General features: G+C 50.2%; 167 protein-coding genes and 3 non-coding genes across 170 annotated transcripts; 72 read left to right on the top strand and 98 right to left on the bottom strand.

The window, feature by feature from the left end:
• Nucleotides 1-244: 244 nt before the first annotated feature.
• On the top strand, nucleotides 245-5,962 carry BO79DRAFT_261253 (putative PHD transcription factor (Rum1); the record flags this gene model as incomplete). Its single annotated transcript, XM_025686468.1, has 5 exons — nucleotides 245-610; nucleotides 730-1,645; nucleotides 1,701-1,795; nucleotides 1,844-4,515; nucleotides 4,570-5,962. The coding sequence occupies 5 exons, from the start codon at nucleotides 245-247 to the stop codon at nucleotides 5,693-5,695; spliced, it is 5,175 nt and encodes a 1,724-aa protein (XP_025545070.1). The 3' UTR covers nucleotides 5,696-5,962.
• Nucleotides 5,870-7,736, bottom strand: BO79DRAFT_261249 (1-aminocyclopropane-1-carboxylate deaminase/D-cysteine desulfhydrase; the record flags this gene model as incomplete). Its single annotated transcript, XM_025686467.1, has 1 exon — nucleotides 5,870-7,736. One exon carries the CDS (start codon nucleotides 7,731-7,733, stop codon nucleotides 6,342-6,344), a length of 1,392 nt encoding a protein of 463 aa, XP_025545069.1. The 3' UTR covers nucleotides 5,870-6,341.
• Nucleotides 7,737-8,166: 430 nt separating this feature from the next.
• BO79DRAFT_234029 (putative exopolyphosphatase) lies at nucleotides 8,167-9,609 on the top strand (the record flags this gene model as incomplete). Its single annotated transcript, XM_025684330.1, has 1 exon — nucleotides 8,167-9,609. The coding sequence occupies one exon, from the start codon at nucleotides 8,167-8,169 to the stop codon at nucleotides 9,607-9,609; it is 1,443 nt and encodes a 480-aa protein (XP_025545068.1).
• A 249-nt stretch (nucleotides 9,610-9,858) lies between these two features.
• Nucleotides 9,859-14,218, bottom strand: BO79DRAFT_241758 (putative SH3 domain protein (Cyk3); the record flags this gene model as incomplete). Its single annotated transcript, XM_025685155.1, has 1 exon — nucleotides 9,859-14,218. One exon carries the CDS (start codon nucleotides 14,216-14,218, stop codon nucleotides 10,313-10,315), a length of 3,906 nt encoding a protein of 1,301 aa, XP_025545067.1. The 3' UTR covers nucleotides 9,859-10,312.
• A 3,513-nt stretch (nucleotides 14,219-17,731) lies between these two features.
• BO79DRAFT_249451 (uncharacterized protein) lies at nucleotides 17,732-18,061 on the bottom strand (the record flags this gene model as incomplete). Its single annotated transcript, XM_025685777.1, has 1 exon — nucleotides 17,732-18,061. One exon carries the CDS (start codon nucleotides 18,059-18,061, stop codon nucleotides 17,732-17,734), a length of 330 nt encoding a protein of 109 aa, XP_025545066.1.
• A 383-nt stretch (nucleotides 18,062-18,444) lies between these two features.
• pksP (polyketide synthase alb1) lies at nucleotides 18,445-25,351 on the top strand (the record flags this gene model as incomplete). Its single annotated transcript, XM_025679091.1, has 6 exons — nucleotides 18,445-18,731; nucleotides 18,782-19,073; nucleotides 19,126-22,554; nucleotides 22,613-23,368; nucleotides 23,428-23,472; nucleotides 23,545-25,351. The coding sequence occupies 6 exons, from the start codon at nucleotides 18,445-18,447 to the stop codon at nucleotides 25,114-25,116; spliced, it is 6,381 nt and encodes a 2,126-aa protein (XP_025545065.1). The 3' UTR covers nucleotides 25,117-25,351.
• Nucleotides 25,352-25,700: 349 nt separating this feature from the next.
• Nucleotides 25,701-26,180, bottom strand: BO79DRAFT_1901 (uncharacterized protein). Its single transcript, XM_025680708.1, has one exon. It carries the CDS (start codon nucleotides 26,091-26,093, stop codon nucleotides 25,851-25,853), a length of 243 nt encoding a protein of 80 aa, XP_025545064.1. The 5' UTR covers nucleotides 26,094-26,180; the 3' UTR covers nucleotides 25,701-25,850.
• On the bottom strand, nucleotides 26,181-28,967 carry BO79DRAFT_1904 (uncharacterized protein). Its single transcript, XM_025680734.1, has 4 exons — nucleotides 28,732-28,967; nucleotides 28,151-28,658; nucleotides 27,268-28,101; nucleotides 26,181-27,212 (listed from the first exon to the last, which is right to left on the bottom strand). The coding sequence occupies exons 2-4, from the start codon at nucleotides 28,643-28,645 to the stop codon at nucleotides 26,268-26,270; spliced, it is 2,274 nt and encodes a 757-aa protein (XP_025545063.1). The 5' UTR covers nucleotides 28,646-28,658; nucleotides 28,732-28,967; the 3' UTR covers nucleotides 26,181-26,267.
• Nucleotides 28,968-31,121: 2,154 nt separating this feature from the next.
• BO79DRAFT_234025 (HD domain-containing protein) lies at nucleotides 31,122-32,040 on the top strand (the record flags this gene model as incomplete). The annotated part of the gene is made up of 3 exons (XM_025684329.1): nucleotides 31,122-31,411; nucleotides 31,510-31,876; nucleotides 31,945-32,040. The coding sequence occupies exons 1-3, from the start codon at nucleotides 31,173-31,175 to the stop codon at nucleotides 32,038-32,040; spliced, it is 702 nt and encodes a 233-aa protein (XP_025545062.1). The 5' UTR covers nucleotides 31,122-31,172.
• Nucleotides 32,041-32,115: 75 nt separating this feature from the next.
• Nucleotides 32,116-34,210, bottom strand: BO79DRAFT_261228 (putative flavin dependent monooxygenase; the record flags this gene model as incomplete). The annotated part of the gene is made up of 3 exons (XM_025686466.1): nucleotides 32,116-33,594; nucleotides 33,648-33,821; nucleotides 34,092-34,210. The coding sequence occupies 3 exons, from the start codon at nucleotides 34,208-34,210 to the stop codon at nucleotides 32,190-32,192; spliced, it is 1,698 nt and encodes a 565-aa protein (XP_025545061.1). The 3' UTR covers nucleotides 32,116-32,189.
• A 4,865-nt stretch (nucleotides 34,211-39,075) lies between these two features.
• On the bottom strand, nucleotides 39,076-40,545 carry BO79DRAFT_184619 (NAD(+) diphosphatase; the record flags this gene model as incomplete). The annotated part of the gene is made up of 3 exons (XM_025680342.1): nucleotides 40,356-40,545; nucleotides 39,853-40,299; nucleotides 39,076-39,782 (listed from the first exon to the last, which is right to left on the bottom strand). Exons 1-3 carry the CDS (start codon nucleotides 40,453-40,455, stop codon nucleotides 39,076-39,078), a joined length of 1,254 nt encoding a protein of 417 aa, XP_025545060.1. The 5' UTR covers nucleotides 40,456-40,545.
• Nucleotides 40,546-40,861: 316 nt separating this feature from the next.
• BO79DRAFT_261222 (glutamine-dependent NAD(+) synthetase) lies at nucleotides 40,862-44,090 on the top strand (the record flags this gene model as incomplete). The annotated part of the gene is made up of 12 exons (XM_025686465.1): nucleotides 40,862-40,890; nucleotides 40,948-41,066; nucleotides 41,116-41,266; nucleotides 41,323-41,381; nucleotides 41,440-41,629; nucleotides 41,682-41,707; nucleotides 41,757-41,848; nucleotides 41,897-42,474; nucleotides 42,527-42,861; nucleotides 42,976-43,034; nucleotides 43,087-43,504; nucleotides 43,612-44,090. 12 exons carry the CDS (start codon nucleotides 40,862-40,864, stop codon nucleotides 43,719-43,721), a joined length of 2,166 nt encoding a protein of 721 aa, XP_025545059.1. The 3' UTR covers nucleotides 43,722-44,090.
• Nucleotides 43,815-45,686, bottom strand: BO79DRAFT_206082 (uncharacterized protein). Its single transcript, XM_025681903.1, has one exon. It carries the CDS (start codon nucleotides 45,557-45,559, stop codon nucleotides 44,162-44,164), a length of 1,398 nt encoding a protein of 465 aa, XP_025545058.1. The 5' UTR covers nucleotides 45,560-45,686; the 3' UTR covers nucleotides 43,815-44,161.
• Nucleotides 45,687-45,935: 249 nt separating this feature from the next.
• BO79DRAFT_133907 (questin oxidase family protein) lies at nucleotides 45,936-47,612 on the bottom strand (the record flags this gene model as incomplete). The annotated part of the gene is made up of 5 exons (XM_025678007.1): nucleotides 45,936-46,030; nucleotides 46,089-46,499; nucleotides 46,576-46,935; nucleotides 47,022-47,330; nucleotides 47,396-47,612. 5 exons carry the CDS (start codon nucleotides 47,610-47,612, stop codon nucleotides 45,936-45,938), a joined length of 1,392 nt encoding a protein of 463 aa, XP_025545057.1.
• A 956-nt stretch (nucleotides 47,613-48,568) lies between these two features.
• On the bottom strand, nucleotides 48,569-51,380 carry BO79DRAFT_162848 (TFIIH/NER complex ATPase/helicase subunit SSL2). The gene is made up of 2 exons (XM_025679090.1): nucleotides 51,019-51,380; nucleotides 48,569-50,956 (listed from the first exon to the last, which is right to left on the bottom strand). The coding sequence occupies exons 1-2, from the start codon at nucleotides 51,152-51,154 to the stop codon at nucleotides 48,636-48,638; spliced, it is 2,457 nt and encodes an 818-aa protein (XP_025545056.1). The 5' UTR covers nucleotides 51,155-51,380; the 3' UTR covers nucleotides 48,569-48,635.
• Nucleotides 51,381-51,605: 225 nt separating this feature from the next.
• Nucleotides 51,606-52,421, top strand: BO79DRAFT_283613 (uncharacterized protein). Its single transcript, XM_025688165.1, has 4 exons — nucleotides 51,606-51,668; nucleotides 51,739-51,752; nucleotides 51,845-51,870; nucleotides 51,934-52,421. Exons 1-4 carry the CDS (start codon nucleotides 51,660-51,662, stop codon nucleotides 52,275-52,277), a joined length of 393 nt encoding a protein of 130 aa, XP_025545055.1. The 5' UTR covers nucleotides 51,606-51,659; the 3' UTR covers nucleotides 52,278-52,421.
• Nucleotides 52,422-53,118: 697 nt separating this feature from the next.
• BO79DRAFT_249439 (uncharacterized protein) lies at nucleotides 53,119-53,400 on the bottom strand (the record flags this gene model as incomplete). The annotated part of the gene is made up of 2 exons (XM_025685776.1): nucleotides 53,119-53,152; nucleotides 53,213-53,400. 2 exons carry the CDS (start codon nucleotides 53,398-53,400, stop codon nucleotides 53,119-53,121), a joined length of 222 nt encoding a protein of 73 aa, XP_025545054.1.
• Nucleotides 53,401-55,417: 2,017 nt separating this feature from the next.
• Nucleotides 55,418-57,680, top strand: BO79DRAFT_261202 (uncharacterized protein). The gene is made up of 3 exons (XM_025686464.1): nucleotides 55,418-56,378; nucleotides 56,434-57,297; nucleotides 57,349-57,680. Exons 1-3 carry the CDS (start codon nucleotides 55,636-55,638, stop codon nucleotides 57,620-57,622), a joined length of 1,881 nt encoding a protein of 626 aa, XP_025545053.1. The 5' UTR covers nucleotides 55,418-55,635; the 3' UTR covers nucleotides 57,623-57,680.
• Nucleotides 57,681-59,994: 2,314 nt separating this feature from the next.
• Nucleotides 59,995-62,086, top strand: BO79DRAFT_223293 (uncharacterized protein; the record flags this gene model as incomplete). Its single annotated transcript, XM_025683596.1, has 5 exons — nucleotides 59,995-60,199; nucleotides 60,260-61,282; nucleotides 61,335-61,403; nucleotides 61,457-61,596; nucleotides 61,658-62,086. 5 exons carry the CDS (start codon nucleotides 59,995-59,997, stop codon nucleotides 62,084-62,086), a joined length of 1,866 nt encoding a protein of 621 aa, XP_025545052.1.
• Nucleotides 62,087-62,473: 387 nt separating this feature from the next.
• BO79DRAFT_241748 (RNA polymerase II-binding domain-containing protein) lies at nucleotides 62,474-64,547 on the top strand (the record flags this gene model as incomplete). Its single annotated transcript, XM_025685154.1, has 3 exons — nucleotides 62,474-62,511; nucleotides 62,547-62,796; nucleotides 62,876-64,547. 3 exons carry the CDS (start codon nucleotides 62,474-62,476, stop codon nucleotides 64,457-64,459), a joined length of 1,872 nt encoding a protein of 623 aa, XP_025545051.1. The 3' UTR covers nucleotides 64,460-64,547.
• Nucleotides 64,548-64,703: 156 nt separating this feature from the next.
• Nucleotides 64,704-65,483, bottom strand: BO79DRAFT_249435 (uncharacterized protein; the record flags this gene model as incomplete). Its single annotated transcript, XM_025685775.1, has 3 exons — nucleotides 64,704-64,895; nucleotides 64,983-65,056; nucleotides 65,135-65,483. 3 exons carry the CDS (start codon nucleotides 65,481-65,483, stop codon nucleotides 64,704-64,706), a joined length of 615 nt encoding a protein of 204 aa, XP_025545050.1.
• Nucleotides 65,484-66,347: 864 nt separating this feature from the next.
• BO79DRAFT_283609 (uncharacterized protein) lies at nucleotides 66,348-66,970 on the bottom strand. Its single transcript, XM_025688164.1, has one exon. The coding sequence runs from the start codon at nucleotides 66,920-66,922 to the stop codon at nucleotides 66,563-66,565; it is 360 nt and encodes a 119-aa protein (XP_025545049.1). The 5' UTR covers nucleotides 66,923-66,970; the 3' UTR covers nucleotides 66,348-66,562.
• Nucleotides 66,971-70,355: 3,385 nt separating this feature from the next.
• On the bottom strand, nucleotides 70,356-71,516 carry BO79DRAFT_162841 (emp24/gp25L/p24 family protein). Its single transcript, XM_025679089.1, has 4 exons — nucleotides 71,270-71,516; nucleotides 71,014-71,202; nucleotides 70,612-70,891; nucleotides 70,356-70,506 (listed from the first exon to the last, which is right to left on the bottom strand). The coding sequence occupies exons 1-4, from the start codon at nucleotides 71,420-71,422 to the stop codon at nucleotides 70,496-70,498; spliced, it is 633 nt and encodes a 210-aa protein (XP_025545048.1). The 5' UTR covers nucleotides 71,423-71,516; the 3' UTR covers nucleotides 70,356-70,495.
• Nucleotides 71,517-71,778: 262 nt separating this feature from the next.
• Nucleotides 71,779-76,473, bottom strand: BO79DRAFT_234016 (ubiquitin-specific protease UBP15). The gene is made up of 11 exons (XM_025684328.1): nucleotides 76,207-76,473; nucleotides 75,970-76,090; nucleotides 75,646-75,790; nucleotides 75,430-75,587; nucleotides 75,188-75,377; nucleotides 75,029-75,137; nucleotides 74,028-74,976; nucleotides 72,843-73,975; nucleotides 72,471-72,785; nucleotides 72,289-72,418; nucleotides 71,779-72,229 (listed from the first exon to the last, which is right to left on the bottom strand). Exons 1-11 carry the CDS (start codon nucleotides 76,213-76,215, stop codon nucleotides 72,120-72,122), a joined length of 3,369 nt encoding a protein of 1,122 aa, XP_025545047.1. The 5' UTR covers nucleotides 76,216-76,473; the 3' UTR covers nucleotides 71,779-72,119.
• Nucleotides 76,474-77,424: 951 nt separating this feature from the next.
• On the top strand, nucleotides 77,425-79,345 carry BO79DRAFT_184601 (protein kinase PKP2). The gene is made up of 4 exons (XM_025680341.1): nucleotides 77,425-77,925; nucleotides 77,977-78,096; nucleotides 78,154-78,436; nucleotides 78,494-79,345. Exons 1-4 carry the CDS (start codon nucleotides 77,795-77,797, stop codon nucleotides 79,283-79,285), a joined length of 1,326 nt encoding a protein of 441 aa, XP_025545046.1. The 5' UTR covers nucleotides 77,425-77,794; the 3' UTR covers nucleotides 79,286-79,345.
• Nucleotides 79,346-79,558: 213 nt separating this feature from the next.
• Nucleotides 79,559-80,570, top strand: BO79DRAFT_206073 (YqaE/Pmp3 family membrane protein). The gene is made up of 3 exons (XM_025681902.1): nucleotides 79,559-80,020; nucleotides 80,096-80,171; nucleotides 80,266-80,570. Exons 1-3 carry the CDS (start codon nucleotides 79,972-79,974, stop codon nucleotides 80,423-80,425), a joined length of 285 nt encoding a protein of 94 aa, XP_025545045.1. The 5' UTR covers nucleotides 79,559-79,971; the 3' UTR covers nucleotides 80,426-80,570.
• A 41-nt stretch (nucleotides 80,571-80,611) lies between these two features.
• BO79DRAFT_162834 (signal peptidase complex subunit SPC3) lies at nucleotides 80,612-81,803 on the bottom strand. Its single transcript, XM_025679088.1, has 3 exons — nucleotides 81,529-81,803; nucleotides 81,320-81,393; nucleotides 80,612-81,257 (listed from the first exon to the last, which is right to left on the bottom strand). The coding sequence occupies exons 1-3, from the start codon at nucleotides 81,672-81,674 to the stop codon at nucleotides 80,734-80,736; spliced, it is 744 nt and encodes a 247-aa protein (XP_025545044.1). The 5' UTR covers nucleotides 81,675-81,803; the 3' UTR covers nucleotides 80,612-80,733.
• A 382-nt stretch (nucleotides 81,804-82,185) lies between these two features.
• On the top strand, nucleotides 82,186-82,814 carry BO79DRAFT_234013 (gamma-glutamylcyclotransferase family protein; the record flags this gene model as incomplete). Its single annotated transcript, XM_025684327.1, has 2 exons — nucleotides 82,186-82,213; nucleotides 82,270-82,814. 2 exons carry the CDS (start codon nucleotides 82,186-82,188, stop codon nucleotides 82,812-82,814), a joined length of 573 nt encoding a protein of 190 aa, XP_025545043.1.
• A 93-nt stretch (nucleotides 82,815-82,907) lies between these two features.
• On the bottom strand, nucleotides 82,908-87,353 carry BO79DRAFT_162830 (SUMO protease ULP2; the record flags this gene model as incomplete). Its single annotated transcript, XM_025679087.1, has 8 exons — nucleotides 82,908-84,742; nucleotides 84,793-84,858; nucleotides 84,913-85,311; nucleotides 85,416-86,599; nucleotides 86,656-86,713; nucleotides 86,778-86,858; nucleotides 86,918-87,024; nucleotides 87,141-87,353. The coding sequence occupies 8 exons, from the start codon at nucleotides 87,351-87,353 to the stop codon at nucleotides 83,101-83,103; spliced, it is 3,750 nt and encodes a 1,249-aa protein (XP_025545042.1). The 3' UTR covers nucleotides 82,908-83,100.
• A 1,593-nt stretch (nucleotides 87,354-88,946) lies between these two features.
• Nucleotides 88,947-90,816, bottom strand: BO79DRAFT_184590 (eukaryotic translation initiation factor 4E). The gene is made up of 3 exons (XM_025680340.1): nucleotides 90,392-90,816; nucleotides 89,546-90,298; nucleotides 88,947-89,481 (listed from the first exon to the last, which is right to left on the bottom strand). Exons 1-3 carry the CDS (start codon nucleotides 90,424-90,426, stop codon nucleotides 89,223-89,225), a joined length of 1,047 nt encoding a protein of 348 aa, XP_025545041.1. The 5' UTR covers nucleotides 90,427-90,816; the 3' UTR covers nucleotides 88,947-89,222.
• Nucleotides 90,817-92,135: 1,319 nt separating this feature from the next.
• BO79DRAFT_249425 (putative protein kinase) lies at nucleotides 92,136-95,484 on the bottom strand (the record flags this gene model as incomplete). Its single annotated transcript, XM_025685774.1, has 3 exons — nucleotides 92,136-92,343; nucleotides 92,396-94,270; nucleotides 94,334-95,484. 3 exons carry the CDS (start codon nucleotides 95,482-95,484, stop codon nucleotides 92,136-92,138), a joined length of 3,234 nt encoding a protein of 1,077 aa, XP_025545040.1.
• Nucleotides 95,485-98,360: 2,876 nt separating this feature from the next.
• BO79DRAFT_184583 (putative dUTPase) lies at nucleotides 98,361-99,445 on the top strand. Its single transcript, XM_025680339.1, has one exon. The coding sequence runs from the start codon at nucleotides 98,798-98,800 to the stop codon at nucleotides 99,353-99,355; it is 558 nt and encodes a 185-aa protein (XP_025545039.1). The 5' UTR covers nucleotides 98,361-98,797; the 3' UTR covers nucleotides 99,356-99,445.
• Nucleotides 99,446-101,469: 2,024 nt separating this feature from the next.
• On the top strand, nucleotides 101,470-103,218 carry BO79DRAFT_206066 (tannase and feruloyl esterase). Its single transcript, XM_025681901.1, has one exon. It carries the CDS (start codon nucleotides 101,521-101,523, stop codon nucleotides 103,129-103,131), a length of 1,611 nt encoding a protein of 536 aa, XP_025545038.1. The 5' UTR covers nucleotides 101,470-101,520; the 3' UTR covers nucleotides 103,132-103,218.
• Nucleotides 103,219-103,616: 398 nt separating this feature from the next.
• On the bottom strand, nucleotides 103,617-111,896 carry BO79DRAFT_261175 (type I polyketide synthase; the record flags this gene model as incomplete). Its single annotated transcript, XM_025686463.1, has 16 exons — nucleotides 103,617-104,510; nucleotides 104,562-105,039; nucleotides 105,094-105,431; nucleotides 105,490-105,564; nucleotides 105,625-105,906; nucleotides 105,959-106,822; nucleotides 106,967-107,050; nucleotides 107,101-107,168; nucleotides 107,199-109,238; nucleotides 109,293-109,742; nucleotides 109,816-110,260; nucleotides 110,315-110,427; nucleotides 110,486-110,609; nucleotides 110,667-111,180; nucleotides 111,246-111,764; nucleotides 111,808-111,896. The coding sequence occupies 16 exons, from the start codon at nucleotides 111,894-111,896 to the stop codon at nucleotides 103,617-103,619; spliced, it is 7,377 nt and encodes a 2,458-aa protein (XP_025545037.1).
• A 2,339-nt stretch (nucleotides 111,897-114,235) lies between these two features.
• BO79DRAFT_261170 (uncharacterized protein) lies at nucleotides 114,236-116,795 on the bottom strand (the record flags this gene model as incomplete). Its single annotated transcript, XM_025686462.1, has 2 exons — nucleotides 114,236-115,460; nucleotides 115,500-116,795. The coding sequence occupies 2 exons, from the start codon at nucleotides 116,793-116,795 to the stop codon at nucleotides 114,309-114,311; spliced, it is 2,448 nt and encodes an 815-aa protein (XP_025545036.1). The 3' UTR covers nucleotides 114,236-114,308.
• Nucleotides 116,796-117,992: 1,197 nt separating this feature from the next.
• BO79DRAFT_135045 (GTP cyclohydrolase I) lies at nucleotides 117,993-119,108 on the bottom strand (the record flags this gene model as incomplete). Its single annotated transcript, XM_025678042.1, has 4 exons — nucleotides 117,993-118,295; nucleotides 118,354-118,658; nucleotides 118,716-118,849; nucleotides 118,903-119,108. 4 exons carry the CDS (start codon nucleotides 119,106-119,108, stop codon nucleotides 117,993-117,995), a joined length of 948 nt encoding a protein of 315 aa, XP_025545035.1.
• Nucleotides 119,109-119,913: 805 nt separating this feature from the next.
• Nucleotides 119,914-121,894, bottom strand: BO79DRAFT_234005 (WD repeat RBAP46/RBAP48/MSI1 family protein). Its single transcript, XM_025684326.1, has 6 exons — nucleotides 121,710-121,894; nucleotides 121,588-121,650; nucleotides 121,426-121,531; nucleotides 120,914-121,375; nucleotides 120,372-120,857; nucleotides 119,914-120,318 (listed from the first exon to the last, which is right to left on the bottom strand). The coding sequence occupies exons 1-6, from the start codon at nucleotides 121,726-121,728 to the stop codon at nucleotides 120,144-120,146; spliced, it is 1,311 nt and encodes a 436-aa protein (XP_025545034.1). The 5' UTR covers nucleotides 121,729-121,894; the 3' UTR covers nucleotides 119,914-120,143.
• A 5,171-nt stretch (nucleotides 121,895-127,065) lies between these two features.
• BO79DRAFT_134262 (uncharacterized protein) lies at nucleotides 127,066-128,278 on the top strand (the record flags this gene model as incomplete). Its single annotated transcript, XM_025678013.1, has 4 exons — nucleotides 127,066-127,390; nucleotides 127,451-127,528; nucleotides 127,647-128,152; nucleotides 128,231-128,278. The coding sequence occupies 4 exons, from the start codon at nucleotides 127,066-127,068 to the stop codon at nucleotides 128,276-128,278; spliced, it is 957 nt and encodes a 318-aa protein (XP_025545033.1).
• A 271-nt stretch (nucleotides 128,279-128,549) lies between these two features.
• Nucleotides 128,550-131,754, bottom strand: BO79DRAFT_184570 (snoRNA-binding rRNA-processing protein PWP2). The gene is made up of 5 exons (XM_025680338.1): nucleotides 131,705-131,754; nucleotides 131,492-131,604; nucleotides 130,928-131,423; nucleotides 130,633-130,880; nucleotides 128,550-130,582 (listed from the first exon to the last, which is right to left on the bottom strand). The coding sequence occupies exons 1-5, from the start codon at nucleotides 131,720-131,722 to the stop codon at nucleotides 128,746-128,748; spliced, it is 2,712 nt and encodes a 903-aa protein (XP_025545032.1). The 5' UTR covers nucleotides 131,723-131,754; the 3' UTR covers nucleotides 128,550-128,745.
• Nucleotides 131,755-132,064: 310 nt separating this feature from the next.
• Nucleotides 132,065-134,119, top strand: aspC (septin CDC12). The gene is made up of 7 exons (XM_025685153.1): nucleotides 132,065-132,338; nucleotides 132,410-132,423; nucleotides 132,479-132,521; nucleotides 132,580-132,742; nucleotides 132,809-133,119; nucleotides 133,183-133,691; nucleotides 133,744-134,119. The coding sequence occupies exons 1-7, from the start codon at nucleotides 132,297-132,299 to the stop codon at nucleotides 133,811-133,813; spliced, it is 1,152 nt and encodes a 383-aa protein (XP_025545031.1). The 5' UTR covers nucleotides 132,065-132,296; the 3' UTR covers nucleotides 133,814-134,119.
• A 223-nt stretch (nucleotides 134,120-134,342) lies between these two features.
• BO79DRAFT_283592 (WD40 repeat domain-containing protein) lies at nucleotides 134,343-135,726 on the top strand (the record flags this gene model as incomplete). Its single annotated transcript, XM_025688163.1, has 4 exons — nucleotides 134,343-134,461; nucleotides 134,521-134,859; nucleotides 134,928-135,527; nucleotides 135,704-135,726. Exons 1-4 carry the CDS (start codon nucleotides 134,404-134,406, stop codon nucleotides 135,724-135,726), a joined length of 1,020 nt encoding a protein of 339 aa, XP_025545030.1. The 5' UTR covers nucleotides 134,343-134,403.
• Nucleotides 135,727-137,417: 1,691 nt separating this feature from the next.
• BO79DRAFT_223272 (ACT domain-containing protein) lies at nucleotides 137,418-139,015 on the bottom strand (the record flags this gene model as incomplete). Its single annotated transcript, XM_025683595.1, has 3 exons — nucleotides 137,418-138,396; nucleotides 138,450-138,838; nucleotides 138,968-139,015. 3 exons carry the CDS (start codon nucleotides 139,013-139,015, stop codon nucleotides 137,418-137,420), a joined length of 1,416 nt encoding a protein of 471 aa, XP_025545029.1.
• A 3,441-nt stretch (nucleotides 139,016-142,456) lies between these two features.
• On the bottom strand, nucleotides 142,457-144,621 carry BO79DRAFT_283590 (SKIP/SNW domain-containing protein). Its single transcript, XM_025688162.1, has 3 exons — nucleotides 144,430-144,621; nucleotides 142,897-144,324; nucleotides 142,457-142,842 (listed from the first exon to the last, which is right to left on the bottom strand). The coding sequence occupies exons 1-3, from the start codon at nucleotides 144,574-144,576 to the stop codon at nucleotides 142,675-142,677; spliced, it is 1,743 nt and encodes a 580-aa protein (XP_025545028.1). The 5' UTR covers nucleotides 144,577-144,621; the 3' UTR covers nucleotides 142,457-142,674.
• Nucleotides 144,622-144,875: 254 nt separating this feature from the next.
• On the bottom strand, nucleotides 144,876-147,834 carry BO79DRAFT_162792 (J domain-containing protein). Its single transcript, XM_025679086.1, has 4 exons — nucleotides 147,089-147,834; nucleotides 146,661-146,996; nucleotides 145,285-146,604; nucleotides 144,876-145,227 (listed from the first exon to the last, which is right to left on the bottom strand). Exons 1-4 carry the CDS (start codon nucleotides 147,518-147,520, stop codon nucleotides 145,084-145,086), a joined length of 2,232 nt encoding a protein of 743 aa, XP_025545027.1. The 5' UTR covers nucleotides 147,521-147,834; the 3' UTR covers nucleotides 144,876-145,083.
• Nucleotides 147,835-148,589: 755 nt separating this feature from the next.
• Nucleotides 148,590-151,624, bottom strand: BO79DRAFT_241727 (C6 transcription factor; the record flags this gene model as incomplete). The annotated part of the gene is made up of 3 exons (XM_025685152.1): nucleotides 148,590-149,630; nucleotides 149,689-150,607; nucleotides 150,678-151,624. 3 exons carry the CDS (start codon nucleotides 151,622-151,624, stop codon nucleotides 148,590-148,592), a joined length of 2,907 nt encoding a protein of 968 aa, XP_025545026.1.
• A 9,263-nt stretch (nucleotides 151,625-160,887) lies between these two features.
• Nucleotides 160,888-162,391, bottom strand: BO79DRAFT_206056 (60S ribosomal protein uL4). The gene is made up of 4 exons (XM_025681900.1): nucleotides 162,243-162,391; nucleotides 162,053-162,147; nucleotides 161,825-161,975; nucleotides 160,888-161,766 (listed from the first exon to the last, which is right to left on the bottom strand). Exons 1-4 carry the CDS (start codon nucleotides 162,350-162,352, stop codon nucleotides 161,004-161,006), a joined length of 1,119 nt encoding a protein of 372 aa, XP_025545025.1. The 5' UTR covers nucleotides 162,353-162,391; the 3' UTR covers nucleotides 160,888-161,003.
• Nucleotides 162,392-162,890: 499 nt separating this feature from the next.
• On the bottom strand, nucleotides 162,891-164,768 carry BO79DRAFT_1502 (lytic polysaccharide monooxygenase AA11 family protein). Its single transcript, XM_025678617.1, has 2 exons — nucleotides 164,628-164,768; nucleotides 162,891-164,398 (listed from the first exon to the last, which is right to left on the bottom strand). Exon 2 carries the CDS (start codon nucleotides 164,289-164,291, stop codon nucleotides 163,056-163,058), a length of 1,236 nt encoding a protein of 411 aa, XP_025545024.1. The 5' UTR covers nucleotides 164,292-164,398; nucleotides 164,628-164,768; the 3' UTR covers nucleotides 162,891-163,055.
• Nucleotides 164,769-168,126: 3,358 nt separating this feature from the next.
• Nucleotides 168,127-169,672, bottom strand: BO79DRAFT_261154 (aromatic compound dioxygenase; the record flags this gene model as incomplete). Its single annotated transcript, XM_025686461.1, has 8 exons — nucleotides 168,127-168,185; nucleotides 168,224-168,269; nucleotides 168,324-168,403; nucleotides 168,476-168,692; nucleotides 168,767-168,862; nucleotides 168,943-169,068; nucleotides 169,178-169,563; nucleotides 169,621-169,672. 8 exons carry the CDS (start codon nucleotides 169,670-169,672, stop codon nucleotides 168,127-168,129), a joined length of 1,062 nt encoding a protein of 353 aa, XP_025545023.1.
• A 398-nt stretch (nucleotides 169,673-170,070) lies between these two features.
• On the bottom strand, nucleotides 170,071-171,145 carry BO79DRAFT_283585 (aromatic alcohol reductase; the record flags this gene model as incomplete). The annotated part of the gene is made up of 2 exons (XM_025688161.1): nucleotides 170,071-171,012; nucleotides 171,074-171,145. The coding sequence occupies 2 exons, from the start codon at nucleotides 171,143-171,145 to the stop codon at nucleotides 170,071-170,073; spliced, it is 1,014 nt and encodes a 337-aa protein (XP_025545022.1).
• A 464-nt stretch (nucleotides 171,146-171,609) lies between these two features.
• BO79DRAFT_162778 (tyrosinase family protein) lies at nucleotides 171,610-173,213 on the top strand. The gene is made up of 3 exons (XM_025679085.1): nucleotides 171,610-172,025; nucleotides 172,074-172,269; nucleotides 172,331-173,213. Exons 1-3 carry the CDS (start codon nucleotides 171,817-171,819, stop codon nucleotides 173,132-173,134), a joined length of 1,209 nt encoding a protein of 402 aa, XP_025545021.1. The 5' UTR covers nucleotides 171,610-171,816; the 3' UTR covers nucleotides 173,135-173,213.
• Nucleotides 173,214-174,120: 907 nt separating this feature from the next.
• BO79DRAFT_184538 (extracellular lipase) lies at nucleotides 174,121-175,644 on the top strand (the record flags this gene model as incomplete). The annotated part of the gene is made up of 1 exon (XM_025680337.1): nucleotides 174,121-175,644. The coding sequence occupies one exon, from the start codon at nucleotides 174,121-174,123 to the stop codon at nucleotides 175,642-175,644; it is 1,524 nt and encodes a 507-aa protein (XP_025545020.1).
• Nucleotides 175,645-176,979: 1,335 nt separating this feature from the next.
• On the top strand, nucleotides 176,980-180,123 carry BO79DRAFT_283582 (non-ribosomal peptide synthetase; the record flags this gene model as incomplete). Its single annotated transcript, XM_025688160.1, has 6 exons — nucleotides 176,980-177,111; nucleotides 177,189-177,669; nucleotides 177,728-178,089; nucleotides 178,155-179,314; nucleotides 179,372-179,642; nucleotides 179,710-180,123. 6 exons carry the CDS (start codon nucleotides 176,980-176,982, stop codon nucleotides 180,079-180,081), a joined length of 2,778 nt encoding a protein of 925 aa, XP_025545019.1. The 3' UTR covers nucleotides 180,082-180,123.
• A 900-nt stretch (nucleotides 180,124-181,023) lies between these two features.
• BO79DRAFT_233990 (aromatic amino acid aminotransferase) lies at nucleotides 181,024-184,669 on the bottom strand (the record flags this gene model as incomplete). Its single annotated transcript, XM_025684325.1, has 4 exons — nucleotides 184,444-184,669; nucleotides 183,763-184,345; nucleotides 182,668-183,695; nucleotides 181,024-182,183 (listed from the first exon to the last, which is right to left on the bottom strand). Exons 1-4 carry the CDS (start codon nucleotides 184,577-184,579, stop codon nucleotides 181,024-181,026), a joined length of 2,907 nt encoding a protein of 968 aa, XP_025545018.1. The 5' UTR covers nucleotides 184,580-184,669.
• On the top strand, nucleotides 182,258-182,329 carry BO79DRAFT_t10. The gene has a single exon. It is a non-coding gene; the product is annotated as a tRNA-Arg (tRNA).
• A 1,266-nt stretch (nucleotides 184,670-185,935) lies between the features above and the next one.
• BO79DRAFT_134178 (MFS transporter) lies at nucleotides 185,936-187,654 on the bottom strand (the record flags this gene model as incomplete). Its single annotated transcript, XM_025678011.1, has 1 exon — nucleotides 185,936-187,654. The coding sequence occupies one exon, from the start codon at nucleotides 187,652-187,654 to the stop codon at nucleotides 185,936-185,938; it is 1,719 nt and encodes a 572-aa protein (XP_025545017.1).
• A 118-nt stretch (nucleotides 187,655-187,772) lies between these two features.
• Nucleotides 187,773-189,628, bottom strand: BO79DRAFT_261137 (uncharacterized protein; the record flags this gene model as incomplete). Its single annotated transcript, XM_025686460.1, has 1 exon — nucleotides 187,773-189,628. One exon carries the CDS (start codon nucleotides 189,626-189,628, stop codon nucleotides 187,946-187,948), a length of 1,683 nt encoding a protein of 560 aa, XP_025545016.1. The 3' UTR covers nucleotides 187,773-187,945.
• A 2,005-nt stretch (nucleotides 189,629-191,633) lies between these two features.
• Nucleotides 191,634-192,035, top strand: BO79DRAFT_283579 (uncharacterized protein; the record flags this gene model as incomplete). Its single annotated transcript, XM_025688159.1, has 3 exons — nucleotides 191,634-191,783; nucleotides 191,868-191,933; nucleotides 192,000-192,035. Exons 1-3 carry the CDS (start codon nucleotides 191,697-191,699, stop codon nucleotides 192,033-192,035), a joined length of 189 nt encoding a protein of 62 aa, XP_025545015.1. The 5' UTR covers nucleotides 191,634-191,696.
• A 1-nt stretch (nucleotide 192,036) lies between these two features.
• Nucleotides 192,037-193,670, bottom strand: BO79DRAFT_261132 (uncharacterized protein; the record flags this gene model as incomplete). The annotated part of the gene is made up of 3 exons (XM_025686459.1): nucleotides 192,037-192,075; nucleotides 192,428-193,352; nucleotides 193,417-193,670. 3 exons carry the CDS (start codon nucleotides 193,668-193,670, stop codon nucleotides 192,037-192,039), a joined length of 1,218 nt encoding a protein of 405 aa, XP_025545014.1.
• A 638-nt stretch (nucleotides 193,671-194,308) lies between these two features.
• BO79DRAFT_261127 (DUF1996 domain-containing protein) lies at nucleotides 194,309-196,120 on the bottom strand (the record flags this gene model as incomplete). The annotated part of the gene is made up of 4 exons (XM_025686458.1): nucleotides 195,870-196,120; nucleotides 195,655-195,811; nucleotides 194,753-195,599; nucleotides 194,309-194,677 (listed from the first exon to the last, which is right to left on the bottom strand). The coding sequence occupies exons 1-4, from the start codon at nucleotides 196,033-196,035 to the stop codon at nucleotides 194,309-194,311; spliced, it is 1,539 nt and encodes a 512-aa protein (XP_025545013.1). The 5' UTR covers nucleotides 196,036-196,120.
• A 5,859-nt stretch (nucleotides 196,121-201,979) lies between these two features.
• On the top strand, nucleotides 201,980-203,674 carry BO79DRAFT_134133 (putative choline transport protein Ctr; the record flags this gene model as incomplete). Its single annotated transcript, XM_025678009.1, has 3 exons — nucleotides 201,980-202,473; nucleotides 202,554-203,491; nucleotides 203,550-203,674. 3 exons carry the CDS (start codon nucleotides 201,980-201,982, stop codon nucleotides 203,672-203,674), a joined length of 1,557 nt encoding a protein of 518 aa, XP_025545012.1.
• Nucleotides 203,675-204,888: 1,214 nt separating this feature from the next.
• Nucleotides 204,889-205,682, bottom strand: BO79DRAFT_249393 (BTB/POZ domain-containing protein; the record flags this gene model as incomplete). The annotated part of the gene is made up of 2 exons (XM_025685772.1): nucleotides 204,889-205,552; nucleotides 205,624-205,682. 2 exons carry the CDS (start codon nucleotides 205,680-205,682, stop codon nucleotides 204,889-204,891), a joined length of 723 nt encoding a protein of 240 aa, XP_025545011.1.
• Nucleotides 205,683-206,370: 688 nt separating this feature from the next.
• BO79DRAFT_206050 (amidase) lies at nucleotides 206,371-208,564 on the bottom strand. Its single transcript, XM_025681899.1, has 6 exons — nucleotides 208,205-208,564; nucleotides 208,026-208,148; nucleotides 207,771-207,923; nucleotides 206,856-207,710; nucleotides 206,732-206,798; nucleotides 206,371-206,677 (listed from the first exon to the last, which is right to left on the bottom strand). Exons 1-6 carry the CDS (start codon nucleotides 208,487-208,489, stop codon nucleotides 206,538-206,540), a joined length of 1,623 nt encoding a protein of 540 aa, XP_025545010.1. The 5' UTR covers nucleotides 208,490-208,564; the 3' UTR covers nucleotides 206,371-206,537.
• Nucleotides 208,565-210,014: 1,450 nt separating this feature from the next.
• BO79DRAFT_283576 (Zn(II)2Cys6 transcription factor) lies at nucleotides 210,015-211,760 on the top strand (the record flags this gene model as incomplete). The annotated part of the gene is made up of 2 exons (XM_025688158.1): nucleotides 210,015-210,079; nucleotides 210,137-211,760. 2 exons carry the CDS (start codon nucleotides 210,015-210,017, stop codon nucleotides 211,758-211,760), a joined length of 1,689 nt encoding a protein of 562 aa, XP_025545009.1.
• Nucleotides 211,761-212,191: 431 nt separating this feature from the next.
• Nucleotides 212,192-213,303, top strand: BO79DRAFT_184519 (pirin family protein). The gene is made up of 2 exons (XM_025680336.1): nucleotides 212,192-212,628; nucleotides 212,694-213,303. Exons 1-2 carry the CDS (start codon nucleotides 212,280-212,282, stop codon nucleotides 213,209-213,211), a joined length of 867 nt encoding a protein of 288 aa, XP_025545008.1. The 5' UTR covers nucleotides 212,192-212,279; the 3' UTR covers nucleotides 213,212-213,303.
• Nucleotides 213,304-213,377: 74 nt separating this feature from the next.
• Nucleotides 213,378-214,943, bottom strand: BO79DRAFT_261118 (kinase-like protein; the record flags this gene model as incomplete). Its single annotated transcript, XM_025686457.1, has 4 exons — nucleotides 213,378-213,384; nucleotides 213,486-214,200; nucleotides 214,255-214,828; nucleotides 214,893-214,943. The coding sequence occupies 4 exons, from the start codon at nucleotides 214,941-214,943 to the stop codon at nucleotides 213,378-213,380; spliced, it is 1,347 nt and encodes a 448-aa protein (XP_025545007.1).
• Nucleotides 214,944-215,480: 537 nt separating this feature from the next.
• BO79DRAFT_184517 (putative lysophospholipase) lies at nucleotides 215,481-217,773 on the top strand. The gene is made up of 3 exons (XM_025680335.1): nucleotides 215,481-216,784; nucleotides 216,845-217,209; nucleotides 217,288-217,773. Exons 1-3 carry the CDS (start codon nucleotides 215,797-215,799, stop codon nucleotides 217,624-217,626), a joined length of 1,692 nt encoding a protein of 563 aa, XP_025545006.1. The 5' UTR covers nucleotides 215,481-215,796; the 3' UTR covers nucleotides 217,627-217,773.
• Nucleotides 217,774-221,089: 3,316 nt separating this feature from the next.
• On the top strand, nucleotides 221,090-222,712 carry BO79DRAFT_1377 (NmrA family NAD(P)-binding protein). Its single transcript, XM_025678134.1, has 2 exons — nucleotides 221,090-222,123; nucleotides 222,185-222,712. The coding sequence occupies exons 1-2, from the start codon at nucleotides 221,480-221,482 to the stop codon at nucleotides 222,597-222,599; spliced, it is 1,059 nt and encodes a 352-aa protein (XP_025545005.1). The 5' UTR covers nucleotides 221,090-221,479; the 3' UTR covers nucleotides 222,600-222,712.
• Nucleotides 222,679-223,405, top strand: BO79DRAFT_1373 (uncharacterized protein). Its single transcript, XM_025678114.1, has one exon. The coding sequence runs from the start codon at nucleotides 222,825-222,827 to the stop codon at nucleotides 223,218-223,220; it is 396 nt and encodes a 131-aa protein (XP_025545004.1). The 5' UTR covers nucleotides 222,679-222,824; the 3' UTR covers nucleotides 223,221-223,405.
• BO79DRAFT_212423 (uncharacterized protein) lies at nucleotides 223,356-224,357 on the bottom strand (the record flags this gene model as incomplete). Its single annotated transcript, XM_025683172.1, has 8 exons — nucleotides 223,356-223,496; nucleotides 223,543-223,631; nucleotides 223,743-223,748; nucleotides 223,884-223,894; nucleotides 224,064-224,099; nucleotides 224,139-224,149; nucleotides 224,204-224,228; nucleotides 224,281-224,357. The coding sequence occupies 8 exons, from the start codon at nucleotides 224,355-224,357 to the stop codon at nucleotides 223,356-223,358; spliced, it is 396 nt and encodes a 131-aa protein (XP_025545003.1).
• Nucleotides 224,358-224,570: 213 nt separating this feature from the next.
• Nucleotides 224,571-226,152, top strand: BO79DRAFT_283571 (histone chaperone napB). The gene is made up of 3 exons (XM_025688157.1): nucleotides 224,571-224,848; nucleotides 224,961-225,803; nucleotides 225,853-226,152. Exons 1-3 carry the CDS (start codon nucleotides 224,719-224,721, stop codon nucleotides 225,960-225,962), a joined length of 1,083 nt encoding a protein of 360 aa, XP_025545002.1. The 5' UTR covers nucleotides 224,571-224,718; the 3' UTR covers nucleotides 225,963-226,152.
• On the bottom strand, nucleotides 226,019-226,998 carry BO79DRAFT_184508 (SNARE domain protein; the record flags this gene model as incomplete). Its single annotated transcript, XM_025680334.1, has 2 exons — nucleotides 226,883-226,998; nucleotides 226,019-226,796 (listed from the first exon to the last, which is right to left on the bottom strand). The coding sequence occupies exons 1-2, from the start codon at nucleotides 226,915-226,917 to the stop codon at nucleotides 226,019-226,021; spliced, it is 813 nt and encodes a 270-aa protein (XP_025545001.1). The 5' UTR covers nucleotides 226,918-226,998.
• A 183-nt stretch (nucleotides 226,999-227,181) lies between these two features.
• On the bottom strand, nucleotides 227,182-228,665 carry BO79DRAFT_184505 (uncharacterized protein). Its single transcript, XM_025680333.1, has 2 exons — nucleotides 228,477-228,665; nucleotides 227,182-228,376 (listed from the first exon to the last, which is right to left on the bottom strand). The coding sequence occupies exon 2, from the start codon at nucleotides 228,374-228,376 to the stop codon at nucleotides 227,234-227,236; it is 1,143 nt and encodes a 380-aa protein (XP_025545000.1). The 5' UTR covers nucleotides 228,477-228,665; the 3' UTR covers nucleotides 227,182-227,233.
• An 856-nt stretch (nucleotides 228,666-229,521) lies between these two features.
• Nucleotides 229,522-231,907, top strand: BO79DRAFT_206044 (uncharacterized protein). Its single transcript, XM_025681898.1, has one exon. The coding sequence runs from the start codon at nucleotides 229,726-229,728 to the stop codon at nucleotides 231,643-231,645; it is 1,920 nt and encodes a 639-aa protein (XP_025544999.1). The 5' UTR covers nucleotides 229,522-229,725; the 3' UTR covers nucleotides 231,646-231,907.
• Nucleotides 231,908-232,100: 193 nt separating this feature from the next.
• BO79DRAFT_261110 (GNAT family N-acetyltransferase) lies at nucleotides 232,101-233,026 on the bottom strand (the record flags this gene model as incomplete). Its single annotated transcript, XM_025686456.1, has 3 exons — nucleotides 232,101-232,119; nucleotides 232,247-232,613; nucleotides 232,681-233,026. The coding sequence occupies 3 exons, from the start codon at nucleotides 233,024-233,026 to the stop codon at nucleotides 232,101-232,103; spliced, it is 732 nt and encodes a 243-aa protein (XP_025544998.1).
• An 849-nt stretch (nucleotides 233,027-233,875) lies between these two features.
• On the bottom strand, nucleotides 233,876-237,322 carry BO79DRAFT_261107 (bifunctional cytochrome P450/NADPH--P450 reductase; the record flags this gene model as incomplete). Its single annotated transcript, XM_025686455.1, has 6 exons — nucleotides 233,876-234,688; nucleotides 234,750-235,879; nucleotides 235,947-236,692; nucleotides 236,770-237,049; nucleotides 237,124-237,204; nucleotides 237,289-237,322. The coding sequence occupies 6 exons, from the start codon at nucleotides 237,320-237,322 to the stop codon at nucleotides 233,876-233,878; spliced, it is 3,084 nt and encodes a 1,027-aa protein (XP_025544997.1).
• An 807-nt stretch (nucleotides 237,323-238,129) lies between these two features.
• BO79DRAFT_108614 (uncharacterized protein) lies at nucleotides 238,130-238,916 on the bottom strand (the record flags this gene model as incomplete). Its single annotated transcript, XM_025677907.1, has 3 exons — nucleotides 238,130-238,261; nucleotides 238,329-238,766; nucleotides 238,842-238,916. Coding segments are annotated over 3 exons (645 nt in total), but the record flags the coding sequence as incomplete, so codon positions are not given.
• An 808-nt stretch (nucleotides 238,917-239,724) lies between these two features.
• On the top strand, nucleotides 239,725-244,821 carry BO79DRAFT_223243 (ATP-binding cassette transporter; the record flags this gene model as incomplete). The annotated part of the gene is made up of 11 exons (XM_025683594.1): nucleotides 239,725-240,274; nucleotides 240,355-240,806; nucleotides 240,898-240,994; nucleotides 241,047-241,537; nucleotides 241,597-242,192; nucleotides 242,262-242,616; nucleotides 242,682-243,252; nucleotides 243,315-243,694; nucleotides 243,765-243,954; nucleotides 244,028-244,301; nucleotides 244,413-244,821. The coding sequence occupies 11 exons, from the start codon at nucleotides 239,725-239,727 to the stop codon at nucleotides 244,819-244,821; spliced, it is 4,365 nt and encodes a 1,454-aa protein (XP_025544995.1).
• A 1,020-nt stretch (nucleotides 244,822-245,841) lies between these two features.
• On the top strand, nucleotides 245,842-248,873 carry BO79DRAFT_233978 (Zn(II)2Cys6 transcription factor; the record flags this gene model as incomplete). Its single annotated transcript, XM_025684324.1, has 12 exons — nucleotides 245,842-245,997; nucleotides 246,062-246,099; nucleotides 246,173-246,242; nucleotides 246,309-246,463; nucleotides 246,516-246,531; nucleotides 246,591-246,809; nucleotides 246,914-247,179; nucleotides 247,232-247,246; nucleotides 247,347-247,544; nucleotides 247,627-248,126; nucleotides 248,207-248,543; nucleotides 248,598-248,873. Coding segments are annotated over 12 exons (2,192 nt in total), but the record flags the coding sequence as incomplete, so codon positions are not given.
• Nucleotides 248,874-249,793: 920 nt separating this feature from the next.
• On the top strand, nucleotides 249,794-252,730 carry BO79DRAFT_261097 (glycosyltransferase; the record flags this gene model as incomplete). The annotated part of the gene is made up of 6 exons (XM_025686454.1): nucleotides 249,794-249,899; nucleotides 250,094-250,718; nucleotides 250,773-250,930; nucleotides 250,979-251,363; nucleotides 251,423-251,773; nucleotides 251,854-252,730. The coding sequence occupies 6 exons, from the start codon at nucleotides 249,794-249,796 to the stop codon at nucleotides 252,728-252,730; spliced, it is 2,502 nt and encodes an 833-aa protein (XP_025544993.1).
• A 635-nt stretch (nucleotides 252,731-253,365) lies between these two features.
• On the top strand, nucleotides 253,366-254,707 carry BO79DRAFT_261096 (uncharacterized protein; the record flags this gene model as incomplete). Its single annotated transcript, XM_025686453.1, has 2 exons — nucleotides 253,366-253,643; nucleotides 253,708-254,707. 2 exons carry the CDS (start codon nucleotides 253,366-253,368, stop codon nucleotides 254,705-254,707), a joined length of 1,278 nt encoding a protein of 425 aa, XP_025544992.1.
• A 596-nt stretch (nucleotides 254,708-255,303) lies between these two features.
• BO79DRAFT_184496 (putative C6 transcription factor) lies at nucleotides 255,304-258,043 on the top strand (the record flags this gene model as incomplete). Its single annotated transcript, XM_025680332.1, has 8 exons — nucleotides 255,304-255,579; nucleotides 255,639-255,662; nucleotides 255,747-255,868; nucleotides 255,917-256,386; nucleotides 256,440-256,735; nucleotides 256,786-257,211; nucleotides 257,259-257,494; nucleotides 257,545-258,043. The coding sequence occupies exons 1-8, from the start codon at nucleotides 255,529-255,531 to the stop codon at nucleotides 258,041-258,043; spliced, it is 2,124 nt and encodes a 707-aa protein (XP_025544991.1). The 5' UTR covers nucleotides 255,304-255,528.
• A 64-nt stretch (nucleotides 258,044-258,107) lies between these two features.
• Nucleotides 258,108-259,492, bottom strand: BO79DRAFT_206043 (oxidoreductase). Its single transcript, XM_025681897.1, has 4 exons — nucleotides 259,240-259,492; nucleotides 258,823-259,070; nucleotides 258,539-258,742; nucleotides 258,108-258,474 (listed from the first exon to the last, which is right to left on the bottom strand). The coding sequence occupies exons 1-4, from the start codon at nucleotides 259,295-259,297 to the stop codon at nucleotides 258,208-258,210; spliced, it is 777 nt and encodes a 258-aa protein (XP_025544990.1). The 5' UTR covers nucleotides 259,298-259,492; the 3' UTR covers nucleotides 258,108-258,207.
• A 564-nt stretch (nucleotides 259,493-260,056) lies between these two features.
• Nucleotides 260,057-262,316, bottom strand: BO79DRAFT_184490 (ion channel; the record flags this gene model as incomplete). Its single annotated transcript, XM_025680331.1, has 2 exons — nucleotides 261,849-262,316; nucleotides 260,057-261,800 (listed from the first exon to the last, which is right to left on the bottom strand). The coding sequence occupies exons 1-2, from the start codon at nucleotides 262,118-262,120 to the stop codon at nucleotides 260,057-260,059; spliced, it is 2,016 nt and encodes a 671-aa protein (XP_025544989.1). The 5' UTR covers nucleotides 262,121-262,316.
• A 451-nt stretch (nucleotides 262,317-262,767) lies between these two features.
• Nucleotides 262,768-264,277, bottom strand: BO79DRAFT_283563 (putative integral membrane protein). Its single transcript, XM_025688156.1, has 6 exons — nucleotides 264,079-264,277; nucleotides 264,009-264,028; nucleotides 263,917-263,953; nucleotides 263,800-263,867; nucleotides 263,274-263,746; nucleotides 262,768-263,211 (listed from the first exon to the last, which is right to left on the bottom strand). The coding sequence occupies exons 1-6, from the start codon at nucleotides 264,254-264,256 to the stop codon at nucleotides 262,845-262,847; spliced, it is 1,143 nt and encodes a 380-aa protein (XP_025544988.1). The 5' UTR covers nucleotides 264,257-264,277; the 3' UTR covers nucleotides 262,768-262,844.
• A 1,832-nt stretch (nucleotides 264,278-266,109) lies between these two features.
• On the bottom strand, nucleotides 266,110-267,596 carry BO79DRAFT_241705 (uncharacterized protein; the record flags this gene model as incomplete). Its single annotated transcript, XM_025685151.1, has 5 exons — nucleotides 266,110-266,464; nucleotides 266,537-266,606; nucleotides 266,675-266,997; nucleotides 267,073-267,228; nucleotides 267,293-267,596. The coding sequence occupies 5 exons, from the start codon at nucleotides 267,594-267,596 to the stop codon at nucleotides 266,331-266,333; spliced, it is 987 nt and encodes a 328-aa protein (XP_025544987.1). The 3' UTR covers nucleotides 266,110-266,330.
• Nucleotides 267,597-268,851: 1,255 nt separating this feature from the next.
• Nucleotides 268,852-271,461, top strand: BO79DRAFT_184482 (putative MFS sugar transporter). The gene is made up of 9 exons (XM_025680330.1): nucleotides 268,852-269,162; nucleotides 269,227-269,501; nucleotides 269,560-270,106; nucleotides 270,161-270,248; nucleotides 270,304-270,502; nucleotides 270,553-270,653; nucleotides 270,704-270,802; nucleotides 270,858-271,118; nucleotides 271,168-271,461. Exons 1-8 carry the CDS (start codon nucleotides 269,091-269,093, stop codon nucleotides 271,052-271,054), a joined length of 1,578 nt encoding a protein of 525 aa, XP_025544986.1. The 5' UTR covers nucleotides 268,852-269,090; the 3' UTR covers nucleotides 271,055-271,118; nucleotides 271,168-271,461.
• Nucleotides 271,462-273,573: 2,112 nt separating this feature from the next.
• BO79DRAFT_1265 (uncharacterized protein) lies at nucleotides 273,574-275,663 on the top strand. Its single transcript, XM_025677961.1, has one exon. The coding sequence runs from the start codon at nucleotides 273,846-273,848 to the stop codon at nucleotides 275,580-275,582; it is 1,737 nt and encodes a 578-aa protein (XP_025544985.1). The 5' UTR covers nucleotides 273,574-273,845; the 3' UTR covers nucleotides 275,583-275,663.
• Nucleotides 275,664-277,700: 2,037 nt separating this feature from the next.
• On the bottom strand, nucleotides 277,701-280,315 carry BO79DRAFT_283559 (threonine/serine exporter family protein; the record flags this gene model as incomplete). The annotated part of the gene is made up of 1 exon (XM_025688155.1): nucleotides 277,701-280,315. The coding sequence occupies one exon, from the start codon at nucleotides 280,313-280,315 to the stop codon at nucleotides 277,706-277,708; it is 2,610 nt and encodes an 869-aa protein (XP_025544984.1). The 3' UTR covers nucleotides 277,701-277,705.
• Nucleotides 280,316-281,111: 796 nt separating this feature from the next.
• BO79DRAFT_206038 (uncharacterized protein) lies at nucleotides 281,112-281,368 on the top strand. Its single transcript, XM_025681896.1, has one exon. It carries the CDS (start codon nucleotides 281,179-281,181, stop codon nucleotides 281,335-281,337), a length of 159 nt encoding a protein of 52 aa, XP_025544983.1. The 5' UTR covers nucleotides 281,112-281,178; the 3' UTR covers nucleotides 281,338-281,368.
• Nucleotides 281,369-287,779: 6,411 nt separating this feature from the next.
• BO79DRAFT_233968 (Mis12-Mtw1 family protein) lies at nucleotides 287,780-290,417 on the bottom strand. Its single transcript, XM_025684323.1, has 5 exons — nucleotides 289,839-290,417; nucleotides 289,090-289,731; nucleotides 288,876-289,040; nucleotides 288,660-288,828; nucleotides 287,780-288,605 (listed from the first exon to the last, which is right to left on the bottom strand). Exons 1-5 carry the CDS (start codon nucleotides 290,044-290,046, stop codon nucleotides 288,026-288,028), a joined length of 1,764 nt encoding a protein of 587 aa, XP_025544982.1. The 5' UTR covers nucleotides 290,047-290,417; the 3' UTR covers nucleotides 287,780-288,025.
• A 385-nt stretch (nucleotides 290,418-290,802) lies between these two features.
• On the bottom strand, nucleotides 290,803-295,114 carry BO79DRAFT_233967 (putative phosphatidylserine decarboxylase Psd2). Its single transcript, XM_025684322.1, has 7 exons — nucleotides 294,557-295,114; nucleotides 294,415-294,459; nucleotides 294,115-294,330; nucleotides 293,639-294,059; nucleotides 292,100-293,587; nucleotides 291,288-292,039; nucleotides 290,803-291,224 (listed from the first exon to the last, which is right to left on the bottom strand). The coding sequence occupies exons 1-7, from the start codon at nucleotides 294,698-294,700 to the stop codon at nucleotides 291,063-291,065; spliced, it is 3,228 nt and encodes a 1,075-aa protein (XP_025544981.1). The 5' UTR covers nucleotides 294,701-295,114; the 3' UTR covers nucleotides 290,803-291,062.
• A 2,757-nt stretch (nucleotides 295,115-297,871) lies between these two features.
• BO79DRAFT_206033 (uncharacterized protein) lies at nucleotides 297,872-299,499 on the top strand. The gene has a single exon (XM_025681895.1). It carries the CDS (start codon nucleotides 298,013-298,015, stop codon nucleotides 299,258-299,260), a length of 1,248 nt encoding a protein of 415 aa, XP_025544980.1. The 5' UTR covers nucleotides 297,872-298,012; the 3' UTR covers nucleotides 299,261-299,499.
• A 364-nt stretch (nucleotides 299,500-299,863) lies between these two features.
• BO79DRAFT_162703 (putative MFS glucose transporter) lies at nucleotides 299,864-301,599 on the bottom strand. Its single transcript, XM_025679084.1, has 2 exons — nucleotides 301,411-301,599; nucleotides 299,864-301,289 (listed from the first exon to the last, which is right to left on the bottom strand). Exons 1-2 carry the CDS (start codon nucleotides 301,507-301,509, stop codon nucleotides 299,913-299,915), a joined length of 1,476 nt encoding a protein of 491 aa, XP_025544979.1. The 5' UTR covers nucleotides 301,510-301,599; the 3' UTR covers nucleotides 299,864-299,912.
• A 1,207-nt stretch (nucleotides 301,600-302,806) lies between these two features.
• ssn3 (cyclin-dependent serine/threonine protein kinase SSN3) lies at nucleotides 302,807-304,593 on the top strand (the record flags this gene model as incomplete). Its single annotated transcript, XM_025680329.1, has 3 exons — nucleotides 302,807-302,861; nucleotides 303,114-303,273; nucleotides 303,328-304,593. The coding sequence occupies 3 exons, from the start codon at nucleotides 302,807-302,809 to the stop codon at nucleotides 304,397-304,399; spliced, it is 1,287 nt and encodes a 428-aa protein (XP_025544978.1). The 3' UTR covers nucleotides 304,400-304,593.
• Nucleotides 304,594-304,766: 173 nt separating this feature from the next.
• BO79DRAFT_241696 (putative metaphase-anaphase transition protein (Mlo2)) lies at nucleotides 304,767-307,120 on the bottom strand (the record flags this gene model as incomplete). Its single annotated transcript, XM_025685150.1, has 6 exons — nucleotides 304,767-304,774; nucleotides 304,844-306,281; nucleotides 306,354-306,408; nucleotides 306,490-306,655; nucleotides 307,006-307,021; nucleotides 307,070-307,120. The coding sequence occupies 6 exons, from the start codon at nucleotides 307,118-307,120 to the stop codon at nucleotides 304,767-304,769; spliced, it is 1,734 nt and encodes a 577-aa protein (XP_025544977.1).
• Nucleotides 307,121-307,313: 193 nt separating this feature from the next.
• BO79DRAFT_184456 (MCM DNA helicase complex subunit MCM2) lies at nucleotides 307,314-310,757 on the top strand. Its single transcript, XM_025680328.1, has 5 exons — nucleotides 307,314-307,380; nucleotides 307,479-307,594; nucleotides 307,647-309,949; nucleotides 310,020-310,189; nucleotides 310,277-310,757. The coding sequence occupies exons 1-5, from the start codon at nucleotides 307,376-307,378 to the stop codon at nucleotides 310,377-310,379; spliced, it is 2,697 nt and encodes an 898-aa protein (XP_025544976.1). The 5' UTR covers nucleotides 307,314-307,375; the 3' UTR covers nucleotides 310,380-310,757.
• A 1,075-nt stretch (nucleotides 310,758-311,832) lies between these two features.
• Nucleotides 311,833-314,017, bottom strand: BO79DRAFT_261084 (Pal1 family protein; the record flags this gene model as incomplete). The annotated part of the gene is made up of 4 exons (XM_025686452.1): nucleotides 313,663-314,017; nucleotides 313,200-313,447; nucleotides 312,695-313,133; nucleotides 311,833-312,638 (listed from the first exon to the last, which is right to left on the bottom strand). Exons 1-4 carry the CDS (start codon nucleotides 313,724-313,726, stop codon nucleotides 311,833-311,835), a joined length of 1,557 nt encoding a protein of 518 aa, XP_025544975.1. The 5' UTR covers nucleotides 313,727-314,017.
• Nucleotides 314,018-317,738: 3,721 nt separating this feature from the next.
• Nucleotides 317,739-318,503, top strand: BO79DRAFT_212398 (mediator of RNA polymerase II transcription subunit 31; the record flags this gene model as incomplete). The annotated part of the gene is made up of 3 exons (XM_025683171.1): nucleotides 317,739-317,741; nucleotides 317,835-317,888; nucleotides 317,997-318,503. The coding sequence occupies 3 exons, from the start codon at nucleotides 317,739-317,741 to the stop codon at nucleotides 318,501-318,503; spliced, it is 564 nt and encodes a 187-aa protein (XP_025544974.1).
• A 1,234-nt stretch (nucleotides 318,504-319,737) lies between these two features.
• BO79DRAFT_1079 (uncharacterized protein) lies at nucleotides 319,738-323,883 on the top strand. The gene is made up of 2 exons (XM_025677903.1): nucleotides 319,738-320,121; nucleotides 320,190-323,883. Exons 1-2 carry the CDS (start codon nucleotides 319,907-319,909, stop codon nucleotides 323,401-323,403), a joined length of 3,429 nt encoding a protein of 1,142 aa, XP_025544973.1. The 5' UTR covers nucleotides 319,738-319,906; the 3' UTR covers nucleotides 323,404-323,883.
• A 358-nt stretch (nucleotides 323,884-324,241) lies between these two features.
• Nucleotides 324,242-325,483, bottom strand: BO79DRAFT_206027 (palmitoyl-protein thioesterase family protein). Its single transcript, XM_025681894.1, has one exon. It carries the CDS (start codon nucleotides 325,393-325,395, stop codon nucleotides 324,364-324,366), a length of 1,032 nt encoding a protein of 343 aa, XP_025544972.1. The 5' UTR covers nucleotides 325,396-325,483; the 3' UTR covers nucleotides 324,242-324,363.
• A 266-nt stretch (nucleotides 325,484-325,749) lies between these two features.
• On the bottom strand, nucleotides 325,750-327,435 carry BO79DRAFT_223220 (uncharacterized protein; the record flags this gene model as incomplete). Its single annotated transcript, XM_025683593.1, has 2 exons — nucleotides 325,750-327,199; nucleotides 327,239-327,435. The coding sequence occupies 2 exons, from the start codon at nucleotides 327,433-327,435 to the stop codon at nucleotides 325,750-325,752; spliced, it is 1,647 nt and encodes a 548-aa protein (XP_025544971.1).
• Nucleotides 327,436-331,377: 3,942 nt separating this feature from the next.
• On the top strand, nucleotides 331,378-333,245 carry BO79DRAFT_249357 (putative C2H2 finger domain protein; the record flags this gene model as incomplete). Its single annotated transcript, XM_025685771.1, has 3 exons — nucleotides 331,378-332,231; nucleotides 332,289-332,558; nucleotides 332,612-333,245. The coding sequence occupies 3 exons, from the start codon at nucleotides 331,378-331,380 to the stop codon at nucleotides 333,243-333,245; spliced, it is 1,758 nt and encodes a 585-aa protein (XP_025544970.1).
• Nucleotides 333,246-334,402: 1,157 nt separating this feature from the next.
• BO79DRAFT_184442 (putative RNA polymerase II Elongator complex associated protein Kti12) lies at nucleotides 334,403-335,945 on the bottom strand. Its single transcript, XM_025680327.1, has 3 exons — nucleotides 335,936-335,945; nucleotides 335,543-335,887; nucleotides 334,403-335,464 (listed from the first exon to the last, which is right to left on the bottom strand). The coding sequence occupies exons 1-3, from the start codon at nucleotides 335,939-335,941 to the stop codon at nucleotides 334,562-334,564; spliced, it is 1,254 nt and encodes a 417-aa protein (XP_025544969.1). The 5' UTR covers nucleotides 335,942-335,945; the 3' UTR covers nucleotides 334,403-334,561.
• Nucleotides 335,946-336,173: 228 nt separating this feature from the next.
• efm7 (putative nicotinamide N-methyltransferase Nnt1) lies at nucleotides 336,174-337,154 on the bottom strand (the record flags this gene model as incomplete). The annotated part of the gene is made up of 3 exons (XM_025679083.1): nucleotides 336,174-336,330; nucleotides 336,384-336,944; nucleotides 337,005-337,154. The coding sequence occupies 3 exons, from the start codon at nucleotides 337,152-337,154 to the stop codon at nucleotides 336,265-336,267; spliced, it is 777 nt and encodes a 258-aa protein (XP_025544968.1). The 3' UTR covers nucleotides 336,174-336,264.
• Nucleotides 337,155-337,933: 779 nt separating this feature from the next.
• On the top strand, nucleotides 337,934-338,716 carry BO79DRAFT_1026 (uncharacterized protein). Its single transcript, XM_025677878.1, has one exon. It carries the CDS (start codon nucleotides 338,224-338,226, stop codon nucleotides 338,620-338,622), a length of 399 nt encoding a protein of 132 aa, XP_025544967.1. The 5' UTR covers nucleotides 337,934-338,223; the 3' UTR covers nucleotides 338,623-338,716.
• Nucleotides 338,717-341,026: 2,310 nt separating this feature from the next.
• BO79DRAFT_1021 (uncharacterized protein) lies at nucleotides 341,027-341,913 on the bottom strand. The gene has a single exon (XM_025677871.1). The coding sequence runs from the start codon at nucleotides 341,817-341,819 to the stop codon at nucleotides 341,244-341,246; it is 576 nt and encodes a 191-aa protein (XP_025544966.1). The 5' UTR covers nucleotides 341,820-341,913; the 3' UTR covers nucleotides 341,027-341,243.
• A 6,000-nt stretch (nucleotides 341,914-347,913) lies between these two features.
• BO79DRAFT_134289 (caspase family protein) lies at nucleotides 347,914-349,492 on the bottom strand (the record flags this gene model as incomplete). The annotated part of the gene is made up of 6 exons (XM_025678014.1): nucleotides 347,914-348,130; nucleotides 348,190-348,507; nucleotides 348,556-348,631; nucleotides 348,679-349,089; nucleotides 349,145-349,347; nucleotides 349,401-349,492. The coding sequence occupies 6 exons, from the start codon at nucleotides 349,490-349,492 to the stop codon at nucleotides 347,914-347,916; spliced, it is 1,317 nt and encodes a 438-aa protein (XP_025544965.1).
• Nucleotides 349,493-351,796: 2,304 nt separating this feature from the next.
• Nucleotides 351,797-352,126, top strand: BO79DRAFT_206020 (uncharacterized protein). The gene has a single exon (XM_025681893.1). The coding sequence runs from the start codon at nucleotides 351,804-351,806 to the stop codon at nucleotides 352,119-352,121; it is 318 nt and encodes a 105-aa protein (XP_025544964.1). The 5' UTR covers nucleotides 351,797-351,803; the 3' UTR covers nucleotides 352,122-352,126.
• Nucleotides 352,127-354,044: 1,918 nt separating this feature from the next.
• On the top strand, nucleotides 354,045-356,090 carry fbx15 (F-box domain protein; the record flags this gene model as incomplete). The annotated part of the gene is made up of 2 exons (XM_025679082.1): nucleotides 354,045-354,209; nucleotides 354,261-356,090. The coding sequence occupies 2 exons, from the start codon at nucleotides 354,045-354,047 to the stop codon at nucleotides 356,088-356,090; spliced, it is 1,995 nt and encodes a 664-aa protein (XP_025544963.1).
• Nucleotides 356,091-356,895: 805 nt separating this feature from the next.
• On the bottom strand, nucleotides 356,896-358,762 carry BO79DRAFT_241685 (uncharacterized protein; the record flags this gene model as incomplete). Its single annotated transcript, XM_025685149.1, has 5 exons — nucleotides 358,270-358,762; nucleotides 357,844-358,221; nucleotides 357,346-357,754; nucleotides 356,975-357,216; nucleotides 356,896-356,912 (listed from the first exon to the last, which is right to left on the bottom strand). Exons 1-5 carry the CDS (start codon nucleotides 358,715-358,717, stop codon nucleotides 356,896-356,898), a joined length of 1,494 nt encoding a protein of 497 aa, XP_025544962.1. The 5' UTR covers nucleotides 358,718-358,762.
• A 5,882-nt stretch (nucleotides 358,763-364,644) lies between these two features.
• Nucleotides 364,645-364,716, bottom strand: BO79DRAFT_t2. The gene has a single exon. It is a non-coding gene; the product is annotated as a tRNA-Gln (tRNA).
• A 52-nt stretch (nucleotides 364,717-364,768) lies between these two features.
• BO79DRAFT_261073 (FAD binding domain protein) lies at nucleotides 364,769-366,255 on the bottom strand (the record flags this gene model as incomplete). Its single annotated transcript, XM_025686451.1, has 3 exons — nucleotides 364,769-365,246; nucleotides 365,312-365,693; nucleotides 365,772-366,255. The coding sequence occupies 3 exons, from the start codon at nucleotides 366,253-366,255 to the stop codon at nucleotides 364,769-364,771; spliced, it is 1,344 nt and encodes a 447-aa protein (XP_025544961.1).
• A 251-nt stretch (nucleotides 366,256-366,506) lies between these two features.
• Nucleotides 366,507-368,125, bottom strand: BO79DRAFT_162666 (DUF3712 domain-containing protein; the record flags this gene model as incomplete). Its single annotated transcript, XM_025679081.1, has 4 exons — nucleotides 366,507-367,166; nucleotides 367,218-367,342; nucleotides 367,404-367,825; nucleotides 367,890-368,125. The coding sequence occupies 4 exons, from the start codon at nucleotides 368,123-368,125 to the stop codon at nucleotides 366,639-366,641; spliced, it is 1,311 nt and encodes a 436-aa protein (XP_025544960.1). The 3' UTR covers nucleotides 366,507-366,638.
• Nucleotides 368,126-368,892: 767 nt separating this feature from the next.
• BO79DRAFT_184424 (oxygenase MpaB family protein) lies at nucleotides 368,893-369,875 on the top strand (the record flags this gene model as incomplete). The annotated part of the gene is made up of 1 exon (XM_025680326.1): nucleotides 368,893-369,875. One exon carries the CDS (start codon nucleotides 368,893-368,895, stop codon nucleotides 369,793-369,795), a length of 903 nt encoding a protein of 300 aa, XP_025544959.1. The 3' UTR covers nucleotides 369,796-369,875.
• A 40-nt stretch (nucleotides 369,876-369,915) lies between these two features.
• On the bottom strand, nucleotides 369,916-370,519 carry BO79DRAFT_283537 (uncharacterized protein). Its single transcript, XM_025688154.1, has 2 exons — nucleotides 370,075-370,519; nucleotides 369,916-370,007 (listed from the first exon to the last, which is right to left on the bottom strand). Exons 1-2 carry the CDS (start codon nucleotides 370,432-370,434, stop codon nucleotides 369,957-369,959), a joined length of 411 nt encoding a protein of 136 aa, XP_025544958.1. The 5' UTR covers nucleotides 370,435-370,519; the 3' UTR covers nucleotides 369,916-369,956.
• A 4,255-nt stretch (nucleotides 370,520-374,774) lies between these two features.
• BO79DRAFT_206017 (amphiphysin) lies at nucleotides 374,775-376,615 on the bottom strand. Its single transcript, XM_025681892.1, has 3 exons — nucleotides 376,176-376,615; nucleotides 375,096-376,112; nucleotides 374,775-375,041 (listed from the first exon to the last, which is right to left on the bottom strand). The coding sequence occupies exons 1-3, from the start codon at nucleotides 376,357-376,359 to the stop codon at nucleotides 375,019-375,021; spliced, it is 1,224 nt and encodes a 407-aa protein (XP_025544957.1). The 5' UTR covers nucleotides 376,360-376,615; the 3' UTR covers nucleotides 374,775-375,018.
• Nucleotides 376,616-377,608: 993 nt separating this feature from the next.
• BO79DRAFT_206016 (IscS subfamily cysteine desulfurase) lies at nucleotides 377,609-379,733 on the top strand. Its single transcript, XM_025681891.1, has 2 exons — nucleotides 377,609-378,884; nucleotides 379,118-379,733. Exons 1-2 carry the CDS (start codon nucleotides 377,760-377,762, stop codon nucleotides 379,538-379,540), a joined length of 1,548 nt encoding a protein of 515 aa, XP_025544956.1. The 5' UTR covers nucleotides 377,609-377,759; the 3' UTR covers nucleotides 379,541-379,733.
• Nucleotides 379,734-381,597: 1,864 nt separating this feature from the next.
• Nucleotides 381,598-383,115, top strand: BO79DRAFT_134430 (indoleamine 2,3-dioxygenase; the record flags this gene model as incomplete). The annotated part of the gene is made up of 2 exons (XM_025678019.1): nucleotides 381,598-381,888; nucleotides 381,940-383,115. 2 exons carry the CDS (start codon nucleotides 381,598-381,600, stop codon nucleotides 383,113-383,115), a joined length of 1,467 nt encoding a protein of 488 aa, XP_025544955.1.
• Nucleotides 383,116-383,460: 345 nt separating this feature from the next.
• BO79DRAFT_162649 (uncharacterized protein) lies at nucleotides 383,461-384,427 on the top strand. The gene is made up of 2 exons (XM_025679080.1): nucleotides 383,461-383,729; nucleotides 383,791-384,427. The coding sequence occupies exons 1-2, from the start codon at nucleotides 383,595-383,597 to the stop codon at nucleotides 384,217-384,219; spliced, it is 564 nt and encodes a 187-aa protein (XP_025544954.1). The 5' UTR covers nucleotides 383,461-383,594; the 3' UTR covers nucleotides 384,220-384,427.
• A 136-nt stretch (nucleotides 384,428-384,563) lies between these two features.
• On the bottom strand, nucleotides 384,564-386,046 carry BO79DRAFT_184410 (kinase-like protein; the record flags this gene model as incomplete). Its single annotated transcript, XM_025680325.1, has 5 exons — nucleotides 384,564-384,757; nucleotides 384,815-384,980; nucleotides 385,036-385,340; nucleotides 385,404-385,738; nucleotides 385,802-386,046. 5 exons carry the CDS (start codon nucleotides 386,044-386,046, stop codon nucleotides 384,564-384,566), a joined length of 1,245 nt encoding a protein of 414 aa, XP_025544953.1.
• A 197-nt stretch (nucleotides 386,047-386,243) lies between these two features.
• BO79DRAFT_t1 lies at nucleotides 386,244-386,315 on the bottom strand. The gene has a single exon. It is a non-coding gene; the product is annotated as a tRNA-Arg (tRNA).
• A 284-nt stretch (nucleotides 386,316-386,599) lies between these two features.
• Nucleotides 386,600-387,460, bottom strand: BO79DRAFT_249339 (uncharacterized protein; the record flags this gene model as incomplete). The annotated part of the gene is made up of 2 exons (XM_025685770.1): nucleotides 386,600-387,214; nucleotides 387,287-387,460. 2 exons carry the CDS (start codon nucleotides 387,458-387,460, stop codon nucleotides 386,600-386,602), a joined length of 789 nt encoding a protein of 262 aa, XP_025544952.1.
• A 1,210-nt stretch (nucleotides 387,461-388,670) lies between these two features.
• BO79DRAFT_241676 (uncharacterized protein) lies at nucleotides 388,671-389,290 on the top strand (the record flags this gene model as incomplete). Its single annotated transcript, XM_025685148.1, has 2 exons — nucleotides 388,671-388,817; nucleotides 388,912-389,290. The coding sequence occupies exons 1-2, from the start codon at nucleotides 388,693-388,695 to the stop codon at nucleotides 389,288-389,290; spliced, it is 504 nt and encodes a 167-aa protein (XP_025544951.1). The 5' UTR covers nucleotides 388,671-388,692.
• Nucleotides 389,291-389,515: 225 nt separating this feature from the next.
• On the bottom strand, nucleotides 389,516-391,613 carry BO79DRAFT_184407 (putative endosomal sorting complex protein TSG101). The gene is made up of 4 exons (XM_025680324.1): nucleotides 391,537-391,613; nucleotides 391,376-391,484; nucleotides 391,074-391,312; nucleotides 389,516-391,018 (listed from the first exon to the last, which is right to left on the bottom strand). Exons 1-4 carry the CDS (start codon nucleotides 391,588-391,590, stop codon nucleotides 389,672-389,674), a joined length of 1,749 nt encoding a protein of 582 aa, XP_025544950.1. The 5' UTR covers nucleotides 391,591-391,613; the 3' UTR covers nucleotides 389,516-389,671.
• A 1,569-nt stretch (nucleotides 391,614-393,182) lies between these two features.
• Nucleotides 393,183-394,380, top strand: preB (alpha-factor pheromone receptor STE2; the record flags this gene model as incomplete). Its single annotated transcript, XM_025678023.1, has 2 exons — nucleotides 393,183-393,924; nucleotides 393,983-394,380. The coding sequence occupies 2 exons, from the start codon at nucleotides 393,183-393,185 to the stop codon at nucleotides 394,378-394,380; spliced, it is 1,140 nt and encodes a 379-aa protein (XP_025544949.1).
• Nucleotides 394,381-394,860: 480 nt separating this feature from the next.
• Nucleotides 394,861-397,420, bottom strand: sly1 (syntaxin-binding protein). Its single transcript, XM_025688153.1, has 4 exons — nucleotides 397,183-397,420; nucleotides 396,903-397,119; nucleotides 396,450-396,832; nucleotides 394,861-396,395 (listed from the first exon to the last, which is right to left on the bottom strand). Exons 1-4 carry the CDS (start codon nucleotides 397,220-397,222, stop codon nucleotides 394,918-394,920), a joined length of 2,118 nt encoding a protein of 705 aa, XP_025544948.1. The 5' UTR covers nucleotides 397,223-397,420; the 3' UTR covers nucleotides 394,861-394,917.
• A 1,110-nt stretch (nucleotides 397,421-398,530) lies between these two features.
• Nucleotides 398,531-403,379, top strand: BO79DRAFT_769 (uncharacterized protein). Its single transcript, XM_025689717.1, has 10 exons — nucleotides 398,531-399,573; nucleotides 399,623-399,798; nucleotides 399,859-400,034; nucleotides 400,085-400,595; nucleotides 401,003-401,105; nucleotides 401,164-401,708; nucleotides 401,763-402,148; nucleotides 402,205-402,446; nucleotides 402,499-403,101; nucleotides 403,154-403,379. Exons 1-10 carry the CDS (start codon nucleotides 398,908-398,910, stop codon nucleotides 403,244-403,246), a joined length of 3,501 nt encoding a protein of 1,166 aa, XP_025544947.1. The 5' UTR covers nucleotides 398,531-398,907; the 3' UTR covers nucleotides 403,247-403,379.
• Nucleotides 403,380-403,847: 468 nt separating this feature from the next.
• Nucleotides 403,848-405,114, top strand: BO79DRAFT_261055 (DUF218 domain protein; the record flags this gene model as incomplete). The annotated part of the gene is made up of 4 exons (XM_025686450.1): nucleotides 403,848-404,074; nucleotides 404,171-404,278; nucleotides 404,434-404,485; nucleotides 404,593-405,114. Exons 1-4 carry the CDS (start codon nucleotides 403,977-403,979, stop codon nucleotides 405,112-405,114), a joined length of 780 nt encoding a protein of 259 aa, XP_025544946.1. The 5' UTR covers nucleotides 403,848-403,976.
• A 35-nt stretch (nucleotides 405,115-405,149) lies between these two features.
• On the bottom strand, nucleotides 405,150-406,396 carry BO79DRAFT_184397 (spindle checkpoint protein MAD2). The gene is made up of 8 exons (XM_025680323.1): nucleotides 406,296-406,396; nucleotides 406,220-406,245; nucleotides 406,135-406,160; nucleotides 406,045-406,083; nucleotides 405,963-405,991; nucleotides 405,767-405,912; nucleotides 405,644-405,717; nucleotides 405,150-405,583 (listed from the first exon to the last, which is right to left on the bottom strand). The coding sequence occupies exons 1-8, from the start codon at nucleotides 406,342-406,344 to the stop codon at nucleotides 405,292-405,294; spliced, it is 681 nt and encodes a 226-aa protein (XP_025544945.1). The 5' UTR covers nucleotides 406,345-406,396; the 3' UTR covers nucleotides 405,150-405,291.
• On the top strand, nucleotides 406,346-413,673 carry BO79DRAFT_241671 (DNA-directed RNA polymerase III largest subunit; the record flags this gene model as incomplete). The annotated part of the gene is made up of 6 exons (XM_025685147.1): nucleotides 406,346-406,351; nucleotides 406,553-407,343; nucleotides 407,399-408,591; nucleotides 408,874-409,037; nucleotides 409,117-409,205; nucleotides 409,295-413,673. The coding sequence occupies 6 exons, from the start codon at nucleotides 406,346-406,348 to the stop codon at nucleotides 413,550-413,552; spliced, it is 6,501 nt and encodes a 2,166-aa protein (XP_025544944.1). The 3' UTR covers nucleotides 413,553-413,673.
• A 177-nt stretch (nucleotides 413,674-413,850) lies between these two features.
• On the top strand, nucleotides 413,851-414,957 carry bud32 (serine/threonine protein kinase BUD32). The gene has a single exon (XM_025681890.1). The coding sequence runs from the start codon at nucleotides 413,983-413,985 to the stop codon at nucleotides 414,910-414,912; it is 930 nt and encodes a 309-aa protein (XP_025544943.1). The 5' UTR covers nucleotides 413,851-413,982; the 3' UTR covers nucleotides 414,913-414,957.
• Nucleotide 414,958: 1 nt separating this feature from the next.
• BO79DRAFT_283524 (putative gamma-cysteine synthetase regulatory subunit) lies at nucleotides 414,959-416,143 on the bottom strand. The gene is made up of 2 exons (XM_025688152.1): nucleotides 416,052-416,143; nucleotides 414,959-416,005 (listed from the first exon to the last, which is right to left on the bottom strand). Exons 1-2 carry the CDS (start codon nucleotides 416,072-416,074, stop codon nucleotides 415,117-415,119), a joined length of 912 nt encoding a protein of 303 aa, XP_025544942.1. The 5' UTR covers nucleotides 416,075-416,143; the 3' UTR covers nucleotides 414,959-415,116.
• Nucleotides 416,144-416,298: 155 nt separating this feature from the next.
• On the bottom strand, nucleotides 416,299-417,504 carry BO79DRAFT_162621 (aldo/keto reductase family protein). Its single transcript, XM_025679079.1, has 6 exons — nucleotides 417,364-417,504; nucleotides 417,298-417,308; nucleotides 417,190-417,247; nucleotides 416,956-417,137; nucleotides 416,532-416,901; nucleotides 416,299-416,484 (listed from the first exon to the last, which is right to left on the bottom strand). Exons 1-6 carry the CDS (start codon nucleotides 417,436-417,438, stop codon nucleotides 416,332-416,334), a joined length of 849 nt encoding a protein of 282 aa, XP_025544941.1. The 5' UTR covers nucleotides 417,439-417,504; the 3' UTR covers nucleotides 416,299-416,331.
• A 449-nt stretch (nucleotides 417,505-417,953) lies between these two features.
• BO79DRAFT_184382 (Zn(II)2Cys6 transcription factor domain-containing protein) lies at nucleotides 417,954-419,985 on the top strand (the record flags this gene model as incomplete). The annotated part of the gene is made up of 4 exons (XM_025680322.1): nucleotides 417,954-418,030; nucleotides 418,168-418,702; nucleotides 418,758-418,949; nucleotides 419,011-419,985. 4 exons carry the CDS (start codon nucleotides 417,957-417,959, stop codon nucleotides 419,983-419,985), a joined length of 1,776 nt encoding a protein of 591 aa, XP_025544940.1.
• A 415-nt stretch (nucleotides 419,986-420,400) lies between these two features.
• Nucleotides 420,401-421,758, bottom strand: BO79DRAFT_134757 (uncharacterized protein; the record flags this gene model as incomplete). The annotated part of the gene is made up of 2 exons (XM_025678028.1): nucleotides 420,401-421,665; nucleotides 421,722-421,758. 2 exons carry the CDS (start codon nucleotides 421,756-421,758, stop codon nucleotides 420,401-420,403), a joined length of 1,302 nt encoding a protein of 433 aa, XP_025544939.1.
• Nucleotides 421,759-424,593: 2,835 nt separating this feature from the next.
• On the bottom strand, nucleotides 424,594-425,431 carry BO79DRAFT_212364 (uncharacterized protein; the record flags this gene model as incomplete). Its single annotated transcript, XM_025683170.1, has 3 exons — nucleotides 424,594-424,617; nucleotides 424,864-424,923; nucleotides 425,147-425,431. 3 exons carry the CDS (start codon nucleotides 425,429-425,431, stop codon nucleotides 424,594-424,596), a joined length of 369 nt encoding a protein of 122 aa, XP_025544938.1.
• A 4,999-nt stretch (nucleotides 425,432-430,430) lies between these two features.
• Nucleotides 430,431-433,742, top strand: chsG (chitin synthase class III). The gene is made up of 6 exons (XM_025689609.1): nucleotides 430,431-430,628; nucleotides 430,711-431,197; nucleotides 431,263-431,624; nucleotides 431,675-432,521; nucleotides 432,585-433,414; nucleotides 433,483-433,742. The coding sequence occupies exons 1-6, from the start codon at nucleotides 430,542-430,544 to the stop codon at nucleotides 433,618-433,620; spliced, it is 2,751 nt and encodes a 916-aa protein (XP_025544937.1). The 5' UTR covers nucleotides 430,431-430,541; the 3' UTR covers nucleotides 433,621-433,742.
• Nucleotides 433,743-434,123: 381 nt separating this feature from the next.
• Nucleotides 434,124-435,480, top strand: BO79DRAFT_184372 (NEDD8-conjugating protein UBC12). The gene is made up of 4 exons (XM_025680320.1): nucleotides 434,124-434,456; nucleotides 434,547-434,637; nucleotides 434,746-435,035; nucleotides 435,112-435,480. Exons 1-4 carry the CDS (start codon nucleotides 434,436-434,438, stop codon nucleotides 435,262-435,264), a joined length of 555 nt encoding a protein of 184 aa, XP_025544936.1. The 5' UTR covers nucleotides 434,124-434,435; the 3' UTR covers nucleotides 435,265-435,480.
• A 123-nt stretch (nucleotides 435,481-435,603) lies between these two features.
• Nucleotides 435,604-436,655, bottom strand: BO79DRAFT_206001 (cytochrome c oxidase subunit VIIa). The gene is made up of 4 exons (XM_025681889.1): nucleotides 436,493-436,655; nucleotides 436,346-436,388; nucleotides 436,130-436,165; nucleotides 435,604-436,026 (listed from the first exon to the last, which is right to left on the bottom strand). The coding sequence occupies exons 1-4, from the start codon at nucleotides 436,517-436,519 to the stop codon at nucleotides 435,947-435,949; spliced, it is 186 nt and encodes a 61-aa protein (XP_025544935.1). The 5' UTR covers nucleotides 436,520-436,655; the 3' UTR covers nucleotides 435,604-435,946.
• Nucleotides 436,656-436,993: 338 nt separating this feature from the next.
• BO79DRAFT_233933 (uncharacterized protein) lies at nucleotides 436,994-440,472 on the top strand (the record flags this gene model as incomplete). Its single annotated transcript, XM_025684321.1, has 5 exons — nucleotides 436,994-437,266; nucleotides 437,330-438,093; nucleotides 438,308-438,391; nucleotides 438,458-438,703; nucleotides 439,180-440,472. Coding segments are annotated over 5 exons (2,660 nt in total), but the record flags the coding sequence as incomplete, so codon positions are not given.
• On the bottom strand, nucleotides 440,442-441,817 carry BO79DRAFT_205999 (threonine/serine dehydratase). The gene is made up of 2 exons (XM_025681888.1): nucleotides 441,400-441,817; nucleotides 440,442-441,346 (listed from the first exon to the last, which is right to left on the bottom strand). Exons 1-2 carry the CDS (start codon nucleotides 441,734-441,736, stop codon nucleotides 440,550-440,552), a joined length of 1,134 nt encoding a protein of 377 aa, XP_025544933.1. The 5' UTR covers nucleotides 441,737-441,817; the 3' UTR covers nucleotides 440,442-440,549.
• Nucleotides 441,818-442,208: 391 nt separating this feature from the next.
• BO79DRAFT_205998 (tryptophan--tRNA ligase WRS1) lies at nucleotides 442,209-443,931 on the top strand. Its single transcript, XM_025681887.1, has 4 exons — nucleotides 442,209-442,384; nucleotides 442,457-442,954; nucleotides 443,010-443,334; nucleotides 443,396-443,931. The coding sequence occupies exons 1-4, from the start codon at nucleotides 442,269-442,271 to the stop codon at nucleotides 443,762-443,764; spliced, it is 1,308 nt and encodes a 435-aa protein (XP_025544932.1). The 5' UTR covers nucleotides 442,209-442,268; the 3' UTR covers nucleotides 443,765-443,931.
• Nucleotides 443,932-443,976: 45 nt separating this feature from the next.
• On the bottom strand, nucleotides 443,977-445,646 carry BO79DRAFT_162597 (Ketol-acid reductoisomerase). The gene is made up of 2 exons (XM_025679078.1): nucleotides 444,401-445,646; nucleotides 443,977-444,326 (listed from the first exon to the last, which is right to left on the bottom strand). The coding sequence occupies exons 1-2, from the start codon at nucleotides 445,576-445,578 to the stop codon at nucleotides 444,299-444,301; spliced, it is 1,206 nt and encodes a 401-aa protein (XP_025544931.1). The 5' UTR covers nucleotides 445,579-445,646; the 3' UTR covers nucleotides 443,977-444,298.
• A 1,402-nt stretch (nucleotides 445,647-447,048) lies between these two features.
• BO79DRAFT_261036 (uncharacterized protein) lies at nucleotides 447,049-448,311 on the bottom strand (the record flags this gene model as incomplete). Its single annotated transcript, XM_025686449.1, has 5 exons — nucleotides 447,049-447,362; nucleotides 447,417-447,481; nucleotides 447,555-447,928; nucleotides 448,000-448,070; nucleotides 448,125-448,311. 5 exons carry the CDS (start codon nucleotides 448,309-448,311, stop codon nucleotides 447,049-447,051), a joined length of 1,011 nt encoding a protein of 336 aa, XP_025544930.1.
• Nucleotides 448,312-451,892: 3,581 nt separating this feature from the next.
• BO79DRAFT_233929 (Zn(II)2Cys6 transcription factor) lies at nucleotides 451,893-454,648 on the bottom strand (the record flags this gene model as incomplete). Its single annotated transcript, XM_025684320.1, has 4 exons — nucleotides 451,893-453,230; nucleotides 453,306-454,088; nucleotides 454,236-454,372; nucleotides 454,461-454,648. 4 exons carry the CDS (start codon nucleotides 454,646-454,648, stop codon nucleotides 452,017-452,019), a joined length of 2,322 nt encoding a protein of 773 aa, XP_025544929.1. The 3' UTR covers nucleotides 451,893-452,016.
• Nucleotides 454,649-454,960: 312 nt separating this feature from the next.
• BO79DRAFT_184356 (MFS general substrate transporter) lies at nucleotides 454,961-456,860 on the bottom strand (the record flags this gene model as incomplete). The annotated part of the gene is made up of 4 exons (XM_025680319.1): nucleotides 454,961-455,383; nucleotides 455,463-456,247; nucleotides 456,305-456,578; nucleotides 456,678-456,860. The coding sequence occupies 4 exons, from the start codon at nucleotides 456,858-456,860 to the stop codon at nucleotides 455,126-455,128; spliced, it is 1,500 nt and encodes a 499-aa protein (XP_025544928.1). The 3' UTR covers nucleotides 454,961-455,125.
• Nucleotides 456,861-458,519: 1,659 nt separating this feature from the next.
• On the bottom strand, nucleotides 458,520-460,313 carry BO79DRAFT_261025 (sugar porter family MFS transporter; the record flags this gene model as incomplete). The annotated part of the gene is made up of 2 exons (XM_025686448.1): nucleotides 458,520-460,088; nucleotides 460,208-460,313. The coding sequence occupies 2 exons, from the start codon at nucleotides 460,311-460,313 to the stop codon at nucleotides 458,584-458,586; spliced, it is 1,611 nt and encodes a 536-aa protein (XP_025544927.1). The 3' UTR covers nucleotides 458,520-458,583.
• A 388-nt stretch (nucleotides 460,314-460,701) lies between these two features.
• Nucleotides 460,702-461,819, bottom strand: BO79DRAFT_261018 (class II fructose-bisphosphate aldolase; the record flags this gene model as incomplete). Its single annotated transcript, XM_025686447.1, has 3 exons — nucleotides 461,665-461,819; nucleotides 461,064-461,573; nucleotides 460,702-460,972 (listed from the first exon to the last, which is right to left on the bottom strand). Exons 1-3 carry the CDS (start codon nucleotides 461,757-461,759, stop codon nucleotides 460,702-460,704), a joined length of 876 nt encoding a protein of 291 aa, XP_025544926.1. The 5' UTR covers nucleotides 461,760-461,819.
• A 393-nt stretch (nucleotides 461,820-462,212) lies between these two features.
• On the top strand, nucleotides 462,213-464,310 carry BO79DRAFT_261012 (dihydroxyacetone kinase Dak1; the record flags this gene model as incomplete). The annotated part of the gene is made up of 4 exons (XM_025686446.1): nucleotides 462,213-462,293; nucleotides 462,355-462,507; nucleotides 462,588-463,553; nucleotides 463,640-464,310. The coding sequence occupies exons 1-4, from the start codon at nucleotides 462,284-462,286 to the stop codon at nucleotides 464,308-464,310; spliced, it is 1,800 nt and encodes a 599-aa protein (XP_025544925.1). The 5' UTR covers nucleotides 462,213-462,283.
• A 397-nt stretch (nucleotides 464,311-464,707) lies between these two features.
• Nucleotides 464,708-466,073, bottom strand: BO79DRAFT_162590 (Ldh family oxidoreductase). Its single transcript, XM_025679077.1, has 3 exons — nucleotides 465,998-466,073; nucleotides 465,804-465,932; nucleotides 464,708-465,736 (listed from the first exon to the last, which is right to left on the bottom strand). The coding sequence occupies exons 1-3, from the start codon at nucleotides 466,007-466,009 to the stop codon at nucleotides 464,795-464,797; spliced, it is 1,083 nt and encodes a 360-aa protein (XP_025544924.1). The 5' UTR covers nucleotides 466,010-466,073; the 3' UTR covers nucleotides 464,708-464,794.
• Nucleotides 466,074-466,341: 268 nt separating this feature from the next.
• BO79DRAFT_184349 (glutathione synthetase ATP-binding domain-like protein) lies at nucleotides 466,342-467,675 on the top strand (the record flags this gene model as incomplete). The annotated part of the gene is made up of 3 exons (XM_025680318.1): nucleotides 466,342-466,516; nucleotides 466,608-467,443; nucleotides 467,517-467,675. 3 exons carry the CDS (start codon nucleotides 466,342-466,344, stop codon nucleotides 467,673-467,675), a joined length of 1,170 nt encoding a protein of 389 aa, XP_025544923.1.
• A 693-nt stretch (nucleotides 467,676-468,368) lies between these two features.
• On the bottom strand, nucleotides 468,369-468,877 carry BO79DRAFT_249307 (Dabb family protein; the record flags this gene model as incomplete). The annotated part of the gene is made up of 3 exons (XM_025685769.1): nucleotides 468,369-468,510; nucleotides 468,574-468,802; nucleotides 468,859-468,877. 3 exons carry the CDS (start codon nucleotides 468,875-468,877, stop codon nucleotides 468,369-468,371), a joined length of 390 nt encoding a protein of 129 aa, XP_025544922.1.
• A 788-nt stretch (nucleotides 468,878-469,665) lies between these two features.
• BO79DRAFT_261009 (uncharacterized protein) lies at nucleotides 469,666-470,720 on the bottom strand (the record flags this gene model as incomplete). The annotated part of the gene is made up of 1 exon (XM_025686445.1): nucleotides 469,666-470,720. Exon 1 carries the CDS (start codon nucleotides 470,620-470,622, stop codon nucleotides 469,666-469,668), a length of 957 nt encoding a protein of 318 aa, XP_025544921.1. The 5' UTR covers nucleotides 470,623-470,720.
• Nucleotides 470,721-471,086: 366 nt separating this feature from the next.
• BO79DRAFT_241655 (RraA family protein) lies at nucleotides 471,087-471,875 on the top strand (the record flags this gene model as incomplete). The annotated part of the gene is made up of 3 exons (XM_025685146.1): nucleotides 471,087-471,143; nucleotides 471,197-471,367; nucleotides 471,423-471,875. 3 exons carry the CDS (start codon nucleotides 471,087-471,089, stop codon nucleotides 471,873-471,875), a joined length of 681 nt encoding a protein of 226 aa, XP_025544920.1.
• Nucleotides 471,876-474,186: 2,311 nt separating this feature from the next.
• On the bottom strand, nucleotides 474,187-475,622 carry BO79DRAFT_162582 (NAD(P)-dependent alcohol dehydrogenase). Its single transcript, XM_025679076.1, has 2 exons — nucleotides 475,501-475,622; nucleotides 474,187-475,432 (listed from the first exon to the last, which is right to left on the bottom strand). Exons 1-2 carry the CDS (start codon nucleotides 475,564-475,566, stop codon nucleotides 474,281-474,283), a joined length of 1,218 nt encoding a protein of 405 aa, XP_025544919.1. The 5' UTR covers nucleotides 475,567-475,622; the 3' UTR covers nucleotides 474,187-474,280.
• A 369-nt stretch (nucleotides 475,623-475,991) lies between these two features.
• On the top strand, nucleotides 475,992-480,228 carry BO79DRAFT_233923 (hybrid D-mandelate dehydrogenase-like dehydrogenase/2OG-Fe(II) oxygenase; the record flags this gene model as incomplete). Its single annotated transcript, XM_025684319.1, has 13 exons — nucleotides 475,992-476,214; nucleotides 476,266-476,380; nucleotides 476,428-476,544; nucleotides 476,596-476,678; nucleotides 476,728-477,009; nucleotides 477,065-477,250; nucleotides 477,803-477,876; nucleotides 477,943-478,086; nucleotides 478,153-478,280; nucleotides 478,331-479,217; nucleotides 479,378-479,563; nucleotides 479,641-480,009; nucleotides 480,094-480,228. The coding sequence occupies exons 1-13, from the start codon at nucleotides 476,035-476,037 to the stop codon at nucleotides 480,226-480,228; spliced, it is 2,886 nt and encodes a 961-aa protein (XP_025544918.1). The 5' UTR covers nucleotides 475,992-476,034.
• A 135-nt stretch (nucleotides 480,229-480,363) lies between these two features.
• Nucleotides 480,364-482,993, bottom strand: BO79DRAFT_241652 (aconitate hydratase ACO2). Its single transcript, XM_025685145.1, has 2 exons — nucleotides 482,928-482,993; nucleotides 480,364-482,853 (listed from the first exon to the last, which is right to left on the bottom strand). The coding sequence occupies exons 1-2, from the start codon at nucleotides 482,970-482,972 to the stop codon at nucleotides 480,481-480,483; spliced, it is 2,418 nt and encodes an 805-aa protein (XP_025544917.1). The 5' UTR covers nucleotides 482,973-482,993; the 3' UTR covers nucleotides 480,364-480,480.
• Nucleotides 482,994-483,479: 486 nt separating this feature from the next.
• Nucleotides 483,480-484,518, bottom strand: BO79DRAFT_233921 (NAD(P)-dependent oxidoreductase; the record flags this gene model as incomplete). The annotated part of the gene is made up of 3 exons (XM_025684318.1): nucleotides 484,207-484,518; nucleotides 484,070-484,144; nucleotides 483,480-483,997 (listed from the first exon to the last, which is right to left on the bottom strand). The coding sequence occupies exons 1-3, from the start codon at nucleotides 484,274-484,276 to the stop codon at nucleotides 483,480-483,482; spliced, it is 663 nt and encodes a 220-aa protein (XP_025544916.1). The 5' UTR covers nucleotides 484,277-484,518.
• An 891-nt stretch (nucleotides 484,519-485,409) lies between these two features.
• BO79DRAFT_241650 (ASCC2 family CUE domain-containing protein) lies at nucleotides 485,410-487,815 on the top strand (the record flags this gene model as incomplete). Its single annotated transcript, XM_025685144.1, has 3 exons — nucleotides 485,410-487,513; nucleotides 487,604-487,660; nucleotides 487,785-487,815. Exons 1-3 carry the CDS (start codon nucleotides 485,475-485,477, stop codon nucleotides 487,813-487,815), a joined length of 2,127 nt encoding a protein of 708 aa, XP_025544915.1. The 5' UTR covers nucleotides 485,410-485,474.
• An 815-nt stretch (nucleotides 487,816-488,630) lies between these two features.
• Nucleotides 488,631-490,105, top strand: BO79DRAFT_249298 (arrestin family protein; the record flags this gene model as incomplete). Its single annotated transcript, XM_025685768.1, has 5 exons — nucleotides 488,631-488,698; nucleotides 488,751-488,894; nucleotides 488,947-489,265; nucleotides 489,324-489,740; nucleotides 489,791-490,105. 5 exons carry the CDS (start codon nucleotides 488,631-488,633, stop codon nucleotides 490,103-490,105), a joined length of 1,263 nt encoding a protein of 420 aa, XP_025544914.1.
• Nucleotides 490,106-490,176: 71 nt separating this feature from the next.
• BO79DRAFT_260997 (aspartate aminotransferase family protein) lies at nucleotides 490,177-491,493 on the bottom strand (the record flags this gene model as incomplete). Its single annotated transcript, XM_025686444.1, has 1 exon — nucleotides 490,177-491,493. The coding sequence occupies one exon, from the start codon at nucleotides 491,491-491,493 to the stop codon at nucleotides 490,177-490,179; it is 1,317 nt and encodes a 438-aa protein (XP_025544913.1).
• A 278-nt stretch (nucleotides 491,494-491,771) lies between these two features.
• Nucleotides 491,772-493,865, top strand: BO79DRAFT_260995 (uncharacterized protein; the record flags this gene model as incomplete). The annotated part of the gene is made up of 3 exons (XM_025686443.1): nucleotides 491,772-492,439; nucleotides 492,501-492,938; nucleotides 492,989-493,865. The coding sequence occupies 3 exons, from the start codon at nucleotides 491,772-491,774 to the stop codon at nucleotides 493,863-493,865; spliced, it is 1,983 nt and encodes a 660-aa protein (XP_025544912.1).
• Nucleotides 493,866-493,967: 102 nt separating this feature from the next.
• On the bottom strand, nucleotides 493,968-495,540 carry BO79DRAFT_133497 (MFS transporter; the record flags this gene model as incomplete). The annotated part of the gene is made up of 2 exons (XM_025677991.1): nucleotides 493,968-495,165; nucleotides 495,242-495,540. The coding sequence occupies 2 exons, from the start codon at nucleotides 495,538-495,540 to the stop codon at nucleotides 493,968-493,970; spliced, it is 1,497 nt and encodes a 498-aa protein (XP_025544911.1).
• A 964-nt stretch (nucleotides 495,541-496,504) lies between these two features.
• Nucleotides 496,505-497,686, bottom strand: BO79DRAFT_223166 (MFS transporter; the record flags this gene model as incomplete). Its single annotated transcript, XM_025683592.1, has 1 exon — nucleotides 496,505-497,686. One exon carries the CDS (start codon nucleotides 497,684-497,686, stop codon nucleotides 496,505-496,507), a length of 1,182 nt encoding a protein of 393 aa, XP_025544910.1.
• A 1,219-nt stretch (nucleotides 497,687-498,905) lies between these two features.
• Nucleotides 498,906-500,358, top strand: BO79DRAFT_260993 (uncharacterized protein; the record flags this gene model as incomplete). Its single annotated transcript, XM_025686442.1, has 6 exons — nucleotides 498,906-498,955; nucleotides 499,340-499,445; nucleotides 499,589-499,675; nucleotides 499,715-499,783; nucleotides 499,951-500,135; nucleotides 500,202-500,358. 6 exons carry the CDS (start codon nucleotides 498,906-498,908, stop codon nucleotides 500,320-500,322), a joined length of 618 nt encoding a protein of 205 aa, XP_025544909.1. The 3' UTR covers nucleotides 500,323-500,358.
• Nucleotides 500,359-502,002: 1,644 nt separating this feature from the next.
• BO79DRAFT_249292 (putative MFS multidrug transporter) lies at nucleotides 502,003-503,741 on the bottom strand (the record flags this gene model as incomplete). Its single annotated transcript, XM_025685767.1, has 5 exons — nucleotides 502,003-502,906; nucleotides 502,970-503,299; nucleotides 503,347-503,420; nucleotides 503,468-503,489; nucleotides 503,536-503,741. 5 exons carry the CDS (start codon nucleotides 503,739-503,741, stop codon nucleotides 502,003-502,005), a joined length of 1,536 nt encoding a protein of 511 aa, XP_025544908.1.
• A 649-nt stretch (nucleotides 503,742-504,390) lies between these two features.
• On the bottom strand, nucleotides 504,391-505,795 carry BO79DRAFT_134224 (S8 family peptidase; the record flags this gene model as incomplete). Its single annotated transcript, XM_025678012.1, has 4 exons — nucleotides 504,391-504,783; nucleotides 504,839-504,927; nucleotides 504,975-505,419; nucleotides 505,472-505,795. 4 exons carry the CDS (start codon nucleotides 505,793-505,795, stop codon nucleotides 504,391-504,393), a joined length of 1,251 nt encoding a protein of 416 aa, XP_025544907.1.
• Nucleotides 505,796-508,453: 2,658 nt separating this feature from the next.
• BO79DRAFT_162572 (lipase) lies at nucleotides 508,454-510,770 on the top strand. Its single transcript, XM_025679075.1, has 6 exons — nucleotides 508,454-509,011; nucleotides 509,070-509,186; nucleotides 509,237-509,320; nucleotides 509,372-509,416; nucleotides 509,477-509,570; nucleotides 509,622-510,770. Exons 1-6 carry the CDS (start codon nucleotides 508,540-508,542, stop codon nucleotides 510,673-510,675), a joined length of 1,866 nt encoding a protein of 621 aa, XP_025544906.1. The 5' UTR covers nucleotides 508,454-508,539; the 3' UTR covers nucleotides 510,676-510,770.
• A 2,277-nt stretch (nucleotides 510,771-513,047) lies between these two features.
• On the top strand, nucleotides 513,048-516,118 carry BO79DRAFT_223161 (uncharacterized protein; the record flags this gene model as incomplete). Its single annotated transcript, XM_025683591.1, has 15 exons — nucleotides 513,048-513,198; nucleotides 513,249-513,417; nucleotides 513,467-513,554; nucleotides 513,664-513,759; nucleotides 513,814-513,920; nucleotides 513,976-514,103; nucleotides 514,159-514,238; nucleotides 514,295-514,422; nucleotides 514,473-514,590; nucleotides 514,643-514,760; nucleotides 514,819-515,083; nucleotides 515,140-515,194; nucleotides 515,251-515,470; nucleotides 515,535-515,719; nucleotides 515,774-516,118. 15 exons carry the CDS (start codon nucleotides 513,048-513,050, stop codon nucleotides 516,116-516,118), a joined length of 2,253 nt encoding a protein of 750 aa, XP_025544905.1.
• A 441-nt stretch (nucleotides 516,119-516,559) lies between these two features.
• Nucleotides 516,560-517,492, bottom strand: BO79DRAFT_249288 (metallophosphatase domain-containing protein; the record flags this gene model as incomplete). The annotated part of the gene is made up of 1 exon (XM_025685766.1): nucleotides 516,560-517,492. The coding sequence occupies one exon, from the start codon at nucleotides 517,490-517,492 to the stop codon at nucleotides 516,560-516,562; it is 933 nt and encodes a 310-aa protein (XP_025544904.1).
• Nucleotides 517,493-518,185: the final 693 nt, after the last annotated feature.

The raw sequence follows: 518,185 nt of genomic DNA, 5'->3' as shown, positions 1-518,185 counted from the left end.
TTCACCTCCCTCGCTATCTCCCCATCTCCTTCCCCTCCCCATCCATCCCTCAGCCCTACTTTCTTCTTCCTTCATCCAATCTCACCAGGTGTTCTATCCTCGGTTCTCGACACTAAACTCCATCTCTCTCAGTTGATCTGGCCCTCCTCCATGTGTTTTTCGCATCGGATGCTGGCCCCCTTCCGTCCGCGGTAAACCACGCGCAAATTCTCTCTCGCCTCGATACCATTGTCGCCCCTCAGAAATGGTGGCTCCGGCCTCTGCTGGAGGCGCCTCTACAGGCCTGCAGCCTTCAACGAGTCGCCAACCCACTCGATCGGCCAGCACTCACCCATCGCATTCTCACAATGTTCCGTTGAGCGCTCGCAGGTCCGAACCCCTCGACTTGTCCACCGTCGAGCGCCGTGGACAACCCAATGCCCCTCGCGAACCGAGTACACGAGTGCGCCCCCATGGTTTACAAGAGGCACCCACCTTCCGGCCGACAGAGGAGGAGTTCAAGGATCCCGAGGCATACATCCGCAAGATCGCGCCGGAGGGGAAGAAATATGGAATTTGCCGGATCATTCCGCCTGAGAACTGGCAACCAACGTTTGCTATAGATACAGAGGTATGCGAGTGTTCCTGCGATCTTGTTTGCTTGGTGTGAAGCAAACAAAGAGCTGCAGTGACTCCAGTCCTGGGATATCCTGTGGGGGCTAAATAGGGCTGACCAACGCGTTCTTCTAGCGATTCCATTTCAAAACCCGTCGGCAGGAGCTCAACTCGGTTGAAGGAGGTATGCCCCCGCGCTCAGCCAAACAAGCTGCCGGTGGAGCTCCGCAGCCCAGTTCTGACGCGGACTCAGGAACTCGTGCAAACTTGAACTACCTCGATCAATTGGCCAAGTTTCACAAGCAACATGGCACCAACCTCAACCGATTCCCGAGCGTCGACAAGCGTCCGCTGGATCTGTACAAACTGAAAAAGGCGGTGGAGGTCCGTGGTGGCTTTGATCAAGTCTGCAAGATGAAGAAATGGGCCGAGATTGGGCGCGACTTGGGCTACAGTGGCAAAATCATGTCCTCGCTCTCCACATCGCTCAAGAATTCGTATCAAAGATGGCTTCAACCATACGAAGAGTATCTGCGTGTGGCCAAGCCCGGGGTTCAGCAACAATTGGAGCTGGAACATGGTGGTCCTTATACACCGTCCCCGAACCATTCTCCCATGCCCAAAAAGCCTGTATCACTTGACAGCGCCACGCCATCAGCCACGCCTCAGCCCGCACCGAGCAATCCAGTTGCGCCTCCAAGTGCGGCAAAGGAGGTCGAGGCAACCCCAGAGAAGCCCACACCGCCCATCGAGCCTGCTCGGCCGATTGCTTCTGGATTTACACCCGTGAATGCTGGCTCGAGTGGTTTCACTGCCGTCAATCGATCACCATCTTTCGTGGCTGTGAATAGTGGCCCCGCCGTAAAGCGGGAAGCAGACAATGGCTCTCTCACCCCGAAGAGTATCGCTGAGCATCCGGCCAATCCAAGCGCTGCTTCCAATGGCCATGCGGGTCCGCCAATGAAGCGCGCGATCAGCCACGAAAGTGCATCGCACGCTGAAAACGGTGAAGTTGATGCTAATGGTCGACGGAGCAAGCGACTTCGGAAAGGTATGTGCCTATTTACTGTAGACGTAGTAGTCGCTGTCTAACCATTCTTGCTCAGATGCGCCCCTGCCCACTGTATCGGGCTCACACATGAGCCTCCTGCGTCCTGCACCACCTCGGCAACGCAAGAGCGATCACCGGAAGACTGGTGATGTATGTTACTCTCCATTGTTACATTATCTCAGTGCTAACTTTAGCCAGAAATGCGAAATATGTGGAAAATCGGAGGAACGCTCGTCGATTCTAGTGTGTGATAGTTGTGATCATGGGTATCACAAATCCTGTCTCGATCCACCCCTGACCACAGTCCCTGAGTATGACTGGCATTGCCCCAAGTGCCTGGTCGGTACCGGCGAATTTGGCTTCGAAGAGGGTGGCGTGTATTCGCTCAAGCAGTTCCAAGAGAAGGCGAACAACTTCAAGAAAACCTACTTCGCCTCCAAGATGCCTTTTGACCCCGTGCTCAACACTCACCGACGTGAATCCGAGGATGATGTTGAGCGTGAATTCTGGCGACTGGTAGAGAGCTTGACGGAGACGGTCGAGGTCGAGTACGGTGCAGATATCCATTCAACCACGCATGGAAGTGGTTTTCCCACCATTGAACGGAATCCGCTGGATCCCTACTCGGTTGATCCTTGGAATCTGAACGTGATGCCTTTCCACGGAGACTCCCTGTTCCGCCATATCAAGTCTGACATCTCCGGCATGACTGTCCCTTGGGTCTATGTTGGCATGTGCTTTTCGACGTTCTGCTGGCACAATGAAGACCATTATGCTTATTCGGCCAATTACCAGCATTTTGGCGCCACCAAGACTTGGTACGGCATTCCCGGCGCGGATGCCGAGGCATTCGAGGAAGCCATGCGGCAGGCGGTACCGGAGCTGTTTGAGGGCCAACCCGACCTTCTGTTCCAGCTGGTCACGCTAATGCCCCCGGATCAACTGAGAAAGGCCGGTGTTAGAGTGTATGCACTGGACCAGCGGGCGGGTCAATTCGTGATCACCTTCCCGCAGGCATACCATGCCGGGTTCAACCATGGCTTCAACTTTAACGAGGCTGTCAACTTTGCGCCTGCGGACTGGGAACCCTGGGGTGCCATGGGGGTACAGCGCCTTCAAGATTTCCGTCGACACCCGTGTTTCTCCCATGACGAGCTTCTTTTGACAGCTGCAGCTCGTGATCAATCTATCACGACGGCCAAGTGGTTAGCACCAGCACTCCAGCGTGCCTGCGCGCGGGAATTGAGCGATCGAGCGACGTTCGCCACCCGACATCGGGAGCTGGCTCCGCACAATTGCACCCTGTATTCTGAAGACCCTGCAGCTACAGGGAATTGTCAACTCAAGTTTGTGGTTGAGGAGGAAGACCTGCCCGAGGATGATTATCAGTGCCAGTATTGCAAGGCCTATACTTATCTAGCGCAGTTCCGATGCCATAAGACTGGGAAGACTGTGTGCCTGCCCCACGTGGAAACGTATGATTGTTGTGGCGAACCGCTAACACAAAGGTTAACTGGCCCGGACCACACACTGCGCTATCGAATAGGTGATGATGCCTTGAAGGCCTTAGTACTAAAGGTCCAGGAACGCGCCAGGATCCCGGAGGCCTGGGGAGAAAAGCTCGACAAAATGCTGGAAGACGAGCCGAAGCCCCAATTGAAGGTCCTTCATAACCTACTTAATGAAGGTGAGAAAATCCCATACCATTTGCCTGGTCTCCAAGATCTCGCGGCTTTCGTCCAGCGTTGCGATAAATGGGTTGAAGAAGCAACCAATTACATTACCCGGAAGCAGCAGAACCGGAGGAAGAACGAGAAGGCGTGGCGCAAGGGGACTTCTAAAGCTGCGCAGCTGGAAGAACGTGATCGTGAAGTTCGCAGAGTAGAAAACATCTACGCCCTTCTTGCAGAGGCTGATAAACTGTCGTTCGACTGTCCACAGATGGCGGCTCTGGAAGAGAAGACCCGCGAGATCGAGAAATTCCGCCAGGACGTTAACGTTGCCCTCATGAACCCCAACATCCGATCGGTCCAGGAAGTCGAGGATCTGGTGGAATCCGCGCGCAATTTCAACGTGGATATACCCGAGGTTGAGGGACTAGAGCACATACTCCGGCAAATGAAATGGAACGAGGAAGCCCGTCGCAAACGGGATCGGTACCTGACCTTGAAGGAATGTCAGGAAATCATCCAGGCCGGCGAGCAACTAGGATTATCGGAGACCAACGACCACCTACTCCACTTCAAGGATCTGTGTCGCCACGGTGAGGCCTGGGAAGCAAAAGCCAAAGAGTTGATGTCCGTAGAAGCCGTTCACTACCAGCAACTCGAGGCCTTGTCTGCCCAGGCATCCCGGTTCCCAGTGTCCCCTGATACCCTGGCAGCTGTAGACGCAATCTTGACCAAACAACGCGAAGCGCAGCGCAGGATCCAGAGTCTGTATGACCGGAGCCGGGATCCGGATTTTCGCAACCGTCCCAAGTACAAGGAAGTCCGGGAGCTCATGGATTCTCTGGAGGAGTTGAACAGCCGGCCCACTGGTGCGATTGACCTTGAGCGTGAGCAAAAGCGTCATGAGGATTGGATGAGGAAGGGCAAAAAATTATTTGGCAAGGCGAATGCCCCGCTGCACATCCTGAAGTCACATATGGAGTATGTCGAGAAGCGCAATTCATATTGCTTCGATCTGGAAGATCGCTGTCGGCCGCCTGTCGAACCGGCATCGCGAGATAATACCCCAGATGGTTTGCTAGAAAGTACCAGCACTCCAAGTATGTGGGGTGGTGGGAAGTCGCGGAAACGGGATGTGTTTTGCATCTGCAGACACTCGGAAGCTGGCATGATGATCGAGTGTGAGGTTTGTCACGAATGGTAAGTTTGTTGATGCTTTTTCGAAGGGGGATACAATGCTTACTTCGTGTGCAGGTACCACGGCAAGTGTCTGAAGATTGCAAGGGGCAAGGTCAAGGAATTTGACAAATACACGTGCCCGATCTGCGACTGGCGCCAGAAGATTCCTCGAGATGCTGCCCGGCCCAAGTTGGAGGATCTCTTGGAATGGCAAGCTGAGATTGCTGGTTTGCCTTTCCAACCGGACGAGGAGGAGATCCTGGATAATATTATCAACCAAGCCACGACCTTCCGGGACTTCCTCCACAGCTTCACCAATGCTGCTTGCACCACTACGGAGGAGGTGCCCACGTTGATCTTCTATCTGCGGAAAATTGAGGGCGCGGAGGTTCTCCTGGCATATGAGACGAATTTCTTCCGACAGGAGATCCATAAATGGGCGCCTGTTGCCCCCGAGCCTCCGCCGATCCTGGAACAGTCGCTCTCCACTCGGAAGCCCCGCCCCACGAAGCAGCAGAAGATCATGGCTCAGCTCGGCGTGGAGCGGCCTGAAGACCTGCCTCCTCACCTCCGCACTAAGCAGCCTAACTTTGCCAAGCGCAAGTCAATCGAATCTCAGACTGGCCGCCCTTCCATACTCCAGACGCCCGGCGACGGCTCGAATTCGGATTCGGGCCGCAGTGGTCCTACGCTGACGCCGATGGCCGATGCTCCAAACCCGCCGTATCCTTTCTCTGCAAACTACTCACTTCCTGCCACCGAGTCTACCCCGGCGTTTGCACCAGGCTCCTCTGCGTTCTTACCTCATGTTTCGGCCGACTCGCCGTCGTTCCCTCCGCGTTCTCCCACACTACCGCATCAGGGTTTAGACACGTCCCTCTTCAGCTCTCCTCGGTATACCCGAGACCACAATGACGCGCCTCCTGGAGTGGATGTGGACAGCCGTGATCCTTTCGACAGCAGTCCTCGCCAGAACCTCGATGATGTGTTTGCCGACCTGACGAACCAAGATCAGGATCCGGACCAAGAACCTGAACCGGAGCTGATGGAGAACACGCACGCCAACGAGGCGCTTGAGGTTCTCGACGTGAGCAACGGGGACGACTCTGATGGCTTGCCTGATGCAGACTCGCCTGATCACAAATTGAACGGGGACACCAACGGTCATGCCGAGGCAGACGACCATGCTGATGAGCTTTGATCGAACCTTTTCCTACCGATAGTCCAAAATTTTTTCTCGACCACTTGACCGATAGTATGTTTAGTGGGTTCATGGGGATGTCCGGAATTTCTCTTTCTCAAACTGTCCTCTTTCCTTGACCTTTTAACGTTGCATGACACGGCATTCTGCGGCGTTTCCAGACTTGCTGGTGGCTTTGTGTTGTTCCTGGATTGTTAACGGTGTTGTTGTTCACTGGGATGCCAGCTGTTTTGCTCTTAAAGTCTTTTTCGATTCGCTCGGATGGGATCTTGATCCTGTTTAAAATTTATGTTGTGGTTTGTGATTTGTACGACTTCGGTGTACGAAGACAACGGAGACCTGGCTAGTCCGTCTCCGCATTGCGTGGTGTTTTTCTGTCTTCTCTATTCCTATTTGATAGTTGTTTGTGTGTGATTTCACTGTTCCTTCTTCTAAGGGGTGGCTTTTGTTTTCTCAGGCCAATGTACACTGCTATCTTTGCGCTTTCTCCAGTATTTTTATTTTCTAGTCAGTCGCTCGATGAGCGCGTTCGATGTGTCATTAACCAACAATCGTTCAATACAGTAGACCTTATTCCTCAGCCCATGTGCACTAGCTCTAATCAATATCTACAACCCACACAGCCACCGCAACAGCAAATATGTATCTACACAACATCCGCATACGCACTCAAAGCAGACTGTCCCCCCGTATGCACCATCAACACATTAACACCAACCCCATCTCCCTCCCCTCCCCCCCTGGCAACCCAATCCCTACCCACCTCCCCCTCCCTCACCCAATGCACCATCCCCCTCGCCACCTTCCCCGTATACACCGGATCCAACAACACCGCCTCCTCCCTCGCCATCAACCGCACTATATCCCCCGTCGCATCATCCACCTCCCCATACGCCGTGCCCGCGAACCGCTCATCAACATGCACATCCTCCATCGTTATCTCCCTCTCCACGTCCTCAATCCCAATGAGTCTTCCCGCTTGTCGCGCAAACTGCAATACTCTGTTCTCGTGGTAGCTGCGTGGGCGTGTTGGGGACGTGAGCACGCCGATGATCTTTCGGGATGGGCAGTGGGCGGTGGCTTCTGAGGAGTGTGCTTTTGCTTCTTGTTTCTCGAGGAGCTTTAATCCCGCGATTAATCCCCCGTGGGTACTCCCGCTGCCGCATGCCACGAAGATGTAGTCTATTCTTCCGAGGTTGGTTGGGAAGGGACCAGGTTGTGGTTGTGGTTGTGGTTGGGTTTCCTGGTACGCTATTTCGAATGCGCAGCGCGCGTACCCCAGTCCTCCTAGGGGGTGGAGGCTTGCGCCGGAGGGGATCCAGTAGGGATTTTGGCCTGAGGATTGGAGGGTGCTGAAGATGGTGTGGACTACATCTTCGTTTTCTTTTTCTTTGTTTGTGGAGGTGGATGTGGATGTTGAAACAGTAGCTGACTCCAATACCCTCACATCAGCCCCTAACAACTTCGCAACTTGGACATTCCCCGTCCTCTCGAACAGGCTCTTGTCTGGTACTTGGGCGTACCCGCCCCCCGTCGCCTTGTGGAGGATGATCACCGGCCGTGGGAGGTTCAGGTGGTTCGCGATGCTGGTTACTTGGATGGTGTGGTTGCTTTGGAGGGCGCCTTCGGTTACTAGGGTTACTTCTTTATTCTGTTTGTGATTATGTAGTAGTTTCTGTTGGTTTTCTGGGGATGTGAGGGTTCCGTGATCGGGTCCTGGTGCTAAAGAGCCGTATTTTGGTACTGGGGAGAGAATGTCCGGTATTAGGTACTCGAGTTTGCGGTATTTGTTGCCGCTGGAGGTTAGGGGAGAGGCGTGGTCTTCGCGTTTGAGGTGGAGGGTTATGTTTATGTTTGTGTTTATGTTTTTGTTCTTGTTGGTGGTGGTGGTGGTGGTGGTGGTGGTGGTCTTGGGGGTTGTGTATGGGGATTGGAGGAGGGTTCTGGTTAGGGTTGGGAGTGGGTGGATGGGGGAGGGGGTTGGGTAGAGAAGGGGGTAGCGGGGGATTTGGGAGAAGGGGGTGGGGAGGGGGATCATTGTGTTATAGCAGAGTAGTTTAGAGGGTGACAATATGAGATTATGATGTTGAGAGTGAATGTGATGTTGTGAGTTTGGGATAGGAGTGGAGGTGGTGCGGAGTATATATTGGGAAGGTTCAGTTGGAGTAGTAGGAGTAGTAGTATATCTGGAGCCTGAGGATTAGTAAGTAAACGACGAATTGAGAGTGGAATTGACTTATACCAGAGTATTACCAAGATAAAAGGGATCCTACTCGAAGAGATGCAATGTTGATATCCAGATGATACCATGAATAGCTGAATATCTTGATGATGCCATAGGCGGTCAAGTTCTGCCTCTCCGCGGCGGAGATTCCCCGAATGGGAATTATCCCCTCATCTTATATTTTCGACTCCAAAACAACCCATCCAACTCATTCTCACTACAATTCCCTCCTACCAAACCCGCTACAATGCCTCCTCCCGAACACAGTCTCTTTCAATTCCTCGCCAAAGCCCTCCAAATCCACCACCGCTTTCTCGCCGGCCGACTCTCCCGCGCCGAATCCCCCATCTACGTCATCGGCAACCCCTCCGCCGACCTCGACTCCATCATCTCCGCCATTGTCTACGCCTCCTTCGCCCATCCCCGGCCTCACGTCCCCCTAATCAACCTCCCTACCGTCCCCGCAGGTCCCGAACTACGCCGTCTCCGCCCCGAATTCATCAAATCCCTCTGGCTCTCCACGCACCCCCCAGTCCCCGACGAAGAAACATGGTCCGACACGCCCGAGTCCGCCGGCCCCCTTCTCCAAGAACACATCCTCACCGTCTCCGACTTTGCAACCCACCTCCAAGACTACAACCACAACAATAATCAATTAACCGCCGACGCGGTCCTCGTCGACTGGAACGCCCTCCCCATCCGCTCCTCCACCCAACCCCGAGGCCAAGGCTCCCTCCCCTCCCTCTCCAACCTCACCTTCACCGTCCTCGGCTGCATCGACCACCACGTCGACGAACACTTCCTAGCCCCAATCACAGACCCAGACCAGCCCTTCCTCCTCCAACCCGCCGGATCATGCACCTCGCTCGTCGTCAACATGTTGGATAAAATGGACCGTTGGCGACGCACTTCCTCTACCACCTCCACCCCTGCGGAGCTATCATCCGAACTCCAATTAGCGAAGCTAGCCATGAGCGCCATCCTCATCGACACGGCGAACTTCACCGCCAAGGAGAAGGTCACGGACTCGGATACCCTCGCGTACAGTTTCCTCAGATCGAAGATCAATGCGATTTCGAATCGAGATGGGGATGCGGCTGGTAAGCCATGGGATCATAATAAGTTCTATGAGGAGGTGGTGGCTGCCAAGCAGGGGAGTTTGGATTTGTTGACTGTTCCCGAGGTCTTGGAGAGGGATTATAAGGAGTGGAGGGAAGTACCTTCTTCTTCGAAGAAGAAGGGGGAGAGAGAGGGGGAAGGGGAGGAGGTGAAGATTGGGATTTGTTCCATGGTGCGGTCGTTGCCGTGGTTGGAGAGGAAAGCGGGCGGGACGGGGGCTCTACTTGATGCTGCGGTGGATTATGCGAAGAGGGAGGAGTTGGATGTGGTCATGGTGATGACGGCGTTTAGTGGTGCGGAGGGGAAGTTTTGTCGGGAGTTGTTGGTGTGTGCGCGTGGGGAGGATGGTGTGCGTGGAGTGGAAGTATTTGAGGAGCAGGCGGGTGTGCAGTTGGGGTTGGAGAAGTGGAGGGTGTTGGATGGAGATGAGGAGAGTCAGAGTAGTGAGTTGGGGGATGTGAATGGAGATGATGGCCAGTCATGGAGGAAGTGGATCTGGGTGCAGGAGGATGTTACGAAGAGTCGGAAACAGGTGGCGCCGTTGATTAGGGACGCTGTGAAGACTTTGTAATCTTGTATCTACTTTGTATATCTCTTGGGTATATAAGCTTTTTGAACATATAGATGGATGGATATAATTGGGTTGATTGTGCAATTGCTTTGCTCCAGCCATGTCGAAATCAGATATGGTTCTATATCTATCTTCAGAATCGACTGACTGCGATTGATGATGGATAATGACCAGTGAGCCAGTACACAATGCTCCAGCACAACACATAATAGATACAACAACACAACACAACTGAAAAGAACCATTTCAATGTATCCGACCTGTTTCACAGCACCAACCGAGTCTAGTCATGCTTCTAGATCGTAGCAGTAAGTTCATTGCATATTGAATAAAGCCCCAAACAGCCATATCATCAGACATGATGCCCCATAACTCAGAAACCATAATGCATAAAACAATGAAATAAATTTGTTGAAACAGTCCAGAAGGAACAGAGAAAGAAAAAAGAATAACACCGGCGCCATCATGGTCTTTCCGGAAACGCCTCAATATGATGGTAGTAACATGTAGGGGTAGATCACGTCCTGCTGCCCCTTGATGATGTCCTGGTACAGATGCCAGTCCCGGACCGGATGCAATGCTGTCAATTAGACAAATGTCGATGAAGAAGTCTCCGTAGATGAACACAAATAAAAGATTAGATTACAGTCGCGTTTGCTTGGCAAATGTTCCCAAATGCAAGCCCGGCAGTTGGGGATTTTGGTCAGTAACATTCCCATTCGCAAAAGACACACCACCGTGCAACTCGGTCGGCCAGTACCAAGCCTCGCCACACGCCGCGCTCGCCAATCTTGATCACTGTCTCCCAGACGCTGCCGTCTGCCGGAGCATCGGTGAATGCGTGCGTGCCTGTATGAGGGCTGAGCATATGCTCGGGCTTCCGCGTCAAACGCAGGATCTTGCCTGATGGAGACTGAATCGCCAGCTTGGCCGGCTTTTCGCGTCCGGACATCGAACGGCCGGATGAAATAGCCGATGTTGAGGCGGAGAACTCGTTGGACACCCCGGACACTGTGGAACCACCCGCGGAACTGGAAACCATACTCAATGCGCTCGCAGGCCGGGTGAAGACCGACGGTGAGACACGCCCACTGACGCCAGCCTCATTGCTGCCGGACGACAAAGCCGGGGAGGCCGGGTGTTGGCGCACAGCAAAAACGAAGGTGTTGTTGACCGCCAGTTTCGCACACTGCGGCTGCATGATGTAGAGATCATGTCGCTGAGCGTGAGGGGTCGGATGGCGCAACACAAAGTCGTACGGCGGGTTATCGCTGCTGTGGAGCATGGGAAGGGCAAGAGCCAACGGGTGGGGGATATCACGACTGGAGTGCATCAGTCCCTTCTTGCCGGCGTACACCTTGACTGTGCCCTGTCCTTCATCGCCGGGCAGGATAGCTTTCACCGTAATCCGCTTCTGTCCACTGACCCAGTCGGGCTGCACCAGCGCGCGCTTGCGCACAACTTCGCCGCTTTCGAAGAAATCACCATCGGCGTCACGGGCAAACGCTGGGGCTTCCACCTCGGCCGCACATTCCACGTCCGGGGGTACTGAAAGGCGAATCTGCATGACTTCCAAGCCGTCAATCCGGATGATGCTAGTATCATAATCGGGGAATTGCATATTCAGCTTGAAATATGGTGGGCAGGCCGCCGGGAGGGTCAGCAGAACGTCTGGTGAAATAGGCGGGCAGATGTGCTGCTCTTCAGGAGCAAGAGGAACATGCGTATAGCAAATCTCCAAGGGTCGTGCCAGGAAATACCAGCTTTCGGCCACGGAAGTGTTATTGGTGACGAACTGGTTCCGTCGCGGATTCGTAGGGCTGGCCAGCGAACAGTCCATGATGCGCCACTCGCCATCCACGAGCACCGAGTTCCACCAATGGTTGGGTCGCGAGAGGCCGTCCAGGTCAAACATCTCCCCAGGGCCTTTGAGGAACCCATTGATCGCTTCAGCGTGGAGACCGACCGCCACGCACATCTCCTTGACCAGATAGGCCACTTCTTGGGGACTGCCTCTTTTCGTCTGCAGCACCCGCCTCAAATCGATGCCGATCTCTTCAACCGGGTCATCCCACGCGATCTTTTCGCTCACCCAAGTAAAGATGGCGCGCAGCCTCTGGACATCACTCTTATAAGGGCGGCAGACATACCCGTGCGCTAAACTCGCCGGATTCGTCATCGGGGGAAGACTGTTGACAAAACGCGCGCTCTTGTCCACAAGATTCAGGTTGACACTGGCGAAGTTGGTCGGCTCACTGATCGGCAAGCCGTCAATGCTTTCATCGCCTTCCGCCGTCTCGTAGAGTTCCTCCACCGAATAGATCACAGGGTGGTCCATCATTTGGCATCTTTCAGCCCGCTCAATTCTCTCATTTCGACTGGGCGAGCTTGCACGGTTTACGTCGCGACGGACTTGTACCCAATCGATGGCGCTGGTGCCAGGCCCCATCTCGCGGGCAGAGTCCCGGCTGGATTGCAGAGCACGGATTGGCGAGATTCCTCTGCCCTTGGTGGGCGATGAAGATCCACCATTGTGCCCGACTGCGATGCTGCTCCTCGCGTTGGCAGCGCCTGTCTTCGCTGACTCGAAGATCTTCTTGAAGAACCCTGGCTTCTTGGCCTTTGGTGTGGAAAGGCCACCGAACACAGCGGTCGGCTCTTCTGCGCCGCCTTCACCGGACGACCAGGGTATGGCAGATGACGCACCTTGCCGAGAGGTATTATGGCTGGAATGGTACGATATACCGGTCAACGGCGTTTCGGGCCTTGGCACCCGGGAGACATCGCTGAAGCCTCTCGAGCGGAACGTGTCGACTGCCGTGTTTGGTCTCTCGGCCGGAGTATTACCTCTCCTGGCATAACTACCCGCACTGGTTGCGCTGAATCCACCGGCTGAGGGCCCACTCATGATGCTTTGGCTGGTTCTCTCGGTGCTTCCCGTCTGTGTCGTACTCGTACTGTGCACCCCGCTCGAAGAGTTAGTCGTGCTGGACTTATTGGTATATGATCGATTGAGCAAGTCCCCGCGGAGATCTTGGCCGGACCTCCGTCCTCTTACCACTGGGTACTGGGCGGGTATTGAGTTATGCCGGGCATGGTAGGGTACATTTCGTGGAGGAGGCGGTGGGGCTTCCTCATCAGAATGTTGCGCATCCTCAGCCTCCCTTTGACTCTGCTCTTGCATCTGCCGAAGTCGACTCTCCATCCTCTGTACATAGTTGTTCAGTTGTGGCGGACCGTCCATGTAGGGATCATGTGCGTAGACGCTATTTCTATGGGTCTGACTGCCATGATAATGGTACTCCTTGTCTCCATCAAATCCCAGAGAGGTTAGCGGTCGACGGGAGGTTTGTACGGGCCGAGTTTCACGGAAGCTGTCATATGCGTCCGGTGACCACGGGTTGTTGAACATCGGCTGCGGCGACGGTGACTGTCCGCCTCGGGGCAGCCCCATATCCTCCAATGAAGTCATCACGTCTTCCATCGCATCACGAAGGGGCGACGGGGTGTGTCCGCGGCCCTCGGAATGGGCAGCCGGTGATGGCGTCCTTGACATTGTGACAAAACGGTCATTCATGTCCAGGCGTGTGGGAACGTGTGGTTCGATGGACGGCTGACGATTGACAGCAACTCTGTGTGGTGGTGGGGGTGGCGGGGGCGGCGAGTCTTCTCTCTCGTGCAGCTGAAGTGGAGATATTTCGCGCGAGGAGGGCCGGTGTAGAGATATGCTGTGTCTCGGAACCTGAGGAGGCATAAGGTCTACGTCATCAGGCGGGTATGGGGACGCTGCACGAGACGCAGGTCTCTGGATTGCAATCTCCATAGGAGGGAGAGATGGAAGCTGGTAATCGATTGTTGGCGGAGGAGCTGGCGATACTGCACGAGGAGGAGGAGGTCCGGGGCGTGGTGCACTTTGCACAGGCGGGATGGAAGGAAGGTGGAGTTCTGGGTCTGGCGGATGGGGCGACACTCCGCGAGAGGGAGGTCTTGACCGGGCCATGTATGTCCCAGGGAGGGTGGACGAAAGTTGAGGATCTGGTTCGGCTGGAGGATGCGGGGACATCGCACGGGACAAAGGCCTGGACCGGGATACGGGCCTCGATAAAGAGCTCTGATGCTTTACAGCGGTTGTTGGGGTGCGTAGCGGCTTCACCTTCCGCGAGGAAAGACTGCCATCTCGGGGTGGAGTTTGCGGGATCGTACTGGTCACTGGCGATGAGGAGGTCGAGCTCCGGGATAGCTCACCCGAAGGCGCAAGAGCTTCTTTATGGGCTTGGAATGGCTTCCGAAAGACCGTTTTCTGTTTCTTAGGAGCCGAAGTTGGATTTGTGATCGGCGACGAGGCAGGTGGTAGCATGGGGCTCGTTGACCGTTGCACAGGTACGAAATCCTCCCTGAGCACTTCAACGAAGTTGGAGGGGAACAACCCCATCATGCGCCTGTCTCGCCGCAATCGGCCCATCCACCACTGACCATCGCCAGCATTTAGGCACTCAATGAGGTCGCCCTCCACAAATCCCAAGTCGCGTTTTGTTTCCCCACCCCATGAATATATTGCCCGACACCAGCAAGGGAATCGGGTCGGGAGCTGGGGTGCGGCGGGGGCCATTGCGGCTGAAGTGACCGAGCACGAGCGGACCGAAGATCGACTACTACCACCACCGCTGATTGCTAGCCAGAGCGGACGTCAGATTGCTGGAGAAAACGATCGGAGATGCAATTGACGTGTCAGAAGATTCGATATGATGCAGTATCAGGGTCCGATCGAAGTATCAACGGGGTAGGAAAGTCAAAGGGCGAATATAGCTACAAGCGCACCGTCGCTGAACGAGAGACAATAACGGAAGCATTAAGGACCGGGTAACGGAGCTGTAGACCAACACATGGCAAGAAAGGAAAAACAAAAACAAGGGAAGAGTAGCACGCCGGAACGCGAAGAAGGGGGGCGGAAGGTTCAGCGTGGGATGCGACACGCTTTAGGTTAAAGGGAGGGGGGAGGGGGGGGGGGTTGGGTAAGTTAGTGAGTGGAGGAGAGAGTGAGAAGCTAGTAGGAAGGGAGGGGGAGAGAAAGAGTGAGAGATCGAGAGAGAGAGAGAGATGGACTTGGAACTCAAGGGAAACTGGACGGTGAGGCCCGATCGATGTTTTGGTGTTTACGTGGGCTCCGTTTCGGGACTAGTCCCTCCCTTATCGATAAGCTTATTACGCACAGTCCTCTTTGCTAGTCACTAGTATTATCCTCTTCCTCTAGAGTTTACATCGATTTCTCTCCCTTTATAACTCAGTTCCCTGGATGATGTCAGTTCAACATACCAATAACCAAACTCATTCTGAATCAACCATAGGTCATACGAAGCTCCAAGGTACTCCGCGCGTGGCTACTAGGGGTCCCCCTCCCCCCAAGATGAGGATCCATGGTTGTACCTCCGCTACCCGCTGTACCACCCAGAGAACATTCACCCCTGGGTTGCCAATCAACTTGTGTTTCATCTCTAGATTACTACATGTGGTGCAATTCAACTACTTTGTACCCACCTCAGAGAGAAACCAGTGCGGATCATATGAGAGACTAGACCAGAATTTACCCGCCTTCGAAACAGTTGAGGTACTGTATAGTATATGAGTCTCCTTCTGGTGTTCCCTTCGATGGTATTCTTCACGATAAGCCAATCTGTCTGTCACTTAGCTCCCAGGTTTGTCAAACTGATGGTACCGGTTTAAACCACTCTCTCACTTTATACTCAGACCCTGAGGGTTTTTGGAAACTATAACATCAAGCGATGACTCCACAGGCATCTCCTGGTATGTGGCCAAAATCCCTTCAACCCAACTGGTCAGCTGCCGCAGCCCCTTGCTTGGCTGAGGTAATGAGGGTCGATACTGTCTGCATCGCAAATCCGAGGAAACTGATCTACCGGCCGAAGAAGCTTACTGTCGTATCCTGGATGTCCTTTCTAGAATTCCTTCCTCGGGTCAAGTCATGGGGAGTCATATCAGTCTGCTCGATCGAGTTTATTGCGGCTAGCGTACGAGGAGTAAGTTCGTGTACGGCCTCTATGCCGCTATCTGCAAAGTTTATCATCGGTCGTAGTGTCCTATTCTCAAATGAATTGCTAGTAGTAGATATATATATGTATGTATATCTGTATGATGTGTAGTACGCAATTAATGGTAGGAAGTAGAGAGGGAATAAAGAATAGTCCTTTTAAGAGTAGTACCAATAACGTCCATAGCCTCCTCTTCGTCGCAGTCACTCATAGCATGTGCTATTCTATAGACATCAAAATTATCTCTGCTACTGTAACAGCGAAGTGAGGTGGATGGTCATCATTCCAGTCGGGCCCGGCGATACACGTGCCACTCACAGGTCTACAGTACCACCCGACCTCGACCACGCTAATTTAGTAAATCGCCTACTGGCTTTCTATACCGGGGATTTTATTACACTCATCTACAGCCAGTATTATACGTCAGAAACTTTCACGCTATTGTGTGGATTGAACTTTATTCAAGACCTCGTGATGTCTTTTGACCCGAGTATCTGCTGATGATACCGAAAAAGTTCCCCTTGGCCAGTATGGGTGGAAGGGGACGCAGTTCGGAATAGTCTTTGCAGCCTCAACAACAGAACCACCAAGGCTTACGAGAGGCTCATGCCAAGTAACCTTAATGAGGCGCGCATCCGGGATGGCTGGTACCAGTGAGCGAGTATGTGCGCCACTTGTTGACGGTAAGCAACTTTGTCGACTGTGTTAGCCTGCCCCGGATTATGGAGGACTGTAAGGTGATAGTCTGGCGGACCGTGACATGATTTAATTTTCCAAAAACCAAAGAGCTGACATCAACGTCTAAGCCTGTTTGATAGGCATACGATGTCTTTGAGACATGTTTGGGATTTCCCTCCTTTGTCAAGGTTTACCTTAGCCGAGGGATACACACTATATTTATTGGCCCACACAAAATCCTGGGACGAAGCATTGCTCCTATGACTAAGATTGAAGGCTTGGTAAGCCTACTGGGAGTCTTCTTGGGGGATCCTTGGCAATGTCTCAGCCAGATCGTAGGGATACCGCCTCTTGATTCATACTTCCTGCATTGGCTTCTTCTCCAAATAGCCCTTCTTTGTTATCTAGCCTGGCCATGCTCACCGTCATGAGGTATGATAGCAACAGGGTTGACACTTGTTGATCATTTGTAAGATTGACTAACCTCTAAGAATAATTATGAGAATGCTAACCTAGAATGAGTTTGAACCGCAATGGCACGAGTGGAACGTAGGGTGGCAGCACGGCTTATGAACTTTATCAACGCGACTCAAGTGTGGCCCCCAATACCCGTCTAGAACACATTCTCGGTGGTTAAGGTTTCATCCTGGCTATCTGGCGAGTTATTGAGCCTTGACATTTGTCGGACACATGTCAAGCATGACCCGCCACTCGAATGGAGGGTTGGATGGCCGAAGCGAATTTGGGACGATACTGATTCAGCATAACCCCCTGGATCCGTGCCATCATAGTCGTCCGATCACGGAGTAAAAGTACTGTGCCAGCTGAACGACTCAATACTAGCCTAATGGTACTCGCCATGTTGATTATATATTCGAGCAACATGCATGGAGTTTTAAACCAGGAGAAATGGTGCAGAGTCAAGTCGCACCTGCAGAATATTAAGAGATCCGCTAACTACTAAGATCAGTCCATATCCCTAGCAAGGCAAATGAACTGGCGGTGCTCGAGGACCGTGTAGATATGGCAGGAAGAATGATCCGTCGGTCAAGCTACTTCGAGCATGTCATGTCACCACCACTACTGACTACATTCCAGCAACAATAACCTTGTTTCTCTCGACATCGTTCGCTGACTAGTTAGTCCGAGTTTCGGAAGTTGAATAAGCCAGCATACACTCTGGAGGATCTCGTTGGTAGGAAACGCAAGGTACATGCAGGGTAACAGGGCACGGATTTTGACTGCCTGGCCTTTCGGCATGCGTCTCTCTGCGTTGTTTCCACCGATAACATCGGCGAAGCGAGAAATCCTTCGGCCTGGCCCGTGGAATTTTGTGTCTCATGCCCAGGGAGGAAAGATGTTAGGAGAATCTTCACCCCAGACTTCTTCTTCATTCGTCACGTGCCCGCTGCAAGCTGCTGATCGTCGCCAAATAGGGCGGCGACGACTTTCCTCTGTAGGACTCCTTCCCCCCTCGCCAAACGGCCGCCGCTCGCCATCGCAACGCCGTCCCTTGATGCATTTCCAGAACACGGCTGCCTAGTTGCTCGATTACCACCAGAAGCAGGGGTTGAGACACCGATATCCCCTTGATAAACGTTGTGGCCTGACGGTTGAGGTAGCTCCACAGGATGTCGGCCTCGATGGACCAGAGTTCCAAGTCTAGAATTTCCAAACAGGGTAACTCCACAGAGTGCCCAGATGGTGTGCTCCTGGTCCACCGCCATGGTCGTGTCCACTCAGAGGCAGTCCCTGTCAGTGTGGGAAGGGTCCCCAGAAAGGGAAACTGAAGGACACTGGAAGCTCACCAGAACAATTTAGTGCCTGTCAACTAATTGCAACATCACGATTCGCTGCATGTATTGCAATGCAACCCAATTGAGCTGCTCTGCTGAGTTCAACTCTTTGCAATCGCCCCCTAGATGCGCGTGGAATGCACCTTAACCAGTTCAGCGCATGCCGTAGTTGAGACACCCTCCCCCCACTTGGCCATGGGGCCCTAAATCTACATGTGTATAAAGTGTGCTTCTCATCGACACGGATGGGGAAGGCCAGATGGACTTTGGTCTGACAACGGCGATTGACTGATCAATAGACATCTCCCGCAAACATGGAGGGTCCATCTCGTGTGTACCTTTTTGGAGACCAGACCAGCGACATCGAAGCTGGCTTGCGCCGTCTGCTCCAAGCTAAGAACAGCACCATTGTCCAGTCTTTTTTCCAGCAATGCTTCCATGCGATCCGTCAAGAGATCGCAAAGCTGTCGCCGTCTCAACGGAAGCTCTTTCCACGCTTCACAAGCATTGTCGATCTCCTCTCCAGGAGCCGTGAATCAGGCCCTAGCCCTGTCCTGGAGAGTGCATTGACATGCATCTACCAGTTGGGTTGTTTTATTCAGTAAGTCATTTAGTTACCTCTTATACTTGACAAGTCTGACCAGCCTTCAGCTTTTATGGGGATCTTGGACATGACTACCCTACGCCCTCCAACAGCCATCTGGTTGGCCTGTGCACCGGTGTTCTGAGTTGCACGGCTGTAAGTTGCGCCAGGAATGTTGGTGAGCTTATTCCAGCTGCAGTGGAAGCAATTGTAATTGCACTGCGACTGGGAATCTGCGTTTTCCGAGTTCGAGAACTGGTGGCCTCCGCCGATTCCGAGTCAACATGCTGGTCAGCGTTGGTTTCCGGAATTAGCGAAGCAGAGGCTAGCCGCCTGATCGACGAGTATAGCAGTAAGAAGGTGTGACCTCCCGTAAAATATTCCCCGCATTGTAGGGTGCTGACATATGCAGGCTACTCCACCTTCTTCGAAACCGTATATCAGCGCGGTAAGCTCTAATGGTGTTACTGTCAGTGCACCACCTACGATCCTTGATGAATTTGTCGAGACCTGCATTTCCAAGAACTACAAGCCAGTGAAGGCTCCGATTCATGGCCCGTACCATGCGCCACATCTGTATGATGATAAGGATATTGAACGCATCCTGCACCAATCCTCTGCTCTGGAGGAACTGACCGGCTGGTCACCCGCCATTCCCGTCATCTCCAGCAACACTGGGAAGCCGATTAAGGCAACGTCCATCAAAGATCTCTTCAAGGTCGCACTGGAGGAGATACTACTCCGACGACTATGCTGGGACAAGGTCACAGAGTCCTGCACATCAGTCTGCAAGACCGGCAAAAACCACTCTTGCAAATTGTTTCCGATCTCAAGTAGCGCCACGCAGAGTTTGTTCACCGTCCTCAAGAAGGCTGGTGTGAGCATCAGCTTGGAGACTGGGGTAGGAGAGATTGCGATAAACCCGGAAACGCGGAACCTCACCGGCAAGGCAGAAAACTCGAAGATTGCCATCATCGGTATGTCTGGAAGATTTCCTGAGTCAGATGGTACGGAGGCCTTCTGGGACCTCCTGTACAAGGGACTCGACGTACATCGCAAAGTCCCCGCAGACCGCTGGGACGTTGATGCCCACGTCGACATGACTGGGTCAAAGAGAAACACAAGTAAAGTGTCTTACGGTTGTTGGATAAACGAACCCGGCCTGTTTGACCCCAGATTCTTCAACATGTCGCCCCGGGAAGCCCTCCAAGCAGATCCTGCACAACGTCTTGCTTTGCTTACAGCGTACGAGGCTCTCGAGATGGCTGGATTCATCCCGGATAGCTCTCCCTCGACACAGAGGGACCGTGTGGGTATTTTCTACGGAATGACTAGTGACGACTACCGTGAGATCAACAGCGGCCAGGACATTGATACCTATTTCATCCCTGGCGGTAACCGAGCATTTACGCCGGGTCGGATAAACTACTACTTCAAATTCAGCGGCCCAAGTGTGAGTGTTGACACAGCGTGCTCGTCGAGTCTTGCTGCTATCCATATGGCCTGCAATTCGATCTGGAGAAATGACTGCGACGCCGCCATCACTGGCGGTGTAAACATCCTGACCAACCCTGACAACCACGCGGGTCTGGATCGGGGCCATTTCCTGTCTACCACTGGCAACTGTAACACCTTTGATGACGGTGCCGACGGCTACTGTAGAGCGGACGGAGTTGGAAGCATCGTTTTGAAGCGGCTCGAAGATGCCGAGGCCGACAACGACCCGATCCTGGCAGTCATTAACGGTGCTTACACCAACCACTCGGCGGAGGCCGTGTCAATCACTCGTCCCCACGTTGGTGCGCAAGCATTCATCTTCAACAAGCTGCTCAATGATGCGAACATCGACCCCAAGGACGTGAGCTACGTGGAAATGCATGGCACCGGAACTCAAGCCGGTGACGCAGTGGAAATGCAATCCGTTCTTGATGTCTTCGCACCAGACTACCGCCGGGGTCCTGGTCAATCGCTTCATATTGGCTCTGCCAAAGCCAACATCGGACATGGCGAATCCGCATCAGGAGTGACTGCTCTTGTCAAGGTCCTCCTAATGATGAGAGAAAACATGATTCCTCCTCATTGCGGTATCAAGTCCAAAATCAATTCCAATTTCCCGACGGACTTGGCCAAGCGCAATGTTCATATCGCCTTCCAGCCCACTCCATGGAATCGTCCGGCTTCCGGAAAGCGGCGAACCTTTGTCAACAACTTTTCTGCTGCTGGTGGTAACACTGCTCTTCTGGTGGAAGATGCTCCCATACCGGAACGCCAGGGGCAGGACCCCAGGTCGTTCCACCTGGTCTCGGTGTCAGCAAGATCACAGTCTGCACTGAAGAACAACGTCGAAGCCCTGGTGAAGTTTATTGACGCTCAGGGTAAGTCCTTTGGAGTGAAAGAAACCGAATTTCTTCCGAACCTGGCGTACACGACCACCGCACGCCGCATCCACCATCCGTTCCGTGTCACTGCTGTTGGAGCGAACCTGCAATCCCTGCGTGACTCGCTGCATGGTGCTTTAAACCGTGAGACATATACCCCAGTACCCTCAACGGCTCCTGGTATTGGATTCGTCTTCACCGGCCAAGGCGCCCAATACACAGGAATGGGCAAGGAGCTCTACCGCAGTTGTTTCCAGTTCCGCACCACCATTGAGCACTTTGACTGCATCGCAAGAAGCCAGGGCCTTCCTTCTATCCTGCCTCTCGTCGATGGAAGCGTACCCGTTGAAGACCTTAGCCCAGTCGTGGTACAAGTGGGCACTACTTGTGTGCAAATGGCTCTGGTCAATTACTGGACTGCGTTGGGTGTGAAGCCGGCCTTCATTATCGGACACAGTCTCGGTGACTATGCAGCCCTTAACACAGCCGGTGTTCTATCCACCAGCGATACAATCTATCTGTGTGGCCGCCGTGCTCAGTTGCTGACGAAGGAGTGCAAGATTGGGACACATTCGATGCTGGCCATCAAGGCGTCTCTGGCAGAGGTTAAACAGTTCCTCAGAGATGAGCTCCACGAAGTCTCTTGTATTAACGCACCAGCAGAGACCGTCGTCAGCGGTCTTGTCGCTGATATTGATGAGCTGGCTCAGAAATGCTCCACAGAGGGTTTGAAGTCAACCAAGCTCCGTGTCCCTTACGCATTCCACTCCTCTCAAGTGGACCCTATCTTGGATTCCTTTGAAGATATTGCTCAAGGTGTCACCTTCCACAAGCCGACAACACCTTTCGTCTCAGCCCTGTTCGGCGAAGTGATCACTGATGCCAACTGGGAGTGTCTCGGCCCCAAATACCTGCGCGATCATTGCAGGAAGACGGTCAACTTCCTTGGCGGCGTGGAGGCTACAAGGCATGCGAAGCTGACCAACGACAAGACTTTGTGGGTCGAGATTGGCTCACATACCATTTGCTCTGGAATGATTAAGGCAACACTTGGACCGCAAGTTACAACGGTTGCATCTCTACGCCGCGAAGAAGATATCTGGAAGGTCCTTTCAAGCAGTCTTGCGAGCCTTCACTTGGCGGGTATTGACATCAACTGGAAGCAATATCACCAAGACTTTTGCTCCTCTCTCCAGGTTCTTCGCCTCCCAGGCTACAAGTGGGATCTCAAGAACTACTGGATTCCCTATACCAACAACTTCTGCTTGAGTAAGGGCGCTCCAGTAGCGGCAGTAGCTGCAGGGCCGCAGCATGAGTTCCTGACAACCGCGGCTCAGAAGGTCATTGAGACTCGAGGTGATGGAACAACAGCCACAGTTGTAATAGAAAACGACATTGCTGATCCTGACCTTAACCGCGTCATTCAAGGCCACAAGGTCAACGGCGCCGCTCTGTGCCCCTCAGTAAGTTACCGGTCTTGCTCCAACTTCCGCGTTAAGATTAGCACTAACCAGGGCATAGTCACTGTATGCCGATATATCTCAGACGCTTGCAGAGTATCTCATCAAGAAGTATAAGCCTGAGTATGATGGACTTGGACTGGATGTCTGTGAGGTCACAGTGCCACGGCCATTGATTGCGAAAGGTGGACAGCAGCTCTTCAGAGTATCTGCGACAGCGGATTGGGCGGAGAAGAAGACAACCCTTCAGATCTATTCAGTCACTGCAGAAGGGAAGAAGACCGCTGATCACGCAACTTGCACTGTCCGATTATTTGATTGTGCTGCTGCTGAGGCGGAGTGGAAACGAGTTTCATACCTTGTCAAGAGAAGCATTGACCGACTGCATGATATCGCCGAGGATGGTGACGCTCACCGTCTCGGTAGAGGTATGGTTTACAAACTTTTCGCCGCTCTGGTTGATTACGACGAAAATTTCAAGAACATTCGCGAGGTTATTCTTGACAGTGAACAGCACGAAGCTACCGCACGCGTCAAGTTCCAAGCGTCACAGGGCAAATTCCACCGGAACCCGTTCTGGATTGACAGCTTTGGACACCTGTCTGGGTTCATCATGAACGCAAGCGATGCAACAGACTCCAAGAACCAGGTCTTTGTAAATCACGGATGGGACTCAATGCGTTGTTTGAAGAAGTTTTCGCCTGATGTCACCTACAGAACTTATGTTAGAATGCAGCCTTGGAAAGACTCCATCTGGGCTGGTGATGTCTACGTCTTCGATGGGGAGGATATCGTTGCGGTGTATGGTGCAGTCAAGGTGAGCTCGGCCTACATTCATTTCCAGAAAGTTCAATGTACTAAACACTGCTGTCACAGTTTCAAGCCTTATCGCGCAAGATCCTCGATACGGTCCTACCACCCGTTGGGGCTTCGAAGGCCCCCGCCAGACCCGCCGCCAGCGCTCAGAAGGCGGCCCCCGCTGCTACTAGCAAGAGTCGTGCTAGCGCCCCGGCTCCGGCGAAGCCTGCTGCTAAGCCCAGTGCCCCAAGCTTGGCCAAACGGGCTCTTACCATCCTCGCAGAGGAAGTGGGACTCTCCGAATCCGAAATCACAGATGATCTGGTGTTCGCCGACTACGGTGTGGACTCTCTTCTTTCCCTGACAGTCACGGGCAGGTATCGCGAAGAGTTGGATATCGACCTCGAATCCTCCGTCTTCATTGACCAGCCGACCGTGAAAGACTTCAAGCAGTTCCTGGCACCAATGAGCCAGGGAGAAGTCAGTGATGGGTCCACCAGTGACCCAGAGTCCAGTAGCTCCTTCAATGGTGGCTCTTCAACAGACGAGTCCAGTGCTGGGTCCCCTGTCAGCTCACCACCAAATGAGAAAGTTACGCAGGTTGAGCAGCATGCTACGATAAAGGAAATTCGCGCCATCTTGGCTGACGAGATTGGTGTTTCTGAGGAGGAGCTGAAGGACGATGAGAACTTGGGAGAGATGGGGATGGACTCTCTGCTCTCGCTTACCGTGCTTGGTAGGATCCGTGAGACATTAGATCTCGATCTGCCGGGCGAGTTCTTCATCGAGAATCAAACTCTTAATGACGTGGAAGATGCATTGGGCCTCAAGCCCAAGGCTGCGCCTGCACCTGCGCCTGCACCCGTTCCCGCACCAGTGTCCGCGCCCATATTGAAGGAACCTGTCCCCAACGCAAACTCTACCATCATGACACGGGCGAGCCCGCACCCTCGATCAACCTCCATTTTGTTGCAAGGGAACCCGAAAACCGCCACCAAGACCCTGTTCCTGTTCCCTGATGGTTCTGGTTCCGCAACATCGTACGCAACCATTCCCGGAGTGTCTCCAGACGTGTGTGTCTACGGGTTGAACTGCCCGTATATGAAGACTCCAGAGAAGCTGAAGTACCCCCTTGCTGAGATGACATTCCCTTACCTGGCCGAGATCCGCCGCAGACAGCCCAAGGGCCCGTACAACTTCGGTGGATGGTCTGCAGGTGGTATTTGCGCCTATGATGCCGCTCGCTACTTGATTCTTGAAGAGAACGAACAGGTTGACCGATTGCTCCTTCTCGACTCGCCCTTCCCCATCGGCTTAGAGAAGTTGCCCACCCGGCTTTACGGCTTCATCAACTCAATGGGTCTCTTTGGAGAAGGCAACAAGGCTCCCCCGGCCTGGTTGCTTCCCCACTTCCTGGCCTTCATTGATTCCCTCGATACCTACAGGGCTGTTCCCCTCCCCTTTGACGATCCGAAGTGGGCCAAGAAGATGCCCAAGACTTTCATGGTCTGGGCCAAGGACGGTATTTGCAGCAAGCCGGATGACCCGTGGCCCGAGCCGGACCCGGACGGCAAGCCGGATACGAGAGAAATGGTCTGGCTCCTCAAGAACCGGACCGACATGGGACCCAACAAATGGGACACGCTCGTTGGGCCCCAAAATGTCGGTGGTATCACCGTAATTGAGGGTGCGAACCATTTCACCATGACTCTGGGACCCAAGGCCAAGGAACTGGGCTCCTTCATTGGTAACGCCATGGCCAATTAGATTGTTATGCATTACGCCTTCCTCCAAGACTCCAGCCAGAACTGACAGCACTGCCATTCTATTGATGGAATTCGCATATTAATCCACTAATATTGTCGTTGTACCCCTTAGGATTTAAGCACACTATTGTTGTGATTGCAGGTGGCGGATTTCGTGCTGCTAATGGTCTACCTGGATTTTGGTTTCTTGGAGTTGAAGTGATGATGATGAGAAAAGACGAACGATGTGATATACGAACCCCCTCATGTCATTTGCTACTTACTTCCTGATTGGAGTTGGTTGATATGTCTCATCTACGTACCTATGCTGCTTGATTTTGATTTATGATAGAGAATGCCAATACGAAAAAAAAAAGTCTTATCAAACTTGTGCCTATACTGAATTGACGACGTGAGCAGTACACAGAAGGAAGCTTTACAGGAGCACTTGGCAATGGTATAACAGTAGTTTCCATCTCCCATAGTCATGACTTCCACTCGACTGGTAATACACGCATAGCATGCATGTGAGCATGAAATAAAAATCAAGATAGCTTAGTATGTGAACGAATTTGGTTGTGTGTGTGTGTGTGTTTCATTCGATTGGTAGGTTTAGGTTATCTGATTGATTGAAGTCTAAAGCACTGTAACCCAATCCCTAGCAAGTACAGCAAAAGGCCAAGGAACCGGGAATTGGCAGTGTGTGAGGAACTATGTAAGAAGATGAATACGGTGGACAGGAAAATCACACCGCACCTACATACATTGTGGAAAGGGGGAATACATTGAGAGATGATGAAGGGCCGATTCAATTGAATTATTGGATAGATAATCGGGGTCAGATCGGTGAGGTATATGCATGTTATGCTGTGTGTGGTGGCGGGGTGAGTTTGATAGGATAGCTAGATAGGGTGGATGGATAGATAGGCGGGGATGTAGTATGAACAGGGAAAGAGAACCTGATGCAGAGCCGGAATCGGTATGTATGCATGCATGCATTTATGTATGCAAGGGGGGCGAATACGAGGGAGGCCGAACGTCGTCGATCGATAAGTGGCGTTTGGCGGGGTGGGTTGGTAGGGTGGTGGTGGGTGGGCGGCTGATGATAGGAGTGACGGATCGGTCGAGCTGGAAGGAAGAAGTTCGTAGGGTAGGGTGGTATCGATGAGTCGACTAAAGGGGCATTTCGGAACTGAATCTGAGCGCACTACCGCGACCTGCAAGCGATGAACCATTGTTGATGCCAGGGCTCGTGGGCCGGCTATTACCTGCAGTCCATTTGGGGCTTCGCGGCTGCGTGCTGGTCGAGCGAGTCGACGGACGATTCTTCCGGATTTCCCGAAGTTCTTCTTCCTTCCGGCGGAGCAGATCTTCCCGGGACGTGAGGGTTGCTTCGAGTTCGAGGACCCGCGCGAGATGGCGGGCTTCGTCGTTCTTCGTGTTGAGTTCGCGCAGATGGGCTGCGTCTCCCTCGACCTTCCGTTTCAGGGTCTCGTTCTCGCTGCGCAATTGGCGAAGCTCGTTGCCTGATTGTGCGGCCACGGTCGAGGCGGTCTGGTATTGTTCGCGCGTGTATTCTGCTTGTCGGGCTTCGTATTCGGCTTTGCGTTCTAGCGAGGCGTTGTCTTTAGTCAGACGTCGAATGTCTTCCCTTGCTGATTCGAGTTCGGCTGCACTGCCCCCGCCTGCTTTGAGGGACTCGCGGGCCTCTTCGAGTTCGTGTCGGAGCTGGGTCCGTTCATCCTTCAATTTCATGAGCTCTTCTTTCTGCTTTTCGACTCGCTGGTCGGATGTGGCCTTAGCTTGGGTGAGACGGTCATGCTCCCGTCGGAGTTTGTGGAAGTCTCTGGTCCGTGTTTCGTAACGGTGCTGCAACTTTTCCAGCACGTTCTCTCTTTCTTGAAGACGGGCTTGGGCTCCTGCGAGAGCTTTCTGGAGTTTTTCGAGCTCTGCTGCATGTGAGTTCTGCATCTGAACAATATTCTTCTCTAGCGTTTGGAGTCCACCGTTTAATGGTTGACTAGGGAATCCAGTCGATTCAGTGGACTGGGTTGGTTCTTGCGTCGGCTCTTCCGTCTTCGTTCTCTTGGCTGGCTGTTCGACCTCATCTTCTTCCTCCTATCTAGATGTTAGTGCGACACATCAGGACAATTTGACATTCTGATCGACTTACGAATGCTCGTTTATGGGCTTGAGAAGTCGTCAGCTGAATGTCGACACCAGGTCGACTTTGCAGTTCTTGTTGCGACGCCTCAAGCTGCTCAGGGCTCAGAATGTGCAAAGGTTCAATGTGAGGTAGAGACCAATGAGCGTTAAAGTTATCCGAGACAAGGCAAGTGAGAAGCTCTTCTGCATCCTCCTGCACCCCAAGAGCATCATCCTGAAGGTCACCAACCACGTCACGGAGACGTATGGAGTATTGCAGGAGAGTCTTAAGACGTTCCGGTTCCGGCAGGCCAGAGAAACATAGTTCGATATGTTCACTGGAGTTTGACACTAACAGACGAACCACCGGAAGCAGATTTCCATTGCGAGCGAATGTGGTTCGCATGTGTTCCACCGTGGGTGTCTGGCTGCTGAAAGACTTATCTAAGGCGATGATAGCAGCAGGGGCTTTATATGTCTCCATAACCCCGTCATTACGCGTGGTTTGAATCCCAAAACTCAAGGAATCCTTGACCATGGAAACCTCAATGTTCGTGCCCGATCCCATTTCCTGGCGTGGACGAGTATACGACAGGCCCTTGCCCATCAGATAACGTTCAACCACCCGCTGAGTCTTTTCTCCTTGCACCATGATAACCAAATGTATATCACGCATGCTGGCTGCCTCCAAAAGGTAGCTTAAGAGCAAAAACTTTGCGCTTGAGTACTCAGCCCAAGCAGCCTCCCTCCCTAGGTCCGACTCAGAGTCGTTGATATGTTCCGCGATGTTCAGATCTGGGTGCGTGGAAATATTGCTCAGACGGTTTAGTATTTCATGCATCTTCGGTACAAGAAGATCACGCTGCTTGCTAGTCAGTATACAGCAAAGTGACGGAGGGTGGACATCGAACCTGATAATCGCCGAGGAAATCGCGAATACTCTGGCTTTCGCTCGTCAAGACCCGTTCATAGTCATCCTTGACCCTGGAATCCATTGGAAGAGGCACAGCAAACTCCGACGGCCCAAGATGGACTGAACCAGGTATTGGCTCCTCTGCGAAGTGCATTGATAATGCACTAGGCTGAATGGTCTGAGGAGGTCCCATCTCCAAAGGTTCGACAGGGGGGATTGTAGTATCATGATCCACTTCAACATCTTTAGGATGTGTTGGTTCCTTATCGACCCTAACGCTAAGGGGAGCTGTCGTCTCGGGTACAGGAACAGGGACAGAAGGCTCTATGTCTCCGGCAGATGATGGCGTCGCACTTTCAGGGCCAGGGTTGGCTTTTGCGCGTAGTTGTGCATATGCATTTCTGAGCTTTTCCCTCGGGGTGGACCCTTCAAACTGGCTGTATTTCTCCATGGTATCGGACAACGATGGCCCTTCCTTCTCTTGACTATCCATGCTGTTTCTAGATCTTGAATGGAAAAGTTGGTTCAGTAATGAACGAAAGCTTGAAGCAGTAGGTTGACTCGCTGGGGTTTGCGGACCGTTTACAGCAATTGACTCGGGTACTGTACTCGCACGTCTGAATAGCTGGGGTTCATCGACTGGATCAGACGGGGTTTCAGGTATTTCATCAGCTTCTTCTGCCGGGTTGGCTGGCAATAGCGCGGGTAAGTTTGAAGTCGACGGCGCAGCAGAAGATTCGTTATGCGGAGTTTCCGGGATCCCTTCAGTGACGTTCGGTGTGTCGGTATTTCCTGGGCGGTAAGGTGTGGTCGGTGTCTCTTCGACTTCGTCCGAAACTATGGGTTGGCGGGAAGTCGAGATGATAGCAGCGACTTCAGTAACACTGGCAGTGGGTACCACTTCCGGGTCAAGTGGGCTGTCAGTAACCGATTGTGACGTATGCCTGGGCACTTCTGTATCAACACCGGAACTCCTCAGTAATCCGCTGGCTTGGTCATCCAGACACAGGGTAGTTTCAGATACGGTGCTAGGCGAAACAAAGAGAGGGGAGGTCGAGGACTGTCTAGACTGGGATTCGTCAGTCGGGGCTTCAGTCTGGGGCTGACTGGGTCTTGGGCTTAAAGAGTCTCTACTGTGTTCTTGAACACTGGAGACGGGTGGCGGTGATGGTGATGGTAGTGGTGGAGTGTTACTTCGAACAAATTCCTCCTGGGCCTGATCTCTTCGCTTTTTGTCCTCCCAGACTTGCACGGCAACGTCGTTGGCGTTTTCCTTCGGTTCCTGGTATTGCACGGCAGGAAGTTAGAACAGTGAAGCTCCCAGTACTTCCAACAAGCTTCCAATGAAGCAAGGAATGGCAGAAAGTAGCGGATAGATCACTAAGCTCACCCAAGTAGGCGTCCAAGGTCCTTCCCAGTCAATCAAGTATTGCGATTCGGTCTCGTCAAGTATACAGTTGATAAGCCACTCGTCTGCACTCAGAGATTCGCTATCGGTGTCTGCCTCGTTGTCGCTAGAATGAACGACGTGCTGGGTTCTCCAGCGTTTCTTTCGTTTGTGGCTTGTATGGCTTGTATATATCGTAGAAGTAGACTTGCGCTTGCGCGACATTATACGCAAGCAGAGAGCGTGGCCGAGGTGTAACAATCCATGGTAGAGTATTGGAGCTAAAGCGATGGGATGTTGAACGAAAGGTGGAATAGCGAAGGTAGAAGAGCTTGCTGAGGTCGCAGTGTTTGGAAATGCAGCTATAGTCCAGGAAAAGGGCGAATCCTCGAAAGGGGGGCAAGGATGAGGGGTGTTTGGAGGAAGTGGATCATAAGATGGATTGAGGAACAGTCCAGCTGGTGATGAAGTCGACGGAACCAACGCGGGTGATCGACCGGCACGTGATGGCTGCTTATCGGCCGGGCCTACGGAGGTAAAGAAGGAATTCAGCTTCGGGAATGTCTCTGTGGGAATAGCTGTATATTTCACCTGGTAACACTGGAGTGAAGTAATTCTTTGTTAACAAGATCTTTGAAGAAAGGAGGTGGGTTTCAATGTTACTGCTATTCCGCAGTTCGCCGAAGCGAAAGACGGAAAGGATTCCCATGCATCAGTCTGCATTCTGGACTCGACCAGCGGATGGGCCGGTTCTTGCATGCGCAGAGAGCTTTATCTCGAGAAGATGGTTTGTAGCTGTAGCTTACATGTAGCACAAAATAAATGTTCTATCTCTAATATCTGTGACCGTTTCTGGTGGAAGCCGCTGTCTCAACTCCGTGGTGGTTTCTACAGTCGGCAGCCCTAAACCTGAGGAACGAAGCCATCCAGAGGCCAATGCGAATGTCAGTTGACTTACACTCATTGAACTTGACACTTGTTCATCAGCTATGTTAAATATCGGACTACGAATGAGCTGAGAATCAGTGAGTCTGATCTGTTTGAGGGTGTCTCCATTGTTCACTTCCGATATTGACTATTAACACCCATAGCCTCGGGGAACGCCGCTGTTATATCCCTCTTTGTTCCAATTGTTACAGAAATACATAAGAGAGAGTGTTTAGTAGATACTAAATTGATCAGTGTTTTACTCTCGTCCAGGAGACTGTGGAAAAGATGGCTTCATCACTATGGCGGATGTCATCTACAATACTCCCCTTCGGGCTTCTCATATTGCGAGTGGAAGTGAGATTTATAGGTTAAACTATGGGACATATGCATTGGGCTCAACTGCATGAATGAATCATTACATGCTCAATTCTTTTATGCATTTGTGTCGGTGAAAGGGTCCTGGAGAAGCTACCAAAGCTGCAGAAGGGAAAAGCGGCAGGGCTAAGCAAGCATAACTGCTTCCCGGGCACTTATCAGGAATGTGGGGAAGCTTTTGCAGCCATTTCTCTCTACCAACTAAATTCCTCCTCCCCAAAGCAACCCTATCCATTACTTCTACTTGCGTCAATTAGCTATCTCATCAACCGCAACACCAATTCAAACCTCAATTCCAATCCCTCGTGGAAAAGCACAACCAGGAACAATGGAGTCAGTGCACAAAATCCTCGCATCAGCGCGTGCAGCACCCTACGGAAATCTCCTCCCAGCCGGGGACGACCTATTCCTCTCCGTCGCCGAAGCAGTACAAGACCACATGAGCAACTACGATGCATCGCATGACTTTAACCATATCCTTCGGGTTCTGGCACTATCCCAGCGCATTCTATCCGCAGAATACAACACTACGAAGACTTATGACCCTACCGTGGTCCTCCTCAGCGCGTAAGTAACCAAAATCTTAGCCACTATCGTAGCCAGCCCACTGCAAACTACGTTTACTACCATTCCACATTCAATCTGTTCTAACAAAACAACAAAAGCCTTCTCCACGACGTGAATGACAAGAAATACGCCCCACCAGTCATCGAGGGTCAGCAGCAGACCTCCAAAGTGACTCTGGTGTTGCAGCAAGCCGGAGCCTCAGCAGCCCTAGCAGCTAGGGTCGAAGAGGTGGTCAATCACGTTTCGTACTCATCTGAGATCAAGGACCCAAAGAAGGTGCTGTCTGTTATACAGCAACATCCTGAACTTGCTATCGTGCAGGATGCGGATCGTATTGATGCCATTGGAGCCATTGGGATTGGTAGGACGTTTACCTTTACGGGCGCTAAGTTGGCGGGTGCTAGTATGCAAAATTCGAGAGAGCATATTGATGATAAGTTGGAGAAGTTGGAGGGGATGATGAAGGTAAGTATTTTTTTTGGAACCTTCTGGTTATTTTCGTTTATGTGCGTATGTGCTAATGTGGAATGTAGACTGGCTCTGGGAGGCAGATGGCTAGGGATCGTACGGAGAGGTTGACCATTTTTAAGAAGTGGTGGGATGAGGAGACGATGATGGTGGGTATTTAGGTGGTGCTTTGCTTTATGGTGCTTTTGCATATTTAGATCATAGAGAGTATGCATGTAGCTGCGATAGATAAGAGTTAGAGAAACTGTCTATTAATTTCTTTGACGTCTATTAATGCAGACTCGTATCTATCATATGATTGTATACTCTATCACAATCGAGCGTCTCGAGATCCCTCCTGCCCCTTCCACTTGTCATAGTCGAAGCCAAGTTGCTCTAGGCTCTTGATAGAGCTTCGCTCCTCGCCCTTCTCTGCAAATACCCGCTTGATATCAGACATTCTTTGCCGTATCCACCTTTGCCTCTCACCACAATAACTACACAGCTTCCCAGCACCGTTATTGTCAAGACCTTGCCGGGGTGGCGCCGTCGCCGCCCAGTCATGCAAGAAGTTGTGGTAGTCCGCATCCTGCGGAAAAGGTAGCAAATGAAATGATGTCCCGTTGCCCTTTCGGGCAATGTTTGCTTCCTCCCAAGCTTTCATCTCCTCCTTTGATGGAAGGCTGAGCCTTCCCGACCAAACACGGGCGAACACCGCCGCCTGGTTCTCCGAAAGTGGGAGCGGAATTACCCTCTGTGGAAGTGCAGGTAAGACCAGAGATGTGTCGTAGATGTAAAACAGGTGTTGGTACACATTCAGAGTGCGACGGCCATCGGTGATCAGAGGTGGGTTCAATGATGAGAGAAAAGGGAAGGAGTAGAGATAGCCAGTGCAGAAGACGATGGCATCAATGTCCTGCTCGATGTGGCCGTTCTCAAACCGGACTGCTCTATTGTGTGTATGAGGCGGTAAGAATTCCACTATTTGTGGAAGATAGATTTTATCCGAAGCAGTAGATGCCAGAGGGGTCTCTGTTCGTTGAGATACCAGCAATTTCCCCCTGGACACTTCGTTGATCTGATTGCCAATATCTAGTCCAGATGCCGAAGTTCCTACAATAATGACCTTCTTGTCTCGGAACGACTCTGCCGAATCAAAGAGCCTCGAATGAGAGATCACCTTTGGATATGCCGTATTCCAGTTTTGGATTCCAGGAATATCAGGGGTATATGGAACGTCGAAGTGGCCACTAGCAACCACTACAGCATCGTATGAGTGCGTTCTCTCGACCCCTTCACGGAGGTTTTTGGTTGTGAGAGACCAAGCATGGAGAGCGCCTTCCGTCCTCCGCACATCTACCACCTGCGTCTCGAACTGTATGACATTTTTGATGTCTTCGGCATACTCATCCAGATATTTCTTTACGGCCGAGTGCTTCGGAAACACCTGTGAGTCCGGCTCAAAAGATTTGTCATTAAATCCCATCATCTCTTTGGGGATGTTAGTGTCCAGTGTCTTATACAGCGGGGAGACAAAGACTGGCTCTCGAGACCGGTCGTTGCCTCCAGTCGGGTACCATAATGGCTCTTCGAGCGGTTGGTTCGGATCCAGTTGTGGCACTGGAGTGGTCAATTTCTCCTTCAGGGTCCCCGGGCAGTAATTCCAGACTCCGCCTGCAGAGCTTCTTTTCTCGAAGACATCAACCCGCTCGAAGCATTTCTCAGCAAGAAGGTACCTGCGGGGCTCGTTAGTGACTTAAGACTATGATACACTCAGGTGCTTCCCTACTTGACCGCAGCAAGACCCGACGGTCCAGCTCCGATGACAGCTATACGACGAATTGGGGTTGAAAGTGTCATTACTGAGGCAAGCTCCGAGCAGACAGTGAGAGTTGGAAGGATGATTAGTATGTCTCGTCCTTGAGTCCGAGGGGCTATCGGAGGCGAGCCGATAAGCTCATCCCTAGTAATTAGCCAGCAGATGACGATTGCATCACTCTCGCGATGGATGCCGTGCTCTTCGGCATTTCCCTAGCTGCTGATTATACCGATCAGGAAAATAGTAGCTATCTACGCTATATCAGAGCTTAAAATTAGGATCTCTACTCTTAAAATCTTGTGCGATCGCAAATAGGCGGAGATGCCCAACGAGATAAAGGGCGTACCGACCATGACGTAGATTACCCGCTAAACATCGAACTCCGCGGAGAAAAGCACGGGTAATATTACGCACCGATACGGGGGGAATCTGGGCTCACCTCCGCATCTTTCCATCTTCAATTCTCCCGCGCGTCTTCCAATATCCGATCGGCCAACAACAACAACAATAGTGTTGCTTCGTGCAGACGCCATCCCGCCCGGAACATGCAAGGCCTATAATAAAGGACTGGAAATGCGGATATTACTTGTTCATTAAGCGCTTGCAGCGATGAACGCTCACGAACAGCAACCTCCGGTCTCCGAACCTCTACGGTCGACGACCCCGATCCCTATCGCGAAGCTCGCCCCGGAGCTCGAGAATCTTTCGGACAGCTCTATCCACGCCGTGGTGACCTTGCTATGGCCCTACTCATCATCAACTCGTTCTCTCAGTCTCTTGCTCGCGGAGCCGGACTTTCGCCTTCGACGCACGAATGGACAGGTCAAGGTGGTCTTCCATGGGCTGGTCGCGGAAGAAGTAGCCAAGTCGCACGTCGGAATTGGCGATACTGTCTACATTAGACTGGCGGGATCGAGATTTGTGGACAATGGGGTATCCAATCAGACGCCAGGGAGATGCATCGCGTGGGACATCATTTATGATGACGGCGTTTCCATTGAGGTACTTTTTCGGGCTCAGCTAGTAGTGATCAGTTACAGTCCAGTGCTTACCAGTGTTAGATCTGGCGTTCTTCTCAACATCTCTCCACTGTGCAAGTAGACCGCCCATCATCTCCGCCGCCCACTATCGACAATGTGATTGAAGAGGCACCATCCACCCCTCCTGCCAACGGATACCCTCGCCCAGATGGGACGAGTCACAGCGCTAGTCTACAAGCATGGCAGTCACCGGCTTTTGTCGAGCGATCGCGCACATCGCTGGGCCACCTTTCGAGCTCCATATTCGACCCATTCGCAGAAGAAGATGGCTTCGTGCCGGGGAAAGGAAGGAAGCGACCAAGGTTTAGCATGCGCGGCAGTGATTGGCGTCTCGTCGATGAACCTGCGAGCCCCGAAGATATCGACATTCCTGGAGATTGGACGGCTATGTTTGACGACGAGGAATGGCTGAAAGCTGAGATTGGCGAGGATGATGCGGAGGATACCAAACAGTCCCCAGAGCCATCTGAAACTCGCGACGATGAGCCAGTATCGGAGGGGCCGCCCGATGGCGCGCAAGCTGAAGGTACCGCCACCGAGTCCGAGCAAGTGACACCTGAGTCCACTACAGAGAAGAAGTTGAACGAATCAAGATCCGATGCGGAATTTCTTGTGCCTGGCATTGTATCGAGGACCGAGGCTCCAAGTCCGCGAAGGCATGGCATTCCCACCTTCGCTGGTCATCTGCCAATAGATACTCCGCGCCTTCACCCTATCCCCTCTCCCGGTCTTCCTGTTCCTTCACCCTTGGTTAGCACATCAAATAGCCCTTTTGGGTATTTCGGAGCCGTGTCAACTACCGGCCAAACTCAGTCTACTCCACCAACAACTGTCAACCAGGATGCCGCCGATTTGGCACTTGAGGCTATATCAGAGATGCCACCAGAGACTATTATCAGGAAATCTGATGAGCATGTAACAACAATGGTTCACGAGGAAGCTACCACTTTTTCCGAACCAGTTTCACAGATGCGCGAAGTGGACTCTGAGCCTGAAGTTGGCCATGCTGTTTCGTTACACGGAATGGTCAATGCAGGGGCACAAGTTTCAGAGGCTACGCATGCTCCAGATACTACGCCGTCTTTGTCTTTTCTTCAAACAGCGACTCCGCATACCGCTTTCACTTTCGGTATTGAAGGTGGAGATACTGAAGGCTCAATGCCACACGAAGAAGAACGGGCCAAGGTGGAAGAGGACGAGGAACGGCTCGAAGCACTTGGGCAATTTGAAGCACGGGCGGATTCCAGCATGGTTGCGGAGGAGAAAGGAATTTACCGCAGCGTAATGGAAACGACACAGCACGACTTAGAAGGCGAAGACCACGAATACGAGAGCGCTAGTCAAAGCTCAGTCATCAAGGACGCTCGCCCAGAGGCATTGAGCGAAGAATACGTTTCAGAAGAAGACGAGCAGCCCGACTCCAGAGCAAGACATGACATCGAACTTATTTCCGAGAGTGAAGCAGAATCACCGGAGAAACCTCATGGTACCGTCAGGAGAGAATATGGGTATTACCTCGAAGATGGCGAGGAAGAAGAACTTGATGAGGAGGAGGAAATTTCTGATGAGGAACCTGAATCTGGAGAGTTGGAGGATGACTATGATGAGGACGGATATGACGATCGTGTGGACTCTGAACTCGAGTCACAAGAAGATGAACCAGAGGCTGAATCGCCTCATCCCATCAAGAAGGCCGAACCAGAGGTTATTGTGCTCGATAGCGATAGCGACGAGGAGCTTTCGCCGAGCGTACCAAGGCAGCCCACTACAGCACCGACAGCCCAATATACTCGGGAACCCGACGTATCCCCATCTGCGGATGAAGCATCCAGCTATGGGACATCGGAGCCAGGCGAATACGAAGAATATGAGAGCGAGGAGGTTGATGACGCGGACGGGGAGGACTATAGTGATGAAGACGGCGAAGAGGGTGGCGAATGGTTTGTGCGAGATAACCAAGAAGCCCAGGAGCGAGAGGTCGAGCCGGTAGAGGTCGACTTGATTCGCCAGAGCCGCGAAATCGAGAGGAGTGAAGGATTACATTCCGACGAACTGCAGGCGGCTCATAAACCAACAATGGAGCCGCACGGTGATGACGAGGCAATCGGCGTAGAGCAGGTAGATCACGGACACGAGAGCGAAGGAGATGTGGATATGGATGAGGTACAGCGGGACACTGAAGATGCTGATGTCAAGGCCATGGAAGCCGAATCGGTCCAGGATGAAGAGATGCACGACCTACAAACCGATGATGATCAGAATAACGATGAACAATCCCGTGACGAAACAGTCGGCGACGAGAAGGCTCACTACTTGGATGCTCATGGAGAAGACGTACAACAGGAACCTCTCGAGGAGCCAGCTGATGCTAAAGAGCCAGAGGTGGTGCACATAGACGATGAGGCAACAGAAGAACCGGATTATCTTGCAGAAGGTCATGAAGAATCCACAGAGGGTGCTGTCCTTAGGGCTCCATCCGATGGCGCCGAGCAAAGCATCGATATCGACGAACACCCTGGTTACCACGCCGAACATGGGGAATTAGGGATGACAGAAGTCATATCACACGAGGCACATCCCGGGGAGATCGCATATGCTCAAGAAACTATCCATATCGCTCAACAGGATGGGACCAGTACTGAACCCATACTACAGTATCCCGAACCTCCGATCGATCCCGAGCTTTTCAACGCGGGCACTTTTCCGACAGAAATTAGTAGTGAACAACAGGAGGCACATACCTCCCACGAGCAGATACAGGATGGTGAGGATGCAGGCGTGCCAGAACAAGCCCAGCACATTGACCCTAGCCTGTCGCTAGATGGTGCTTCTCAAAGCTTGGGCCTTCCTGACTCGGCTGCCCATGTTCCCAAGATGCCAATTCTCCCACAGAACCAGCTGGTGACTCCAGGGTCATCTCAAATTAATGGAGTGGACATTCCTTCTGTCCCTGTCTTACCGGTGGATGCAGCCCTGCCAACCCCTGAGCCTACCCAGGAAAGGTCAGATTTCCAGGTGGAAGACGAACCACAGCCCACCGTTGAGGTAGTTACAGAAACAACAGCGACGGTGGTGACAGAAACTCTCCCGCAAGACGAAGACGCCCAGTCTGAAGCAGAGTCGATCTCTCCCGCACCCGAAGAACGGGCAATTTCGGACGACGACAAGGGAGCCCACACAACTCATAGCGAAGACGAAGTCCTACTCGTCGGCCATGATCGCAAACACCTTCTCGACCTCAACCGCAACTACCCGGGCCTGCGCAGCAATTACTCCTACTTCGCGCCCCTCGCCACCCTCATCGACCACTACAACGCACTGACAGACACCATCTCAATCGTATCCGAAACTCGACCCGCGATCCGCTCAACTACAGGCAGAAAGGACTACATACTGACCTTCGGTGTGACCGACCCATCCCTCGCCGGCACAATCCTGTACGCCCAGATCTTCCGACCCTACAAAACCGCCCTCCCAACCTTAGAAGAAGGCGACGCCATCCTCCTCCGAAACTTCAAAGTCAAAAGCTTCAAGCACTCCATCACCCTATCCAGCGTCGACAGCAGCGCCTGGGCCGTCTTCAACGGCCCTAACGAAGCCCAAATCGACGGCCCACCTGTCGAATACGGCGCGGAAGAGCAAACCTACGCCACGGACTTGCGCCAATGGTATCACGAAGACGGCATGGCCATGGTAGCCGACTACCAATTACAAGCCTCGATAGAGCAGGAAAGTCGCGAGGCCACCCCCTACAGTACCGGTGGATTCAGTGATTCGGGCAGCGTGAACAACGTTGATGGACGCGCGGACTCCTCGTTCTCGTCAAGTCGGGGCTCCGGCTCCGGCTCCCGGAGGCGGAAATCCCATCGTCGGATTACCATCCATGAGTTGCGCGATGGAAGGAGATATGCCGAGGTTGGGTCGCCGAGCAGGAAGGAGGATATACATGAGTTGAGGGATGGGACGGTGTATGCGAACTTCTGATTTCTACCTGCGGTTTATGCATAGGGCTTGGAGTTGTGTTTGCAGTGTAGTAGATCTAGATGATTTACGAGTGTATGTATGGGTGTTTGGATTGATGTTACGTGGCATATGTGTGGGAATGTTTCTAGCAATCATGGTAACTTTCACAAGCATATAGTTAGAGCAATTGTCTCTATTCAAAGCATCCTTGCATCTTACCCGCAGGATGCTTGCTCTACACGTCTATACAAGCATACCGTCCGTGTCTTCATAACCCATACAAAGGCGATAACAATAAAGCAAAGAACAAAACACCAACCCACCAAGAACGCTATCCCCAACCCCACACCTCTACTCCACCCCCAACTTCTAGGATTCTATCATCTAGGCCCCCCTCACATCTTCGGCCCATTCTCCCCACCCAAAAACTCCAAATTAATCGCCGCCCGAATAAGCTGATTCGCAATAGCCGTAGCCGGGGGCAACCTCAACGCCCCCTCCTTATACTCAGGCCCCGGCCCAGACCCCAAAACACTCGTTCCCGTCCTCAGCGCCTCCTCGACCTCGGCAAACTCAAACCACCTCGCATCCTCGAGCTCAGGATCATGCTCGAGGTTGATCTTCTCATGCGCCGGATCACTCACTTGCGCAATAGCCCCGATCATCAAGTTCGCCGGGTACGGCCACGGCTGCGACGAGTGGATCACGACGCGCGACAACGTCACACCGGCTTCTTCCCACACTTCGCGGCGGACAGCGTCTTCGACGGACTCGGCGGGCTCGATGAAGCCCGCTAGGGTGGAGTACCAGTTGGGAGGGAAGCGCTTCGAGCGGCCGAGCAGGATGCGTTTGGCGTCAGCGGAGACGACGGCCACGATGATGGTGGGATCGGTGCGAGGGAAGGAGAGGTTCGATATCGTGGTGCGAGTGTTGCAGGGGGGTCGGGTGGCGGGTTTGCCTTGCTCGACGAGGGCGGCGTCGCTGGGTGGACAGGCGCGTTTGGTCCCGCTGTTTACGGAGATCGTGGGGTGACCGCAGGTGCCGCAGAAGGTGTTGCGCGTGTTCCAGTCTATTAAGGCGCGGGCTTGCGCGTAGATGGCGGCTGTGCAGGGTTGGGGGTGTCTGTTAGTGATGGTTGTTGTTGTGTATGAGTGGTAGGGTTAGGTACGTACCTTCACTGGCGGGGAATGACATGATGGTTCTGCCCTGGAGGAAGGTCAGACCCTTGGCTTCCATGTCGGCGATCACGGCTCTGGAGTTGGCTTGCTGTTCTTCGGAGTGGCGAGGGGTCACGTCCAATGCGAAGTAGGGCGTTCCGGTGTAGATCTTCCAGACGAGACCGTCCTGTTTTTGGGTCTCGTCCAGACCGAGGAAGATTGGGGATGCGGTGGTTTTGCGTGAGTCGTACTCCTTGATGATGTCCTCTTCGGACTTGTCGTAGATGGTCTCGGGGACCATTTTGCGGATCTCGTCGTATTTGGCGTAGTAGGGCTCCGCGGGGGATTTGGTCAGTGGCGCGAGGTCCTTCATGAGGACGAAGCGCGTGGAGGGGTGCTTGAGTGCGGCGGAGAGGAAGGCATGGTCTCCGCGGAGGAATGACAGACGGTTCAATGGGGAGCCTGGGCAATGGTAAATAGCTGGTCGTAAAGGGATTCAGGGGAGGTTTAGGACATACTGGAGAAATAGTTCACAGTCTCCTTTCCGAACCGCCGGGCCAGCATGGAGTCGGCTTGTATATGCGGGGGGTTGGGGAGCTGGGAATCGTTGCTCATCATGCACTAAAGAATACGGCGATGGTGGGGAGAATGGAGTGTAGGGAGAAGGACTAGAGGGATAGGAATAGGATATGAATGATTACAATGCTGTATATCCACCGGGGAAAGTTCAGGAGAAAAAAAGCAAGGCGATGATGCAGAATTGGGCCTCCTCATGGCTCCGATAACCAGCGATTAATCAGCACCCCTCAGATGCCGAGGCGGGTAATCTCGGTACCATCTGCGCAGGTACCGCTCACCCGGCAATTGCTCCGATACGGTATTACTGTGACGATTGAGGGGCAGGAGGGGAGCTCCCCACACACGTGACGAGCGTCATGGCGAGTCACGCTTTCTCCAACTGATTCGTGGATGGCTTCATTTGTTATCTTTCCCCACGGCATCAGCAGGGACGCAGTCGCTCACCATGGGTCATCTTGTCACTCTTGCAACATGGTGGGTGCTTGGTTACGGGTATATCGGTGTATGTTTCCACTGACAATTTCCTCTCAGCTCCCTCAACCAGTGGGCCCTCGACTTCGAGGGTAACTGCGAGCGCATTATCGAAAGTATTCGGAAAGCCAAGGCAGCTGGAGCCACGCTACGAGTTGGTCCTGAGCTCGAGATTACTGGTATTTACGCTTAGTTGCATCGCTATGGGCAATTGTTGACATTGCTCAGGATATGGCTGTCTCGATGCTTTCCTCGAGGGTGATACATACCTCCACTCGTGGGAGATGTTTGCCCGCATCATCGATCACCCCGACTGCCAGGATATCGTTGTTGATGTCGGCATGCCCGTTCGCCATAGGGACTGCAAGTGGAACTGCCGGTAGGTCATGAGTACGGTACCGCTACTACTTCTGCTCGAACTAAGCATTCTTCTAGCGTGATCTTCTACAACCGCAAGATCATCCTCATCCGTCCCAAGATGTGGCTTGCCAATGGTGCGTATTTCTTCACGACTGTCACTGGATGAATGGCTGACCTTTGCTTCTTCTAAAGATGGCAATTACAGGGAAATGAGACACTTTACGCCCTGGCAGCGGCCCCGCGAAGTCGAGGACTACTACTTGGAGCAGATTGTCGGAAAGATCACGGGACAATACAAGGTGCCTTTTGGTGATGCACTCATCAGTACTAGAGATACGTGCTTGGGTCTTGAAACTTGCGAGGAGCTCTTCACTCCTAACGGGTAAGACCTATACAGTCCTTCGGTTAAGGGGAGACGGCTAATACGTGCACAGCCCTCACATCCCGTATGGCCTTGCTGGTACGTCTGTCAATTTCACCTAACTGCACTTTATCTAACCTATCGAAAGGTGTCGAAATTTTCTCCAACTCCTCCGGAAGTCACCACGAATTGAGGAAGCTCGATACCCGTATCAACCTTATCACACAGGCCACAAAATTGGTAAGGCTGCCAAACGCAGACGAGGTGTCAATTCTAACTCTTCTCTAGAGTGGTGGCATCTATCTCTATGCAAACCAACAAGGCTGTGATGGTGATCGTCTGTACTACGATGGTTGCGCAATGATTGTGGTCAATGGCAACATTGTGGCCCAGGGTTCACAATTCTCCCTGAACGATGTTGAGGTTGTTACGGCTACTGTTGATATTGAAGAGGTCCGGACCTACCGCTCTAGTGCGAGTCGAGGCATGCAGGCTAGCATGCAATCGCCTTATGTCCGCCTCGACCTGGACACGAGATTGTCCCGTCGGGATGAGGATGCCGATCCCGGCTATGCTCCCTCTGAAACTCTCAAACCCCGCTACCATGTTCCAGAGGAAGAGATTGCTCTTGGTCCGGCTTGCTGGCTGTGGGACTATCTGCGTCGGAGCGGTGCTGCCGGATACTTTATCCCTCTCAGCGGTGGTATTGACAGTTGCGCTACTTCTATCATCGTTCACTCGATGTGCAGAGAAGTTGTCAAAGCTGTCCAAGAAGGAAACGAGCAGGTCATCAAGGATGTCCGCAGGCTTTGCGCCGAGCCACCTGACTCCACATGGCTTCCTACTACGAGCCAGGAGGTTTGCAAGTAAGTCCCACTGCTAGTTGCCGAACTCAAAGGTCCTAAATTATTTCACCAGCCGCATCTTCCACACGAGCTACATGGGCACCCAGAACTCCAGCAAGGAAACAAGAGACCGGGCCAAGGTGCTCGCCGCGGAGATCGGTGCTTACCACACCGACTTCAACTTTGATACCGTCATCACTGCTATGATGAACGTGTTTACTATCGTCACAAACTTCCAGCCTAAGTTCAAGGTCCACGGTGGTACCCGAGCAGAGAACCAAGCATTGCAGAACATCCAAGCCAGATTGCGGATGGTACTTTCATACCTGTTCGCATCGTTGCTACCGACGGTCCGTCAGCGCCCTGGCGGTGGAGGGCTGCTTGTTCTGGGCTCGTCCAATGTTGATGGTACGTTTGCAACCCCATAATTCGTCTGAATCGAGATTCTAACAAAGCGCAGAATGGTGTGTTTATGTCCCAGGCCCAATATAACACAACAATAACCCCCTTAAACCGAACAAGAAACTAACGCGAACAGTCTCCGCGGCTACCTGACCAAATACGACGCCAGCAGTGCCGATGTACGTCCACATCCCTCTACAAGAAAGTGCTAAACACCACTAACAATCACAGCTCAACCCAATCGGCTCCATAAGTAAAGTCGACCTGAAGAAATTCATCGCCTGGGCCCGCGACTCCTTCGACCTTCCCATCCTCGACGATTTCCTCACCGCGACTCCCACCGCCGAACTCGAGCCCATCACCGCCACCTACGTGCAATCCGACGAAGCCGACATGGGCGTCACATACGCCGAGCTCTCAGTCTTCGGATACCTCCGTAAAGTGGCCAAGCTTGGACCCTGGTCCATGTACGAGCGCCTACTTCACATGTGGGGGAACGAATACAGCCCCCGCGAGATTTACGAAAAGACCCGCCATTTCTTCTACAACTATTCGATTAATCGCCATAAGATGACGGTGTTGACGCCTAGTTATCATGCTGAACAGTATTCGCCTGAAGATAATAGGCATGATTTGAGGCAGTTCTTGTGTATGTTTCCTTTCCTAACCCTTTTCTTTTCTTCCCTTTTGTGTTTTGCTGCTTGCACGTGGGATTGGTGTGGGATATTGGCTAATGTAGACATTGATATGGTATAGATCCCTCCTTCTCGTGGGCGTACAAGAAGATGGAAGACAGTGTGCAGTACTGGGAATCGAAGGGGTGGACTACGGGTAAGGCGCAGAAGAAGAGCGTGAAGGCTGATTAGAGTGTCGGTATAGGATCCTATAGTATATTCATTTGGGGAAGATGAAGACATGTAGAGGGGGCGGTTAGCTGTGATAGATGTTTAACGTGAATACGCAGTAATACACATGTCACAAGCACATCCTAGCAAACCCCTAGACTGTAGAGTAATGCAACGATTAACCTGTAAATATGGGAGAAACACATTGAAGAGAAGGAAAATATCGAACTTGAATTGTAGATTGGTATCGGCATCAGTGAGATATAGACAGATAGGAAATCGTAAGAAAAGACAGAATATGTGTTTGATAAAGAAATAAAAAAATGCTTTTGGAAAGCAACGCCAGCAGTGACAATCAGCGCTAATTGACGACAACGTGAAGCAGATCCTTAAGATCAGAGCATATAGGTATAGTATGAGGAATAACAGAAGAAAAGAGTGAAACGACAGCTAAGTACTGTCTAATCTTTCCAAAACCAGCCGGTCTCCTTCCGATTGGCGGATGAAGAGTCTCCTGTACTGTTCTGTCCATGAGGGGGGTTCAGAACTTCCGTCGTCTCGTTGCTCTCTTCACGACCATCGGAGAATCGCTTTGTCCAGACGGTCTTCTTCTGGGTGGATCCATCTGGGAGTCGGACACGCTCGGTTCTTGTCATGGTTGAGATCACGGTTGGTTGTTCTGTGGTTGTAGTTGGTTCCGTCACTGGGGTTAGCTGCTGCTGCTGCTGCTGCTGCTGGTTCTCAGGGACTGTGTTGTCATTCTGCTTGTCAGACACAGGCTCCAGCCATTTGTCGGCCTCGCGAGGTCTCCGTCTATCCTCCAGCAGCAGGCGCAGTATAGGGCTCTCGAACATATCGGCAAAGGCCTTGCTTTCACGAGCAGCAGCGTCCTCGAAGAAGCGATCGAACATGTCCAGTTCCGTCATTGTCTCGGTCTCGCTGTCGTCTGCGGTTATCTCTCGAGTTACTTCACCGCCATCGCCACGGTCCGAAGTGTAGTTGTGGAAAACGAGCATAGGGTTCGACCGGCCATCTCTTCCGCTTTCGGAAATCTTCCACTGGTCGCCCAAACTACCGCGTTTCGCCAGACCGTACAGCCAATCTCTCGGGGTCTCCCTCTTCGCCAGCGCAGTGGTGTCCTGGTCGAGCATCGGTTTGCCATTTTCCAGTCGAATAAGGTCCTCGAAAGCTTCGCGCCAGTGGGTCTCCGTAGCGAGGTTGTTGTTCTCATTCTCCGACGACAGACTCAACGAGGACATGAGCGACGAAAAGACACCCCTTTCATGGTGGGAGTGGTACTGGTTCTGGCGTTCAAGGTGCAAGGGGGAGTATGGGCTAAAGATGAGGTAGGAGAAAGGCCAGCCGAAGGAATTGCTAGCGAAATCCGAGAACAAGGAGCGGTGGAAGGGGTGGAAGAAGTGGGAGGAGAAAGGGCTGTCGAACAAGGAGGCCCGGTCGAAGAAAAAGTCGAAGATGCTGTCTCGGTCGCTTCTGCGCCATCTGGGATGGTTATCTGCGTACCATTGATCCTCCCAGTCAGTCCAAGAATGCGCCGGATAGCGGTTGTGGCGCTGGTTGTGGTGGTCGGTATTGTCCGCTGTACCTGGCGCATGGTTGTCCCCCTTCGTGTCGCCGCCGCCGTCTCTCCTGCGGAAAGCTTCCTCGTCGAAGATGGCCCAGTGGTCGCGAGAGGGCCGCGAGGACATGGAGGGGATGCCCATCACCGACTGGAGCACGGACGAGACTTGTTCGTCGGCGAAACGGCGGACAGCGTCCAACGCGGTCTCGTCATCGGGCCATCGGCGGGAATCGGAGGGAGCGGAATTTCGGTTCTGGTTAGAGGTGTCGTCACTGGGCATAGTGAGGGTGCAGATGCGGATGCAAATGCAGGGGTGGGTAGATAGAGATTGAGTTATCGGTGAGAAATGAGGTAGAAAAGTAGAGGAATGGAACAAGGGAGATGGAGGGAGAAAAAGAAGAAAGATGGGCGAAGGATTGAAGAAGAAAGAGCTTCTCGCGATTCCAATCAATTAATTGTTGGGGATATCGCCCCACTCGTGCTTCCCAATCACCACGTGACCCATACCATCTGATCTGGTGCTTTCTAGTATTTACTCTCTCTCCCCGCACACACACTTCATGAAGTTGTTGGAATTTGTTATCACAGACATACTATTATACTACAACCACACAGCTAGTCCGTACTACAATCTGGATACACTATCGATTCGTGTCTTACAGCCGAGATCGACGTTCCTCCAAGTCCTTCCACGCCTCATCAAAACCCGCTCCGCGGACCCACTGGGGATCCTGGCCAGTCGAATCCATCACTAGACAATCGATTAGTAACTGTATCACATCCATAAGAAGAATTTAGGATGAACATACCCATATTCGCAATCTTCAGCCACATATCTCCCTTAATCTTCAACCCTAGCTCCTCGGCCCGGTCTTCAAAAGGCCGGCATGCCCTCTCACCATTCTTCAAAGCTCGCACCAATTTGGGCAAATGTCCATCATCACTTGACTGGCCGTTGCAATAAGCATAGATCTCCTCCCAGCTCTTCGCTGCTGGATACCTCGTAATCTCATCTAGGTGCAGATCTGCCGCTCCATAAGCTACATAGAGCAACAAATCCAGGCGCCCCGTCCACTCCAGAATCCGTGCTTTAGTCACGTCATCCAGATACGGCAACCGGATAATCTTGGACAGGAAGATAGTGGAATTGACGCCGTGGATGTAGAAGAAATCGAACTTGATCTGCTTATCGGGTCGCTGTGCGGCACTGGTGAAGTATGCTACATCCACATCAATTAGTCACTGCCAGATGCCCTCTCAGAAGTAGTTACCAGGGAACAAAAGGAATAAACTCACCAACCGTATTGATAATCTCTGCTGTCTTCTCCTCAATCTGATCCACCGAGACCGTAAACTCCGCCGCATACTTAATCATCTCATCGGGAGCCCGTTTCAGCACCCCATTCCTCATCCGCTGGCCATCATCATACTGCGCAGACCGTGTCAACTTCTCATCAGCCCGAATCTCCTCCAGAATCTGCAGCATAGACTTCTTCCCATGCTTGGCCATACCTCCGGCTGCCTTTTCCACGGGCCAGAAGAACAACGGGCCATACCAGTCCTCATGAACAGCCGTCTGCGCCAGTCCTTCAGCTACAATAGCAGGCTGGTTGAACTCGAGACCGAATCCGAAGTGAATGAATGGATGGATCAGCCCTACCATTACCAGTTAGCCACCACTCCCCCTTAATACCAAACAAACCGATAGAAAAAGGAAGAAATAAAGGAGCAAGGAAGAATACCTCCAAACAACCTCCCCAACATCAACTCAGCCACCTCACCCCAGGAATCCGAGAAAAGATACTCCCCCAACACCCTCTCCTCTCCCTTCTCCTTCATCTGACGTTGAAAAAACTCCAGATAATTACTATAATGCTTCTCCTGTCCCAGGTACTTCAAGAACCCTTCAGCCTTTCCCATCTGACTCACCACATCCTCATCCACGGGCAACTTGGGCCGCTGATAGCTGCTATTCTTGTCATATGCGGCGCGGATTTGTTCCGGTGTTGCACCGAGGGCATATAGACTTAGGATGTGGTGGGGGATGTGGTCTATACCATACCATTAGCCATAACATATCTTCAGTATAAGAAGCGAATGAGGGGAGAGGACATACTATGAAACCCACTCTGATTAAAAAACACATGATGGGATCGCATATCCTCCTGGAGAACCTCACTCGCCACGCGCGCTGACTCCTCGCTCAGGTTGTGAGATACGATACCATGATCATGTTCAGGGGAGAGATGGATATTCGTAGACGTTGCCATGGGGGCATCGCCCTGAAGTGACCGTTGTAGAGAAGTGGCAGTAGTAGTAGTTGATAGATTCATTCTGGGCAGTAAGAATCCGTCCCTATAATTTGAAGACGACCTAAATCGCAATACAGAAGCACTGGTAAAAGCAGACTTTCTGAGCGCCCGACTCAAAGAAGATGATGAAGAAAGGCAGTAGCGTAGAGTCATCCGTAGTACTCTACCCCAGTTTCAATCAGTACGGGGTGTGTGCGTGTGTCAGGTAAGCTTAAATATGCCTGAACCAAAGTTCCAGTGCGGTCTGATCTTGTCAGCAAACCCAGCCAAGTGGTCAGTTCTACTACCGTAGTAGGATATCTCGTATTTATCGTCACTTGGTACTACTCAGTTAAGTAAGGTAAGGTAGGATTTGATTTCTTGGTTCGGGATCGTCGGAGTCGCGAGAACCGAGAGAGAGAGAGAGAGAAATGGTTATTTGGATCGACGTCATGCTGATATGGGCCGGACCCTAACTTGGTGGGTAGTATTCCGTACAAAGTACGGTTACTATTCCTCTTCTTCACTAGTTGCTTTTAGATTGAGGGGTAAAGGCTAATCAGATCTATTATGATTGGGTATCTAGCTAGTTGATTCCACAGGGTTGAAACCAAGGAATTGTGGCTGGGTGATTGGGGAAGTGTATCCGAGGTTGATTAAGTTCTGCAGAATACTAGTAGTAGTATAAGTGGTAAGTGAGTAGTAACTGGTGATTGGTGAGTGGCGGGTTGTGGTTAGTGGTCAGGATCTGGGGTAGCTGCATTAGTAACATGATGGGGTCAAGCTCGGGCTCGGCCTCTGGCTCGGCGTTTGGCGCTGTTGCTTACTCTATGTTTTGGGTCTGGACTTTAGCTATTATTAGATTGTCGAGTTGATGCTGGAGTGTACCTTGATGGATTAGGGGGTGATGGTGTTTCTATGGCATTGCTTAATGTTCAAGAGTCTGTTTAAGAATGCACATTAAGTTCCATTCGTATGTGAGATTACTTTTCACTAATGCATGTCCAATCTAACTGGGTATGTCGTATATAGTATGTTGTGTCGGTCTGGGTATTAACTTCACAACTACCGCATAAAATCCTCCAACTCCTTCTTCCGCTTGAGTCGCTCCCGCTCCAGTTTCCGGAACAGCGGGTGATGGCCCACCTTGTCCTTCAGCTGCTTGTTCCGGCTCTTGTTGTACTCAATATACGCCATGTCTTCACCGCCAGCCAGGCCACTGAGCGTCGCGGCACTGCGCTTGACTGCTCCCTTTCGCTGGCCGCCCGAACGTCCTGAGAAGAGGTCGTCCGTGACGTGCTCTACCTCGGCAGAAGTCTCGTTCTGTAACATCACCTCCTGCAGCAGCTCACGCCGTTCGCTGGGTGTGGCGTACGCCAGACCCTCCAGGTTTTCGATGCCTTGCAGGTGAGTAATGACCTTGAACGCGTAGCCCTGGTCGACCAGGAAAGCCTGTCGCTTGGAGGAGTAGAACATTTCATCTGTGTCTTTCGACACGAGCGAGTAGAAGAAGGCGTTGAATCCCTCGTCGTTACGACGCTTGGCTCGCAGAATGCGACCAAGTCGTTGGGCTTCCTGACGACGAGAACCGTAGTGAGACGAAATCTGGATCAGACAAGTGGCTTCCGGCAGATCGAGCGACGTGTCTCCGATCTTGGAAAGGAAGATGGTGTTAACTTGTTCATTGTGCTGGAAGTTCTCCAGAATGCGCATGCGCTCATTCTGTGGAGTACCACCGTAGATATAGGCCTTGTTCAGTTTAAGTGCATATCGTTGCAGAGCATAGACGTTGTCGGAAAAGACAATGACCTTGTCGCCTCGCTTCTCATGGTAGTCGATCAGGAACTGGCAGGCTTGGAATTTCCGCGGGTTCATGATGTACAGAAGAGCAGCCTTTCGTGACTTCTCTCTCATGTATTCGGAGTAAAATTCAGTCGTCATCGGACACCACACCTCAGCGCACTGAACTTTGGCAATGTGCCCTTGCTCGGCCAGTTCCATCCAGTTGGCTTCATACAACTTCGGACCAATCAAGAAGTTCAGATCCTTGATCTTGTCATCCTCTCGCAACAGCGTTGCCGTCAATCCCAATTTACTCTGACACGCAATTGCCGACGTGACCTTTCGGAACATCGATGCAGGCACGACGTGCACCTCGTCAAGAATCATCAGACCCCACTCTCGTGACTGGATCCAATCCATCATCTTCTGCGCATCATGCGACCGAGCACGCGTCTGGGACACCATGGAGTAAGTTGACACGATGATACCAGTCGATCGACGGAACTTCTCCTTGTTGTCTGATGTGAACACGGCAATATCACCGGGATCGATGTTGGACCAGCGCAAGAACTCGTTACGCCATTGCACGACCGACATCGAACTGGTACACAAGACAATTGTTCCCTTCTTGATTGTGCAGCCCGCCGTGATACCCACCAGCGTCTTTCCTGCACCACAAGGCAAGACAATGATTCCACTCTTCGCACGTCCATTACCGAACATCTTACTCAAACTCTTTTCTTGGTAGCTTCGAATTCTTGCGGCTGGCTTCAAGTCGATATCCAAAGTGGGATTGATCTCATCATTTCGGAAATCATACTCCTCCAGCGCTGGACAGCCCATAGCCTGACAGCGCGCCTTGACAGGTTCGACTGCTTCGTTGGGGATTTCGAAACTGTGCACCTGAACTTCCTCCTCATCGTCATCATCGTCGCGAATAGCCAGCAGGATATCGTCTTCTTTACGAGCTTCGCCTGCACCGTCTTCCGCCGGCTTCTGCTCCGAAGCCTGCCTAACACCCGCTGCATCCTTTGTACCCGGAATGACCAGGCCGCCCATTTTCGGGGCCGCCTGCTGAATAATGCCCTCCGTGCCTTTCAATCTCTGAGACCCAATAACCTCATCCTGCAGCAGCATCTGCAACATCGCCGGATCGGTACTCTCCACGAAGAAGCGGTTATGTTTCAGCACGACCTTGATCTTTCCGTATGATTTCGTGAAATCGAGAATGAACGACTTAATGGTATCCGGAAGCGGCGTTTTCGATAACCGATCCAGAAAGTTGATAATATCCTGGGGCAACAAACCCACCGAGACAGCCGCATACAAACTATTTCCCGTCAATCGGTATTCGTGCAAATGGGTCGGACGCGACAGCGGTTCGGCGATAGTAGTCAGGAAGTCCTGCGCCTGGGGTGCAAGCGGCGAGAAACTCTCCAGGGTGATAGTTCCTTTGAGAGGATCGATCCAGAGCGGGCGGTTCGCATGATCGGGTTTCAACGATAGCGAGGAAAAGTCCTTGTAACCGAAATCGGGGTCCTGTCTCTGTACGGCGGCGCTTTTCTTGTTGCTAAAGGATTCGAGGGAGAATTTCTCCAAGACACCTTGTAAGCAGAAGATGTCAGCAACCAGACCCTATATGCAGGAGACTCCACTTCTACGCTACCTTTCAGGTTATCATCCTTGACTTCTTCCTCGTAGTCTGAGTATTCATCACTACTACCAACATCCGGCACAGGTGTAGGCCGTTTCGACGCTCTACTTGACCGGCCGCTATCCGTAGCTTTGCGTTTGATGGGCATTATGTATGTATGTAACCTCTTCCCTATTCGACTAGAGTCGAAGGGGATCGTCTAATGTGGTGAAGAGGATGCGATGTGGGACGGTGAGAGAATAATGTACGCGGGTGCTCGGAAAGGCTACCGGCGCCTGGACGAGCGTGAGAGGAACACGGCAGCTCGATAGCTCCAGGGGTCGTGAACCGAATCGACCAGCTGAAGCAGTGAGGCACAGAAGCTGGTGAAAGCGCGACGAAGATAGACTGAGAGCAAGAAAAAGGCAGGGGAGATGATCAAGAACGAGAAGCATGAGATGAGGCTCGGGAATGACAAATGCACGCCTGAGGCAACAAGGCGAGTGGCGATCCGACAATGCAGCACTTTGATTGGCTGGATGTCACTCACTAAAGGGAACCGGCCGGTTTGACGTAGTCTAGTCCTTAGATAAAGTCCGGAGCTTCTTGCGAGTCCGCGGCTCCGAGTCCACCTCAGTCAAGACAAACCCGTCGAGGCCAGAAATACATTCACAATGAACACGGTATGTTCCAGTTCCTTTATAGATTTGTCTATGATGTCTTGCTAATGTTTGCTTCGTCACTATCTAACAGATCCGATCTACATGGTGAGCGAAGCCTACAACGAACACCTGCCTGCTAGGCGTCCACACCACTGGGAATACACACAATACTAACGGAAACTCACCCAACCCAACAGGATAGGCTGGGGCACCCTTTGCGTCGGTAAGAAGCATTCTCTGAACCCAAATCAATGTATCCAAATCACTAATATTGGAATGACAACAGCTGGCGGCGGAGCCTACTACTTTGCTAAGAAATCCATCAACGCCGACCGTCAGACCCGATTCGAAGCGGAAGTGAAGCGCAAGGCGCAGCTGGCTGCGATGGAAGCCGAGCACCGACGCCAGAACGCCCCGAACAATGTCCCGACTCCTAGTCCGACCGAAGATCCGAGCCTGAAGCGCGCCCAGTTAGTGCGTGCCGATGATGTGGGCTCGCCGAGTGCTGAAGCTAGCCATGACCCCGCACCGACTCGTCACGAACCGGAGACTGAAGCTGAGCGGGTGCTGGAAAAGAGTAAATATGAGGCTACGCAGCCTTTCCGGCCTCCAAGGGGAAACCGCTTGTAGGGCTGGTGGGTATTTAGTTTGCACATATAGTATATGAGATGGAGGCGGCGATGGTGAAACAAGGGGGAGAAGAAGAAAAGGCTATGTTGTGGCATTTTCATGTATCATAGTTTGGTGTTTGGAGCTGCAGGAACTAGGTATAGTATGACCTGCTTGAATATCTTGATCGGCGGGGTTATCCCTGCTAACGTAGGGGCATAGCTACAGTAAGTTGATCCGTAGGTCGGGATGAACTCTTTTTCTATACAGCAGTGCTTTAAGGAGTAGATGTTGATTTCAGTAATGGTTCGATTGAAATTAAGTAGCCATAAGGTATTGTTCTATAGGTAAAATAGCCACGATCAATCCGGAATGAAGGTCGTGGAGCATCCACCAATCCCACCAAAAGAGAGACGCCCACATTGATGGGTGTAACCGGGCTGGCACCTGTCCAGATCCCTTCCCCAATCATGAGACTTTCTTCAACGGGTAAGGATGCAACTATGCATGTGATAATCCCAACATAGTTAAGGAGAAAAAGCAAAGCAAGGAACGCCATCGAAACTCCCGCCCGCCTTAAGCAGAGGTATGATATGCATCTCTGCGAAAAATAGAAAAGCCCCGAGTCATGTCGCGTGAGTCCTTCATACGGAATGTATGTATGTAAGCAATCGCCTAGCACCCTTACGCCTTGACCGATCAGCAAATGTTGATCCCGAAAGAAATGATTCAGTGCGAAAAGTGAAAAATCGCGCGATATCGAGAAGATTCCTAACGCCCGGAGTGGGTGGTGGTCGTTCGGAAATGAGCCCCGCTAGTAGTGTGGCAGTTATATCCGATCGGATATAGAGATTACCTCCGCTTAGCGCGCGTGGAAGCATAGCGGTGGGTGCGGCCTATCATGGATTATTAATGTCAGGTGTTTGATTATGAATGTTTCAGAGAGAAGATCTTACTTGTTGTGATTGGGGTATCCATTGTTCTTCTCGCGAGAACTCTCAAGAGCTGGAGGTACGAAGGGAAGCACCACGGCCGTGAATAGACAGGAGCTGGTGATGAAGCGAGAAATGCGAGTGTCTGGCTGAGGACGGCGGACGGAAAAGTGACGGATGGTTGGGCGGGCGAGTTGCATGGCGATAGACATGGTGAACGGTGTTTTGGTTGAGGGAACTGGCGTTATGAATATTGCCAGAAGTAGTATTCGACCAGGAGAGTGGGTTGTCCAGGAAAGTAATAAGTAGATAGGAGGAAGCGGCGCCTTTTTCAAGGGGGGAAGTAAGTTCAACAGGTAAGCGTTCTTAGTTGCAGAACTTCAGGTCAATGCAGGGACCGAGAGGCAAAGGTTAATAACTAATGATAAAAAGGTTGCACAACTGCTGTGCGGCAATACGGACCTACTTATAATAATTATGGTATACGACTCTATCAAGGCTTGTTAGAGGCAAATGGAGGATCAGCCTACACCTCAGCCGAACGGACCGTGTTACCCTGTGGGGGGGTGGTTGTCTTGCGGGGGTCCAAAAAGGCCCACAGGCCCATGATGATGCTAGGCTAGTCCCTCAACTAATGCTGATTGATGATGACACTTGAGTTTTGGGCCTTGAGAACCTTGAGGGATAAACGAAAAGCGCGCGGAAAAACGGTCCCGAATCATGTAGCCATCAGCTGAAGATCGGATAGCATGCCAGGCAGTTGTCGATTCTAGTGTCTATGTAGACTAGTCGATGTTCATGTTCATACACATCACTCCATACCTGTCTCCTGCATTCCTACCACAATGGATGATGCATGGACCACATGAGTTATGTGGGCACCCACTGATGTACCGTCGCATTGACCGAAAGGGCCTTGATGATCCAGTCTCAACACTGTTGAACTGACTCACAGGAGTGAAGGTGAGAACTCACGCCATCGAGGGGCAGCTGATCGCGATTTCCGGCCGAAGGAAACAGCGGGGCTCAATGACGGACCGGCCAGGCACGCGGGCGGCGATCGCGGTAGTTGGTTAGTAGTACTGTAGTAGACTAGACTAGTAGTCTAGTTGTTGCTCAGGCGCGGTTGGGCATGGCGTGCCAGGCTGCAACTCCCCCCCAAAACTGTGGTCCCGGCCCGCTGGAGTTTAAGGTCTGGTCACTCGCTTGTCTGATGGCGGGACTTGAGTATCCGGCCTGGCGGTGTGTGGTTTTTGACGTATGAGTGAAGAACAGACTGGTTGAGTGACTGCGGTTGGTCCATGACAATAGATGTCACTATTTGTGTGTACGTACACATTGAGCACGAGCCTAAGGTGGTCAGGGGGCAGCTGAGTATCTACCTAGACCATTCCATTGTTACAACGTAGGAGGGGAGATTAAAGGGGAGAGAAACACGAAGCAATCCTGCATCGATCATGCCACTTCCCCCCCACGGCGCGCCTGAGGCCGCCAATCATAACTGACGTCACCGATAAGTCCCCGCGAATCATGACTCAGCTATTAGTCAAGCTTCTGCTCCCTCCTATTCACAACATTGAATACCCATGGGTACTCTCCATAGAACTCTAAAGATAGTACTTCAGAATATTGTGTGGTGTTGTAGAATCTCTGACATGTGGGAAGACGTGTCTATCTACTATAAGGACAACTACAGAGTGACATTCGTTATCCGTCGAATAATCGTGTCAGCACTAGCAGCTTTCATTCTGGTAAATATAAATAAGCTTCATGGAGATACTACTATCTGACACTTCAATGGCTCCACATGTACACACTGCAGTGCTCTTAAGTAATTCCCTATGCCAGTTGTAGTACTAAACGGGAGTAGAGCTCTCTCACTTTTCGGTTTCATCGCCATATCACGCTGCAACTACGAAAACAGTATACTAGTATATGCATGTCCAGATCCCACTGCAGGACTATCAGTGGTGGAAGATACCCCGGGGTACCGATCTTAGGGGCTCGGGCCTTGATGCATCTCCATCCACACGTGGATGCCAATATTGCTGAACATATGGAGTGCTCCTAGTAATATAGTTTAGGACAGACACTATGCGTTACCTCAGCCGTAATGCTCACTGTTGCTACTAAATACTGGTATTGTCATGTGACTCCATTCTTGATTGTAAGTGAGACGATGGTTTCTCGGCCATGAACTTCGCACATCTTTCCAGAACCATCAACTCTAACAAATCTGATAGAGAATATTGCTTCGAAATGGATGAACGATGAGAGAAATGTTTTGATAGCTGACATAGTGCATCCCTTCAGCAGGGGTTTGACAGGTTTATCTTTTACCATTCACTGTCACCCTCACCGCCTGTGTCATGGCAACAGCTACTAGTCATGGTCTAGATTACTACATGTACCTATATGGCAGGGTGACCTGAAAGTTGACGTTCACTATGAAAGGTGGCCCATCAATCACTGATGCCAATGAGAAGCGAGATTATATGAGCCCTCAGAATAAGTATCGTTCTGACACTAGCGATGAAAGCGACAGCGAATTTGATGTAACCTGGTCTCCTGGGGACGGGATTTGTCCCTCAACAGCAGAGTTCCATCATTGCTGTCAGTCCAAGTTCGATGAATGGAGCAATGCGACCTCAATGCTTTTGAATCATACACTCTCTTTCCCATTCTACTTAGATGCCTTCTTGGACCTTCTCAAACATGTCCCCCCGTTTCTATCCTGCCTCCCAGACGATGTCCATATTGCAGGGAGACAAAGAACATTTCTTATGCTTAGATCCTCTCTACAGATACACTCAACAGACGATCCAGACTGCGATCAACCTTACAAGCTGATTGATTATCTTCAATGCCTCGGATCTCCAAAGCCTGTCGTCTACAAGCTGAAGGCTGAGACGCAATTACAACCAGTTCTTCCTATACACACCAAAGCCTTTCGCTCTGGGTATTTCACAAATATCGTCTTAGCTTGGTCCTACATCGTCTCCTGCCGCTGGTCAGAAATTTTCCAACGAGCAGGTTGGAACAGCCAGATACTCCATGAAAATGGTATGCAGATTGAGGACTCTTTCTGGCATCTTGTCACGCAAGGCTGCTGGCGAGCACTAGTGAAGAAAGAAACCGCAAAATTCTGTTCTCCATGGATGATGGCAAGTGAGGGGACTAGAAAGGACCGGTAAATCTGAAATGTCAGTCGATATTCGTTGTTATGGACTAACTGGTTTATGAAGCAATTGGGTGCCAGTCACACCAAATTCGTCTCTGGCCTTTGATATTCTTGTGGACTTCTGCATATCGGAAGGCCTGGAACTGGAATTGACCACCGGTCTTGCGTCTGTTTTACTATTGACCTCACGGAACACACCTTCGCCTATCCTCGCTCCTGCTGTAGCAGCCCCGACTGCTTCTGCTGCCTATCCACCAAGAGCAAAAGACGCAGTCTTTCACGAACTTTACAAATCTATTGATAGATTTCTCACTTTAAGCTCCACGCAGGATGCTTTGGACTCGTTAATATGCAGTGCCTTTTTCGACCCGTCTATTCCCTGTAATTTCATGGGAGCTGCATCTCTGGGTGTGAGGAAAGCCCTCTCAACGGTGGACAAGATCGATAACCAACAGCTCCTCAAAGCGATTACATATAAGAACCCGTCTCTATGCCATTTCTGGACTGCTTCCATTCGTGGAGGTCAAGTAGACTCGCTTCTGAACATGAGTCTGTATACCCTACCGCCTATATGTCTTGTGTCCGCCTTTTGGACAGATACTACTCAATCCTTTCTGCAGATGGAGTATTGCTCGAGTGAAGTAAACAAGAAAGTCGTTACTCGGACAGAAGAGTTTCAAACTTCGTTCTATTGCCGGTCAGGCACATCGGTGCCCTGGTCACCTGCACCTCCTTTCGGCTCAACTTTTGTCGAGAATGTCAGTCTTGAAATACGACAACATTTAGGACATATGCATAGACCTATCTCATGGTCCACATGCTGGTTTCTGAGTTCTGGAAAGAGGGTCCCCGCGACCGAACCGTACCAAATTCGTCAGTCCCAGGTTCAGAGGGTGTATCACCCTTCATCTACAGATCATTCTAAAGAGTAAGTCCGGGGATATCAGCTGCATTTCCGCTCTATATACTAACTATCAAGTGTTTCCTACGCTGAGCAAAATGCGGCTGATGAACAGTCATGGGTTGCAACATCTCGTTTGTTCAATTGGCATAGAAGCTATGATGATGGCATATGGCTTGATGATGGAACGAGCGACATTGAAATGATTCGTCGACTCCAGCAACACCAATGGATTATCGATCCTTTTCTTGAAAGCGAGCTTGACGACCCAGTAGAGGAGCCTAAGGATCGCGAGCTTAGCGTTGAGAGTATCTTGCGGTGGATAGATGAAGCTGACAACCATCGACTCTAGCGCCCGTAAATTGCTTCAAGGCCGATCTCTTATACGATGTTTCTACAGTTTGCTAGAGAGATACGATGGCGCATTAGAGTTTGTGAATCTTCAATATCCAGCGCGAATATGTGTTCCGAGTTCCGAGTCAAAAAACATCACAAGAGGCCTGTGAGGCTGAAGGAGCTGGGATCAGTCTCCACGCCGGCGTGAACGAATCCGTGCTTCTGATGATTACAATCATTCGCAAAATCCAAATACAACATGGTATAACAAGCCCAAGGTCGTGCTATTGTTGGAAATGACCTTACTGCATGAGGCGCAAAACCATTCCCACTCCGTAAATCCCCACAGGGGTAGATGTCCACCCCCACCCCCTATCAGGGAAAACAGTTTCAATGCGCTAGAACCCAGGGAGATCATGCCCTGCCGGGACTTTATAGAATCCAATATGCTATATGGCATGGGGCAATTTTTGGTACGGGTGTTTCTACCGCAAGTGACAAAGCCTTGCCAGGGGCTTGTGGCTCAGAGTCCTAACTAGTGACTAGTGTCCCTTAGCCGTCTGCTGAATTGACAGAAGCACCCTTAGGAGCCGACTTGCGACACTTCATTCAGACGGGGCGATTAATTATCAAGCTCTATATCACAGCGTTTTATTAACACGTTGAAAGGAACGATGGAGGATCATAAAAGACGTAGGCGTTGGGCGCAAAAGGGTTCTCACACATCCTTTACTATTCTTGATGCGATCCTCGATGTTCGGAATAGGCTAACCTTGCGGAGAAGGATTCTAAACGATTTCTCGAATCGCATCTTACAGTGGGTCTGGCGAGACCGGCGTGGCGGAGCACCTGATAACCTCACTCTTGCACCGAGTACGTGCAGCGAATGTTAATCCTAGGGCAGTGTAATAGTCGCAGGCACCACAAGTGGAGAGAGACCCTATTTTCACCGGCTGCTAGCTATGCCATAATTTAGCCATTCGGCATGAGCTCCGATCTAGGCGTTGCGGCTGAATTTACTCAAGTGTCTTTTATCTACCCCAGCTTTTGGCCCCATGTGCTCAAACACTGGTTCCCCTTGGCTCTTCCAGCTCCCAGGAGTTGACTTCTGCTTCGGTTCCATGCATCAAACTAGGTATAGTGCAATGCTCATCCTTATTTGCAACACAGCCTGGTGATGAGTGCTAAACCTCAATCGGCAGGTGACTACGCTTACTGCTCTTGCATGCTCATGAGCGGATGCAGAATCAACAAAGTGTTGCAATGAGCTGATGCTTGCTGAATCTTCACATCACCTATGATGCTTAATTATGGCTTTTTACTGTGAAACCATGACAATACCAATGCTCCATGGATTCAGGAGGCATAGTGCTGGCTAGCCAGGGCCATGTGGTTGTCAGCCTCCAACTGTCAGCCGCAAGGTCACACCAATAGTGGATTTCAGCCCCTCTATCAAAGCACCGCAGGTAGCATGTTTCTCATAACAACTAAAATTTTCCCTGCACGGTGTTTCACTTTCAGGAGAACCATGCACGGCCTGGCTATTTCAGTACAACGACCGAAGGAAGATGGATTGAGGTACCCGAAAATAGTGGGCAATGGCCGTGGGGGCGAAATCTACCATCGCCCTCCTCATGCCCCATTCAAACTGCAGGGTCGTGTTGGTTTCTCCATCATCCTCAAGGCTTCATTCGCTAACAGTGCTTTGAAACAGTGCCCCTGTCTAGAACTGGGCAATCGTACATGATTCTTTCGTGCCTTGTACGTGTTGCCTGCAGCTCCCGTGGGAGCTGAGTCCAAGGTTGGCCAAGTACAGGACCTGCATGAAGCGTCACAGATATCTGTTTATTTCAAGCGTTTAAGATACGAAGCAGACATTCACGGTATACTGAGTGAGAGGTATCGCGTTCAACTGCTCGGGCGTTGTTCCGCTACGACTTCATACGGGGATCATCCTCCGAATCGCCCCCAATCTCACTCTAGAACACGAAAATCTTTTCTCTCGGTTGGTCTTGGGTCGACTCCGCCCCCCATGAAGGATGTAGCCTCAGGAGCTACTCCAGGAACCTACCCATTGCGGACGGCTTGTCATGTCCTGAGTGGGCAGTGTCAGAGCCTTGGCCGGGCTCTGACCTGGTGTTGCTAAAGGCACACGGGAACTGTTGGTTGGGGGCCAATGATCCATCCGACTTAAAAGGATGAGATACATCTCCTAAGCTGGAGCAGATCACAAGAACTCTTTCATTTCATTATCGTCACTCTCTTCGTTTCCCTTCTTGGGACAGTCACTCTTTTTGTCTTCTGCAAAGACAGTCATTCTTTAGATTGCTTCAATCCTATACCTTCATTTCACTCATACGACCAATACGACCAAAGATCTAGTTCAAGATGGTTAACCCTCTCCACAATGGAGTGGCCACCGGTCTCTTGGCTTCCTTCCTCATCCAACAGGGTCTGGCTTTAGAACTGACCGCATTCAACCCTTCTACAACAACGAACACGCAGGTCAAGGTGGCGGCGGCTGGAGCTGAAATTCAAACTCAGGACTATTCCAGCATTGATCTGCGAACCAGTCACTCGTTCTACTGGGGTGGTAAGTGTACAACTATTGGCGCTCGACTATACAACGAAATGGCTAACATGCTTGGAATAGCTTCTAGCGGTGGCGGGTCCACCTTGGGTAACCTGACTCTTGTGGACGAAAGCATTCTCCCCATGGAGTCTTTCAGCGATATGCTGGAGAACATTCAGTGCACCAACTCGAGTATTACCTTGGGCTTCTCAGACTCAGATGCGTTCTCCTATGCGAAGAACTCGTGGACTTGGGTGAACAAGGCCGCCAACAACTCGTTTCTTATGGTGGCTGGTGTCCAGCAATGTAGCTGGAACACCCAACGTGTTCCTTTCGTCATTACGGCTGCCAACTTCCAAGACAACTCTACAGTACGGTTGGCCGGCAAATCGGCGACCTGGGACGATGTTCTTAGGAACCATGAGATTACCATTGGCAAGGCCCCGAGTGACATGGCAGTCGAGCTCACCAAGCGAGGCATAACTTCAGGAACTAAGTCTGGTTCGATCAGTATTGACAAAACCGCGTCCGACAAATCCGTGAAGATCTTCTCGAAAGACGACCTCACCCTCAGCGCTGAATGCAAATCGTGCGGGACTAGTGGTGAATTTGACGTTGAATTCAAGTACAAAGTGAAGCCGAGTGGCAGCGGTCTCTTCAGCGAGATCGGAAGCGCATTTTCTGGAGATTGGGATGTCGAGACCGCGGAACTTACGCTTACACCGAAAGATGTCGAGCTAGACATCACTCCTGCTCTGGATCTGAGCGGAAACCTGACCAAATCCTACTCGGATGAAGCGCAGATTGCTGCATTGACCCTTGAGGGAATTAAAATCCCAGATGTCTTCACCCTGGATGTGCAGCTTGCTTTCGACATCGGAGCCAGCGCTGGACCCGTCAATGGCGATGCGTCCATCTCCTACCCCATGAAAATCTCGCTTGACAATGATGCAGAGGCTGTTCTCGACATTGCGAACAAGAAGGTCACCCACAAGGACTGGACCCCGACCATCACGACTTCTGGCGTCCAACTTGATGCTGAGATCGATGCTACTCTTGAGGCCTATGTCAAGGCTTCCCTTGAGTTGGTCCTTTCTGTCGGCAGTACGTACAACGATCCTGAGTATATTAAAGTTGCAACGCTAATCCTCTCTAGAAAAATGGGGATACGAAGCCGGTATCTATCTCAAGCCCTACCTAGCAGTAGACTTCACTGCCGAAGCATGTGAGTGAACTGACAAGACCTGGTCTATGGTAGCCTCTGCTGACAACATGTAGCCACGAGTGGCACTTGCTCGGACACGTCCAAGAACTACCACTATGCGATCGAAGTGGAGCCTTATGCTGGAATCGAGCTCGGCGCGGAGGTGGCTAAAGTGAGCGACGAGGGTAACCCGATTGCGGATGCCACTCTTGCAGTAAGTCGAGCCTAGCGGCGGGCGAATATGCGCTTGGAGAGCCTAGCTAACCCCTTCGCAGTCCTTTACCAAGGCCATGTCGTCAACCTGCATTGGTTTCGACAGTATCACTTCGACCAAGACTGCCACTTCCACGAAGACCAAGTCGACTGATGAATCCTCGTCCGACGATGAGACTTCTACCAAGTCCAAGTCCAAGTCTAAGTCCAAGTCGTCCACCAAGTCATCCTCCAAGTCGGCCTCCAAGTCGGCTTCCAAGACCAAGTCTCACCCTAGCAGCGCATCTGCATCTGCTACTCCAACCGGCCACTCTTCCACCCACAAGCACACCTCCAGCTCCACCAAGTCTTCGGAAACCAGCAAGTCCACCATCACGTCGTATCCTAAGACCACCTCGGCCAAGGCCACGAGTTCCCACGCGGCTGCCAGTTCTTCTGCTCACAGCGTGCACAACCACGGCCGCAGCTTCAGACAGCATGGCCGTATCTAAGCAGCTTCATGGAAGTTATGAGCTGATGCTGTCTCTGACAGTTACCTTCATGTTATGATTTCATTTCTTGTCCGTGTGTGCGCATGCAGACAAACTGTACTATTTATTATAGATTATTTGATTGGATGTAAAGTTGAACTTATACGTTAGTGTAATGAGATTAGTTAAAGAGTTACAACGGCTTCACAGCAATTTATTCATATAGACTACCTACATATGTTCGGATCTTGACTTTCCTTTTGTAGCTCGACGATGTATATGATTTGAGTAAAATTTGGGTCCAGCATCTGGCGATTTGCACACTTCGCTGCCGATTTGAGCAATGTGGCCATACTTGTAGTAATATCAACTATATAGCACCAGGACACTTGAATTTATTCACAAATAATGGTGTCTACACCACGTGTTCAACAGCTGTATAGGGTGTAAGTTAGTAGGGCGGCCACGATCACGTGCAAAGCCCGGAGCTCCGCCATCTCCGCCTCAGGATCCAGCATATCGGTGCCTCACTTGCCTCTGCTTCACAATCTCACTCATTCCCAACAACAACACGCCCAGCAATGGCATCCCATCAACTCGCCATTGCCAAGGCCTCCTTCTCCGCAGGGCTTCTACGTCCAGACCCGACATCCGTCGCGCGCGACGAAATCACAGCCTTTCACACCAGCCTAGACCGGGCGCTATCGCATTGCACCCCGGCAAACATCCAGGTTTGAACCGATGCGTCCTTAACCACTGGCGAATACACCAGAAGTACTAAAATGATTTTCTCTCTTGCGCGCCCCCTAGACCTGCAAACAATGGCTCCTGGAATACGTCGTCTCGTCAGGTAACCGCGTAGGCGGATGGGCCAAATACCTAGCTGCGTTGTCTGGATCATTCGAAACATCATCCACACCATCGCCGGCCGAGAGTGGTGGGAAAAGGTCGACATCGACATCTGGCAAGCGGAAACGCCTCCATATCCTATTTTTGCTGAATGATGTGCTCCACCATACGAAATACCACCTGGATACGAGCGCCGCGTTCAGCACTTTGAGCGGATCGCTGCAACCGCATGTGGTCGAGCTGTTGGGCTACGCGGCGTCGTACGATCGCGAGAAGAACCCGAAACATCATCGTCGGTTGGATGAGTTGCTGGATATCTGGGAGGAGAATCGCTATTACGGCAGTGATTATGTGAATAAGCTACGGGAGGTGGTTAAGAATGCTTCGGTGTCGGGTCCGGTCAAGACGTCGCTGAGTGTCGAGGAGAGTAATTTGGATTTCGCGGGAGCTGGTGCGAAACCAATGCCCTCGGGCAAGGATGTCCCGTTCGTTATGCCGGCTACGCATGGTGATCCGTCTATGCCGTACTACGATCTACCTGCGGGAAACCTCGTTCCGCATATTATCCCGGATTCGACGGTGCCGCTGCGACCGGACACAATCAAGCCGCTGCAGTTCTTGGCTGGGCCGGCGGACGAGAATCTTGTCGTGGCGCTGAAGAAGTTCATGAAGGACGTGGATCGGATATATGGGACAGGAGAGCCGGAGCATGAAGAGGACGAGGTGGTGGATATCGATGATCTCGGCCAGGTGGTCGTTCGCGATGCCGATGGGGAAGTAATCGAGGGAGAAACATACTACGGATGGTCACGATCATTTTGCCAGCAGATGAAGAAGCGCCAGGCAAAGGGAGACATGAGTCGCAGCCGGAGCCGCAGTCGCAGCCCCGTCAAGCGGCGACGATACAGCGACAGTGCCAGCGACTGGAGTTCGCGCTCACGATCACGAACTCGTTCACCGCAACGCAGATCACGCCGGCGTGATTCCCGATCCCGAACACGATCTCCGTACCGACCTCGCAGTGCATCCCGGTCCAAGTCGCGGGAGCGATCCAAATCCTATTCTCCGCGTCCGCCAGCTCCCCGATCCATCCCTCCTCCGCCTGAATACCATCATCAACAACAACCTCAATACCCACCACCACACAATGCATATGGGAATGCACCACCACCGCCCCCTCCGGCTCCGGTAGGATATCATGCACCACCACCGCCTCCACCGCAAATGGGGTATCCCCCGGCCGGCGGCGTACCACCGCATTTCGCTTTCCCGCCGGGAGGACCGGCCCCGCCTCCGCCTCCGCCACCGAACTATCAGGGTGCTTGGCCGCCACCGCCTCCGCCTCCGATGAACCTCGGGGCGGCACCACCACCGCCGCATGCTCCGCATCAAGGTTCACATTTCCCACCGCCATACGGACAGGGTCAGTATGTGCAGCAGATGCCACCGGGGTCGTATCATTTCCCTCCTCCTCATCCAGGAAGTCATCCCGGAAGGGGAGGATGGTATGGTGGAGGAGGGGGAAGAGGACAGGGATGGCGCTGATATCACAAGATTGCTTGTACTATACTGACTGATATAACACCACATTATGCCATATGCCATATATCATTAATGAACGACAGATGACAGTCAATTGATCAACCCTACATACATAAAATTATAACATATCACATCCTAATAGTAACGTAACCCATGTACTGTACCAGAACCAATCACAGATAAGAATCCCTAAACCCTACCTACCCTTTCAAACATACAACTCTCCCTCGAGACTTCATCAGTCGCACTAGCTAGCACCAGCAGACGCAGACGCAGACGCACTCGCCGAGGCACTCGCACTCGCAGAAGCAGAAGCAGAAGCCTGCGCCACCAACATACTCTCCCTCTGCTTACTATCATTAATAGCATCATTCTTATCCTTGATCGCATCGTCATACGGCTTACAAGCCGACGAAACAGGCTGTGATGATCCTTCAGACTGTAGACATTGACATATTAGCATCATACCCACACCCACTCCAACAAACCCAAATCCAAATGAAAAGAAAGGGATAGATAAACATACATTCGGCTGCCCATCACAACACATAACCTGATGTTTACACTGATCATTCGGCGTATCGTCTTGCATTCCAGTACCTATGCCGTCACCAAGACCACCCATCATTAGCCATCAATCCACATCCACCACCCCAAAGGGATACTTGAAATACTTACAATCCAACCCCAACACCGAATTAACATCAATCCCCCCAATCCAAGGAATCAACATCCCCAAGGGCTGGGTAATCTGCGACGCGATATCATTGATAGATTCGCAGCATTGTTTTGACCGTTGAGAGGGCGGGCACGTGGAGTTGTTGGAGTCCGTTAGGGTTTCGTTGACGATGATTTTGGCGATCGCGGCGGAGAGACCTTCTGGTGTGTCGAGGGCTGAGGGGGTTGATGATGAGGTGGATGGGGAGGTGGTGCTGGAGGATGGGGAGAGGGGAACGCAGGTTGTTAGGGGGGTTAGGATTGTTATGGTTATGGTTATTAGGGTGGTTAGGGTGAGGGGGTGATGCATTTTGGTGGAAGACTTCTTTGTGACTTTTGTATATAGTATATTTTGTTGGGTTTGGGGAGTAGATGTGTGTGGTGTGGTGTAGTGGAGGATGAGGGATGTGTTTGTGTGTATATAGGTGGTGAGTGAGTTCAGGGATAGGATAGGAGGGTAGGGGATAGGGATGGGAAGGGGATATATCCTGTGTCTCCCTCGTTGCCTGGCAGGCTGGAACAACAACATTCCAGGGGATACTTAATCTAAGTTGACTCTGGATTGGAATGGTATGGTATGGTCTCCAACAGGGTTGATGGAATGCGGATGCGACTCCCCGTTGGTCCGTCGGCTGTCTACAGTCTACAGTCTACACTACAATTCTTGCTGCAGACTGGCTGATAAGTATCCGAATACTTAGATACTGTGCACCCGTGCAGCTGCTTCTCGCATGGCTATATCTACCCAACACACTCACTGCAGGAGCAAAGTACGCAAGGGATATGAGTCATGATTCAGAAACCGTGCATTAGTAGATACACCAGGACCAGCCTTAAATCAAAGGACGATAGTAATACACCAGAAACAAGGAAGAAGAAAAAAAAACAGGAAAGGCTACTATGCCAATGGCCGCATATATTCATGCGCTGCTCTCTGCACTACATGAACAGCACAAAGTGAGAGTGAGTGACGAGGGTCAGACAAAACAAAAAGCCAGGGCTGGCAGACCTAAAAGTCCTCTCAGCGAACATAAGTCGATGTCAGAATTGGTGTTTAATACCAAGTCGTTGTCAACTCAAGTCGTTCAATTCGAGGTACTGGTGGAAAAGAAAAGAAAATAACAAATCAAACACACATGCTGTAGGGTCTCACGGAGCCTTGGCTCGGACGTCGCCCGTTTCTATGAATCGCTTCGCCATCGCTTTCGAAATCAGAGCGCGCTCGCTTGTCAATCATAACGCCGGGAGAACACGTCAAGCTTGTCTTCGGCGACGTGCCTCCCCAGATTGCCCACAGACTCCACCGTAAAACGTAATTCGTGAACTCGTCCCCAGGCCAGATGAGGGAAGTAGCCATTACAGCAACCCCTTCCCCACCCGGATGCGCCTTCAGAAGGACAGGTCGGCCGAGTTCACGCCGGACTCGCGTCTGGCAGATTCGGAGCTATCGTGAGCCGCTCCAGTCGTGCCGGCAGCTTGACGGGCAAGCATACCGCTGGTCGAGGTGCCGCTGTTGCCGCTGGTTTGGCTGCTGCGGCTGCTTCGGCTGGACCCCTTTCCATCATCGAGGTCGGCAAAATCCGCCATGCGGCGTTGGGTGTATTCGAGCATGACTCGGCTGTAGTCCTCGACGGACGAGTTGGGGTCGGCAGCTCGACCTGTCTCAAGATGGTCGCCGGGAGGGCGACAGCCCTCGCCTCCGGTAGGGGGCATCGAGTGGTATTCGTCGTCATGCACAGCAGTGGCCATCTTGTTGTCTAGACAGGAGGTCAGCCATGTCCAACCGCCGTAAATAGCTACGATGCAAAGCTGGTTCAGAGAACATCATCGTTGATACGGAAGAGCCATCATGGTCAGATGATCTGTCGACATCACGTATAAGGGTGAGACCAGTGCATCAAGGAATATCCCTTTCCATGCCTGTACGGCAACAGACTGCGCATGCTTACCTCAAGATCAGTGGAACAGAACGGTAAGGAAAAGTAAGATCAATAGTTATTGAAGGTCAAAGACAATAGTTTCAGGAATAACCACGGAAGCAGTGTGGGATCCCCAAAATAAGACTAGCACGAGGTTTCAGGTGGACAGATTTGGTACGCAACAGCTTTGGGCAGCAACAACAATCGGGAAACTCTTTACATCGGACCAACATATAAGATGGGACTACCCGCAAGATAAATGCTCTGACCAGACCGACATGAGATCACAAAACGGACCATGACAGAACCGCTGGAGCGACCTGTCGACCCTAGGGAGTAGGCTCGACTTGTCCATGGCCCGAGAGCAGAGGAGTCCACCGTGTTGTTGTGCCTCGAAGACCCTCATAGGACAGCCATGACATCATTTGCCGTCGCAGGGCTCCTCTCAGTGGCATCCTTCATGCAGAAGAGGGTCGATGGGGCCTGCACCGGCGTTCTTACCTTCAGTTTCTTCCCCCCCCCCCTCCACTCCATCGGTGCGGCGACGGCAGCGGCGGCGGCGACTGGGGCCCGGACCAGACCTCCTCCCTCAGGGAGGGAAGGATTATCGGAAATAACCGTACTCCACTGGCTCTCTTCGGCCGGTGTTACCCCCGGATGGTCCACGGTCCCATCATTTAGAGGAGCAGCATGAGGTCACCGATGGAATGCGACTGGTGCATTGGAGAATTTATGGCGTCGAAAGATCGACAGTCTGCGCTTACTGAAGTGCACGTCCCTGCAGATCGGCACTTGCACTGGCTGAGGCCTGGATGAGTCCGTAGACCGCCTAAGAATCCAACATGAGGTATGATGGTTGACAGCGAGCCAGCCATCATGGTGGGGGAAGGGAGTTTGTCCCCAGGAGCTAGTTGCATGCACAATATGTGAGAGAGAGATGGAGGGAGACTATGGGGACGCGATGTGTCATGGATGAACCTAAAAGTGAAAGGACGCTAGTTGACTAGGAGTATGCAAGAGGAGGGTTAGCGTGGAGGATGGCTACTGATCATCTCCGGTGCCAGTAACTGTGAAAGAGAGGATGAGGATGTCTCATCTTCACAGCTGCTGTTAACTACTCCATTCTCAACCAGAAAAGTTCATCCAGTTGCTGTGGCGGGCCCAAGACCCATTCTCCCTGGAGGGAACCGACAACCGATAAAGATTAAACTAGATCATAACCCTGCAGAAGTAGAGCAGTACCGAACAGGGGGGCCCAGTTGTAACTGGGGACGCAGTTTGGAACGGGGAGACAGAGAGTTGGGAAAGTGATGGAGACGATGAATTCATCCTTGCAAATGCGGGCCGATGATTGGCTGATGAGAGGAGTTCGGATCAAGCTAGCGCCATGGCTGCATCGGGAATGGCGCGGTGCCTGGGGTGCGCATGACGTCAGGCATAAGGCCGCCACCGAGTCATATCTGCTCGTTGGCTCCATCTTCATATTCATCTCCTACCACACACAATATCCATTTACGAGGTATGATGGAGTCCTCCAGACACTCATTTCTCCATCCATGGAGTCTTGTCCTCTTCCTCTGACCCGGGAGCTTGGTATATCCTCCGGCATCGCCAGCCTTTCTCCCTGGAAACCATCCCCTCTCATTCCAACAAGGCGTAGGCGAATCAATATCTGAATCGCATCCATCCCCAGCAAAACGTCGCATAACCTAGTCATATCATAGAGTTAATAATCCGGTATCGGGCCACTGCACCGCGGCAGGCAATGCATGCTGCAGAATCCGGGACGCCTTCCGGATTGGATCCGATCTGTTCGGTGCCCCATGCAGCTCATGCGCTAACGATCGTTGCTAGGACACGCAGTCAGGGACACACACACCCAGCCTCCCCTTTCTGCTGTTCTTCGGTTGATTGTTGATATCCCACAGCGACCCACTTGTAAAATCTTCATCAGCAGAAGGTTCGGTTGGTGGCCCCCAGGTGGATCAAAACACAACCAAACTGCTCGCGTAAGAAGTTGGCAGCCCTGAAGGGCACTTCCTAGACTAGCGCATTTGATCTCCTCGGGACGCTGCACTGTGGGCAGCTAGTAGCCCGGCTCAAAGGGGCCACGGACAGAAAGTACTACTGTGTCTGTGTGTCCAATCCAGGCAACGATCCCCGGCAAGGAAGTTAGCTGCTGCAGCACTCCGACGCGAAATGCGAAAGCGGAAAGTAAAACACGCTGTATGCGGACTGCACAACCAACGACCATCAGCGATAATCATAATCAAATAAAACTTGGAACGCTTTCTGGGCCTAGATCACAGGAGCGAGCGGTGGATTATCACTCAATGTGACATCCGTTCCCGTGGGCCCATCGCGGAACAATGTTCCTGGAAACAAGTGATGAAATCCTTCTCGGTTCTCACGGCGCGGTTGTTATCTCCTTTGTCTCGGATTTGGAAAAATGAATACGCCCATGATATTGGAATGCCACGTCTCCCCACCCCCCACGTCAATGAAAGAAAAAGCGCAGGCGTACCTGGCCCCATGGATTCGGAAACATCAGACGGTGAGATTGCAATCACTGCGACTGGCGAGAAACAATCGTCTCTGACCGCTCCCATGATATCACATTGTCCTCGGACTTCCCTTGACATGCTTTTCGCGCTCTTGAGCGAGCGGGAAATATTCCACGGACTAGACCCGAACAGACAGAGTATTGAGAGCCTGAACCTGAACACTCAGCTTAACGGTTGTCTAGGCATATGCGCCTCCTCGGTTATGGGACGCTTCTTCACGTCATACCGCCAGGGATCGTGGAACCCATGATGTTGTCTGCACCACTGGAAACGTCCAGTCCTGCTTCCGAGTCAGATTATGACGATACGGCCACCGGACTCCCTCGCATTGATCAAGTCCTCGCCTCTAGTGACGCCACGTAGTTCCATCTCGCAGGTCAGACAGCGCTCGATTGAACATGGTGTCCTCCTAAGCACCGTCTCCATGACATGACATTTCTGAGACAGTTGGCCGATCATGCTAGGGGGGAGAAGGCTAGGCCTGCTTCTCCGCTCTGACGATGTCATATGTTCGCGGCCCGTTAGGCCGAATCAGCTCGAATACGTACCTTCCATCACACCCTATCGACATTCCCCGGAATGCCCATATCTCGGAAGAGAAAGAGACAATCCACGTTGCCGTAGTGAAACATCCAACGTCATGCTTAACCCAGTTATCAGTCCACAATCCCTAACCCCAAGAAGAAATTCACGTTGATACCAAGATGTTTGTTCCGATTGACCAGCTCCATTATCAGGAGTAAAAAAAAATGCTCTAGATCCCTACAACAGCGGGTAGATACAAACAGACGCCACAATCAAAGGACAGAAGAAATATTTTTCATCATGCTCGCACATCATCACACGTAACCTATAATCATTAATCAGCTCCAACGGCCCCATTACCAAACGGGGATTAACACATAGCCCACGAAAAACACTCGGAACTCAATTGTAAAAGGAAATCGACACTTACCTTTTCTAGCACCCTGGAAGAAGAACCTCACAACAAAGACCTGCAGTGCGGCCATCGAAACCATCATCAAACCCTCAATCACACTAAAGTTGAAAATCCGACGCTCCGTACTACGAACGGTGCTGAAGTTGCGGTTCTCTCTTGTGCGGAAGTACTTCTGGTTGCGGGTGATGGTGGAGAGCTGAGCGGACAGCTTGAAGATCGACTCCTCGAGAGCGGAGGCCTGCTCGGGGCTGGCACCCTGGCGGGAGGGCAGTTGTGCGCGTTCCTCGTTCTCGACCTGTAGACACGCACACACGTGCGTAATCAGTCTCAATCCCTTTTACACTACTTTGTAATATAGCCCCAGAGGGTCACGGGTCGCCAATATGATAATAGGTAACCAAAACAAACAAAACATACCGCGATCTCGAAATCGACAATCTTCTCGGCAAAGGTCGACATGTCATTGTTGAAGCAGAACCGGTACTCGCCAATGCTCTGGGCCGTGAACACAAAGTCACCCTGTCTTTCCTTGGTACCATCCAGGACCACCTTCTCGCCGGGACCGACAACGGAGTAATCGATATCGAAGGAACCGCCGGATTGGACCTATTTGAAAGCCCCGGTTAATGGACAATCCCACATTGAGGGATACAGAAGGGATAGGAGTACTCACAGCAAAGTAGAAAGCAAGCTTCACGTTCCTCTGGTCAACATAGTTATAGAAACACGCTTTCTCGTTGGCCTCGAGGCGGTAGGTCAGGGCCGTGGCTGCCACAGACGAAACAAAGGTGGCCAGGAGGCCGATAACCAGGGCTGCGAAGCGCATTGCGAGCAGTGGTGCGGAACAAGAGGAGCTGCGACCTCAAGTTTAGGACTACGCTTCAGGGGGGAAAGGTGAATGGATTCAAAGACAACACAACTAGACTAATTGATGGAGTTGGAAGTTCTGGCCAGCTGTGACTTTGGCCCGCTCCGTTTGTTGTGTTTGCACTAACAGGCTGTCTTCCCGTTCATCCTCGACCCAATTGGGATGGACCCGCCTCCTGTTGTATTTATCAGCCAATGGCTTATTCTACTGTCAAATTTACTCCTTTGGCATTGGAAAGAAGTAAATGCAAAACACGTCAAGAGACGGCGTCTGTCAGACTGGCTACATAGCTCTCACCGCGGCCCCTGTTTTGACTGACCATTTTGCACTTAATACGGTTCATTCAAAAAGCTCGCATCCTTCCAAGCTAGCTCATACATCAATTCCAGCTGCTAAAAGCATATCATAACGGAACCATTAGGCCTGCCCTTCTAAGCTACCAGACAGACCAATACCACAACACATTGAAATAATCGCATCTGTTCATCATGTATAAAGTATGTTGTTTTTTGAAGTTCTTTCTTCATAAGCTGATTCGCCTGGGCAACACATGTCCTCCGTATGTTCATAATGGTATGCGTTCCCTGCCAATCGTAAGATAGACTCCCAGCAAAAAAAGACGTGCATAGCCATAACCATCAAGCAAAACTCCCATCTATCGGATGAAGAACGATTCGCTCCGGTTCCAAAAATTGCGGTTCTTATTTACATGCTCGAGACCAAGCAGGTCGTCCGAATCACCGATGATGTCGGAGAGGATATCATCTGAACAGCGTCAGCCAAAAAATGCGCTCGTTTTAAAAGCACTGGGTCAGGTCACTCACCATCTTCCACATAGCGCGGGTTGGAATACATGTTGCGAGACACCACAGCAAACTTGATCTTTTCGAATTGCTTGCCCTTGATGCCAGTCCGCTTAGACAGTCGCTCCTTCGTCTGCTTGAAGATCTCGCCCTAGTAAACGTTAGAATGTTGTTACCCGAATTCAGGCGGAATTACAACGTACCGGCTTCATAACAAACTTAAAAGGCACGCCATGCGGCCGGTTGACCTCGCGGTCAAAGTTAAAGGCATTTATCGTCCGTTCGCCGTCCTGCATGTTGGCCTCTTCTTCGGGAACCCTCTCGGCATACAGCGACACGAATTCGTTTATTCCAGCGATCTTCGAGTCGGCCTGAAATTCCCGGTAGATCTTGCCGCCATGGGTCTCGTAGACGCGGGTCTCGCGGATCGTCTCGTCGTCCAGGTTTGCCTTCTTCTGCAGGCCGGCAACAAGGTCTGCGATGGTACCGTCGCGAGGAACCAACACCTCCACCAGTTGCTAAACACTATTTAGCTCCAATCCTTTGCAAAAGCGTGGTTATCAATCGGGACTTACCTCCTTGGTGATGCCTTCAGGAAGCCATGTAACCTTCAAGCAGGTCTTAGACTCAAAGTCACTCAAGCTAGTTTCCAAAACCTCGTAGTACAGGGCATCCTGGCGATGCATGCTGTACCCGTAAGTTGTTGCTTGTCCACCGAGAATATGATACAAGGTCTGGTTGGGTTGGTTGGAGTTCCGCTTAATGAACGCCTTCGGCTTGCCGGTACTTGCAAGGACCGGCGCGAAGCGCAGATGAGTCGATTCCACGTTCAGGTGCTCGCCGACCTTCTTCGAGAACTGATCGTAAGTCATCTTACGACTCAACGTGAGTGTGAACTCGTCGCCTTCATCCGCCTTGATCGGAGCAAAAGTAATGTTGATCCTGTTCAGCAGGTAATCATAATATTGCCTTGCGTCCGTATACAAGGCGGTTGCCGGTAGGTCTGACTCCTTGATCGTTCTCTGGAAGGTGATGATGTCTCCATCCTGAATCTCGGACTGCTGGAAGGTCTGCTTCGGCTTCATCACGTCGATCATGTTATGTTTGATCTCTTCGAACAGCATGAACTCGGTCCCAGCAGGCCAGCCCATCTTCTCGAGGATGATAGGGGCGAGGTCCGCAACCTTCTGTGTCTTGCGCACGTAGACTGCACCGACACCGGCGATTGTTTGCGAGGGCGCATCGAAATGTTTCAAAAAGACGAGCACCGAGTTGTTATCCGGCCAGGAGATCGATCCATCTGCAGAAGGCTGGCCCACCTCCATCCAGACCTTGAACGGGTTTCCTTTCGTGCCATAGCGATTGTAAGCTTCCTCCACAGTCATGTCCTGATCCTTGATGACTTGGTCCGGCCGAGTCGTCTTGTTCTGTCGATTCACCATGACCCAGAAACGGACCTGTTCAGGATCGAGTCCCTTCTCCTCTGCGAGCTGCTGTGCAAACTCTCCGACCTTCTTAGCCCGGAGGATTCTGTATTGCTTCGGCACCGCAGGATCGGTAGCTGGCAGGTCTGCACTCGTGAGATCAAATCCGTGATGGGCCTGGAAAGACTCGTCGCTCAATACGCCAACATTGATATACAGGTGGGCTTCTTCTCTCTCCTTCTTTCTGCGCGCCAACTCGATACGTTCTTCCACGAGTCGGTTTTCTGCGGCATAGTTAGTATAGATCTTTAGAGTTGATGAGGATGCCCAACATACCGATGTGGGAGGGAACTTGTTCCTTTGTTATAGGCAAGAGAACATCATCCAATCTCGACTTCCGAATGTATACCAGCATGTAAGCGTTCATTGAGCGCTTGGTCGACAGCCCGCGGGTGTAAGGCTGTCTGACACCAGCCGCGCCGTTGGCCAGCTCATATTCACCACCGTAATTCTCCTCGAGCACCTCCTTGTCCGTCGCCCGGGTCACCCGATCGTCGTCGAACCGGTACCAGTGTCCATCCTTGGTAGGCTTCAAAAAGGCGTAGTAATGACCGGCATTAAGGTCACCGCTGTGCACCAGCACACCGTGCAACTCGTAGATCCAGGGCTCAGACTTATCGGCATCGTTGGACAGGTACGGGGTGGCGTCGAACTCCATGGGGAAGGCGTGGCGGTCGTTGATCTTCATCATGGCGTCACGATGGATGTCATACTCGAATCGCTTGAGATGAAGGTGCAAAACAGGTGGGAAGCTCTCAAAGATCACACCCTTCTTGGCGTCCTGGAGACCGTAGGGCTGTCCGGCATCGTACTTGTTCTCGCCTTCAAGAGTCTCCACCTGGATGTAGTCCTTGAAACTGTCGTCGAGGGTCTTGTTGCCTCGAACGTTGAGTTGGATGTCCCAGAAGTCCTCCACTCGCGACGATTCGTAGTCGACATTGATGCAGGAGATATAGGTTTTCGTTTTTCCGACGAACATCTCCGGGAGAGCCTTTTCTGCCGGCGTGCCCTTCATCTTCTCCTCCATCCTCTCCATAAGCTTTCGAGAAAGCTCCTGGACATCCTGTTGCTCAAAGATTTGTCGCGATTCCCAGCCGAAGGATGCTGTGAGTTCTGTCGTCGAGACAGAGTTCTCACTCGTTTGGAGGTTATAGAACAGTCTCTGAAGAGTCCAAGCACTGTTGTCTCTTGAAGCCTCGGCCTCTGTCGGGATCTCGTAGACGGCCTTGAAGCGTGTTAGCGCATTCACGTCGAAGCAGATAGATACTGCCACGTACCTTGCGGAATTTGTTGGTGAAGTATAAAGACTGCAGAAGCGAATTCAGATAGCAGGTTGCGCCTTGGTTTTTCAATCCAACCATGCCTGTTTCCTTCTTCGAATCGTAGCTGGAAACAATCAGCAAGAGGTCTGAGTAGACATCTGAGCAGATACATACTTCTGGAAGCTGTGCCACAGTACTCCTGTGGGATCCTTGACAACACGCACGTATGCTGTGATCTTGGCCTCTTCGTTCTGCACCAGAGGAACGCCGCGGCCCTCCCATGGCACGCTAAAGAGTCTGCGCAGCTCACAGAATCGGGTAAATCCCCAGTCACCCTCGTCCGCATTGAATCGATGTGTGGCGACTACATTCCGATCAGCGAAAATAGCCACGGCTTCCAGTCTGGGTATACGCACCGTGAGAGATGTAGATGGATGGGTCGTTTACGTTGGACAAAACCAGAGCGAACTGAACGCAAGCGTACCAGTTTGCTGGAGGTTCGTTTTCCCAGGCATGCTCCAGGTAAAAGGATGCGTGTTCGACATGATTACCGTAAGGAAAGAAGAGGACTCGCCTATGAATAGATGTCAGAGCCAGCTCGTCGGATTGAAGCGACAGGACGGTGCACCCACCAAGGAGAGCCGGCGCACTGGAAGACCGGGCCGTGTTCCTTCTTCTTGAGTTTCCGCCAATCCTGGATATGCCATGTGTGATACGTCTCATCTTCTGTTTCCAAATCGGGGTCTTTCGGGAGGATCCGGGCCATCATTGCTGCATCTGTAGTGAAAATCGGGGGATCAGACATGTCCTCAAGCTTGACGGAGAAAGCGCTCGTCACCGCGACCTGTAACGGCTCACCCCCACCGCGGGGATTCCGTGACACCAACACACAACCATCGCCACGGCACAAGAGACGCCAAAGGGAGCAAAGGAAGAACGGGGGAGAAGGATCTTACGATCGTCGGCAAGAGGCTCTGGCTCCGGTTCCTCCGATCCGGACCGAGAGACGACGACCTCGTCGGTTCTGTCATTGTGATACTGCTCATATTCGTCGACGAGCATCTCACTGTCTGGGACCTATGAGGATCCGGGAACACGATGTCAGCGATCGGTGGCTTGCGGGGGGACAGGCATATCTGGGGAGGTGAATGCGAAATGATTTTCAGAGAACCACAATATGAGGGAGAACTTACGTTGTCCATGTAGAAGGAAAAAAGTGCGTACCCGCACTGGAGTTGAACGACAGACTCTTCTCACGGACGGGACGCTGCAGGTTGGATGGGGAGGAGGAGTATTAAATCGGAACGGGGTTAATCCTTCGGAGAGGTGGATAGGATAGGGCGAGAATGGAAGGGAGGAGGTGGAGAGGTCAGAACCTCGTAAGACGAGAATGAGAATTGAAAGAGAAGAGGAGGATCTGGGCTGCCGTTGATTCCAGTCCGCAGGAGTTTGGGATGAAGCTAGTGGCGGAGTTGCCATAACCCAATAATAACGGCCATGCGGGACACAGCAGCCCTTATTATTAAGAGGTTTCTGGTACTTCCCCTAACAAACCAGCACCACCACCAACACCACCTTTCCTTTTTCCTCTTTTTCTTTTTTTCTTTTTACTGCCTGTTAGTACTGCTCGATTCGCTGCCTATGAAAGTAGTCCAATCAGTGGATTGGGGTTAATTAATATGGCTCATTGACTTGAGGAAGGTGGATTTCTTAACAGTGACCATACTACTAGTCACTTCCATTTACGCTCGTATGATGGTTGACTCCATTGATGCTTCTTGTCATGAGTTGTGTGAACACAGGACCTGTACAAAAAAGAAAATATTAACAAAAGGCAGTTACCGGTTTTGCCATCTGCAGCTTTACTCTAGGCGGCTATTAGGTCAACTTCTCCTGGCAAGTTGCCTGGCGTTATCTTATTTACTATGCAGGACCAAGTAAGGCAAGGCTGATAGGGATTGTACAGTAGTAGTAGCTAGCCACCTACTAGATACTTACCCAAACGTGATATCACCCGTGCATTTTTTTGACGCTCCACCGTCCAAACTAGACCAAATCCGAGCATTATTACGATGCTGCAGTTCCGACTGACCGAAAAAAAAAAAGGATGATGTGAAAAAAGAATTTATCCGGCATCTTATAAATAAATAGTGAGAGGGAAATAATGTATTGTATAGCTAATGGTAGTTCACTTAAGTATGCTTACTCTTTCTTACTTCGTGCTCTTCCTACCAATTATCCTTCTATTCCATTAGGCTTGGACCTCTTTCCAACGCCATCCGCTCTTTAGTCCACGATCGGGTGGAATGGAAGATCACCGTTTTAATTAGGCAACACCCAGCACCAGCACCAGCACCAGCATCCCTGTACTGTATCCCTAACTTCTACCCAGTACCAATCTGACCTCGGATTGAGGAGGAGTCAGCTATACAGGATTGACATGAATACTCTCAAGGGGGAATCTTATAGTGTTGATGATTTGCTTTCTTTCTTTCATTTCTCCCGTTACATGTGAGCATCGGCACGTCACATGCCTAAAGCTCTCACCGCCCGGACGCCTGGAAAACCGGCCGCATTTGCCATCAGGAACCATGTCATGCCACTGTGATTTCAGCGGTCGTGGACCAAATTGATCCTCTGCAGAGCCATGTATGGACCATTCTATCGGAACTTGATCTCGTGTGGCTCTTTTGATGCGCGCCCGTTCTGCATTGGCGTAATACGGTCCCCTCCATGCCACACCCGCGCTTAAGCCGTTGACTCAGTCCAAACCACAGCAATATGGCGTGGAGTCATTCAGCTCGTCGCTGGCGGGCTCTTCGTAAATGCTGCTGCACTCCAAAACTACGATTTAATTCCACTCAGCAAGCTCACAGTCCGCCGCCGTGGAGACCGGTATCGGCTTTGGACGAGTAGGCTATCCTTGACACATTCTACCGGGCGTCAATGCTAATGGCTTGCAGATGGGTTGAGCGTGACATCCGTCCTATCAGTTTGCGACAGCTAACTTTCTTTGGACGAACCCTGACGGAATCTCGGCTCATCAGTTCGGCCAACTACGTACGAACTGAGCTTCCAACTAGGTTAGTGCGGTCATTCCATCGCAGTTGACGATCTAACTAACTCCAATATTTCGCTAGACTCGCACATCGCCTACGAGATATACAACGACTCCCGTATGTGGTGGTGGCTAATCCCCACCTGTCCATGGTGTACGAGCTCTACTACAAGGCATTCGAGCGGTTTCGGACCATCCCAGAGATAAAGACATTGGATGACAATGATAAATTCTGCGACATCCTACGTAAAACGCTCCGGGAACACCTGGTTGTGATTCCCAAACTCGCAACGGGTGTCCTGGAGTGCCGCGAGCTCGTCCCGTCAGATGTGCTGGACAGCTTCATGAACACACTTCTCCGAGCAGTAAGGCCTTGTCTGGGTGGATGGTGTGTTTCTCTACTAATACATTCAACCTAACAGAGAATTTCACGCCGCGTTATCGCCGAGCAACATCTTGCTTTAACGGAAACCTTCAACTCTCCGTGGCACTTCCCTGGATCCCAAGATCGCACAGATCTAAATGCCGACTTTGTCGGTGAGGTATTCCTCAGATGCAACGCGAAAGAGGTTGCTGAACGGTGCGGGAAGCTGGCGCAGGATATGTTGCGGCAGAACGGTGGATCGGATAAGATCCCAGAAATCTCGGTGCAGGGTCACCTTGAGGCAACCTTCCCTTACATGCTGAGTCACTTGGAGTATATCATCGGTGAGCTACTCCGCAATTCGATCCAAGCTGTGAGTGAACGATACCGGGACTCTACGGAGAAACCGCCGCCTATCGAGGTTCTCATCTGCGAGGCCCCGCAGCATGTGATCTTGCGGGTATCGGATCAGGGTGGCGGCATACCGCGTAAGGTTCTGCCATACTTGTGGTCTTTCAACAAAGGCCCTTACAGCACATCACACCTCCAGAACCTGGGACAGGTTCCCGCCATGGCTGCCACCATGCAGGAGCTGTGCGTGCCAACAGAAAGAAAGGATGCGGATCGGGACACATTCCGCGAGAGCTCGCTGGATTCGCTGACCTCGCGGCCCCCTAATCTACGTCTGGGGATCGGTCTGCCCATGAGCCGAGTGTATGCCGAGTACTGGGCGGGCAGCTTGGAGCTCCATAGCCTCGAAGGTTACGGAGTGGATGCGTTCCTGCAGATCTCGAAACTCGGCAACAAGAACGAACAGGTGACGACACGTGCGTCAATTGATGCAGTATAGAGGCTCGAAGTACGGAGAGGCTAAGTCGTATATACCTCCAAATATACACGTTAAACGAACACCAACCGCAACAATGGCACCTGCCTTTAACATCTCCTATCTACTAGTTGAACTCCCCACTTACCCCAGGTTTTCCGTAGCTCGGCCTTAAGCCCAAACAGGCAAGCGCGGCCCATTTGCGGCAGCTTGCGGGATGACGTCAGCCGGAATGGGATCCGGGCAATTCCAGGCCAAACTAAAAACATTTCTGCCTTGTTCAGTTGGTGGCCTGGCAAGGGATTGATCGCTCAACTCGGCTGCTGTGTTGTTCTCTCATACTCGACTTGACTTGTGACTTGCTACCCGTGGCGCTGGCTCACAAGGCTGATCAACACTTGGGAAGCCAATTTGATCTTCCAGTACCACCTTCCCGTCCCGGTGACGTCGATCTAGAAACACCTGTGAAACCTTGTGACTGATCCGATCCTGTCACCTTCTTGATTCATATACAATGAAGCGTCTCAATTCCAACAAAGACGATAACGTCCCCATCTACATCTACATCCTGCTGGTGGTGATTCTATCCCTCAGCTTCCTGGGTACCTATTTGGACTCGAGCAAACGTGTCAAGTCTGCCGCACGGTCCTAATCAGTACTATCACTACTACTATATTGTCGTTATCAACATAGCCTCGAAATCAACTAAAATGGCTGGAACATGCTCCATGCTCTGCTTGATTCTGATTACCTTGTTCAGTATGCAGCCCCTCCACTTATATTCTCACACTTTTTCATAAATCTGAATCAGAAGCTAATTTCCTACTCATCTAGTACCTCCTCTCGGTGTGTTTATGATCTCGGGTTGCAGTGTTGATCTGCTTATCAATATACTCTTGACGATTCTCGGGTTAGTTCCTCATCCTTCGTTTCCACTATACTTCTTCGCCTTCGCAGTGTTACATTAAAAGTAGATGGTTTCTGACCGAGTCAACATTGTGCAGGTACTTACCCGGTCATATCCACGCATTCTACCTCGAATACGTATACTACGCCAATCGCAACGCAGGGACAGGCGAAGCACCACGTCGCGCGCCGGGAGTCTATTCCGAACGGATTCAGCGCGGGGGGAATCACCACACGACGTATGGCACGATCCCTTGATGATGGATGCTGAATGAATCAAGCTACATGTGGACATGGCTGTTTCTTTTCCCTTTACATTTAACTGTTCCGGGTATTACATTGTTATGTTACGAAACCCTAAAATGAACGGCCAAAGTCGATAGCATCATTAACTGGAGTTGAGGTTCTTTTATTTCTACAATGCAAGTAGATGATATGCTCAACCTCAAACCTAAGCCCAGCCCATGCCTCCATAAATAAATAAAACACCCAAAATAAACAAGAACAATCCCAATGCAATTATACCATCTCTCCTACATAAACAATCACCCACTATACTCCCCCACCTACACCGCCCCAGCAGAAGCAGAAGCAGTCCCAACATTCCTCCCCTTCAACGCCGGCAACCCAAAAGCCCTACTCGTGCCCACATCCCCCTTCGTCCTCATCGCACCCCCGGTCTGTGGAGCCCACCACAGCGCCCCAACCCACGGCTGCACATTCCACCCGACAGAAAGCGTCACATTCTCCCGTTCGGCCATCTTCCCCGAAACATCCCCGATGGAGTACTTCGCCCGTTGATCGCGGAGTCTCAGCTTCCCGGGCTCAGACACCTTCTTACTGGCCGTTTTACTGGAAGATGAAGTCTTCTTCGTACTGCGCTTCTTATTCGCAGACGATGATGCAGAGGGGAAAAATCTCTCGCGCAGGGCATTAAACGAGTACGGCGACTCCGGGGCCGGGATGATGGTGTCCCAGATGACGGAGTGGGAGGGCGCGGAGGTGGTTGGGTTTGTGGGGTCGGAGGGGTAGGTCGCGTAGACGTAGACGAAGAGTTGTTTGGTGTTCCAGTTGAAGAGGGGGGTTAGGTCTTTTGTATGGTTGTCAGTTATGTAGGGGAATGGGAGATGGGCATGGGGGGGATGTATGTACCAGCGTCCAAATCGAATTTCATGGCGGCGTATTCTTCCTTTCGTGTGCTGTAGTAGTGGGGACGGCCTTTTGTTCTGTTGGTTTGAATTGGTTGGGTTGGGTTAGTTATGTTGGTGTGGATGTTATGTTATGTTATGGGGGTGGTGTAGTAGGTAGATAAGTATTGTATTGGGTGGGATTGGAAAGAGTAAGATGGATGGGAAACGTACACTTTCACATCGCGCAACTTCACACTAGACGTCACATCGTCAGTAGGATAGAGAAATACGCTGAGAGCAGCGAGACCGGCGACGAAGAGAGCGACGGTCGTGAAGAAGCCGAAGACGCCTTGGGCGCGGTTGAGGGTTGAGTGCATGATCCCCTCTATGTGTATGGACCGCGATGGAAAGGAGGTTTATGAAAAGGAAGATAGGGAGAATAACTCCCTGTGAAGCTGCGGAGTCGCGAGGATGTTTGTATTGGGGATAGTATTGGTGATAGTAAGAGAAACAAAGATGGGCGGAGCTTGAAGCCACATGGGCCTTTTTCGGGATTGGTTGAGCTGAATGGCTGGCTGGCTTATCGATAAGCAGCTACTACTTATCGTTTTATCTCCGATACTGTCTGTCGCGCACTTTGCTACAACTTCATTTCCTCGTTGGATTGAATTGCTGCGCGCAAAGCTGTTATAGACTATCGCATATACTCTTGTTACTTGTACTCATTATTCTTTATCGTCACTATAATATTCTCTCAATTAATTACCCACTTACACCAACCACACCTCATCCTCAACACCAACCACCAATCAACCCCGCATACTCCCTCCCTTCGAATTTCACACCACAATAGACCCAATATACAATAGAAAGATAAGAGAATCCAGAATGGGCGACCACGTCCTCTTCTTCTACGGTACTTCCTTTTACCCCCTCTCCCCTCTACCATACCTCTACTAAGATCTCTTCAAGGCACCCTAATGGCCCCTCCCATCCTCCACCGCGTAATCCACGGCAACTCCACTCCAGAACCATGGCAAAAGGCTCTCTTGACAATCAAGCCGGCAATACTGCATAACTATCGACGCCATCGCGTCCGGTATGCGGATTATCCGGGTATTATACCCACTACACCATCTTCTTCTTCTTCATCTGGTGATACTGCTACCGGTGGTGATGCATCTGTGCTAGGCACAGTAGTGTGGGGATTAACAGACGGGGACGTGTATCGATTGGATCGGTTCGAGGGGAGTGAGTATGAGAAGAGGGCGGTTAGGGTGAGGGTTCTAGATCATCAGCAGCAGCAGGGTGAGGGTGGTAATGGGGAGATACAAGAGGTGTTAGGTGCAGCGGAGACAGAGGGCAGCGGTGAGACCAAGGAAGGGGAGGAAGTAGAGGCCGTTACGTATGTGTGGACTGCTGGAAAGGAGCGGTTAGAGGATGCGGAGTGGGATTTTGAGGCGTTCAAGAGGGATAAGATGGCGTGGTGGGTGCAGGCGGATGAGAAGGATTGGTAATAAGTAGACATAGACAGAATATTTTCAGCTGGGTTAGATCAGATCAGATCGTCCGATTCTATCAAATATCCATATATACAATACATGTCACCCCTCGTCTTGAATTCCACAGAATCATTCGCATGCAAATGCTTGGTATCTAATGCAACTGTCAACTCAACCCTCCCCCCAGTGTCCCGGAAACGCCTGCGTGCGGATGGCACGGATTAGGAAAATAACAAAGCAGATAATGCATAAGACAAGTATTAGAGATAGTGCTTTTCGTTACTACTATGTGCATAGCTGACTACCTCGTGGGTGTCCCTCGTACTTGGGTCTCGACTGCCACAACACTCACACTGTCGTCAGGACTATCGCCCTCCGGAGCATCTTCTTTGTTGTGGACAACGGTGCGCGGCTGTGTCTCCGACTCCGGACTCTGTCGTCGTGGCTTTGATGGTTTGGATTTGGTCTTAGGTGGCGCTGCCTCCGGCTGACTGTCTGGGACTAGGACAACATCTTTCTCGGGAGATGCTTCGGGGTGCCGTGACTCTTTGGCGTCCACTACCGGTGATCTTTGGATCTCCTTAGGTTTGTCCTGGCCCGCGCTAGTTTCCGCTTCGGCTTGCGACTGTCGTTCAGAATTCACAGCCTGAGCAAGGTCCTCCGAGCCATTCGACGGCCCCTTTTTCCGGGGTGAATGTTTGCTTTCGCTCTCCGCACCCTCCAGCACGGGACTACCGAGTAGGTAACAGACTGGCTTCTTATTCACCATAGTGTCTTTGTCACTGATCTCATGGCGTTTGAGCTGCTCCTGCTCGTCATAAAGCATGTCAAGGAATTTGCGGAGTCGCCGTCGGAGGAGACCGGACTTCAGCGGAGGCCAGTCGTCTTTCGAATCCATCTCCTTCTGAAGAAGCTTCCTGACAAACACATCCGGATCTTGGACGAATTTCTCCAGGTATGCCAGAAGATACAGACCGCAGTCGGAATAGTTGGGCTGCAGGGGAATATCCCGGGCCCTCATACCCTTGATCAGGCCTTTGTCGATTTCGACGCCCTTCTTAGATTTGGCTTCTTCGTATAAATATTCACGAAGGGAGCTTATTGTTGGAGAACGGGGCACATTCAGCGAGTCGAAAGTAATAATGATCGGCTGGCAGACGTCGTATCTAGGGCCCGCTCGCTTTGCCTTTTGTTTGCGAGGCTTAGCTGATGGTTCGGGCAATTGAGCAGCTTCCTTCTTATCAGGCTGTTCGGGCGTCGTTGCGTTCTCTGTAAGACTGGGGAGAGTTTTGGAAAGCCCTTCTGGGCTAGCTTCAAGCTCAGGCCACTCTTGATCTGCAGCAGGACTCTCTGCAGGCTGGCCCTTTCCAGCCCCATCAGCTATCCTCATAGTTTCTAGGGATCGCCTAGCTAACTCCGCTCTCGTAGGGCCTGAGCCGTTCGCCTGTTTTTCTTCCTTGTCCTTATTGGTGGCTACTTCCGGCTCTGGCGTTTCAGAGATCTCCTGAACCTGACTGTCTGGTGGCCCCGAAAGCTCTTTTTCGCCTTGTGTTGGTTCATTTGGATCTAGCCCTTCCTGGACAATTCCCTGCAGGCTTGGTAGGTTGCAGATTATAGCAACATACCAGTGCGCACTTTCATTGATTGGGACAACGACATAATCATGACTGAAGATGTCGACGGTCCTCGTCCACTTCTGCACGCCTTCATAATTTATGCCCCGCTTGCCCCGGGGGACATTCATAAGTGTATCGTGAAAGAAGGAGTTGAAAAAATAGACTCTCTTCGCCGCGTCACTATTGGTGCGCTCCAAATGATCTTGCAGGAATCGAATGTAGAACCCGATAAGGTTGTCATTCAAGAACTCATTCTCGCGCAGTCGGTCAAGGTCGTAAACATCCACCTCGGCCTTCTTCTTCCCAACTAGCGGATAGACAAGGGGTCTACTACATAGTTAGCACCAACGAGTACCATGGTTTGCAGAGTTGCATACTTGTGCCACTTTTCAGTGTTTACAGCTGGCAAAGGTGGCTGCGTACTTTCATCATCGCTATCGTCACTGTCATATTTGTCAGTCGTTTCTACCACATTATATTGACCAGCCAATACATACCACACTACTGTAGTCGCGGAAGGAAGACGCGACATGGCTCTTGTGGTGATGCTGGACGCAGACTTCTTCACGGGAATTTCCACACCGGGGTCCGTGGCGCTCTTCGACACACGGCTTGGGCTTGATTCAGGCTGCGATGGGTTCGAGTTGTTGGGCTTGGGTGCAGTAAGGGAGGGGTTTGCACGTTCCCGAGAGGCGGCGTCCGGCGGCGACGGCTGTCTCCCAGCGGCAACCCCGTTTTCATCTCGCAGATTGTCCGTAAGCTTCACCCGTTTCGTGGTGTCACGCTGCTTGTCCGGGACTTGCTCAAGACCGCTTTCCGATGATGGCCGTTTAATTCCATTTGTAGATTGTTTAGTTTCTCTTTGGGCCTTGTTGAACGCTTTGTCCATCCATTCGCTACTCTTATATCAGCCTCAGTTGAATAGCAAAAGGTGTCATTCAGGAACAGCAACAAGAGCCAAAGGAAAGCGGCACAAATAGAGAACAGTGAACTGACATACCTTGACTTGTCACGAACGTCGACCTCACCCAATAAACAGCAGAATTCCTCCTTCACAGTGAAAGACATGAACTCAATATCGATCCGGTTATCGAGTTCCGACGTCTTTGATAGCACTAATCTGACCTTATTGTTTGGTGATTCTGCTTTCAGGATCTGTCGTACTCTAGAAAGAGGCGCTTCAAAAATGTTCTCCGAATCTGTCTCTTGACACAGTACGATTGTGCGTTTCGTCATGTCGACATGAACCTCGACGGACTTGCCATCCGATGCCTGCTGTTCGATAGGACCAGTTCGGACGAGCTTCGCTTTGAAGGATCGCTGGTTCGACATTTCGGAAGCTTTGGTCTTCTTGTTCTTCCGTTTCCCTTTCTTGCTTGCCCCGGAGGCTTCGAAAAGAGTTGGTTTAATATCTTGAGACAGGTGCTCACGGCCTGTCGTGCGTTGACTTCCAAGCTCAGCTCTCTTGTCTCCAATTTGAGCGGGCGGTGGCCGCACTGTTACCGCCCCTTGAAGCTCATCGGGACTCTCCCGCGATTCAGACACCCGTCTTCTGGGTTTTGCCGCAATTTCCGGATCATGAAGCAGACCCATCATTGTCTTATTTGCAGGTTCCTGTGATTTCGCATTTATGATTTCGACGCTTTGTAGGATCTCATGTTTGGAGGGTCGTTCCTGTTCGGCGCCGGAGTCTACGTCGGCAATGAATGAATTGTTTCTCCGTCTTTCTTTGGTGGCATTTTTCGTGAAACGTTCATCGCGGTCATCATCGGACGGTGCTCCGATGTTGGGTAAGGGACCACGTTTTGGGCTTGGTTGTATCCGGGAAGGTCTCACGATATTTTCAGTGCTTCGGTACTCGTCCACTTTTGAGCGTCTGTTATTCCGCTGTTTCTTTTGCTTCCCTGAACTCTGGCTCAAAGTAGGAGACATACGTGGTGGGTGACCGGCGATGCGGGGCGCCTCCTGAGCGGGGTGCTCAACATCGTTGTCAGACGGTTTTGTGAAAATTCCACGGCTGGAATCGAGGGTATCCTGGCGGCGCCGTTTATTGGGTCTTTCAGAGCCTGCGTATCCTGTGACATTTCCTGGCTGGCTGTTCCGTAGGCGATTCGATTTTCCTTGTGCACGAACCGATCCACTGTCTCGACCTTTCGATATCGTATCCACGGGTCTGAAAGGTGACTTGTTCCTGCTGTTAGCACGAGCACACAAGCATTTTCAGTTCTGGTCAATCATACCTTGGGCTTATTGCTCTTTGTTTGTCCTGGCACTATAGGGATTCCACCGGGGTCATTCCTAAGAAAGTAAATCTCGCTGATCAGCATATATTCATATGGCCACTGCGCAAAACTGAACGCACCACTTATTGGGAGGAAACAACCTAAGTTCATCGTATGCTTCGGAACGCTGGCGCGACTTGGCATGTGTTGTGTCGCCAGACCTAATTTCAATCGAGTCAGTATCACTCGGTCTGCTTCCGCATTGCGAGGCCATATTTACAGGCGACGCATTCCTGAATCTGATCGAGGAACGGTCTGGCGATATTGTGGACGTACAGGTCGGTGTTCGTAAGGATGTCGAAGTCCTTCGGCATTGCTGAAAGCAGTCTATCACGGCCGGTGTTAGCAGAGCGGAAAATGTAAAATTATAGGCCGAGACATGAGTTGCGAAAGAATGATCGCATGGTAATCTGGAAAGCGCTGGGCGGAGTACGGATACTTACGGTGACCGGATCAAGGCTTTCAAGAGATGTATGAAGAGATCCGTATTCTATAGGCGAACCGGAATTCCATGCGCCGGACGTCTCAGTCCGCTGTATGTGGTCGGAGGTCGCATCTGATGGGGGCGCAGGATCGGGGGAAGTTTGCGGGGAGGAGGGGGGTCGACTGGAGGTGCGGCCGGAGAGGAAGTCTGAGAGTTGTTTGAAGAGTGGCATGTAGTCACGAGCGAGGTCATTGCATGACCAGACAGGCCAAGAGGGTTCTCATATTCGGCGAATACCGAGCAGAAGTGGGCATGGCGATAGAGAGAAATGCATCATGGATGGGCCAGAAAAGGCGGTGGGAGGATTCTGCCCACCGACGTGCGGAGCCCTACAAATCTGCTGACTAGTTCTAGTCCGGCCACTAGTGCCCGCACTAGTGGTGTCTCGTGCATTTGCTGTAGATAGTAGTCTACAGTATGGCTCTGTAATCACCATTCGGGATGCCAAATAAGTATCATTTTGCGATATATATAGCAGTACCACTTCCTTCAGCACTGAGGCAGCATCTGGAGTTGACACACTTTTATATTTATGATGTAATGATGTCTGTTACCACTCTTAGTAGTAGATGAGGGCATTAACACAGTCTCCGCATATATATACCTCCCGTTTACTTCTTAATACACATATTAATAGTACAATCATGGTGATTGTACCTGCGCATACCGAAGTAAATGATACATAGTATTCATAGTAGTACTACGAATGATGCTCCTAATCCTATCTACCATGATTAGACCGACTAAAACACTCGAAAAATTGTGGAATGGTGTAAAACTACCAGAAAGCAATCTGGTAGAAAGACAGATGAATAATGTATTACAAGAAGCCTAGCCCATAATATCAAGCCATGATCGATCTGTAAATATCAGGGTAATAGTCAATCTCCATACAATAACACTTGATGTTTAAATCTATACCTGTAGTGGTGTCATTATTAGAAGTGGATAGAAAGCCCTCAATTACTACTTAATAGTACTTGAGATGCTCCTATCCAACCACAAACAGCACTCAAGGGCCACAAGAAATACAAGCAGGTATCCCCCTCCTCACAACACAGTAACTAAGTACATACTCCAGCTCCAAGCTATACACCAACCACGACCAAGTAACTAATGCACCACAGTACCTTAACGCAACCCACAAACAGTGCTCCATAATGCAGGTTCAACTCCCTACAGTAGTAATGCCCTCCTACCGTCATTGAATATGATAGATCATATCCCTGCCGTAGAATATAGCAGACCAGCCTGCAGGATGTTATATGGCTGATTTACATTGGCCGTGGCTCCACTTCAGAGATTTCTATCCAGACTATTCAGATCTAGGTTCCATGAGATGTAGGTAGAATTGGTGGGAATAGTACCCGTGGCTCATAAGATATGAAGAGATGGGGGAAATGAGTAAGCCTTAGTATTAAGTTGGAAAATTAGAGATACGTGGTTGAAGGGTTAGATGGATGGCATTGAAAATACTACCGAGGAAGGGTGTCGGGGTGGGTTAAGGAATAACTTCATCGCGCTGACTAAAGAAGTTATCGCTTGGGGTTTAGTTTTAGTGCTTTCCGTATGAGGGAAGAAATCAGGTGTAGACAGTAGGACAGAATCGACCTAGATACCACGTGGGTTCCCAAAAAGATCCGAGATTATTGGAATTAGAGAAAAATCAAAAGCATGCGGGGAATTAAATTGTAGTAGTTTACATGCACGATCTACTAGTCTGGTTCAATAAATAAAGTCAATAGTAAATCAATAACTAGTTATTCCGATCACGATTCGTGCAGGTGAGGAAGTAGATAGAAGAAGAAGATACTAAGTATAGCAGTAATAAAAGTAGTTACGCTTCATCCCATCCGAGCACCCCAAACTTGCATATCCACGTGCAGTAGCAGCGCCCATGAATTGAAATAAAATGGACAGAAAATAAAAACCCAAATCGAGATCACTCAGTATTTCGCCCTAAATGCCCCGATCCCAAATCATCCCAATGAGATTTTTGTGTGGCCTTTACTATACAGGATCATAACCCACGTAAAGCATGTCAAGATGTCGTGCCTTTTCCTTTATCCCCCTCGTCATTCGCCGTAACTCTTCGTCGATCGCCCAGCTGGTGTTGCTGGTTGTGGTTGTGGTTGTTATGGTGGTGATGGTGATGGTGATGGTGGTGATGGCCGGCGTTTCCGGCGGCCTTCTCCTGGCGAGCCTGGTCGATGGCCGAACGTTGGGCGATACTGTCATCGTGACTCTTCCAGACAATGTTGGTGTCAGCGGGAAAGTTAAGTAGACGTTTGATTGTTTCCCTGCAGAGCATATTAGTAAACCGGCGATGTCGCTTCCAAGGCAATGTGTCCACGTATGACATACCTGATCTTGATGTTCCGCCCGCCATCGATGCGGGTCCACACATTCAGAACATCCTCCCCGCTCCGCACACTGAGAACCGCACCACAAACCTCATCGCTAGCCTCTGCAAATTGGTCACCGATCATAGCCAGGAGGAGGTCCTCCCAGTAGCGATCCGCAACCCCCTTCTTCAGCCTCACCACCCATTTTCCACCTCGCTTATTGGCTTCGTCCTCCCATACCGGACGAATGCCTTTCTTGAAGATATGGTAGTCGGAGACGGTGGGGAGTAGAGAAGGCCTCTTTAGGTGCGAGTAGATCGACCAGAAACTCTCTACTGATGATATGGATGCAAGCGGGGCGGTAGATTTTTCGTAATCGGAGTATTTAGGTGTGGGAGGCCGGTACCAGATAATCCAAGTGGACTTGAGCGGGTGCTCCTTGAGCGTCAAGGCAACACCCTTGGTTTTGCCGGCCTCGGCGGCGGAAGCCTGGTCGACAGGGTTTTCGCGCTTCTCGCCGGGGGTTTTCAGGTCAGAAGGTGCACCGGGGGTTTTGGGGGTTCCAAACGACGCAAAGGCACCGGAGCCCAGGCCGAATGCAGAGGAGGCGTTTGTAGACGGAGAGGACACGCCGCCGGAGAGGGGGGAGAGAGCGTTGAAAGGGTTGGACCGGCCGCCGTGGGAGCTGTCGGGGCCGAATCGCTTGGTGGCGCGGGGAAGTTCAACTCGAGCGCCGTCCGTCCCCGTCATAGACAGAGACAACTTGGAGGTGCTGTAGACAGGAACAAAAGATTAAGAAGGTTAGTTGAGTCGCACCGGCCACGCAAGTATGCGGGCAAAGTCATCGTGCGGAAGTGGGACGTACTTGGATCGGCGAGTCCAGAGGTTTGCGTTATCCATGGAGATAGCTAGTGACGGCCCAGAAAGCGAGCGATCATCAGCCGGGGACACAGGATCCGGCGGTCGGGTTGTTTTGCGAAGGGAAGGAGGAGGAAGAGATTCGAGGTGGTGGACGAAATTATCGAGCAATCAAGGGAGATCGAGTGACACAGGACCCAAGTCTGAAAATTACTTGATAGGATTAAATTGAGGGTACAAGAAGGGACGCGGCGAGCGGAGCAGTCAGGACGGTAGTCGAGGCGAGGCGAGGGATAGAAGGTGACGAATGTTGGAGAGGAGGAATCGTGATCGTGATCGTGAACGTGGCGAGGGAATTTCTGAGAAGGTCGAGGGGGGAGAAGCAGGAAGTAGATACTTTGGTAGATGTGAAGTGGGAAAGGGAAAGGGAAGAAGAAATGCGGAATTGCGGTTTCTGGAAGTGAAGAAAGAACTTGGGAAAGTCGAGCACTTCCAGCTGCCCGCCAGCCAATCACCATCCCGCCCCGCCTGCTCGCCCGCTCCGTCGTTTTTCCTTGCGGCGCCCTTTATTAACCGCTGAATTTTTTCGCATCTCTTCCTCTTCTTCTTTTTCTTCTTTAAACCCAAGACCACCAACTCAAATCATCGCTGGCTGCACACTTTTGATTCTGTCGAATTTTCAACTGCACTGGCGATTCCGATGAGTGTGTCGAGAATATTTTTAAATACCCGCTTCTAAAACCATCATCACGAGGGCTCTTCCGGGCTCCATGATGCGGTGATGACCTGTATGACGGGACATGCCTTTGCCAATATCATGTTTTTGGCATTGGCTCCCTGAAAATTGAATCGTAGCAGCTTTGGAATCTTTAGTCCGGCGCATCTGTAGTAATTCGACTGTTGCCGGTGCGTTCTTCCTCTCCTTGTCCTGTCTGGCAGTCTGTTCAAATGAACAACAGCCGACGGCCGCTTCCCGGTCCCCTACGATGCATGATGAAGCTTTCATTCACATACTCTGGTAATCCGAGGTGCTCAACCGCTTCCACACTACTATTACGGTGGTGTAGGCATTTGCTGGTCGAGTGTGAGGTCCACAGGCATGTCTGATTGCCGCGATTTGCTCCTTATTTTGCGTATTACTGCTCTGCCTCATCAGTTGCTGACGTGGCTGTTTGTAGTAGATTGTCCCATGGTAGACTAGCAATTGTCCTCAGTACGAGTTCCCTACTGCTACACTCACACTCAACGCTTTTTTGGTGATTCGCTTCGGATCGACACCTCAGATCGGATGGTCTTCTGCAACAACTGCCCTGTACACAAGAATGACATGGAAAGAGAAAATGGCATTGTATTGTCGTATCAATAGAATCTATACACAGATCAAGTGTGCCCAGGATGGAAAGGCCTCAACCGTCAAAAATGCTGGACCATAAATGTAGGATGCTCGGAAGTCAAATCTCCGAGAAAAAGGAAGCAGCGTGCATGTCGCCCGTCGGTCATAGTTCCGCATAATAGATGATAGTGGTAGGGGTAGGTGAGGGGGAAGGAAGGGTTACGGAAGGAGTTCTGTCATAGGAGCTAGCCCCGGTGATGTTATGATTTGCGAGACTTCCGTAAGATGCACAGCTTCGTCAACGCACGCTTAGGATGGCGCACAAGCTTTCCGAGAACCCCTATTTCATTGTGCTGGGGTTCGAAAGTTCGCATAGTCGGCATGTTGGAGAGGGCTGCACGGATGTTACATCCAGGCTTCACTGACCCGGGTGTGGCGCAGAAGGTGGTCCGCTTTCAGACCCGTCTTGCTTGACACGCTTAGGATCTCTCTCGCTCGGAGGTGCAGATGGTGCCCCCTTGCGCTTCTCCTTATCCCGCTGATACTCAGCACGACGTTCTTTGTCCCTCTCGCGACGGAGAGCCTTAGACTCGAATTCATGCCAGTCACCTTCAATATTCTCCAATCTGAGATGCATTAGTGACAGTCAAACAGGGGTTATTAAGCATTCAAACTTACTCGACGGCTTGTTGAGCACTTGGTTCCTCTGAAACAAAGTATGGGTGTGACAGAATCTCCTCGGTACTTGGCCGTTTTGTGGGATCGTAGCGGAATATTTGCGAAACCAAATCCAGAGCAGCGGGTGATAGAACTTCCCGGTAGACCTCTTCGAATATCCTCTTGCGTCGCTCAGTCGGCCGCATCAGCTCGAACCAGGGCATCTCGACAATGTCTGGCCATTCTTGCCGAGTCGGCGTACCAAGGGAATTGTAAAGCTTCTCCAATTGACTGATCTCTCCGCCCTCGCCAGGAAAGACAGCCTTCTTCGTAAACATCTCCACGTATACGCACGCCGCACTCCAGACATCGACCGCCGGTCCATACCTGGTTTCACCCAACAAAAGTTCGGGTGGTCGATACCATATGGTGATGACACGATTGGTGTAATCTAGTTGGCGACTCTTAGAAAAGAAACGGGCCAATCCAAAGTCCGCAAATTTCAGTTGTCCTCTGTTGCTGATGAGGATGTTGGCGGCCTTGATGTCACGATGCATGACTCCACGGTGGTGCAGGTAGTTCAAGCCCTCAAACATCTGTTTAGCCAAGTCTTTCTTGTGAGCTGCCGTCAGCGTGAAGGTTGGATGATTGATCAAGCCAGTCAGATCGTGCGAGAGATATTCAAAGACCATGAAACACTCGTTTCTCTCAACCATTACTTCCAACAGGCTGACAACGTTGTTGTTGCGAAGATGTTGAAGTAATTTGATCTCCCGCACAGCTGTGACGGGAAAGCCGTCCTTCTCGCCTTCCATTCGGATCTTTTTCAAAGCAACCTTTTTCTGTGTGTAGACATGAATTGCCTTGAAAACCTTTCCATATGTACCGGCACCAATGACAGACTCATTGCCAGGCTTTCGATAATAGACCGAGTCCGACTGGGCAAACTCTTCGGATAGGGTGGGACGTGGCTTGGGACGGGTCATGATCTTTGGCTGCTTTTTTGGTTCAGGAGAACGCTCGCGACGGCGGTCGGGACGGAAGTCTTGTCTTCGATCACCTCTCCTTCTTTCATTGCGATGTTCGAATCGTCGGTCGTCTCTTCTCATATCGCGTGGGTCTCGAGCTTCACGAAAGCTGCGGGGTTCCCGGAATTCTCTGCGGTCCATCCTCCCTCGATCTCGGTCCCTGTCGCGCGGTCGATCACGGTCGCGGTCCCTATCTCTGTCACGATCACGACGGTCATAACGTGTGTCAGGCTTGAACTTCGGTGGCGGCGGGCCACTCGATAACCTATTGCGGGGAGGTGGCTCAGCAGCGCGCGGCGGTGGCTCTCGTGCCAGCATTCTTTGAGCCAAGTCGGGAACCGGTTTGGGAGCTGGAGCCGGGGTAGTCTTTGCCTTGAAAGCGAAACTGATTTTGCCCCCTTTGTTGGGAGTAGCAGATGAATTAGATTGTTGCGTAGCATTATTTGGAGGTGGGTTGCCTTGAGCATCACCTCCCGCAGTAGCCTTCGAACCGTCATCTTCTGTGTGGGTTTCTTTCCTTGATGATGCAAACCGGTCACCATTATCGTCAACATGGGATCTTTCTTCGTTGGCCGGGGGCGGTGGTGGGCTGGCTGATGGTTGCCTATAGGGCTCGTGAGGGCTGGAAGGGCCTCGACCTCGGGAATCACCCCTCCAATGTGCTTTGTTAAAATTGCTTCGGCCATGTGGTGGTCCATTATTATGGCCCTGAGGCCCCGAGTTCATAAAGCGACGGTCGCTGCCATGTCCTTGATAGCCGCCACGGTACCCTGAATGTCCACCACGGTAAGATGGCCCTGAATATGACGAACTGTGACCATGTGGACCACTCGTAGTGTAGTTGTTCTGCCGGTACGGAGAGGTAGGGCTATATATTTGTCCGATGTTAGTCTGATGCTGCGGAGAAGTGTCCTGAGATGACTCGACTTACACATGCTGACCCCGTCCCCCGCGTCCGCCCGAGTACGGAGAACCAGGCTGTGGCGATCCGTGGTAAGAATTCGTCGGAGTAGCGTTCTGCATCGTCGAGGAGTATTGGGAAGCATCGGCATACGGTCGAGATGTTCGCGGGCGCTGGAATGCATCGCGTGATGTCTCCCCGTTGGCCGAAACACTAGCATTATCTGCATCATGCCCCGGAGCTTCCCGAGACGGGGACAGAGACCTGAACGAGTCACCCGCTGCTGAGCGGGCGGGTCTGGCGGAGTTCATCGTCGGATCACCCAGAGAATTGCGGCGAGAAGCTATAGATAATCTCGAATCACCGGACTGCACAGAGTGACGCGAAGGTGATCGATAGCGGGGCTCGTTCTCGAGTTCGTCTTCCGGCAAAGGGCTATGAAAGCGACGCCGAGGGTATGCGTAAGATTTCCCACCACGTACGGGAGACCTAGAGCGCCTAGGTCGTGGGGATATTGGACGCCTACCCCCGGGTGGGCGTCTATCTCTCCCTCGTCGGGGGGATGGTCTCCGACCAGACCGACCCCGAGTTGCGAATCGTCCTCGCCTGTTGGATGGCAGACCTCGATCCAGGTCGTCACTGTGATTGGAAGGAGGATAGCGATGACTTGGCCGGGTGGGAGGCTGTTCGAAGCCACTGGGAGAAGGACTGCGCGTCCTTTTACGCTTGAAGGGAGGCGGAGCGGATGGTGAGTGGTCGCGCCGATGGTGGCCTCTATCGTTGGTGTTTTCAGCTTCGAGAGAACGACGCGATTCCAAGCCAGGATAATCAGCGGGTAAGGGTGAGCGATCACGGTCTAGTTTCCGACCAGGGTGAAATTCCGAATGTGGATGACCAGGGGAGCCACGGGCGGAGACGGTGCTAGGGGACAAATCACGGTGTTGGCGAGGTTCGTGGTGAGGTGGAGGAAAGGGACGCGGTGGCGGCGACCGTAGAGGAAGCTCGTCGTCGGGTCTGCCCTCTTTGGGTCGGCGACGACGCTCACGGTCGCGAAATTTGTCCCTTCCCCTATCGCGGTACGAGCCTCGAGGCCGGTGCTTCTCCCGGTCTCTGGGGTCTCTAGTGTCGCTGGTGGCTCTCCACTGGTCTCTCAACACCGGACTCCTGCGGGACCCAGCCATGTATTCTCCTTCAGCTGCATCGGATTCCAACAGAAAAGGAAGGAAAAGCAGCAGGGATCAGAATGACCGGCCCACTGACGGATGAGGAGGTTCGCATGTAGATGTCAGCGTTAGGATAATCCGGTGGAGCCTATCCTCTCGTCTAGGCTGGTCGGGGCGTGTGTCGGCCGCGTTCACAGTTCTCTTTCTGTCGGGGGATTGGGTGGTGCGGAAGACCGGTTTTTCCGGGGGGTTTTGAGTTGACGGAGGGAGGATGGGAAAAAGGCGTCGCAAAGGCCGGCAGTTCTGGGCAGAAGCAGATCGTCAATGTCCGGGAACGCTTTTCGAACCGGCTGCAGAATGTAAAGTGCAGGGGAAAATGGGTATTCTAGAAGGGAGAAGGGGGGGAGGACAGACGCACCTCGCAGTCTTTCTTTTTGGTTGGTCCCGAGGGGGATTAATTTGCTTCCTGTGGCCGCTTTCGTTGGCCTTGGAGCACTAGATAATACGAAGAACCACCATGAGTTGCAAGGTGGTGATGGAACGGGAGTCTACTTTGATGGCGGGAGATTTTTAGTGAAGAGAGTCAGTCCAGCAGGTGACTCTGGGGCGGCCCAACACCGACGAGCCGCTGATCCAGTGTTCCTCCTTGTCCGATCCCTTCTTCCTCTTTCACTTCCGGGGTTGCCAGTAGTTTGGCTCTTACTACGGATGCTGGCGCAAGGCCGCGGTGCAGAGACGGCAAAACCAGGTGACGGCCGGTATTGCTGTCCGGTATGACCCCTTAGGACGCTTTGGCCTGGGGTACGGAGAGACATGGAGGCATTCAGTTGTCGAAATCCCCCAGTCAAATATGAGCGTCGCTGAATAGCACATCCTCAGCCCAGTAGTATTCACTCCATGTCCCTGCCTCGATCATGGCCATTGTTTCCATGTCCGGGCCACGGGAGGGCTCCAAGTCTTCTCTTCCATCATGGTCCAGCTGCACTGAACTCTGCCTTTGCTCCTACCCCTTCTTGCACTTCTGCCAATGATGATCTGTCTTGGATTCATGTTCGGGTAATTCGTCTTTCCTCCAATTTTTGTCGCGTAAAACATCACCATGTCTTCCCCAACCTTTTACAGGCTCATCACCTGCATATAGCGCTTTTGGTCGCTGGCTGGAAGAGGAAGCATATCCTTCCCACAACAGAACACACCTATCTACGGGGAGCAAATAAACCGCAAATTGACAAACATTGACAAAAATGATCAGAGCAAACACCTTGCCCAGGCGAGTTGTAGTAGCAGCACCGACGCAGATGGATGAGTCCGCAGTGTTCAGTTGCGGCTCACCAGATTAGTTTCTTGCCATCAGTGGGTGTGGTGTAACAAGTTGAGCTATCGTAGGCGCCCAAAAATGCCCAAGCGCCGTTCACTGCTTAACGTATTCAAGGCCCGCATGCTTCCTGACAATGATCAAGGAACAAGAAGCAGAAGGGGTCGATGTTGAAAGACAGCGGTGCAAGTCTTCGAGATACCGAAGACATAGGGTAGTCGAGCCTTGTGAATGGGGAAAATATCAGGTATCATAGAGGACAATGTCATCCGTCTAATTACTCAAGTGCTCGACGGTCGGCGACCTGACTTTGGCACACCACGTCGAAACCATGTTTGAATCCTGGGTAAGAACCGAAGGTAGGCTCTAGCTATATCACAAGCCACGCCACAGATACAGATAGTTGTACTCACACTCATCCAATTTCTGGAGAGCATACGGTTAATGTTTGCCATGTACGTACCTGCCGTTGATGTTTGGGGTGAAGTCATTGAGCCTCGAAGAACTCCGGGGAAATCCGGCATCTAAGCCTACCCAGCAAACACATGGCCTGCCAACCATACTGGTTGTGAGAGCAGAAAGAGATTATTTCCCAACCATCCTGAAGTAAATCGGCCATCAAAAACCACTTGCGAAAGCGATGTTTATCAAGGGTACCGTAGAGGATCGAGACGTGGCTGTTCATGACGTGTATGTAGGCGGTGGAGATGCGGGCTTTAGGTGAGGCACTCCCAGTCCAACTCAACCGAACACATCGTAAACGTACGTGGCTAGGACCAACCCTAGCGGGCCGAATAACGTGCAAAGAGGCCCTAAAGTCATCTTTATTGCTCCAGGGGCCTCCAACCAGAGCTTATTCGCAACGAATTATCAGAGGACAGGGGCTGGTCGGTACATGGACTCTTGTTGACTTTGGTGACAGGTCAAGGGTGACCGTAAGCTTGAAGCAACGGAGGGAATGCCGCCCGCGGTCACGTGGTTCGGCACCGGATTAGCCTGGTCTCCGGGGCTCGATAGTATAGCCACCAAGATTATGGACTATATAAGTTTGTTGTTGACTTGCTTTAGAAAGAACGCTTAGAGCTTATGACTTACTACTCTTCACAGTTGGCTAGCGGGGATATAGCTAATATAAATTTGCAGTATGATTGTCTGTTGTATTCTAGTATAGAGCTTCGCTGATTGGAAGTTGAACTAAATCTTTCCTGTTGCACTGCAATAGATCCTGCTCTAAATCCTGCCTAGAGGCTATTTCAAATATTGTATTTTCATTACCATTGGCTGGGCTACTATTCTCTGGTTTAATTACCCTGCTGAGCGAGAAATACTCTGCTTATTTACTAGTACTTTGATAGCATGTAACCTATCTTGCCAGTACTTGGTTCTAAAAAGACTTCGTATACAATCTAGAGGAAGAGACTGGAAAGACTGCTAGCAGACATCAACACTCTAATCTCATGTTCTGGTAGTTCTTGAATCTTTTCTTTGTTATACATATTCTTCACTAGCAGGGACTATAAAACATATTTGCTTCTTTTCTTTGATATTCTAATTTCCTTACTGACTCCTAGACTAGTCCCCAACCCCTACTGGTATTGAGCAATCACCATATTTATAAGTTCATTAAGAAAGACGCCAACAATCTGGTGTTGCCCAATACCTCCCAGTTTTACTTACAAAACATCCAGAAATATATGCCGATGCAAAGAGATTTCGAGCTCTACTGCCAATGCTCCCCTCCAACCCGCTTACCGAGTATGCTATCCAACAGCTGCTCGGGAGGATTTGCAGATGAGAAGTCCTATACGGTGCTAATCCCATTTGAGTCTGCACGCCATTTTAGCAGATCTTCAGTTCAGACCTATCATCAATCATCTGGTTGATCGATCCGATTCCCTCTTTTCTTGTGATATAAATAGCCCGTATTCCCTCATACTCCTCACGAGCACCCCCTTGTCTTGCACAGACAATTCTCCATATTATTACCACCACCACCCTTACCACTCAAACCGCATCATGATTGTCAGCGGACTTGAAGTCGTCACCCGCCAACTGGTGCGGAATCTCCGCGGTGCCACCCAACAACAACCTTGCGGCATTGATCTCACCCTTCGTCAGATCTCCAAATGGACCTCCGCAGCGACCATTGACTTCGATAATACGAAGCGCCAGGCAGCCAGAACCTCTATCTTGCCGTTTGATAACACAAGTCATGCCATTAAACTGCCACTAGGCGCTTATTTGGTCGACTTCAACGAAACCGTTCACGTTCCACGGGACTGCATGGGCAGCATTTTCGCGCGGTCATCCCTCTGGCGTTCTGGGGTGGGGATTACGGCGGGTGTTGTCGACGCCGGTTATGAAGGTGCTCTCGGTGCCCTGATGGAGGTCAAGAATCCCCACGGCGTCGTTCTGTATCGAGACGCCAAGCTCGCGCAGATTGTCTTTGAGGAGTTGAGCAAAGAGGTGGAAGGATATAATGGTATCTACCAGGCTTCCACGAGCAGTGTTGGGCGTGATGGAACGGGTCAGACTTCAAACACTCAAGCAAGGGATACTATACTTAAAAGATGAGGCAGGCATTGGAACACTCACCGAAATTGTTAGCTAGACCGGCCACTCAGGTTTGGCATGGAGTTTTCTTCCCCCGTACCATCGATTTTGAATTTGACCAGCGATTACCAAGTGGATTACCTCTACAATGCGTCGCCACTGGCATAATTGGCCCCATTACCATTCTCCAGCTTGGTGTGCCACTGATATTAATAGGTTGCTTTTGGAGGAGATCATAATGTATCTGAACTAGGCATATCTAGAGAAGACAGGAAAAAGAATATTAGCTCAAATGACTCCAAGAATGAATATGGAGGGAAAGGTATTCTTGCTTCAGTATAAAGAAAGGATTTTTTTATTACCGTAGAATTGAACATGGTGAAATTTCAGCATATAATTGGACTAGATGAGGTTCACTAATAAAGTCTGTATCTGCAAGAGTATGTCGAATCTACAGAGTTGCTAGAGCAGATATGATATGGCACTATGTTAGAGAAATTGCAAAACTAACCAAAAAGAGAAATAGTAGAGAGAGTAGCCGAAATACTGTACTTGATGTAGGTTTGTAGGGTATACAAACAGGAGAACAGCTAGTTAGAATGATATGATGTTGTTGGCATCCACTGGAGCCTGGCATCACCTGATCCATCGCCACCTCTGCCCATGTGGTCCCTGCTCACTACCACCATCACACCGTATCTTGACCATAGACACAGACAAGGACTTATTCCCTGACCTACCTATTGAGACATAATGGCAATACTAACGGCTTATTATCAACCTTTTCTGTTTCTTAGCACTCGGACTCTATAACTAAGGTGCCGATAGCACTCAGTCTTGAAGAGAACTGATCAACGCCGTATTCGATACTGTGAATCTCTCAATGAGTATTCATCCTCATGTAAGTATTCGTGACAAATGCTCTCTGACCCACTGCTAACCTTCTTACTGGCGAACTTACTGGCGAAATACACAGCAAGTCTGGACACTGGTGAAGCATATAATCTTCTTTCACGGGATTTACAGCTTGTCAAATATCTATGGCCTGGCATCGCCCCCTCTATGATCTCCAGAACTCAACAATTGATATCCTAGATATGGTCTTTCCCTATAACAGCAATTTCTATCGCTTTTTTTCGGCACCTCAATGTGGATCAGACAAGCCTTCTCCCCCCCCCGGGCGCCTCCTTCTCTCTCCTTGTTTGAAACAGGTCTGCGAACTGCGTGCCAACAATACACCGTTCTTGTGGTTCTCCCCATCCACAAACCAGCACTCGCAAGTGTTCGTCCGATACCTTGGAGATGAGCAACTACTTTGACCGCCATATCCTTTAATTAGCGTCGTAAAGCCTACAATCAATGGTTCCTGCATGGTGATGGGGTGCATTACGTGGTTCCCGAACTAAGCATTTTCTTTAATGAGCAGGCGATGCCCCACAGTGTTTGACGATTGTGATAGCTAAATCGCGTTGCTGAATGGTGATAGGTCTGAGATCTATCATCGCTCCTGGTATACGTTTGGAGTATGTTAGAGTACTGAACCCATTGTGGATATTTGTCGTCATCAACGGTGCCGTCAGTGCCGTGCAGTAATTGGACGTGGGTCTGAAAGAAGCACACTTTAAGCTTACCAGTGATAAGATCATAAGGTCGTTGGAGGTCCACTCATTCGTGACCTCCAACCTCCGGTTTTGTCAATTGACGAGCTACAGATTCCACCATCTACTTTTAGTCCACACTTCCCTTGTTTCTTCCCGTGCATCCGCGGTGTTCTACCGGCGGAGACTAGCCCTCGTTAGGCAACAATCGGCACATCTCCCGTTTATCAACGACAGAGCGAGTGGGGGATCTCTGTCTAACCTAATGAACAGGATAGCAACACCCTCTAACTGGAACGCTGCTTTACTGCGAAGAGCATGATATCCGCTTTTGTCTCCAACGATCAATCTATATGGCTCGGAAAATGCAGGTACCGGGCTAGGCTTTCCCCTCCTTTCTCGGTTGGAGTAACCGTTCCTGGGAATAGTAGCTGACCTTGATTTGATGCGGCCGACGTCTCACGATCTCCTTCTGTAGATATATAAGCAGTTCTCTCACTCTGTTTGTTTGAATTTCAAACCATCAGACTTCTAACCGTCACTCTTTTATCAGTACAACCATTCTTTTCCTACTTGATATAACACCCCATGAAGTCTGCTACACCTCTCCTCGCCGCAGCCGGCGTGGCTGCAGCCAAGAACTGCAGCGTTGACACCATTGCTCGATTCCTTCCCAAGAATGCAACTGTCTTTTACGCCAATCATTACGAAAAGGGATATAACTTCACCCCTCCCATTGAATACAACTATGGCCTGACCTCCGACCCCATGGGCATCAGCGCCTATGAACTTCCTCTTGCCGGCTGTGTTGCCCAGGCCAACATCTCCCTGCCCAACAACACCCAGCACAGCGTCGGTCTAGTCCTACCCGACGAATGGAACGGTAGATTCATGGCCGTCGGCAACGGCGAATTCGCCGGATCTGTCGGCTGGTCTTCCATCATCAACACCATGTGGTACGGCTTCGCCAGTGTATCAACTGATACCGGCCACGAGGGCAACAACGGAAGCTTCGGATACCACAACGAAGCTGCCCTCACCAACTGGGGCTACCGCGCCCTCCACGACGCCGTAGTCAACGGAAAGAAGGTCACCGAGGGCTACTACGGAAAGGACATCTCCTACAGCTACTACCGGGGTTGCTCCGCCGGTGGCAAGCAAGGCTTCAAGGAAGTCGAAATGTTCCCCGACGACTTCGACGGCGTAGTTGCCGGTGCACCAGCCTGGTGGACTTCTCACCAGCAGCTCTGGAACGTCCTCACTGCCATCTGGAACCTCCCCGAAACCGCCGACTACCACGTCAGCGACGCCCAAATGACCGCCGTCCAGGACGAGATCCTAAAGCAGTGCGATCCCCAAGACGGCCTGAAAGACAACATCATGCAGAACCCCTTCGGCTGTGTCTTCGACCCCGTCCCCGTGATGTGCAACGCCACCTCCTCCAACGACACCTGCGTGACCCCCGCCCAACTCAAGACCGTCAACAAGCTCTTCAACCCCTGGTACGAAGCCAACGACACCCTAATCTTCCCCGGCTACACCCTGGGCACCGAAGTCGGCGCCCCCAGCCTGGACGACGACTTCGTCACCTACATCCAATACATGCTCCAGATCGGCGGCGACTGGACCTGGAAGGACTGGAACCCAGACCTCGTGGCCCTCTCCGACAAGATCAACCCCGGAAACGCCACAGCCGACGACTTCGACATCTCCCCCTTCTACAAGAAGGGAGGCAAGCTCCTCCACTACCACGGCTACTCCGACCCATCCATCGCCACCGGCTCCTCCGTCTACCTGTACAACCACATCCAAGAAGCCCTCCGTCCCCAGGACATCCCAATCGACGACTTCTACCGCTTCTTCCTGATCCCCGGCATGGAGCACTGCACCGGCACGCCGTCCGACCAGGACGCTCCTTACTACATGAACGGAGACAGCCAGGCCTCTTCTCTCTCCGGAACCGTGTTCGGCGTTCCCGGATTCAATGACCCCAAGCACGATCTCGTCCTGGCTATTATGAACTGGGTCGAGAACGGCACTGCCCCTGACTATCTCATCCCGACTAAGTTCAAGAACGATGATGTTGCTGATGGCGTCGACAAGCAGAGACCGATTTGCCCTCATCCCCAGCTGGCTAAGTACAAGGGCTCTGGTGATGTGGATAAGGCTGAGAACTGGTACTGTGGTACTCTTTACTAGGGAGGATGTCTTGCTTCTTCTTAGGTGTATATTTTAGGGAAGTCTGCTTTGGCACTTGCTTATATGTATATACTGGCTGGGACCTCGGATTCTGTATCATAACAGTGTAGTAGATGCTTGATACACTTTCGTAATATAAAATGTCCAAAAATGCTATCTGTACTTCTTGTTTTACGTGATTCACAGTCGCAGTATCTGGAATTGGTGCGGGCATAGGTTAGAAGGATACATTGCTTTGCCTTCAACCCGAGTTAGCCATACAATTGAATGTCAATAAGGGGCTTTCTTGGCTTAAAGGTCTAGATGGTAGTTATCTAATACATAATTGAGAAGTCGAAGACTTTGATCATCGACGACAAACAAAGAAGTATCTATTCCCAATACTACCTTGACTTGATACTTCTCAAAGATACGTGGCCATTGAACCAACATCCTTCGTCGTACCTAATTCTAGATCTCCATGTGTATGGCTTAGAGACGCCCAATCACGTCTTACTATACTTTGAACGCAATGACGCCAGTATCACCTCACCCAGTCCTCCAATAGTACCCGCCTTGCTGATAGCCGTCAGAGGCAACACAACACCTATGTTGCGACGAGACCAATTGCGAATCTCAATTGTCATCAGAGAATCAATAGGCAATTCCACCACCTGATCGTAGCCGAGGTCATGGGCAAACTTAGAATACTCCTGTATACATTTGATCGAGTACTCAAGTATCGTGTTGGCCATGCCATCGGTGTCGAGATCCTCAGGTTGTCTTTCGATTAATGCTAGAAAGTCCCGCATGGCTGCTGCATTGCTCAGGGACGACAGTGCTGGGCCTCCGTTGACGTCCTCGTCGAAATTCCGGTAGATGCTAAATCGCGCATCTTGTCCCCAAAGCGGACGGACCGAGAGGTCGGTCAGGGATTTGGTACTGCTCATACCAACGATGATATTGTTTGGCGATCTGATGGTACCATCAGCTGTACGCAAGGCAGCCCTTGATTGACACTTGAGAATAGCGAGTTCGAATGCGTCCAGAACTTCCTGCTCCTGCAGAAGGCGTACGGATCCAGAGCTCATCCTCTCTCGTAGTTTTGGGTCTTGTGTGGCGATGTATCCTACATCTCCCACGGCGCCGAGGTTGACGACTGAGGCGGGAAGCCCAAGCTGCAGGCGATACTGCGTGAAGGAGGTCAAGAAAGCATTGGCTGAGGCATAATTGATTTGACCCGGGGTACCCAAGACACCTGTAATGGAACCACAGAGAACAAAGAACCTCAGGTGCGCATCGCGACCTTGTAGCGCATGATGCAGATTCCAGGTGCCTGCAACCTTGCAGGCCAACGCATCTTGCCAGTCCTTATGAGTCATATTTTGGATAAATTGGTCCTAACCGATTAGTCTTTATGTCATGGCATTAAAGGGGAGTTATATGCTTACCCGAAGGACCATCGATAGTTGGAGGATTCCACCGATAGGGCGAGGGCATGAGCGAATGACGGCTTCTACATCCTCCAAAACCGACACGTCGGCTTTGGCCAGTACAACCGTGCATCCCTGGATCTCCAGTTCATGGGCGAACGACTGGTCTCGGTCAGATGTGCCTGCGGACCGCGAGAGGAATATCAAGTGTCGGGCACCCTTCTCCACCATCCAGGTCGCAAGTGTCTGTCCAATGCCCCCTAGACCGCCGACCAGAACATAGGCCAAGTCGGGTGAAAGGCTTGACTGTCTTCGTGACCGAGCAACATTGAGGCCATTGGTATTCCTAGGCATTCTTATCAGGATTTTACCAATGTGGAGGCCGCTTTGCATGTATCGGAATGCCTCTTTGACATTGCAAGCCTCGAACACCTTCAATGGGCGGATTGGAGATATTTTGCCTTCTTCATATAGATCCATCACTCGAGATGTCAAGCTGTTAGGCTAAGGTCAGCTGCAGTTTATCACACTGGAGTATGAATCTACTTACCTTGCAAAGGCTCCAGTCTTCTGCCCCAGCCTTACAAGATCCACACCAAAAAAGGCCCGGTTACCCCCAAAAGCATCCATTGGCAATTTTCCATGCTCGAGGATATCTCGCTTACCAATCTCTATCATCTTACCAAATTCTGCAACGCATGACCATGATGCATGCAACAGCTCTCCAGCCAGCGAGTTGAGCACAATGTCAACCCCGCGGCCACCCGTTTCACGTAGTATTCCCGGAAGGAAACTGCTGTCTCTCGAATTAAAAATCCGATGTCGCGGGATATGGAACGTATTGACAAGATGCAAAGCTTTCTCCTTGCTGCCAACCGACGCATATATCTGATCGATGTCAGTGCCCCCATCATCCTGACCTTGATGAAGTGACGTATGGACTTACTTCGGCACCAAGCATCTGGCACAAGTTGATCGCAGCCAAACCAACACCTCCACATGCTGCATGGACCAGCACAGACTATAGAGAGTAAGCTCTTCGCTTCTTGAATACCAGCACTGATTAGGATCGGTAACCTACCTGACCCTTTTCTAGCCGAGCAATGTCTGTCAAGCAATAGAGGGCTGTTCCGTATGCCACAGCCATTGAAGCAGTATCCTCCAAGGAACGCCACGCTGGTAGACGCACACAGCTGGAAACAGGAACACACACGCGCGAGCAGAAAAGCCCAGGCTGAAGCAGCATGACCTTATCGCCAGGCTTCACTTGCTCCACGCCGCTGCCACATTGGCGGACAATGCCACTAGCTTCTACCCCAAATTCATCTTTGCTCGCCATGATTCCCAGTTGGATCATGATATCCTGTTCCCCAGTCAATCGTCTTTCAATCATATACACGTCGAGGATCACGTACTCTGAAGTTCAAGCCAACATAACTGACATCAACCATAACTTCGTGTGGCCCAGGAAGACCGAGCTCATGTTCAACCCAACCAAGAGAGTTCATTGAACCGTATGTACTGACGTCTAATTTGATGGGAGCTGTTGGATCCGGCTCCCGGAGAAGACAGTCAGATAAGGACTCCCAATGGAACCTCGGGATGTAAACGGTCCCATTTTGCAAAGCGAATTCGTAGTCTATGTCGTTTGTGTCTTGACCATCAGTTGCTTCGAAAAACTTCTCGCATACTCTCAAAGTAGGCCTAATTGCAGTCTCGTTGAATTGGTCTATCTGAAATGTACCGAAATGAAGTGCTTCCTCTTGTCGAACTGTTCGTGATGCACCGAGTACAATCCCGAATTCAGGATCATTGCACCCGAGTTCGACGGACGGGGTAATCCAAAGGATGCGAGGAGAACACTTGATTAAGCACTGAAACCAGCTCCAGCTCTGTGTGCCTATGTCTTTGAAGAAGGGCTTATCAAGATCCAAAAAGGAAATAACGCATTGATTAGGAGGTAATTCTTCTCCAAGCATGCATCGCTCGGTGTGATAGCCTGCCTGCTCAAGTACGGCTTCCACATTGCATATCCACGGGTGATCGTGTCTCTTAGTCGTGCATAGAAGGTAAATTGTCTTTCTTCTCTTCACTGCATTCCAGTCTGAGATACGTGAGATGATATTGTAGTGCAATGGATATGGAAACCTAGCGTCGTATGAATATGCTTCAACCCCGGTGAACCCTGCCTGCAGAAGTGAGTTGTGCCATGTATCAATGGGATGACAGTCTCCTAGCTGGGCGTTGAGTTTGCCACACCCAGCCAAAGATAATAACCTCTTGAACATAATCAGTCTTATTGTGGTATTGGCGAAATCGCTAGCCGACTTACGGATGCACTTTCCATGACAGGGAAATCTTAGAACTAGTTAGCACATGAATAATACGTAGCCGATGTTTGTAGGCTAACCTGGACTTGGTACATGGAGTAGAAGGCTCCCATTATTTGCGAGTAGTCTCTTGATGTGTTGTAAGGAATTTTCAAGTCCTGATTTATCAGGACATATCTTGAAGTCCGTTAGCTCAATGCTGCAAAACCCGAAGCTGGAACGCCTACTCTAGACACTATCACCAAGTCAAAAGTGCCTTCCTGAAATCCTTGCAATAGTGGATCTTGGGTGATGTCTAGCTGTTGGAAGTTAAGATGCTTATGACCGTCCAACTGACTTTTAGATTGATCATCGATCATACTCGTGCTAGTGACTGTATAGCTTGAGTATAGTCTTCCGCCTGTTGACTTGAGCTGTGCGAGGACTGAGGAGGTGAAAGAAGGCTCACGGGCTTCTATCTCGAGAACTCGTAGCGTCGGATTGGAATGTGAGACCAGAGAAAGCCAAGCGGACAGGTCGCTTGTGGGCGACATCTTGGAGCACTCTGCCAGACTGCGCAAACTTGATACTGATTCAGTGTCACAGAAGCCCCGGATGACATCCCAGGTCGAGTTTAAAATGCCCTTCAACAGGTCTGAAACATGCTTCAATCCCTCAGATTCGAGAGTCTCGTTTAAAGCTTCAACCTCCTTCAATAGATCGCCATCTTCTAGTGTTGCCCACGTTCTTGCCTCTTCGACAGTGGTCAGTTTGCCGGTTAGTATATTCTCGACCTGAGCTTGGATCCAGCCTTGATAGTCCTTTGACTTCTCCGAGAAGGTAACTGTATGTTGGAGAAGTCGATGTACTTGAATCATATTGATTGTTGAAGCTGCAATGATTGTGCGCACCTGTGAATCAGTTAAGCCTTTGAGACCAGAAAGCTGGTCCTGGGCTGTGATCAGATCCATGTCCGGGCGCCATTCGCCATACGTTGCCAAAGGAATGTTCTTGGACTCAGCTTTTATGCTGCTCTCCAATGGAACGAGTAGAACCCCTTTTATCGAGAGTATTCTTGTATTACCTTGGCCTGTGTTATCTATTAAGGTGACTTTAGTCTTGGGCTGGCTCACAGCGAGACTCTCCATAGACGCTGTCACCTTCACCAACAGTCGGTTCCGACCGATCTGAATAGTATCCACAAACACAGGAACGTGAGGCCTTGAGTCCTGCATTGATTTCCCTTTTGAAGCTGCGACACTGAGGAGTTGTAAGCCTTTGTCAATCGTAGTAGGGTGTACAGCATGGGTGTCTTCAGTCCGGAGGACTGCTGTTGCTCTGTAGCTTAAGGGATCTGCTCGAATGCTCTCTAAACCTCTAAAGGCGGGTCCATACTCCAAACCAAGTTTCCGCAACTCTTGGTATAAATAGTCTGAAGTCACGGGCCGTGCGCATTCATGAGTTGAGTCCAAATGCAGATCAAGCTGTGCTGTGCCAGCTGCGGCCTGACATACAGCATGTTTGACCCACTCAATACCGTTGTAGGACATAATGCTGAATTCGTAGGATGCAGAGGCTACTCGATCACTAATTTTGACAGGCTTTGCGCTTGTTACAATTTCCATCTTTTCCCATTGGTGAAGTAAAAGAGGAGCCTGAATGCATAGGTTCCGGATAGTGCACTCTTGCATGCCAGATATCTGACGGACTGCTTCGTTGATCATCCCAATGTACCCTGCGCATGGAAATTGGGTTTCGCCCATTACACAATGGTCACCAAGCCATGGCACATCGACTAGGCTTAGTAGATTTCTCCAGGATGGTTCAATATCGCTGGATTCTAGCGTCCGGGAACCTAGAAGTTCATGGCGTGGATGCTGCCGGAATCTCCAATTTCTACTGAGTCGACTTTCCTTCCAATTCAAACTCTGGCGGTCCCATGGATATGGCGACAGGCAGCTAACAAAATGGCCTTTGCCATTGATTGCTTCCAGATCAATAACAAATCCAGTTGAGAATAGCTCTCCAGCCACTTGCAATAAGCAGCGTGCTTGGTCTTGATCAATCAAAAGGGTGGGAATGTATTTGTTCGCTTGCGATGTATGCCGAGCAAGTATCTGGCGCAGAGGTGCTGAGAGCGAACTGTGGGGTCCGACTTCGATGAAAGTCTTCGATATGTCTTTCTTAGCAGCAAGGAGAGACTCGACAGCTCTGGCGAAAAGGACTGGAGACTCAAGGTTGGCTGCCCAATAGCCAGCGCTAAGCTGAGTGGGATCGTTGACTACCGAGCCCGTAAGTGTCGAATACAACGGTATCATGTTATCATTGCAAACGATATAAGGCTCAATCAAGTCTCTAAAGACAGTCGCCGCTTGCTTCATATCGGCTAATGTCCAGGTCAGTAGATGTTTCGCTCAGAGAGTGCAAAAAGGAAGCTAACGGGAATGGTAAGCCACGCGTATAGGCAGCAATTTGCTGAAAGTGTCTGAATCATCAGCCTTGATCTGATCCACAACAGCTGCTAGACTTTCTCGGTTGCCAGAGATATTGACCGTCTCAGGGCCATTCTCACATGCCACCACGAGTCCATTTTTGAGATACTTCTTAACAGCATTTATTCCTAGGCCAACAACAGCCATTCCTCCTGATAGTGGGCAAGACATAGCGCAAAGGCCTCGGTAGTAGGCTACGATTATGGCCGTTCGAAGGGGAATCGCTTTCGCCGCATAAGCAGCTGCAACCTCACCACTGGAATGGCCAATTACTGCCGCAGGGTATATGCCCCAACTTTCGAGAAGATTCACCAATGCAATCTGCACTGCAGCGGATAAAGTCTGTGAAAATACAGGCTCCTCCATCTTCTGTGGGTCTTCCAGCGTTTGGAGTTCATCTGCAACTGTTAGTACTAACGGAGACCCGATGTAGCATGTCGAATAGCAATGGCAAAAGAGCGTGCTTCTTACCAGCGATGCTCCATGTGGGCGGCTCTGGCAACTCTTGCAATATTTGGTCCATAGAGAGGCAGTCGAGCTTGAAACCCGGGAACGCATCCATCAGTTCTCTCCCCATGCCGCACCACTGCGAACCCTGTCCGGAGAATGCAAATATTATGTCGTTCGTGCGGGAAGTAGATGCATTTCGAATCAAACAAGGTTCATCAGTAGTATTATTACCATTAGCCACCATATAGGTACGGTAAGGAAGGTGCTCACGACACGCTCCGAGGGTGTGGGCAACATCAGAGATGAGGGAAGGCTTCTCAAGTATGTATGCTCTCAATGCTTCGCAGCGAGCCTGGAGTGCTCTTTCGCTTGCAGCAGAGACCACAAGCAGGCGGCTTCTATGAGGATGTCCCGAGACAGACTCTGTAGCCTCATCCCTCGGGGTAGGCCATGAGTCCAGAATAACCTATGGGATGAGTGAGCTATGCGGCCTTCTGAACTGGTCATTTGGCGGACTCACATGTGCGTTGGCGCCACCGATGCCGAACCCGTTGACGCTGACTCGTTCCTTCCGATCAGAAGGCCATGGAATTGGCTCAGTAGGAACTGTCAAGCGTCCTTTCTGAAAGGGTACTTGTGACATACAGTCAGCCTAGGTATTGGTAAATCAGTCGACAGAGTAAATTCTCACTCTTGGGATTAGGTTGGGCAAAGTGCATGTTTGGTGGAATGATGCGACGCTCCAGGGACAGTATAGCTTTTATCACTCCTGTGAGACCTGAGGCACCTTCCCCGTGACCGAAATTGGTTTTCACCTAAATACATCTGAATTAGCATCGACGATAGATGTTGTAGCGCATTTGGTGTAGTACCGATCCAATGTACATTCCTCGTGAACCAAAGAATCGGGCAATCGCTGTTGTCTCGACTACATCTCCAATTTTGGTGCCAGTACCGTGACATTCGAAAAAGCCCGTTTCTGAAGGGTCTATAATTTGCGCTTTTTGGTAAGCTTTTCGTATCAATCGCTCTTGGCTTTCGATGTCTGGGGCAAAAATCTTGGCCGACTGCCCATCATAGTTTGCCGATGTTGCCCTAATGACTGCACGTATGTTATCCCCGTCTGCGATTGCTCGGCTCAAGGGCTTGATATAGATTGCATTAACGGCCTCTCCTCTCCCATAGCCATTAGCTCTAGCATCAAACGTCTTGCAATACCCATCCGGGGATAGAACAGTGTTGTCCGACATGTTGATTGTCATAGATGGCGTTAGAATCATATTGGTTCCGGCTACAATGGCGGAGGAACAACTACCATCGTTTAGGGCCTGACAGGCCTCATGAAGAGCTGTCAAAGACGATGAGCATGCAGTCATAATAGTCGCACTATTCCAAATTAGAGTGGCGAAATAAGATGGCATAGCCCTCCGTCGCGAACGATAAAGACCTACCTTGGGCCTTTCAGATTGAATTGATAAGAGACGCGGTTGGACAGTGTGTACGCCCCATTAGCAAAGGCATGCACGCGAGGTATTGACAGCGTCTCTTTTGCTGCGAGCTCATGCCAGTCTTCGCCAAAAACACCAACATAGCAGCCAATATCTTTGCCATTCCAGCCTGTCTGGCCAGCATTTTCCATACACTCCCAAATGACCTCCATCAGCAAAGTCTGTTGCGGGTCCAATTCGTCCATTTCAAAGCCAGGAATCGCCGGGAAGAAGTTCAAGTCAGCATTCCCGATGTAGTCATCTTCAAGGAAGTATCCTCTTCGCGTCCTCACTGCCCCGGGTTTATCCGCGCTATAGAACCCGTCCACATTATATCGGCTTTGGGGGACCTCTGATGAACAATCCCTTTTCTCGATAAGTGCGTCCCAGAACTGCTTTGCCGTTCGAACGCCGCCGGGAAGGCGCATCCCCATTCCCACAACCGCGATTGGTTGGCCGGAAAGGGCCGCAAAGCCATTCGTACTAGGCTTCTCATTGTTACTGATGTTCGGGCTATCGTTCACACCGTTCTTGGTCTGGAAGATTGCAAACTCGTGAGCGATCTGCGTGGTAGAAGACTGTAGGTGGATATGATGGTAGTCTACTCACCCCCATAATCGTCTAATGGAGCCTAGTGAGACACAAAAAGTCGTATCTCTGATCACAGAACGCCAGAAAGTTAATCCTTGTTAGAGGTGCAGTATTTCGGGCGCTGGAATGTGGTGCGGCTCCGGCTGTGTATATCATTAGCCTGTCGCCAAATCAATTCCTATACTGAGTTGCCTGCCAATGTTTTCTTAATTAGCACTCCTTCCATCCAGGCATTTGGGAACAAGGCCGACATACGCAGTCCCCTGCATGAAGTCCCCCGCACTTGAGTATTGAGTGGACTCAATGCTGGAGGCCTACCAAGTTCGGGCTCTGCTATTTTGCAAAATAGCTCGGGATCCATACCCCGTTCATGGAAGCACCAGCAGACTACGTCCAGACTAGAAGAAAGGGGAAAATGAACTAATTGAACTCCACTGCATGAATGATATTCCTAAGCCACTCTTAAGAAATTCTGGTGGGTAGCCCTAACAAGCCATGATCCGCATGCAAATATGTAAGGGGCTTTCCCATGGAATCCATCCCTGGTAATTTCTCAAGCGAAGAAGTATAAAGCCGTAGTCAATGGCCACCACGTCGAACCTTGCAGAGTACATTAAACCCTGCATACGAAAGGACCTATCGGGCAATTACACACATCCAACTCACCGTTTCACCCACGATGCTCTTCCGCAACATTGCCTTCTACCTCACTGCTGGGGCCTCTCTCGCAGTATCCCCTGTGCTGGGCGCCAAAGACATCAATCAAGCTGTCTCGGATATGAACGACCTTACCACATCCATCAAAAATGCCCGACAGTCCCTAGATAACTACCAGGGAGGGATGCTTCCCAGCCTCAAGGTTAAAAGTTCGGTGCAGACAGCCAAGGGTGCCGCCCAGAAAGCTCGCCAGAACCTAGCTGAGCAAGACGAGCCTTTCAATGATGATGAGGCCGAGCAATATTACCAGGCCTTCCAGGAAATGTGCCCGGAACTCCTGGACGCAGTGAAGTCGTCACAGAACAAGGTATGGTGCCCTGGGCTCCCCCGATGACTCTGATTCAATGCGCTAATATCTTTCATGTACAGGCGCCTCTATTCAAGAAGGCTGGGGTGGCCTCATCTGCAAAGGCGACCCTTGATACACTCCGGGATGAGCGGTCCAAATTTGGAGAGGAAGCCCAGAAGCACGTCCCTGCGGACGTCTATGCTAAGGCAACTCCTTGTTCTGATCAGATCAAGCAGGCTTTTGAAGACAATGACAAAGCTCTGTCTTGAGGGAGGGTCTAGTCAGTTCTGAGTATGTAAAAGTCAACATACTCAGAAGGCGAGGGTCTTGTGTCAGGGATGGGTGTATTGGAGGCAATACTTCCAGTCCATTCGGTAGCTCCATGTATTTCACTGAAAGTAGTGGATGATGGTGACATCTGAGATTTGATTGCACGTTCCAAACTCCACTGAAGCGTAAAATAGGGAGAAGTCACGTCAAATGTAGTACCTTCCTGCATAAGTGCTAATCACGAGACACAGCGCTTACCCCAACCCGTAATTGTAGTTAGTGTGGTTATTTTGATTACAGTTACGTATTATCTACAGTAGCTGCTCACATTAGCTTAGATTACACATTACTTACCCAACAGCAGATATCCACTGAAGACTCAGCAGCCATTTGAAGTTTCTGGGCGCAAAGCAAGCTTTCCCGGGGGCTACACCACCGTCGATCCGAACCTTAAAGCACACAGCGCCCATTCCGAAAGCTACAAAGTTCTGATTGGCATCCCCTTCCCCTTTTTCTCCAGCCCTTGCATACCATGTGACTTGGCGTCTATTCCAGAGGGGGTCGGATAACCCTATTGGGTCAGGCGATGTTTGTTTACAAGTATCAAACCGCATCCAGACACTCAGTTGCATTCATTCTTTCAGGCTTATTCATAGAATGCTGTATACAGAATGGGAAGTATCTACATTAGCTCCAATGCCAGGCAATGTGAGACATCGACTCAATCTGGCATGATCTGCCACCGAAGATCTGTTCTCGAGGTCTTTAAATGTAGCTATCAAGATGCGTGTCTATCTGACAAGATATTGGTCAGATAATTTTATTATGCTGACCAGACAGATTAATGTGCAACTCAGATCAGCGGTCGTTGATTAATACATAAATTGCCACTACGGAGTATGAAAGGTTGGATATTATCATTTAAATTAACACTGAAGTATCTTGCTTTGCTTTTACTACATCAATTTTATTACCATAACTCCCATGTAAATCACCGACACAAAGAAATGATAATCAAGGGAAAAAAAAAAAAAAAAAAAAAAAAGAAAAGAAAAGAAAAGAAAAGAAAAGAAAACAATCGATCCACCCTGAACTACATACCACGACCTGCCTGCCAGACTAACATTCCAACGGGTACTTCCACCACACTGTAAGATCAATCAATCCAATCTCACAGCATCCATCCAGTTACCTCCATTTTGCGCCACATATTCCCTCATCTGCGCAACCCAAGACACCGACTTCCTATCCACAGGAAAGAAAACATGACCACGACCGCAAACAAAGAATTCCACATACATATCATGCGGACTCAGGCCTCTTCTTTTCAGCTCTAGCAGAATGCATTCATCGGGGCGGCGCAGCCTGACCCTTGTTTCTTCACCCACTCCCGCTCCACGCTTCTTGCCATACCACTCATACTGCAAACTGCCCGCGTCCTCAATCGGCACGCCGAAAATATTCCTTTCCCCCTGAGTAGCAGTTTCAGGTGCGTATTTCCAGCGCACATACTCAGCCAAAACATCCATAGGAGTCTGCAACACTGTTCCTTGGATATATTTATGTAGGAAGGTAAGGGTAGGCTGCGCCATGATGAGTCGTCGGATACTATTGCTTTGCTGGTCGCGCTTCTGGCGCAAATACATATCCAGTTGGACAAGGAAGAGTGTAGCGAGAAAGATGTCCCCATCTTGCCAGACGCACCGGTTACGGATCGTCCACTCCCGGCGCTCGTTGTCTGGGATATCCATCAAAGCCCAGATTTTCAGAATGGGTTGATAGGCTGCTGCCGGGAGGTTATAGCCAGCCTGGTGAAGGAGGACTATGATATCTAGCACAACGCTATCGCGGTATGAAAGCATTCGGAGCCATTGGATGGACGGCACGAGGACATCAAGGTTATGCTGGCGGTCTTGAGGTTGGAAAGTACGCCACTGTCTGGGTTGGGCGCACAATCGAGGATAACAGAGGACGGGGAAGGTAATGGAAGAGAGATGGTGGCGTGCTGCTGCATAGGTTGTGGTAACATGTCCGATATATGCGCAGAGGAAGTCGTGAAAAGGTTTAGATACAGCACCTATGTTGACTATATCATTAACGTCGAGGTACATGGTGAGGTCAAGAGCGAGTTGAGGGTAGTATGCGAAATGTCGCAGGAGGTCATACCCACCATGGGGGAGGATAGGAACTAGAAGTTGAGGGGGTGGCTGAACTCTAGCATTTTCATTCGAAGCCATATTTAAGGCTGGCGGGCCGATTACTCGTGGCTGATGTGATACAGTCCGGGCTTCTGGGTGGCCAATGGCTCGTGGCTGCTGCGGTATAGTACTGGCTTCCGGATGGTCGATGACTATTGGCTGCTGCGGTATAGTCCTGGCTTCTGAACGACCAAAGTCCGGTGGCTGCTGTGGCATTGTTCTGGCTTCCGGGCGGCGGATAATTGTTGGCTGCTGTGGGAGAGCCATGGTTCCTGGATGGCCGATGGCTCCTGTCTGCTGTTGTACGGTTTTGGCATCAGTCCCATCTGGGTTCAACGCACTAGCAGACACTGCTGGAATGACGTTATTGCTCGAAACTCTAGTCTGGGTAGCAATCTGCGGCCTTGCTCCCACTGTCCCGGCTGGCTGAAGGGGTATGGATGCCAACTGGTCCTGAGGGATTGGCTGAAAGCTGCCAGTGAATTGTGCAGGGGGAATTTTCGGCACCTTGATACCCTCGTTGGTTATCTGTACAATTGCCGGTGTTTTTACTTTTGTGTTGCTTCCCTGCTGACACATAGGTATGATGTTCTCTGGCTGAATACCGGCGATTAACTGCTGGCGGATTAGATATGCCTGCAGCGCTAATTGGGGGTTAATGTTTGCTCCCAGTTGTTGGGGTTGCTGTGCTGGCACTGCGGTGGATCCCTGTTGCTGGTTGGAATTCTGTGGAGGTTCGGAGATTTTCGGTGGCCCAGAGGGTTGCGAGACGATGTTTGAGCGCCCAGGGGGGAGCTGTGGTCGTGGAGGATGCTGTGGTCGTGGAAGATTCTGTCCTCGATGGGATTTCTGTGCCCGAGGGCGATTCTGCACCTGAGGACGATTCTGCACTTGAGGAGCGTTCTGCCCTTGAGGGGGGTTCTGCGCTTGATGGGGTTTCTGCGCTTTAGATGGCTTCTGAACTTGAGGAGGAATCTGTACTTGAGGGGGTTTCTGTGCTTGAGGGAGATAGTACTGTGCTTGAGGGTGGTACTGTGCTTGAGGGGAATATTGTCCTTGAGGAAGATACTGTGCTTGAGGGGAATACTGCACTTGGGGCAGATACTGTGCTTGAGGGAGATACTGTGCTTGAGGTGAATACTGCGCTTGGGGGAGATACTGCGCTTGATAGGGCAATTGTGCCGGATGAGCGAGCTGTTGTCGCTTTCGAGGAGAAAGCTGTGTTGGAGGAGTGATCTGCCTTTGAGGAGTGAGCTGTACTTGAGTGTAGCGCTGATCACAGCCGCTTGCATAAGCACCAGGAAGGCTCACTGTGCTCTGTGTGCTATGTGCTCTAGTATGACGAGCATCGCTGCACTGATTTGGTGTCTGATTGCTCTCTCTAGAGCCCGCAAGATAGAGCAAGCACTCAGCGGCATCCACATCTTCTTGGGTAGTGGGAGTAGTCATTTTGTGAATGTGTCGCCGTCCAAGGCCAATCAGAAAAGCACGAAAAGGCTGGCGCGGAGCACTGCAGTGATCAGTTGGATCCGCTTGTAGAACGGGGCTGATTCTGAAGAAGAGGCCTTACATGAACGATGCGATACTCGAGTATCAGCTATCTTGCACAGAGTGCTGACCGGAGATTCTTAGTTGTTAACACCACACGGAGAGACGGTTGGGGAGCAGTAGTAGTCGATGAGGAACCCCAGAGTAATTAGATGTGAGTTGGTATACAAAGCAGTGAATAGATACAGAGTTGCCATGGGAGATGTACAACACTTTTCCTATGTAGTGAATGAATGAATGCCGAGTCACTTTAATTCACTGGCTGGAAGGCTGAGTAGATAATAGTATACCCTAGACCTTAGGTGTGTACCGTACCGTTGGTACTGTGATATTAATGCTCTTATGATGCATTCCATGTTAGGATTATGCGGTAGTATTGAGTATATCCGCATGCATATATTTCATCCCCAGCTGTGTCACTATACCTCTAATCCAGAACCGATGAGTCTTGGTGGTGCTATCGTTTCTCCTAAGAGTTGCTTTGACATGATGACTTTAAATGTTGTAGTCAAACGCTTTAGTAAATACCATAATCTTGCAGGTTAGAAGAAAATACAAATTTGCTTGCAGTATATACACAATTGAGTACTTTAAGCAGACTGAGCTGAATAGTCAATTGTTGAGATTGATCTTATCTCGAATATACATAGCTGTTTGCTATAAAGATTCCACAGCATAACGTCGTCCAGACATCCCACATATCCCTATATCCAGTTGAGAAGATATTAAAACAAATGTTGAATCAACCTCGACACAGCGCCAAATTTTGCAGCCGAGGTGTACGGCAAGAGCCGCCCGCCTGCCCTAATTTATTCCCTCGTTGTTGATCGAAACAAGCGAGCGAGGGTAGCAGTTGACGATGATCTGTGCATCGCAATCGCAGGACAGAATATATCTATACAAGTAGTATTTTCAAAGCCAAGACAGTCCAAACGCAAAAGAACACTCCGTCCGCGCGGCGTAAAATAGAATGCAAATCCAAGAACCTGTTGAAAGGTGACCGCCAAAACTCCGTGAAACAAGAATACCATCCACTGTTAAATCGAGGGGGTAAAGAAGTAGTAAGTGTCGTAAGGAAGTTGAGTAGGCGTGAGAAAATTAGCGGCGATGCAGCAGAGTCAGGAACTCCTCCCGGGTCTTCGCGCTCGACCGCATGCAGCCAAGCATGCAGCTGGTCGTGGTAGTGCTGCTAGTCTTTTGCACACCACGCATCACCATGCAAAGATGGGACGACTCCATGACAACACCAACACCACGGGGTTTCAAAACCTCGGAAATAGCCAGAGCGACTTGCTTGGTCAAGCGCTCTTGCACCTGGAGGCGACGAGAGAACATCTCCGCCAGACGAGCCAACTTGGAGAGACCAAGCACACGGCGATCAGGGATGTAGCCAATGTGCATCTACCAGAAAGGTATCGGTTAGCATCATTTCCCCTCATACCCGAGAAAGTAGTCTTACCTTTCCAGTGAAGGGAACCATGTGGTGCTCGCACAGCGAGAACACCTCGATATCCTTGACAATCACCAGCTCGTCATGATCCTCATGGAAGACCGCACCATTGACAAGATCCCGGACATTCTCCTCATAGCCCTTGGTAAAGTAGAGCATGGCCTTCGCATACCTCTCCGGGGTCTCGCGCAGGCCCTCTCTTTCCGGGTCCTCTCCGACACACTCCAAAATCGTCCGAACAGCTCCTGCGAGCTTCTTAATGCGCTCCTCTGTCTCTTCGGGCGACGACTCCAGTCGCTCCCTGGTACCGGGGCCTGAGGAATGGAAGCGTTAGATCTGGAAGATACCCAATCGCATCAACAAACACTTACAAGGCCAACTCAGTCCATCGAAATCAATTGGAGGGAAGAGGGTGTAAGGGCTTGCTGGTCTGCTGACAGTCGCAGGCGGGGTCAATGCACCGGCCTCATCTCTCGGATCGCGGGGAGGATCGTTCAATGTCGGCCTGAATCGCGCAATTAGTGAATGAATTGATACCATCCCGCAGATGCGACATACTTAGCAGAGGTAGACCCCCTGGGGGTATCATCTACCAGGGACTCCCCGGAAGGGTGAGAGGCAGAAGCAGGCAGGTTGAACTCCACCGGGATGCGGGGAGTGAACGACGAAAGGATGGAGGAGTTGAGACTTTCCCTCTCCCGAGCGTCGCGCGAGCTGGTAGAGGGGCTGGTAGAGACGTGGAGAGGAGACCCGCCATTCAGCATATGAGAGGGTATGGCAGACCTAGGCTTCGGGCCAGGAGGAGGGGGAGACGTTCCAGAGCCCATTATTATTTTGGTGTGAGGAGAAAAGTAGGAAGCGAGCAGAGGGAACTGAAAGACGGAGATGTGAGTATCGGAGGCGTAGACAGTAGTAGGTTAAGCAACGCCTTGGGGGATTGAAGAACGGTTGGAGGAAGTGAGAGAGGAGAAAAAAGGGTTACAGCGTCAGAGACATGGCAGTAAGCACAAGGAGGGAAAAGGATTCTGGAAGGAGGAAGAGGATTAGTGTAAAAACCGAAAAAGCTAAGAATGACTCCGACCTTCGAAGGGGCGGCGACTCAATGATTTGATTTCCCTTTCGAACCCCTCCGCTTTTTCGGACGGCGGCGTGATCGCTGTGCTGACCGCCTTTGTCTTGCAGCCACTCACAGGCATCTTGGCGGGGCTGATTAAGCTTCCTCTCCCCCAATTTCCTGTCGAGAATTTCCCCTCCAAAGTACTAAGATTTTCCAGGGTGATTCTGTCACTGATTCTGTTCTGTTGCTAGGAATGCTTTGTTGTTTTAATAATGACTAAATGTGGGACTGCTCGCCATTGCATACATATATATGTTGGATAATTAAAATTGCTAACTCGTCTATCTGAATCCACCTCCCCTACTATCTTGCAAATAAATCCGTCCAGCTCGGTCAATGCGGCTCCGATTGGCAGCGGCAGAAAAACGCTCCAAAGTGGGGCACCAATCATCATGTCGACATCACGCGGGATGCTGCCTGAGGCATTCTACCCAAGAAAGGGAAACCATTGTCTGGGATGAATGATGCAGTACTAAGTACTTAAGCTAGGTTTCGTATGTTACATTGCAGCCACTAAACTCCTGAAATCCGACTGTGCAGCAAAATTCGTTGTCATATGTTTGTTTCCCACTTTCTCGCTGTGTTTGTAGCAACCCCATGAAGAAGTACATGAAGTGAGACGAGCGAGCCATTTCCTTTAAGGTGCCAGCAGTGATGCAGATTTACACCTGAATCTGGTAGCTCATGGCTCCAACTCTTCGGTCGGCACATCCTCCAGATCCTTGCCGACAATCGCATCTGCCACCTTCCACACCTGCAGCAGGTTGTCCTCAGCCGCCGAGCAGAGCACCCACGGGTCATTCAGGTTCCAGCTGAAATCCGAAATGCGGTTTGTGTGGCCGCCGTGCATGAACAGACTAGAAACAGGGTCAGCAGGGTAACATGGTACCATACGGGAAGCGTTACGTACAGCTCGGGAGGACCATCCTGGGCATCCTCGGGGGTCTGCTCCTCACCAGTCCGGCTAAGATCCCAGAACATGATCTTGCGGTCATAGCTGGCACTGGCCAGTACGCTCTCCTCAAATGGATGCCAAGAGAGCGAAGTCACGGAGTCGTTATGACATTCGAGCGCATGCAGTTTGGTCTTCAGATTACGTAGATCCCACAGACCGATCGACTTATCAGCCGATCCGGTGGCCAGGACCGTTTCTGCGGCAGGGTTGAACGCAACAGCGTTGATGGCATCACGGTGCTGACCCTCCGCTGAGGCAGCCGCACGTGTGGTTTCGGCCTCACGCACATCGAGAATTTGAAGTGTGATATCATCGGATACCGTTCCAATGAGCGAAGAATGCAGAGGATGATATTGAACATCGTTGACAATGGAAGAATGGTGGGTGTACGTCCGAACAGGCTTAAGTGCCTTGTTGCCCTTCGTGTATGTCGTCAGATCCCTGCACAGCGGTTAGCCCCTGAGCAATCAAGTTCCGTCTAAAAAGTAAAATCTTACCAAAGACGGACTGTCTTGTCCTCGCTACCTGTAGCAAGGTGACCAGTAGTGTGTGGACTCCAGCTGAGACCGAAGCCCTCGCGAGTATGGCCGAGAAGTTCCATCTGAGGGTTGACTGTGCCTGTAGGCAAGCTCGGGTGCTTTGAGCGATCCCAGATCATTACACGGCCATCTGTGCACATGGTGGCAATGATGTTGGGGTTCTGTGGTTGGTATCGCGCCTTGTTGACTTCACCCTTGTGATCAATCTTTTGCACAATGTTGAACTTAATTTCCATAGGCGCCTTCTTTGAGCTGCCGCCGTATCCGCCAATCTCCCCACGCTCTTCATCATAGTCATCTGGGTTAGGCGCAGTCGGATTAGGGAGCTGTACATGAGCAATCTGCAGGTAGTTTTGCGCATCACTCGAGGTATGAGTGCCAATGAGCAGGCGATGGGTCGAGTAAGGCTTATCGGGAACACTGCCGGACGTTAAAATCCATAAGGAAATGAATGGAATGGGCGCGCATACTCTTGTTTATCAGGTAGCCATTGTGTTGTGAGGGTGGGCCATTCTAATGCCGTGCTCAGGATCATGTCATAAAGGAAAGGTGCGTTCTTCTTCCATGTCTTGTACTCTGTTCCACTCATTAGTTAGGTCGGGAGACACCCCACTACAGATTGGGCAACGCACCTTCATTAATGATCTTCTCCTCAGTGCGCTCCTCCTCCTGCTCTTCTTGCTCCTCAATGAAACCTAGCGGGAGGAAGGATTAGTTAAGCTCGCGCAACAGAATCCGGGGGGCCACCTCTCACCATCATCGTAAGGCTCCATGGTTGTGGGGAAGACGGTTGAAAAGGCTGAGTATCAGAATACTTTCAAATAGGGCCGATTGCTCAGGACCGTGATGCACCGGAGTAGAAGAGGTGGGGTTGAGATAACCAAGTGGGATCTGGGAATGGCAGGATAGCAGAGCAGAGCTTTGAGCTGCGGATGAAGCTCTCACTCTCTGTTCGCACTGGAGAAACGCGACTTTCCCTTTGGCGGCGCGTTAATGGGCGCCCGGGGCCGCTAAACCCAGTTGGGTAGGCGGGCTTGGCACCACCTGATTGAGCTTCGGCGGCGGATGGCTGAGGTCACAAAAGTGACTTGGAAGAGTCATCATTCCTTGGTCTCATCTATCTTCACTTTGCCCCTCCTCTCACCTCTGCTCGGCGCTCCCGTCGCCCCATTCCTCTCCCATATTTTCTTTTTGTTTGCCTTCCTTCCCTTGTTGTATTCTACTGTCATACGTTCTTTGAAGATACCCAGTCGTTTCTGCTTGTCTACGACCGCATTGCCGTGCGCTGGATGATTTGCCTCCGAGCTTGGGTGCTTCATTGAAACCTGACGACTACTACGACGACCACGACGCAAGGACGCTCCTTTCTTCCTATACATCTTACGCCTGTATCGCTTGTATCGCCTGCGAATATCTTTTTTTTACAAATTCCGCCATGGGTGTTCCCAAGTTCTTCCGCTGGCTGAGCGAGCGGTATCCCGCGATCTCTATGTTGATCGCGGAGAACCGTATACCGGAATTCGACAACCTATACCTGGATATGAATGGCATTATTCATAACTGTACACACAAGGACAGCGATTCACCGACTTTTCGCATGACCGAGGATAAGATGTTTATCGCTATCTTTAACTATATCGAGCATTTGTATGGCAAGATCAAGCCTAAGAAGCTCTTCTTCATGGCAGTCGACGGTGTGGCTCCGCGAGCCAAGATGAACCAGCAGCGTGCTCGACGTTTCCGGACGGCTTTGGATGCTGAGACGGCCAAGGAGAAGGCGATTGCTCAGGGTATCGAGATGCCTAAGGAGGAAGCTTTTGACAGCAACTGCATTACACCCGGTACCGAGTTTATGGCCAAGTTAACCGAGCAATTGAAATACTTTATCAACAAGAAGATCTCCGAAGACAAGGATTGGCAGGGAGTCGAGATTGTGCTTTCTGGCCACGAAGTTCCAGGTGAAGGTGAACACAAGATCATGGAGTACATCCGGCATGCGAAAGCACAGCCTCTCTACGATCCTAACGTCCGTCACTGTTTGTACGGCCTTGACGCTGACCTGATCATGTTGGGGCTTCTGAGTCACGATCCCCACTTTTCCCTGCTTCGTGAAGAAGTCACCTTCGGTCGTCAAGTTCAGAAGAAATCTAAGGAGCTTGAACACCAGAACTTCTTTCTTTTGCATCTGTGTATGGTTAGAGAATACCTGGAGTTGGAGTTTCAGGAGTTGGAACAGGAAGGTGTTTTGAGCTTTCCGTTTGACATGGAAAAGGTTATTGACGATTTCATTCTAATGGCTTTCTTTGTTGGAAACGACTTTTTGCCCAACTTGCCCAATCTGCATATTAACGAGGGTGCTTTGGCATTCATGTTCAAGATCTATAAGGAATCATTGCCCAAGATGGGTGGCTACATTAACGAACAAGGTGTTATCAAAATGGACCGACTGGGCATCCTTTTGGATGCTCTGAGCGATGTCGAGTTCCGCTTCTTTGAGCACGAGTACTCAGATGCGCAGTGGATTCGGGCCAAGAAGGGCGATGTCACAGAACCCCAGGAGAAGCCCAAGGGTTTCACGATCACTCCTGCCCAGAAGGAATTATTCAAGCAGGTCAAGAAGTACGTTCTGAACCGACCTGGAAAGGCAGCAGAAACGAAGCATCTTGACTTTGCTTCTTCATTGCCGGCTCGTGACCGCAAGTTTGTGGAGCAGCTGGCAGATGACCTTCGGCTACCGTGGACGACCGTCGCAGACGAACATGGTGATCGGTTCATCCGCGTGCAGCTCCCTGGAAATGATAATGACGACAGCGATGATGAGGATGAAGAGGCCTCCGTTGCGGTTCAGCGGATTATCCGAAGATACGATAACGCAAAGGTCCAGGAGCTATCACCCGAGGAAGCCCAACAAGCGGCGGAGAAGAAGTATGAAGCGAAGTTCCAGGAATGGAAGAATAATTACTACGTCGGCAAGTTCGGCTGGGGGCTTGATAGCCATGAGGAGATGAGGGAGTTGACGGAGAACTATGTACAGGGTCTCCAGTGGGTTCTTTACTACTACTACAGAGGCATTGCATCCTGGCCGTGGTTCTTCAAGTATCACTACGCACCGATGATCTCCGGTTAGTGTCGAATTTATGCAGAGACCGAATGTTCCTACTGACTTTTCACAGACGTAAAGAAAGGCCTCAACGCAGATACCAACTTCCGACTTGGCAAGCCCTTCCGGCCGTATGAGCAGCTGATGGGTGTGTTGCCTGACCGAAGCAAGAAGACTGTTCCTGCGGCATACCGCGATTTAATGACTTCTCCGGATTCCCCAATCATCGATTTTTACCCACGTGATTTTGAACTGGATATGAATGGAAAGAAGATGGAATGGGAGGCAGTTGTCAAGATTCCCTTTATTGAAGAACGTCGCCTGTTGGATGCCCTCGCAACTAGGGAACACCTGCTGACCCCGGAGGAGAAAGCACGGAATGGATTCGGTGCAAGTCTCAAGTTCACTTACTCTCCGGAGGTGCAGTTCATCTACCCGTCCTCTCTTCCCGGCGTGTTCCCAGACATTCCGAACTGCCACTGCATCGAGAACATTTTTGACTTGCCGACCATGGATGGACTTGAGCCGTACATTGGATTGATGGATGGCGTGCAAATGGGGGCTGCAGCGTTGGCTGGCTTCCCTAGTCTGCAGACGCTGCCTCATGTTGGTCAACTGGGCCACCACGGTGTCACTGTTTTCCAGCAGGAAAGCCGCAATGAGAGCATGGTCATTACATTGCTCGATCCTGGGAGCAGGTCGAGCGTCGAGTTGGCCAAACAGAAACTTGGGCAGCGCGTCCATGTGGGTTACCCGTTCTTGCAAGAAGCGCTCGTGATCCGTGTATCAGATGAGCTTTTCGATTATATTCTACCGGAACCTACGGGACATGTTGTTTCTATACCCCATACCCCTGCTCAGATTGATCAATGGAAGAGAAAGGCCGAGCGGATCGAATCGTCTTACAGCAAGAGACTTGGTACCATTATCGGCCCGGTCGAGTCGATGGTGCATGTTCAGCTGCTCAAGGGTTTGATCAAGACCGATGAGGGCGCTACGATCAAGGAATTCGCCGATATTCCCGGGCAAGAAACCGACTACGCTCTCCAGCTGGTCGTTGACGATGTGATCAACCCCGATCAACGATTCATTGAACGGGAGGCCCTACCCATCGAAGAGGAGTTTCCCGAAAACTCCCGGGCGTTCATGCTAGGAGAATACAACTATGGACGGCCCGTTCAGATTACGGGTCATGACCATGGCAAGGTGAATGGAATGATTGCAGCGGTGAAGGTTCGGGAACCGGAGTTTGGAAGAGACCGAGCCCGGGATGCTGAGAAGCTCTGTCCTTACATGCCGTCGTACGCCATTGCTCGTAGCTTGCGGCTTAATCCCTTGGTTCTAGCCAAGATCACCTCGTCGTTTTCCGTTGACGTCGAAGGGCAGCGTGTCAATCTGGGTCTCAATTTGAAATTCGAGGCCCGGAAGCAAAAGGTTCTCGGCTATTCTCGCCGTGGAGACTCTGGCTGGGAATTCAGCCCTAAGGCCGTAGAGCTCCTGCAACAGTATATGATCAAATTCCCCGAGTTTATTGCGGGCATTCAGCGCAATCCGCAGAATGATCGATACACCCCTACGGACTTCTATCCCGAAGAGACTGCCCTCTTGAAGATGAAGGAAATTCGAGACTGGTTGAAGTCAATTGAGGCGAAGAACTTCGAGCGTGTCCCTCTGGATGCGGAACAGCTTGATTCTGACCTCGTGAAGTTGATCGAACAAGATGCCGACCAGCTGCTCCAGAGCATGCCACCCATGGAAGTGAAGGCGGTCCGTGGCCTGCCCCGCAGCGCCCTACTGCGGCCGTCCGACGTTGAGCAGCGACTTGGAAACCAGACGTTCAAGTTAGGAGATCGGGTCGTGTATGCTCAAGATTCCGGCAAGGTCCCCATCGCCACTCGAGGCACCGTTGTCGGCCTTACCCGGACACCACGGGCCCTTCTCCTTGATGTGGTCTTTGACGTCTCGTTCATGAGCGGTACCACGCTCGGCGACCGCTGCTCTCCGTTCCGAGGCCAGACGGTTCTGGCGTCATCGGTGCTGAACGTCTCCTACCGGCAGCTGACCGTCAACACGCGTGCGTCAAACAGCGCGCAAAAGCAGTCTCAGCAAACGCCCTTGACTGTTGCCGGATATGGTGCTCCGCTTGGGCCCGGTGGGCAGGGACAGCTGAGAGAAGCCCCGGCCCCACCGCCCTTGGGTAATTCCTACCGCGGCGCAGTCTCCGGCATGGGTAATGGTCGCGGACGTGGACGTGGTGCCTCCAATGGCGTGGGTGCTCAAACCACGTTGCCGTTCCGGCCTCAGCCCAACGGAGCATCGCCAGCCGGTGGTCGAGGCCGAGGAGGCATGAATGGAGGCGGCCGTGGTGGGCGTGGAGGACCGGCGCGCACGCGAGGCGGATATGTCGCCGTGGACAACGACCCGGAAGCCGGGGTGCTCAACCATAATCCGAACTTCCGGCCCAAGAACTACTCGCAAGTGCCACCACCGCAGAGCATCTCTGGACGAGGCCGTGGCCGTGGTAACAACATGCGAGGAGACCGGGGAGCTGGATTCCGGGGACGCGGTCGCGGACGCGGAGCGGCGGTTGCCGGAGAGAATTAGAGTTAGCTGTGTTATACGATGATGGATTTGGTTGTCTAACCGTGACATTGGGACATAGGTTGGCTGGGGTATATACAGAGGATGTAGATGATAGGCAACACCACCAGTGACTCGATACCCAAATGACATGATGGACTATGTACCATGATTGGATTGATAAATCCCCGCATTGTACGCAGAGAAGAACAGAAAAGCAATAGCAGTAGTGTTAACTAAGCTAAACATTGACCTCATTCCACCGATAATCCGGGGAAAGCCAACATTTACTAGATTATCGGAGATGCCCCGACTCTGCGGAAACGAAGCTGGAAAAGTATCCGAACCCTAAGTTACTATATAGTTTTAACTCCCATCTGATTCCCCATCTTTCCAACTCTACATTTCAGTCAACCCATAACAAGATACAATGTCCCTCCCCAGCTTCGAAAACCTAACCCTCGACCCCAACGGCCCCCCAGGAAACGCCTGGGGTCTCTTCGGCCCGGCGAACAACGACCTGGGGATGCTGAATCTACTAACCCCGGAAACCGTTCGACAAGCCGCAACCGAGGAAATCCGCGACGGGGTGCGCATTTCCCTGGATCTGCCACTCAACCGTGTGCGACATTCCAGCTTTAATCGGAAACCGTTCGTCCAGGAACTGATCAACAAGGCACCGCGGTTCGTGAACGATGATGTGTTGACGTTTAATACGCAGACGAGTACCCAGTGGGATGGGTTTCGACATTATGGTACCCTTTCCCCTACTGCGTGACTACTCAAATTACTAAATCGTGAGTATGAATGTGTAGGAAATCAAACACACGGATGTTATTTCAACGGCCATTGTTTAGAGGAGTTGAAGTCGTCGGGTGTATTGGGTATTGATGGTGCGTACTATATACTACCACCACTACCACCACCACCACCTTTAGCCCTACTACTACTGATTTATTTACAAACTACCCTGAATAAAAGCAACTTAGTATGACACTGATATAAAAACAGCATGGGCCAAAAAAGGCGGCATAACCGGCCGAGGCATCCTCCTCGACTACGCCCACTGGGCCAGCACACACTCCATCCCCCTAACGCCCTTCACAACCAGCAGCATCCCCCTCTCGCATCTCCAATCACTCATGACCGAATACAACATCCAGACTCGTCCGGGGGACATCCTCTTCATCCGTACGGGCTTCACAGCCGCTTTCAACGCCCTCACGCCGGCCCAGGAAGAAGAGCTCGGCAACCGTCCCGCGCCCAGCTTCGCCGGCATCGAGAATGGAGAGGCCATGTTGCGCTGGCTATGGGAGAACCAGTTTGCGGCTGTGGCGTCGGATACGCCGAGTTTGGAGCCTGCGCCGATCAAGCATGAAAAGGGGATGACCCTGCATGAGTGGTGTTTGGCTGGGTGGGGAATGCCCATTGGAGAGTATTTTGATTTGGAGGAGTTGGCGACGTATTGTAGGGAAAGGGGCAGGTGGGGGTTCTTTTTGTGTAGTGTGCCGTTGAAGGTGAGTTCATAACTACCATCTATTGATCTATTTTCTTTGGTATGGTTAATGGGCTAATTGGGTTGCTTGTTTGTTTAGGTCCCCGGGGGTGTGGCTAGTCCGCCTAATGCTGTGGCTATTTTGTGATGTACCTATGGGCGTGAGGGATGAGTTGCTTGGGGGGTTAAGATGGACTGTTTGGTGTCTAGGGTATGAAGAGAACTGCTTGAGGTAGATGGTATATATAGTGCATGTTGTTTGGTTGTCAGTTTCCTTTTATGTCACACATGTATGTCCATGGGAGACTCGGCAGCGGTGTAGAGCTGTGATATTGATTTGATATGCGGGCTTTACTACTACATAAATACTAGTAGGCAACCGAACAGAAGATTACTTCTATTATACTCATATATTCAGTATACGGTCAACTAGACCTATAAACACAGCAATACTCCCAACTTTTTGCTGTCCCTCTTTTTTGTATCTCCAGGTATACCACAGATCAAACGCCAGGCGCAAATGCAAAGCAAAGCAGAAAGACGGCTGGGAGAGTGAACACAGAACGAACAGGAAGGTCTAAGATTACAGGGGACAAATACAAGCAAACATAACAATCATTCAAGACCCACCCATTCTCCTTCACCCTCTTCGTTCGAATCAGCATCGGACATCTTCTCGTCGTCCGCATTCCTCTCAAGAGTCTCACCCAGCGCCCTCATGGCCAGATCAGGCTTCTTGTTTCCGGCAAGGACCGGCCTTGAAAGGAGGTAGTTGAGGTTGTGGATGTTCTTCTCAGTGAGTCGCTTCAAGCTGTTGTTGATCTCGTCGATGGCGCGCTGCACCGCACGGAGCTCGGGCGCGAAGCTGCCCGAGTTCTCCTTGAAGTATCGACCGTGGTTGCTGAAAAGCGCTTCGATCCACAGCAGGTTGAACTCGAGATGGGGCGTTTCTTCCGCCGCATGGGCTACGAAGCGGAGGAGACGGGGAAGGTAGACTGTAGGCACCGAGCGGACCACATGGGTGATTTCGGAGGGAGGGATGGCTTCATGGACCGCCCGGATGAGTTTCTGCTCGTTCAGACGGAAGGCCATGATGAATGCCTTCAGGAAGGTGTCATCGTCGTTCACTTCACCCGTTACAGCGGCTCGCTTGGCGCCTTCCAGGGTGGCCAGGATGCTGGACGGTGTGATCGAGATGTCGAGATCATAGGGATCGAAGACAAGGTCCGAGTCCAAGCTGTAGATAAGCAGTCCCTCAGTGGAAGCAGCACAGAATGCCCGACCGGTAGGCGAGAAGTCGACTGCCGTGACGCGGACCTCTGGCCGAGTCGTGCGGACGCCGGGATCGCCACGCTTGGCTCCAGGCAGGTTGCGGTCCACACGGGTCTCGTGGTCGGAGGCTTCACCGGTTTCATCAATAAGGCCGCGCGGGCCAGCTTCGGTCATGTCACGGCTGTTGAGGATCTCCTGGGTTCCATCAAGGGAGGTGTTGACCGACACGGTATACTTCTTCAGCATAGAGCCCGTCGCCACGTCGTACAGGCAGATGTACTTGCTGTTTCCAGCAGCGAGAATACAACTACCGTCGGAGCTGTACCTGATGCAACGGAAGGACTTGGTCCCGGCAGCATTCGCAGCCGTTTGACGGTCGGTGATCTTGCGTCCACCAGACACATCACGGCGACCATCCACTCCACCGACCTGCACGGCGTTCTCCACCGACCAGAAACTCAGCTGTCCGTCCAAGGTGGACGCGGCGACCTGCTTTCCATCAGGTCGGAAAGCCACACTCAGCACATCCGCCTGGAGCTGAAGCGGCTCACTGGTTTGTGTCCGTCCGAAAATGCTCCACACACGCACGGTGCGATCCCAACTGCCGGTCACCAAGTGACTGCCGTCTGCAGCAAATGCCATGGTAACAATGGGACCTTCATGACCAGCCAACTGGTCAAGCAGCTGACCAGTCTGTACGGACCAGATATGAATGTCGAAGGAGTCCGGAGAGCCGGCGCAGACCACCTCACCACTGGGGTCGACAGCAAGCGACGAGAAGGACAACCGGGATGGAGCGGTGAATGTGCGGAAGTTTCGATAACGGATGAGATCCCATGCTCTTACGGAGCCATCCAGGGAGGCTGTGAACAGAACATTTCCTTTCTTGGAGAACTCGCACGCCGTGACTCCACTCGTGTGTTCTGTGAATGTGACGAGACAGAAACCAGACTTGACGTCCCAGACCTTGATCTTTCCATCATCCGCCGCAGTGACAATTCGTTGACCGTCGGGGGAGTAGGCCAATGCATTCATGGAATCAAGGTGGCCTTGCTGCTTCAAAATGTAGGACTCTGACTGCCACTCCCATACCAACAGCTGTCCATGCTGGGAGGAGCCAAACGCCAGCCACTCACCCGACTTGTTTATCGTAACGCAGTCGATGTTGCTCTGGGAGACACTAGACGCGAGTCAGCTCTGTAACTCAGTATTTGGCCGATGATCACATACCTCAACTGATGGATCTGATTGAATTCCGGGAGGTCATAGAGTCCGAACAGACCGTTCGAGAACCCGACAACCAGCAAGTTGGTGGGCGCATGGAAGGCGGCGCAGTTGACCTTGGCATCATTCTGCATGAAGAAGTCCTTCTTGACAATCCTCCAGCGAGCCTCCGCGATATCATCCATCGTTTCCGGGTCCTTCTTGGTCACATATTCCCATCTGAACAGGGCTCCGTCCGAGCTGACCGTGTAGATCTATTTGCGATTAGCTTAAGCTCAATCACTCCTGCGCGCAGACTTACCGATTCTTGATCAGCAGAGAAGTATGCCGCCTTCACGCCCTGGCGGTGACCGGCCAGTGTAGTGGGCTCGAAGCCCTCCTCGGGGTCCATACTCCATACCCGGGCCGTCAAGTCCCTGGAAGCTGTGAGCAAGAAGCGGGAGTCGCTGGACCACTCGATGTGCTGGATCACGTCGAAATGACCGGCAAGGTCACGGTGCAAGACGAAGGGGGCAAATTCGAGTTCGCCATTGTTGTCAGTGCCCGGTGTTGTCGGGGTGTTCCAGAACTGCAGGCGTCTTCCAACTCCGACGGCGAAGTGACGACCAGACGGGGAGAACTGAAGCGCGGAGACACGGCCTTTGAAAGAGAAGTGATGAATGACAATTCGACGGAGGAAGTTGGTCAAGATGGCGCGACCATTCTCGTCAATGGTGAGGAGGAGGTTGCCGCGAGGTGAGAGAGCAACACGGTCGATGTTGGTGCGGTGCGCAAAGGGAAGGGTATAGGAGGTGTTGCTGCGGGGAGGGGCGCATCAGTATACGTTGTCTGTATCTGACAGCATAGGGAAAATCGGTAGACATACTGGACTAGGTCGAATACCGAGACCTGATTGCCCACTGGGGAGATCAAGCAGGTGCCATCGGGCGTAAAGAGCAGATTACCTTTGCGATAGACCGTACCCAGTAGGTTGGAGAACTAGACGAGAGATGTTGTTAGATCAATTTCCAGCACTTTCAGTCCCCCTTTCGCTGCGAGGTCACATTCAACCTAAAGACTCCAAATCGAATGAGCTCACCTTGAAATCTGTCTTCATTGTCGCCAACCGAATCCGTTTGCACGTCAATCAGCAAGCGCTATTCTCTGCCATCCGGACGATCTTCAAAAAAATCGTCTTGCCAAAAGCGGGCGATAAGAGCCGGGATCAACAGTTGCTCCGGACCCGAGACGTTAGTCTCCAATAGTGTTAGCGCCATCCGGGGCCATAGCGTCTGCACTAAACCCGATGAGGCAAAGAACTATCGTTTCACATCTGCCTGAGGCTGCCAACATCCCCGGGTGGGCTGGTCACGCCGGTTTGTGTTTGCAGGTGTTTGCCTGGGGGGGATTCAGGGGCAGCCAACCCGACCAGCCAACCAGCCAAACCAACCCAGTGCAAGAAGAAGGCACGTCCTCCAAGTTCCATCCACGCCAGTCCCTCTTTCCCCTTCACGCCCACCCTCCAACAGGCCATTGCTTCCCTTATCCTCGCCTTGTCTTCTTCCCCATCTCTCGTTGCTTTTCCCTCGTACCGTTGGCCCTTCTCCTCCAGGCCTGGGTTGTCGTTCGTCTTTATTTACTCCCGCTGTTTAGCTCTGTTTAATTGAGTTCCAACTCACCCCTTTATCATCATGTCCTCCACCGAGACTGCCTCCCCCATTGGCATTGCCAACGTAAGTTATGGACCATATTTAACCTCCCAAACAAGATCCGAAATCTCATTCTAACATCGTCTTCTCAATAGCTCCCCAACCAGCGGTATGTGTCGCCAGATGCGCGCCAACTCATGATATATTCTAACCAATCTATTCAGGCACAAGATTGTCGCCAAGCGGGGTGCGGCCTTCACTATCATGGTTGGTTCATTCGGGATACTGTCGAGGGAAGAAGCCCGATGCTCATCAATCCATACAGGTCGCTGGTGAATCCGGCTTAGGAAAGACCACCTTTATCAACACCCTGTTCTCCACCACCATCAAGAACTACGCCGACCACAAGCGTCGTCATCAGAAGCAGATTGACCGCACTGTCGAGATTGAGATCACCAAGGCTGAGCTGGAGGAGAAGTTCTTCAAAGGTTCATACACACAACACCCTCACCGCTGGACTGGCTGCTAACGCTGCGGGTTGCCTCCCGCTCTAGTCCGCCTGACCGTCATTGATACCCCCGGATTCGGAGACTATGTCAACAACCGTGACTCTTGGCAACCGATCATTGAGTTCCTCGACGACCAGCATGAGTCGTACATGTTGCAAGAGCAGCAGCCTCGCCGTACGGACAAGATCGATATGCGTGTGCATGCCTGCCTGTACTTCATCCGCCCCACCGGACACACCCTGAAGCCCCTCGACATTGAGGTCATGAAGCGCTTGAGCTCCCGTGTCAACCTTATCCCCGTCGTTGCCAAGGCCGATACCCTCAGCCCCTCGGACCTGGCTGTTTACAAGCAGAGAGTGAGCCACTCAGCCATTGTCCCGTGCTGAAGAATGGAAGTTAACCACAGGTGATCCTATCAGATTCGTGCTGTCATCGAGGCCCAGGGCATCAAGATCTACACCCCTCCCGTCGAGGAGGACGACGAGCATGCCGCCGCTCACGCGCGCACCCTCACGGCTGCCATGCCTTTCGCTGTTATCGGATCCGAGAAGGACGTTAAGACTACCGACAACCGGGTGGTTAAGGGTCGTCAATACGCCTGGGGTGTTGCCGAAGTTGAGAATGAGGATCACTGCGATTTCAAGAAGCTCCGCTCGATTCTGATCCGCACCCACATGCTCGATCTCATCCACACTACCGAAGAGCAGCACTACGAGGCCTACCGCGCACAGCAGATGGAAACCCGCAAATTCGGCGAGGCTCGCCCCAGGAAGCTGGACAACCCCAAGTTCAAGGAAGAAGAGGAGAACCTGCGCAAGCGTTTCACCGAGCAGGTCAAGGTCGAGGAGCAGCGGTTCCGCCAGTGGGAGCAGAAGCTCATTGCAGAGAGGGATCGCCTCAACAAGGACCTGGAGGCCACCCATGCTGCGTAAGTTTGCCCAAGTCCTCGTTTAGGACAACACGATGCTAATCGCCAACAGAATCAAATCTCTCGAGCAGGAGATCGAGGGGCTGCAGGGCTCTTCTACTCGCAGCCATGGACGTCGTTAAGATACCAGAGGACCACCGGACACGACCGTGGGCCTGTAACGGACTGTGGAAAAAGCAGAAGAAATGTGCTTTCGTCTCGACTAATATCTTTACATCTGACTACCCCTTTAAATGTTTTTCTTTCCTTTTGATTTTCGGATTTTGCGCGCTCAGGGGGACCATGCAACCTGGGTAGAGATTGACGCCCAGAGTTGTCTGGAGATTTTGCTCTTCTGATTTGCCTGCTGGTAACTAGCGATGGTTTGACTACATCTTCGATAATAACCCACTTGTACTCCGTAGCATGTCAATACAGATTTAATTATGTGCATGTGCTGCAGAGAAATATAAAAAAAAGAAAAGAGAAAAAAGAAAGTATGAACCGTTGGTTCCCGTTGATCCGCAGGAATGCGGAGTAACTTTGGCGGATTTGCTTGAAGCTAAAATAATATGGACCCCGCCGGCGGTGAGCCGCGCCCATCTGTTTTGTCTCCAACTTCCGCATTCCGGCCTTCACGTTGGATGTCGAGCAGTGAACAATCTCCGATCCCGCACAGCTTCACTACGCTTATTGCTGAGAGCATTTCCTCGGTCCTTCAGAAAGTTTGCCAATGCCAGCAATTAAACAGTTCCCCACCCAACTGGCCCACACCCTCAAAACCCACAATGGTCAGCTAGCTCCACGCCTTACGCTCTAGAAGCTCTAGATCCCCTCTGACGTATCTCAGGCCCCGTGAACGCTGTGACCTTCTCCAGCTATCCTGGGACCTATGTCCTTACCGGCTCGACAGATCGTGCTATTCACCTCTCCCGGGCTATTCCCAACAATAACAATGCCTCCGCCGCAGAGACGACGTCCCCAATCCAGAAGTATGAGGCGCACGGGTACTCCGTGTTGGACATTGCCGTCGCAGCAGACAACTCCCGGTTCGCCAGCGTTGGTGGAGACCGCCAGGTCTTTCTGTGGGATGTCGAACAGGGAGGAACAATCAGACGCTGGAGTGGACACAATGCGCGTGTTGAGGCCGTCCAATTCGCAGGCGAAGATGACTCTGTAGTGGTGTCTGGTAAATTCGTCCCAATTCTAATTAACGCTTTTCTTCGCGACCACTGACTGTTTTTGTGTGCGGTTTAGGCAGCGCAGACACAACTATTAACATCTGGGATACCAAGTCCAACTCCTACAAGCCCATCCAGACCCTCACCGAAGCCCGAGATACCGTTTCTTCCTTGCATGTTCACATGCCCACATACTCTATCGCAAGCGCAAGCTACGACGGTCGAGTCCGAGTGTACGATATCCGGATGGGACGCACCCTTGTCGATGTTCTCGCACACCCTGTTACTAGTGTTCGCTGCTCCAATGACGGCAATGCTCTTTTAGCATCTACAACAGACGGGCGCATCCGGATGCTGGACCGAAGTGACGGCAAACTATTAAAGGCGTTTGGTGGCGATGATGTCAGTCCAGGTCAGGGTCATAGCAATGCCACATATCGCAAAAGCGACCTTCGAATTCGCTCTATCTTCGCGAAAGCAGACGCCATTGTCCTCAGCGGGAGTGCGGCAGATGACTCCGGCAATGGCAATGGTGCTACACAGGCGTCCGTATTCGCCTGGGATGTGCTCAGTGGAGAAGTGGTCGCGTGTGTCCCAGCCGGACCAGGCGTCAAGGCCGTAAGTGCTGTATCGTGGAATGAAAAAGGAAATTGCTGGGCTGGTGGTTGTTCAGATGGTATGTCTCAGCTATCAATGTTTATTTTCGTTTGTGCAACCCTCCTTTCCCTTTCATAACCACTACTATGCATTCTGTCCTCGTTTTCAAACTCTACACTGTACCTGTTTTTCTCACTACGTGGCGCATTGCACGTGGCTAACCATCTGTCCCTCTGCTTACTGGTAACCCATCAGGAACCGTCAAAGTCTATCGCTAAGTTTAGACTGTGTTGTCCGACCCTTGCCCAGCTAGCTAGCCGAGAACTAGCTAGCTAGAGCCCAGCCACTCATCAACTAATCCCGACAAGACAAGACAAGACTACAATGAATAGCTCAGCAACCCAGCCAACCGGTCAACAGGCAAGGTTCCCCGTCAGCAATAATCATCATCAGCCACCAGCGCCTACGCACAGACATTCTCACCCTCTTGGCTTGGCTTTGCGTTTCCCTTCCCATTCCCCCAATGGCTCGTGTTCCAACCATGACTGGATACCATGCGAACTTATAAGAAAACGCCACCACAACCACCACCATCAACAGCACGTGTAGCGTGTAGCGCTTATCAATGCACACCAATGCGAACGGATGTTCTCAGCCTTGTTGCCTGCATTTATCCCCTAACAAGTGCCGCTTGCTGGCTACTTGCTTACTTTCCGTCCTTGCCCGCCCACCATCTTCTTCCTTCTCGGATATCGCCGGCAAGAAAATGAAGATAGATAGATAGATTGCGTTGCGTCGCCTCACATTGCATCAGCTGTCGTGATCATCAGATAGGTGGTGCGTGCGCCACTCCGCTCCACTCCACTCTACCAGACAGACCAAATGACATAAAAAAGAGGAGGGAGAATAATAAGCAGCGACGCTACGCTACTTACTATTCTTGTACGTCTGCCGAAACAGGGAATAGGTTAGGTTCCGGTGTGGTGTGGTTGTGTGGTGTATCGGTGTAAGTAGCGACTACGTATCCATCCTTCCATTGATTGGATCAGTGTGTGAGGGTGGAGAAAAAAAGCCTGAATAGGCTGAAGCTTTTCTTTTCCTTGCAGTTGTGTTATATTGCTCACGAGGCATTTCAGCCTGTGGCGACAGACAGACACAGTGCGGTGGCGAGTGTTGTCGTTGCTCATCGCTCGCTCGCTCGCTCAGCCTCGAAGGAGCGCTTGGATTGTCTGAGCGCCTAACTATCCACTGCACAACCAATTGCGGAAGGACGAGTCTACTGAGTGATTTTTGATGACGCGAGATACGGTTTGGTTTGGTTGGGAAGCAATACAGGATTGAGGCTCTGCAATAGACCCAACTTGAGGATCAATGATTTCTTTGTCTTCGTGAAACTTTGTCTGTTATTCTTCCATACAATTTCCAATCACCCATATGCAGTTTAGACCAGGGAATGTAGATCGTCAGCCATGCTAGATACAAATCACATATATCCGCCCTGAAAGTAATTCGAGGATTAAACACGGGTCGAAACGAACCCAAATAGACAACTCCGACCTCGCTTGCTGAAGTATTGACAGTGTTAGGAAAAGTGGAAACAGTGTGTCGTGCTTAGAGAAAGTAGAGATAGAAATTTCATGTCGCAGGAAAAAGAAGAAAATGCATATATCTCGATACAAGAAACTTTTTGGTATGTATGCAACGTAAGTCCGAGCTGCAGTTTGCTTGAAGGGGAAGTCCAAGCAAGAAAGGTCAATGCAACAAAGGGAAAAATAAGATGATGCAGCGTTTTTGGTATCCGTTTGAGCATGATTCATTTAAAAAAACAAGTAAGAATCGAAAGGACACAAGGGAATTGAGCGTGGTTGCTACGCTGAATAACGGAAAATCAAGAATAAGCAGGGTGAAAAAAGAAGAGTAAATGCAAAACAAGTGGATCAAGAAACTTTTTGTTGTAAGCAGAAGGAGTTCAAAGTTCGAGTGCCGTGATTCCTGCATCGGGTTCGTGGCTTTCCGCTTCGAGGGCGTCGACGGCACGGTGAAGCTCGTGTTCGCCCACAATGATGGAACCCGCCCGCGCAGTGCTAAGAAAGCTGATCTCGACGGCGTCCATGTATGGGTCCATGTCTGGCTGCAGACGATGGGTTCTGTAGCCGGGGCTAGTGCCGAAGGATCTGACAGGTCCACCGGAGCCGTGGCTAGAGGACAGGACATTTTTGAAGGCACTGTCGAAAGAGGAGCCACCGCCGTTCCAAGAATGGGAAAGAATCGTGGATACGTCAGTATCCTCATCGCCCCGTGCGTGCGTTGCGTCGGCAAGTCGGCCAGCAACTCCGCACACAATACCTGAAGCTTCCAGCGGAAGCTTACGTAGGTCGAGCATGATGGGAACAAGAACCTCTTCCTTAGATCCCAAAAGAAGACTTGTATCGTCATCCGAGTCAGTGGCCGCTGATGAGTCACTTGAGAAGCGGGGGAGAAGACGCTTTTCCAGCAAGAGTGACGCCGCGGGGTCAGCAGCGGTTAGGGTGAGAGAGAGGAACCGTGGCTTGTCGACGATCAAAGCTGTTGTGAGGGCTTCACGGAGGATGGCAATGGAGCTTGTATCGCTCGTGTAGCGGTGATGCGCGGCGCATTGCACTAGACGCAGGGTTCTGTCAACGGATGGGACAATTTGGTGCTTCCGCAGCGAGCTAAACGTGCGCGTTTGCAGTTCATCCAGCGACGAGGGTGGCGGAGTGGCAGGAGGGGAGCTCAAGCTGCTCGCCGACCGGGACGAGACGGGACTAAAGCAGCTGTTGAACTGGGATTGGTTGTTGTTGACGAAAGCCTCCGTTGACATTTCGAAATGAAAGCCACGCTTCTCCAAGGCTTCAATAACCTGGGACTTGCTTCGAAGAGGCACGATGATGTAGTCGGAAAAGTACGTGGAGATGAAGAAGATAGAGCTAGAGCATGTCAGCCAGAACGTTGCACAAACTCAAGGTCAGCTGCACCATACATTCCTGCCATGGCCAGCGGGCTCGTAAGCTCGAGGACCCGTTGGCCAGCTTCGAGGCCCTCTCCGTACACCTGCATGGCAATAAAATCATCATGGCTGATGGAGAGGCGGCTTTGGCCCGAGGAACTGCTCTGAACGAACTTGTTGACCAGAGGAGCGAAGTACTCATTAGCAAGCTGTCTGGGGCACATGATCGAGCATTCCACAGGGGTGATTGAGAAGTTCAAAAATGCCGGCTGGTGGCGTCTATGACCCTCTGCGTACCCATCGTCCTCTTCCATTTGGTTCTCGGAGATAGGAGGCACCTCATGGAAGAGAATCTGCATGATCGGATTCAAAAAGAAGGGATATAGGTCTAGAGGGATATGCACCAGGGCCAGCCTGTCTTCCTGTATTTCGACAACAGTGGTTAGCAAGATTAGTCTACCAGGAGGGGATTCCATGCTGCTCCGCGTAGATTTGGGGGCATCGGTGCAGTAAAGGAGACGGCATGATGGCAATGGTACTTGAAGACTTACCATGAACTGGACCTGGGCAGAGATGAGAGATAATGACTGTTCCATCATGGCTGTCGATATTCAGATGACGTATTTGCATCAGAAGATCGGGATCATGCACAATCAAATGAGTGCGAGTTCAGTGTATGTGACGAGTAGTAGTAGTTAAGGTGCTCAAATCAGCTGCCGTCACCGAATTTCCACAAACTCAGGCGACAGAGTGGTTTTAGTGATGCCAGGTGGATACAAGGCCGAGCATACGAGAGAAGATAAAAGAAGAAGTCACGATCGGAAGTATGATGATGATGATGATGTGAAAGGCTGGCACCAGGCAATACAGGGTGAGGCAGGTGAACGGGGACCAGTAATGTGTGGCGCAGGGCAACTCGAATCCTCTGGTGACAGCGTGAGTGGTCGGTGGGTTTCTTTATGCTTTTCTTTTCTTTTTGCGCTTGAGAGTTCTGGATGGAAGACAGCTTGCTTTCATTGTTTTCCAAACCCCCTTGGTTACGCCATTGTTTGAAAGAATGATATCAATGAGAGCCAGCACGCAAGAAGGGAGGAAGATCTAGTCAGAGAGAGAGATGGTGCGGGATAGACGCAACACGGGGGGATCGGGTAGAGCAGGGGAAGTGGAGGATAGGTTGATGACTGAATAAGACAGAATAAGGAGGTAGTGAGAACTGAAGAGTAGGTGGAAGGGAAGTTGAAGTTGTCGTGGTGGTTGATTCTCGAGAGGGGAGAAGAAGAGAGAGAGCAGGTGACTTGAGCTTCTGGTGACTCTTCTTCCTGCACTTCCTCTTTCTCTTTCTCTCCTCCTCACTTCTAATTCCTCGGCAACCCTCGAAGTTCCCCTTTCTTTCCTGTCTCACTTTCCCTCAATCCCTTTTGCTTCAGACTGGTTCAATTACCTGTCTGTCTCCAGTTGACTTTGAATATGTTACGCTTCAACCGCCACACCGGAGATCCGCTGAAAGACCCGGCGGAGTCAGCCTTCCCCAAGGTACGACACCGGGGGATCGAAAAAAAGAAAAGAAAAGAGCTAAGGCACACTTGACAGATGAGGGGAAGGAGAGGGAAAAGAAAATGAAAATCTGTTTGAGCACTGACTGATTGGCGGTTGAGGCACGTCGTCTGCTTCTTTTGCGCGCCGCCAGAATGACTCCTCTTATCCAGACTTTAAAAGCAAAAGATCAGACGAACCTTTTACCTAATAATCCATCCGTGGGAACACACCCAAATCAGCGTCTCGGCTTTATCTCCAGCTCCACCGACCCAGCACCTTATCAGCAGCACCAGCAAATCCCCTCGATCGCCACCCCGCGCTAGGCGCCGGTACCGACGTTGCCCTGTGCTCTCCGGTGCATCATTCAGGCGCACGGATCGAGCATTAATCTAATGGCTGATGTCTGGCGGGAGCAGGATTCGACGGTCAGAGCGAGGCAGGATTTCCTCTGCTGCTGCTCATCGGCTCCCCGCACTTTCCAGGGGCAAGGATGTTGTGCGATGAACGTGTGGGAGTGTAAGCTAGTCAGGCACCACGGTCGCTGCAGTTCCATCCATCCGGTCACACAGATGATCCTGCATTGCATCTGAAAAGCACAACCATGAAGTTCGTAGATGAGGCACTATTCAGCAATTTACTACTACAAAGTATTAGACTAAGGGGAAGGTCGGAATGGGCTCATGGACTCGTTATCGCTTCCACCAGGCGCCAGCACCAGCACCATCAGCAAACACGGTTAACGGTGTACTCTAGCAGTGGATCTTGTTCCATTCCGGCATGACCAACGGAACAACGGCTATGGATACAACTGAACTGACGGGCCCCCTAGGGCATAATTTCAGGTGCTATTGCAGCGAACTTACCATCAAAAAATCTAGCCATTCAGAACCCTGGTAATGGCAACCCAAGGATGAGACTTTCCTCATTTTCATAACTTTTTATCCCTCCAGACAAGACACGATCCTCCCATTCCCAGCCCGGACTGAAATCAAGCCCATGCAACCCACCACTTACATCCCGACCTTCAGCCACTCTCTCTTATCTTGGACCCTCGGATCAAACTTACCGACCCCCCTCCCAATCGTTCATCACCACAACTCTTTCCCAGCCAGCCAGCCAGCCAGTCAGCCAGCAGCGTCTCTCCTCCAATGCGCTTGGAGCGCTACCACTTAGAAACCAACCCGATCGTCAGTATCCCCTCCTTCTCAGCAGCAACAAAGTTCCGAGGGTGGCCATCAATCTCAAACAAGATGACTCGCAACTGCGCGGGTCATTGGCTCTCGTTATCTGCTCGATCAGATCAACGCTCCCCAGCCCTCCTGTACGTCGTCGATTTGGGATGTCCACCATCCAATCAGTTTGGTTATCCGGCTGATCGACCCGACATCTTGTGGTCTGATGTCTGCATGCATGCATACTGAGAGTATTATATTATTGTAGTTGTGGCCTGAGTACGGAGTAGATCCGTCATTCAATCAGCTCAGCCACTCACCACTATAACAGCTATGATTGCATCAGATCACTGACTGGATGAGGTAAGTCTTATTGAACACAGAACAGTAGCAGGCAGACACCATACACTAGGTAGGTAGTAGTAATAATAGAGTGGATACAAATAATAATAGATCCTCTCATCACACGCAACAACCACCCACCATCACCACCATCACCAGCCACTTCTAGCCACATTTCACACCCTCTCTCTTCTACCATCCCAAGTAATAGTAGTAGTCATGTTCCCAAAATGAACCCACATCCAAATCACTTGATCCCCAACTTCCAAGATTCCCTTCCCTCCTCTACACACACACACACACACACATACCACATACTCAGATAATCACATACCTACCCATCATCATCATCATCATCATCATCCTCGTATACATTTCCTTGTTTCTTTAGTCCCAAGTATAGTCACTACCCACTGTGCAAGTCGTGTGACATGACATTCCTCCACCACACCATTAACAAGTACGTACATGCTGATCAATCCTCTACTACTACTACTACTACTACTACTTCCCTCCTCCGCAGTACATACATTGATGATTGACATGACAATGTGGGTCATTCCCGCATTCGGGATTTGATTCGGGATACATGAGAATCAAGTTCATGTCGTGTCTTTTGACTTGGTTATCCACTCTGTAGGCATCATTCGTTCATTGGGATTAAATGGATCACTGAACTGTTTAAACTGAAGAAGCTGTGGAGACGGAGGAAGGAGTGTGATGTTTCTTTCTATCTTCGGAGTAAAGTACCGTCCTATTGCAGTTTGCTTTGGTCTATAGTTACTTACTATCTTACTTACTATTTTAGTTTGTTTAGTGAGTATAGTGTGGTGGCGATGTCACATATCCTGCCTGCACTGTACTCTCTCCTCATATGTCAATAGTCTATAGATAGGAAAATGACCGAGTCTTCTACTACTAGTTCAATCATACTTACCCATGATAAGCAAGCACACCCACTAAGCCAGACTATCATAAGTAGAACAGAGTAAATCACCACTTTTTGCATTTTCTCTTCTGCAACACTAAAAACGAAAGAAAAGAGTATAAACCGGTGAACACACAACGCCCGCAGCAATGCACATAGTAAACCCCCTAAGCAAAGAATTGAGTACAGTTGACACAGCGTACGTAGTAGGTAGTAAATATCTAACCCCGCCGTATGTTAAAGTGTAAAAATAATAAAGGTATATTCACAAACAACACAATTAATCATCATCGACACGCGCCCGTTTGGAGCCCCGTTCCGAACGGTCGACTTCCTGAATACCGTAGCGCTTTTGGCCTGCACCGGAGCTAGTGACGTCGGCGATCATGCTGTCGATGCCGAAGGGGTCGGTGGTATCTTTTTCGAATTGCACGGGGCCGTCACGAGCCTAGATAGGTGTCAGTTGGATACTTCTTGAGTAGACTAGGTAGAAAGGGCATACCTCAGCTATGTCAGCACCGCGGAACCCTTCCTTCGCTCTACCGAGCACCTCGAACCGATTCTGCTTCTGGATCTTGCTCATCTCGCCCTCGGCGCCTTCGCCGTCATCGTCATCAGCCTGCGCCCGTGGACGGTAGATGCTGTTAATGGCGTCCTGCGCGGCAAACAGCGGCTTGTCGTACGGGTTATCCTCGTTGAAGCCCGAGTCCATGCCGCTGGTCTGATTGAACAGACGCGAGTCATACATCGACTCGGATGCCTGCGTCGGCTTAGCCAATCCCAGCGCCACCTTCTCGGAAATATCCCGGTTCTGCTCGCGTGCCATCATCTGGATACGTCTCTCCGTACCCATCCGCGACTGACGGAGCTGTCTCTCCGCCTCCTGACGACGCTCACGACGCATGCGCTCGCGATCCCGAGCAGCATCCTCATCCTCACTAGCCGAGTACGGCGACGGGCTGCGGCTGACACTGCGCGAAGGCGAACGAGATCCAGCACGAGAATCGCGTCGACTGCTACTAGCAGCTGCACGCTCCTCGCGGGCCTTCTGCGCCAACGCACGCAGATGCTCCTCCTTCTGGGCCTTCTCCTTCTCCGCCAGCTTCTGCTGCATCTGAGCACGCAGCCTAACCTCCTCTCTGGCATGACGATCCGCCGTAAACAGCGCCTCCGCAAACTGCGCGAACTTATCATTGATCGACACATCCTGCAGTCCACGTCCATCAGCCGCCAACCGCTTATCCAACGGAACCGTGTAACCCTTAGGGTTCTTCCAATTCGACACCGGCGGCGGGATCCTCCACGCTTCCTGATCCTCAGCCGTGAGCTTCCTCGGCGGCGAATGCATAACCGGCGGAGGTGGCGACGGCGGACCACGAGGGATCTTCTTATGCTTGAACTTCGGCGGCTCCATGGGATCCTGCTGTCTCTCGACGATCTTCATAATACGATCATTCTTCTTCGAAGTATCACCCATCTGATTAGCCGGCGTATACCTCACAAATGTAGGCTCCGCCCTACGTCCACCCTTCACGTTCTTCGGCTTCTGCGCCGCCGCCGCACCCTCCACTAGACTGGCGAGCGCGTTCTTGGTCTTCTCCATCTGCGCCTGGACTTCTTCCTCCGACGGCCGATCCAACGAAACCTCGCCCATGTCGACGCGCTGGCGCAGCGGAATCAGATCCTTAAACGAGGCATGCACGATCCGGTTGTCGCTGTGTCCGCGGCGCGCGATAGCATCGTATTTGACTTTTCCTTCAGCGTCGACTTGCACGGCGAGCGCGTTCGATGTCGAGGACGTGCCCTTCCGGCCCATGTCGAGGGGGTACTGCGCGACTAGGATCTCGGGGAACGCGCCGCCGTCGCCAAAGTCTTCGGGGGCGCGGGGCCGCCATCCGGCTCGGTTCTGGTAGGGAGGGGGGCCGGTTCTCTGTAGATACCATATTAATCATCGTCATTAGCATTGAGTTATAGTAGTGAAGGTGGGCTAAAGCTTTCGTGGATGGAATTTATGTATGGATGCGGTGCTACCCACCCGGAGAACAATCTGTGTTTCGTCGAGTTGTCCCGGGCCTACGACCCGCGGACCTCGGGGCTGTGCATGTTGCGGTAGCTCTTCCTCCTCGCCGGTGTATTTCGGCTTGGGGAGAGACTTGAATAGGCCCTCCGCTATGGATGCCATTCTGAAGTTGTGAGGGGGAGGGAAGAGGATTGGTGGAGGAGGAATATGATGAAATGGTTCTTCGATGGCGAGTGAAGATGGGCTTGGCTTCTTTTGGCGCTGCGGGAACCGGGAGGGTCACGTGCACCGTCACCGCCTTAGAAGTTTACTTGGATTCGTAGTCTATTGGAAATAAGTCTAATGTAATTTATGATAAGAGTTAATGTGAGTAGATTGGTATATATTCGAGTAGAGAGTGAAGTTGAGAGTCGGCTCGCCGTGCCACGAAAGACCACCAGAGCTCGACCTTATGTATTAGTCCTCGTCCAATGCTCTCGCTAACATACACGAACGTATTGACAAATGCATGCAATATGAATCAGACGTCTGAGATATTCAATAGGGGAAGAAGTATGTGGTGTAGTGCACATTCCCTTATGCAAATATGAATGGAGAGAGATGCCAAAAAGCTAGTAGTGCAGCATGTATACAAAATCAAGAACAGTAGGAAGACATAGATATGCCCAGCTACAATAGATGCGAACGCATAGGACAAGAAATGTCCTCTGTTTCCTTTGCTTCAACGTAATGCTCCTGTCCATGGTAATTGTACCATATCTTGAGCATCTTAGGCAGAAGCGGAGCCGGGTCGTGGAATCCAAGGATATGGGACTGCATCAAACTCATATCAGCACTGCTAGCATCGCCTGCAGGAGGGTACGAACTCACCTTGGCCATTTCCTTAGGGATGGCCAGTTGCCCGTGGTCAACCAATGCAGCCACCGGGATGGAAACATCAGTGACTTCCAATCCTCGGCCATTTTCCCTGTCCTTCTTCGAAGGATAGTAACCGTACTCAGCCCGGAGAATGACCAAACCTCCCTGCTTAGCCTCTTTCGCCTGTCGGCGCTGTACTTGCTCAGTCATAATCTCGATGGCTTCTTGGCTCTCGGCCCGCTTCTTGGGCACCAGCCTTCTCAGCTGCTTCTGTCGTCGGGCAATCGCCCGGCGATGTCTCTTTCTTTCCCTTGGACGGATAAACCCAAATTCTAGCGCGCAGTAAGCTAGCCATGGGCAAATAATAGCCACTGCAGCTACATCCACATCGACAAGCCCAAACGGGATAACAGATATGGGCACCCTGATCTTCTGGCCCAACCTGCTCCAGGACACAGTCACGACGAGGCCCTGCATATCTCGAACACCAACACCAAGACCCATGCGAGTGAAATCGCCTACCTGGCGGGTCCCCTCAATATGCCATCCAAGCGCCAAATCACGCCCCACAGTAGTTTCGACATTGACCCGTACAGAACGCGGCTCATTGTCCTCCGGCAAAGAATGGTGGCCTTCAGAGCTCCATTCCGAGCGTAAACGCTCGTAGGCCGATTTTCCCGAGAAAACATTGCGCGAATAAACGAATGACAATGTAGTTTGCATCGGAGTAGCTGTCACATTCGTCTGCCAAGCTTCGGCAGCTCCAACTTCCTTGCGCTGCTGGCGGCGAAGCATTTCAAATTCTTCATCCTCTTCATCACCCTCCATCTCTTCCTCGACATCCGCTGGGGAAATCTGCCGCTTGGGCTGAGAGACGACGCCGATTTGGAAGAAGCTGGGATGAGTAGGAACGGACATTGCAGTGTCGGCGTTCAACCCGAACTCTATGAGGGGTAAAAAGAAGTGGCGGAAAGGTTTCGGCCAGAGTAAGGAGCCGCTTGACCAGCTACTTACCAAGAACCTCCTATCACCAATCTGCCTGGTAACCTTCAAAGCAAAACGAGGGGGCGCCCGTTGCGGCGACCGATCAAAATCAACATCGACTTGCACACTGATGGGTTTCGCGCCAGGGATAGGGACGAAGGACTTCGTCCAGGTTGTCTCAAGCGATGGGTGTGGCAACACTGAAGCGTTCACACTCATGACGGAGTTCTGCATGAACGCAAACGGGGGTTTTGCGAGGCCCTTAACACTATACGGACCCCCAAATAGTTGGCTTGCCCCGACTCCCAGATTAATCTGGTTCGCGATCAAGAAATACGGCAGCGGCAGCTAAACACAGCGTCAGCAATTTACCAATGGAAAGTTTCATCACTCAGTCAACATACAAGGTGAGTTTCTTTCCTGCCATCCGGGAATTTGAAGTTTGCTTCCTGGTGCATCTGCTCTACCTCCCCCGAGATGCCCGCGTTAAATGTCAACTCCGTCTCCTCACCGTACTCCTTGAACAGTTTCCTTGTTTCAGGTCCCTCATTGTTTTCACTCTCATTCTCATCCTCGCCTTCCCTTCCCAGGAAAGAGCCCAATCGCGGCAGTGGCGCCTTGAAAGAGAACCCCAGTGCATAGTTCGAGGGCCTCGGCGACGGCATTTCAATATACAAGGAGTCCTCCTCTTCATCGTAGGACACGGCATTAGAGGCATCGAACCCAATAGTGATAGAGCCCTATAGAATTTGCATCCATTAGCACAACCATAACCCCCGCACCTCCCAAGAAACCAAAGAAAGGGAGTAAAAAGAGAAGAGAAGAAACCCACCCTCGACCCAACCATCCTCTCCACCACAGCCCTCTCCCTCCTCTTCATCACTTCCAAAAACCACCCCCGAAATTCCTCCCCAGACATAGCCCTCACCCCGACCCTCATATCCTTGGCGATCCTGTCAAGAATCACCCATTCCTGTTTCATCCCCTGCACACCCAATTCATCATACACCGCCCTCTTCTTCGGATCCACCAACGTATCATATGCCTCCTGAATGCGATCGAAATGTCGTCGCGCAGAGTCCGCCAACTCCGCCGGCTGCTTATCCGGATGAAAACTTAGCGTGAGGGTTCGGTACGCGGACCGAATCTGAGCTTCCGTGGGGGTGGGAGAGCGCGCAAGATTAAGGATGGCATAGTAATCGAGTTCCTCGGGCGGAGACAAGGCCTCATCCTGATCTTTGGGTGGTGGTGGATTGGAACCCATGGTTATCCGTTATTATTCGGTGGTGCTGGTGAGGTCGTCGCTGTTGCTGTCGCTGCAGCACGGCTGATTAAGTATGGATTCTGCGCATACGCGCGCGCGCGCGTATTTATGAGGGGAGTGGTCAAAAAAGCCAGTAGGCAGGTAGGTAGGTAGGTAGGTAGTTGTGAAGCGGGGAAAGCTGGCTGTTCAGTTTTTAACCTTTCAGATAATCATGTTGACATATTGCGAGACGAGATCTGATTCGAATTCCCTATTATTTCCTTCCTGCAAATAAAAATAAAGTGAACGTAAATTAATGAGGGGGCGCCTGTATGCGCAAAGTGTTTGGCTGAAGGGGAAGCAAAAGAAAGAAAAGGAAAGGCGCGCACGCATTTTGAATGACGTCGGAAAATCGAAGTCGGCGGTTTCGGCGATTCCGTCAGCCCTTCTTTTGCGTTCTTCCCACTCCCTCCCTCCCTCAGCTTCCTGTCCGCCCTCCCTTTTCTTCTGGGGGGTACCGACCACATTGGCAACCCTGGCTTTTTGGATGGAGGGAGAAGTCAAACTGAATATTGAAAGAGGATCTAGCTTTAGTACTAGATGATACCTGCTGGATCGTTGTGGCGGGGAGAGATCGAGCATAGCGCCGATAAGGCATAACTTAAGGGGGAAACTACTGTTTACTACTGATTGGGCGACTTCCTAATTCGGGCAGGCGAGCACGAGCTGATTCATGCAGCGTCAAAGTGGGACACTCGCCATGACTCGTCATTTACTACTATGTAACTAGTATCTGGTAAGCTCTTTCGATGCTGAAACTGGTGCTTAACTTAGTTTGAAACTCACGACTCCTGCCGGAACGTCTAATATCGACTCTAATATACAATCCATGTGCAACATCGTCACTCGTGTCATCTGAAAGAGCAGTAAGCCCACATACCATCGGGGCTACCGCAACATAGTATATTCAGCAACAACAACTCAATCCAAACAAGCCTCCCGGGTATAACCTGCTAAAACACAACTGCAACAGCTTTTGTATATCCGCTCATAATGCAAAAAAGTTACATCCCAACAAGGGGTAGAAGAGCTATCCGCTCCTCTCTCTAATCCAAAGGACCGTCTCATCTGAGAAGGGAACGTCGCCCGCTCCCAGTGCGCCGAACAATTGCTCCCGGGGCAGACCGCCATACATTAGGTCTTCGTTCGTCGCCAAATCTGGCTGCTGCTGCACTCCTGCCCGCACCTGGCTATCCAGCGATGGGCCGTGCACGAAAAACGCCGCCTTCCGGTCGGAACCAGCCTGTTGCTGAAGACTTTCATTCATAGCTTCTAGACGCTTTTCTATTAACGTCGCCAGAGGCATGGCACCGCCCCAGAAGCGCGCCAGCTCTCGCACAGCCTCCAAGGCCCCACGGATCAGATTCACGCTCTCCGGCAAATCAGTCATCAGTCCAGCCGCACTGAGGACATCTGTCGCTGACACAATCACGTATCCGAGGAATGGGTTCAGAATGGTTCCTCGCGCCGTTCCCGGCTCCAGAACGATACGAGACGGCTCATAGTCTGCAGCACAACGCATAAGGGCGAGCGAGATCTGGAGAATCTCTACTGCATGGGTCCGCGTGGTGCGGATATGTCGCTCTATGATCTCCGCGCGGATATTTTGGTATCGAGCATACCTATTCAGCGCCATCAGAGTTGCATGATAAAGTAGATGGATTGACATGAACGCATCCGCTTTCTTTGTTCGGATGCTTCGTTCCATATTCACAGCCGAGAAGGTCAGATGATCGGGGAGCCGTGCGACCCATTCATCGACGCGTCCGGCGACCTTCACGTAGAATTCCTCGAAGAGCTGATTGTATGCCTCGGCTGGCACCAAGGACAATCGGAAAACGTGGTCAGATACGTCTCCCCAGAGTGACAAGATCTCAACTTGTAATGCCATAGCACTCAAACTGGCGTTATCATTCTCAGGCGATGCTGGTACCTGGTTGAGGAAGCTTTGGAAATAGGGCACGGTGGTATACTCCTGCGCCTCGTATACTTCTTCCCGGCAAGGAAGTCTCAGATAGGCCGCCTGGGCCGAGATGAAAGTCGAGGAGGGCGTATAGAAACAAGTCATGCGCTAGTATGATGATTAGTCTGAGCCTGGTGAACAACAGTAAATATCTTGAGCTACTCACGTCCATGAGGTAAGCGACCCAAAAAGTCCGCCTGCGACACTCGATCAGCGCCTGGGGATGCAAGCCGTATTCGCAGGGCCGGCTTTGGTCTACGATGACCCCTCCCGACTCAACATTATACCGGAGTCCACACACTGTCCGAACCGCCGACCCGATTGCATCCCAGGCTGGCACCAGGGAACCTATGGCGTAGTACCAAAGGCCGACAATGATGCGGCTTTGAGCAAGCTGCAAGGTCAGGGCGTGTCGACTGTGTTCAACGGCATACCGAGCCGTGCGTGAATACCTCTTGAGCGCCGTCACCTTATCGGGCCGATCGGAAAATACCGCACCGAGCGTCATCATCGAGTACAGCAGCATCGTATCTTCTGAGGTCTTGGTATTGCACGACCGCAGCCACAAAAGAAACCGTTTCCGCGGGAACATGTAATATAGGCGGTCGTTCACATGGGTGAAGTAGCTCTCCACATAATGAACTGCGGCCTCTGGGTCTGCCTCAAACGGATCTGTATGCCAGTCGGATACAAGAGGGTCTTGAGGGTCCAGATCCTTCATCTCCATGAGGATGTCGGAGTAGTCATGAGACCCAAGCGAAACATCATCGGCTAGACGTCTAGCAGTGTCCTCCGCTCCAATGGATAGCCGACCATGACCCGGCATTCTGAGCCTGTACTGCTCATGGTCCATTACACTATCTTGGGGGCCTTCCATGGCGGAGGGTGTCAACATCGATACTTCAGATCTCGGCGATTGAGAACTGGTGTTCGGAAGGGAGGCCGAACTCTCCGAAGCCCGGATCGCAGAGTACGGGGACTGGGATGCTGCGCCATAAGCATAGCTGCCAGGGGGGAGGCTCTCTCGTGGTTCGTATCGACTCGCAAGTTGTGTCGCCTTTAGGGCCGCACGATGGCCGCGGGGACTAGTGTCAAAACCAAGACAGGTTAGTCGCGTTACCAAGGGTCGTCAAGGCACCATTGCCAAAGACTTACGCGCTCTCGAATCTGCATTCCCTCCCAGACTTCTGACATTGGTCGCATTTAGGAAGATTCGGTTGGCATTTAATTTTCTTTTCTCTGCAGGTTAAGCAGGCCTGCGCGAGTCGCTTCCTCGGTTTGCCGGCTTTGGTGATCCCCCAATTTGCATTGACCGGAACTCCGTCGATAATCTTGGGACAATGCGAACCGTCTGCGTATATGTAGCAGAGACCTTCGCCCTCCACATATCTCTCATCCACCACATGAGAACGCACATTAGATGTGTGAGAGGGGTTGTTTGTTGCTGCAGAATCGGGAGTTTCACTGGGAGAAAAGTCTCTGGTATACTCCTTCTCCGGAGAGTTGAAACCGTAGTACGGATACGATGCAGCTTGACTGGATTGTACGGGAGATCCAGTATGAATAGGATGTAGCGGTCCTTCACGTGCTAGGCCGGGTGTGGAGAGATGGGCCAAGGGTGGGAGACTCCTAGTATGTGAATGCGGGAGATGTTCGGGATAAGCCCGAGGGCTTTCGTGTAGGCTAGGTCGTGGTAAAGAGTCGCTCTGTCGGAACGGCGTCGGTGATGCTGTGCTGCCATTTGGGGGTGTATAGATGCCAAATCGGTGAGGTTGGTAGGGAGATGATGGACGGCTTGGATGGGCTGTGGGGGTCAACAATTGGCTAACTGGCGGAAGCTGTTCATTGGCCGTCTGCTGCTGGCCTGGAATCTTTGAGCGACCCAGCGATGTTTCTTCCAGCTCGCGACCTTCTGCTTGGTTGCGTTGATGTAGAAATGGAGCTGTCCCAAAAGGCAAGGGAGCGGAAGTGCGAGGGGGTGGGAGTTGGTACGGGTGGGATGCTGGCACTGAAGGATCAGTTGGGCGATCAGACTGTCGCTGCGACGTGGAATCTATAGCAGGCGACATGTTGCTGAAGGAGCCCGCTGGGAAAGCAGACATTGTGGGTGACTATGGTGTCCAATATTATTCGAGGGTAGCACCTAAATCCCGCCGGACAGCATCAGAATCCGCGACTCGGGTCCTGTGATAACGAGGCAGAGCCCCTACAGAAAGGGCTTCTTGGCTTTGACCGGTGAATCCTCGTACTTCAGGAGAGGAGAAGTGTAGAAAGCGAGCCTACCAAGATGGGAAGGGAATTAGCAACCACGTCATCGTACTCGATGTTTTCCAAAAAGGCGTGTCAACCTACCAAGTTGCCTCCAGCCGTTCAGATTGAAGGAGACACTACTGTCAGCAGGCCAGCAAATAATACAATTTTAATGCTAATAAGAGAGAAATAAAGGTTGGTGTTGTAGCTTGTTTCTGGGTTCGGCGTTCGAGAAGCACGATTGCCCCTCCGTAAATAGTAGGTCGATCGCTGCCCGGCCGGGGAGGTGAGAACAGGAAGGGCTGGAGGGCTGAAGGGCTGAAGGGCTGAAACAGATTACACACTCGAAAATAGCCGTTCAAAGAATGGAGATTCTGCAATGACAGGATTAAGTCCGCATCAAGCGGGCTCACTTGCGAGTTACCCTGCACTGGTTGCGGGTAAATGGGGGGAAGAACGAAGGTAGCATCTAAAGGATGATACTCATGGCGCAAATGACCGTAACACGCTTGTAATTCGGGTCGACCTCGCCATTCCAAGACTGTATCGCTTCACAGGTCCAATGTTTGCCACAAAACGCATAAAACCGTGCAGAAGAAGTAAAGTCTCCGTAATCTGCAACGCTGTTGGGTTCTCGCCAGACCAGATTCGCTGAGAGGGGATAGATAGGTTTTGTGTGTACCAGACAACAAAACCGAGATGCGCAGCAGTCTCCGTTTCAGATGGGACAGGGAGAAAGATGGGGGCGGAAGAGTGCAATGGCAGGACCGTGGCAGGGCAGGGTTTTAGAGTCACGACAACACTAGCATGGAAACCAGGCTGTTTGTTGCTGAGCTGATAGTGCCCCAGGGGGTGCAGGTAGGCCAAGAATTATAAACAACTAACCAGCAGCCCCGGAAGACAACCGCCCAAATTACAGATCTCTTGGGAGTGTAGTAGTAATATCAACTAAATCACCCTGCAAGAGCCGCTCCGAGGTAATTTGGTTGGTTCAGTTGGTCAATGGTCAGTGGTCAAGCTGGCCTGATGTTGGCCGAACGGCTCCTGCCACTAATGAGAAGTGGAAAGGGCAAAAACAAAAAAAAAGAAAAAAATATTGGGCCCTGAGCTAGACAGCCAGTTTGCACCAAATGAGAAAAAAAAATAGAGAATAAAAAAGCCTGATAGCGCGGGGCACTGGATAGGATGAGGATGGAGCAATTGTGGTTAAATAGCGCTGTTGCTTAGTCGAGGCCAAGGTGGGAATGCCCCTGTCAGGTTTGACCGGTGCTAAGGACTGTAGTAGTAAAGTAGAAGTACGTAGTAGTAGGGTAGAGGGGCGGAGACGCCAGGTTCAAAGGAGGGACACGCTGGGATTAATTTAGAGCGGGGAGGATCGGGGATTTTTGAATAGTAATAAGAATCACGGTCCCTGGAATGAGTGGGAATCAAAGGGGGGGGCAGAAAGCAGAGAAAAGGAACGAGAGAACGAAGAAAGGGGATCAGGAGGAATAAGAGGGAGGAGTCGGTTAGAGTAGGAGCGAGACAAGAAAGAGAGAAGAAGTAGTAGTAGTAGTAGTAGAAGAAGAAGAAGAAGAAGAGCAGAATGGAGGATACGATAATCCAGTCAGTGCCTGGCCGTCTAGCTGAGGATCCTTTTCAATCTGCCATCCAAGCTCAGCAAATTGAGCATATTTTAATGGAAAGGCAACTTATGACCGATCCAGATCAGGATGATCACACACACAGAGAGAGAACGAAGCCTGGTTCACAATTCCAGCCTGGTTTAGTCCAACGCTTGCCAGTCCACTTTTCGCAACAGTTCCGGTTTAACGGAGGCCCTCCCAACCCACCCAATCAACCCGTACTATCTAGCATCTTAGATAGTCTAGATGCTCTGGATCGTGTTTACTTTATCCCAGAGTAGTATACACCCTACTATCGAACTATTCTTACTGCGGGCCGGAAGTCTCCTCCCTCTGTCCCCTTCGGCATTCAACATTCAGTTGCATCCTCGGTTCAGCTTCGACCAGCTCCACTCCCAATGGAGACGCGAAGCGTCCGTCCATCCATCGGGCAATTATTGATTACATCCAGTTTATTTACCTTTCAATAGATGGTACGTAGTTAGATAAATCCTCCATGGCAGTGTGTCAACAGTCGTCATGACCGGCCCGGGTATATCGAAAGGATACTGCCACCGGGCGCGGTTCATATTAGGTGCCGGCTGAGATCAAATCTACCGAGAGTCCTTCATTAGTTGATCATCTAGATTCATCATCATCATCATCATCATCATCGCCGCCTCCTTGTCTTCATCTCCAGCGTAATCATGCCATGGAGGAGCAAGGTGGCATTTAGACTTTGGAACGGGTCGGTATTAGATATCGTCAGACTCTCCGGCATCCTTTCTCAATCTGGTCTTTGGGAGGGTAGCTGTGGGTGGCAGGTGGTCTCTCCTTATTGACACTGGCCGGCTTTGAATCTGTTTTAATATGAGCATGATTAGGTTTTCCAACCCGACGCCCCGCAGGAGGATCCTCGTTGGTGTTCGGAACGATCCATTGCCAGCTCCAGCCGTTAGTCATGGGTAGGAGACGCTCATGCGACCACCGACCACGGGACAAGCACAATCTTTTCGGAACGGCAGTTGCAATTAACCTTGTTTCGTTTGATCGGGACAATGCGTCTGTTCCTTCTTACTAAGTATCTCTTGCCGTTGTAGTCATCATGGTGTGCAGCAAACTTGCGAGGCTCGACACTACTTGGTCGTCCGTTCCCATACTCGGAATGCAAGACAAGGCCAGCGCGGAAAGACTGGATTTTGGGCCCTATGAAAGTTGCCAACCTCGACATAGTGCACACTTGGCAAGTCATCGCCCTAATTAGGGGGCTCCGGTTAGAGGAGGGAAAGAGAGGAGGTAGTGGGCAATGGTTAATCAATTACCATAGTAAAAAAAGAAGAAAAACAAAAGAGGACAAATAACATAAATTGAAAATCAAATAAAAATTCAAAACAGAAATGGGAAAAAAAGATCCGCACATGAAGGAAAGAGCCAGGCTGGCAACAAGAAAGAAATCCCCCGTCCGAGAGGGCCACTGGATATGCCGACTTGTTTCGGCCGGACTGACCAAACTCGGACGAACAACCTCATCAGTGTGTTCAGGAGAGAGATCACTACAGACTCCCACAGCCAGCCAGGGTGAGCAAGCACTGCGACTCCCCCCGAGGGCTCAAAATCCACCAGCTTATCGTTTGGCTAGTGGCCAGTACGGAAACCTCCGTAGTCCGTCCTTACGCGAGTGGAGCATTGACTCCAAGCCGGGAAAAAGATGAGAAGGATGAGAAGCAAAGCCCAGGGGAGGGTACAAGGAACAGCCTCCCAAGTTCGCAGCAGTCCCTCAGCCCATCGAGGATCGCGAGCCTGTCATTCGTGGGGACTAGCGAACCAAGTGGACTGGGCGTATCCGGAAAACGGACAGATGAGGGTCTGCGAGCCGGAGGGTCACGGTTTTTCATTTTTCTGACCTGAGTAGTGAGTCTTCTTTCTTTCTTTCTTTTGGGTTTAATTTGATTGAATTTTCTTTTTCTCTTGTTTTTCTTTTTCTGTTTCGTGTTAATCTTGTCGCTAGGGCGGCTAATATCGATGCGTTTGGCTAGATAGGCTACTTTGATGCTGCTGCTGCTGCTGCTGGCTGGGATTTTGAGTTTGGTGTCTCCTGTAACGGTTTGTGGCCCGCCGGGAACAACGCCCGTTTGGTCCAAGGAGGGATGTCGGATTTGTCTCATCTTCGGGCGATCCGATCTGCACCGTCAAGTGTGTAGCAGACAGCTTGACGGTCCAGCCTCGACTGACTGGATAGCGATTTTTATTCGCGGAAACCCCTATCCCGAAGGCCATGCGGAATGTTGACGAGTCTTTTGTTTCCCGTGTCTCAAGAGATGTATTGCAGACTTTCTGTCATCTTCAGCATCAACAACACCCAGCCAGGAACATGGATGGCCTCTTGAAAAGCCAATCCCACCCCTCCAACAGTGGGCCGGAGGCTCTCACCCTACGGCCGTGCTAAGCAAAGTCTAAAGTACTATCATACGATCTCGCCCACCGATCCCACAGTTGGCGCCAACCGGAAATGAAGTAAGAAGGAGGGGGTAAAGCAAATTTAATCAATTTAGAAATCACGGGCAATAATCTAACCGGGTTGCCTTGAGATTGCCTACTCCAAATATTGACACCCTACTCTTTCATATGCCGAACGCCCAGTGCTGGAAAAACCCGCGGCATCACCCACTGATTGGTGCGATTAGATCAGATCTGTGTTTTCCCGAACATAACCCGAGATTGGGCGGGCTTGCCGGGCGTTCCAGCATTCCGATGCAAGTAAAAACTTGCTAGGGCCTTCTCATCCCTCAAGGATGATACTATGGACGAAGTGACTCGCAAGTCGCAACAGATGGGATGTGGACGGGAGACTGCCCCTCCCCACGACACATCTCATATTGGTTCCCTTACAAGGATGACAGCAACCGTGCTCTCGCCCTGACCTCCCGCCTAATATATGAGATACTAAGGAGGGAACACGGCCTATGCCTTTCCCGCACCTAGTTTGAGCGGAGTTTAAGTGGACATTGTTGCCCTCCGTCCCCGTCGGAACCACTCCTTCGCCCTGCTAGTAGCGGAATAACGGACGGAGATATAGCCATAAGGCAGAGGGCACGGTAGTTTGCCCCGACAGGATGGTGGTTATCATCGGAGAGCACACAATTACCCAACAGTAGTCTGTTAAGATATACTGTGGTTACTGGTTTACTGGTTTGGTCTGGTCTGTGGGCTAAATAACCGACTCCAACGTCCTGCACCCTAAAGTTCTAGTGTCTCACCGGCATCCTTCGGCACCAGGATCTACCACATCTGTAATGCCAATCTCCGCCGTCACATTCGCCACGGCCATCTTGCCCGTACACCCAACAACGAAGGGGGAAGGGAGAGGAGGGGGGCACTAGGGCTAAACAAGGACCAGTCCAGAGGGACGGAGGATGCTCTCTGTTCAGCGACCGGCCGTAATGGTCGGAGTCCATATCCGGAACCCCCTGGGTCTTCTCCGATAGGATCAACTAGCGCCGGAGGGGGTGAGACAGTGTGCTTGTGTCGTCGCATATTGGTGTCTCAAGGACGAATAAATATCGCATCAATTACATTCAGCATTGTGTCCGTCCGTCGGTCATCCTTTTTGGCAGGCAAACTATGCAAAGTAAGGTTGCATTATTCAATTCATTATCAACTAATAATAACACCGAGCCAGACAGATACTAGTCTAACTACTTAAGAATCTAGGTACTACTTACTCCAACTTCGCAGGCGCCATCTCCGGCCGAAGACATATCCACTCCACCCGACAAAACCCGTCCGTCGATCCCACTCCCCCCTCCCCTCCCCATTCATCCATCATCATTACCACCCAGTATGCAAAACACCCCGGCAGCGACGCAACTGCTACGCTAATAGTAGGCGAGCAGTGCGAGATGCATCACAGGTACGTACACCCGACATATGCTAATGATATTGCCACCCCGACCATCACATCACAGGCTGCAGGCGACTGTTTTAGCCCAAAAGCTTGTTGTAGCCGCGGCGCCAAAGTGGGATGAGGTGGGGGTCGTTGAGGATCAATAGTCCATGGTAGCGTGTCTGGCGTCCTGAATCATGAAGGCTCGCTTGCTCAATCACTCCGGAAGTTAAACCGAATCGGTCGATAAGGTGTGAGTTTCAAGTTATGCTGACTGGGAATCCCACGAACTACGGGCCCTTGAAAGTTGGCCGAAGGTAATTTTCATGAAGGGGAAAAAATAAAATATAAAAAAGAAGGAAAAAATAAGGGTCGACCACCTCGGCTATCAGAGGAAGCATGGACCGGGAGAAGCTAAGCTACTATCCACGCCATCCATCATCCCTGAGAGATCATGACACAAAGTACGAAGTACACGGTGTACTGTGCTCGGCCGGAAGTGCTAAAGTTAGGTTCTCTTCCGGGGATACAAATGAAGAAAAGTTAGGAAGGTCGTCCCTGAACCACACCTAACCGAGTATATTGAAGCGATTTTTATCCCTCAGGTGTGTATCTATCTACCTACAAGAACTTAGAAAGGTAATATAAGCGCACCGCAGGAATAATAATAATAACGCCCGATACTACGTTATAATATAAAATAATATAATAAGAGACATAATAAGAAACCTAAGCCTACACTAAATCTCCGGATGTCCCGCAATACGTTTATACCAACTATATACAAACAACCCCCCAATTAGCATGTGAGAGTCTTCCATCCTTCAAGCTAATATAACTACGAAAGAGAAAAATTCTATGATATAATAACCCCTCGTACCCCCTGAGATTCTTTCCCCTTCCCCTCTACGAGAACGAAAGAGAAGAAGAAGAAGAAAGAGAAAGAGTAAGAGAAACAAAAGTGTGGACCGAGCCGAACCACTAACATACGTAACAGAGGGGCTTGGCACGCACACCCCGGTCAAAACAAAAAAATGAGTCTGAAAATCGCGGAAAAGCCGAGCCGGATTAATCAATCAAGCAAGCAAGCAAGCAAGCAAGCAAGCAAGCTTGTGAAACATACCCTTTACGTGTGACTTGACACTTAACTTACTTACTTGCTTACTTGCTTACTCATATTTACCTCGCAACTCACACCATAAGTAGATAGATAGATAAATACTACCTAATACTTACTATATACGCAGTGAAAAGTGGAGAGAGAGGAGAGGGTCACCGCGGGCCCTGAGGAAAAGGAAAGAAAGTTGACTGAACTTTTTTTTTCCTATTTGCCGGTATCAGGTCAAATGCCGATGAGTCTTTTTTTTTTGTGTGTGTCTGATGATCCTTATCGGTTTTTGGTTCTTCATCCGTAGCTAGTTTTTACTGACTATGTCATAGAGTCATAACTTTTTCTAATAATTTTTTCTTTTAAAATTTTTTTTTTATTCTCGTTAAAGTATTGCGTGTCAGTTCGATCTGCAGTTTCAGATACTTACCTACCGTAGTGCCTAAGTGAATAGTATGTACGTAGTATGTACGCGACCGAGAGGTGGCAGGATATGGACAGATATCTAGAATCCGTCATGATGATGATTGTTCATATTTATATTCATATTCATAAATATTAGTACTTACGTATTCGGGTTATGTCCATCACTAATGAAATGATGCACAATTAATGGTAGTCAGACAACAATACTACTACTAGATAGTCAATACCAACCAAATCACGCCTTACAATAACCCTCCAAATTATAATAGTAACCAGGATACGTAGTATATTAGATAACTTAGTAATAAGCACAGCAACTGTAAGTTCATTTCGGATCTAACCGGGCTCATCTAGCCATCAACCAAGAATAATTAATACTAGGATAGATACAGTACTAGTTAGCTGTCGCCCCAGATAACTTCCGACCTCCGTCCGACCAAAGCAAAAGACAGAGAGAGACACACCACCGACGGACCAACGGAGTAGTCAGAAGGAAGGAAGGAAGGAATTTAGATTCAACCCCCTGTCAAACAAAAGCACCTGACTAACCCTTCTGCGCAAATGCACATGAGAGATATGATTTGTTGGGAGAATGTGATGTTGCAGTAGTTTGTAGTTACTAGTTGGGAGGAGGATCTAAGGCAATACTCCGTACTAAAGTGCGTTAGTAAGTGAGTTCGGGTAGTTAGTAGTTGCGACCAGGATGTGATTGAATTGTTAGTTAGTTGAGTTTGTTATGTTGTGAGAATTAGAAGGAGATAATTAATTACTACTACTATATTGAGGAAGGTCATTTGGATAAACTATTACCCTATTGCTGGGGTTGAGGGTACTGAATGCTCTACTATATATTTATTGTACGTGAGTACTTAGTATGTACGAGTAGTTGTTGTGCATTGCAGTAGTGATATTTAGGGCGGTAAACTACTACGGTATCATAATGCCCATTATACCTAACTACCATCTGTCATGTTCTATCCTACTGTAACTCAGATCCCTACTAATAGGGGTGATGAGTAACACCTAATAGTAAACTGATGAATTGTCACAGGTGGCATGATGCAGCTGCTTCTACTCCATCGGTTTCAAAACAATATATATAAACTTTGGACTGTCTTGTATTTGACTTTCTACTAATATAGCTTAGTAGTAGTTGATTGATGTTGCCTGCAGCAAAACATAGCCACCTTAGTTAAGCAGAACTACTAACTAACTAACTAATTAAAGGTCCGTGTCCGTTCGTCTAGACAGTAGTTGCAGTCAGTAAGTAAGTAATGTGGGTATTTATATATCCCGATGCAAGTCCCGAACCCGACAGCTACTAAGTATTGACTACTTACGTATTATTTAGTCGCTTGATGTAACTGGTTAGTAGTGATATCTTCGGACGGAAGTATATTGTAATAAAGTAAGTTAGTAATTAGTTGGATACTAGGTACTGCCGTGTTGATATTGGTTAGTAAAGGTAACTAACTGGTAACTGTTCAGTTGTGGTCAAATTTTTTCCATAGTGACACATTATCATGTGAAAGTACCTCCCAGCTGTACCAAATCCCAACTACCTACTACTTACTACCTACTACTTACAATCCTATTCCGGTAAACAGCAAATAACAAACAAGAGTCAATCCTCGGGTCAATTCGGCGATAATAACTAGGGAATCGAGTAGTGTGGCATAGGTGTTCACATGTTTGCTTGTTTGTGATTGAGTTGGGCTGGTCATCCTGGGTTATAGCAGGCGTAGATATAGATGGTAAGCTGGGTTGGTTAGATTTGATAATTAGCAAAATATGAAGGTCTGACTGATCAAGTGTACAACTAGGTGCTATATAGAGACTATGCACGGCTGAGTGTTTGTTAAGCCATACTCTGCAGTGCAGAATGACTGTTTGATGGTAGGCAGATTGGATGTTGTCTTGGATGCAATGCTAACTTTTTTCTTCTGTTGACGTAGGCATTCAAGTATATGGATAGAGGGTTGGAAGTACAAGAGATACCGAGTACATCAATGTAGTCGATTCTTTTAATCTGACAGAAAGCACCACGTGAGAAACGTCTACTGGAAAGCTACTGTGAAGCTACTGAAAAGCTACTTCATAAAAACTACTAATTCATTATGGGTATTGCGAACCTGTTCATTGGTGCTACCTTTTAAACCGAAAACAATCTCATATCATACCTTCCCAGCGTGAAACCCCGGACCTCTAACTTACGCCTCGTAGAGGGTGTTGAGGAAGTCCTTGGAAGCGCGCTCGGGCTTGGCAGACTCAACGGTCTGCTGGCCGAGCTTCTCCTTGGAGAAAGCAGCAGCGTAAGGGTTGAGACGGAGCATGACCTGCTTGTTGCGGAGAGGGTTCTTCTTCTGGATGTTGGTGCGCTTGGTGCGAGCCTCACCCTTGGGGGCACGGAGGACGGACTGGATCTCAGAAGAGTTGATGAGACGGGCCAGGTCGGCGTTGGCAACAACGTTCTGGGGGAGGAGGTAGTCCTTCTTGAGGGCGGAGGCGGTGGTGGTGGTGCCGTAGACCTTGTCGAGGGCCTCGAAAGCAGCGGAGGACCAGACGATGAAGCGACCGAGGTGACCACCGGGGGCGAGCTGGAGGAGGTTGAGGGAGAAGACGGAGGAGGTCTCAACACCGGGGATGTTGCGGAAGGCACGGACAAGGTCCTTGCCATCAACCTCGGGGTTGTAGACAACCAGAGGACCGCGGCGCTGGCGGAAGCGGCGGTTCCTCAGCTTACCCTTACCGGCACGCATCTTGCGGGACTTCTGGACCTTGACGAGGTCGGCACCGGCACCGACAGCCTGGAGGAGGGCAACGGCGGCCTTGGTCTTGGTAACAGCGGAGTTCTCGAAGGTCTTGGAGTCAACGACCAGAGGGACCTCAGGAACGTTGGCAACGCGGTGACCGCGAGCGAACAGAAGAGAAGGAACGGAAGAAGCAGCGAGGGCAGAGGCAGTAGCGAAACGTCTAAATAACAGCCATTAGTTCCTCTCCTTCTGCCTCATCGGTCGGAATATCATCATACCTCTGGCCAACGTTGACCTTCTGGTGCCACTTGCGCCAGACCTTGGTAGGGGCGAACATACGACCGGAACGGCACTGGTTACCGAAAGCGGCCTGACCGGCACGGTGAGTACCACCACCGGAGACACGGGGGATACGAGCGACAGCGCGACCTGAAGTTATTCACATCCATCAGTCATCCCAATTCCCCTGCAAATTCTTGGCATTTTCTTCAGATTTGTGCACATACCGGTACCCCAGGACTCAGCAGAGGTCTGTTCACCAGCCTTCTCGCTCACAGCGTAGGGCTGTCTCTTGTTCTTGGCCATACCGGTGTGCACCTGCCTGTAAATCGAAATCCGTCAGCCATCGAATTTCCTCCGCTTTCTCATTCTTTCTCCCAGCGAGTCGATTTTTCGTCGTAAAAGGCTGAAACATACTGGACAACATCAAGACGGATGGGGGAGGCGAAAACAGCCGGGAGGGGGTAGGTAGCCCCCGTGGGCTTGCCATCAGCGCCGGCGATGGTGACGGTAGGACGAGACGCCATTTTTGTCGACGGTAGGGTGGTCGTTGTCGTCGTTCGAGGTTGGAGATCGAGCATCTCAAGATGAGCGCGCAAATTTTCGCTTAGTCTCACCCGCCCGTCGTGGGTGCGGCAAAGCCCTAGCCCTGTTGCCGTTTTGGGTGGGTGTTGATGCCTGAGGCGGAATGATCTTATCGATATGGGGAACCGCGGTTATACCTTATGTGCTTGGATCTACCCTTTATACATGCGGTTTCTCTTAGTCTCTTCTGGGGTCTATGTAGTCTCGCGGAGAATGTTGAGAACGATATTAAAACACTACCAAGTACATCATATAACATTATATAATGTGATTAAGTTGAGAATTTCTTTTTTTCGTTTTAATGTCAAGTCCGGCCATCCAAAATCTTGTCTGTCAAGTTATCGCCACAAGAGATCAGCCGACGCCCAGAGCACCATCTGAGTCGTTACTACGGCATGCAGTCACACTCTACATGTTTATAATCATGATTAATGAGAAAAAAAAAAAGATTATTACTGTTTATAACGGTAAATATTGTTGGCCAACGTTAATTTCATTTAGGATCCTCTCTACTGCAAATGGTACAAGAAGGTAAACAGGAAATCTCAAAAGGGTCCGAGCACTACGCCTTGTGCAAGGAAACGAATGTAAGTCTCGATCGGTATGGGCTAGCCACCCGGATCACATTTTTCAATCACTCCACTTTTAAGCGTGCACATGTCCACCGTGAGCATGGCGTCTGGCGCGGCCCTCCCTAACGGTACGGGGCTTCAACTTGATGGCGGAAATGGCCAAGTTGGAGCTCTGTCCAGCAGTGCACTGGGTACCGGCAGCCACATTCTGAACAGCAGACCACTGGCCGTTGGCGCAGCGCTGGAAAGAGGAGCCATTGATGCAGTTCCACTCGCCCTCCACGCTGCAAGATCCAGAGAGCGCACCAGAGCTGGAGCTGGAGCTTGCACTGGAGCTAGAGCTGGGTTGAGGGCTGGAGACAGAGTTGGAGCCAGAACCAGAGCCAGAACCCGAACCAGAGCTGGAGCCGCTGCTGCCAGAGCTGGGTGCAGGAGTGTTCGCAACCGCAGGAGCAGTGTAGGTGGCAGCCGGGGCAGAAGTAACAACAGCAGCGGCCGAAGAACTGGCGGAGCCAGAGCCGGAACCAGAGCTGGAGCCAGATCCAGAGTAGGAGCCAGTGCTGCTGTCACCAGCGGCAGCGAAAGTGGGAGTACCGGTACAGGCGGCGGCGCCAGCGGAAGCCAGGTTGCTAGGCTCGCCGTTGTATTGGATGTCGTCACCGGGCTGCGGGAATCGGATGTCGACACCTTCGGAGGTGGTGCAGCCGTTGACGTTGGCGACAAACATGGGAGGGAAGGTGGAAGAGCGCTTCTCGACATCGCGCTTTTCCTCAACATCGGACCGCTTAGAAGAAGAAGCGCTCTGGACCTCGAGGGGTGCACAGTTCATGTACATCTCACGGTTTCCAATGCGGTTGAACCAAGTCCAGGCGAGCGTGTACTTGCCGGGGCTAATGCCGTCCGGAATGGTGTAGTTGAACTTGGTAGGATCGGCCATGGAAGCACCACCGGAAAGGTTTCCGTCCACGTTGGCGGGGCAGCCACCCTCGATAGACTTGATGACCATCCATTCGGAGTCCTTGGTAGGCTGCAGATCGGTGGTCAGACTGACTTGGCAGGAGCCACCACCATGGGTGGCGGAACCCTCAAAGGTCAAAGGCATGCTCTCCCCGATCTGGGCGGTATTCCACTCGCTGACCTCGTAGGTGTTGGAGCGCAGCTTGCAAGGAAAGTCGCTGCCATCGGCTGCCAGAGGCGAGTTGTTGAGGGTATCCTTTCCATAGGGAATGGGCTCAGTCATGATCATGTGTGCTTCAACGGCCGAGATGCCCAAAAGAGCAGCGGCCGTAAGAATCGACTTGGAAAACATGGTGAAGGAGCGTCGTTTTTGTTTTGCAGTATTCGACAGCTAAAGGAGTGTTTGAAGTTCTGACCGTACCAGACGAGACAGAACAGATGGTTGCGTTGAGCAAAAGTCTAGTGCAGATGGATTAGCTATGAAGGAGAGAAATGAAGGGAAATGATGAAGTTGTAGGTATATATGAGATCATGCATGATTCGTTGGTAAGTGGCATAGCAGCAACAGACGGTGATACCCGTATAGTTGAAGCAGTATATGGCCAAGGATGTGTAGAGGGGCACAAGGTTATGGTAGACAATGAAAATGTACCCGGGAAAGTACCAGGATAAGGCGAGATGACAATACCTTTGTAGAACCAAATGGAAGGTGAGCTTGTCCCAATGTTGACTTTGTCTAGTCGAAACAGGTCTTTGTCACGAAAGTGCGATACCACTGGACAAGGATAGCTTCAATCCTTAGGAAGTAGAAGGGAAGGTCGGAGTCTGCCGCAGGCACACAACGAAGATTTGAATGAAATCAAAAAGGAGTGTCGAAAGAAAGCAGGACTAGCCTGGTGATAGTAGGACTGTCGAACAGTGTAGAACGAAGAAAGGACTGAACGCTCCAGCGTGGTTGAAGAAGAGAAAGAAGAAAAGGGATCAACACTGGCATCCCCGGGGGGGTGTTATATACTTAAGATTTGGACTGTTTGAAAATGCCATGACGGTGAATCAGGGTACCCAGGAGACTGGACGGAATGAGACTGGCTGTTAGTAGGCGCGCACCGAAAGTCAAGATGCGTGTGAGTGGGGAGGGGGAGAAGATTGACAGACAGACAGTGAATTGGGTTGGGTTGCATGTCGAGTCGTGGGACACATAGTTTTGGGAGTGCAGATGGACCCTGAGTGGTCCCTGACGAAAGGGACTCTCCATAGTCGAAAAGATGAAACAAACCCGCAGCGGAACCTGGGACTTCGGCTAGCGACGCATTACTGTGTTTACTGAGTAGATACAAGAGACTCAGTACTTGTAAGGTACGTAGTATTACCCCTGCCAGCCCATCCGTCGCACCATCAGCCCGGCCCGTCGCTTCATTGGCTGGGCCCAAGGCGGTTGGCGCCGGCATTTGCCAATCAACGCCTGCAGGTCGTGGATTCACTCTGATTGATCGGCTTGTAACTAAAAGTAAAAAGTATCATTCATCCGCCAGCCTACTAGTTAGACAACGTTGTCCGACCGGTCATCTTGCCCTTTCCACATCTTCCGATCATTCTTTCTGCTCGGCGAATGAGCCACCAAAGTTCGCCATTCGGCTTGGTCAACTGTGACCCGCTCACTGACCGAAGCTCCCCTTGCCCTTACATTGCAGCCTTTGCGGAAGATGAAGCCGACGTGGGGCGATGGACACAGCCTCGCAGCCACTGAGCAAAGATGTGCATTTCTATGACTCTTTCCAAAAGGCAGCAGCAAATTGTGAGTCCAGGCGAAACAAATTTTCCTTTTTTTTCGCCTCTACCAAGATCCCAACATTCCATACGTACGAAGGACACTGAAGAAGTTCGTTCTCCTGTCATCATTCCAGTTCCTATCAACCGGAGGCTGTCATTATCAGGCTCAACGAAACCCCATTGTAAGAGATGGCGTGGGCGAGATCATTCCTGGGACACCTCATTCGACCACAGAAAAACTCAACTAAGCATACATCTCCATCTCCAAGATGATCCTTCAGCCCAATCCCAAGCTCCCCAGGCAATTCCTTTCACCCAGCCATGACCGCGTGTGCCGACTTGGCGCTTCGGTGGCGAACCAAATGCCCGTCCATGTCTTACCGGTGAAAATCTTATTGCATCCCGCTGCCCCGTATAGAGCAAAGCATACTACACTACACCAACTCAAGCCCTTTTTTTTCTTTTCCGGTCCAGAAAAAGAAAACAAAATACTCCGTATGCAAGTGGTAGGGAATGTTGGCAATCCTCAGCCGCCGACTTTCGACCCAACCAAGATACAAGTAAACATCCAACCTCCTGCACCATGGTTCAGATCATGATCCCCGCATGGACGGACCCTGTCGGCGCAAAAGTTTGGTCGGATCGGTGGGGTTCTTTTACCCTCCCACCGTTTCTTTCTTTCACCAAGTCGGAGGGCGGCTGGCTCCGTGATTTAATTGCTACACGTTAATGCCGGTTACTGGATTCTTCGTTGCTGGGATCATGGATCAAAGGAGCACGTAAACGCGCTGCGAGTCAACAATTTCTTTGTGCGATAGCCGCCCACTGTGTGCGCCATGTGGATTCAATGCATCATTGGTTACACATGACTACTAATAGTAACAGATAGTATGCGCGATATATTTAGGTAAGAGTTGCTTCTGAGAAACCTGCATAGATCAGGTCAGGCACACCAAAACATAAACCAATAAAGGGGATGGATTAGTAGATGCTGTCCTATGACGTCGTCTATCGCCTTCAGTACTTTTTCTTCCTAATTTACTCAACATCTATACCACCTCAAAAGAGACCTATCTACTCAATACACGACCCAGCTACACTCATCTACACAATCACAAAAATCACCAAGCATGTGATTCCAATACTTACTACTAATCAACTTTCAAACCCAGCAATAGTCAACCCCACAACAAACTATTAATCACATCACCAAAAACTTGGCAAATTAAACCCATCATCCCATCATCATCAAAACACGAACTGGACCCATCAAAGAAAAATTCTACTACTATTCTTCACAGATTTTAGACAGTAGGTAGTACAAAGTACTACTATTACTAGCTCCGGAAGCCCCGAAACGATTTCGGCAGTTTCGAGAATCATCGAGATTGAAATTGCGGGGGGTGGGTGTAGTAGGTCAGAGAAATCAATCTGAAACAGAGAAGGCGGCGGGAGATCGCGACTGTCAGCTAAGCGAAGGGGTTGATACTACTCCATAATCTCAATGAATTATATGATAAAGAGAAATTTATTATTATTCGATGGTCTGAAAATTGAGTCAGTGAGTTAAATTATCAATTGATAAATGCGATAATATTGTTGCCTACCTAGTTGATAAATATTTGTTTTGTTGGCGGTGATAATAAGATTGCAGTGGATATGATATGGGTTGATAAAATTATTTATGATGATAATGAATACTACTCTACTATATTTGACTTTGGGGATAGGTGGGACAGTTCTGTGTGTAACTACGATCGCAGTAATTTAACCTGCAGTAGAATCTGTTTAGTATTGTCTGACTACCTATTATGTGATACAATAATAATAATATAGAAGAATGTTGGCGATTACTATACGGATAGTAGTCCTAAGTCTTCAGTTGCAAAACGTTGTTGTTGACTGGGGCCGGGCTGGTTCGGGCCACAACCATCTGACAGTGGATACACAAGGGGATCATCATCGGTAATGAAGGGTGGATCGAACTCCTGGCTTAAGTCTCTGGAACATTGTCTAGACCCTTTTTCTTCTTCTTCTTCTGCCTTGTGCAGAGTTGTGTTGGGGATGCTGGCTAATACTTGATTACCTTGGATCCTCATCTCAGCAAGTCTGTTGCCACTTTACAGGGCGGGTACTATTATTGAGGGAATTATTTGCCGCATATTGATGTTTAGGCATATTCTTTGGTAATAGATATCGTGTTAATTTGAGAAATGCTCACAGTTTGGTAGTTAGAGGGGGAAAAATGTTAGGAATGCCAAGCTGTGAATGTCTAGAGATATGGCATGAGTTTTCCGAGATAAGTCCGTAGACAAGTTCAAATTCCGTTCACTCTATACAAAGAGTCTCTATGCAATCTATGGGAAATACACTCATAACGAATATACAACTATACTTGTTATCTTGGATCATGCTAGTTACTTCCACCGGTTGGGATAGGGGGATCTAGAGTACTCGTTTAGCCAACACGATCTCACTGAATGCAAAAAAAAAAAATGAAAGACCATGACTTACTCGGGTCTTCAGTGGTTCCATTATGAATTGCGGTCGTATCAACGCCCTGCAAATTATTAACAACATCCTGGTATGAATAAATGAGTGGCTCTCCACTTACCAATGTAATATACCCAAGGACTCCATCCCTATAATCCTGACCATCTAGTGGCTCCGTATCCATGATAGCCATGGCCCCCGCTGTTAATCAGACCACAGCATCAGCATTTCAACGGGAAATTAAACTGAAACCCAGGTTGCACGCATGCTTACTCAACGATTCCTCATGATAAACCCCGTCCTCTGACACTGGTTTCCGCTGGATCTGAGTGTGATGGGAATACGGAGGGACTGCCATGATCTCTGTGGCTACATCTTCGTTGACAAACAACTGGGCCGTATTGACTGTTCTGCCTGCACCGATGGTGCCATTGCTGGTTATACTCCAGTTTGTGTGCACTTGCACGTGAATGTGAATGGCACGATTGGTCTGGGAATTTCATAGTCAGCTTGCTTGGGGTTGACTTTGTCATAGCTGAACCATGAGTGTGTGTGCATGCTCACATAAAACCCAGGGAATATCGAGGTGAAGCTGGCCACGCCTTTCTCATCGGTGGGCCACATGCCCCGAAGCCAGGTTGTATCGTCCGTTGCTAGGAACTTTTGTTGCCCTTTATGTCAGATATTTTCTGTGCCAGAGCCAGATTGACAGACTGAAAGGTGGGGAGGGATAGTATTACCGAGACATCACTCATGCCGCTATCCGCATCAATTTGCGTACCAGTGCTTTCAAAGTACTGCTCGGGAAATGTGATATCTGGATTCAGGCCAGTGAAGGAACTATACGATCCAGTGGCGTTGCAATGCTATGCCGAGTCAGAAGAAATTCCGTTTAAATACTCTTTTCCTTTCTTCTGTGCGAAGAATGATGTGGAAAAGAAGAGTCAAGAAAGTAAGGGTGGAGGATGAACGCACCCAGACATCCACCAATGCATCCGTCAAGGGCTCGCAGGTATGGATATCCATGAGGCCAATGTCCATGACGAAGGGTACCCCAATTTGATCCTCCACAATATTCTGGCGCAGAGTCTGACTCCGCGGATAAATATAGGGTCCCGGGCTAGTTTCCGGCGTGAGAATGCAGGTGTCATTCTTCAAGAAATCGTACTTGGGAGCCTCAGCTGTGATGGTGTACGTGGTGGTGCTGCTGCTGCCATCGTCCTCGGATGGTGACAATGCCCGTCGGCGCATTGCATGCCGGTTCCTCTTCAGAAGGCCGACCGTGTCGGAACACCTTTTCGCCAGTGCACCACGGCGCGCCAAGTGAATGGGATCGGGTTGGGCATGTGGTCCTGGGTGTGCTGGTTTAAATTGGGTTAGAATTGAACTTGGATAACTCAGAATAGGGAGTCACGGACCCTGGATGAGAGATGCCAGCAACAGAACCGAGCCTAACAAGAGAGACTTCATGGTGAGATGCACAAGAAACAATACCGTGCTCAGAAGCTTTTAGTGCAACGCTTGGACAGAGTTGCAGCTTGAAGACCCGGGATAATAAGCTTTATATCCGCAGAGCCCGAAAATGGATGTCGTCAACAAGTCCATGGTCCCATGGGGGAAAGGATCTTCAAAGATTAAACCGATCGATGTAACTATACTACATTGCCGTAACCATAAAGTTCAAAAGCTATGAGTGTTGCAACGGAATATGCTCCCGTTCTTTTCCCCTCCTTTTTCTTCTTTATTTCTTTCCTTCCGTTTAACTTCTGCGTTCTAAATTTGTTTCATTCTAATTACTCCCGGTTGTCAAGGCATTTGCGCTATTTACTCTGAAAATTTCTTGGTATCCTTGAGTAGCTACAAATATCTCAGTGATAAGCATAGCCGCTTTCAATCATCTCCTTGGCACGTTTGGTACATTCATCGAGGTCCTCCGGGGGCAATCCCAGGGCATCATTGGCCAGGCCATGCTTCTCTCCAAAATTACCGTCCCCATTAGGGTAGAATTGTCGTGTGTATAGCATTTGAACATATCCCAGTTTTTCATTCTTCTTCTGCAGCCGTTCCTGGCCTCGGACATACCGATCGTGGCTTTTCTCGTGTTCAATAGTCCATTCCTCGTCCTTATCGCCGGTGACCTTCTTCAAACTCTCGAACATGTCTTTCTGACTTATCGTAAAGCTAGCAATATACAGTGGTCTGTTCTTCCATGTGCTCACTGTTGGGCTTGTATCCCCTGGACCATCTGGCAGTTCCTTCAGATTCAAAAGGGCGGCAACTGCACGGCCACATTGATCCCAAGTACTGACATTTATCTTCGTGTCCCCATTGTCAATAAGGGTGAGATGCTTCCTTTGCATTTCAAACCCGAAACACTCCGCTCCCCGAGCCATACTAAACTCATACCAGAAGCCGCAGACGAGCGCAATCCACGAGCAGACATTCGTAGCCTCGATTTCCTGAAGAGTCTTGCGAATCACATTGCCTCTGCCAGTCTCCTTGGCCAGAGCGTCGTTAGTGAAGTCGGACCCATAGGCATTGGGCATCACGTATGGAACGCCGGCTTCGGCTGCTGCTCGGATTAACTTGGACTGAGTATCCGGCGGTGCCATGACAGACATGGTAATTACGAGAAACTGTTGGCCTTGCAGGGCCTTGACAAGGGTAGACTCATCATCGTAGTCAATGTAGCAAGGTATGACCCCTTCCGGTAACTCCTTCTTGCCCTTTAACCGGGTCAACCCGGTAATTGTATGCTTGCCTGTCCTGACAAGCTCTGTAGCGATGTAACGACCGATGGAGCCAGAAGCCTAGGAAACATCAGGGTCAGTAAATAGAGATGCGATGGCCAAGATCCGTATTCTGACTTACACCAACGATAGCCACTCGTTCAATGCGATTCGTGAAGCCTGGAGGCTGGTCTTTGGCGTACTCTGTAGCCATTGGACTTTGGGGGTAGAGTACGATGGGGTGTCTATTGATGAGATACCCAGAAGACCTTGAGACATCAATCAGGAATCTAAGACAGTCAGTCACACTGCAATAGGGTCAAAGCAGCAGTACACATAACACTATTCTAGGGGAAACCAACAGAAAGTACTACGTAGTAGACCTAGAAAACACTAGTCCAGAATGTGGTTACAAAGCAGCACAAGGCGGCGATTAGTCAAGGAGACGTAAGTCACCTGCTGCAATCACAATCACAATCACAATCACGCCATGCTTATTCACTACTACGTCCATTCCTCGTCCATTCCTCAGTCATTCTTTCACCATCCATCGCGCTCCCCCCCCCCCAACCAACACCCCCTTGCTTCGGTACGCTGCGACTTGCCACAGACTTGAAAGTCTCTACCAGTCTACCTATGCATCAGTGGGTCCAATCAAACTAACTTCACAACAAATGATGATGAGATAATGGAAACAGTGGGGAGGGGGAAACAAAAGCCATGGACAGTGAGTAATTCAGAACTTGGCCGCAATCGGTAAAGCTTGGTCGCATGCTATCGACGCGTCCCTCTTGCAATATACAAGCCTATAGATAGCTCACTGCTGGCCCGACAAGGAAGTACTGGACCAACCCAACACCAGGCAGAGCACTCATACCGTCACTCATGCATCTCAAGTGGCTGACCCTGGTGTGTCTGCCCTCTTGGCCATCAGCATGGGCTCTGTACAACCAGTCTACAGACTTCCCTGACCAGGACATCGACAACGGAGTTGCATTGCAGCAGATTGCCAATGATTCCCTGGGAAACATGAAGCTTGAGTCTCTGGCAACCAATGGCTGCCGTTTTGAGGACGCCCAAATCCGCAAAGAATGGTAGGTTTATCCTGCGCAAGCCACTTCTGACCCTTGCTATCGGTTAAGGCCACCATCTCACGTCCCGGGTAGGCGCAGCTTGTCTCTAGCTGCAAGGAAAGAATTCACCGATGCTATCGTCTGCTTGCAGAGTCTTCCCGCAAATATTTCAGCAGAAGAAAAGGAGACCTTCCAGGGAGTACAAACTCGGTATGATGAGTTCGTAGCTACGCATATAAATCTGACGGAACACATCCATGTGACGGTTGGTAAAAGTTCGTTGAAAAATCAAAAGTCGAAGCCATCGCTGAAACGTTATATTGTAGGCTGATTTTCTCGCCTGGCATCGGTTCTTTCTTTATGCATTTGAAAATGCGCTACGATTTGAGTGCAACTATACAGGCACTCTTCCCTACTGGGAATGGGGGCTTGATGCGGAGAACCCCCAAGGCTCTGTCCTCTTCAATGGTGACCCATACAGTATGGGGACTAATGGGGTAGACTTGAACCGAACAAGCATCTACTGGGAATCTAAAAACATGAGCATCCCCGCCGGGACTGGGGGAGGGTGCATATATGGGGGTCCTTTCTCCAATTACACAGTGCACATGGGCCCTATTGATGCTCCTGGAGAGCAGCCAGTCCAATACAACTTGGAGTATAATCCGCGCTGCTTATCGCGAGATGTGAACCCCACCATCTCACAAATGTCAATCTCCTTCCGCAACACTACGAAACTGATCCTCTCGTACGATACGATTGATTGGTTCCAGGGCGTCATGCAGGCAGACCAACGCTTCACTGATCCCACAGCTCCTTTCACATACGGGGTTCATGGTGGAGGGCATCTCACTGTTGGAAGCGTCTTGGCAGACATTGATACCAGCCCGGCCGAGCCGATGTTCTGGCTTCACCATGCACAGATCGACCGTGTTTGGACAATCTGGCAAGGACTAGATCCGGCGAAGAGACGAAACGCAATCTGGGGAACTTCAACCCGAGGCGATAACCCACCTTCTGCGAACATGACGTTAGACGATGTGCTTGATTTTGGGTTTATTTCTCAACCGCTGAAGTTTGCCGATCTGATGAACCCTCTGTCTGGACCGTTCTGCTACTACTACGCATAGCCGATAAAGTTTAAATTTTTGGATCTTGGAAATAAGTAACATGTAACGCCGACAGAAGTTAAATTTATCATCTTCGCTGGAAAAGAAAAACCGGGATAAGTCATTGATGTATGAAGCCGATCGGCCTGAAGTCAACTCTACCGGCGCGTTGTCAACTCTAAGCAGACACCCATCGTTTGCGGCAGTTGTGGGGAGGCAAAGTGGATCATCAAGATCCCAATTCCCCAAAACATCACGGCAAGAAAATTGAATTGAATTGGGGTTACATCGACTGACGGCGCTCCCGATCCAACCCCCTTTCTACTGGAAAAGAATTCCTCAGGGATACATAATAATTTGTGTTACTCTTCAGATCCGGGCGCATCCAAGTCTATTCTTAGCGGCTACAATATGTAACTCTACAACTACAACCCCAGTCTGTTGCTTAATACAACCAGAGAGAAGGAAAAAAAAAATGATATCAGCTCAACGAGAAGTCACAAAGATAGCATCCCGCATAAGTGTTAGTTCATTCCGCGGAGGATGACAGATTCCACATTGAGACAGTTTACCCTTAGGGGCCCTGGGGGATTGCTATGCTATACCCTCCGTTGCTACTGTCTCAATCCTTCCTTCATTCTTGGCCCATCCGTAGAATTTGAGCTCATTGGAGAGAAAAATCTCACTCCTCACTCACTATCTACGTACTACGGTCTGAAATTAAGGGCGGTCTGAATCAATAGCTCCTCAGCACAGTTACCGTACATTGTCCCGCGGGGGAGGGTCCATTGTCTGTTTTCAGCTTCACCGATATGAACTATCATAATCCGTAATCTCAACAAGGATGTCGGAAACAGTATGCACATGCTACATACTGTATGTATAGCCTGAAATTCGAATTGATCAAGGTTGTAATATTGCCTTGGCTTTATAATGATTTATGGTTTAAACCGACGACCTCTTCCCCCTTGGAATTTTGACGTAAGGTAGCCCGTCAGTCCGTCGATATGGCTTCCTCTGTCTTCTTGCCGCTATTTGCGGCCGCCGCATTACTGCCCACGCTCGCATCCACACAGAATACCGCCAACACACCGACATCCGCTCCTACCGTGCAAGTCCGCAATGGCACGTACGAGGGTGTCTATAATCCCACGTACGATCAGGACTTGTTCCTCGGTATACCGTATGCGCAGCCTCCGGTCGGTGAGCTTCGCTTCCGTCCACCACAACCGCTTAACACCAGCTGGTCCGGTACTCGAAACGCAACAGAATACTACAATGAATGTATTGGGTACGGCAGCGATGACTGGTACTGGACGGACGTGGTGTCGGAAGACTGTCTCGCTCTCAGTGTGATCCGACCTCACGGTATCGACTCGAGCGCGAATCTGCCCGTTGTCTTTTGGATGCATGGTGGAGAGTTTGCGGAGGGAGGCACTCGCGACTCTCGTTATAACCTCTCCTACATTGTTCAACAGTCCCAGGAGATGCAAGCTCCCATAATTGGCGTGACTGTCAACTACCGCCTTTCGGCATGGGGCTTCATCTACAGCCAGGAGATTGCTGATGAAGGCTCCGCCAACTTAGGACTCCGCGACCAACGGCACGCATTGTACTGGCTCCAGGAGAATATCGCTTCCTTTGGCGGAGATCCGTCGCGGCTCACTATCTGGGGCCAAAGTGCTGGTGCCAATAGCGTCGGTCTTCATTTAGTGGCATACGACGGCCAGAATGATGGCATCTTCCGTGCTGGAATTGCTGAGAGCGGCTCCGTGCCTTCCCTCGCAGCATACATGAATGCCTCGGAGGCACAACCCTACTACGATGCCGTCGTCAACGCAACCAACTGCACCGGCGCTTTAAACACACTTACCTGTCTCCGTGAAGTTCCCACCGACGTCCTGAGCTCCATTTTCAACAGCTCTCTCGTCGCTGGCGCAGGATATCATCCCGTCATTGACGGCGATTTCCTTAGAGCCTCTGGAATCGTTAATCTCCAGACTGGCCAATTCGCCAAAACCCCGCTTCTTATCGGCACCAACTTCGACGAAGGGACCAAGTACGCCCCTCACGGATACAATACCACCGACCAATTCGTCTCCCTCGTCCAAGCCAACGGAACCAACTATACCAGCGCTCTCAAGATTGCATCCTTGTACCCAGATGACCCAACCGTTGGTATCCCGGGGACCCTTCATGGCCGTCCCCCACCGTCATACGGTTACCAGTGGAAGCGTGTAGCTGCTTTCCTCGGGGACCTTCTCATGCACGCGCCTCGCCGTGTGACAACCCAGTCGCTGGCACGCTGGAATGTACCTACCTACGTGTATCACTGGAACGTGATGACACTGGGGCCATTAGACGGGGCAGCACACGGCTATGAAATCCCGTTCACTTTCCATAATATTGATAGTTTGGGCGATGAACGGGGAAATGACAGCGTGATCTGGCCACAGATATCGACTATGATGTCACGGATGTGGGTGAGCTTTATTAATCATTTGGATCCAAATCATAGTAATAGTGAGTGATGCCCCACCTACCTCTAGACACTACTTTGAGACGTTGAGAGTAAGAAGAGATGCTGACATGCTGCTCCGTAGTGACGGATATCCATTGGCCTGTCTACACGGCAGAAAACCCGCATAATATGGTCTTTGATGTCAATGTAACTGGGCTGGCTTATGTTGAACCGGATACTTATAGGGCGGAGGGGATTGCGTATATCACAAGCATTCTGCAGAGTTCCTTCAATCGTTAGGATAGACTAGTACCGTCAATATCAATAGAAATCACACATACAGAGGAACTCACATGTTCTCCCTAAGAGCCAGAGCTGTTCAATCAGACGGCAATGCATCCTCACACCTAGGGGAGGGGAGAGGGCTGGGGAGGTCTCAACTCGCCGTGGAACTAGAATCCCAGCAACGATAGATCCCGGAAGGCCAGATCTGTTGACTCATTGTTTGTTAGATCCCGATGTTGCATCCGAAAAAGCTTCCGTTTTGTCGTGGCAACCATGCTAAGAGGCTGCTGTAAAGGCGACTCTAGAAACTCCGTGGACTGCCACTATCTCGATGACTAAATAATAGAGTGTGTTTCCACCTCCTTGGCGTTTGGGATTCCGCGGAAGATTGCCTCAACTCCTAATGGTTGTCACGGCAGATGGCTTGGCAATGAGACGAGACCACGGGTGACCGACATGTGTCAAGCAGTAGCTATCGGAACCTGAGCAAGCATAGGTGTCATGGACTTTGCAGGCAAGTGCTTTCCGTTCTAGACCAACGGCTAGAGCGCGGTGAGCATACTCGGCGAGCTGAAAGGCGTTGCCGATTATCCGCTTTGTTTGTGCCCTTTCCGTTTCCGGGCGTAAGCAATCACATCAGGACAATGCCGTGTGGGCCTTAAGTGATTTCAACCAACCTTATCGCACTTTACCTCACAGTGATACAACCCGAGTGACTATTAGGGAAACTGAGCCTGTTGATCAACATACATTAGCACCACACACAAAGCTGCCAAGGAACAATAGTACTGTGAGAGCCGTGGAGATATTTCCTAACTTTGTCTCCAGATCTTGTACTACATACCCAACCAGGCAGGGGTCCGTATCAACGGCTCCACAGTAAATATTCATGAATCTTCATGTCGTCATGACTCATATCTCGAGCAATAGTGCTAGGTATCACTCCACCTAAAGTCGCAATGGCTGTAGAGCTCATCTATCGAGAATACGAGCAATAACCAGCAATTTATAAAGGCTAGGGCCATCCGGCTCAATCCCAACAGTTGGCCTCTCACGCCGGCATTGTACTGGTTAGGGCCCAAGTGAATCACAGAATTATTGGCACTTTTCATCGCTCCAAATGGCGTCTGGAATCCTGACATATCTGGAGCAGGCGGCCGAGTATTCGCCGTCTAAAGGCTTCGTCTTCTATAGTGTTGGTAAGGACCAACCGGAGACGATCCTTTATCCCGATTTTTGGCGCCTCGTCAAGGTAACATCCTCCCGCCTCAGAACCATGAGTCCCAACAGATGGTTTCATGTTTGCTTAGCTAACCACATCGTTATTAGCGTAATGCTCAAACTCTAGTTGAACAAAAAATTGCGGTGCCTGACCGGATTCTCCTCGTCCATTTTGACACTCACAAGGAGAACATCATTTGGTTCTGGTCTGCCATTGCAGCCGGGGCCATCCCAGCTGTGTCTACTCCTCTGGCTGTAGACCCAGTGGCTCGGGAGCGGCATCTAACCCACCTTCAGAGGCTCCTAGAGCGACCCAATGTCCTCACCAGTATCAAGCATACAGATGACCTGAGTATTGTCGATGAGTCTCAAAAGTTCTTTATCGAGGATCTGGCCTCGAATGCGGATCAATCCGCAGATTATGAACCTGCGAGTCCTTCGTCAGACCTTGCGCTGCTACTGCTCACCTCCGGCAGTACGGGCAACGCCAAAGCGGTGATGTTGCACCACTCACAAATCTTCGCCGCAATTGAGGCCAAATGGAAGGCACTAGCAAGCACTCCAGAAAACATTTTTCTGAACTGGATTGGTGAGAATGACTCTTGTAGCTCCCGGGCCATACAGGTGCAGCTAATACATTGTCTCAGGGTTTGATCATGTTGCCTGTTTCATGGAAATGCACATGCACGCATTATCCAGGGGTTGCCATCAAATTCATCTCCCAGCCGTGACGGTTCTGGAGAACCCTCTTCTTTACCTGGAAAAGATGGCAGAGTATTCTGTCACCAACGCTTTTGCCCCTAACTTCCTTGTGGCCCTGGTAGGAAAGGCCATCGAGGCCCAGCAGGAGCGGGATCCTCGTTCGCTTGATCTGGATTTGAGTCATTTGCGCATGGTACTCTCAGGTGGTGAAGCCAATCTCGCATCGACGAGCATCCTATTCAACCGCAAGTTGGTCGAAATGGGAGCCGCCAAGAATGTCCTCCATCCGTCTTTTGGTATGACAGAGGTAAGCTGCGCCGTCTGATGAACATATCGGATGACCTGACAGGTTGACAATATTGCGTTTGGTAGACATGCGCAGGTATCCACTATCATTACAGCTTCCCGGAACTCGAGCAGAAGGCTAAGCTGCAATTCTGCTCTGTGGGGCAGGCAACACCTACTCTGCAGATGAGAATCACCGATGAACATGGGGAAACGGTGAGAAGCGGCGAGAATGGAAACCTGGAGTTGTATGGGCCGATGGTATTCAAGGGCTATTACAATGACGACAAGAACACCAAGGCTTCCTTTACCGAGGAGGGTTGGTTTAAGACTGGCGACACCGGATACATTGACAACAGGGATAACCTTGTGCTTTCCGGACGATCCAAGGACAGTATCATCATCAATGGCATCAACTTTTATTCCCACGAGCTGGAGAATGCCATAGACTCGGCCGGGCTGGACGGTCTTGTCCCCTCTTATACGGTGGTGGTTTCATCCTGGCTTGATAATGCAGACAGTGAAGATGTCATTGTCCTATACCTGTCGAGTCAGAAGGGCACTGAAGACGACAGAATTTTCCTTGAGACTATCAACTCGATCTCCAGGATCACTGCCCTTTACTGCTCTAAGCAGCCCGTGGACATCATACCACTCCCAGTAGAGCTGCTTCCCAAGAATTCTCTGGGAAAGCTCCCTCGCACAAAGCTCAAGTTACAGTATGAGGAAGGTCGTTTCAACACATACAGAGATCTTGCCACACAAAGAGCTTCCGCGTATCGTGCGCGATCCAAGCGTGCTCCGCAGAACAACATGGAAGAGACGCTTGCTGGTATTTTTGCAGACGAGTTCGACCTTGATGTGTCCGAAGTTGGTGTGGACGACAGTCTTTATGACATGGGAGTAAATAGCGTCCGGTTGATTCGATACAAGAGGATCGTGGAGACTCGTCTCGGCCTGAGCGAGGAAATCCCAATGATCACGATTCTGCAAAACCCGACCATTGAAGCACTGGCAGTCATGCTTCAAGATCTTCAGAAAGGTCCCAAGCCATATAATCCGATTGTGCAGCTGCAAGATGGCCCATCGAAGGCCCCTCCGATATTCTTCTTCCATCCCGGCATGGGCGAAGTCCTTGTGTTCCTCAACTTCAGCAAGTACTTTGCTGACCGGAAAGTGTACGCTTTTCGAGCGCCGGGTTTCAATCCAGGCGAAAAGATGTTTACCACTATCGACGAAATGACAGAGTAAGACTTCTAAGACCGTGCCGTCAGAGAAACTCCCATTGCTAATCAGCATACTAGTACCTACCTCAAGTCCATCCGAGAGCTTCAGCCGGAAGGACCGTACATTTTCATCGGGTATTCGTACGGTGCCATGATTGCTTTTGAAACCGCCAAAAAGGTCGAAGCTTCTGGCGATAGAGTTGGCTTCCTCGGCAGTCTCAACCTTCCGCCACATATCAAAAAACACATTCGAGAGATGGATTATGCCGAGTCACTGCTTCATCTCGTATACTTCCTCGGGTTCATCACCGAAGAGGATGCCCATCGCATGTCCCCGGATATGCACAAGGTGAGCTGTCTTCATTGGGGTAATGTCAGTGTATTCGAGTAGGACTGACGTTGTTCATTACTTCTAGCTCCCCCAAAGCGAGGTCCTTCCAGCCATCATGAAAGTCTCGGATAAAGAGCGCGTCCAAGAGCTGGCTATGGATGAAGGGAAGATCCGAGATTGGGCTATGCTGTCGTCGAAGCTCCAGGAGCTAGCCCATACATATGATCCTTCCGGAACTGTGCAGTCAATGGATGTCTTCTACGCCATCCCACTGCTTTCTGTTGGTCGAGACAAAGATGTCTGGCTCAAGCAGCACCTCATGAGGTGGAAAGAGCATTCCAAGTCGGTCAGGTTCCATGATGTTCCTGGCTCCCATCACACAATGATGGCAGAAGAGAATGTTTTTGCATTGCATAAGATTCTCCGGGCGGCATTAAATGAGCGCGGGATGCTTTGATGGAAGCCAGAGATGTCTTCTCTGATTACATCCAAAAGATAGGATAGGGAACTGTATAGGTGGCAAAAGCTTAGCAGGGACATTCCTATGTCTATGAAGTATGATTCACATGTAATAGGGTTAGTAAACACATACTAGTATTAATATCAGAATGTAATAATCTTCTTCCAATTGGCGATCATGCATGAGACATACCGGCGAGTAGGGTAATGCTATTGTAATAGGGGAAGCCTTCTTGGTAGTGAAGGTGCTAGAGAGCAGATGTAGTGGAAGAAAAGGAGCGGGGAAAGAAAAGAGAAGGAGAGGAAGGGACAAAGGCTAAATATACTACTAGTGGCGATTACAGTAACCAAGTAAGAAATATGCCACCAGTACACACCGAAACGGGAAGGCGCGGGTACATTAGGTATATGATGCAGAAATAAAGACCATTATATACTTATCTCTCTGCAGCGTGACGTCGCAAATCTGTCATCAGGATAGTTCTCTCTAATATAGATAGCTTCTTTTCGAAGACCGTAGCTAGTTCTCCCAGCTCTTTCGCCTGGAAGGTGTTTCGTCTTTACATCCTTCCAGGTGACATCTCCTCTATCAATAGCCATTAGAGCTCATGGCTAGCTCGCCTTTATCATACATACGTAGTAAATCTAATCATCCCATTTGCGAAGACGCCAACCTCGCAACTGCGAGCCACAAGCCCAGATGTACGAGTACGCAGGCCATCGCTATCCAAGGGTATCGATCGGCTCAGACCACAGGACTCATCAACAGCGCACATACTAACTGGACGCATGCAGGACCGTCCAAGGGAGTCATTGATTCCTCCAACCTCCGCGGACCATCATGCTTCTGGCAATGAGAATACACCACGCAGGTGGCTCAAACCATACTACGTACCCAGATCACAAACCATAGCACGCATTCTCACCAACCATGCATCAATCATTTCTTTCCCTTCTTCTTCCCCTTCTCCCCCGACGTCTTTTCTTTCACAAAACCCCCCTTCACCAACGCATCCCTCCCCGCGGCATTGATAATGCGAAACCGATCCGGCCCCAACAACACACCCCCATACCATCTCGTCACCACAACCACCACATCCCAAACATCCATCAATTGCATCAAATGCAGTAGTCGACCGCCAGCAGCCGTTTCCCCATCATCATCGCAATCCTGCACAATCATCTCCGTAGCTTCACCATTCTTATTACCACTACCGCCAGCAGTAGAAGTAGATGATTTCACCTCGCGGATCCTCCACGCACTGATATTATGCGTCGCGGATGCGACCTTCTTCTCGGTTGCGAGCAGATGATCCAGAAACGCCTTTGCCTGATCCAGACTCGTGACGTAGGCGGCGCGCCCAACGAAGACGGATTTCTTTTCCGTGATGACATCGGAGAGAATCCATGGTGGTGGGCTGGTGAGGTTGAATATATGGTAGTCGGGAGTATTTGATCCTGTGGTTAGCGATTGATAGTTGTCATTCTCGGTGGTTGTTTCCTCGGAGGCTGGTTGGGTGTGGGAGGTTGTGTCATGGTTATTGGTGGTGGCTGTAGCGCTACCGCCAATATTGAGCTCCGTGAAAGCCTGGACAGCTTCATTGATCAGGTCGAATAGACATACTGCGCCCGGTTGGTATGTGCGGCTGAGAATGTCCTCTAGTACATCGACGGCGAGCTTGCCCTCTCCGCGTGAGGCCGTGGATGCTGTTCCTAGGATTTTGGGAGGGGTGTCGGGATATGTTGAGTCGAAGCCGAGGAGGAAAGACAGGTGAGGGTGTTCTGGGAGTTGGAGCTTTATTGTTATTGAAGGAGGAGAAGAATCTGAAGAGCTGGGTCCCCCTATGTCGAGAGTTGAGGGGCCGGTTGAGGTAGTGGTATTCGTGATGGTGAGGGTGTCCGGTTCGTAAATGGCATTGATGGCTTCAATTTCTTCCGCCAAATCGGTATTCTGTAGGGATTCGAGGGCCGGATCCATTTTTGCGGAATTGGTAAAGGCTGGGCAGCCCGGGGCGGCGACGGCGGCGGTGGTGATGGGTGGCTTGATGCCGCGGGGTTTTAAGATTATCGCGCATTGCGCCAGGACGATGACGGTTATCTCTGCGATGGAGCGGATTTGTTCCGATATTTTCTTACGATGTGTATTGTAGCTGAACCAAAGTTATTGTAGAATTGGCTCTATAGCTCAATGGTAGGGCGTCAGTTTTCGGTACTGAAGATTCTGGGTTCGAGTCCCAGTGGGGTCGTTTTTTGTTTTTTTGGGAATCCCGCACCTCTGCTATTCCTTGTTAGGCTCGCTGTTTGGATTCCCTGAAAGCAGTGGCTGACCACCCCATAATAATTTTTATCGAAATGTATACTTTCAACGCTGGTTAGAAATTGTTTTTCTTTCTTTACTCGGAGACTGAAGGGCATTTGTTACCAGTAGATGATTCAATCGGTGAGATTCATGCGCCAACAAACTCGAATATATATTCGCTATCCAGAATGACGGATGTAGTAGTATGGTGTATAATAAATTAAAGTGACCCATTCTAACAGCCCAAACCCAACAAATTGCCTGAACCCTTTGCCTGCAGCCTACTAAGCGCAACTTCCTCATCATCCAAGCCATCAAGATTCTTCCGTTGCCAAAATGCTCGGAATCCATCCACCAACCTCCGGGTAATGCCCGACACATCCTCGGCTGGCATCGCCGCAAAGCACAACCTGTAATATCCCTGTGCTCGACCCAGAAGCTCCTGTGTAGGAGCAAACATGGTCCCTGGACCAGAGAGACACAAATACGGCTTTTGCATCAAATGCAGCCACAAAGCTTGGATCAGCCTCTCCGGGCCATACTTCTCCAGCAAGGGGTGCGTCTCAATGCAGACCTTGACCCACACAAACATACCACCAGTGGGCCAGGAGAACTCATACATCTGCATCTTATCCAGGACCTCCCAAGCATTCTCATCGTCCGCCATAGGTTGTGGTGCATCGTCCCAGGCACTATCGGAGTCAATGAGATACTTACCCTCTTCGAGGATGGCACACATTGTCTGCATGCGCTGTTCGTATCCCGCACGGAGACCTTCCAGCCAGCGAACCCAGCCGTCCATCTGCCAGGCTTGTTCGCTCTTTTTAGACTTATTCTTACTTGCGTCTGTGGCATTCTGGCCATCCTCGGATTGCTGGCCCACAATTAGTTCAGCCACCATGGCCTGTACGAATCCCGACGGCTGCTGAGTTGATGTCTCGGTGAGACGAGTCAGTCGTTCGATTACAGCCGGCTGGGCGGTAATCCATCCTAAACGACAACCAGGAGCTATGGTCTTCGAGAAGGTGTCGAGACGCACAACGCGCCCGTCTGTATCAACAGAGAGATATGACGGCACCAAAGAATCCAAGAAATCGTACCCGGAGGACCTGCCGTGGGCGTTGTAATTGCGTGGGATTACATCTACGGCATCTGATCCTCGAAATCCGGCCTCCATAGCAGTTGCAGACGGATACTGCAAGTTCCAGTACGGATCGTCTTCTATGATGATGATGTCAAATTGCCGACAGAGAGCATAGATCTCCCGCCTGCGCTCGACCGACAAGGTCCCGCCCGTCGGGTTTTGGCCGATACTGCAGTTAGACAAGGCGAGTTTAGCCAACTTGAGAGGAAGTTCTGCTACAGATCGTTGGAACTTACGTGATTGTGTACATCAGGTGCGGAAGACGGCCCTTTCTAAAATCCCAGTTCTCGAGCACGTCGGCCAACCCTCCCTTACCATGCGCAAGCATGCCCTGCGCGTCTATGGCTACCGGAACGATGTTGAGGCCCCGCGGCTTCACAGTTTGGATTGCATTCATATAAACGAATTCCTCGCAGAGTATGCCCTCGCGTTGGCTGATCCAGTCCCGACGAGGATCCCAGGGGTTGGTAAAGGTTTCAATGGCCTTGGAGAATCCGTCGGTCGCACCGCACGTGAGGAGGGTGTTAGGGCCGCCGGCATAGGGGACATTCGGATGAAGGTGGTTGCGGGTAAACTGGCGGATAAAATCGGCCATCACGGGGAGGCCTTCAGCTGTTCCATACTGTAGGGCTGTGGTAAGATCAATTTTCTTTAGGAGATTGGTGGTTGGGCTTTCTTTCGGGACAATTCTGCGCTCGGTTGAAGGGGAGCCACTGGGGGGCTTGATCTGGTACTTGTCGGAGGTTGCGGGAAAACGCCGAGGATGGGCAACGGTAGCTTCGAGGGTATCATAGGGGAAGTATGACGCATTTGGCAAGCCTGATGTCGCAAGAGGTCAACAAAGTGGCACAAGTGCAACCGCCGTGAATCGCCCGAAGCAAAAGCCAGAAGATCAAGAAGCAGATGAATAAACGTACCACCGGCCAAGTTGGCAATGCCTGGGATGAAAAAATACTTATACAGGCTCTTGGTTTCGCTCGCCTCCCTTCTCTTCGTGACCGAGGAGAAATGATGCGACAGGTCCAGTGGAGGAGACAGCGTTGTGTAAACCATGATTACAGCGGTTGGACGATAGCAGTCCACCCAAGACAACCCTCAGTGTAATACTTGGTCGACTGCCGGAATGGTCGTGGGAGGAGTTGCATGAATCATTCGCGAGATGGATGCTGAACTGGCGGCGACCCCGATATAAGCAAGCCGGGGATGGTTATCTTGGTGCTTGATAAGCAGAACCAGTCCGGGTTGGGGGATGGTTCGCTCCACTTGGTGAACCGGCGATTGGATATGCTGCCGCGATAGGCTATAGCACAACAGACTTGATGGCTAGTGGCTGTCACAGAATGAGGGATCACGATTCCTCCTTCCGGGGAGGAGTTAGCGGCTGCACAGGCTGGCTCCTCGACCCTTATCCGACGAATCCGAAGATCCAGCGCGTGCCAGAGTTGCTCGAGCACGGCTGGCTATCAAGCCCAGTGCTGTCCATCTTGAGCTTTTCCTGTTGCTGGCTGCATTGACAGGTTCACCGCTGAACTCTAAACCGGGTGTCACAAAGGGTACACCAAATGATATCGTTATCTTATGCACAAGTGATAGGCGAGTCTGCAAGTGTCAGCCGAAAACGATGCCATAGTGGGAAGGCTAATCGCTACTGCTTTTAGAATAGAGACACCAGTGCGTCCCACTTTCGGCCCCGTCAGAAAACGGTTTCTCTTCCAGAAATCCTTGTGCCGCGTTTGCCTCGAGTCTTGTGGGGAGCAACACCAGACCCTTTGGTAGTAGAATATCAGCTATAAGGAGACCATACTTGAAATAGGTGACAGCGGGATCTTCGAACACTATTTGAAAAGTAACTGCTTGCGCGTTGAAGAAAAAGCAAAACGAGCTAAGCTCGACACAAGCAATGACAAGAGCCTAATCCCGCCACCTTTCAACCTGAAGAAATCGACAATTGGATAGCACTCGTAAATTAAATGGCGTTGAAATGATAGAAAAAGACCACTGTGCTACTATTGTTTTCGACCCTGCACAACCAAACCCAATTCCCAGCCCTTGGGGTACTCCGCCTACTTATTGACCGTCGGTCGGCTCTTGTCTCGCGATCGGCCATCGACATTCATCGTACTGCGCATTTCTGTTGCACTACTAGTAGTATAAGCGTAGGCATGCAGTCAAAATCATATAGAAAAACAAAAGAAAATACAAGTGAAAAAAAGAAAATAAAATAAAGAAAGAAGGAACAAGAAAATGAAATCACTAGCCAATAACTTCCAAACTATCTACTAGATCTCCCACAACTGTCTGATACCCTATTTTTTCGAATGCTCTGTAGGTGTTGAGAATGCACAGGCTTGCTCAATGATGCTGGAGCTACAAGGCTCTCCGCATGGAGCGACGGTTGAAAGTACTATGTTACGCTGCGGCAGTCTTGCTCCTTCGCCGAATAGCATGTCCGAATCTATAGAAGACGTACGGGACCGGCGTCATCAGCAGGGAGATACACCCCAGAAGTGTAAGCGACCAATGAACACCCAGGTTAGTGTACATTGGAATAGACACAATGACCATAGCTCCCGCGGCAATATATCGCATGAATGTCGCGCTCACTAAAGCACTAGCAGCAAATATCTCATACGTATCGATCAAATACTGATAGCTGCTTATGAAAATGCCCTGCACTGAAAACCCAAACGCCACAGATGCGATTAGAGGTGACCAGTACGAGACGGACGGATAGCTGGTCCACCCCATCCAGAAAAGAGATATCGGAAGCCACGGTGCGCCATACATGGCAAACCAGAGTCGCTCTTCGGGTGGTACACTGGCTTGGCCGCTAGCGATGGCTGCTTGAAGCCGTCTCTTATAAGACAGGTAGACATGCGGAACAATGGCGAGTGCAACCAAAAACCCCAAATTCATTCCAATATACGTCAGTCCCACTGATCCTTGTGAAAAGCCATATGTGCGACCGTATATGAATTCGTAACCTGTCAGGAAGCCGAAAAGCACGATGTATACGACCACTAGGTACATCGTAAAAAGGGCTACCATAATCTCCTGAAAGAATAGTTTGAAGGGGCGGGAGCAGCTATGTATTAACCGCACGGGTAGGGTAGTTTGGCGCAATTCGATCTCGGCCATGAAACGAGAGTCACCGGTGATGGCGCGTAGTTGGCGAGCCTTCCATTGCAGAAGTACTGGCCCGTAGGTCTCGGGTACAAGAAAGAAGATAGATGCTGTGATAAGCCCAGCGAGTATCAGAGACGTCCACTCTGACCAGCGCCAGGAGATATCCGGGCTTTGGCCAATGAACGCACCGACCATCGGGGCGAGAAATGGCCCCAAGAAAGACAACGCACAGCACACCGGAAAGGCATATGTACGATCTAAAAGGTCGAAGATGTCAGACATACTCCCGCCGAACGTAGTCAGCGGCGTGCATCCGAACAGTCCAGCAATGAAACGGAATGCTAACTGGGCGCCTAGATTTGGAGACAGACCAGAGGCCATGATAAAGACCATAAGAAGTGACAAGGTCACTAGGTAGACGGGGTTGCGTCCCACGGTTTCTGAGAAAGGTGCTGCCACAAGAGATCCAAATCCGAATGCAATCAGATAAAGTGCAGTGGCAAGAGACTCAGTCACTTCACTGACCCTGAACGCCTCTTCTCCCTGCTTGATGACTCCAGAGTCGATGGAAGAAGCCCACCCCACAAGAAAACCCGTTGTGCCAACAATACCCAATGTCGTCCATTTCTGTCTCACAGGCCAGTTCTTCGGATTGAATGGGTCGTCTGGACCATCGAATCCCACTATGAAGATAGCCTTCCCATTGGTATGTTCAACATCGGTTGCAGAATGGACGCTAACGCCTGGCACAGTCACTCTTCGCCCGTTCTGCAGCACCACCCCGGGCATTCCTTGCGGCGAGACGGAATTATAGGAAGAGGTAGGAGCAGTAGTGCTTGAATAGTTTGTCATAATTTGCCTGTCGAACTGAGCGTCTTCGAAGTCTTCAAGGATGTCCCCAGACGGTTGTGAACCAGGATCTCCAGCGGCAGCAGGGCCATGGATCTTGATGCTTTCGCGTAGGTGTCTGCGCAGACGTCGATATTGAAGAAAAGACTGCATTTTGTTGGCAAGATAATTTAGAGGTCTAACACAGAGCATGTATGTTGAAGTGAACAGCCAGAGCTGCTCTTCCTGCAGATATACCATGTGTATAGCAGTATCCGCTCTTCCGCACCACCCGCCTTTTCCACTTCCGCTTTGCAACGAAGCGATAGTCTCCATCTGAAGCAAATTTATTGCATGCGAGTACCAGAGCGACACATGATAGTAATATCCTGATAGTAATCGTTCTACCTTGTAAGCGGAAATATGGTGGTTATCTCCCTAGCACGACGGCCCAAATAACCGTCATTAATACCGGATCTGCCCACCATGTCCCCTGTCGTCAAAAAGTGATATTTCGGCATCGAAAAAAGCGTTCCAATCCCAGTCAAAATTTTCTGCGATATGTTCATCGATTAAGCCCCCTTGCCATAGTGAACGGTACTCTTCCGTAGATGATGTGTTTCGTTCAAATAGTCCTAAGTCCTGATCCTGGGTGGAATCCTTCAGGAGAGTGATTTCCCACTCTTTCTTCCTCTGTAATAACTTGATCAAGGAATCAACGGTCTCTATGGCGACGTGAACAGCAGGCGTACTAAAGTGAGCCCCGACAGTCTTGAATGAGCGCATGGCGTGGCTCACGTGTGACAATGACTCTTTAGAATCTATTGCGAGCAAAATGCAGAGAAACTGGAAAGGAACGTTGGCAACATGCCACCAGGGAGAACGCTTCTCAGACATACGAACTGCAGCAGCGGTCCCTTCACTACCTAGCCGGATGATGCAGTTTATGACATCGCTAGAAATGCTGGAAGCAGCTACCCGGAGACGGCGGTATATCGTAAATGCTAGATTAGCTTGGGACAAGACTAAGGCATCGTGGGTAAGGGTTAGACCTCCGACGTGATATAGAACATCTTCAAGGTCTGACGGTCTATTTTTCTGATCGGGTTCCAGCTGTTCGGAAATCTGGAATAATGAGACCAGTTCCGCGGTCAAATCTCCCGCTCGCGGCACAGGCGGCTTGCACGAAATGCCTCGTAAGATGACGCGAGACCTACCATATTCATAAGAGATCCACGTATTTAGAACCGTCGCAACCCAAAATAGCCTTCGCTGACTCTCTTCATCGACACCAACATCTGCTGTATCGGAATACACCAGGGAGACCATTCCTGGATCCTGATGCGCCCCTGCTGCTTCGATGATGTGCATTGCAGAGCAGCTGGCCATCCATGAGGCATGAGGACCGCTGGTGCTTCGGAGGTAGAGGGTCCGTAAGACCCATGCAGTAGCATGGTATATAAGTGGTTTGATCATAGTGCAGGATGCTTCCAGGATTTCCTTTGCACAGTGGACCAGCGCTTCTTCGTTTCTATGTCCTTTATCGCCGGAGTAGAGTGAGCCCAAGGCTGCAACACCGTAAAGAACTGGATCATAGCTGTCAAAGGTGATCGCGTCATCCCAGCGCAGGGCGACCTTCTTCTCTAACATATCACGATTGAGAACAGCATATACGGGGTGTATCCGTTCGAGATAGTGGCCAACTAGAACTCTCATTTCATCTTTAGAGACTAGGCTCGTGATATTAGCAAAGTCTTGTATTGGCTCATGTCGAAGACCTAGGTTCCAGCTGAAGCCGTGCACTTTTGGGGGGTTCTGCGGGTTCAAGCTCTTGCCCAGGAAATGAGGGAATGCCGTGCCTGAGTTCGCCTCCATCTGCTGTTGATTGACATCAGGCCTTGCCACGAGTGCCGGAGAGGAAGGCCTTTCGCGTGATTTGCTCGGGGGTCTTGCAATGCTTGGCTTTGATGGCTTCTTCCGTGGCTGTGTCTCGTACGAGCAGTCATATTCGTATTTGAGGCAGAATGAGCATGGCTCATGGCCGTTGCATTTCCGCTTACGCAGCTTGCAGGTTTCGCACGCTTTTTTCGTCCTTCGACGTATACTCCCAAAGGGTGGTCGGGTGGAGCGATCCGTAGCCGAGGACATGATGCCAGTTGGGATGGATGGAAAAGTAGTGGCGGTGAAATGGATGGATGTTGCTGTTATCGCGAGAGGAAGCGGAAGGTGCAGCCCTCCAGCATCGGCGTTCGGAAAGGCAGGTACCCGACATGCCGGCTTTGGCTTCAACGTAGCACATCATTTCATGACCTGGACTTCTTTCTGAATGCTTTATTATCACACCACAACTAGTAGTAGAGATCCAATGATAGCTGGCTATATCTTTAAGTGAGTATGTCTTTGTTCTATGGGCGCTCCATCTCCAGTTGCCGCATGCTGATACGAATAGTCGCGATGATAGTATGACAGGCGCGGCCAAGCAACCGAATATCATCTAGCATCCTGGCATTATACACAGCCAACCTTATATTTCTGACCAGTAATGGTGTTTGATGAGATTGACCTTGCATTGTCTGCGACAGGCTCATTGCAGATCGAAAGAAGCGGAAGCCTTGGTAATTGCTACATGCAGTCACTCTTTGGCTAGTGATTTAGAAAACATCCGAGAGGCTAATAATCAAAGTTTCACAATATCTAACGCCAACAGCCTATATAGCAATTAATGGCTATTCTAATAGCTATATGCAATGGCTCCAAGTAGTCCGATTGTTGACGTGTAATGTACCATCTCATTTACCAGGACCAGTCCGGTTCGGAATCTATCTGCTCTCTTTGCGAACGGCGGCTAATGACTACAGTTGTGCAAACTTTACAAAACAGGGGGCATTTTGAACAGCTTTACCTGCAGGAACAGCAAGGGTAATGCTATCTACTACACATGTTTGTTATCGAGAAACGGAAGCTTACAGAATCACAGGGATCCTAGGCCATGGAGCGACCAGGAAGTGACAGCTCGAGCCTGTACGATGACGAACTGGCAGTGACAATAAATGTCGATCATTACTCCCTGACATCCGCCTCACTCTTGGAGTTAGACATGGAAGGCAAGGGCATAGTAGTACATCTGCCGAGACGTGCCGAGCATACTGGAATTCCGAGAAGCGGACACACTACATCGAAAGGGAGAGCCCAGCATAACGAGACAGTAACTAGAACCGTCTTGCCACACAGCTCGACAGACAAACCCATTTACCGAGGAGCTGTTGCACAAGCTTGTGCAACAGTCTATGGCTTTTATTAGTGTTTATTCCTATCGGAGCAAGGCGGATACATGCACTATATTAGCGGCCATCCATGGAATATTCCAGCCACGCAATCACAGGAGCGATCGATCAAACACTTCTCCACCTCGTCATACTGTTATCCCTAGCCGAGAAGCATATGATTGAGTTTACACACCAAATAATGACCCGGATAATTATTTGACCATGGATATTGGTCTATTGACCCATCCGACCGCTAGGGATAGCGGGTGTGGAGCCAACGTGAGAGATTATGTATGCCAAGGGAGATCATTGCCAGATGGGAGGGAACATCGTGCTGGAAGACATCAAGTGGCTCACTCATTCTGGGTACTGAGTAAGTGTATCCTTGAATAGAAACTTAGTAAGTCGCAGCATCGAATTGGACAGAAAATTACCCATATTGCCTGGTACAGACAACTCCCGTAACCCTCAACCGCCACCTATATTGTTAAGTACTTACTTCACACCACATATCGTGATGCTTCCTCTCTCTCTCCATAACAAAAGCATTATCCCCCACATCATGCTCAAGCAATAACCGTTGAACACCATTGGTTACAATTCTAACTTCTGACAGAAAGCCACCCCTGACTGATGATCTCCGCTTGATCCTCCGCAGATCACCCCCAATAGTTCCAGAACCATTACCCATTCTTCCCCACCCCCAGCACGCGCGTAACCATCTTGTCACCCTCCTCCTACCTACTCCGAATATTGTGGTTTGGTCTGGACCAGGATATGAATATAACTCTTATCCGCTTCACGTGAACGCGCATCACAGAAGCATATAAATGCCCCTACCAGCCTACCTCTGTCCCATCCATCACACTCATCAATTCCACCCAACCCAACTACTCTACTCATAAAAATCATTCTCTAAACAAACCAAACCACAAAACAAATCCGCCACAATGAAGTTCTCCATCTTCGCTACTCTCGCCTTCCTCGGCCTTGCTCTTGCCTCTCCCGCCGCGAACTCCGCGAGCAACACTGCTACTGTATGTCCCCTCACGTCTCGTGTTTGAGGTTCAGCTTTATACCATACATGATATGATCATGAGTGCTGATAAAAATACCTAAAGCTTCCCTCCGGCGCAACCTGCAACAAGGACGGAAGCATGGGCAACTGTCAAAGTGGACTCTGCGTTGTGAGTATCCTTCTATCTACTTCAATGGCACCTGTATAGAGCTAACGGGATGAATGCGTCTTATAGCAAGAGGAGAACGCCAGCACTGGAACTTGCCAGTAAATTAGCTGTTGAGTTGCTTGAACCGGGGGTTACCACCTAGCTATAGGTGGATGTACATATAGCTGTAATGGATTGGATAATACTCAATTGACCTAAATCAATACAACACCAACCTACTCACATTCTCATACAACCCATCACAGACATCAATCAATCCCTCCAAGAATAACCAACCCAACACACCCCACCTAACACTCACCTCAATCCCTCCCATCCCTCTCCCAAACCCTCCCTACGAACCCCAACCTCCGAAACGCCCCCCACAAACCCACCGGAACCTTAACCGATTCCTTCTTCCCAGGCATCTTCCCAATCTCATCAGCCTTGCACTACTTATACCGTCAGCACCCTGCCTCTACCATATAATCATAACCCCTCAGAAACTAACTTACCTCTTCACAACAATAATACCCCCTAACCACAATCGCCCACCAAACCGCCTCAACCGCCTCATCACCCATCCCACCACCACCACCAACATCAACCACCCACGACCCCCCATCCCCACCCTCCAACAACATATCCACAAACCTCGGCACCGCATACACGGGCTTCTCGCGAATCGCCGCATCCCAGATACAGCCGATAAGATCAATCTCATGTAACGGGCTGGCTAGTCGTCGTCCGCTCGTCGTAGATATCCCGTAGTTGAAGTTATATCCGTATTTGTATTTTCCTCGGGGAAAGTTGCACTCAGGCAGGAGGATTCCCTTGAGGTAGAGGGTTCCGGAGTTGGTGGGGGAGAGGAGGATGGTGCCGTGGGGGGTGGGGATTGTGTTTTTGTTTTGGGATGGGGATGGGTTGGTTAGGTACAGGGATGTGCGGAGCCAGGTGCGGAAGGTTTGTGGTTGGAGGGTTTGGGAGGTGATGATGGTTATGGTGAGGGTGTTGCGGGGGATAGGGTTGTGGGTTGGGGATAGGGTGTTCACGGTACATGATATCCTTTGAATGTTTCTGCTTGGGGACGTGGAGGAAACTGGAGTGAGCGATAGGTTGAATGTCCAGATATGGTTTCGGGAGGTGATTTGGATGTTGAATCCTGAGAGGAGTAGGACGTATGCTATGGCTTTGAGTCGGTCGTTTTGGAATTGGAAGAGGGCGTCGGTGTTGTTGTCTTCTGGGGTATTGGTGGATTGAAGAAGGTAGGCATTGGCATTAATAAACGTGACTGTTCCTGTTATTTTGCTGTATCTGATGAAACCCATATATCCGGGCCAGGTGGGGATTAGGGCCTTGACTGTGATATTATTATGGGTTTCTGACAGCTCATGGTGGAAGGTATCTTCTACGGCGAAAGATTTGGTGATTGTTTGTTTCCTGGCGGGAGGGGAGGTAAGTAAGTAGGGTTGGAAATAGAGGTGGATGGTAGCAACTTACATACCAATGTCTGTACAGTTCCCGGTACGCGTCTCGAGTATCCCATTCCTTCACATTGTAATGGTGTATACTTAAATGTCTGGTGGCTATTGCGGGGCCGATATCGTAGCCGGTATGGTCGAAGAGGGTGTCGTCGTCAGAGTCGTCTGGTTCGAGATGGTCGTCTTCGGATAGCTCGGACAGGTCGGATGAGTCGGGTGCTGTGTCGGATGACGGCACGTAGACGGCTTTGTGGCTGGGTGTGATTCTGAGTGGCATGTCAGGGAAGTTTGGCTTTTGTGTTGACGTAGGGATCTGTGAGATAAACGTGAGGTAGATGGAGTATTGTTGGATCGGAGAGAGCAAGGTATTGGTAATGAAATGGGTGGTTAAGGGGAACAGAGATAGATAAAGGTCAGGCATACTGAGTGTTAGCCATCGTATCTGAGTGTTAAGTCAGTAGGCTAACGGGATATTCACTGACAGACCTAGTGACCAAACTGCCCACCCCACTCGATTACCACTGAAAGATGAGTGCAATGCCACTGATTAGAGCTCTAAGACTAATTCGAGATAGAGCAGCATACTGCAATAGACAGAACATATTCATCCACATGATATTTGACACCAAATCTGACAAGACTTCCCTCAGCTCTCATCAAGAGAAGGCCAAGATAGTAGCCCGATTTTCACCTGTTCCAGACAAGGGGGAACAAACAATAATATGTACATGTTATAGACATTCATACATGGAGAACCGAAACAATGAAACTGCATCCTGAGAAACGAAGTCAAGGGAACCAGCTCGAGATGTCCTAACCCAGCTAGACCGGACTAAAGGGCCGATTTTTGCTTGGGGGCTTATGTCATAGGCATTGTCATCGTACGCGCCAGTCGTTTTTAGAATGTAAGATGGATCATCTTCGATGGGCATGTCCGTGACGATGACGCCGATAGACATGTCGGGAATGGCTATGGCTATGGTCATCACGTTTGGCAGGAGGCTCGGTGGGCGTAGTCACAACTGTTGATACAACCTTGTTCACCGTGGATGTAGAAGTGGAGACTGTCTCCAATCCACCCGTCTCTGTTGTGACAGGTGCTCCCGTTTCATCTGTGAGGATGAGGATATCCTGCTCAACGTACACGATCTTCTGAGTGACAACGCCTTCGACATATGCGGTGGTAGGAGTAGGTGTCCAGGTGGTGGTTGGTGTAGTTGAAGTGGTTGTTTGGAGAAAGTAGGCTGAAGCCGCTGAAGCTGCTGAAGTGGTCGAGGTCGAAGACTGTGCCGTGGATGGGAGAGTTGAAGTCGAGAGGGTAGTTGAAGTAGAAGTAGTAGACGGGGCGCCCAGTGTTACGCCAATGTGGATATTTCCAAGATCAACAGTAGCACCATCGAGAGAAGCACCAATAGCAATGCTTGGCTCGGGCAATATTGCCGAAGTATGATGGCCAGTGTTGGTATACCGGACTGGGCTTGCATACGCAGGCCCATACTGGATGGCAATGTTATTCGGCAAGCCACCCTTGTGAAGGTACACGTTCTCGCTTTTCAGCTCTTCTGGCATGGTGAAGTTGCACTGCGCCTGCTCGGCATCTGTCTGAAGATGGAATAAGTCGCAGTCTTCCACCCGACCAGACAGGTTGGTGCAATTATTCACTGCCTGTTGAAGAACCCCATCGTCCCAGCCGTAGATAAAGTCTCCATGATAGCCGTATCCAGTTGGGTCGCCGTTTGCAAGAACAAAAGTGCCCTGCTTGTCTTTAAACGCATATGTGTCCCAGATAGTCTCATAGAAGAGCGACACAAGGCGGGTCTCGAAGCCATCCGGACAATCCCCGTCCATGACCAGGGATGGGTAGGCCATGTGCGACCTGTGATCCTTGGAGTCAACATCCTTGCCATTCCAGCATGACGGAAACATCAATTCAAATCGGACACCATCAGTACAGTGCTCATCCATGAAGGTCTTATTGGGCAGGAAGTGGCGGCCCAGCGACGGCTCGGGAGATTTGTTATAGTTCAAGCAGTTGAAACCCAGGGCTTTCTGGCGAAGTGCATCCTGTGAGGATTGATTGCCAGACCACTCGGACTTGGGAGGATCGGGGACTGGCCAAGGGAAGTTACGCAGAAACGGATCGCCGGCAATCATACGAAAGTTCTCAGGGAATGCCGTCACATTCTGTCCGTTGAGGAAGTAGTAACTTGTGACGGGTCAGTTAGCATATGACCGCGCTGGACATTGGCTTCGACACTCACGCAAGCATCCCGCCGACTTCGTTGACAAGCTCAGCATCGCCATTCTCATGCATAAAGTATAGCGCGGGGGCCCAGTAAGCCGACTTGTCCTGCTTCACCCCGCATGAGGTACAATCCGCATTTTTTAGGTCTGTCTCGCCCGATGACATAGAGAAACCTATAAAGCCAGGTTTAGCGGAGGCACCATTATGCAGACACACTGGAGCCGGACGAACCTCCTGATCCGTGAACCACATGGACGTGGTCTGATGGTTTCCCCGGGGCCATTATGGGGTCCATTCGAGCCACACCACTTCGTCCACGACAAGGGAGACGCCAAAAGGCATCAGCAACGCTAGAAAGTGCGACCAAACAGGCCACAAGGGCGACGTTTTGTCGCATGGTTGATAGTAGGTATTTCAAATGAGCGAGAGAGAGACGAATAAACGCGCGGTAGCGAGCGTACGGTTTAATGAGCGAATTTATCGACTACACGCGTCGCCGAAAGTATAAGTCAAAGCTTCAAGCCATCAAATGTAGTAAGGAGTGACCAGCAGAGAATGAAAAGTCGAAAGGAAGAAAAGTCACTGCGATGGAATCGTCAATACTACTTGGTATAGGGAAAGTCAGTGCTAACGCGGGTGGCAGCCATAGTATAAGAATAGGAATAACAACAACAATGACAAAGCAATCTGGAATAGTTCCGACAAACTCTGGAACGGACACCAAACTGTTATAGCGCGTTCGGCCGCCCAATCTGTAAGATCGGGGCTCAATTAGATGGCAGACTGAAGGCAAGGGGATCCCTTGCATACCAAGTCCAGTGGCTGCGCTCTTCACTCGCCACCAGCCTTCGCGTGGATGCAGCTTAAGGCGAAGGCTGATGCAGAATAAAACCACCAAACAAGCTCGTTCTGGGGAGAGAAAAGAAGGAAGAGTAACAACTTACATTCTCTTCCCTAGGATAAACAAGGGTGACGTTCGCCGATCAATACTTGTCTTGTTGATTCCTTGGAATGGGACTGATACCAGGAATCTAGGGTTTCTGTTTAGTACTCAGTTGCATTACTCATGTCCTTGCCACGAACAATCAGCTGGAATCGACCAGAACTCGTCTCAAATAGTAAGAACGAACGAATCGACTAGAAGGTAAATAAAAGAATGGCAAATCTTGCGAAATGTTAGAGCGTAAACAACTTTTAAAAACTTTTAAAGAGCGGAAGGACGTCAAAAGGCGCCCGTAAGGCACAAAGACAAGGAAGATCGTGATAAAGGAGTGGCAAAAAGAAAGAGCAGGGCAAGCCAAGGGCTGCTCAAGAGCAGGAGGGGTAATAGATACATTATAAAGGAACCGTCCGCCGATCAGGAAAGTTGGCCATCCCGGCAAGCTACTAGCAATGTAAGCTGAGCGCAGTCACAAACTAGGGTCAGACAATGGCCATGGTCCCATTTTTCGCGCTCAGAGTGTAACACTCTTCGTCTGCTAAACATAGATTCCAGCAGATAATATGGCTCTCAGGGAAAGAATTTAAGAGGGATCATTGATAATGTCTTGTGGTTGGTTGTTGGGAGATCTAGTGAGTCGACAGACCTGAACTCTGTATAATTAGGGATATTGAAGGGCCCACTCAGTTCAGTAACTCCTCCTGCCTGTGTACCAAGCTCTCGAGGGGTGTCGCACAATCCTATCTGCTGTCGCTAGTCATGCATCATCGCGCCGATCGGGTGCAGGACCTGCAAGATGAACTCATGTCGCGTCGATTAGTGTAGTTTCTATTTTCTTATTACACCCACAATAAAGATACATTCGCGGAGATGCGAAGTATCATCCATATCCCGATGCAATCAATTGCTCCAGCATCCTGCCTGGCAAGCGAGTGCTGCTAAATCTAAGCGAACAAATTCATTTCCCCAGGAGCAGCCAAGGGGGGCAGTGCGCCTTGATGAGTGGCCGAGCAGCCCTGCACTCCTACTTCTGGTTCGCTGGTCCGAGTGGTGGGAGCAGTTCGTCGGATGTGGTTGGGGCATGCTCAGGAGGGCCATAATTAATCGGCTTATCCTATAGAAGATGCAGATCAGCGATCTAACAAGTTGGTGTGAAGGAACATGAAACAGTTTATTTGGTCAGACTGTGGAGGGAAAAGCGCCCGGTCAGCAACCTGCAACAGGGAAAGCCAGGGGAAACAAGGGACCAAACCACCGGGTGTTCCTGGCTAAACAAGCCACTAGGGAGGTTGGTTGGGGCATAGCGTGCTGCTGTTCCGTCGGTCGCAGACTGCAGCTTGCAGACTGCAGCTGGGAGACCCGGACGCATCTCTACTTTGAGCTTATCGCGGAAGCAAGTATACTACGAATTGTAGATTAGCTAGCTAATCCAGAGTGTCATATGTGAGTTTAATTGTGTGTGGATTTTTTCGCTGGAATAATTCTTTGTACGCGCGCGACATTTGGAAGATGAAACAGCTTTCTCTGTTTGACAGCCATCAGGGCTGGTGCATGGAAAACAATCACATCGTATTGAAAGGATGGAGGACAGGGATATACATATCCAAGGCATACTTTTGAATATAAACAGTATAGTAACAAGGACAAGTTTCAAATATCGTCATATTCCCATCCGATCGAGATAAATCATCGCCCGGGAGAAATAAATAAATGATGAACCTCCAGGGACAATCCCGACCGAAGCGGCAACATATATTTAGCCATCCCTCATGATAATGGTACAACAACGACGAGCCCTACCAATCAACATTACTACTATCATGATTCTCTGAAAGACTATCCATATTAATAAAAAGCTCATCACGAGTAAAAAAGTGAAGTCTTCATATTTCAATATCATACTACAAAACATAGTACCAATATCCCAAACTCCGCCGACCTTGCCCGATATTATTTATCCCTTCAGCTACTATCTTCAAAGTTGCCTGGTAATTCCTTGCGAGCGACCGTTATATCATTGTCGTACAACCTCGAAGCAATATGGCTCTTCAACTAGATCTTGTGCGACACATTGCAACACTACAATTATTCCATCGCCAGCTTAATTTATATTGATAATAATATGAATTCTCCGTACGTAAGCCTAGACTATATAGTAATACGTATCGGCGTGTTATCAATGATTTCCCACCTAGAGTACTATAGTGTTAGTACAACACATGCTTGACCGTTGAAACGGACCCCCAATCCACATTAACTACACTAATCATCTATAAAGTAAGACCTCCCAGGCCTAAATCGCTGGGATAAGCTGCTCAAGCACTAAAGCGACCGAGCGAAAGGACCCTCAGCCGAAGGGAAGTCTGGATGGTGAGTAAACGGTCCATCATTAATTTATTCCAACGGCTCGATTCATTTTCAACACCTGAATACGACTAAGTGCTTAGCGACGGCTGAGAGGACGCGTATTCATTTCTATCTGATGCGACAGTACTGTGGGCATGACAACAGATCAACGTCCCTAGCTCAACAAACAGCATCCATCCGTAAAAGCGTCCAAAAATGTCACCGTCGAGTGCGAGTGGGCCGACTACCCTGACAGTTCAGAGGGAAGTACTCCGTTGTCTTACTGGATACTAAGTAGACACCTATATCAGCGACTTTTATCGATCACTCGCCGCTGCCCACTACTATGTACTACTTTGTACTAGACGATCCGGCAAACCTTCCCCTAAAACAGTAAAAGTATCCATTATTTTCGGTGGTGAAGCCTATTCGAAAAACTGGCGCAGCTACAAAGTAAGATCGATGGAGAGAGAATGAAGACTTACTCAATGCGGTAAAGAGTCGTGCGTCCAAAGCAATCTTATCTAGGCGCTATCCCCCAGACGGGAAAGGAATCCTACGGCCCCAGCTTCGTGGCGGATACAGATGAGGCACCGGCTGATGACCGGCTAAGTCGATTGGCTTGGATAAATATTACTACGACTATAGTAGTTTATGGCTGTCTTGGACAGGACGTCCGCTCTGCGGCGTACACAGGCATGATGTGTTGGATGGACGTCTCGGAAGATCGGAATGGTGCATAAAATTTTTTCTAACATGCCGCTTAGTTAATGTTTCAACTAAGTGGCTGTTCATCGTTTTGTGAAGTCGGAGATGCTTAGGGTGCAGGGTAACGATCGTCGGGTCAGGCATTGTAAAACGGGCACCGGAAACTTAATGGCCTAGTCCGCTCGGAGAGGCAACGATTGCTGGCCCTAAAAAGGAAACTTAACGATAGGTGTGTCCCAGGCAGCTTTAGCTGCGGGAGGATTCCGTGGCTGAGGTCCCTGATGTCGTGCATGCATCTACTCCCACGTTAAGTCATCAGTCACCAGCTAGAAGTCCTTATTTCTAGCAGGTTGTATTCATTGCAGCGCAACCAACTGTACAGGAAGAAGCAGAGTCTCTGAAGGAGAGATCACTGATTACTCCGTACGCCATACGACGTGTCGGGTCGCTCGGGTTTGATAATAATCTAGCGTCCTTCAACCGGGCACTTTAGGTACACTAGGTAGCGGCCAACTTGCCGTTCCTATTCGACCGAGAAGAGTACCAAGAAAATGCCTCGATTCACAAAGGTCAGCCGGTGAATTCTCTTAGTCAAATGTTTCTCCTCTCGTGCTCTTAGACGACCGCTGCTTGCGAATGAGAGGCTCAGATTGGATTAGAGATCCACTGCATGGCTCCGGGTGCGAGCCAATCGAGCTAACCCAGACAGGATTAGTAGCGAAAGACCGTCGAAGCTGGTCCGCTGGAGAAAGTTCGGATACAGCCCCAACGAGAAGACCGGAGGGTTCCGATCCGATTCATACTTTGCCTCAGTGTATGGTGATGTAGAATTATACTCAATAAACCCCAGGTTTTTCTTGACCTTAGCTACTTGGCAAATTGGGGGTTGATGTCACGATAAAGAAAGTTCAGGATGTGATTGCCAGAAGGGGTTTTTGTCTCCAGAGGAGTTGGTGATGGTTATTGAGAAACTTTTTCATAAGCTCGGCCCGGTCCTGGCAGACTGCTAAGGGCCCAAGGGGTAATAACTCCGACTGGCCTAACTGGTGCGCGGTTTCTGCACACGCTCATCTCTGCAGGCGGTATGACGAGTGCGATAATACCAGCAGAATGAAAAGAAAGGATACGAAGCTCCGTAAGCGGAGCTGCCTTTCCACCGGCACACAGGCACAGAAACGTGCGATTCGTAGAAGTGTCCTGTGTCCAGAGGAAGTCAGTCTGGTAAAAATCTGCCGTCGGAACCCAAGCCCACCAACGGCACCAAGTGGGGGGCCCGCCACTCCCTGCAGCAGCGAGTAGCCAACGAAAGCCCTCGATGGTCTGCGGCACCGAACCTCAAGCGCAGTTCCACCAACGGCAGCACCAGCACCACAGGAGCCTTTTGGTAAGAAAAGGGCCACTAATTGACTAGAGGTCTCAATGTGTTGGTTGTTGAGCGCTCTACCTTAATTTCCCGGCCGGACAGACCCTCTAATGACGATATGAGGCGGTCGAAACACGAATCGGAACCATGAGATTTGGCTGCGTCTGCATAACTATGTCCGTTATGGTTAGTGTCACTGCTGGAGTGGCAGAAGATGGGGGAGCGTCATCGAACAGAAGCAAACAGGATATGGGGAACCCTTCCGTCGTAAGACTGGTGGGTACGCCAAAGGAGGCTTGATTCGAAGATGAAGGAGGGGGAAAAGAGCGAAAAAGAGAAAAGGAAAAAGATCTTCTTAGATCTTAAATACTCTCACGCATCCCAATTTGGCCCAACCCTCATAACAACTTCGAACACTCTCTTCCTCCATCTCTCCTCCCACCCTTCTTGTTCCTCTCCTCTTGCAACTGTCCTTCTCTGCGAGCTTCGCGGCGAAGGTCTAGTGCTTCATCATCCTCCGCATTGGCTGTCCTGTTCCACACCAATCCGCTTTTGTTGATAGCTCAAAGCACACCCAGCGAAACACAGATTGACTTCTGTAAATCCGATTGCTTCGGGCGTTTTGTATCCTTGTATCGCCGTATCGTCGGGTACAACCTCTCAGCCCTCCTGCGACAAGTTGATCTGCCCTCCTTGCGACTTTAACAACGGTTTTCGACACCCATTTGCGACATCCGAGTCCCACGAAACGTGTGCCACCGCACCCAACCTGTCCAACAGCAACATATTGCCGAGCGTCTCCGAGAAACTAAGCCCTTATGCAACAGGCCCTGATCTGAGCGTTTTAGACCCGAGGACCTCCTACGCGATTACCCTGCAGCCACGGCAGTCCAGCCTAGCGACTTTCGATTGCCCTTTGCGCCAAATCCGTCTTTCACAACGTTTGTCATTGAACGCTGACTCTTACCATAATTGTCTGGAACAATGAGTGGTCTTGATATAGAAAAGAAGTTGAGCGTTAACCAGGCCTCGACCGGCGAGAATGCGTCTGGATCTGATGATGCAGATGCGCTCAAGCTGGCTGAGATGGGTTACACGCAGGACCTGCAGCGCAATTTCTCCCTGCTCTCACTGGTCGGCATTGCGTTCTGTATGTCAAACTCTTGGTTCGGTATCTCGGCTTCCTTGATCACCGGTATCAGCTCTGGAGGTACTGTTCTCATCGTTTACGGCTTGCTCTGGATCACCTTCATCTCGACTTGTGTCGCTGCCTCCCTCTCGGAATTGGCTAGCTCCATGCCCAATGCCGGTGGGCAATATTTCTGGGCGAACGAGCTTGCTCCGAGGAAATATGCCCGGTTCTTCTCTTATCTTACCGGCTGGTTTGGATATGCTGGTGCCATTTTCGCGAGTGCCAGTGTTGCGCTCAGTCTTGGATCTGGTGTTGTGGGAATGTGGCAACTTGGCCACCCGTCATTGTATGCTTCCAGATCCCATATTTGCTCTCTGAGAGGAAGTGTCTTCCGCTCTAGGTCCGTAGTGCTGACTCCATCCACAGTGTTCCAAAAGCCTGGCATACGGTAGTGGCATACCAGCTCATCAACTTCTTCTGCTACCTTTTCAACTGTTGGGGCAAAACCCTGCCTGCTGTGGCAAAAGCGACGCTGTACATCTCGTTGCTTTCTTTCCTGGTCATCCTTATCGTTGTTCCGGCTTGCGCAAACCCGCATGCCAGCGGATCCTATGTTTTTGGGCATTTCGTCAACTCCACTGGTTGGAAATCGGATGGAATTGCTTTCATTGTCGGTTTGATTAACCCGAATTGGATCTTTGCCTGCCTGGATTCGGCCACTCATCTTGCCGAAGAGGTGCCGCAGCCCGAGAAGAACATCCCTGTTGCGATCATGGCCACCGTCGGCATCGGTTTCGTTACCTCCTGGACCTACTGTATCGCGATGTTCTTCAGTCTCAACGACCTCGATGCACTATTGAACACCGCCACAGGAGTGCCAATCTTGGAACTGTACTACCAAGCTCTGAGGAACAGGGCAGGTGCAATCGTTCTGGAAACTCTCCTAGTGGTGACGGGTATGGGTTGCCTGATTGCCTGCCACACGTGGCAGTCACGTCTTGCCTGGGCCTTCGCTCGTGATCGCGGTATGCCTGGACACCAACTGCTCTCCAAGGTCAACATGACTTTGGATGTCCCCTTGCACGCCCACAACGCCAGCGCATTCATTGTTGCTGTTCTCGGCTTGCTCTACCTGGGATCCTCTACCGCTTTCAACAGTATGGTCACGGCATGCATCTCGCTTCTGTACATGTCGTACTCTATCCCCGTTATCTGCCTTTTGTATGTTGGTCGTGACAACATCAAGCACGGTCCATTCTGGCTGGGCAAGTGGGGTCTTGCTGCGAACTATGTCACCCTGGCATGGACTCTCTTCTGTCTCGTTATGTACTCGTTCCCTTCGACTATGCCAGTCACAACAGGAAGTAAGTATTCCAGTCAAACATTGATATACGATGAATGGAGTGACTAACCGGACTGCAGATATGAACTATGTTTCGGCTGTTTACGGTGTCGTTATCTTCATTGTTCTGGCTGACTGGTTTGCACGAGGAAGGAAGTCGTTCCGAGGCAGCCAGAGTTGCGTGGAAGGAGAAAGTGCCGAGTAAAGCGACGCTGGATCATCAAATACTCTTCACCTCCCCTTATCCCCATGTCACGAGTGCTTCAAACAAAACAAAGGCACATTCATGGGTTATGAAACCACACGAAGACACCTAGCGAGTCTGGGATCTTCATCATGACTGAAAAAGAAAAGCATCTGTATATAGACGATACCCCGGTGATATAGAGTCGGTATAGATCAATTTCAAAAAAGTTTAAAATATAGTCGAGACTTTCCATATCGTAGTTATCATGGTGAAACGAAGCCCAATGGAATGTATCCCCAAGGATAATGAAGACAGAACCCTGTAAATCCACAATGGAGGGGAAAGTAGAATCCGAAGTACAAAATAGAAGGAGCAAAAACCTCTCCTTCCATGTGACCCCTGCAAACATAGCTAGACCGTTTCTGGCCACAACATCGTCTCCTCAGAACATTCTAGGCCGCACTTTTGCCCTATACGCCTCCAAAGCCATTACGGAGCCCAAGCGCGCTATTGTCTTTGTGGCTTGAAAGAAAAGGAAATTTCTCACCGACAGTTTTCTGCTACGTGTATGTTCACATTGCATTTTCGGATCCGGAAAGAAGCCTGCAAAACCCCTTTTCTGTGTATTGGGATTGTTGTCTGACACCTGCCCAGAATAGCGAAGCTATACTAATATATCCATGGTTCGCTTGGTGATGAAAGTAGTGGGGTAATCTGCATCGCCGGCATAATTTCTCGTGTTTTATGGCCTCCTGCAAGCATCTCCCAGTTTGATTCTCCTTCGAGTCGGGCACGCCTGGTGCGTGACATCGAATAAGTCTTTTACGACTTTGCAGAATTGCTCTACCAATTGCACTCAAGAGTTAGAGAATTAGATTCATAATTTCATATTCCATTGTTGGCCTCATTAAGCCCGCTATGTGACTATGGCTACCTAAATACTAGTATGTCGCTATCCTGAGCTAAGAAACAGCGGCACCTATTTAGCTGCATACACAAAAGAGCGACTCCACCAGGACGAGAGTCCCAGATCAAGCCAAAACTCCAGCGGACTAGTTGCTGCTCGGATGAAAAATCAAATGAGAGAATAAAAGAAAAAGAACACGAAGAAGCTTCCACATAGAACAGGCAGATATCCTTACTCCTGCTGACCGCGCTGAGCCGTGACAGTGCATTCCAGCCATATTCGATCAGAACACCCTCGTGCTTCCTAAGAGGTATCATCCACCCAATCAAGAATTCTTCCAATAATGAAGGGTGTAGGGAGTGATGACTCTCTTATCCTTAACCTGCCCTTTGATCAAATCCTTCAGTTCGTCAAGCAGGTCACCAGCATAATTGGCGTTTTCACGAAGCTCTCTGGCGAACTTGAAATTATCCATGAGAATGAAGGGACCGGCCGAAGCCTCAGCGATGAGAGAGCGGACTGGATGACCTTTGAACAACATCGAGGCCGACTTAATGTGGCTAGAAGTCAGGAGACGAATCTTTCCGTTTTCTCCTCCGGCACAGGATAGGTTAACTCGGGGAATAGAGCTGGTAATGATGGCCTTGATCTTATCAGCCAGAAGTTGTTCCATGCCTGTGATGCGCCACATGTCCGCCAGTCGAGCCATTTCGATGTACGCATTGATGCATCTTCCCTGGATCTGCGATGGAAACTCGATACGATTGAGGTACAGCCACTGGAGGAGCATGAGGAGGCTGCGCTCAGTGACAACGCCTCTGATCTTGTGCATGGTTACTGCTTGCTCGTTGCCCTCTTTGAAACAGCTATCGAACATTGCTCTGAAATAGGAGGAATGTCTGCAGAGGAGAGGACGGGATACTTTGTACTTGGCCCCGTTGTTGCCGACTTGAATAGTAACATAGGGGCCGGGGCACAAAGGGACCATGCTAGTATTAGTTCCGTTAGTCAATGAATAAAACAAACAAACCAAGTATATTGTGAGAATGGTGTAGCTCACAAATCATATAAACCCTCATCAGATGTGTCCGGGTTTTGCTTGTTATCATTTTCGGCCATCTTGGCTGGTTATCGACTTTCCACTAAGGAACGCGTTAGCACCTGTGAGGTAACCGGCGTGATGAGAAGCACCTTTGAGAGTGATTATTCGCGTGAGCAATAGTAGTAGGACAGATGATTGTTAATATTGAAGATACGCACGCCGAAGAGCAGAGAGAATATGGGTTCGTTGTATCAGCTCGGTTCGTGTGCAAGCACACCAACCACAACCTCACAACACGACTTTGACTGCAACACCTGCACTCACGCGCTCTTCAGAAACAACAAAGAGGAAAGTTTTGTATAGATAGTAGGAAGCTTGTGAAACTATACACCCCATCTCGGAACGGATCATTCTTATCCGTGATGTCATTCACCGTCCCTATCTACTGAAGTGGATGGCTTATAGCGTTGCCCGACAACCGGACCTATCGGTTCCTGCTTTCATTCTCTTCCACAGGCTTCACGTAGCGCTAATGGGACCTTGTGTAATCTTCTCAAAGTTCTGTTCCTAGTCTTGTATATACTGATTGCTTGCCATGCTGGCCCTGATTTGCGTCTGGCTCAGGTCTGGTTATCTTCATTTTAAGTACGTTGAGTATAAGAGGTAAGGGAGCAATCGTTATTAGTTTCTGATTAGATGCAAATTGTAGCTAACTGGAAGTAAATAAGATAATATAGAAAGTGCCACGAAAGCAAAGGTCCTAGATGATGGCCTTGCCTACAGCCTTCATGAACAAAACTTTCTCACTTATGTACACAGGCTGTCTCCATCACGCAGACTAGATGCTTGTAGCGAGCACAGTGCGTGAACTCAGATGAATGTTGTCCCTCGAACAGAATTGAAACTAGCAAGCCCAGGAAGCTTTCGTCAGGTCATAATCTTGGACGGTACCGTAGGTCAGATTGAAGAGCCTTGTCAATGACTTCAGTAGCCATCAGGACTTCTTCATCTTGAAATCTCCACCCAACAACCTGGATAGCAGTAGGTGCCCCATCTACTGCATCTGGATCATCTATAATCGCAATAAGTAGCTGACACTCATGACCAGGTCAACGAGGAAACTTACAACCATTGCATACCTCCGAATCCAGAGACTTATCAGCCTTCAGATATGGAATAATGCTCGCGGGAAACTAAGATATCCTGCATCAGCACGATACATCGAGCAATTTATGTTTGACTTCCCTTACATTCAACAAATTCCAAATAACCGTATATACCGGCGGCCCATAAGTATCATGTGGGCCTGCAGTTGACCAGTGACCCGGACAAATGAGGACGTCCAGATTATGCTGTTTCCAAACTTCAGCCATCTTTTCCCGATACTCCATAAGGGAAGCATTGGCGTCCCAGACATCGTCTAATGTCAGTGTAGGATTCTGTAATCCAGCTAAAGCAGCTGGAGAGGCATACTCCAATGCTTTGATTGGTTGCTCATCCCCATCCAAAACGTGCTGCAGAAGGGTCTGCTTGGTATCGAACAAAAAGTACCGTGCCGCCAGCTTTAGACCATCGTGAAAGGATGGAGCATTGGTTACAAGATGGACACTGTGACCAGCATTTTCAAGCGCAGCCTGTGCGGAGGAAAGTGCCCGTTTGACAGGAGGAAATAGTGGGAAGTGCTCGTCCCCCATATAGACCCCAATGCTTAGCTTCTTCTTTGGGGGCACATGCCGCCAAGTCGTCCCAAGAGCGGTGGAATCATAGCGCCATGGTTCCGACGAAAGTATTGTCTTACAGAAGAAAGTCAGGTCTGATGCACTGTTGGCGAGTGGACCGACTGCCGAGACGAGCCCTGGTGTACCCGGCCTGTCCCCTAATTCGACTCTCCCGTGAGGTATGCGGTCAGCTGTGGGCTTGAAGCCATATGTGCCATTGCAGAGGCTCGGTGCACGAATGGATCCTCCGACGTCTGTGCCTACTCCTAGTATGGAACCTCGGAAGGCCACCAAAGCACCTTCACCCCCACTACTCCCACCTGCACTGAGGCAAAGCTTGTGAGGGTTCAATGTTCTTCCAAAAACATTGTTGACGCTATCCATGGTCTTCAAGTGGACCAAGTGTTAGCAGAGAACCGCGAGACAAAAGAAATGGCAACTTCGTACCAACAGTGTCTGTGGAATATTTGTCTTGATGTACAAGATGGCGCCGTTAGCAAGGAGAATATCAACTAGGGGCGAATTTTTAGCTGCGACTGGCTTCTCCAGAAAAGAAACAAAGCCAATGGTTGTAGCCTGTCCCTTGATATTGAAGCTGTCCTGTTGCATGGTGAGATTCGCGGCAATGACGCTAGTAACGGAATCGGATCCAGTAATTGCCAATTCAGATGAGATAATTTGCTACTGGAACCGAAGGCTTACCTTTACACTGATAGGAAGGCCATGAAAGGGTCCATAAGGCCTTCCATACTTGGCCAAATATCCATCAAGAAACTCTGCTCGCTTGAACGCCTCGGCAAAAAGGATCTCAGTCGCGCAGTTTGTCTGGGTAATTGCATTAGCTGAGCCGATCACGATATGGTTGACATATACATAGATACCAACTGGTGTGCAATAGCAGCTCTCTTACAAAAGGCCTTGCAAACCTGGAGCGAGGTCAGTCGGCCTCCGATGATCTCCTGGTGAAGGCTTTGGGCGTCATAGGACTCTGTGATAGCCACCTCTTCCCTTGACAACAAATCATGATGTTTAAGGATGTCGAAAGCACTTATGTTGGCATCCTGGGTAACTTGGTTTATGATTGTCTCGGGAAGAACCCATTCAGGAGGGATTTTGGATGCACGGTCCCTTAGTTTGTCAGCGATCAGACCATCCCACTGAGCCATCTTGAAAATGCAGCCCACTTCTTTTTGTACAATGGAACGGGAGATTAAAGACAAATGCATGCGGCAAGGGCTTTAATAAAGACCAAAAAGATAAGAGATAAGACTGATCAATGCACGCCAGGTTGGGCTCGCTTCCAGGGGGCTTTATCTACCACGTAGCAAGCTAAATGAAAGTGTCGCATCCAGCCGACGCTATAGAACAGGCGTATTATTGTCCTGAGCCACTAGGCAAACGGATGACGCGGATAAGGCAATTTATTGGGAAATTAAGTACCTTAACCTTAACAAAGACAACTGGCATTCTTACTGGCATTTCCTCCAAGCCCTTTAATCCGTCAACCGATTCGTTCCAAGCCCCGGTTCCAGTACTTTGGGATGGCTAACCGTGGCTACGCCAGCCACTATGACCAGGAACATTGCCGGCGGTGTAAGCTGAATGGCCCGGCAGGATTATCTAGTCAAGTTGGTGCGTCACGCCATAAGATTGATGCAGCTCGATGATTGCTCGAGCGTAGTGACATCCGCCCAATAGGCCGGTCCTTGCAGCTAACCGACATGTGAGCTCCGTACACGGCGAACCTCGGCCTATAGATCATTTTGTACATGATGTATCCGACCATCTATTGTGACTCTAACTTCTGAAATGGACACCTTGTCAGATCAAAAGTCCAAGGTATTACAAGACACACATGGACGTCGACACACGGGACAAGTTCGCATCAAATAAAGACTGTAAAGACGTAAATAGGTTTATGATGTAGGCATGAACTACCTTCAACTCTCAGCTTATCTGATCAGCTTCAAGCCCACTAAAGCTTGTCAAGAAGCTTATTCTAGCACACTTGCATACCAGAGTATTGACTACTATATAGAGCATCCACTGGTTTGATTTCCCATGGCCAGTTCACTCCCTCTGCAGTATAAAGAATAATCGCTATCATCAGTTACTACCACGATCGAATAAAATATAGCAAGTGATCACATATAGATTGACGGGTTTTGAAAGGAGTTCTGACCTAGGAAATATTCCAAAGAGCATCAGCTCTGGAGGGTCAGACAGTGCGCAAGGCGAGCGTGGGATCTCGGCCATCAGTACAGCCGCGTTGGCCGTGTGAGAGATTCAAAGATACCTAAAAGGTAAGCAGAGAAAGACCTGAGCTTACTTGAATAGCTCCATGAAATTTTGAATTGAACCAACTCCATTATGCTGTGGAACAGGCATGCATTGATGAGTTGGACTAGATGTCGGTCACCGCAAAGGCCCTGGATGACCAATCCGAATGAAAAGTTTACGAGCGGGCCAATGAGAGGCAGGGTTAGCGGGTCGGCTCCAAGGCAGCGAGGCAGCCTCAGGGCTGTCAGCAACTTATCCTCCTTGTCCTATCTCATCCTCGATTACTCTTGCTTTCTTTTGCCGCTGTGACTTTTCCTCGACTAAGCCTGTGACTAACATGCATAGCGGCAAGCTTTTTCATAAGTACCAAGGCAACCCCGCGAACAGTCGAACCAGTTGCTGAGCGCTGAAATGGAATCCGAGAAGAAGCGCCGTGCGAGCAAACCTAAAGTCAAAACTGGCTGTCGGACATGCAAGTGAGTTGGGCGGCTGCCTTGTTACACTACCTGACATAGTGCTTATTCTATACACAGGATCCGTCGAGTCAAATGCGACGAGGGTCGACCGGCGTGCAAGAGGTGCGTGTCAACCGGTCGCGTTTGCGATGGCTATGGAATTTGGAGCGAAGGAAGGAAAACCACCCATGGCGGTAATTCTGGCGCACCGAGGGTTTTCCAGTCTCTCCTGTCTAGTTACAATGCACCGGTACCAATTCCCCATGCCGCATGTGCTGAACAGAAATGTGTGGAATGGTTCATCCAGTGTACCATTTTCAAGATCGGAGGAGTGTTTTCTTCCCAGTTCTGGGGCAGGACAGTTGTTCAAGCACTTTCTCAAGAGCCAGCAGTGCGACATGCTGTTATGGCATTGGCTTCTACGCATAGATATAGGGCTCAGAGGAGCGACAAGGGTACTACAATGGCGAGCCAGCTAAGCGAGCATGAGAAGTTTACTCTTCAACACTACAACAAAGCTATTGGCTGTCTCCATGCTGAAATGAGACGCCACAGTCAACGACCGCAGAGTGTGATGGTTGCCCTCATTACTTGCATGGTATTCGTGACTCTCGAACTGATGCGAGGCCAATACCGAACGAGTCATGCTCATCTACAGCACGGGCTGAAGCTGGTGAAGGAGATTCAAAAACTCTCCGGAACCTCTAAGACCGGAAAGATTATGATAAAGACTTCGTCGCAAACAAATGAGGATGATGTTATCGAGGCCTTTAGCAGACTGGGAATGCACTATTCTCTGCTTGGACATGGGACAAAATACTCGAACCTTGACTATGACATCCAACCTCGTCATTTACCGTACAAATTTGAGTCAACTGAACAAGCAAGACAATATCTGGATGTTTTCTTAGCAAGAGCACAGTGTCTGGTGGAATTGGCTCGTCACATCGAGACGGGCATGTGTGTCGCGACTCGGGGCTACGAGCAATATCTTGAGTCTCAATGGCGCCTGGAAAAGGACTTGAAAATATGGCTTGAAGTTTATAGATCGTCACTTGGTGGATTTCCAGCTCAAGATTTGATTAAACGTACATTGGCTACAAGGTTACTCGTGATGTACCATACCATGGCCTTGATCATGGCCACGACCTGCACGCCATGGGACGACGAAACGGCGTTCGACTTACAGACCGACAGGTTCATTTCCATTATCCGCGAGGCAATCGACATGTGTCAAGCCCTCAGAACCGCATACCCAGATTTTCCGGCGAGTGGATCTCTCAATTGCCCATTGGGGATGGCATTTACGATGGACATTGGCTTCATCCAGCCATTATATTACACTGCAATCAAGTGCCGGATTCCTCAGATCCGACGACACGCGATCGGGTTGCTTCGATTGGCACCTCACCGTGAAGGCATATGGAATGGTGCCCTCACTGCTAGAATTGCGGAGGAAGTAGTCACATATGAAGAGTGGAATATCGATGCAAGCTTTACAGTTGGAAAAAGCGTGGAACTCCTCAGCCTGCCAGAAGCGGGTAGTTCAATTACAATCCTGCCTTCTCTGTGCCGCATCTCAGATGTTCATGTCGAATTGCCCGATGAGAACACGGGAGAGGCTACTGTGACGTTCTGGCAGCGCGAAGACGGTAGAAGCTGGAAGGTTGACGAGAGAAAATTCCAGACGGAGGATCCATAAGCAAATCTCAAACTTTGGAGCCGTCCCTTTTTTTCTGAAGCTGACCGTCCAGAGCGATTATGACATCATGACACACTGGCAGCTCAGCCAATCACAATCAATGTGATAAAATCTTACCGATCATCAACAAAGAAAATGTAATGATCGACTGACTCGTGCTCAGCACCAGCGGCGCATGGTGGAACGTTTGGAATGTGAAGCTCAGCCACTATCAGCAAAAACAGAAGCTAGCTACCTACTTTGTAAATGCTCAGTCAGTGATTTGCAACCGGGATGGACGGCGCTGGCATTTGCTGGTTGGGCCCCTTAGTCAGTCTTACCCCATGCTTACTTACCCATCCGCGCCCCGCCCCAGCCAATCCCGGATCTCTGGCCAGGAGTATAAAGTCGATCAGCGATCTAGACAAACGACGAAATACTTTCTTCAGAATGCAAATTGCAACACCATTCTACCTCCTCCTATTCTTTGTTCCTTTAATATTTCTCCTCATCAAGTCAATTCTTCCCACCAACTCCGTTATGTCCAAACCTCTTGCCCACGCTTCCATTGTCGCCCGTCGCTCTAGTGAGCGCGGGTACGCCGAACACGGCGGCTGGCTTAAAAGCTTCCACACCTTCAGTTTCGCCAGTTACTATGACCACCGCTTCAACAACTTTGGCAGTCTGCGCGTTCTCAACGAGGATCGTGTAGCGGCCCGTAATGGATTTCCGACCCACCCTCACCGCGATGCCGAAATCTTCAGCTACATCCTCAACGGCGAGCTCACGCACCGCGACAGCATGATCAAAAAGGGTGCGGAAGGCGCCCAGGGCAAGCAATTTTACCGCATGAAGCGTGGTGATGTTCAGTTTACCACTGGTGGAACAGGTACGTTGTTTGCATTGAACTCCACCACCTTGATTTAATGACCGAACTAACACAACTCCTTATAGGAATCGCACACTCCGAACAAAACGAATCCAACAAGCCCGTCCACTTCCTCCAGATCTGGGCTCTTCCCTGGAAACATGGCCTCAAACCCCAATACCACACCCGCACATTCGACGAAGCCGCCAAGCGCAAAGCATTCGTCCCGATCCTCTCCCCGCTGGCTGCCGGGCCTGAAGCAACCCCTGCCGATGAGGAAGCCGCCGTCCCTAAGATCCCAGACACGATCCCAATTCACGCAGACTTTGTGATGGGCGCGGGAATCATTGAACCAGGGCAGAAGTTCCATTGGACTGTGGGTGCTGGCGAAGACGTGGTCAGTCGCAAGAAGAAGAGGAACGTCTATGTGCATTTGCCCATGACGAAGAACGGCAAGGCCCAGATCCGGTTGGATCATCGGGACGAGGCGGTTCTGAGTGAGGGTGATGGAGCGTTCATCACAGGGGTGAATGCGGGTGATGTGCTGAGTGTGGAGAGTGTTGGGGATGCGGAGGCCGAGGTTATTGTTTTGGATAGTGATTAGTTGGTGTCGATGATTTCTTTGCTTCCTTTGGCTGGGTGTAAGGTGTTTGGGACTTATCCTCTCTACATATAATGCATCATGTATTTTCTCACATTACAATAATTATTTGTACCATAAGTGATTTCACGATACGTCATGAATATATCCATATAGATGATGATATCAACTACCCTCTACATTAGATGTATATGCCGGACTACCACCTACCCAACAAACCAATCCCTCAATATCATACACACCCAGAAACCGAACAGAGACCCTCCCTATAACTCACCTCCCCAACACCATCCCCGCCCACTCCACCATAACCCCCGACTCCGCAACCTCCCGCGCCGACATCCTCCCCTCCGGCTCATAAACCAACATTCCCCCCAGCAACCTCCTCAAACAATCCATCTCCAGCTCCTGAAACTCACAAGTCGAAGACGTCTCCCCCCTCCCCATCTGCCACAATCTCTCATCCAAAGACCTCCCCCCAGTCCCCACCACCTTCATCAAGGACCTCGTAAAATCCGATCTCTGCCCCCATCTCTCCGGCAACTCACCACCCAGCATACTCACCATCTCCCAGATAACATCATCTGGACTATCTGACCAGGGTTCAAATAGTGGTCGGTCACCGAGGATATCGTAGAGCGTACATCCTAGTGTCCATATATCGGCGGCTGAAGTTATCGGATCGTGGAAGATGGCTTCGGGAGGGAGGAGGATGGTAGGTGTGTGTAGGGCTTCTGGGGATGGAGGGTTGGTGAAGAGGTAGGATGTGCCGAAGTCGGATATTTTGATGTTGATGTTGCTGGTTGGGAGTTGTTGGGTCATGGTCATGGGGATGATGGCGTGGGTGGGTGCATGTGGATGGATGGAGTGGTGGTGGTTGTCGATTCGTGAGATGGGAATTTGGAAGGGTGGGCCGAAACGGTTGTATATATCGGTTGTACTTAGGGTGTCGAAGTCAGTGGGTTGGAAGAGGATATTTCGCGTGTGGAGATCTTTGTTGGTGGTCAGTCAATCACTAAAGACACGATGTGTAGATAGGTGCTTACCTCCATGCCCTACCCCCCGGGAATGCATATAATCCACTCCCAAGATAACCTGAGCAACGATAGCTTTAGCTACATCCAAGGGGAACATCAAATTGGGACTATTCTCTTTGGCTTCAGCAACACTGCAGCCAGCGACTTCGCTGACCAGACACATATGGTGGCCGTTTGGGCCGTCGAAGGAGAACTCATCGAGCAGGGAAGAATGAATGTATTTACGGCCTGGGTGGCTACTATCATCTCCTGTCTGGAGATGTCGTAATATTCTCGACTCGAGGCGGCTTTTTTCTGTGCTAGAGTCTGCGGTTACGATCTTTAATGCGACGTATTGGTTTTTTTGTCTGTCGCGGGCAAGCCAGACGGTTGAGTAGGAACCGTACCCTAGTTTGTGGATGATTTTGTATCTTCCATGGCAGAATTCGTCGTTGATGGAGGTCGGGTGGTAGCCTCCCGGGGTGTAGCCTTTTAGGTTCTCTACGCTGTCTTCGGGGTGGTAGGTGGGTTGGGTGATTGGTTGTGGTGGTGGTGTGGGTTTGGGTGAGTAGAGAGGATGGATGGTGGTGAGGCTGCGTAGGGGCTTTGATGCTTTTTAGTAGGGGATGTACGATAGGGGTGCGAAGTACTGTCTGATCTGGACTTACGCGAGGGAGCTGTTTACATGCTAGGGATCGTGTCTGGAGGACACGGAACATGATGGTGTTGTTACTTGAAGCTGTACTATGTAGATATTCTGCGCATGGTGTATGGTTATTAGAAAATTTCTAGCAAGGGAGACGCGCCTGAAGTGATGCTGCGTGCCTACTTTCAGTCCACTGCGATGCATACATACAATGTTTGCCATAATCATATCTGCTTCCCATCAACCCCAGGGGGAATGATCTCCCAGACTCGATCCAGACAGTTACTCCAACATGAAGTGGAGGCAGTGGTGGTTAAAGTTGACGGAGGAATCCACCGCACCCGAAAAGAGAGTGTGGCCGACGAAGAAAATCCTGCGCTGGGGCGGCTTCTTGGCACCACCAACGCAGTCTCTGTACGTAATGCGGCAGCCGTGAATCGGAGACAATGTGGGTTGGGTGTCTCCAACTCTTAATTCAAGTAGCCTATTATCCCAGGTCTAGTCTAGTCTTTATGTACATTTCCATATGAGAGGGGCGAGGATCATGGGACGTCCCCTGTTTTCTCCTGGTTCTTGAAGCTGGTCCATAGTTGTTTTTGCTAGGTAACTGCTAACCTTATCTTTGTGTGCCCAACTCTTGACCCCGTTCTGCCCTGGGCTTGAATACCTACTCAGCTTGTTTCATCGCAGAAAGAGCTATTTCCAGACTTGCAAGCTCCACGACCCCAAAAACTCTTTTTGTGGAGGCCGTTTCTTGGATAGATACTTTCTAGCCCTGTTTGTGGCTGTTTCGGCGAATCTGAGCGGCCTGAAATCTGAGGCCCCGCATTCTTGCTTTCACAGCCAACTTCATCGCTACCTTCTTCTGTGTCTATTGCGCCTTGTCTACGCCATAGAATTAGAGATCATCGTCACAGCTCTTCATCATGGCAGCTCTCGATGTCAATGGCCCCTTGCCCGAGCTGGCTGAGCAGCAGCCGGACGATCTCATCCCCGAGTCCCGGGTCCTCATTATCATGACCGGTGGTACGATTTGTATGCGACAGTCCCCATCAGGCTTCATTCCTGCCAGAGGATTTCAGGAGCAATGTTTGGCCCGCGTGCCGACCTTCAACGATGGTTCGCACCCGAGCATGATGGATGTGGTGGTCAACTCAGCCGGAGACATCAAAGGACATCCCACCCTCCGCACACCACCGACTGCCTATGGGCGACGGGTGCGGTACACTGTCTTCGAGTTCGAAGAGCTCCTCGATAGCAGTTCTATCGATGCGAAAGGTTGGGCTCAGATCGCTCACACCGTTGAACGAAATTACACACTTTTCGATGGCTTCGTCGTCCTCCACGGAACAGACAGTCTCGCATACACATGCTCAGCGCTTAGCTTCATGTTGCAAAACCTTGGAAAGCCCGTCATCCTGACTGGAGCGCAAGCGCCCATGCTGGAGTTGCAGAATGATGCCACCGATAACCTTCTCGGATCACTGGTTGTGGCTGGCCATTTCATGATCCCCGAAGTGTGTCTGTATTTCAACAACCGACTGTTCCGTGGCAACCGGTCGATCAAGGTCGCAGCCAGTGATTTCGCTGCCTTTGACTCTCCGAACTGCCCCCCGCTGGCGGTGACAACGTCCATGCGGACCAACGTGAACTGGGAGCTGGTCAACCGACCGAAGAGCCTGGAACATTTCCGTATCCAAACCAACCTCGACACCACCCACGTGGCGTGTCTTCGTATCTTCCCTGGTATCAAGCCGGAGATGGTCGATGCCGTGCTGAAGCTGGAAGGGCTCCGTGGTTTAGTGTTGGAGACGTTTGGCGCCGGTAACGCACCCAGCGGTCAAGACAATGCCATGACCAATGTATTGGCCGCCGCTATCAAGCGAGGAATCGTGATCGTGAACGTCACGCAATGTAAGTGAAGCCCTGGCATATATTTTCCAACCCAGAGTTTCTTCTGACACAGTCAACCAGGCCTGACGGGAAGCGTCAGCCCCGTCTATGCCCCCGGCATGAGTCTCTCTCGCGCGGGAGTCGTCGCCGGACTCGACCTGACCACCGAAGCCGCACTAACCAAGATGTCATATCTCCTCGCTCTTCCGGATTCCACCCCAGAATGGGTCGCGAAGAAAATGTCCGTATCTCTTCGCGGCGAATTGACCGAGGTATCGCAGCCCGTATTCCGTCATCCGGACGGGGCGCTCCCTGAGCGCGTTCAGTCCCTCACGGTGCTCGGATACGCCATTGCGCAGGGTGATCTCGAGCGCGTGGAGGAGATTGTGGCCCGAGAACACCAATGGTTATTGAATGACGCCGACTACTCGGGCAACACACCTATCGTAAGGCAACCCCCTATGCCCCAGTTGTAAACACAAAAAAAGAAAGAACAAAAACTGACACCCACGTCACCTCCACAGCACCTCGCAGCAACTTCACCCTCAGTTGAGATTCTCCGATACTTGCTGCTCCAAGGTGGCTCCGTGCACTTGCGAAACCGCAATGGTCGGACGCCGCTGTTCCTGGCGGCCAACGCAGGATTCTCGGAGCACGTGCTGCTGCTACGCAAGTCTGGAGCACATCTGCACTCTGACGAACGCACGGCGGCGCAGTTGTTGGCCCGGCGCCGACCTGGCGTCTGGGGGTTGGCGGGGATTGGGCCGCGTGAGGTGAGTGAGCGCGAGATGGAGGAACTGGAGGACTCGAGTGATTCTATAGGACGTATGGCGCAGCGAGTGATGGCGGGATCGGCGCCTTGAAGATGGCGATCGTTTTTCTTTTTTACCCTACTCTCTTTAGAGACAGGAAGGGAGCTGTGATGGTTTAGAGCCGTTTTGGTGGGTTTTTTTATTTAGACGGAAAAGCGTTTTGTTGTTATTCTAAAGCTTTCATTCACACGCTGCCTGGTACACCTCACAGTATACTTGATGATAGAATGAGGGGAATGTCACGTTATGATGACCACCAAATATAACTCCCATGAGAACACAACTACTATTGAATTACTATTTACTATGTAGACAGCGAGAAAAGGGAAGTCCTTTCCGCGGAGATACCTGACCAACATGCAGGATCCCTGGGCATGCAGGTCGGGGTCATGCATGTCGGATGGATGGAGGGGAAGAGGACAATGGACGACGGCCAACCCCGCTTTGAATTGCGCCATTGCTGAGATATTTTATTTTTTTTATTCCCAGCTGAGATGCGTTATTATGGACTTAGTACTAGTATACTAGTAGTAGTCTAGTGTGTACTGGGGCTTAGTGAGCAGGTACCTAAATAGTGGCTCCAAGGACCTTCCTCATCGGGAGAAAATATCTACATTTATTGGCTGGCTGTTAACAACAGCAGCAGTAGTAGTATACTTCGTACAGTAGTGCTACTACTCCGCTAACAAAAAAGTATGACGGAGCAGCTGACCAGGTTGCACATGATCAATTCAAAGGCGGTGGTGGCTTGATGACGATGATGAGCTCCTAACTAATCTTAGTTATAATATACTATCTCACTAAACTTGATGTTTCTTAGATTCTACTAGATTGACCTGGACAAAGTCTGTGCTCTCACCCACGCGGTTGCTGCTCTCTCCTAATTAGTAGTAGTTCCAGGGAAAGATAAGGTGTTGATCAGATGAAGGTTGCTCCCTTGCAGACATGGCCCGGATGTGTTGTCGCACGGTTGTCGTACCGTCTGCTTGTTTGGTATGAAAGCTCTTCCTTCCCCTTGCTGACCTTGTGGGAGGATTAACCTGAATGAGTAAATTGAAAAAAAGGAGTCCAAGGGGTACTTCCTCTCATACTACTGAGGACTAAAACTTCATCCACAGGCCCGTAGAGAACCACTTTCGTCGCAAAAAAGAGCCCCAGAAGGAACACCGCTCTCGGGTCTTGGCAGACGCGTGAGAAGCTGCGGCGCACGGATTGGTCGGTAAGAAGGATTTGGACCGATGGGTCTGGAGAGCAACGTGGGCTGCTCGGGCTTTGTCAGTCGGCTGTGACGGCGGCTTCTTCGCTAGTTAAAGTGGATTTTCACTTGCTATCCTTCATGACATTAGAAATAATTCAATGAGGGCGGAAGAAAGAGAAAGAGGGAAAAAGAGAATAAAAACGGAGATAGATACATTAAAGAAATTCAAGAACCGATACTGTAGGTGAGTGGAAAGAAAGATAGAAGTATAACGTCTTGACTACTGTAGTAGAAGACTGCCTCAGAATCGGTGGCTGTCCCCCGAAGTCGATCAGTGGGAGGCCGCTATTTCCCCGCCCACACTCTTCATTGACTGTCATTGGCTGGGACTTGCCGGGATCGGACATTCTTTGATAGAAATGCACTTTGCTTTTTCTTGCTACCCAAATTCAGCAATAATGAAGAATCTCTCCTACGTACTACTTTAGCTGGAACCGTTAATGTTGGAAGGTGCATCGCATACCTATACTACCTTCCAATATAGAGGATGTCCCATGGGTTGAGATTGCGCCCTACAATAGACACTATTCTCAGATTGAATCATATTACGACATCCTCGTGATGCCATACTACTAGTTCTTTCTTCTATGTATCATGATGATGATGGTGGATTTGGCTGGTCCGTTCAGCTCCCCTTCCAGCCACCCCTGAACTGCATCCGAGTTACGTAAAGGAAAGAAGGTCAATGGTCACTTCAACATCGAGGACATCGAGGACATCGTGGGCACTTCTAGCAACATCCAACAAGGTCCCGTCTTCCTGTCAGGGCTGCTGCTCTAGTTGCCTCATCTGCCGAGCTGGCCTGTCATCCCCGGCTTTGGAAACGAATGGTGCAAGAACCAACCACGCAATGGAAGATGGCAGCGAAATCTAGAGAAGCGTACCCTCAGGAACAGAGGGCCGAGTACCTTGGAATCGCGTCAGCCATCCAGAGTTTGCAATTCCGCCTGACACCGTTCAATCAAATGGCCTTCCATTCTATGACTGTTTCGCATTACTCGATATAAACCCGCTCGGAAAGCACATCGGAAGGCGTACCCATCACATCATGGGACCGGGGCAGCTTTTCTGGCCAGGATTTTCCCAGAGGAGTCAAGAAATTCACTCATGGGTACCACCTCCCATATTAGATGCAAACCCCAGACGATCCCAATCCAGACCAGCCGATAGTCGTCGTGGGCTCATCGGGTCCCCGTTGCCGCAGCACACAGACCGCAGTTACTTCCCTTTCTTTCTTCTCTACAACGTCGCTTCCAGGCCCCCCTAGATACGTGGGCATCGAACACACCGACTTGTCCTAGAAAGGGGGAGAAGGTTTCTATTTCGGTTCATAGACCAGCTTGTCCCTTTTATAAGGCCTTACCTCCTACGTAGTCACTGCATCTTCCCTTTGACACCTTCGTTAATTGTATTTCATCACCATCCTCTTCCCCCAATCTGATAAAGCTTGTGCAGTCTCCCCTGACCAACAGGGCTGATTAGGGTCATTGTGGGTGCGAATCTCGGAACCAAGCACTAGACCTGATCCACGGCTCTTTTTTTTGTTGAATTTTTATTATTTTATTTTTCCCGCCAATTTCGCCATATTCCGATTCAAACTGCAGCGAAATTAATTAACGGATTATTACTGATCTTTGCTTTTGCTGTGTTATTTTTATTTTTATTTTTATTATTTTATTTTTGGTGCATTCGGACTGAAAAACCTTCAGTTTGTGTGAGGTCATTTCCTTGCCTGGTGCGCCAGACCGGCTCTGGGGGGTGTCCACTTGTTCGGCCTCGTTGGAGCATTCGGTGATTCTTATTATTCATATTATTCTCTCGACGAGGGAGATCCGTGCCTGCAACGGAGGAGGCGCTGCTTTGCATTAACTAACAAAAACCTGGCTTTTGGCGAGCAGCCCGGCTGTGTCGGTCTGAAGTTGGAGCACCTAATATCTCATCATCCGCCGTTGTCTCCAACATCATCGATCGTTTTTTTTTTCGGTGGTGGGATTCTCTTTTTTTTTTTTTTTGTACAAGTAGTACTAGTGTCCCGCGGCTTTCTTTTTGAACCACAGCAACAGCTGCAACAAACAACAGCTGCCTGACCGGTCATCGTCTTGCACCATTGAAATCTTCGATTGCGGCATTGTCAAATCAACTGTCTCCCCAGGCAATCTTATCCCACTGAGCTATATAACTCTCCGTCCCTCGTGCGCGCCTCCGCCAACTGCTCCGTCTAAACTACCCCACTGTTCCATTCGTCAAGGTACCACCACTAGCAGTCTAGGACAGCAACTGGTATTCGTACTACTACGCAAGAAATTCTCTCGACAACTGCAACACACGATCACACCTGCTGCCTCTTCAACCTCCACAAAATCACTAGTTGGCAATAAATCGGTCTCGCATTGACTCAATTTCCCATTCTGGGAGGCCACCTGACCCGACTCCAGATCTGCTCGACTGCCCGACTTAGACTTACTTCGTGTTCGTCCGCTGGTCACTTTTTCCTCCCCTGCTTTACTTTTACCCCGCATACTTTTTTCTTCATCTTTTTTTTACTTTTTAAATCTCCCCCCCCTCCACTATATTCTCCTCCTCCTACCGCGGAGAATTATCTTTTGCACCCGCATTCACAATACATCCCCTCTCCCACTATAACTCATGACACAACAAAGAAAGACCATTGCCGTGGTGAACGCTACGGGTCGCCAGGCGGCGTCTCTGATCCGTGTCGCTTCGGCAGTGGGCCACCATGTTCGCGCTCAGATCCATTCGCTCAAAGGCCTCATCGCGGAGGAATTACAAACCCTGCCCAATGTCACTCTCTTCCAGGGCCCCCTTCTGGGCAACACAGAGCTGATGGACTCCCTGTTCCAAGGGGCCAATCTTGCGTTCATCAACACTACCTCCCAGTCTGGCGACGAAGTCGCGATCGGACGCGCCTTGGCCGATGCCGCCAAGCGAGCAGGAACCATTCAACACTACGTCTATAGCAGTATGCCCGACCACTCTGTGCATGGACCGTGGCCTCCGGTGCCCCTTTGGGCTCCCAAGTTCACCGTGGAGAATTACATTCGTCAACTCGGTCTGCCCTCGACTTTCGTCTACGCCGGAATCTACAACAACAACTTTACAAGTCTACCATACCCCCTCTTCCAGATGGAGCTGATGCAGGACGGAAGCTTCGAGTGGCACGCACCTTTCGACCCGGATATTCCTCTCCCCTGGCTGGATGCTGAGCATGATGTGGGACCGGCGCTGCTGCAGATCTTCAAGGATGGGCCCAAGAAGTGGAATGGTCATCGGTAGGTCTTTCTCGGTCATTCATCGGAGGGTGACATGGAGCTGATAGCTGATTTACCGCAGGATCGCCCTCACATTCGAGACGCTCTCCCCGAACCAGGTCTGTGCGGCATTTTCGCGCGCTCTCGGTCGCCCATGCCGCTACGTTCGCGTGCCCAAGGTCGAAGTCAAGGTCAACATCCCGCCCGGCTATCGGGAACAATTGGAAGCCATTGAGGTGGTGTTTGGACAGTGCGATGCACCCTACTTCCCGCAGCCCGAATTCTCCCGCCCTGCGGCCGGGTCGCCGAAGGGCCTGGGCCCAGCCAATGGCAAAGGTGCGGGTGCGGGTATGATGCAGGGTCCCGGAGGGGTCATATCATTGCGTGTTACGGATGAGGCCCGGCACCTGTGGCAGGGCTGGCGAGACATGGAGGAATACGCGCGCGAAGTCTTCCCCGTGGAAGAGGAAGCGAACGGGCTGGACTGGATGTTGTGATGGCGCGATCTGACGTGCTGTGTTGCACTTCGGTGAGCGATGGGGAGGGCGGCCGCAAGGTCGATTCAGCGATGGGCGCGATTGGCTCGATAAAGAGGTTACATCGATTGTCTGAGCGCAAGCCGAAACCGGCCGGTTGTCCTGTCCCTCACTCCCACCGCTGCGTTCAGTGCTCTCTGGTTTTCCTTCAATTTCTTTTCATTTCTGATTTTTTTTTATTATTTCATGCATTACTGGCGAACTGGCCTGGGTCTTATCTTTGGGAGACGGAAAAATTATACCATAATGGGAAAGACGAAGACGCAGGAGTGGTTGTCAAGATGGGGCCCATTTCATCTCATCTCATCTCACCGCGGAAAAAGTTTCTATATTAATGGGTTGCTGGTTGAAACGCACGTTACGAATTTTGCAGGCATGATGATGGACATGTCGGATTGGAGGCCAATCCGCCAAAAGTTTATTTTGACTATTTGTTTCACGCTTATGTTTTTCTTTTCTTTTTTCATTCTCTTTTCTTTCACTTCTTCACTATGCATTTCAAGTGATCTGCATTTATGTGTTTGCCGATTATTCCCCTCGGGTGTGATGATCGCACCGGCGGCTGTTTGTTTGTTTGATTGAGTCTCCTGATGAAGGGATGTGATTTGATTGATTGATTGACTGGCTGGATTGATACTCAAGACCCATGGTGACTTGGGTAGATAGCAAAGCTAATATTTGGAATGGACTAAGCTCATTCTCAGTCCGCCAGACATGCTACTTGTCGTTTCCATTGCGGTCACTAACCCCCTTACTTGACTGATGCGATTGAATTGCCAGCAAAATCACAGCTTCGATCGATCTCGAAATTCCATCCATGGAGTATAAATCACAACAAGCAGCACCTCCAAAACCCGCCTTGAAATTAAACTACATACTAAACTATACCCCAAACAAAGCTAACCCGCACCCCCAGCCTGTTTTTCGCCACCGATAAGCAGATCTCCCGGAAAAAGCAACGAGTTGCTGGGGAAAACCCGCCCGAAGCGATCCCTGTTGTGGCGTGAGTTAGTCTAATTTGATAAAGAGGTGGGCTGGAACATTCTCTTCCTGTGGAGGTAGGTAGGTAGGTAAGCGTGGTTGATGATAACGTTATTGACTTACTACTTACTACAGTGGATAGATTTCAATAATGTATGGTGTAAGACAAGTGTAGTGCAGATTTGTGGCAGTTATCGCAGAATAAAGAGTAAGTAGTGTAAGCACCTGACACAAGTATTAGAGGAGTAGTACATGATGTCTTACATTGTTTGCTACTATTGATATGATGGTCACTTGTCAGTCAGTCTTTCCCTACCGTTGGCGGGGAGGGGAGTTACTGCTCCATGACTCCGTAGGGGAAACGCAGCATTCGGAGACCTCCGTGCTACCTACTTACTCACCTACCTACTTATCATCATTTATTACTCGAATCAATTGACTTACGGATCATCCCACCATCCTTCCAATCCTTCTTTCCCACTAGATACTAGCCAATAAGCCTTCCTTCCATGCACTTACTTATCCAACTGCTATCTAGGTAGAATAGTCAGTTATTCTCCGGAACCATTACCCCCCCCTCTTACTAATCCACCCATCCACCAATATGTACTAACTACTACAAAGTAACTAACCAAATTTAGTTAAATTAACAGCTACTTACCTTCCCGTGCAACCTACCCAAACCAGCCTAGCCAGCCAGCCAGCCAGCCAGCCATACAGTAAGCAGAGCATAAGCATAGCATAACTACGTAGTTACTAATCTCCTCCCCTGAACTAAACCAACTACGGCAGGGAAAGCTAAGCAGCTAATTAACCAACAAAACTACTAACTACGTAGGCACCTTCCGCCCGTCTCAGCCGCGCCCGCGCCCGCGCGCTGACTGACCATAGTAACTTAGTACTACTACGCGCAGTAACCAAACCAACCAGTAAACTTTTTTGAAACGATCAGAAATTTTTTTTTTCCCTCTCTTCCTACCATATCTATATATACCCACTTACTTCCCATTTACTTTTGGATACACAAAACTATTCATTGACTCGTCTCTATTTTTTGTTTTTTGGTTTAAATCAATTGGATAAAAAAGACACAGCCGTCATGTCTGCTGAGGAACAACAAGCTAACACGTCGCTGTTGGAGCGCATTCAGCGCCCCGAGGTGAGCAAGGAGACGGCGAAGAAGATTTCTTTGATTGAGGAGCAGTTTGCTAGGGCGGAGGTGGAGCAGTGTATGTTCTTTTCTTTTCTATTTCCTTTTCTATTTCCATTGTTTTTGGTTTTGTTGAGTTGGTTGTTTATTTGGTAATGGGGTTTGATCTATTCTAATTAATGGGTATATAGTGCGCCAGTCTACTCTCCTGCTTCGTCCTCTGTTCGAAAAGCGCACCCAGGTCATCGCCGAGCCGGATTTGCGCGACACCTTCTGGACTCGTGTTATGCTCAATGCGCCCGCCGAGGTCGAGGAATACATCACCATGACTGATGCCACGATCCTCGCTTCGACTCTGAAGAATCTGACTGTTGAGCGTTTCGAGATCGATGAGAAGGGCCAGGGCGAGCCCCGCAGCTTCCGCTTGACTTTCGAGTTCCGTACCGGCGATGAGAACCCTTACTTTGAGAACGAGAAGCTCGTCAAGACCTTCTACTGGCGCAAGCAGGTCATCACTACCCCCAAGGGTCACAAGCGCACTTGGGACGGTCTGGTCTCTGAGCCTGTCCGCATCAACTGGAAGAAGGACCAGGACCCTACCAAGGGTCTGCTGGACGCTGCTTGCGACCTTGCTGAGGCGGAGAAGAAGGGCGGAGACCGCAAGAAGCTGCCTGAGTTCACCAAGGTCCTTGAAAAGAAGGACGAGATTGAGGCTGCTGAGGACCAGGAGATGGGTGATGATGAGGATGAGCTCCCCGAGGATGGCCCCGGTGGTATGAGCTTCTTCGCTTTCTTCGGTTACCGTGGCAGCGATGTCACTGCTGAGCAGTCTGAGACCGCGACCAAGGAGGACAACGAGAGGTTTGAGAAGCTCCTCAAGGGCGAGCCTGTTGAGGGCGAGAATGATGAGGAGGATGATGACGAGGATGACGATATTGAGGATGAGTTCGATGACATTGAAGTCTTCCCTGGTGGTGAGGAGCTCGCTATTGCGATCGCTGAGGACCTCTGGCCCAACGCCTTGAAGTACTATGGTGAGTGATTTCCATATCCCGTAAGAAATCCAAGCTGACCTCCTTCCAGTCACGGATCAGGACATCGAGGAGGTCGACTTTGACGACAGCGAGCTTGATATCTCGGGAGACGAGGAGGAGGACGAGAACGACCGTCCCCGCAAGAAGACCAAGGTCTAAAGATATCACCGTGTCTTGTCTTGAATAACGCAGTTGTAACCATATGTTTCCATGTCTTAAAGAACAACGAGCAGGATGAGGAGGAGGACCAAAACGAATATGAGGACGGCAATGCAAAAGGATGACATTGTATCTAATTGATAATCAGCCAACGTGTTTCTTCCGAAAAGGCACAATGTAAAAATGTCAGAGTGTAACCACTTACCCTCATTCTTCCGTATGATGTATTTCAGCCTCGACATGCCATTCTGCAGCTTGCCGCCCACTCGGTCGGCCAACGTATCCACCTCATCTATCATGACCCCCTGTTCCTCCAACTCTCTCCCCATATCATCAGCCTGCTGTCGCAGGTTCCCTACCGTGCGAAACACCCCATCCAACTGCTCATCTTGCTCGTGCATCAACTCCATCTGTCGTTGCTGCTCCATCGCAGCATAGTAATCATCTCCCTGATCCTCCGCCGACGGCGACAAGACATTATCAAAGTCAGCCGGGTTCGGCAGCGCACCAGTCGTGCCCTTCCCACCACTCGAAGCTGTAACTGCCCTCTGCAACTCCTCCCTCATCTTCTCCACCTCGGCACCGACATCGTTAACGAGAATTCGTCGGCGCTGGACTTCTTCCAGTTCTAGACCGAATCGATATGGATCTTGCTCGATTGCACGCACACTCTCGACTAGATCGTCGAGGTCCGCGGTTAGATCGGTGAGGGTGGTCTCGAGCTCGGAGCGCGCTTGTTGGAGCTCCGGGTTATTGGGAGATTTGGCGAGGGAGCGAATGCGGAGATAGGAGGAGAAAAGAGGTCGTGTGGATTGGAGGGTTGAGAGGACGTCGCTGTTGGCATTGGATTGGTGCTACGTCAGCTTCCTGGCTTGATGGGTTGTAGATTGAATGGATCAATAAGGGGGAGAGAAACTTACGCTTGGACTTGGAGGAAGGGGTCTGTGTGGTCCATGGTTGTTGGGTAGTTGGGTATATGCTAGGGGAAGATCATGAGATAGTTACAATGGGTCAAACAACGCTTCCAGAGATGCTTTGAGTGGTTGGGAATAGCGGCGATAGTGATGTTGATTGGGTTCAGAGGATCCGGAGCCGATTACTACGGAGGCCCGGGGTTGCGGGCGGTGAAGAAGGCGGCGTGGAGCCATATCGAAGATCTATCTAGAATGTCTAGATGGGCCTCTTGTCTTACACTGTAGTAAATAATGATGACATTCTTGTTCTCTTCCAAGTTCGTTCAGATAAGAATAATATGACAGAATGATCCCAGCTCATCCAATAACTGTGGTGAAAACGCCCATGGTAAAAGCACGATGGAGGCCGACGTGTCGCTGACTCCACATCTCCCTCAGGTATCGCTCTGCAGCACGATTAAACTCTCTTCCTCGGGCATCAATGAGTGCAGGCTTGACGCTCCAACTTCTGACTCGTCGCTTGCAGTCACAATCCTGGCAGCCTAGGTCGGGCACATTCTTCCAGGCTTTCCAGTAGTTGTCGAGCGGGTCTGAGAAATGGCACTTCCTAACACCGCAATCAGTAGCTTTCACATCAAGATCGCAGCAGTCGTTCTGAGGACTCAAGAACAGCTTCGCCAGTGACCGTGGCGGTTGTTTCAGGAGAAACCAGGATATGACGCTATATTCGTTCTTGGCGTCGCGGTGCCAGTCCTTGGGGCCGTGGCGGAGAAGCATGCGCTCCATGAGCTCGCGCAACATTCGCAGAGACGCGTGAAAGTCGATCTCGGTCTGTTCGTCAAGCCATCCTCGGAACTCTAGCCGCCTGCGGCCAATATCGGCCTCCACATATCCCCACTTTAGAACCGTATAGACGTGGTTGGTGTACTCTTCGAATGACATCAACTGTTTCCTGTGCTGGGGAAGCTCATCATACTCGTCCAACATCTTGCCGAGCACGAAGAGACGCCCACTGACAACAGGGGCCAGTGGCTTCCTGCTAGGCTTCAGCCTTTCGGTGTCACGCGCAATGTCGGCCATGTGAAAGAGGACGTGTAACCCTCGTTCCAACCGGTTGGCAAGGCGTAACTCCGCTTCAAAGTCCATCTCTGGAGTTCCGTCATCGCAGAAAGGTCCCCACACTGATGGTACAATATGTCGTGATAAGTCCTTGGCGATGTTGTGGCGCTGGAAGAACCTTACGAGGGAGTGCACAGTTAGTGTGCTCTGCTCTCCCGTCCACGGGTTAAGGGTAAGAATGGGGTCGAATTCCAGCGCATGGAAGCGCATAAACCAGCCACAGATATGCGGCTCCAACATCTTGATGGTCTCGTATGTGGCGCGGTTCAACCGGCAGAGCGTCAAGATGGTGTTCACCTCGCCATTGATGATGATCTGAAAGAGCACATCGGCGACGAAGCCGAAGGGAAGGGCTTCCCGCCTCGGAGATGAGGTCAACATCTGCTTGAGGAGGCGGATCAGTATAGGACGTCTCTTGCGCATTTGTGGAGGAGGAGCTTGGCTGTGTATCGTCTTGTTCCGGAAGATCATCCCGACTTACCGTTGAAGCGGCACTTGAAATGTACCCTTTTGAGTGGTACAGGATCTAGAGGGCCCGGCGTGACATCGCCTTCTTTTAATAACGGGGCCCGAGGGATTCGCTGTTTCTTTTTCTTGGCAGTAAGGGGAAATATTGCCGTTTGGCTGATATCAAGCGTAGACGGTGTGACGCGTTGGCAGATTATCAGTTGGGCGCTTGGCTGCAGTGGTGCATACCGGAGGGCTGAGTACGCAGGATGCAGAATGCAGCAACCGAATGACAGTAAGCTGACTGGTCACCTTTCTTATATAATACGTGGTACCATTTCTGGGGTGGACTAGGCTTGGACGATGATGACAAGTCTTGACCACGTTTCAGGGTATCAGGCGATTTAGAGACTACGGGTGGAAGGGGATTGGAGGAGATAGACAGATAGAAAGAAAGAGAGTAGTAGTAGGGACAGGGAATTGGGGTTGCCAGCACCAGCCCGACTTTGCTGTTTGCCTTGGACACAAATTCTGGATTCTCAAAAGGGTCCAAAGTCACACGTAGCACGATGAACAGGACGAACTAGCGTCTTTGCTGAGTGTCGCAGGAGACACATGGAGGGTCGATGTATGGTCAAGCATGCGATCAGCGGCTTTCCAGGACTCACTAGCCCTGATAGTTTCAATAGTGCCCTTTGGAGTGGTCGCCAGGGGTTCAACCGGGAGGGAGGAGAGTAAGACACGCTAAGGAGATAGTATTGCTGTCAGAATTGCAGGGACCAATAGATAGGGGAGAAAGAAGAGAAAGGAGATAGAGGAGGGTCAGGAAGTTCAATAAACGTTGGTGGTGATGATTGATGAGTCGAGTTTGGATCCATCCGCTCTTCTGCCCTTCTCCTCCTCCATCTCCGCATTTCCCGACCCGGAGACTCCGTCCACCCTTAATGATGGAATAATGTTTGTTGACTGGATGCTTTCATCGGTGGGTCCGACCACGGCTAAACCACATCCGCCTTTTCGCTATCGATCGCCCCTCGAAAAATTTCGGGGTCGTGTATATCGATAGCAAATCACCCCACCACATCTCTCTTTCTCTCTTACTCCTCCCCATTTCTTTTCCTTGTTTGTTCTGTCTGTCTCTTCATCCCCGCCTTCCCGCATTGTCCTTTTCGCCCATTGGACTCCTCCCGTCAGACATCTTCACAATCCCTCAATCCGGTTCGGATGTCATCCTGCATATCCATCCCAGTCTAGCCCGATTTCGCTGCAATCGCACCTGACGCATGATTCCGTCGCAACCCCTCCCACTCGCCGAAGAGTGGACGGATCCGGATGCCTACGTCGAGGCCCTCCTGTCTTTCGCCAATTCTTCCGCCATCTTCAGGCATCTTTGCGGCGGTGTACACATCCTCGATTTCCTGACCCGAGAACCTGACCTGTATACCTCGCTGTTGCCGGAACACTGGAGGACCTTCTTCGACCAGCATGATATTCATGACATTCTGGACCTGCTTCTGCGGGATGACATCCGACCTCTGTTAGACCAGAGTCGGGAGGCTGCTGCGCGTGGCGGCGAGTCTTCCGCACAGTCGCGCGGGGCGCCTCTGCCTCCCTTGGACCTATTGGAGTATATCCATCAGATCCGTCGACTGAGTCTGGGGCGCGATTTCACCCCCGCGCAGCCCGGAACGCCGACGATCCCGAGGAAGATCGCGGTTGGCATGAATGTCAAGAAGTATCACGAGGTCGCGCACTTTTCGAAATACGTCGATTCGCTCTGTGACACGGTGAATGAACAACGGGGCGATCCCATTACACACATTGTCGATTTTGGTTCGGGCCAGAGCTACCTCGGACGGACGCTGGCGTGTGCTCCCTACAACAGACACATCGTTGCCATTGAGCGGAAGCATCAATTCATCAGCGGCGCGAAGGGGATGGATATCCATGCGAAGCTGCAGGAGAAGAAACGCGTCAATATGTACAATAAGAAACTGGTCAACTGCAAGACTTGTGCAGAACCGGATGCGCCTGCAGAGACGGATGCTGATCGTCAAGAATCCGCCAATCCGAAGGTGGATGCTACAGAGGGCCCAAGCGATGCGGCTGGTGGTAAGGAGGATATGGCCATGATCAACGTCTTCCGTGATATCAGTCTCGCACCTGGCGAGATTGGGTTCGCTCCTTACCGCAATGTCCCGAAAACTGCCACCGAAGAGGAAGTCGATCCGGAGAAACCTCGAGGTAAAATGGACTACATTGAGCATGAGATCAAGGACGGCTACCTCGAGCCCATCATCAAAGACGTCATCGAGACTGAGCCTGTCGAAGAGGAGACTGAAGGTCAAGGCGGATCAAAGGATGCTAACGTCATGGTCATCTCTTTACATTCTTGTGGCAACCTTCTCCATCACGGAGTACGGTCTCTGACCCTGAATCCCTCCGTTAAAGCCATTGCTATGATCGGATGTTGCTACAATCTGGTCACTGAGAGACTGGGTCCTGCTACCTACAAGCTTCCCATTCTCCGGTCGATGCATCCCCGTCTGACAAAGGATGCCGTTGCATACGACCCCCATGGCTTCCCGATGTCGAACCGTTTCGAGGTTTACGAACATGAAAGTGGAACGGGGATGAAGCTCAACATCACCGCGCGGTCGATGTCATTACAGGCCCCGTACAACTGGAGCAAGAAAGACAGCGAAGACTTCTTCACCCGCCACTTCTATCGGAGTCTGCTTCAGCGCATGCTTGTGGATCGCAAGGTAGTTGCGAAGCCCAAGAACCCAGACAATTCAGACAATCTTTATGAGGAATCCACGGAACCTGAAGATGCCGGAAACCCTCTGATTGTAGGGTCCCTGCGGAAATCTGCCTTTGTTTCCTTCTCCGCGTATGCCAATGCTGCGGTGACGAAGCTGGGTCGCGACCCGAAGTTCGGCGAGAAGGTCAAGGCAGGCATGGCAGATCTGACCGAGGAAGATTTCGATCGCTACGTGAAGGATTACTGGTATGCGAAAAAGAACCTGAGCGTGGTCTGGAGCTTGATGGCTTTCAGTGCTGCTCTGGTTGAGGCCATCATTGTCGTTGACAGATGGCAATTCCTGCGGGAACACGACTCCGTGAAGGAGTGCTGGGTTGAGCCGGTGTTTGAGTACAAGGAGAGTCCGAGAAACTTGGCTGTCATTGGAATCAAGAAGTAAGCCAAGTTTGCTTTGGTTGTCGAACATGGCGTATCAGTTCGCCTACGCTTCCGGAACTCCCTGATTTACAGATAGCTGTGGCTGTCTAGGCTGCGGGTCTCCGGGTGGTGATTGAAGTTGTCCTAACGAAAACGCCGACCCGGTACGGGTCTACTGAGATATGCCCGGAGGAGGGGAAAAGAGAGGATAGGCCTACCGGCCTGATGCGAGAAATAGACATACTATAGACGTGGCTGGGTTTTGCGCCTAGCTATGATGCGACCACGATCAAAATGCATAGACGAATAGAATATCTTTGCAAATCTATCATTCCTAGATTGGAGGGTCGGGCATAGAACGAGTCAACTTAGCTGTACATATGTCGGATTCTACGGGCTCGCAGGTATCTGCAGGTGATTATGGCTTATGGCCTTTGAAGTTTTGCCCCTAAAAAGACTTCCTTACACCGATGCCATTCAGGGACGAAGTCCGTACCTAGATAACTGCTAGTAAATTCACTATCATTATCAGATATAACCCAACAACAAATATGTACAAAATCATAAAATAAGCCGAACCGAAGAAACATAACTAAATCAACATCTAATCCCATCTCACATACTTAACATTCCTCCTCATAACCGTCTGTTTCTGTCGCCCATCATCAAAGAACAGCCAGCCCGCATTCCTGAACCCCCTACTCGTATACAAATGAAGCCCAGCATCAGTGGACACCAAAGTAGCCGGAATACCCTCTTCCTCGGATCGATCAATCCCCCATTGCAGGAGCTTCTTTCCCACCCCTTGCCCTTGAGCCATTGAGCTAACGGCCAGATTGCTGAGATACCACGACTCGCTCGGTTGATTAGCTTTGGCTGCCTCAAGCTCATGTCCGAAATGCCTCAGTCTGGGCCAGGATAAGGATCGGCGTGGCGTATCGAAATAGAATGTGTAAAGGATCTGCAGATTGAGCAGGAATCTTTTGAGACCTGGTTGGACATGCAGCCATTAGTTCTAGATGAATATCACATTAAACTCCAAAGCAATGATACACACCTTTCAAAACCCCACCCCCCTGCCAACTCCTCGCAGCCTCAGAATCCCCCCTCCGTTCCCAAACAGCAAACCCTACAACTTTCCCCGGCCGTCTCTCAACGCAGATACTAGTATCATCCTGATCTGGATCTGGGATCGAGGCAGCAAGGATATACTTCCCCTTGTCGAAGAACTCCTGCAATAGAAGGTATTTCCATGCCACGATGAAATCTTCGGGATGATCGCGACCACCAGGATAGAACCAGTTTATGCCTGGATCATCGCGGAAAGCATCTGCTCCGATGTGATATAGTGGTTCTAGGTCTTGTAGGGTGGTCACGCGATGTAGGGTAAGAGGGGGGGTCATTGTTTTTTGGCGTAGTGGGGTGAATATACTATTTCTATAATTGAATAGAGATGATCTAAATCGGAGGTTATATCTTCTTTTTCCATCATGGAAAGACTGCCGTTGAACTTGGTGTGTTTAATACTATAGGGCGCTGGGAAGCCAAGCCCCGAGCGCCGAGCTGCGAAGTAAGAAAGCATGAACTGAAGTTGTTGTCCGAACCCCGAGGACGGCTCGCCATTCATCCGTTTATTGTGGTGATTGTTTCAGAATAATCCATTTTTAGAAGTGTAAAGATAAGAGATGGTGTTGTTGTACTCGGGAGTACTACTAATATTGAAACCGTATGCATCGTAGACACTAAGTACCTTCCCGTTCAAGTTGATAGATTCCTTTTACTAGGTCTTTCATGACATGTCTGTTACAGAATTCACCGACCCAGAGCGATCGTGAGTAATGAGGGATGTTCATCGTGGTATATCTGTATAAGTTTGATAAGACCTCTACCGTATATAATAGCTGCGAAAGCAATGTGAGGGCTAATCATGCAATTTGCTATTCATTGTATGGTGGGATATAATTAGTGTTTCGTGCGATACTTCAGATCAGTGGATGGTATAAGGACTTCTCTAGCGGGGATAGACAAGTTGAAATCCCACTCTAAGAGGGTCCTAGGAAAAGAAGTGGCTAATTGTACTCTAGGTGACGGCGAAAAAGTGCGATGAGAATAAATTGTGCCAGTGTTATCGTCGCAATGGAAGAAATTCAATTCCTGATATCAATCTTGGAAAAGAACCCGGACTGTTTCTATATAAAAGGTTACTCACATTTGCCATTCGAATTTTCATCACAACCCGAACACATGTGCAATCAAAAGATCTCCGTAACATATCGCTCCTTTGGCAAAGGGCCTAACATATTCTGTAACACGGCCTCGACCCCCTTGGCCATGTTCGTCGAGCCGCAGACATAGATTATAGCATTCTGTGACCAAAGAGACAGGATGGCTTGACCTTCCGTTACCAGTCGATGTTGCACATATCGACATCCTTTGGCTATGTCGAAATCCGGAGTTTTACTGTATGCTCTCCGAATCCCAACCACACCCGCAGCTTCAAACTCAGATAATTCTTCATGGTAAAGGTCATCCAAGGAGCGCCCACGGCAGCCAAAGAACAGCAATGCCTTCGCGAGTGGTTTGTACTGCTGTTTCAAGACCATTCGGTCTTGTATAAAGCTAAGGAAAGGGGCTAGACCGCTGCCCGCGCAGACCATGATAATAGGTGTGCTGGAAGGGTCATTCGGAAGATGGAAAGACTCCTTGGCTGGTCGTGGAGAGAAGTAAAAAATGGACCCTGATGTGAGCGATGCAAGGTAGTTCGATGCGACGCCCAGATGCTGTCCACTGCCGCGCCATGCTGGCTCGTTGATCACGGAGAAGGTGAGCGAGCTGTGGGATGGTTTGAACGAGGGAGCCATTGATAAAGAATATGTCCGGACGCGGAGAGCTGGGAGCATGGAGATAAAAGCGGCGATAGGAAGGGAGATAGAGGGGAACTGTTCAAGGAGATCCAACACTGAGACGCGTTTGTCCCGGACTATGAATTCGTATGAATCATACAGGCGGTTCAATTCTTGTTTGTCTGGAAATGATTGTGTGGCTGCAATGAGTGCTTTGAGGTTCTGGGATTTTCACAATTAGCCAAGTGTTTCGAGTTGGAGAGACGTGCTTGTATGGACATACATTCCGTGTCGCTGGTTGGCATAGCTCTACGTACGAGCTAAATAGCTCGGATGCCGACACAGGTGTGGCTTGGGGGAGACCAAGTGTGTTGAATGAATTGACTGTGATGTTGTAATCCGGTGCGAGGTTGAATTGCGCCAGGACCCGCGAGACTGTGCTGGGTGGATTGACTGGGAGAACATTGAGATGATCACCTGGTCGCAAGCTGGTGTCGCCCTGGAAGCAAAATTCCAGATGTCGCTTCTCCGGCGTGTCGGGGCTAGTTAAGACTCGGACAGCAGTCACTTTTGCCTCTATAAGACCCTTGTGCAGGTCCACCCTCCTGGGCTTACTGAGGCTGAGCTGTATCTGGTGGGGGTTGAGCGGATCGAAGTCGGTGCTGTTGGATGGGAGAAAGTTCTCTCTAAGAGCGGGCAGCAGACTTGTTTCTTCCCATGCTTCCAGATCCGAGAAGAGATCACTGACTGCCGCATTAGCTGCACCTCGTGGCGCAAGGCGTGTGGCGCCGGCCTTGTGCATCAGGTCATCAATTAAGATGGGGATGCGATAGAAAGTTTGAGTCCAGTCATGATGGCCGCAGCCGAATAAAGCGTAAGATATACTCTGGAGAGACGGAACATTGCCAGCTTCGAGCCAGGCGACAAACTTCTTCGCATCATCTGTGGGCTGCCCATCGTACGTGGTTGTTAGAATGATGACTGGCTGATCTCTCGGTAGGTTGTCGACGGCATTATCTAGCGGAGCCAGCTTCTGGGTAGTATATCCGCGGGACATCATATTCGATGCTAACTGGTGGGCGAGGGCTTTGCATGTTCCGCTGTTAGAGCCGTAGAAGAAGGAAACCGGCTGCCCTCTTGCTGGTGCGTGGTCTCCGCGGGCCTCGGCGGGATGATTTGACGACTCCCCTGAGCTCCCATCCCTCGCCACTAACATGCTACGTCGAGATAGCCCAGTGGCAGTCTGACCGCGGCGCAGTGTGGCACGGACCCGAAATCCATCTGGCTTAATGGTGAGAGTCTCTTTGATGCGCAGCTGGTAGGACGGGTCATCTGGCACCAAATCAAACGTTTGTAGAATCATGGCAACCACGAGTTGGGCTTCTTGCCAAGCAAAAGCCCTGCCAATGCAGCCTCGTTCACCATTACCAAACGGTTTCCACGAGTTGGGAGGAAGCTTAGAAATTTTCTGCCAACATACGTTCAGGGCGGAACTCGTCTGCGTCGGGTCCGAAGACACTCTGATCCCGTAGACAGGCAGGCAGTAGGACATTGACGGGTTGACCGGCATTGATCATCCATTTCCCGCCCAGAACCTCTGTCTTCTTTGGAGTGACGGCGAAGCCAGGGGCAGTAGGCATCAAGCGCAGACTCTCTTTTAATATGGCATCGATATACGGAAGCTCTGCGAGGTGTTGCGCAGAGATCTGGGCCAGGCCGACAGTCTCGTCGACTTCTTCCTGGGCCTTCTTCAAGATGTGGGGGTGTTGGAACAAAAAAAAGAACGTGAACGAGAGCAGGCCTGAAGTTGTTTCGTGGCCAGCAATCAAAAAGGTGATGACATTGTCGATGATTGAGTCATCACTCATGCCTTCTCCAGTGACTGGGTCCCTCCCGTTCAAGAGCGTGTTCAGGATGTCATTAACTGGATTTTTGTTCTTTCTGCGCTCCTGGATGATGCCGCGAGCCATGGTCCTCATCGCCTCGATGTTCTTATGCATGCGCCGCTGTGCCGAGATACGAATTGAATTTGCAATCCCGGGAAGATTAGCCTGGACATCGGCTTCCTTCAGGACGTGCATCATGGATTGAACAAACGGGTGCATGGTCTCGTTGTTGTAGAAGCTGTTCAGCCGGAAACTCATCGTGCAGAGGGCAATAGTGTCTAGAGTGAGGCGTGTGAAGTCTTCGGTGATATTGATACTGGTTGAACCTCCTTGGCGCGCCCTGCATCGACCATGAAATCGAGCACATTTGTTAGTTTATTATCTAGTTACTTGAACTTTCAATCCAGAGATACCTACCACTTCAAACACAATTGTTGCGCTACGTCGCTCATATCGTCGAGCATGTTCCGAATACGTAGGGGGCCAAAGGCAGGCACCAGAATCCGGTGAGCAATCCCCCAGCCGCGCTCTCCATGGTAGGCTGTGAAGAGGCCATCGTGGGCCAGTAATCGTAAAATCTCGAGGCCAGTCACTACGGCCTTGTGGAAGCGCGATTCGTCGCAGAGCTCATCTACCAGGGCCTGGCTAGTCGCGAAGATCTGCTTCTCACCGTTGATAGTGATCTGAAAGAGGGGTCCTAGAAGAAACCGCCACATTAGAGAGCTTCCCTATCAATGTATGGAGCACGTAGACGATTGGAAATCGAGATACCGTATTTATCCGCGAATGCAATAATGGATTGCAGACCATGCTCCGGGTCGATGTCCAACAGGTTTCCCACAACTGGCAGGGCTGAAGAAATGAACGGTCAGTAAGAGAATGAGTATATAAAGTGGCCTTGCGTGATTGAGCTGATAGCAATTTTTTCGTGCTTACGTTTAGGTCCGGGAATGCGCTCGGCGTCTTTCATGGCTTCCTGTTACAGATTGATCTGTTCGGATGAAATGTATCCACTTGATGAATGCAAAGATGAAGTATCATTCTCTTCTTTGGCTGATTCAGGGTAATATAGCCCTCCTCGCCCTAAGTATGATATGCCATAGATATTAGGTTGGCTTGTAGTCTCCCGTCCGCGGACCCCGAAATGTAGTAGATGATACTTCTCGGTGTTCGGTGTTCGGTGTTCGGTGGTGCTGTGAAACTGGCTTCCTTGGGTTCATCATGATATTAGTGATCATGGCTATATTGTAGTCAAGTCGTTTGCCGCAGGGCGCCAAGTACACCCTGACCTAATAATCCATTTGTTGCTTCCAATAGGGATTGCTCTCCGCATATCACTCGCCTGGGTCCAGCCCTCGGCAACGCATCAACGCATAGGGTCTCTATGACCATACATCGGGTTTAAGTTGGGAAACCGATGCCTGGCACTACTTCATCGCATAAGTAATCCAAGCCAGTTAAACTGCATAGGCGTGATTGATCTAAATGGAGAGGTAATAAGAAGATACGTAGAAAATTGGCGGTAGAAAACCAGAACGCCTAACCCCTTTGACCTCATACCCTCCTTCTCCTCATGTGCCCCCTTTTTGACTCCACCTCTATCTAGGAACATTTCTATGCATATTCATCATCGCGGGAATGAAAACTATCGACCTTCTGACATGATACAGTCTACCACCCGTGTCGCCCTACCGTCGCAGCCCAAGCAGTATTGTCTAGAGTGCACTGAGGTGCGTTCTCCCTCAAATTGAGCCGAAACTTCTGAGTTGTACGGCCTATCCATCTGCAGCTGTTGGGTCAGTCGCACCCCGTCCCAATAATGCCGCTCACGCCGTAATTCTACCCTGATACAGATCACCATTACCATAGCCCAGATCCCTGCCCAAATAGCAGGGACTGACCAGCCAAGCTGCAGTATCACTCACATAACCTCAGCCTCATGTCTCACAATCAACTTCGGAGGTAATATTACGTACCGTGTAAGCCAGCTCATGGTCAACAATCACGATCCCAGCTAACGTTCCCCCGGCCACCAGCATTTGAGGAACCATCCACAGTATCGTCAATCGATGTAGCATGTTACGGAATGGAGGACTCGCATTGTAGCGTTGATCTAAACGGTCCCGGAATTCTGTTCCTCCATTTCCATCGACCGCGATGATGTCTTCGATGAGTGGGTAGAAAGCGGGCCGCATTGGGTCGCCTTTCGCGATTGAGGAAATGCGGAATGGGACAGACATCTTCAAAACGTGCATGAACTCGAAGATTAACATCTCGATAGAAAAGATAAAGAAGAGCGAAGGCACAGGCACAGCCAGCATGCGTATCCAGGGGGGGTCGGGGATGGTTCCCAGAACCAGTTCGGCAATAATAATGACCCAGGCGACGAGGATATTCCAGTGGGTGAAATCGAACTAGGAGGACTCAGTTAGATTAACTCGCAACTAGACAGGGTGTGGAGTGAAGCGATAGGTTGAGGTATTATTCACATAGTAGCGGCCTGCGTTGCGAACGCGAACCTTGGATTCCTTTCGCCACAGACTCCACGATCTCTGTAATGTTTCCGTAACAAAAGTACCGAACAGGGTCAGGGTTAATATATTAAAAACTGCCAGACAGAACAGTTATTTAGATGCTCAAGTTGCAAACCTTGGAGGTCATCATACTGGTCGTGGTGGACAAAGTCGTGCATCGGGTGAGAAGATAGTAGAGCCCGATGGGAAGGGCAACTGAGTCTATGAATACCAGGAACCAAAATATCAGAATTCGGAGTTTCTGCTTCTCTAGACTGTAATTCAGGGATAAAGATTCTGGGTATTGTCCAATATCGGCGGACATCATAATTGCAGTTCATAGAGGACGAAGGCGAAAGAAAAGATACCACAAGAACAAAAGCAGAGAACGCTATGTCTCGACTGCTCTTCAGGGAGGCATGCATCCATTATTTGCTCCGGTGCCCAAAGGATCTGCCTTTGCCGCGTCATATTTTGAAACAATGATGACCTAGATTAGACTTCGCTCAACGATATGTTCGGAATGGCTTAGATGTACCAGCAGAGTGTCATCTTTTCGAGTTCCCCCGAGTACCGAGATCGGTCTGGCTCCAATCCCGAAGACCGAAAGCCCTATTCTACCAGATGACACGGAAGGGGAAACAGTTCAGGCATCAGTAATCAGCAGAAACATCGGGGTAGTAATTCTAATCAAGTTTGCTGCTAACTGACGGATGTGAAGAGATATTGTGAACAGGATATAAAGAGAACAGAAACTAAAGCGAGCGCTATAAGCTTCAAAAATTTCTTCGCATATACACCGAGGACTTTCCGACAGTATATTACCATAACCAAGGGCTCATCCCAACGGATCGGCACCATGAAATCCAGGTTTCCCTTGACCTGCACGGGCGATGGAGACGAAGAAAGGCAACAACAAACAGTATACAGCAATTCTGACCAAACAATTCGCAGATTGGCAAGCCGTTTCTCAGAGAGTACCGTGACCATGGGGGTAGACGAGACATACAGTAACATTTTCTATCCCTCCTGTGACTCGAAACTTGACCCTCGGTGCTCCAACTTCGACACACGCGCTTGGATAGAAGCTCTCGTCGAATATGAGAATGGCAATCTGGAATCAGGACGACGCCGGAGGTCCGGAGTATCTTTTCGCAACCTCAACGTGTATGGCTTCGGTAACTACACAGACTATCAGAAGAGCGTGGGAAACAGCATCCTATCGCTGATAACACCAAGACGTAAACACCGGATTGATATTATTCATGACTTGGATGGGCTAGTCAACACCGGCGAGATGCTTTTGGTCCTTGGACCTCCGGGCTCCGGCTGTTCAACGTTACTGAAAACAATTTCTGGCCATATGAAAGGGTTATTTTTGGGCGACAAGGTCAGGATGAATTATCGAGGTATGTGTGGTAGCGTTCCGGTTCATTCATGCTAAAAGTTTCGGATTATTCTGACCTGGTTACTCACTGCTATGCCTCAGGCGTTTCCAACAAAGAAATGCATAGCTACTTCCGCGGTGAGGCTATCTATGTCGGTGAGAATGATGTGCATTTTCCAATGTTGTCAGTGGGAGACACGCTTTCCTTTGCAGCTCATGCCAGAGCACCGCGAGAATTGCCACCCGGACTGAAGGTACAAGAATATTCCATGCTTCTGCGGGATGTGATCATGGCCATATTCGGTATCTCGCATACAGCGAACACTGTCGTTGGGAATGACTTCATCCGGGGAGTAAGCGGAGGAGAACGAAAACGCGTGAGCATTGCCGAAGCAGCACTCAGTGATGCTGCGTTACAATGCTGGGACAACAGCACCCGTGGTTTGGACAGTGCTAATGCTGTCGAATTCTGCCGAACACTTCGTACGGCCACGGAACTTCTACAGTCATCTGTCCTGGTCTCTCTATACCAAGCGCCCCAGGAGGCATATGATGTACGCATTCCCCTCCCCAGAATTCTCTTCTTCCTTTCTTCTCTCTCCATCTTTGGACACCTTTGTGACTCACCATATTACCGCGCGCAAGCTTTTCAACAATGTCATGCTCCTATATGAAGGACGGCAGATATATTTCGGACCGACATCTGAAGCACGCGCGTATTTTGAAGAGTTGGGTTTTGAGTGTAAGGTCCCACGGCGGTCCTATTTGTTGTTTCTAACGGGAAGAATATGTAGGCCCCGAACAACAGACCACACCGGATTTTCTCACCTCAATGACCAGTCCCAAGGAACGCCGTGTGCGACCAGGGTTCGCATACAAAGTACCTGTCACGGCAACGGACTTTGAGAGAATATGGAAGGAAAGTCAGCAGAGCCAGCAGCTGATGAGTCGTATTGAGGTATACGAGAAGAAATTCAGTCTCGGGGGCGATAGTAGGGATGAGTTCGTGGCCTCCCGTAAGGCCCAACAGGCGAGCAGCCAGAGAATTAAATCTCCATATACATTGTCGTATATGCAACAGACAACATTATGCCTTTGGCGTGGCTGGAAGCGTCTGCTTGCCGATCCCTCCTTGACGTATATCCAGCTTGGGGGCAATACCGTCATGGCTCTGGTCTTGGGAAGCGTCTTCTTCAATATGAAAGACGACACGAATAGCTTTTATGGCAGAGGAGGATTGATCTTCTTTGCACTGCTTCTGAGTGCATTTGCTAGCGTCTTAGAGGTGAATATTTGTTGATAGATTGGCCTGCTCCATTAACGCTTAACACTAACCATGCCCAGATTTTGACGCTGTACGAACAACGGCCTGTGGTGGAGAAACACAAGCAATTTGCTCTCTACCACCCATCTGCAGAGGCTGTGGCCAGCATGCTCACTGACATTCCGTATAAAGTGCTCAACACGTTGGTCTTCAATCTAACATTATATCTTATGGCCAACCTGCGACGAGAGGCCGGGGCTGTGTTCTTTTTCCTCTTCGTTGCTTTTCTCAGCACGATGGTGACATCCGGCCTATTTCGGACGATTGCATCGGTATCGCGTACCATGTCGCAGGCAATGGTGCCCGCTGCTTTACTAGTTTTAGGTCTGATCATGTACACTGGCTTCACAATGCCAACCATGTATATGCCCGGATGGTCACGATGGATGGCTTATGTTAATCCGCTCAGTTACGCCTTCGAATCTTTGATGATTAATGGATTCCACAACCGTGAATTCTCCTGCTCAATCGTTGTCCCCTCAGGGCCAGACTACCATGCTGCCGGTGTCAACAACCAAGCTTGTGCAGAGGTTGGAAACATGATCGGCTCAACTACAATTCAGGGAGACATATATATCAACGACAAATTCGATTACAACCAATCCAACAAGTGGAGGTAAACTGCTCCAATTATCACCCGGAAGCTAGGTCGCTTAAATAGGAGAATGTGGCTGACGTCTTACAGGAACGTGGGGGTTTTGGTTGCATTTTGGTTCATCTTCACAACCGCATACCTGGTGGCGACTGAGGTGCTCAGTATGGCTAAGAGTAGGGGTGAAGTACTCATCTTTCGCCGTAGCCATCTTGTCAAGAAGAAGTCTACGTGGCGCGTGGCGAGTGGTGACGAAGAAGCGCTCCGGCCACCCGGGATCAAGATGGTGCAGTTAGACGGCATCCAAAGCACGGACACTCTGCCTGCTAAAAGCCACATTTTCCACTGGCAAGACGTATGCTACGATATCAAGAATAAAAAAGAGGTTCGGCGGATCCTGGACCATGTCGACGGATGGGTTCAACCTGGAACTTTGACTGCCTTGATGGTATGTAAATTGATCTCACTAATAATACCAGTGTCTGGAAAACCCTAACACAAGACCAATCCTAGGGTGTTTCTGGTGCCGGAAAAACGACCCTACTTAACGTCCTTGCCAAACGGGTTACTACTGGGGTCGTTACGGGCGACATGCTCGTCAACGGTGCGCAAAGTGATACTTCCTTCCAGCGCAAAACAGGCTATGTGCAACAGCAAGATGTACATCTCTCAACATGCAGTGTGCGTGAGTCACTTGAATTTAGTGCACTCCTCCGGCAGCCTTCTGACGTGCCACGGGAGGAGAAGCTCGCCCATGTGGGGGAAGTGATCAGGCTCCTTGAGATGGAAGAGTATGCGGATGCCATTGTTGGTATCCCCGGTGAAGGGCTGAACATTGAACAGCGCAGACGTCTTACCATTGGTATTGAATTGGCTGCAAAGCCTGAATTGCTTCTTTTCTTGGATGAACCGACCTCTGGACTGGACTCACAGACATCGTGGACTATTTGCCAGCTCCTGAAACGACTTGCACATAGTGGCCAGGCCATTCTGTGCACCATTCACCAGCCGTCAGCTATCTTGTTCCAGCAGTTTGACAATCTGCTGCTTCTAGCAAAAGGCGGCAAAACTGTGTACTTTGGAGGTTCGTCCCTCCGCGCCTACAGACAAGCATGTGCTAACGGTAGAAATCATTATTCTTGGCAGAAATTGGGCAGAATTCGGCTACCCTCATCCGATACTTGGAGACCAACGGAGGAACACGGTGTCCTCCAGGCGCCAATCCAGCTGAATGGATGTTGGAAGTGATTGGGGCCGCACCGGGATCAGATACCACTGTCGATTGGCCGAAGGTCTGGCGAGACTCGCCTGAGCACCAATCAGTTCGAGCGAAATTGCAAAAGCTCCGAGAATCTAGGACTACCATGAGCGTAACACCTCATATGCAGATGTTGAGACAGCCAAGCAATAGGGCTTATGCTTCGTCTTCTCTGCAGCAGTGGTGGCTCGTTCAGAAACGTATCGCAGGCCAGTACTGGCGAAGTCCGTCGTATATATATTCCAAAGTCTGCCTCACCGTGGGATCGGTAAGTACTTGCACTAAGCAAAGCTGTCTTGTACACTATCTGCCTGTGCAATTTAACTGAAAATCTCCAGAGTTTGTTCATCGGCTTCAGCTTTTACAACGCGCCGAACACCATCCAGGGGCTCCAGAACCAGATGTACGCAGTGATGATGTTATTGAGCATGTTCGGGCAACTCAGCGAGCAGATTATGCCTCAGTTCATCGATCAGCGAGATGTTTATGAGGCGCGTGAGAGGCCCTCCAAAATGTATGACTGGAAAGGTAGGGCACGTAGTGTGATTCAATACAAACAGGATAGGCTCACACATACCGACTGGGCTAACTTATGACACAGTCTTGATGCTGAGCAACCTCGCGATTGAGATTTTCTGGAACACGTTGATGGCAGTGGTGGCCTACTTTTGCTGGTACTATCCTATCGGACTGTATCAGAACGCTACCTCCACCCACGAAGTCGCCCCGCGCGGCTGCCTAATGTTCCTGTTCATCTGGGCCTTCATGATGTTCACTAGTACCTTTACGCATACCCTTATCGCTGGGATGGATAGTGCCGATTCTGCTAGCAGTGTTGGGAATATATGCTACATGCTCTGCATGACGTTCTGTGGGTAAGTGGATTTAATATTTCTTGCCTCCTGCCCCTGTGCTAGACACTAGTATATGAGCATTATTTGCTCCTTGTGATAACATCATCCAACTCACCATTACCACGAAAACAGTATTCTCGTCAAAAAGTCCTCGTTACCCGGCTTCTGGATATTCATGTACTATGTCTCTCCGTTTACCTGGCTCGCTTCAGGTCTTCTTTCGACCGGTGTAGCGAACGCGGCGATCGAATGTGCACCCAATGAATATGTTAGGTTTCTCCCGCCAGAAGGTCAGTCATGTGGCTCGTACATGGCATCTTATATCTCGTTGTCCGGCGGATACTTGGTCGACCCATATAACACCGAGCATTGCCAGTTTTGTCCGTTGAGCAGCACGAATGATTATCTCTCTACAATCAATATTCGGTTCGAGGATCGCTGGAGGAATTTCGCCCTTGTTCTGGTCTATGTTGTTTTCAATGCCGTGGCGGCTTTAGCTGTGTATAAGCTAGTTCGCGTGCCAAGAAGGAGCAAGGGTTGACATCATTGTCATGGAGAACACACACAGAACCCTATTGGCATCCGTGCTTGGACATACTGTGCTGAATAGTGCATCTCAACGGTGGAATTTAGGAAAGGCCAGCCATTAATTTGTTTCTAATGTTAACAGTCATCGAAACATATGTATCTTAATAACTCAGCCAATCAATAAATCATACAATTGATACTCCTAGGCATAGTAACCACCTTCCTTTCTGACTATGTGTCCCAACAAGCTACTATCAGCTGGTATTGGAACCCTTGAATCACTACTTGACATCCGTAAAATGAGTTACCTGAACATACATGTCTGTCAAACTGGAATGAAGAAGGATCTGATAGGACCAGCAAAGGAAGTAGTGATTTTGAACAGAAGTGAAGAGATAAAGCCGAATAGTGCCACGCAGCTATTCTATCTGAAAGGTGGTGCAGACGAGTGTTTGTATGCTAGCTACCCTCATCAAGCCTACAGTGCCTTGAGTACTTGAAAGTCAAGGCGACAGCCAAAACTTAATTTTAGATGTATAAGTATGGGCTCTTATGTGTTCTACTCTAGATGCATTTACGACATTCCTCGTCGAGCCTGTGCAGAGTTGCACTTAACCCGGGGTTGTAACAGCTGATCCTAGAGTTGCGCGCTTCTGCACATCTCATTAACCGACGAGTGGTAGCAATTTTCGAGTGAGACCGATCATCCTTTTATTCCAGCTGAAGATAAATATTGATATTTTTTCTATTTCTGGTAATTTCATGTAAAAGCAGGCTCATTCACCTTCAAGGCCGAGGGGGGACCAACTATGTGCGAGCAGATTCCGTGGTTCTGGTGGTAGATGGAATTGCAAACGGCACGGGCGATCAAATTAGCATTGGGCAGGTGGAGTGAAGCTTCCGAAGGAACCCTAGTGTTGTGGCGCAGTGTGTCTCACCGAAGACCGAGACTTTATTTTAAGGAAAGCCAGTACCGGATTCCTTCCTCTTCTCTCCTCGTCACCCCGAGATTATGATGCTAGATACGATAGTATGATGTCCGAGCGATTTACCCAGGGCCGAGCGCCTTCCAGTTTGCGGGAATCTTCATCGCCCGAAATGGCGACCGATCAGAAAAAGGGCCGATTGACCGAGGCGAAGACCTGCAAAGCCTGTGACCAGTGCAGGAACCGGAAAGTTCGCTGCATTAGTACGTTGTCCTCCGAACCCTCTTGCTCTGGGGAACGAGCGGAAGATAATAATTCCAATTCTAGTGGATCCCCAGCAACGCTCGAGATGCATCCACTGTATTGTAAGATGTTCATTGATCATTTAAGTGGATATCTTTATTGGTCCGATGGTCCTAATAGGGGTTATCGATCTAGAAACGCAACGAGACCTGTCATTTCACCCAGACCAAACGTAAGCTGAGATCAAAAGCACCGCAGACCAGCAGTATGTATTCGCCAGTACTAGTTCTCGTCTCTTGCACATGCATAATCTGGGGGCTAAAAGATCAAGGGTATCATACAACCAGTCGACACCACATACCGCTCGTCAACTCCTGGGTCGAAGAAGCCTGCATTCAACCGACTCTTTCATCTCTGTTTCTGGACCAGATATTGGAAAATAAAGGTCGCAGTAGCATTCTGAGGGATAACTTTGCTTTGCTAAGGGTCAGTTACGGAGTACCATCTCTATAGAGTTTGAACTGACTATTATCCCCAGGCGTCCGATCATGATGGTATGCTGCCGCTGTATTCTATATTTCATTCACGGTCTCTCTGAATCTCTTTCTTCAAGTGACTAGTTCCAGCCTTGCCTTCTTCACGGAGCACCGAATAAACTCTCTGTCGCACCGGTTGGGCAATGACCGACTCAGGGAGCTGGTTGAGAACATCGAATCCGTCATTCGATCGCGACTTCTTGCCGAGGGTCCGTCCTCGATTTCACACATCACTTTTGGAAAGCCGTCTGATACAGAGGACGTTTCGCTGGAAAATGTCAGGCTCTACGTCAATAGTGTGTTTTCCCTTTCTCATTTGGTCTTCTTTGGTGTCCTTCCACGTATACCCCAGTTTAGCCTTCTCTTCCTTCATTAACAAACTGGTGTCTCAACTGCACAGCTTACTTCCATCAACTGCATCCGATTTACCCTTTCCTCGATCGTCAAAAGTTCGAGGATAAGGTGTTCGGGCCCAACCTGTCTGAAACTCTGGCATCTAGCTGTGCTTTCTCGGCCCTGTATCACACAATATTGGCTCTAGGATGCCAGTACCATGAAGGCGGGGCCTTTGACCCAGGTAATGGCAGGGCGTGGAAGCTTTTCCAAGTTTCTTTGGGTCTCGTGTCGGATATATTGATTCCCAGGGAGGCCTTAATGAGTCTTCAAGTACGTCAATATTGTGGCAATAGAGTGGACTTAACTGATAAGATTGAATTAGGCTTTGGTTGCCATGGTAAGGCGATGTCACTGAGATGAGAAATACCCCGCGCCGAAAGAGGACAAATGATATCAAAAGCTTGGGAGTAACTGATTCATTGATTCGATCTATCTAGTCAATCTTCGCCACGACTACTTGCTGTCTTCAGATCGACGAAATCTTGCTGATGGAGGCTGCCCGAATGGCTCAAAGCCTTGGATACCATCGAGCACTGAGCAACGGGGACCAGCGGTACAAAGACACCTGTCATAGGACCTTCTGGGTAATCTACTACATGGAGAAGGGATTGTGCTTCCAGAACCACAAAGGCTCGGTACGTGACCAAATGTTATAATATCAAACTCTTGGCTTCAATTTGGGACAGGCGGAGTGAGCATCGACTTATCTCATACCAGATGATTCCCGATCATGACATCGGCTGTCCTGTCCCCGATGTCCCAGAATCCGTCTTTGAAGGACTTAACTGGTTCTTATCAGCCATCAGCTTCGGTCGAATTCTCTCACTTGCATATACTTCCCTCTTTTCAGTGAGTGCTGCAATCCAACCTCCAGAGTCGTATTATGCGGCGATCCAGAATATTGAAGCTCGGTTGGAGCGATGGCGATTCGCACTACCAGAGCACTATCGTCCTGGTAGGCTGTCTCAGTCTCATAAGCCGCACGTGGCCCCCTGTTCTTCATCTTCCTTCATTCAGACGAGTTTTAAGACGGTTGTACTCCAAACCAAGTTCTCGTACTATGGTTTGATCATCGCCCTGGCAAGACTTAAGGTTTATATAGGTCGACAAGATCAGTCTCCATCGCAGGAGAAGACCAGGCGACTGCTGATGGATACAGCAAGAGCCGTTGTGGAGGAAAGCAAGAATATCGACATAGCTGCCTATACGCCGCTTTTGTAAGCAAGAACACCTCTTTTCAGGCTGAGTCAAGTGATATCAACGTGGTCGCTGTGCGAAAGGCTAACTTTTGAGACAGCATTCTGGCCACCCTACCACTTGGGGCATTATTCATTCTATTTGACTTTGTCATCCACAACCCGATGCATCCAGAAACCCCCAACAATCTCTCACTGTTAGATGTCGCAGCTGGGCATTTTAGTCTACTGGAGTACAAGTCTGGGGGTTTTGTGCCCGCGTCGCTTCTGACCGAATTCGCTCACATCGCAAGACAGTATATCAGGGATTATGGCAGAAACCAACCACAGCACCAGCAACAAGAAGAGGCAGAGGTGCAGGAAAGGGAAGATGAGGAAAGAGGTGCAGGACCGTGCGAAATAGGCTCCTCTAACGTTGAATCTACATTAGCTTTCCAGGTAAGTCTTGAGTATCGGGATTTTTATTTTAGTTTCTTTTCTAATCTTAGCTAGGATTCTGAGCAGTTGGCTCAATCAAACAACCACACCAGTATCAATGATGTCTGCTTGCAAGATGACATTATGGAGTTTTGGGATCCAAGTGACTATCTTCACTACCCGGTGATGGCAGACACCACGGTGCATGGCAGCATGCCCGAGAACATGATGGCGGCATCCTTCAATATACAAAGCTTGTTTGGTTTTGTAGTTCCGGAATTCGGACATGATCTCTGAATACGAATTATTAAGGAGAAACGTTTAGGGAACGGAACTTCTCCCATATTGGCCACCACTGTTGTTTGCCCTCCTCCCACCAACTGTTTGCTTGGCACTTGAGAGGTTAGGGGAACTGCTTTTACAGCAGCAGGAATCTACCGGTGGCGTGCGACTATCAAATCATTATAATCAATAAACATTTAGAGATTCCACTCCTGCAACAGGGGTTTGACATTTAACTTCCACAGCCCAGCCATCCGCGGGAGCCATATATACGAATACGAACGGAGGACTGCCCTGCTTTCGACTTTCTTTGGAAGTAGATAAGAGCTTTTATGTAGAATTTTCGATGAAGGCAAACCTATTCAGCAGGTAATACAACTTGATGATTCGCATTTGTGTGCGCTTCTTACCTTTGATCCTCTTAAAGCCTGTCCATAGCTTTATCATAGTGACAAAAACTGTCGAAATTGACCTTGTGTGGCTGTAACGAGAAACCTCCCCACCAGGAATAACAATGAATATACAGATATATCTAATATCATACCGCCAGTCGACCGGAGATAATGGCAATGATACAATTGCGAGACATGATCTCTCAACACTAAATAGTTTTACAGTGAGCATCACTGGTATGAGCCCGGCTTTCCGATACGATCGTCCTTTTGGGGCCCCGCTCGTTTTCGTATATCTGGGTTGGTACTTGGCACATTCTTCCCCAAGGATGTTTTCTTGCTAAGTTCCAGGGCACGCCACTTTCTCCGATCTGCAGTCTGGTTCAGGGCCCTGTCTCTCGCCGTTCCCTTACCATAGTTTCCAGAGGAGTCAAAATGTAAATCTTTGATCTTTACACCATTGTCCTCTGAGTACTCTAAGATTCTGTGGATTACTCTGCGTCTTCCTTCATTCGCTGCGTCTCAGTCCAGTCCATGGCTAGCAACAGAAATGCGGAGGTATTCGAGCTGCCGGGGGATTCAGTTATGACCCCAACCATGGCAAGCAGCAGCCATCCCGGGGTATTCGAGTTACCCGGTGATCCAGTCACCATCCCCCCAACGCCAATTGCTGCCGACCGCAAAAGCGGCATCAAAATAACCAGTATGCATCCCTCGTCGACCGTCACGGGAGGGTTCCACCCAAGCCATTGAGGGATACGGGGCTGATTACATCTGCAGGTGACGGGCGCGTTGATATCGACTACAACACTACGCTGGTACGGCGATTCTCTAAGCTGTACACTTCTCATTATTCACCACGACCTACGACACCACCGCCCGAGTATTCCGAGATAGAACCGCAAGCCACCGATGATAATGACCTTAGTCTTGGCTCTCCGCCGGCATACCTAGAAAGCTCCTGGAAGGTAAAGTTGAATATTCTGATCCAGGTGGTAGGCAGTCGAGGGGATGTGCAACCATTCATTGCCCTCGGAAACGAACTGCAGCGATATGGACATCGGGTGAGACTGGCTACTCATGATGTATTCGAAGATTTCGTCCGGGGCTCAGGGCTGGAATTTTATCCTATCGGGGGCGATCCGGAGGAGCTGATGGCCTACATGGTTAAGAATCCCGGTCTCATTCCCAGTATGCGGAGCTTACAGGCAGGTGAAATTGGGCGCAAGCGAGCCATGATCCGGAAAATGTTGGACGGGTGCTGGCAATCGTGTATCGAGCCTGATATGGCGACCCAGCGGCCGTTCGTAGCTGATGCCATCATCGCCAACCCTCCCAGCTTTGCTCACATCCACTGCGCCCAGGCTTTAAGTATTCCCGTACATTTGATGTTCACTATGCCCTGGACCAGCACGAAAGCCTTTCCTCACCCCCTGGCAAATGTAACTGGTAGTGGTGACGAAGACCAAGGGTTCAGGAATTTTGTCTCTTACGCCGTGGTTAACTGGCTGACTTGGCAAGGGTAGGGAGTTCTACCAAAACATAGAGTCTACTTGATGTATACTGACGCGATTAGGGTGGGCGATGTGATCAATCAATGGCGAAAAGAGCTTGGTTTGGACGAAGTAGCTATGTTCGAAGGGCCTCGTCTTGCAGAGATTTTGAAGATACCATTTACATATTGCTGGTCCCCGGCCCTCATTCCCAAGCCGTCAGATTGGCCTTCTTATATCGGTGGGTGGCCACTATATCCGTCATATATAATGCACTCTATGCTAACAGCATTTCCCTCCCCCCATAAAGACGTCTGTGGTTTCTTCTTCCGGGATGCCCCGAGATATGATCCCCCGGCTGACTTGCGGGCCTTTCTTGCTGCTGGTCCACCCCCAATTTATATTGGATTTGGTAGTATTGTATTGGAGGACCCAGAAAGCATCACCGGTATTGTCCTCAACGCTGTACGTGCAACAGGCGTACGAGCTATTGTTTCCAAAGGCTGGTCCAACTTAGGCGGGATGCACGATGACAACATTTATTTCATCGGGGATTGCCCTCACGAATGGCTATTTGACCGCGTAGCAGCTGTTGTGCATCATGGAGGTGCGGGCACGACAGCTTGCGGGTTACGAAAATCCAAGCCCACAATCGTTGTACCCTTTTTTGGAGAGTGAGTGGTTATGGAAGACTATATACCGCTGTTTAATCTTTTGCTAACAATCTCCATAGCCAGCCCTTCTGGGGAGATATGGTCGCTGCAGCAGGCGCTGGTCCTACTCCTATTCCACATAAAGAACTTACAGTCGACAGGCTGGCCGAAGGGATTCGATACTGCCTTAGCGAGCAAGCGCGCATGTCAGCCGTTGCTATAGCTGCCAAAATGCAGTCCGAAGCAGGTGTAAAGGCTGCAGTCGCCTCATTTCACCGGAACCTCCCACTTGAGTGTCTGCAGTGTGATCTAGATCCCGGTCTACCTGCAGTGTGGTCGCTCCGCCAAAAACGTAGGAAATTCAAGCTTTCAAAGATTGCCGCAGAGGTACTAATCGCCGATGGATCCATTGATGCAAAAAGCTTGACGATGTACGTACAAGAGATTGACAACCTCGAGGATGTTGCTTTCCGTTTGACTGCGTTCAGCGTCTGATGAAAGTTTCTTATAGGCATGCCATCCGCCCAATCTTCATTGAGAATCGCCGATGGGACCCCGTCACGGGCGGAGCGTCTGCAGTGGTTGGCACAGCCACCGATGTTGCCGACTCTATTTTGGGAGCCTTCTACAAGCCTGCTCTGGAGTATCACAAGTTCAAGGAGGAGCGCGAAGATCAACCATCAAGCAGCAGGTCCAACCTCTCCGTCGAAAATCTTTCAGACAATCTATCTGTCGATACCGTTTCGACAAATCACGAGAAGGAACCACGCGCTATGAGTATTTCCAGTAGCAACAACTCTACGGTGTCTGCGGATTCAGACGCGCAAAAGCGATCGGGTACTGGCAAAAGAAAGCTTTTTGGTAGGATGGCAGCTGCGTCTGCCAAAAGTTTGGGCAGCGTTGGTCCTGCCATGATTAAGGGCACGACTGTTGACTTTCCCCTTGCTTTGGCTGAAGGGCTGCGCAACGTCCCTCGGCTGTATGGTGAAGAGCCTCGAGACCACGGTCCAGTTACTGACATCAAGAGCGGGTTTGCTGTTGCTGGGAAAGGATTTGCATGGGGAATGGCGGAGGCGGTTAGCGACATAGTTGTTAAGCCATACCAGGGTCTTCAGAAGGAGGGTGCGAAAGGTGCGATCAAAGGAGTTGGCAAAGGGGTAACTAATATGGCAGCTAAATCCGGCTCTGCTATGTTTGGCCTCATGGCATACTCTACTGCTGGTATCGCGCAGAGTTTACGATCGTCAGGTCAGTCGCGTATTAGAAAACTCATCGCCCAACAGCGCCACAGCGAGGGAACGTGGTTACTGGAGAGCGGCCAGCATACAGCGACGGACAATATCGTAGCCACTTTTCGGCAGAAATTGAAGAGTACTAAGGATGCCTGAACGTGATATTTCAGTACCATGGTTTTGTTGGCGCAGAGGTTGAGGGTTTTTATCGGTATCCGTTCTGGGAGCAGGACTTGATTTTACCACGTTTTCTTCATTTTAAAAACTCTTTAATAACTAGAACCAGTAAATGGATCATAGAGCCTGACAATTTACTTCAGATAACCCTGTGGATTCTAAGCATAACGTACTTTAGGCTACCAAAATCAACACATTCAAAACTGTACCAGACACATCCGACCGCTGGGTGGCCAGTGAGGGCACAGAAAAATGCATTTGCCTGTGGCTGATCGAAAACGTCTAAATATCTAAACGAATACGAGTGGGTCTGGAGGCTACCAATCGTCATTGATCTACGCCTTGGCGTATATTTCTATTCCTGATTCTTCTGCAAGAGCGAGAGAAATAAAGGGGAAGAAAAGGCCCTAATTACCACCTCGTATTCGCTCCCATGATATATTCTAAGAATAGAGCCGCAGGCGGACATGTAGGATCTGCTACTTGTGAATCACTTAAACATTTTGGGATCTACTGGAGAGCAACTCATTTCTTACACACAGCTGCTACTTCTTGTGTCAGCAGAGATTCATTCACGATGGATATTCTACTGAGAACGGTCTTCAGGGTCAACAATGAAAGAACACGCCTCTGACAACTTTACTCTCGACGCATGGCGGGACGCTTCTTATAATCCCGATGAATTACCAAGACACGAAGGAAAGCGCAGGTTACTCCTGATATACATCCATGGCTTTCTAGGCTCAGAGGAGAGCTTTTGTAACTTCCCTAGGGAAGTCCACGATATACTTAAGGTCTCATTGGCTCAAACCCACATCACATACACCAAGATATACCCCCGCTATAAAACCAGAGGACCTATACGTGTTGCTTGCGACGATATCAGCCGATGGTAAGCAATTACCTCAAGCCGCAACACACTTAGCCCTCTATATTGAGCATTCATTTTGTTCCAGGTTATCGCCACACATGGCTCCAGATTTGGATGTCATACTGCTCGGTCACAGTATAGGAGGCCTCATGGCTGCAGACATTGCACTTTCCGAGTCTTACACAACCGCTGGCCACGTTCCGAACAGTAGGATTGTTGGCCTGGTGGCCTTTGATACGCCTTTTCTTGGACTCCATCCGCGCGTCATTGCAACGGCAGCCGGCAGGGTATTTAGCCGAAAAGCAAAGAATGAGAGTAGGCGCACATCTCAGAGCACCACAGACAGTCAAATAGCAAACGACGATCCGACGTTCGATCCAAACTTGACCAACGATGTCGACAGGGCCCAGTGGAGTGGGTGGGATGGAGCGCGCCATTTCCTTGCAAAACATTCGGGTCATTTATCTCGTTCTGTTCTTCAGTATGTTTTCTCATACTACGATCATGTCGGATGTCTGAATGACTACTTTGGGCTTCTCAGACGACACAAGAGACTCTGCCGTTGGGCAAAACGCGATGAATCTGGTGGGAGGGTCCGCTTTGTTAATTATTACACGACTGCCTGTCCACACAGCGAAACCACCAACGGTAATCATCACGGAAACAAGATGGTCTTGAGGCACAGAGCGTCGCAAATACATGAGTATCGCGTGAAAGACGGAGACTCTGCATTAGTGTTGCCTGAGATTCGAGCTGATATACAAGGAAAGGTGGCAGACAACCGCTCGTCTGAGTCACTGCTCGACACGAAATTTTCTTCCACCAGGGTGGATATACGGTCATCGTCAAGCTCATGCAATTTAGGCGAGCAGAGAAATAAGCCCGAGGGTTCTCGTCCCAGACCACCGGGACGACTATTCTGTTATGTTCCAGAAACAGCCCGCAAAGAGCAGCTCTGGGTTCCGCTACGGATGGAGGGCATGGAAGAGATCACCGCCCACCAGTCCATATTTCTTCCTCTGGGCACATATTACGACCGATTGGTTGCCGATACTGTGGCAAAGATTGAAAGTTGGCTGTTATGAGTATGATTTCACTGGAGTGTATGTATAAGTATCAATTGCCACCCTTTGAGTTTGTCAAAGGATACATAGTATACGAGTTCATAGAGATACTATATATTGAGCTCTCTCATAGAAGTTTTTGAGCTTTGTCCAAGTACTTAGGGCTATATGACAGAACAACCATTGGAATGAGAGACTTGTAGATCTAAAATTGCTATTAAATCAATAGACAAATTCTTCACTTTGGTTAAGGAGCGAATGGTGAAAGGAACACCCAGAATGGTCATAAGTCACGTGACTGAATACCATCCAGCGTGTGGCCAAGAGGTTAAAAAAAAAAGAAAGAAAGAAAGAATGAAAGTAGTAAGGAAAAAGAAAACCACAATTACTAATAATTTGAAAAATGAAAATATAATAATAAACGATATTATTATATTTGAATTCTGATAATCCTTTGACTTTATATCATTGATAGACCTTGGTAACTATTTGACATAGTAGCTGCCTAAAATAGAGGCATTACAAAGGTGGAAGGATCTGACCTCCTATAAGCTTATAAGACTAGTCTGTTACCGGATAATCGAAGAATCCACTGCCTGAAGCGCACCAGGTTAAACCCTGACAACAGGTACTTACTTTTGTGGATGAGAGAGAGTGACGATTAGGCAATCAATCAAAGTTCGGTCCACACTCTCGGCCTCCGCGGGATCCGCCAGTCTCACACTTCCTGCAACCAACTCGCCCTCACCGTCACCGACACCAACAATCTCTGCAGTCTGCTCTGCTGGAAAAAGTAATAAGCCGTGCTATCGGGGACCGGTTATCTTGGAAAGCTTGACTACATGGAGCCCGAGGGACCCGAGAGTGAGAAGGAGCCTGTTGTCAGGCGTGCGGTAAGTTCGAGTGGCACTGCATACCCATACTACAGTCCGCAATTGCTGACGGATGCCAGTGCGATCAATGCCGCCTCCGAAAGGTATGTAGCTGCTGCAATCTATCAATAATGAAGTGGGTTGTCCCATTTAGGAAGGACACTTATACATTTTGGTGCCACCATTAGATACGCTGTGACAAGCGGTCTCCCTGCTCCAATTGCCGCAGTTCTCAAATCATCTGCCGCTCAACTGGTGCTGGCCAGAAGCCCCCAGAGCCAAAGAAGCGTGTCCTTATATCGAGCCAGTAGTATGTGCAATGAGTGGCTGCTTATCGGGCTTAATTGACATGGTGTAGTGAGAGGAAAATTGACCTCATCGAAGAACGCCTGGGCAACATCGAGCGTACCCTTTTGGAACTCAGAGCGCACGCCAAGGGCCCTTCGGAACAATGCCATCATTCTACTCCACTGTCAAGCCAGCTGAGTCCATCCACTACGACCAATTACACTAGTGCTGCTGCAACTCTGGATCAACACGAGTTTACTCCTGCTTTTGAGGGCAATTCCTCTCTCGCTGCCCATTCTGCTTACGCCAGAGAATTTCTAGAGACGGCCGTCTCCCGCAGTGCACTCCAGATGTCGACTCCCAAAATAAGCACCGCGCTGGCCTCCTTGAAGCAGATCGTTGATATGCAGGACCACCAGGCACAATCTCCCTCCCGCCAAGTGCGGTTCCCGAATCAGAGGGCGATTCCAGGCTCGGGATTGCGAGAGCTTACCATGCCTCCAGCGCCGGTTGTTCTGGCACTTTTGCGCAAATGCCAAGGTAGTCCCTGAGACGTACTATGTTCTTCCTGTAGCTTCCTAACGTACTATCAGAGCAACCGAGTATCCTGCAAGCATACCTGCCTTTCCTGTCGCCCCGACGGCTAGTTGAGAAATGCCGCCAGATTTACTTCTCCACGGAGGAATACTCCGATGCTACTTTTATTATAGTTAACGGCGCTCTTCTCTGCCTAATCAGCGACGTCGTCGCTATCACAAAGGATTCACAGACTAGAGAGGAGTATGATAAATACCTGAAGCTGTGTCTGGTCAACCTTGAAACTGCTTTGGGGAGCTTGAGCCTTTTGATGCCTGCGAATGATGAAAATATCGAAGCACTCGTACTAGGAGTAAGCTTTGTCGCCGCTGGAGTAATTTACAGTCTACTAACAGGGTCAAGGCCGTCTACGCAATCGAGATGTCTAAGCCGTCGTTCGCAATGACGTTAACTTCAGCGGCCTTCCGCTTATGCCAAACACTTGGATACCATCGATCAAATCCTTCAGATAGCGGCAGTAAGCCCTCTCTTGGAAATACACTATTCTGGACGGTCTACGTTTTGGACAAGGCGGTTTCCCTGCGTCTGGGACGCGCGTCAACCATACAGGATTACGACGTCACCTCTCTAGTAAACATCGATACGACCGGGCTAGATGAGCCATTCGACAAAATATACTTGCTGTGGGTCCGATTTGCGACTATACAGGGAAAAGTGTACGAATTACTTTACAGCCCTGCAGCTTTGGCGCGGCCGGAAAGTGAGCGGGTCGCTCATGCTCGCCAGCTGGCCTCTGAGATGCAGCAAGTGGTTATGGAGCCATTCGAGGTATGCACCGTTGGTGACATAGCCAGTAATACTCTAACATAGTCTAGGGTATTCATTTCGATAAACAACGATCCCAGGTCGATCAGACCTTCTTCAAATCAGACAAGGTTGCCCGCTTGTCAGTTCTAACGTTGATATACCGCGCCATTCCTCCACAAGGCACACAGGGCACATTCATCCACGAATGCATAGAAACGGCTAGGTCCGCTCTCGAAGTACATCAGGACTGTATGGCGGAAGTGAAGGAGATGACAGAGCATATCAAGGCCGCGTACTTGCACTGGTAAGCTGCAGACGCTTGGCACACCGCTATATCTCTAACATCCCCTCCAGGACCATTCTCTATGCACCTTTTGTTCCATTTATAGTGATCTTCTGCCACGCGATTGCTTTGTCATCCTGGGATGATCTCGCCCGACTTGAAGACTTTGTTGCTTCTCTGCAGCCTAACTGTTTTCTTTCGGAAGCCATCTCGAAACTGTATCAGCTATGCCATGTTCTCAGCAATGTGGCTAGACTTTACATTGAGGCGAAAGAACAAGTGCAGGTCAAGGAGGATCAAGACCTGGCATCTGTCGGTCAGGAGTTTGATGTATATCTCAGTGCGCTTGGGTTGGCACCTATGTCGGCTGACGACAGTGATGGCGCGTGGGCATCCGCACCTGTTCCTGCTGGGTCAGCGCCTGGAGATACACGAGGCGCGATGGAAGGTCAATATTCTGGACCGATACCTCAGACCAGCCAACTGGGGAATTGGTTCTCGGGAAACCAGCACATGATGGGCCTGCTAGAAGAAGATATCTCCCTGTTCGATCCTTCTTCTTGGACTTGATCAGGTGAGTACAGCTATAACCACGAATTCCCTACACTACGCGGCCCAAAAGTAGGATTTCGTGCTGGTTTCGATTTGCTGAGAGCATTCACTATATTGATATACAGGACGTTGCCATCATGCAATTCTGCATATCCATCGTCGCAAATGACCGGTCTCACGACTCAGATACACTTGCCACCATCAATGACCATCTCCGTCCCGTTGATAAAACGTCCCTCATCACTGGCCAAATACAGACAAATGTTCGCAATGTCGCTCCCCTCCGAGAGACGACCCAACGGCACATTTCCAATGAACTTCTCCCAGTTCTCCGGCGTATTTTCCATCCCCGTGAACACGGAGAACAACGGCGTAGCCGAGAGAAGAGGAGCGACCGAATTGACACGGATATTATGCGGTCCATACTCAGCCGCCAGACCCTTGGTAGCCTAATATCAACATCTCATTAGCATCCCACACATAAAGGGCAAAGAATAACATCAATCCACTCGCATTCGAAACCGCCCCCTTGGACGCATTATACCACACCAACCCAGGCCGAGGTCTCGACGCTCCCGTTGACGAGATATTAATGATCGACCCGCCCTGGCCCTGCTCAATCACCCGAGCCACGAATGCCTGACTGCCCAGATAAACCCCCTTGACGTTCACATTGAACACTCGCTCCCATTCGTCCTCGGTGACTTCCAGCGTCGGCTAATCAACCATGCATAAGCCTCACTTTCTTCACAAAAGTATTCATCATGACCATAAGAGAAAAGTGAGAAATGACACACCTTATTCCGATACGTCGTCCCCGCATTATTCACCAACACATCCAACTTTCCAAACAACGACACCGCCTTCTCCACAATGCGCTTCCAATCCGCTGCCTTGGTCACGTCCATTTGCTCGAACACGATATTCTCCGGATCGGCGGCGGCCGTCTTCTGGCCCCCTTCGACACTGATATCCGCCACGATGACTTTGGCTCCTTCGGAGGCGAAGCGCTGCGCGATGGCGGCGCCGAAACCGGATCCGGCTCCTAGATGTTTCAACTTCGTTAGTATGGGTGGGTGGAGAGTGTGAAAATGGAGTATACATAATTCCGAATACAGTGAATATATAATAGATAGAATATATAGACGAACGAAAAGATGTACGAGTGGGATTAAGCATGAAAGAGAAACTGAAATTGAAGGCATGAAACTAACCGGTAACAATAGCAACCTTCCCTTCCAGTCGGGCGCCGGGAGCGAGTTGTTTCGTCATTTCGATAAGTTATGTATATATACTCTTATACTCTTCAATGAAAGCAGTATATATACTCTTCAATGAAAGCAGTAGTAAAATACTGGTAGCACGTATAACTTTGATAACAATAAGTAGTAAATGCACACGATAAAGATTCCTTGAAGAGAGGTAGTTAGTTGGATTGGTAAAGATGGAAGGAAGATCGACTCTCTTTTCTTATATACGTTAGCTATAATACTTTGTGTCACAGCTTGAGAGAGAGAGAGATGATGCAGGCAGCCAGCCAGCTTACCCCGCTTCTCTTAGTTGGAGAGATAAGGAAGTAATCGGCTACGGCTCTTTCCATGGGTTACTTACTTAGTATGATGTGCAAGAGGTGGGGGATAATGGATCATCAAAGAGGGGTTCTGACTTGCTTGTTATGTTATTGGTTGGGTTGGTGGCGTGCGGAGAAAGGGATTAACCTAATACTTCCATAGTAGTTGGGTGTAGTATGTCGCTTTGGAAGAACGGAATGAAGTCCGGGCGGGTTTGGATACCGAGGATTTACTATGTGCAGGGATTAAGTTGTTTCATGTTGTACTTACTACTAAGTAGTGGGTTGTGTTGGATTGGTATTATGGCGGTCTTTTTGTTTCAATGTTATGGATTCTGTTCTATTATCATGATAATGTAATTCCAAAGAAATTTATCTTGTTCCGATTGAAAGAAATGGCTGTAAAGAATAAACAAGAAATATACATATATGTACACAAATTGAAGTAGATAATTGGTTATTTACTGATCACCCTCAATTTTAATCTCCCTTTGCTTCTTCAAGGTCGGTTCGTCTTCCTCTCTCGTCGTGCCTGCCTGCCTCGCCTGGATATCAACATACCGAATCAAGCTCTCGCAGAGACGATTCAGAACCCATTCTGGTTCCGTCTGCGTGGCTAGCATTGGACTCGTCTTACCGATCCAGTCCCAATTCAGGATCCCGTATTCGTCTTCTTGGACTACCACATCGTCTGGACTGGGGTCCGTGAAGCGAATGAGTCGGGTGAATTCCACCCATTCCTCGTAGGTATATCTTTTCCGTTCTCCCTCTACAACGTCTCGAGTAGTTCGCTGGATCGCGTACGCGAGTTGCTGTGCGAAGTGAAGGGTTGATCCTGATCCTGATCCAGTACCTGAAGCCGTGTCTGGCTCGCTGGCAAGTTCTTCGAGCGATCTTGTGGGTGGATGGTCCAGGCTGTGCTGGTGCTCTGCTCGCGTGCCTCTCTCTTCGTTCTCCAACCCGACGTGGAAGCCTTCGTTTACTCGTCGGTTTTCTTCGCGATGCTGCAGAGTGGTGTAGAGGACTGGGAATTTACGGAGGAAGTCTCGGTATTTCCCTGACTGGGGGAGGACGGTCCAGTCGGCGAAGACGCTGGTGGCGTGCTTGAATGCGACGACGATTGTGTCGCTCATTTCCGATATGAGGACTGTCATTGTTGGGACGGATAGGAGGGACCAGACGATGAAGAAGGGTCTCGCTGCGTTGGTGGTGGGTGTGATGTCTCCGTATCCGATCGTGAGGAGAGAGCAAAAGCCGAAGTATAGGGCTTGGAAGTAGGTGATTTGTTCTAGGCGCCAAAAGACCACAGCACCGCATGTCCAGACGATACCAAACATAATGAGACTCAGGATTAGATTGTACCACCGCCGGAAGAGAACGGTTTCGTATTGAATTGCTCGCATGGCATTGAAGCGGTCTTTTTCTTCCCTCATGATAAGGAGCTTCGGTCGGCCTACCAATGCGAGTGCATTGATAGCTCTGCGTCCACCAGGCCTGGGTGGACGCTTGGATTTGAATTTGAGATGTGGGTCCTCTGCGCCTGGATCCAGTGAGATGGAGTGCTCGATGGTCGCTTGTCGTTTTCTTTCAACGTGCTTTCGCACGACATTGTCGTATTGCAGTTCCCGGGCAAAGTCATGGATACTTCCCACCACGAGACCGAGGATAATGATGCCCATCACTGCATAAGGGAATACAAGGCCCTTTCCGACCGAGGTTGGAGGAGTGATATCGCCGTATCCTAATGTCAGGATTGTGACGTCTGAGAAGTAGAGTGCATCCGCAAACGATATATCATCAATGACGGCATGGAAGATAGCAGCTCCTATTAGTAGCCACACTACGAATGCAGTGGTTTGCAATATCAATGTTCTCTGCCCGTCAGTAAGGGCAAAATACTGCGGATAATGCCCCAGAACGTATCCCAGCATGTTGATCATCAGGATGACAGTGAGGAAAAAATACAGAGCTGCAGCGATGACCGCACTCCAGTAGGCCTGAGAGTAGGTCTGGTCGGGTGGTACTGGACCATCGTAGATGTTCGTAGCAACGGTTATACCGATCAAAATCGATGTGGCCAGGCACCAGAGGATGATAGATGCGGGCAAAGCTACGATGTATCGCATAGTGCGCGTAAAATTGAACAGAAGAAAAACGTTGCCTGCAATGCCACACGCGAGTGATGTGGCATTGAGAGCTATGCACCTAGTCGGGTTAGCACTATCTGTGGATATCTCGGCGATGTGCACTTACCATCGAGGGTCACTGATGAGTTCCTGCGCCGGTGCGCCTGATAATGCAGTCCCGCCAAGTAGCTTACTTTTCCACGGCATCACAAGCGCAACAATTGACATGAGATTGGCGAGAGGAGCCGTGGTAGCTGCTATCAGTGGAATAGCAGTAGATGCGATCCACCAGTCTTGTGGCCCATCATCTTCCGCCGGCCTTGGATTGAAGTGACTTCGGAATCTCGTGCAAAGCGACCTCTTTTCCGTGCTCCGTGGTCGGTCTTTATCATCGTTCATGTCTCGATTGAGGCGACACGCCACTAACCAAGCTAGGGGAAGAGCCTCTGCTATAACCTAAAAAGTAGTAGGAATAAAGGTTCGAGATAAGACATATGGCCTAATAGATCATTCCCTGAGAGTAAGTGGTTGGTAAATGTCACAAAAAGATACGTAGGTCGGTTTGATAGTCGTCCATGAGTTGGAAAAAGCCCCGTAGGACAAAGAGCCTACTTGAGTTCAGCTGAATGGCGAGCATCACCAGCGAAGCCAGAGGTTCCTTGTTTTGCAATGGCGGCAACTCGCGGCAGACAATCTCGTGACGGGCCAACCCCGGGAATGTGCCCTATTGACTTCATCTAAATATGACGTCATGGTTCGTTTCCCCAGGTACCAGAGAACTTCTTAGTTCCTCACGACCCAGACTTCAGTAACTAGCAAATTAAAGGAAGCACACAAGCTTCTGCAATCATGTGGGTCCATCAGCACCTTAAGTTTTACTACCCTGCAATGCTTGTCACAATGTTCGAGCACGTCAATAGTCATCATGTTGCTTCCTGGCGTCAAAACATACACAGACACATATCGATATCAAGGCCTATATGAGGTCCGGAAGGCATATGATACACTATATTAATATATATACGTTAGAAACCATGTCGATTCGTCGAGATGTAAGCCGGTTAAGGCACCACATAATGATATCCCCCGGAACGCCGCCATACCGCCAAAAGACTTTTACCTGTCATTCGTGCGAACTGTACCGCGATGTCACAGTAGTTGACACGTCCACTGTTCTCATGATCCCCATGGTCTCTGTGCCTTGTCGCTCTGAATCGCCACGGACTGTGGTCTCGATCCTTGGCGCTTCCTGAGCGTTGGGGATGAGAATGTCCTGGTCCGATCCAACCTCCGTCAAGGTCATCTGGTTTTTGCCCCTATCTGCGCGACTGGGACGACTATTCTTGACCTTACTCAATTCGTACTGTGATGTCTGGGTATTCTTATGACTGGAGTATTTGTTGCTCGTATACTCGCGGTGGGTACGGGAGATTAGAGCTGAGAGGGCAGGCAGGCAGGCACAAATGACCCCGATCGTTATCTCGGCATTTCTGACCACGAGGGAATTGTCAGCTGGGTGATACAATGAGTCCAGTTTAGGGAGCAGCCGTACCCGAACATGTTAATGCGCATGAAAGCCAGTGTTCCGTCCTGTGATTGCCCCGTCAAAATAATGAGAATCAGACGGACAATACTCGAAGCACACGCTAGTCCTCCAGCTCCCAATACGACCATAACTCGCAATTTCTTCTTCAGCGGCAATTGTAGCCCCACCGTCAAAGGTAGGGGAAGAATGAGGATAGCCATATCGCTAACGACACTGACAACTGCATCGGCAAGAATGATTGATGTCTGGTCCAGGCATGACCCCGGTGTGTCAGGGGCCCAGAACTTCGCTATTGGGTCGCAGATTCGGATCTTGACAATGACCGCTGGAATATAGTAGGCGAGCATAATACCCAGGAAGACGTAGATAAATATGACGGTTTTTCGGTAAGGGCTGAAGACTCGTGCAATGATCCAAAGTAGGGACAACTTTGTTAAATATGCGGTCGGACCATACATGACCATTGTCACATACACCGTCTGAGCAAGTTAACACAGCAAATTGGAGATTGTAAGAGACTCATTCAACTTACCTTCTCGAAGGGTATGCGATGGGATACAGGCACATCAGCGTAGTGCACCCCGCCCCCGAAATGGCCCACTGAACTAACACTCAGCAAACCTCCGAAAAGGGCTTTTTTCATACTTACTGATCAAAGCAATAATCGAATAACACACACCAAGAAACTGCCAGTCAAATAGTTGAGCATCTCATTCAGTAGGTTGGCATCAATGTCCTTACCCAAGCACCTAGACAGGTCCCTGTGTGTTCGTTAGCACTGGCCATCTGGAGCTGCTCATTAGGCCCTTACAATCCTCTCTTCGAAAGCCGTCCATGATGACAAGGCGGGTAAAACATCGCAGAGCAAAGAAAATCGTCATCGTGGTGATGCATAGTATCTGTGTCGCCAGATTCCATTTCTGGACCGACCTGTCCACATGTTTATCTGTCGTGCCGGTGTCATCACGTCCAAGCAGCTCTGCGAGCATCGTGACAAACGGGTAGGCTTCACGGAAGCGCTTCCAAAATGCTGGAAATAAATGAATGTCCCAGCAGTCTGGGTTTAAGTCCCATTTAAGACTATATCACAACCAAATTTGGGAACTCGGGGTCATGACACATCAATCAAGGTCGATACATCGCGAGCAATAAAGCTCTCCGATTCGTCCTTTGCCACAAGCACCAAGCCTTTTTTTTCTATTTAGACGGAGGCCGTCACCCCTGAAGGCGATAGCGCAGGCCCTAAGGATTTTTACTCCTTTGCAGAGCATCCTGCGACAGGGTTCCGGGCTAGCCAAAGACAGGGGTGCAATGAAGGAAGTACGACTAGTCCATGGGCTTTACTTTTTCTGAATCAAGAGCCCAGTTGTGGGCTGGTAGTGGTTCGGTAAGTGGGCGATCTCGCCAAGTGCTCGAGAATATTGCCTGATTGCTAACTAGCATTGGAAAGAATCCTTTTCGACTCCGTAATCCGTCGCTGTTCGGCGCAGGAAATTGATTGCTCGAAATTTTCAGTGCTTCGGACCCATTCCATTCTAGACTGGCGATGACTAAATAAAATGCCACTCTGGGACAGGAGTGTGTGTACTCTGTACTGCGTGTAACTATGCACGAATCTGCATGGTCAGTGTCAAAGCTCAGAGTCCCCTCCCCCGTCTCACATGTTGCACATGCGTTGCGATGAAGCGGGAACCCATGCGTGCATTCGGCTAAAGACTTTGGGGGATTAAATTTTGATCAGCAGATGATCAGGCTTCGCCTTTTCCAATGGCTTGTTCTAGTGTTGGAATGTAATGAAGCCAACACAATTATTGAAGCAAATGGGTAAGGGCGACTGGGGGAGGGGGGTGGGATGAAAGAGAGATGTCGATCGAAAGCCACGCCAGATTCTGATCCATCCCCTTCGCGGGTCAGAGATGCACATCAGCTGTCGCTTACGGTCTCATACCGTATGGGTACTCCGTAAGGAAGTCAAGGCTGGAATGACTGGGGCGGGCGCGCGCCGGGCGGCAAGTGGGGCCCGCCAGCCGTCTAAGAGAACTTAATGCCCGTGCGGATGCAACGCTGTTACCAATGGTGGGCCTCGCGGACGTCAATCTTGCCTTACCCGGCATAGCTGGGGTCTCGTCTTAGATTATTGTGAAACTAAAACAACTGGTCGCCTCGGATGGCTCGACGAAAAGAAAAGAAAAAAAAAAAAAAAAAAAAAAACAAAGAACAAAAGAAGCAAGACCAGAAGTACGATGCAGGAGCTGGCAAGGGCTGAGGGGTCCTGAGCAAATTTTTTCGGATGAACCCACCACGCAGTCAAGCAATGCGTTTGTTTGGCTGGTTACAGTTAACACATTTGCTCCCCGGTTAGCAAACGTTTCTCCGAGATGTGAAAGGCAAACGCACTATAGACTCGAAGTGGAGTCATGCGTTTCTTTGTGTTCCCTTCCACGCGTGGCAGAATGTCCCGGACTTTCTGTTTACCATGTGACCCTGGTGATGACCACAGATTATCCCCCGTCTTAGCCAGCCTTATCAGAATATGCTAATTTGCCATAGAGTTTGCGCGGTAAAGCACTCCATGGTCTGACTTTCTTTGATTCGAATATCTTAATCAACTGCTTTGGAATCGGTATTTCCAGGAGCAGGCAGGTACCTACCTCTGTATGTCGTGGTTCTTTATCCTCTGAAATCCGCCTGGTTTCAGATTAGGTCTAGTTTCCACGTCATGTCCTAGTGGCCATCGCTGATCCCAATGACGCCTGGAAAAGTGGACGGATTCATACTATAGCTCTACTATCTAAACCCAATGTCCGAATAAGTATGTATGTGCTTTCTCATTCATTCTCGTCGCTTATTCTAAGCGCACTTACTACACACTTCATCCCCACTTCCATTTGTCCCTCCTTATTTCCATCTCGGCTATGTGTAGCCTTTGAAGGTCTCCACCTCCAGAATTTCGTCACGAATATGGGAGAAGGAAATTCGGAAAATATGATCCGCTTTTAGCGTCCGTGGCTGTCGTGTACAAGCGGTTTGGCCCCAAACTAAAGCGCTGTCGGTAGATCCGGCTTAGAATATAGCCATGATGTTGGGGGGTGAAGATACCCCTCCGGGCATGTTCAAGGGGATAGATGCCACAAAGAAAGACCAGCGCTGGAGATCTTGGCAAACTTGAGACAGTGCTTCTAGATCAAACAGCTCTCCTGTCAAAGGTAAATCCGATCAGTATATTATTGGAGATCGCTTCATATTGCATGCAATTGATTTCAACGTACCGATTGGCATGCCCCAGCCCGCAAGTACATACTCATGCAGGAACAAATCAGGCGACTGGGGTGGGTAAACCTGTTACATGTCAGTCACCATGTACTTGGATAGTGATGCATTGCATAAGATTGCAGTGGATGATATACCTCCCAACTAATTGCATCGCTGGCAATCGCGGCGAACCCGGTATCCCAAAGCCATCGCAGCACATCCGTAGTTGCCTCGACACCTGCATGCTCCGGGCTCGGATTGTCCGAGTATTGCCGCTTCTGGTCATCTGTCATGGTGGTATCCCATTCCTTCGTCACTCCAATGCGAACAAAAAGTATATCGCCCTTTTGAAGAGTAATGCCACACTCCTTGGCAATTTCCTTGATATCTGAAAGCCGGATTTGATGTGTCGAAAATGTGCTGTATCTGATTCCCCTCTTTTCTGCCCATGTGGCATAATCGATCAATACCCCGCGACCTGTCGAACAGCATGCGACACCGCAATTAGTCGCTTACTTCGAAAGGTCAATCAATAAATAGGTCAAATTCCTACCAGCAATCCCTTCTTTGGCCCAATGCTGCAAGCCGATCCGATTGTTCGTTCGATCATTGATTTCCTCGACGCTTGCGCCACCATAGAACACACGCTCAGTTTGGCCCTCAACCGTCTGCGAAAAATGCCGCAGACCATCCCACTGGCTACTTTGTTCTATTCTGGAGTTAGCCCAGGGGGGTGGTACCGCGGGCGAAAGGAAGAATAGTGCATGACCTACGAGGATTCATGGTATAGACATCGTCGAAAGCCACACCGCCCAAAAGCGGAATGATCTGATGGTGGCATGGTTGACGGTTCAGATTAGGATAATCCAACTTGGTCAGTTCCCAACCCATCGTCACCCGTCGCCCGGTCTTGATTTCAGTGGCAGCAGCATTGGCCACCACCTCGGGGGTCAAGATCGCAAGCTTCCCTAATCCTTCTTCGCGGCTTCCTGGCTTGCCAACCCATATTTGCTTTGGGTTCGGCAGCTCATCAAATGGTACATCGAAAGGCGACTGACTAGGATTACCCGACGACATATTTCTGAGAAAGATAGCTAGGGCGATCGAAGGAAGAAGAAAACACCACAGCACGTTGGGAGACGGAAACCAGGGATAGTTGGACAGCCAGCTGAAACCCGTGTACGCATAGGTTTTAATATCTCATTGCACGATGGTTCAACTACCTGTTGTAGCCTTTGGAGGGTGGTTCTATTGCTTCCAATAGTTACTAATCCAAATGAAAAGGGTGGGGATGAAAGACAGACCGGTTCGGCGCCGTTGTCATAGCGGATGCACTAGATCCAGAAAATCAATAGACGGATCGCAGCGACGGGCTACCAGGCCCGCATCTGTTATAGTACTTGCTCCGCACCCAATTTTGAACCCCCTGTTCGGATTTACACGCTACACATAAAACGTAATACTGAGGATTGCACCAGTTTAACACAGTCCCGCCGAGTCCACAAAAGAGAGAGGCCACAGAAGAGGGCTCGGGGTTACTAAATCAAGGCCAAATTGTCTGTCTATTATGCCTGAGCGTGCATACGCACCAGGTTACAAAGCAAACGCGCCTTGAACCATGCTCACTCAAGGTGGATCTTAACTGACATCTTATGGGTTATCTTATCGGTTGAGAGCCATGAACCACGGAGCGAGTCAGGACTGACAAGTGACAACTGATCAGGATGCTGATGGCAGCCACAAAAAACCCAAACGGAAAACCAGGCTCTCAAGGTGGAGATGGAGAGAACCTTAAGTCCTTTCAGTTGCCTATTCGGAAGTAGTGAGTAATCCAGAGGGAGCGGCAGACCGCAGAACATACATACTTACAGGCATAACGGTAACGTACGTACATGCAGTAACAGCACGGGACTCCCCAAAGAAGCTTAGTGTCTGTTCCCTTCCTGGCAGAGACCGTTTTTTGTCAGGCTAGCGAGGCAACGACAACTAATGCATCCTCTTTCTTCCCTCCCCTGGTCTAGAGCAAATCAATTGTCGAATGGCGACCATCGGGCCATGCTTCTTCAACCAGGTGATTGAGGAGCCGTTATGTCGCTGGTCGGTGGTTGGTGGATCCACTCCTTCATCGTCAACTCCACCCGGCCGGTGCTCTACGCAAAGGGAAGTATACTCAAGGCAAAGCTAGAAAGCTCCCACGAGCTAAGCAACTTAGTGCAGGATGTGTGGGAGTCTCTGTGGTGCCGTTTTCTCTGTCCGCTTACCCTGCGCCGAGAGATATATCCCAGGCTGATGTGCCGGCACCTTGACTGTCAGTCTGTCATACACGGTTGTTGTTTACATTTTCATTTCTGCCCGGCATTCCTTCCGCCTCTTTTCCCTCACCACCCCCGGTCCCAGACCTGTTCCTTTCGGGTAGTACATGATCAAAAACTGAGCCGCGTGGCTTGCTCAATATTGTTTCATCTGATGCAACGTGCGGGTTGACCTGTTTGCTCTTCCTTCTGGTTATATTGCTTTTTTCTCTTCCCACTTTGGCTTCGATCTACATCCATTGCTTCCATCTAGCTCGCCATGGGGACGTTCGGGTCTCAGACCAGTACCTATAATAGGCTGGTCACTATATTTGTTGCCGTTGGTTCGATGGTGAGTACTCGGTAATCTCTTTTCTGCAATCGCTCCTAATTTTCCTTTTCTCCAATCTCAACAGACATACGGCTACTGCTCCTCGATTATCTCAAGCACGATCGGTCAGCCAGGATGGTTTACATACTTCAATCTTCCTCAGGAGGGCGAACCGGGATATGCCTCAATAACGACTCCTGCTATATCTACAGCGAATGGCGTCTTCAGTGCTGGAGGTGCGGTTGGGACGCTCTTCATAATGTGGTCGTGTGATTATTTTGGTCGGAAACTCAATATCCAGTTGGGGGCTTTCTTCTCGATGTTCGGAGGAGCACTTCAAGGAGGTTCTAATTCACTCAAGTGCGCCTTGATTTACCCTCCCCATCTACTGCACATGCCCTTGGCTAACTCTACCTAGAATGTTTCAAGCTGGGCGATTTGTCTGCGGCCTCGGAATTGGTATCCTCGTGACCGTGTGTCCAATGTACCTTTCCGAGATGTCTAGTGCCTTCCGTCGTGGTTGGCTTGTTGGCCATCATGCCATCTTTCTGGTTTTCGGTTACATGCTTGCCGGCTGGGTAGGCTATGCCTGCTACTTTGCTGAAAATAAGATCGGTACATTTGGCTGGCGGTTCCCACTTTGTCTACAGTGCTTGCCACCTCTCGTCCTGCTACTAGGATCGCCTTGGCTCCCTCGCTCTCCACGCTGGCTGATCAGTAAGGGGAAGCATGAGGAAGCCAAACTGGTCCTTGAGCGACTTCGCAGATCCCCAGACGATCCTAACAACCTGGTTGCTAAGGAAGAATACTTCCAAACTGCCGAGCAGATCCGTCTTGAAGGGGAGCGATTGTCTGCCTATGGAAATGTGTGGAACGCAGTTTTGAAAAAGAAGTCGTACAGGAAGCGCATGGCTATCGGCTTTTTGACCCAATGGGGAGCTGAATTCGGCGGACCGCTGATCATCGTAAGTGCTTCTCTGCTGAGATCAAGCTGAGATCCGATAGCTTACATCGCGCAGAACAACTATGCGGTTCTTCTATACACCAACCTTGGCGAAACGGGTGGAATGCCACTGCTCCTGAGTGCGGTCTGGCTGACAACTGCTGGTAAGATGGAGACTGGTCAGGCTATGAGGGTAAAGACTAATCGGTGTGTTTTTAGGTGTCATTTACAACCCTCTTGGTGCCTGGCTTCACGACAAGGTCAACTCTCGTCGAAAGATGTACATTACAGGTTTTGTCGGAATTATTATTACCACATCTTGCTTGGCTGCCATGACCGCACAATACGCGGGCACCACGAACCGGGTTGGTAACGGATTTGGCATTCTGTTTATGTACCTTTACCTTGCATTCCAAGGGTAAGCATATCTCCACTGAGTATGATTTCAGACTACTCATCTCTTAACAGAACTTTCTGTGATACAACGATGTATCTCTATGTGTCTGAGATTTTCCCTACTGAGATTCGCCCAATTGGCATGGGCTTCTCCCTATTTGGACAGTTCGCCGGTAAGAAACCGTTCTGATGCAAAGCCGTCCTAGCTACTAACGCATGACAGCGACTCTCATCCTGCTTCAGACCGCGCCAATGGGTTTCGACAACGTTGGCTGGAAGTATTATCTGGTTATCATTTGCTGGTCCGCATTTTTCATTCCGGGTGAGCTAGCTACGTCTTTGCAATCTTGGTATTCGTACTAATAGGTGGCTTTTAGTGATCTACTTTTTCTTCCCGGAGACTGCTCGGTTGACATTGGAGGAAATTGCACAGAACTTTGGCGAGGAAGTTGCGGTCCATCTAACTGACGCGACGGACGAGGAGAAAGCCCGCCTCGAACGTGACCTTGAGAAACGGCCTGATAGTGTGCCGCAATCCAATTCAAGTAAGGACAACGAGACTGAGGCTGTTTAGCCTACTTCACATCCGAAGGGGGAATGGTTCTGTATAAGAGACTGCCAAGAGCCTTTTTGAGAGGGTACGCCAGCTGCCATCTTATACTGGACAATGGCTTACAGTGTATACAGCAATAATAGTATGTGACAACCACATACAAGGCCCAAGGACTGCTTAGCGTTTCGAGATGCAAAGTCTGACCACGCTAGTAAGCTGGTTTTGATGCAATTGATGATACCCTGGTTATCGAAGAAATGATATAGGTGGCAGGCAGGAGCATATATACCAAGTTTAACTCTTGACATATGAAGTCCTGATCTTGTTTGGAAAGTGCAGACATGATGGCGATGATCAGTGACACGACAGTACTATCTTATGTTAACCTACTCTAATTATAGTGACTGACAATCAATGTGTGTTCAGTGGATCACCTTCCTTTGGTGTCATTTCAGAGAGAAGCCGCTACAGGAAATAATATGGGAGCCTGGATGCTACTAACACCTCCGAGATAATACGTGTCCGTGCCAGGCAGTTGGGAAGGCAACACTGGGATGGGGCGTTTCAGCCTGGCGGAGGCCAAATGGCATTACGTGAGCATGGATGAGAGGCCCCGGCCAACGAGCTGGGGCCCAGGCGGTATAGTAGCACCATCAGCAGCAATAGCAGGCTGCAGAGAGCCAGATAGATAAGAGGTGGAAACGGACTGTGGTATATTGGTTTTACAGGCCTGTCCTGAGCACAGCACCTGGGTATCTGCAGCGATTTGGGCAGGGGAAGCTCCGTGCAAGCGGTTACCACGTTCCGGTGCACTCCGTAGAGGGACCCTGGGAGGGGCTTGGTGAGAGATAAAGATGGGCTTTGGAGCCATGCAATGTTGAGAGGACCGGGATGGCCATGGGGTGAATCAGATAAGGAAGGTCAGATGACCACTCATCGTTGGAATAGTGATTTGATATTAATTACTTCAGTGTTGTGCTACTGATGAAAAGAGGGTCGGCTCATTTCCTGAAGATCCTCGTCTCGCACGATAAGTTGGGGGAACTGGAAGTTGGAGGCAGTCTGGCCGTGGCACCTCAGGCACCCACGGGGGATTTGGGTGCTGGCACCAATCAGGAGGCCTCGTTGGACAATTGGCCAGTCGCCCCCTCCTTCCGCTAGTCCTCTTTGGTCTAAGGGGAGCTAAAGCGAGCCAATCAGGAAGCACAACAGCGCCTGAGCGACAGGCGAGCGTCTCAGGCAGACTTCCCAGGCCATCCAGGAGAGTCAAGTCACTACCAGTAACTGCTTGTAGTAAGTAGTAAGTACTACTACTAAGAGTAGTAGTAAGTAGAGTGATTCGCATGATCGATCCCAATCAATAGTTCCAGTTCCCTTCTTCTCCGGGTCTGCTTGCTGTCCCTTTCCCTCCTGCTGCTGCTGCTGCTGCTTCTCTTTCTTCTTCGTCTCCTTTCATTTCCCTGGTCGTCCCTATTGCTATTCCTATTCACTACCAACTCCTCTTTTCTCCCTTCCCCGCTGGTTCCTCTCTTTCCCTTTCCTCCTCTCTCCGTCTTTCTCTCTTCTCTCCTCTCGGTCGCCCTCTTTCTCTGTTCCCCCCCCTCAGCCTCTCACCACTTACCAACCCTTCCCCTACCCACCCCGACTTCAGTTCTTCATCATTCCCCCCTTTTCCCTTCATTCCTTCTCCATCAGTGTCTATTCATCTCGCTACTTCTACTTTTTACCTTCATTTCCTAATCCTTTACTCTCCGTCTTTCCCACGAACCGTTGCTGTTGTTGGCTTAACATTCTAAAAGAACTTGAAGTTCCTTGGGTGGTCTGCCTGGGGCTCCCGGTTAACTGGACGGTCCTCTCTTAAGCGCGGAACTCGAACTGGGAAAAGGAAAAAAAAAAGGCACGGAAAAAAAGAAAAAAAGAAAAATAGCGGCCAAACACGCGCCGAACTCCCGAAACGAAGCAACCCGGCGTCGCCTCTCGTTTCTTCCTCCACTTCTTTCTTTTCGTCAGGTTCGACGTGCGGAAAATAGCAGTCACAAATCGGAGAGGCACAAAAGGAGGATTAGTTTAAAAAGAGAAGAAAAGTGGATAAAAAAAAGCATCAAGGAACACTCCGCCAGAAAAGCGAAAAAGTTTTGAATTTACCCTCCCTACCGCGACCGCGTGCTCCTCCCATCTCGACGGTCTGAACGGCAGACCAAACCTTCTCGTCAACTGCATCTTGTGTCTCAAGCATCATTTTCTACGGTTACAAGGGAGTTGCAGAGCATCTCCGGTCCGTTTCTTATCTTCTGTCTTTTAATACAGAGAACCTCCGTCCTCTCGTCATCCGAGACTCGCTCAGGTCTTCCTTTCTCACCGGTCGCATCCCAATCTTCCGTCTCGTGAGCTAGCTGAATCTTTTCATCGGCTTCTGACGACGCCCGGCCTTATAATCGCTTGTACACCTGGTTATTAATCACTCATTGGCCTTTTTCGCCTATTCTACCAAAGCACATCTCTGTGTGTGCCTTTTGTATTCTGCAGGTACGCTGAATTTCTCCGTGGACACTGCCCCCAAAAGCCAGGCTAACACCGCTTCCCACAGGGAGTCCGGACTTTCGCCCCGTTCGTTGCCTACCTATTAACCCCTCCGTTTCCCGGTTGTCGGTTATTTCTTCGGTGCTCCATCCTATCCTCGACCTTGTAATATTTTAATACGCCGAAAGATCCTTTGTGGTCGACCTCATCGCGTCTCCGATCGCTAAATCGTTAGCACCATTTCGTTTCGTCAATTGCACATACTGTTTTATACTCCTTTACAGCTACGAGTATGGACGCTGGCGGTCTTGCTCAAATGACCTACAACTCCTCTTTCAACAATGGCAGTGCCCTCGGGGTGCCTGGAGCCAGCTTTGGGTCACGCAGGAAAGGTTCCCATATCAAGCGTCTGAGCGTGCCTCCACCGCACATCTCGACTATCGATGAGTCTCAGCCATCTGCACCAATGCCGACTCCGCGCACCAGCCGTTCGCACCTTCTCGCTGGCTTAAGGACGGCTCCTAAGTCAGCCACGATGCCCTCGGCTACCCAGCGCCAGCAGCACCTTGGCTTCGAAGGTGATAGATATGGCAATCATTCGAACCGAACTGCAGATCGCGTTCCTCAAACCGCCATGGGAACCGGATTCCCTCGTCATTCGTTAGCCGTCAACCAGGGTCTGGACATGAACACGGGCCGCCCCATGTACACTCTGCCGGAGCAGGTGCTCGCACCTCCGGCTCTTGACATCGCTGGCGATACGCATATCGACGAAAGCCTGTACGCTGAGTTGATGTCGACCAACCTCTTCTTGGCTGCCCAGCAGCAGCGCTTGCAGCAGCAGCTGATCAGCGTCACCGCGGCCGCTCAGCAGTTTCAGGGTCTTAATCTCGGAACACCTGTGATCCACCAGCAGCAGCAGCAGCAGGATTATTCTCCTCTGTCCCTCCCTGGTATGGGTTTCTATCAGCAACAGCTTCAGCAGGGCGTGCAGCCCGTGGTGCAGCCTGTTCCTGGACAGCCGGGGCTCTACTCGGTTTACAACCCCTTGACTGGGCAGCAAAACTATATCTATGACAATACCTTCCAGCAGGACAGCTCGCCACAGTACCAGGAAGAGGAGACCCAGTCTCCCTCTGTTCAGGTGCCTACCTTCAGAGCTGAGGTGTCACCGCCGCCTGAAAATCGCCACTCTCCTGTGAATGTTTCTCAGCCTGTGTCTCCTCCCAGCGGCCGTTCATCCCCGCAAGAGACTGCCCCTCTGCCTCCTCCCTCGGCCAATGCCTTCCGCAGGGGTCACAAGAAGAGCTCATCCTTTAACCCCGCGCTCAAGATGCCACTTGACACGGCCAAGGCTAACACTGCCATCACACCCGCGGCTCCCAAGACTGCGGCGTTGCCTCAGACCCCAGCTACTGGAACTTTTGGGCCCGGACAGGCTCGTGCGGGCGAGCACCCGATCCGCCAACCCCGTGGACCACCGTCTCTTGAGGAGCTTACAGCCAAGCCAACATCGAAGCACGAGGGAAGTAAGAACTTCGCCACCCGTCAACGTCGACGTGCGGTGCACAACTTGGTTCGTGCGGGCATCGAACGTCGTGGCGAAACTCGGAGCTTTGGCTGCCATAGCAGTGGTGGTACCAATACTCCTGCGAGCGAGAAGGAATTCACGTTCTCCGATGGGGATGATGCCACGGTTCGCAGTGGTAGCCTGTCCAGCAAGCCCAGCCTGGGTAGTCTTCGCGCCGCTGCGAACGGAGCCATTGGTTCTGAGAGGAAGGAGAGGTCTTCCCGAGAACGCCGATCTCAGGATAGCCCGTACAACACCACCCCCATCAGCGAAGATGGCGGTTTCTTTGGCGGGAAGTTTGCCGAGGTTCGAGCGGATCAGGCCTCTCCGCGAACCGGATCACCCTCAGTGGCTGCTGTCGTCGCTGGCCAGAAGACGGTAGCTCAGGGTCAGGAAAGACGCAAGACTCCGATGCTTGTGCTCTCCAGCGCTGAAAAGCGTAAGACCCCGATCATGTAATGCCAACGTCGTACATAATATGACTTGAGACGTAACGGATGCGCAAAGCTTGGATGAATTGTCTTTTTCTGTTTGTATTTTTTCTTGTTGTTGGATTTGAGCTCCTGCAGGCACCGCAGTTCTATTTCTACCCGGAATAAACTAGACGGTTAATCTTGATGTCATGGCAGGGTTTTTGAGAGAGAGACCCTCAGCCCCAGCCTAAGCTTCTCTCTCTCCTTTTTGACACTGTGCATGGACACATGGCCAGGACTCTGCCCCGTCGATGACCCAATCTTTCTGTCTGACGAAGCAAGCCTCGGATGAAATGTGAATTCTTTTCTAACTGTTATTATTCGCACCCTCTTTTTCTCTCTTCCCCTTCTTATTCTTTCCTTCGACCTGAACAGATTGATGAACCACGAGACCAGAATCATTAAATCAAGATTTTCCTTATCTGTTTGTTATTCTCCCTGCCCACTTGAACTGGTGTCTTTTCGATTCTTCCAATCGCAAGAATCTGCTGGAATTGGTAATGGACCGTGCTTGACTCGCCCCATTACTACTTCCTTTTTTACTTTCCTTTCCTAGCACTGGTCCATCTGGGGACGGGGATATTTTTACTTACTTGTACGTACATACATCTGGCTATGTATGCTCTTTCTTTTTTGTTGTTTTTGACCAGAGTTTGGACACTACTGGATACTGAATGCTAGAGGGCTACTGCTACCTATATGCTTAAGTGGACCTTGGCTTTTACTACTACTCTGCTCTTAATGCAAATCTACACATACTGACAGTATCTGTACTCTTTCACCGCCCCTTCCAACTGTCACTAGTAGTAAATACCTGCTATCATTTAGTAACTTGTTCATTCATCAGTTTTGTGATCTAGTACATACTAACTACAAGCTGATGAGGTAACATCTAACAAGAACATGGAAAATATATAGAAAGAGAGAGAAAGGGTGACAAAGCAGGAAGGAATGTTCTGAGGATGGTTGGTTGGTTACGTACGTACTGCAGCTATGGCTAAATCTGCTCTGCTAGGCTATTGATTCACTAAGAGAGGGCGCGAAGGTGAGGAGGAAGAGGAGGAGAAAGAGAGAGACGGAGCGGAGGGAGAATTTTGAATCTGATATTGCGTGCGAGTGGCAGAGTGCGAGGCCGAGGAATAAGGCTGGCCGCAAGGGTAGAAAAGATTATGATGATGATGATGATGATGATTATTATTATTATTATTATTATGATTAAGATATCATGAAAAAGGTGTTTCTGAGTACGTGGGTTGCATGATGATAATTGAGTAGAGGGCCTTTTTTTGAGGGAGGGGGCGGTGTAACTATCTCACAATACCACTACCCCAGTTTTACGGTGGCATATTATACTGGAGATGAGGTATGTTTTCGTTGCTAAGTAGAGGCTTATAGAAGGAGGGGATAGGACTAAGCTGTACCAAAGAGGGACTGGTTTCTATGCGAGATATGTTCGTAGTTGATCATTATTCGTGGTATCGTATCTTCTATCTAGTAATAAGCCGTCGTAGGGCTAGCTTTGGTGGTGGCAGTAGATGTAAGTAACGCAGTATAGTATATCGATCAACTCAACTTGCATGTATCAGGAGCAGATCAGTGCAAAAAGATTAGTATCCCACCAAAGATGTTGTAACATGTGAACCGAACTGCCGTAGCTTTGCTTTTGTAGACGCAGAAAAGAGAAGAAGACAAAAAAAGAGAAGGAATAATTGGTACAAACCAGGGGGGAGAAAGGAATCGACACACGCCTGTGTGGATGACAAAGTACAACAAATATACGCAGGGAACGCTTGCAATCCTATCAAAAGAATCAAACCCGAACAGACAAGGAGAGTAACCGGATGAGAAATGACGGATATATATGCATGAATAGCAAGATCGAGCCCAAATAGTGAGGAAATTCCGAGAAAAGAAGGACTTTGACACCAGAAAGAAATCAAACTAAAGTGAAGGGACCAATATAAATCACGCTGAATAACACGACAATTCGCTCCATCAGACACAGCACAAAAGACAATCAAGACGCGAGTGTAGAAGAGAAAGAGAGAGAGAGAGAGAGAGAGAGAGAGAGAGAGAGAGAGGGAGGGGAATGTGATCGAGGCACGTCATCTAGAAGCTGAAGAGTCCACTTCGCTTCTTTCCAAGCGGATAAACAACCAAGGCAGCCAGGAATAGGCCCACAGTGAAGCCGACTGCTACCTGGATCATTCCGTAACCGATGTCGAGAACGACACCGTGGAACTCGCGATCGAAATTTGGGCTCGATAGATTCTTTGCTGCGTCCACGAAGCCCTGTGTCCCGTTGGAGACGACAGCGAAAGGAGAGGTCGACGTGGTGATCTGTTCCGCTGCCGCAATGCCTGAAATGAGTGACCCGCTGGCAGCGAGACCAGACGGGACCAAAACGAAGATGGCGGGCAGCATCGCAGCAGCCGCAAATCCGTGTCGTAGCCGACTGTAAAGGTTTCCCATGACCCCGATGACGAACGCACCCAACGCACCGGATATTTGAGTGCTGGAATAAAACCTCTTGGTGCCAAAGTAATTCGTCACGTATCCTGCGAAGGAGATAATCAACATCATGGGGATCTGCTTCCACTTCGCTTGATTGATGATTGCGAGGCAGAAGGTGAAGAGGACCGCAAAAGGAAAATGCTGAAGATATTCATTGGTGATGGGACTCGGTGGGCATGTGTAGTCCGAAGATGCATCACCATCCAATAGTCCGTAGACTGCGGTTCCGATCGTGATCCCGAACCCGAGGAAGAGGGAGTAGATGATGGCATAGACCATGCGGACAGACCCGGCAACAATGCTGCGCGATTGCAACTCCAGACTAGCGCACAACACCATATATCCAGGCAGGATCAGTGCAATCGAAGATTGAGCTAAAGCAGAAAAGCAGAAAAGCCGCCCATCTCCATAGCGGATGCTGCCAAAAGCCCGGGCCAAGAACGAAGTTAGGACTGCTGCGGAGATCTCAAAAACATTGGCGTAAAGATTTGAACGTGGCGAAAGTACGAGCTGGAGGGTTCCTAAAAGACATCCGAGCAAAAAGGCAATTGGCATATCAATGGGTCGTGCGTTGAACGCGAAAGGACCGACGCAGGCGCTGGCACATCCGTAAATAAGAATAACAAGTGGCACTGGGTACTTGTTCTTCTGCTTCAGGATCTCGTCCAACCGTTGAATGGCCTCTTCAACTCCAATCACACCATGAATCACCTCCTTGTAAATCAGATGCACATCGCAGAGTCGGCCCAGATCAACCCCCTGGGGACTTCGGACTAATCTAACCTCGGTGGTGTGGGTAGAAGCATCATCAAACGAGATAATCATGCAGCCAGGTATATATAGAAACTGGCCATCAACTTCCAAGACGCGAGCCGTCATCTTCATATATTCCTCCATTCGGTGGGTAGGAGCACCGTACTTCATCAAAGCCCGGCAAAGCCGGATGAGATATCCCTGACGGGAGAGAAGTTCGGCTATCTGGACCGTGATACGAATCTCATCCTCGAGCTGCGGCTTGCCCATCCGCTTTGGTACGTTTGGAATGGCTCCACTGCTACGCGAGCGCTTGAGCATCGCGATTGGAGAGCTCGTAGAGTTCTTGGCCGTCGAGCCAGCCAGCGAAGTGCTCGACTGGTTAGGTGATTTTTCATACCACTTCCTGGGCCGTTGAGACTTCCAGGTAGGGTCTGGGGATAACCCTCGACTACTGAACTCTCCCGTGCTGCTCCGGCGCAAGCTGGCATTCCGGCCCCGCGAATAGTGGCTACCGGGTTGATCGTAAAGTTTGAGTAAAGAGGAGAGGATGCCGCCGCGGTAATGTGTCGGTCGTTCGACATAGGCGTCAGGGTCCCTCTCTTCAAGGGGAGTGACTTGTCCGGACTCCAGCCCTGCCGAGGGGGCTTGGAGCCGGCTCAAAAAATCAAGATCGCTTCGAGTCATTTGTCTGACTAGTTGGTGGGCTTGAGAAGTTCGGATCGATTGTCGGCCGTTCAGTGGGCCCAGGTCATCGTCGTCTGAAAAATCGCCAAATTGCTTTTCGGAAAGACTTATCATGGGAATCTCATCTCCATCCTCAAAGGGTAGCGCCGCCTCTGAAGGAGTAGATGCGATGGAGGACGGTCGACTCGGCCAAGGACTGGACTTCGGAGTTTTAGAGGATTGGTGCAGCACGGATGCCAGCCGTTGGGCTCTCTCTTGTGCTGAATGAATCGCCCTCCCCTTCTCATTACTGACCTCATCATCATCGCCAGTGGCACCCGTAGAACTGGATGCTGAGTGGACCGTGAGGCCCGTGACACCTACTTTTGGACTGGGGCTGATATCGATCAAAGGCACTGATTGGGGGTTAGGGAAAGCCTTAACTGCTGATGGAATGCTGGCAGTGGGCAATGGTCTTTGCGGTAGCGACGACCCCCTTCCAACAAACCGGGCCGCTGACGTCGACTCAGAGGGACTGGTGCCAAGACCAGCTTCGCTGACCGTGAATTTGACCCGATTCGCGCTCCTGGGGATTGCTGCATTCCTCAGACTGCCCTGAGCTCCGCTTGGATCCGGCAACCTCTCTTGCGAGCTCTCATTGGGGGTCGGTAGGGGGGTCAGGACACGCGGCCCTGGGGATGATCTGCTTGCTCCTCCAGATACATCAGTAAGGCTCGAACGCCTGGAGGTGGATGATATGGGCAGATCAAAATAGCCGCCAGCCATTTTTAATTGCTTTACGTGACTGGCGGAAGCTTGGTCTCAACTCACGGAATCTGCAGTCCGTTTTGTGTTACCTCTGCTTTGTTCTCGCCCAGATATGATAGCTCTTCTTCCAATCTTATTTTTTTTTTCTCTTCCAATATTTTTGATTTCCCTGAACAAACTCAACACGGAGAAAAAGAGACAGTCACTTGAGAATTGCAGCCTAATGTTGTCCAAGGGGTTTTGATGTGCGAAACTTGTTCCAGCAGCCTAGCAACCGCGTCAATATGTAACTTGCATCATTATCATGAGATGTGGTTGGTCACAAAACGCACCTCGCAAATTTTGAGCCAAGGTCAAGGAATGACGGACACAGATAAGAATGGTGATACGTTTTCTTTTTCCACTTCTTCTCACCAACGTGAACTTGGACTTCAAGAAAGAGAAGTCACAGAGGTAGGTTGAAAGGGATAAAGGGCCCGCCACAAGGAATGAAAGTACGTCACGGGTACATAGCCCAATATTGATACAGCCTGAAAAAGAAAGAATTCCTCCGTCGGATCGAAGGGGAAATAGGAGTGAGGAGGGCCACCGGGAAAGATTGCGAAAAAGGAGGGGAGCTTATACTCGGTCTCCTACCTGAGGGACGAGGATGAAGGGGGCCGGCAGGTGATGATGGAGAGAGAGATAAGAGAACGAGCTCAAGAGAAGTGCACCGCTGGACGAAAGCAGCCGAATCTGGGAAATGTGAACACGGGTTAGAGACAGACAGGACCAATCACGGAGCTCCAAGCACCACGATGGTCATATGAAGAGAGTGGATGTGCGCGACCTATCCTTGGCCTTGTGTAGCGGACGAGAGTTCGCGGAATAATATGATAAAAATGAATTGTCAATTCGGGGTTAAAAGATCGGGGCGTCTGTGCCTGACAACGGGGGTGGCAGGGCAGGGGATGGTGATCTCAAAGAGAGTAGGGGGAAGGGGAAGTTTTGTATCAGACGCTGCTTCGGGTGCCCAAGGCGTGGTTGCCACCTGGGAGTAGTCGAATCACTGCCTTGGCCGGAAGAGTTGAAACCGTGACGAATCTGAGTGGATGGATCACAGAGACCCCCAGAGGGCTAGACACGGACAAGGTCTTCCTTATAAATAATCCAAAGTCAAATGCCCACTCTTCTTTCAGCGGGTTTCGATAAGATACACTGGATTGTATGTGTCCGAAGTGCTATTAGTGCTCACCAGCTGAGCCCATCAAGCCAGACACATGGCTTTCAATCCAAGCTGCTTCATGAGCACGATCAGGAGGGCAGGAGGAGAATAGTGGACACCTAGCCCCCGATATAATTCAGTGGCGCTCATACATCGGCGAGCGAGCAGTGAGATTATTATTTTTTTTTCTTTCCTTTCCTACTGCTACTATCTTAGATGCGGGCAGCATTATCGACGGAACCGGTTCCACAGGCTCCACGATGCGGTACCACTTGGCCCAAGGGGGAAGCCACCTTGGCCTAGATGGAGACCGGATAAAGGGATTGCAGCAGGAAGCCACTGGAAACACAGGACCCATAGCAGCCCGTCAGAGTGCTTGGGTTCTGATAGTAGTTTCCATTGCTCCGGGTAGTTATTGGTGGTGGTAGTTTTGTGGTGTTGGGCTTGTTGCCGGACAGAACTCGGCGATAGTGTCTCTTTCTATTGATTTTGTTGTTTTTCTGTTGCAGCTGTTAATTCCATGTTTACTTACTCGGTATGATCCACGTAAGGTATCTATGTGGTGGTGGATGTCATTGTTGCTTTTATTTGTGTTTCCTGTTTGCTGAATACATAATTCTCCTGGTATTTGTTTTTCTGTCTCTGAAAGTGGAGGCCTGTCAATCGGGGGGGAAGACTCCACCGCCCGACTGGAAAACTTGAAGTGCCTGGAAGGTCTGGGCTGGGCCTTCTGGAACCATTGAGGGAAGGGAAGATCCATAGGTTACCGCGGGCGGTATCTATTGGGCGCGAAAAGCTTGATGAATGCAATTGCTCGCGTCAGGTCAAGCTCATTCCCTTGTTTTCTTTTTTCAGGTTCTCTCAAAGCCCCGAGTGGGACCGTGGCTGGGTCCGGAAGAAGGAACCCAGGTTTATCACCCACTTTAGCGCCCGAACCGGATCGCGGACCCCAAACCGAAAGTCCGACCCTCTGAAAAGGCTGGACTAGCTATCTATGACTGTTGAGCCCGTGGCGGCTACTCCGGGAGCAAGCCATAAGCCATGGGTCTATTTTGCCAGGGCCTATGTCGGCTACCCGATCATTGCAGACTGAAGACCGATAGTTTCAGGTCCGCCAGACATGGTGTGGATGAAGACGCTTGCAGGGAGGTGCACTCCGTACTCTGATTTGTGCGGCGCATAAACTGCCCATCGATCGGAAATGACATTGGCCATGGCGATGACGATGGATCGATTTCATTCTCGACTCACAGAGAACAGCAAGTCTTGGATGTTTCTCGAGCAGCGTGGGTGGGTCGGCGGTGCAGCCAAGTTGCTGGATTACGAAGCTTCGGGGAAATCTTTGGAATCCATCACATGGGTGGGTGGATTGTGTCAGAGGGGGAGATGGATGGAAAGGAATGGAGAAAGGGAGGGGAGGAGGAAAGGAGAAGGTGAGGTTGGGGTTGGGTGGAGGGAGGGAAGCCAGAGTGGGTGTGGGAGATGGATGGGTGGATGCATCAGTCACTGACTGACTGCCTGCCTGCGTGCCTGCCTGTACTGTATGTACACTGTATGTATGTTCACTCTGGCGCACCCACCATTTTTTTCTTCCCTTTCCTTTTCTTTCCTTTCCTTCGTCCTCCATCTCCATCTCCATCTGTTTTCCTGCATTTCCAATTCTCCATTTTCTTTCTTCCTCTGGGCACTACTGCAGACTACTGCTGGATAGTATGGACGGCTGCCTTGGTAAAAACCCCCCTCCTAGTCCCAAGAAGGTCCCTGCTGATCCACATAGGGGATGACAGTTTCTGATCTTCACCGAACCAAATCCATTTATTGGGAGTTGTGTTGCCCCCCTCAGGCTGTTGTTGCTCCGTGCACTTACTTGTCTTTCAAGTTCTTTCCCCCTCCTTCTACTCGGATCGCCCAATTAAGCCGTGCCGATGCACAGGTGGCAATTCCCGGTGAGAATTCTACTGTTGTCTCCCTCCATCCAGTCCGATGGCTGTTGTCTGTAGCTGAAAACCCTGGTTTGTTTCCTCTCCTCTAGACTCGATGGACTTTCGATAGCGTACTACACTACTTGACAATGCTATCTATGAGGTCGCTATGGAACATGACCTCCAGGAAGCAAAGAAATTCCGGAGCATGACGGGAACCTCTCATGACAAACACAACATCATCATCATCATCATCAGAAAGGCGATACTTGAGACGTTGAAACTAAGTACTCCATAGGTCGTTTCAGCTCCTTACTTGGGCTGGTGGGCGTTCCCTCTCAGACGGCATGGCGGTGGTAATGTCGCCGATCCACATTCCCCGAATCGCTCACTCGCTGTGTCGTCGTCACAGCAGATCCGCCGGCTCCATGATCTTCGCGGTGATGCGCAGAGCTAATGCGACCGCCCCACTGCCATATTTGTCTGCCTGGCCTGCATCAGACAGCAAGGCAGAGTAGAAGTTGGCAGGTATAATTAGAAACTCACTTTTGTAGACCTTTTACCCTGCACAGTAAGGACAAAGAGATGCCTAGACTCTCGAAACTGACGATGAACTGAATATGAATCCCGTCTCCCCGCCTTACACAAGTCGGCATCATCCAAAGTACATGAATTCTTCACTCCTGTGCTCGAATTTGCTCCCGACTCTGCTTGGTTGTATCACTCACCTTCCCATAATGTCAAGGGCTCTTCCGGGAAAGAGAAGTGGATGGGGATGGGGTTACACGATGGGCTCTTTGAGCTCAGCTCAATACTTCTGTACTCCAGAGTGGTTAGGTCACCACTCCTCTTTCATCGTGATGCAGAATTGATGTTCTTCATGTGGTCGTCTAGTCATTGACGTAGCTCCAGCAGACGCCTCGTACATCCCGCTCCATCCTGGACGATTCCTCAGCTTTCACGGTAACCCAAAAATTTTCCCCAAATGCAAGGTTCAGCTCCCAACTGTGCTCACTGTGCCACTCTGACAAGAAATGCCGAGGATTCCTGTGACTCCTGCACAGACGCAGGGACCAATACTTAATTCTGCAATCGGGAGTGCGACGACATTACACACTATGGCTGTCGGTCCTACCAGTGACACCGGGGAGGGGAGGCTGCCGAGCCGGCGGATGCACATATATGCTGACGGGCCATCGCTTGGGGATCTGTGCAATAATGGCATTCACATTCTTCAGTGCAGAGTTGCACAATGAATGTAATCGGGCATGGTAGACACCCGGCATCATCCACGAGCGCCGACTGTCAGCGCCCGTAGATCAGCCACCGGTGGCTCGGGCGAGAAGGTTCCTTGGTTCAACTCTTTCCGGGCCTTGTCAGGGGCGGGGCAGAGCTTATTTGACAGTTGAACCCGCCTGGCCCGATGTACTTTTTTACCTTTACTTGACTGTCAGACATTTTCTCTCATTCTTGTCTTGCCGGTTGATGTTTTTCAATGGCCTGGAATGCTCCCCGGAGCCTTTCTCCTGATCGCGCAGTTGGCCATCTGCGGCTGCAGCAACAAGCCACCTAATCAATGCGCGTGGCACAACAACAGCAGTCAAACTTCCTCAGACAAGAAGAAAATATCTCAATGCAATGAGCGATGACTCAATGACTCACACCTCAAGTCTAATTGGTGCTGCTGTTGCCACAGCCAGGTACTTGGCGAGGATGCCTGGAGCACCGGAAAGGTTAAATATTGGAACCTAGCAGTCCAGGCCAGCTACCATCTTGCTGGCTGACTGGGCTCCACCCATCCATCCAGTCCTTACATAAACCTTCAATGCTTCTTCCAGTGACTGTCTAGACCGATCGGTCATGATGCTGTCAGCTGGTCTATATTGACATCAGACACGAGGTGCTTGTCCGCAGACTTCCGGGGGATCAAGCTGTCGTTGAAGATGACTATTCCAGGTCTAGGCCTTGAGCCTCGCCGCCGATAACAGTCGCGTTCACATGGATCCATTCTCCAAGTACTTTTATCGCGCACTTTCATATTACTTGAAAAATGTGCCGACTGGCTAACAGTACCTCTCAGCAGATGCTGATCAGAACCCCGCATAATATGCAGCGTGTACAACTTGATCTTTATCCAGTACAAATCAGAGCCAGCAGCAAGTGCTACCAGAGGATAACGCAATTCATCAGGAGTCGCCAGAGATAACTGCATCTAGAAACACATGCACACACACCAAACACCAAAATAACACAAGGTTTGTATCTCCTAGCTTGGCATCCGTGCGTCGGACTCTCCATCACACAAGAACATACAAGTATTTCCTGAGCATCACACGACAAATAAGCTAATAATGAGACATAGTATTAACTACTGATCTTTTAAATCTTCATGATCAACACATCACATCATGTACGCACCCAATCACCTAACATTGTCTAGCTCCTAGCTAAACCATACAAGGTTACAGCACCAGATACAACCACATGACCATATCTATTCTCTCCACAATATACACTACTGATGCTGGATACTCATCCCCTATCTAACCGGCAGCACCTGAAACCTAAGAAACTAAGCCACGCTACTCCAGCAACCACTGTACCTAGCCGAAACTATCGGAATCTCGTCATTGCCGCTAGTCGATCATCTCCCTTTCCCCACTCTGCCTCGCGTCTTTTCTTTCTTTCTCTGATAACGACCAAAACAACCTTTCGGGAAATAAAAGGGGAAGGGGACAGAATTGATTGCTGCCCAACGAAAACGTCCATGATTACCTATGTTGATCGGTGGGTAGTTCGTTAGTTCTAGAAGAAAACTAAGCGTGTTAATCTGCAGTCATTTGATCATTTGCTACTTAGGTATTAGTTTTTACTTCAGGGACTAGTGGGTTGTTTGAGAACTGGTAGGTTTGTCACTTAGACTAGAGATGGGTTGAGTAGGTAATTAATTCTCAGATAGATTTATCACTATATGAATGATAACAATTGATTATATCAATAGTGCCCAAAAGCAGATATATGACATTGATGCCCGAGACTTCTAAGCATGTATATCCTAGTATCATTTATACTAATTGGCTACATTCGTTGCTGTAATCACATATCAAAGATACTGGTATGATTGGAATTAATATATATATAAATATTACCAGAAAGTAGTTCAATCATCATCATCATCCTCCTCATCATGTCGAGTGATACTACTGTAGATGGAAATGTGGTGACCCGAAAATATATCTCTTAAACGCTATGGCGGAAACGAGAGTAAGTAGTGAACCTGTGACGATTTCTTCTCTTCCCCTTGCTACTATACTAGTATCATATCAAGATGCCATGTCCTGCCCCCCTCATTCTACCAAGTCCTATTACTTATTCTATTCTATATAATTCTATAATTCTATAACATTCTTTTACTAGTACCTGGCACTGAAAGAGAAACAATCCCACATTCCAACCTAAATAACAAGGAATTATTTTCACAACACTTAACCCTTTCCTTACTTACACTCTAAGACTAAATATGATACTTACACAGAGAGCCAAGCCTAAGTTACTTCATACTTCATACTACTTCTACTATCGCCACTTCCATCACTTACACAGTAAACCCATCCATCAATCCAGGCTGAAACATACCATACCATACCACCTCAACAGCCTGTTATGTATAAATTGACGATGCTATGTATCTAAAAATAAACCACCACCACCACCATATTAATCATCCATGAATGATGATGATGCATTATAGTAGATATTTCAGCATGTTTCTATGCATTCATTCATTCATTCATGTGCAGTCATCCACCACCTTGGAACTGCAAGTCCACCATCCATCCCTGAGGACGCGTAATCACCAGTACCTTTGCTTAGCCACTGCAGATCATTTGCAGGCCCTGCACATCTTCCAAACTTTCAAAAGGTAAGTATAAACAGAACATCTAAAATAAGCACTAAGCACTAAGCACTATACGCCAATCAATAAGCGTAAAAAAGAAATAGAAACCGGTTTGTGATTCGATTCTAGTCTTCTACATACTTAGTAGTCTAGACTTGATTGGACTAGAATAGGTGCATATGTATATGTATGCTAGTCAGCACTTTATTTACTATCTATAGTACTATGTAGTTCACTTACAAGAAAGTACCCTACCTGTCTGTCTGTCTGTCTTGTGGGATTATCTATGATCAGTATTCATGTTGTATTGTGTGTTGATAATCCAGTCCCCTTGTTGCTACTACTTTGTATGGACATGTAAATGGATAAAATCTGAAGGATTGAGCTTCATCCAGATAATGTACTGAGAGTAGTATACTATTTATTCATCCTACTGACAATGTCCTGTCCTGTCCTATCCCCATCCATCTTCCATCCATCCATCCATTCATACACACCCCAACTCCATTGCTGAAGAGAAAAAAAATTAACGCCCAACCAAAACGAAATTAGAATTTATCAAACGCCAAGGCTAGTCCCTGCCCTGCCCTGCACAGCCCAGTCCGCAAATACATGACATAATAGATTGTAATGGATCGCTCCCTTCCCTCCCTTTCATGGATATGTATAGTAACAAGCGTCATCCTATGTGATTGGTACCGAGACTACGTCGAGCGACGCTCTACCCGGCTCAACGCCCCAAGAATCACGCCGAGGTCTTCTCGGGGTCGTGGTCGGAGGCTGAGGTCTTGACGGTTGTTGGTTTCGTCGGCGCTGGATTCGGCTGTCGCGAGTCGACGACGTGCGTCGCGCTCGTCGAGGCGCTCGGCGCAGATGCGGAGGATGCGAGTCGAGACTGTGTCGGACATGGTGCGGTAGAGGTCGATGTCGTGGATGCCAGCGGCGAGGGAGTCGAGGGTTGGTGCGAGTGAGTTGGTGATGCGAGAGAGTCGGGTGGAGACGGTAGAGGGTGACATTTGGGGTAAGAGGGTTGGTACGGGCGCAGCTGTTTCGGTTTCCATGGGCTGGGTGTCTGGTTGTTGTTGTTTGGCGGCTTCGGGGTTTATTTGTGCAAATATTTCTCGTTGCGACGGTTCTAATAGAGACAGGTCGATTTGTTCGGGCGGTGATGGTTGTGATGATGGGACGGAATCGGATTCGGGTTGTTCGGGTGGTGCAGGCTTGATTCGAGGGATGTCTGTTGGCCGTAGGAGTGCATTGAGAGCATGTCGCTCTTTTTGCAGCCTTGACACGTAACCGTTAGCTCTCGCCTGCTGCTGCCCATCAGACACTGCATACCTTTGTATTTGCTCTTCCAGTTCCTGGATCTTTTCCGCGTTTTGAATGTTCTTTGGGTTCTCCTTCTTGACCACCAGAGTAGGAGGGGTAGCATCCTCTCTTCCAAACCAGTTGGAAAGCTCCGAGTTGCTGGAGAACTCCTTCAGAAGCTCCTCCTGTATGACTCGCGCTGGGGTTTGTTAGCTTATGCATGCACTTCCTCATTATCGAACGTACCGGCTAAACGGGCGCTCTCGTCCTCTGAGCGCGACCCAGATGGCTTGTCACCCATTGCCCGCGTGCCACACCATATCAGGAGCTGACGCATCCTCCGAGGCTCCGGCAGATCAGCCGCGATATGCTTGTAGAAATCTGCGGTATCAACCTTCTTGTGCGGTAATGCTGCAATGTTGTTAGCATTCATCAGACACACATGGCACGAATTGCCCACCATTAGACGCCCCCGAGTCGATCAGCGAGCTGGCTCGCCGTCCTCTCATCCCAAGACTGCTCCGTCGATTCCCTCCTTTCACAGATTTCTTTCCCCGCATCTCCTTGTTGCGCTGGATGACTGGCGTATCCGCCAACGGTAGCGCAATTGTAGTAGCAGTTCCGGACTGTTGCGGCTCTGGCGACACAAAGCCATTGCGTGGTTGCGGTTGCGGTTGCGGTTGAGACTGCTCCGGTTGAAGTGCATCGGTTTTCGAGTTGCTTGGCCTGCCTTTCCTCCGCTTCTTCTCCAACGGCACCGTCTCGACTTGATCGTGTTTTCGTGTTGAGCGTGTAGCACGCTGTTGCTGTGGTTGTGGTTGTGGTTGCGGTTCCGGCTCAGGCGCAGGCTCGACCGGAGCTACTGAAGTTTTCGCAGCGCCTCTCGTTCTCCTCTTCCCCGTCCCTTCAGCCTGTTTCTTCGGTTCCTCCGTAACCTCCGTCTTCTTCTCCTCTACCCGCTTCTTCGGCGGTCGACCTCGTCTCGGTGATGGTTGTGCCGGCTCTTCCGGGACAGGTGACGGTACCTTCTTAGGCTCTGATGGCTTAGCCTTTTTGGTCGTGATGCGCGAGAACTGGAACCCCTCGATATCCTCCTCAAATACTGTAAACCCAAGCCGAGGCATTAGCAATTCATCCATTACCCTCATCGCACAAGACAATCACCGCCACTGCGATCGCCCTCCGCTCCAATCGCACAAGGTCACTCACCAGCCTTCCGTTTCTTCTCCGCAGCACTCAGCTTCTCCTCACCCCGATCCTGCTTATTCAAACTCAATCGCGCGCTCGTTCTCCTCCCCGAGCTTCTGCCAGGCGCGGCAGGACGCGCCTGCGCCTGGGATGTTGCCATATCAAGGGCCAGTAATGGTTCGCGACGTTTCGTCTTGGTGGTAGAGGTCGTCAAAACAGTGACGGTCATGTCAGGACCGGGACTCAAAAGGCGGGGTCGTAAGGGCGGGCAACAAATGAAAAAGAGTAAGGAGCGTAGATGTTAAACTGCAAAGAAGTCGAATACAGTTCTGCCCCGCGCAGTGTCTCTGTTCTCTTTCCTGCCGGGAAGAAATCAAGCGCGAATGGTAGCTGAAGCTGAAGCTGGCCGCGAAGAATTCCTCCCGCTTCTGTTGTTGATAGGAACCTCTCCGTCACCGCCAAATCCTTCCACTCCCGGAACAATTCACAAGCGACAAGTACTAGCTGGGATTGACAATTGTGCTTTGGACAGAATCCTCCGATTTTCTTTTTGGACCTGGGATAGGTTGGTGGAATGCGGGATCGCGCGGTCGCAGGTAGTCGACGGGTAGCTTTGGACGGGACGCAAAACGGGGGGGTGGTGTGGGCGGTCCGAGGGACGTGTTGTCGATAGCTGGGTTGCGCGGTACAACCACCCGTTCAGAAGACGCGGCGACAGCGGGCGACCGATTGAGACAAGCGAATCGAGATTGAAGATAGGATGGCAGAAACTCCCACAGGGCTCCTTGCGCAGAAGGGCCAAGCTCTGGCGTCGGGATGACGGGGGGATTTGGCTCTTGCGAGTTGCCGCAGCACGCGCTTGTTTTGGTCGTGGCGCGTGGGGACGGCGCTAGTCCCGTTTCGGGTGACACCGCTGGTGGCCCGCGAAATGCAGTCAAAGTCACTTACTCTATCTTACTATATCCCAAGTTGTGATAAATAATAGGTTCAATATTTGCAACTATGTCCATTACGTATGTTCTAGTATCTAATCAATGTGTACAGCCCCGCATGATTGCTTGCTTCCAGTAGTCGTCCGGCTTCGTCATGGTAGGTAAGTATTCTTTACAAGTGTGCTGCAAATCGCTATGACGGCTCCTGGCCGTGATCATGTACCAGTAAACGCCCGAAATGAATCATCTTTCAATTGAGTCACCTCCAGAGAATCGCGGAAAGGTGACACGCATGTTACGCGCTGGTCCACTCCTATTGAAAGGCCGCCGCATCAGTCGGTGGTGCCAGACTGCCTTCGATTCGGCGCTTGGCGGCTTGCATCTCCTCCAAAGAGACATCCTCGGTCTTCTTCGGCATGTCGGGCTCATATTGAGCGACGCCAGGGCTGTGGCCCACAGACATGCCGACTCGAATCTGCAACGGACAGGGCATGTTAGCACCGACAACGTATGAGAATCAGAATGGAAGGTGGCTTACCAATGTTTCCAAAGGACCCTTCGAATTGTCCACCAGGTCACTGTCGAAGTTCACGGCACCCTCTTCAAACAGAAGCAGAAGAGTGCTTCCTCCAAACTTGAAGTATCCAAGCTCTTCAGCCCGGGAGACCTTCTCTCCCGCCTTCCGCGTAATGACCGTACTTCCCACCATCATGGCTCCCACGCAAACCACCATGACACGGCCGTGAGCCACAGAATCAATGGGTACCAAAACTCGCACATTTTCGCCATAAACGTCCAACGCAGAGCGAATCGCCATCGGGTTGACAGTGTAGTATTCACCTTCAATGGTCTTGGGTTCGCCCAAAACACCGTCCACGGGGATATGAAAGCGGTGGTAGTCCTGCGGCGCGAGACGGAAGATTCCCAACGCTCCATTCTTGAAGCGTTGCACATCCTCAGGATATGCGTCGCCCAGAAGTCGAGCAACGGAGAACTCTCTACCCTTGACCCAGATTCCGGTCGCTTCCTCCAAGCGGTCAAAAACGACCGCTCGGCAATCAGCAGGCGATACTACGATCCCGGGCTCCTCAGGGGCTGAGCAGGGCCGAGCACCGGGCTTGAGGGCACGGTAGAAGAATTCGTTGAAGTTCTTGAACTTCTCCACTGGGAGCAAGACCTCAGACATATCGAGTTGATGGAAATTGATAAAATCCCGGATTTGACTGGCCGATGCCGGGTCATCGTACTTCCTGCCCTGTTTGATACTGAGCGATTTCAAAATCTTGCGGACTGTGATAGAGGGTTAGTTATGTGCGATTCATGCTGGAAGCAGCAAGCGGATAGTCATACTTCTCTTCTTTTCCATTTCTCGACTCTTGAGGCCCTTATATAGAAGCCGGATTCCCAGCCGGACATAGACGCTCATACGCTCTTCATTGATCTGGCCAGTGATTCGATCCTGAACGAGGATGTTGGCCGAGTTGGCACCCAGCTTATACCCACCATAGGAGATCTTGGTGATCACCTTGGTGTACCACTTGCGCTGGGCCTGGCTCGATGTTACGAAACCACCCATGACGAGGTTGTCTACCTGTCTCCAGTCCCGGCTGGCACAGGTAGCAATGTGTGTGATAATGTCGGCATCTGAGCGTGAAGAGAGGCGCGGTTGATGACATAGAGGACATTCTCGGAGTTCGATGACGTGTTCCACACCTCGTTCATCTCCCAGGTCATCTGGAAGGAGGTCCTCCTCCGTGGAACTCGGCTGCTCATCACTCGACAATGTCGGTACTGAAGTAGTCTGAGGATTGGCATTGTGTGAGCGAGGTTCCATGGTGAGTTCATCACCACTTGATTGTTCATCACTCTCACGGCTAGCGGTCGACGGCGTGGGCGAGAGTTTCTTGGGAGGTGAGCCGGGATCTTTCTGCAGAGCCTGAAGTGTATCTTCCAGGCATATCACAGCCTGGTCGAATGTCAGATCCATAGTATCACTGGGCTCATTCTCCGAGCTGAACCGTTCGAAGAAGCTGTCGATCGTAGACTCCTTCAGGGTTGACCCAAGAGTGTCAAGCATCGTCGTGAGCTCAACTTTGTCGATCCGGCCGCTCTCATCGGCATCATATTGTCTAAGCATGAGTCTCCAGAACTGCTGTCGCAGTGCACGATAAGGCATGTATTTTGCCTTGACAAATAGTTCAGGGAAGTGTTTATCTTCCCATCTTTCTTTGTTTTTCAGGGCTAGCTGTATCCGATAGACCTGAAGGCCGTTCGACTCGAGCGGTCCGATGGGATCGCCTTCGAAACTGGCCGCTGTTGGGGTTGAAGGCTGGCTGCTCTCGGGAATTTCGGGGATACTTCGTGGAGGTAGCAATGTCGAAGATTGTTCCTGCAGTGTCTGACTTGATAAGGAAGTAGAAGAACCTCTGGGTGTTGTGCCAAACTTGGGTGACGTTGACAAGCTGTTGGCCGAAGGCGATCTGCTAATGGCAATTCTTATCTCTGAGGGCCGGCTGGAATGACCTTGCTCAGCCCCTGTGGGATCCAGAGTCGGGTCGACGAACTTGTATAGACCGGTTTCGGGGTCAGCCTCAGGAGCGGACTTTATAAGCGTCTGGACCGGGAACGAAGCGGAAGCGACAAAGTCATTTCCAGAGAACTTGTCTCTGTCCATGACGGTGAACCCGATAGTATAAGATTGTTCATGTTTCATAACCTGAAAGACCATCTTCTCGTTGTAAACTGGGTTGAGATTGTGACGCACGACCGGCGTTCGAAGCGTCTTTCTGCCGAGAGACGTGACCACGAATGGATCCATGTCAAAGGAAGTGCGCGTCACTGTTGCGGGTTAGCAAAGAAGTAGGAGCCATAGGAGGTGGCGCGTCTTACCATTCCGTTCCGGCGGAAGGTCTGTCACTTTGACAATTTCCATGAAAACGATACCCTGTACTCCGTTACCAGCACCCGAGAATTGATAGGCTCTAGCGGCAAGAGATTTGCGCTTCAATCGCTTGAGCCGTAGTCTGCGTCTTCTCTTCTCGACAACCTCAGGTTTCGTAGGGTCGTCTGTCTCATCCGAGGTTTCTTCTTCTCTGTCGACATCATCCAGCGTGATGGACGGGATCTGCGGAAAATCATCCTCCTCATCTCCAGAGGACACCATCGTTTTGAACTTGTGATAGGTGTCCGTTGGCGAAGCGTTCGGATTCGATGCGTCGAGGAGTGAAAATTTCAGAAGAATCTCCCCAGAGACCATACTGTCCTTCTTTTTAGTTGGTTTTCGCTTCGATTTGAGTGTATACCATTTTGGCTTGAGGGCATATGTCAGCTCAGCTCGATCCAAGCCACACGAAACGGGCGCCTACCTGCTGATGAACGTCACCGTTCTGAAAGATATCTTCCAGTGCTATGTCGAACTCGCCCAGGTAATCTTTGCCGAATCTATCATGGTCCCAACAAATGCACTCCAACAGCGGTACGCCAACCACTGGCATCTCGAATGTCACATTCCATTCTGGATTCAAGGTCTTGGGAATCGTGGGTGTTGATTGTCGTGCGTCTCCGAGCGTGACTACCAAGTACTGCAGAAGAGGAGGTTTTCGTCAGCCACAAAGGTCCAAGACGAGATGATTGATTTTGCCATTAATTGAAAAGGGGAGACTCACCGGATCGCTAGTCCCTCCTCGATCCTTAGCTGCAAGATTTCGTCCCTGAAGGTATATGCGACCTGGGTTAGCGGATCAATGGAACTGTGGTCAGAGCTTCCGTAGAGCTCCGCGCGCTCGTAGATGCGACATTCTCACTCACCCGAATGACGGAGACTTTCAGGATTAACGGCTTCTGCTCAGGCATTCGCATCGGACTTGTACTCCTGCTTTGACCGGGAGTCGGGTTATTGCTTTTCGTGCTCAGATGGCTGCTGAGACGTTGTGGCAATGGTAACCGCACCATGGTGACCGGCCGGAAGTGCGGGGGAAACAGGCTCGACGAAGGCGGAGGAGGACAGGACACGTCGCGTCAACACGGGAAACTGGACAGGGAAAGCGGTATTAGAGAAGAACTATCGCATCAATCAAGTGCCCTGGAGGGCTATTGGGAAATATAGTACATTGGAAAAGCGGCCAGAGCTCCCCGGCCACCGTGACGAAGAGGTGTCACGGTGTGGTTGCCTGTCAGGACGAACTGCCGGCTGATCTAAAGTACTACTAAGTGGTGCTCTCACTGTGTCTGGGTCCGCCCAGTGAAACCAGGAGACGGAGCCACGATCGGACAGTACGGGAATCAACAGGAGAACTTCACCCACCCTGCAATTGGCACCTTTTGGTTTCTAGAGATGCAAGGCCAGGAGCATTGCGCCCACAAAACCGGTGACAACGAAAATGGGGTGGAAAGAGAGGGAAAGCTTAATGCACGGACTTGGACGGGGTGAATACAGTAATAATACTCCGGAGTAGTAATAATAATAATACGACGACTGGGGAGGGAGGAACCACCCCAACAACAAAATCAACAACTAGGTCGGCAGTAATAATAATAGGAATAATGATAATAATAATAATAACAATAATAATAATAATAGTCAAAGCTAAGGGGTACTAAGAATAATCGACGATGGAGACGGAAACTGGGTCTGGGAAAAAGGAGAAGGAAAGCACAACAGCAACTGACTGACTGCAGCAGCACCTTCGTATTGTGAGTGGGGTTTTGGGGTGGATGTCGTACTGTTTAAGTCAGTCAGTCAAGTCCGTGAGTCCCTTTTTTTGAGTACTCGTCGATGGGCTTCTTCTTGTACTTGAACCTCGGAGTTCCCAAGACTCTAATTTATTCTGCTGTTTGGGAAGCTACAACAAGAGGAATGGCTGCAGCGAATCCCCAATTCCCAACAACGGGAGCAAGTGAGGAGTTGCGGAAGCCGCCGGTTACGCCCTGGATATTTAGAACTCCTCCTATTAAATCGGACCCTGGTAATTCGTCGAATGCTATAGGGCTAGAAGGTGCTGGAAGAAGTGGACAAGCTGGTACTTAGATAAGACGTTCAGGCCCACCGGGCGAGTGATCATGAGTCTTGTGAAGTTAAGGAAGGAAAGGAAAACTGGCAGCCTAGTACTAGTACTACTATTCCGTAGAGTGGATGGGGGTTGTGGCTATGGGGATGTGGCTATTTCCGAGCTCTTCCATCTGGACCACTCACCGATCATCTTGTCTTAACTCTTGTCTCGTATGCTCTCTACCATCTGGAGAGTTCATCCACTGGCTATGTACGGAACATCGGAATCCAAATCCAATTACTACTATTGCCGAGCACATTTCTTGCTGCCTGAACGTCATCTGAGAACCCCCTCATAGTTTCATCCAAGGCTCAGATCCAATGAGAGCGAATCCATCCAGTAGATCGACTGCCCCTCGATCCCGAAGCATCCAATGGATGTGTCTAACGTGAGATTCACTCGGGCAAAGACGACAACGGAGGGGCTATGGATCACTGCCTCGCTGTCCCTGCTTCAGCCCTGTAACCCCCCACCCCCGGAGTAAGTCAACATGTCAATGAATAACCGAAAAGGTCGAAGGGAAAGGGAGTATGAGTAGTCTATTAGAAACTGGGACTGTCGGAACTCGGAAGCAAAGCGCGATTAAAGATGGTTGCCTGGAGGCGGTGGAAATGAAGTCACTCTGGAAATTCTGGGTTGGATTTTGTCCAGAAACAAAGGCATTAGGCAGTTTCCCTCTCCACTTCCTCATGCTTGAACCATGGTTCGGCCCATCGGTCAAATGCTTTGCAGCTTTAGAGTCTTGACTGTCGATAATTAGCTACGTGTAGCAGGAGATCATAATTTGTGCTTAGGCGGACTTCACTATCGGTGAGGTTCTCACCGATAAAATATTTATTTAACCATGGATGCTTGTGGGAACGAAGCTCAAACTACGTACTTAAGTCACGAAGAACGATGAAAGTGACTGGTCAGTTGACGGAGCATTCAAGCTGGTTGCGCATCGTACGGAGTAAGGCTTTACAAGATACATGTCCATCACCTGGCTCAATCAGGATCAGATTCTCTATCTGTACTACCGCCAACAGTTCCCGTCAATCTGGGGTCTCCCGAAGCGACACGTTTTTGCACAGTCCCTTGCTGCGGAGTAAACTGCTACTTGCGGGTTAACGCCGACCTCGCAATCGATCCCAGAGAAATAGATCACCTCTATGGATTCAAGCTGGAATTTTCATCGACCATCCAGCACGGCTCAGCAGCTGTGTTGTGCAGTGGCGGGGTCATTGCTGTATAGATAAGGGCCGTTCTTCGCCATAGTATTTACAGTAAGTGCTACCACCACACAGTAGTACTAGTTAAGAGTACCTCTTCCACCCCAACCTGACACTTTCACATCATATCCTCTTTCCAAACCAACGTACAGACGAACCAACAGTTCATAGCTACCCAAGCTAGTGTCATAGAGAAGGGGAGGGCAGGAGCGACCGTCTCTCAGCTGAGTGGGTTCAAAGTACACTTGTCGAGCCATGACTTCAAGACTGATCAGCGAACAGGGACCTCTGACATGGTTAGTTGTTTGCCTTCGACCTAATTTGGGATGAACTGCAGCATACTCACTCCTGTGATAGGCCAAACGATTGCTACGTCTAAGGGTCTCTATCGAGGCCACGAACTCCTCAGATCTCTCGCGGCACCCAGCCACTGGAGTTTCAAGCCAACGCTCCTGGTCGGCTCTTCCAGCTATCTACACAATATTGGTACTCAACAACTGCAAAACTATTTGACGAGTCACTGGCCTGTCGAGCATAATGAAATCGCCTCTCCTCCACTCATGATACATCCATACCGCCTTCCAGCTGACTGAGGCTTTGATGCAGTTAAGCTGTGGGCGACCGAGTCGGGTCCACGACTAGGCTGGCCGCTAATGCAGCAGCGGTTCGGGATGCAAATCAACCTCAGCCGAACACCTGAGCACCACCTATCATATGGAGTACAGGTGGCTGGCAGCTTTTGCTGCAGTCGATCGATTGGCCAAGGCAGACCTTCAGCTCGCCAAAAATTGCAGTGCTTCCTTTGGGTTCCTCCACTGATGCTTATAAGACTCCTTTCCTCTGCCAACTCTCCGTGACCTACCTTTACATGGTCCATCGAGTACCCCGCCATCTTGCTGGAAGAATCACTTCATATCCATGTTTGGACAGTGATTCTGCAGCAAACTTATCCTTCGGGCACATTCCTGCAGATATTTACTGCCATAATTTGATTTGAAGACAACATGGGCTGGTTTCCGACGACCCTCGATTCCGAAGCACAGAGCTGGCGTTTTGATATCGTCTCCCTTCTGGCTATCATCGGAGGATCCTCTATTGAAAAGCATAAGCAGGCAATCACGGCGTCCCCATTTGCCGGGTTCCCACGTATCCTACCCGCCCCTGAATCACTGCTGGATACAGATCGGCCCAACCGACTCCCCTCTGTCAAGGAAGTCACCATCATTGGCGTCAAATCCGGTACGCGCTTCACCGAACTCAATTTTTTCGCCAATGTCATCCACAAGCTCGAGGAGCTGGAGGAGTATGAGTTTCGGTCCTACCAGATTACATATCGGGAACCGGAGAAGGACACCATCAAAAGCGTAGCAGAGGTGGATGATGTCGAGAATGGAGGAACGCAAAATGATGCCGAGCAAAAAAGCCAGCCGGACGACGACAAGAAAGAGGTCATCGTCCCGTTGAAGTCGCTCAGTGCGCTAAATCTAGTGACCTTGATTTCAATTCTAATGACCATCGGCCTCTTCATCTGGGCAGGTATGATCCACGACGGCGTGGCCCTCGTCGCCCTCGCCGCCATGTCATTGTCTACCAGCGCTGCCTGTCTATCTGCGCAATGGTATCCGAGGCTATCCACCCGTACGACCAAAACCAAAGTGATGAAGGGGGATATTGTCATGAAGACGCGTAATGGGGCTTTTATAGTGGTCGAGTGCCCCGAAGAGATAACGAGAGAGCTGTACGGGGGAGCAGAAAGCTGTCGCTACGTGTTTAAGACTCGAGGCCACCAAGCACTTTTGGCTTGCAGCACGGTCCTTCTCATGGCGGCAATTATTCTCTTCAGTAACTGCGGATGGACAATGCAGATTGCCGTCGGCGTCGCATACATCATCCTGAATATCCTATACTTTGCCCTGGCCTTGCTGATGGATCCGGGGGAAATGTGGGACCTGAGCCGATATGAGGTGGAGGGAGGCAAGCCGAAAAAGACGAAGAACTACACTAGAGCCTTGTGGGAGGCTATTCGGAAGACCAAGGAGGTCGAATGGGTGCGAAAAGGAGGCCTGGCCCCATCCACCGATGCATGGGATAAGTGGTTAAAGGAGGCCAAAAACAACTGCGGTGAAAATGCCGCGTCCTGGGATCCTGAAAGGGCAAGAGACCGTCTGATGTCGCAAGCGTCTTCCGAGGAGTCTGCTGCGTCAATGGAGATACAGCCACGTGCCCCGCCACAAATGTCAGCTAGCAAGTGATGCTGGCCATGGGGGTTGTATGAATCTGCAGTGCGTGCAGATCGATACGGATGACTTTTCCTGATTTTTACCGTGATGAATTATGAAGTGTTGGATATGAATGATTGACGTTATGACTAGATATGTCTGTTAGCGTTTGCGGATTCATCACTAGAGCTTTTCTGTCGATTACGAGATGCAGGTATACAGCATAGCGGCTAGACTGGGATATCTTCTACTACCTTGTTGCATTGGCGGGCTAGTTTCATGTTTGATATTTAACTAAGAACATACTACTACACTAATATCACGTTAGCGTTCATGTTAGTTATTAGGTGCAGTTGACTCATCTGAAAGCATATTAACTAGTTATTACTGGGAATGCCAAGGGGCATCTGTCTTCCACACATACATTTTTCGCAGCGCAATCACAAACCTACACACGCATACCATTTTACTACTTTTGTTAGACCATGTCATCACTCTCAATGTCACCGAACGGAACTGGAAGCGAGACCTACGGGTATACTACCATACCAAGCTTCCTAAATATACTAAACCATACTTAATTGACCAATTGAAGAAGGCTATATATCTCATACTGTAAGCACTCAAAAAGATATGGACCATACAGATATATTATGCAAGATACCCCAACAGCTACAATCTGATATTAGTCCCGTCGTCGATGATCGTCTCTTCCCCAGACCTCATCCGCACTAGCCTTCCCCTTCGTCTCCGGAACACGCCAATAGATAAACCCACCAAGGAGACACGCCATGCCCGTGAAGACCCAGTAGATCTTACCACGGCCGCCAAGGGCATCATTCAACATGGGGAAGAACTGCGCTACTACGAAAGTAGCGATCCAATTAGCAGCTAGGGCGCAGCTTTGCGTGGCGCCGACGGCTTCGGGGCCGACGAGCTCCGAGGCGAGGATGAATGGGACGGGGCCTAGACCGACGGCGAAGCAGGAGACGAAGAGGAGGACCGCGATAGCGGAGAGGACCTTTTGGTTAAAGTAGATGGCTAGGGCTAGGAGCATGGAATTGAATCCCATGCCGGTGATGCTGAGGAGGAGGCAGGATCGACGGCCGATTTTGTCGGGGAGAGGGGAGCAGGCGAGGGTGATGATGAGGTTGATGGCGGAGATGATGACGGTGAGGAGGGCGGCGGTGGTGGGGAGGATGGTTTGTAAGAGGGAGACGCTGTACATGATGATGCTGTTGATGCCGGTGAATTGTTGGGAGATCATGACGCCGACGACGGCGATGATGGCTGGTCGGTAGGTTGGGTTAGTGATGGCGTGGAAGATGGTGACGGGGGGTTGTTTGGGTGGCATGTTGCCGGATGGTGGCGTGAGGAGCGATTGCTCTTCGCCGGAGATGTCATCGGTTGGTCCTGCTGTTGAGGATGGCCATCCTTCGATTTCTTCTTCGATGTCTGCGTCCTTTCCGCGCAGCCGTTGCAGGACTTGTCTGGCTAGATTGCTCTTTTGGTGCTCGGCGAGCCAGGTGGGGCTTTCTGGGACTAGGGTGAGGCCGAGGAGCTGGAGGGCTCCGATGAAGCCGGCAATGGCGAGGATGAATCGCCATTTGCTGCCCTCGCTTAGGAAGTATCCGAGGGACTGGGTTAATAGGATGCCGACGTTGGTCATGACCTGCGTGAAAGCACCAAAGAAACCTCTGGCGCTGGGTGGAGCGATCTCGGAAATGTAGATGGGGCCAACGACAATCGCAGCTCCTGCTCCAATGCCGGACAGCAGCCGGCCTAGACTTAGAAGGGGAATGTTGGATGCGCATGTTTCAGCCACGGGGCCCAGGATGAAGAATAGCGTGGTTGCTCGCAGAGCAAAAAGGCGACCATGTTTGGTGGCAACTGGCCCTGCCAGCAGGGCTCCTAAGAGTCCACCAAGGGTGTAGATTGACGACACCAGGCCGAATTGCGAAGCGTTCATGGGGATACATTGTGGTAGAGAGAGTGCCTCGGTGGAGGAATGGATGCTCTTCCGCTCGCAGGTGATCACCGCCTGAGGGGCATTAAGTTCGGCCTGTCGGATAGTAAGTGTAAGTATGAGCCGGGGGGGGGGGGGGGGGGGGGGGGGGGGGGGGGGGGGGGGGGGGGGGGGGGGGGGGGGTTGAGGTTGTAGATGTGGAAAGGGTAAAACCTACCAGGTGATAACCGAATTGGAGTGGTCCTAATGTTGTGATAAACACGAGGTAGATCAAGTATGGCGTGACCCGAGATCGGATCGGTTCTGGAGAGACCATGATTGTGGTTTGAGACGTTCGTTGAGTACGGGGGGTCTCAATAATCCACAGAGCTTTCGGTCAGTAAATGGGGGACAGATCTGCTGTTACCCGGTCATTGCACCTGGATAAATGGAAGGGAATGGCAGTCAGTCGGAGAGGAGCAGCGTGTTGATGACGTTGCGGATGGGCGTCTATAATCGGGACAAGGAAACTCCGCGTTATCGGGGGGGAATCCAGGGGGAGGAGTCTTATCAACAGGAGGGAGTGCAGTGGATGGCTTGCAGATGGTGTATATAGGAAAAATATAGGATGGAAGACAGCAATTTATGATTGAGATAGGTCAATTGTAGAAATGTAAGCCAGACAGAGTTCAAACATCCTACAAAGTACAATTAGTTATTATTATCTATCGTGTCATTGTTGATAAATGGATTGATCAATTGATTGCTTGGGTGAGGAGGGGAGGGCTCAAAGTGATGAGTCAGCCACTTTCCCTCCGATGCAGCCTCACTCTTTCATTCATTCATTCACTCACTCACTCACTCTTTGGCGCCGGTTTTTGGCTTTTGGCTTTGCGGTGTTTCCCTCTTATTTGCCTTTTTGGCTTTAAGTCCTTCTTGTTTTTTCCCACTCCTCTCGGCGCGTGTTGGTCCGTCTCAACTCACTGACCATCCTTCCTCCTGCACGCTTGCTGTTGGACCTTTTGTTGCTTTCCCCATAGTGGTGGAGATCAGTGTCTCCGCGTATGGTTCCCGGACTCCATCGCAGCGTTGCAGTTTCCACGGATAGCCTAAAAGTACCCTCTTCTGACCTGACCACTTTCCCCTAACGAACTAATCATCATCTTTCCCTCCTCCCTCCTCGCTCTCTGATTCTGACTCCCTTTTCCGGTCGCCTCCACCTCGTCCATGAGTCTGACAAACCCGCCTTCCTCGTCCGGCCCGTTAAGTACGACTTCCAGGCCCGCTGCGGCCACCGTCAGCCAAAGTCTGTCGCTGAAGAAGAGCCTGCAGGCTGCTGTTGATGGTAATACCGGTTACTGTTACTCTGCCTCTGCTTAGCTTGACTTGACGCTTTTCCTGTCTTTCCCCTTCCGAGCACCCTCTTTTCGCCCGTGTTGCCACTTTTTATTTTCTTCTTACTATTATTGATCGCTGTCTGAACCCGCTCCGTCACCATGTACTTTGGTTGAACCTTGCGCTGCTGTCAGATCTACTACTACTACTATTCTATCTTTCCTTATATTATCGTTAAATGCCCTTGAACAGTCCCTGTCTCCACGCCTGTTAACGGCTGTTCTGTCTGTTCTTTTTCCATGATGTTTGGAAGGAGCTTCCCGTTCTATAATTCTCTCGGCGGGTTTTATCCACGTGGTAATGGCTTTCCCTCTCCAGACTAACCCGCCGTCTTTCGGCCGGTTATAGAGGCTGCAACAATCTCGCCTCATCCTTCTCATCCTCCTTTCCCCCATTAGCTCTCCCCTTTTCACCCCTATTCCTTTTGGTCTTTCGGACTTTTTTTCACTCCCCCTTGATCCTTGCTCGTGGAATTTAATTGGCTGTTGAATTCTTACGTTGATTGTGGACAAGTGCATAGTCTCCCTGCTGACACCCTATATCAAGAGAGTCTAGATGCGAGAAAGCCTCCTGGCTCTGGTTACACCAGCAAAGTACGTGTGCGCGATAGATACCACATTGTGGGATTTATCAGTAGTGGTACTTATGGCCGTGTCTACAAGGCCATTGGCAAAAATGGCCAGAAGGGAGAGTTTGCGATCAAAAAGTTGGCATCCCACTCCTGGCATATTGGCTTCATCACATGACTTACCCGCTATAGGTTCAAGCCGGATAAAGAAGGCGAAATTATTCAGTATACCGGTCTTTCCCAATCAGCCATCCGAGAAATGGCCTTGTGCTCAGAATTGGACCATCCCAATGTAGTGCAGTTGGCAGAAATCATCCTGGAGGACAAGTGTATCTTCATGGTCTTTGAGTACACAGAGCATGATCTGCTCCAGATTATTCATCATCACACCCAACCGCAAAGGCATGCCATCCCGGCCTTGATGGTTAGATCGATCCTGTTCCAGTTGCTCAATGGCTTACTGTATCTTCACACCAACTGGGTACTGCATCGGGATCTGAAACCAGCAAACATCTTGGTGACTTCAAGTGGTGCGATTCGCATTGGAGATTTGGGACTTGCCCGTCTCTTCTACAAACCTCTCAACTCTCTCTTCTCTGGAGACAAAGTTGTCGTCACCATCTGGTACCGTGCCCCTGAGCTCTTGATGGGGAGTCGACATTACACCCCAGCTGTTGACTTGTGGGCCGTCGGGTGCATTTTTGCGGAGCTGCTATCGCTCCGCCCTATCTTCAAGGGCGAGGAAGCCAAGATGGACAGCAAAAAGACGGTGCCATTCCAGCGCAATCAGATGATGAAGATTATCGAGATTATGGGGCTCCCAACCAAGGAGATCTGGCCTGGCATCGTGTCCATGCCAGAATATTCGCAGCTGCAGTCCTTGGCAATGTCGCGTGCCCCGGGGCATTTCAACCGATCCTCCAACCTAGAAGGCTGGTATCAGAGCTGCCTGAAGAACAACGGGTACTCCGCCAACTCGAGTGCTGGCACACCCGGGGCAGATGGTTTCGATCTGCTGTCACGCCTACTGGAATACGACCCGACCAAGAGGATCACCGCGCAAGAAGCCCTCGAGCATCCCTACTTCAAGAACGGGGGTCCTATCTCCGCCAATTGTTTTGAAGGATTTGAGGGCAAATATCCTCATCGTCGAGTGACACAGGATGACAACGATATTCGCTCTGGCAGCTTGCCTGGCACAAAACGCAGCGGACTGCCTGATGATAGTCTGTTGGGAAGGGCAACCAAGCGCTTAAAAGAGTGATTTATTCTTTTTTTAATATCTGAAGAATGTTTGGATGTACAAGGAGTTTAGGGCTGGGTGGCATTTTGTGCGGATTTCTAGATATGCATTTGGAACTGGCGTTTTTTCTATCTTGCAAATATGCTTATCTTCGTGCACAAAGCTAGAAATTAGGGAAACTCCGAACTAGCAAGCATGTATACAATGAAATGAGCCAACTTCAAATTTGTGACACGGTATCATATGTGTTCAATCTTGACATATCCAGAATATGCCGAAAATCTTAAAACTAAATGCAAATGACGCCCCTCCCAACCCATAGATAATAGTACCCTAATCCAATCCCAGTATACTAACAACAACTAATCCCATACAAACCATAACAAAATCAATATCCTATTAAGTAACCATCAAGTTTAGCAAATCCACATCCAATCTCAACGGGATAAAAGGACAAATACATACCACTCTGCTCCCTCCGACCACCCCCCTCGCCACCATCCCCATCATCATTACCACCCCCACCACCCCCAGCAGCAGAAGACGCGGCATCCCGAATAGACTGCTCATCACCCCTCAACTTCTCAAAGTAGGACTTAATATCCTCCGCACTAACCGCCTTACCCGTCTCCGCAAACGGCTTCAAAAACTCCTTCACCTTATCGCGCAGATGGTTGTACACCATTGCGCCCTCGATAGCACGCACTCGGTCAATGTTGCTCAGTGCTGCTTCACCACGGTCCAGAAGACTGCCTGTGCCGGTGCTGCCTCCCCCGTTGGGACCCTCGCCGTCGCCGTCTTCGGACATGGGCGGTTCGTAGGTCTCTTCTTCTTCACGTAGTTGGGAGTGCGATGCTAGGTGTGGGTAGCAGTCGCGGCAGCGGCAGAAGTGGTCGCGGAAGTCGTCTTTCAGGAAGAGGGAGAAGGTGTGGCTTGGGGGGGTTGGGGGGAGGTGGGTGTGTTTGGGTGGGGAGGGGTTGGTGGTGGTGGTGGTTTTGTCGGTATCTTGGGCTGTGTTGGGTTTGGATTCAGTGGTGGTGGTAGTGGTCGTGTCGTTGTTTCCGGGCTTGGGCTCTTCTGTAGGCTCTTCTTTTGGTCGCTTTGGAGCAGGATCGCTTTCCTCGTCGGCGCTGTCGTCCGCTTTGCGTTTCTTGGGGTTGCTGGGTTGCTCTGGTTCTGTGGTCTGGGGCGTTTGTTCTATGGTGGTAGGTTTGGTTTCCTCTTCTGAGGGTTTGGCGAGTCCGCCTTCTTTGTATACTGGGGGTAGGAAGCCCGGTGTTCCCGCGTAGCGCTTTACCCAGGGATTCGAGTCGACGCACTTGTAGCAGAGGAAGATCGCAAAGTCTTCTTCCGCAGGGAATCCGGGCGGAAGAGGGGTCTCTTCTTCCTCGTCATCGTCGGCTGTCTCTCCATCGGTAGCTCCATCTTTCTTCGCACCCTTGTACCAGTCGCGCGGCAGGCCGATCAGGCATTCTGGGTGCCACCAGTCTTCGCCGCAACCACCGGTCTCTACTGTGCCCAGACCCAAACACTGGAACATCGTACCACGCTCCTTATGCGGGTCATAGTCCTCGCCGCATCCGCAAAACTTGTTCTGGAAGTTGTGGTTGTAATTGTTGCCTTGGTGAGGCTGTTCTGAGTGCACGCCTTTCGCGCCGGTCTTGGGATCGTTCCGAAGGGTGCATGGAGAGGTGGCGGGCATGCGGGTTGTTCCACAGTCGCAGACAAAGTTCCGCTTGTTGAAGAGCTCGACGAGATCGTGTTCGCCATGGCAGGAGATGGAGCATGAGTAGCACACGGCGGCGGGGGTATATGACTCTTCGGAGGTGGAGGGATTGCAGGTAAGGCAGGCGAAGAGAGATTGGCGAAGGGGTCCTAAGTCTTGTGTACAAGTATCGAATGACTTGTATAGATGTTAGTATGATTTATATTTCTTCACCTTCTTCTTCTCGATACGTAGGCAAGGTAAGCTTACATATGGAAGGACTTCACGCGCATCGGCTTCAAGTCGAATCTGCGATTCAATGAATCTGTAGAGGCATTAGTTGTCTGCGCAACAGGTTTACAATGTAATCCCATTGCATGCGCGTTGTAGGTCGATGAATACTCACTCTTTCGCCGTCTGCGAGTTTTGAGAGCTGAAGCTCTCGCGGCGCCCTGCAATAGTCTGTCCGTTCAGTGCCTGTCCGGCATTGAAGGGTGGGTCGCCCGACTCGGTGTTGGCCATGTCTATGGAAGATCCGTCACGCGATACAGAAATAATCTCAATGAAAGTTCCTATTTAGAGAGATTGATCGGTTTATGAAGACTGAAGGATCGGTGATGGTTGCGCATACGGAGGAGGCTGAGCGGCGGCGATGGTAACGCGCCGGCGCGCAACCGTAAAGTGTTTGCCGTGTTTGCACTTATTTGGTTGGTAATCTGCTCTAAATTCACCAGATTGGGGCTTCTAATGGATGGTTTGAAGGGTCTCTTTGAAAAGTATAATAAACTAGTCAATGGGATTCTGTCTCTATCCTTTATTGCAGTCTCTGGTGTTGATTGACGATGCTTTTAGTAGCTAAGTATAAGCGCAGTTGGATTCCTTCTCGCTCCTGCAGAACCACCCCACTGTAGTCTGTACATACCTCGGTGACAATTTAACTAGACCATGAGGAGTAATTCCGATATGAACTATTCTGCATGACGTACCAAGAGCTCCATTTTCCCACTACCCAGAAGTCGAGTGTATCCACGAAGCATCTTTTATTCCACTTATTCGTTGGGCTCAGAGCGGGTCGCATTTCCGAATCGGGGTTTAATTGAAAACGGACGCGTCGCTGGCGCGTCTCGGAGACGCGTTCGGCGCCAAGTCCAGGATCTTCTCAGCTTGTGGCCCTTCGAACTCCTGCGTTGCCCAACGGAAAAGAAAAAAAGACCCTCCGCACGGCTGTCTCTTCACCTTCCCTCAGTCTGCCCCTTCCACCTCCCCGCCTGTCAGACTGAACACCACACACAATGAGGTATGTAATGTCCTCGCCCATTGATTGTCAATGTTGCTTGGAACCACCTTGTTTGGTTGCCTCTCAAAACATTCGGAATACTAATAATGTCTTCCCAGTTCACCACTCCGTCCCAGCAATTCTGCTGCAAACCGCGGCCTAGGGAACCTGGGTCGTCGTAAGAGATCCAGAGAGCCCGATGATGAGACCTCATCGGTTGTTCCCCCCTCGAGTCGTAAGTCATGCTGTGATGGATGGCTGGTTCCTGATACTGACGCTGGCAATAGCCCCCCCTTCTTCCCCTCCCATGCTTCCTTTCGACGACGATGACAACGAGCGCGATGAGGAAGCAGAGCTCCTGGGTGACATTGATGATATCGACGAGATGGCTGAAGACGAGGACGGAATCGATCTGTTTGGAGACAACTTCGAGAAAGATTACCGAAGCACAGCAGACGACCAGTACAGAGGAGAATACATCGACGATGACGGCGACCATGAGGAACTTGATGTCGCTACTCGTCGTCAACTCGAAGCCCGCATGAACAAGAGAGATCGAGAACTCGAACGTCGCCGTCGCATGCCTGCGGCTTTCCTGCAGGACGACGAAGATGGTGACATAGATCTCACTCGTCAACCCCGTCGCCGGAGACACCACTACGATGAAGACCGGGACGACGTCGAGATGGGTGACGATGCCATGGAAGAGCTCTCCCTGGAGGAGTTGACTGATGTCAAGGCTTCCAACCTTACGGACTGGGTTCTGCAGCCCCAAGTCCTTCGCTCCATCTACAGAGAATTCAAGTCCTTCCTGACAGAGTACACCGACCCTGCCGGTGCTTCGGTCTACGGAAACAAGATTAAGACCCTTGGTGAGGTCAATTCGGCTTCCCTTGAAGTTTCTTACGCCCATCTACTGGAAACCAAAGCGGCTCTTGCATACTTCCTTGCCAACGAGCCCACTGAGGTGCTGAAGGTCTTCGACCAAGTCGCGCTTGATGTCACTCTCTTCCACTACCCCCAATATCACGATATCCATAACGAAATTCATGTCCGCATTACCGATCTCCCTGTCTCCTATACCCTCCGTCAACTGCGCCAGTCCCATCTCAACTGCCTTATCCGCGTCAGCGGTGTCGTTACTCGCCGTACCGGTGTCTTCCCGCAACTGAAATATGTCATGTTCGTTTGTGGAAAGTGTAACATCACTCTTGGTCCCTTCCAACAGGAAGCCAGTGCGGAAGTCAAGATCTCGTACTGCCAGAACTGCCAGTCCAAGGGACCCTTCTCTGTGCACTCCGAGAAGACCGTTTACCGCAACTACCAGAAAATGACCCTCCAAGAATCTCCGGGCTCCGTCCCCGCTGGTCGTCTCCCCCGCCAGCGCGAGGTCGTCCTCCTCGCAGATCTCATCGATTCGGCTAAGCCAGGTGATGAAATCGAGGTGACGGGTATCTACCGGAACAGCTACGATGCGCAGCTCAACAACAAGAACGGCTTCCCTGTGTTCGCCACGATCATTGAGGCCAATCACGTTGTCAAGTCCCACGACCAGCTGGCTGGTTTCCACTTGACCGAAGAAGATGAGCGGGAGATCCGTGCCCTATCCAGGGACCCTGAGATTGTCGACAAGATCGTTCGCTCCGTTGCCCCTAGTATCTACGGTCACCTGGACGTTAAGACCGCAATCGCCCTCTCCCTCTTCGGTGGTGTCAGCAAGGAAGCCCAAGGCAAGATGTCCATTCGTGGAGATATTAACGTCCTCCTTCTGGGTGACCCCGGTACCGCAAAGTCCCAGTTCCTCAAGTACACCGAAAAGACTGCCCACAGAGCCGTTTTCGCTACCGGTCAGGGTGCCAGTGCTGTCGGTTTGACAGCCAGCGTCCGTCGCGATCCCCTCACCAGCGAATGGACCCTCGAAGGAGGAGCGCTTGTCCTTGCAGACCGCGGTACCTGCTTGATCGATGAGTTCGACAAAATGAACGACCAGGACCGTACCTCCATTCACGAAGCCATGGAACAACAGACCATCTCCATCTCCAAGGCTGGTATCGTGACCACCCTGCAGGCTCGCTGTGCTGTTGTTGCTGCTGCCAACCCCATCGGCGGCCGCTACAACAGCAGCGCACCCTTCTCCGAGAACGTCCAACTCACCGAACCCATTCTTTCGCGTTTCGACATTCTCTGCGTCGTCCGCGATCTTGTCGACCCAAGCGAGGATGAACGTCTCGCCAACTTCGTCATCGAGTCCCACCACCGCGCCAACCCCGCCCGTCCTCTCCGCGACCAAGACGGCAACCTGATCAACGCAGATGGACACCCCATCGACGAAGACGGCTACCGCATTGACAAGAAGACCAAGCAACGCCTGCCTCTGACCGACGAGGAACTCGCTACCCGGGATGCTGAGAAGCAACGACGCGAAGACGAGAAGGACGGCGAAATCCCTCAAGAACTCCTCCGCAAATACATCCTCTACGCCCGTGAACGCTGCCACCCCAAGCTCTACCAGATCGACCAAGACAAGATCGCCCGTCTATTCGCCGATATGAGACGCGAATCCCTGGCCACCGGCGCTTACCCCATCACCGTATGCTTCCCTTCTATTACTTCAATCACGTCCCACGAGGCAAGACAAGACTAACTAACAATCCATCCAGGTCCGTCACCTCGAAGCCATCATGCGTATCGCCGAATCCTTCTGCAAGATGCGTCTCTCGGAATACTGCTCCGCACAGGACATCGACCGTGCCATCGCTGTCACCGTCGATTCCTTCATCGGTAGCCAGAAAATCAGCTGCAAGAAAGCTCTGTCCAGGGCGTTTGCCAAGTATGTACCCACCACTCATCAACGAAGAAAAAAAAAAAAAAAAAAGAAAAAAAGAAAAGAAATGCATACTAACAATCCATCTAATAGATACACACTCTCCCGCCCCAAGCCCCAATCCAAGCGGAGAGCAGGCATCCCCGCCCCTGATCCATTCAAGCCGCGCATGCAGTCTTCTACTAGGGCGCGGTAAGAACAATATAAACTTACCAGCGTCTTGTTTATTCTCCGTACTTGGTTCCTGGTTTCGGTCATTAGGGGTTTTGCGTGGGGTTTCGCTTTAACTGGAAGCATTATGAATATGGGTTGATTGTGATCGTGATCATACGTATTATCACATATCACGTTTATGGGAGTTGAAGGTTGAAGGGTTCATTGGGGGGTTTTTTTATATCTTTACTTTATTTTTCCATCATGATGTTAATCTATGTGATCATGTGTGTCTCTGTGTGTGTATGTGTGGGAATGAATGAGTCTCAATAATTTCCCTTTGGTTGTTGTTGTTGTTGTTGGATTTGGGATTGTTTATTTAACTTGCTGCTACAGTGCTAGCTAGCTAGCTCGGATATACCTAACTAACTGAATTAAGTATTTATTGACTAACGTCTTTCTATCATGTAGTTCTAGTAGTAAGTAGCTGTTCCTAATTCATCAATAGTACTCATGAACCGGTGTATTAGATACTAGACCCTAGTAATAGTATATACTATATATAGCATCTCAGTTTCTGATGGTTCGATGGAATTGTTTCATCGTAGCATGAAGTATAATATACACTTTTACAGAAACTCAAAGTGATGATCTAATAATACAATCGTCAGCACCACTAAAGAATCCAGAATTGCTTATTGATGATATTATTCCATGATTTTTATAACCGACGTGGTTTATCTCAGCTACCAGAGATCTCTGGCGGTGCAATGATCGTATTGAACCCGAGAAAGCCGTCTTTTGCATGGTACTAGTATTACATGGGTGGTCGACCTGGGCGGAATGTCAAGTCGGTTGGGTAATGTGCTAAAGTTGTAAATGAGTGGATGAACTACATTATGGCTACGGTGATATATAGACCCAAGGGGGCCGACCAGTACAAACATGGTAAGATATGTATTCAGCTGAAAGACACATTGCCTTCAAACAGCCCTAGTAGCAAACAAGAGAAGCACGAAACAGCAAAGCCCAGCCGGTCCCAACACAGGTCCGAATTCCCATGGATACAAGAGTAAATGCTCACTCAACGCCTTGTCCCTTCGCGTCCCGTACACCGTGTGGTTTACCAGTAAAAGAAACACAAACCACCCCTGTCACCGCCTCGCCAACCCAATTGCATTGGAGTCGAGTACGCCGCTTTAGAGCGCGCTTAAACAGTCGCTCTTCATGAGCCTTGAGCAATGCGTCGGAAATCCCAAGGTAACGCTGCAGACGATAGAATTATCATATGTCGATTACGCCAGCCTGCGATTCACGATGCTTTATCTCATCATATGCCTCATTTTGCCTATCTTCTATAGGAGATAGACGCTAAAGGGAGTGCAAGAGGGATGCTTCCAGAGCGGTTTCCATCTCTTCACACTTCCCTCGTCATCTGCGCCAAACACAAGCAACGGAGTTTAAGTACGACCGTTGATTCAGATCACTCAAATTACTCAGTCGTTGCTGATGCGCCGCTCAGGCCGGGGCTTTCTCAAACTCTTCATGCGGTTGATGAACCCGCCGCCGCCACCGCTGGGCTTGCCCTCATCGAAGCCGGTGTTGGAACGTTCGTTGGTGAACCTCCGCTCCAAACCGGTATTCTGCTTAGGGCTGCTGGAAGAACGGGCTCGTGTACCTGTGGTGCCACGTGTTTCCTCGGACATGTTGATTTGGGCCCCCTTCTTGTCCCAAGCATCGTCATAATCCTGGAAGAAGGGGTTCTTCTCATTGGCGCGGATGGTTCCTATGTGACTAGAGCCAGTCGGCACACCTGGGGTGTAGGAGGACTCGGGAGAGACCACTCGGGGATTCGAGGGCTTGTTCATGCCCCGGAGTCTTTGGGCCAAACTCTTCTTGCGCTGCAAGCCTCCTCCGCTGGGACCAGCTCCACCGTTCTCGTTCCCGCTTCCACGGCGCTGAATGTCTGCCCGGCTAGCGGGGGCACCATCCAGAAATGTGCTAGTTCCCAGACCCATGCTCTCCGCTCCATGAACAGGTTCGATGCGAGTGGTGGGATCAAAGTTCGCAGTGTCGCTCTTGTTGTTACGGGGGTCAACGGCGGCGCTGGTAGAATAGTCATTGTAGCCTTCGTCCATGGTTCCGTGGAACAGGTTCAGATCAATGTTGGCATTGTTTGGCCCTGCGCCTCCAAGGGCCATATTGGCAGAGTCCTTGGGGAATGCCTGCATGGGTGCAGTGCGCAAGCCCTTGCGGTTACGGTTAGGATTGCAGGCATCGAACGGCCCATCGTGATGGAACACTACATAACCACTGTTAGCAAGCACCTCCGCCAGGTCGCAATGGGCTCCAACTCACTTCCAGTGCCATAGATACTGGTCACGTCCAGTTTATCGATAATGTCCATGTGGTAGTTGGACTTTTTGGATGAACGAGGCTTTCCATCCTTCGACTCCTTGCCGTCCTTTCCATCTCTATGGCGAGCCTCCCGCTCCCGGCGTCGTCGCTCACGACGGCGTCTCTCGTCCTCGGTATCCACAAGCTTGGGGGTTCGTTCCATGATCGACGACTCTGAGTTGCGACGAGGCCTCCGCTCTCTGTAGCCTGATCTACCGCCACTGCTCGTCTTCGGGGGGTCGGCAAAGATGTCCAAGGGATCTTTGTCGCGACGTTCTGGGCGTTCCCTGGGCGGAGGTCCACGGTTCGTCGGGTATCCGTTGGGCGCGGGCTTGTCCGGGCGCGGCGGAGCTTGTCTGTAACCAGTGTTCTGGGGAGCAGGGTTTACGGAAAGGTTCTCCTATATCACGTAGTTCTAGGTCAGTTCGGCTGAGCGACGGTGGTCAGAGCTGCGAAGTGAGCATACAAAGAGTTCACGTGTGTTCGACGTCATGTCCTGTCTCTCGACCGGGGAGACCATGGTTGACCCTATCACGGGAGCGGACTGCGGCGACAGGGTGTCGTCGTCAAAGGGATTCGTAGAGACTCGGCGTTCAGATTGGCCACTGGCGGATGCGAAAGAGCTAGCGGAAGGCGACAGAGCACGATTCCGGAAGGGATTGTTGGAGCCCAGATTGACAGGGGCTGGGCCGAAAGCTTGTTGGACAGGAGAGCCTGTAGTCGAGCGGACGATAGATCAAGGTTAGTTTTTTTTGTTCCCTTTTCGCATGGGGAAGCACGGTCTGAAATAGAAAAGAAGGCGGCACAGGACAGATAACACTCTGACCAAGGGGAAGCCCCGCCAGAGGTGAAACGGCTGGGAGATAACAAAGAATCCTGGAAGGAGGACAGGACCAGGGGACAAAACAGGAATCAGCAAGATGACGCACCTGAGGGGCCCAGCGTCACGCCAGGTGGGTAGGCGTAGGTGGCAGGCTGTTGAGAGGCATACATGTTGCGAGTCCACGCAATGCGATGTCGAGATGGGAGTAGGTCAGAGGAGATGATTGGGGAATGAAGAAAGACAGCATAAAAAGACAGGAGTAAGTGGATGATCAGGAGGCCGAGACTGTGAATGCAGACGCCAGACTAGAGAGAGCTTAGGCGTATGCTGAAACGACGATGCCACGGGTGTCGGTCAGGGGCAAGGAGAAATAATTGAAGGGAGAGGGAGGGGACCGTTTAGTTTAGTTGGTACGGAGCGGCAAGTTGGACCGGTCTTTCAATTTAAGATTGCTTAATTCCACTTGAGGAGGGGGGGAAAGAAGAAGATGAAGAAGAAGAAGAAGGAAAGGCTTGAAATTTTCTCCGGATGAGATTAGAATGTTTGTTTGAACGAGGGAGGTATGGGTGTGTGGGGGGGAAGATAATTTGTAAAGAGAGGAAAAGAGGGGAGTGAATTAACAAGGAGAGAAGAAGAGCGAGAGAGTAAATTAGTGTGAGGGAGGGAGAGGGAGAGAGGGAGAGAGAGAGAGAGAGACGGGGGAGAAGATGGAGCGGAGGGAAAGAGGGAGACAGAGAAAGCCGAGGGTGGGTTTAGTTACCGTACGGGCGGAGTAACTTAGTAGTTAGTAGTAGTAAGTAGTAAGTAACTTTAGCATCAAGTCATCAGTCCAGTTAAGTTTGGAGCAACGCACGGGAAAAAAAAGGATAAAAACGAGAGGAGAAGGAGGAGAGGAGCGAGGGAATGACGGGTGCCAATGAGGATCCAGAACCCCTTGGGGAAAATGATGGACGGAACCACTCGAGCTGCTGGAAAGAGGCAAAAGAAGGGCCCGGAGAGGCGATCGTCGACGCGGCAAAAGGAGGAAAGGAAGACAGAGAGAGAGAGAGAGAGAGAAAGAAAGAGGGAGGGGTGTGAGTGAGGGAATGACCCAATGATCCAACCAAAGGAGATATTACTGGAAATGGAGTGGAGGGTTTTTTATTTTTATTTTTATTTTGTTTAATTTTATCTTATTTTACTACTATTCGATGACTAGAATGAAAAAGAAGATACTAGCAGTAATATTATACGGATATTATAAATAAAAGGTATCGACTCCTTCGATGGTTGGAGGGGGAGAGATACTACAAAATAATAAAAAGAAAATAAAAAAGAAGAGAAAGAAAGGGCAAAAGTTCATCTCATCATCTCTGGTTGCCCAGGAATCAGTCAATCAATCATCAATCATCAGCCACCACCTTTTTCTTCCCACCTTCTGCCCACGCAAACTAATTGAGTCAATTTGACAGGCGACCCCAACTTTTTTTCTCAGGGGTTGGTCCGTTCCTGTGCCTGAATTGTGGATTGATTTGCTTGGTTGCTGCTAGTACACCATGCATTAATCATCTCATCTCATCTCCCAGATCCTCCCTTTATTTTTTTATTTTTTAATTTTTATTTTTATTTCCTGCTTCTGCTCCTGCGACTGCTATCGATCTATTACTCCGTATACTACGCAGAACTACGGAGTATCCTCCGATCATATGCAGAATGGCCATGTACCTAGGCACAAATTAGACACAAAAGAAAAGCTGGGGTTCATGCGACTAGTAGGGATGCGGATGCAGGAAAAACACTTTGCAGCTCCATTCAATGGTTTTCCGGTCAGCAATCGGCCAACCAACCGAATAAACTAATGACGAGCTTCGACTAGTACTGCTGCCTGTAGACTACGTCTTGAGAGGAGAGAGACGGTACTAGACTAGATAGGAGGGAACCAAACGTTCTCATCTCCACAGGTTCCCTCTCGTGCCAGTCTTCACTGACCCCCTCCCCCCGAGAATAGAAACAAACATTGGCTTCTGCAGGACACGACAGACCCGACAAACAAACACACACCTTCTTCCTTCCACCACGTTCATCTGGACTCAACTCATTATTGTTGCTGTCATCATTCTCTCGCATGGCTTAGACGTTTGAGCCCTGATTTGATTTTGTTTCCTAAAATGGTACTGGAAAATCTCAACAAACTCGTGCTCTTGCGTCAGCTCCTCCCTCAAGAATGCAAGCCCACCTGCTGCATCATCCATCCATTGTTATCCTTCCGATCGACACCGGCGGGCCTCCCACGATGAGGATGATCCCCCCCCCTTGGTCTTAGTCTTGGTCATGCTCATCCTCATCCATCTGCCGGTTAACCAGTTACCCAGTTAACTACCTACTCAATTCCAACTAGACTAGCTGCTGGTTTAATAATTACCGACTGTCTAACTAACTAAATAACTAATGAACCAACAATCCATCCCACCGGCATCTTACTAATTCCATCCATCTCTTGGTTGTGCTGCGTGACCTGCCTTGGCCACCCATTTGGTTCCTTACTTCCGCTCAATCCACCCTCTAAGTGAGGGTGGCTTGCGTATATAGGTTATAAATCCCGGAATCGCCCACTTTTTCCCCTTCCCTTGTTTTCCGGTCCGATCGCGTCCGGAATGCTGTCTTGTGTCTTGCCTGTCTGAGGCGGAGCAAGATGATGATGATGCAGCCATCCAGCCGGTGAGTTTTGCCTCGATCAAAACCGATGGAATACGACAGGTGGATGTCGCCACGGTACCGATGGAGTCGCACTCTCACTCGTGGCGCGCCTCTCTGTTACTGTGCAGCCTGTTGGCCCGCCCACCACCAGCACTGCCAGCATACGTAGTACTACCATTCCATTTATTTTTTTTTTTGCCATCAATTAAATCCACCATAGAAAAGGACTGGAATATATCCGGACTCCGCCGGCACAGCTGTCCGATCATCCTAGTCTTCGAACAGATGTCCGACCTGCAGCATAATTCCATATTGCTTTTCTCAGCCCTGGCCCGATCGTCCCGCGCCGTCTGGCTTGGATTGACGGCTGCTGCTGGAACCACCACCACTACTATCAACTAGTTGATACTAGTATCCAGTACACTATGACATTGTGACTGAATGCATGTGTGTGCATGTGGCACAGCTGTGACCCATAGTTTCGAAAGGCAGACAAAGTATTTCCAGAGCATCTCATGGCACAAATCTTGATTCCAATCAATGATGTGGTCTCGACCAGACTGTGTTGGGCCGGTTCGTAATGTCTTTCAGCTCCCTCTGCACCCGGTCTTGGTTTGACCTGCCTACTGGATCTCATACATAGTTGGCGGCCTGTCCGATCCAGGCTTATCGTTTGGATCGACAAACAACGTCATCAAGCGGTTCAGTGTTACAAAGTACGGCAGCATGCATCGATAACCGGGCGAAGGTCTCGCTCTGGCCAAGCCAAAGAATGCTTAAGATGTCATCGGATTCCCGAACAGTCAAAGGCGGGCGAAGAAGGACCACCGTCCCCTCAGAGCTTATCTCCGATGTGTTTCATACCGCAATGTGGCTCGTTTGAACTCTGATGGATACTGTTCGGAGCCATTGAGGTAGATCGAGAGGACCCTCCATCACCCAGGTGAAAGGATTGTCTGGCGATCTGATTCCGGCGCCAGTCTCATATAAATCGCCAGATGGCGCTAGTTTATCGTAACGGTCGTTTGACATTGAACGGCTGGGTCGGCGTCATCTAAATTCCGGTTTCAATTGACTAATGCTCCGTACAGCGACTAATTGACTAATTAATTACTTACTTGAGACCTGCTTCTGATTCTAAGATATTCACCCAGAAAGTTACTAATGTAAACCATTGGCATTCTGCATGGATAATGTGATTTTCTAGGTCATTCTAGTGTTTTCTAGCAGCTTTAGCCTGCAGCTGGGGATGGATAGAGAGAAGTAAAAAGGCAAATCGTGACTATTGCCCGCTGTCAACCCACTATGTACTGAAGACATAAAAATGGCTTTCTTATATTGATTCATGTGCAAGACCTAAATGTGGTCTGTAATTACTAAATACCAATGAAATCGAAGTAGTAATTCATGGCTCCAACCACGGCTCGGATAGTACTTCTAGAGTCAAGCTACACTATGCAACAGGATGAATGGCCAAACTGACACCCAGAAACTGGGTATCACATGATGGTAAGATGCCAGTAAAACATCTGAATCGATTACAATTCATCGAATGTGACTGCTGGCCAATACATCTAAGTGGGTAGGCACTAGTGGCTATAGAAGCCATCGACTATCAACCAAGATCAAAGTGAATTGGAGCTTGCCGCGTCGGAGGTGAGCCTGTCTTGGCAACCTCCAACTGCGTCGCGCGGTCTATCTGAATAGCTCCGACTCATTGCAACCTACGCACCACCAACATCTTTCTCTACTTCAAAGTTTCAGTCACCGAACCCCTCGGTCCTCTGGCTCGTTCGAGAGCATCTTCGTCGCGTCATGGAGCAGCCACCCCCAACCGATCAACCACAACAGCCTCCGCCTCCGACCCTCACAAACCCTCGCTTCACCCTCGAGCTAGAGTTTGTGTCTTCTCTCGCCAATCCCTACTATCTGTCCCACCTCGCCGTGACATATCCGAATCTGCTGGGCATAAACAAGTCCGGTGATGACAGCGACGTCAACAATGATTCCGCAGACCCCGACGCGCAGGCATTTGCAGCATACCTGGCCTACCTCTATTCCTACTGGAAGACCCCCGAATACGCTCAGTTCCTGACCCATCCCGGTGCCACTTTGCGGGCGCTACGACTACTGCAGGAGGAGAATTTCCGTCGCGACATCATTCGCCCCGACGTCATTGAAAGGCTAGCGGGGACCGATGTCGCCGCCGAACCCGTCGAAGCAGCTGCGGAGTCTGGAGAACAGGAGGGCGAACAAGCCAAAGCAAGCTAGAAATATGCGCAGTGACACTGGAAATAGCAGGAAACAGGCGTGCTGCACATTGGGCTCGATGTGGATTGGTTCGGTGGTCTGTCCGGGACGATGTCCTGCTCAAGCTCCAGGCCACTGTCTTCTACTACTTGGCTGCGGAGAGGGGTAAAATTGAGACACGATATCAGAAGATCTGCACGGGGCATGGGCATGGGCAACTTTTGTCGATATTGGGATACCTTGATGCACCGCGGTTTATGCTGCAGTCCTAATGCAACCCCAGATGGTTCATGATCTCCCCGGAGTCATGTGTGACCGAGGTATCCCCTGATCGGCCATGGAACCGGCTCATTATTGGAGCTACCAAATATGCACCTCGACAAGCACTCCTCAGGATCATCGACATACTCCTCTCTGTTTAGCTGGGATTTCCGAGCTATTCCGGTTGAGATTGCTCGATGGAGTCCTGAGCGGGCCTGGCACCTAAGAGACGGAGGGAGTATGCGCACCCCTAGAGAGCAGTCAGGTGTACGACACGACAGGAAATACCCCAAGCATCCAACATGTTCGTTTTACAAATGACTCTGTGATGCCCAGATTCTTCGCTCTCAAGCCATAGGAGGAGCAGCATCTGTCCCTGATATTCTGCCTATGACGTTGCCGTGGGGTTGTATTAGGTTGCAGGGGAAAAACTCTCCCTAGGTACCTGCTCTCTTGTAGATCGAGCATAGGAGCCAATACTGATAGACCAATTCGAATGAAAGAAGAATACATCATGTCATCTAGAGAAATAGCCTACGTAGGAAACATCAAACACCAAGTTCATATCTGTGACAATCAATCTGGTATATGGGCAAGTTCTGCGACCGCCTAACCGTGACGCGGCCGAAGCGGCGCGCCAGGCTGAATTTCCCGAGCAGGCCGTTGGTTCAATCTCGCCGCGGCAACCCAACACTAAACTTATCGCCATCCGCCAAAGAACCGGAGGGCGACACTTTTCGCTTCTGCCTCGCTTGCCAACCTCCGCGGTTGACAGTGTTCCTCTTTCTTCACTCAATCCCCCACCTCCTTGTTCAGGCTGGGTAACTACTAGTATCTCCGATGGATCAACCCCACCCGTGGTGATTGCAACTCGACCTGGAAGCCCTGTCCTCTCCTCTCCTCTCCTCTCCTCTCCTTTCCTTTCTCCTTAAACCACGTTGGCCGTTGCCGCAACCCCGTTCACCCCCCAGTAAGGCCTTAGCGACGTGACACACCTTACTTCCTCATGGTCTTTTCCTGTTAGAGATCCTTAATCAGTCCTTGAATATACTTGCCTCCAGGTGACCGAAACGGTCACCGGATCTGCACCCTGTTTTATTACAACCGTTGAAAATCTGCAGTATACAGTCATCGGGTAATCGCCCTGCAAATCACTTTGCCCAATGGAGGGCGTACGCCAGTCATGCCGGCCAAAGCATCAGGTCTTGGTTCTGAAATGCTATCCACAATACCAGAAGGGGATTCCGGAAGTCAAGCCGAATCCGAGTGAACTGTCCTATCTGCTCTACTATGCGAGCACTCGTCGCAGCAAGCTGACCAAGGTCGGCGCTTTCCTGGAGAAACGGGCCGCTCGGGATGTCTGGCGCCGCAAGATAGGGTATGTTGTGAGGACTAGATACACTTGGGGGATCTCTGTGGATGACGGGCTGACATGTTCTGGTAAAGCAATGTACAGGTGACACTTCAGATTCTCACCGCGCTTATCGAGAAAGTGCCCCGCGACCTCCCCATCTACGCCCGCTCCGTGCTGACGGTAATTGAAACCGTCCTACGCTCCCGTGATATAACAATCGTTGAAGACTCGATCGCGACCTTCGAAATGTTCTGCCGCCATCAGGATATGGCGGCGTTGTCGGCCGAACAGGACTTTGCGACACAATACCGCGAGGTTGTGCGGACGTATGCGAGCTTCGCTGAGGTGCATTCGCCCCAGTTGGATCCTGCTTCTAGCGGCCCTGCGGCGATACGGTGGCGCAATGCGGGACTTCGTGCGATCAAGGGAGTGGTCAGTTCCGAGGCGGGCTTGGCTGCTGATGGTGGAGATTCGTTGAGGATCATATTGCCGGTCATTCTGGAGAACGTTTGCCATGGAGATGAGGATGTTATCCCCTCTTTGGAACAGCAGCTTATGGAATCGGAGAAGAGCAGTGAAGCTGATCTTGCGCACCGGCGCCGAATCAGCAACGCTACCGTGCAGACTGTCGACACCGTGACTGGTGATCCGGCATTGGCTTCTCAGTCCGCGGCTGATGCAGACAAGAAGGCGGAAATGGATGTGAGGCTGCTCGCTCTCAGCTGCCTTGAGCGCATTGTTGTTACTGGAAGCAGCCGTGGTCAAATCCGTGTGACCACGAAGGTTGTATTGGACTTCATGCTCCGCAGAAACCGAACCACCAGTTTGGGCTTGTCCTTGAACTCGCGCGATAGCTGGGCTACGTCGTTGATTGAACTGGTCGCGAAGTGGTGCCCGGTGCAGGTGCGGTTCATCATCTTGGTTGCCGCCATGGAGCTTCTCTTCGATGCCAACCCTAGAGAGGAAGCCCTAGATGAACCTTTCATCATCGTTTACATGATTGACTGGTTGCTGAAGTCTCCTGTGAACATGATCGGTCTTAGCGTTATCGATATCCTTTTGGGTCTTCTGCAGCATATGTCGTTTCTGCTGTCGCCTGCGGGTTCGGAGAAGCAAGTCGAACTATCTGGGAAGAGAGCAGATTTGATCACTCTCTTCCAGCGGTGCATTGGAGACCTTACGACACATATCTACTATGGCGATCAAGTTGTAGATATGATTAGAGTCGTCCTGACTCGGATCAAGCCTTCATCCACCCACGAGCATCCTGCACAAGTTTCTAACGATTCTCCCGGAGCTGCTTCGCAGGCTGGCAGCTTAACTGGGGAGGCCAGTTCGATCGCGTTTTCTTCCACCACTGGACGGGTTGCCGCTCTTAGAGCTATCAAGAACATTCTGATGGTAGCGAACTCTCGGAATCCCGCAGCTGTATCTGGCGTGGAGTCCAGGAACCATGTCGGAATCCACGTCTGGGAAGGGACGCAGTGGTTGTTGCAGGAACGTCAAGGCGATGCGCGTTACGCATATGCTGACGCGTTACTGTCCTGGTTGAAACTCGAAACAAATCAGAGCGACTTGACCGTCAAGGATAAGCACGCAAAACCCTCAATTCCCAAAGGGGAACTAACGGATGTCGGCGAGAGGACTGGAAAACGATCAGTGTCTACGGCGATGCAGAGAGAGAAGGCCGCCATCGCAGCTCAATTCAACTTCCTCCGAATGCTCCACCTGACTATTTATGACATTGCGCTCGAGAGCCCGACTAGCGTTTCTGAAATCAGGTTGCTCCATTTGATCTTGGCCAGCCTTGTTGATAAGCTCGGGGTCAACGCCGCCCGGTTTGGACTGCCTATGGTGCTGAAGCTTCAAGATGATATGAATAGCGCTCCAAGCCTGGCGTCCGGTTCTGCCAAGGTCAACATTGGCAGCTTGATGTATGGATATCTGTGGGCCTTGTCCGAGCGATTCGACCTGGGATCGACGGAAGTAGGCCAAGCCATTCAACGAGAGATCTCCAAGAGGCAACAGCTTGGCCTTTGGCTTGAGCCTATCCGCTTGCCCGCCGCTGATCTCGACCAAATTCTACAAGGTGGAGATCACCGTGCCACCGGTAACACCACGAACACTGATCAGATGACTCCCTTTATCACCGACATTGAGCACCTTGTTCGTGGCATCGAAGATGCATACAACCATGCCGCGCTTGTCTCTTCTCACAGCCCTCCGGGCTCCCCAACGCGCAGCTTCACTATGCCTATCCTGGGACACGGATCTGTCTCAGCTCCGCGCGGTGATCTTCTTCCTCCACTCGTTAGGGAGCAGATGCTTTCGGCATGGTCCCGAGAATCATGCCTTGCAGCCGCGGAGCGGGAGAGGACCGAAGCGTTGTCCCTCAATGGCTCCAAGGCCGGAACAATGGCGATACGCAGTCACATTTACCTGAATGGCGCGGACGGCAGTTCGCCATCGACTACCTCGCCTCCATCTGCGCAGCAAAGTGCAGCCGGACTGCACAACTCGCGGCGGATGAGCGTCCCCGAATCTGCCCGGGGGCACATTCAGAGCACTAGCAGGGAGTCCCCGGTTCATATCAACGACCTGCGTCGTGTTCTTTCCATTAACGATCAGGACAAGATGCGCCGGTTGAGCCCGCTACGTGGTCGACTGGATGCTTCCAACCGCAGCGTGGTCTCGTCTAGCAGCGAGAGCATGGTCAGCGGTTATTCCTTGTCCGAAATCGACGGAGACGGAGCTTCGATCAGGCCTCAGTCGACTAGGGATGGACACGGTCTTCCGGACGGCGACGGCATGGTGACTCCCAAAGCTTCCGCCTTAGGATATACAGAGAATGGCCAGGCCTACTTCATGGCCGCAGATGATATTCCCCCTGTGCCACCGATTCCCCCGTCCTTGTCGGTCACCGGAGGTATGTCGAACGACTCGCAGCGATCCCTGGCGTCAGAGCGACCATCCACTGCACCAGGGCCGCGTCGGCTGCCAACAGCAAACGGCAAACCCGGCACACCTGCCGCGCCTCACCACGGCAAATCTCTCAACAAGCACAAGAGCCGGTCCAGCACGGGTCTCGCAGCTGCAGCGGCTGATGGTGACTACTCCAGAGGCCATGTCTACGACGGGGTGCCAGACCTGTCCGAGCCAACGGACAGTGCCCAGCGCCGTGATGTGCAGAACCTTCTGAATGGGTTTTTGTCTCCGGCACATGCAGAGTCGCAGTCGCGCCCCGGCAGGCCCCGTGGTGCTTCTCGACGGGGCATTACTGGAGGAATCGGCCGTCCGCCTTATTGATGACGTATCCTCCTTTGAAGAACTACTACTCTCCTTCATTTACTTTTTCTTTCCTATTTCCGACTATTGCATTTGCATTACTTACTTCCATCCATCCGGGTCTTCCACCAGGTTGTTCGAGTCATGATCGTCGAGGCCCATGATATATCCCATCCTTTCAACTGCTTTCAACAACATTCTTTTCCTTTTCTTCCTCTCTGAACATTCCATTCCCTGCGCCGAAATACCTGGCACCAATTACCACCTAACATTTCTCCTTTGTTGTTACTTACTACTACCACCACTTATATGTCTGTCTCACTATCTATTACCACGCGCATGCGTCAGGATGGATGATGCATCGTCTATTTATGCATGATCATTAATAATGGCGTCTGCGATGGACTAAACTGACGGACTGTGCTTGCTTGCTTGATTGCTTGATTTGATAGAGCTGTACTGCGTACACTACTTGCTTGCTTACCTACTTACTACATGCGGTATTTTCGTCATCTCTTATTGTTGTTGTTATTGCTGGCTACTGTATCTTTTCTCTTATCTCTTTTCTTGGATATTACCTGCTGCTCCTCCCTGCCAATTCATATTTGTTTCTTATTAGCTTAGCTTCTCATGTTCGTTTCCAGTGGTCTCTCTTCTCTGGCTGTGATGATATCCCGATGTAAGCATATAATGGATTGCAGCTTAGTGCCAGTGTGCATTTGCATGTATTTAATAGTACCATCATTGCATTAGTGCTACTAGTACCACTAGTAGTAGTGAAGTAAAAGTATAGAATAGAATTAGCGAAAGCGAAGAGTCGGAATTGAAGACAATCTGAACCAACAACTAAGGTTAGTTGAACCGGGTATAATATATAATATTACTCCGTAGTAGCGCCGTAACTCTTCCCCTCTCTACCATCATGATCATTTTCCTCAAGAAAAGCAACGCAAAGCAAAGAAAGAATCAAATCGACCAATACTAGTAGTAACCTCCCTGACTCACCAACCTCACCCTCTCATCAATCTCGACCTCATCATCAGGAATCTCCACCTCGATGGGTCCCAAAAACTCTCTAAAAATGTCCAGCAGCTCCTCCTCGTCGAACTCCATATGCCCGCCCTTAAGTGTTCTAAACACCAATCCACCCCGTTCATCCAATTCCCTTAACCCGATCCAATCCTCCTTGTAGATACTCCTCTCCCTGACTCCCACTACACCGCCAGATTCTCCATCTACCTCTCCGAACCAGCTCGACTCCTTTGGTACCACCATCCGATCCTTTTCGAACATGTACATGACGAATTTCTCCAACTTGCCTAGATTCTCCTTGTACGTTTCATTCTTCACCACCCGCTCGTTGTTCACGTCGGCCAGGAAATTGCTATGCTTGAGGTACTCCTCCATTTCGCTGGGTTCCGGGTCCCGGAAATACTGCGCGGGGACGAGCCGGCCCTGCACGAAGGCTGACCATCGGCCGGAGCGGAGGAGGGCTTCCGCCCCCCGGCAGATGAAGTCGTTCCAGGCGCAGGATTGGAATTGAGAGATGCCGTTGTGTTGGCTGCCTAGGGTGATGAGCGTGCGGACGGGCGGAGCGTTGCAGCGTTCGATGTAGCCGCGCAGGAATTGCCCGCCTTGGGAGAAGCCCAGGGCGTTGATGGCGGGGGCGGTGGAGAGGATGGGGTCCTGGAGGAGTTGGGAGCAGACGGAGGCGATTTGTTCTGTGAGGTTGCCTAGGAAGGTTGCTTGGCGGTCGCCGGCGCTGGTGGGGGAGAGGTGGATTAGGTAGGTGTAGGTTCCCGGATTGGCGTCTTCGGCGACTTTGATCAGGTGTTGCAGCGAGGGGCTTTGGTATTGGTCGCCGAGGCCGTGCCAGATTACGAGGGGGAGGGCGCGGAGTTCGGTTGTAGTGTTGGTTGTGCTGGTGGTTGTGGTTTGGAGTTGGTGGGTTGGGTGGGCGGTTGTGAAGGGGAGGAGGGGGAGGAGGGTGAGGAGTGGTGTTAGGGGACGCATTTTGTGGTCACGGTGTGAGATGCTCAGTAGTTGTAGGTGGGAGGAGGATAAGATGAAGGTTGAGATGGATGTATAGTATTGGTGTTTGTGTTGTTGTTGTACCTGCGGAGATGCGGAGACAGGTGGATGTCACGTTGTCGGGGCTGGCTCCCGGTGCCTGACGTAAGATCGGCATGTGACTGACGATTTAACGGGTCACTATGGAACTCGTTATCATCTTGAGTGCTTTATAGCTACTCCATTCTTACCAATACTCAAAGGATAAATGTAGAGACAGTGACATGCTTATCACGCCGTGTAGTACAAGTGGGTCATAAGATGGTGTCCTGTTGAGTTAGGCTCATGTGCCTGGACCTAGTTGTATAAACTACGTCGATTGGTCCGTTCTTGGGCGGGCCGATCCTCTGGGTGCCTCCAAGAAAACACCCGTTCTGGTCCTGCTGTTCCTGAAAGAGTAGCGCATGCTTGATCGATGTATATTCTAGCGGCCCTTGGCGTTACGGTAGGCTTGCTGAGTTTGACCGTATTCGGTGAGAATGTAAAGTTATCTGGTCGGCGGAGATTTGTCCCGAACGGATAGTTATCCGTTGATATATAACTGTTAGCTTCACGAAACGTGGTGGCAGAACATGTGAAGTCGTGTTGAGCCTGCTGTATTTCGTGCTCCCTTTGCTTAGCGAATAAAACACCATCGAGATCGACAGACTGGCCAAAGATTATCAGAGGGGATGTGGTCGGTTTTCTCGATAGAGGTGCGAGCCTTGTACCGCATAATCTAGATTCACTGGGCACCTTATCAATCTGTCCCTTATCTGTCCTTTGTGATATAAATCGTTGTATGTTGTGGCGCGGCTCTGGGAGCCAACCATAACTGGAGTGATTCAATGTCGATGAAGTGCTCATGGACTCTTGCTCAGATATCTGCCGTCTACTGTCATTTGCAGTTGGTGAAGATAGTTCAGGGTTCAAAAGGCTCTGAGAAAATTTATGAGCGGTTGAGTAACCGTCTCTTTCCAGGGATGTGCCATAGGCTGCCTTCATCCATTCCTCTTCGGCAAGAATCTGGTCATCTATCGTGAATCGTCGCCTGATCGGAGTCCCTACTTCTTGAACCTTTGGGCTAGTGTCTGCTGACTGTAGAGGTTCAGAACCTGTAACCTGGAACTGCTCCTTGCCAGTAGAATTGTCAACAAAATAATCCGAGCCCCGGACTATGGAATTTCCCAGGGTGGACAATCTTCTATCAGAGGACGACACAGATAAAGGTAAGATGCTTGAAGAATCTAGAATCCAAGACCTGTCACCGACAGAGCTCCTAACGCCGACGTTCTCACAAACATACTTATGGACAAGTGGCTTTGGCGTTGTGGGAGGGGACTCCTGGTCCAGAAGCATTGACTGCGATGTAGCATCAGTAGGTGGGCCATGGAACCCCGGATAGCTAGCTCCAACAGGTTGGCCATTTATTCTTATGTCCAGGTCTTGTATGCTCTCCTCTGACTCTGCACCTCTGCGATGCTTGGGGCCGTAGGTAAGCTTTGGACGCAGGACAGAAGACCCCAGCCTCTCACGGTCATCATTCGTTATTTTTCTCCGCCTCCCAAATTTCTGTAAAGCTTCTACTGGAGGGAATAGCACCGTGAGTGGCCGTGCTGCTGCAACCGATGCCCAGTCAGCCTTCTCTAGCAGTTTATGCTTGATTCGTTGTAAGTCTTGAGCTGCTTGTGAGGACTCCTGTACAGTCGATACGAGACGTGGTTTCTTCGCGGGGTAGAAGAGAGAGGAATTATGGCTAGACTTGATCCTGACTTAGCATCAAGGACTAACGGATTCACGGACGTACTCTACCTGCTGGCTTGGATGATGCATTGGCTTGCTGCATGGTTCTCCAGCTTGAATGCCTTCGAGGCAGATATTCTTATTTATGGAAGTCGTTAAGGGACCTTTGGTCTCTGCTATTCTTGACCTCTTGAAATTTTGCTTTCTGTTTCCTGTATTATTGCTCGAGTGTCGTCGAAGACGACCTCCGGTCCAATTCATGTTGCGTTTAACTCTGCAAAGATGGCATAATGACCCAGGGAATTTTCAAGAGAGACACGAGGGAGGGTATATATCCTCTGGCAGTATAACGGCGTGCGGAATGAGCGTCATGTGATGTATGACGAATACACAGATAAGGTCAAAAAGCACCCACTTGTCAAGATTACGGTAGTATAATATCACTACGAGTGTGGTATTGAGACCGAGGACCAGGGCCGCCAACACAATAATCAGCTACAACGGGAACTGGACACACAATTGGACGTAACTGATTATGCTTGTCACCTAGGGAGCTTTCATAATCGTTGATTGTGCCTAAGCAGCTACGTTCGCAAAACACGTTCATCGAGAGTTCGAGTGAGTGCGCGTATATGAGCCGGAAGGAGGTCGTCAAGGTACCACAACGCATGCTCTGATGAGGCAGCATAATGTGTATAGCGACCCAGAGCACAGCTTTATGATTAGATTATGTGATCTTATTTGTGTGCAAGACAAATTGGACAACTTACCACATGAGGTATGGTGAAGTCCATCGACTAGTATCATTAGGACTCTCGTCTAAGCAAGACATCTGGAAACGGCTCGGCCCGGCAAACGACCCAGGTCACTACCGTAGAACTTGGGCGTCACTAATTTAGCTTCATCTTGGATCATCGGAACCTCGGCTTGAGTGGGGGTGCAATTCGTGCAAACATATCACGTGCATGATTCGCTTCGGCGGCTCTTAAAATATTTTCCCACATGCCAATTTCTTTTCCCTTTCTTCTTGACACCACGCAGACGACAACGGACACGCCAGAGGTGGCAAAGATGGTGCCTGCATCATCTTATTTGCTTGCTCGGAAGCAGACATGAGGAGTTCATTGGCCTTGCTTTGATGTAGGCGGGTTTCTGAAACTGTTTCGTGTCAGCGATGCGACCAGCTGGCAGCCTCGTCGCACAGGGTTCCTGGCGAGGTCTGCGCGCCGTCTAGCTTTCTTTTCGTCTCTTTTCCAATTTTTTTACGACTCCCCCTTTTTCTGGGTCTTCCAGGCAACAGGTAAGCGCAGCGCTTTTTTCTTTTTCTACCCCTTTTCTACATGGGTGTTACTGGGGGCTATCTGCCCACAATGATGAACACCATACCAATAAGCATAGTTCACCTGAGATCTTCGGATTGTTGAACGAAAACTGTATACCATCTTTCACCTTTATCTGATACACACACACCCATTGTTGCGTCATTGTCTGCTATTCAAATTGGAATATCGTTCGAGAACCAATCGCTGACATTGCATGCTTTAGGATGGCTAGAACTGAACGGTGCGGGAATATACGGCGTAGAACGGGATACCCATAATTTAGAATTTTAATTTGAGAGAGAGCGGGATTATTGAAATTGTGATGAATCCAATCCAACCCTGATTATTGAACTTCCAGCTTATTCTGAGACAAGCGTAAAAGAAACTTCCCGGCAGTCCCGTAATTAAATCCATCACATTGCTGCCCAACTTCCCGTGGTGTCAAGTCTTGCTTGCGCCGGTGGATGAAGCCCGGAGTGCAGCTGTCAACTAATATCCGGAAGAAGGATGTGAGGTTCCTCATCATGAAACGTAGCAAACATGACAGTCAAACTGGATGGCACAACCCCTCCCCCTCCTTTTCTTTCGCAGCAAGCGGCGAGATTGGGCGAAGCGAGCCGCTGTGGCATGAAGCAACACGCTGTCCCGGGGAAGGAGGGGCAATTGTCAATTATGTGCAGTAGCTGCGACAAGCGAGATCCCTGTTCCGCGAGATGTAGGAGGGGATTGACGTGGTGGGCATCATAGCCAAAGGATGAAGCCAAAGTTGGCATCCTTTCACGAGGGAAAGCGGGGCCGCCGAGGAAATGCCGATGACTGGCTGGCAGGTACAGGGATAGCCCTGCACGCGACAAACCACGGGGAACGCTCAGGAAGGGCTCGGCGCCAATCATTTAGGATTGCCAATCCTGCCGGCTGAGGGGCTTTGCTGCCGGTGATGCAACACTGCAGCCCATCTTCCTCTTGGCCGCCAATCATACTCCTTGGATAGGTGGAGGACGGGTGAGGCCCGCCTCACCGCTAGATTGAGCAATTGCCCGGGTGGTGCCGTTGCCAAATGATACCTTTAGATACATCCACCCACCGGCCACGTCAAGCCCCTCCATGATGGGCGACTTCCGAGAATCATTGGCAGAGAGGGACCGGACAACACCACCTGGCGCTGCACCACAATCACCGCCATGTCTCGCAGCGCCAAATCATCATGCTCGATACGGCCAGTGAGGCAGCCGGCTGCAGCAAGCATGCACCTCCGGCACACGCTTGGACGCACCGTCTCCTCCGATAGCCCCCCACGCCTGGCCTCCTGAACGAGACTCCAGCCGGTTCCCTCGCCTCTAAAAGGCCGTCCTTTCCCCTCCAGATGGAATTCTTCTCGACCTTTCCTATTCTCCTCATCATCATCACACCAGACTCAAAGAAGAAATCCGACTTTGCCCACTCTTGATACCCAACGAACCCAAGATACCCCCTTTTACTTTCCATTGATCTTCTCTTACTCCACACACTCAACATATCCAAAACACACACACTACCCCTCCATACTACTTCTGCTAGATTTGTCACAGTCAAATCAGCTCTTGCCTACTACTATCCCATCATCTCCACCTGCTCTCAAGGCTTGAACTACTTCTTGCTTGACTCTTTTTGTTCTTTCTCTGTTCCTTCAAGTGTCCAATCCGTGGATCTTGGAAAAGAAAAGAAACTACTTGCCCTCCCCTCCTGGCTAGATCAACCCTTGAACTGCCCTTCTGGAAACCCAGTCCGTATCCTGGATAGGATTTGCTTGCTTTGTTTTGTTTTTCGCTCCTCCCAGGCTTTAGTCTGAGTATACGGCAACACAATAACAGGTAGTCCCCTCATCACTCTCCTTTTGTCTGCTTGCTTTGATTCTGCTTTTCTTTCTCTTGCTTTTGTCCCTTTCTGCGATTGTTTGCATTTCGAAACCCCTGGATCCGCTTGTATCGACAATCTTTCAACGACAGCATCACTATAGAGGACCCCTGGACTCTTGAATCTCTTTGCTTCCGCTGGATTCTTCCGTCGAAGCGACGGATTGACGAAAACATGTGACCATGGAATTCATTTGCTTGTCCACAGCAGCCGCTGTGTGACTGGACACTCTTGAGTGTTGTTTAATGTTGCACACTCAATTTTCGATTACCCCTGGACTATCCTTTCTGCCTGGGACCACCGGATCTCTCCTCACTAAGCCTAGTGGGAGTTTTGGACATTTGCCTTGGACCCCTTTTTTGTTGGCCTGTTTTCTCCGTTCCCGATTTGGATTTCCCACCGTTCTGGATTAGAAGCCGTCTCTGGAAATAGCAATGACACACAATGAACTCCGACCTTGGATTTTTTCGATCAAAACATCACTGGATCTCGACATTTAATGGACTGAACCGTTGATCAACTTATGTGTTGCATCTTATCACTTGATACCCCTTTGTAGTCTGGACCCCTGGATGGATACCTTAACCGAGACTAGACGACCCGATCTACTGCAGCTGCAGCTTTGACGCCGGAAACAAGCACCACGGACATGTTGCCGCTTTTGCCGATCGCTTTACTGGTTATGACCTCAGATATTTCCTGGATTAACAACAGTGCACCCCTTCTCATGGACCAAGCGGTAACCTCCCTGGATTGATCTACACACGACATCCTCTTGGTTGGTGTGCCTCGACCTTAAAGCTTGCATGAATGATTTATCTGACTGATTATAGGCCCTTTTACGCAACATGGATCCCAGATGCAGACCATCGTTCACTCTCTGTCATTGTTTCAACAGCGATTAGGTGTAGATGTACTGACTCTTAATTACTTTCTAGTGCTTGCCATTTGTTTTCCAGCTTGTCTGGTATTAGAACACCCACACACAATGTCCACCAAGATCAAGAACGACCCAGAGAACATGTCTTTGTCCCAGTCATCTTTGCACACTATGGACCACTTGTCTCAGCCGAGACAAAACCAAATGATCCCAGGGATCCCCAACATGGCCTCCAGAGGAATCCAGGATGATGAACTTTCGAGCCAGGACAATTTCTCCTTGTGTTCAAGCACACACCCCAACCACGGGACCCCCAATGACTTGAAGGGGTGGTCTCTGAGCGACGTGGATGCACTTGACAGTGGTGCGATGTCCAAACCAGAGTCCCCGGAAGTCCAGATGCTCTCTTTCTCTTTCTCTCAGCAACTGCTGCCATCGACCGTTGGCCCTAGTGATGTAATGTATCATCACGCCGGATCCGATTTCTCAGGCATTCAGGATGTGACTGAGCAAAATGACCTGGATTTCTCCCATGCACATGACTTCAACCACTACTCCTCATTGGTTGACCTCTCTGCCTTTGATAATGAAGTTTATGGCCAGAATGGTACCCAGTCCTCTTGCACTCCTGATGATACTCTCTCCAGCCACAGCTCTCATGCGGATGACGGCCACCTGGCCGGCAATGAGGCGTGGAACTCGATGAACTACCACGGATCATCCATGGATCAATATACCACCGGCATGTTCCAATCAGTGCCTGTTTCTCCCCCCTTGTCTGACGCCAGTAATGATGTTTCTGTTACTTCCTCTTGCTCTGCCTCTGGATACCCCACCTTCATGAGCCATGAAGATGCTATGCTCAAAGATGTTACAACCACTCCCGTTGGAAGCCATGGAATCAACCTAGGAGACCCATTGTTCCCCCTCACTCCCCCCTTGAGTGAGCAGGACCCCAACAGGTTAGTATTTCTCTATCGCATTTGCAGCTGTGAGCAGCCGATTCTGACCCCCAACAGAACCATTCGGGCAACCAAGAATGCACGTAGGCCAGCCCTGCAGACTTCCATGTCCCAGACCCAGGTCAAGCAGGATCCTGAATTTTTCCCACCCCTGCCCGTCAAGGAAACGCTCCGCCAGAAAGCCAAGGAGGGCTCTGATCTCCGGAACCCCCGGGATCACCCTTACTACTCCCTGCCCACCCACAGTGATGGAAAGTACTACTGCCCCTTTGCCAACGGAGAGAAGCCTTGCAACCACCCCCCGACTACTCAGAAGTGTGCCTATCAGTAAGTCAAACCTGCAGCGCTTCGATGAAGCATCGAAACTAATCGTGCAACAGCAAATACTTGGACTCCCACTTGAAGCCCTACCGCTGCAAGGTGGCCGCCTGCATGGATGCCCAGCTGCAGTTCTCTTCGAACGCATGCCTTTTCCGCCACGAGCGCGAAGCCCATGGATTCCACGGTCACGGAGATAACCCCCACCTGTGCCTGTTTGAGGGTTGTGACAGGTCGGTGCCCGGCTACGGATTCCCCCGCAGGTGGAATCTGTTCGACCACATGAGACGTGTGCACGACTTTGCCTCTTCGGACAGGCACAGCTCCCCGGATGCTTCCCCTACCACTGGACCGGCCAAGAAGAAGGAGACGGGCGGACGCAAGCGTAGAGTTGCTGGGGTCACTGGAGCCCCCACCATGAAGCGCACTCGTTCCACCCAGTCCCAGACCAACCCTCTCAAGGCTGCCCAGCAGACTTCTGCTCACCACAACCAGAGACTCCAGAATGCGGAGAGAAACTACTACAACTGCCGGTCCCGGCTACTTGAGGAGCTCACCAACATCACGCCCCAGGATTCTTCCATGCATGAGAAGGTCAATGCCAGCCTTCAGGAGCTCATTACCCTTGGACTCAACTACCGCCACATTGAAGCCAGCCAGGCTGCGGCTCAGATCGCTCACGGTCTCCCTGCTTGAATGCTTTACTGAGACGATCATTTGAAGTCTTTTTTAAAATTTGTCTTCCCAGGCATCGCCGAGTGCTGGATGGTTCTCATAGGAAGGATCTCATGGTAACGGGAAAGAGCCGTGATGGATAGAAGTTTCATGGAAAGCGTCCGTGAAAGATCATTCTCTGACCATCGGTTGGATTTCTTATTTCATTCCAAAGGATCCTTGGCCTCCTGCAGCTGCCCGGAGAGCTCCCCGCTCCAGCCACAGTGTGTCCACGACGCATCTCGCGGCTTCTCCCTCGGTGATGCGGATCTGATCCCATCATCTAGAGGGTTATCTTCTAGACCATTACCGGACTCACTACGGTGTAGGTTGGTATGGTGGAAGCATTGATCGGGGACGACAGCTCTGGGCGGTCGGATAGGAGATGCCTCCTAAGTCCTTCATCATTGTCTTGTGACAGTTTACGTTTCATGTACGCGCAGCTTGCTGCGCATGGTTCTGTAAAAACCTTTTATTCAATTTCTGTGTATCTTCTTGCTTTTGGGCGTGGTTTTGCTTGCTACTTTTTGGGTATCGATGCGAAGCATCGACCTTCATCTCGGGCCTATGTTTGAAAGAGGTCGACCAGAGAGAAGAAAAAAATATGGGAACGGGGCGAATTGGAAATACAGGGATGATGGTTTTGTATATGGGATTTTGGGATTTCGATATGGATATAGATGACGGGTTTTTCGTTCATGTATAGGTGCAGGTCGTGGAACAGGAGGCCTGCCATTATTCTATGTATTGGGAGTTCATACGTGCATTTTGTCCTGTGAATATTCTTTGTTTCTCTTGCACCTTTTTTTACGGATTATTCAATCCCCGCTTTGGATATAGCTTGACTACTTACTCATGTTTCTGAGGGTCGCTGTCTCTAGTTTTCTACTCTACTTCCCTGCTAGCGGGGATCAAAAGTTTTGCTATTTTCTTCCTACTATTCATCTACCTTTCCAACTTCAGTAAAGCTGTAAATTGTAATCTTCTTCTGAAAGATACGACAAATACCCAGAATCGAGAAGTTCATTCAATACAGACACTCGCCCATCATCATTCATAACAAACGTCTGTCAAGTAACCTGCCAGTAGGCCTATAGCTAGACGTTATTTGCAGTAAGCTATAATGAAAATGACGCTCTCTAAATACTTGCAAAACACACGCTTCTATGGTTAACTTTTCCCATCCGTCTCTATCACATCACTATAAACAAGCCTTCCCCTTAACGACTCCCTCTAACGAGAGAACACATTCCAACAAACCAATCACAAAATAATAACAGGACTCTTGAAAAATGCGATTACTCGCTCTCCGCCCCAAACTCCGCATTCAGAAACCTCACAAAAGCATCCGGCACCTGCTCAGCCGTCAACCCGCCCTTACTCGATGCATGCGCCCCCTGCACATACGCCCGATTCAATGCAATCCACTGCCTCCTCAATCTCTGCAGTCTCGGCAACGCAAGAATGCCGCCTGCGCCGGCTAGTTCATCCGTCGTGCCGGACGTAGCCACATGCGCCGGAACGTAAACGGGCATGGACGCCTCCGGGACGGGGATGCTTATTCCCCGGCCATTACTGCTGCTGCTGCTGCTGTTGCCGTCTTGGCACTGCGCGAGCGCGGCTTCAGCAGAGGGATTGGCGAGAGTAAAGCTGCGGATGGCGGAGACGATGGCTGAGGTGCGCTTTTCCATGTTGTAGAGGGCTGTGGAGTCTGTGGCGGCGGGGAGGGCGGTTGCTTGGTGGGGTTTGATTTTGGGACGGTTGGTGCGGAATGTAGAGGGAGCGGCTGTTGTGATGGTGGTGCTTGCTGCTGAGGAGAGGCTGGTGTTGTTGAGGGCTGAGGTGAGGGTTGATACGGTGGTGTTGGAGTCGGGGGTGGTTGTTGCTGAAGGGTGCGGGATGCCGGTTAGGGCTGTCCAGATTTCGGCGATTGGGGGGGAGGCGTCGGTCCAGGGGACGGTGAAGAGGGGCTTGTCCCAGCGGCTGTGGATGCTGGGTTCTTCGTAGCGGAAGATGAGGTTGTTGAGGAGTTCCGGGGGATAAGGGTCTTCTTGGTCGGAGGTGGGTTCGGTGGTGGATGGTGTCGCTTCGGCGTCAGGCTGGGGAGTGTTCTCGTTGTTATTGTCGTCTGTGTCTTTTTGACGGCGGAGTCGTGCCTCGTTGTTTGCGACGCATTGGTCGATGGGGGTGCCGACATGGACCTGGTGGTGATTGTGTTAGTATGCGTTGCTTGCTGGTTGTTGTTGAAGGAGGATGAGGGAGGGCATAGCATAGCATACCACGCAACATGTTGTCCCTAGTGCCTTCGCCTCACACCACAGCTGATACCGGTATCCTTTGATGTAGTTCATTCCGTCGAGGATCACGAAACTGTCCTTGCCGAGGGCGCGCTTCGCCCGCGCATACGCCACGCCTCGGGTCTCCTTTTCGGTGCGGGCATGGTCGTAGACGGTTCGCGGATGGGAGGGATCATGAGTAGGCACGACGTGGATCTTGTAGCGGGGTTTTGTGGAGGGGAGAGCGCCGGTGTTGAAGAGCTCGGTTTGGGTTTCTTCGAGCTGCGTTGCGAGTTGGTTGGCGCGGTAGGTGAGGCCGGAGCAGGGATAGCCCGTCAATACTATGAGCTATGGTTGGTTAATGCGGATCAATTGCAAGAAATTGAGGGAATGTACCGGCATGATGAGAGGGAGGGGGAGCGATAAACAGTTGTGGTCGGTTGCTGATGTTGCGCGGTGGATTTGCGGCGGAGATTGAATTATTGGAAGTTATTTTTGCGCGGGGCGGCTCGGTGGGGTCCATGTGACTGACGGCTCTATACAGTTGGAACAAGCACAACATTATCTACTTTCAAACTTGCTCGCTCTAAAGCAGATATTGCCATGTCTATTTTGCATTTTATCGCTAATATAACCAACTTTTATTGTAGGCGTATCTATTTGTCTACACGTCTCAAAGCGAGTCATGACTCATAAACTCATCCATTTCCTCCAACGCCAGTATGCTATTTCAACTCCTCCTCTGCCCAGCGAAGTTCATATCCAAAGACCGTCCTTCTCAAACGTTCATCCTAGAGTATGTTAGCCAATTTGCCAGTTAACCAGGTGGGGGAACTACACTTACACCTGGGTCGTTCTCGAACAACACCTCATCCATAAGCTTCTCAAATATCTTAGTTACTTGGAAGCCATTCTCCTCCGCCAGCGGGAAAAACTTCTCCGTCTTGGGCAGCAGCCATGGCTCATATGGCGTGAAGATCACCAGCGCCACGGCCTCCTTGGTCCGCTTCATGGTCTCCCGCATCGTCTTGATCAGATTCGGATGCTCGCGATGACTGTACACCACATCTGCCATGATAAGCACATCAAATCCCGTCGCACCAGCGGGCAGGCACGCAAGCAGCGGCTCTACAGGGTTTCCCCATTTATATCCATCAACGTGGAGGGAGCCAGGGGTCGCGATCTGAGACTCAGCCAACGAGGCATTGTAGCGCATGTTTTGGACAAGATCCAGGTCCGGGTAGTCGGTCATCACGGTGGTGCGGGCGCCCAGAATGGCGCTGACGATACTCGGGACACCGGCGGCGGCACCGATTTCGAGGACATCCTTCCCCTCAATTAGTGTGCTGGCGCGTTCCTCGATGTAGTGGGAGCTGGTTCGGCCGGCGTTCCAGAGGAGGTTTCCCTAGAATGAGCGGTTAATGAGTGAAACCGAATGAACCATGAGCTACCAAGAGTGCCGTACATATAGAGGATGGCTACCAACAAGGCGCACGCGCACTTTTTGGCCGGAGAGCATGTGATGCTCTGCAAAGGTGGGCTCGGGCTCGGGTTCATAGAAGCCCTCGGGGTCCTCGAACATGGCCGCCGTGTCAAAATTGTCTTCTTCCGCCATGGTGATCAGATGCGAGCCTAGCTCCAGCGGATGAGTAAATCGATCTGGTGAGGATGTGAATGTCGCATGATGGGCGATGGAGCGGTGATGCGCACCGAATAATGAATTCTCGAATGCGAATCTCAGGGTGGAGTCTTTTTTCGTGGTGGGGGATTACCGTAAAGGGACTAGCTCGTGTGATTGATCCAGAGAGCAGTCACCTGACCTCACGTACCATTCAGCCGAGGCATCGCCGCGTAATACGGTCACGGTACCTGCATCTCCCAGGCAAACCCCGCGTGGGGTCGGGCGGAGAGACCGCCTCGCATACCGGCCGGGTAATTATCGGCATTACCTTGTCGCGAAATTTTTGCTGGCCGATGGTTGCTTTTCAAATGCAACGCAACAGGAAGACTAAAGAAAAGAGAGCAATCATTAGTAGTCACAATAGTCTGATGGTTTTCAGCTCCTCGCGACGGGGGATTGTCGATCATCGTCAACTGAACTGATCTCCGCTTTGACTAGTTCGATGATTGTCCTTTCCCCCCTCCCTCGCTAACTCTCAGTATATTAACGCCTGATTGACCTTGCGTCCCAAAAGTACGATCCCGACCAATTGATCGCAGCGCCCCGACTATCTGTGACTATCGCAACCGTCCCTCACTTTCCGGTTCAGCGTCATCCGTTCGTGGAAATTCCACTTATCAGCCTTTAGCCTTGTCGGACGTCATACCGCGGCCTTCTGGGACGAGCCCCACGTGTTGCTACTTTTCCTTTGCTGGCTGGCGCTTTTTCTTTCTTTCTCTTCTGCCGGCCTCTTTTCCTTCTTTCTTCTCCCCTCATCACGCCATCTTCTATACGCCAGCGATCAGGCTAAGGCGACTAACGACTCCACCGGATCAGTCCATTCAATCCCCGATACCCTCTCTACGCCTGGACTGCGATCTCATCCCGCCAGCTGAGCCTAGCCTTTTGCTCCCTTGTCGCTCCCTCCCCATCGCGATCGCTGCCGCCCTCATAGACTTCTCACATCGCTATCGTCCTTATCACCACCACCTCTCCTTCACCATAGATATAGAGAGAATACAACATGGACGGCTCCTCCCGCACTTTGACTCCCTTCAACCAACCTCAGTCCACCGCACACGTCTCACCAGGATACTCATCGCAACCTCATAACACTCTGGGTCTCGCAGCCGCAGCCGCCGCCGCCGCAGTCAACAGCCAAACCGCCCAGATGCAGCTTCAATCTCAACCTCCTACTGCAAACGCCAGCGAGCAACAAAACCTCACCGATCTTTCACAAACCTCTGCTGCTGCTGCAACAATGGGCCAGCCTGCAGCGGACAACTACCCCCACCAAGTCACTGGGTCGGGCGGTCCCACGGCGACAGCACCATTCTTACGAGACTTTAGTCTTGTTGCAGAGGCAGCCAAGCGGGCACAAATGTCCGTGATGGTGCGAGATCTGGAGAGTGTCACGCTATAAATGGCATCAGCTGGGAGAAGTGCACCCCTGACATCATTGTTTATCTCGGGGTGGGAGCACGGGACCAATATGACTGATAGATCGGATGGGACCGTTGATGAGATAGAGGATATCTATCATCTCCATATATTATTTTCTTTTTTGATTAGAGAGGAGTGCGTGGTGTATATTTGCGGTTCATTTATCTATGGGTGGGGTTGGGTGTTGTATCTCTTTTTGGATTCGTCTCTTCAGTCTGCTTTACACCTCGGTTCACCTTCTACCTATCCACTACTCATCTCTTCTTTACAGGCTGATTTCTTTGCGTTGGGTGAACTGCAATTATTCTGATTGGCGAGCACATACACATTATATTATTTATTATTACTGTAGGTACAGGTACTTACTCCATTACGTTCTAATTATTTCCACTTTGATTGGACACTACTACCAACACCACTCCTGTCCATTAATCTATCTAGTATCTACTCCAAATTAACTAATCTATCCTTCCTTTCGGGCTTAACGGTCGGCGGAAACCAAACCAAACCAAGTCAGCCACTTACCTACAACGGAGTACTAGCACTGATAATCAGTATATTAAACCCCCTCATTTCGGAAATTCCACTCCATCCATTCATCCCTTTCCCTTCCAACAATAGTTCTTTATGGTGTCATAATTCATTTCCTACCAAAAGCTTGACCCCTCCCAAAACGCCCGGACAGTTACTAAACTAGTCTAGTAAACTAATTCCCTGCTGTACTAAGACTAAGCCACTGAACAAGGAGGCCAAAACCGGAAATTAAACACAACTAAGGTAACCGCCCCTTTTCCAATTCCGACCAATTTGTACGACACCCACTTGTCCCATTTGCACTACTACTTACCTGGTACTTGGATACAGCGTACAAATAGGTAGGTAGATTAGTTTCGAGTCCAATGTAAGTATGTATAGGTATTCCAGAAGTAACCGGTTAGTTGGTCTAGTAATTAGTAGTCTGGGGATAACCGAGTCATACATTCATTCATTTGTGCAACTAAAACCTGTCTCCTTACACACTAAAGTACTAACTACTACTATCACCCCTGCACTTCCCGGCGCTTAGGCACAGCATTACTATTGTTCTGGTACCTTCTTTTTCTTCTTCTTCCCCCTCCCCTCAGTTCCCTTCATTCGCCTAGAATAGATTGAGAAGGTAGCCTACTTCGCCTGTTAGTTTGTAAGTTCAATACCCCGGAAATTCAGGAATTGCAAGGCAAAACTAAGAAAAAAACCAAGTATTGGCTAGAAAGTTAAACCGTGAGGGGAAAGGGGGGGCAGGGGAAGGGAAAACAAGGCAGAGACCCTTGTCACCTGTTCTTGTTCTTGTTCTTTCCCCCACTTATGTCTATTGTACTGGGTACTTACTACTTACTTACCTACTAAGGAATCCCTTGATGGATGGACCGGTTATGGTGATGATGATGGTATTTGTGTGCAACCATATTAACGTCTACAATACTGCCATATTATGATTATGTGTAGAGGATCACCCCACCAGATCATATCTTAATACAACAGAATAAGACGAGACTAGTTAGTACTACATATGTCGCGATAGCGATAACGAGGGTGCAATTTACGGTTAAGCGCGGAGGGGTAACTTTACGATAATGATAAAGGATAAAGGATAACGATAAAACTAGGCAACTAGTAGTAAGTAACTGTGATAGTGATAAGTTGGTTGCATGCAGGTACATGAATAAGCCCGTATTAAATACTGATGAACGAGTGGGTTGATTGGCTGTGCCTGGCGTGGTGTGTGGGTGGATATGATGAACTGTACATCTTATATTCAGTTACTATTCTTAGAGTATGGTATACAACAGGTGATTTGACTACTATTACTGCAGTGGATAGTATTTCTTTTGGAACTCTTTGTTCATTGATGCAGGTGTGTATATGAAACATGATGGTTTTTTGTGGAGATGAAAATAAACAATAAGGCTATACAATGCCGCCCGCCCATGCAGTATGAAAATATATGATCATCAATGTAGTATATGTATATACATGATCTATATACAGATGTATACCCGATCACCAAGAGGTGTGAAGGTGAGCATGGGTATGTATATAAATACATGTTTTGGTTGAATGTGCAATTGCGATTCTTCTTCTGCTTGTAGAAGCAAATAATGAATGCGAAGCAAACGGAAACCTGCATATCGAGGTAAAATCAAACTCAAAGCAAGATAAACTTAACACCAAACACCGAGCTAATGCGGACACCCAACCTTGTAAATGGGAATTGAAAATGAGAATTTGAAAAAAATGTATTCAATATTGAAAAGAAATGGGCCCGGTAAGGAAGGTATGGATGAATGTATGATCAAGGAAAGACTTTTGACTGGTATTATAGATCAAAGGATCGAATGATGCTCGCCGCGCCGTGCTGAACTCCGATTATAAAGATGCGGTTTTGGGTTCGTGGGTTGCATGCTTGGGTTGGGATGGGTCGGTTATGTTGGTACTTGTGGTGATGTATGTGCGGGGGCGGCTGTCGGCGTCTATGTGTATTAACTCTCGTCGTGTCGATCAATTAGGATAATGGCGATAGAGATGGTGACAATGATGCAATATCGAGAGTCGATGATGAGATTATATTTGAGTCGATGCCCCAATCAAATTGGGCTGCGAGATACTCCCGGCCTGACCGGGCGTCAACTTCTTCGACCGTCTCGATCCGAAGATGGAAAACCGCCGACTGAGCCTCCTGGAGGGCTCGGAGGCGAATATCGAGAGGGGACGGGGCCTCGGGGGCTGCGGTTCGGCCGCCACAGGCACATCCATAGAAGGCGAGGAGATCGATCCGCTTGATCCGGCAATTTCATCTATCCCGAAGATGGACTGGCGACGCTTGCTCCGGATCTTCTCGCTGCTGGGTTGGAGGGTCAAGTCTTCCTTGATGTCGTCGAGGGCGTGGGAAAAGCGGCGCAGAAGCTTTGGCTTCTCAGCAATAGATGGCGCGCGCTCCTCCAATCCGTACATTTGTAGAGGGGTCGAGTCTGGGGCATCTTCCCTCACGGGGGTCGAGTAGTAGCGGGGGATCTTGTAGTGTTGCGGACGGCGGCGGGGAGCAGGAGGAAACCATACTTGATGGTGAGGAGGGTGTTGCGAGACGGGGCTGCCGGAGAAGGAGGAGCGAGAGGAGTCGGTTGACGAGGAGGTCAACATATTCTTTTGATTGTGGTGGGTGTATACCAGGAACGGATTGAGGGTGGGATAGGACTAGGCGGAAACGATAGTAATAGATACTCCGGGGTAAGAGGATATAGGAGGAGCAGTAGTAGCTGGGGTGGGAATGCAAGTATATTCAAGGATATGCCGCGGAAGCCGAAGACGAATTGAGGAAGAAAAGACTGATGATAGAGCGGCAGGGGGTGGAAAAGAAACGAGAGAATCGGGTGGTGGTTAGTCTAACTCCAGACAAGTCAGACGGTTCGTCTGATCTCGGTGTAGGGATGGGATGGGATGGGGGTTAAAAAATACTTAATACAGGACTATAATTATAGCTCCCAAGCACTAGGGGAGAAAAAGTGGGGACTCGCGGAGTATTCACTGGCTTATTACAGACACAATGGATACTTACCTTACCTGGGGGACTTTTTTTTTCTTGCGGCGTATTCCCGTGTAACCCGTACCGATCGTATGTTGGCCCTTTGTTGCCATCCTTTGTTGCGATGGCGGAGACGAGGAAAAACAGCGTGTGTTTTGTGTCTGTACAGTCTAGTTTGACCGAACCAGACTTTTGCATTGCTTGGTTCCATCTCTCTTCCTCTCCCCCTCCTCCCCCTCCGGTGGTGCTCCGAAAGTGCTGGAGAACTCCGTGGATGGTGGACCAGTTCCAATTTCTCTTGTCTCCTCACTAGAAAAACTACGGTACGGAAGATTTCAACTAACTCCTGATCGAGATCCTGCTAATTACCCTTCGACTGTCTTCCATCCATATCAGATCCTTGTCCTTCCTAACCGCTCGGCTCGCCGTTTGCCGTCTCTAGGAACCCAGCCGATTGGAGTGCACCAACCGCCGTCACTTCTGGGGGATGACGCGGCGATTGAGGCGTCCACCAACGAAATCCAGCAGAGGATTGACAGGTTGATGGCTAGCATTCAGCTGTTTCTATGGATAGATATCAAGATGAAACATGCATTGGAGCATCGCTTGTGCAGCGCCTGCGTATGGGGGGTTATGCCGTTATGGATCAATACGTACGCGGATGATGCACACGATTGCGGCCCATGGACCCATGCTCCACGACAACGACTCACTAGTAATATCATCCCACCGGACACTGCGGGCTAACCAACGCGATACGATTGGGGCTGCGCTCTCTTTTGTGTATGTTTGTATGTATGTTTGGAACAGGCAAGTGTGTCGGTTATTGTTACTCTGTAGGCATCAATAATGAGAGACAGTCCGGTCGGGATGGCGAGATTTTAGTCCACTACTGCTTCCTACTTGCATACTGGGAAGTACTTAAGTATGGATGGTAAAGCTTCCGTATTGGAGTCTTGCAGAATACATTCATACGAAGTGCATACATGCATAGTGACATAATTCCATGGGTTAATGGGGTCATTGAACGGGGGGGGAGACCCCCTAAGAGGGTCAGAACACCACAGCCAGAGTAGGCACTGACTCTGCTTTTGCTTTTTCCCTTTTCTTCCTCACTCGTAAAGCAGTAAATAACAATAATAATCTGTGTAAAACCCACGGGCTGCACTATGACCCAGAAAGGGCCAGAACTAACGGGCTTAGCGTGGAGGTGCAGAGCCAGCCACATTGCCCGTTGCCTGCAAGGTGAAACACCATCCACCAGCTTTGACGAATCAGATGCAGTCACTAGTGCTGAATCGGGGCTGGAACATGATCTCATCGGGTCCTCACGGCTGCTGCGGGTGGGTCCGGACACGGGCATGTGCGTAGCATTGCACAGGGATTGGCCTGCGATGTAGGCGTGACTCCGTTCCGCTCGTAACTGACTTTGGCCTAGGAGGGAAGGTCTGAGGTTTTCTAGCGAGCTCCCACTCCCTCGCTAACTTACTCGTATAGTGCTTACTATCCCCGAAACAGTAACATCTCAAAGCCAAGAAATTTAAGGAAATGAGCTTCAAGGGTGTGCCCCCCTGTTCATGAATCGCTCCGGGGAAATTGGCAATCTTGCATTTACCCTGAAAAACATGAAAAATTCTTTTATACGCTTCGTGGTTGGTTGGTTTAAAATCGGCTGGGGGGACGTCGTCCTGAACCCGAAGCAGCGGCTGCTGGCGTCCCATGGAAAAAGCCAACTGGGGCCATGTCTGAATGCATTTACCAATGGCAGCTGGCCAAGCTGCCACGGCAGCCAGCTGGACATTTTTTTCACCCAACTTTAATGGCCCCGATCAGCCGTGGTTCGCCGATCACGGCACCTTATTGACATGATATCTGCGGCTCAATGGAACCGCAGTACCATAGTATTGTGAAAATAAGTAATTATCATTGTTACTTGTTTTGATTATACGTGGTTTCCATAGACTCCGATGGTGTGATTACCAATTTTCAGTGCCTCTGTTGCGTGAGTCGCTACAGCTTCCCTTGCTCTCTTTCTATTAATGCAGTCCAGAGACGGTAAGTGCCATGAGCGCTGGTCATTCATTACTCAACTCGGAAACCAACTCCGGCTCCGACTGAGCTTGGATCGCATGCAGCGCAAAATGGTGGACACTAATTCTGTCCTCTGCTTCTCACACAGCCTGCCTTTCATCGCCTCCCGAGTCATGGGAGTCCGCGCAAGCACCACCTCAGCCATCACGCCTTTTCCGATGTCTCACCTGCATCAATACCAAGCTTTGTCATTTTGCGAGGATCGCTGGTCAGAGTTTTTTTTCCAGCCAGTGGACTCGGGCAGATCAACCGAGCGGTCATGTTGGCTTCTTTTTCCCGAAAATACGGAATGATTTTTGACACGACATTGGTTTGTTGTCAGCAGGCAGAAGTATACTTTACCTCCAGCCAGCCAGCTAGCCAGCTAGTCTCGTCTTACGGCTATGCAATGTGCCGTACAGCCACCGCTCCGGATCTCCACATTAGTCAACGCTTCTAATGCGCATCTTCCGACCTCCGATGGAGTCTTGAACAGAGCGCAGGCGCGAATGACGCGTTACTTGTTTCGCATCGCACACAATTTGCTATATCAAGTGGCGAGATTACTTCTAGGTCCTGTGGGTTGTGACCGACCTCGGATCTGGCCTGGCCCGTCATGCTCCATACTCTCGCGAGTCGCAACAAGAGCTACGGGTTGTTTACAAATCTCGGATCTAGCCACGATCCCGCCTGTGTGGATCAGATGGGTCACACTGATATTGCACACTGCACAGTACCAAGCATCGGTTGCGATTGATTTCGGACTGCTCCGATTGTTTTTGTGGGCTAACTAGTGAACTTAGTTCTTCTATTCTGCGGTTGAAGATGCTCTGGAATATGTCTGATCCAATATGCTCATTGTTGGCAAGAATGCAGCAATAGACCTCAGGCGCACTGAAGGCTAGTGAATGATGCAGCAACAATTGGTAACCGTTGTCTTGACTCATCGCTTCTCTTTCTGAGAGATTATAGACGAGAAATACATGATCTGCCGCAGCATCCAGCCACTTGCACCTCTCTACCGAGGCAGCTAGAGCTTCAATTGGGCATGTTTGACGACCCAGAGGCATGGCATTATCAAACGAACCATTCTACGAGCCGTCGTTCTAGACACGGCATACCGAATCTAAGATGAGAAGGTCGGACCCTGCGAGCCAAGTCCAGTCCGCACGAACACACTACCTCGCCAGCCAAGAGATTATATTACCCTTATCCACAAGCTAAGTACAGGAACCATTGCAGAGATTTACCGGCACAATGTACTCCACCAAACAGCAACAGCCGCAAGCACAGCGCTGTCGCAAGAATTGATCTATCTTGATGAGAGAAGCTCACCGCAATCGTGATCTAAATGCATGCTATTCTTGGTGGGTTTGTACTACATCGTCTAACCAAGTTTTTACCCTCGATGTCACCTCTACCCAGTCTCCGTCCAACCAACAACCAACACAGCAAACAAAACCCCTCAACGTTCAGCCATCTCATCATCTTATCTCATCTGAGATTTTCTAGCGTTATACAACAGCGCAGATCACGCACCAGCCTTACTTACTCAGAGGACCCCACCCGGCCCAGCCACGGACGATATCGAGTCAGATACAGTGGAGTCCAAGTTGCATCTGATAGATTAGCAGTCGAGACTAGATACTACGTGCCGATAATTCCGATATTTTCCAGCCCCTATTGTAGTTAATTACTAGTCAGTTAAATACTACCTAAGGTACCAGCGCGTGCAAATTCTTCACATTCCCCTATCCCGTAAATTAGACTAGATGGTTTAGTTCATAGTAGTTATATGAAATGAGGACCCGGAAAACCCGACCCCACCCTTCCTTCCCACTGAGTAAGACGAACATCAGCCCGACGGCAACAACCCACTAAACAAACACCCTTTGCCAAGAGAAACAGACTGAAACAGGGGGGGCCGGAGCGGAAATTGCTGGCATTATGTATGTATGTATCTTACCTCTGTAATTCTTCATACTCAAATACCTTGTATGGAAACATTCCCAGGTAAAAAAGCATAGTTACATTGTTGATCAATATCATCTATTTATCTACTATCTATTTGTCCATCCATCTGTAAAGCTGTATATATATTGTCTGCCTGTACCCCAGTAACTCAATGAATTGACCGATACCTTTTAAATATTACTAGTAAGTACTGGTAGATTGGAAGTAGTAGGCAGATATGCATAAATCTCCGGGCGGGAGGGGATATTCAATCAACACACTCAACTGCAACTGCTGTAACGGATTTGAAGCACTATGTACGTCAATACATTAACAACTGGCATATACATGCATACAAAGATACCAAATATAGAGTTTATTGCTATATATACCTGAATCAGACATGAATGTCTTAGACATTGATGATGATGGGAAGTCATACCCTGCCACAATATGCTATAGCTTATAATTAATACAGTTGGGTGTATGGGTTGGATATTGAGCTGGGGGATTGATATTGTAGGCTGATATTGTTGTAGTAGTATATAAGTTACAGTAGTGCTTAGTAGTGATTGATTTTAGTAGCTAATCATTAAACGCTTACAGTATTTCTTCGTCGCTTACTATAGACACAAGTTCAGTTTGGTTCATTACACCTATAACATAGTATAGTATGATATATATTGTAAAGTCTATAGTAGAATATAGTACCACATTGTATCTCTGATACACATCACACCACACTACCACTTCAACATACAAATAAACAACGTAGTATGATATTCCACCACTACTTCAGCACATTCCCCAACCCAACAACTACTAATAGTACAAAGAACCCCCCTCCCCTCTTTTAGTAAATAAGCAAGTATTGCTACCAACACAGACCCCAAATATAACCTATCAGATTAATCTCCTAACTGCGGAGTACTTTATACCCGCTTACTCAGATATTTGCACCCCAGACATGACAGATCTCAAGCAAGGCGTGCCGATTCCCCCCTCAACCCCCCCCCCCCAAAGGGGTTTATGGTACCTAGATCGATAATTTAGTCACGATCTATTCATTTCTCTTAGGTAATATTATTGACTTTTATTCAATTATTAGTTGGGGTATGGGGAATATTGACATTTAAATATACAAACTTGATATGTACGTGTGTGTATGTGATCTGAGGTTTGGTGGGGATTATTTATTAGGGTTGTGATTTGATGGACATGGGGGTGATTGGTATGTGAATAGATGTTTGTTCATTGCTGGTATATTATTGGAGAGATGAAGAGTGTAATACAATGATTATGTAGATGGTCTTCGTATATCTCTATGAGTGGCAGCCATCAATCATAACCCGCCAAGGAACTATTTCTGAGTCTGAGAATGTGGCTTGGTATGTGTTGGTGGCGTAGCTGAAGTGTTTGAACTTCAGACAGGTAAGGAGCACAGTAACTTTATCGCATCAATAGTGTTCGGAGTTATTTAATCCCCGTGGTTTCATTGTGTACAGTAAATACGTAATACCTCGTTCATTCAGTACTGTCATGATAATAATGAAAAATTCCGAAACTCCATAGTTTGGGAATTATATATGCACATGTAAAATATGAACCAAAAATCATCTCTCGCTATGCATCGTGTTGCGTGATCATCTCACATCACAAAAAGCAAATTGGTATCTACCGGGCAATCAGTTAGTCAATGTCCGTCCTCGGAGGAACTAGTGATGCATTGCACCTACCTAATGGATGACTGCAGCTCAGCTGCGGCTTCTGGGAATACTTCCCCTCCAGTTCATTGCGAATCGAGTTCAACAATTGCAGGTAGCTTTGGTTGGGTCGTTGCTGCAAGGTCTTAATGAATGCCCAGCTCAGGGCTCCCCGGGCTTCACCGTCTTGGAATGTGTCCGCACTGTAGATAAATGGTAAGTAGGTGAGCTAGAATCGAATAGGATAGGTAGGGCTACTTACGAGGTTTGGGTGTCCTTGGAGCCGGAGAACATGACCACATCGGCGGGCGAGGTCTTTGTCATGACGGTCCGTTGGCGCGCGGTGTCACCATTGGCGGCCTTCTTGAAAAAGCCGATAGCAGTTTGCGCGACACTGCTGAGATCGCCTTTTCCGTAGGAGTTGATGGCACTGAATAGGTCCATCGCTGCTTCCTTGGCCAGGTTGGGTTCCTTCAGAATACCTTGCGTGGAATAGACATAGGGGAGATCGAGAGCGGTTCCAGAGTGGCAAGAGTCGAAAATGGCGGTTAGACGGACACCGGGGCGTAGTGGACGAACCCTGAACCATCAGTATCGACAAGGAAATAGATCACAAAGGGTGACTTACATGATGGCGTGCATGTCATCGTCCACGATATGTCCTGCGGTGCGGTAGTCGAGCGGGTAGATAACATCATCGTAGCCTGAGATGTCAGTTACAGTCTTCTGGAGTTGTTTGGGTGCATCGTACCATCTTCCTCGTCACCATCAAGATCGGGTGTACGACCACCGTGTCCCGAAAAGTGGATAAATAGAGAGTCGTTGGGCTGCGCGTCCTTCACCAGCCATTGCATAGCCCTCAGGATGTTGGCCTTGTTCGGTATACTCATCGGGTTCTTCTGATCATCCGTGAGGATGACCATGTCTTCCCTGCGATATCCGTACTTCTGGTTCAAAAACGTCGACATGTTGGTAACATCGTTGATACACCCGCGCAGCTGGTTCGGCTGCCCGATGTAATTGATACCGATTAGGAGGGCTTTACGCCGACCGGTACAGTTGGAATACTGGAAGCGGTAATTGGATGGAGCGCCCCTGCCAAAGTGCTGCGAATCCTGAGGCGGGCGGGGAGGGAGGTTCTGACCCCATGACGGCGAGTGGTCTACATGAAGTTAATATGGGGTGAGTCGCATATTGTTAAGGAAGAGCTCTCTTACTGTGATAAGACCGTTGATGAGGTGAGGACGACTGAGGGGGCGGCGTAGGGGTATGGTGCTGGCCGTAGTAAGGGGAAGGTGCCGGAGACGGGTAACTACCAGGAGGAGGATAGTAGTGAGACGGCGGGGGGCCGGGGGGCGGTGAGTAATGAGAAGTCGGAGGCGGGCCTGGGGGAGGTTGGTATTGCGCGTTGGATGAGTATCTGGAGAGGCCGGTTAGGAGGTAATTCGCGCATAGTGCTCCTGAAAAGCTTACGGGTAAGGATAGGATGATGGCGGGGGTTGTCCCCACGATTGTTGCCGAGGGTAGTCACCAGACCAACCCTGGTGGGAGTGGTGGTAGTACATCAATTACGGCGTGGGAGATGAAACGGACGGGCGAGGGAAAGTGTGCCGTGAGCGGGGGAGTCGCAATAGCAATCAAATATAACTTCAGCGAAGACCGAGCGTGGTATCAGAGTAAGCGACGAGGGGAAGTGGTGGTCTGTGTGTTTGTGCGGAGATACAGAGATTCGGTTGGGAAACAGTGGGGGATCTATCGAGAACCAGTCCACCGGGTGTACGCTGAAGAACTTGGGGCAGAATCCTGGACTAGTCTGGAAATATGAAGAGCACGCGAGGATCCCGGATGACTCTATTGCAAGAAAAGAAAAGAAAAGGAAAGGGGAGCGAAGGGGAGAAAAACGGTGAACGGGTGGGATTTAAAGCAGGATGAATTGGATTTCCTGGCCCGTCACAGGGCTGGCTGATGGCCCGTTCTCCACTGCCGGGGTCGAGTAGTGATTGGCTCGGTGATGGCTGTGTGGGTCGTGCACGAGGCGTAGGGCAGAAAGAAAGGTTGGAAATGGCTGTGGGAGTCGTGGCATTCGAGGGGTTCGGCTTTATCGGCATCTCCTTATGCCCCCCTTCTTGAGTCCTCGTAATCTGCTGCTTACAATATCCAGGAGGCTCTCGAGATGAAAGAAGGCACTTAGCCTCCATTCTGGATGTTTCGATGCACGCACACACAGTCACCACACTCTCCTCATCTTCTTCATCTTTTTGAGGTCGTTTCACCTGACCAACCACCTGGTCGGTTTCGTTGCCGATCCCTCACAAATTTAACGTGACTGAAGGCAGAAATACTAAAACCTAGTAATCATATGGGCCCTCTTACGTTGCCCTGGGCCCGATAAGGAACCCGCCAGGACGAATCTGCGGTCACAGCTCATCGTCTTCCATGGAACCACCGCCTCCAGGTCCTCCCCGCTTGTCCATTCGGGGCAACTTTCCGGAATGTTCGCTGCAGCCCTCTTTTAGGCACCAGCCAATCCCCTTGAAATGTCGCCCAGCAAGTTTGCCCGCCAATGCTGGCCATGCTGGGCGGTGTCTCCCTACATGCGCTGCTGATAGGTCTGCACTGCCCCCCCCCCCCAGGCTATGTAGTGTTTGCAAGCGGGTAGGGCGATCAATAAATGTGCTGTGCAAACTTGGCCGGGCGTTGAAGATCTGGGGTCACCTGGGCAAACGCGACCAATCCATTCGAGCGAAAATTGGGGCACTGGAGTGGCGCGGGGCATTAGTGTGAAGTAGATATGCAGAGTACTAAGTAGTCAGTAACTAAGTATCTTTGCATCGTCATCATCATCATCTTCAACTGCTATGGCTGCACTACTACCGATTCTTTCGGTCGGTCTTTCAGTTAGTTCTGCAGGATCATCCTAATCGGTGAGTTGTGGTGGTTGGACAAGCATGGTTTTATACATCTCTGCACCACAGTTATGCTCTGGCGGTGTCACCTGACGCCAGAGGATGCTGTCATCCGGACATGACACTCGTCAAGTCTGCATATCCCTGGCATCCTGGTGTCGCCAGTTTACGCAATCCTCACCACGGGTAGAGTACAGTCAGCTTGGCACCGCACAACCTTGAGTACCTTTGAACTGCTCACATGCGTCCCTTTTATTCTTCTGCTTGTCTCTTGGGGCATGCTCTCTTTCCCAGCAATATGAGCCAGGAGCTCTGTTAGCCGTGTCGAAGCAATTCAGCCATCATGCATTCAACAGAGCACTAGGTGTGTAAACCTAACAGCGATACATGAGGTCGAGCCCCGCCAAATGAATTCTATCGCCAAGGCAAATGGTGTCTTAACCCGACGTCAGTACTATCGGACCAAGGAAAACTATCCCCTACGGAGCCTTTAAATAACCTGGTCGGCCTACAACTCATCGACACGCTGACTGTTGCTCTCTCTCAGCCTAACTGACCTTGACTCCGCACCTTGATCATCGGCTAGCCTTGCCTCTCGTGACCGCATCTTGGCGCTTGACCACAATCAGCATGGCGTGCGCCCTTTACAGCAACAACAACAGTCATCAAACGGAGCAAGCAGCAGCAATGCTCACCTCATTCGCCCGGACTTCCATGGATCCAGGATCCATGAGGTCCGCATGCACTGTGCCATCCCTTGGCCGGCCGATATGCGCACCCTCGGCCCCTCCAAGTCAAGTCTTGCGATCAGCGAGCATCGTGAGATTGTGCTTTGCGGAATAAGCCGCAGCGATCGTCCATGATGACGGCAGCAATGTATAGATCACAATCACCCCCGCAGTCACAGAGAAAACAAAGAAACATGGCAAGTGCTTATCTTGACCGGCATATATCCTATTGGCAGCACAACATGCCACGGACCAGGCGTTGTCGCACGTTTGGGGCAATCGGCAAGGCTGTTAGCAAGCAAGCAAGTGCTGCCGCATCATCTCGACCACAAGTGCTTACCCATCAAGGGTCCAGAACACCATCATTCCCTGCTTGTTTGATGTGGTCCAAACGTGCAGCTCAGGGCTCCGTGCGTTCTCCCTTGAGGGTGCTCGGTACCTGTTTCAGGCTATCCGGGCCTGTTACGCAGATTCGAGGCAGTGCAAGCGGGGTTGATGCATGCCACGGGATGCCCCGGCCTTATCACCAGAATAGCACCGGGAGCCTGCTCCCAGTATGACAACGGCCATTGGAGAGACAATTGACGCTCTGATCATCGCAAAGTGGGATTGGAGGAGGATCAGGAGTTTGCTGATGAGTGAAGGATCTTCGTACGGAAATGCAGGATGACCCTGACGTAGCTCCGAAATACGGTTATCACCCGACCACGATGACCAATGGCCCCTATGCGCGATATACCCACCGGTGGTTGCCGACGGGGTAATGGAAGGAAGGGGCCGCACTAGTTTGAGAGAATGATTAGATATCACCGCAGCCTCACGGTCGTTACCAGCCTGAGGCATCAGTTAATAAACCGATTCAGCCGCAAAGCGTTGCAACTCGCCACCGTTGGGTCTTTGCCATTTGATTTGAGAGGGGGGGGGGAGGTTTTCATTTCAGCCTTCATATTTCAGCCTCCTCTTTGCAGACTAATTTAGCTCAAGGTTTCGTGTTGAGATTCCTAACCCACCGAAGAAGGGAATTCCGTGACCGGGTTGGGCGATCGGGAGATGGGAGGCACGCGGCTCCGCAGGTGACTTGAGATGGAGGCTTTTGAGGCTGCGAATGATGGCAGCCGCGCAGGTCCGATGGGATGATGGCATTTTACCCAAAACCAGTTAGTCTAGTAAGTAGTAGTACACAGCTAGTACTCCGTTAGTAGTCCCCAGTCGTCCCCAGTCACTTCCAGCCCGCCGCCTCCCTTGCGTAACTTCCTTCGCCTTCCAATCCCCTTCAATCATCAGGGTTCCTTTAATTATTACTACGCCTTGGCCACGGCTGCGTCTCCATCCGGCTGGGCAGTTGAGCCTCCAAATATTTTTTTTTGTTTTTATTTTTTGTTTTGTTTTTGTTTACTGCCTGTCTGGCTTGGCCTCTCTTGAGAATCTGGTCCGATTGCCAACTCCGAAGGGGGGCAAAAAGAGGTGTGCCGTTTCTACGGTCGGTCATTGCTAAAATTAGCGTGGGACCAGCTGGTAGAAGTAGTAATAGTAGGAAGTGAGTGGTAGTGGTGGTAGTGGTGGTAGTGGTGGTAGCAGTAACAAATGCCACTGCCTAAACAGTGGCAGTCAAGTAAGTCAGTCAGTCAGTCGCACGGCTCACTCGAATGCAGCCTTGCCCAGGTTGTCCCCTGGTAGTCTAACGCGCCGAAAAAGAACTTTCATTCCCACTCTGAGGCTCTCCCTTCCCCCATTTCCAAAACTAATCGTCTCATCACTCCCCGTTTTGGGTTTACCGCTTGACCGCCCCTCTCCTCGTCAAGCTAGCTGAAAGTGAGTCGCTGCTGATGCCTGTCTCGCGGATTGTCGCACTGTGCCGCTTGGACTATCTCCCACGGAATAGCTACTAGGCTTATGAGTGATCCATTCCTTCTCCTGCCTCCCAGTATGCTCCCGCGTCCCTTAGGCCAATGATATTGCTTCTCGGACCCAATATCCCACTTTTCTTCCATTCTTTCGCCCCTCCGGCGTATCCCATGTAAAGCTTACTCTGGGACAACAGAGCCGCATCATGAAGGCTACTAGTTAAACCATGGCAGCTGTTCAACAGCTCCCCTATCCAGTCGCGTCCATGTGTCCAGTGCATGGCTGTTTGTTGTCTAAAGTGTTGTCCCACTAAACCTTATTTCTCTTTTTTGCTCAATGTGGATCGCTGTATTACCTACCAACACTCTCTGTATACTATCTCGCCGCCTCTGATCAACAGTGAATACAAGTACCAACATTCACGTTCGGGCACTAACATCTCACTGATCGACTGACATTGTGTTTAACCATACGTGGGCTCATCCGCGCCATTATTTCTGTCGATTCTTACATTCTCGCCGATATCATTGTCTCGTCGATGGTATAAGTGCGGTGTGGCAGTGCGCGCATCCTTTCCCTCTTCCTCCTCCTTTCCCTTCTCCGTTCTCCATATATGGTGTGCAGCTCTGCCATTCGCCATGGTCACATCTGGAATGGTCAGAAATTTGGACTGCATCCCTTATGATGTATTCTACCAAGTGGCCTCTACCCTCGACTGTCACGACCTCATTCATCTTAGCCGCGTTAACCGAGCATTAAATCATTTGGTGCAAAATGAATCAATTGCGCGTAAAACGATTCAAGTAAGTGGCATCGCAGTGTTTGTGATTTGGGGTTTGTCCTGACTGTTCTAGAATGATTTACTGCACACAAAGGAAGGACAAGAGGCAGACCAGGCCAAGACTGGATATCGCAGAGCTCTTGGGCGCCTATTCGACATCAAGGAATCAGTCGCAACGGCACAGCCGTACTCTGCTTCTATTCTGGCTTATGCGAGCTCCTTCATCTACAGTGAAGGCTGTCTCAGCTACATCTACAATGATGAAATCCGCGTCCTAGATGTGCACGGTGCCGGCCAAGTTGAGCAGGTGCTGAACATCCACAATGTTCTATCCCGGGCCATCCACGGGTGCAACCCACAGACAGATATGTTCCAGGTCTGCCTCATGTACTACAGTAACTGGGTTCTGGCATTCACAGTGGAGTTTGTAGACAGGCCTGAAGCTTGGCTTCTGGTAGTGGACATGCGCCGCAAAGTGAACAACAAGAAATGTGGTCGGCTACGTCTCCTGACAAGGCTCCAACACACACGACGATTATTCGTTCGACACAATGGCTCCTATCTATACTATGGGACGCACACCGCAGTGGGTGATCGTGGCTATTCACAATGGGCGATTCATTGTGCGGATCTCAAGATAAGCCAGCACCTGACGGAAAAGCCAACCGTGCTGGAAAATTTCGCCGGCAGCGAGATTGGTCAGACCGTATGCTTTGAAGTTCATCAGGACCACCTCTACGCAGTGTCGACACTCGTGGACTTTGAAGCGGAGGAGGTCGATTGGACTTCGTACTACGTGTGGCTTTGCATTCCCCCCAAATCTAACGCTGCCAAACGATTCATCACGCCCAACCGTACTTGGCGTCGTCAGCATCGTGAAGGCCCGATCAATGACACCTGGTCAGATCTCACGCTGCGTCAGGATGAGGCAACCAAGCGACTGATGATTCTCGAATGCCGCCGGGAATGGCGCGATGGTCGGAGTGAAAATGCACGCACATATTACATGCAGCCTTTGCCGTCCCCAGCCGAAGCCACTCAGAATAAACAGCAAGGCTTGGATTCCACACCCAACGCAACGCCCGTCACCCTCCCTGACGAACCTCTCACCAGAACCCTCGACTCCACCAGCAAACCCAATTACGAACCCCCGCGTAAGCGTCTCCGCCGACATTTCCACCAGGAATACGCACACGGTGCTGAACCGGCCCAACGACATGACTACATTCTTGCCAAAACCAAGTTCCGCAGCTACAACCTCTCCGCTTCGACGTTTGTCGATCTGGTCAATGACCCCTCCCCGGACACGCCCGGCAGCTTCATCCCGCATGACCGACTCCGTGTGCGCACGGTATCACGCAAACGCAAATGTCCCATTGACGAGAACGGGGACGAAGGCGAACCGGGCCTGCTCTTCCGTCCCGAACTCAGCGATGCAGATGGCCAGCCGATTGAGCACAGCGAAGAACGCTACGCCTCACGCGGGGTCCGTCTGTGGCCTCCCGACAACGCCCCGCGGGAATTAACTCAGCTGCTCTGCCCATCGAAGCGCTGTGGCCCCGTTCAGGCAGCCGCCGACGAACGGTCCCTCGTGTACTCGGTCGATCAGGATGGCCTGGAAGGGACCGGACATCAGGCGATCGTGCTGATCAATTTCGACCCGTCGCTACGCCTGCCCGGCTTACAGAGCATGAATCTCACCCGTGGTGGAGCAGGTGCCCTACCAGCGGACGAGCGCGATGCCCCAGTGGCCATGGAGCGACCGGCCATCGGAGATATCGGACGCGAACGAGTAGGCGTGCACACCTGTATCGGCAGTCGAAAGGCGAACCAGCCGGTGCCATCTGTCCGTGAGGAACAGGCCCTGTATCTTTCTATTCGACGGGGGTATTGGCTTCGGTAAGGGTGTGATGAGTTTGAGTTGAGTTGCACTGCCCTGGCACCGGACGAGGCTGTGCAAGGGTATTTTTTTAATACCGGTACGTGTGCCTAGTTAGCTAGCAAGCGGGTTTTACTCTTGTCTGAGACAGGGGTGGAAACACACACGCACCACCATCACCAAACATAACCATAATATCCTAGAATAGATGATCTAAATGATAATGAATGAAAAAATTACTATAAACTGACTAGTGTTGTGTGCGTGCGCGTATGTCATGATTATTCTTATTCTTCTCTCACATTGTAGGGTGGTTGGGGTCGTGTGTGCCGGGTGAGCTGATCGGATCGGATCGTCAGCTGTCAGCTTACTTACTATCTTCTTACTTGAACTGGTCTTATTCTGACCACTTGGCTGGAACTACTAGAGTCGTGGCATGCAATTGATTCAATTCGTACCTTCGTCTAATTTCTTGGCCAGACGGTGGAAAAAGAAAGTGGCGGCAAAGATACCTGCAGGAAGGATCCGAGTTCGAACAGACAGACAACACAACCGAAAGGATTCAAGGCCCTACTTGTTACACCTCGCACCGCTTAGTTATGAAAGACCGTTATCCATACCATTTAGAGTAAGGTAAGCACTTATCTATACCACTTCAGGTAAGCTGTACGTTGAACGAATGGGGATAAGGTATTAAGTAGTACCGGTGGGGAGTGGATATTAAACGGCTTGTCTCAGAATTCTTATGGGGTCAAATGGTGTGGATGGATCCAGTATCTATTCGATCCTAGTGCACCTCTACTACGTAGTACTATAGTGGTTCGTCATTTTACCGACGGTAAAGATCTTGTTACAGATATAGTATTAGTTAATGGGTTTCAGACTTGTGGATTTGTCAGGTAGCTTACTTTTCTGCGGAATTCTGTCCGTTGCATATTTGTTAATCGATGGAGTGTTCGGCTTGTTTACTTGTATGTCTGGCTGACTCGTATGCGTCAGGTGATTGGGGCTCCTCTCTACTTTCTGCTGCCTTCTTGGCCATTGGAGCCCGTTATGATCACTATCGTTCTTAGAGCGACTTCTCATAATTTGGTCTTGGGAACTGGCTCGCTGATACACTTGAGTGATGTCTCCTTTGTGTGAAAGTGTACTAACGAGGATGTGCATTGTTGCAGTCTGCTAGCATTCTTTACCTTTTCCTTTCCCTTTGACTCCATACCTCCTAATTCCTAGCCGTTGTCATCAGTGAAGACTGTAAGTCAATCACTCCCCAACCAACCCCCGAAGCTGGGGCAACCGCTGCTCCAACTCATTTGACCGTGCTTTCCATTTAGGGTATTCTTTGGCACCAACGCGACTAAGGCGCCACCACCCCGCAATTCCAGATCCCATGCCACAAGCCCAGGACCCCATGAACGCAATTGGGAACACGGCAGGGAACGCTCCCATCAAGAGAGCAGATCCAGCACCGCCAGCCCATGATACCACGGCAGCAGTCCAGCTTGACATGAATATTCTCGTGTGCAATTCGTCAATGGCAAACTCGAGAGTCTGTAGGCGAGACGCGCACACGAAAAGCAGCAGTCGCCGCAGGATGTCCTTTTCATTAGGGTCTGGCAGGATCATACAAGCAAGTCGGATGGTGAAGTCAGAACAGTTCCACCAGATCGGGTCGTATCTTCCCCATACTGTTTGCAGGGGCTTATAGACTAATCGCTCCGGTCTGATCAGCTCTGGTATGTGGCCTGAAGGGTAGAGGGGCGGGGTGTTGACTTACACGACTCCATTATTGCTTCATTGTCGTAAGTGACCAACCCGATCTCAACGATCCCATCTATGCTCCGGACCTTTTCCTCTCCCCAACAGACACCACCACCTTCCTCGTCAGTTATGTTGGGACCGGCGAGCTCGAAAAATGATCCATGTTGGAATTTCTGCAGGACGTTCGTTGTTCCATCCATCCAAACCGCCTCTGGCACCAAACAAACGGCAAAATGACGCATGAATCCGGGTGGTTCTGGAAGTGACTCAGTCTGGTTTCTGTTCCGGTAATTCCTGGGAAAGTCGCTTTCAATCCCTATGGCATCCTTGATTGCCTTGTAGGATCTGCCCGACTTTACTGTCACAACGAGGACGAAACGTTTGCACCAAGCATCTGTGAGAATGAGAATCGTGTCATCAAATCGAGGTCAGAGGAACATACTTCGCGCCAGTCCATCGTGATCGTGGCTGGTCTGTTGCTCGCAGGTAAACCATTGCCTGGTAGCTCTGAATGCAGCCACCACAAAGCCAAAGAGTTCCAAGGTGGCTTCCTGGACCTCTTTCATGACAGCCACCACCAGTGGACGGACCTTTGCAGCAATTTCAACCGTCCCTGCTCTTATAGCTTCCCATTTGTCTCTGAGAAGCGTCAGAAAATGTCTCCAAGCGTCTGAGCGCTGAGAGACAAACTGCCAGCACAAGGTACTGGCCTTCCCTTTCAGCCATTGAAATGCCTGTACCGGAACATTTCTGATCATGATCCATCCGACGATGATTGATAGGACAGCAGTAGACAAGAAGTTGAGAATAAGCTTGACTCCGTCAAGCTTCACTGCGCCTGCCAAGAAGATCAGAAGGAGGATTTTAGGACGTGTGTATATCCTGGTCATTTTTACTTTCTGGGTTGAACAACGACGGGTTCAGCAGGAGGTATATCGGGTGCAACTGACCGAGAAATATCAAGCGTGGGATGGAAAAGAAGAGGAGAAAATAGCATGCCTGTGGCATGAACAGGCTATATTCAAGTGCTCACTGCAGTGATGTAACTGATTGGCATTGTTCAATTGGCGTATCTCGACCACCCAGAGCCTCATCGCTTTCCTCTGAGAGTCACAGCCTTCGCCACCATCGGATCTTTCCTCGGTCTTGCCTTAACTCCGATATCCGGTCGGGGGTATTGAGTCGAGGTCATGTCGACTCATAAGATAGTAAGTATTGTTGGTCATTGAGCCCTGGGGCTCGGCGCCTACGAGCGTTTACCCAGGGACGCATCCTATCCAATCAACCCGACATATGAGGTGTAGCAGACTAGTTTCATTGGCCATGAAATCCCCCTTGGGCTGTGTCTCTGCATATCGATAAAAACTCTGTCAAGATGATTCAGTTGGTTCGGTTGATCGATTGCTTGGTCGGTTGTTGATAGTCGTCGCTCAACCGGGCCTCAAATACGCCGATGTCTGTTTTCCGGCAGCCTTCCATGTTTCCAAACGTATTGTTAGTCTTATGATGCACCTCACTTGTTATTGAGCCGTATTAATTCAATACCTCGGGTGCCGTGTTGCCGGTTACCAGCTGGCTGTATAGCTTTTCTCCATTCTACTAACCCCTGCCACCAGCACAACGAGGAAACAATACGCTAGCACAGGGGTCTCCGTACGACAACCAAAGTTATTGTTTGGATTAATTACACAAAAAAGACTTTCGTACCGGATTGCACTAATTATCTGATACTGGATACAGTAATAATTACATCGGGAATTAGGATTTTCTTCCGACTATCTCGACATTGAGCATACAATGCAACATACACAGCTGCGGCTGGCCGAAACAGGCAAGTTGGTTTATATTATTGTATGTATTTAAACTTTTTCTAAGTTTTTTTTTTTTTTTTTGGTTCATCATCCATTAGTTCTTCTGTCTTCTTTCTACCTTTCTTGGTTAAATTCATTACAAAAGTTATTTCCGTGAGTCAATGACTGGCTGCTTTCTTCCTAGACTGGAGAAAACGAATCCTTGCTATCCACACAGACATTCATATTATTTCTCTCTTTTGTTTTCTCTCTCTCTTACTTTTTTTTATTTTTCATTTTCTATTATTGAATTTTCTTTCCTTTCTTAACAATATTATCTTTCACTTAAACGCGATGGCTCAGGCGCTCTGACTCAGTCAGCACTTTCATCTTCTTCGATAATCGAATCGATGATTGAAAAAGGTAAGAGATGAGGAAGGGAAGAAAAAAAATTACTCTGCTCACGATGACATCTATGCAGCCTATCCTACACTTATTGCAGCTAAGTTGAAGCGGACAGTAGTAGATGGATTAAAAATATACTGCTAAAGAAGCAAATATGTATGATTTAAATAGACCAGACAAAAACGATATTAATCATAATCTTTCTTTCTTATCAACACCCCATTGAGGATTGATCACCGTCTTGATACACCAGCCTCCAACTAGAGGTTGCTTAAAACATAACGAGGATATATCACCTTCTCCATTTATTCAACATACATCGCCGTATCAACCCAGTAGACAGACTTTCCCAGAGAGAAAACAAACCACAGCACAACATGATATCAATATAAGTAAACTTAAAAAGCGCATAGTTTCCAAAATAAACCCCAAAGCACATCAGATACCAACTCTCTTGTTTCCAGTACACCATGCACAATGCACCATAGGTTTCCATTCCCACCTCCCCCCCACACACAACCCCCTCTCTATTGCAGGGTGACATACTCTGCAATCACCCAAGAAATTGTCCTAGAAAGATAGACAAGGATGGTAATTTCCATCATAGTATAAGATTTTAGACGCATTGGCGAAGTCGTGCACGATAGGGTCGAGGTCGTCGATTACCGTAAAACCTCGACGTTCAGCAAAAAGGGGACGGCCAGCTCTGTCTGGTAGAGAGAGGGCGACCGGCACCGGAGAAGAAGAAGGAGGTTATCGTTCTGTGGCTGCAACCGGTGTTGCGATCCGCCAGGTTGATCCTCGTCGAGTTCCATGTCGTCGTCGGACTCGCTAGCGGTGTCATCTGCATCGCTTTCGTTAGCAGTGTCGATGCGAGAAGGTGGAGCGACATTCGTGTTGTCGGTCTCGTTAGTGGTGTCGTTCGCATAGTCGGTTTCATTCGCCGTGTCGTTGGCGTATCAAGAGCCCTGACAGGAAGTCGATGCTTCTTAGCTAAGGAAATAGCATGTAAAAGAGGGATATTTTCAAGAAAGAGTGAGAAGATGCACGGCTTTGATTACATCTGCTGCAGCCCAGGTATATACCACTCTCTTGTTAGATGCTCCCAATGGTATAGCTAAGATCACCGTCCAACCCTGCCGTGGTAAAGTCTTCAAAGGTCTTGCTCAACTTGAAATTATTCCCAAGTGGAACAGTTAGCTTGGAATTCCATCTGCTCTCTGACTCCTGACTATGCTAGGAGGTTTGTGGTCTAGCCAGAAAGTTTGTTGCGTGTTTTGTCTTAGCTAACTTGGGCGCTTGTGAAGGTAGGTTCGGCCCAGGCTGTGAGATGTTGTATCAGTAGCTGGTTATTTTGGGGGAGCAGGCCGCCACAGTGTCTTCGCTTCTCTCCTTCTTCGTTAAATCATCTGTTTTCCCTCTTAATGGAAAGATTGCAGAGATCAATCGAGGAACTATATGCTGCTTGGTTTTGTCTGTCCGTTTCCGGTGAGGGTGGTGCCCGTCCCGGGAGCCAGAAACAGGTATTGTAGTATCGTTGGTAATATGGTGTGTGGCATGATCATTGGCTTTTGGGGAATATGACTCTGCGATGTGAGAGCCGGTCAAATATGTCACATTTGGCGCATCTAGACTAGAATTCTAAGCCACCAGGCTCAGAAGCGCATCCCTTGTAAGCTTGACCCCCTAGGGGCCGTCACACTGCGATTGGAAATGAGAAGAGCGTTGGTATCGGATTCATATTGCCTAGGATTGTTATATTGCGTTGGTTCAGTTGCAAGAACACCGTAAACAGACAGGATTACTACTAACCTTCTCCAGAATGGTGGGAGCCAAAGGAGCCTCTTCTAGACTGGGGAAACCGAAGCTGAGAGTTTCCACATGAACAGATGCTTATTATATAGTATATGTAACATAGTGTCCAATGTTCTGTGAAGCGTACGGAGCAGATCTTCTGGGATGTATATAGACAGCGCTTGATTCCAGATTGCTGTCCCTCGAAGACATTTTCAGCGCTCTTCCAGGTGCATCCGGCCAAGGCAGGCTTGGCCCAGTGAAGTGCGATTGCTTCTTCTTGAGATGGACAGTCCATCTTTCTGATTGTGCACAGCATCCCTGTACCAGCTGTTTTTGTCGCAAATGTGTCGGACCAGGGAATGTTCGCCTTGATGAGTATGCACCATCAGTGGGATGAATTTTGCAAGGGAAACTCCTTCTTCTTCTCTTCTTCGGCGCTTTCGCAGTTTCCAGGGCCTGAGTTCTCATAAAGGCAGAAGCCTTAATCCGTCATCTTCATTCCACTGTCACATAAGCAGATTATCATATCTCAGTTGTTCAGGACACTGGACTTTTGTCTTCCTTGTGTCCGGGGAAGACCGGGCAAATTGTCGAAAGCCATGTCAGATGGCGGGCTTGTGAGTTCCATAATAGTTTTGCGATGCCAATTTTTGGGCATTCAGAACAGGCCTACGAAATAGGTAGTTGTTCGGTATGAAGATGACGGTGTCTTCGTCTAAAGAAGGCGAGGCCGCACCCATCATTGCTGCTGGAGAAGAGTAATCCAGACAGCGTTTATAGTGGATGTAACTTTTCCACCATTATATAGGTTTCCGCGATGTTCTTGTATCTTTGGGCTGAAGCCGGATGGCATATAGAACTGACGGTTGTCAGAGGCACTAGCGGCCTGGTCAAGCAAACCCCAATCGGCTGCCCTAGTTGGCACCCATCTTTGGTAACGTTCTTGTGTTGACGATGCAATTATAGAACCTGATTTGTTAAGGATATTGCATGTCTTCTTTTGGTGCTCTTTTGTTTTTGTCAACATCTGTGTCCCTCTAGGCTACTTCAGGAAACGTGCTAGTTCCGACTGGTGCCATATGCAGCGGGCGGAGCCAGACCCCAAAGGACCACGATCGGCTGCCGTAGATGGTACCCTTCTGCTTGTATCTTTATATGGTGGTACAGACGGTGGCAGGTCTGGATCGATTAAAAGCGCTGTATCTCTTTCTGTTGAGAAGACTTTTAAGGTCTCTCAACATCACCGTGTTTCTCAGCCAGAGATGTAATATATGATTTCAACGGATGTTAAACGTACCGGCTGGCTCAGCCAGAGTCACAGATGACACCCTTTTCTCTTTTGTGACTTTTTAAGAGGTTATACAGACGATCCCAGGTCTGGATCTATCAGTGTTGCATCTCTTTGTTGAGAACTTGTGTTTTCTCAACATCTGCGTTCCTCTAGACTGAAGCCAGGCATCTGTGTAAATTTGACGGAGAGCAGATGCACTAGCAGCTTGAGTCAGGCAGTCCCGATCGGCTATTCCAGATGCCATCCTTTTTTCGTCTGTATATTCTATGATGGTATAGCGTTGTTCCAGTTTTCTGGAGAGTGCAGCACCTCTTTCGTTATGAGCTCTGTTGTGAAGCCAGAGATGGGCTATATAATTCTGACAGGTGTCAGAAGCAGCGAGCTAAATCCGACAGACCGGCCGACCACAATCGGCTGCCTTAGATGGCACCCTTTGCCATCCGCATCATTCTATGATGATACAACGATGGATCTGGCCATCCCGAAAGTATCGTGTGTCCCTTCGTCGAGAGTTCTTTCGTGCTGGGGAATCTGGATAGTGTTAGTTTTTGGTGCTATCTCATAAGATATGATGATGGAATGGAGTGTGAAGAAGTAGAAGAAGGAATATCGACATACCATAAATGATCCAGTCCGCCGCTGTTTAACTTCCTCGCTGTCGGATTCGCTGGCCTCTTTTCGGGCCTATATACCTAGTATGAAGCAGGATATGCTATTGCCTGCAACCGCCAAGGGTCCGTAGTACAGCTCGAATATGTTTTGAACCTGGTGCTAAGTAGATCAAAACGATATATGTATGGCCATTCAGCAGATGGACTGACTCGAATGCTTCAACAGGGGAACTTAAAAGATATATTTAAGCATAGTGCTATATAAAAATTGATAGTATAATATAATGTAGTAATGATAGTAGTAATACTAGTAGCTGCCTGGAAATTGGGAGAAGAGAAGGAGAGAAAAGGGTTGGCACCAGGTTTATATATTGCTTCTCACGTGAGCCGTCATTCAATGCTTCTTCGTGAATATAGCATCATCATGTTGATACCCTATCTTAAGCGAAGTGCACAGTTAGCAGTAAATCAAGAAAAGTGAGATACAATATTCAATCTTATAAGGGAAGTGACGACTTCACTGTGCAATATTCCAAATGCACCCGTGAATTTGGTTGCTGCTATATTGCCGGATTCACGCATCCACAGGACGGTGTGATTCGCCACGCATGCTGGTGAATTCAGGAAGCAATAACAAGCGAAGCTATACAAACCCTAACGCACTGCAACATTACAATGATAATATATGTAATTCTTGCAATCTGTAGTGAAAAAAATAGGTTACTTGCATTGCCAGCGAAGAGTTGTATAGCATACACATTGAATGTGTTTTTAAGGCGTCCAAAATGGGAACAAAAAGCCAAACTGGATGTAGTCAAGCAAAATGCAACCACCTTGCCAGGAATTAGGAAGTTCCCTTAATATCATTTATGACTATGATCGAGTCAGTAGTAATAATATGGAAAGACAAAAGGAAAAAGAAAAGGTCGTGCCCGGGATCGAACCGGGATTGCTGGAATCAGAATCCAGAGTGATAACCATTACACTACACAACCGAAGTTGATGTCTGGGCATCCACTTTAGCCAATATATTCATGTGATACTAAACTAGCTGTCTGTTTGGCATTGTCTACAGCGACATGATCCAACAGCAGAATGTACGTCAGACTCTCTCTTGACATCCTCTCCCCCACTATGATCCAATTGATCCACCTTATCGCTCTTCTTGATCCTCCTCAACTCCTCAAAAATTCCATGATAGGTGAAATTGAACTTTCGGAACCGATAAATCTCCTTCGCCGAGTGCCTCGCCGTAGCTTGCGAAGTATTCAACTGGATCTGCGACGCCCGCGGCCTGCGCACACGATCAAAGTCCTCCAGGATAGTAGGAACATTCTCCCTTGTGACATGGTCTCCAATAAAAAGTCGAAATCCCTCTGCATCTTCAATGGCCTGGCATCCTCCCTGTCCCTGATGAGGCGTCATGGCGTGCGCAGCATCGCCGATCAGGACCGTTCTTCCTCGGATATACGTGGGTAAGGGGTCCTGCATGCGGAGTTGCCAGAGCTTAATGTTTTCTGCTGCGCTGTAGCCATTACCTACATGTTAGCGCACAACATATAGCGTATCAAGGGGAAAAGAGGGCAATACCGGAAATACTTAAGTACCCAGCCCGGAAAGTCCGTAAACAGCGAGATCATCTCGTCTCTGTTACCTGGCGCAGACCACGAGTCGGATGACGCTGGGGTCTTGAGCATATTGTCTGGTGCGAGCACAGCGAAGTTGAGGATCTCGTAGTTCCGACATGGATACATGATCACTCGCCGCTCCGTAGGGTCGAGGGCGTATACACCCAACAAAGTGCCTGGTTTATTTGGGCTCATTATCTCGGGTACTTCTCCATTGTGCAACTCGATGACCTTCTCCCGGGACATGGTGAACCGAAATGCAGAGGAGCCCGATGGTTGAGCGATGATGTATGCGTCGTCGTTGACTACGGGGCCGCGCATGATGGATCGGATGCCGTCCGCGGCTGTTCATTGTTAGTATTGCAACAAAGATATTGTTCAACACCAATTAGACCAGAGTAAAAAAGAAGCATAGAACGAACCAATAACGAGATCTGCCTCCACCACCCCCCCATCCTCCAATATCAATTTCCCCTCATCAACATCCCCATCTACAACCCTCGCCCCAAAACGCACTGTCGCCGGTTCACCACTCAACCCCAACTCTTCCGACGGCGCCGTAGCTAACCGCAAAAGCTCATCTCGCAGATCCACCCGATGATGAAATAACCAGTCTGTCCCGAACTCCTGGACGTAATCGTGGATGGATTCGCGCGTGAGCTCGCCTTGCTTGTTGTACGACAGAACCCGAGTTACTGGGATGGAGCACGCGCGGCGTCGATCAAAGTCTACACTGTTGAGGATGTGCACGGCATTGGGGCCGAGGTTGATGGCGGCCCCGGCCTCGGCTTTGGCGGCTTCGCGCTCGTAGATGGTCACGGTATGTTGCTCGCGGAGGATGCGGGCGGCGAGACAGCCGGCGAGGCCGCTGCCGATTATGGCGACATTCAGGCTGTGTGGTGTCATTATTGGGTGGGTTGTTGGAGTGAGTGATGGTTTGGGAGGGAGGGAGGAGGGGATGGTTGAAGACAGGGATGGGGGGGTGAGGTCATGGGACGGTTTGGTTGGTGATGCATGCCCTTGCGGGTGTGTCTTGCATCTGAATGATCAGGGGGGTAGGGGAAAGATGCAAGGGTCTGTGAGGATCTTTCTTATATAATGGACATTGATTCGTTGGATGCAAGTAATACTTTGGGTATAATTCAATGAATAAGTCTGCTAATTGGTAAAAATCCCCCCCCTCATGACCCCAAACCCAGCTCAGGTATACATTAACAATAAGAGTATCAACAGGATGTACTATAGACAACGCCAGCGCCATCGCCCAAATCAAACACTGAAATTTAGTATCATATCTCGTAAGCTCCCCTCTTCATCAAAGCCTTCAAGACATCGACCACTTCATTCCTCTTCTCCTCTTGCCCCAACATCTCCAATGCCCTTCGCCCCAACGATGCCCCATCACTATCCGCCTTGTCCTCACCAACTGTAAACGTCTCCCCACTATCAGTAGTCATGTTTAGCCCCGCGAAGACATTGGTCCCATTGGGATGCAAGATGCCACTTAGGGTGTTGCTGATCAGCGACCCTAGCGGCACTTTCGCCGTCATGGTCAGATTCTTCATGACCTCCGTGTAGTACGGGACCTGAACGCCCTCGTACTCGACGTTCGCACCGACGGTCGTGAGACTCAAGTAGCCTTCTTTTATGGAGTCGCTTTGTTCACTTAGTATAGGGCCGATGTTCTCGATGAGTTTGCCGAGATCCAAAATCCCTCGTACTGGTGAGGAGTGGTTGCCTGGTCTAAGCACGAGGTTGTTGAGAGTGCAATTTCCGAGGGTGAGGTTGCCGCTGAGGAGATTCATGGTGGTGTTGCCCTGACTTCGGTTAGAGTTGGCTGCAGTGCATAAACCTATAGGAAAACTCACGATTTCAAGAGTCATCACGGACGGGTTGGGGAGAGTGGCGTTGGCGATCAGGTTGGTACCGTCGGATTCAGCAGGAAGAAGAAGTTTTGGATCGGAGATGGAAAAGCCAGCAAAGGAGTTCATGGCTGTCATGTTGAAATATGGAATTAGCAGCTGATAAATATATGGGAGGAGTAGGAGACGCACTGTTTTGCTTAATGTCCTTGTTCAATGTGATCTTGGACTTCAGCTTCCCAATGTAAGCAGTGACGGGAGCCTTGACGGACAATGGAGCATGAGGCTCGAAGACCACACTGCGAACATATTGTGTCCATTGATAGACATCCAAGGGTGTGAATTGGTCATCCACGGTGAGGGTTGTGTTCCCATTGATTGTAGCGCCGTCCATGTACAGCTTTGCCCAGGTGTTGTTCTCCGGGAGAAAGCGATTGAAGAGAGAGAGCGTTAAGTTGTTCATGCGCACAGGGAAGCTGATGGGCAAGTCCAGGGCAGAATTGATGCTGAGCTGGATGGAGTTGGGGCGTGGTTGGAGCACGTCGGCGTGAACGAGGACAAAAGTACCATTGTCCAGGACTCGCTGGGCAATGGCGGGAATAATCAAGCAAAAGCTGATAAATCGTCAGTTGTCGCCCAAAATAGGATGAAGACGAATTAGAAAGAGGGGAAGCATACAAAATGGGCAGAAAAATCGCCAGGAAGATAATGCCCCAAAATGCATAGCAGCACCAGAACCGAGCCCAATGGCGACGCAGAGTCTGCGATCGCGTACGCTTCACCGGCTCCAAGGAGATGGAATGGGCCGTCTCAACATGTTCAATCTCCAGGCCTTCAGTGGGCAGAGGACCACGATGGATACCCAGGGCATATTTGGCCTCTTTGGAGGTGAGATAGGTTTTCTTCTCGTCCATGGTGATGTGGCCCTTGCTGCTGGGACGGTCGCCGGCGAAGAGGGGCGGGAACCGGGGTGCTTGATCTGATATACTAACGGCTGATAGTATGGAGTCATTGGCAAATCCACCGACTAGTTAAAAAACTTCGCTATCGTCGTGATTCTCGTATACACCTGCCGCCCTCGGAATGCAACCCTCAAGCCCCTGCCATCTCTCCGCAAGGATCGTCCCGGAACCCGTCGATCAGTGTAAGTGGGAAATTGCAGGCCCAATGATGACCCATGGATTGGGTTCACATGCGGCCTGGTCAGGGCGACGATCCGCCCGACTATTGAGAACCGCGGTTGAACGTTGTTTTTGGAGCCCGGTTTTGGTGGCCGCTTTTAGGGCATCGCTCGAATTTGGGTTGAAACGGGGGAATGATCCACTGCCTTCTGGGGACGTCGGACTCTTTGCCCGATGGGGATGCGGGGATGCTTATCCGCAGTCCTTTGCAAAGTAAATCCTTGGTCAACTGATACCCTGCTGTGAGAGGTTTGTTGGTCTATCAATTCGCAGGATCGATGATTGATATGCTTTCTCGCTTGCAGGCCGCGGATGTGCCTGTGCCCGTATATTCTCGTACCCCCCTGCAATGCTGCTGCACCGGCATGTGCATCGAGCTGCTTTTTATCAGCGGAGGCCATTAACCACCAATTTGATTTAAACCTGTCAGACCAAAGTAGTAAACCACGCAGCTACTGACTACCACCCATCCCCCTAATCAAACAACCAACTCACGCAAAATGGACGAAAAAGCCGCCGCCGCAGCATCAGACCGCATCTCTCCGGTCTCCTCCCAAACCACCACCGTGACCACCAACCATCTCGAAGCCCTCGATAAGCTCGAAATCCTCCCTCAAATCCTCCAAGAAGGCATCCTCTTCGCCGGCTCCGGCGCCGCTCTCCTCCTCCAAGCGGCCTACCCCAACATCAAATCTGCCTTTGAGGAAGCCAACAAAACCAAGACCGAAACTATCACCCCAGCCAACACCAGTAACGACAGCAACCTCGCCAACGACCTTAGCAACACCCTTCAAACTGCCCTCAGCTACATCGCCTGTCTCGTCTTTGGCACCAAAGAGGAGAAGAAACTCCTCCTCGACCTCCTCCAAAAAGACAACGCCCCTCTCCCCACCAAACTCCCCTGCGACCCCTACATCCAGCTCTGGCTCACAGCCACCCTCTACGCAACCGCTACCGACTTCTACCAGCGCATCTACGGCCGCGTTGATTACCGCACTGCCGAGAAAGCCTACATTGAGTTTACTACGATTTTGTCCTGTCTCAACATCGCCAAGGACGTCTGGCCGCCCACTCGTCAGGCGTTCTGGACGTACTGGGATGACCAGATCGAGCGGTTGAATGTCAGCGGGGATGCGCATCTCTTCGCGAAGGATCTTCTGAATCGGACGGATTTCCCTCGCTGGGTTTCGACCGTGAAACCCTTGCTGAGGGTCATTACGATCGAGATGCTCCCGCCTCGGATTCGCGAAGCGTATGGGCTCAAGTCGTCGGCTAAGACGAGAGGCTTGTATCGCGGGACGATGGGGTTCTCGGTCGCGGTGTATCCGGCGTTGCCTGCGTCCATGAGAGGGTATCCGTTGAGGTATTATTTGGGGGAGTTGAAGGCGAAGTTGAATGCTTAGCTAGCTTTTCTTTTTCTTTGTTTTATTTAGTTGGCTAGGATAGTTAGGTTTTTGCTATGGTTTGGGCTAGTGATTTGGAGTATTAGGAGCAATTAAAGCAATAATATCATTATCATCATTCTCATTCAGTTTACTATATCCTATATACTACTATTTGCACATCACGCAGTCTTCATAATAGCCGTCAATAATGCCGATACATCAGTGACCAACTATACCACATTCATCAGCGTTACACTCTCTCACGTAGTACATTCTGAAGGAAGAATAGAAGCTTACCGGCAACGCATCCCCAATCAACTCACTCGTCTCATTAACAAACGACGTCGTCAACAGCAAATCTGCATTATCGATGATATTCTGCAACTTGTCGATATTGCTACTCGACAACAACTTTTGCAAGTTCTGCGGCGTATCGCCGCCCAGTAGCACTGCTGCCCCCTTGACGATCGTTTCCAGGTTGTCGACTGTGTCTTGACTGAGGAGTTCCTTAAGGTTGTCGATGAGGGACGGGAGGTCGGATAGTAGGCCTGTGGATTGGGGGCTTCGGGGGCCGACCGGGTTGGGGTTGGGATTAGCGAGGGTTAGGGAGATTGGGGCGAGGGTGGTGCTGAAGAGAAGGAGGTGTTTGAGATTCATTTTGATTTTTGGTGTTTGGTTTCGGATTCGATGGGTTAGATTTGGAATTGAATTGATTATGAATTGGTAGGGGGTATCAGGAGAGTTACTGTTGTGTGCTTAATTATATGGACTGTCGCTTTATACTATTATAGGGGGGTTATTAGTAGTATTTCTGGGCTTACTTATCGGGCCCCAGAATTGAGCGAGAGAATTGAGCGAGACTGACTAGTACTATGTAGTACTAGTACTTAGAAGATGTTCGAGATCCCTTGCCTTGGAAGAGAGAGGGAGAGCGGGTTTGTTGGCCACCATGCCAAATGCTACCTCCGAGGATAATTGTGTTCCTAGTTAGGGAGAATCTGACCTACATGTGAACCGAGCAAGGAAAGGATAAGCTCTAGCGCTCTGATGTCTAGTAACTAGTGTATGCTACGCTACGCCACCGTTTAATATCAACATTCAACACCCCGCATCTTAGGGCTCACTAAACTGTCGATCACCCCCGGCGTGGCCCAATAGCGGCGTGGTGCCTCCCGCAGGAGCAGGAACCAGTTAATCTATTTTACTGTGGCGGAGGGAAAGCGGGAGAGGGGAAACAGGAACATGAGGTTGTTCCTCGGACCGAACGGTACATGTGATTTTGCTTGTTCCATTTTAGCAAACGCACGATGGATGTGTGGTATCTATCTTGCAGGATGAAGAGGAGGGGGATAAGATACTTTGATCCTGAGTGCTGGGTTGGGTACCGTGCGTCTAGATGCATGCATGCACCTCCTCTCGTCTCGTGTCGTGCTCGGAGATATGCCTGGATTGGGATAGTGTGGGATCTAGACTGGGATGCTCAACGATTGTATTTGGGAAGATCTAATCTCATGTTTATCACCCAGTTCTTTGGTGGCAGCTAGCTTGTTCTTGGTGTGGTTGCGGTTCTGGCCGTTCTTGGCTTGTGCGCAAAGTGCCATGTTTCTTTTCCTTTCACCAATTTTGAAGTGCTGCTTCCTCGATTAGTGTGATGGTGATTGTCAATGGGAAATTAGCTATGTTTGGAGCTAGAGTGTTGTGGGAATAAGGATGTTTTAAGTACCTGGGTTGAGTGAAGGCTCTTTTTTGGGCCTCGTGGTGGGTTCTCATTATTGGGTTCGGGCGGCTCTTGCTATACTTAGCAACGGCGGTTCTAGAAGATGAACGCGATGTGCAGTTTCAGGGTGATCGCTCTGGTGAGACTGGACTATTTTGGATATGTTTTAGTCTTATCTTTGATGGGAATGATGGACGTGTATGGGGTGATTGATGTTATAAAGGGGAAATGCCCATATTTTGGATGGCTTGAGATTGTTGGTTTGGTGAAACAGCAATGGTGAGACAACTAAACGATTTTCTTGCAGTGATAATCCAGCCAAGGTAACGCTAAGAATACTTTTACTCGCAGCAAAGTTTCCTTCTAGCGATTTTGAGTCTTGCGGTATTCTGCAGGCTGCAGCATCTCTAGAGAGCATCCGGTTGTGAATACTGCTTTCAACGAGAGCCGACACGGCACAATAAGGATAAGATCCTAATTACAGAACTGCTGAATTAACAGGCAGAGTTTTCAATAGGGGTGAATAGATAGGCAGGTGATCTGCCTACTCCGTCCGTTTCCTCATCGATCATGAGTGCAGCCAGCGCTGGTTAACTACGAGATATCATTCGAGCGTTCAAGTATGTGCCGTTAGAGTCACAACTAGAGCTCTGTAGCTCTCTAACAGGATACTTGGACGTGGATATCATGAAATTCCCAAGTTTTGCTTCCTCGTCGCTATACTGCAACAACAACAACATACACATTGGATATGTGAGGGTCGTCCCAAGAATCATTATTCTCATCTAAGCTTTGTCGCAGGGTTTTAATTGTAACATATCAGAAGCTCCGAGTAACAGGGTCTTTAACGGTGTGCTAAAATTCTAGAAAAACCTCACTATAGCTAGAAGTAACCTCTACAGTGGCTAGAGGTATCGTCACCATCCCCGAGTTCATCTTGGTCACATATATCTTCAAGTCAGAAGACAATGTCCCGCCTGTCTTGCCATTTGATATGCGCCATGATATGACATAGGGTAGATTTTCTGCCAGTGGGTATTTTAAGGTTGAACAACGTCGTACTATGTATATGGTTCTGGAAGTTGTAATTGTCTTCATTTGCAGCGAGGTCACTTTGTGCTGTCTTATTCGTGGCGTCTATGTATACAGTGTAGTCCACTCCAAATCTGAAGTGGACAGAACACAAGAATGTAATTGTCCTGGCAACGAGGAACCCACTATAACACAATTTGACATACATACCTTTGCTAATCGATCAATAGTATCAAATTAAGTGCCATTGGATCTATAGTATCTATGCACGTGACCCCGTGACATTTGGGCCTGGCTTCCAGACGCCTTTTATTACTGACGCGTCAAACCTACTTCAATTTTGGGTTAACTCGCAGGCGGCCAGCACATCCCTTAAATTGGCTAGGGTTTACAATGAAATCATGCTACGATATGTCAGATACACTCAAGCGCAAGGCCATTGACGATCCCCAGTGTCCTTCTGTACGGCCTCGCGGTCACTTCAGGCCGCAACCAACGATAAGATGGTCAATCGAGCCCAATTCGATTGATTCAATTCTACGCGATAACAGTCGAGACCGCCTCTATGTCCCTCCGGTAGCCTGGACTATGAGACATCTACGGCTCTTGGGTTGCGGGTTCAGTCTGAAGACCAGCAAAAGGAAGAATCGCCCACACTAGCAAGTCATGTTATCGGATTCGCCCGTTCACGATCTTCAAAAACCAAATCTGCCTGCAGACCTTCGTCGTGCAATGTTGCAGTTTGCAGGGCGAAGGACGTTGGAGGTCAAGAAAACGGCTATCAAAGAAATAGTTGGCGCCTATGGTTTCTCCCGTCTCAGGCAGTTGACTTTGATGCCTGCCCTCGACCGACCTTGCTAACAGCCACCACAGCTATGAATCTTTGTCTTTCTACTTCCGCCTGCAGCCTGTCGCGAGTGTTTGGACAGAGGGCGTATTCTCCCGCAACTCCACTGGCCCATCTCTCGCCTATGTCACATTCGATGGAATATAATACCGTCGGAGCAAGTTCGTACACAACTCACCGGGAAAGGGATTCAATGAGCCCGTGTTTAGGACATGTGATAAAAAGCTGCGATCTCTTCAGCCAGAAAATACTGTCGAAGATCCATATATAATGGGAATATTAATCGCGCTTGCCCAAGAGCAGCGGCGGCACAGGCAGAGAACTGAGCAGCACGACGAAGAAGCTGCTGAGTGCTCAATCATGAAACGTGACGATGGACACACAGCCAACAGCACATCTCCTAGCACCCCACCTCGTTGCGGCACCGACCGAAGCCCCCATTACTGTGGCCAGTGTCTTAGGGTATGTAACACATCATACAGATATATTATCAAGGCTTGCTGAAGAATTTGAAGGTCGCCATCCTTGCCACTTCTGGAGTGAAAGACGAATGTCTATACGTCTACACCGCTTCTATCTCTGTCACGTTTGTTGGGAAGTTTGATGAACCGTGGCGCTCTTCACCGAGCCCCCCGGTTGTGATAGAATACTATCCTATCTCTCTAAGATCTCCTATAAAGTCGTTGAACAAGCTGCACCGAGTACTCTGTGTTGAATCATGCCGCTTCTGCGCCGGCGATAACCCACAAGCTCTTGGCTGAGCCTATGAAATCTTATCTTGATATAACGACTTCTACCATTTCCAACGCGAAGCATGAAAGACATTAGGCCGCCAAGGATACTACTACGTGCTTCACGATGCCTAAGAGCCCAAAAAACCGAGCTTAATTACATTTCCCCCAATATGCGATTCGGAGTCCGGTGCTTGTTCATGCTTGAAACCTTGATAAACCCAGCAATCCCTCGGAGCCATATGGTCTCTTCAGGGACCCATGCATGGTACGCAAGAGAAAAGCTGTTGGGCCCGACGTCTGGAAGCTAGAGTCGACTTCCTTTAGTAGTCACGAGTGACATCCGCCCTGCTTCTCTCCAGGTCCAATAGCATCACAATGTATAGAGCCGTGACGTCTGTTAATGGTTTACAAACTGCAAAAGGTTGAGAATTTGCACAATTTGACAGTAACATGACTCCCGTGATGGCCAGATTTCGGAGCCAAAAGTTTACTATCATACACTAGAGTGACCGAATTTCTCAAGGACCAAGCTCCTTGATAGAAGGCTTGGATGGACAGCATCATTCCAAACCCCATATCTCTCTCACTGCGGTTGCTTTTCGTCTACGTGATAACCAAGATGAATAACATATCACGGCGTCTAGTAAAATATGTGTAGGAATGGATTGAAATACTTCCGAAGTTCTATAGAAACCAAAGTAATGGTTGATATGCAGTAGGAATAAACAACCTCGATATTATCAATATGTACAACGAACGGTCATCATCATGCAACGCTCTATGGCAAGAATAAAAGAACGACTGGCAATTCCTACTTGTCAAGTGATACCATGGCACTCCGAAAACTCCAGGTAACCAGTGATGACATTGACGAGTCAGGAATAAGGATATTATATAGCTATAGCATAATGCTAGTTCAGCTGGACGTAGTTTGCTGGGTACACGAGTTAGCAAGCTAGTTCTCAATAATGACCACGGTCATGCTTACCAGGAAATTGTCCCTCTCGTCCGTCAACACGGCCGCTCCACCACTCATTCTGGTTATCCGTTCGCTGTGTGATCTCGATGACATCACCGGCGGAGAAGCTCAGATCGCCGTGCGCCTGGGCCTCGTAGTCATATAGTGCGGTGACCGTTTCGACGGGAGCGCTGAATCGAGCGGGCTTAGGTTTCGGGGGCGGAGGGGCGGGCTTGCTCTTCGCGGCGGCGGTAAAGCTGCTGCCTGCAGTGGCAGAGTAAGGCGGCGGGGGGTTTTCGACAACATCGGGATCTCGCTGACGTGAGGCGTAACCACTCTTGCCCTCTTGCGCCAATTTGTCCTTGGGGGTAAGCTTCGAGCCGGGTTTGCGCCCGCCCGTGGCTTTGAAATGGACGATGCTGAGCTCTTCGGCGCGCTCCTTGACGTCTCCGCGCTTGTTCTCGAACGCTTCCTCGATGTCCAGGTTCAGATCGAAGTAGCCGATATTGATGCCCTGCATTCGCTCGTGTAGTGTGTAGAAGACGTTCAGTTGCATGTAGTAGAAGGACTGGAACAGAGGACGGATGAATTCGGCCTCCAGGGCGAACAGCTTGGGCAGCTCGTCCTTGAGCAGGTCATTGTAGTAGTTGTAATCCTGTGTCGCTTGCTCCACATCATTTTCAGCCTTGTAGAGCGCCTTCTCATCCTTCAGCGACTTGTCCTTTTTATCCTGCAGCTTCTTGAGTGAGTTCTTGTGGCGGTCGTAGTCCAGTTTCTTGTGGTCTCGCTTCACCGCGACTTTGCGGATCACCTTGATTACCTCCAATAGCTGCTGTGCAGGGCTGATGACGCGGGTGTCGATCATCTCTAACTCGGGCACCAGCGATTCTTGGAGGTCCCGCACAATCGCCTCGTATTCCTCACATGCCCGGATACCCTCCGGATTGCCCTCGATTGTATAGGAGCTAGGGTCAGAAGCACGACCGGAGATGGGTTTGTAGAGCTCCGTCATCGCTTTGGAGAATCCGATTTGGTGGTTCAGCATGCCTAGAAAAAAGGTCAGTCAGCAAAAAGGAGGGGTAGCTGCGAGACGGGGGGATCCGTGTGTACCATTGATGGCATCGAAGTACTTCTTGGACTCATCGTGCAGTTTCTTGGTCTCCTTTTCGAGTTCTTGAAACCGCCGCTCAGCGTCCAGGTAGACAGGGTCCTTGGTATGCTCGCCAATATTGAACTTGGCCTTGAACTGTTGTGGAGCGCGGACAATGCTCTTCTGAAAGCCCTTCAAACTCATCTCTGATTGGCCGCAGGTCGCCCAACGCCTGCGGAAGGGTTCGGTTTAGGAGAACAGGAGAGTGGTGGTGATAGGAAGTGGTGTAAAGGGGTCGGGAGACGGTCGCAAAGGCGTAGGAGCGTCGAGGAAGTTGAATAACCAAAGCAGATCAGACCAGGGATCTCGTGGTAGGCCAGAAGTGGGGAGGAAGTGCCTTTTGTTCACGGCAAAGGGACTAGTGAGGACTAAAGAATACTGGCTGCCGGTGACGGTTAGACTGCCATGGTTCGTGGCTGAGCTATGACATAATGCTCTGCCTGCTCACCGTGGCTGAGTTTCAATGTGGCTCCCCCTTTCTTGTTCGTGTTTGGGTGTTGGTTCTAGTTGGGTTCCTGGTCAAATGGTAAGGCTGCAGAAGGGAAAGGAAAAAAAAATAGTATGGAGTAGCCTGGAGACTATAATAGTAAGTAAGCAAAAAAATCTATAAGATCAGCCCCTCTCCAGGCTCCAGAACTTCTTCTTCTTCTCTCCCGACCCCTGAAGAACTTCGATCCCAGATGTGGCTCAGGGTCGGATCGTAGGGCCGATTATTCAGCCGGGGGGGCTCGGAGTGTCGGAAGCAGCAGCAGCAAAGATTCTCCATGGCTTTTGCGGTGTTTGTTAGGCACCAGAGTATCCGGTTGCACTAGTGGCCACTATCGTCAACACAGACCTCGACGCCCAAGAATTCTTCCCTCGTTTTCCGCCGGTTTCTGCCACATCAATGGTCCTGTGCCCCGTGATCGGTCGAGCGTTGGTTGTCACGATGCTTTCTTCTCAGCTCGTCAGCCGTCAGCCGTCAGCGGCCAACACATAAGGCTGGGTCATCCCAGTGGGAAATCCGGGGAAATTCACCGATGACAATGTTGTCGGCCAGCAACATCAACGGGACTCAATGATTGTCTCACAATGAATGTGGAATGTGCGCCCCATAGCTGTGTGCCTGGATTCGGTCATCCCTTCTAGGATCTTTCGTCTGATCAATCAATTCAACATGCCTTCTTACATTGGCATGCGCATTGGGCGATGGGAGCCAAGCATAGGATTCCTGGAGATTATAGACTCATCTTAGACCCGTCTTACGTTTACCTCACTACATAAGCCAACTCACTAATCGACTTCTCCGTAGTCGCAGTTGGTCTCCGCGGGAAGCTGGTGAACTCCCCTTATCAAGGGCCCAAGTAACACCGAGACCGAGCCCCAATGGGGAAATGGCCGGACTATCTGATAAATCCGATCGGGCCTAGCGGGCTCGGCAATGATATAACCGGATCCAAACTTTTTCCCACCGGGCGAACTCGTCGTCCCCCTGCTGTCATCTTCCCTTGGTCATCAACTGTTCATCCATCGTGTATGGTACAGTTGCAGATTTCATTCACATCATGTCTACTATGACCCCTACTGCCTTGAGACAGGCATCCCGGGCTTACGCCCGTCGGCTTTTGTCGACTCCGCATGGCTCTCTGACGGCATCCCTGCCCCGGCGGGTGGTCGCCACCAGCGCTGCTATCCCCAGACGCTCGTACGTCTCCGAAACCAAGGCTGGAAATGCCCAGGTTACGGTGGACACGGCCATCAAGCAGGACCAGAAGGCTTTTGTGAACCAGACTGGACTTAATGCGCAGAAGGTTAACCTTCCTGGTTCGGGCATCTCCGGCGATGCGTCCATGAGCCCTACCGCCGGCATTCTGAAGCAGGCGACTGTTATGGACCAAGGCACCCGCCCTGTCTACCTCGACATGCAGGCAACGACCCCGACGGATCCCCGTGTCCTTGACGCCATGCTTCCCTACCTTACCGGCATCTACGGAAACCCCCATTCCAGAACTCACGCCTACGGCTGGGAGTCCGAGAAAGCCGTCGAGCAAGCCAGAGAACACGTCGCCAAGCTTATCGGCGCCGACCCCAAGGAAATCATCTTCACCAGCGGCGCTACTGAGAGTAACAACATGAGCATCAAGGGTGTCGCCAGATTCTTCGGTCGCTCTGGCAAGAAGAAGCACATCATCACCACCCAGACTGAGCACAAGTGTGTTTTGGACAGCTGCAGGCACTTGCAGGACGAGGGATTCGATGTGACATACCTGCCCGTGCAGAGCAATGGATTGATTCGGATGGAAGAGCTGGAGGCGGCCATTCGTCCCGACACTGCCCTTGTCAGTATCATGGCTGTCAACAATGAGATTGGTGTCATTCAGCCCATGGAGGAGATCGGAAAGCTTTGCCGCTCGAAGAAGATCTTCTTCCACACCGACGGTGCCCAGGCTGTGGGCAAGATCCCCCTGGATGTCAACAAGCTGAACATTGATTTGATGTCGATTTCCAGCCACAAGATCTATGGCCCCAAGGGTATGGGTGCATGCTATGTTCGCCGTAGGCCCAGAGTTCGTCTCGAGCCTATCATTTCCGGAGGTGGACAGGAGAGAGGTCTCCGCAGTGGCACCATTGCCCCCCACCTTGTAGTCGGATTTGGTGAGGCTTGCCGTATTGCATATGAAGACATGGAGGTACGTTCCACTTTTCCTTCTTTTAAACTCAACCTTTCCCAGTCAAGAAGTTCCCGCGATGATTATAAGCTTTAATATGTATCGATTAACTGAGGCGCCATGGGGGTAGCGACACGCTTTGCGTGTCCCCATGGCGCTTTGACGACCGTAGCAGGGGTGATGAGTCGGGTTGTTGCATTTGCTTATTGCGAGACAGCGAAGTCGATGAGAAAGTAGCTGACAAATCTGCACAGTATGACTCCAAGCACATCGCAAGGCTCTCGAAGCGCCTGAGCGACGGCCTCTTGGCCATGGAACACACCACGCTCAACGGTGATCCTGACCGCCACTACCCCGGTTGTGTTAACATCTCCTTTGCCTACATTGAAGGCGAGTCGCTTCTGATGGCTCTGAAGGACATTGCCCTCTCATCCGGTAGTGCCTGCACGTCCGCCTCTTTGGAACCCAGCTACGTCCTGCGGGCTCTGGGCAGCAGCGACGAGAGTGCCCACAGCAGTATCCGGTTCGGTATTGGCCGGTTCACGACCGACAGTGAGATTGACTACGTGCTCAAGGCGGTGCAAGACCGCGTCCACTTCCTGCGGGAGCTGAGCCCGCTGTGGGAGATGGTCCAGGAGGGTATCGATTTGAACTCGATTGAATGGAGCCAGCACTAAAACTTTCTCTTTCTGTGTTAAAGACTGACTGCGAGGGCGGTCATATGGTCGTATACCAGGCGCATACTTGTTGTTTCTTTTCCAGATATCAGCGGTGGGATGGCGTTCATATAGTGTGTAACATTATAGGATTGATGACGATCTGTCCAGTCTGTACGAAAAAATGGATATTAATGACCAATCAATTGACCGACCTAGAGAGATGAGTAGTATGTAGACAGACGCTTTATCGGCAACGGATAGTACTTGTGCACGATAAGATGACCTTTGGAGTGACTTTGAGTGATTTGTGCCTGTAGTTCTCAGCGAGTCATGCATATACGGACCATGACTATGCCCCCAAGGTATTGATGGGTATTCGGAGAAAGTAATGTCGATAGATACCCATGATCTAGTTAGTAGTGCTGGCATCCCGTGATTGCTTCCATGTCTGCTGACTCACGAAGGAGGCACCGAATCGGGCCAGTTGCAGGTGCTGTATGATTGGCTGTATAGTAGTGGTAGTAATAGTCTCACGTGATTGACGTTTGACGCGGAGAACTCCCGGCGCCGAGGTAATCACTAATCACGTCTTCAGTGGAAAAAGAAAGACAGACGGAAATTCTCCGGTGGATTGAACCAGGTTTGAAATGGTGCTATGTCAAAGACTAAAGATAATCATGCAGATCAGTAGTTGTCCAACCAGCGAGGTCGGAAGTCGAAATAAGATGGGCAGCTCCGCACGGGGCCGACCAACTCACCGCAGACCCGAATGGGGTGGCGTGGGTGGGAGCGAATACGCCCCCCAGCTCGCTTAACTGCCCGATTTCGCACTCGGCCTCCCCTCCCACGCAGTCCCGGTTCATTCTCTAGCACTCAGCCTACTGGAATCCGGTGGACACCCCTTTCGCTCGCACCCAGTCTTCCCGCTGGCGCTGTCCCAAGGGCCTCATCTACTCCAGATGCGCCTGCGCCCATCAACTTTACCCATGGGATGGTTCACAGTTCACGCCTCCCTTCTCCGTCGCTGCTGATATGACGGATATCTTCATCAACCAAGATTCCCCAACAACCAAAACTCTCTCTCTCAAAGCCGCCCGTCTTCCTGGCCACTGCAAAATATTCGCCTCTACTCTCTCCCGTCTGGCCTGCACTTAAGTTGGATCCGGCCCACTTGACCTCTGGTCACGACGGTCCATCCACGGACTAGTCAACTGTCCTACCCTTCACCATGGGTACAGAATATACTACCTCCACGATCGCTGGCTCTACCCCTGTTTCGTGTCGGTCGACGGTTTCCGGGTGACACAATCGCCGTTATTACGGAATGACTGGCCCTGGGTCGCCAGGCTGATTAATTCTCTCGTCCGGCTATTCGGTCCTCGCGGCTTTCCTGGGAACTTGTCCTGGTGGAAAATGGTCGCTGATTATTTAACTTCGGGAGAGGACCATTGTACGATGGGCTTAGTTTGAGCAAATTTTCCTTCCCCTTTCTTTTTTACCTTTCCTTCTCTCATCTCGCCATCTTTTGTGTCCAAATCTGTCCCGGTTGTTCCCGTGACCTTCACAAACCTCACTTTTCTGACAATTACCAGACCTGGCGTTGCCTCTCGTGCCTGGTCTCCTGCTCTGAGCCTTGATCGTCTTGCTGTGACCTGGGTCAGATCAACCGAAGCCTTGTTTTCCTGACTGCATCGCAGTTGTGAGGCGTCCGTAACAGGCCCGACACGACACCTACTTCTGTTTGTGTCCGATCTTGTCAGCTTTTACTTGGTCGGTTGGGATCTCGCCTGCTTTGTCGCAGTGTGTGCGTCACACGACTGTTGCTTTCCTAGAGATTGTCCGGACTCACGTCCGGGCACTGGAACCTCTCCTTCCTCCGAGCTTCCATATTATTCCGCTCGACGTCAAGTCCCGGACAATCAGCGAACCTTACGCGACTGCCCTCGCTGTGAGCCCACTCGCACGTGAGCATCTACTACATTAATATTAGGCCTCGTCGCTGGCTCTTTGGGCATTTCCATTCACCCCGACTCGTATATTGTGTCGTTTAGGTTGTTTTGAGCCGTCCCATCATCATGCTTCCTCCGATTCCAGCATTGGCGGACTACGGCATCTCGGCGGACCATGGCTTCCTCCCTCCAGAGCCACCGCTTGAGATCTTGCCAGACCCTTATTATGCCAAGTGGGAGTGGATCGTTTCCAACCTGCAGGCACTTCTGACTAGCCGGAGGATCCGGGAGGTGGTCGACCATATGTCCACGTTGTCTACATCATATCTCCAGTCGGAGAACGAGTGGCGCAGGGCCTATGTCGTACTGGTATTTATGCTACATGGGTATGTGTGGGGGGGCAGCAAGCCGGCAGAGGTAGGTGACACAAAGCTACAAAGTGGTTCCTGAGCTAATTTTGGTGACCAGAAAATCCCGCCTCAGCTGACCGTCCCACTATTCGACGTCTGCGAGCACCTGGGTCTGCCACCCGTGGCCACTTATGCAGGGGTGTGTTTGTGGAACTATAAGCCTATTTTCCCGGAGGAACCGATCGATGATTTACGTAATCTGGACACCATCAACACATTCACAGGGTCTTTGGATGAGAAGTGGTTCTACCTGGTCTCAGTGGCCATTGAAGCTCGTGGAGCACCCTCGATCCCGCTGGTGCTGCAAGCAATTGCGGCGGCCCGGGCTGGAAACAGTCTGGTAGTCACCGAATGCCTGCAGCGACTTGCTGAGGTGCTGGACGAGGTAGGGTCGCTGTTGGAGCGCATGTACGAGCATTGCGATCCGTACGTGTTCTACCACCGCATCCGGCCCTACCTGGCTGGGAGCAAGAACATGGCTGATGCCGGTCTCCCGCATGGTCTGTTGTACGATTATGGAAACGGGCAGCCCGAGTATCGACAGTATGGCGGTGGTAGCAACGCCCAGAGCTCACTGATCCAGTTCTTCGACATCGCTCTGGGCATTGAGCACCGTCCGACCGGGGAGACGCGTCCGAGCAGCACCCCGATAAAGGACGAGAAAGAGGGAGTTGCTGGGGCACCACGTCACGGTTTTATCCAGGAGATGCGTACATACATGCCTGCAGCGCATCGTCGTTTCTTGGAGCATGTCAATGCAGTGGCCAACATCCGACAGTACGTGGAAGCACGACGGTCGGACAAGGCACTGTGCATTGCATACGACGCATGTCTGTCGATGCTTCGGGCAATGCGCGACAAGCACATCCAAGTCGTATCCCGCTATATCATTATTCAGTCTCGGGACGCTCGATCCAGTCGCCCAGCGCGCGCAACCAGTCCCAAGAGACCCATCAACTTGGCGACCGCCCGAAACGGCGAGAAGCCGGACAGCAAGAAATTGCGGGGCACGGGTGGAACAGCCTTGATCCCGTTCCTGAAACAAGCACGGGACGAGACGGGCGAGCCAGCGATCGATGCATGGGCCCGTCGGCTGTTGAGTACAGGGCCGTCGGAGTCTAGCTTCGCGGCCCTGAGCAAAGTGGACGAGGACCACGATGGACATCTCCAGGTAGTGGGGCTGTCAGGAACATGGGCAGCAGATGACAGTGAGGGTGGCATTTGTCATTGGTAGCATTGCATGGAATAGATGCTGCATGGTTTTGTTTTTTGTTTGTTCATGATTCACTAATGAGCGGGTCGGTGTTTTCACTATCAGCATTGAGACAGCCGATGACGATGACGATGACGAGGGGGGATGATCGATGTACATAGAGCGATGAATACTTTGATTATGACGAGACTGATGAATGCATGAGAGATTGGACGTCATTCCCACTTGCCTGTTTGCCTCCTTGCCCCTTTTGTTCCTGTTGCGGATCCATTTTGGTGTCACTTCGACTCTGCCGTGCCTGGCGATGACGTCGGTGTTTGACGTCATGTACCCCGGACTCACCACCACCATCTATCTATAAATACACCCACAACATCAACACCATCAACACAGCATTACACAAAGAAGCAAATAACCACTACTACACTACATTACATTACAATCAACCTACTCTCTACTACACTTCTCGAACCAATACTACATACACACCAACAACCACAATGTCCTCCACCGACTCCCCCAACAACAACACCACCACCACCACCACCACCTCGACCCTTAAATCCTACGTCGACCAAGCAACCGGCATGGTCCAACGCGCCGCTGGCTCCCTAACCGGCGACTCCTCCACCCAGGTTCGTTCCCCCTTCCCATCCCCATCACCATCAACCCCACAAACTAACACTCTCCGTCTAGTCCACCGGCTCTGCCACCCAATCCCGCGGCGAAGCCGAACACAACGCCAGCCACAACAACTTCACCAAGCTTGGACCCGTTACCGCCGACCCTGCCACGGGCGCTGCGGCCACAGACCACCCTCAGCGCAGCAACGGCAGCTGGGACCAGACCGTCGGTTCTGCGAAGGAGTCCCTAGGCAATCTGATTGGAAATGAGGGTCTGAGGAAGGCTGGTCAGGAGCAGAATGCGGCTGGCAAGCAGGCCGAGGCGGAGGGCCAGATGAGGGATTGGAAGGAGGGCGTTGAGGGTAGAGCTAAGGGAGCTGTGGGGAAGGTCGCTGCTGCAGCGACGGGTGATGAGGAGGAGGAGAGGAAGTGGAGGGATGTGCATGATGAGGGGAAGGTTAGGGAGAGGGGGGTCGAGAGTGAGGTTCAGAAGAGGTATTGATCCACTCCCTCCGGATGAGAGATGGATGGAAGGGAGTTGAAGTTATGTGATACGATATGATTGACATGACTGTTTGATATGGGAATGGAGTTATTGATTTTTTTTTTGTCTATTTTTGTTTCTTTTTAATTTTTTCAAAGAGTGACCTTGTAGGTTGGGAGTAAGGATCTAAAGTATGCACCATGAGTAAAAGAACAATAGCCTTGAGAGACTACGGAGCGCTGATCTTTATGACGCTTATACTATACTGTAATGGTCTGTAACATAGGCAATTATACTAGTATTATATGAGAGTTCTATGTATGTAGTACTGCGAGACATACATTTGAGTAAAAAGCACTGGTCTAGGACCTCATGTGACTATGCAACCACTCATCCTCCGCCAACTCCCGAGCAGAGCTGCGCTTTCTCGGCTCCCACTGTAGCATCTTCCGCATGAAATGTAGGAACGCCTCTCTCTCCGCCCTCCCCTCCAGAGTAGTTTCCCTTTCATCAAGGGGAACCTGATCAGTTAATAATTCCGGGTGGAGAAAAGCACCTATACTCATCGAATTAGTAAATAGGAGACAAATCGCATGAGGTGCGGTGTAACCACCTTCACTCGAGAAAAATTTATCTCTCAGCTCCCCCTGTGCAAGCAGACTAGCAGGCGGCGAGCCAAGAAGATTAATCATCTCGGCAAGATGCGCTCGACTCCTGTACCTCTCATCTACAGGGTCTTGCCCGGTGAACAAGGAACCGCCTTCGTATAGATCCCAAATCTGTCAGCTAAAGTATTAGTAAATCTGTGGACAAATTTATATCGTTTTGTCCTACCATGCATCCAACATTCCAAATATCAGCACTATACGTCCATGGAACTCCTAATATCACCTCCGGTGCTCGATAGATCTGAGGCTGAATGAATACCCTCTGATATTCATCGTTGACGACCATGGCTGAACCAAAATCGCACAGAACCGGGGCACCAACTTCTCTGGGTACTTTGAGTTCTCGTGACATGTATATTGTTCTCTCATCGCCCTCCTTCCTCGGGACGGGTCGTCGGGATTCGTTCTCCTCTATATCCGTGAAGACTGAGTCATCTTTGATACCGAACATGATATTATCGGCTTTGATATCTTGAAGTGTTAAAAAGAAAAAGTGAGAATCATAGAAACGGGTATATATATCGGGCTACAAACCTGTGTGCGCGATCTTGCATTCCGTATGCAGAAAGTCCAGTGCTAGAAATAAGCGATGAAGAACAACAGCAATGACTGCGGATGGTAGCCTCTCAACTGGATTGCGGCGCAAGAAAGCTAGCACGCTTTCCCATAATGGGGGGTGCACAAGGCAACGATGTTTGTCTTGAGGGCCGTCGATGTAAAAAGTATCCAGTAACGTTCTGATGACCTCGCGGCCGGGATGCGTGGTTGGGGACTGTTCCATGAATTTGTACATATTAAGCTCGTTATCGACATGCTGACCCATAGACGAAGCTTCGATGCATATCTTGAGCATAACATAACGGCGGTTTCTATGAAGTATGAGTATCTCAGATAGACTCATTTATGGGAAGAAAGAAAAGAGGGTTCCCCACTCCATGTCCCGGGCAAGCCACGCGGTTGAAGTAGATCCATATCCCAGTTTGCCAATGACCTGATACTGGTCTTTGATGACTTCTCCTATACGTGTGGGATAGTACTGTGAGGCGGTATATTCGGGGAGAGTCTCTTCTTCTATCTGGTGCCAATTGGGGATGCGAGTGAAGTTGGGGTTGATGAAATCTAAGGGTTTCCAGCGTCGCCCTAGCTGGGGTAGAGATCTAAGGAGCGATGAGAGCATGGTTCGAGGTAGGTTTAGTCTTAAACGGTCGTGTAATCATCAGCCGTTAATGTTGACAATGAGAGCAGAGCAATCACAGGGCGGGTCTACAGGAGGAGCGCGCTAGGCTGAATGCGGAAAGCCTAATCAGATCCACCACAATAATTTTGGGACCGAAAAAAAAAGACCCTCAGATGGAGTCTGAGGAGGCAAAAAGTTGACCTACGCAGGACTCGAACCTGCAATCTCTTGATCCGTAGTCAAGCGCCTTACCATTGGGCCAGCAGGCCAGCTGATATATTTGGGTGACTATTTATGACTTTATCAACCAAAAGTACTGGCAGCGCTAAGGATCGAGTTAGTCGAGAATAAGCCATTGTATGGCTACTACTTTTAGGGCTTATATAATAGAGCTCCCCAGTTATATTCATGTTAAAGATACTATTAACCTTGGTGAGTGAGTTGGGCACCATGAAGGAGACCAAGAAGTTGAAAAGCAATCCATTTGGGCACTGACTCTCTAACTATCTCTATATTGTCTACCAGAAGGTCATCCCTTGATAATCTACCATCTTTACAACACCTTCCCCCCTCTCACCTGAGCGATGAATTCTCGGCTGGGCTTAAGGTCTCCCATATCGAGGAGCTCAATGTACCGACGCGCCGGCATTTCAAGACCCTCGACCATGTGGCTGTTCGGCTGTCCACCATCACCCATCTGTTTCAGCCGGAACACATTCCATTCCCAGGGGGTGAGGTGATCATCAGGCAATCCATCTGGAGGACAATTGACTGCTTGGTTAAACATTGTCTTGAAAAATTGTGGCTTTGAGAGGATTTGAACGGGATACGTCCTCCTCTTCCAATGCCCCAGTTGCGGCAAGCGAGGGTCCGTAACAACCATGTAGTTCCGATCCTGAGGCCCTGGAACTTCCAGTCCAGGATCAGGCAGCTTTGGATCAATATCTGACTTCCTGTACAATTTGAGCGACTCACACCAAAACGGAGGGTTACCTTGTGGGCCATGATCAAGGTGAAAATGATAGGGCGCTGGTGATGACGCTTCTTCAGTCATAGCATCGTTCTCCCAGTCGCAATTATCGCCTCCTTTGCAGGGCTCGAGGCCGTTGGCACGGAGAGCTTCGGCTGCTTCGTGTACTTTTGCGTCGGCGACAATGAGGGTGGTTCCCTGCAGTAGTTGGGTTAGTGTATTCTCTTCTTCTTGGATGTTAGCAGGATATGGGTGAAGAACAGAACTTACCAGCCTGCAGGGAATCTCAACGCCGTAACTTTCCAAAGCAACCTCTCCAATGAAAGCACAGGGTATTCTGGCCTCTTGCAGCCATATTGTAACCGCTTCGGCTGACTTCATCCCAATTTTAGCTGGCTCCATCTCGAACCAGGGCACTTGCGATGAGGGTTTTGTGGAGGCCATTTTTAGACTGCGGTCAACAATCTGTAAAGCATCTGCGTATCCTCTTTGGTGGATGTTGGGGGTCTTTTATGGTTACACGAGATCGATGGTCTTCAAAATATATCGTTTCTGTCTTTCTTGCTTTTCGCTCTGCACCGGAGCTTTGCTGGGAAGTTTTTATTCTCTTCAGGCATGATCCGACGTTATGAGTGGGTGGATGGCATGATAAAGATGAATAAGAGGCGTTTCCTTTTCTTGTCCATTCTCTCGGTACTTTACGTGGTGGATCATTGCTGCTTAGCTGCGATCATGGTGTAGGGATAGAACCTTTAATGCACCAGCAGAGTATCTTCATTAAAAGAGTTGAGGTTCACACGATATAAGGTACCAAGTACTGCACATGCTGGGCAGCTTCCTTAGTATATATATTATTGAATGGGATATACTATACTACTGATTATTCTTCTGTTTGGCGACCCATGTACTAAGTAGACGGTAGTATGTCTCACATGGTGAATGATAAAGGGCCCTGAGGACAAAGTGATGGGAGTATAGCCCTATCTGCTCATCATTGAACATGGGCAACCGCCGAATACAAAGAATACCAAAAAGTCACACATTGTCAACCTTTATTGCTTGCCAGATCCCAAGATAGTATCCACCTACGCAGACATACAAGATTCGAGATCTACCGCGAAGCTTCACTACCTGAAGATTGCGAGCCACGCCTCAACCCAATGACCATTTCCAGACCTAAAATAAAGTAACATCCAACATAAAATTTAAATTCTACACCCACCCAAATCTAGCCCGTTTCACCCTATTTCTACCTCCCATCCACAATAGGTTACACCCGTCCCCTCTATCCCCAAAAAGCATAGGGCAAAAACCAACTCTAAAAATGAGTCTCGAACTAAAAGCCCAGACTACGCTTCAGAAGTTCCCCTAAGTATGCAGATCCCTCAATCTTAGCCCGGGCCCTTCTCCACGACGATCCCATCCGTTTATTCCCCTCACACATCGGATCTCGGTCCAAGTTGAACCAGTTCCCATGCATATGATGGTGTGCCCCTGCACCCTAACTGTCCCTGTCCCAGTCAGTCCCAACCCATCCCGTCCCATATACTATTATCTACTACCACACTCCACCCTCTAGTAGTACATCTCTTTCTACTACTTCCTCCAACCTCAACTCACCATCAAAACCAAATATACCACCGGAAACAAATACTAAGTAGAAAATCACCACCAAAATGCGCCTCTCCTCCCTCTTCCTCCTCCTCCCCACCCTCCTAGCCACCACAGCCATATGTGCCCCGGAACCCATCCCCAATGTGAACCTCAACGACAACAACCTCGTCGCTCTCGCGCAAGCCTTGTTCGTGCCACCCATTCTCCCCAACCACCCAACCAACTTAAACAATCCGCACATAATCAGCGATTAGTATATGTTTACTGATAATCTCATACAGAAAGCCCTCCCTCCCCACACAAACCCAACCACCTCCCAACCTAGAGAGCGTCTCCCCTCCACCACACGCCGTCGTGCACCAAGTCATCACAGCCGTTCCTCCCACAGCGCTCGCGCAGCTCTTCGTGCCCGCGAAGCGCGTTGCCATGGCGAGTGAGTTCAGCGCTGGGAATACGCCCGAGTGGTATAAGGCGCTGCCGACGGACGTGCAGAGTTACTTTGCTGAGGTGAAGAGGCAGATTGCGGCGACGGGGGTGGGTGAGGCGAAGGCTGCGGAGGAGACGAAGTCGAGTGGTGGTAGTAGTGTTTCTGCTTCGGTGAGTGGGTGGTTGGTTGGGTTGGTTGGTGCTGTTGCTGTTGTTGGGGGGGTTGTGGTTTAGGGTTTGGGTTTGAACTACCAGCATGGGGTTACTGGGGGTGGTGGTTGGAGATTGTATAGGCATAGTGGAATTTGGTGGAATGGGGGTTGGAATTAATGGTTGTGGGTATGGCTTACTGTCGGGTAGTTGTCGAAGGTTATGGATTTGAAAACGTTTGGTCATTGGGTTTTCCTTTAAATTCTAGTGAATTATCTTGCTTCTGTTTTCTGATTGTTGAAAATCGTACGGAATAGTGTCTTGCACCTTGCTATTTCAAACCAACTACGGACGCCAAGCTATGTACATTGTCTGGCCAACATGTATCGACCTTATGGGTATCTATCTACAGATCCGTCTACATAGGTCTCGCAATTAAAAAAGAGTGATTCCATCATCATAACATCAATGCACTTCCAGTCCCATGCCTTTGCCTATCTTCCGTATCAATGCCCGTTTCAAGAACGCTTCTCGCGCAAGCCCACGCGTGTGACGTGACCAGGTCTCAACCCCAATGACACCCTTGACCAGCGCAGCTTGAAGGGCGTAGATGGCCTGCTGGATACCGCGTTCCTCTGCAACCAAGTCATACAATTGTTTGCCGACAACGGTCGGGGCGACGAGAACTTCGTCGATCGGTGGGAGACCCGACGCAACGGGATCAGTGCTCGATGACGGGGCTGATGATGATATACGGCTTTGCGCATCGGCGATGACGCCATCTGCGCGCATGAGAGATTGCTGCAGGGTTGTGGTGTTTGATTGAAGAGTCGCATTGAGTGTGTTGAGCGACGCTACTTCGCCTTGAAGAGTGGCAATTGCCGCATGCAGCGAGTGGGATTGAGAAATCAAGGATTGAGCGGCAGTCTCAGATTGTGCGACATTTGCTTGCAGTGTTTCTGCTAAAGTCTTGGAAACAGCGCGTAGTAGGGCGTCCTTCTCAGGATTCGGTGGGATTGGGGGCGCCGGGCCGGTGGGCGTGAACGAGGGGAGCTCGAGCTCAAACGGAGAGGTGAGAAGATCTTGCGTCTCTGCCTTGGGACGTGGAGCTGGTTGCTGCGCTTGCTGAGGTCCAGCATGTGGTGATGGCTGGGGTGGGACTTGCTGTGGCGGAGGTCTCTGATAGACTGTAGGAGGGGCTTGTTGTACGAGGTAGTAAGTATTCTGTTGCGGAAGCCCACGACCCGAATCTTCTGGACGAGTAACGTGGGTACCATTCAATGGCCGGAACTGCGCTGGCCCAGCCTGGTATGCCGGTGTCGACTGGGATACGTGTTGCGGCTGTTGGGGCAAATGATACTGCCCGGATGCCATTGCAGGTGCTTGGCTGCGCTCCGGTGGGTACTGTGGCCTGTTCATAGGACTGCCCATGCTTGCCTGTGGTTGCATCTGTAGCCGCCTAGAATCATGCTCCTTCGGTGGCAGTGGGGGTAGCGGAGGGGGAGACGAGTATCGCGCCGATGACGGAGTGCTCTGTGGTTGTGGCTCAGGTGTTTGCCCAGGTTTCGGGGGCGGCGGCGGCGGCACCTGAGCAGTTACCTGCGGGGAGGCATTCGGAGCGCTATGGGTAGGCGAGGGCCGATTGATTGTGGTATCGAGCTCCGGAGGCAGAGGGGGTAGAGGAGGTGCTTGTGCCTGTACCTGCGCTGGCGGCGGTCGCGGCTGCACAGGCTGTTGTTGTTTATATTTCACCGGCGGCTCCTTGGCAAAAACCTCACGAAGTATCATTAAGAAATCAATCAAAGATGATCGCTAAGCTTGGGTGTCAGCGATATGGCATGCGCATTACGACTGCAGGTTGACTAACCTCCCATGCCTCAGCCCAGTGTGCCAGGTAGTGATGGTACACCCTCCCTTCCAGAGTGACATGCTGACCCACACGAACAGCCATGTCTTGTGTTGGTGTAACATAAACCAATGGTGGTTCCCTGGGGTATGTGTTGGGGATCCATAGCGTGATGGGAAACTTGTAAACAGTTCCGCGGAATGTCACAGGCAACGTGCCGGTCAGTTGGAGGAGGAGGGCAGAGAAACCGTTCTCGTATGCTAGAAGTCGAGGGAAAGACGCGGTCAGCAAGAGCGCAGTAAGATCGCAGAACAGTGGCATACTGTAAACTTCAGTCCTGGGGCCCAGCGAAGGGTATTGACCGAGCACATTGGCTACATCATAGTAGGTGCGATTGGGGTCCTGGTAGGTTTGTCGAGGATCGTAGTGGTCCTATCCCTTGTCAGCGGAAGATTGTATGGGCGCGTGTTCAGTGATTCTCTACCCTGATAAGGACACTGTACAGCCAGTTAAGCGTCCTTTGCGGCACAGCAGCCATGATGGAGGGGGCGAAGGCGCATGATGGGGAAAGTGGGATGGCGGAGTTGGAGTTGGAGTGGGAGTGGGAGTGGGAGTGGGAGCTAGACTAACTGGGCATTGTTGGTGCCTCGCAGCCTCGCTCCACCGCCGCGGCAGTTCCCCGCAACTTCTCCCGCTGACATCTTGATCTATATCATCACCTTGTCAATACTCAATCATTCTTGAAATCTATACCCTAGCGAAAATAAACTCTTTTAGGATGTTTTGGTGACTTGGGAATTGTGCAGGGTCAACGGATGAAGAGTAGAATGTAGTAAGAAGTTTAGTGCTATAACTGGAAGTGGAAGATATAAAAAGGATAGGGTACTAAGCTACGTAGCATTAAATAGCGTGTGGCATCACAAGCATCATTCTCTCGGATATCATGAACAAAACATCATGGTACTTGTATCCTACTAGCAGTACCAAAGGCTTTTCGTCACCTCACTGTCATGCATAACTTCACTGGTACCTACAGGACGAAGTTTTATCTGCTGCTACAAAGTCGGTTTTGCCTCCCCGTACTGACTCGCCCTTATCGTGTGGCATTCCATTACCCCCAACCCCCAAACCAATAGTATAGTAATGGTGTTAGCTGGGGCCTGGAATTGACATGAGTCTGGAAGCTCTCCAGACACTTGATTTTAGGTGACCTCATTGCTAAGCACTCATAGGCGATGGCGCAAAACCGACTAGATTCTTGATGATATTACTACTACCAATAGCTTGATGGGAATTCCCAAAACACCCGACAATGTCGCAAGAGATACGTATAGCCAACCATTTAGCTTTGGGCCAAGGTGTTTCAGCCCGAACGCATTCTATATGAAATAACACATAAGCAGGCTAACCAAAGGACTAAGGCCTATTTACTCCAGGAAACCATTGCGCTGCTTAAGACATACAATATGGGAGCGGCGGCTTCTCATTCCCAGCTCCTGGATCGGATGAAATACACACCCCATGATACATAGTAGCTAGACGAATGCACAAATACAAGAATATTGATCCAGTCCAACAGACCCGAATATTCTCATGGACAAATATATTACCAGAGGTAAGAGGTGAATACATGTCTGTACGTGATTAGTGTTGACCAACAATCTAGTCTTCCATCAGGGGCCGCCCTTTCCACTTGCCATTGTTCTTTGAAATGAACTTGGTATTGTTTGTCTTACATTTAACATTTTCACAAACACCTTCTGGAGCTTATCGCTCAATGCGGTGAAGATTGGCATTGTTTAGGGTTGGTATCCACTTTGTTCCATCATAGTATTGTTGCCCTCATATCAGCTCCATCCTACATATTGTCTGTTTCGGTGTTGCAAGACAATATGCAGCATCGTAAGACGCCTTGGCACGATAAATGTACAGCCATGGCTTCTAAGTTGGAAGATAGAATTGGCCGTATTGCCCGAACATCTGTTATCCCCTTTCGATGGTCTATACAAGTCGTCTTCTCAACCTTCCATCTTCGTCCGTTGAAGAACCTGTCCACCTTAGCAACTCGTGATACTTGAACCTCACGTTGCAGAGCATATCAACCATACTTGCTACAATCTAACAGCCACAATGGCCTCATTGGATCCTTTTACCCAGAACGTCACATTCCATACTGGCGATGGAACTCCCTTCGAGGTGAACGTGCAGGACATTGACACCTTCTTGCAGTACTGCATCCAGATCTGCACCAACTATGGCGCCCAGCTTGGAGCTTCCATCGTGCTCTTCGTCATCCTCCTGCTCCTGACCAGACCCGAGAAGCGCAGTTCCAGCGTCTTCATCCTCAATTGCGCTGCCCTGCTCTCCAACGTTGGCCGTCTCTTCTGTCAAATCGTGTATTTCACTACCGACTTCGTGAGAGTGTATGCCTACTTCTCCGGAGACTTCTCCCAAGTGCCAACCTCCGCATACGCCAACTCCGTCATCGCAGTGGTATTTTACACCATTCTCGTGATATGCATCGAGGCTTCGCTCGTCCTGCAGGTCCAGGTCATCTGCGCGAACCTCGGTCGTGTATACCGACAGGTCCTCCTCTCACTGTCCATCGTGGTTGCACTGATCCCAGTCGGATTCCGTATGGGCATGATGGTCGAGAACGCCATAACAATTATGGCAGCTGAAAGCAGCATACACCTCGTCTGGCTTCAAAGTGCAGAGAACATCACCGCCACAATCAGCATCTGCTTCTTCTGCGCCATCTTCGTTGGCAAGCTCGGGTTCGCTATTCGTCAGCGCCGCAGACTCGGTGTGCGGGACTTTGGCCCGATGAAGGTCATCTTCGTTATGGGTTGCCAGACTTTAGTCATTCCAGGTATGTGAAACCTCCAATCACTCTTACCATCATATTTATAACTGAACTCCGTCCACAGCCATCTTCTCAATCATCCACTACATCGCCGCCGTCCCAGCCCTATCCTCCAACGTCGTCACCCTAGTCACCATCTCCCTCCCTCTCTCCTCCATCTGGGCCGGCGTCACCTTGACCAAAGCCTCCACTGGCGCTGGCTCTAGCCCTGCCACCGGCTCCGGATCTGGTTCGTCAGGCCGCAATCTCTGGAACGTGCTCTCCTTTCCTGTCTTGGACAGTAGAAACACTACCAGTATAACCACTTCCTCAATGCCAACTATGAATCCAGTTTCAACCTGCTACGCCGATAATGGTTCCTCCAAGCAGCTCAAGCAGCAGACTAATACCGAGGAAATCGGCATCACAGTTGAACATGAGATCTCGGTGCAGAGCTTCAAGAGGGAAAGGGATATGGTTTGAACTGAATCATGAATACTACTGCTCCTTTGGTGTGATTCGAAGGGACTTGTTCGTATTTCTCTGGGGTCGTGGAGCCTGGATATGGTGGTTATCATCAAGTTGTTATCTCGGGACTGCTCATTTCGATTATGGTTTTCATTTGTGACTGACTTCTGAATTGTTGCAATGCACCGCGCATCAGTGACCTTTATTTCGTTTGTTTAATGCTTATTACAGTGTCTATTGGCATGATAGGTAGTTTTCTTGCGGCGGCCGATTAACTGGCATTTAATGGATTTTATATTTTTTGTTACATGGGACATATTCACTTTAGGTAGGGTTAGCTGGTACTAGTAGGTGTATTTTCCACTAGTATCTGACAGCGACTTTACCCTTTTATAGTGTATCTCTCGCGGAAACGCCACGCTACGATGGGCTTTGACATAAGGATCATCACCATAAGCGTTTCAATTAGCTATACTAAGTACTATACGTTGAAGGCAAATTCTATTTGCGACCGCTCCTCTCACAATACCGCCCAGCTGCGTCAGAACATGCTCAGCCCTCCCTGCCCAACTTCGCCAAAGATTCCGTAAGGAAGTCTCTGGCGTTCATCAGATCCGTGCTGCCGTAAACAACCCTCCGTTTCGGCGCCCCATGCACCCCGCGGTTGGCGGCCCCGGCACCGTCGGCGCCTGGTTGTCCGCTTGTCCGGCTAACCCAGTCCTGCAAGTTGCCATATTCATCCATGCTGCCACCACCGACGGTGAAGACAATCGCTTCGTTGAAAGCCTGTCGGCGCTGGCCGAAGGTGGCGCTCATGCCGGACCCGGAGCTGTTCAGGCTCTGTCCCTGGGCGTTGCGCGAGGCCGAGGCCGGAGGCATGGCGCCTCGGGCGTTGGCGCTGCGGGGGTCGAAGTAGAGGTAGCTTTCTGTCTTGGCGATAGCGGAGCTGGAGGCGGAGGTTGGGTCCATAATAGATTCGGTGATCTTGGTCAGGGTCAGGTCCTTGTTGGCGGGCAGGAAATTCTTGACGCCAGAAATGAGGGAGTCGAAGTTGGCGCCGAGGGCTCCAGAGGTGATGCGGTCAGTCAGTTGGTTGGAGAGAGAGGAGAAGCCGCGGAAGAGGTTAGAGGACTGTTGTTGCGGAGCGGCTGTTGCGGTAGTCATCATGGTCATGCGCGTTATTTCTCGGACCTGTCTGACATAGGCGATGGGGGTCACATCCGTGACGCCGATGCGAGTTAGGGCCTCTTCAAATTGGGTCATCTCTGAGCGGGAAACCTCTGTTTCAGTGCTCAGGAACCAGATGATGAAAAGACGGAGCTTGTCCAGGGGTTCGTTGCCTTTGCTGGAGTCATTGATGAGTTCCATGATCTGGGCCTTGGTTTGCTTGGTGATGTTTTCTTCCAGTTCGAAGAAGTTATCCAGCTGGCGGTCTTTGATTCCCTTGAGCAGGGCGGTCGCAATGTTCATGTGCATGTCAAGAATCGCCTTGCGCTCCCGAAGTTCTGGAAGGAGTGTGATGGCAGCCTTGAGATGCTGTGCAGAGGCGCTGGTGTCGTTCTGTAGATCTTCAATCGAGGAAGCGCCGGTCTTCTTTGTGATCTCAGTGGCGTCCTCCTTGTAACGTGTAAGCTCTGCATCGATGTCTTCCGCGACCTGAGGAAATGGCGCGCCGGCATTACGCTTCCAGAAGAAGTCGTTGCTATTCAAGTCATATGCTCTCTTTGTCACGGCCTTCGCAGGGTTTGCTTCATCGGTGGACTCCACGGTGATCCGATTGAGGCGCATCTGTAGAACGTCCTGCACCAGAGACTGGTACGTCCACGAGTGGGAAAGCATAGGCACTAAATCCACGTTTCGATCGACAATAATCAAAACGGGTCGCGATGAGGGAACTCCAGGCGTGTTCTTCTTGTTTGAAAATAAATTGTCTTTCGAGTTAAGGATGTGATCGCGTAGCTTGCGGTCCAGCTTTGTTGCTATTAACTCTGCCGCGCCGCCCTTAGGACACCGGATAATGGGGATAGCACCTGTTCGTATTCTCCCGTCAGTTAAGGAAAAAAGGACCATGTCGATTGACCTACCCATTGTGACGCTGACACTGAACAACCCGCTTACAATCCTATCCACAATCGCATCCAGATCATCGTCGCTGGTTTGCGCACTGTTGATCTTCCAGTATGCATCGTTTCCTAGCCCCAAGCTGAAAAGGTCCGGCTCAGCCACAATGAAGTTCAGATACTGATCATAAACCTGTGCGACATGCTCTGCGGTTCCGGTTGTCGCTATCTGAGACGCAAAGTCTTCGAGGAGGGGTCTGGGTACGGAGGAGAGGAAGTTGACGTAGGCGGGAGAGTAAAGACCGCGAGAAAGGTCGTTTGTGATCGCTTCGACGTTAGAAGGTGTAGGTTCGACGAGGTAAACAACAGGAACGTCGGGAATTGGGTATCGTGTGGAATTGATATTTCTGGCGCAGGTCGTTAGCTACGTCACGTACGCAGAGCCATCGATTTAGGGGCCTGGACCAGGGTCCGTACAGGTGAATTGTGACTCCCCAAGCTCTAAGGTCATTGACTCGCAGCACGCTGCTGATGACATCTCTTCCCATATTATCAAACACCAGGACCTTCCAGATAGGATCGCCATCCTCGTTCAGTACCGGGGTGGAAATGAGGCCCTGCGCAGACGCATCGTGGTGGGCGTCTTCCGCGGGTTGCGGTTCATGGTTCAAGTTGAGAATCTTGTGAATGGAGGCTGAGATTGAGTTAGGAAACTATGAGGATCTGCACAAATCCAATATGGACAGCAGAAACCTACCGACCTGACGGTCCCTCAAAGACGTTTGTTGCGAGGCCATAGTAGTTCGATTTAAGCTGGACTTGCTTTCACCCCGGATGGTTATCACGATTACCTGGAATGGCCAAGATTCATGACATGTGGTGAGGGGACAGGGGCAAGGAGATCAAGCGATGCGATATTGAATTCCGGGGAGAAAAAACAGCAGTACTTTTAAACTCCGCTGGAGATAGATAATATGATAGAGAGGAATTACCCACTCATCAGTCTGTAACTACACACTCTCCACCTGGCATCCTGAGAAGCTTCCCGCAATTGATGAGGAGATGACATAAGCTTTCGCCCAGCCAATCTGGGCACTGCGATCATGTGCCTCACGCTAGGTCGGAAGAGGCGTAGCTCATTTCAGGCGTGGCCCAACCGAGCGCCGCCCGGCTTTTTCAGTCTCACGACAACCAGCACTACCAACCACCCTCCCTCTCCCCCCATCCCTATCCCTTCCACCCTTCCTCGTAAAGCAAATGACTATGCTGCTAAGCTGCAGTCCCGAGTGGTTCTTTGTATAACACCTTTTCTTATCATCTTTTAAGACAGAATAAGAAGAAAAGGTCCACCCAGGACAGGCAGTACGAGTGACTTTTTGCCTCAGCTGCTTTTGCAACCAAAAGAAGAAAACAGGAGAAAGTGAGGCTGGCAGGAGAGAAGAGTGACAAGGACAAGGATACAAACACAAGGCTTTTATTTGTTTAAAAGGATTGCTTGGGAAAGCCGGAGAAGGACAGAAACAGAAGAAGGAGAGCAGGCTCTTCAGGAAGCCAAAGATTATCTTACGTCTATTATACGGAGTACTTGGCTGGTGTATTCGAAAGAGTTGATCCAGCTTTTTGCGGCGTGGACAACCTTGTTCTAATCTGCCTAAAAAAGAAAGAAGAAAGAGAGAGCTGAGAGGAGAGGCTGCACACTGGGGATATCGCGCAACGTGACGTGACATTAAGGATATCAGGCACAGCCAAAGCCGAAAAGTCTGGTGCCATTGCTTCCCTCTCTGACTTACTCCGAGAGCTCAGGTGTGGTTCCCTTCCCCCCCTCCGCTGCCTCCGAATAGGAGACAATTTCACGGAACTGGAAAGCGGGAAGAGCAGCGGGCGCCGACCATTTGCCACCCTCCATTCGGCACCTCATCGGTTCTCTACTACTACAGTACTTACCTACCCTATTTGCACTACGGAGTACTACTACTTACTACACCTACACTACTACTACTCTACTATCTTTTGACTATCTCGGTCTTGGTCCAGTCTTGGTCCAGTCTTGGTCCACTATCGACGTATCAGCGATCCCTTAGGCTGACAAACACGGTCGGGACGATTGATTCGCCCAGAGAGCTCTTGACCTAATATCCGGCTCCATTGGGAAGGTTTACTGCGCCGCCGTTACGCGTGACGGGAGAGCCAATCAACGCGCGAGTCGGCGAGTCCTCCCCACCAGGGGAATCACGCCCAAACTCCGACCAAATCCAGAGCGGCATTGGCTCTTGTCCCAATTGAGCCTGGTCTCTCCCACACCTACACCACCCAACCCCGGCACGTGGATGCATGTGACTTATACTACATTTGGCCGTGCACCCGCTTTACTGCCTTAGTACCTTGACTCCACACCCGCCGCTACCCACGACTATCATATACTTCTTCTCGACCTACATATTCTCCCAGGATCGAGGGTCCGTGGGTTTCTAGAAAGCGGGGGATGAACGGGAGTATGGAGCAGTCACCGCCGCAAAATATCATGCCCGGTCTGCACCGTGCACCAGTAGACCCCGGCTCGTTGCCGCCCGAATACTGGAACAGCTTTGAGCCTCTGTATACCAACCCCGACCCTCCACATCAACATTCGCATCCATCCCAGCCACCGCAGCTTCAGCAGATTCAGCCGGCACCGCCGCAACAGCAACATGCGACGCCAATGGGGATTAGCTGGGATCACCCAATGTTCAGTCAAACTCCCCAGACTCGGAGTCCTCTGCCCACACCCCAGGAACAGAACCATGGCATCTATACGTCGGCAAGCCCCCAATCATGGCGGACCACTCCTTTGCAATCCCAGCAAATAATTCATCCCACGCCGCAGACGTTTTCCATGAACCAACAGTATCGTCAGGCGCAATTTCCTCATGCGCAACCGGCGTTTGATTCACAGCCACTCCCCTCGTCGGACAATTCGCACTTCCAGTCATACACCTTTCCCCGTGGCTACTATCCTCCTCAGAATCTTTCAGTGCCAGATGTATTTCCTCAGTCTCACTCTCCTCGGCCTGCTCAAGCACAAGCCCAGCCAACACAATATCGGTCCGATTCTCATCAGCACCAAGTCCCTCAATATTCTCTTCCTGCAGGCTATCCGGAGGGGAACACGGTATGATTCATTGAACCATTTACTTGCGTTAATTGCTGACTCCCACTAGCATATCCCGATCAATTTCGCTGCCGGATACGGGCAGTCGACTCCCACTGTTTCTGAGCAGACCATCAATCCACAGTTTCTGAACTCACCGCAACAAGCTGCTAGCCAGCAAGCATCCCTCCAGAATAATCTGCTATACATGAATCCTGCGGACTTCGAGCGTCCTGAAGATCCAAAGTAGGTTCCGATAAACGGGCTGGTCCTCTTAATAATCGCATGCGTCCTGACTGTTTATAGGTTGTACTCTTTCTTCCGGGATGACTTGCAAGTTCCACAAATTCTGGGTCAGGGTCAAGGTCAGGGACAGCCACAGCCACAGCTTACACCCCAGCCTCAGCCTCGACCTCAGCCCATTGCACGTAGCCAACCAATCGCCCCAACCACGCAATATGAGTTCATCGTGCCCTTGAATGGTAAAATTCACTCCACCCCATAGTTGCGCCACATTCACTCACCAGACCAGGTCAAGATACAGTCACCCCCGTCGCACCAGTTAAAGCAACAAAACCTAGGAAGCAACCCAGCGTGAAGAAACAACCACAGCCCAAGAAGCCCACCATGAAAGGGGGAAGCAAGAAGCTGGATGGTCAGTCGGCCTCGAGTTCAGAATCAGATAGCTCTGATGAGTCAGATCTTGAGATCGAGGAGCCTGAAGAAGTATCCCCACTACCACCCACTCGTCCTAGCGAACCCGAGGCTGCCGCGCGGTATGACGCGCTCAAAGCTGTGTGGTCTCCACGTAATAGGCACCCCAATGTTGACAAGGTCAAGAGTGCACTGGTTGCGTTCAAAGATGTTGTCAAAGCCGTAAGAGATTCGTGGAAGGAAAGCAGCCAAGCCATGAAGGTGGCAGAAAACAAGGGTGATAATGACAAAGCAGCGCAACTAAAGAAGAATGTGGTCCTTCAGCGGCGGCTTATGGACGTCGTCGTCAGCACCACCCAGGAGCAAGGCCACCCAACCATCGTCGAGAAGTATGTCCTTTCTCTACTGTCTTCCCTTTCCTTCCCACATCTGGCATGTCCTCGTGGCCATAGAAGTCTGAAACGAATTGAGAGCCTCTCCCATGTAATCTACCTAGTGTGGGCTTTGGCATATAAAAATGTGCTTTTAAGTAAGGGTGCATATATGCTCTTCATCCGAGGACTAAACATACCTAGCTGTGTGTCCTCAAGCACGAGGCAAATGAGGATAGAATGCCCATCCTGGATCAGACAAGCAATCTCCTGCCGTCATTGTACAGGTGCCCAAAGGGTGTTCCGTTGTGGTGTCAATCTTCGGAGCGTGAACTTTGTTAGCCTGCGGATGCCTTGCATCTGCTTATTGATATTTTCATGTTCATTTGCTAGATTGTGCCGGTCGCTGACGTATGTGTTTCCAGGTTGGGTGAACATCCAATGGCTGTAGCTGCCCTGTATTCATTCTTGCTGGATCGTCACCAGGCTTCTGATATTGACGGTACTCTGACTGTGAATATACTCAAGGTAAATTACAAAGCGGCTTTGGAACCTCTTATTGAATCAGGACTGACCTTCACTGTAGTTGCTTTCCAGATTCGTGACAATGGATGAAGATGTTCTTCAGAAAACGAACGTTGCCAAGTTACTGCCTAGATTCGTCAAAAAGGGCGGACCGGCAGTGAAAGAGCTGGCTCAAAAGATCATGGACAATGCCGCTGCCTCAACGAAACGGAAACTAGAAGCGGGTAAATCCGCTTCGAAGGACGGTTCGCCTAAACCTTCAGTGGCTGACGGGCCCGTCCCAGATGGACGTGGTGGTGAGGGCAGTGGATCTAAGAGGCCCAGAGAAGGTGAAGGGAATGGGCAACCAGCAACCAAGCGAATGGTTGTCCCTGCACACCCCAAACCGGCAGCAAAACCAAACAGCACTGTGGTTTCTGGTGTCAGCAAACGCCCGCAGGAGGTAGGACAAGATAGCAAACCAGCTGCAGCTAATGCAACCCGCCCCAAGGCCAACATAATTGCACCGAAACCTACCAGCCTGTTTGGTAGTTTGAGCTCGGCCTCTAAAAGACCTGGAACATCGAACGCAGAGCGAGCGGCCGCGGCGGCCGCAGCGAAAGCAAGGTGCGTGTCATTTCATTATCTTTCTGCTAGTTTGATGGCTAACATAATGAGCAGTAACCCTGCGGAAAAGAAGGAACCCCCGCCCCCAAGGCCTACTTTCTCATTCGGGGATTTGATGGCAGATTTGAACAAGCAAAAGGATCCTGCTCCTGTACAGCCTGCGGAGGATAGACCCCCCGAGACCGAAGAAGAACGGAAGAAGAGGTTGCGTAAAGAGGCACGCCGGAAGTTGCGTGTCACATGGAAGCCTGATGCGTCACTTACGGAAGTTCGTCTATTCACGCATGACCCTGAAGAAGAACTCGGCCCTGGCGATCACCTGGGAGATGTCAAGGGTGAAGGCAGTGTGCTAAAACTTCACCGAGACCTCGACGAGCTTGAGGAGGAAGATGACGGTGGCATCCGTGAAGAGCAATTGTTCGACTACTATGAGCCTTCGGGTAGGTCGTTAATTCTGTGATGTTGTCGTTTTGTGTCTGGATACTAACCGACTCAGAAATTGACAACGGCGACATCGCACCCGACGATCGCGCGAGAAACTACATCAAGCGCGGCGGCACTGCTGAGCCGACTAGTCCTGAAAAGAGTGCTCAGGAGCATCGGGAGGCCACAACGCTTATGGTCTTCTATACCTCGCCAGCAGACGTACCGTCGACACCAAAGGAACCTCCCCCAGCGGAAGCGGAAGACACCGCCCCCGAAGTTGTTTCCTTTGGGGAACTACCGGACCATGTCAAGGTATGTTTCGTTTCCCATTCTTGCATTCGACGTCTTCTGACAACCGTGCTAGGCCCGACAAGATCGATACTTCGCGATGGTGAACCCTAAGCCAGCACCAGCTCCCCAGAGCGCACCGAACGCGCCATTCGATATCTCGAATTTACTCAAGATCATCCAAAGCGCGCCTCAGCAACAATCTACTCCACCACTAGCTCAACCCCAAGTCGCCCAAGCACCCATGTCTGATCTTGAGCGAACCTTCAGCATGTTCCGCCAGCAGCAGCAGCAGCAGCAGCAGCAGCAGCCGCCCCCGCCTCCGCAGGCACCATTGCTGCAAATGCCCCAGTTCCCACCGGCTTCTCAGCCTCAAGCTGCTCAGGGTGTAGATTTTCAGGGACTTTTGTCGATCTTCAATGCTCAAAAGCAGATGCAACCTGCACCCATTGTACCGCAGGTCCAGCCATCCCAACCTAGCATCGCTCCTAATCTGGCCGCTATTATTTCCCAATTAACTAGTCAAAACCAATCAGCTGCGGCCAATGGGCATCCGCCGCCAGGTCACTACGAGGATCCGGAGCGGAAGCGTATACGTGAAACCGGCGGATATGACGGAAACGACGATGAAAGGTTCAATTCCAAACGAAGCAGATCAAATGAGCCGAACAAGAAGCATGTAAGTGCCCCTCACTTTGCATTGTTTTACTCCAATGCTAATATAACTCTAGCCCAAAGCAGGATTGGTTCCTTGTCGGTACTGGCGAGAAGGCAAGTGCCGCAAAGGTGACGAATGCACGTTCCGCCATGATCCCTTGGACTGACGCTTCTCTTTCTCTTCTCCTGATACCCCTCTTGGTTCTCCTTCATTTATACATTTCTGTAATTTCACATTCTCGCATTTTTATATCACCTTACCATTGTACATTTGCCTTGCATGTGTTGCATTGTCAATCAACGGTGTCCCAACCTTTCCTTATGTTGGCAGAATTTTCATAGCGTCACGCATCTCATTTCGGAGCATACCATATGTGGAGTATCTAAGGTGTTGCGTGAGGATTACGATTATATGTCTTATTCTCTCTATCGGCTACACGTTTCTGAGTGTGTTGATGCTGTGTCTGGCGTTCAGGGTGTGTGGCTGCTCAAGAACGAGCAGACTAGCATGTACATTAATAGTGATCAACCGTGGCAAGGGTTTATCTGCCGCCGAAACAACCAGCGACCATATTTCCTTTGTTCAATTCTTTCCTCCCTGTAGCTTTAAGCTTAACAGAGATAATCAATGTATCCAATGATATTATCCTCGTGTCTCTTACGCATTAACATTGATAGCAATATCGATAACCCGCTTAGGTAATCCCATAAACATGTCAGTACTGTACTAATTAAACACCTCCATCCACATTAATCAACAATCACCATCACCAACAACGCTTCAACTTTGTGAACACTACAACAACACTTCTCCCATGAGAATACACCCCATCCCTTAAACACACCTCTCACACTCCACACAACGCCATTATACTAAGCCCGTAACCCCAACCCATAATGCAAAACCAACAACCCCACTACACCCACCTAATCATCGTCTGCTGCCACGCCATATACACCGGCGGGCCTACAAACGGTCAATCCGAAGATGAATGGTACGTAGCCGTCCCCATGATCTCACCCCTAGACCCTATTGATTTGACAAATGATTAATTTATAATTAAATTGTCTGATGCTAATTACGGGGACAGGATCATAGAGCCCTTCCAAAAGGGCGAAACACCCACGTTCACGAACCACGTCAAAGCAGGATTACAGACTTTGGCTGATGATCCGGATGCCTTGTTGGTGTTTTCGGGGTACGTATGATGCTTATTGCTCGTCTGACTGGTTCTTCTTGTGCTATGTTTGGTTGAACTTGGGTTGAGGGCGTGGGTGTATGGTTCTCTATATATAGATGTTATGGGTAGTATTGTGTTGGCTGGTTTGGCTAATGATCGATGGGTGAATATAGGGGACCTACGAAGAAAGAACGCACGGATCTTGCGGAGGGGGTGTCGTATCTTGTAAGTCACTCCCTTCAATCTGTGATGGTTTAATCCATGTCTATCATGTCTATCTCTTCTCCCCCGTGAAATGACAAGGACTGGTTGTCACTAATACACAACGCCAGAACCTCGCCAAAGACAACAACTACTTTGAATTTGCTCCGCGGATAAACCCCGCACAAGTGGTCGCTGAGACCCACGCTACAGATTCATACCAGAATGTCTTGTTTTCGATGCTCCGGTTCAGGCTGTGCACAGGTATTTATCCGCGCCGGGTGACTGTCGTGACGCATGAGTTTAAACGGAAGCGGTTTGTAGAGTGTCATTTTCCGGCCTTGGGACTCTCCAGCTCTGCATCCACGGTTGTTGGGATTAATCCGGCCGAGGAGGTGACGCCGTTGGCTTCCCTTGTGGCTGGGGAGGAGAAAAGTGGGATTGGGTTGTGGAGGAGTGATAGATATGGGGTGCAGAGGGAGTTAGCGGGAAAGAGGGTGAAGCGTGGGTGGAGGACCGGGATGGAGGATGGGGTGTTTGTGAATGTGGGGTTAGAGGCTGTTGTGGAGGAGTTGGTGAGGTGGGATGGAGGGGAGACGGGGAATGAATGGTTTCCGAAGATGGAGGAGTTGCCTTGGTGGGGACAGGTGTAATATTGTAATAATGCAGATGGATTCGTTAGTCATTGGTAGATAGCAATCATGCTGGTTGTGAGAAAATAGACGTAGAATACACAGTGATGAAAAGATGCCCGAAATGCTCCCGAATACAGATCCCGCCCTCTCTTCCGTAACGCCTCCATTTAAACACCTGATGATGCGGAGAAGTGACTAGTCGGCAAGACGATAGCTGACGAGTGTCTCTACGCGGTGGTTGTTGGTGCTGAAGCTTCGGAGCTGCACCTTCTCCGCGTTCTTGATTTCTTTGGCGTCGCTGTCGCCCCATTCTACGGGGACCTCGGAGTCGGCATCGGCGTATACCAGAACGTTGAATGTGCAGTCGCCATCCAGGACGGGCAGGAATGTGACTGATGCGGTGATCTGGCGGAAGATAGCCTGGATCTCGTCTTGGATCTCCTTCTCTGTTTTCTCGACGGTGGCAGCGGCTTGGGGATCCTTATCACTGTAGAAGGCGAGGCCTGGTTAGCGGGGTGGAGTAGGGGGTATAGTGGTAGAAACCTACCCAGGAGCTGCGTTCTCCTTGTCACCAGTAGCACGGGATGATTGGCTCTTGGAATGCTTTCCGAAGATTTGCACCTAATACCTGGTTAGTCCAGTATACTGTGAGGGGACACAACTTGCGTACATCAAACTGCCATCTTTCCACGTGTTCACCAGTTTCCTTGTCCGTGATGACAATAACAAGCTTAGAGATCTTGCCACCCGTCATCCATTTGTTCAATTGCGACATTATCTTCTTGATGTAGGCTTTGACCTGGTCGTCGGCGGTAACTACTATTGGTCAACAAGGCAACTCCAGTAGCCGGTTCGTAGTAACAAACCCAGCATGTTGAGACCATATTTCTTGACACTTGGTAAAACTGGTTAGTCTGCTTCCACAATGGCAGGGCGTAAGGCACTCACGTCGTGAAATCCTCTGGAGGGTAGACTCCTCTCTGGAAGCTGGAAGACATTAGATGGGCACTTCCGTGCGAAGATTGGCAATAAACCTACAGAATCGAGTTGATGGAGTATTCAAACTAGGCTCATTAGTATATTTTTTTTTGGATTGAATCTCAGACAAAAAAGAAAAACTCACGAATTCGGCCACCAGCTTTGCCGATCCTGCTTGTGTATAAGCTTCTGCTCATATCTCACAGACTATGAATCCGTACCTTTCAAGGACAGCTTGTGGACCTTGGACTTATCCTTAGTAGCGGACATGATGGCTGTGAGAGTTCCTGGGATTGAAGTGTTGACGACAAGCTGCTCAGCGTGAAGGGTTGCATGCGAGGGGAAAGAGGGAAGCTTTGTTTATCGAGACAGTCACCGCGGCAATCTGACTGACCGCCCGCCGACCTGGTCTCCGCAGCCGCACTTTTTCCGCCCGCAAACTGGACGGAGACTTGCCTGTGCCTGACCGTGTCTGCAGTCCGCATACTATCTCGTCCAAGCAATTCATTCCCATGCAATTGCAGACCTCCAGATGCGAGGATGCCTGCAGTTAGCCAGGTGGCTGCGCGCAGCACCGAAATGTCCTGCTGCAAGCCTTCTCAAGCCGCCGTCCGGCCTTGCTAATCCAGCCCGGTTTTTCACGACTTCCGCCGCATGCTGGGCATCGCGCGGCAGGGCACCGGCCAGCCAGCCAGCCTCCGACCTTGAATCAAGAATCGCAGCTATCCCGATCGACCGATACCGTAACTTTTGCATTGTCGCCCACGTCGACCATGGCAAAAGTACCCTCTCCGATCGGCTGTTGGAACTTACCGGAACCATCCAGCCTGGTATGAACAAGCAGGTCCTGGACAAGCTTGACGTCGAGCGTGAACGGGGTATCACGGTGAAGGCACAGACATGTACAATGATTTACAACCATAATGGCGAGGACTATCTGTTGCATCTGGTGGATACCCCGGGGCATGTGGACTTCCGTGCGGAGGTTTCGCGCAGTTATGCCAGTTGCGGAGGAGCGTTGCTGCTAGTCGATGCCAGTCAAGGTATCCAGGCTCAGACAGTCGCCAACTTCTACCTCGCGTTCTCTCAGGGCCTGGAGCTGATTCCCGTCATCAACAAGGTGGACCTGCCGTCCGCTGACCCGGACCGTGCTCTTGACCAAATGGAACAGTCCTTTGAGCTTGACACGGAAAGTGCAGTATTGGTATCAGCCAAGACCGGTCTAAATGTACATCAATTACTTCCTACTGTGGTTGAGAAGATTCCGGCGTAAGTTTGGTCTATACAAACCCTTTTAGCCAAGCATTGAAACTGACTCAAAAAGACCGGTGGGAGATGTTAACAACCCCCTACGGATGCTCCTCGTTGATTCCTGGTATGATTCGTACCGAGGTGTCATCTGCTTGGTCCGCGTTTTCGACGGTGAAATCCGGGCAGGAGACCAGCTTGTGTCGTTCGCGACTGGAATCAAATACTTCGTGGGTGAGGTCGGCATTATGTATCCCAATGAGACTGCCCAGTCGGTCCTTCGCGCTGGCCAGGTCGGCTACATCTTCTTCAACCCCGGTATGAAGCGAAGCAAGGAAGCCAAGATCGGTGACACCTACACGAAGGTTGGGTTTGAAAAGGTTGTCGAGCCGCTTCCGGGCTTCGAAGAGCCCAAGGCAATGGTTTTCGTGGCCGCCTATCCCGTGGACGCGGATCACTTTGAGCACTTGGAAGATAGTATTAACCAACTTTGCCTGAACGACCGGAGTATTACTGTGCAAAAGGAATCGTCTCATGCTCTTGGAGCAGGTTTCCGGTTAGGCTTCTTGGGAACACTGCATTGCTCTGTCTTTGAGGACCGTCTGCGCCAGGAGCACGGTGCCAGTATCATCATTACTCCTCCTTCCGTTCCCGTGAAACTTATCTGGAAAGACGGCAGGGAAGAGATTATCTCCAACCCCGCCAAGTTCCCGGAGGATGAAGAGTTGCGCGGTAAGATATCCGAAATTCAGGAGCCTTATGTCGTCGCTACTTTGACCCTCCCCGATGAGTATCTCGGAAAGGTCATCGAGCTCTGCGAATCCAACCGAGGCGTGCAGAAGAGCCTTGAGTACTTCACATCGACTCAGGTCATTCTCAAGTATGATCTGCCCCTTGCGCAGCTGGTCGACGACTTCTTCGGAAAGCTCAAGGGCTCTACTAAGGGCTACGCCACCCTTGATTACGAGGAATCGGCGTGGCAAACAAGCAACATCGTCAAGTTACAACTTCTGGTGAACAAGGCGCCAGTAGATGCGGTCGCAAGGCTCGTGCATTACAGCCAAGTAGAGCGATTGGGCAGACAATGGGTGACCAAGTTCAAGCAGCACGTTGACCGACAGCTCTTCGAGATCGTTATCCAAGCAGCTGTTGGCCGCAAGGTTGTGGCGCGTGAGACCGTCAAGCCGTATCGGAAGGATGTCCTCGCGAAGCTGCATGCCAGTGATGTCAGTCGGCGCAGGAAGCTCTTGGAGAAGCAGAAGGAGGGACGTAAGAAGCTGCGGGCGGTTGGAAATGTGGTGATTGAACAGAAGGCATTCCAGGCTTTCTTGGCTAAATAATGGGCACCTTCATGCCTGCCACTGTACAGTATACTATATCATATGTACTTCTGCTGTATTATTATATTGATAAATAGAACTTGCATCTGAATGCCTCTTTCCATTGACAATAATGTCTGTATAGAATTGTAGTATGCAGTGTGAATACCGGGCATCCCGGGGACTCTGATTGGCGGAGCGGCGGAAGCTGGAGCTTACAATTTAACCGCAGAAAAGTTCGTCGCCGACCCCGCCGCCGCGGTCGTCTGCAATTTCTCCCCCTCCCGCGGTCGCTTTCTCCTGCTGGCTTTCCTTCCTCCAGATCCACAAGCTGCAGTGCTGCAGGGTGCAATACTGATCATCATTTGTCTGGGCGACCTTCTTGCTCGTCGTACGGTGATTTCAGCGCCGTCGCATTCCACCCGTTGAGTCAGTGTCGCCTTGCCATGATCATCATCTGACAACGGCGATGCAGCCTCCAGAAGGTGTGCAGGTCGACCTGGGCAAGGCCCAGGTCATTGACCGCGTTCCCAAGGTTATCAAGGAGTTGAAGTTTGGTGTTCTGTAAGCATGCCTCTGCTTTTCCCAGTTCTACCCCTCTTGGATCTCCGCTGCGGAGCAGTCAAGACTAATACCGTGCGCCAATCGTCCAGGTCCAACGATGACATTGTCAGCCAAGGTGTGGTGGAAGTTTCGGATCGCAAGTTCTTCGATCTCGACCACGATCGAGCGGTGGTAGCCAATGGTCCTCTCGATGCGCGCATGGGTATTTCCAACAAGACCTCATCATGTCAGACTTGTGGTGGCGCCCTCCAAGTTTGCAATGGACACTTCGGTCACGTCAGGCTCGTGTTGCCTGCTTTCCACGTCGGTTATTTCAAGCGAGTCATCACTATACTGCAGGAAGTTTGCAAGGAATGTTCGCGCATTCTGCTCCCCGAAGCCGATCGCCGTGCCTACCTTCGTGAAATGCGTCGTCCTGGGTTGGATAATTTGCGGCGCGGCCAGATTGCGAAGCGGATTAACGAGCGGTGTCGCAAGACACGCAACTGCGAGGCCTGTGGTGCGGTTAACGGTGTGGTGAAGAAAGCTGGAACGAGCGCCCTCAAAATCACTCACGACAAATTCCGTGCATTCAACGCCTCGACGTCCGTCAAGAAAGTTCCGCCGCCTAGCAAGATTGTTTTCGATAGGTCATTCGACGAAGCCAGAACGTCCAACGCGGAGGTTGAGAAACATTACAAGAAGGCCCAGGATGATATGAACGCTCTCCGCGTGCTGAACCTGTTCAAGAAGATTTCCGATACCGATTGTGAGCTCTTGGGTCTAAACCCGAAAGAAGCAAGGCCGGAAATGTTCCTCTGGCAGTTCATCCCCGCTCCTCCGGTGTGTATTCGTCCTTCCGTCGGTCAGGATGCGGCGTCCACCGAGGATGATTTGACAGCCAAGCTGGGCGACATCGTCCAGAGCAATATCAACCTGAAGAACGCATTGTTGAAGGGTGCGCCGGTACAGACAATCATGGAGTGCTGGGACTACATGCAGCTACAGATCGCTGTGTATATCAACAGCGATGTGCCAGGTCTGAACAAGGCAGACCTTGGAAAGCCCATTCGTGGTTTTGTGCAGCGTTTGAAGGGTAAGCAGGGTCGATTCCGTGGTAACTTGTCCGGAAAGCGTGTGGATTTCTCAGGCCGTACTGTCATTTCCCCCGATCCTAACCTGCGGGTCGACGAGGTTGCGGTCCCTGAGTTGGTGGCCAAGAACATGACCTATCCCGAAGTTGTTACTCGGTACAATAAAGAGAAGCTACAGCAGAGAGTCCGAAACGGCACGAAGAAGTGGCCGGGTGCAAACTACATCATGAAGAAGGGCCAGACATTCAAGCTCTTCCTTAAGTATGGTAACCTGAACATGATTGCCGACCAACTGCAGGAGGGCGATGTTATTGAACGTCACATCGAGGACGGTGATATTGTTCTTTTCAACCGACAGCCCTCTCTGCACAAGCTCAGTATTCTGTCTCACTTTGCCAAAGTCCGTCCTCACCGGACGTTCCGATTGAACGAGTGTGTCTGTAACCCTTACAACGCGGATTTCGACGGAGACGAGATGAACCTGCACGTGCCTCAGACGGAGGAGGCGAGAGCTGAAGCGATGGAACTGATGGGAGTTAAGAATAACTTGGCTACGCCCAAGAACGGAGAGCCGATTATTTCTGCCATTCAAGATTTCATTAGTGCTGCCTACATTCTCAGTAGCAAGGACAACTTCTTCGACCGCCGCTCGTTCACCCAGATTTGCCTGTACATGCTGGGTCCGCAGACACGCTTCGACCTCCCCCCTCCTGCCGTGCTTAAGCCTCAGATGTTGTGGACCGGAAAGCAGGTTTTCAACATTCTCATGCGGCCGAACAAGGACGACCCTGTTTTGGTCAACCTGGATGCTGCATGCAGAGAGTTCAAGGCACCCAAGGATGGTAGACCACGCGATCTAGACCCGAAGGATGCCTGGCTCGTCATCCGAAACTCTGAGGTGATGTGTGGTGTGATGGATAAGTCCACCATTGGTTCCGGAAAGAAAGACAACGTCTTCTATATTATGCTGAGAGATTACGGGCCGGTGGCGGCTGCTGAGGGTATGAACCGCTTGTCCAGGCTCTCAGCCCGCTGGTTTACGAACATGGGATTCTCGATCGGTATTACCGACGTATATCCCAGCGAAAAGCTCTTACGTTCGAAGCATAACCTCGTCGAAACGGCCTACGCACAGTGTGACGAAGTCATTGCCAAGTACAAGGCAGGCACGCTGGAGAAATATCCTGGTTGTGACGAATTGCAAACCATGGAGAACCAATTGTCCGGTATTCTCAGTAAGGTCCGTCAGCAGGCAGGTGACGAGTGTATTGCTCAACTGAGCAAGTACAACTCGCCCCTAATCATGGCCACGTCTGGATCCAAGGGTTCCAGTATCAACGTGTCCCAGATGGTTGCCCTGGTCGGACAGCAGATTATCGGTGGTCAGCGTGTGCAGGACGGCTTCCAGGACCGTACCCTGCCGCACTTCCCCAAGAACGCTCGCCAGCCCCCGTCCAAGGGTTTCGTCCGGAACAGTTTCTTCTCCGGACTCGAGCCCACGGAGTTCATCTTCCACGCCATGTCCGGTCGTGAAGGTCTGGTCGATACGGCTGTCAAGACTGCCGAGACGGGTTACATGTCTCGTCGGTTGATGAAGTCGCTCGAAGATCTCTCGACCAGATATGATGATACCGTGCGTAACTCGTCGGCGGCCATTGTCCAGTTCCAGTATGGTGATGATAAGCTTGATCCCTTGGATATGGAGGGTAAGGCCAAGCCTGTCCACTTCGACCGGACTTTCATTCACGCCGAATCCACGACTTACAAGAACGACGAGCGGAGTTTGCTTCCGGCTGAGATTATGGAGATCTGCGAGGAGATGCTTTCGAAGGAGCGCTCCAAGCTGGTGCGGAAGGATCTGATGGGCAACGAGCTCGGCTACATGGATCGGTCTGACCATGGTATTGATCAGTTCGAGAGTGCTCGTGACTTCCTCGAGTCTATCCAGCAATACGTCGCTACGAAGGCTGACAAGCTAATTTCCCGCGGTGGTGACATCGACCCCAACGACGAGAGAAGTCAGAAGGGTCTCAACCACACCGGCAAGCTGACCGAGCGGACACTCCGCACTTTCATCTCCTCATGTTTGATGAAGTACAAGAAGGCCCAGGTCGAGGCCGGCCACGCCGTCGGTGCAGTTGGTGCACAGTCCATTGGCGAGCCTGGTACGCAGATGACGCTGAAGACTTTCCACTTTGCTGGTGTCGCTGGTATGAGTATCACGCAGGGTGTACCCCGTATTAAGGAAATTATCAACGCGTCGAAGGAGATCAGTACGCCTGTCGTTGCTTGCGAGCTCGTCACGAAGGACAACATCATCGCGGCGCGGATCGTCAAGGGACGTATCGAGAAGACCTACTTGCGAGACATTATCCACTATGTCCGTGAGACATGGACGGGCAAGGAAGCCTACATCACGGTGAAGATCAACTGGAAGACAATTCAAGACTTGGCGCTGGAGCTGAAGATCGAGAACATCTTGTCGGCGATCAAGAACCACAAGCGGTTCAAGGCGGACGATCTGAAGTTCCGCTGCTCACGGTCCCACATTCACGTCTACATGGACGTGGACCCGTCCACCAAGGCCAACCTGTCTAAGACGGAGATCGCCCACACCAGTTCCGATCCTTTCCTCCGTCTGAAGCACCTGAAGCGCATGCTTCCCGACATCCAAGTCCTGGGTCACCCCCAGGCCTTCCGTGCCATCATCCGAACCGACGAGACGTCTACCACCAACACGCTTCTGGTAGAAGGCTACGGTCTTCGGGAGTGTATGACGACGATGGGTGTGGACGGACTGCGCACGTCAACCAATAACGTGATGGAGATGCGGGACGTTCTCGGTATCGAGGCAGCGCGGACGACCATCGTGCAGGAAATCAGCGAGGTCATGAAGGACATGGACATTGATCCGCGACACATGCAGCTGCTGGCCGATGTCATGACCTACAAGGGTGAAGTGCTGGGTATCACGCGATTCGGTCTCGCGAAGATGCGTGACTCCGTGCTGCAGCTGGCGTCGTTCGAAAAGACGGCAGACCATCTGTTCGACGCTGGTGGCGCGGGTCGCAGCGATCTCATCGAAGGTGTGTCCGAGTGTATCATTATGGGCAAGACGGTGTCGCTGGGAACGGGAGCCATGGAGGTGGTACGCAAGATGAACTTCTTCGAGGGACAGATCGGGGCACGCAAGACGACGTTCGAAGATACATGGAGCGAGGTGTACGAGGCGCCATTGGAGAGAGCCAAGGCAGCTCGTCGCAAGCGATCATGATATATACATAAAAAATCACTCGATAACGAGGACTTGTAAAAGGGACGGGTTAAAAGCATACCAGGCGTTGTATGTTGTGTACTTGTGTACTTTTAGCGATAGCAGAAAACTGCAATTTCACACCATGCCTTTTAAAAGTAGCATTGAGATCATAAACGGTTAAATCTGGTGGTTGCAGCAGCTCTAAATCTATCTGCTTAATAAGTCCGATAAAGCCATCCACCTATCCATCCATTAATCACCGCCCCACCCGAACTTTTCGATAACATCGATTTCTCCCCTCACCCCTCCATATATCATCCACACCCTCTCTTCTCTCACCACCTCCTACATTCTCCATACGACCAACATATACACAACCTCACCAACCTCACCTCCCAACCCGACCTCCAATACAACACCAACACCACCAACGACAATAACCACCACAATGACAACAGAAACCTACACACCCCCACCCCTCCCCCCACCCTTCCACCACACCCCCTCTCACCAAATGCACCTAATAACCCAAGGCGCCGAAGCCCACCTATACAAAACGACCTACCTGAGTCCCTCCACCCCCGCGGCCCTCAAGATCCGCCCAACAAAGCCCTACCGCCACCCGATCCTCGACCGGCGATTGACGCGTGCCCGCGTTCTCCAGGAAGCGCGGTGTCTTGTGCGTCTGGTGCGCGAGGGCGTGAATGTTCCGGCTGTGTTGGCGGTGGATTGGGATATTAACAATACCAACAATAACCATAGTGGTGCTGGGGGGGATGTGGGTGAGGGTGTTAGGGGAAATGGGGCATGGATCCTCATGGAGTGGATCGAGGGATGTGTGGTTCGGGTTGTGATTCAGAGGTGGGAGAGGTATATCAAGTCTCGCTCTGCATCTGGTTCTGGTGTAGGTGTTGGGGCGAAAAGGCAGGTTGATGGGGAAGTCAAGCTACAGGATAATGAGATTGAGGAAGAGGAGAGGAAAGTCAAGGGGTTGTTGAGACGTGTTGGGGCTGCTGTGGGTGCGTTGCATAAGGCGGGTGTGGTGCATGGGGATTTGACCACGAGTAATTTGATCTTGAGGGGTGTTGATGAGCCCGCGGCTGAGGGTGATGGGGAAGGGGAAGGAGTGAGTCCTGATATGCAGGGTGAGGTGGTGTTGATTGATTTTGGTCTGGCGAGTCAGAGTATTCAGGATGAGGATCGCGCGGTCGATTTGTATGTCCTGGAGCGCGCGTTTGGGAGTACGCATCCCCGTACGGAGCCGTTGTTTGGGGAGGTGCTTGAGGGGTATCGTGCGAGTTATCGCGGGTCGGGGTCGGTGTTGAAGAGGTTGGAGGATGTGAGGATGAGGGGGAGGAAGAGGAGTATGATTGGTTAGGTTTATCATTCTTGTTCTTTTCTTGCGGGGGTAGAGGGATGGTGATGGTGAATGTGCTTGTCATTGAGTCGTTATGTATATGAAGAGAAGTTTTAGAAGTAGAACTGGAATGAAATGAACAGAACGAATAACGCCAGCCGTGCTTATCCATGCGAGGGTGTAATCAGGTAGTGAGCAGATGAAGAAGATGGAGGAGGAGGATGGTTATGATCTCTTCACGCAGCTGCCTACATCCGCCAGCGCAAAATATCCCTTATTCTCCACCACCCCCCGATCCTTGACCACAGCCGTATACTTAACCACCCACTGCGGCTCGATATCGCCCTGGATACCGTCCGGCGCATCCGGCGACGAGGCCAGAATCCCCGCGCCCTTTTCCCCAGGCCCAAGTAGGTCCCGAGTCGTGCCGACAGGCAGGATATCCATGCAGTCGTTATGCGTCAGCAATTGAATGTGCTCTTGCTTAGCGTAGAGAATCAGCGATTTAGGCACGACACAACAATCCTTCAGATTGATCTGATCGACAGACGGCTTGACCTTCGTGTGGGGAAGAAACCGGGCGAGCCGTTCGCTTCCGAATTCCGCGACGCCCAACTGTGAGATCATTCCCTGTTCCTGCAGACCCTCCAGGGTGCGCCATGTCTGGATCATGCTGTCAAAGTCATCGGGTTCTTCACTGCCATTGTCGGAGGAAACTTCTTCGTCGCTGTCGTCGTCGGCGTCGAAGAGGATGCCCGGGAAAGAGACGATCAGCAGGTCGATGGAGTCGACGTGCAGCTCTTTCAGAACGAGATCGATGGCTTCGCGGGTGTGTGCGCAGCGCCGGGAGGCCGGGATGCCCGGGAGGTAGAACAGTTTGACGGTGATGTCGTATTGGGAGCGCTCTTCGGAGAGACCGTGCGCGAAATCGGTCGCGGGGATGTAGAGGGCGTTGTCGCCTTGCTTGGTCCAGGTGATGTAAGGGGGGCGGTCGCTGGAGGGGTCTGCAGCGTGTTGGGCGGCTTGGAAGTTTGTGCGCAGGGAGTTGATCAGTTCGACGTTGGACTTTTCGGTGGGATGGCGGATGATGGTCTCGCCGCTTATCATGATATTTCTGCGGTTGTTAGCGGGGGATTGGGAGCGTACAAGGGTATACGTACGAGGAGGAGAGGATTAGCTTCATGATGACGGGGTTTAGAGAGGATATGCCGAGGAGAGAAGCGATGTAGACGAGGGAAAGAGGGGGATTCGGAGATGGAATGCGCTGAAGTTGGCGGGGAGAAAGATAAAGATGGACGGATTGGTTCAGTTATTGCTAAGCAGCCCCGCGGGGACCGGCCCGCCTGTCTTGTGCTTATCCAACCACACAGACTTCATTCATTCATAACCCTGAGTTTACTCTGTGCACTCCGGTTTCATTACATGCTAACTGGTCTACATCTAGTCGTAGTCCACTGTGGGGTCCCAATCCGTGGGCGAATATTCGCCTGTGTGCAATAACTTCATCTCCTCCTCTGTCAATGCGAAATCAAACACCTCCGCATTTTCCTGGATCCGACTGGGCGTCACCGATTTGGGCAGAGGCACAAATCCCTACATCGTCAGCATGGAGTCATTCCAAATGCTCCTAGAGAACTTACCTTCTGTAGTCCCCAGCGGATCATGATCTGTGCCGGCGACTTGCCATACTTCTTTCCCAGCTCCTTCAACACACGTTCGCCCATGCGCGTCCCATGCGCCAAGGGGGAATAGGCCTGCACCACGATATTGCGTTTCTGCAACCACTCTGCAATCTCCGATCGGTCCAGCCACGGGTGCAGCTCATACTGGCCGACGTCGATCTGTCCCCCTCCGCCGGACTTGATGTACTCTTCCAGCTCATCGAGGTGGTGGATTCCATAGTTGGACACTCCAATGGATCGAGTCTTGCCGGCTTTCTGTGCTTCCACAAGGGCCTTCCACGAGCCGAGACGGGCTTCTTTTCCGCCGTAGGGAGCATGTAGCAGGATTCTACTTTTGTCAGCATCATCTTCTAATGGATGTAAGCACGTAGGGTAACCTGACAGATCGAAATATTCCTGCTGTGCTTCACGCAGACTTGAGTCGATAGCTCGCTTAGTACGATCGTATCCCATCGATCCTGGGGGAATCTTGGTCGTGAAGAAGATCTCCGACCGGGGAAGACAGGAATTTGCGATGGCGCGCCCACAGGCCTTCTCGTTGCGATACATGATAGCAGAGTCGACCTGGCATCTGATGAGTGTGACGAATGATGGGAGAGATGAGTGTAGAACCTACATGGCGGTAACCGATTTTGAGTGCTTCGAGAACAGCTTTCTCTGTTTGGGATGCCGGGCTGGAAAAGTTAGTTGGGATGTAAGTTGAAGCCTGGCTCAGTGCACGTACATTAGATAGACCTGGTTCACTAGTTAGTTTGCCTGGTCGGATGAGGAAAGTTCAGGATAAGCTCACCCCGTATCCAAGGATGGGGATCTCATGGCCAGAGTTTAGACGATAAGTCGAACGGAGACTCTGTAGAGTAGACATGGTGAGTTCACTATCATCGAAGATATGAAGGAAGTGCGAAGAAGATAGGTTGAAGATGGAAGAGTGGATGGCTACTTAGTTTAATTAACTAGAGAAGACGAGTGATGAGATCATCGCGGTGGGGTTTGGAGTCTGGCCTTAACAGTGAAAGCCCTTAATAATAACAAATTGATAGATTATACTTTGTTAGATTTGTATCTGCAATCTTGGCAACCATTGCAGCATTCTGGAATCTGCATATTATTCTTTCTATTCTGTCAGCTGTATACTGTACATTAGTTCATTAGTCCATTCCTGCTTAGCCCCGTCCGGCTTGGGTGGAAGTAGTAGACAGACACGAACAAGGCTGCCTTGTTCACTCCGAGGCTGACCGAATTACTTTTCAGCTCCTCCTTTCTCCGCAATAACGCCATCTTGAGTTCCGACTTGTAATTCCCATCTGACCCTCTGCAGGCTTGCTTTTGGCACGCCTATCTATAGTGGAACATACATACTTCTTAATCTGATCAAACCTACCAATGAGCTCTGACAATGGCAAACCCCGACAGAGAGTCTACCGGACACGGTCCAAGTCAGGGTGTACCACATGCAAGTAAGTGACTTGTCTCCCTCACGATAAGAAATATACAGTACTAATTCACATCCATAGAAGTAAGTCATGTCTGATACCCCGTGAAAATAAGATACGGTTATCGCCCACACACTATCTTCTTTTATCACCACAGTAAGGCGCGTCAAATGCGATGAAACCCGACCAAGCTGCCGGAGATGCACTTCCACAGGCCGCAAATGCGACGGCTATGCGACCAACCTCACCTCTACTACTCTTACAACCACCATCCTTCCACGTCCGTCCCATACCCTCACTGGCTTCCGCTATGCCACAGGGGAACGTGATATCCGATCATTCCAGTTCTTCTACGAAAAGACCGTCTTCTCTCTAGCCGGCTACTGTGGCTCAGAATTATGGAGTCGGTCAGTCTTGCAAGTCAGTCAGAAAGAGAAGCCCGTATGGCATGCCTTGGTCGCCTTGGGTGCATTGCACGAGAACTTCGAGAATGGTCAACAAACCCCAGGGCCTTGGTTCAGCCGAAAAAGCCATGACACCTTTGCTTTGCAACAATACCTTGCGGCCATCCGGGCTCTTTTGCATCCGTCCGAGGATTCAGGTAGTCCATCGTCCACATATGTGATCAGTAGTCATGGCGCCACGCTCTCGGTGGACGTGTGTCTTATATCATGCGTGCTGTTTGTCTGCTACGAGGTATGTTATTATACCACTCTTTTGGCAGACACGCATTTATTTGACCATCACTCAGATCATGTCAGCCCACTACGTCGCAGCCCTCAGCCACATCAGAAGCGGCATGAAGATCCTGGGCGAAGTTGCCTACGACGCAAGCACAGGAACATACCACCATCCCCTGCTCAGACCATCCATGGTACCGAATCTCGAGATCGATGAAATACGCAAACTCCTCATCCGCCTACAGATCCAAGTATATGCCCTGGTACTACCCCATCCCCATACCCAACCCAAGCTCCCTCCCCATACTAACAATCCCACACAAGACCCGATCCAACGAAGACAGCCCAGCCTACAGCACCGCCCAACTAAAATGCACATCCAACGACATCATCGAAATCCCCTCAACCTTCACCTCCCTCTCCCAAGCCCGCAACATCTACGAACACTACAGCAGCACATACCGACACGACTACCACACCCTCATCGACACCCAACCCTCAACACCATCATCATCGCCATCACCATCACCAATAACAAACCCATCCCTCGCCCCCCTAATCCACCACTACGCCACCATCCTAACCAAATGGTCCACCGCACTCGACCACTTCGAACAAACCCGCGGCTCCACCCTCACAACCAAGGAACAAATCGGGCTCAAAATCCTCCAAATCCACCGTCTGGAATACACCATGATGCTCGAACAATACAACTCGGGCTCCTCCGACTCCACGATCTGGGACCGATTCAACCCTATCTTCAAACAAATCATCTCATTATCGAAATCCGTCGTGCAGATGTCAGGCCCCTCATCATCATCACCCACCAATACCACATTAAATCCCACATTCTCCCTCGACCTCGGCATCATCGCCCCCCTCTACACAACCGCCACGTTATGTCGTGACCCCCTCACCCGGCGCGAAGCCGTCGAGCTTCTCCGCTCCTGTTCCCGGCAGGAAGGCGTCTTCAGTAGCCAATTATGTGCCATCATGGCGGAGAAGGTCATCGCGCTGGAAGAGCATGTGGCGCTTGCAGCCGGGGGTGTGGACTATGCGAGGGATTCCGCGGCTATTACGGGGATGGTGTTGAGGGATGGGAATGAATTGCAGTATCAGTCCGCGGTCATTACGAGGTGTTGGGAGGTGCCGGAGAAGGCGAGGCTCACGTATGCGTATCCGGAGTTTGATCTGGTGGGCAAGAGGGTTTGTTTGACTATTGGGCAGGATGATAAGGTGCATGTGAATATTCCGTGGTGGCCCGGGGGCATGGTGGTTTTTGGGGCGGAGGAGGGGTGACATGTTGATGTGGGATAGGGTGGGGGTTAGTCCTGCGGTTGGTAAGATGAGTATAACCGTTACTTGGGGAAGTGGAAGACTAGATATAGAATATCATGTTCAGGAGGGAGTATGATGTTGTTTGGTGGGGAGCTAGAGCTGGGCAGCAGTCCACGTGCGTCCATTGTCTTCGGCTTATTTATCTTCTGGTGAAATTGTGTAGTCTTCATATATAGATGTTCCATTTCAAAGCCACTGCGTGGCAATTCTAGTAGACCAATAGAGATCCAAGAGTCAAGAAGCATAAATCATAGATACAAGAAAGTAGGGGCTCCCCATAGGGCCAACTGCTAATCACTTTGCGCCATTTGTCGCCATCCAAATGAAAGGGTTCTCAAACGCAGATAAATCAGACATATAGGAAAGAACGTGCAAATCATTTCACCTCGTTGGCGTCAGAGAATGGGCTCTCGACGCGCGGGGGGAGGTGTCGACTGCTTCGGTTAGACTGGGTACCTTCGGGTCTCTCGAGCAAAGATGACGCTCGGGCAGACGCTCGGCGATCGGTCTCTGCGGGTTGATCCTTGAAAGGGCTCTGGCTGACGGCTGGCGAGTCTTCAATCACGGTAGCGGGTCGTGATTGTGTCTCCTCCTTAGCTGTCTCTGTCTTGTTGGTGTTCTGTGCCGGTGTGGTCTTCGGCGTCGAGTCTTCTTCATCCGAGGAGTTTTCGTCGAAGCCCGAGGTAGGCGTCTCTTCCTTTTCTTGGGTACTAGGCGACTTAGAAGCAGCCGCACTATTTGTCTCCGGTTGCTCCTCGATGGTCTGGACAGCGGGAGACGCAGAGGCGTTGTTGTTCTTCTTCTTCGAGGCACCTCTCACCATAACCGGCTTGGCGGTAACAGTGCGTGCGACAATCGAACTGTTGCTGGTAGTCGTGGTGACACCTGCCTTGGCGAGTTGTGCCTGGGTGATGGCTGGAACAGCGGGCGCATCGGCAGCTCCGTTGATGTTGACCACCGCCGCCCGTGTGCGCATGACCTGTTGTGCAGGCATCGGGCTGACGATGGCATTGTTCCGGTAGATAGTGGTGGCCACACTGCTGCGCAAACTGGGAGCGATGCTGCGGCGTTCGTTCGACATTTCCGACCATGTGGAGTCGCGGAGATCGCCGGGCATGAAGAAGTGCTGATCCGGGTGGGCACCGGGCAACGGAGGAACAGGCGGGACGAGGTGGCCTGGAGTTTCTGGGGGCGAGCGGTTGGTGACACCGGGAATATATGCGATCTGAATGACATTGGAGGCGCGAGTAAGGACGGTAGATGCGATCGAATGGGTCGATTTTCTCGACTGTCGGGCGTCGTTGAATGTGCTGGCCTTTTCTGCCACACTGGCCGCCTGTTCCTGGCGCTTCTTCCGGATGAAGAACCACCACACGAGGAACGTCACAATCGCAATAAATGCAATACCACCAATGACTCCTCCCGCAATCGCTCCGGCGTCGCTGCCTCCTCCACCCGAGTTGTTTGAACTAGAGCTGTCGCTAGACGTTGGGGACTTGACACATTGGGTGCTGGCACACGCAGAACATGACTGACTAGTCATCGTACATGTATAGCCATCGTCGCAGGTCGGGCAAGACGGCGATGTAGAGGGACATGACACACAACTTCTGAAGGACAGAAGAGAGCGGGCGTACAAGACTTCAACACATCATGTCAGTATTCGGAGTGTGAATCAGACCAGGTAGAAGACATACCATTGGGGGAGGATGTATCGGGAATATGGAAAGACATGATGAAAGGTAAGATGTGAGTTCGAAGATGGGTCGCGGCGAAGGGATAAAAAAACAAGGAGGTATAAGGTTGGGTCGTGATAAAACGCTGCTGCTTCAAATGGGCGAGAAAAGAGTGGCAGGCCGATCAACGGCAAAGCGAACGTGCAGAATGTAGTAAATGTGGTAAAAGAGTGTGGGTGCTCAACGGACGTCAAGTCGTGAGGGTGGTTACGAGGTCATCAAAAGGAGGATGGGTGATTTTAGACAAGCGAACGGATGTCGGTGGTAGGGAAGACGGTCGGCGGACGGTAGGCAACAACGGTCATAGTATGCGATCTAAGGTGGATCTCCGTTGAGGTGAGGCGGTAGATGATTCTCCCAGTCGGGCGTTTGGACAGTCAGTGCGATGGACAATTTCAACCCCAGTGGCAGTTGATATTTGATAGGTCGCTGGGGTTGACGTCGGAGAAACACGCGTTGGTGGCTGCCAGGTACAGAACCACCGCAGGGACAATGGATTCAGGGGAGATCGAGATGACAGGAGGAGAATGAAGGCGGTATGTCCGGGGGTTGGGGAGAGGAGGACGAGGGGGAGAACGAGTTGATGGCCGAAAAGGAAGAGAAAGGAGCAAAAGGATCAAAAAGGAAGAGAGAGAGGAGGGAGGAAGAAGAAGCAGAAGCAGAAGTAAATGAGTGAAAGTCGAAAGAAAGAAATGACCGATAATAATAGGAATTCGAACAAACCGAAAGGGAACGAGGAAGTAAGCAGACAAACGACTGAAAGTGGTGGTGGTGGTGGGTGTGGGTGTGTGGAAGTGGAAGGGGGTGGTGGGCGGGAGACGCGGAGAGGGCGAAGGCCTGACTCGGTTGGGTTTAGTGCTGGGCTGTGATGTTTATGTCCACTCACTCCTGCCACTTACTGCCACAGTTCACGCAGGGGAGGGGAACCAAGTCAATCCCCCATTCATTTATCCTCCTTCAGTCAATCTATGGACTGTCCAATGTTGGTTCCTCCCAAAAGATGGGTTGACCCTCATCTTCATCTCCCTCACCACTCAGGATCAACGAAGAACCACATCAAAAGTCTAGCCCATCTATCTACATGTTTGTCTTCCCGTCTTCTTCCAGCCCATCGCACAGGCCGGATCACTCCTCCATGGCGTGGAACGAACGCAATTAACCCGACCAGCAAGCGGCACACCAGCCATTGTCAATAGCAGACTTAGTCGTCCGGAATAGTGCCGGAATATTGACCGACTATAGCGAATTCTGCGAGAAACTTGTCCTACTAGCATCCCCCTCTCCGAAAGGAAAATTGATCAAACTATTGGAGAATTATTCTTGAAGAGGGGAAAATGGAAAATCCTATCCAGCCGACCGTGCAGAGGGAGGGGGGAAGGTCGCAGAAATCCCATGAACGGATGTACATGCCTCTGTGCGCTGCTGCAACAAAGATGCCTAGTTCTACCACATAAACCATCCTCCCCTGGCATATACGGAACGGTGGAGGAGGGTTCCCATCATGCCCCATGATTCCTTACATTGGGTGTCTCAAGTGCAACCAACCATTCTCTGGATGTGTGCCAGGCACGGCCGGCCGTGCCTGGACTGGATGGTCTCGAACCTCCAGCCCACGTTGGATTCCTTCGCCCGGAAATTAACACGGGATGTCTGGTCGAATCATGAGGCCGCTACACACCCACCCGCAGCCTCAGGCACGGCAGACGAGATGATCCATTTGATTAACTCATTAATCGAGATTAGATGCCCATTCTGCTTCTTCTTCCTCTTTCCACCATTGGACTCGCCTATTCCTGTCACCGGCACTTGGGCTAGTCTGTCATTCCCGCAAACAGCCGACCGTTGAAGGACTTGGCCTTTACCATAGCACCAGATGTCAGGTTCCATGGTGAGACTTGTCAGCCAGCCCCAATAGTCGACAATAGTAGTGTTACAGTTGGGGGTGATTCTTATCCATACAGGAGTACGTAGGGAGTCGACTAATCACTAAAACTGAAGGAACACATGTTCGACAGGCCTACTGTAATGAGAACGGCCAGAACGCTAATGAGCGGGTTCGAATGGCTCAAGCCACGCGTCATCCGGTCTCGATCCCGACAGACCAGTCCATGCCACCACTGACCGTTATTCTCTTCAACTTTTGGCAGAGATTTACATGAGTGGGCAAGAAGCTTAATGACAGTAACATGAAATAACATGAAGGGTCTCTCGTTAATTCCAGCCTTAGGGTCAACCATATCTTGTATACACAGCAATACTGTACTCATTCTGCACCTTGCTGCCACACTGGTATAATCCGGAGTTGGGTCCCGATGGCCCCCAGTTCCATATTATCTAGTGGATATGGAATTAATCAATACTCATGCCGAGTCTTCAATAGATCTGTGCTTTCTCCATAGGCTGTCAAACCATATGCATATTATTGATTTGACAGAAATGACATTTCAATAGTGTCATATCCTCTCTCCCTCTCCCTTTTCTCTTGGCATGTGCTTAGCTTGCCATCGTCCAACAGTCAACCATTTGATAGCCTCCACCAGACATTGACTGGACTATCAAATATGAAGAATAAATTGATTTTTGCACATTATTTACATTCTTACTCACATACCCCGGTTGTGGGCTGGTTCAAGGGGGGGCCACGGTCATCTTTGGGGCCATCATCCCCTGAATGCAAATTCCGTGCCTCTGACTGGTCAGATGGCATGATTTGGCCCTGGGATTGACGAAAGCGTCATCTTCCCCTGGATGTCAATCTATACTATTTCGGTATTTACTAGTAGATGTACCAGAAGCTTTACTAAGACAGGAGCTGTATGTTCCATCATCGGACTCAACCTCTGTGAAAAGATCGTTGCTGAGATACATCAGGAGAGTATTATATGTAATTATATGTAGGCTCGGAAGCCACCAGTATATTTAGGCTATGTAAAAACATCCTACTACTGAGTATTAAAATATGGCAGTCTCTTATGCGAGATAACTATCATTTGGATATATATAGAGTGATTAGCGTGATAGAGTATGTATTCCCCTGTTCTTCGGCCCCTTATGGATAAGCCTTTCGTCTGACCTTTGCATGATTCCTTCAAATAAGACTTACTAAGCGTTTGATGAAGATGGTTACGTAGTTAAGTTTATCTTGTTGAAGATGACACAGGTGCTAGCCAATTATAGATATATGAAGATATATAGTCATTAAAGCAGATTATTCGATGATAATGTGTGCTCTTGCATACAGTATACCTCCTCCAGTATATAGTGCTACAGACATAATATCAGCAGGGTATTGTTGAAAGCCTGCCCACATGTAACATCTAAAGTATTATTACAGCACAAATTTCCGTTCAAACCAACCACAATCCAGGGATGACATGAATACTAACGTTCGCGACCACGACGAGAACTGGAAAAAAGAAAGAATTGATGGTGAGATCGAGCGTGTCCGATGGCCTCTCTCGCACAGGGCTCTCATGCATTTCGGCGACATCAGCCAGAGGGGTGTAATCAGGATCATCATCCTCCCCATCAATCTCGTTACACTCTGGCCGCAATGCATGATCGATAGGCAGCCGGCAAGGTCGATGACTTGGTTGATCATGGGTGTCGCCGAGGAGTAGTATTTGATTGCAGATGCTCTTTGTTGACGTGAGTACTGAGGATCGTTCCATAGTTGTTATGTGCTACTGCTGTGCGGCAGGTGCAGGTGCGTTTCGTGTTGTTGTACCATGTCTTTTATAGTATTTTGCCCATACATTGATGGTTAATATCACCCTATTTGTGAAAGGGGAGATGGCTGGTATTCGTCCTTGTCATCAATTTCCATCAGTGTTATGTAGTTGCTTATCGATAGCTTGTCTGAAGACCTAGCGACCTCCAAGATGTTTACGAGCATCTCACCGATTTATACGGTCGAGCCTTGTGATAGGTTGGAGGAAGTACTACGATGTCTCTCTAACAAGTGCTCATTCAAGATAATGGCATATTTATCCGATCCCTCATACTACTTGAGAGTATGAGTGGGTATCAAGTTGATGAAAGTAGTGAGACCTGGGGTCTCTGGCTTTTATAAGCTGGATGTGGGATATATTGAGATGTTGGAAGGCGGCTGATGATGGCGCTGCAGAGAGATTATATAGCTTAGGAAGACGTAAGGCTTCACCTGATTATATAGTGAATTATATTGAAACTTCTCCCGTAAACAGGCACTTCACCAGATCTTTCACTTATCTGGCCTGACCCATGGCCTTTCACCTCCTGAACTCCTCTCTTCGAAGTAGATAGTTACGGATTTGACCCAGAAAGCTCGAGATTGGCAATCCATCTCTATCATGGTAAGGTAGTAGGAGTACTATGTACCTCCGCTTCACTTCATGTCTCGACTCTTCGCTGCATACTGTCCACCTGATAGTAAGGGTACATCAAAAGTTCGAGCGTACTGGAAAGGGATGTCCATTCTAAGATTGACAAACTACTCGCGGTATGGAGTCTTTGATACCTATTTCTGGTTGTGGAAGGAGAGGGCAAGCCAGTCTCTGCGGCGTCATAAATTGCAGAAAATAAGAGGCTAGCCTGTGCTCGTGGTTTGTGCAGTAGGACGGGTTCACATTACTGCCAAGAAATTGATTGAATTGGATTGAGTCAGGCAGTAAACAAGAGCTACTATCCGATTTATCTGCAATTAAGCTTGATAAAATAGACATCGAAAAGAAATGGTGGCAGCAATTAATTTATGTACTCTTCTTATAGTAGCCCTATTTTAGTATATGACAATGGTTAACATTGAACGATTTTTTTCTGCATGAATGGACTGAAAGATCGTATCATGGTAACTTCTGCACCAGCTATAATATATAATACTAAGCACTTCAATGAAATTCAACTATTGGTACTACTACGTAGTAGATGATCGAGTCGTTATTTCAGAAATTCCTCAAGGACGTTTAGGTCAGCTGCTGAGCTTTAATACAACGATATGGTAAAAACAACAGCAACCTTAGTAGTACACCGTACAAACAAGCATATTCTACCAAGCATCCACCGCAACGCGCATATCCAGCAGTGCCCGAAGCATGCAAAAGGGTACATGCATCGAACTTTCGCACGAGTCATGCACGATCAGAACAGCCCGAGACTGCGCCCGTCGCTCGTTACGATATGCATACTTCTCCTGTATGGGTCTTCTTTTCAAGTACTACTTCCCTTTCTGTGGCTCTCTTTTTCCACCCCTGAGCTTTGCCCCGACGGTGCTATCATCTCGTTGAAAGGATCTCCGTATTCGTCTTAATACACCGCTCTATGTCTTACTCTCAACCGAAGTCGTTACTTAGTCCCCAGTAGCCGCTGACGATCTGTCTCTCATTCCCGAGACAAGCGGCCAATAGTGAATGCTTCTGCGCTTAGCCTTTGGGACTAAGTGATAGTAGTGGTACCGAGGGTCTTGCTCTATATATATCCCGCCGCTAGTAAATGGACCCAGTGGCTGCAGTGGGATAACTACCATGTATACTACACTGCCGCAATAGATGCACTTCACGACGCACATTCTACTTAGTACATGCGTTTGCTTGGCTTTCACATGTGTATACGTAGTATAGATCTGAGCCTATCGCGTACATGTGATCTTGCATCAAGTAACTCTCCTCACTGCCTGTATGTGTACTGCGGGACAACTCAGTGATCGGAGATTTACTTATGTGAGCACAGACTAAGCACATACTAAGCATTGCTAGGAAAACAATACCGGGAATTTGTGATGAAGATATTTTGCTACTTGTTTATTACTGACTTAAGCCACGGTACTACTACGTTGCAATCTTATCGTATTAATTTGATTAGGTTGCAACGGCCCAGCGGATGGGTAGTGACCACAGTTTGTAATATCGGTTGTAACCCGTGAAGTAAGAATCACATTCTAAGGTTCATACAAAGCGGAACTACCCGACGACCTTCCAGCGTGGCGACTTTTCTCATGTAAGAGAACCGGTATTCCCGCCGTTCGTGTGCTACTCAAAATATAGCCAAAAAAGAGGCAAATTCTGCCAGTCCAGGGCTTCAGGGACGCCGATTCGCGAGCCAGGGAAATTCTGTGTGACTTTGTCGCGCTTTTGGAGGGTGCCACATTGTCTGACTCGCGATTCACGGGACAAGGGCGACTGTGTTGTCACCGGGTGCTAAAGATAGGATATAGAGAGCTCGAAGCTAACCCCGATGAGGGTTTAGTCCCCTGAGCGCCATAGCTTTCTGTGGCAGTGATGATCATTGACCATGGCAGAGAGCTGACCAGTGACATCAAATGATGGCTTGCAAAAGAAAAAGAAAAAAACCAAACCAAGAAAAAAGAAAAAGGATGTGAGTGTGTGTGGACATGCTGGCAATTACCTAATATCAGCACTACTCTCAACAATTGCCAGCCGCTTTGAAACCGCGGCTGACCAGTGAGCATGACCCCTCCAACCGCTTATTGGGCTTTGACTGTCTTTCAATGATCCAGTGTGACCTTGGCAAAATTAAGGATTCCAGGCTAGCGTCGCTGGGTGGCTCCTGATTGACCAACGGCTGATAAACACGGTCTTGAGGCCCCTAGTGAAGGGAGTCTTGAGTTCCCCACAAGCCTATATTTGGCTGGGGAGTTTTTAGGGAGTTTAGACCTTTTTGGGTGAGCCCCGCCCCCTGAAACATTCGCCGTATGTCCTGTATTTCGGCGATACCAAACCTCTCCAATACCAGCCGCAATCCGTTCTCCGATCTCCGATAGGTCACTTTGACTACTGGTTACTATGGCAGACGGGCAGCTAGCACTACAGTATGGGGGCCAGTTTGGGGGCACTTTTGGGGGGGCGATGTTTCGTGTTTGGCAACAAGCAATCTACTAGGTAAGATCAATGACAGCACTCTACAGTAGGTAAGCGGAATCTGTGATCTTACCGGGAAGGGGAAATTCAATCTGAAGATTTAGGGCCCGTCCATTGCTGACTATTGGTGGCTGATGTTGTTTGTTGTAGGTGGCCCAGTTATGCTGGCGAGGGATGTGGAATGCCCATACTTTCAAGGCCAACATGACCTTGGAAGTTATCTCAACTCCCTATCGTCAAGCCACCTTATGTTATGCTTCGACATCATTATTACCAATTGTTGGATGTTATTGCAGCACGCGTCTAATAACCACTGCATGATACGAGCAGGACGTGATAGCAATGCAAGAAGTTCCATGGGTGGCAAGAATGAATGATATCCATCGGAATCCTCGATAGAACACGGTGTAGACTTAGTACTAGGTACTTGACCGCCATGCCACACACAGCCACCAACTAAGGAAGGGTATTACATGGTACCTGGCAGGGATACGATGACAATACGGGACGGGAAAGGTTGTGTTTTCAGGGTAATGCGGTAAAGTAAAGAAACTCAAGTGGACCAGGGTCCATATCCACTGGCCCGTAATCAGGGTTCAGACCCTTGATAATTTTAAATACATAACACTGGAAGTGCGGAGCAAAGAGCCAAGGAGGGGGAGCAGAACAATGCCCTCAACTTGTAACAGTCAGGGGCGTTATGTATTGACAGGGAAAAATTACTACGAGTGGCTCTACTCGCTCTGTCCACAGTAAGTAAGTAGGAGAAAGAGTCTGGAAGGAAAGATGGAAGAATATGATGCAGGAGACGATCCGTGGGCAATAGCCTGCCCAACCTTGCGGTCAAAAGAAGAAATATGAGGGGATACCAAAGAGGAAATGGCCAAACAGCCCAGCAATTCATTCCCTTCCCCCAACAAGGCGTGTTTGGATTTCCTTTTTTTATTTTATTTTATTTGGTGAATGGAAAGGACAAGGACCTGTGAACAATTAGGAATACTCTTTTTATCTTCAACTTTTCAGGTGGTAGTTCAAAGGACAACAAGTAAGACATGAGAGACAGACAAGTGACAATAATTAGGATTTGATCGACTAGTAAGCCAGCAGCCATCATCGGTATCCGCCGTGATCGCAGGGAGATCTCAAGTGTATCCAGCCTTTTGGTTAGGAATCCAATTACCCACACCACCCCCCCCAAGACTTTCCACCCCCGTCTCGAACACTGCCAACCAAAAAAAAAAAACCGCCAGGGCGACCCTTGACCATTACCATTTGAAAGGAAAGCTGTCGCTCTCAGCTTGTCGCGCCTTTCTGGGCCTTTTTTCCCTTTTCTTCCCTTCTCTTCCTAATTTTTTCTTTTTTACCCTTTTCTATCCTGAGACCTTCTCGTCTATCCCCATCCCGCCCAGTCTCACTTCTCTCTTCCTCTTTCTTTCCCTTCTCATCCTCCTCCTGCCCCTCCCAGCTTTGTTTTGGGAAACCCTTTCACCAAAACAACCCCAACCCTTCTTGTCCGCCACGGTCAGACGGGCTTCCCGAGCTTCTTCCATCATCCATCACCTGCGATCGCAAGGTTACCTCTGCTCAGCCCTGGCGGCTTTTTCACGTTCCTGCTGTTGCTCGCGCCCTTCGACCAGTTTTCCTTTCAACTGTTCGTTCCCCCTTCGCTCGTTTCTACCCTCTCGCGCATCCCCGGCCATTTGAGCGCTTGTTTGTTCTCCTCCCTCCGCTTGGGGTGGTTGCCCGCTTTATTTACTTGCTCCGTTGTCTGACTTCCCCAGTCGGTGCACTCCTTGCTCCTTGTTTCCCTGATACCCTCACGCCTCATTGCTTCTTGCGCCATCCTTGCATTCTGTTCCCACGGGGCTTTGCTTGAGCGTCCAAATTCAGTTCACACATATTACGACTTTAATCTCGTTTATCAACCATGGCCTACCAAGGCACTGGTAATCACTCGCCTCCCGGCTACGATGACGGTGGTCATCGACTCCAGGATCTACCGGCCGGAAACAACGTAAGTTCTCATTTCTAGTGGCCGTGTGACATCGCGCCTGGAGGAAACAATCAACTAACATCAAAACTTTGATGATCTCCAGTACGAAGAAGAAGCATCTAGAGGATTGCTATCGAGCCAAACAGGCCCGTTCACAGGTCCCTTTGATGACCCCCAGCAGCGCAATCTGTCCCCGGCTCGGCCCACCTCTGGATACAGCTTGACCGAGACATATGCTGCTGATGCGGGTTATCATGATCCCTACAGTGCAGGTGGCTCGGTTTACTCTGCACAGTCTGGAGAGAACCCCGCGGCTGCCTTTGGCGTCCCCGGCCGTGTTGCTTCACCCTATGCTCGTAGCGAAACCTCGTCAACAGAGGCTTGGCGCCAGAGACAGGCCCCTGGAGGTGCAGGTAGTGGTGGCGGCGGCGGTGGTGGTCTGCGCCGCTACGCTACCAGAAAGGTCAAGCTTGTGCAGGGCTCAGTCCTGAGTGTTGACTACCCGGTGCCTAGTGCTATCCAAAATGCAATCCAGGCAAAGTATAGGAACGACCTGGAGGGCGGAAGCGAAGAATTCACACACATGCGATGTAAGTTACCGCACGGCCCGATCATGCAGCTTCTCGGAACTAATGGAGAATTCTCCTTGGTATAGACACCGCGGCTACATGTGATCCTAATGAGTTTACCCTTCATAATGGCTATAACCTTCGTCCTGCCATGTACAACAGACACACCGAGTTGTTGATTGCTATCACGTATTACAACGAAGACAAGACCCTTACAGCCCGTACGCTGCATGGTGTCATGCAAAACATTCGTGACATTGTGAACTTGAAGAAGTCCGAGTTCTGGAACAAGGGTGGGCCGGCCTGGCAAAAGATTGTGGTCTGCCTGGTTTTCGATGGTATCGACCCCTGTGATAAGGATGTGCTGGATGTTCTGGCCACCGTTGGTATTTACCAGGATGGCGTCATGAAGCGTGATGTCGATGGAAAGGAAACCGTTGCTCACATTGTATGGAAAACCCCAGAAAATACATATGTGCAGTTGCTAACAGCTGATAGTTCGAATACACTACGCAATTATCCGTTACCCCCAACCAGCAGCTCATTCGCCCGACAGATGACGGCCCCAGCACACTACCCCCGGTTCAGATGATGTTCTGTTTGAAGCAGAAGAACAGCAAAAAAATCAACTCTCATAGATGGCTTTTCAACGCTTTCGGCCGTATCCTGAACCCGGAGGTCTGCATTCTTCTCGATGCTGGTACCAAGCCTGGACACAAGTCACTTCTGGCCCTGTGGGAGGCCTTCTACAACGACAAAGATCTCGGAGGTGCTTGTGGTGAAATTCACGCCATGTTGGGTAAGGGTTGGAGAAACCTAGTCAACCCTCTCGTTGCAGCCCAGAACTTTGAATATAAAATCAGTAACATTCTGGACAAGCCTTTGGAGAGTTCTTTCGGCTATGTCAGTGTGTTGCCTGGTGCTTTCTCGGCATACCGATTCCGTGCAATCATGGGCCGCCCACTGGAGCAGTATTTCCATGGTGATCATACTCTCTCCAAACAGCTGGGTAAGAAGGGTATTGAGGGAATGAACATTTTCAAGAAGAACATGTTCTTGGCCGAGGACCGTATCTTGTGTTTCGAGCTGGTTGCAAAGGCTGGCTCAAAGTGGCATTTGTCATATGTCAAAGCCTCGAAAGGTGAAACTGACGTGCCTGAAGGTGCTGCGGAGTTCATCTCGCAGCGTCGTCGTTGGTTGAACGGATCCTTCGCAGCCGGTATCTATTCGCTCATGCACTTCGGACGTATGTATAAGAGTGGCCACAACATCATTCGGATGTTCTTCCTTCATATTCAGATGCTGTACAACACTTTCTCGACGATTCTTACATGGTTCTCTCTGGGTACGTTTAGTGGTTCTATTTGACCATCGCACAAACTTGAGGACTTTACTGACTTAGCAACAGCCTCCTACTGGCTTACAACATCGGTCATCATGGACCTGGTCGGTACTCCTAGCGCTAGCAACGGTCACACTGGTTTCCCCTTTGGCAAGACCGCAACTCCCATCGTCAACACCATCGTCAAATATGCCTACCTTGGTTTCCTGCTCCTCCAGTTCATTCTGGCTTTGGGTAACCGCCCCAAGGGTTCTCGGTTCTCGTATCTCGCATCTTTCGTTGTTTTCGGTATCATTCAACTCTACGTTGTCGTCGATGCACTTTACCTGGTAGTCCGCGCTTTTAGCGGCAGCGCTCCGATGGACTTCGACACCACGCACGGTGTTGGTGCATTCCTCGGTTCGTTCTTCGGGTCGACCGGTGCCGGTATCATTATCATCGCGCTTGCTGCCACTTTCGGTCTGTACTTCGTCGCTTCGTTCATGTACATGGACCCGTGGCACATGTTCACCTCCTTCCCTCAGTACATGGCCGTGCAGTCTTCTTACATCAACATCCTCAACGTGTATGCCTTCAGCAACTGGCACGATGTGTCCTGGGGTACCAAGGGTTCTGATAAGGCGGATGCTCTTCCCTCCGCGAAGACGACCAAGGAAGGAGGCAAGGAAACTGTCATTGAGGAAATTGACAAGCCTCAAGCCGATATTGACAGCCAGTTTGAAGCTACGGTGAAGCGTGCTTTGACACCCTATGTGGCTCCCGAAGAGAAGGAGGAGAAGAGTTTGGATGACTCCTACAAGAGCTTCCGTACGAGACTGGTAACCTTCTGGATCTTCAGTAACGCTCTGATGGCTGTTTGCATCACCAGCGATGGTGTGGATAAGTTTGGCTTCACGGTATGTATATCTTCGGCAATAAACAGACTCCCGATGTTCCAAAAGACGAAACTAACGGCTTCATGCAGAACTCTGCCACCGATCGTACATCACGTTTCTTCCAGGCTTTACTGTGGTCCAACGCCGTTGTCGCGCTATTCCGCTTCATCGGAGCTTGCTGGTTCCTGGGTAAGACCGGTGTGATGTGTTGCTTCGCCCGCCGCTAGAGAAGGTGCGCAGCATAATGAACGAAAAGTTGTCAATGAGGGGTGCTTTGCTCATGGCCGGCAGAGGCCTCGTGGAGTTATTCTTGGCACATTTTTGTCGCAATTTTGTATTCTACATACGATGTTTATTCTTTGTTTCCCAGGTTCGGCCGTGTTTTGTTTCAGGTTGGATTTGCACATTTCATAGGGACTGCAGGCACGACAATGTTTTGTAGACTCTTAGCGCATTAGAAATGGGATGTATTCAAGGGCGTGGAAGGCGATCGGTTGACTGTTTTACGCGGGAATTCCCACAGATAATGTTCGAAATGAAACCCTCATAATAACAAGAAGTCGCATGGCCAAATAATGAACGATAGGAAGAGAGCATTGTAAAGGCCGCGGATATGGGCATCCTAAGTGGCAACTGGTACGGGCAGGCGGTGGTGCAATGGGTGGCCCATGGCGTCAGGCCGCCGCCCGCTCTCTGCGGCAGTCCGGCTATCACCTGTCTCTGATAATTACTCTGCTGCCTTTCCACACGCATTAATACACACACTTTTCTTCTGTCGTGGCCTGCCACCTCTCTACGTTGAGATAAAGGACTGGCTCCTCCTGTCTTGCCATCGTTCCCTCTACGCTGAAGTGGAGATTAGTTGTACCGACCAACGAAAGGACCCCGCAGCCTTTCCTCCCCTCTTCACCCAACTCAACAACTACGAAGACTCTAGGATAGCGATCCCATACGGAAATCCCTAGACCCAAGCCTTTACAAACAACTCTATATTTTATCAAACACACACATAGGTGATCGCGAGCCCGCAAGATCAGCCACGATGTTGAAGATATGGTCTATGGTACGTCGCGACTGACTCCCATCCATCCACCTACCAACCAACCCGCCCATATATACCCTCCTTCCACCTCACTAACACCCTCTCAAACAGAAACAACAGCAGCAGCAAGCTGAAAATGCCGAAGGAGCTGCCGGTAAAAAGAAGAAGAAGGTCACCGCCGCTCAGCTGCGCGTGCAACGAGGTCTGAATGTCCCTTACCTACCTACCTACCCTACTACCCTTTCTCAAATCACACTCCTCCCTCCCTCCAAGGACTGTCAACTGACATCAAAATCAAAATATGAGACAGACCTGCAAGAACTCACCCTCGGAAGTACAATGAAAATGTCCTTCCCGAACCCAGACGACATCCTAAACTTCACTCTCACTATCGAGCCGGACGAGGGCATGTACAAGGGCGGCGCTTTCCACTTCAACTTCACGGTCAACCAGAACTTCCCGCATGATCCGCCAAAGGTCAAGTGTACGCAGAAGATCTATCATCCGAATATTGATCTCGAGGGAAATGTGTGTTTGAATATTCTCAGGGAGGATTGGAAGCCCGTGTTGAATTTGAATGCGGTTATTGTGGGGATGCAGGTAGGTTCTTTTTTCTTCCTTTCTTCCCCATCATTATTGTTCTGTGGAGGGTGTTAATCTTTTTCGCTGTGTTTAGTTCCTCTTCCTCGAACCGAACGCTTCCGATCCGCTGAACAAGGAGGCCGCCGACGATCTGAGACAGAACCGGGAGGCGTTCAAGCGCAATGTTAGGACATCGATGGGTGGTGGTAGTGTGAGGGGGATACAGTATGAGCGCGTTATGCGGTGAATGGTGGACCAGCCTGGCCTGCCCTGTGTGGTTGGTAGGTGGTAGTTGATATTAGTTGCTCTTGCCTGATGGGCATGGGGTATAATGCGGGTGGTGGATGCTGTGTGTGTGTCTGTGTTTGTGTGTTGATTAGGGGAGTTTTACGTGCATGGCCTACATTTCCACTTGGATTAATTAGCGACTGGATAGATTCCCTGCTTATGAATGAAAGAAATGAACACATTTTTATGAGATTACTGCCCAGTAACATGTACCATACTGACCCTCACTACAACCTACAAACCACTTAATCTCCCTCCCTACGACGAACACAAGAACAACCAACCAGATAGTCCCAAACAACCGCATGTATGAGTACAAGCGTATATACAACAGACGAAAAAATCAATCGAGGAAACGTTCTTCTTCTTTCTTCCCTTCTTCTATTCTTTCAATTCCACACACACAAGCACAAACACATTCAACCCGCACCATCAACCGGAAACCCAACCCAAAACCCACGCAATATACCAGACAACGAAAACAATATCAATCACATCCTATCAGCTACACATTCCCCCACATCCACTTCCCCATATCACGTAGCTGACGCATCCCGGTTCCATCCGGCATATTTAACGGTAAACATTGGGTTCCCCAATCAACGCGCGAAGTCGTATGCATATGCGTTGCCGATGCGAATTTACTGCTGGGCAGCAGCGCGCTCGGCCTCGAGGCGGGTGTAGTAGTCGTCACGGGCGCGGACGCGGGGGAGGTGGAAGCCTGTATAGTGATTTTTTGTTAGTGGCTGTTAAATTACTTCTGGGATGTGGTTTGTTGGAAAGGGAAGGAGGAGGGATTGGAGGAAGGTCTGTTGTATACGTACCGTACCACCAGAGGTAGCCGAAAGTGGTACCGAAACCTGCGAAGTAATCATTCAGTCAGTCAATTGTCCTTCTGGGTCGGGCCCGGTTGGTATTTTGCGCGCGGGGCGGATGTCGATGTAACAATGCTTGTATGCAATTCGAATATATGGGGAGGAAAGGAAATCATATGAAGACATCTCGGGTCAATGGAAGCGCGGGGTCGTAGGCGGACTCACCGAAAGCGGTGCTCAGGTCAAGGACCAGGGTGCGGCGGAGCATCTGAAGTGCAAAATGTTAGCTTGTAGGGTTCCTAATCTGGGGGAGGCCATGGGGGTTGTGGATGTGGTCCCGGGTGCGTTGGGTAGGAGAAAGGTGGGACGTACGCCGGTGATGGGAGCAACGGAGGCCATTGTGAGATATTAGTGTCTTCAGACAGATCCGAGGAACGGGTAGAGGAGATTCGCGCAAGAATTGACCTGCTAAGGTGGTGGTGGGGGGTTGCGGAGAGGAGAGGAGAGGAGAGGGAAAGCGAGCGGTGATGTCGAGAGTGAAAGTCGAGGTGAAGCTTTCCGGGCCGGCGTGTAGTAAGCGACGGCTGTGAGTGGCCTGACTTTTGAGGGTGGGTTGCTGCTGCGAACGGGCTATTGATATCCAAACTATGACGCGACTTACGAGGGGGTATAATTATGGGGCTATATATTTTGGTTTAATTGTCTAGATATCGCTCTTGTCTTTCTGTATTATCAAGCCTTAATCGAGCATTGAGGCTCAGTGACTGGGCTGTAGTGATGTCTGCCTCAGGTATATACACGTGACCTCACGCGGTTCTTGTGTTTGGCGCCGTTTCTGGATCTCTCCCCATCCATCCATCAAGACCACCGGCGCCATGGTCTCCTCGGAACCCACTGTCAAACGATCCTCTTCCTCCCTACCAGAAGGTCCAGATGCCCCTGATGTAAAACGAACGAAACGCCCTTATCACCATCACCATCGCCTACAAAGTCCCGTCGCCCCAGCGTTGCCGGAACCCGCTATTGTCGACGAGGCTTGCATCGACCATGTCCTCAACCGATCTATTGGGCAGTATTTACAAGAATGCGGATTTGATATCGCCGACCCTGCAGCGCTGGACGCCTTTCGCAGGGTAACGGAGGAATGTACGTTGGGAAACCTAGGTCTCAGAAGGAATCGTTCATGATATTGATGGATTTGGTCACTAGATCTGCTGAGATTCGCCTCGTATGTGCGCCAAGCGATGCTCTCCAGCCGGCGCATACAACCCATCCCCCAGGATTTCGAATATGCCTTGAAAAGACAGTCCGTGCCGGTCAGCGACCTCATTCCGCACGTGAAACGCCATCCAAATGTCGAACCTATCCCCACCCTCCTACCAAGTCCTCCGCCGGAAGAGGACTCGTTCAAGACTTTGCCCTCCTTAGGGCCACAGCTCAGCGGCGAAGACGATCGCGCCCACAACGCCCATATCCCGAAACATTTCCCCGACTTTCCCAGTAAACACACGTATCGTCACACACCGGTTTTCACGGAACGAGAGCAAGATCCGCGTGTTATTCGAGAGCGAGCAACGGAAGATGGTCGGCATGGCGAGGAGGCGCTGCGCAAGTTGGCTCGTGCGGCGTTCAAAGACAACAACTCTGGCTCATCGGTCCGGGATAAGAAGCAATGGGGACGACGAGCGGAGAGTATGGATGGAATGTTTGAGAAGACTGTTAGAGCACTGGCAAAGAAGATACAGAAGCCCGGGACGGGCCCGGACTCTGCTGGCCCCATGGAGATCGACTCGGGAGCTGGTGCAGATAAAGCCTCCCGCTCGAAGCTGGCGTTGAACATAGAGCTGCCTCCTATCATCAACTGCGAGAGAGATTTGTGGCGACGGGCGCCTACATCTGGGAGCCGACGAACGGAGGAAAACAAGCTATCAAGTGCAAAGGATACGCCCGATATGTCGAGGGTGGATAGCTGGGTGAATGCATCATGAGGTGTAGGATAGGCAGAGGCGTCAGGCGTTCAGCTTTTTCATCGTAGCATAACCGAGAAGATACCCATGGAGCAGGATGTCAAATAATGCAACTCAATTGGTTAATCACATAGCCTTAACTGCCACCGTGATTATCAGTAGACTGAACGCCAGTTCAACTCCTTGCCATGCATGTAAATCGAAAGGAGACTTCCATCAGGCCGTTGAGCTGCTCTCCGCCGCACGTTTGCGCTCCGCTTCTTCTTTCGCTATCCTGATCGGCTCCCAAGCAGTCGTTTCCACCGTTAATCCGCCAGCGCATCTAGCACAAAGTAACTGTCAGCATTGAGCTTTTCCCTCAAGCCCATAGCGAAAGGGTAACTCACCGGCGAAACAGCCTCACAATCGGCTTACAATTCACCACACCCGGCTTAGGAATCCCCTCTTGCGGCGGATTGCAGGAGTATTGAACCATCTCCAGCAGTTTGCATTTCTCCAGCTCGACAGGACCGCCTTTGCGACGCTTCTCTTGGAAGTTCTTGGTGACGATGTTGACGTGGTCTGGAAGGCTCTCGGCGGAGAAAACGGGGACAAGAGGAGCCATGGTGATATATTTGTCTTGTTATGGTTCTGAATAATGTCCTCTAAGTATGGTGGCTTGAACAATTCATGCGCAGCTGGGAATATTGGCGAGCGAGACAGATGGTACTGGGGAAAGGAAGAAAAGTGGATGGAGCGGAAGCGTTCGCGTTCGCCGGCGCCGCGATCCATCCTTACCAAGTTATCGTCACAACGGGTCAGCCCGCGGTGGTTTTGTGATTCTATCAACTCCTAGAGAGGGTCGGAGTCAACCACTACTTACACTCTATTTCACTGGACAATGTCGAGCTTTCCTACATTTGTAGATATTGCAATTGTGTCAAATGGCTGCTAACTTTGGGAGAGAGCTTCTTGGGGAGGTGTATGAGGAGAGACTTGACGAGGTATGTATGCATCGGTGTTTCGGTTTACTGCATGGTTCTGCATCATAGTCTTATCTTTCTCTGTGGATACTTTATTGAAAGCTTGCTGAATGGATGCTAACATGAGAAGCTTCTGCATGACCTAAGAAACCTATCACATGGGATAGTTAACAGTGACGCCTTGAGGCCCAGACTGGGTGTCCAAGTGCTTGATGATCTTCTGGGTGTTTTCACAACGCCCGCCCCTACTGCACAGAACATACATCTGGGAGGGGATCTGCAACATGATCATTCTGGGGATACCCAGGGAGCAGACTTCTATGGCACTGAGGGTGAGCCTCCAGCTCAAGGCGAACTTATCAACGATGAGCATGTAGGCATGCATAGTTTGCCGATGTTGAACATCAACCGCACAGAACCGGTCCTGGAAATATCGAGCAAGCTGTCTGCAGCTGGAAAGTCGCATCTCCTGTACTACCTCGCTGCAGTCGCTATCTTACCATCCGTGTTCAATGGCGTCCCGCTCGGTGGGCATGAATCGGCAGTGATATTTATTGACATGGACGGTCGGTTTGATGCTGAGCGGTTGAAATCAGTGGTCAGAGGGATTGTTCAGGCCAAAATTGACGCACTAGCTCAGAGTTCATCTGAAACTTCTTCGGAAGCTGACAGTGATGTTATCGAAACTATGCTTGTCGCCAGTCTGCAACATGTCCACGTCTTCCGTCCACAATCATCAGCTGCTCTCCTTGCTACACTTCAAAACCTGGATGACTACATTCTTGACTTATCTCGCCATTTGTCCTCCACCAGACCCGTGCATACTATCTACCTGGATAGTGCCAATGCGTTCTTCTGGCAGGATAGATTACAAGACGAAATTGCCCGAGTGGAAGATATCGGGCGGGTCGATGCTGACTCGGAGCATGAGCGTCCTCGGAAACGACGGTTCCAGATTTCAGATCTATATGCTGCTCTTGTAGCGGAACTGAAAAGATTACAGCGACTTTTAGGTTGCATGGTGGTTTACACCACCACTGCTCAAGGAAGATTCCACGGTGCTCGTGGTGGTAACTCATCGTATACGCCGTCAGGACCTTACGACTTGTATAACCCACGCCCCTCTGTGCCAAAAACGCCTTCTTTTGGGTCTGATCTTCCAGCTCCTTGGGGTCGGTTCCCAACTCTACAAGTTGTTGTTCAACGTGATTCGGTTCGTCCCTTTCCGCCAACCATGACTGCGCAAAATGCGCAGCGCGGTGCCCCTCGTCGACAAGAAGTTGTCAGTCGCGGAAGGTTTTCCGGATGGATAAATGAATGGAGGCGCGATGAATGGCCTCGTAGGATTCTGGATGGCCTAAAACAAAATAATGGCGGCAAATTCGCCTTTCGCATAGGAAGAGACGGGGTTGACATTGGTTGATACATTTCCCATCTAGCTATGTACACTGTACAGACGTGATTTGAGACAGTGGCCCCAAGCAGATTCATCATGCTTTCTTAACTGAACAACTTTCCAATGGCCTCAACCGTGGTGTTTCCACCGCTGAACACGATGCCCACATCCCAACCCTCAGGAGCCTCCTTCTCGACCAGTCGTCGGAACTCCTCGTTGTATAGGCAAACGGCCAAACCCACCACAGCGCTTGGCTCTACTACTACCTTCATGCGTTCCAGGACCAGACGCATTGCCGCCTTGATCTGCTCCTCCGTCACAGCATATACGCCAGCGACCTTGTTCCGGTTCGAGATCACCTCCCAGTTCAACAAGCCAACCGGTGTCCGCAACCCGTCCGCGATGGTCAGTGTCGACACTGCCGGAACCCGCTCCCCGGCTTCCAGTCCGCGCCGGCAATCGTCTGCACCTTCATAACTGGGTTCCGCACCAAACACTTTGGTTGTCTTGTCCGAGAAGAAGGTTGCAACACCGGAATTGAGACCACCTCCACCGATGGGTGTGAAGACAGCATCGAGAGCCTTGGAACCCTGGCGGATGCTCAGGTGGGGCTTCTCGGCCAGCAGTTCCCGGTACTGCTCCTCAAGTTCGAGAGCCGTGGTACCCTGGCCGCAGATGATATTGAAGTCATCATAGGGCGGGATCAGAATGGCACCGGTCTTGGCTTGCACATCCGCGACGACGGCCTCACGCTCGACGCTTGTGGACCCACTGAAGATGACCTCTGCACCGTGGGAGCGCGTCCCAGCGATCTTGGAAGGTGTGCTAATACTGGGCATGATAATGTAGGCGGGAACACCAAGAGTGGCGGCAGCGAGAGCGAGAGCTTGAGCGTGGTTTCCTACATGAATCGATAAATAATGTGTCGCTTCATTCAAAAGAGTTTAGGCCTACCAGAGCTGTGGGTGATAACACCCCGTTTCTGTACATCCTCCTTCCCCCGTTCGGTGATGAGTCGTAACAGAGCATGGAAGGCTCCTCGGGCCTTGAAGGCGCCTATCCGTTGGTAGTTCTCGCATTTGAAGAAGAAACGGAACTTGGGATTGGCAGGAGCTTGGCCCTCAAAGGAGGTGCCGGTCAATGCCTCTGCATATTGCGGCGCCGAGGCAATGGTGTTGAGGGTTTGGCAAGTGAGGAGAGGCGTGCGGTGCACATAGGGTTGGATGAGGGAGTAGGCATCATGAATAGCTGAAGGAGTCAAAGATTGCACGAGCACGGAAGGGTCAGCCATTCTGAAAGACTTGATTGTCTATAGACTGACTTCCAATGGTAGAGTACTGATTTCGATGACTCAGTGGTAAGTATAGTAGTACTTAGTATGATAGAGTTGCGGAGAAAAGGGCAGAGGGGAAAAGGCCGGGTGATAAGCGGCATCCGAGTCGGCGTTGGGGATATATCTCCGCCATCGGACCCCCGCATTGCGCCAACACAGTCGAAACTGGGAAAATGCAAGGAGTTGAGGTTGCAGAGCATCAGCTAAGGCTGAGATTAAATTGAAGTGAATCTAATTTGCAGAATAATGCCATCTCTATTGCGCGGCATATGTTGGACAGTCATTTTACTCCGATAGCAACAATACCTGATTAGGACTAGCGCGCTGTCAATGCCGCATCTTCCCCGCCACGTGACTGTGGCCGAATCGGGCAAGGGCAGGAGGGGCAAAAGAAAGACTGAATAGATTCATCTCGTCGCTCCCTGACTCACTTCCCCTCGTTGCGCTTCCTTTCCAAACCCCCTCCACAGTCCTTGAACAGATTGCAATCATGGCCGAGGAGCAGTCGCACACCGCGCAAGAACAGGATATCAATCCTTGGTCCGTGGAGGGTGCCCGCGACGAGAACGGAGAGGTGGTCGCCATCAACTATGAGGCCATCTGTCGGTATGTGTTACCCCGCCATTGAAGCACTTATTGCTGTCCACGCAACAACCCACTAACCACCTCTCATTCCAGGAAATGGAACACCTCCATTATTGACGAGAAGCTCCTTGAGCGCTTCGAGAAGGTGACCGGACACAAGCCGCATCGCTGGCTCCGACGCGGCCTGTTCTTCAGTCACCGTGACTTCGACCGCATCCTGACCCTCTACGAGCGCGGCGAGCCTTTCTTCCTCTACACCGGTCGTGGTCCCAGTACCGGCAGTCTGCATCTGGGTCACACCATCCCCCTGCAGTTCACCAAGTGGCTGCAGGATGTTTTCGACGTCCCCTTGGTCTTCATGCTTACGGACGACGAGAAGGCTTTGTTCAAGGATAGCATAACGTTCGAGGATGCCATGCACTTCGCCATGGAGAACGCCAAAGACATTATTGCCCTGGGATTCGATCTCAAGAAGACCTTCATTTACAGCGACTTGAAGTATGTTAGCAACCACTTCCTCATGAACGCCTGGGAGTTCGGAAAGCTGGTCACTTTCAACCAAGTCCGTGGTGCGTTCGGCTTCAACGAGAGGTATGTTGATCTACCCATTCCATATAAACTTCATCGGGGGACTAATAAACCCCAGCACCAACATCGGTCGCATCTTCTTCCCCTCCCTTCAGTGTGTCGCCGCTTTCGCTACCTCCTACCCTGAGATCTGGAAGGACGAGCCCTCCACCGAGCGTACCCAGGAGATTGCCAACATCCAGTGCTTGATCCCTATGGGTATCGACCAGGATCCCTACTTCCGTCTGCTCCGTGACAACGCCCACCGCATGCGTTTCCCCTCCCCCAAGCCCGCCTTGATCCACTCCAAGTTCCTCACTGCCCTGCAAGGAGCAGGCGGCAAGATGTCCTCCTCTGACCCCAACTCGGCCATCTTCATGACCGACACTCCCAAGCAGATCAAGGTAAGAGTGCTAGCCCTCACTAATCTGCTTTTTGCATACTAACAGATCGCGCACAATCCAGACCAAGATCAACAAGTACGCCTTCAGCGGTGGCCAAGTGAGCATCGAGGACCACCGCCGCCTGGGTGGAAACCCCGACGTCGACGTTTCCTATGTCTACCTTACCTACTTCGAGGAGGACGACGCCAAGCTGGAAGAGATCTACAAGAACTACAAGAGCGGTGAGCTCCTGACTGGTGAGCTCAAGAAGATGACCATCGAGGTGCTGCAGCAGTATGTTGCTGCGTTCCAGGAGAAGAGAAAGGAAGTCACCGACGAGGTGCTGGCGGCGTACATGAAGCCCCGCAAGCTGGAGTGGAAGGGCAACCCCAACCCCGTTCCGGCCCCTGCCCCTGCCATCCGCACTAAGAAGGAAAAGGAAAGCGCGTGACTAGTGAACACCGATTGTGGAGTGAGTGGCTGGCTGCAGGATTGGATTTATGATGCTGGGGTTAGATCCATATACCGTTGTCTAATATCCAAGCGAAGACATGAAAGCGTTGAAATAAATAGATTTGGTGTTCGGTTGCATTGTGTATAGATTGTATTCATTATCCTCTTTCAATCCGATTTCCAGACATCAATTTCAAATGTATTGATACTCAGCAAGCAAAATGTAAACTTTGAGAATAGACTTGGTAAGATCGGATCGCGGGGAAATCTGGCCCCGGATGATCTGCCGCCCGTTGCAATTTTCCTAGTCGATGACTCATGACCACCTCTTTCCTACAACTGCCACTCCACACAACTACAATTGACACTCAATTGAGGAAAAGAATATGAAGAAAGAATAAGAAAAAAATTTATTCCGGCCCGATATACAACCCAGTTAAAATAAGAAACTCGACTGAAAACAATTCCCTAGATCATGGTACATCGTAACTTTTCCCACCGGGGATATGCTAATAACACATTATGAATAGATTTACTTCTGGTTCTCGGGGCGGAGGGAGCTATAAAGAATAGAAATGTTAGCGAATGCTCAATTGATATATAAGTATTATGGGAGGGGTATGTAGTAACGTACCGGACGGCCTTGCCGGCGCGCCAGATTTCGAGATCACGGATGTCCTGCATCTCCTTCTCGTACTTCTCGCGGTAGTCCTTCTGGGAGTTGTACTCGAGCGAGCGCTTGGTCTCGGAGCCATCACGGACGCTGTCGTAGAGCTCGTTGAAGAGGGGCTTCAGGTTGTCCTTGAAGCGGTTGGACCAGTCGAGGGCACCACGACGGGCGGTGGTGGAGCAAGCGGCGTACATCCAGTCCATGCCGTTGGCACCGATGAGAGGGTAGAGGGACTGGGTAGCCTCCTCGACGGTCTCGTTGAAAGCCTCGGAGGGGGAGTGGCCACGCTCACGGAGGACCTCGTACTGAGCGAGGAACATACCGTGGATACCACCCATGAGGCAACCACGCTCACCGTAGAGGTCGGAGTAGACCTCCTTCTCGAAGGTGGTCTCGTAGAGGTAGCCGGAACCGACGGCAACACCCATGGCAATGGCGCGCTCCTTGGCCTGGCCGGTGACGTCCTGGAAGACGGCGACGGAGGAGTTGATACCACGGCCCTCACGGAAGAGGGTACGGACGGTACGGCCGGAACCCTTGGGGGCGACGAGGATGACGTCGACGTCGGTGGGAACATCAACCTTGGTGAGGTCCTTGAAGACGGGGGAGAAACCGTGGGAGAAGTAGAGAGTCTTGCCCTTGGTGATGAGGGGCTTCAGGGTGGGCCAGGTCTCGGACTGGGCGGCGTCGGAGAGCAGGTTCATGATGATGGTACCCTTCTGGACGGCCTCAGTGACATCGAACAGGTTCTTGCCGGGAACCCAGCCGTCCTGGATGGCCTCCTTCCAGGAAGCACCATCCTTACGGACACCGACAATGACGTTCAGACCCTGATCACGGAGGTTGAGACCCTGACCGTGACCCTGGGAGCCGTAGCCGATCAGGGCAAGGGTGTCGTTCTTGAAGTACTCCTGGAGCTTCTCACGGGGCCAGTCCTCACGCTCGTAGACGGTCTCCTTGTCATCGGCGAAGGTGATGGTCTTAACACCGCGGGAGGGGACGACGGGGGTGGCGGTTACACGGGGGAGAGCGGCGGAGGCAGCCTTGGCCAGGGAGGGACGGGGGAGAGCAGCAGTCACGACGGACCGGGGGGCCGAGACGCGGGCCAGGCGGAGGGCACGGGGAAGTCCACGGGAGGCCATTGTGTGAAGAGGGTGTGAGAGGAAGAGGGGAGAGGGTGAGATGGATAGAAAGGAAGTGAAGAAATTGGATGGGAAAGAGGAAAAGGGAAGAGGGAGGAGGGAAGCAGCCGGTTGCAACTTTATAAACTCGTTGCTGGGGACGAGATCGGCCTGCTCTGGGGCACGTGATCCGGAGTTGGACTGCCACTCCCCGGCCGATGTCGGATTGCCGGGCCTTTGATTGGTCAATGGCTGCGCGTTCCGTGGACGTGGAGATCACCTGAGGCGCGGGCCTTGCCGCTTCGGGGTTAGTATGTCGCCGCTCGCTACGGGGAAGTCACCTGACACGCAGCTGGGCTTTTTCTTTCCTGTTGCAGGTTTTGATGCCCCAGATGGAGTCTGGGGAAAGACAACTCGGTGACTCACGCACCTTGACTCAGTGCTGGTGATGGAGCTATACAGACATTCTAACCGGATTGGCTGTCCGAGGACTGTATGTTTCGACGCTAAGGGGTTCTCCAAGGCCTAGATGACCCCGTTTCAAGTGTTAGCTAGCTAGCTAGCTAGATTCTTGGCATGTTGAGTCACTTTAAGTAATGATATAGAGTATACTGGGAGGATTTCAATGACTAAAATGTAGAATGCCGAGATAGGAGTTTAGTTTTGGAAGCTTATAACATTATAATTGTACATTTTAACCCAATTCTAGTACATGCCAGGATCATAACATTTGGCAGGACTGCTCACCACAATATTATCCGAGATAAATATACTATTTTTCCTTTGGCTTGAAGCGTAGTGCTCTCCAAATCAAACCATTGGGAACATATCGGCTCTAGGAATACCTCGCAACATACTAGTACCGATCAATAAGTTGATGACAATCATCGAAAGCCAAAATAAAAACTATATATAGCTTACTGCATCCCTTAAATGCTTTTGCCCTTAGCTTGGCGATGACTGCTGATGAAAAGCGTTTAGAAATCGGAATTGAATGTAATATAGCGGAACATGATCATGCGGCCTTTTTTTTTTTTTGGACAGTTCTGTTCAAAACCCGTCTTCAATCTCGCATCAGCCTTGAGTAACCCTGATGACTAGTATAGGAAACACACTGCTGTCAGCACTGCAATGATTTCTTACGGGTGAGGTAGCAGGAGATATGGTATGCTCGACACTAGGAAGCCACTGCGTCTCAATGCATCCCCCATCCCCCTCCACCCTCTCAGACGTAGAGGGATACCATACATATGGAGCATTATCATGTCGATAGTTCTCATCTATGGAAAGCATTCATGGACAGCAAGAGGATGAGAAAGAGTTTCACACAAGAGCAGCTTCGTTCTTCCATCTTTTTCTGCCCTTGCCGTTAGCACATCTCGACCCACAAATTACTAGAGATGGGAAGAGTTTATACTAAAGTCTAATTTGTATAGACTGTGGTCGAAATGATTCCCGACTTTCTTAACAATTCCTTCGAGAGAAAGGTTATCACCCAATCTGCACCTCTATGTCCGTTGTTACTCTTATATTTTCGAGTTCAATCGCATTCCCAGACCGATGACAGGTCCTCCCCCCAATTGCACACCCGCCTCGTAGCCCTTTCCGGCCATCAAAACACTCCTGATCCATACCACCAGACCAAGTTGTGCCGGTCGAAGAATGCCCTAAACTTGAAGTTGTCCGCTGTTTGTGACCCGCCGATGTACATCGTGGAAACATTCCGCGGATGATTGGGAGACAGGAAACGACTAGCCCGACAGATGGCTCGATATGGGTCCATAGAGTGGCGTCGTAGATAGTATCTAATCATAGTCAACCTGCTTCTCGATGTGTTGGTTTATCATGAAGAGTCTCACATGTCACGTCCTTCAGGTCGATGTAGAATAGAACTATTATTCGATATATACTTGCGAAACACACACTATCAAGGGGAAGAAATATTAATAATAGTCTTTCATCAAGAGCCTGAAAGCAAGAAGCCAATGTCAACTCACAATGCACCTAGCGCGAAAACGGCGTTCAACGCCAGCTTATCCTGCCATGAGCGATGCAGTCTCCAAATCATAGGTATCGGGACTGCGAGAATGACAAAGTCCATGACCACGTTGAACGCCTGGTTAACAATGATGAAAGTAGTTGCGCTGAAGCAGCGTCCCTTGACATTTATATCCCAGTAGGCGCGAAGCGGGCGGCATTGCAATGCACAGGCCAAGAAGATACCCGAAGACCATGCGGTAATGAGCATATTCAGGCAGAAGGTGAAGCGAAGGAAGCGTTTAGTGGTGAAGAGGCGGCGGTAGAAACAGATTAAGGAGATCTTGATCACCGGGGTCAAGACGAAATAAGTGAATTGGCTAGACAGGAATATCTAGTTGAATCTCAGTGAGAGCTTGAAGGACAAGGCTGCTGAGGGTAATGTATCTTAAGTGAAATACCCACTTTATAGAACAATGTAATGGTCCTAGTATCGAGATCAGAGAAATGGTAGCCATTCCCACCAATGAAACACCCTGATGCAATTCATCCAGTCAGGCAGAGGCTATTGAGAGCATCCAGAAGCTTACACAGTATCAGCTCAATCAACATCCCCAACATCAATATGACAGCCACGAAGCAGAGACAATCATCTACCCCGAATCCAGTGCGCCGCTTAACTCTGGCAACAAATCGTAAAGCCATACTGAGGCACGCAAGGCCGACCAGGACGGAGACAATCACAATCATCTCCTTCCCCTTGGCGCTGGGGCCCATCCTGATTCACAGATGACGCGCAATGAGCCTCAAGGAGGAGCAAAAGGCAACATGAGTGAGGAGCTGCGGGGAATCAAGTCAGCTTTGGGTCCCATTAGGCTTTTATTGCGTTCTGGGATCAGATACTCTTTCTTCCGATGGGGTTGTGCAATGTAACCCCTAGTGACTGCGTATGAGCGGGAGGGACGGGCTGGCAATCCCCGTCAGTGGCTTTCTTCCATCAAATCCCTGTGTCACCAGCCCACGTCCTTCTTCCACCTGCTCACCACTAAGCAAAACTAGCAAGTCGTTTTCCATCCTTACATCCTGTGTGACTGATCATGGATCCTTATTCCACGGTCTCAGGTCCTCGCTGCTTATCTGGCACTCTGGCATCTCCTAAGTGACTACAAAACGGGCTTTGGTACTTCCAAGCCGGACATTGGAGCCTAGCCAATCTCTCCGACCAGTTCAACTAGCGTTTTTAACCTTACTCTTAGGAACCTTTCCGGGCCTAACTCAGTCACACTACGATGGAAGAGAGTCTGTACCGAGAGGCCTATGAGGAGATCACCTGGTTCCTGCATATTTCACCCAAGGTAGAGACTGTTGCAATCGATCGATACGGTGACCTGCATAGCTTTTATCAAAGTAAGAGATAGGACATATACCTGTGTGCGACACGTGACGATCTAGTACTAACGTCACATCAGAACAGCCCGACAAACACTAGGAAGCAGCTAAATATGCTCTGATCGTCTATCGGCTGAGCGAATTCTCTGATGACATCAAGTGGAAGATCAGTTCTAGCACCATCGAATAGCAGCATGTATTCTTCTGGCTTCTGCACCTTGATGATACAAACGAAGAGGTCAGGAGAAGACCCGTGCAAATTAAAATACTGTCGTTTGAGTGACATCGCCACGCTCAAAAATACACAGAAGTAGCTTAAATTTGTCTACAAACGGCTTGCGTCGAAGAAAGAAAAGGCCAAGAATGAGGGACCCTCGATGCAATCAGGAACGACACCTCTTTCGGAGAAGAATACTACCCCGGCCGGTAAGAACAGAGAGAAAGTTAGGCTGGTAGTGCAGAATTGAATACAAAAGCTCAGCAGTTCAAGGATCCCAGGCAAAAATCACCCATCACCCGACACCAAAATCAGTAATAAGAATCCCGGTGCATGAACAAGGGTGTGCTGCCGTGATAAGATGTCGAGATAGCTTCAATATCTTGGCTTCTTGTTGCAGCGGAATGGCAGTGAGAACGATGAGATAACCATCAAATAACTGCCAGGTATGCCTGTCATGAATGCTGCGACTATCTGCTGATCCTCTAGATATAGAAAAGAAACACCAAAAAAGTTCTAGAGAAAATACTTAGAGTACTAGCATCTTTCACAATTAAATTTAATCTTCGACACAATACTTGTGGACTCCTTTTTCATGTTATAATACAGAAGAATATCAGGAAATAGCATATAATATACACTCCGACTAGATAGTAGTAAATAGACAGTTCTGCAGGTAGATAACTGATAGTCTAATACTTACATATATATAAAACCTGATAACTTCCTTCAATCTACTTATCTGCTTTATTATCTATTACATTTATCTTCCTGCGTGAGGATTTCTAAGAACTAGTCACACTAAATTATTTCTACCTCTGGAAACCCCATATGAATTCTCCTATTAATAAGTCTTATATCTTTTATACTGTTATATCGCAGAGGAAGAATACTATTCTTAATAAGAAAGATACTGTTCTCTATACTATTAATTAGTAACAACTAGGTGCAGCCCTTATTAAATATTCTATTCTTAAAAAGACTAAAACATTTCTGTATATTATTAGATATATATTTCTTTATATTTATATACCCAAATTTATAAGCCAGAGCCTTAGTTAATATAAAAGAATACTTCATATAATTTTAGACTTAGATCTACTCTGGGTTAAATATATAGTAACTGCCTTTATTCTGAGTAATCACAGCAAGCAGTCAGTTGGTGTAAGTATATACAATATATATAGCATAGTAGCTGCCTGTACTGATATCACACACTAAAATTTATAAAGAGTTAAAGTTATATTAGTCTTTATACTCTTTAACCTAATTAAGTATGCTGCTCCACAGGCAATCAAGTAACTTAGAATTATTAAATATTACAGGCGAATTAGCAGTACCAGGAATATTAACTAGAAGCACTACCTAACTATAATATAAATAACTAACAAGCTTACTATAAAATAAAGCTGCTGTGTAATTTATTTAATAGACATCCAGACTACAGATAAAAAGCAAAAGTAGCTAACTAGATTTCAGCTTTATAATATTATTAGAGAAGCAGAAAAAAGCAGTAATAATAATATTCTTAAATTCACCTGCTTCAAGAAAAGCATATTAATACAAGATTTAGACTTTCACATTTAATAATAAAAAATAAGAAAAAGTATTTAAATAAGTCTTCCTGCCAAGCCTCCATACCTTTTTGCCCAGTGGCAAGCAGGGAATCAGAAAATATATAATATAATATACTAATCCAGCACACAAGAACAAATCTCGCACATTTTTTAAATCTTTGACTGTTTCATACTCCATAATATATTAGACCAAATCGTCAGTAACTAGAAAGAATGGTTTAGTATATCTATCTGAATTATATAAAACAGATAAATCATTACTACTCTCTTTAATTAACTAGATAAAAATCTGGTTAAAATCCTTTTCTTTCCCATCTCCAAAGAAATAAAGACTAGAATAGGCAAGATTCTACTATTTTTCTTTCTATAAACTACTAACTAATCTATGAAAAGGGAAGGATTACACCTTATCCACTATTTTTTAAATATAATACAGATGATTTGGTTGCGCTATATTAAAAGATTACTAGAAATATAATAAAATGGCGATTTTAACAGATGACAGCTTGATATTTTGGCTTCTAAAAAAAGAAAAGATCCTGATAATACTTTAAGCTCTTTAAATTAAAGAGCTTTTCAGCCATGATTCGTCCCCTCTTAATATTTATATTTATTTTCCCCCACTTGAGCTCGCACTCTTATCTAGTACTATAAAATAAAGTCTAGTATATAAGATTTTATCTCATACAACATCTTTTAATTACTATATATAACACTTACCAGCAGAATATCATCATCATTACTCCCTTTGGCTCATACACTCTCCTTAACTACTTATTCAATTAGCCGTCTAATCTACATGTCACTATTTTGGATAATTTTACAGGGATAAAGTTGGGGCCAGAAGGCCAAAAGAATTAGTAACAGCCAATAAAATAACAGTAAGTAAATGCTGAATATCAGACTAATAAAGATTATACTGTTAATAAACATCCATGAAAGTCCAGTCCATCCTGCTCTAATATATCAGGATTTAAATATTACTGAATGGTAGGTACTTAACCTAGTAATACTCAGCCTCATAACAAGTAGCGGTCCATGCATTCCCTAATACTCTCACTTCCCCAGGTCTAGGCTTAAATCTTTTCTCTGCCATCGCTGAGCTTGATTTAGTCGATTCCGAGTATTCGCGATAAGATGGTGTTGACCTTGTAGTGACCACTCCGAGTCTGCTTCAATATTTACACTGAATGGACAATTATACGCTGGACCCAGGGGCTGCGGTTGGGTAGAAATGAATGGGGCCTTTAGCAAACAAAGCACAACGATGGAAAAAATTCATGTGCTTTCCACTGAAATTTAAAATGCGCCTGCAATCCCTTCATTATCAAGATTGTCCAGCCAACCGATATCAAAAAGATCGCGCAGAATGCCTAGCTCATCGATAAGGCAGTTTTGCCTATCTAGACAGAACCCGAAATTATTATCCTCCTGGGAGTAAAGTTCATTCACTTCCAGCCCCTCCGTCGCCAAGGAGTGTCTCCGAGGCCCTGTTCTATCTCTCGTGTCTCCAGCAGGTGGTCTGGGATCCCTTTCGGCTGCTCTCATTTTGTTCTGAGTCTCGTGTGTAATCTTGATCAAATGTGCTAGCTTCTGACACGCCTCATGCGCCATCGTCCATGTCTGCGCCAGAGACAGCAGAAGTTGATGCCCATACTCAACGAAGCCGAGCCCGGCGGCCATGGTAGCTGCTGGCCCGCTCTTGCCGCTCAGCTGCACCACGCCCGGATGGGTCCACAGGCAATAGATGATGGTGATCGAGGCGACAAAAATCGCATGGGCGGTGAGCCAGGAGCACTCCATGTCTCCAAAGCGGTGCTGACTGCTGTATAACTCAATCGTTGAAATCGCGCTGGCAAAACAAGTCTGAATCCCATGAGGCGTGGGTTGACGGATTTGGGGACTCGGTCGATAGAGTAGCATCAAACAATGGTGGTATTTGAGCTCCAAGCGTTGCAAGTCTAGGGTAGAGATGGACCCAAAATCCCTAGATGCCGGAAACGTATGAATAGACATACTATGCTTGCTGAGATATGTATGTGCCTGTTGATGATGTGTTCGAGCTTGGACCTCGTGCCGGAGCGCAGTGCAAGCAAAATGGGCTTTCTGTTGCCAATCGGCGAGATTAGTGGGCCAGGGGAAACGAGTCGGCGACCGTGAGACGCGATACAGCATGAGCTTGATCTCGGCCACAAGTCGGTCGAAGCGAAGTGAGAAGACACATGCAATATATGGGGATGGTGCCAACAATGGCGCTGGTGGTGGCGGCTCGTGCGCTGAAGACTCCTCTTCCGCCGGCCTCGCATATGAGGAATTCCATTCAGTGGCTCCTTCCTCCACTTCACTGCAAACGTCGAGACCCGGAAAATCGCAATCAATAGCTTCATCGCGCAAGGTGAGAGGGCGGCCAAGAATAGTAGCCATCATCCGGTCAATAGAATACGCTGACCAAAAGATTGCGCTTCGATTATAACGAGCATTGCGTTGAATTGGAGTCTCAGTACCGCGGGCACCTATCAATGACCACGATTAGTCCCTCTAGATATCTTCTGAAATTGTAAGAAGGAAAAAGCAAGGGGCGAGATTACGGTTATCACGCCGGTGGAGGCCAAGATCGATGCAGCTTGCAATGATCGTATGCACCAAGTGCCAGGCATTCAGACCCTCAGGATTGTAAAAGCTATGCTGGGCTAAAAGCAAGAGGACCTGCAAGCCTTCAACGCTGCCGTGCAAATTTGCTTCTGCAATGGAGGACATAGCTTGAGCGAACAGCTCCCGTGAGCCAAAGCTACCGTTTAGTTTGATTTCCAGATTACGTGCGCCGATCGAGAGAACCAGAAAAACCTGACCCAATGCTATTCTTAAATCCATCTCTCCAGTCCAGACCGCAGTGTTAACGACACGCTCCAGTTGGGTGTACAGCACGTAAAACCTCTCCGGCGCGAGGAACGGATAAAGGCTTGAAATGGAGAAATAGCACTCTGCGAATTTCTGGCATTCCAGCATCGGTGGCAGGTCGAATGAAAAGTTCTGCGTGCTTGTATGAGAAGTTGTGGAAGCCGGCGGCGGTTGTGAGGCACCAGCAGTGTGCGGCAAAGCAGCCACATCATCGCGAGCATGGGGGAGAGCGCCGTCTTGTGAGGCCGGAGCACTCTGATATATCGAACGCGCGAACGTCACCCCAGAGGATGGGCCAAGATATTTCGGATCTCCAGCATTGGCTAAAGATAGCAGACCTACCTCGTGCGCGAGAGGTTGCCCCCGTGTGATGTTGCAAGGTAGAGATGCGACAAGTCCGATGGAGTGACCGCTGTTCTTGTCTCCATCATCCGGATATGAGCGCTTCTCAGACGGGGGATGCACCGCTACGTCTGCAGCAGGCTGGTTTAACACTTGCAAGATATATGAAGGAGCGGCCTCCATTGGTCCCTCATTTGCGGATCCTTGTTCTCCATGTGATGTCGAGGGCAATGGGGAGGGTAAGGACTGTAGTTGGAGAAGACCATCCGTCCCCGGACCCCGGGACGGAAGCTCAGCTGTTGGCTCATGAGAATGCACCGGTGGGAAGGCAAACGATCGATTCTGGGAGCTTGGTGACCGTACAAGTGCCTCACTCTCCAACTCCCGTACGCGACTTTCCAGATACCTCAAACGACTATGGAGAGAAATAGCGGGCTTGAGTCAAATTGAGACACTTCGGCAAGAAAATGTGCAGAGGGTTCCAGTAATTCCGGTGATCATACCTTTTAGAAACAGCTGAGCCCGCGACACCTTCAAAGCATTCTATTCTAGCTCTCGCACAGTTGGAGCACGCAGGAGATGCGCCATCGCATCGGACCTTGCGACGACGGCAGCGCAGGCAGGCTATGGGTCGGCGACGGGTGGACTGTAACGAAGACATTTCCGAGAGAGGAGATGAAACTGAAGCCATCGGGAGTAAATCTTGAATTGATTTGAACTCTGGAGGTCACTTGGGATGGAGCCGATGTGTCAAAGTCGGTGGGTAACGTGAAAGCACTCAACCCGGAATACCTACGAATCATGATGAATGAATGGCGGGGAAGAAGTTCGGGGATTCCCCGACGCACACTATTACTAACTAGTAACCTTTCTTTCCCCGCCATTTGTTCAGTGGAGCGGATCAGGTCCATTTCAATCACGTGATACATCATACCAGATTAGTCTCATGCACATAGCTTAATGCTTGCGCGCTTTGCACTTCCTCCATCAGTAAGTCTGGTTTCTTTGTGAAAATTACATAGGACGGGAAAGCTATACATCCAACTGGCTAGGGCTCTGATTTTAGGTATATTTGCTTGCAGGGCTTCACAATCGGCCGATGAGTTAAACCCACCTCCAGCTTCACGACAACTGATTCAAGCAACCATATTTGTCATCGCGCAAAGGCTCATGCAATGAACCTAAAGTCGTCCCTGCGGACAATTCCCTCATTCTCAGCCACCTCGGGGTCCCTGGCTTGACTCTCGCCCTTCATTTCTTGTGCCACCGTCGTCTGACCCGCGTCTAGTCTTCGGTTGGCTCTTAGGAGGATCACTCGCACCAGGAGACATAGAACAATCGCCACTACACAGAATGCAGTGTTCACACTCATAGCAAGAACATATCGAGGCGCACCATCATCCGGGTAAAGATAAGATGAGAATATCTGAAGTCGGGGTGATGAATGATCAGCGGGCTGGCTAAGACAGACCAAAACGATGGTGAGAGACTGGAGAAAAACTCACCTGGGAGAGATTTCCAATCGCATTGACAAACGCAACTGACGCGGCGCGCTTGACGCGAGGTCGTAGCATGGTCTTTTGTGTCCATGCTAGAAGCACAGCGTTGGCCCCATGGCCGCCAGCGACCATGAGTATCATGGCGAAGTAGCGAGCTCCCAGGTTAGTGGAGGCAGCACCAATGACAAATCCACAGATAGCAACAACAAGGGGCCAGCAGACATGAAAGGATGAGTTTCTCAGCTGATCAGCAGACCTATTGTTGAGAATAGACATGACCAGAGCAACCATGTATGGAGGCACAGTTAACAGGAGAGTATCCACCCGGTTAAATCCGAGTGTCTCGACAACTGACGGGAAGAAATTTGACGTCGCACTGGCCACTTGAATACATAAGAAAATCAAGGCGAAAATATACAGGCGCCAATCCGTCAGAGCTCTTTTGAAACCATATTTCCAGCCCGCATTGTCTTCATCGATCTGCCCGGAATCAGAGACGAGACGCCATTCTGCAACAGCTCTTTCAACGGGGCTCAGCCAACGCGTGTTGCTAGGATAGTCAGGCAGAATAAAGAAAGCACACAGAGCAATGAATACAGTAATCGAACCCTCAATAAGGAAGATCCATCGCCACGATTCGAGACCTCGAGCACCATTCAAACCATCTTGAATTCCGGCAGCGATGAGTCCAGAGAATGCACTGCCGAGCTGCGACCCGGAATATAGAAACGCGCTGCGCACGCCCATCTCTTCGCGTTTATACCATGAAGAGATCAAGAATAAGGCACCGGCTGTGATTGTAAGCGATCGAACAGAAACGCACTCTTTATAAGAAAAGAGCTACTTACGATAAAAGGCCGCTTCGACAAAACCCAGTAAGAAACGCAGAGCGTAGAGTCCTGAGTAATTATGAACAGCCCCAACCAGGGCAGACAGCATACCCCATACTGCCATCACAACGGGTAGATAGATGGATGGTCGCAACTGGGCCAGGAAGATATTGGATGGCAGTTGCATTAAGACATAACCAGCGAACAATATAGCCACCGCTGTTGCATATTGGGTACTTGACATGTGTAGAGACTGAGAAATCCCGGCGACTTTGGCAGCTGAAATATTGTTCTAACAAAGGACAGTCAATAGGCAAGGAAAAATGGAATTTCTCAGAGTCTTTGAGTCACGGGACTTGTCAAGAACAAGGGCTTTTGAGGTACCACTTACTCTGTCCAAATAATTCATCACGAATATAAGCCACACGCACATCAAGAGACGGAGGTCTAGTTTCCTCTTCAGTGATTTTTCCACACGCAGGAATTCATCTTCTGTGAGTTGCCGTGCTGCTGCCACTCGATCCACATCTTGGAAATCGATGTGCTCAGTCGGGGCTTTGGGATCATCTGCCATTTCCAAGAATAGGAAGCAAATTCAAAGCTATGCAAGTTGGGGTAGGGAAAAGAAAAAGGTGCGAATGGGTCTGATGAGACAGAATCTGAGGTGCTTATGGACCTTTTTATGCTTTGGTGGACACCCCTCCTCCATTGCTCCCCGCTCATTTGGGGGTTAGTTCAGATATCTGGGGAATCCAGGATTGAGGATTCCCCGTGGGGAGCGGAGACCCCACCCAGTGTTTCCCCAGTAATTGATTGTAGCGATATGATCCAAAGTCTCAGGCTTATTGGTCGGTATAACCTATCCATGTCACCCTTAAGGTTTCGGTCTCGGGCCGACTGGAAGGAATGATACATCATGTGGTTGACCTGATGCTCTGTACATGGTTTTTGTAGGTCATGTTAAGCCTACGTGGCTTGTGTGGTTGGTTTCGCCGATGATGCTCCTGCTTAGTTGATTTAACAGAGGCAAGCTCAAGCCCAGGATTGCCGATGTGCAAGCGTACACTATCGCGATTTATTGAGCCTTAGTCCTCATAAAGTAGATCTCATTCGAACCGAGCAACACTAAAAAATCGATCACAGTGAGTGAACAGCGGGAAAATCAATGGCAATAACTGTTCAAGCTGACTGAGGAGAAAAATGTGTGGTTAATGATCGAATCGGTGTCGGAAAAGTGGCATTCCAGTTTGGAACTGGCAGCGTAGTCGTGTGGACTGATGTGTATCGTATCCATTAAATTCTTAACCGCGCAAATCAGAAGCTCGCTCCTCGCTCAGTCAGGTTGTCCTCAACATGTCTGATGATGGGTGGTCCTGTGAGCATTTCGGTATGAGAATTCATGGCAAGAAAGGCTTTAGCCGCCCCGTCTGCTTTAATCATTTATGAATCTATTAAACCTTTCTTATGTTGGCGTTTTGTCATTATTCCACCTCGCCGAAAGTACAAAAGCCGTCTGCAAATTTTCGTCGTTCTCAAATTTTCCAGCGTAAGTTATTTTTTTTTTTTTCTTACGTATCATTCTTGTAGGAACCCTTCCTTATCAAGAGGTATGATTCAACTTTACAAGGGGAACCGTCCACGCGTGAACAGGCTGCCATGAAAACTCAACTGTGTCTTGCTCCACACACACACACACACACACATTCATTTACGCCCGGCGGCTAGGCGTAAAGGATAACTATCACTGATCTATAAATACAGGTTATGATACACATATACTGTATCTCCTTCGAGCACATTTATGATCATTTTCGGTATATGTCATCTTAACTGTCAATATAAAATTATACTTATATTAGCAAGTTTATGATCAAACTGATCGTGAGGAGAAAATTTAGCGCATGATAATATGATGCTGAGCTTGCAGTAAGATGCTAGAGGCTGATAGAAATGAGAAGAATGCCAATAAAGGAGCAGAAGTAAGTGTGATGACCAGTCTAAGAAGTCAGTGCCCCACTGCCGCTTATAGTCATAAGAGAGATGCCGCGTCTTGCTCAATTCTTGCATGAGAGTACATTATTCTATGACGTTCAAATAATATTTCTTCACAGCTTCTGAGTGAACAAAAATGCCATTGAATGATCAAAAGACGTCGCTGGGAACAAGAGCAGGTAACTTGCCGAAGGAAACCACGGAAGCCTTGATATACACCGCTTGTTGTGGGGGGCTCGTTGACCGCAAATACAGCTAAAACCTTGTGTCCGAGTATCGTACAACGCGAATACATGTCTTTCCTCTTACACATGTTCACAATGTTGCGAGGATATACCCGTAGATGCAATTTTGTGACTGTGTGCGGCAGCATCATCTTGAGCGTGTTCTGTCTCGCTTTTCTTCATTTCAAGACTATGCTTGCCGACTTTGTACCAAGGCACTTCAAACAAGCGATCGATGTCTGTCATGTTCATGCCCTTGGTTTCGGGAAACGCAAAGAAGGAGTATATAGCTCCCACGGCGGTCGCTGATGCGAATAGTGCGAACGGCCCATAGGTATGCATTGCTGTGAGCATATTGGGCATTGCCCTCGTCAAAGCAAAATTGACCAAGTACTGCCAAGTGATCGTCAACGCCATACAAGGCGCTCTGACAGACATGGGAAATACTTCCGCGTTGATAATCCACGGTACTGTCGCCCACGAGATAGCATATCCGATGGCGTACAGGTATATAGCAACAATAGCTGCCCATCCTGCTGCCTTGCTAGCGGAACTGTTCAATTCTGCTAGCGCACCCAGGTAGATAGTCATATAGGTCAAAGTCACCACAATGATTGATGATCCGGCCCAAAGTAAAGGACGACGACCATAATTGTCAACAAAATAGAGACAATAGCACAGAACAGAAATCACCTTCACCAAGCCGTAAATCCCGGAAAATAGGTAGTTGATTTTCGGGTCGGTGAATCCGATGGAGTTGAGGATCGTGGTATTGTAATAGGTAATGATGTTACCTCCCGAGAATTGAAAGAATGTTTGGATGAGACAAACTAGAACCATGCGCTTCATGAGGTTGGGGACCTGCGAGAATCGACTCAAGTCCAGGCCTTTGGGCTGCTCCAAGTTGACGAGCCGAGCTTCAGCAATCTCAGATAATTCTTCTTGGAGGAAAGGATGGTCAAGGCTAAGCTTCCGAAGCTTGTGAAGAGATTGGCGCGCCTCATCAACTCTGTCTTTGCTTGCAAGCCATCTGGGCGATTCTGGGAGAGCAAATAGTCCGCCAAACAGTATTATTCCTGGGAGGGTCTGCATCGCCATAGGCACTTGCCACTGTGCATTTGATTTGGAGGAAATGTTGAGTAGCGCGCCATAGTTGATCCAATATGCCAGAGACACTCCGAACATAGTATTGGCATTATACAAGGCAGACAGTCCACCTCGAATGGCTTTGGGTGCTATTTCGGCGATGAAGGCGGTGCCTGCCACACTGGCGGCACCCGAACTAGCACCTGAGATGACTCTGCCAACAATGAGCATAGCGATCCCCCCTGATCCGTGAGGCTCTACGGTCATCAGAATGGCCGCGATAATATAACAAACACTGATGATCTGTAGGCTGGTCTTTCGGCCTAATCTCTCTGACATGGGGCTGGCTATGAGAGCGCCAGCACAGGAGCCCAGTAGAAGACAAGCTGTAATCCAGCCCTCTAAATTCGAGACCTCCAGTTTTCCCATACTGTTCAGCCCAAAATACTTTTGGAAAGATTTCATGCTCATCACTCCAGAGATATTCGCTGTGTTTAAGCCTGTGGCGAAAATATACAGTTAGTGCTAAGTCCAGGTTACAACGAAAACAGGGCTTCATCCACCGCTAGTAGGAGAAGAGATATGATAGAATAAAGACGAAGTAGCAGAACTGACTGACCATGTAAAAATCCGGAGAAAGAAAGAATAAGGCCATAGCAAAGGATTCGAAGGCTGATGACTTCACGCGGGACATTCTCTAGAAGCTTTTTGTCGACAAGGACCATTTTGCAGGCAATAATAGGAGAGCTGTTGAGAAACGAACACAATGTAGTAAGAAATCAGATGCAATTCATGGATGCTTATCAGACAAGAAGGCTTAGCAAAGTGAATTAGAATGCGGGAGCTTCGCTTTTCCCGGAAGTTGTAGGGACAAACTCAGCCGTTCACCCCATTTCGATGTTACCCTTGCCAAAGGAGAAAGGAGAGACCGAGCCGGGTTAGACGGCAACCCATCGGCAATAGCCCGGCATCAGAGACAAGAGGATATGCTGTCATTCTACAATTTGTTTTTCTTCCCCACTCGTGGTGTCTCTGTAAAACTACATTTCGATGACGTTCGATGCTTTTGAAATATTGACTACATCAATTCGTAAAAGCTGAAAAGGAAAGTTACTAGTACCTCCCCGACGACCCAAGTACATCCATCATGCGCTCCACCGACTGCGCATACACCTCCACGCCCTGCATGGAAAGAACGGTTAATTCCATAGACCCGGCATTCTCGGCAATGAACCGAGTGTAGTCATCCCTGACAGTACGGTTGAGATTGATCTTCCGAACTCCATATGGAATGGTACGTTGAAAAAGTTCGTCTGAGACGGGGTGCGTTCCGTGAAGGGCGATGGGGGTTTGGCTAGCAATTAATTTCCCAATGGATGCAAGTCTGAAATGCCGCAAATAGTAGCCCCAGACGAGTTAGTCACTAACCAGGACAGAGGCAGCAAGGCGCTAAGTAGTAAAGAAGAAGCTCATACCGAGGAAGGTCCCATGATTTCTCTGCCCCGCCTTCGGGGTAACCCCCGTGTATATTTCCAAATGATGGAGCAAGGTAGTGGACTCCGGTTCTTCGTACGAAATCTTCAGCTTCTTCGGGCCGCGTCAGAACAGCATCCATGTCCACCGTGGGCAAGCCGTCCTCGCCACCCTCGATACGGCCCATCTCCGCCTCAATAGTGATATTGACCGCACGCGCCTTGGCCACGATTTCTTTACAGTACTCGATATTCGCCTCCTCGTCAAGAGTCGACGCATCCACCATGATGGAGTCAAATGGAAGGGTTAGGGCCAATTCAACATCATCAGGCTTGATACAGTGATCCAGATGCACCGCTATCGGAACAGTAGCGCCATGAGCGGCGTGAACCACATAGCGGACAAAATCTAGCCCCTGAAAATGCATTGTCCAAGGGAAAAGTTGGATGATGGCGGCAGAGCGCTTGCGCTCGGCCGCGCGAATTACAGCCATGACGCCATCTGTGTTGTAGCTGTGAGCAGGGTAAGGGGTCGTCAGCTGAGGAAGTGACGATGGCCCAACGTACTAGTGGATATTAAGATTAAGTAACAAGCAGAACATACCAATTGTAGGCTCCTACAGCGTAGTTATGTTGCTGTGCATGCCTGAGGATCTGCCAGGTGAGGTTGCTAGCTGGGAATTCCTGATTGTCCGCCATGGTGAAAGGATGATTGTGGATAGCTGCTAATGGGTAGCTGTGAGTAGACTTGTAAGTTTCACGGCCCATTAAATAGGATGTTCGGCCCCATTCTGGGGATCCTCCCCCGAGAGTCACCAAAGGTACAATTGCAATGGAAAAATTGTCGTCCGCTCTTGACCGATTGTTTGATTTGGTCGGGCTTTCGCCGCCATTTCTCCGCATCTCGGGCCGAGTCCGTACCCCACATATCTCGGAGTACGAACGGACGGTCTAGAGCATCCTTAGGTCAGGTAAATCGGCTCGAATTCCTGCAGGGGCATAAAGATATCGCTCATTGGTTATGACATGCGGGGACTTTGTGTCAGCTGATTACCGGCAATTACCCTATCAGGAAAATATCGGTAAGGCTGGGACTACATATTTGCACTAACAGGAAAACATTGATAAAAGTGAACATACGCTGGTGGAAGAGTGCCAAAAAGCATGGGAAAAGCAAAGGATTTATTCCACCAGATTTTGAGCACAATCAACCACAAACCAGCATGGCTCCAGGTCAGTAACTCCTGCTTCTTCTATACAGTATTACTTTGCACTTCCTAATCGATACATACAGTGCGGCGGTTCTTGAATGAGCCTTCCGAGCTCGTTCGTGAGTGGACTCGAAGTCAAATACACTTGCAACCTGGCCTCAATATCGATGAAAAGTTTTTGGTGCTGTATAGAGATAATGCAGCTCACAGTGGTAGAGTCACTGTGGTTAGTGGAGGTATGCTTAGGGTTTTCTTGGTCTTTTTTTGGGGTGGGGAGGTTATTGGACTGGCTACGGAACTGATTATGCTTCGACAGGGGGCAGTGGACACGAGCCTGCCCATGCAGGGTACCTTGGCGAAGGCATGCTGGATGCAGCAGTGATCGGAGCCCTATTTGCTTCGCCCAATGTTCGTCAGATCCAGCGTGCGCTGGAATTGGTCTCGTCGCCACAAGGCACCGTTGTGGTGGTTAAGAACTACACCGGCGATAAATTGAATTTCGCATTGGCCACCGAGCGTTTCAAGGCAACTACCGGCAAGGATGTCCGAATGGTCCTTGTCAACGACGATGTGGCAGTTGGACGGTCTCGTGGGAAATTCGTCGGTCGCCGTGGGCTAGCAGGAACCGTGCTTGTTCAAAAAGTCGTGGGGGCTGCCGCCCATCATGGCTTAGACATAGACAACATAGTCAACTTGTGTAATGTGATTTCACAAGGCCTAGGGACTATCGGGGCGTCCCTGGAGCCCTGTCATGTACCTGGGCAACTGGTTGTCGATGGAGCCAAGTTTAGTGGCATAGCCCTTGGTATGGGCATCCACAACGAGCCTGCCGTCAAGAACCTGGTTGCAACCACTACGACGCGGGACCTAATTGCAGAGATGCTGGACCTCCTGTTGGATCCAGCAAAGCCTGAGCATGCGTTCTTATCCCCCGAGGTAGGTAAGAGGAATGGCCGTTTAATTCTAATGTTAAACAATTTGGGCGGGCTCTCGACTATTGAACTCGGCGCCCTTACCTCCATTGTTCTTTCTCAATTGGAGGAGAAGTACAGTATTGTGCCATGTCGAGTGTACGCGGGCACCTTCTTGTCCGCCTTGGACGGTCGAGGCTTCAGCATCACGGTGCTCAGTCTTGATCACTCAGAGACTGCGTCGACGATTCTCGATCTTCTCGACAAACCAACCACTGCCAATGGTTGGGCCTCTTCAATACCGTCATCCCAATGGAAAGCGCTCTCGAGCGCCAGCCCTTCACAAAATTTCCTTGCCAGCCAAACGTTAAGTTCCTCAGTGCAAGCCATTCCTTGTGAGCTAACCCTGAAAATTTAATGATATTGTGAGATCAATGCTGACTGAATGCGACTCCAGGCAATGATCGTCTCTTCGCTCAAATTATACAGTCGATTTTTAAAGAGGTAACCGCCAGAGAGCCCATGATCACACGTTACGACACTATTTTGGGCGACGGGGATTGCGGTACCACCCTACTCGCCGGTGCAAAGGCACTTGCCGATGCTCTTCAAACCGGGAAGTTGTCGCTGTCTAGCCTGTCGCAAGGGATGGCTACTGTGGCAGAGATCGTTACCGACGCAATGGGTGGCACTTCAGGGGCTATCTATGGAATTTTTCTCTCCGCACTGGCCGCCGGATTGGCTCAAGCTTACGACCAAGACGTCGGAATGAATGGTCGATACTTTGCCCTAGCGCTCAATCAGGCCCTCGATGTCTTGGAAAAGTTCACCGGCGCTCGAGTTGGTGACCGAACACTGATGGATGCTTTGATCCCTTTCATTACGGTTTTCGACAAGGCATCACAAGAGGAGGATTTGGTCAAGTCGCTTGAGCTGGCTGTCCATCAATCTGCTATCGGCTGTGAAAACACCCGATATCTCGATTCGAAATATGGCCGATCGACTTATGTCGGCAATCAGTCGGCAGGCGAGACGAACGAGAGTGACCCGATCCAAATACCAGACCCTGGTGCTTGCGGTATAGTCGCTGTCCTGACCGGTTTACTCAGAGCTGTGCAGTATCCTTGAGATAATGAACGAAGCCCACATTCGGCAACTTCTCTATCACCTGTTAATTCAATATGATTTTAATCTGACATCGACGGAAAGATCTTGGTTTATGCTTTTGACGTAGTTACGGACACGAGCTTACATACATGGATATATCTTCGGGAAGCTTCGAAAAAACGTTAGACATTTGAGTGAATTTTATATAAAAGACATGAAAGCTGTTATTAATTACCTTCAGACCTGTGAGGCGTACGATAAATTCGTTCTAAGAGATTCATCCTATCAAGAACGCTGAAACTACTACGTCATACCGATACCTGCTTTTTCACGAGCGCTGCATTCGTGTAATATGAGACATTATTTGTCTAGTCTTGGGTAAACGGAAATGTGCTTCCTACTTAAGCTGAACATCGGTGAAATTCCCTTCGCATGTTGTACATATAAATCTTTTCTCTGGTATAATGCTGTAATGATCTGGTAGAAAGGAAAGAAAGAAGAGACACTATGCAAGGGAGAGGGGTTCCTCCGACAATGGGATATCAGAAACACCATACTGCTTGGCCGCTTCGATGAACATCTGCTTCTCGGCATCAGCGTAGGGGATACCCTCCCTGCGGCGCTGGACACCGAGGCGATGTTCTGGCTCACCAGGGAAAAGAACCTCATTGAAGCCAGGGGCAGGAGTCACATTATGTACCCGCTGCACCAACATGTCCATACGAGCCTTAAACTCGTCAGCTGTAAGGAAGATATCTTGCTTCAAAGCGATAAAGCAGTGCCCGACATTTTGGGGCTTCACGTCCTTGTACTGATCACCAACCTCACCACCAAAGGCAGCGCCAGAAAGTACACCAGACATGATATCCATCAGAATAGCAATACCAGAGCCTTTCGGTCCACCAATCGGCGCCATACTGCCATTGAGAGCCACATTAGGATCAGTTGTAGGGTTACCTTCCGCATCCAATGCCCACCCCAGAGGAATCGACTCCCCGCGGCGAGCAGCGCGGCGGATCTTACCCTTAGCAACAACGGAAGGGGCCATATCAAGAATATAAGGAACCTCCTTACCAGAAGGAGCTCCAGCAGCAAAAGGTGAGATACCCAGTAAAGTCTCTTTTCCACCAAACGGGGGCATCTGCTTAGCCGAGTTGGTGAATACCAACGAGATCATGTCTTTTTCCAAGGCCTGCAGCACATAGGTAGCTCCCATACCAAAGTGATTGGAGTGGTTCACAGTAACTAGGCCAATGCCATAGATCTCAGCCCGCTTGATAGCTTCCTCCATAGCGCGGGTAGCAACAACAAAGCCGAATCCATTGTCTCCGTCCATATGCGCGACGACAGGAGTCTTTTCGGTAATCTTGAATTGTGGCTTCGCATTGACGCGACCGGTGCTGACACGCTCAAGGTATTGAGGCAGACGGGCAAGGCCGTGCGTGTCCTGTGAGAGTAGGTCAGCGGAACTTTTGTCATTTCAAGATGTTCAGCAAATGCCAGGGTCGACTTACTACGCCACGAACATCGGCCAGCACGAGGCAATCGGCCATAGACTTAGCATCTTCGTGGCTCAGACCGGCCTTGACGAGAAGCTCAGTGGCAAAAGTAGCCGCAGCAGCGGGGTCGGCGTAATAACGAGGCTAGACAAGTAGTTGAGCATGCATTAGTAGACTTTCTTGCAACGAGTCAAAGTAGATATACATACAGAAGAAGCCATTTTAATCGGTCTTGATCGATTATTATAACAGTTGCTTTGTTTTTAGTGTATGAACACGTTCAAGTAATCGTGGCGTCCAGTACGAAGATGATGTCGGTCTATTATATTAAGAGATCCCGCTGAGGAATGAAAGAGGGTCAGTTGACGATTGTACCCATTCGGCCCGCTGCCGAGTTCCCCACCAGCGCCCTCCGCCGGCATTTTATCCGAGGCAAGGCGGCATTTCCCCGATAAAACTTTACACCGGCCTTGACATCAACGGCCCAGTTTCTTAAGTACCGTGATTGACCGAGAGGCTTGGTCGCCCGCCATCTCCTCGCTACGACCAAAACATGTTTCTTTCGACGGCTTCTGTTCCGCGTGTGGCATCGCGACTGTCACGTCCAATTGGTTTTGGTGAGTCTCTGCGACGAGCCAACCATACTCAATCCCCGCGGGTGGCTGTTTTGTTCCAAGCTATTGACCCCCCGATTATTGGCGGTGTTCGCAAGCCTCGTAAACCTGGTGGTAAGTAAGGTCCCAGTGCACAGGTGAGCAACTGTGCAAGTCTCTTCTGCTCGCTTAAATCTGCCATGATCCTTACGCTAGCTACACCCAGGCTATCAGGATTCCGGTGCAGATATTGCATATACTCTACAATCCAAAGGAATCCGGAGCATCACGCCCAAGCCTTCCCCTCAACTTGAGGTTGATCAAGGCTGGTGTTTCGCGGACACTGAAGAGGGTATTGAATCCGCCTTGAGCAAGGGAGCTACTCATCTGTGGGCCAACACCATTCTCTTCAACGCTCACCCCCTCCAGAGCTCTCAGAAACTGTCTCGTCATGCTTCTGAAGTCTATGTCGTGGGGCAACCACCAGCTCTCGTCGAGAACTTTGATGATAAGGCCTACTTGAATGGCAAGCTTGGCCAGCTCGGTGGTTTCACGCTCCCAAAGTCATGGCTTGCGTCAGATACTGCTACACTAGAGAATTGCCTTTCATCTATCAGCAGGTACCCGGTAGTGGGGAAGCCAGTCCGTGGAAGAGGTAGTCATGGCGTGAAAGTTTGCCATGACCCGGTGGGACTGAAAGATCATGTGCAGAAGTTGCTGCAGGAATCACCGCTGGTAATGATTGAAGAGTATTTACCTGGGGAAGAGGCCACCATTACTGTTATGCCTCCGTCTCCCGAAGTGTCAGAATATTGGAGTATGCCTCCGGTCGCAAGATTCAACCATGCTGATGGCATTGCTCCCTACAATGGCGTGGTGGCCGTTTCCTCCAATTCCCGAGTGGTGACGGAAAGTGAAATGAAGGACCCAGCATATCACAAGATAATGGACGAATGCGTTCGCGTAGCAAAGCTTATAAAGGCGACGGCACCAATCCGGGTGGATGTTCGGCGATTTTGCGAGGGCTCTGAGTTTGCTCTTTTCGATATTAATATGAAACCGGTGAGTCCTGCCCTTGGAGTCCGTTCTCCTAGACGATGCTCGCATGGCCTGGCTCTGATACTATGTGCTGCAGAACATGACTGGGCCTGGTAGACCCGGTCGCGAAAGTCAAGCCAGTCTAACGGCGATTGCGGCTGCAGCCCTCGGATGGGATTACGGGACCCTTTTGAAGCAGATACTGGCTACGGCTCAACCTCTCGCTTCGTTCCGTTCGTACCGTAGTCCATTTTAGCCTTTTATTCAAGACCCAGTCGTGTTGATCCACGAATATTTGTTATGTCTAATAGTCTGCTAGCCTTATCTCGCTTAGGAACATTTATACGGCGCACTGAATTCTTCACACGAACTTTCCATGCTAGTTGAGATTTTGTGACTTTGTTGAATCTGGTTTCTAGGCACGTCTCAAAAGCATTTACAAAGTACATAGTGGGAAATGGGCAATAGATATAACCTCCTCATATTCATTATATTTATATAAATACTAGTGAGGAATAATTGGTGATTACCAATGAATTCTAACAAACTGTTAATAACCGCATTAACCATCGACAACAATCGACAATCATTGACAACTGCAATAAGATTGGTTGCTGATACTGATTATAACGGTTATTACGATCTATATCATTAGATATGTATTATATAATCTACTTATAGATATTTATATGAAATTACAGATGTAGTTCAAACTTTTCTAAGAGGTTATGGGTAATAAACCAAGGTTACTCTTAGTCATTTGAGTTTGATCCGCCCCGGGGATATTAGTATTTAGCCAGGCAAGAAGTAGGGCAATCTTGAGATATTGCCAGTGTGTGGAGGAAGATGTCCATTCATGTGACCACAAAGAGAAGAGGTGTTTTAGAAAGCCTGATTGCGTGAATCAAACAATCAAATTTCATTGTAGCTAAAAACTGTTCGGTCGGTATCAAAGTTTCTGGTTGCCAGACTGCTGGCCGTTCACACCCGGAATCGGCAAGAAATTCCACATATATTCATCCTCAGGAGAAACTTCGAAGTCAAAGCGAATCAAATCCTCCTTGAATGGAAACATGTATGTGCTAGTGACCCTAGATGCAAATTTTTATCTTTTAGAAATATGTCCTAAACCACCCTTCTTGATGCTCACGTACCAGTGATGTTCCTTGCTGGCCTGATACTTTTCCAATTCAGCAAGGTTTTCATGGAAGCTGAGAAGTGCAAATTCGAAGCCCTTGCTTCTTTCAATAGGATCCGTTACTGACGGGCCGCCAACAACGAGACGGTGCGCTTTAACGCAATCCAGCTCCTTCAGCTTCTTGAGCTCGCGCACGAAGGTATCCTTGTGTTCTTGGGTGACTTCCGGACGAAACTTGAACATAACTGCGAGTCTATAGTTAGTCCTCTGAGCTTTAAGAAACCTATGCTCTGATGCGTACCCATGTGAATGAGAGTCATTTTGGAGGCTGTCTTGTGGTGATGGCAAGAAATTTGTTTTGAGTTTTTGTTGTTCGAAATAAATTTTAGATAGGCTTAGCACGTCAACGTGAAAGATGGAATTAATTTCATATGGAAACAAAAAAATCAATAGGAAGGATAGCGACGGTATTGAAGAATGGCAATCGGTGAGACCCGCCGAGGTAGTTAACATTGTGCAGTGTATAGTTCGCGGATCAATCCCGTGTCATGGGAACCGCCCGAAAGATGCGGTAAAACAATATGGGCCCCAAGCAGCGGCACAAGATTAGATCCCTTGTTCAACCAAACAAGGAACTGTGACAATGCTATTTGTTGTATATACGGATCGATATGCCGACTCGGGAGACATCGAGGCTCTTTACACTTAGTACAGACTTGGGACACTTTCCCGAGCTATTCGGCTTCGGGCCGACGGCTTTTGCCCGCCCCGCCCATTCCCCAGCGGCCATTGGGGAATTACTCCGAGATTGTTCCGGACCATCCCTGTCATGTTCAATGTGGGAGACTGTGCAGATTGTTTACACCTTGGTAATTCTGCAGTCAGTGGGTATACTCACAATGCCAACACAGGCTCTGTAAATCGGATCACCAGTGATTGTTGCGCTTGGCCTATTGCTTCCGGGCTTCTTCCCGTGTGTGACAGACGACCTTTATTCTGTTTTACCAACTATGAGCAGCATACGGTATTACTTTTGAATATTCTTCTCGTGTTCCCATCATCCTAGGAGACCAGGCCCTTGATTGTAAGATAACTCCTAGATATCAATTTAATAATCGTACAAGGTCGCCGGATTGCCAACCCAAAGCGCCTGCCACTCTTCTTCGGACATCCATTGACTCAGGGATTCAATCCAGCCCTTGTCATCCACCTTAAGGAATGCCTCCTCGCTCGAAGCTTCTTTCCCGATGCGGTCTTTGTGACGTTGAGTATGAGGCCAGTCACTGCCCCAAACTACCCGCTTCGAATTGGCATCGACGAAAAGTCTGACCAACCAGCGCAAATCCTGAAAACCGGGAGCCATATTCGAGCAGCGGTTTGGCGCAGAAAGCTTGATCCACAAATTCCCTTCTCTGAGCGTCTGGCAGAGCTCCTGGAGTCCGAGATGTTCCTTCTCAGTAAGGTAGGAGCAATTCTGAATGTCAGTAATCTCGTCATCGGCGCGGTAGCTGCTCCCTTCAATCAGTGCAAAGTGGTCGACAACAACTGGGATCGGACTGTCGTTGATTATCTTCCGGAGTTCGTGCCAGAAATGGAGATGTGGTTGCTGGATCTGGATGCTCCAACCCGGGCGACCCCACTGCGCCAGTCGTCGAGCAGTGGCCTCAATCAATCTGGTCTGAATCCTGACATCGTTCATGGCCTGGTGGCGGAAAAAGTCCAGGCGAACTGAGCGAACCCCGGCCTCATGATACGTATTCAGGAGCTCATCCGTGACGGTGTCAAGATCCAGGACACAAATCCCGCGGGCCGTGCCACCAAATTGACCAAGATAGTAGAGCAGAGAAGTGCAATCAGCTCCATAAGACAACCCGTGCGCGATGCAGACGTGCTCGACACCGATAGACTTCTCGAAGTCTCGCAGCTGTTCCAGAGACGCACGCGCCGGAGTAAAATGCCGTCCAGCAGCGAAAGGAAAGCGATCGGGCTCGAAGATATGATGATGCGTATCCCACGCACCAGGCGGCACTGCCTTGACTGGGAATTTATTCACTGCGTCAGACATGGGGGAAATGGGTGTCGGAATCGACCCTGTGTTCCAGAATGCGAACAAGACTATGTGGTTGGAGGGATTGAAAACACGTCTGATTTGCTTATTTTAACTTCAAGTGGTAGAGATGTCGTTCAAAAACCAAAGGGCAAATAGGGTACTGGAGTGGATGTGTATGTGCTTCAATGGTATAAGAGGCTATGTCGCGTGAGTCAACAAGATATCTCTCATAGTTACATGGTGGACCCGACGATTATCGCCTTCTGCTACTCCCTTCGGTCAGAGGCCGAAGAGGATGGCTCCACTTCGGCACATACCATAACCGACCGTTTCCCGACGGCCTATGCCCGAGTCAAATCAATGGTCATTAAAAAGCCTCTAACCAGCATGCCTCCACCCACCGTAGTTAATGAAACAGGGGAGCTCTTCTTGCCTTCATCATTGCAACAACCACAGCACCGGAAACTTCTACTCCAAATATGGCCGCCGATTCGAAAGTGATTATTGAGCGCCTGCAGAAGTGGGGCGCCTGTGATGTGCGTTAACGAAGATAAGGATCGCAGTGCACCCGAGGCTGACAGTTGTATAGGTTGCGGATGGTCTCTCCAAGCTCAAATATCCCAATGGAGGGTTCCTGGAGGGGTTGACCATGTATTCGCCCGAATTCCAGGCAGGTGAGACCAAAGTCGTCGGTCAAGCCTTCACCGTGAAATTTGTTCCCAAGTCCGATGAAGCTGCACCGAAGTTGCAGGGTAATTATGTATGCATGAGATCGCCGGACTTCAACGTGGCTTACTCTGACCCACATCTGCTAGATCGATCAAATTCCCGAAGGCGGAGTAGTCTTCATCTCTCAGCCGCTTCCCCACGTAAACGCCGTCTATGGTGGCTTGATGACGCTACGCGCCCAGGCACTCAAGGCAGCTGCAGTTGTGATTGATGGTCGGGTCCGTGATCTAGAAGAGCATCGCTCCCTGAACTTTCCTCTTTTCGCCCGATCTGTTGGTACCACGGCTGGTGGAGAGGTCTGCCGCCCGTCTGAAATCAATGTTCCCGTTCGCCTCAACTCCGAGAACCAGGATGCCGTAATTTCTCCTGGGGATTACATTATCGCTGACCTCAACGGCGTGGTTCGCCTCCCTCAAGAACTGGCTGAGCAAGTATTGGAGCTTATTCCCGCCATCGCTGAGGCGGATGCCAAGTGCGCGGAGGCAATCAAGGCGGGCTGGACAGTGGAAAGAGCTTTCAAGGAATTCAGAGGCCGGTGAAATGGATCCAGATATGATAGAAATTCATTTGCAGGCAAATGCTTATCAAGGACATCATATCGGAAATAAGAGTTGTAGAAGAAATAAAAATCCCGGATCGTCAACTAATTTGGACGGTTTAGGCAAAGTCATGGTCGGTGTATCGCAGTATAGAGGATCCTAGACCAATACTCATTGCAATGTATTTACACCTTCAGTCGCTAGTATCGAAAGTATTCAGCCTCTACAGGTATACTCATATATATGTGTCTTTCTGTTCATCAATACAAAGATTACTTGCAGTTCATAAGGGGTATGAACGTAGTACTACCTAATATATATACCACAACTTGAAACGTGAATTCTAGATACAGATGACTCTCAGAGTACTAGATGCTAAATCGGGTCTTTGTTCAGCGGGTCTTCAGCTTGACTCTAGGGACGATAAACATGATCTGGCTGGTTCCTATAATTATAAGTGTACATGCTACTGTGCCCTTCATCCCACCGCCGACTGCTAATTACAAACTCGCAAGCGAACTATAGAAACAAGATAAGGAAACAATGTGTGAAAGCGAGGTGACGCAAATTTCTTCCATAGAACCCCCCCAAATTGAACAACTCAGTCCCATTCCCCAAATGCCTCTTCAGATTTCGCCCTGAGTCACCTGCACCCGCGAATCCATTCTTCTGATAATCGCCCCCTCCTCCCTCCCCTGTTCCCCACCAGAATCTTCTCTTCACTACTCAAGCTCACATCCAAAATCCCATCCTCCCAATCCCAGCCGCCATACCCACGCAATAATTCCGCAATTAGCGCCGTAGCGCCTCGGCGGAGGTAAGTCGTGGTGGTCCTACTGCGTCACCCAGCTCAAATACCCTACTCCATCCCTTTCATATCCCTATCCTGCATGCTTCCACTATGCTTGGTGGACCGACTCCGACCATTACCGTAGCCATGGATATTCCCACCCGGGGAAACATGATCGGTCGTGCTGACAAGACACGGTCAGTAGTACTTGGTAACCTTCTTAAAGGATGGGGTACAGACAGTACTAACAGCGATATTAAAACCCCCCACAGCATGTAGTGCCGCCAAATGATCAGGTTGGGATTAGAACAACAAGAATGTTCATGAAAAGATTAACAGTAGTAGTAATAATATTTAAGACTTCTTAGTTTATACAGCTACTAAGAATTGTTGATAACATTTTATATCATAAGATTCTGAGTTAATCAAATACGAATTTAATGTTAAGTGTGTAATAGAATAATATAATATCACTGTTTATATTCTCTCGGTTCTTGATAGATAGGTAATCAAAGGATAAATAGAAGGAACGAGTTCTTATTGAATTTGACTAAATCTTAGTAGTCTTCTACTAGCTAATAGCAGACCTGCTATCATTCATATGTTGTATAGAAAATATAATCAAGATAATTGTTTTACTTTAAATAAGAGAACTCCGCAGCTATCTAGGTAGAACTATGTAAGATAGAATTAGTAGGTAGAATATATGATGCTCATCCAAGGTTTTAATTTAATCATGCTGCTGTGCAATAACGCCAGTGCATCGCATATGCACTGCTAATAGGATGCTGGAAGTTTATATGGGGCAATTTCTTGGCACTGGAGAAATCCTAAAGTATTCAGTCAAGTACTTCGCAATACGTGTAAAGACCTATTTGTTATTGAAATAAAGGTTTGGGGTTGTTATTGCGATATCTCGTAGGCGGAAAGGTATCAGTCTAAGTAGGAGCTGCCTATCTTTAAGGACAATCATATTTGTGGAGAGGTTGATGAAGTCTTGGTCGTGGGAGACGTTAGCACAGTGATTTCAGCTACTAGGTGCAACTGATATCGTATATATGTTCTCTAAAAATCTAACTTTACTTCTCCAAAATTTAGCTTGATATGTCTCTAATGAAAATATGAATCTGTTACCCTTACTTGTAAATTTTTAAAAAGACATAAGAAGTATATAACCTACATAGATAAAACAGTTTACTTTCACCGCAGTACTAGTAAAGGATGTCATGAAGTATCATACTGAAGGCTGGGTTCGTAGATATAATAAAGATTACGGTGACACGATTAGGAGAGTATAATGTTGGTATAGGATATATTAAGATGGTCATAATTAAAAATAGAGAGAAGATTTCTGAGCTCTGAGGTGACTCAGGAGATTGCAGCATTAATTTCTGTGATGATGATCCCAAGGTTGCCGGAGGAGGTAGCTAATTGTATCTATGACTATGAGTATATTAGTAGGGACAATGCATATGACAAAGCAGGGTTATTTGTGTATGAACATTTAAGTGAATTCTTTGGGTTTGCTCTACTCTACCGTTTTACTATACACACCATAACTTCATCACCGTCGTCATCATCACCGTCGTCATTATAAATAGATCCAATCATCCACTTAAGCATCACCACTCTCAATAACCACCTTCACCACCGGCCTACCCTCCTCGTCCACTCCCTTACCTGACAGTCCAAACGCCCGATCGCCATCCGCAAGCGGTACCCGATGCGTCACTACCATCTTCTCTACGCGATCCATTTTCCCACTAGCCATCAGCTCAATCGCCGCCGGATACGCATACCCATCATACCGGAACACTCCCAGGATATCGACCTCTCTCAGTGCCGCCGCTCCCACAGGCAGCGTCTGCACGGGGTGTCCCATCCCGATCTGCACCAATACTCCACCCGCTCCGGCGGCATAGATGCCTGCCTGCACGCACGCCGGCACACCCGTGCAATCATATACGCGCGCATAGCCCGTCTTCTCCACACCCGCAGACTCCTTCAAGATTCCCGCCACACGCTGCGCATTCTGCAGCGCCCACGCCGTCTGCTCCGCGGCCGGCGCATCGCGGGATGGCGCGGGGTTCGCGGGATCCGCCTTGGGAATGAGAGTGGTTTTGAGACCCATACCAAGCTCGTCAGCAATAGCCAGTCGGGAGGCATCAATGTCTGCTACCACGATTGAGGAGAAGTTCTGGGAGGCGGCCAGCGCAGAGGCCAGGAGGAGGCCGATAGCGCCGGCGCCGAAGATCAAGGCGGCGGTGGGTTCGCCGAGGGACTGCGCGAGGGAGACGTCCTCGGCGGTAGGGGGCCGGGAGCGGCGGATGGCATGTAGGCAGACGGCGAGGGGCTCAACGAGGGCACCGCCGGCGTAGGAGACGTGAGAGGGAAGCTTGTGGCAGAGGGAGGCGGGGTGGTTAGTACGTTCCATGAGGGTGCCGTCGAGGTGGGGAAAGAGTTTCGCGCTGCTGCGGAACTTCATCTGAGGGCAGATGTTATAGCGCCCTTGTTGACAGAGGGCACATTGACGACAGGCAAAGCCGACTTCCAGGGCGACACGGTCGCCCACGGCGTGGGTGGTTACCTCGGGGCCAATGGCTGTGACGATGCCGGAGGATTCGTGGCCCAGGCACATGGGTTCGCGCACCACGAAGTCGCCATTCCGCCCGTGAGTGTAGTAGTGCAGGTCGGAGCCACAGAGACCAGTGGCGCGAATGGCGACTTGGACTTCACTGCCGGTTGGAGGGGAGAGAGGGCGCGATTCCTGGTTTTTGTTAGAGACGTTTCTGAGTATCAAAAGAGTAGGAGAGTGGGGTGCGGGGAAGCTCTTACTAGGCGGAGATCTTTGGCGCCGTGCAGGACGAGGGCTTGGGTGGTTTCTGTAGAGTTGACGGTCATGATGGATGTATGAGAGAAGTTGGAATAGGAAGGAGAAGCGTAAAAAAGAATGAAAAGAGGAATGGAACTCAATACATGACGTGGGGGAAGAAATTGTAATCTTTTGAATGAGAAGTAATGGATTCAGTCGCCGGAGGAGCTCCGCGTCGGCTATTGACTCCTACCCGGTCAATAGCCGACGGCATCCCAAATTGGATGGCCGACCCCGCATACCCTCTTTTCTATCTGGTTATTGCTGTATTATTGCGTTATTATCGCTGGATGATATCTTTCTAGATTACATAGTAATCAAAACTCACCCCCCACGCCAAATGGTGGATCTACCTCCACCGGCCATTCATAAATGCCCTGATTAATCGGATATTCCCCGTTGTATATCCCTCACTTCTTTTCTCTTTTCTTCTTCTTCTTCCTTTCCTTCCCCTCTTCTCCCCGCAGGATACTCTTTTCCTTGACATCATCGCCATCATGCCCGCCGCATTGCTGATCGGTGCCATCACCCATTCCATCCCCGAATGGAATGATCTCTCCTCTATTCTGACCTTGAAGGAATTCCCCTCCGGGACTCGCGAGGACTTTCTCCGAAACTGTCGCGACGGCCAGTACGACGATGTTGTTGCCATCTATCGCTCCAATACTTCTACGAAGGTGGGCAGACTTCATGACGATAGACTTAAGGAAATAGCTAAAGCGCTTCAGTTCACCGGCCCTTTCGACGCAGAACTAGTTTCCGTCCTGCCCTCCTCACTCAAGTACATTGCCCACAATGGCGCTGGCTACGATAACATCGATGTCGCGGCCTGCACAAAGAAAGGTATACACTGCCTTTCCTCCTAGCATGACTCACACTAACCATCCCAGGAATCGCCGTCTCCAGCACCCCAGTCGCAGTTAACAACGCCACCGCCGACGTGGCTGTCTTCCTAATGATTGGCGCGTTGCGACAGGCATATATTCCTGTCTCGTCTCTCCGCGAAGGTGAGCCCTGCCAACTCAACCCAGTAACAACTTCATCTAACTATGGAATAGGAAAGTTTCTCGGTCAGACAGGCCTCGGACACGATCCCCAGAACAAGGTGCTTGGAATTCTCGGTATGGGAGGAATCGGCCGTGTAAGTCCAGCACACAGGACCGGAGGAGCATTATATTAATGAGTTGCAGGAGGTGGCTCGTCGTGCGCGTGCCTTCGGAATGACCATCCAGTACCATAACCGGTCGCGTCTGTCCCCGGAACTCGAGGACGGAGCGACCTACGTCTCGTTTGATGAGCTGCTCGCCAATGCTGATGTGTTGAGTTTGAACCTGGCGCTCAATGCATCCACTCGTCACATTATCGGCAAGTCGGAATTTCAGAAGATGAAGGATGGAGTCATCATTGTTAACACGGCGCGTGGAGCGCTGATTGATGAGAAGGCCTTGGTTGAGGCGCTGGAGTCGGGCAAGGTTAGTTAAATTCTTCTTCGAAGGCAAGGGTAACCGGGCTAATGTGATGACTTAGGTATGGTCGGCTGGATTGGATGTCTACGAGAATGAGCCCGCCATTGAGCCGGGGTTGGTGAACAACCCCCGGGTCATGCTGTTGCCGCATATTGGTACCATGACTTATGAGACACAACGGGAGATGGAGTTGCTCGTGTTGAATAACCTGCGCTCCGGCGTGGAAACGGGGAAGATGATTACGTTGGTACCCGAACAGAAGGATGTGTTTGGGAAATAGATGTATTGTGAGAGACACCAACTTTACCTAGATATTGTATAGATCGGAGTATTTCATACCCTAAAGACTACATCCTCTGCATACTACAGCTTCCCCCAGATTGGGCTCATATTTAACTCTAACTCTTAGAAAGAACTTACCCTCAGCTCTTTCGACCCTCACATTTGAGCACTTGATGACGCTATGCTGATATCCTCACCCCTCCGTCATGACTACACAATAGCTTATGACCACGACTACCAGCTAACCACACTTCGCATAGACTTGACACTATTTACTACCAGACCATTCTTCCAACTACTCCTTCGAAATAGTATACTCTCTTTCTATATATCCCCATAACAACCACTCATTAACTACCTATCCATACGCTACCCATCATGAGCCCCAAAAGACCCACTAGGGTAACAGCGACGACCAAACCCCAACTCCAACCCGTAACCTCAGGACGCATCACACGACCCCGAAAGCCTCACCCTACAAAGATCACTACCTTCACCCGTATAAACAATCCCGCAGCGCATACCAACTCATACCCTCACCCAAAACGCCAAGAACAAGAAACAGAAGGTCACACCCCAGCCTGGGCTGATGTACACATACCCTACCGTCCCCGCCTCCTAGAGCATACTAACTCAAATAAACCATGATCAGAATAGACCTGAACTTTGCGACGCTCTGCCCTGGTTCCGCTCCGTGCAAGGCGGAGTCTATCATAACGGGAACATATGCTGGGGTTTCCTGATCGATGCGGACTGCGGGATACGATCGTATTTGGATGATGAGGTGGTCATTACTCGTGTGTATGTTCATCTCTTCTCTTGAATCTCACATTATGTGGTAACAGAGTCTAACAATATCATGTCCAGCGGAGGCGGCTGCACCAAGGATGCAAACGGGAACTTAGTGCTCATCAAGGATCAAGATGGCGACAGTGCGGCGATGAGCAGTATACTGAATAGTATGAAGCTAAACGTCCCAGTGGGGATTGTTATTGGTGAGTAGGCCGTGCCGTTTCTTTGCATTGCCATGTTGATAATCCTACAGGGAACCGCAATACCCTCCTACCCAGATCTCTCCCGCACAGATACAACGTCATGGCGTATTTCCGGATCACGCACGTGTGGTACGAACGCATCGGTAGAAGAACGGGTGCAAAGGTCCGGTTCGAGAAGTTGGATCTGGGTAGTAAGAGCTGGTGGGCTGCGAAGCATTCCCGGCCTCCCCTGGAGAGGAAGAAGAGGGATTATGCGATGCAGGCAGAGCAAGCCCGTTGCGAAGCGTGCGATCAACACAGCATACGCATATACGATGAAGGTTGGATGTGTCTGCAGCCATCTTGTAAACTCTTCTGGATGATCAGTGGCTCGTCTTCAGCACCAGCGGATCTCATCTTCCACGAGAAATTCCTCAAATCCCGTCTCCCTCCGGACCCAACTATCCAGCCACATTACAGCCTCGTACCGGACTTACTTTCCACATTGAAAGATGCTGATAGCGATGCGTTGTCGAAGAGAATCACCTGGAAAGGGATCATATGTCCCCTCTGCAGGCGGTGCATTTCCCGGCGGTATTGGTGGGGATGGCGATGCGCGGATGATGATTCCGTCAGGGACAGGGACGGGGAGTGGAAGTGTCCTTTTGAGCACATTCTACCCATACGACCTATCGCTCTGCGATGGGTGATCGATGACATAGAAACAAGCCCTATTAAGCGTGCGCTTAGCTGGGATGCAAAGTTCATGGTTCCAGAGGTTGACGATGTATCTCTTTATCCGTATAGAAAGCTCACGTATACTATTCCCGGAGTGGGGAGTATCATGCATTTAGTTGCGAATCGCGGAATAAATACCCGGTGTAATGGGCCGGATGAGTTGTTTGGACAGTTGCAGTGTGAGGAGCTAGGGTTGAGGAGGCATCCGTTGGCGCAGAGTGTGGGTGAGCTATCTATCTTCTTGTCTATGCGGATGAAATATTGAATGCTAATAGTGTATGTAGTTGCCGGGACACTGACTGCTCATTTCGCTGTTAATTATGTGCGTTCATAACCTTCCTACCATTCGCACACCAGAACCTAATTTAAAAATGAAACAGGGCATGCCATACAAATACGTCGTCTCCGTCTCCTCAAAATCCTTCAAGGAAGCCTGTCCCCCAATCCTGCGAGCCATGGGCCGCTTAACCTGGGCCAGCAAGCAAGCCCATCTCGCCGCTGGGGATACCTTCCTTCCGCCAAACGAAATGCTCCTGTTGGGGTATCTGGAGGATATGAGAATCGGGGTACGTACATCTCTCCCTTGCCCTCTTTCCGGGGCTCCCAAAATCTCCGTCCAGAAAAATATTCACTCTATGGATAGTACCACGACGACGGCGAATCCTCCCTCGGCCCAACGATCTCCACCCTCTCTTTAGGCGCAAAATCCACCATGCTCGTGCGCATGAAATACAAATACTACCATGGCTACAGCAGAGCGAAGAAACTGCTCGAAGAGGATCCGGTCTTGCCTGGATGCAAGAATTATCTCCCGCGGAGGGAGCTCAAGGCGGGGTTGCTGAGTGGGAGTATTGATCGCGAGGGGTATGATGAGTTGAGGCGTGAGGAACTGTTGAGTATGAAGAAAGGTGGTACTGGTGGAGGAGGGGAGGCGATGCCGTGTATTAAGATGGAGGTGAATCATGGTGATTTGGTGGTTATGACTGGGGAGGGGTTGCAGAAGTTCTTTGAGGTATGGTTTATTCCTTCTTTCTTTTTGTCTATGTCTGTTTTATGGGGATGATTGGGGTAGGTGCAGTGGATGCTAATTGTGTAGCATTCGGTTATTCCGGATAAGAGGTTGAGATTCGCGTTGACGGCGAGGTATATTAAGCCGGAGTTTGTGGGGGTCGAGGAGATGGAGAAGGGGAGGTTGGAGTTGGGGAGAGAGTGGGCTTATGATGGGAAGTAGGGAACACTCGTTGCTTGCCGGTGGTGGGATGATTGGTTTGCATGGACTAGCTGCTTTTGGCTTGCTTTATACGAGTTGCTGAGCTCCTTTGTTATATTTATATAGCATCTACTTGCTAGGATGCACGAATCAAGTCTAGACAGTTCATTGTCTAACATAATCTACTAATATAACGCTTGAAAGTAGATAAAACAAAACACCAACAGATGGATATATGTACACTTCGCTTAATTTTCACCCATCACCAATTAATCAAGCACTTTTCTTGTTGGCCTTCTGAGCCAACAAGTTCAACGCACTACCGGCCAGGACAAAAGCACACTGGTCCGGACTGAGAGTGTGCTTGACGGGGATCACCAGCGACTCGCCGCTGCGCTTGGTCACCTGCAGCTGGATGGAGCCCTGTCCACCAGCCTGCAAGACCTCATACAGTCCCTCGGTGGCCACCTGGTCACAAGCATCAATCTTGTCATAGTCGGCCGGGTTCTCGAAAGTCAAGGGAACGACACCCTGCTTCTTCAGGTTCGTCTCGTGGATACGGGCAAAGCTCTTGGCCACGATGATGCGTCCACCCAGGTAACGGGGCTGCAGGGCAGCGTGCTCACGTGCACTACCCTCACCGTAGTTCTCCTCGGCCACGACCAGCCACTCAACACCGTTAGCCTTCCACTGGGCGGCCAGGTCCGGAATGGAGTACTGCTTGCCGTCCTCGTCGTAGGCAACGTTGGTCTCACCGGTGGCGGCGTTGACGGCACCGATCAGGGTGTTGGCGGAGATGTTGGGCAGATGACCCTTGTACTTCAACCACGGACCAGCCGCCGAGATGGTGTCAGTCGTGCACTGGCCACGAACCTTGTACAGAACCTTGAGGCCGGAGAGGTCGCCCTTGGGAAAAGGAGCGAAGGGCTCCAGAAGGGCCAGACGATCCGAGGTGGGGGAGACAATCACCTCGCAAGAGGGATCGGGCACAGCGGCAGTGGGCTGAAAGTCAGGGTTGCCATCGGCAAAGCCATCACTGGGAAGAGCGTAGCCGGTGGGAGGCTGGAAGCGGAACTCCTCACCGCTGGGGGTGGTAATGCTGTCGGTCATGGGGTTGAAGGTGGTGCTTCCAGAGTAAACCATGGCGGTGACGAGCTCAGGGGAGGCCAGGAAGTTCATGGTTCTCCGGTTGCCGTCGTTACGACCGGGGAAGTTACGGTTGTAGGAGGTAAGGATGGCGTTGTCCTCGCCCTTGGGGACACCGTCTGTGCGCTTCCACTGACCAATGCAGGGACCGCAGGCGTTGGCCAGGACGGTACCGCCAGCCTGGGAGAAGGTCGACAGAGTCTGATCGCGGTCCAGGGTGGCGCGAATCTGCTCACTACCGGGAGTGATGAAGAAGTCGGACTTGGGCTGAAGACCGGCGGCAGAGGCCTGCTTGACCAGGTTCTCCGCACGGGTCATGTCCTCGTAGGAACTGTTTGTGCAGCTACCAATCAGACCCGCACCAAGGGACTCGGGCCATTGCTTCTCACGAACGGTGTCGGCGAAAGCAGACAGGGGGACGGAGAAATCGGGGGTGAAGGGACCGTTGATGTGAGGCTCCAGCGTCGAGAGGTCGATGGTGATCAGCTGGTCATACTCAGCACCGCCATCGGCACGGAGCAGGTTCCTGGGACCGGAACCGGCGATCTCAGAGGCGGCACGGGCAACATCAGCCCGGTGAGTCGCCTGCAGGTAGGGAACGTGGTTGGGGGAGAAGGGGAACACGGAGGTCGTCGCGCCCACCTCAGCACCCATGTTACAGATGGTGGCCATACCGGTGCAGCTCAGGGTCTCCAGACCAGGTCCGTGGTACTCAATGATGAAGCCGGTTCCACCACGGACGGTGAGCTTACCGGCCAAGTGGAGGATGATATCCTTGGGGGCAGCCCAGCCGTTGAGCTTGCCCTCCAGACGCACACCCAGGACGCGGGGCGCCTTGAGCTCCCAAGGGGCGTCAACCAGCGCATCAACAGCATCCGCACCACCGACACCAATGGCAATGGCACCCAGACCACCGGCGTTGGGAGTGTGACTGTCAGTTCCCAGCATCATCAGACCCGGGGCAGCGTAGTTCTCCAGCACGCTCTGGTGAATGATACCGGCACCAGGGGGCCAGAACTCAATTCCATAGCGCTTGGCGGCACTCTCCAGGAAGTCAAACACCTCGCTGTTACCCTTGATGGATGCCGGCAGATCAGTGTCAGCACCACGCTCACCAACAATCATGTGGTCGCAGTGGATACTCGCGGGCACGGCCGTCGAGGGGAGACCGCAAGACATGAACTGCAGAAGTGCCATCTGGGCCGACGCATCCTGCATCGCCACGCGATCGGGCTTCAATTTCAAGTTGGCCTTGCCGCGAATGTCACGGCCATTGTTGGTGCCGGTCAGAAGGGACTCCTCGGGGTTGTCCAGATGGGCGTAGAGGATCTTCTCCGCCAGGGTCAAGTTGCGGTCCTGACCGAGCACGCGACGGACGTTTTCGAGGTTCTGCACGATCTTCGGGTAGGGAGGCAAGCGGGAAGAGGCTGCCGGAGAAGCCTCCGTGGCCAGGCCACGGCGACTGAATAGTCGTTGCGGAGAGAGGCACTTCGGGGCCAACTATAATACGGGGAAGTGGAGTGGTCAGTCCAAGCTGCTAGGGAGTCAATCGGGCTGATAACGGCACGACTTACCCTCTGAGAGGCGGTGGCCCGCTGCCAAACAAGCTGCCTCACCATTGTCACGCCGGTTACTTGGATGATAGCAGAGGGAAGTGACAGAGACTCAACGACGAGCAATTTTCCGTGCCATATGCTAGTGGCACTTTTCTTTTACCTTCCCCTTGATTGGCTCGCGCCACCGCCGATGCCGGATCTGGTGTCGATCTCGATTATGACTCATCCGTGATAAGCCACTAATATCATGTGGTCAAGTAACTGATGGAACAATAAATGTTCCGGACAGCCACATTTTACATCATCAAGGTATTATGCAGTGCCTGCATTATTTATGTAGTAAATGAAAACCAATTCCCTAATTTCACCTAATGCATGCCTTATTCAATTTCCTCATTATCATTACACATCCAGGCATACCGTATACCTGCCGGGAATATTATCACATCATCAATATTATACATACCCACCCTGACCCAGAAATTACACAAGCAAAACAGACGAACGATTAAACAACACCAATCTCCACCCCCGCAACATCTCCACCTCCCGTCCCGATCCCGATTCAATTCAGTTGGTGATAACTGGAGCCGTGTTATCCCATTCATCACTCTCTGCCACGTCGACCAAGTATCGTGCCACGCTAATCCGACTCGTACTAGCCATCATGGGGACTCCCTTGCCGTCATCTGGCCACACCTTGATAGCAGTTTCTTCCGTTTCGACTAGCCGCGACGGCCTTACAAACACATAACCGACCCCGCTGGCCAGGACTTCCCTTTCTGTTTCATTGTGATCATCGTACTGATGTGACATATTAGATGTCTTCATGAGTAGGCGCAGCAGAATGTGCAGATTAGCCCAGGATGCTCCCACCCCGAATGCCTGCAGAATCACAGTCTTGCGGACTCCAAATTCTTTCATTGCAGCCACTACATTGGCGTTGCAGTCGGCCATTAAACGAGGGGGGGAGATGGCGGCAGCAAACGGACTATCGCTCGCTCGAGGCGCATTCAGCGTTACAATCACCACGTCGGGCTTGTCTGCTTTGAACGCGGCTCGCACGTCATCTAAGTTCATCGGGGTGCCTGAGACGTGTCAGCCGTGGAACACTCTGCCATCGAAGCAGTAGCAGCAGCAAGACTTCATCTTGTACTAACCTTGGATGACATCTAGACCGGGTCGTGGACCACCCAGCGCATCAGGTGTTCGGGCTAGGGTAGTGACCTGGTGGCCTTGGACATATTAGCCATATCCATCACCACATCGTACATATTATAAAGTAGCGGGAGCCTACCTCGTCCCAGCAGCTCGTCAATGACAAGCCTGCCACATCGTCCGGTCCCGCCAATTACGAGAACGCGCATACTGCTGATTGAAGACACCAGCGGCCGTGTATCGAACTCTGGAGCCAGCCAAGATTTCTGGGCACTATTTGTTTGGCCTCATTGTGGATTTTCAGAGAGGCTCAGGGCATCTAAGTACCCTCGCGCGTTTCAGATGTCATTATCCATCGATTACGGAAGAGGAGTAGTTCTACAGGGATGCCCGGAGTGGCCCTCGGATCCGGTATACTTCGGGTCCGGAGGGAGCCTTTGCAAGCTGGGCCCAATGGCATCAACGATGGACTCGTGTCGTTGTCCTTTTCGTAGTCATTGTGCACAGTTTTTATTCAACCATCCTATAACATTATCCAGCTATTTCGAGTGAGTTCCGGCTCAGTATCCGTGTTAGCTGTATAGGGAAACTGGTCAACCCTTTGATTCGGAGCCATTATATAAAATTCCGGCGTATGACGTGGATAGTTTCCGGTAAACAACTTCCTCAAGACTGCTAAGGAGGGCATTTTCTTTGTTATGGAAGCTGTGCGACAGATTGTTCGCCTCCTTTGGCTGCTGTTTGCTACATAATGAGTGTCAAGTAAGAGCCAGACGTCCCTGAAGTGAAGCCAAGATCCGGGGTGGGAAGGAAAGTTTCCACAAATGCTTAGCCACACAAAGTATGTCGGCCAAATCCGATAGACGTAGTATGACAACTGTCTCAGTGAATAATAATCACTGGAAGGTAGAGAGTATTTGAAAATCAAATCATTCATTAGAGTTGTGTAAGTAGTATTATATTTTTCTGTTGCATGCATGATGACATCATTGTATACATCTCAATTTTATTGTATTAGACAGCGATTGAGTAAAATCTGTTGGCTACTAGCAATAGTATTAAATTATTTAGTATCTCCTAACTATATCAGGATTTTTAAATCACATATACATTTCGCAACCATATTCACAATAAATAAAGGGCAGATCTGCTTTGTCTCCATGCAGGTACTACTATGTAACTGCGGCCATCTCCGTCCCCGCAACAGAGCGGAGGCCGAGGCTCAAGTCACCTGACGTCAGTATCCGCACTGAATTTTGCAGCCGACAGAGGGGCTGATGGATCGCCAGTGACGATATTGGTGGATGGTCCAGGCGTGTGGTCGGCTTCCAACGTTCAAGCATAAATAGTCCCATTCAGTTTTACAATTTCCAAGCTTGACGGTCGACAAAGCCCATCCACTGCGTCATGCCGGAACCACTACCTCCTTTGGCACCGGTTCCACCCCCGGAGGTGCAGAGCACCGTACCACCCAACGAATGGGAGCTCTATATAGATGCGTGGATCTTGCTTCTGCAGGTACGCATTGAAGCTCCTGATTCCCAATTCAAAGAAATTGCCGCCCACGATGAAACTGCCGTGACCTTCTTGACCTCCTTCTATCATCAATCTGCCACCTTTGGCTCATCTGGCTTCCATGCCGGGCTTAAAGCGCGATCATTACGGAAGCTTTGCTTCTTGTTGACAAGGAGGTTCCTTCTGGATGCCTCTGCAACACCGTCTGAGCTGCTTGATGTACATGTCCTTGCGAACATGTGTTGCACCTACCCTTCGAGCGCTGCCTTGAAGCGACTATTGTCTGATGCCTGGAACAAGCATCAAGATACAATAACATCCAGCCTTGAGAAGGCCAAGACGAAGATTATCAGTGGGCTTGCCTCGCTCAACCCCACGAAGTCTACTGCTATCCTCTCTGACATTCGCCTCTTGACTATCCTGGCGTCCGCACTCCCCGGTTGCGGCCAGGTGCTCATGACCGGATCTGACTTTCTGGACACATTCGCCGATGCATACCAAACACACAAACGAGCGGATATCCGCAGCGTCCTCGTAGCAAACGTCTACGTTGGTCTAGCATCGCTTCTGAAGGGCCCCAAGCTGAACCTCTCCGCGCTGCTGGACCAGCTATACAGTCTAAAATCCAGCGCTGGCGTCGGATCCTCAACAACGAAAAAGGAGCCCACCCTCCTATCCGACGTCATATGCAGTACAGACCTCCTAGTCCGTCTCGCCCGCCATCTCAGCACCCACCCCCAGAAACGAGGCCAAGACCTCCTCACCAGTCTACGAACCTATCAAGAAGAAACAAAGGTCTTCCACCGTCGGCATCAAAAACAAAAGAAGCGACTCCTCGACAAAGGCAAAGGCCGCGCTGCTACGGATCTCCCCGCACCCGAAGACATGCACATTCACCGCATGTCTTTGATCACTCAAGTCCAAGATCTTTTCCCCGACCTAGGCTCCGGCTACATCACCCGCTTGCTAGACCACTACAATGACGACCCCGAAACAATCGTCTCGCATCTCCTCGACGACTCCATCCCCTCTGAGCTTCGCACCCTCGACAAATCCGAACAACTTCCTACATCAAAGTCAACGTCAACCATCCCACACGACCCTCTTCCACCCCGCCCCACACCACCACCCACAGAGCCAACCCTCCCAGCCCGCAAAAACATCTTTGACAACGACGTTGACCTTGCCGAACTATCTGACCAGTCTACCCTCCACCACGGCCGCCGCACCAACACCACCCAAGCCGACGACATCCTCGCCGACCGCACCCACCACTCCGCGAACAAAGCTGCTATTCTTTCCGCCCTGGCCACCTTTGACTCCGACGACGACGAACGCGACGATACCTACGACATTGCCGACGTCGGCGGAACCATTGATGACACCACCACCGACGATGCCAAGGCCGCAGCAGAGCAACAACAAGAGGCAGAACTCTCCCTCTACCGCACATATAAATCCAATCCGGCCCTGTTTGCGCGCGACTCTGCCACAAGACGCTCACAGCCCCGCGCTTCGCTTAAGCGCGAAACCGGCATGACGGATGAAGCGATCGAGGGATGGGCAGTCATGTTGTCGAGGGATCCGAAACGGATGGCTAGATTGGAGGATAAGATGGCTTTTGGTGCTGCTGATGGTGGGGGGTACAATCAGCCTGAGTTGCCGGCTACGTCGTATCGGAGACCTGGTGCTGGAACGGAAGATGACGACGAGAGTGAAGCAGGTGGGAGCAACAGCTCAAGAGGAAGAGGAGGACGCGGACGCGGTGGGAGAGGTCGGGGACGTGGTGCAGGCCAGCAGGGTAGTACTCCTGGGAATAGTAACCCTGCTGTTGCGCGGCAGAGGAAAGAGGAGAATAAAGCTAGTCGGGCGAATCATAATCGTCGACAGCAGCGAGCGAGGAAGGTTGCGAGGGCCGGGGGGATGATGGGGTAGTTAGTAGCGTGGATGGTAGTCCCAATAGTTAATGAGTTTACCGGAAATGATATAATGAAAGAATGAAAGACTTACTTGCTTGAAAGATTAACCAGGCGCTTACTCATGGAAAGTACTGTGAAAAGTGGCATATCTAATCACCTGTAAGTATCTCCGCCTAGAATGGGTTACTATTTATCTGTGTTCCTATATTCTAATAGATCTATGTCCGCCCCCCCCCCCCCCCCCAACATACTCCTTAAACTTCGTAAATACGTATATGCGTAGGTATCAATCTCAGATGATCCAAGGACTCTAGGGGCTTCTCCTGACGGTTCTACATTCTCACCCCCTCCCCAGATTGGGTAATAATTGGCCTCCCATCTTCCTCGTATTTCATCTTTATCTGGTTCAGCCACCAACGCATCAGAGTTACATCTAAAGAGAAATATGTCAAAGACTACTAGACATACATAGATTGATTATTGGCCACAAGAGCTCTTAAAATTTAGATTATTCTAGCAATAGCAATTTACCAAGATCCACAGCCCCTCACTGATCTATCTCATTTGAGCTATATAACCGCCTTGCCAGCTCAGAAGACATTCCCGCTATCAGTGATCCGTTAATTGAGACTCATACTGCTGCGTATCTGATCAATGATAGAGAGCGACGTGCAGCTTAGGTAGCTAGATAGTCAAATATATTTTTTACTTGCCCATTCCATTCCGTGGTGATAGAAATATGACCCATACAGCATAGGTTATTTGTGTTATTTTAATCACGTCATAGCCATCTTAATATGAGAGAACCGAGTGGACCTTTTGAGAGGCGACAACCTCAAAACCTAGAGCAACACCGGTGTCAAATTGGGCAAGGCGTCGGTCATGAAGGAATCTATTCTCCAACAAAGACTACTTGGGCTGATCACAGAACTTGCTATCATCAACAGGGCGTGTCTAGATCGAATCGATTTTCTAAAGCACATACCGGTGTTTCCGAAAGGGGAAACCTAACCGCTCCTGCAGCGGCATCGACAAAAAGGGTAATTACCATCGTTTAGATATAAATGACTACTTGCAGCAGAATCCAGCATACGCAAAGTGTAGTATCTATGAATGTCGAAAATTTGCAATGGCAATAACTAGTCTCTTCCGAGCAGCATCTCCGCCTGAGAATGTGCCGACATACTTTGGTATCAGGTAACGGCGAGCATTTACACCCAACAAGGGTCGTTATACTGACGTGGAACAGGCTGGACAGTGATATAATATGGCTTTCTGGAGACTCACCATCAACAGGATACTGCCATGTTACAGGGAAGGTCGTGCTATGCCTAAACCAACCCCTCTGTGTCAAGGATATCAAGCTGCACTTTGAAGGGCGGCGTTACATGAAGTGCGACTATCACTCCTTCTGTGTGACTCAAACTAACTGATTATGTGAATAGCTGGCAGAATTTTTCGGAATCCCAGGGAGCTCACCATCATATGCCGTCCTTGGAGCGGCTATTCATGTATCAAACCTGGAACTTTCTACCTTATCCCCGGACTCCATCACCAACTACTCTACCAGCTGGAAACCACGAGTTCCCATTCACCTTTTGCCTATCCAACAGCACACCAGACACTATTGAGGGCCTCGGCGACTGTCATGCCAGATATCAGCTGAAAGCTACTATCAGCACAGTCGGCGGACGTCGTATTCATGCTAACACCCGGGTCAGGGTGCGTCGGATGTGCAGATCACTATTGCTACCCGAGCCGAAGGTGAGATATTATGCAATATTGCCTTGTGAGGTCTCAATTTAAAGGCTAATTTCAATAGATAATGCAAGAAATATGGCCGCAGAAGATAATCTATCGCGTTTCATTACCATCTCAGGCCTATACCTTCGGGAGTGTTGTTCCCATCAAGTTTGAGTTTATTCCTTTATGCAAAAGGCTCGAGGTAGCAACCATCCACACTAAGGTTGAAGAGACACACAGAGCCTTGCAACAGCCTGTTTCCAACCGCAGGACCCGTATAATAGTCAAGGAGGACTATTATCCCAGAGGTCGGGATGAAGACGAATACAGAATAACATCCGATAATGAAGGTTGCTGGTATTCTACAACCCGCTTCCTTCACCTGCCGAATGATCCAAAAGAATGTCTACAGAGCCTCTCTACTAATTTTCTTCGTGTCGAACACACGCTCACCGTCCAAATCAAGCTCTTAAATCCCGATGGCCACTACTCAGCAGTATGACTTCTAGGTCCATTTGTTCATTCATCTTACTGACCACAATATAGATCCTCTTAGACATGCCCATTTCTGTTCAATGTGCCTTGCCACCTTTCCTAGAAGACCCCTTTGTTTGCTCCGTGCTTCAATCCCTGAGATTGATAGATGAGACGTGTGACCAGCCACTGCCGAGCTACAATAACCACGTTATGGACCGAACTCCTGATGAAATTGCGTCCGAAGTACCTGGTGATGACATTGAAGTTCTCCCAGAGCCTCCAAGTTATTGCCAGTTGGATGGTTTTTCAAAGCCACCAACATATGAAACTGCCATTCCATCGACATTCTCTAATACTGTCCTGCTAAATGAAGGCTACGCCTGACACAACATGCTGGGTGTGAAGTTCGTGCAGAAAATATTCATATACCTAATCAAGTTTACCTCCTAAACACCTCAACTCTTGCCAACTACATAGGCAAAGGCCTCATCCAGAATCCTCAGGCCCTCCTCAATTTCTTGCGCTGACACCGTCACTGGCGGCGCCAGACGGAAGACTCCTCCCATACCCGGAAGGTTAACAACATTACACGACAACCCACACGCCATGGCTCTGTCTGACACCAACTGACCTAGCTCCGGCCCAGGAGCCTGAGTACTTCGATCGGAGATGATCTCAATTCCCTGCAAAAGGCCCCGACCGCGTACATCCCCAATACACCAGTACTTCTTCTGGAGCTTTAGCAGGCCTTCCCTCAGCTGCCCACCACGCTCCCTCGCTCTCCGGCAGATATCCTCTCGCTCCACAATTTCCAACACCTTGTTCCCCACCGCCGCAGTAAGGGGATCATTTAAGTGTGTCGTCAACCAAAGAAACCCAGCGTCCGCGCACCCCTGAGCAATCTCAGCCGTCGTACTTACCGATGCCAAAGGAAGCCCACATCCTAGAGTCTTTGACAAAGCTAGAATATCCGGGACTATTCCAGCCTGCTCGAATGCAAACTTGTGGCCAGTGCGACCGACTCCTGTCTGCGCCTCGTCCATGATCAGCAACATGCCACGCTTCTTGCACTCAATCGCCATGCGTTGCAAATATGCATCGGGGAGCTCCAAAATCCCCCCAGTCGACAGAATAGGCTCCATAACAAACGCAGCCAACGACCCCACACTCTGCCGGTCAATCATGGACCAACCAAACATCAGCTCCGTCTCCCAGTCATACGTCCCGTCCGCCTTGCGAAAGGGCGAGCGGTATGCATATGGAGCGGGAAAGGCAAGCTGACCTGGCATACATGGACCACCACATTTCCGGCCTGTGGAATACGTTGCTGATCCTGAACCCTGGGTAAGGCCGTGGTAACTGGCGCTGAAGGCGACAACTTCGAATTTTCCAGTGTACGCTTTGGCCATTTTAATGGCAGCTTCGATAGACTCGGAGCCGGTGTTAAGGAAGAAGGACTTTTCGAGGGGCGCAGGGAGAAATCGGGCGAGACGCTCGGCTAGGACCACTACTGGGTGGGTGATCATATTGCTGAGGAGGTGGTCTAGTTTGGCGGCGTATTCCTGAATTGTGGTGACGATCTCAGGATGGGAGTGACCGAGCAGTGAGCTCATCTGGCCTGAGGTAAAGTCAAGGATGCGACGGTTGTTGGTGTCATATAACCAGGTGCCTTTGGCTTCGGTGATGATGATTGGAGAAATAGGGACTCCTGTGGACATGAGGTACTTTTTGGCTTTAGCGAAGAAGGCGGCGGTGGTTTCGGGGGTTGCCATAATGTTCGATGACGAGTACTTTTCTTCGATAATAAATGACGATGGTGCTCAATCTGAACCTGTTTTCCAAGTTAACCCAGGTCTCGTTGGCTATAAGTATTACTTCCCTGTCTCAATGACTGCGGCATAGGGTTCTGCTACCCAACTATTCTAATTGGCTGAGTTGCCCGCGGGCGAAGGTTCCCCGCGGCCACGAAATACTTCGCCTTATCGGAAACACCCCCTCCTTCTACCCTGAATTCCTCGGTTCATAAATCCAGTAGAAAGCCATATTGACAATGCTCACTGGATCCAACGCTACTAAGGGGAACAGTAGCAGCTCAGGCAGACCCTATCGGTCTCATGCGCATCCCGCATGTTTGCCTTGCCGAAAACGCAAGTCGCGATGCCGCACCAGAGACTCCTCGGTGACGTGCATGATGTGTTTGGCTCATGCAACCGAGTGTCTCTTTCCTTCAGCTGACCAGCCTGCTCAAAAGAAGCGAACCGTCAACCTGCAGCGGATTGCACCCAAGACAGCTCGGATTGAACGACCTTCCACCCCTCAGGTCGTACTCCCTTCACCCAGGACAAGCCAACGTTCGGACACACCGCAACTGACGATGCATCACCACCCAGCTCATCTTCCCACAGCATATTCAGATGGCAAGATTGCAAGTTTAATGGATGTGGTTAGCGATACCGGGAACGACAGCTCCCATGTCGTCAGCCCCGTTGTTGCCGATGACAGTAGTATATTGGAAGGATATCTGTTCACAGTTCCGGATAACCGAAGACCGGGCTTGATGCACACCAGTTCGAAACCCAGTCGACTCAGGCGGCAGGTACTGTTCAATACCATTCCGAGACGTCCGCTAGGGGTATACTCCAGTCAATCTCTCCCGTCCATGAAATGCGAGCTTATCGAAAAATACCTCGAGCCCGCGACGAAGGATGTTGTGGGACTGTAAGTCATCGCAAATCATCATTTACATGAGATGCCCAGTTGCTGAGTGCTAGGTCTCCAGGTTCTTTAAATACGCAAATATATGCTTCCCTGTGTTTCACGAGGCGTCGTTCTTGAATGCTTATTGCACTCGCAAAGCAGAGATATCTCCAGCCCTCCTATGCAATCTGTATGCCAACTCGCTAATATACTGGGACAATTCACCACAATTATGTTTAACTCGCACACCCGACATCCGCTATATCTGGAACCAAGCCAACGAGGCTCTTCATTCCGAGCTTTTCTTGTGTCCTGGTATTTCAACTGTACTGGCGATGCTGCTGAATGTCTGCGGCAGACCAAGCACCTCGATCTTTGGCAATGGGGGTATGGTAGGGACAGCGGTAGCCCTATCTAATGCCTTGGGTTTAAATCGAGACCCCTCCCAGTGGAATATCTCTGCCCCCGAGAAGGGATTCCGCATCCGCGTCTGGTGGTTGGTCGTTATTCACGATCGATGGTAGGATATCCCGCTTTTCTACTTCTCTCTTCCACTCTAACATTTACTAGGTGCAGCCTCGCCTACGGAACACCGCTCCAGATTCATCGCGCCCAATACGACGTCCCATTCCCAACCATGGACTATGTCCTCTTTTCTCCTGGAATGCCATCTCATGAAGCTGCGGCCTCAATCTTCATTGCTTTCACAACACTAACTGAGGTACTGGGTCAATACCTAGAATATATCTATCACGTCTCCAGTCCCGTGAGGAAGACAATCAATTCCCTTTCAGACCTCCTCACCAATTGGGAAGAAACCCTCGACACCAAGACCCGCCATATTATCCGCCGCGGAACCAACCTGACCACCCCTGGCGCGGCAAACCTGCGCTTGGCATACTTATCCGTGAAGCTTCTGCTCCGAAGAATTGCACTCGACCTGGACGACGAGCAGACTAAGGCTTCCAGTATTGATGATATGAATGACAGCACCTCTTCCTCTGTTTCATTCACACACGTCGAGAGTGTGGCGGAAGAGATAGTGCATCTCGTAAGGGAGCTAGACGAGCATCAGCTACGTGGGTTTTGGATCCCTGTGCAGGCGTACTCGCTAACATCTGCGACGACATTTCTTCTGCGGAGTGGGCTACACAGAGTTAAATCGCACTCTGTCGAGAGCGGCAAAAATCCACCCTTGGATGTGGCTAAAGAAATGATCGCTACACTACAGTCTCATCGGCAGGAATTTGGGTGGGATCTGGGTGACGATTGTCTGTCAAAGTGCGGCGAGCTGGTAGAAAGGATTGCTTCCTTGTATAAGGATGGTCCGGGCTTGTCTTTGAATGAGGAATTTTCTGATTCATTGCAGCCTTTTGATATAGATACATCGATCCTGGATGACCTGTTCTGGGACATGCCATGTATGGGGAACACCTTTACTTTATAACAACCGTTATTATCATCAACACATCCTTTTCAATATTATATCACTCTATATCTAACTTTATTAAATCTATACTCTATAATACACACTCACACCTATTACCCACTACCCTTTAAACGGCGCAAACCTCGACATCTTCCTCAACCTAACCCCATAAATCATAAACAAAAACGGCACCGGAATGGCCGCCGCCGCAATACCCCCCAAAATGGACATTGCCGGCCCAACCCCCAAATTGCGAAACATGGGCTGCGAGAACAGTGGAAACGCCGCGGCCAACACACTTCGCAGGAAGGTATTCGAAGCCGTCGCCGACGCCGCATAGGGCCCATACGTATCAACCAGGAAATTTATACACTGGCCAAAGATAATACAAAACCCACATCCAAACACCATCGCCGCCACAACCGGCAATCCCCACGAATACTTCGGCTCAGCGGTCCACCCAAACCAGAACAGACCACCGGCGAACAAAAACCCGCCAACAGCCATGGGCATCAAACGCGCCTCGGGGACAGGCTTGCCGCCACCTTCCTCCCACTTGCGGATGTAGTATGGCTGGCCGATGAAGATGATAAAGGCCGACGAGAGCAGAACACCGACGAACAGACCGATGAATGGCAGCGTAGCAACAACAGGCTTCCACTGGCGAATATCATCAAAAACAATCGGAAACACCTCAAGGGTAAGATACAGCAACGCATACGTAAACGACGCATACAGCGCAATCACTGTGACCATTGGCTCAGTGACAAGCATGACCAGCGGACGCGAGAAATGCTTTGTGACGATACTATGTACGTCCACATTGATGTGTTCATGCGGATGATACAGTTCCTCATTCCCGGTCTCCCTGCGCATACGCACCGCCCTGCGGTGTAGCAGCACCGGGCCGTATACCTCTGGCAGACAGAAGAAAGTGATGCCGAAGATGAAGAATACAATGATGGCCTCGATGTACTCGGTCCAGCGCCATCCCAGGTGCGGGTTCGAGACGAGCGCGGCACCGATGATGGGCCCCATGGTTGGGCCGCCGACGACGCAGATGGCGTACGAGGTGCTGGCGATGCCGCGCGCCTTCATGTGGAAGATATCGCCGAGCGCGGCGGAAACATTACTGACTGGTGCAGAGCCGAATAGACCCGCGAAGTATCGGGTGATGAGAATTGAAGCTGTGTTTTTGCTGGTTGCGGTGCCGATGCTGAATAGTCCGAGGACGAATACCGCCGGCAGCATCGACCACCGGCGGCCGAAGAGTTCGGAAATGGGTGCCCAGCACAGAGGGCCGAAGGCGAAGCCAAGACTGTAATGCTCGTTAGTAGCTGTTGGAAGAAAGCTTATACCGGGATTGAATTCAATGACTGGGATATGTTACATACATATAAAGCGACACCGGAAGAATACTAACTTCCGTCCCAATGTTCAAATAAGCCTTAAGCTCGGTCTCCGCCGGAGAGATAATACTCGATCCTAGACTGGCGCTCAACGCCAATAATCCTAGCTGAAACGTGATCCAGCATTTGTACGCTGTCGAAAAGTTATGTGGGTTCTCAGGGTCGTTTTCCTCCCATTTCACTAGGTTAGGATCCGGGCCGCCGCCTGCATGTTCGACCTTGCCCTTTTCAGCATCTGCTGGTCGAGATGATGCTGGTAGCGGCGGTGGTGGAACGACAGTCATTTCTGGGCTGAGATAAAGGCTGAGATGCTAAGGCTGCAACGCACCCTTATTCTCCTTCTCGGCTTCAGATATTTTCTCCCATTTGGTGTTGTTTCGAGGGGGTGACGAAATTCCTACATTTTTTTTTCCCTCTCTGATTCGCCGCTTCGGGGTTTCGGCATGTTGTCCGGTAGTTTTTCTCCGATATGCACGGGGTGGCGTCGGAAGGTCCGAACGGATGGTCCGAAGGTAGGGGGGTTGTTTAAAGGGTGGATGGGTTTGGCTGGGATGGTGCTGGGTGGGTTCTGCGTGTAGTGACAAGTGGGGAGTTTGGCACGACTTTTAGTGGTCTTGCTTGCAAATGCCGAGCCCCCTTTGCATGCCTCCTGGCTGTTTGCGGTGGGCTCGGATATAACATGTTTCGGAGTTATCGGGCGAACATTCTCCGTTTGTAGGCAGTACCCACTCTTTGTTTTGGTGGTAAAGGTTTTATAACTTGTTAAGGGATTCTAGGCGATTTCAAGCGTGTTGGAGTCAGCTGTGAAGGGGAATGGTTGGTCTTTGAAGCTCAAGAAAAGGGTCCAGATTGCTGGGAGTATCCTACACTATGGACTTTTCGTGATAATAGTGGCCCGTCTGGCCCATCTGATGTGCATACGGCATAATATCTGTGCAAATGTTGTAAAGATTACTAGCTGATAAGGCCTTCGAACTTTGATAATGTTTACTGCCTGATAATTTCTAGATAAGCTTAAAGTTAAAGACCACTAAACGTTGCGAATGCCGAAAGAACCGATGGAAATGTCTTGGGGTAAACGTCGAGTAAGGCAAATGAATAGTTGGCACACGGGGGATGAGTTGAACTACTCCGTGATAGAGGCTGCGTCGTCATTACGACATAAGGCATTGAAATTGTTTGGCCTGTTCTCTTGATGGACAACGTCTATGAAACCATCTATATACATCATTTCCACGACTCTTCATGTCAAGCAGACTCCGCTTCATCAGCTCTTTCCCCACTCTCAACCTGACCAAACTCTTGCTGTTTCTGCATCCTCCGCATCAACTCCGCCGCCTCAAATGTATACTTGCACTTCATCCTCAGCACCTCACCATAGCGATACATGACAATAGGAAACGGGATACAAGCCACGGTCAGAAACCCTGGCACACAAGAAGCCCAATGAATTCCCAGATTATGGTACATCTGATTCGTGAATAAGGGAAACACCGCTCCACCGGTCGACCGAACAATAGCCAGAGCCGCCAGCGCAGTTGCCGCATATATAGTATACGAATCGACGAGGTAATTCGTGATCGACAAGCTAGTAAGGATGCACCCGAAACCAAACGGCGCCGAGAGAATGATACTCGCGGACCAATGAATGCTCGGATAATTAGTCCACGCAAAGCCGAAGATACCGATCGGTAAGGCGATGGATCCGACAATGGCTGTAGGGAGGCGGGATTCTGGGGTGGCCTTGCCGGTATTGTATAGTTTCATGTAACGTCTGTGGTAGTCGTAGCCAGCATACACTAGTCCTAGGATCTCTCCAATTGCAAGGCCTAGGAATGCGAGACCGCCAATCCCTTCAGACCAGCCACGGTCTTCGTTGTATCCGATTGGCATGGCGCCCATGAACATGTAAGTCGTTCCGTAACCTAGGGCTATGTAGATGGAAGCGACGGTCACGATTGGTTCATGCATGAGTAGGACCCATGGTCGGATTAAGGCTCTTTGGAAGACTTCGGAGGGCTTCTTCTTGCCCTGGTCGCGCTCCAGGATACTAACGTGGACTTTTCCGGTGGATTTGGTTAGAAGTTTAGCCTTTCGGAGTAGCAGTACTGGGCCGTATGTTTCTGGGACGAAGATGGTGCCGATGATGCCAATCACTCCTACGAAGATACAGCACATCCCCTGCACCCATCGCCAGCCCACGTTCTCAGATACGAATCCGCTGATAATAGGGCCGACAAGTGGTCCTAGTAAGGGTGCGAAGGAGTAGACTATCATTGCTAGCCCTCGCTGCACTGGCGGGAAGATATCTGCGATAGCGCCCCCTGCGTTGACTAATGGGGATCCTCCAAAGGTGCCGCTGAAGAATCGTAGGAAAAGTAGGGTGGTTATGTTGCGGCTTCCGGCGGTACCTCCGATAAACGCCACCATGCCGATGTGGGAGATTATCCAGAAGATCTTTCTGCCGTAGAGTTCTGATCTGTTATTTGAATAAATATTGATACAGGGTAGATATATGATTGTTGAGGGAAGCTCACTGAGGGGTATTATCAGTATGTTGTTCTATGTGATATGGATTCAAGACAAATACTCACCAGAGGTGCCCATACTGCCGGCCCGACAGCAAATCCCAAGATAAAGAGGCTTATCCCTACAGAAAAGACCTCCGTGCTGATATTGAAATCTTTGATTATTTCATCGCTGGAGTCGGAATACGCGGAAGACGTGAACGTAACGGCGAACACAGAAGAGGTTACAATGAAAGCGATAAACCATTTTCTTGAGGCCGACCAATTCATAGGGTTCTCTTGATCATCTCTTTTGAACTCCACGATGAAGGGATCTGTGCTTGTTCCTTGCCCGTTATGAGCATGGGACTGTTCAGTCCCACCATGACTGACTCCTATCGCAACCTCTGACTTGGGAGACATGTTTTTGGCTGCTGTGACACCACACGGAAAGCAACAAAGTCGGATACATCGTTTCTAACAGAATTGCTTGAAAACAGTTAAATCTAGCAAGAGTGGCGTGGCCAGGTCATCCAAATCCCGTGTCGGCAATTAATCGCCTCTCAGATTCCGATAATATTAATTCTTGCGTCTGGTTAATCTAATCGCACTCATATGATCAATTACTTGCATGATTGTGCATACTGCAGCTGTGTTATCTGCTAGTTGGCGGCCAGATTGCGCAATAAGAAATATATTGATCACTGTAGATCATTTACCGCAATGGTACCTGATCTACGATCTGCATCTCCCAGGGACCCAATTTCCTGCAGTCATGTTCAGCTTCAGTTTCAGCTCGCAGCTACGCACTGCACCGGTCGCCCTGCGAGGTCATTCGGTGGCGCTACAGCGCATATCAGCGGGTTGGAAGTCAGTTGGTTTTAGAAGTCGTTTTGCAGGGTTCAAACCTTTGAAGCATTTGTTTTTCTTCTTGTTTTCCTGTTTTGGACACAGTTCAGCGCAGCGGTTGATGGTCGGCTACCAGTGACTTCGCCGATGCACGACATTAACCAGTCTAATAATTTTGAAGTATTCTGGTATTGAAACAAGTAGACTCCATAAACGTTAAGTTTATGCGCATGCGTATGTATGTACGAAGATTGACTCTCAAACCCAATCAATCCCTGCAAAGTCAGTTCTAAATGAGTCCGGGCTGTGAGTCAGCAGACAGATTAGATGGGCGGACAAGAAGGTAAGAAGAGGGGCTCAAGAACTAGCAAACGGACTTCTATGAGGGAAGATCTCTAATGTATGTGCTATGTACAAATTGCGCCGAGAAGCTAGAGAAGCAGGACATTGAGGGTCCGACTGCAACAACTCAAATAGGAACCCTCTTCAGGCTAGTGGTCCTCGCACCCAATTTCAAATCCCGAGTGAATCAGCCCTAGGCATGAATTTCCACCCGTAGTTTGGCATTAAACTATACAACACGGAACCCGTTAGTACAAGGTCAGCACTAGACCCTTCCTAAGACCAATCACAACCAACATCCCTATCCAAATTGCACAGCTCTATCACTCCCTATCTCAATTCCCCCCATAAGCTATAATCCACGTAGTCACTATTTTGCTACTAGCACTCACCACCCCCAACCCTGCCCTATCCATCACTTCGTCACAACCCTGTCCTCACCATCCCCATGCCTCTCTGGCACCCACTTCGGTCACATCACGATAGATGGCGTTCGAATGTACCGCCCGCATGACAAGCAATCAACGACACTCTCCAGCCTGTCATAGCGATCATAGGCGGTCTGGTCAGCTGCCACGGCGAATGAGTCGTAGTGCAACGCCTTATCGCCGAACACGCCCGTGTATATACCTAGGACCGCGCAGGGTACGGCCTAAGCGATGTGTCTCCGCGCGAACCTACAGCCCAGAACCGCGTGTATGAAGTGACCCGGTTACCAGAGGTAACAGGGACTGAGCCACTCTATATACTGGTTGGGTAGTCATATGGCGGTATCTTGATCCGGGAGTTTCTTCGCATGCATATCAAGTCGAAAGTGGCGGGGATGATGGTTGTTGATTCTTAGGGAGAACCTAATCCGTTACCGCGGGGATGGTTTAGCTTGCTGGGTGGAGTTGGGTTTGATGTGGTTTTGGGGTTAGACGTGAATTATGCATTCTCAGCGGAGGAGTATGAGAGAATTAAGGAGGATGAGGTAAGAGTATATTTCATGTTTAGGAGGGGTTTGTAGCAAAGATTATGGAAGAGGTTAATGCTGGATTGCTGCTGGGGTTTCAAGCGCTGGGTGATGGACGATTGAGCGTGGTGTTTGGAATTCGATCGGTGGATTTTCGTAAAGATTTGGAATTTGGGTTTGCAAATGGGTGTGGTACCGAGGAGGCGAGGAGAAATCTTGCTGCGTGGTTAGAGACTATTGAAAGGGTTGATGAGGAAACTCAGAGGGCCCATCTTGGATTGTCGACTGAGAGTCGGTTTGTCTATGCGCAGAGGAAAGCCATGGCGCATAATGTGCACTATATGGCCCCGGAGCGGATTAGTGATGAGGTTTTGTGGGTATTGGGTCTGACGGGTCGGCAGTTTGATGGTTAGGACTGCTCGCTAATACGTAAGAGGATATAATTATTGTTATGGCTTTGTATGCTTTAGAACCTCTATGGTAAGTAATACAGTATGAACGGACATATTTATGAAAAAACTACACCAAGTATAGACAACGGAGAACTGGAAGGAGTTCTATCACACACATAATTCCCAATAACAACCCGAAACGCCATGCCATGCTCCAAATCACAACCCAGTCTCCCATAACTCCGATGATGATATAGATGGCGTCCCTCAAACAGCCGACTGACTGTCCTCGGTTTTGACCCTATTATCCCTCGCCATCCAATGCAGATCCCTTAGTCTCAGCTGCCGCATATACACTCTCTGCTCTGCGGTGGGATCAAAGTCCCGCTCTAGGCCGTAAAACCCATTGGTCATAAGGTAGTGTGTGGAGTAGCCGGATAGAGTCAGCATTACACAGCCGAGAATGACAAAGAAGATGACCGCCGCGTCGCCAATGTATGCCATGATCGATGATTGATTTCGGTTTGTGTTGCGTGATACTTCGGTACAGTAAAGGAGTTTTGGTGGCGGTGGTGCTGCAGCGGGAAACAGTTAGATCATGTGAGAATAGTATATGTTTGGTCTGTCTTACTTTGGTAGTAAGTTGGTCTGAGTCCGTCGACTAATGAGTGGAATGTCTCAATTGAGAGGTAGGAATGAAAACACGCCGGTAGTTATTATGAGAGGCAAATGCAAAAGAACGATAGTATTATATCATGTAAAGAGCGACAGAATGCAATTCTGAATGTAGAGAGCGACAAAAACGTAGAAGAAGAAGGACTGAACTTTTAACTCTCTTTTTCACGTTCATCATCTCCCCCCTAACTCAGTAGTATTTATATCTCTACCACATCAAACATCACAGTCTCTACTAAAGTATCTCCAAACATTCCTTCGGGGCCAGAACGTCGAACTACTCCATATACAGTCTAGCCTCTAGCTCTATGATGTCATTAGCGAGCTGGCCAATCAGATTATCTGAGTTCGATCAGAAAAGGGTTTAGCGTTAAGAGTATGTTAGTGCTTAGTATTGCCAAGTCTAAATAAGGAAAGTCTTGATTTGCGGTTCCTGACTGAAAGGATCCGAGATGGAGGTTAGACCAGCCTAATTTTCAGTTTCTGATTCGTGAGATCCGTGCCAGAGTTCTGGCATCTGGATAAGAATAGACGGAAGGATGAATAGGTAAAGCCGGGATTGAAGCCGAGTTTAAATTCGGATATCTAAATTCCTAGATGGGTAGTTGTGTGCCCGGGATACCTTGGATGGTGGATCTGATGGACCCCTTTTCCATTGATTTTATTACTACAGATGTTGAAACTGTAATGAAAATTGTCCCCTCTGCAAGACTCATAGGATAAAGAAGTTGCTCTGACTGACAGTTAATTTGGGAATAATTGCCACGATTGTTTTTTTTTTTTTTTTTTTTTTTTCCCAGCCATCCGTGCATCCTGTCGACGCACTAACCGCTAGACCAACAACGATATATCGCATAAATCTAGGCAGGTGACGGAGAGATATGTATCCCAACGTTATCTACTTACGAAAAGCAGGTAGCAATATTGATGAAAGGGTAAAATTGTCAATCTTTGTCAATCAAGCAAGACTTTTGCTCCCCCCCCCACTCCATCATCACTCACTCATATCGCACACTCCATATTACTCTAGTATCCCTCCTCATCAACACTATACTCACGATACACAGTCAAACTAAACCTTGCAAACGCACTTCTAGCTCTAATACCCCTCCCGTACCTCGAAAACAACGGCGGTACAACACAAAACACCGTTGCAACCGCCGCCAACACCGAAACACTAAAATTAGCCCCGAGCCGATCCAACATAGGCGCCGAGATCAGCGGTAACGCAGCAGACAATAACGCCCTCACCAGACTCAATGCAGCCAGGCCACTCGCCGCATAGCTGAGGTAACTATCCGTCAGATACCCGCCGAGCACGTAGTCCATCTCATTGAGACTATACCCAGCCAGCACGAGAGCTGCGACCGACACAAGCCAAGGGAGATTTGTGACAGCTGGCGGGATAGTCCAAGCGAAAAGCCACAGTGCCGCAGCGAGAATGGGTGCACCGATCCAGAATCCTGTCAGTTTATCTTCTGGGAGGAGTGGTCGGCCCTGAGCTCGGTGGTGAGCGATGATGCGCAGGTCGAGACAGCGGGTGAGGAGGCCGAGAGTGAGGCCTAAACCGATTGCGATAAAGGGGAGGCAGGCTTGCTTAGGAGTGAAGCCGAATGATTCGTAGATGGGCGGTAGAGCTTCGGTGAAGAGGTAAACTAGGGCGATGGCAACGGCGCTGATGATGGAGACGGTGAAGACGATGAGTTCGGTGAAGAGGAGCCGGATAGGGCGGAAGAGCGCGATGCGGACGAAGCTGCGCAAGTCGGGGGCTTTATCGGGGTTGAGGCCTTCCAGGGTGTCGATTTTGGTGACTTTGCGAAGAGTAGCGACTTCGCGGGCGAGGAGGAGGGAGGGACGCGATTCATTCAAAGTGAGTAGTAGGAGTGTCAGGATTCCGGTTACCATGGCTGCAATGTAGAATAACCATCTCCTGGTGCGGTTTTAGTGAGGATATTGGTGGATTTTAGGGAAAGGGGGAGGGGGTGGGGGATACCATTGGGTGTAGGCCACGACAAACGTACTGAGAATGGGACCTACAACGAGACCTAGGTTGGCGAACATAGTCCAAATACAGATGACCCAGACTCGCTCGCGGGAGTTGAAGGTGTCTTCGATGCTACCCACTACAACAGTCGTGGGAATGGCGGACAGAAAGCCACAGAGACATCGGCCAATCGCTACTCCTACCAATGATGGCACGGATGCAATCAAGATGCATGATAGGCCGTAGAGGGCCGAGCTTGCCACATAGAGCTTTTTTCGACCAAATACTTCAGAGTATGGGGGAAATACGACACCCCCGATGGCTTGGCCGATAAGATATCTGAGAAGTCAGCCTGGGTGTACTGGAGGAAGCAAGTGAGTACTAACATGGAAACAAAGAGAAAAATTGACAGGGTTCTTGAAATTTCGAAGTCGTGCACAGCATTATTAGCCGCAGTTGACTATATGTTCAGCAAATGTACATCTCTATAATAGTTTGATTACCCACGCCAGCGGTGCTGATAGCAGTTCTGGAATAATTAGTCTCGGTATGATCCAAACCAGGGGACTTCATACGTGAAGAATTCCAGGAATATGATAAGCGTAGTATCATAGACCTTGCGTCGCAAGCTCCAGTTTCGCGGATGTCGACAATTTCCCAGAGCCCACTGTATATGGACTCCGTCCGGGGCGAGCTTGAGGCCATACTGGGGCAGCAGCGCCAGAAGTGTTTCCTTTTCGCTCTCCACAGGGGCCGTGATGACCCGGGAGACGGTTTTCATTGTGAGAACCTGAAAAGACCTCGAGCATACGGATCCCTATGCTGCCGGACTTGGGGTGTAGCTATATACAAAAGCCTGTCTTCAATATGAGCTCCTAGAAGCACGAACTCTGAAGTAGTACACATTATCTAGCAAACAGAAGAGACCAACAGCAAACGAATTGTGACAGGGTTACACAGTCACCGGCTCATTATGGGGATAGGCCTGATCTGTCCGGGGAAGCGGTTGATCTCCTTGATCTAGATTCAGTCGGGATGTCGCCAGTGAAGGTCAATTGGTAGAAGCCTATCATACTCATGATGCTGCAGCGGTCTGTGGGATCTTTTTCTTAGTTGGAAGCACAGGTTGTCTGTGCGGTATAGCACTCCGTGGTCTGTGTCTGCCTTCGGTCCGGTACCACGTCGGGAGGTAAAGGGCAGCGGCATTTCGCATGTGCCAAACTTTCACGCATCCAATCGATGAGCTTGGCCCGGCATCTGGGGATCGGCTGGATAAAGCCTCATGCACAGCCTGTTTGCGGTGTCGGCAAAAGTCGAACTGCGGATATTACAAGAATGAATTTGGCGTTTCCAGACACACTCTGTTTCGCATTTAAACTAGTCTACTTCCTGACCCACTATTCTAAACCATGTCTGCTCGTATCACGCACCTAGTCCTCATCTCCATCATTATCACCCCCATTTGACACGCCGCTGTTTCCGTTGTAGGCCAGTAGATTGGGGCTACCGGCAACATTGGTGACAGCATTCCGCGTAGCCAGTCTCTTGAGCTCAGCCGTTGCGGCCGCTGGGGTAGCCATGTTCCGCAAGCCCATCAAATAAATGACCAAACCTGTCACATGGGGTGTGGCCATGGACGTACCGGAGATGGTGTTGGTAGCCGAGTTGGAACCGATCCACGCAGAAAGGACTTGCTCTCCCGGAGCAAAAATGTCAACTACGGACCCATAGTTTGAAAATGACGCACGGGCATTGCTTCTGCTTATAGCGGCAACAGTGACAGCGTCGGGTGCAGAAGCCGGGCTAGTCCGTGCTGCATCTCTCTGCAAAGCATCAGTGAAACTTTCTCCGAAGGTTGGACAGTCTAACCGAGCGTACATTCTCATTTCCAGCGGCAACACAAGAGAGTACACCCTCGTCAAAAGCATTCTCAACTGCATTATTGAAAGCATAGGAGTATCCTCCACCTACCTCATGGTTAGCAACATTCAGCCACCAGGGAGGGCGACATTACCAAGACTCATATTGATCGCTGCTTTGCTGGTCCGATTCTTGCTCACAATATCATTGGCCGCCCAATTGAAGCCATCCAGAATGACCGATGTCGAGCTTGATTCACCCACAAACACCTTCACGGATAGTAGGTGAGCGTTTTTCGAAACACCGTATGTTTTGCCGCCAATGGTCCCTGCTACATGTGTGCCGTGACCAACACCATCAACATGTTCACCCCCTGCAGCATTGTATGCTAGGCTAGCACGACCACCAAACTCATTATGTGTAGCCAAGATGCCGGTATCCACTACATAGGCATAGGTACCCTCGCCAGCGCTGTCATCATAGATGTAATCGGTGCTAGACGCACCCCGGTGCGAGATACTGCCCAGTCCCCAAGGAGCTCGTCTTTCGGTAACTAGCGTATCGAGGTACCATACCTGATCTTGTTCCACGTAAGCCACCTGTACGCCAATTAGTTCAGGCTTCACGGCCTCGGACAATTAGGTCTCAAACATGGTCATGTTTGCGGATCTCCTCGATAGTCTTTTCATCAAAAGACCCCGCGTACGCAGCAAAATTGGCAATTTTATATGTTCTTTCAATGCCAGCGGGAAGGTCATCGTCGGGTGTACTGCGGCCTTCTATGCTGCGTCTGTGGAGCTCCGTTACCCATGCAGAATGGGACTCAATTTTGGCGTTGTCAATGCCGGACTTGAAAGTGACAATGTACTTTCCCGGGATGGTCTGGATGGTCGAGTGAGGGACCTGCTCTGTGGCACTGAAAACTGCAGGCAAAAGCAGGGCGAGCAGCGGGAGAATGCGTCTGAGGAATGCCATGTTGAGCGAGTGGCTGCCGAAAGAGGAGATTTGTCAATGACAGACTTGAATGCTTAAGTTCAGTAGTGCAATAGATAGATCTCTTATAGTCTCACAACAAAGTCTAAGTCCTGTTGTCTAGGCCACGGTTTCAGTCACATTCACCTTTGGCCGATTGTCATCAAGTGGGGACCTGGTCAGAAGGCACTTGGTCAGTATATTTAAAACTCAGTCAGATGGTCACATTGCACCTTCGGACTACTGGGTTATGCCCCGTGAGGAAAGCATCATGCATGCATAGAATACAGATAGCATGCAGGGATAAGATTACGGACACATTCCGTTTCTGGGGCAGCTTGACCAGCTGTCCATTAGCTTCTCTATAGGCTGTTCTATTTGCTGGGCGTTAGTAACAATGTACTCATCCTTATGACACAACACATAGTAGGAAGACCTATTGCCGGGTTCTAGACAGCGGCTCTACACTGCAAGAAGCGTCCATATAAATAAAGGTCACTCAAAGAGCCTTGTACGGGCGGGGGATGGTGAACAAACTATTCGTCAGCCAATGTAACCTATCATTACTTGGCATCTTCACGCGATAGCATCTAGGGTTGTTCAGCTTCTACATCAGGTAGATCCTACCCCAGCGACTGGAAGAATTGTGAGGGATATTTACAACTCTACTGTAGGGGGCGGGCATATGTGGGTGACTGAAAGGAGTGTATTGTTACCCAGTGTTACACGGCGTTTGGGCACAAAAATAACCTCTTATTAACCTGTACATGCAGGCGTATTAGTGGTTCAACAGCTCTTGACATCGTCGAAAGGGACTTATATCCGAAGGTTTTGCAACAAATGCCTTCTGCCACTCACATGGCCCCAGACGGTATCGGTTCCACTGAAACGCCATTTGAGTTGCACATGCCTAGAAGACCTTCTGATACACTCATACCAGAATATTCAAATGTTAATATTCTGGCTGATGAGATAATTCAGATACCAGCGGGTTAGGAGATAATCACAATCCGTCGTAAACCACACCCGGTCCGGGGAATCTATATCTGCGCCGCCCGGCTGAGGTCCGGATAACAAGCTAGGTATATGCAGGGCCAAGCGATGTCATGCTGTCCACTATGGGGGGCCCAAAGTGCTGGGGCCCATAGATGCAGAGACGTGGGACGCACCTCCCCTGCATTTGCGACATTTGGAATCCGTCCAACATCACGGGGTCGACCGTCAGGCTCCGAATGATCATTGGTAATGTCTCTGGGTGGTGTGCAGCACAGACGGTCACGACAACTTACTAGCTTCTCTCCTGCAAGTCATCTTCCATTCAAGCTGCCTTAGCGTGTCCGGTGACGGCGGGATAGGGGCTGTCTGACAGACTGCATATAGCTTTCTAAATGACTGTTGCATTGAGAGATGGCTGGGGGGGGCCGTGGCCGGGAGAGTCTCTGGGAGTTGCTTTGTTTGACACAGGAGCGTGTTGGGTAGAACAAGAGAATGTGGTGGGAGGTTGACGTTGCAAGCGTGTTCCTTGGCTGGGGTCTCGTTTCACAGGTCCCGTGATGTTGTGTTGCTATCATTCATATCATCCTCTTGAAAAGAGGAGAAGTCGTTAGCGGTAAGCTATAAGTTTCTATGTACGTGAGAGTTTATCTGCACTAGTGAATAGACCGCAGCTCTAATCAAGTCTGAGACTAGATATGTCGAGGTAAAGCAAAAGGGGAGGATGCTGTACTGAACAGCAACGATCGGATAGAAAATGTTTGCTTCCAGTACAGTCGCCATTGAAAATTCTGCATCCTCCAGGAATTTAAAGTGCCGTTCACCCAAGGGCTATGCGTTTATTCTGGTGCTTTCACGCTCTCACTGCAAGCGTTTGTTACTTGGCTCAAATTAGACTGGACCAAAGCAATGACGATTGATGGGTGAGTGGAAAACTATGCTATACTGTATAGCTGTTAAAGTAGAGCAGGAGGGTCCTGCACTTATATACTCAAAGAATTCATAGGATTCTTCAAGCCCAGGATGTCTCTATCAAGTCTGCCCACTCACATCTAATTCGGAGAGGGTATAGTGAATGCTGACAACAAGCGGCTCCGGAGTATCAAATGGGCGGTCAGTCTCTGCCACAATAAGCCTTCACCGCCGTAAAAGGGCAATCGGGCCGATTTCCCAATCCAATTGTCGCAAACAATCAAGATTCCCGAAAGAGCGCCAAGCATTGATCGCCAGATCTTCCCTATCTTTCGATCTTGAACTTCTCTTGTGCTTACTCGTATATGGTTTTGCCTTGTTCCTCCATCTACCTACTCTTCGATTCTATACTGCCTGATGCCTTGAAGATGAAACGTAGCGTGACCTGGTCTGTCAGTTGAAGATATATATTTGTAATGTCCGATATGCGCGCCATCCACTACCACGGTATATAGTCACACTACTTTAATAACTACAACGTTTCTCACTGTATTAGACACTACCAGGAACTACAAATGCTTGCTACTAGTATTGTGTTATTACCAATCCCCTAGGACGATGTTGTGTCTATCATATAGCGCTCCAGCAGGATGACCATCCCTGTTAGGCTGGGCGCAGCCACAAGCCGCCAGACTTAAAAGGTACTACTTCCGCCAGCTCCCACGTCATCTCTCCCGCTTCTGCACCACCTCAACAAAGAGGCAAGACACCTTATCTAACCACTTCGTTAACTTCCCATCGTGGTCTGGGTGACACAGTGTCTATTTCTCACCAAGCAAGCCATGGCCACTCCTAAAAGTGGCTTCGTCATAGGCGCACTCACGGTGGCCATAGCACTTTTCGCCATATACCTCTCATCATTTACTGATGTTCTTGTTGAAAATATCACTGGTTACTGCGGACTCGTCTTTCCGAAAACACCCGTCTCACTACCCAGAGTTTATGACACTCATCATGGCATCGAATATATTGGCAGTCTGTCAAATGATGTAGAACATTTCCAAAACATCTTCTATGCAGAGGAGCCAACTGGTCTCCGACGCTTCGCTCCTCCTGTTCCAGTCCGCCCGTCGAAAGGGTCCGTGATCGATGCATCCCAGCCTGGAGCGTGGTGCCCCCAGGGCACAGGTGATATCCTGCCTTTCACGAGTAGAGTGTCAAACATCAGCGAGAATTGTCTAAGCTTGAGGGTTGCTCGCCCGACCGGTGTCAAAGAACAGGATAGACTTCCTGTTGTGGTGTGGTTGCATGGAGGTAAGTAGATTCATACTCTACTGATTTTTAGGTCGAGACTGATGATCATAATGCGTAGGTGGCCATGCTCTGGGTTCTGCTTCTGACATCCTTTACAACCCGGAAGGGCTGCTTCAGGGGGCCGTGGCGGCGGGGAAGCCGTTGATATATGTCGGAATAAACTACCGATTAGGATGTAAGACATATACATTGTGCGCACATGTAGATGTTGTTGACAGTCCCAAGTCTTTGGATTTGCGACCAGTAGGGCCATGATTGAGAAGAAGCAGACGAATGCCGGACTGCGGGATCAGCGCGCTGCATTGGAATGTATGTGGACTCGTTTATGCACTACGGAATCCCTGCTGACCCAATGACCAGGGGTTCGAGACAACATCGAAGCATTTGGGGGCGACCCCAGCAGAGGTACAACAACTGAATCATGCCATGCCATAAAATAGGCACGGGCAACTAACGCATCTATAGTAACTGCCATCGGGCAGAGCGTTGGGGCCAGTGACATCGGCTTGCACTTGACATCTTTCAATGGCACCAAAGGTGTCCCATTCCAACGAGCCATGTAAGTTCACTAATCTAAATCTGCCTTCTTCCAGTTATCTAACATATAAAGCATGATGTCTGGAGCCCCGGGTCTCAACTTCAACAGTGACTCAACTTTGGTATCAGAGAACACCGCAAACATCGCGCGTGAGGTTGGTTGCGTTGCCACCAACGACGCCGAATCCTCCGAGACCCTTGAATGTCTTCGACGTATCCCCTTCGAAACTCTAACAAATCTCTCCGTTACGTCGTCACGTGCAGCTCGTCCCCCATTCGGAGAAGGTTTCTTCTATCCGACCATTGATGGCGACGTTCTCCCCGCCCGACCTTCTGAGCTCCTACGTGCGGGCAAGTTCGTCAAAGATATTCCTATCATTGCTTCGTGGGTCACCAACGATGGAGCCTGGTATGCCCCACCAACAACCTCCACCGACGATGAAGTGCTTGCTAGCTTTGGACTATGGTTGTCGAAGCTCTCCCCTGCCACAAAAGAAAGACTTCTAGCTTTATATCCGGTCACAGACTTCGCGCATATGGTCCGCGAAAGGTACGACGGCCCTATATCATCCCAGTACTACCGCGCCGCGCAAATGAATCGCGATATCTGGTTCACCTGTCCAGTGCTTGATTTTGCATGGCAGTACGCTCAGAAAGGATGGACCACCACATCTAAAATATGGCTCTACGAGCATAATGCGACCAGATACGCGCCAGTATTCGAAATGATGGGCGTACCGATGTGGCGCGTTGCTCATCTCAGTGATATTCCCTATGTCTTGAACAATGCTAACCTGGAGGGTGGGGCTGATAACTCCCCAGAACAAATGGAGTTGGCACGGGAGGTGAGCAGACAGGTGATTGGGTTTGCGCATGATGCGAGTCCGAGTGACACATGGCCTGCTGCATTCTCAGGGATGAGTGAACAGGGACTTTCCAAGAAATCTCCTGATCAGCTGTCGATTCAGGTTTTCGGGGGTGTTATGGGCTCGGGGGCGATCGGAGTCAGCAAAGACGCGGATGCAGGAGGATCTACAGAAGCAGAGAAGGCAGTTTTATGGGAAAGGCTGTTTGACCGGTGCGAATTCATCAATAGTGCGCGGATGCGAGCGGAGGCTGGAGTATAGTCTTACCTGCAGGATTTTAACCCTACTGTATGCCTGCCATGAGAGATTTGTGGAAGGTATAGGTTATGGGAGCAATAATATCTAGATGCGCGTACACAGACGTTATTATGCTTCATAATCATCTCGTCCCTTCCCTTTGCTTTGCTATGTTGTTAATAGAAAACCCCTCTTCAGATGACATGAGTGGAGATGAAAATCAGACAGGGTATAATGGGACGGGAATAAGCAAAGAGGAGGTGGCATTGTGCAGGACAACCGGTCATATCCGAACTACAAAAGCCTGATACAGACGAGCTATCTGACTTAAAGGCAAATGTATGTAATGTCAGAGGAAGGGTCAAAGAAATATGGATTTGATCTATCTAGATCTCAAGGGGTTGGGTGGTTCTTTGGTTGGAAGAGGTGGTGGTCTGAGACCACGCAGGAAGAAGAGGCGAAGGATCAGCTGACAGCTGCCTGACAGCAGTGAATGTCTCAACATGTAATGTGTGATATAACTGGGTGGTTGGACCGATGATTACCTCTAATTGTACAGTAGGAGACTTTCTTCGGTTTTAAATCCTGATTTCAATCGCACTAGGAAGTATAGCAGACTAAAGCATGTCAACAATGCAGAAAGCTCAGAATTGGTTGTGAACAGCTGGGATGGCTGTATACCCCTCCTTCTTATGTCGAATGAGCATCCAGCTCCGATAATCGCTCGTGGTCTTTGCTTTTTTGGACGCCTCGTCGTTGAAAGCAAACCCCGGATTCAGGCAACCGAGCGAGATAGTGCACGACGCATCTATTCATAGACTTATGGCCTCATCTTGACATCCCGGAATTCTGGTGAGGTCCACTGGGCAGAAGTGGTGATTGGGCGGTGTCACAATCGATGAGTAAATGGAATAACAGTCGCAGAGGCATTCGTGTAGATGAGGTCCCGGGGTCACGTAAGTAGTAGCAGAAGAATCCCGTATTCAGCTGGGAGTACATGTAGTACAAGTGGTTAAGGAGTGGTCAAGCGTGAAGTAGGCCCATCGGTTAGTACATGGCAGAAAGCCTATTGAGTAGGGATTTGCTCCGACGATCTAAAAGTTGGTCATGTTATACTGTATGGCCATCAAAGGCTCGTCATGCAATATCATGGCCAATACCAGACTGGTTAAGTAGATATGGGTGGTTGATTGGAGATAGGTATTATGCAAGCTCTCTGCCTGCAAGGTCCCTCAAACCCATCACATCACCCTTGATGGTGCAGTCAGACAGCGACAAACCGCAGCACAGAAGGTGCGGACAAAGATAGCTTGGTTCGGGATTTGAATTTGCAGTCAAGATAAACTAGCACTGCGCCCCCGGCCCTAGCCGTGGGGGCATGCATGGGTCCCCTAGTCTATCCCGAGTCATGTTTCTGACACCAACATGACCTAGACCAATATGAATTGCCACTCTTTAGATCCACTTGATGTGATGAAGGGTGTTTTCCCCACTTTGTACTCTGGTCACGATCCTGATTGACAGAGAGATGAATCCTGCTCGAGTTAATCGCCAGATGGATGGCTAGGGAAAGAGGGGCCGGGCCTTCGATCGTGAGATTCCCGCAGACTTCCACGGAGCTCATACCTCTTCAGGATCGTCTTGCATCTTGCATGTCCTTTGGTTATGTCGTTGCAAGCGGAGCGGCCTGTCCGCCCCGATTCGGGGACCTGCCCTTCAAAATCACAACCGGAAAATACAACCGCAGAGCTTCTAGACAGTGAATCTCCAAAGATTGTCTTCTTTATAGTTTTGATAATAGAAGTTATGGTAATGAGGGGTCTTTGTGTCGCAGCTAACTTTAGACTAGGATACTTTGCAGGGGCCCTGCAAGGGAGACACGACTGATGCTGTCGCACTCAAAAGACAATTTTGGAAAGCAGAGCAAATCCCTTCGGGATATGGAATATGCCCTAAAGATGCCACTAGGTCTGGCACCGGGATTTGGTTGGAGTATAGCATGCCACACCCCTGCGATCTTGACAATAACAGTCATGTACTACAATTTGCCACTGTACACTATTACGCATGGTGTAACTAGAATTGGCAATCATGCACAAGAACCTGGTTGATACAACCTCATATTGCCAATGATAGGGCAAACACAACCCAGTACCCCTCACTCAATGTGAATGAAGCACTTACCAGATATGCCATTTTCGTTTCTACAGCCAACCAAAGCGTGTATCACGAAGTCGATATCACCGACTGCTAAAACAAGGCCGTATGCTTGCTATAAATCCCCGTCCCTGCCCCAGAATGCTCAGATCCTTTCATCCAAAGAAGACCGAAGTGCGAAGCTCCAGCTTCTCAGTTACTATTATCCTTAGCAAGCCGCAGCCCGATTTCTCTCAATAATGAGCTCCCTCGTCTCAAACGTCACCAAGGCAGCAACCACGGTTGCCACAGCTGCTACTGACGCTACTACGTCGGCTGCTACCACTGCTGCCAAAGACACTACGAGCATTGCTCAGAACTTCAGCAAAGAGCTGGAAACCCTTCTATCCAGTTAGTATCTCGTGAGGCTGGACCAGCGTGATCATCGCTGACCGTCACAGACTTGACTGGCGAAACACAGCAAGTACTTCACGTCTACTCCTACGACACTCATACCAGGGTAATCAAGGAGAAGGCCTGCATTGCCATGAAAAATGCGGATCCAAGCAAGATGAAGCTTTCCAATGTCCGTGAACTGCTAGTCAGCGAGAAAGTCCTAGAACCCAGACTGTATGTAGCATTGGACGGGAACTACCACACATGCTAAGAAGTGCCGCAGGCTTTGGAGTACCTTTTGCAACCAACGTGGAGCAAAGGTCCTGGACAGCCATAGCTTTCAAGCATACCTTGATATCTTGAATGAGAAGGTGAGCGCCATCTGGCCTAGAAAGACTGGTTGCTAACCCGTTGCAGTCAAGTGAAGCTGGCGTGAGTTCGATGATTCTATCTGCGAGCTTTTATACTCATAGACTATAGGAGATCGCGGCTGATAATGCCGACACTTACCGAGTATACCTGAGATATGAAGATGATCAGGTTTCCTTCCCTTGGGGCGGCAAAGTCATCGTGGACGTAAGTGACAGAATCATGTCCTCGATTACCTCGTATTTCTCACACCCTATGCAGAACAAGATCGCAGGCGTGTCTGCTACTGAACAGCCTAAGGCTCCCCAAGTGCCCACCACGTTCAGCCACAACATCTTTACCAATCCAAACACCACCTTCGCTGTTGTGTAGGTCACACTCCCGATGCGAACGGGACGATAGACTGATCCTGCTACCAATTAGCCACCCAGCAGATATGTCGGAGAAGCACTGGAGTGTTGTCATCCGTAACAACAGTCTTCTCAACGCTCACCAGGTCGTTGAAGTCGATGGCAAGGTGGGAAAGCTTGTGGAGCGCTCAATGCATGCCGGTGAGTCATCATATAACAAGCCCATACGTGCCTCTCAACTCATGTCACTGCATAGCCTTTATTCTTAAGCCCCGGCCTTTTCTGAACTACCAGATCTCCGACAGTGCTGCGTCGGACTCTATTGCTAAACAGAAGGTAGCCCAGTATTATCTTCATGCAGCAAATTTGTTGACTGACAACTTCACCCTTAGCAAATGCTGAGAATTCCCCGCTTCCGCATCGAGGATGACTCGTATGTTGAGCAGTTTGAGAAGACAAAGTCTGTCTCGCGTGCTATTGCACAGAGCTCTTTGTCGCAGACTGCAGCTGAGATGGCCGTGTAAGTCCCTCCATGTATTAGATGGCCCCAGGCTAACAATAAAACCGTAGTTCAGGAGGCGCGTTTGGCTACAAAGCCAGTGCATCCGCCAGCTATAGCGAGAATAACTCATCTTCTACGGCTTCTACCTCAAGTGAAGATACTAAAGTACTGACAATTACTTACAATGTATGGAATCTTCACAGCTTTCCTTGATTGATAATATTAACCATTGCTTCAGTTTCCACGGGTCGTTGTTGACCTCGACAACCACAGTCTAGACCTTACCGAGGAATGCAAGGTTGACTTGCTGTCTGTGGACTCAGCTGCTAGTATTGCTAGCTTCAAAGATAAATATGGTGCGATATGCCTTCCCTCTTTAGTGCATAGTATTATAGCCCCTGACACCAGACACAGGTCGCTTCTTCGCTACTAGGGTTCAACTAGGTGGAAGGCTTCTTTCTTCTGAAGATATCACTGCAACAACTAGCACTGCCAAGTCTGATCAGGCCAAGGCTATGAAAGCGGCAGCAGCGCTTTCGTTCTCCTCTCCTTATGTGCAGGCCTCTGCAAAAATGAGCACCGACAAGTCCTCCACTTCGAGCTCGGATGCTTCTAACGCTGCTTCAACTAAGTCGATGTGTTGGGAAGCCAAGGGCGGCGACACCTTGCTCTGCAATGAGTAAGGACATTCTATCCATTTCTGGTACACATCTAAATTAATCTGTCCTGTTCTAGTCCACCCGCATGGGCCGCCACCGTGGGCTCATTCTACTCCTGGCGCGCTGTCAAGGTAAGTAGTCTCCTCCAGGAGTTGTCAATAACCAGTATGTCTCACATTTACTACAGCAATCAAAGGTGGTCGCACTGGAAGACGTCATCTCCACCATCCCTGGCTACCAGTATATCAAGCAGAAGTTCGCGGACATCCTAAAGAACGACCAGCCGACGATGACCACGGTATCCGTCGGGTTCCAGATCTCACATGGACCTGACCAGAAACTTCTTACTGTAAACCCTACTACCACGGAGACCGATACCATCGAGACCGCTGATCTCGATAACTTCGGTAGGAACACCGATACACTGTCCCCGACTACTACAATAAAACAATCCAGCTAATCCAATCATAGGATCCGGCGTCCTGGAAATGGCCTCGACAGTGACCATGACTGCCGAACGCTACGATTATCTCCATAAACTCAATGCAATCACCATAGGATCCGAAATCGTGGGTCTGTCATCGAAGGATACTAGCTCGAATAGCCAGAACTTCTACGTCGACGTGGCAACCTCACAAGGCAAGGAGGTCAAGCAGGTAAGCCAAGCACTACCCTACACATTGAAACCAAACACTAACTACTTCCATCAGCTCAAATACAACTACCCGTACCGCATCTACAACAAGTCCAGTACTACTGACAGTAACCAGTCCTGGCTCTCCTCGAGTCCCGCTCTTCCGGGATATGTCTCGACATCTCTTGTCTATGCCAGCACGAAGCATATGGCCTCTGCCTTCCAGTTCAGAAGTACTACCATTGGTGATACGTCTGAATATATAACAAGTGGATCACGTGTTTATATTATTATGTTTGATCATAATGGCACGGAGATTGGCAAAGCTGCTCGTCAGCCGGATATTGGTGACCGTGTTGGCGTTGACTCGGAACGGTTTGGCTCAATTAAGTTGGATGAGTTTACTTTGACTTATGTTTGAAGGGGTGGCTAGTGAGTGGGCAGTTGAGTTTGTTTTGGCTGCCTTGTCTTGGTAGGCTACATGATTAGGTGGCTCCGATATGGCTAGTGAGGATGCCTCTGGGGACTCTAAATGTGGTTTTTGGGAAAGGTAGGTGTGATCTATTGACGGACGAGATAGACGAATGATATACATATAATAGCTTATGAGAGTGGTCGGCGAATTCCAAGTTGGTTATAATATTCTATTTGTGATAAAACTAAACAACATGGTATAACCATGAGGAAGGGATGAACGACCCTTGCCAGGTAGAATTGATGGTAGTTTTCGAGAGATGAAGTCATTTAGAAAATAGTCTAGGGATCAAATCCCGGGAGGAAGTCACTCGAAATCAACCCTTGTAAATGCTCACGCTAATTCAAGATTTATGCCGTCTTCACAATCAATGTGCTGCTGATCTGACTATCTTGCACACGGAAGCTCCAGATCAACTTGCCAGATCGGGTGTGTTGAAAGGCCATCATCTGCCGTACCGCTAGCCTCAAACGCTGCATTTATGAAAAGTGTCTGATGGTCTGGTTTCAATGGAATCGCATCATCCGTACAGTGACTCGTTTCTGCAACAGCCGGTGATGTCTCAGGACCAAGTCTGGACAGCTTAGTGACAACACTCGACCGTCCATAGTCGATAGCCGTAAAGTGGGAAGGTTCATTCCCAACAACAGTTCTATCCCTCCATTGTGCAATCATCGCACCCCATCCTTCATGAATATGTCCAAAACAGTGTATTCGGGGCCTAGCTTTCGCAACAGCCTTAAATAGATCCGGACACCCAGCTCTCCCGTTGTCAGTATAATCCATAATTCCCCTGGGAGGGCTATGAGTAATCACGATATCAACATCCTCCTCAATCTGAAAATCATGTCCCCTTTCAGGATGGTACTGAAATCCCCAGTCCCCGAGGGAGGGGGTGTACGGACTGGCATAGAGGTTGAGTATTGATCCGTTTGGTAGTGTTATTGAGTGTGTACCTTCGTCTAGGAAGATAATGCCGTTGTCTTGTTCGTTCTTGAAGAGGGTTCTGACTTCTTCATAGTCTCCGTATACTTTCTTGACGGAGGAGTCGTTTTCGAGACCTGCTTCGCGGATCTTTTGTTCGAAGGTAGGCGTGTCTAGGGTGAAGTCGTGGTTTCCAGCGATGACAAGCTTGAGTGGCGCTTTGAAACGCTGGAGCTGTTTGATGGTTGTTTGGAATTCGGTTATGTAGGATGAGTTTGTGAGGTCACCGCAGTGTAACACGACGTCTACCGAGTGCTCGAAGCATGATTCAGGCAGCTCTGCGCCGTGGGTGTCGGAGAGGATGAGGAAGCGGGTTTTGATGGGGGAGCGTGACATAGTTGCTGTGGGAATTGAAGCTGTTGGTAGAATGAAAATAATGGGTGTGAGGCAGTGAAAAGATGAGACTTATAGGATAGGAGTATCTAGGGAAGTTCCTAAGAAATACCGTGACGCTACAATTATGCCGTGACTCTATACAAGACGGCTGGTTCAGCCCTACAACATCATTACGTCTGTGAACTTCCGAATGTCTGACTCAGTCAACCCATGAATAGCTAATAAATGGGAAACTAACACCAGGATAAGAAGTTCTTCCTGAAAATAAAAGAATGTAAGGGGACGATTAGTATACTGGTGATGTACAAAGCTGAGTGGGATGGTGCAAGAGTCTAGGGCGAGACACTAGAAAGAGAAGATTGCAAAATACTAGCCAGATAGTGTGACTACCTATAATCCATCTTCCTAATGATAGGTATGATCGGCATGGGTATACTTGTCTAATAATCATGGAAAGCTATGCTATATTAGTGGCCTAAGGCATCACATATGCCTGAGGTACTCACATATGTCTGGCTGCCTAAGGCTGCGACAAAGTCGGCACTATGTACAACAACCCTCCGGGGTTTACCACCAAACCGTTCGAGAAATCCTCCATAGTATCAGTCCAAAGTCTCCTGTAGCTTTTCGCAAGGTTCTAGGTAGATCACGTGTACTACACTATGCGGGGTAAATACCACGTGATGCATGTGC

This window comes from Aspergillus costaricaensis (genome assembly GCF_003184835.1).
Source record: "Aspergillus costaricaensis CBS 115574 unplaced genomic scaffold BO79scaffold_1, whole genome shotgun sequence".
Classification (NCBI taxonomy): Eukaryota; Fungi; Ascomycota; class Eurotiomycetes; order Eurotiales; family Aspergillaceae; genus Aspergillus; species Aspergillus costaricensis.
The sequence above is the reverse complement of the archived record's forward strand: the minus strand, read 5'-3'. Positions and strand labels throughout refer to the sequence as shown.

Coding starts and splice junctions, on each gene's coding strand:
- BO79DRAFT_1901 (XM_025680708.1), bottom strand. CDS start 26,093: ATGCATGCATGCATACATACCGATTCCGGCTCTGCATCAGGTTCTCTT.
- BO79DRAFT_1904 (XM_025680734.1), bottom strand. CDS start 28,645: ATGGATAGTCAAGAGAAGGAAGGGCCATCGTTGTCCGATACCATGGAG. Junction 28,102..28,150: donor ATTTCCTCGGCGATTATCAG/GTTCGATGTCCA, acceptor ACTAGCAAGCAG/CGTGATCTTCTTGTACCGAA. Junction 27,213..27,267: donor AAGCCCATAAACGAGCATTC/GTAAGTCGATCA, acceptor ACATCTAGATAG/GAGGAAGAAGATGAGGTCGA.
- BO79DRAFT_206082 (XM_025681903.1), bottom strand. CDS start 45,559: ATGCCCAGTGACGACACCTCTAACCAGAACCGAAATTCCGCTCCCTCC.
- BO79DRAFT_162848 (XM_025679090.1), bottom strand. CDS start 51,154: ATGCCCATCAAACGCAAAGCTACGGATAGCGGCCGGTCAAGTAGAGCG. Junction 50,957..51,018: donor CAAGGATGATAACCTGAAAG/GTAGCGTAGAAG, acceptor TCTGCTTACAAG/GTGTCTTGGAGAAATTCTCC.
- BO79DRAFT_283613 (XM_025688165.1), top strand. Junction 51,871..51,933: donor CTGGGGCACCCTTTGCGTCG/GTAAGAAGCATT, acceptor GAATGACAACAG/CTGGCGGCGGAGCCTACTAC.
- BO79DRAFT_261202 (XM_025686464.1), top strand. CDS start 55,636: ATGAAAGGTGGCCCATCAATCACTGATGCCAATGAGAAGCGAGATTAT. Junction 56,379..56,433: donor GAGGGGACTAGAAAGGACCG/GTAAATCTGAAA, acceptor TGGTTTATGAAG/CAATTGGGTGCCAGTCACAC. Junction 57,298..57,348: donor TCTACAGATCATTCTAAAGA/GTAAGTCCGGGG, acceptor CTAACTATCAAG/TGTTTCCTACGCTGAGCAAA.
- BO79DRAFT_283609 (XM_025688164.1), bottom strand. CDS start 66,922: ATGGCCACTGCTGTGCATGACGACGAATACCACTCGATGCCCCCTACC.
- BO79DRAFT_162841 (XM_025679089.1), bottom strand. CDS start 71,422: ATGCGCTTCGCAGCCCTGGTTATCGGCCTCCTGGCCACCTTTGTTTCG. Junction 71,203..71,269: donor AGCTTGCTTTCTACTTTGCT/GTGAGTACTCCT, acceptor GCTTTCAAATAG/GTCCAATCCGGCGGTTCCTT. Junction 70,892..71,013: donor TTGTCGATTTCGAGATCGCG/GTATGTTTTGTT, acceptor GCGTGTCTACAG/GTCGAGAACGAGGAACGCGC.
- BO79DRAFT_234016 (XM_025684328.1), bottom strand. Junction 75,378..75,429: donor ATCCATCTACATCTCTCACG/GTGCGTATACCC, acceptor ATCGGAATGTAG/TCGCCACACATCGATTCAAT. Junction 73,976..74,027: donor ACAAGTTCCCTCCCACATCG/GTATGTTGGGCA, acceptor ACTATGCCGCAG/AAAACCGACTCGTGGAAGAA.
- BO79DRAFT_184601 (XM_025680341.1), top strand. CDS start 77,795: ATGGCGTGGAGTCATTCAGCTCGTCGCTGGCGGGCTCTTCGTAAATGC. Junction 77,926..77,976: donor CCGGTATCGGCTTTGGACGA/GTAGGCTATCCT, acceptor AATGGCTTGCAG/ATGGGTTGAGCGTGACATCC. Junction 78,437..78,493: donor TGAACACACTTCTCCGAGCA/GTAAGGCCTTGT, acceptor TCAACCTAACAG/AGAATTTCACGCCGCGTTAT.
- BO79DRAFT_206073 (XM_025681902.1), top strand. CDS start 79,972: ATGGCTGGAACATGCTCCATGCTCTGCTTGATTCTGATTACCTTGTTC. Junction 80,021..80,095: donor GATTCTGATTACCTTGTTCA/GTATGCAGCCCC, acceptor CTACTCATCTAG/TACCTCCTCTCGGTGTGTTT. Junction 80,172..80,265: donor ATACTCTTGACGATTCTCGG/GTTAGTTCCTCA, acceptor AACATTGTGCAG/GTACTTACCCGGTCATATCC.
- BO79DRAFT_162834 (XM_025679088.1), bottom strand. CDS start 81,674: ATGCACTCAACCCTCAACCGCGCCCAAGGCGTCTTCGGCTTCTTCACG. Junction 81,394..81,528: donor AAGTTGCGCGATGTGAAAGT/GTACGTTTCCCA, acceptor TCAAACCAACAG/AACAAAAGGCCGTCCCCACT. Junction 81,258..81,319: donor GAAATTCGATTTGGACGCTG/GTACATACATCC, acceptor ACCATACAAAAG/ACCTAACCCCCCTCTTCAAC.
- BO79DRAFT_184590 (XM_025680340.1), bottom strand. CDS start 90,426: ATGGATAACGCAAACCTCTGGACTCGCCGATCCAA. Junction 90,299..90,391: donor CTCTGGACTCGCCGATCCAA/GTACGTCCCACT, acceptor TCCTGTCTACAG/CACCTCCAAGTTGTCTCTGT. Junction 89,482..89,545: donor GGGCGGAACATCAAGATCAG/GTATGTCATACG, acceptor TATGCTCTGCAG/GGAAACAATCAAACGTCTAC.
- BO79DRAFT_184583 (XM_025680339.1), top strand. CDS start 98,798: ATGATTGTCAGCGGACTTGAAGTCGTCACCCGCCAACTGGTGCGGAAT.
- BO79DRAFT_206066 (XM_025681901.1), top strand. CDS start 101,521: ATGAAGTCTGCTACACCTCTCCTCGCCGCAGCCGGCGTGGCTGCAGCC.
- BO79DRAFT_234005 (XM_025684326.1), bottom strand. Junction 121,532..121,587: donor GGAGAAGATCATTAATGAAG/GTGCGTTGCCCA, acceptor TGAGTGGAACAG/AGTACAAGACATGGAAGAAG. Junction 121,376..121,425: donor TGGCTACCTGATAAACAAGA/GTATGCGCGCCC, acceptor AACGTCCGGCAG/TGTTCCCGATAAGCCTTACT.
- BO79DRAFT_184570 (XM_025680338.1), bottom strand. Junction 131,424..131,491: donor TCGGTATTCGACCTAGTCCA/GTATGTCTACCG, acceptor CCCTCCCCGCAG/CAACACCTCCTATACCCTTC. Junction 130,881..130,927: donor TCTCTGCTGATCAAGAATCG/GTAAGTCTGCGC, acceptor AATCGCAAATAG/ATCTACACGGTCAGCTCGGA.
- aspC (XM_025685153.1), top strand. CDS start 132,297: ATGTCCTCCACCGAGACTGCCTCCCCCATTGGCATTGCCAAC. Junction 132,743..132,808: donor GGAGGAGAAGTTCTTCAAAG/GTTCATACACAC, acceptor CTCCCGCTCTAG/TCCGCCTGACCGTCATTGAT. Junction 133,692..133,743: donor CTGGAGGCCACCCATGCTGC/GTAAGTTTGCCC, acceptor AATCGCCAACAG/AATCAAATCTCTCGAGCAGG.
- BO79DRAFT_283590 (XM_025688162.1), bottom strand. CDS start 144,576: ATGGCATCCATAGCGGAGGGCCTATTCAAGTCTCTCCCCAAGCCGAAA. Junction 144,325..144,429: donor AAACACAGATTGTTCTCCGG/GTGGGTAGCACC, acceptor TGGTATCTACAG/AGAACCGGCCCCCCTCCCTA. Junction 142,843..142,896: donor GCGGTGCTGACATAGCTGAG/GTATGCCCTTTC, acceptor ACACCTATCTAG/GCTCGTGACGGCCCCGTGCA.
- BO79DRAFT_162792 (XM_025679086.1), bottom strand. CDS start 147,520: ATGGGTTCCAATCCACCACCACCCAAAGATCAGGATGAGGCCTTGTCT. Junction 146,605..146,660: donor GCAGGAAAGAAACTCACCTT/GTATGTTGACTG, acceptor CGCTGTGTTTAG/CTGCCGCTGCCGTATTTCTT. Junction 145,228..145,284: donor TCCCTAAGGAAATGGCCAAG/GTGAGTTCGTAC, acceptor AGTTTGATGCAG/TCCCATATCCTTGGATTCCA.
- BO79DRAFT_206056 (XM_025681900.1), bottom strand. CDS start 162,352: ATGGCGTCTCGTCCTACCGTCACCATCGCCGGCGCTGATGGCAAGCCC. Junction 162,148..162,242: donor ATCCGTCTTGATGTTGTCCA/GTATGTTTCAGC, acceptor TTCGATTTACAG/GCAGGTGCACACCGGTATGG. Junction 161,976..162,052: donor TGCTGAGTCCTGGGGTACCG/GTATGTGCACAA, acceptor GAATAACTTCAG/GTCGCGCTGTCGCTCGTATC.
- BO79DRAFT_1502 (XM_025678617.1), bottom strand. CDS start 164,291: ATGTTTTCCAAGTCGATTCTTACGGCCGCTGCTCTTTTGGGCATCTCG.
- BO79DRAFT_162778 (XM_025679085.1), top strand. CDS start 171,817: ATGCATCTCAAGTGGCTGACCCTGGTGTGTCTGCCCTCTTGGCCATCA. Junction 172,026..172,073: donor GCCCAAATCCGCAAAGAATG/GTAGGTTTATCC, acceptor CTATCGGTTAAG/GCCACCATCTCACGTCCCGG. Junction 172,270..172,330: donor CGGAACACATCCATGTGACG/GTTGGTAAAAGT, acceptor GTTATATTGTAG/GCTGATTTTCTCGCCTGGCA.
- BO79DRAFT_206050 (XM_025681899.1), bottom strand. CDS start 208,489: ATGGCTCAGTGGGATGGTCTGATCGCTGACAAACTAAGGGACCGTGCA. Junction 206,799..206,855: donor TTATTTGGAATTTGTTGAAT/GTAAGGGAAGTC, acceptor AGGATATCTTAG/TTTCCCGCGAGCATTATTCC. Junction 206,678..206,731: donor TTCGGAGGTATGCAATGGTT/GTAAGTTTCCTC, acceptor TTGCGATTATAG/ATGATCCAGATGCAGTAGAT.
- BO79DRAFT_184519 (XM_025680336.1), top strand. CDS start 212,280: ATGTCCAAACCTCTTGCCCACGCTTCCATTGTCGCCCGTCGCTCTAGT. Junction 212,629..212,693: donor GTTTACCACTGGTGGAACAG/GTACGTTGTTTG, acceptor AACTCCTTATAG/GAATCGCACACTCCGAACAA.
- BO79DRAFT_184517 (XM_025680335.1), top strand. CDS start 215,797: ATGGCAGCTCTCGATGTCAATGGCCCCTTGCCCGAGCTGGCTGAGCAG. Junction 216,785..216,844: donor GATCGTGAACGTCACGCAAT/GTAAGTGAAGCC, acceptor ACAGTCAACCAG/GCCTGACGGGAAGCGTCAGC. Junction 217,210..217,287: donor ACTCGGGCAACACACCTATC/GTAAGGCAACCC, acceptor TCACCTCCACAG/CACCTCGCAGCAACTTCACC.
- BO79DRAFT_1377 (XM_025678134.1), top strand. CDS start 221,480: ATGACACAACAAAGAAAGACCATTGCCGTGGTGAACGCTACGGGTCGC. Junction 222,124..222,184: donor AAGAAGTGGAATGGTCATCG/GTAGGTCTTTCT, acceptor GATTTACCGCAG/GATCGCCCTCACATTCGAGA.
- BO79DRAFT_1373 (XM_025678114.1), top strand. CDS start 222,825: ATGCATTACTGGCGAACTGGCCTGGGTCTTATCTTTGGGAGACGGAAA.
- BO79DRAFT_283571 (XM_025688157.1), top strand. CDS start 224,719: ATGTCTGCTGAGGAACAACAAGCTAACACGTCGCTGTTGGAGCGCATT. Junction 224,849..224,960: donor TAGGGCGGAGGTGGAGCAGT/GTATGTTCTTTT, acceptor ATGGGTATATAG/TGCGCCAGTCTACTCTCCTG. Junction 225,804..225,852: donor CAACGCCTTGAAGTACTATG/GTGAGTGATTTC, acceptor ACCTCCTTCCAG/TCACGGATCAGGACATCGAG.
- BO79DRAFT_184505 (XM_025680333.1), bottom strand. CDS start 228,376: ATGTTGACCTCATCTCCGAGGCGGGAAGCCCTTCCCTTCGGCTTCGTC.
- BO79DRAFT_206044 (XM_025681898.1), top strand. CDS start 229,726: ATGATTCCGTCGCAACCCCTCCCACTCGCCGAAGAGTGGACGGATCCG.
- BO79DRAFT_206043 (XM_025681897.1), bottom strand. CDS start 259,297: ATGACGAAACAACTCGCTCCCGGCGCCCGACTGGAAGGGAAGGTTGCT. Junction 258,743..258,822: donor GGACGACGTATCGGAATAAG/GTGTGTCATTTC, acceptor ATGGTTGATTAG/CCGACGCTGGAAGTCACCGA. Junction 258,475..258,538: donor CCAAGGGGGCGGTTTCGAAT/GCGAGTGGATTG, acceptor TGTTGATATTAG/GCTACCAAGGGTCTGGCGGC.
- BO79DRAFT_283563 (XM_025688156.1), bottom strand. CDS start 264,256: ATGCTCGCAGAGCTGCTTGGACGTGATGACACCGGCACGACAGATAAA. Junction 263,868..263,916: donor TTCGATTATTGCTTTGATCA/GTAAGTATGAAA, acceptor GTGTTAGTTCAG/TGGGCCATTTCGGGGGCGGG. Junction 263,212..263,273: donor ATGCGCATTAACATGTTCGG/GTACGGCTGCTC, acceptor CCTCGTGGTCAG/AAATGCCGAGATAACGATCG.
- BO79DRAFT_184482 (XM_025680330.1), top strand. CDS start 269,091: ATGGGGACGTTCGGGTCTCAGACCAGTACCTATAATAGGCTGGTCACT. Junction 270,107..270,160: donor TCGGCGGACCGCTGATCATC/GTAAGTGCTTCT, acceptor TACATCGCGCAG/AACAACTATGCGGTTCTTCT. Junction 270,803..270,857: donor GTCCGCATTTTTCATTCCGG/GTGAGCTAGCTA, acceptor GGTGGCTTTTAG/TGATCTACTTTTTCTTCCCG.
- BO79DRAFT_1265 (XM_025677961.1), top strand. CDS start 273,846: ATGGACGCTGGCGGTCTTGCTCAAATGACCTACAACTCCTCTTTCAAC.
- BO79DRAFT_206038 (XM_025681896.1), top strand. CDS start 281,179: ATGAATTGTCAATTCGGGGTTAAAAGATCGGGGCGTCTGTGCCTGACA.
- BO79DRAFT_233968 (XM_025684323.1), bottom strand. CDS start 290,046: ATGACCGTCACTGTTTTGACGACCTCTACCACCAAGACGAAACGTCGC. Junction 289,732..289,838: donor GGAGAAGAAACGGAAGGCTG/GTGAGTGACCTT, acceptor TTGGGTTTACAG/TATTTGAGGAGGATATCGAG. Junction 288,606..288,659: donor CTGGAAGAGCAAATACAAAG/GTATGCAGTGTC, acceptor TTACGTGTCAAG/GCTGCAAAAAGAGCGACATG.
- BO79DRAFT_233967 (XM_025684322.1), bottom strand. CDS start 294,700: ATGGTGCGGTTACCATTGCCACAACGTCTCAGCAGCCATCTGAGCACG. Junction 294,060..294,114: donor ACGGTGACGTTCATCAGCAG/GTAGGCGCCCGT, acceptor TATGCCCTCAAG/CCAAAATGGTATACACTCAA. Junction 292,040..292,099: donor AGAAATGGAAAAGAAGAGAA/GTATGACTATCC, acceptor CCTCTATCACAG/TCCGCAAGATTTTGAAATCG.
- BO79DRAFT_206033 (XM_025681895.1), top strand. CDS start 298,013: ATGGGCTGGTTTCCGACGACCCTCGATTCCGAAGCACAGAGCTGGCGT.
- BO79DRAFT_162703 (XM_025679084.1), bottom strand. CDS start 301,509: ATGGTCTCTCCAGAACCGATCCGATCTCGGGTCACGCCATACTTGATC. Junction 301,290..301,410: donor TCCAATTCGGTTATCACCTG/GTAGGTTTTACC, acceptor ACTATCCGACAG/GCCGAACTTAATGCCCCTCA.
- BO79DRAFT_184456 (XM_025680328.1), top strand. Junction 307,595..307,646: donor GGTTGTTCCCCCCTCGAGTC/GTAAGTCATGCT, acceptor CGCTGGCAATAG/CCCCCCCTTCTTCCCCTCCC. Junction 309,950..310,019: donor CCGGCGCTTACCCCATCACC/GTATGCTTCCCT, acceptor CAATCCATCCAG/GTCCGTCACCTCGAAGCCAT.
- BO79DRAFT_1079 (XM_025677903.1), top strand. CDS start 319,907: ATGGAGGGCGTACGCCAGTCATGCCGGCCAAAGCATCAGGTCTTGGTT. Junction 320,122..320,189: donor GTCTGGCGCCGCAAGATAGG/GTATGTTGTGAG, acceptor GTTCTGGTAAAG/CAATGTACAGGTGACACTTC.
- BO79DRAFT_206027 (XM_025681894.1), bottom strand. CDS start 325,395: ATGCGTCCCCTAACACCACTCCTCACCCTCCTCCCCCTCCTCCCCTTC.
- BO79DRAFT_184442 (XM_025680327.1), bottom strand. Junction 335,465..335,542: donor TAGGGACAACATGTTGCGTG/GTATGCTATGCT, acceptor AATCACCACCAG/GTCCATGTCGGCACCCCCAT.
- BO79DRAFT_1026 (XM_025677878.1), top strand. CDS start 338,224: ATGGACGGCTCCTCCCGCACTTTGACTCCCTTCAACCAACCTCAGTCC.
- BO79DRAFT_1021 (XM_025677871.1), bottom strand. CDS start 341,819: ATGTTGACCTCCTCGTCAACCGACTCCTCTCGCTCCTCCTTCTCCGGC.
- BO79DRAFT_206020 (XM_025681893.1), top strand. CDS start 351,804: ATGCCACGGACCAGGCGTTGTCGCACGTTTGGGGCAATCGGCAAGGCT.
- BO79DRAFT_283537 (XM_025688154.1), bottom strand. CDS start 370,434: ATGAATCTCAAACACCTCCTTCTCTTCAGCACCACCCTCGCCCCAATC. Junction 370,008..370,074: donor TGATTGGGGATGCGTTGCCG/GTAAGCTTCTAT, acceptor AATGTGGTATAG/TTGGTCACTGATGTATCGGC.
- BO79DRAFT_206017 (XM_025681892.1), bottom strand. CDS start 376,359: ATGAGTTTGAAGGGCTTTCAGAAGAGCATTGTCCGCGCTCCACAACAG. Junction 376,113..376,175: donor GTACTTCGATGCCATCAATG/GTACACACGGAT, acceptor CCTTTTTTCTAG/GCATGCTGAACCACCAAATC. Junction 375,042..375,095: donor ACGAGAGGGACAATTTCCTG/GTAAGCATGACC, acceptor TCGTGTACCCAG/CAAACTACGTCCAGCTGAAC.
- BO79DRAFT_206016 (XM_025681891.1), top strand. CDS start 377,760: ATGTCTACTATGACCCCTACTGCCTTGAGACAGGCATCCCGGGCTTAC. Junction 378,885..379,117: donor TTGCATATGAAGACATGGAG/GTACGTTCCACT, acceptor AAATCTGCACAG/TATGACTCCAAGCACATCGC.
- BO79DRAFT_162649 (XM_025679080.1), top strand. CDS start 383,595: ATGTCCTCCACCGACTCCCCCAACAACAACACCACCACCACCACCACC. Junction 383,730..383,790: donor CCGGCGACTCCTCCACCCAG/GTTCGTTCCCCC, acceptor CTCTCCGTCTAG/TCCACCGGCTCTGCCACCCA.
- BO79DRAFT_184407 (XM_025680324.1), bottom strand. CDS start 391,590: ATGGCTGCTGTGCCGCAAAGGACGCTTAACTGGCTGTACAGTGTCCTT. Junction 391,485..391,536: donor TGTACAGTGTCCTTATCAGG/GTAGAGAATCAC, acceptor GACAAGGGATAG/GACCACTACGATCCTCGACA. Junction 391,019..391,073: donor ACTGGGCTGAGGCATGGGAG/GTTAGTCAACCT, acceptor ACCCAAGCTTAG/CGATCATCTTTGATTGATTT.
- sly1 (XM_025688153.1), bottom strand. CDS start 397,222: ATGGCCTCGCAACAAACGTCTTTGAGGGACCGTCAGGTCG. Junction 397,120..397,182: donor TTTGAGGGACCGTCAGGTCG/GTAGGTTTCTGC, acceptor ACTCAATCTCAG/CCTCCATTCACAAGATTCTC. Junction 396,396..396,449: donor CAGTGTCAGCGTCACAATGG/GTAGGTCAATCG, acceptor GAATACGAACAG/GTGCTATCCCCATTATCCGG.
- BO79DRAFT_769 (XM_025689717.1), top strand. CDS start 398,908: ATGAACGGGAGTATGGAGCAGTCACCGCCGCAAAATATCATGCCCGGT. Junction 402,149..402,204: donor CGACTACTATGAGCCTTCGG/GTAGGTCGTTAA, acceptor TAACCGACTCAG/AAATTGACAACGGCGACATC. Junction 402,447..402,498: donor AACTACCGGACCATGTCAAG/GTATGTTTCGTT, acceptor CAACCGTGCTAG/GCCCGACAAGATCGATACTT.
- BO79DRAFT_184397 (XM_025680323.1), bottom strand. CDS start 406,344: ATGTCCGCTACTAAGGATAAGTCCAAGGTCCACAAGCTGTCCTTGAAA. Junction 406,084..406,134: donor TACTCCATCAACTCGATTCT/GTAGGTTTATTG, acceptor AATGTCTTCCAG/CTTCCAGAGAGGAGTCTACC. Junction 405,718..405,766: donor TGGAAAGATGGCAGTTTGAT/GTACGCAAGTTG, acceptor ACCAGGTATTAG/GTGCAAATCTTCGGAAAGCA.
- bud32 (XM_025681890.1), top strand. CDS start 413,983: ATGACAACAGAAACCTACACACCCCCACCCCTCCCCCCACCCTTCCAC.
- BO79DRAFT_283524 (XM_025688152.1), bottom strand. CDS start 416,074: ATGAAGCTAATCCTCTCCTCCTC. Junction 416,006..416,051: donor AAGCTAATCCTCTCCTCCTC/GTACGTATACCC, acceptor TAACAACCGCAG/AAATATCATGATAAGCGGCG.
- BO79DRAFT_162621 (XM_025679079.1), bottom strand. CDS start 417,438: ATGTCTACTCTACAGAGTCTCCGTTCGACTTATCGTCTAAACTCTGGC. Junction 417,138..417,189: donor TCAAAATCGGTTACCGCCAT/GTAGGTTCTACA, acceptor ATCAGATGCCAG/GTCGACTCTGCTATCATGTA. Junction 416,902..416,955: donor CAGCAGGAATATTTCGATCT/GTCAGGTTACCC, acceptor TGACAAAAGTAG/AATCCTGCTACATGCTCCCT.
- chsG (XM_025689609.1), top strand. CDS start 430,542: ATGGCCTACCAAGGCACTGGTAATCACTCGCCTCCCGGCTACGATGAC. Junction 430,629..430,710: donor ATCTACCGGCCGGAAACAAC/GTAAGTTCTCAT, acceptor GATGATCTCCAG/TACGAAGAAGAAGCATCTAG. Junction 433,415..433,482: donor TGGATAAGTTTGGCTTCACG/GTATGTATATCT, acceptor GGCTTCATGCAG/AACTCTGCCACCGATCGTAC.
- BO79DRAFT_184372 (XM_025680320.1), top strand. CDS start 434,436: ATGTTGAAGATATGGTCTATG. Junction 434,638..434,745: donor TCAGCTGCGCGTGCAACGAG/GTCTGAATGTCC, acceptor AATATGAGACAG/ACCTGCAAGAACTCACCCTC. Junction 435,036..435,111: donor CGGTTATTGTGGGGATGCAG/GTAGGTTCTTTT, acceptor CGCTGTGTTTAG/TTCCTCTTCCTCGAACCGAA.
- BO79DRAFT_206001 (XM_025681889.1), bottom strand. CDS start 436,519: ATGGCCTCCGTTGCTCCCATCACCGGC. Junction 436,166..436,345: donor TGACCTGAGCACCGCTTTCG/GTGAGTCCGCCT, acceptor ATTACTTCGCAG/GTTTCGGTACCACTTTCGGC. Junction 436,027..436,129: donor CGGCTACCTCTGGTGGTACG/GTACGTATACAA, acceptor ATCACTATACAG/GCTTCCACCTCCCCCGCGTC.
- BO79DRAFT_205999 (XM_025681888.1), bottom strand. CDS start 441,736: ATGGCTGACCCTTCCGTGCTCGTGCAATCTTTGACTCCTTCAGCTATT. Junction 441,347..441,399: donor TGTTATCACCCACAGCTCTG/GTAGGCCTAAAC, acceptor CGATTCATGTAG/GAAACCACGCTCAAGCTCTC.
- BO79DRAFT_205998 (XM_025681887.1), top strand. CDS start 442,269: ATGGCCGAGGAGCAGTCGCACACCGCGCAAGAACAGGATATCAATCCT. Junction 442,385..442,456: donor AACTATGAGGCCATCTGTCG/GTATGTGTTACC, acceptor CTCTCATTCCAG/GAAATGGAACACCTCCATTA. Junction 442,955..443,009: donor GCGTTCGGCTTCAACGAGAG/GTATGTTGATCT, acceptor AATAAACCCCAG/CACCAACATCGGTCGCATCT.
- BO79DRAFT_162597 (XM_025679078.1), bottom strand. CDS start 445,578: ATGGCCTCCCGTGGACTTCCCCGTGCCCTCCGCCTGGCCCGCGTCTCG. Junction 444,327..444,400: donor CGCGCCGGCAAGGCCGTCCG/GTACGTTACTAC, acceptor TATTCTTTATAG/CTCCCTCCGCCCCGAGAACC.
- BO79DRAFT_162590 (XM_025679077.1), bottom strand. Junction 465,737..465,803: donor TGGCCGATGTTCGTGGCGTA/GTAAGTCGACCC, acceptor CTACTCTCACAG/GACACGCACGGCCTTGCCCG.
- BO79DRAFT_162582 (XM_025679076.1), bottom strand. CDS start 475,566: ATGACCGTCAACTCTACAGAAACCACCCAAGCCCTCGTCCTGCACGGC. Junction 475,433..475,500: donor GCGCCAAAGATCTCCGCCTA/GTAAGAGCTTCC, acceptor AACAAAAACCAG/GAATCGCGCCCTCTCTCCCC.
- BO79DRAFT_241652 (XM_025685145.1), bottom strand. CDS start 482,972: ATGGTGAGGCAGCTTGTTTGGCAGCGGGCCACCGCCTCTCAGAGG. Junction 482,854..482,927: donor GGGCCACCGCCTCTCAGAGG/GTAAGTCGTGCC, acceptor CCCGTATTATAG/TTGGCCCCGAAGTGCCTCTC.
- BO79DRAFT_162572 (XM_025679075.1), top strand. CDS start 508,540: ATGGCCACTCCTAAAAGTGGCTTCGTCATAGGCGCACTCACGGTGGCC. Junction 509,187..509,236: donor AATAAACTACCGATTAGGAT/GTAAGACATATA, acceptor GACAGTCCCAAG/TCTTTGGATTTGCGACCAGT. Junction 509,417..509,476: donor TGGGGGCGACCCCAGCAGAG/GTACAACAACTG, acceptor ACGCATCTATAG/TAACTGCCATCGGGCAGAGC.